At 45.1% G+C, this 576716-nt stretch overlaps 4 protein-coding genes and 1 non-coding gene across 6 annotated transcripts; 3 read left to right on the top strand and 2 right to left on the bottom strand.

The window, feature by feature from the left end:
- Positions 1–114363: 114363 nt before the first annotated feature.
- BCL2L11 (BCL2 like 11) lies at positions 114364–194845 on the bottom strand. Its single transcript, XM_038765716.1, is given in 5 exon segments — positions 114364–115710; positions 115713–115730; positions 153937–154049; positions 181585–182000; positions 194770–194845. Coding segments are annotated over 4 exon segments (843 nt in total). The 5' UTR covers positions 181988–182000; positions 194770–194845; the 3' UTR covers positions 114364–115401.
- Positions 194516–195337, top strand: LOC119944557 (vegetative cell wall protein gp1-like). Its single transcript, XM_038765553.1, has one exon. The coding sequence runs from the start codon at positions 194516–194518 to the stop codon at positions 195335–195337; it is 822 nt and encodes a 273-aa protein (XP_038621481.1).
- Positions 195338–207498: 12161 nt separating this feature from the next.
- ACOXL (acyl-CoA oxidase like) lies at positions 207499–478918 on the bottom strand. Its single transcript, XM_038765552.1, has 18 exons — positions 478844–478918; positions 475772–475855; positions 468314–468400; positions 465956–466054; positions 457709–457823; positions 453715–453801; positions 451029–451101; positions 447714–447846; positions 400758–400792; positions 325708–325824; positions 320361–320514; positions 297228–297317; positions 289985–290094; positions 280060–280171; positions 260949–261036; positions 239572–239642; positions 225908–226009; positions 207499–207663 (listed from the first exon to the last, which is right to left on the bottom strand). The coding sequence occupies exons 1-18, from the start codon at positions 478916–478918 to the stop codon at positions 207499–207501; spliced, it is 1797 nt and encodes a 598-aa protein (XP_038621480.1).
- On the top strand, positions 465528–465634 carry LOC119944997. The gene has a single exon (XR_005456133.1). It is a non-coding gene; the product is annotated as a U6 spliceosomal RNA (small nuclear RNA).
- A 35300-nt stretch (positions 478919–514218) lies between the features above and the next one.
- BUB1 (BUB1 mitotic checkpoint serine/threonine kinase) lies at positions 514219–574196 on the top strand. Of its 2 annotated transcripts, XM_038765719.1 has the most exons (25): positions 514219–514278; positions 528118–528177; positions 528262–528400; positions 528705–528901; positions 532524–532567; positions 533287–533384; positions 534707–534774; positions 534864–535051; positions 536672–536820; positions 538888–539267; positions 540979–541037; positions 542425–542553; positions 543687–543797; positions 546630–546729; positions 547370–547451; positions 549649–549823; positions 555567–555654; positions 555923–556152; positions 556984–557127; positions 558011–558126; positions 561112–561273; positions 564499–564656; positions 569804–569981; positions 570255–570361; positions 573272–574196. In XM_038765719.1, the coding sequence occupies exons 1-25, from the start codon at positions 514253–514255 to the stop codon at positions 573465–573467; spliced, it is 3384 nt and encodes a 1127-aa protein (XP_038621647.1). In that variant the 5' UTR covers positions 514219–514252; the 3' UTR covers positions 573468–574196. The 2 variants fall into 2 exon arrangements, with proteins under 2 accessions (XP_038621647.1, XP_038621648.1); XM_038765720.1 differs by lacking the exon at positions 543687–543797.
- Positions 574197–576716: the final 2520 nt, after the last annotated feature.

Below are 576716 nucleotides of genomic sequence, written 5' to 3'. Positions count from 1 at the left end.
GTTGAAATCCTCTTCAAGTGTATTTTAGCTGAAGCCCTGCCTGATTCTGAAAACGCTTGCATCGTCCCAACCGGACAAACGTTCTTACAGACAATCCATCAGTTATACCATGGAAATATTTGTTCATAATGTTTGGAAGCTCATATGAAAAAAAAGCCTCTTGTTTGGCTCAAATGATGGACTCACATGATCCCATATTGAAGTCATTTGCCAGTAAAATAGACGTATTGAACTGAAACAAATGATTGAACTCTTGGGCCCTTCCAAAATAACACTGCCTGAAAAAATGTTTGCCCTTATAGACCTCGGTGTGAGAGCCTGAATTCTGACAGCCCTCTTGGGTTTCTCTGGTCTCCAGAAGTTCTGCCCTATCGCATTTCTAAAATTAAAATATCCTTTGTCTAGCCAGAACCATTAATTCCCTCTCCTTTTGCTCCAGTTTCCAGAGGCCTTTCTAATGCTTCTGGGGATGCAGTTTGTTTGAAAGATACTCTACTAAGCCTTCCCTGACTAAGTTCTCATCGCCTCTTGTCCATTCCCTTCGGCATCACCTTTGCACTTGATTTGCACCCTTTATTCCCCCCTCCCTCAGCTCCCCGTCGCTTATGGAAGTATCCGTAATTTATTTGTCTCTACCGATGCCTGTCTCCACCTCTGGACCGTAAGTTCGTTTTGAGCAGGGAACAATGTCTACCAACTCTGTTGCATTGAGTTAGCGCTCAGTAAATGTGATCGATTGATTAATGCACACGGCAAGTGCTCAATAAATATGATTGATCCATTTGTCTGATCTATTGAGAGTTATTTACTTGATAAAAAAAGGTGATTAAGGTTCTTCGCAATATTGCTTTTCCTAGAATATTGTGTTCCTCATCAGTAGTATTTATTGAGCACTTGTGGGCAGGTGTACTGTACTAAGTGCGTGGGAGGGTACAATAGATTGAGTAGATATGATTCCCTGTCCTCATTGAGTTGACCGCCTACCAGGAGATATTGACACTAAAACTGCTTACAGAATAGGAGGAAGTAGGAAAAGGATGAGCCTGGAGTCAGAAGGAACTGGGTTCTAATCCTGGCTTCACCACGTGTCTGCTGTGTGACCTTGGACAAGTCACTTCACTTCTCTGTGCCTCATTTACCTCATTTGTAAAATGGGGATAAGGGACAGGGTCTGTGTGTGACCTGCTTAACTTATAACTACCCTAATTATTATTATTATCGTTATTAATTTGTATCTCCCCCGGCACTTACAACGGGACTTGGCACATAGTAAGTGCTTACCAAATACCATAATTATTATTAGTTATTATTATGAAACCTTACTTACAGTCCCTTTCTATCACTTTCCCGTCTCCAAACCCCTTCCTCCCTCCTTAACCCTGACTGCATCTCTATCTCACTTGAAGTACCCCAGACCAGTGCTCTTCCAACCTTCAAAACCACCTGAAATCCCACATCCTTCTCAGCGCCAGAAAGTTCAGAGATGTTTCAGGACTGTTGAAGGAAAAAAACTGAGGGTCTGGAGAGTAAATGAAGAAGGGACTGCTGAGAGATACAATTTGAGAGTTGCCCACAAGAATGAAATCACAAAACGGAGTCAGTGGAAAACGCCGGGAGTCCCATTTCAAGGGTCTTTCATCTCAGGTAGCAATAGCAGCCCCTAATTGCATCGAGTGAATGAAATTCTGCCATTTCTTCCCCAAGAGAAAGAAAACATAGCGGAATTTGATTGCCTTTTGGGTGATGTGGTAGTTAGGGAAGCAGCATGGATTCTAATCCTAGCTCTGACACGTCAATCAATTAATCAATCAATTGTATTTTTTGAGCGCTTACTGTGTGCAGAGCACTGTACTAAGCGCTTGGGAAGTACAAGTTGGCAACATATAGAGACGGTCCCTACCCAACAGTGGGCTCACAATCTTCATTCAATCAATTATTCGTATTTATTGAGTGCTTACTGTTTACGTAGCACTGTACCAAGTGTTTGGGAAAGTACAATACAACGATAAACAGACACATTCCCTGCCCACAACGAGCTTACATTCTAGCATGACTGTGGGCCAGTCTCTTCATTTCTCTTGGAGAAGCAGCATGGCTCAGTGGAAAGAGCCCGGGCTTTGGAGTCAGAGGTCAGGGGTTCAAATCCTGGCTCCACCACTTGTCAGCTGTGTGACTTTGGGCAAGTCACTTAACTTCTCTGGGCCTCAGTTACCTCATCTGTAAAATGGGGATTAAGACTGTGAGCCCCCCGTGGGACAACCTGATCACCTTGTAACCTCCCCAGCGCTTAGAACCGTGCTTTGCACATAGTGAGTGCTTAATAAATGCCATCATCATCATTATTAGTATTTTCTTTGCCTCAATTTCCTCACCTGCAAAATGGGGATTAGATCCTACTCAGACCATGAGCTCCATGTGGGACAGGGACTGAGTCCAACCTGAAATATCTTGTCTCTTCCCCAGCACTTAGAACAGTGCTTGGCACATAGTAAGTGCTTTAAAAAAAACCATTATTGTTAATAATATTAGAAGCAAGTGACGGGCAAAAGACGAAAAACAACAGGTGCTGGAGTGGAGGAAAACCTTGTATTTCCCTTGAATAGTTTTCAAGTAGAGAAACCAAAATATGTTAAGGCAATTATGTTCTTAGACCAAGTCTTGACAGAGGACATCAGTCTGAGACATCGATGATATGTCCTTATCTGGCTTAAGATTAGTGGGACTATGAAGGTTCATTTTTCCTTGTTGAGCAGTCAATCCTTGCTCTCACCCTCTTTCAGCATAATTGTTTGATTTTGCCTGGGACAGCAGGGGGAACATATTCTTTTTTTCAATATTCTTGTCTTGTGTGGCTGCATACTATTTCCGGACAGGAGATGGGAAGCAGTGTTGCCTAGTGGATAGAGAACATCAGAAGGACCTGCGTTCTAATCCTGGCTCCACCACTTGTGTGCTGGGTGAACTTGGGCAAGTCACTTCACTTCTCTGATCCTCAGTTACCTCATCTGTAAAATGGGGATGAAGACTGTGAGCCCTTCTTGGGACAATCTGGTCACCTTGTAACCTCCCCAGCACTTAGAACAGTGCTTTGCACATACTAAGCACTTAATAAATGCCATCATTATTATTATTATTCTCTGGACCTCAGTTACCTCATCTGTAAAAGGGGGATTATGACTGTGAGGCCCATGTGGAACACGAAGAAGCAGCGTGGCTCAGTGGAAAGGGCCCGGGCTTTGGAATCAGAGTTCCTGGGTTCAAATCCCAGCTCCGCCAATTGTCAGCTGTGTGACTTTGGGCAAGTCACTTCACTTCTCTGGGCCTCAGTTCCCTCATCTGTAAAATGAGGATTAAGACTGTGAGCCCCCCGTGGGACAACCTGATCACCTTGTAACCTCCCCAGCGACAGTGCTTTGCACATAGTAAGCACTTAATAAATGCCATCATTATTATTATGATTATTATTAACAGGGCCTGTGTCCAACTTGCTTAGCTTGTATCCACCTCATTGTTTACTACAGTGCCTGGCACATAGTAAGCACTTAACAAATACCATAAAAAAACCTCTTGTACTCTTCCAAGCACTTAGTGCAGTGCCCTGCATACAGGAAGAGCTCAATAAATACCACTGATTGATATCCATAAATATTTTATTTCTCATAATGTCTGTCAAGTGCTTAACAAATGACACCATAGTTATGATTCATTCAATAATGCATTCATGCATGTAATCACATTTATTGAGGAATTACTGTGTGCAAAGCCCGATTATTATTATACGGGCAAGATGAATTGCTTGAGAGCATGGCCTAGTGGATAAAGCACAGGCTTGGGAGTCAGAAGGAGCTGGGTTCTAATCCCAGCTCTGCCACTTGCCTGCTGTATGACCTTGGGCAAGTCACTTCACTTCTCTGTGCCTCAGTTATCTCATCTGTAAAATGGAGATTAAGACTTTGAGTCCCACGTGGGACTGGGACTGTGTTCAATACGATTTGCTTTAATCCACCCTGGGGCTTAGTACAGTGCCTGGCATAGTAAGCACTTAACAAATACCATCATTATCAAATGGGAATTCAATTCTACTCTCTCTTACTTAGACTGTGAGTACCATGTGGGACAGAGGCTGTGTCTGACCTGATCTGCATGTAACTACCCCAGAGCTTTGAACAGTGCTTGACACATATTAAGTGCTTAACAAGTACTATTAAAAAAAAATTAAAAAGTTCCCAGTCCTGCATCCTGCACCTACCACCTGCTGGAGTTCTGTCCCTCCTTTTACTGGGATGACGTCAAATTGGAGTTGAGCCACAGGGCCTGAGGGAAAACTGGGGATGGAAAAAATGCCGAGCCACCTCAGGGCGTTCTCTAGCCGGGAATCAGCCTCCTCCACCTCTGCAGGTGTTCGACTCTGAGAACTTTGTGTGAAACCAAACCTCACTTCCACCTGTAAACCACATTTGCAGAGAGCCAGCAATGAACTTTGCTTCAGTATTTTCTTCTGACGTCTTTCATTTTATATTTTTTGTCATGATCTGTTTGGGGAGGTTTTTCATCAGATCGGATCGATGGGATTCGTGAGACAATGACTCTCCCCTTCTTCAAAGCCTTACTGAAAGCACATCTCCTCCAAGAGGCCTTCCCTGACTAAGCCCTCCTTTCCTCTTCTCCCACTCCCTTCTGCGTCGTCCTGACTTGCTCCCTTTATTCATCCCCCTCACAGCCCCACAGATCTTATGCACATATCTGTCATTTCTTTATTTCTATTTATGTCTGTCTCTCCCTTTAGACTGCAAGCTCGTTGTGTCAAGGAATGTGTCTGTTGTAATATTGTACTCTCAGTGTGTAGTATAGTGCCCTGCACACAGGAAGTGCTCAATAAATATGACAGATTCATTGATTAAACCATGAGGCAATCAATCAATCAATCTATGGTATTCATTAAGCCCTTACAGTGCACAGAGCACTGTACTAAGCACTTGGGGGAGTACAATACAGTTGAAAGACATGACCCACGCTCTCAAGGAGTTTATGGTCTAAATGGGGAAGGCCCATTAGAAGAAAATATTTCAGGAAAAGAAGCAACCAAGTATGAGGAGAGTTCCCCATCAGAAGAAAATATTTCAGGAAAAAAAGCAACCAAGGATGAGGAGAGTTACATAGTTGTTGTTAGAATGGGGGTGGAATGAGTACCTAAATGCTTAGCGGGTGGGCCAGACTGAGGCTGAAGGATGGAAAAATAGGGTAGGGGGATTAGACCTTCATTCCTTCACTCATTCAATCATATTTATTGAGCGCTTACTGCATGCAAAGCACCATATTAAGCTCTTGGGAGAGTATAATGTAACAAGAAACAGACACATGCCCTGCCCACAACGAGTTTACATGGGAGTAGTTCCTGAGGGAGATTAAGATCTAAGAAGGGCTTTGAAGATGAAGCTCTTGACCTCAATGACGAAGGAATTTGTTTCTGAAGAGTGAATAGTAGGTGTCCGTCAAAAGAATGAGGTTAATTCACACTACCGATTACTCCAGGCAGGCCCCACAGTTTAGCAGGTCATGTTTTTTGCAGAGGTGGTTGTATCAGAATGACTGTGTTGTGGGAGATGTATTTTCCCATAGACAGCATGCTGTAAATTGATCATCATAATGGTGTTTGTTAAGCACTTACTATGTGCCAGGGACCGTAAGCACTTCGGTACAGTGCATTCGATTCAGACACTGTTCATGTGGCACTCAAAGTATAAGGGGGAGGGAGAACAGATATTTTATCCTCATTTTGCAGATGAGGTACAGAGAAGTGAAGTGACTTACCCAAAGTCACACGGCAGGCAAATGGCAGAGCCGGGATTAGATCCCAGGTCCTTCCCACTAGGCGATACTATTTCTCCATTCCAGAATCTCAGGAAAAGCAATAGGAAATTTCCTGCTGTAAGTGTAACAATCAACATCACTGAGCTAGTTCATCTTTCTTACAGTAATTCAAAGCACCTAGATGAGGAATTGTATAATGGTCATGATTCTTTGTAGGAGTTTGCAGAAGTAGAAGTCTTTCCCCATGGACTTTGAGGATAGTTTTTTAACTTTAAGAAGAATTTGTCCAACTGAGGTTGAACAGGAGCCTTTTAACTTTCTTCACAAAGTACCTCCTAGCAGGATAGCTCCTTGTGAATATTTCAATGCACCTTTAAACTCCTATCCCCCTCCAGAGTCTTTTTCCTCCATCCTTTTTTAAATTTGTCCTATTAAAAAAGACATAAAACTTCTGAATCCCCAAATTGTAACTGGTGATGTGGAGACCGTAACTTCATCTCTTTTGACAGCTCACAGTCAGTGCTCTGCACACAGTAAGCACTCAATAAATATTATTGAATGAATCCAAACTGTTACCACATTAATACAATCACTCATCCTATCCCATCTAGAGTACTGCATCAGCCTCCTTGCTGACCTCCCAGCCTCCTGCCTCTCCCCACTCCAGTCTATACTTCACTCTGCCGCCTGGATCATTTTTTTTATAAAAAAGGCGCATCACCCCTCTTCTCAATAAAACTTTAGTGGTTTCCCATCCACCTACGCATCAAACAAAAACTCCTCACCATTGGCTTTAAAGCACTCTGCCATCTTGCCCCCTCCTATCTCACCTTGTATTCACTTTCTACATCTCAGCCCGCACACTTTGCTCCTCTACTGTTAATTTTCTCAGTGTGCCTCACTCTCACCTGTCTCGCTGCCAACTCTGGCCCACGTCCTGCCTCTGGCCTGGAAAACCCTCCCCTCTCAAATCTGACAGACGATCACCTCTTCAAAGCCTTATTGAAGGCACATCTCCTCCAAGAGGCCTTCCCAGACTAGGCCCCCCATTTCCTCTTCTCCCACTTCTTTCTGCGTCACCCTGAATTGTTCCCCTTGCTCTCCCCAGCCCCACAGCACTTAAGTACATACTTATAAGTTATATATTTGTATTGATGTCTGTCTGCCCTCCTCTAGACTATGAGCTCGTTGTGGGCAGGGAATGTGTCTATTTTTGTACTGTACTTTCCCATGCTCTTAGTACAGTGCTCTGCGCTGCACGGTAAGCACTCAATAAATACAATTGAATGAATAAATGAATGAGTGAATCATGCATCGGACTGGCAGATTGTTGAAGTTTAATGGGTCCTTGTTGCCCGTGATTCTTCAGAATATGTTGTAATTTAGTCACCCGTATTTGCATCGTGTATTTTTAAATGAAGATGCCTCTTTAGTTCACAAATCTGCTTATCTTTTTTCGAATGATGATTGCTAAACCCTTACTATGGGTCAACACTGTTCTAAGCATGCGGGGAGGTACAACTAATTAGGTAATAATAATAATAATAATAATTAATTATAATTGTGGCATTTGTTAAATGCTTACAGTGTGCCAGGCACTGTACTAAGTGCTGGGGTGAATGCAAGCAAATCCATTTGAACACAGTCCCTGACCAACATCAAGCTCACAGTCTTACTCCCCATTTTACAGATGAGGAAACTGAGGCACAGTGAAGTGATTTGCCCAAGGTCACACAGCAGAAGACTAGTGGCAGAGCTGGGATTAGAATCCAGGTCTTTCTAACTCCCAGATTTAGGCTCTCTCAATTGGGCTACGCTGTTTCTCACAGTCCACGTCTCTTGTGGAAGTCACATTCTGAGTAGAAGAGAGAACAGGTATTTAGTCTCCATTTTACAGTTGAGGGAACTGAGGCACAGAGATGCTAAATGACTTGCCAAGGTCACACAGCAAGCAACTAGCAGAGCCAGAATTAGCACCCACATCCTCTGATTCCCAGGCCCATGCTCTTTCCACTAAGCTATGCCGCTCATTCATTCAATCGTATTTATTCAGCGCTTACTGTGTGCAGAACACTGTACTAAGTGCTCAAAGCTGTCTTCTATGTCTTGAAAATTGGAAATAAACTGGGCGGAGCTTTGTGCAGGATCCATTTACTGAGGAATCCTTAATCTCAGGTGAGGTGGAGCTTTATTTACCTGAAGCAGTTGGTTGCAATGCAGGGCTGGTCAGACTTTTGGGTGGGATAAGACATCAAACAGCCTAGGTTTCATCCCTAGGGTGTACGTTCTTGGATGTGGTTGTAACCCGGGGTAAGGTATCAAGCAATTCTGACTTTATCTCCAGGTTGGCTGTCCCTTGAGGTGGCTGTAATCTGGGGTATCTGGTCATGAACTTTCAATATGCTCTCTCAGAGAAGCGATAAGAGACTGAAGACTCTGAATCCAATCCCACTGACCCAGTAGGTCAAGGATGACAGTGTGTGGTGGAAGCAGTTTGACCTAGAGGAAAGAGCACAGGCCTGGGAATCAGAAGATCTGGGTTCCAATCCCACCTCCGCCACTTGTCTGCTGTGTGACCTTGGCCAAATCACTTCACTTCCTCTGTGCCTCAGTTCCCTCATCTGCTAAAAGGGGACTAAATCCTACTTAGACAGTGAGCCCCATGAGGGACAGGGACTGAGTTCAACCTCACTATCTTCTGCCTACCCTAGTGATTAGTACAGGGCTTGGCATGTTAGTAAGAGCTCAAAAAGAAAAACCATTATTATTACTATTGTTATTATAGAGGGCAGGCTGATGATAGGCATCATTCGTGGCAAGAATCCTTACTCCTTATGCATGTTACCACGTCAATCCAAGCACTTATCCTATCCCGCCTTGCTTACTTGTATCGGCCTCTCTCCTCTCCATTCCCTACTTCACTCTGCTGCCCGGATCATTTTTCTACAGAAACATTCAGATCATGTTTCCCCACTCCTCAAGAACCTCCAGTGGCTGCCCATCCACTTCTGCATCAAGCAGAAACTCCTCACCATCGGCTTTAAAGCAGTCCATCATCTTGCCCCCTCCTACCTTACCTCACTGCTCTCCTACAACTCGGTCCGCACGCTTTGGTCCTCTACTGCCAACCTTCTTGCTGTATCTCGATCTTATCTTCCTGGCTGCCGACTTCTCACCCACATCCTGCCTCTGGCCTGGGACGCCCTCCCTCTTCATAGCCCACAGACAATTCCCCCCTACCCCTTCAAAGCTGTAGTAAAGACACATCTCCTCCAAAAGGCCTTCCCTAAGGCCTCATTTCCTTTTCACCCACTCCCTTCTGTGTTACCCTCGCACTTGGATTTGCTCATTTGGATTTGCTCCCTTCCCCCAGGCCCTCAGCACTTATCAGTAATTTATTTGTAATAATGCCTGTCTCCAGCTCTAGACTGTAAGCTCATTGTGGCCAGAGAACGTATCTAACAACTCTGTTGCATTGTCCTCTCCCAAGCATTTAGTATAGCACGCAGTAAGTGCTCAATAGATATGATAAATGAATTGATCGACTGATTCCTAAGAGCTTTGGCCAGGAAGGAGATTCTGGCCCGGGCATTCCCGGTAGGATCCCAGCATTCTTGTGCATCCGTAGTCGGTAAAAATCGGAAAGGAGAGAAATAACGAGGTTAGGAGCTGGGAGTCCCTTCACACTTATTTAAATTAATGTCTGTCTCCTCCTCTAGACTGTAAGCTCATTGTGGGCAGGGAATGTGTCCATTATATTGTTATGATGTCCTCTCCCTAGTTCTTAGCGCAGTGCTCTCGCACCGTAAGCGAGCGGTAATAATAATAATGGTGTTTATTAAGCTCTTACTATGTGTTAAGCACTGTTCTAAGAGCAAAAAAAACGATTGACTGACTGACTCATTCTGGGGCCCCGTCATACCTTGTGTCACTGCAGCAGGAAGCAGCTGTAACTGCGGTGGTCACCGTGGCTACAGCTGTGGCTGTTGGACTCTGAGCCCCCAGGAGCCCAAACTTCGGCTCTGCTTGCCACAGCACCCTGCTGCTCTTCGGTTTTTACTTCGTGAACTTGTCATTCTCCTGCGCCGTTTTAGTCTTTCTGTCATTGCGTCTCTTCTCGCGCGTCTGTCCCCCGTCCCGTCATGGGTTCTCATCTCAGTTCCTCCACTTGTCTGCTCTGTGACCTTGGGTAGTCACTTAACTTCTTTGAACCTCGGTTACCTCATCTGTAAAATGGGGATTGAGACGGGGAGCCCCACAGGGGCAGGAACTGTGTCCAACCGGATTTGCTGGCATCCACCCCAGCATTCATTCATTCAATTGTATTTATTGAGCGCTTACTGTGTGCAGAGCACTGTACTAAGCGCTGGGGAAGTACAAGTCGGCAACATTGAGAGACGGTCCCTACCCAAAAATGGGCTTACAGTCTAGAAGGGGGAAAGCCAAGTGGCAGAGGTAGGATTAGAACCCAGGTCCTTCTGACCCCCAGACCTGTGCTCTAACCACACTGCTTCTATTGTATTTATCCTTGTTGCGACTCAGTTTACAAATGCAGCTGGAGATCTAGAACGAATGATTTGTCTATGGATATACCCAGAGGAAAGTAGTAGTGATAGTTTCAAGTGCTTACTGAAGCCCAAGTGTTGTATTAAGCACTGAGAAAGAGCACATGGATGGGAATTAGACACTGTCCCTGACCCTTAAGAGGCTCAAGATCTAATAATAATAATAATTGTGGTATTTATTAAGCTCTTAGTATGTGCCAGGCACTGTACTAAGTGCTGATATTAAAATGCACTAGGATTATTCTGCTTTCTTGTGATTGCAAGTGCTGCATTCATATTCATTTTTAGTATTGTTGCCCTTTTGAGTGACAATATGGGGAAGGCTGAACTTCACACAGGGTGTAAGGACCGTCTCTGTATGATGCCAACTTGTACTTCCCAAGCGCTTAGTACAGTGCTGTGCACACAGTAAGCGCTCAATAAGTATGACTGAATGAATGAATTTAACAGGCCGTAGTCTTAGCCCTGTCCAGACCTTACTAGCTGCTGACTTATCATGTAGAAGCATCATGGCTTAGCGGCGAGAGCCCGGGCTTTGGAGTCAGAGGTCAGGGGTTCAAATCCTGGCTCCGCCACTTGTCAGCTGTGTGACTTTGGGCAAGTCACTTAACTTCTCTGTGCCTCAGTTACCTCATCTGGAAAATGGGGATGAAGCCTGTGAGCCTCATGAGGGACAACCTGATTACCTTGTCTCTACCCCAGCGCTTAGAACAGTGCTTGGCACATAGTAAGCACTTAAGAAATGCCATCATTATTATTTCCTACTCTCCTCATCTCCCTCAATCCTTGTGTTCAAATCGCAGAGAAGCAGCATGGCCTAGTGGAAGGAACACGGGTCTTGGGAATCAGAGACCCGAGTTCTAATTCCGGCCCTGCTCCTTCCCTGCTGCGTGATCTCAGACAAGTCACTTAAGTTCTCAGTGCCTCAGTTTCCTCATCTGTAAAATGGGAATTCAATACTTTCTCTCCCTCTCCCCTAGACTGGGAGTCCCACATGGTATGTGTCTGACCTGATTGACTTGCATCTACCCCAGCGCTTAGGACAGTGTGCGGCACATAGTAAGTGCTTAACAAATGCCATAAAAGTTTTTAGTAGCTGCTTACTTCTCTGTTTCTCAGTTACCTCATCTGTAAAATGGGGTTTAGGGCTGTGAGCCCTGTGTGGGACAGGGGCTACCTCCAACCTGATTCCTGGGAGTCAGAGGACCTGAGTTCTAATCTCAGCTCTGCCAGTTACTGCTCTGTGATATCAGGCAAGTTGCTTAAGTTATCAGTGCCTCGGTTTCCTCATCCCTAAAATGGGAATTCAATACCCGTTCTCCTCCTCCCCTAGACTTTGAGCCCCATGTGGGACAGGGACTAGGTCTGATCTGATTAAGTTGTATCTATCCCAGCTTAGTAAGTGCCAAACACACAGTAAGTGTTTAACAAGTACCATAAAAAAAATCCCTCAGATGATGGTTTTCCATCAGAACATTGACCCCGGTGTCAGAAACCACCCAAAAGGCTCTCCAGCTGTCATCAGAGATGGGATGGAAGGTCAAAATAAAAAAAAAATAAACAAACAAAAAACAGAAGCACAGGTCTTCTACCATCTGAAACCCTGGGACGCTTTCAACCAGAGTACTGCGTGCGGTTCTGATAACCACATCTTATGAAGGATGCAATTGAGCTGCTGCAGTTCTGGAGAAGGGCGGCTTCGATGATCAGATGCAGCAGCTTCCTTATGCGGGTAGGACAGGGCCTGATAGGGAGCATGAAAGAAGGGGAAAGAGCACTGGAGTGGGAGTCAGAAGACCTGGGTTCTAATCCTGCCTCTGCCTTAACAATAATAATAACAATAATAATGGTATTTGTTAATAATAATAATAATAATAATGGCATTTCTTAGGCACTTACTATGTACCAAGCACTGTTCTAATTGCTGGGGTAGATACAAGGTAATCAAGGTTGTCCCATGTGGAGCTCACAGTCTTCATCCCCATTTTACAGATGAGGGAACTGAAGCCCAGAGAAGTCAAGTGACTTGCTCAAAGTCACACATCTGATCACTGGCGGAGCCGGGATTAGAATCCACGACCTCTGTCTTCCAAGCCCGGGCTCTTTCCACTATGCCACAGGCACTTCAAGCCCTGTTCTAAGCACTGGGGTAGATACAAGCTAATAATAATGATAGCATTTATTAAGCGCTTACCATGTGCAAAGCACTGTTCTAAGCGCTGGGGAGGTTACAAGGCAATCAGGTTGTCTCACAGGGGGCTCACAGTCTTAATCCCCATTTTACAGAGGAGGGAACTGAGGCACAGAGAAGTTAAGTGACTTGCCCAAAGTCACACAGCTGACAAGTGGCGGAGCCGGGATTCGAACCCATGACCTCTGACTCCAAAGCCCAGGCTCTTTCCACTGAGCTACGCTGCTTCAGGTTGGACACAGTCCCTGTCCCTAATGGGGTTTACACACTTAATCCCCATTTTCCAGATGAGGTAACTGAGGCCCACAGGAGTGAAGTGACTTGCCCGAGATCACACAGCAGAGGAGTGGCAAAGCTGGGATTCGAACCCACGTCCTTCTGATTCCCAGGCCCGGGCTCTATCCTCTAGGCCATGCGGCTTCACAGCTATTCACTGGACCACTTGTCTGCTGAGTGACCTGAGACAAGTCACTTCACTTCTCTGGGTCTCAGTTACCTCATCTGGAAAATGGAGATTAAGACTGTGAGCCCAGCATGGGACATGTAAACCCATTGTGGGCAGGGAATGTGCCTGTTAATTTTTCGATTTCACTCTCCCAAATGCTTAGTACAGTTCTTTGCACACAGTAAGCACTCAATAAATATGATTGAATGATTTAATGAATGAACACATGGACCGTGTCCAACCTGATTTCCCTGAATCTACCCCTGCTCTTAATACGGTGCCTGGCAGATAATAAATGCTTAACAAATACCAAAAAAAAATAATAATAATGAAGGATGTGGTCCCTGACAAACTCAAAATTGTTGTTCACCAGTTTCCACCCTAGTAGGTTGAGAAAGTGGAAGTTTGCAAACGTACCAGAGGAAACTCTTCTTCACACGACAAGTGGTAAAACCAATGAAATTCATTCCCACAGGAAGTTGTGCTGGAGAGAGATAGCAGCGAGTTCAAGAGTTTTGGATAATTGGTTCCCAGAGAGGTGTGAATAACCACTGAAGTGTGTCAGAAACAGTCAAATACAATGGTTGACTTCAAATCCGAAACCAGCCGTATTAGGCTATTTCCTTTGGTCTTCTACAACCTCTTTAAGATTGGTTGGGACCATTATCGTGGAAAGTTGTAGTTATGGGGGGCTGCAGAAGAGTCTTGCCTACATTTACCAGAAATGAGGGGAAAGGGGTTAGAGAAGGGCTTCAGAAAGTCTGGACTCCCAGAGATAGGAAAAGCACCAGAAACTATGGTAATTCTGAGGTAATTCTTACAGGAGCACAAGACAGTCTGACATACAATAGTCTGAATAGTCACAGCTGTCCATCAATCATGCATTGTGACTGTACTAAGCGCTTGGGAGAGTAATAGTAATGATAAATGTGGTATTTGTTAAACACTTACTATATGCCAAGCACTGAACGAAGCCCTGGAGTGGATACAAGCAAATCAGATTAGATACATTCCCCTTCCCTTGTGAAGCTCATAGTCTCACTCCCCATTTATCAGATGAGGTAACTGAGGCACAGAGAAGTGAAGTAATGATGATGGTATTTGTTAAGCGCTTACCATTGCCAAGTACTGTTCTAATAGCTGGGGTAGACACAAGTTGGGCACAGTCCCTGTCCCACATGGGGCTCACAGTCTCAATCCCCATTCTACAGACAAGGTAACTGAGGCACAGAGAAATGAAGTGACTTGCCTAAGGTCACACAGCAGACAAGTGGCGGAGCTGGGATTGGAACCCACGTCTTCTGACTCCCAAGCCCATACTGTGAGCCTGTTGTGGGCAGGGATTGTCTCTATTTTTTGCTGAATTGTACTTCCCAAGCACTTAGTACAGTGCTCTGCACACAGTAAGCGATCAATAAACATGATTGAATGAATGAAAGAAAACACATGATTTTCGTGTACTTCCATTGTCAATTTCTATGAGTTTGGGCTGTTTAGGGAGTTGATCTAATCCCCTCACTAAGGGTGAGTTTTCATCTCTGAGATTCATTCGTTCATTCAATCATATTTATTGAGCGCTTACTGTGTGCAGAGCACTGTACCAAGCACTTGGGAAGTACAAGTCGCCAACGGCCCCTTACCGATGGTGGAAAGAGCACGGGCTTTGGAGTCAGAGGTCATGGGTTTAAATCCCAGCTCCACCACTTGTCAGCTGTGTGACTTTGGGCAAGTCACTGCACTTTCATTCATTCATTCAATCGTATTTATTGAGTGCTTACTGTGTGCAGGGCACTGTACTAAGCGCTTGGGAAGTACAAGTTGGCAACATATAGAGACAGTCCCTTCCCAAAAGCGGGCTCACAGTCTAGAAGGGGGAGACAGACAACAAAACATACTAACAAAATAAAATAAATAGAATAAATATGTACAAATCAAATAAATAAATAGAGTAATAAATCCGTACAAACATATATTCATATATACAGGTGCTGTGGGGAGGGAGGTAACGCGGGGGCGGGGGGGGACGGGGAGGCTGGGCCTCAGTTCCCTCATCTGTAAAATGGGGATGAAGAATGTGAGCCCCACGTGGGACAACCTTGTATCTACCCCAGCGCTTAGAACAGTGCTTGGCACATAGTAAGCGCTTAACAAATACCAACATTATTATTATTATTATTGTTATTATTACTATTAGAGTGGCTAACAGACAACCTGATTACCTTGTATCTACCCCAGAGCTTAGAACGGTGCTTGGCACATAGTAAGCGCTTAACAAATACCAACATTATTATTATTATTGTTATTATTAGAGTGACAAACAGACTTGACCAAGAAGAGATGTGAGAAGATAAAAGTGTAGGATTGTCTTAGAGCAGACTGCTAAGGGCCAGAGTCAACTGGACATTTAGGCCCAAGAGAGAGGGAATCCAAAGATGATTTTCAACCCCTCAGGGTCACACCTGGAGCGTTTCTAGCGCTCTACAAGTCTCAACTATGGGAGAGAGAGTCAAGCAGAGCCATACTTATTCCATTCCATTCCTAGCTTGGGCAGTGGCTAGCGAATGGAAGCCAATATCTTCTACAAGTCAAAACTCACCTGCGCCGGGTAGCAGCAGCACGGGAGAGAGTCGAGGGGAGAGAGTCGAGGGCAGAGACTCAAGTTTACTCCGCGGAAAGAGGCAATGGTTAATCAATTCTGGATTTGTACCAAGAAAACTCTAATGGATACACTGCCAGAGCGATCTCCGATGGAGGTGGGGTGTTACGGGAGAGTTGCGTCCATGGCATCACTATGGGTCGGACTCGACGGCATAAGACAAGACAAAGAAAGACTATGAATCATGAGCTACAGATGCAACTTGCTCTGGGCAATGGGAGCTCAAACAATAGGTGAAATAATAGCAATTAATAATTGTGGTATTGTTCAACACTTACTATCATCATCAACAGTATTTGTTTGTTTTTTTTAACGACATTTATTAAGCGCTTACTGTGTGCCAAGCACTGTTCTAGGCGCTGGGGAGGTTTCAAGGTGATCAGGTTGTCCCAAGTGGGGCTCACAGTCTTAATCCCCATTTTACAGATGAGGGAACTGAGGCACAGAGAAGTTAAGTGATTTGCCCAAAGTTATTTGCCATCATTATTATTATTATTATTATTGTTGTTGTTATTATCAACAGTATTTGTTTGTTTTTTTAATGGCATTTATTAAGTGCTTACTATGTGCCAAGCACTGTTCTAAGCGCTGGGGAGGTTTCAAGGTGATCAGGTTGTCCCAAGTGGGGCTCACAGTCTTAATCCCCATTTTACCGATGAGGGAACTGAGGCACAGAGAAGTTAAGTGATTTGCCCAAAGTTACACAGCTGACAAGTGGCAGAGCTGGGATTTGAACCCATGACCTCTGACTCCAAAGCCCGGGCTCTTTCTACTGAGCCACGCTGCTTCTCTAAAGCTTCTCTATTTGTTGACCTCTTACCATGAGCAGAGCAGTGTGCTAAGCACTTGGGAGAGTCCAATGCAACAGAGTTGGCAGACCCGTTCCCTGCCTATAATGAACTTACAGTCTAGAGGACTGTACTATGTGCCGAGCACTGTACTGAGTGCTGAGGTGGAGACAAGATAAACAGATCAAAGTCCTTGCCTCACATGGAGCTCATAGTCTAGACTGTGAGCTGACTGTTGGGTAGGGACTGTCTCTATAAGTTGCCAATTTGTACTTCCCAAGAGCTTAGTACAGTGCTCTGCACATAGTAAGCGCTCAATAAATACGATTGATGATAATGATAGTCTAAGTATGAGGGAGAACAAGTATTGAATCCCCATTTTGTGGATCAGAGAACTGGGGCACAGAGATGTTAAGTGACTTGCCTAAGGTCACACAGCAGGTGTGTGGCAGAGTCGGGATTAGAACTCAGCTCCTCTGACTCCGAGGCCAAGGTTCTTTTCACTAGGCCATGCTGCTTCCCAGGGCAAGGACGAGGAAAAAAATTCACGCATGCAGTTTTACCATACGAGTTGGATAATAATAATAATAATAATGGCATTTATTAAGCGCTTACTATGTGCAAAGCACTGTTCTAAGTGCTGGGGTAGATACAAGGTAATCAAGTTGTCCCACGTGGGGCTCACAGACTTAATCCCCATTTTCCAGCTGAGGGAACTGAGGCCCAGAGAAGTGAAGTGACTTGCCCTAAGTCACACAGCTGACAAGTGGCGGAGCCGGGATTTGAACCCATGACCTCTGACTCCAAAGCCCGAGCTCTTTCCACTGAGCCACGCTGCTTCTCTATGTAATTTTGCCTTTATCAGATTTTTCTCTTAAAAAGCAAAATAAATTCTATTGGAGCATCAGATCTTTGGTAAGACTGTAGGACTGTTCTCAAGCCTAGCCTTCAGTCAATCAATCAATCAATCAATCATCAGTGGCATTTATCGAGCAGTCACTGTGTGCAGAGTACTGCTCTAAGCACTTGGGAAAATGCAATACAACAATATAGGAGATTCATTCCCTGCCCACAAGGAGCTTACAGTCCCCAGGGGAAAACAGACCTTAAAACAGATTTACAGAAAGGTTCAAGTAGATTTCTCCAGAAACCTTCCCTGAGTTCTGCTGCCACTTACTCTGGTGTTGCCGACCACCGGCTCTGTCTTAATAGAGATAATAATGATAATTGTAGTATTTGTTATGCACTTTCTATGTCTCAGGCACTGTACTAAGTGCTAGGGTGAATAATAATAAGAAGAAGAATGGCATTTGTTAAGTGTTTACTATGTTCAAAGCACTGTTCTAAGCACTGGGGGGATACAAGGTGATCAAATTTTCCCACATGGGGCTCACAATTTTAATCCCCGTTTTACAGATGAGGTAACTGAGGCCCAGAGCAGTTAAGTGACTTGGCCAAAGTCACACAGCTGACAAGTGGAGGAGGTGGGATTAGAACCCATGACCTCTGGTTCCTAAACCTGTGCTCTTTCCACTGAGCCACGCTGAATACAAGCAAATAGGTTGGACACAATCCCTGTCACACATGGGGCTCCCAGTCTTAATCCCCACTTTACCGATAAGGTAACTGAGGCCCAGAGAAGTCAAATGATGGGCCCAAGTTCACTCAGCAGGCAAGTGGTGGAGCCGGAATTAGAACTCATGACCTTCTGAATCCCAGGCCCGTTCTCTAATCACTTCGCCATGCCGCTGTGGCCTCTCACAGCCCTGTAGTGCATCCCACCCTCATTTAGCATGGCCTAGTGGCTAGAGCACAGGCCTGAGAGTCAGAAGGACTTAGATTCTAATCCTGGCTCTACCACTTCTCTGCCGTGTGACCTTGGACAAGTCACTTCACTTCCCTGGGCCTCAGTTACCTCATCTGTAAAATGGGGATGAAGACTGTGAGCCCCATGTGGGGCAGGGACTGTGTCTAACGTGATTTACTCATAACCACCCCTTTTAGACTGTGAGCCCACTGGTGGGTGGGGACTGTCTCTATATGTTGACAACTTGTACTTCCCAAGCACTTAGTACAGTGCTCTGCACACAGTAAGCGCTCAATAAATACGATTGATGATGATGATGATTTGTTAAGCGCTACTATATGCAAAGCACTGTTCTAAGCTCTGGGGAGGCTACAAGGTGATTAGGTTGTCCCACGTGGGGCTCACGGTGTTAATCCCCATTTTACAGATGAGGTAACTGAGGCACAGAGAAGTGAAGCGACTTGCCCAAAGTCACACAGCTGACAGTTGGCAGAGGCAGGATTTGAACCCAAGCCCGTGCTTTTTCCAGTAAGCCACGCTGCTTCTCTTAGCAAGCGCTTAACAAATACTATTATTATTATCATGATTATTATTCCTGGGCTGATCCTTGTCCTTCTCTCCAGCCCATGGACTCCATCCACCCCCTCCCCGGACCCGGACAGAGTTTAACCGCTTCACAGATGGTCGGGCGTTTGGGGGGAAAGGGGGTGTTTTTAGCTTTCTGGAGACTCCGGTCAGAAATTTTTTTTTTAATGTGAGCTGAAACTGCAGGCATCCTCTGGTATGAAACAGCGGGATCGAATTATAAATGTAAATGAAGCTGGGTGGTAAAGTGGTCAACCACAGCTGTGATGAACTCGTTTCGTTTTCAAGACGTCAAAAGCTGCAGAAGGTGGGAAACGGGCCAGGGCCCAACGGGAGAGAGCCGGACCTCGGTCAAATCGCCCACGGAAGCTGCTGACAAGGGGGACCCTGATTTACAAAGTGGGAAAGGGAGCGATTCGGCATGGGAAATATCTGTAGGGGACCCTGGAGAAAGAAAGAAAAAAGGGAAATGACCACTCAGAGAGTAATTCCTGGCTCAGGCATAGGGTAGAGTTTTTAAAGTGAATATAAAGGTCAGCCCACTGTTGGGTAGGGACTGTCTCTATATGTTGCCAATTTGTACTTCCCAAGCGCTTAGTACAGTGCTCTGCACATAGTAAACACTCAATAAATACGATTGATGATTATGAGAAAGGTCAGATTTCCCCCTGTAGACTTAAACTTGTTGTGAGCAGGGAATGGATCTGTTTGTCGTTATATTATACTCTCCCAAGCGCTTAGTACAATACTCAGCACACAGTAAGCACTCAATAAATACGATTGACTGACTGGCTGATTCTTCTGCCCAGACACCCCACTGGAAAAGATATTCATTCATTCATTCATTCAATCGTATTTATTGAGCGCTTACTGTGTGCAGAGCACTGTACTAAGCGCTTGGGAAGTACAAGTTGGCAACATATAGAGACAGTTCCTACCCAATGGTGGGCTCACAGTCTAGAAGGGGGAGACAGACAACAACAATAATAATGATAATAATAATAATAATAATGGTATTTGTTAAGCACTTATTCATTCATTCATTCATTCGTATTTATTGAGCACTTACTGTGTGCAGAGCACTGTACTAAGTGCTTGGGAAGTACAAGTTGGCAATATATAGAGATGGTCCCTACCCAACAGTAGGCTCACAGTCTAGAAGGGGAAGACAGACAACAAGAATAATAATAATAATAATGGTATTTGTTAAGCACTTATTATGTGCCAAGCACTGTTCTAAGCACTGGGGTAGACACAAGTTAATCGGCTTGTCCCACTTGGGGCTCACAGTCTTCATTCCAGTTTTCCAGATGATTTTCAAGATCTCATCCTTACTTGAGTGCTTCAGAGATAAGCTAGAGACAGAGTGAAGATGCAGGATATCTTTTTTTCTGACCCCTCAACTTCATAAGAGCCACTGTACTGACCCCCCCCACCCTGCGCCCCTCAATCGAACATTCATTCAGTCAGTCGTATTTATTGAGTGCTTACTGTGTGCAGAGCACTGTACTAAGCGCTTGGGAAGTACAAGTCAGCAACATATAGAGATAGTCCCTACCCAATAACAGGCTTACAGAGTAGAAGGGGGAGACAGACAACAGAACAAAACAAGTGGACAGGTGTCAAGACATCAGAACAAATAGAATTAAAGCTAAATGCACATCAATAACAAAATAAATAGAATAGTAAATAGTGGTCTAGTGGATAAAGCCAGAGCCTGGGAATCAGAAGGACCTGGGTTCTAATGCTGGCTCTGCCTCCTGTCTGCTGTGTGACCTTGGACAAGTCACTTCAGTTCACTGTGCCTCAGCTACTTCAGCTGAAAAATGGGGATTAAGATTGTGAGCCCTATGTGGGACAGGGACTGTGTCTAACTTTCATTCGTTTATTCATTCAATCGTATTAATTGAGCGCTTACTTTGTGCAGAGCACTGTACTAAGCACTTGGGAAGTACAAACGGGCAACGGACAGAGACGGTCCCTACCCGACAACGGACTCACAGTCTAGAAGGGGGAGACAGACAACAAAAACAAAACAAGCAGACGGGTGTCAATACCACCAGAATAAATAGAATTATAGCTATATCCACATCATTAATAAAATAAATAGAGTAATAAATATGTACAAATATATACAACTGCTGTGGGGAGGGGAAGGGGGTAGGGCAGGGGGTGATGGGGAGGGGAGGAGGAGGAGAAAAGGGAGCTCAGTCTGGGAAGGCCTCTCAGTAAGGTTTTGAAGGGAGGAAGAGAGATAGTTTGGCAGCTGTGTGGAGGGAGGGCATTCATTCATTCAATCAATCGTATTTATTGAGCGCTTACTGTGTGCAGAGCACTGTACTAAGCATTCCAGGCCAGAGGTAGGATGTGGGCCGGGGGTCGACGGCGGGACGGGCGAGAACGAGGCCCAGTGAGGAGGTTAGCGGCGACAGAGGAGCGGAGAATGCGGGCTGGGCTGGAGAAGGAGAGAAGTGGGGTGAGGTCAGAGGTGGTGAGGTGATGGAAAGCCTTGAAGCTGAGAGTGAGGAGTTTTTGCTTGATTCGAAAGTTGATAGGCAACCACTAACCTGACTAGCTTGCATCTACTACACTTACTACAGTGCCTAGCACATAGTAAATAATTTTAAAATCTCATAAAAAAAAAACCACGAAGAACCACAGTTGTCTGTTCCAGAGGGCAGCCAATAAGGGTCTTAACAAATATCATTTAAAAAAAAAAGAAAAAAAATCTAGCAACAAGCTAAAGGAAGCCCCACACTGTGGCTAAGGTGGCAGAGACAACAGTTTATATAACTGTGGTGTTTTTTAAGCGCTTGCTATGTGCTAAATCCTGTACTAAGCACTGGAGCAGAAACCAGATTATCAGGTCCCATGCGGGGCTCCCAGCCTAAGTATTGAACCCCCATTCTGCAGATGAGGGAACTGAGACACAGAGAAATGAAGTGAATAGACCAAGGTCACACAGCAGGGTAGTGGCAGAGCCAGGGTTAGAACACAGATCCTCTGACAGAAAAAGTAATTCTGTCTGCTCGACTCTCAGACCCGGGCTGTTTCCCCTAGGCCACACTGTTCCCTTCTTCCTCTTGTCGGAGAGAAATTTCCCTTAAAAGTTAGTAATAGCTATTATGACACTTCTTAAGCACGGGGGCAGATAGAAATCATCAACATTTTCGATAACATTAGGGCCACCGCCTTCAGATCATTGTTTTGGACACTTAGGATCAGACTTTAAGGATTTTATCATCAAACGGACGCGTTTTGGTTGCATAATCTTTTAGATCCCACGGGGGTCAGAGACGATGACGGAATTATCACCCTTGAACCTTTCCCCCGTGCCGAGTATAGCGCTTCAAAATTCATTTCAAAGAACCTTGACTCCTTTATTAATCAATAACAAAAGCCCAGGAAGTTTCCAAGTGGGTTTGTAGGAGCTTGTTGATGGGCAAAATCATGTCGGAGTCCCTTGCTTAATGTCAACAACTTGCTGGGATCTCACTAGAAAGCTGAGGGTTCTCGGAATGGCGCGGAACATGATCAAACAGGTTCTTTACCCTAAGGGTTAAGGACTCGAGTTGGATGAACAATACAGTTCAGTCTGAAAATACAATTTAGTTCTTCCTCCCCATCTGCCACTATCATTTGAATCGTATCTGACCGGCCTCTGTAGCTAAGAGAAACCCTTCCATGGGTCGGCTCTGCCAACTGTCAGCTGTGTGACTTTGGGCAAGTCACTTAACTTCTCTGGGCGTCAGTTACCTCACCTGTAAAATGGGGATTAAGACTGTGAGCCCCCCGTGGGACAACCTGATCACCTTGAACCTCCCCAGTGCTTAGAACAGTGCTTGGCACATAGTAAGCGCTTAATAAATGCCATTATTATCATTATTATTATTATTATTCCAAATCAATCAATCAGTAGGATTTATTGAGCACTTACTATGTGCAGAGCACTGTACTGAGCGCTTGGGAGAGTACAATGCAACAATTAGCAGACACATTCCCTGCCCATAACTGAGATGAGCTTACAGTCCAGAGAATGTAGCCATAGATTGTAAGCTCACTATGGTCAGGGAACATGCCTACTCTGTTGTTTCAAGTGTGTAGTACAGTGCTCTACTTTTAAGCAGTGTGGCCTAGTGAATAGAGCACAGGCCTGAGAGTCAGAAGGACCTGGGTTCTAATCCTGGCTCTGCCACTGGTCTGCAGGGTGACCTTTGGCAAGTCACTTCACTTCTCTGTGTATCCATTCCTTCATCTGTAATATGGAGACTAAGACAGCGAGTCCCAGGTGAGACAGGGACTGTGTTGCTTGCATCCACCCCAGCGCTTAGTACAGTACTTGGCATATAGTAAGCACTTGACAGATACCACAATTATTATCCCCCTCTAGACCATAAGGTCATCAAGGGCGGGAAATACATCTACCAACTCGGTTATATTGTTAGGTCGTGTTCTCCCAAGCACTTAGTGCAGTGCCCTACACATAGTAAGCACTCAATAAATGCTATTGATTGATAGTAAGCGCTCAATAAATACCAATTATGGTGATGACTGATGATACCCAGCAATGCACTCACAACTGATTCCATTAAAATAGTGAGTAAATGAAGGGGCACTGAAGGAAGTACCCCAGATTATGATCACCCCAAAATACATCATACATTATTGGCTGATTTCAGCTGATTGTGAACTCCCTCTATTCATTCATTCATTCAATTGTATTTATTGAGCGCTTACTGTGTGCAGAGCACTGTACTAAGCGCTTGGGAAGTACAAGTTGGCAACATATAGAGCTGGCCCCTACCCAACAGCGGGCTCACAGACGACAAAACATATTAACAAAATAAAATAAATAGAATAGTAAATATGTACAAGTAAAATAAATAGACTGTAAGCTTGCTGTGAGCAGGGAAGGTGTCTATTGACTCTGTTGTATTGTACACTCCCAAGCACTTAGTACATCTCTTTGCACACAGTAAGCATTCAATATATACGACTGATTGGTTTGATATATAGTTCCCATCCATCCATTTTTTGTCAAAACAGTCGTATTTAGTGAGTGCTTAGTGCGCAGAGCACTGTATTAAGCACTTGGGAGAGTACAATATAACAATAACAGACACATTCCTTGTTTTGATGCCCCCCGCCATGTTTTATGGTATTTGTTGAGCGCTTACTGAAAAAAAAGAGACGCTGGTTGGAGAAAAAAACAGGATACAGCCCCTTCATCCACCACATGGACAATTCCCGGGGCCCTTTCTTTTTTATGGCATTTGTTAAGCACTTACTACGTGCCAGTCACTGTACTTTGCGCTGGGGTAGATGCAAGCTAATCAGGTTGACCACAGTCCGTGTCCCGTATGGGGCTCACAGTCTTCATCCCCATTTTAGGGATGAGGTAATTACGTACTGAGAAGTGAAGCCACTTGCCTAGGGTCACCCAGTGGACAAGTGACAGACCTGGGATTAGAACCCAGGTCCTTCTGACTCGGAGGCCCGGACTCCAGCCGCTAGGCCATGCTGCTTTCTTGGGTAGGGATTTTATTGAGGGTATGATAGATGGCTTATTAATAATAATAATAATAATGGCATTTATTAAGCACTATGTGCAAAGCACTGTTCTAAGCCCTGGGGAGGTTACAAGGTGATCAGGTTGTCCCACGGGGGGCTCACAGTCTTAATCCCCATTTTATAGATGAGGGAACTGAGGTACACAGAAGTGAAGTAACTTCATTCATTCATTCATTCGTTCAATCGTATTTATTGAGCGCTTACTGTGTGCAGAGCACTATAGTAAGCGCTTGGGAAGTACAAGTTGGCAACATATAGAGACGGTCCCTACCCAACAGTGGGCTCACAGTCTAGAAGACTGCTCAAAGTCACACAGCTGACAAGTGGCGGAGCTAGATTTGAACCCATGACTTCTGACTCCAAAGCCCGGGCTCTTTCCACTGAGCCACGCTGTTATTCTCCACCCCAATCTTATGCAAATCCACCTCCAGAACTCTCAACATGGATTTTGAGTTTGGTGAGATGAGCTACTGGAAAGGAGCCAGTCTAATGAATTCAAAAAGAAATAGAAGAGTCCATTCATTCATTCAATCATATTTATTGAATGAGCTGATTGTGCACAGAGCACTGTGCTAAGCACTCGGGAGAGTACAACAGAACAATAAACAGACACATTCCCTACTCACAGTCTAGAGGCAGAAGACTTTTGCCGCTGGGAGAGGGAGAAAAGTGGTATTTGCTGAAGCTGAGCAGAAGATGAAACTCAGTACCAGCCGACTTAGTTAACAAAATGGAATTTGAGCTGTTTGTCATGTTGGTTGAAACCAGTCCCGGTCAGCTTGATTCTCCCCTCCGGGCAAATCTACTTGTCTCGCAACTTCAAAGTAGGGTGACTAATTTCCACACTCTCTGGGATCCTCTTTGCTCCTCCGGTACCTTCCTTTTTTAAAAAAGGTGGGGAAAACACCAAAAGCTGCTTGGAATTTAGAAGCCACTTTCTTTTCTTCCAGTCAGAATGCTGAAAGAGGATCAGTCTTACTGAAGCATTTATTTTTAAAGAATTTCCAAATGATTTGGAGAGGTAGAGTAAGATCCAAAGAGGTGGCGGTAGACTTATTTATGGAACACTTACTGAATGCAGAGCGCTGCTCTAAGGCTTGGGAAAAAATCCAGGGGTGAAAGTTAGACACGTTCATTCCCTGGCCCTCCAATCTAAAAATTAATTGGAGAGGCAAGGTGTGCCTGGGAGTAAGAGGACCTGGGTCCTAACTCCAACTCTGCCACCCGCTTGCTAAGTGACCTTGAGCAAGTCACTTCTCTTCTGGTGTGGCTCAGTGGAAAGAGCCACTGAAAGTGGGTTCAAATTTTGGCTCTGCCAATTATCAGCTGTGTGACTTTGGGCAAGTCATTTAACTTCTCTGTTCCTCAGTTGCCTCATCTGTAAAAGGGGGATTAAGACTGTGAGTGCCACGTGGGACAATCTGATTACTTGTAACTTCCCCAGTGCTTAGAACAGTGCTTTGCACATAGTAAGCGCTTAATATATGACATTCTTCTTATTATTATTAATATTATTATTCTCTGTGCCTCCATGTCCGCTTAGGTAAAATGAGGTTCAATACCTGTTTTCCTTCCTCCTTAGACTGGGAGCCCTAAGTGGGACAGGGAGTGTGTCCAGCCAGATTATCTTGTATCTACCTCACCACTTAGTACAGTGCTTGGCACATAGTAAGTGCTTAAGAAATACTAGTAGTAGTAGTAGTAGTAATAATAGTAGAAGTAGAAGCAGTGTGGCTCAGTGGAAAGAACATGGGCTTTGGAGTCAGTAGTAGTAGTAATAGTAGTAGTAGAAGCAGTGTGGCTCAGCGGAAAGAGCATGGGCTTTGGAGTCAGAGGTCATAGGTTCAAATCCCAGCTCTGTCAACTGTCAGCTGTGTGATGTTGGGCAAGTCACTTAACTTCTCTGTGCCTCAGTTACCTCATCTGTAAAATGGGGATTAAGACTATGAGCCCTCCGTGGGACAACCTGATCACCTTGTAACCTCCCCAGAGCTTAGGACAATGCTTTGCATATAATAAGCACTCAACAAATACCATCATTATTATGATTAGTAGTAGTAGTATCATCAGCTCCCCAAACTGGTAGCTTACCCTTTGACTCCCTGCAGATGTCAGAAGTTTTAGAAGGCTGAAAAGTACCTTTGTATCCAATTTGCATTTTCCATTCCCAAAATCTAATGATTGATTCCTTCTTATTTATCGAGCGCTTACTGTGTTCAGAGCACTGTACTAAGCGCTTGGGAGAGTATAGGAGAACAATAAATGGACACATTTACACCCACAACAAGCATACAGGCTAGAGAGTGATTATTGCAGACCTCTTCGGACAACTTTCAAGATTTAAGGCTGAAATGCCCTCCGGGTCCCTTGCGGGTTTAATTTCAGGATCTCTCTTCTCTGCTTTCCCTGAATCTCAGTCCTGCAGGAGGTGAAGGCAGGAAGGAAGAGGCGAAGGCCAGGAGACCCCAGGGGAACAAATCTGGAGAGCAGGATTCAAAACACCCGAATCTGGTCTTGTATAGTTGGCCCCACTCGTTCACATACACAGAGCTAGACCTTTCAAGCTTTACTGCTTCCTTCTGATGGAACAGAGATAGTGAAGAGGCCCCTCTCCAGTACTCGAGCACTGATGAAAAAAATTAAGGAAATGAGGTAAAACGAGGTCATTTAAAGGGAGCCACGTTCTTATCTGGGGGCTGAAGGAGTACATTTTCAGTCTCCTTAGAGCAGACTGATTGTATTCATTAGGGCAACCATCCCAGCAGGCTCCTTCTCTCCTCTGACTGGCTCTGTTTGCTTGATGTGGTAGCTTTTATTAAATGGTTGTTTTGACATCAGTCCTCAATCAGATAAACTTAGTAATGAAAACAATTATCTGCCCTAGAGAGAAAGCAAGAACATATACAAACAAAGGTACAGTGGCACCCATTAATGAGAAGCAGCATGGCCTAGTGGATAAAGCAAGGGCCTGGGGGTCAGAGGACCTTGGGTTCTAATCCTGTCTCCATCACTTGTCTGCTGTGTGACCTCGGGCAAGTCGCTTCACTTCTCTGGGCCTCAGTTCCCTCATCTGTAAAATGGGGATTAAGACTGTGAGCCCCATGTGGGAGAGGGGCTGCGTCCATTCTGATTAGCTTACATCTACCCCAGCACTTAGTACAGTGTCTGGCACATAGGAAGAATTTAACAAATGCCACTTGAAAAAGACCTTGGCTTTTTTTGTGTGTGAGATAAGGAAACTGAAATCACTCCTTGGGTAAAAAAAAGAATCAAAACATCCAAGAGTATCTCTAAAATGTCAGTAGGCATGTGTATCCTGGAATCACCCTAGTGTTCTTATAAATGATGCCAGCTCTGGGGGCTTATTCTGGATGCAATACACAGAAAAAGAGCAAAATAGCTTTTGCCTGCCGATTAAATCTTTTTTCAGAAGAGAATGATATTCCAAAAAAAGATGGCAGGACCGGCTGGAAAGAGAATGTTTGGCACTCCAGAAGTCAAAGGAAACCTGTTCAAAAATAAACCTTGGACTTTTTACCCAAACTGACAAATTTGACTTGTCAGATACAAGTTCAACTTGTGGACAATTCACTTAAGATTGATAATCTCCATAGTAACTGCTCCAGCGCAGGACTTAGGCATCAAGCTCTTTCTCCAAGGGAGAAAAGTGAGTATTCCCCCTTCCATCCTCTTCCCCTCAGGTGAATCCGGCAGTGGGTTCCCGGAGAAATCAGAGGTGGCGGAGGGCAAAAGTGTGACTCTAAAACTGGACTCACTGAACAAGTGAGACTGTTTGCCCTCTGGGTCATTGATCTCCTGCCCTCTTTCTCAGAGGGTGGCTGATTTTAGAGTCATAGCCAGGGAAAGCGGTCAACTCCTAACGGAGAGAAGCCCAAATTCATTATTCATTTCATTCCTTCATTTATTCAATCATATTTATTGAGCACTTACTGTGTGCAGGACACTGTACTTAACACTTGGGAGAGTACAATAGAACAATAAACAGACATATTCCCTGCCCACAATGAGCATACAGTCTAGCGGGGGAGACAGACATGAATAGAAATAAATAAATGACAGGTATGGACATGAGTGCTGTGGGGCTGGGATGGGGGTGAACAAGATGATGCAGAAGAGAGTGGAAGGGAAAGAAGGGCTTAGTCAGGGAAGATCTCTTGGTGGAGATATGCCTTCAATAGGGCTTGGAAGCGGAGTGGGAGAGTAATTACTCCTCTTAATTAATTCCATAATTATCTAGCTCCACCAAAATCTGAACACAGGTTTTTTTTTCCCCTTCCACTGGCCGAAATTCTGGTCTTCTGAGTAAGTTTTTCACTATCATGTTCTGTAGTAATAATCCAGGATGTTTCTGTTCTTGCTCTCTTTACTTTTGAGATTCCTGGCTGGAAAGGAGGGAAAAGGAGGAGATAGAAGAGGAAAAAGAAGAGGAATAAGAGAAAAAGCTAGATGTTTGCAAGGGTTAAGATGGCTGGAAATCTCTTGAGGGTTCCAATTATCATTTCTGCAGCAAGGGAACAGCTGGGCCAATCAATCGTATTTATTGAGTGCTTACTGTGTGCAGAGCATGGTACTAAGCACTTGGGAGCAGAGCACTGTACTAAGCGCTTGGGAGCATACAAAACAACGGAGTTGACATTCCCTGCCCAAACTGAGCTTACAGTCTGGAGGGGAAGAAGAGTTATTGTCTTCTCAGGTATGTTTAACCAGTGCTGAAATTTATACCTGCCTTTTGAGCAAAGATAAACAGGCTTCCAACCATCTGGACGTTGACCCGGAGAGGCAAGGCAGTATAGTGGGTAGAGCACAGGCCTGACTGTCAGAGGACCTAGATTCTAAACTTGTCTCCTCCATTTGCCTCTATCTAGTAAGTTACAAAGCACTGGATTCTAACCCGTGTCCAACTTGTATCTACCCCAGCACTTAGAATAATGCTTTTTTTAGTGACCTTGGGCATATCACTAAACTGCTCTGTGCCTCATTTTCCTCAATTGTAAAATGGGAATCCAATATCCATTCTCCCACGTACTTAAACTCTTGAGACCCGGTGGGCCAGGATCGTGTCCAACCTGATTAACTTTTATCAACCCCAGGGCTTAGAACAGTGCTTGACACATAGTAAGTGCTTAACAAATGCCATTAAAAAAAATTTATCTCTGCTGCTTTCATCCAATCGTGGTTCAGAGGACATGGGTTCTAATCCCGGCTCCACCACTTGTCTGCTGTGTGAACTTGAGCAATCCACTTAACTTCTCTGTGCCTCTTTTACCTCATCTGTAAAATGGGGATTAAGACCGTGAGCCCCATGTGGGACAACCTGAATACCTTGAATTCTACCCCAGTGCTTAGAACAATGTTTGGTACATTGTAAGAGCTTAACAAATACCATAATTATCATTTCTATCATGAATAGCTCACATTATGTGGAGAGAAACTATCCTCACTGTCCCCCGACTAATCAAAGTCTTAGGAAAAATAGAAGCTTACAAACATCAGCTGTGGCTGGTTTTTCCCGTCCTGACATGGATTGGTGGGTCCTTTCATTTTCTGACTTACGTTCCTTAAGAAGACGTTTTGTAGAGTCAGCTTCTTGATGTTGACTTTAATGAACTATATTTGTCCTTGCTGGCTGACTGGTAAGACTCTTTGAAATTAAAATCCATCCTCCCTCAAACCAAACTGCACATTCATTACCATCATCGAAGGACATTTATTGGAAGTTGAGGGAGGAGAGGGAAAAAAGCACACTTTTGCCATAGCTATTGGAACACGTGCCACTTAACTGAATATATGAAATACGTAGGGTCCAAGAGGCAGAAAATGCTTCCCGAGTCAATTGAAGTCAACTGACCTTTCTCAAAGCCAATCTCTCTGCTTTAGAACAGCCAGGTTAAATTAGAAGATTTGAACTATGCAAGAGATCAGGGATTTCTTTAACATTCTTTGAGGCAAAACATAGGTCGCCTTACTACTTCCTGTGTTTTTACAGTACAGGGATCTGTCCCAGTAAAATAGAGAAGCACTGTGGTCTAGTGGAAAGAGCTGAGAGTCAGAAGAACCTGGTTTTCTAATCCCAGCTCTGCCACTTGTCTCCTGTGAGACTGTGGGCAAGTCACTTCACTTCTCTGTGCCTCAGTTACCTCATCTCTAAAATGAGGATTAAGACTTTGAGCCCCATATAGGACAGGGACTTTGTCCAACCTGGTTAACTTGTGTCTACCCCAGCTTAGAACAGTGCTTGGAATATAATAAGCATTTAGCAAGTGTCATTAATATTATTATATTAGAGAAAATGAAAAATGAGAGTGGTGGGGCAAATATGAGGACAAGTTGCCTTGCTTTCCCTCACCATCTAGTACAGGCCCCAGTCAGTCAGTGAACTGCAGCATGGCCTAATGGATAGACCACAGTCTATCTGGGACTCAGAAGGTCATGGGTTCAAATTCCGCCTCCACCACTTGCTTGCTGTGTGACCGTGGGCGAGTCACTTCACTTCTCTGGGCCTCAGTTCCCTCATCTGTAAAATGGGGATTGAGACTGTGAGTCCCACGTGGGACGGGGACTGTGTCCAATCCAATTATCTTGTGTCTATCCCAGCACTTAGAAGAGTGCCTGACACATAGTAAATGCTCAACAAATACCATTATTATTATCAGTTGTACATTTTAAACGCTTACTGTTTGAAAGACCACTGTACTAACAGCTTGGGAGATTGCAACATAGCCATATAACAGAAACATTCCTTGCCCAAAATGAGCTTACAATGTAGAGGGTGAATTCTCAGGGAAGATCTTGTCTACTCATCTCCTTCCTCTATCTAGTAAGTTACAAAGCACTGGATTCTAACCCGTGTCCAACTTGTATCCACCCCAACGCTTAGAATAATGCTTTTTTTTAATGGCATTTGTTAAGCACTTACTCTGTGCCAGGCATTGTGCTATTGAGAAGCAGCATGGCATAATGGATAGAGCACTGGCCTGGGCATGGGTTCTAATCTCAGCTCTGCCACTTGTCTGTTGTGTGAACTTGGACAAGTCACTTTACTTCTCTGTGCCTCAGTTACCTCACCTGTAAAATGGGGATTGAGACTGTGAGCCCAAAGTAGAACAGGGACTGTGTCCAACACAATTTCCTTGTGTCCACCCCAGCACTTAGTACGGTGCTTGGCACATACCTCCTTCCCCTCCCCACAGCACTTATATATATTTGTATAGATTTATTACTCTATTTTACTTGTACATATTTATTATTCTATTTATTTTGCAAATGATGTGCCTATAGCTAGAATTCTATTGATTCTGATGATTTTGACACCTGTCTAAATGTTTTGTTTTGTTGTCTGTCTCCCCCTTCTAGACTGGGAGCCCTTTGTTGGGTAGGGACCGTCTCTATATGTTGCTGACTTGTACTTCCCGAGCGCTTAGTACAGTGCTCTACACACAGTAAGCGCTCAATAAATGCAATAGAATGACTAATAAGCGCTTAACAAATACCACAGTTTTATTATTACTAAGTGCTTGACACACAGTAAACACTTAACAAATACCCAAATAAATAAAAAAATAAATCCACAATGTCCATCGCTTCCCTTCTTTGCCCTCTCTGTCCCTTCTTGGCTCTTAAATTAATCCAATACCCAGAGAGAATTTTGAGAATAGATTCTTCCAGTTTCCTCTGTCTGAGTTCAATTCAATTCACCAGGCACCTTTAAAAACTGCACTTGAGTCAAGTCTGGATTTATGGCTTTTTGCGAATCCGTTTACAGATTGCTCCAGCAGACAGTTAGCACCAGGCAGGAGGTGGAATTTTAAAAATCTTAGTAGCACGTGCACAAGCAACAAGATTTCCCAGTGTAAATTCAGCCGGATGGGAGACGGGCACCCCTCCAAGCAAACCAGTCTTCACGCCCTGGCTTCAGTGGGAGATTTGCCGGGGATCACTTTCAATATTTCCAACTGAGTGTTAATCCCTTCAACCCTGCTTGTGAATCAGCCCCTAAATTAGCGTTTCCTCCCGTTCTGCACTAACTTTAAAGCTAAAAGAGCAGGCGTTTGGATTGTGAAAGCCGGCCCACGTAACCCAGGGGAAATTTCACCATCAATCCTAGTAATGAACGAACCCTATTTTCCCCCACCACTTGCTGCACATCTTTCTTCAAGCTCCTCTGTGTTTTCTCTTTGTGTAGGCCTGGCCCTGTCTCCTCCGGGTGGTGAGGAAGCTGTTGTTTGGGAGCAAAGGAGACTTCTGCCATTTTCTCATCCCGGTTGACACCCACGTTGAACAGATCGGGAAATGGGGTAAGAGGACTCTAACTGAGGAGGAAGCAATCTCCTGTTAAAAGAGCTTGGGAGACGTGGTCCTGTTCTGAATGATCACTAGAGGACACATCCCTTCAGTTAAGAAGCGATATTCACAGAACAGGAAGGCTTGAGAGCACAGTTTAGGAGCACGGTTTGGGACAGAGCTTCACAACATCTTTACGATGTTTATTCTGTCTCCTTGCTTGCAGGAATCCCATTTTGGATCTCCAAGAAGAAGGTCCTTGGTCATTTATTTTCCTTACTTGTTCCACTCAGCTGAGTTGGGTTACCATAAGCGTCGCCTCCGTGCCAGTGAACTGATTGGGTTCCAAGACCTTATTATTGATGATCTTGTACCAGATTTGGGGGTTCATAAGGTGACACTCATCAAACTCTTCTAGGTCTGGCTGTTTGGTGTAGGGAGATGGAGTCTTTGAGAAGCAGCGTGGTGGGAGTCAGAGGTCATGGGTTCTAATCCCGGCTCTGCCACTTGTCAGCTGTGTGACTTTGGGCAAGTCACTTCACTGCTCTGAGCCACACGTGGGACAACCTGATTACCTTGTGTCTACCCAAGCAATTAGAACAGTGCTTGGCACAGAGTAAGCGCTTAACAAACACCATTATTATTATTATTGTTATTATTATTATTATTAGAGTCAGACAGAAGATTGGGCTCTGTGACGTTGTAGATTGTGCATTTTGCACAAGAAGAATTCGTCCACTGAAGGTCTCCAGGGTCCTTTTGAAATGATGTTGCCTACATCTGCGTCTCCTTAAATAGAATGAAAATATTCATCAAGATTATGAACCAGTTAAGTCAACATTTCTATTATAAAATTGTTGAAGATTTATGTGCAGCAAGCAAAATTTATTTTTAAACCTAATTAGTATCCTCTCCTATGTATTTTTCAATTTAGACCATTAGCTCTCGTGCTCAGGAAACCTGACATGTCACAATCCCTCAGCCATAGCAATCTCACTACCTTTTAAATCAATCGGTCATATTTACTGAGCACTTACAGTGTGCAGAGCACCATACTAAGCGCTAGGGAGAGGACAGTATAATGCTATAACAGAGTTGGTAGACACATTCCCTGCCTATATCGAGCTTAAATGACTGGAGAATGTATTATACTCCTTGTCTTTATGGTAAAATAAATCATTTTTTAGTAGGAGCATTCTGGTCTGTGGAGAACTGAACACTATAAATCGGCGGAGCCATGAGCTTATTTGAGAACCGTGAGCTGACTTTAACCAAATTCTTTCTGTCACTCCATCTCTCCCTCTCTAAGGGAAGACAAGTTTGTTGGAGACAAGCTTTTCGAGATGCCTAATGAAGTGGGCACCATGGAGATCTTTTTAGAATAGTACCTAGAGAATAGGATATGAAAGTCAGGATAAAAATAGTTCTGAAACTCCCGTAGGATTGCCTAACGGGGGAAGGACGAGGAATGTTGAAGATATAATGTTCAGGAGAAGCAGTGTGACATAATAATAATAATGATGGCATTTACTAAGCGCTTACTAGGTGCAAAGCACTGTTCTAAGCACCGGGGAGGTTACAAGGTGATCAGGTTGTCCCACGGGGGACTCAAAGTCTTAATCCCCATTTTCCAGATGAGGTAACTGAGGCCTAGAGAAGTGACTTGCCCAAAGTCACACAGATGACAAGTGGCAGAGCCGGGATTTGAACCCATGACCTCTGACTCCAAAGCCCGGGCTCTTTCCACTGAGCATAGTGGCTACAGCACTTTACAGCACGTTTAGAGAAGCAGCTTGGCTCAGTGGAAAGAGCGTCGGCTTTGGAGTCAGAGGTCATGGGTTCAAGTCCCGGCTCTGCCAATTGTCAGCTGTGTGACTTTGGGCAAGTCACTTGACTTCTCTGGGCCTCAGTTCCCTCATCTGTAAAATGGGGATGAAGACTGTGAGCCCCCCGTGGGACAACCTGATCACCTTGTAACCTCCCCAGCGCTTAGAACAGTGCTTTTCACATAGCAAGCGCTTAATAAATGCTATCATTATTATTATTATTATTATTACAGCACAGGCCTGGGACTCAGAAAGTCATGGTCTCTAGTCCCGGCTCCACCACTTGTCTGCTGTGTGACCTTGGGGAAGTCACTTCTCTGGGCCTCAGTTAACTCATCTGGAAAATGGGGTTTGAGACTAGGAGCCCCATGTGGGACAGGGACTGTGTCCAACCCGATTTGCTTGTATCCACCGCAGTGCTTAGTATAGTGCCCGGCACACACTAAACACTTAACAAATATCACAATTATTATTATATACGTGCTTTGAAATCCTCTGTGATAGGAAACTGTTCAGTAGTTGCTTTCAGGAGTGAAGAAAAATACGAAAATTAAAAGATACCTCCTCCTTTCAATCAATCTTCTGTATTCCAAGGAATAACTTAGTGGGGATGATCTGGGAAGCCCAGCGTCATTCCAAAGCTCCAGAGAGACGTTGGCTAGATTCATGGGCTGTGCTGACAAAACACTCAAATACCAGTACCAGGAAACAAGTGTCGGCACCTACTTCCTGGTCAGAAAACCCTGTGGGGCAAAGAGCCAGAGCTCCAACAAGGTCAGTCATTCAGTCAGCCGGTCAGTTGTATTTACTGAGCGCCTACTGCGTGCAGAGCACTGTACTAAGCACTTGGGAGAGTACAACAGAACAATATAACGGACACGTTCCCTGCCCACAGCGAGCTCACAATCTAGAGGGGGAGACAGACATTAATAGAAATGGATAAATTTAGGGGGTTGGTCCAGGTGAGATTCCAGTAGCCGAGTCTTAACTGGACCAAACCCTTCCACCCTACTGGTTCTTACCTCCTTCCCTTCTCCACAGCACCTGTATATATGTATATATGTTTGTACATATTTATTACTCTATTTATTTATTTATTTTACTTGTACATATCTATTCTATTTATTTTATTTTGTTAGTGTGTTTGGTTTTGTTCTCTGTCTTCCCCTTTTAGACTGTGAGCCCACTGTTGGGTAGGGACTGTCTCTATATGTTGCCAATTTGTACTTCCCAAGCGCTTAGTACAGTGCTCTGTACATAGTAAGCGCTCAATAAATATGATTGATGATGATGATGATGATGATGACCCAAGAATTTTGTGGATTTCCTTCATATCATTTCCTCCATATGCCAATAATAGACCATCCTGTAAGGGAGTCCCTAGTCGGGGGGGAATGGCAGGGGAGGGGGGTTCCATGGCAGGGAAAAAAAGCATTGTGGCATAGTGGCTAGACCACAGCCCTGGGAATCAGAAAGTCATGAGTTCTAATCCTGACTCTGCCGCATGTCTACTGTGTGACCTTGGGCATGCCACTTCACTTCTCTGGGCCTCAGTTACATCATCTGTAAAAAAAAATGGGGATTAAGGGTGTGAGCCCAATGTGGGACAGAGACTGTGTCCAACCTGATTAACTTGTATCTACCCCAGTGCTTAGTACAGTGTTTGGCACATAGTAAGTGCTTAACAAAATTATTATTGTCAATAAGTATTATTCAGTGTTAATAATAATAATTTACTAATAATAATAATAAACAAGAAGAAGTGTGGTCTAGTGGAGAGAGGCTGGGACTGGGAGTCAGAGGATCAGCTGTGTGACCTCAGACAAGTCACTTCTCTCAGTTCCTTCATCTGCAAAATGGGGATTCAGTGTGTGTTTCCCCACCTATGTAAACTACGAGCCCCAGGTAGGACCTGATTACTTCTTATCTACCTCAATCAATCATTGGTATTTATTGAGCACTTACTATGTGCAGTGCACTGTACTAGCCATTTGGGAGAGCACAGTACAACAGAAATAGCAGATGCGTTCCCTACCCATGACGAGCTAATAAGAAGAAGAAGAAGAAGAAGAAGAAGAAGAATTGTGGTATTGGTTGAGCACTTACTACGTGCCAGGGGCTGTACTAAGCACTGGGGAAGATACAAGCAAATCAGGTTGGACATAGTCCATGTCCCACATAGGGCTCACAGTCTTCATCCCCATTTTACAGATCAATCAATCAATCAATCAATCGTATTTATTGAGCGCTTACTGTGTGCAAAGCACTGTACTAAGTGCTTGGGAAGCACAAGTTTGCAACATATAGAGACAGTCCCTACCCAACAGTGGGCTCACAGTCTAGAAGGGGGAGACAGAGAACAAAGCCAAACATCTTAACAAAATAAAATAAATAGAACAGATATGTACAAGTAAAATAAATAAATAGAGTACAGATGAGGGAACTGAGGCAGAGCTAATGCTTGGTACAGTGCTTGGCACATACTAAGTGCTCAGCAAATACTACTATTTTTATTATTATCATTAGTGTTCGGAGAAATGTAGGTGTTGGCTTTCTTTCGGTGCTTAATCATTAAATGTAGACTCTGTGACTTTCCACTCGGGTTACATGAGGACGTGTCGGTAAGAAAACTCATTGCACTCGGGAGAAACGGTCTCCACCCCGGAGACCAGGAGGTATAAGATCAGCGCTTAGAAGAGTGCTTGGCATATAGTAAGCGCTTAACAAAAACCAGCATTATTATGAAGCGGGGATGGGACCAGCCCCAGCCAACCAGAAACGGGGAACACAATTGAATCTCCGAAAACGGGAACTTTTATTTCCGTAACTACCGTCTGGCCACCTCCCAGATTCCGCCCTCCCCTTCTCCTTCTTCTCTCTCTCCCTTCCAGTCTGGCTTTCTGTTTTGCAGGAGATGGTGAGGCTAGATAAGAAATATGCTGGGGAGTGGAGAGGGAAAAAGGACCAGAGAGTACATGCGTGCGAGTCTGTTTTGGAAAGCACAGGTGCTGAATGTAAACAGAGACGGACTCCTGTCAACTGTCTAGACAGCCAGGCTATCAACTGCACACAGAGGGCTGAAGCCTGGCTCTGAGCTCCTTGAATGATATCTATTCACGAGCCTGGCATTCGAGGCCGGCTTTTATTCCTTGGCTCCAATTGGAAAATTGCAGAACTGGCCCAGCCGGTCCTGCCACTGAGACTCCACGGGCATTTGAAACCCCCTCCCAAGGGCAAGATGCTCAGTCACATAGTAAATGCTTAGCAAATGCTATTATTATTATTATTATCATCATCATCATCATCAATCGTATTTATTGAGCGCTTACTATGTGCAGAGCACTGTACTAAGTGCTTGGGAAGTACAAATTGGCAACATATAGAGACAGTCCCTACCCAACAGTGGGCTCACAGTCTAAAAGGGGAAGACAGAGAACAAAACCAAACGTAGTAACAAAATAAAATAAATAGAATAGATATGTTCAAGTAAAATAAATGAATAAATAAATAGAGTAATAAATATGTACAAACATATATACATATATACAGGTGCTGTGGGGAAGGGAAGGAGGTAAGAAGGGGGGGATGGAGAGGGGGACGAGGGGGAGAGGAAGGAAGGGGCTCAGTCTGGGAAGGCCTCCTGGAGGAGGTGAGCTCTCAGCAGGGCCTTGAAGGGAGGAAGAGAGCTAGCTTGGCGGATGGGCAGAGGGAGGGCATTCCAGGCCCGGGGGATGACGTGGGCCGGGGGTCGATGGCGGGACAGGCGAGAACGAGGTGCAGTTATTATCATCAGAGAAGCAGCATGACTCAGTGGAAAGGGCACGTGCTTTGGAGTCAGAGGTCCTGGGTTCAAATCCCTGCTCTGCCAATTGTCAGCTGTGTGACAAGTCACTTCAATCAATCAATCAATCGATCGTATTTGTTGAGCGCTTACTGTGTGCAGAGCACTGTACTAAGCGCTTGGGAAGTACAACTTGGCAACATATAGAGACGGTCCCTACCCAACAGCGGGCTCACGGTCTAGAAGGGGGGCTCACAGTTTAGAAGACTGTGCCTTCACTTCTCTGTGCCTCAGTTCCCTCATCTGTAAAATGGGGATGAAGACTGTGAGCCCTCCATGGGACAGCCCGATCACCTTGTAACCTCCCCAGCGCTTAGAACAGTGCTCTGCACATAGTAAGCACTTAATAAATGCCAGTATTATTATTATTATTAGGTGTTGGCTTTCTTTTGGTTCTTAATCGCTAATTGTAGGCTTTGTGACTTTCCACCCTGATTAGGTTAGGACGCATCACTAGATAATAATAATAATAATAGCATTTATTAAGCGCTCACTATGTGCAAAGCACTGTTCTAAGCACTGGTATAATAATGATAGCATTTGTTAAGCGCTTACTATGTGCAAAGCACTGTTCTAAGCGCTGGGGGGATACAAGGTGATCAAGTTGTCCCACGTGGGGCTCACAGTCTTAATCCCCATTTTACAGATGAGGTAACTGAGGCTTAGAGAAGTTGTGACTTGCTCAAGATCCCACAGCAGACATATGGCGGAGTTGGGATTCAAACCCATGACCTCTGACTCCAAAGCCCGTGCTCCTTCCACTGAACCATGCTGCCTACTCATTCCACTCGGGAAAAACGGTCAGGAGAAGGCGTGATCTGGGATTCACTTTTTATCTTTTCTGTAGAAATAGCAGCCGCCTTTTGGGCTCACCGGGAGGGATATCGGATGGGTCGGGATGGAGTTTTGCCGTTTTCGTCCCGTGCTTGAAAGAAGAGGGGGGAGACGGAGCCGAGTCGGACCGTTGAAATTCATTCAATCGCATTTACTGAGCGCTTACTGTGTGCAGATGAAACGTTGTTTGGGGTTTAGGGAGACCCCGGGAGAAAGGAAGAGAGGGGTAGCCCCTTCAACCTCTTATATATTCTTCCAGCATAAAGAGAATGCCTTCACTTGCCAGAAATTGAGGCAGAATTCCCAAGTCAGTCTTGAGCCAGAAGGAAGTTTAACGGTAATTAGGAGAAGCATTGTGGTCCTGTGGATAGGGCATGGACTTGGGAGCCAGAGGCCCCGAGTTCTAATCCCATCTCCACCACTTGTTTGACTAAGTGAAAGTCACCACTTCTCTGAGCCTTGGTTACCTCATTCGTAAAATGGGGATTAAGACCGTGAGCCTCAGTGTCTCTATCTGTTGCCGAATTGTACATTCCAAGCTCTTAGTACAGTGCTCTGCACACAGTGAGCACTCAATCAATCAATCAGTCGTATTTATTGAGCACTTACTGTGTGCAGAGCACTGTACTAAGCGCTTGGGAAGTACAAGTTGGCAACATATAGAGACAGTCCCTACCCAACAGTGGGCTCACAGTCTAGAAGTGTGGGCTCACAGTCTAGAAGAGTGGGCTCACAGTCAATAAATACGATTGAATGAATGTAGGACGTGGACTGCGTCCAAACCTGATTAGCTTGTATCTACCCCAGCGCTTATTACAGTTCCTGGCACATATTAAATGCTTAACAAACACTTAAAAAGAAAAAATTTGGCTACCCCACTGTGTGACCTTGGACTAGTAGTCACTTGACTTTTCTGTGCTTCACTTTCCTCTTCTGTAAGATGGGGATTTGGTACCTGTTCTCTCTCCTCCTTGGACTTTGAACCCCATGTGGGACAGAGATTATGTCTAACCTGATTATCTTGTTTCTAGTACAATTCTTGGCACCCAGTAAGCATTTAATAAATTGCACAATTCTTAAAAAATTGGCAACATTATCTAGTGAGTAGAGTGTGGGCCGGAGCGTCAGGAGGACCTGGGTTCAAATCCCTGCTCTGCCACTTTTCTGCTGTGTCAACTTGGGCAAGTCACTTCACTTCTCTGTGTCACAGTTCCCCAGTCTGTAAAATGGGGATTAAGGCCCAGTGTGGGACAGGGACTATTTTTTATAATAATTTTTTATAATAATATTATATATTTTTTTATAATAATTCCAACCTTATTACCTTATATCTACCCAGTGCTTAGTACACTAAGCTTGGCACACAAAGATCTTAAGAAAAGGGTTGGAATCCTCCTGCTGGCAACTGTAGAGAGCTGGCCGGGCATTTTTGACTGGATTAATCCTAGAATTTGAGGCTGGATTCTGCAGCTGTGGAGACGCCGGACTACACCAGAAAGACCCCAGACTTGGGAGTCAGAGGACATGGGTTCTATCCCCACCTCCCCCACTTGTCTGCTCTATGACCTCGGGCAAGCCACTTAACTTCTCTATGCCTCAGTTGCCTCTTCTGTTAAATGGGGATTAAGACTGTGAGTCCCATGTGGGACAACCTGCTTTCCTTGTTGCTACCCCGGTGCCTAGAACAGTGCTTGGCACATAGTAAATGCTTAACAAATACCATAATTATCATTATTATTATCATTTAAAACACTCAATCACGTTGCCCCCTCCTACCTCACCTCGCTACTCTCTTTCCTACTCAAACCCAGACCCCAGATTTTACTCCTCTATTGCCAATCTTCTCACTGTACCTCCATCTCGTCTATCTCCCTGCCAACCTTCGCCCACATCCTGCCTCTGGTCTGGAACATCCTCCTTCTTCATGTCCTACTGACATTTCCTCTCCCCGTCTTCAAAGCCTTAATGAAGACCCATCTCCCCCAACAGGCCTTTCCTGATTAGGCCCCTAATTTCCTCTTTTCTTATTCTCTCTGCATCACCCGCACTTGGATTTTCACCCTTTATTCACCCCTCCCTCAGCCCCAACCTCACTTACGTACCTCTTTAATTCATTTACATTCATTCATTCATTCCATCGTATTTATTGAGCACTTACTGTGTGCAGAGCACTGTACTAAGCACTTGGGAAGGACAAGTTGGCAGCATATAGAGACGGTCCCTACCCAACAGCGGGTTCACAGTCTAGATTTATGTCTGTTTCTTGTTCCAGATTATTAGCCTGTTGTGGGCAGGGAATGTGTCTACCAACTCTATTCTGTGGTACTCCATTAGTACAGTATACTCTATAGCACTTAGTACAGTGCTCTGCACGTAGTAGGAGCTCAATAAATATGATTGATTGATTGATAAGGCCTATCTTTAGATTCTTAGCTTTATACTCTAGTACTTCCCCCCATCTATTACCCATTTTACCATCCACCTCACCTGCTATACTGCAGACTCCTTGAGGGCAGCAATCGTGTGTATGGATTCTATCATACTCTTCCAAGCACTTAGTACAGTCCTCTACACACAACAAGACTGTAAATTTGCCATCTGGACCGTACAGTTCTTGTGAGCAGGAAATGTGTCTGTTATATTGTACTCTCCCAAGAGCTTAATAACAGTGCTCTGCACACAGTAAGCACTCAATAAATACGATTGACTGACTCAATAAATACCATTGCTACTGTCATTAGGGCCCAATATAGTGATCTGCACACAGTATTCATTCATTCAATGGTATTGATTAAGCGCTTACTGTGTGCAGAGCACTGTACTAAGCACTTGTCTGCTGTGTGACCTTGGGTAAGTCACTTTACTTCTCTGGGCCTCATTTACCTCATCTGGAAAATGAGGGTTGATTAAGCGCTTACTGTGTGCAGCACAGTATTCATTCATTCAATGGTATTGATTAAGCGCTTACTGTGTGCAGAGCATTGTACTAAGCACTTGTCTGCTGTTTGACCTTGGGCAAGTCACTTTACTTCTCTGGGCCTCATTTACCTTATCTGGAAAATGAGGATTAATAATAATAATAATAATAATAATAATAATAATGTTGGTATTTATGAAGTGCTTACTATGTGCCAAGCACTTTTCTAAGCGCTGAGGGGAGGTCCAAGGTAATCAGGTTGTCCCACGTAGGGCTCACAGTCTTCATCCCCATTTTATTCATTCATTCATTCATTCAATCATATTTATTGAGTGCTTACTGTGTGCAGAGCACTGTACTAAGCGCTTGGGAAGTACAAGTTGGCAACATCTAGAGATGGTCCCTACCCAACAGTGGGCTCAAAGTCTAGAAGGGGGAGACAGAGAACAAAACAAAACATATATTCATTAATTCATTCAATCGTATTTATTGAGCGCTTACTGTGTGCAGAGCACTGTACTAAGCGCTTGGGAAGTACAAGTTGGCAACATCTAGAGACGGTCCCTACCCAACAGTGGGCTCACAGTCTAGAAGGGGGAGACAGAGAACAAAACAAAACATATTTTCATTCATTCATTCAATCATATTTATTGAGCGCTTACTGTGTGCAGAGCACTGTACTAAGCGCTTGGCAACATATAGAGACAATCCCTACCCAATAGTGGGCTCACAGTCTAGAAGTGGGCTCACAGTCTAGAAATGAGGTAACTGAGACTCAGAGAAGTTAAGTGACTAGCCCAAGGTCACACAGCTGACAAGTGGCGGTGCCAGGATTAGAACCCATGACCTCTGACTCCCAAGCCCGGGCTCTTTCCACTGAGCCACGCTGCTTCTCACTGAGAGTGTGAGTCCCTTGTGCGTCCAATCTGATTAAGGTGTATCTACCCCAGCGCTTAGAACAGCGCTTGACACAAACTAAGCGCTCAATAAGTACAATAATAATAATAATAATAATGAGTACGATTGGCCGACCGCTTCTTTGTGGGAAAGGTTTCCTCCCCAGCCCTGTCCTGTTTCTCTGGGTGTATTGGCCTCCGCTTGGTCAATATTTGCTCCAGCGGGAGGGATCCAAGGGTGAGACACTTGGTAAACAAATCACAGCCCCACCATGCTCCCTACTTCAGCCAGCCCACACCACTCTGTCTCCTAGGTGCCATGGTGGTCTGCTCCCTTCCTCCCGCTTCGATCGGAGGCAGAATATCCTATTTATTGAGCGCTTACTGAGTGCAGAGCGCTGTACTAAGTGCTTGGGAGAGCCCAACAGAACAATATAACAGACGCATCCCCTGCCCACGGTGAGCGTGACTCGGCGGCTAGAGCAGGGGCTTGGGAGTGAGAGGTCGTGGGTTCTAATCCCGCCTCCGCCACTTGTCATCAATCAATCAATCAATCAATCAATCGTATTTATTGAGCGCTTACTATGTGCAGAGTACTGTACTAAGCGCTTGGGAAGTACAAATTGGCAACACATAGAGACAGTCCCTACCCAACAGTGGGCTCACAGTCTAAAAGGGGGAGACAGAGAACAGAACCAAACATACCAACAAAATAAAATAAATAGGATAGAAATGTACAAGTAAAATAAATAAATAAATAAATAGAGTAATAAATATGTACAACCATATATACATATATACAGGTGCTGTGGGGAAGGGAAGGAGGTAAGATGGGGGGATGGAGAGGGGGACATCAGCATCAATCGTATTTATTGAGCGCTTACTGTGTGCAGAGCACTGGACTAAGCGCTTGGGAAGTACAAGTTGGCAACATATAGAGACAGTCCTTTCCCAACAGTGGGCTCACAGTCTAAAAGGGGGAGACGGAGAACAAAACCAAACATACTAACAAAATAAAATAAATAGAATAGATATGGACAAGTAAAATAAATAAATAGAGTAATAAATATGTGCAAACATATATACATATATACACTTGTCGGCTGAGTGACTTTGTAAGTCACTTCACTTCTCTGGGCCTCATCTGTAAAATGGGGATTAATGACTGTGAGCCTCATTTGGGACATCCTGATTACCTTCATCATCATCATCGACCGTATTTATTGAGCGCTTACTGTGTGCAGAGCACTGTACTAAGTGCTTGGGAAGTACAAGTTGGCAACACTTGGAGACAGTCCCTACCCGACAGTGGGCTCACAGTCTAGAAGGGGGAGACAGAGAACAAAACCAAACATATTAACAAAATAAAATAAAATAGAAATAGAATAGAATAGAATAGAATAAATAGAATAGATATGTACAAGTAAAATAAATAATAATTATTTATATATATATTATAATATATATAATAAATAATAATAAATAAATAGGAATAGAATAGAATAGAATAAATAGAATAGATATGTACAAGTAAAATAAATAAATAAATAGATTTATTTATTTATACTTATACTATAAATATATTTATTTATTTATACAAGATTACCTTGTATCTACCCCAGTGCTTAGAACAGTGCTTGGTGCTTAACAAACGCCATCATTATTATTACAGCACTTAGAACAGGGCTTGGCACACTAAGCACTTAACAAATACCATTATTATTATTAGAGAGGGAGACAGCCATTAATAGAAATAAAGAAATGACAGATATGGACATAAGTGATGCGGGGCTGGGAGGGGGCGATGAATAAAGGGAGCAAGTCAGGGCGACATAGAAGGGAGTGGGAGAAGAGGAAAGGAGGGCTTAGTCAAGGAAGGCCTCTTGGAGGAGGCGGGCCCTATATAAGGCTCGGAAGGTCGGGGATAGCAATTGTCTTTCAGATACGGAGAAGGAACAGGTTCCAGCCCAGAGGCAGGATGTGGGTGAGAGGTTGGCGGAGAGCAGCGTGGATCAGTGGAAAGAGCCCGGGCTTGGGAGTCAGAGGTCATGGGTTCTAATCCCGACTCCTCCAGTTGTGCGACTTTGGGCAAGTCACTTCACTTCTCTGTGCCTCAGTTCCCTCATCTGTAAAATGGGAACTAAGTCTGTGAGCCCGACGTGGGACAACCTGATCACTTCGTATCCCCCCCCCCCCAGTGCTTACAACAGTGCTTTGCACATAGTAAGCGCTTAACAAATACCATCATTATTATTATTATCGAGCATTGCTGCTATCTTCTTGCCTCTCCCTGTCTTCTCCCTATAGTCCCCCCCCCGATCTCAGCCTCACATGCTCCCCGGGTCCCTTGACCAAGTTCCTGGGCCCCCGTGAACTGAGCCTCAGTTTCCTCAACTGTAAAATGGGGATTTGATCCTACTCGGACTGCGAGCCCCGTGCAGGACAGGGACCATATCCGACCTCTCTTATATCTAATGAATCAATCAATCGTATTTATTGAGTGCTTACTGTGTGCAGAGCACTGTACTAAGCGCTACAACATCTACCTTCTATCTTATATCATCTGCTTATGAAAAGCAGCATGGCTCAGTGGAAAGAACATGACCTTTGGAGTCAGAGGTCATGGGTTCAAATCCCGGCTCCACCAACTGTCAGCTGTGTGACTTTGGACAAGTCACTTCACTTCTCTGGGCTTCAGTTACCTCATCTGTAAAATGGGGATTAAGACTGTGAGCCCCCCGTGGGACAACCGCATCACTTTATAACCTCCCCAGAGCTTAGAACGGTGCTTTGCACATAGTAAGCACTTAATAAATGTCGTCATTATTATTATTATTATTATCTACCCAGCGCTTAGAACAGTGTTCGACACATAATAATAGCGAAGTGGTGGCGGCTTGGTTGTTTTTTGGGAAAGTCCACCTCCTGCATCGCTATCCAGACGGGGCTGAAATGATTCTGGGGTTTTCCTACTGCAGCTGGCAATGGCCCTCAGAAACAAAGCGGAGCGCGTCGGATGAGCGGGGAAAATGGGTTCTAATTACGGAAACACATGTTCGGCTGCAGGCTCTCAGGGGACGTCTAGGAACAATGAGGGGAAGAAAGCCCTGAAAAGGAGCCTCATAAGTAACCCGACTGTATTGATAACCAGAGCCCCACATTTCTGAGAGTCAAGGTCATTAAGCATGGGGCCTTCGCATAAAGCTCCGAACGGATTTTTCCAGACTATCCACTCGGAGTTATTGAGCCCTTAGTGTTCATTCATTCGTTCATTCAGTCGTATTTACGAGTGCTTACTGTGTGCAGAGCACTGTACTAAGTGCTTGGGAGAGTACGATAGAACAACAAACAGACATTCTCAGCTCAAAACCAGCTTGCAGTCTAGAGGGGGAGGCAGAATTAAATAGAAATAAAGAAATGACAGATATGGACATAAGTGTTGTGGGGCTGGGAGGCGGGATGAATAAAGGAGGTAAGTCAGGGTGACAAGGGAGTGGGAGAAGAGGAAAGGAGGGCTCAGTCAGGGAAGGCTTCTTGGAGGAGACGGGCCTTCAATAAGGCTTTGACATAGGGGAGAGTCGTTGTTTGTGGGATTTGAGGAGGGAGGGCATTCCAGGCCAGAGGCTGGACGTGGGCGAGGGGTCGGTGGCAAGATGCTGTGTGCTGAGAACTGTACTAAGCGCTTTGGAGAGTACAATAGAACAATATAACAGACCCATCCCCTGCCCACAGTGCATTTACGAGGGGGAGACAGACATTGATAGAAATAAACACATTACATTGCAGATATGAAGAGAAAATAAATAAATGAAATTTATTTAATGAAATATAAATGAATATATATATATGAAAAATGAATATATATTAATGAAATATATACACATTATATATATACATAACCCCAGTCCACGTTTCACTGACAACCAGGGCAAGTGGCAAGAAGGTATCTGACACATGCTGACCCTTGACCAACCATTCCAGAGGTGGACTTTGGGTGGGACAGAACTGATGGACAGAGTTGGCTGGTTAGCTTTGGAATGGAAGAGAGGGTTAGCTTTCTTTTTTTTTATGGTAAAAATAATAATAATTTGGCATTTGTTAAGCGCTTACTATGTGCCAAGCACTGTTCTAAGCACTGGGGTAGATTCATTAATTCATTCAATCGTATTCATTGAGCACTTACTGTGTGCAGAGCACTGTACTACGTGCTTGGGAAGTACAAGTTGGCAACGTATAGGGACGGTCCCTACCCAACAACTGGCTCACAGTCTAGAAAGGGGAGACAGACAACAAAACAAAACATGTGGACAGGTGTCAAGTCATCAGAATAAATAGAAGTTGGATGCACATCATTAACAAAATAAATAGAATAGTATATATGTACAAGTAAAATAAATAGAGTAATAATAAATCTGTACAAACATATATACAGGTGCTGTGGGGAGGGGAAGGAGGTAGGGTTGGGGGGATGGGGAGGAGGAGAGGAAAAAGGGGGCTCAGTCTGGGAAGGCCTCCTGGAGGAGGTGAGCTTTCATTAGGGCTTTGAAGGGAGGAAGATGTGGGGATGAAGATGTGGGGAGGGAGGGCATGCCAGGCCAGGGGGAGGACGTGGGCCAGGGGTTGATGGCGGGATAGGTGAGAACAAGGTACAGTGAGGAGGTTAGTGGCAGAGGAGCAGATGGTGCGGGCTGGGTTGGAGAAGTAGTGAAGGGAGGTGAGGTAGAAGGGGGCAAGGTGATGGACAGCCTTGAAGCCGAGAGAAAGGAGTTTTCGCTTGGTACCTAGGTTGACTGGTAGCCACTGGAGATTTTTGAGGAGGTTTCTATTTCCGGCTCCTCTACTTGTCTGCTGTGTGACCTTGGGCTAGTCACTCCACTTCTTTGTACCTCAGTTACCACTACCACTACAATTATTCACTCATTCATTCATATTTTCAGTCACCTCCCCCTTTTATAACACCGGTCCTAAGAGGACTTCGGCTCTGAAGCAGAATGCGCTGGCTCCAGATGGAGTTTTCGGGTTCCCATTCATTAATCATATTTATTGAGCACTCAGTGTGTGCAGAGCACCATACTAAACGCTTGGGAGAACACATTAGATCAATAAACAGACACATCCCCTGTCCTCAATGAGTCCGATCACCTCCCACAGCAAGGAGTCTCTGCCAGAGTTACCCGGGCCCCCGGTTCCTGTCTCTGGTGCCTATTGCTATTTCTTTCCCTTTTCCGACATTTTTCTGTGGGTGTGAACAGGAGCATTGAAGTCTCTCTGGAGGCACTGAAGTCTCTCCAGAGGCTGCCTTCTTCTCCTCCTCTTCTCCTCCTCCTTCTTATAATAATAATAATGGCATTTGTTAAGCGCTTACTATGTGCAGAGCACTGTTCTAAGCTCTTGGGGCGGGGGGCGGGGGGAATATGAGGTGATCAAGTTGTCCCACGTGGGGCTCACAGTCTTAATCCCCATTTTACAGATGAGGTAACTGAGGCACAGATTAGTGACTCACCCAAGGTCTCACAGCAGAGAAATGGTGGGTCTGGGATTAGAATCTCGGCAACATATAGTGCCGGTCCCTACCCAACAGTGGGTTCACTCACAAGCAGGGGATGACAGCAGACTTGGAACCTAAATTAGAGAAGTTAAGTGCCTTGCCCAAGGTCACCCAGCAGACAGGTGGCGGAGTCAGAATTCGAACCCATGACCTCCGACTCCAAAGCCCGTGCTCTTTCCACTGAGCCACCCTGCTTCTCTTCTCCTCATCCTCTTCCTCCCCCTCTGTTGAAACTCTCCCCAGCCCAGACAATGGACCCTCCAGGGCCATTCCAAGTCAGACAGCTTGACGAAAACTCCTCCCAGAGAGGCCAAGCTCTGCGACCCCAAATGGGAGCTGGGAGAACCGGTTTGGCAGGAAATCGGACAGTGGGGGTTGCTTGGAAAGCGACCTGTGCCAGAGATAATAATTAATTGCAATGACAATAATAACTGCTGTGCTTGTTAAGTGCTTACTATGTGCCAGGCACTGTACTGAGCGCTGGGATAGACACAAGCTCAGCAGGTGGGACACAGTCCTTGACCCACATGGGACTCACAGTCTTATTCCCCATTTAACAGATGCTCACCTCCTCCAGGAGGCCTTCCCAGACTGAGCCCCCTTTTTCCTTTCCCCCTTCTCCCCCTCCCCATCAACCCCACCTTACCTCCTCCACCTCCCCAAATCACCTGTATATATATATATATATATATATATATATATATATGTATATGTTTGTACATATTTATTACTCTATTTATTTTCCTTGTACATATTTATTCTATTTATTTTATTGTGTTAATATGTTTTGTTTTCTTGTCTGTCTCCCCCTTCTAGACTTCTATAGGGACCGTCTCTATATAATAATGGCATTTTTTGTTAAGCGCTTACTATGTGCAAAGCACTGTTCTAAGCGCTGGGGGGATACAAGGTGATCAGGTGATCACAGTCCTGATCCCCATTTTACAGATGAGGTAACTGAGGCTCAGAGAAGTTAAGTGACTTGCCCAAGGTCACACAGCAGACATGTGGTGGATGCTGTCAACTTGTACTTCCCAAGCGCTTAGTACAGTGCTCTGCACACAGTAAGCGCTCAACAAATACGATTGAATGAATGAACAGAGGAGGTAACCGAAGCCCGGTGAAGTGACTAGCCCAAGGTCACACAGCAGACAATAGTAATAATAATGATGGTATTTGTTTAGTCCAACCCAATTTGCTTTTTATCCACTCCATTGCTTAGTACAGTGCCTGGCACATTGTAAGAGCTTAAATACTACAATTATTATTCTGTTCTAAGTGCTGGGATCGATACAAGCTAATAAGGTTGGCCACAGTCCCTGTCCCACATGGGACTCACAGTCTTAATCCCCATTTTACAGATGAGGTAACTGAGGCACAGAGAAGTGACTCGCCCAAGGTCTCACAGCAGAGAAATGGCGGAGCTGGGATTAGAAGCTAGATCCTTCTGACCATTTGGCCTGAGCTCTATCCACTAGGCAACACTGCTTCTCAGTGATGTCATAATAATTATTATTACAGTATTTGTTAAGCACTTACTATGTGCCAAGCACTGTTCTAAGTGCTGGGGTGGAGACAAGCAGATCAGGTTGGACGCAGTCCCTGTCCCATGTGGGGCTCTCAGTCTCAATCCCCATTTTACAGATAATAATAATAATAATAATAATGATGGCATTTATTAAGCGCTTACTATGTGCAAAGCACTGATCTAAGCGCTAGGGAAGTTACAAGGTGATCAGGTTGCCCCACGTGGGGCTCACAGTCTTAATCCCCTTTTTACAGATAAGGTAACTGAGGCACAGAGAAGTTAAGCGATTTGCCCAAAGTCACACAGCTGGCAGTTGGCAGAGCTGGGATTTGAACCCCTGACCTCTGACTCCAAAGCCCGGGCTCTTTCCACTGAGCCATGACAGATGAGGAAACTGAGGCTCAGAGAAGTGACTTGTCCAAGGTCACACAGTAGGTAAATGGCGGAGCTGAAATTAGAACACATGATCTTCTCACTCCCAGGCCCACTAAACCAAGCCCATTAGGCAATAAGCTTATATATTTTACCCAAAATACCAAGAAACTAAAATCAGCCGTGTCTTTTTTCAAAGGGTGCCATCTTAGACCTTCACCAGCTACTGGGCCACCCTACACCCTCTGAACATCCGGGGACACGGGGAATTCGAGGAAGAGAGCTAAAAAGTGGGTCTTGTGAGCTCATTCCCAATTCTCTGGCTCCTAGAGCTTTAATTAGCATCTAGAGAAATGCAGACCGAACTCCTTTTGTACCCGGCGTGTTCCCGGTTTTAAATTCCATGCCCCCGGGTTCACGCGTGTGACACACGAATAAAACTGAAGCAGATTTTCCTTCCCATCTCTTCTGAACATCATATTAATGAGGCCTCCTACTGACCTCTTCTTTATGTGAAAGAATGTAGACCTACTTTCCTTACGGTTTGCCGAATAAGTTGGGTCTTTCTGATCATTCATCATGCTGCCTTGGAACCTCCTCCAACAGTGGAATTCATTCATTCAGTCAGTCAGTCGTATTTATTGAGCACTTACTGTGTGCAGAGCACTGGACTAAGCGCTTGGGAAGTCCAAGTTGGCAACATATAGAGATGGTCCCTACCCAACAGCAGGCTCACAGTCTAGAAGGGGGAGACAGACAACGAAACAGAACATATTAACAAAATAAAACAAATAGAATAAATATGTACAATAAAATAAATAAATAAATAGAGTAACAAATACATACAAACATATATACATATATACAGGTGCTGTGGGGAGGGGAAGGAGGTAAGGCAGGGGGGTGATGGGGAAGGGGAGGAGGGGGAGAAGAAGGAGGGGTTTTTTTTGCAGAAGGTGATCACAAACTGTAAGATTAACCCTCCCCCTGGTCCTTGGCTAGGAGCTCACCCCTAAAACTTCTCCCTCACCTCCCTCCCATCCCCTGACTCGCCTCCCCAGTGCTAAGTCTGAGAAAAGGGTCATTGGCCCCTAGGATCTGTGACTCTTTAAAAAAACTTGTCTCTCTTCTCTGCACTATTAAAATTCCCCTAGCAAAGACCTCTGTCTCCTGGTTCTTCTAGTTTTGTGGGGGTTTTTTATGGTACTTGTTAAATGCTTATTATATGCCATACTAAGTGCTGGGGTAGATACTTGTCTGCTAGATAACACTAGGAAAGTCACTTCACTTCTCTGGGCCTCAGTTACCTCATCCGAAAAATGAGGATGAGGATTGTGAGCCCCACATGGGACAGGGACTGTGTACAACCTGCTTGTTAGTGAACCCATTGTTGGGTAGGGACCGTCACTATATGCTGCCAACTTGTACTTCCCAAGCGCTTAGTACAGTGCTCTGCACACGGTAAGCGCTCAAGAAATACGATCGAATGAATGAATGAAGCTCACTCCTCTCTATCATTCAGCCAATCTATCCTATTTATTGAGCGCTTACTGTATGCAGAGCACTGCTCTTCGTACAATGTTAACAATGTATTGGACCCGTTCTATGCCCACAGTGAATTTACAGTCTAGAGGGGGAGACAGCCATTAATAGAAATGAATAAATTAAGGATAGGACATACAGAATGTGCCTGTTGTTGTATTCTCCCAAACACTTAGCACAGTAAGGGTTCGATAATTATGATTGAATGAATGAATGAAATGCTATGGGGCTGGGAGGGGGGATGAATAAAGGAAGCAAGTCAGGGCAATTCAGAAGGGAGTGGAAGAAAAGGAGAAGAGGATTTAATCAGGGAAGGCCTCTTGGAGGAGACGTGCCTTCGCTCTTTGTGGGCAGGAAACATGTCTACCAACTTTCTTAAATTGTATCAATCAGTCATCTTCTCTCAATCGACCAATCAATAATATTTAGCAAATGCTTACTGTGTGCCAAGCACTGTACTAAGTCCTTGGGGGAGTACAATAAAACAGAGCTGATAGATTCATTCCCTGCCCACAGTGAGCTTACAGTCGAGCGGGGAATGCAGACATTGATATTAATGAATAAATAAATAAATAGGGGAAGTGTACGTAAGTGCTGTGGGGTTGAGGTTGGGGTGAATAAAGGATGCAAATCCATAGAATGGAATGGGATTAGAGAAAGTGAGGGCTTAGTTGGGGAAGGTCTCTCGGTGAAGATGTACTTATTACTAAGATGTAATAAGGCTTCGAAGGTAAGGAGAGTGATCATCTGTCGGATAAGAAGACAGATCCCGGCTCCACCACATGTCTGCTGTGTGACCTTGGGCAAGTCACTTAACTTCTCTGAGCCTCAGCTACCTCATCTGTAAAATGGGGATTAAAACTGTGAGCCCCACGTGGGACAACTTGATCACCTTGTAACCCCCCCAGCGCTTAGAACAGTGCTCTGCACATAGTAAGCGCTTAATAAATGCCATTATTATTATTATTATTATTACAAGGCTTGGAAGCAGGGGAGAGGAATTGTCTGTCCAATATGAGGAGGGAGGGTATTCCAGGCCAGAGGCCGGAACCTGGCCTCTCTCTACTTGGCTTTATTCGCTTCTCCTATCTTCCTTGTCTGCTCCTTCTTCAACCCCTCCAGGTTGGAAAGTGGCACTAATGGTGGTCAGATTTTTATCAGCGTGAATGGGAATATAATTGGCACCCTCTTCCACACCGGGGTTCTTCAACGATCGCGCCAAGCTGCCCTATTGCATTTAGGATCCATGGTTCCTGGGACTGTTCCAGTTTCTCCATCTCGGAATCACGAGCAGGCAGAAATCTCTGAACCGAAACAGTCGCTCTATTTTTCACTGAAGCAGCCTGGCGTAATGGCCTGAGAGTCACAAGGTCATGAATTCGAATGCCGGCTTTGCCGTTTGTCTGCTGTGTAACCTTAAGCAATTCACTTCACTTCTCTGGGCCTCAGTTCCCTCATCTGGAAAATGAGGACTAAGACTGAGCCCCACGTGGGACAGGGACTGTGTCCAACCTGATTTGCTTTTATCCACCCCTGTGCTTAGTACAGTGCCTGGCACATAGTAAGTGCTTAACAAATGCCATATTATTATTACTTATTGATTATTAACTGCTGCTTGTTTGGCTGATATTTCTGCTGCCACTGTCTTCAAGCTAGCCACGTCTATGCCAGATTTTGCAACATTCTGCCTTCATGGAGCAGGGATGCAAAAGCAGCGTGGCTTAGTGGAAAGAGCCCGGGCTTGAGAGTCAGCGGTCACGGGTTCTAATTCCAGCTCTGCTACTCGTCTGCTGTGTGACCTTGGGCAAGTCACTTAACTTCTCTGTGCCTCATTTACCTCATCTGTAAAATAGGGATTAAAACTGTGACCCCCCTGTGAGACAATCTGATTACCTTGTATCTCCCCCAGCACTTAGAACAGCGCTCTGCACATATTATTATTATTATTATTATGTACTTATATCCAGCTAGAGAAGCCACGTAGCCTATTGTAAAGACCCCCTTCTCAGAATCTGAATTTCTGGACTCTAATTCCGGCTCTGCCACTTGCCAGCTGTGAGACCTTGGGCAAGTCACTTAATTTCTCTGGGCCTCAGTGTCCACATCTGTAAAAGTCAGAAGTATTTTCTGACCAGTTTCCAGAGCTTTCTTCGTCTCCTCAAAAGTGGCAGCCTAGACTAGATCTCTTTTGCTTTGACCGGCCAACTTGACTCCAACAGTCGATCAATCAATAGAAATTACCGAGCGCTTACTCTGTGCAGAGCACTGTACTAAGCACTTGGGAGAGTATAGTGAAGTTGGAAGACAAGATCCCTTGCCCTCAAGGACCTTACAGTGATGGGGTAAGGATCATAAATGGTTCGTTCAAGTCTAATTTAACCGATCATTCCGTTTATACTTGCCTCGAGTAGCAACTTGACCTAGTGGAAAGAGAACTGGGCTGGGAGTCAGAGGACCTGGGTTCTAATCCTGGTTCCATCACTTGCCTGCTGTGTGAACTTGGGCAAATCACTTAACTTCTCTGTGCCCCAGTTTTTTCATCTGTAAAATGAAGATTCAATTGCTGTTCTTCCTCCTGCTTTCACTGTGAGCCCCAACTGGGACAGGGATTGTGGCAACTCGATTAACTTGTATTTGCCCTAACTTTTAGAACCGTGCTTGGCACAGTTGGCACAAATAGATCTAGTCTAGGCTAGTAAATGCTTAATAAGTGTCATCATCGTTACTATTTATTTATTTAATTACGTATGTATATTAATGTCCATCTCCCCCTCTAGACTGCGAGCTCATCGTGGGCAGGGAATATGTCTGCTTATTGTTGCACTGTACTCTCCCGGGCTCTTAGTACAGTGCTTTGCACACAGTAAGTGCTCAATAAATACAATTGAATGAATGATTGAATTTATGATTATTATTATTGCTAAGAAGAAGAAGTGCGGGGAATTTCTCAGGACAGCAACGTTTGATCAGCCATTTTCAAAGGTCTAGCGTGCTGATGAAATCAAATGCTTTTGCAATGTCAATAAATGCGGCCTAAAGGAATCAGTGTTGCTGGCTACTTTCTTCCTGATTCTGTCTCCAAGATGGTATCTGCTGTGCTCTTGTTTGGTCTCCCGCCACATTGTGATTCAAGAAGCCCACAAGGTAACATGTTTTACAATAGTCAGTTCTCATTCTGGCTACACTCTGGCTTTGCGATGGAAAGCGGGAAATTTCCTTGTTGAAGTAGTAGTATTCATTCATTCAATTGTATTTATTATGTATCCTGTATATATGTATATATGTTTGTACATATTTATTACTCTATTTATTTATTTATTTATTTATTTTACTTGTACATATCTATCCTATTTATTTTATTTTGTTAGTATGTTTGGCTTTGTTCTCTGTCTCCCCCTTTTAGCCCACTGTTGGGTAGGGACTGTCTCTATATGTTGCCAATTTGTACTTCCCAAGCGCTTAGTACAGTGCTCTGCACATAGTAAGCACTCAATAAATACGATTGATGATGATGATGATGATTGAGCGCTTATAATAATAATAATAATAATGATGGCATTTGTTAAGCGCTTATTATGTGTGAAGCACTGTTCTAAGCACTGGGGGGAATACAAGGTGATCAGGTTGTCCCACGTGGGGCTCACAGTCTTCATCCCCATTTTACGGATGAGGTAACTGAGGCCCAGAGAAGTTAAGTGACTTGCCCACAGTCACACAGCTGACAAGTGGCAGTGCTAGGATTAGAACACATGACCTCTGACTCGCAAGCCCGTGCTCTTTCCACTGAGCCACACTGCTTCTCGTTTACTGTGCACAGAGTACTGTACTAAACGCTTGAAAAATCCATAGCGACGGGGATGGGATAATAGTTGTCATCCTAGAAGTCATATAAGTAGTAGTAATAGTAGTAATAATAATAATAATAATAATTATGGCATTTGTTAAGCACTTACTATGTTCCAGGCACTGTACTAAGCCCTGGGGTAATAATAATAATAATGGCATTTATAAAGCACTTACTATGTGCAAAGCACTGTTCTAAGCACTGGGGAGGTTACAAGGTGATCAGGTTGCCCCACAGGGAGCTCACAGTCTTAATCCCCATTTTACAGAAAGGGAACTGAGGCACAGAGAAGTTAAGTGACTTGCCTAAAGTCACACAGCAGACAATTGGCAGAGCTGGGATTTGAACCCATGACCTCTGACTCCAAAGCCCGGGCTCTTTTCACTGAGCCACACTGCTTCTCATTTACTGTGAGCAGAGTACTGTACTAAACGCTCGAAAAAAACCATAGCGACGGGGATGGGATAATAGTTGTCATCCTGGTAGTCGTATTAGTAGTAGTACTAGTAATAATAATAATAATTATGGCATTTGTTAAGCACTTACTATGTTCCAGGCACTGTACTAAGCCCTGGGGTAGATAGAAGCAAACCAGGTTGGACCCGGTCCTGTTCCAAACGGGGTTCACAGTCTCAATCCCCATTTTACAGATGAGCCCAAATAGGGTTCACAGTCTCAATCCCCATTTTACAGATGAGGTCCCTGAGGCACAGAGGAGTGAAGTGACTTGCCTAAGGTCACACAGCAGACAAGTGGTGGAGCCAGAGTTAGAACCCATGACCTTCTACCTCCCAAGCCTGCGCTCTTTCCACTACTCAGCACTGCTTATCTAAGTAATAGTAAGAGTATTAGTTCTCTATGCTCTAAACTCATTGTGGGCAGGGAATATGTCTATTATAATAATAGTAATAATTGTGGTGCTTAACAAATACCTTTGTTAAGCACTTACTATGTGCCAAGCACTGTTCTAAGCACTGGGATAAATACAAGGTAATCAGGTTGTCCCACATGGGGCTCACACTTTTAATCCCCATTTTACAGTTGAGGTAACTGAGGCACAGAGAAGTTAAGTGATTTGCCCAAGGTCACACAGCAGGCAAATCGCAGAGCCGGATTTAGAACCTGCATCCTCTGACTCCCAAGCCTGTGCTCTTTCCATTAAGCCATGCTGTTTATATTATACTGTTATATTGTACTCTCCCAATAATAATAATAATAATAATAATAATGGCATTTATTAAGCACTTAGAACAGTGCTTTGCACATAGTAAGCACTTAATAAATGCCATTATTATTATTATTATTATTATTATTATTATTATTATTATTGGGAGAGTACAATATAACAGTATAAGTAGCATGGCTTAGTGGAAAGAGTCAGAGGATGATAATAATAATGATGATGGCATTTATTAAGCGCTTGCTATGTGGCAAAGCATTGTTCTAAGCGCTGGGGAGGTTACAAGGTGATCAGGGTGTCCCACGGGGGGCCCACAGTCTTCATCCCCATTTGACAGATGAGGTCACTGAGGCACAGAGAAGTCAAGCGACTTGCCCAAAGTCACACAGCTGACAATTGGCGGAGCCGGGATTTGAACCCCTGACCTCTGACTCCAAAGCCCGGGCTCTTTCCACTGAGCCACGCTGCTTCTCTAAGTGCTTAGTACAGTGCTCTGCTCACAGAAAGTGCTCAGTAAATACAAACTGATTGATTGATTGGTAGTAATAAGAGCAGAAGTAATAGTAGAGGTAGTTGCAGTAGTAGTAGCAATAGTATTAACAGTAGTAGTAGTAATGTTTATTATTATTATTATTAATGTGTCTGTTTATTGTTCTATCGTACTCTCCCAGATGCTTAGTACAGTGTTCTGCACACAGTAAATGCTCAGTAAATACACTTGATTGATGGATTGATAGCATTAGTAGTAATAATAGTGGAAATAATAGTAGTAGTAGTTACAGTGGTAGTAGTCTTACTAATACTAGTAGTAATATGTCTGTTTATTGTTATATTGTACCCTCCCAAGCACTTAGTACAGTGCTCTGCACACAGTGAGAACTCAATAAATATGAATGAATGGGTGAATAATGGTAGCAGCCGTAGTGGTAGTGATACTAGTAATACTAGTAGTAGTAATAATAATAATAATGATGGCATTTGTTAAGCGCTTAATCAATCAATCAATCAATCGTATTTATTGAGCACTTACTATGTGCAGAGCACTGTACTAAGCGCTTGTCAAGTACAAATTGGCAACACATAGAGACAGTCCCTACCCAACAGTGGGCTCACAGTCTAAAAGGGGGAGACAGAGAACAGAACCAAACATACCAACAAAATAAAATGCTTACTCATCATCATCATCAATCGTATTTATTGAGCGCTTACTGTGTGCAGAGCACTGTACTAAGCGCTTGGGAAGTACAAGTTGGCAACATATAGAGACAGTCCCTACCCAACAATGGGCTCACAGTCTAAAAGGGGCTCAAGTCTAAAAACACTTACTATGTGCAAAGCACTGTTCTAAGCACTCGGGAGGTTACAAGGTGATCAGGTTGTCCCACGGGGGGCTCACAGTTTTAATCCCCATTTTACAGATGAGGGAACTGAGGCCCAGAGAAGTGAAGTGACTTGCCCAAAGTGACACAGCTGACAGTTGGCGGAGCCGGGATTTGAACCCATGACCCCTGACTCCAAAGCCCGGGCTCTTTCCACTGAGCCACGCTGCTTCTCATTGCTAAGCACCAGCTAAATCCACTGCACCATGCCAAGCACTTGGTTAATTACAGCCGAAGTACCGGACTTATTCCCTGCCCACGAGGAGAGAGAAATACAACTGTTAAGCGCCTTGTGGGCAAGGAACATGGTTGCCAGCTCTTGTATTCTCCTCTCCCAAGAGCTTAGTACAGTGCTCTGAGCATAATAAGGACTCAATAAATACCAATGTTTGGTTGATTCCCCATTGGTCCTTCTTTCTCAGATTTTCTCCTCCTCCTCCTCCCTACCCACAATGCTCCAAAATAATAATAATAATAATAATAATAATAATAATAATAATAATAATAATAGCATTTATTTAGCGCTTACTATGTGCAAAGCACTGTTCTAAGCGCTGGGAGGTTACAAGGTGATCAGGTCATCCCACGGGGGGCTCACAGTCTTAACCCCCATTTTACAGATGAAGGAACTGAGGCACAGAGAAGTTAAGTGACTTGCCCAAGGTCACACAGCAGGCAATTGGCGGAGGCAGGATTGGAACCCGTGACCTCTGACTCCAAAGCCCGAGCTCTTTCCACTGAGCCACGCTGCTTCTTTTAAGGAAGCAGTGTGGCCTAGCTAAGATGTGAGCCCGCCGTTGGGTAGGGACCGTCTCTAGATGTTGCCAACTTGGACTTCCCAAGCGCTTAGTCCAGTGCTCTGCACACAGTAAGCGCTCTATAAATATGATTGAATGAATGAATGAATTTATTACTCTATTTGTACACATTTACTCTTTTTTATTTTGTTAATATGTTTTGTTTTGTTCTCTGTCTCCCCCTTCTAGACTGTGAGCCCGCTGGTGGGTAGGGACCGTCTCTATATGTCGCCAACTTGGACTTCCCAAGCGCTTAGTACAGTGCTCTGCACACAGTAAGCGCTCAATAAATACGATTGAATGAATGAATGAGTGAATCAGAGCACCTGGGTTCCCATCCCTGCTCTGCCACTCGTCAGTGGTGTGAACTTGGGTGAGTCACTTCACTTCTCCGTCTTCCGTGACCTCATCTGTAAAATGGGGATTAAGACCATGAGCCCCATGTGAGAAAGGGACCGTGTTCAACCTGGATTACCTTGTATCTACCCTAGCGCTTAATACCGTGCCATAGTAAGCCCTGAACGAATATCGTTAAATGAAAAAAAGTTGCAGAGAAATCAAACCAACAACCCGCTTTCACTCTCGGTCTCTCGGGGCAACCGTGCTGTGGAGAAGGATTGGCTTTTGGGTGAATTTTTCAGGGGAGCTGGTAGAGTCTTCTGTCTGTAATTTGGAGCATGGATTGACGGATTATGAGGATGCAGCATGGCATAGTTGGGAGAGCACGGGCCTGGGGTTTCTAACGGGTTCTAATCTCAGCTCTAATGGGTCACGGGTTCTAATCTCAGCTCCATCACTTGTCTACTGTGTGGCCTTCAGTGAGTCACTTCACTTCTCTGTGCCTCAGTTCCCTCATCTGGAAAATGGCGATTGAGACCGTTACCCCTCTGTGTGTCCAACCTGATTATCTCGTCTCTATCCCAGAATTTAGAACAACGCTTGACACACAGTAAATGTTACATCGTTTGCTTCCAGGAGCTTAGTACAGTGCTCTGCACAAAGTAAGAGCTCAATAACTATGATTATTAGTTAATTGAGTGCTTAGCGGATATAATAATGATGATAATAATGACGATGATGATCATTTGAAAGGTGGGGGGAGTTCTTGGCCTGAGGAAGAATATAGGCAAGGGGTTGTTGGCAGGATAGATTAGTTCAGGAGGGAGGTTGGCATTAGAAGAACAAGTTGTGCGGACTGGGTTGTAATAGTTCCGCCTTCTAGAGTTTCACTAATCATAATAATGATGATAATAATAATAGTAGTAGCATTTGTCAAGCACTCTAATCCCAGCTCCGCCACTTGTCTGCTGTGTGACCTTGGGCAAGCCACTTCACTTCTCTGTGCCTCAGTTCCCTCGTCTGTAAAATGGGGATTAAGTCTGTGAGCCCCACGTGGGAAACCCAGCGCTTTGAACAGTGCTTGTAGTAAGCGCTTAACAAATACCATCATTATTATTATTATCACAGGCCTCGCACTGCACTAAACACCGAGGCAGAGCCAAGCTAATCAGTTTGGACCCAGTCCCTGTCCCACACGAGGCTCACCATCTGAGTAGAAAGGAGAACAGATATTTAATCCCCATTTCCGTCACCCCTGATTTTCAACATTTGCTTTGGATCCTGCTACAGACTTACCCCTTCCGTTAGCGTTTTCTGAGAGGACCGAGGCTTCTGACGCTTCAGAAATGATCCTGAGGGAAGAAAGCCTCCTGAGCTCTGAAGCTCTGGGAACCCCGCCAGACCGTGGTGCCAGATACTCAGAGGCTCAGCGATCACGCGTCCGACGAGGCCGACAGAGTGGGCTTCATTTTAAGTCACCATATTTATAACTCTGATGTCAGAGGCTTCAGACTATCTCGCGGTGAAATATGTGCGCCCGCTGACATTTTAGCCTGGAGTAACAATAAGGGACTGTGAGTTATAGCCCCCCGAGCTATAATTACGTTCAGGGGCTCCAGCAACGTACCGAGGCAGCAGAGTGAAATTTTATGTGTTGCAGAGCCCCTTAGTTAAATTACAACCTGTCTTATTTTCCTCCGGCCTGGTTTTCTTTTCATTTCTCAAGTTATACGATGCTCCCCTTACTCTGGGATCACTCCCCCTCTAGGAGCAGTCTAGTGGAAAGAGCCCAGGCTTGGGAATCGGAGGACCTGGCTTCTAATCCCGGTTCTGCCACCTTTTAATTTAATTTTAATGGTATTTGTTAATTGCTTACTATGTGCTGGGTGCTGTACTGGACACTACGGTAGATAGTAGATGGTAGATGGGGGAGCAGCGTGGCTCAGTGGAAAGAGCCAGGGCTTTAGAGTCAGAGGTCATCGGTTCAAATCCCAGCTCCGCCACTTTTCGGCTGTGTGACTTTGGGCAAGTCACTTCACTTCTCTGGGCCTCAGTTACATCATCTGTAAAATGGGGATGAAGACTGTGAGCCCCACGTGGGACAACCTGATCACCTTGTAAACTCCCCAGCGCTTAGAACAGTACTTTGCACATAGTAAGCGCTTAATAAATGCCATTATTATTATTATTATTATCATTATCATTATTATTACAAGCTAATCAGGTTGGACGCAGCGCCTGTCCCCCGTGGGGCTCACGGTCTTAATCCCCATTTTACAGATGAGGGAACTGAGGCAGAGTGAAGTGACCTGTCAAAGGTCACACAGAAGACAATAATAATAATAATAATGGCATTTGTTAAGCGCTTACTATGTGCAAAGCACTGTTCTAAGCACTGGGGGGGATACAGTGTGATCAAGTTGTCCCACGTGGGGCTCACAGTCTTAATCCCCATTTTTACAGATGAGGTAACTGAGGCTCAGAGAAGTTAAGTGACTTGCCCAAGGTCACACAGCAGACTTGTGGTGGAGCTGGGATTCAAACCCATGACCTCTGACTCCAAAGCCCAGGCTCTTTCCACTGAGCCACACTGCAAGTGGCAGAGGCAGGATTAGAACCCAGGTCCAGGCCTGTGCTCTGTCCACTAGGCCATGAATTCATTAGATTGTCATATTGTACTCTCCCTCATCTGTAAAATGGGGATTAAGACTGTGAGACTTATGTGGGAGAGGAACTGTGTCCAACCCAATTACCTTATAACTACCTCATTGCTTAGTACAGTGTCTGGCACACAGTAAGTGCTTAACAAATACTACTATCATTATTATTATTATTATGATTATTATTCTTACAGGGTGTAAATCCAAGTGCAAGGGTGACACAGAACGGAGTGAGAGAAGACGGAATAAGGGTTCATTCATTCATTCAATCGTATTTACTGAGCACTTACTGTGTGCAGAGCACTGTACTAAGCACTTGGGAATCAGTCGGGGAAGGCCTCTTGGAGGAGACGTGCGTTCAGTAAGGCTTCAGAGAAGCAGCGTGGCTCAGTGGAAAGATCACGGGCTTTGTAGTCAGAGGTCAGGGGTTCAAATCCCGGCTCCGCCAATTGTCAGCTGTGTGACTTTGGGCAAGTCACTTGACTTCTCTGGGCCTCAGTGACCTCATCTGTCAAATGGGGATTAAGACTGTGAGCCCCCCATGGGATAACCTGATCACCTTGTAACCTCCGCAGTGCTTAGAACAGTGCTTTGCACATAGTAAGCGCTTAATACATGCTATTATTATTATTATTATTATTACCATCATTATTATTATTACAGGGTGTAAATCCAAGTACAAGGGTGACACAGAAGGGAGTGAGAGAAGACAGAATAAGGGTTCAGTCGGGGAAGGCCTCTTGGAGGAGACGTGCGTTCAGTAAGGCTTCAGAGAAGCAGCGTGGCTCAGTGGAAAGAGCCCGGGCTTTGGAGTCAGAGGTCAGGGGTTCAAATCCCGGCTCTGCCAGTTGTCAGCTGTGTGACTTTGAGCCAGTCACTTGACTTCTCTGGGCCTCAGTGACCTCATCAGTCAAATGGGGATGAAGACTGTGAGCCCCCCGTGGGATAACCTGATCACCTTGTAACCTCCCCAGCGCTTAGAACAGTGCTTTGCACATAGTGAGCGCTTAATAAATGCCATAAAAAAAGGCTCTGAAGGTGGGGAGAGTGATGGCCTGTTGGATACGAAGAGGGAGGGCAGGATGTGGGAGAGATAGATGAGACTGAGGTAGAGTGAGTAAGGTGGCATTAGAGTAGAGACATGTGCTGGCAGGGTTTAGTAGGAGATCAGAGAGGTAAGATGGGAGGGGGCAAGGTGATTGAGTATTTTAAAATCGATGGTGAGGAGTTTCTGCTTGATGCTGAAGTGGATAATAATAATAATAATGGCATTTATTAAGCGCTTACTATGTGCATTTTAAAATCGACGGTGAGGAGTTTCTGCTTGATGCTGAAGTGGATAATAATAGTAATAATGATGGCATTTATTAAGCGCTTACTATCATCATCATCATCATCAATCGTATTTATTGAGCACTTACTGTGTGCAGAGCACTGTACTAAACGCTTGGGAAGTACAAGTTGGCAACATATAGAGACAGTCCCTACCCAACAGTGGGCTCACAGTCTAAAAGGGGGAGACAGAGAACAAAACCTAACATACTAACAAAATAAAATAAATAGAATAGGTATGTACGAGTAAAATAAATAAATAAATAAATAGAGTAACACATACGTACAAACATATATACATATATACAGGTGCAGTGGGGAAGGGAAGGAGGTAAGATGTGGGGGATGGAGAGGGGGACGAGGGGGAGAGGAAGGAAGGGGCTCAGTCTGGGAAGGCCTCCTGGAGGAGGTGAGCTTGAAGGGAGGAAGAGAGCTAGCTTGGCGGATGGGCAGAGGGAGGGCATTCCAGGCCAGGGGGATGACATGGCCTGGGGGTCGATGGCAGGACAGGCGCAAAGCACTGTTCTAAGCACTGGGGAGGTTAACAAGGTGATCAGGTTGTCCCATGGTGAGCTCACAGTCTTCATCCCCATTTTACAGATGAGGGAACTGAGGCCCAGAGAAGTGAAGTGACTTGCCCAAAGTCACACAGCTGATAAGTGGTGGAGCCGGGATTTGAACCCCTCTCCTCTGACTCCAAAGCCCTGGCTCTTTCCACTGAGCCACGCTGCTTCTCCAAAAAGTGGCTTACACAAGGTCCCAGAGCAGACAAGTGGCGGAGGCAGGATTAGAACCCATGACCTTCTGATTCCCAGGCCCGCGCTCTAGCCACTTCGTCACGCTGCTTTTCTAGTGGATGATCAACCACTGGAGGTTCTTGAAGAGTGGGGAGATGTGTCCTGACTGCTTTTTAGGAAAATGATTCTGGCAGCAGAGTGAGGTATGGACTGGAGTGGGGAGAGACAGGAGGCTGATACAGTAATCAAAGTGGGATGGCCTAAGCGCTTGGATTACGTGGTTGCAGTTTGAATGAAGAAAGGGCGGGTTTTAGCAATGCTGTGAAGTCGAACTGACAGGATTTGGTGACATTTAATATGTGGGTTAACAGAGAGAGAAGAATTTATTCATTTTTCAATCGTATTTATTGAACGCTTACCGTGTACAGAGCACTGTACTAAGTACTTGGGAAGTACAAGTTGGCAACATATAGAGACGGTCCCTACCCAACAACGGGCTCACAGTCTAGAAGGGGGAGACAGACAACAAAACAAAGCACATCAACAAAATAAAATAAATAGAATAGTAAATATGTACAAGTAAAATAGAGTAATAAATCTATACAAACATATATGCAGGTGCTGTGGGGAGGGGAAGGAGGGGGCTCAGTCTGGGAAGGCCTCCTAGTCTGGGAAGAATTGAGAATAACACTTAGGTTTTGGTCTTGTAAGTAGTAGTATTAGTAATAGTAGTAGTAGTAGCAGTAGTAGTAGTAATAACTGTCACATCCATTAAGCGCTTACTATGTGCCAGGCACTGTATTAAGTGTTGGGGTAGATACAAGGTTGTCGGGTGGACACAGTCCCTCTCCTGCATGGGACTCACAATCTTAATCCCCATTTTACTGATGAGGGAGAGTACAATATGACGGTATAATGAATACATGGCCTAGTGGACCGAGCACGGGCCTGGGATTCAGAAGGACCTGGGTTCCAATCCCGGCTCCGCCACTTGTCAGCTGTGTGACCTCAGGTGAGTCACTCTCTGTGCCTCGGTTACCGCATCTGTAATATGGGCTTTAAAACCTGGGCCTCGGGTAACTGGGTTGGACACGGTTCCTGTCCCACATAAGGCTCACAGTCTTAATCCCCATTTTACAGATGAGGGAACTGAGGCTCAGAGAAGTGAAGTGACTTGCCCAGGGTCACCCAGCAGACAGTTTGTGGAGCTGGGTTAAGAGCCCGGGTCTTTCTGACTCCCAGACAGACCCAGGCTCTATCCACTAGGCCTCATAATAATAATAATGATGGTATATGTTAAGCGCATACTATGTGCCAAGCACTGTTCTAAGCGCTGATCATTCACCCCTACCTCACCCACACAGCACTTAATCTACCTATCCATAATTCATTTATTTATACCAATGTCTGTCTCCCCCCTCTAGACTGTAAGCTCCTTATGGGCAGGATATGTGACTACTGACTCTGTTGTATTGGACCCTCCCAAGCGCTTAGTACAGTGCTCTGCACTCATTAAGAACTCAGTAATATGACTGATTGATTCATCACCACTTTTGCTGGTACTACTACTACTATTACTACTACTACCACTACTAATATCGCTACTATCGCAACTGCCTCCAGCTGCTGAGTTTGAAACTCGGTTGTCAACCACAGATACATCTCAGAAAACAGGGTCAGGCCCCCCCCAGGGAATTCAAAATGAAGACAGCTTTCGAGGTTTCGGTCTGAGAAGCGATTAGTCAACACAAATGCGACACGAATCGAACCCGGGGATCGTGACAAATCACCTCCTCGCCATAAACCAAACACAGAAGCGGCCAGATTCAAACCCACACCCGGCCTGCAAAACCCTGGCAGGGAGCCCCTCTAGATATGACTGTTTATCCTTCTAGAAAACAGAAGATTAAGTAAACACGCTCGCCCCGGAGGCTGAGCGTATTTCTTGGAAAAGGGTTTCTGCAAGGTTCTCAGGGCGTGTAAATAGCTGCACGGCAGAGAGCGAGGTACCCAGAGAAGGAACTGAGAAGTGTACTCAGAAAAATTACACTCAAACCCAGCACTGTGGTTGAGAGAGTTTTCTCAGTTTGGGTCGCGAGAAATGATCTCCCGATGTTGTGTAGACGTTCACTGATTCTTGAAAAAAATCACCTCTCTGGCTGGGCTCCTCAAAACTCCTTCTGTCCCTCTGTTATTGATTGCTTACTATGTGCAGAGACTCTAAGCTCGTTGTAGGAGAGGAATGTGTCTGTTTATTGTTCTGTTGTACCCTCCTAAGTGCTTAGTACAGTGCTCTGCACATGGTAAGCGCTCAATAAATACGACTGACTGACTGCCTGATTGTATTAAGTGTTTGGGAGAGTACGATACAACAGAATTAGTGCCTGTACCCGGCTTAAATCTAGAGGGGAGATGGATATTAATATGAATAAATAAGTAATTTCTAATATGTAATTTAAAGGCATGTACAGAAGTGAGGTGGGGTGAATATCAAATGTCCAAAGTCACAGATTCAGTGCACAGACAAGGCAGAAGGGAGAGCGAGCCAGGGAAAAGAGGACTTAATCAGGGAAGGCCTCTTGGAGGAGATGTGATTATAATAGTCTTATTAGTGACCTCCAATAATCTTGTCACCGGTAGCTTCAAGCTAGGAAAAGAAACTAATTCATTCATTCAATCGTATTTATTGAGCGCTTACCATGTGCAGAGCACTGTACTTAAGCACAGAGAACTGTACTAATCAGACTCATTATGTACTATTATGTACTCATTATGCATAATGTACTCATTATGTACTAATCAGACTCATACTAATCAGACTCAAATTATGTTGCCAACTTGTACTTCCCAAGCGCTTAGTACAGTGCTCTGCACACAGTAAGCGCTCAATAAATACGATTGATTGATAATCAGACTCATGTTTAGTACTTGTGTGAAAGTCTGACTGAGAAATGAACCCCTAGGAGCCTTAGAAGTTGGAATCTCCAAGTGCCCACCACCTCCACATCAAACAGAAATTCCAGACCGTTGGCTTTAAGGCACCCAATCATTCATTCATTCAATCGTATTTATTGAGTGCTTACCGTGTGCAGAGCACTGTACTAAGCGCTTGGGAAGTACAAGTTGGCAACATATAGAGACGGTCCCTACCCCACAGCGGGTTCACAGTCTAGTCACCTTGCCCCCTCCTACCTCACCTCGCTGTCTCCCCCAAGAAGCCTTCCTTGACTAACCTCTCATCATCATCATCATCATCAATTGTATTTATTGAGTGCTTACTGTGTGCAGAGCACTGTACTAAGCGCTTGAGAAGTACAAGTTGGCAACATATAGAGACAGTCCCTACCAAACAGTGGGCTTACAGTCTAAAAGGGGGAGACAGAGAACAAAACCAAACATACTAACAGAATAAAATAGAATAGATATGTACAAGTAAAATAAATAAATATAAAAATAGAGTAATAAATATGTACAAACATATATGCATATATACAGGTGCTGTGGGGAAGGGAAGGAGGTGAGATGGGGGGGATGGAGAGGGGGACGAGGGGAAGAGGAAGGAAGGGGCTCAGTGTGGGAAGGCCTCCTGGAGGAGGTGAGCTCTCAGTAGGGCCTTGAAGGGAGGAAGAGAGCTAGCGCGGCGGATGGGCAGAGGGAGGGCATTCCAGGCCCGGGGGATGATGTGGGCCGGGGGTCGATGGTGGGACAGGCGAGAACGAGGTACGGTGAGGAGATTAGCGGCAGAGGAGCGGAGGGTGCGGGCTGGGCTGGAGAAGGAGAGAAGGGAGGTGAGGTAGGAGGGGGCGAGGGGATGGACAGCCTTGAAGCCCAGGGTGAGGAGTTTCTGCCTGATGCACAGATTGATTGGTAGCCACTGGAGATTTTTGAGGAGGGGAGTAACATGCCCAGAGCGTTTCTGGACAAAGACAATCCGGGCAACAGCATGAAGCATGGATTGAAGTGGGGAGAGACACGAGGATGGGAGATCAGAGAGAAGGCTGATGCAGTAGTCCAGACGGGATAGGATGAGAGCTTGAACGAGCAGGGTAGCGGTTTGGATGGAGAGGAAAGGGCAGATCTTGGCAATGTTGCGGAGCTGAGACCGGCAGGTTTTGGTGACGGCTTGGATGTGAGGGGTGAATGAGAGAGCGGAGTCGAGGATGACACCAAGGTTGCGGGCTTGTGAGACGGGAAGGATGGTAGTGCCGTCAACAGAGATGGGAAAGTCCCTTCTGCATTTCCTATACCCCTTAAGCAATCTGCCATTCCCCAACCCCACAGCACTTATGTACATAAAATAATAATAATAATTATGGTATTTGTTAAGCCCTTACTATGTGTCAAGCACTGTTCTAAGTGCTGGGGTAAATACGAGCTAATTCATTCATTCATTCATCCAATCATATTTATTGAGCGCTTACTGTGTGCAGAGCACTTGGGAGGTACAAGTTGGCAACATCTAGAAACGGTCCCTACCCAACAACAGGCTCCCAGTCTAGAAGGGGGAGACACAACAAAACAAAACATGTAGACAGGTGTCAAAATCGTCAGAACAAATAGAATTAAAGCTAGATGCACATCATTAACAAAATATTATCTATATGTTGCCAACTTGTACTTCCCAAGCGCTTATAGTACAGTGCTCTGCACACAGTAAGCGCTCAATAAATATGATTGATTGATTGATTGATTGATAAAATAAATAGAATAGTAAATATCGAATAGCTAATCAGGCTGGATCCAGTCCCTGTCCCACATGGGGCTCACAGTCTTAGCCCTCATTTTACAGATAACATAACTGAGGCACAGAGAAGGATAGTGACTTGCCCAAAGTCACACAGCAGACATGTGGCGGAGTCTGAATTAGAACCCATGTCCTCCGGACACCCAGGCCCGTGCTCTTTCCACTAGGCCCAGCTGCTTCTCAACATACCTTAACATCCTAATGGTTCTCCTAGCTGTAATTTATTTTAATTTCTGACTCCACCACTGGATTTTAAGCTCCTCTCTGATATCTGTTAATTGTGGTATTTGTTAAGTGTTTTCTGTGTGCCAGGCACTGTACTGGGGTAGATACAAATTAACCAGGCCAGACACAGTCCCTGTCCCACATTGAGCTCACAGTTTAGAGGAGAGGGTCTTGTCTCTGTTGTACCATATTCACCCAAGCACTTTTTTCAGTGGTATTTATAATAATAATAATAATAATGGCATTTATTAAGCGCTTACTATGTGCAAAGCACTGTTCTAAGTGCTGTGGAATTTACAAGGTGATTAGGTTGTCCCACGGGGGGCTCACAGTCTTAATCCCCATTTTACAGATGAGGTAACTGAGGCCCAGAGAAGTGAAGTGACTTGCCCAAAGTCACCCAGCTGACAAGTGGTGGAGCTGGGATTTGAACCCATGACCTCTGACTCCAAAGCTCTGGCTCTTTCCACTGAGCCACACTGCTTCTCAAAAATAATGATGGCATTTGTGAAGCACCTACTACGTGCAAAGCAGTGTTCTAAGTGCTGGGAAGGGTACAAGGTGATCTGGTTGTCCCACGTGGAGCCCACGGTTTTAATCCCCATTTTACAGATGCGAGAACTGAGGCACAGAGAAGTGAAGTGACTTGCCCGAAGTCACACAGCTAATTGGCAGAGCCAGGATTTGAACCCAGGACCTCTGACTCCCAAGCCCGGGCTCTTTCCGTTAAGTGCTTACTCTGTGTCAAGCACTTTTCTAAGTGCTGGAGTAGATACAAGTTAATCAGACTGGATATAGTCCCTGCCCCACATGGGACACACAGTGAAGTAGGAAGGAGAACAAAATTTGAACCCCCATTTTCCAGGTGAGGAAACTGAGGCCCAGAGAAGTGAGGTGACTTGCCCGAGGTCACACAGCAGCCAGACGGCAGAGCTGGCATTAGAACCCAGGTTTTCTGGATTTCCAGGCCTGTGCTTTATCCACTAGGCAACACTGCTTCCCAAGTAGTCCAGTGCTCTGCATATAGTAACCGCTCAATAAATACCATCGATTAAGGAAGGATGGGAGAATCAGATATTCTCAGAGGATCCCACAACTCCGACCCCAGCTTTTCCTAGGAGCGGCAGTTCTGGGAATTACTCAGTCGATCAATCAATCATGTTTATTGAGCACTTACCCTACTAAGCACTTGGAAGAATACAATATTCATTCAATCGTCTTTATTGAGCGCTTACTGTGTGCGGAGCACTGTACTAAGCATTTGGGAAGTACAAGTCGGCAATATATAGAGACGGTCCCTACCCAACAGCGGGCTCACAGTCTAGAAGGGGGAGACAGACCACAAAACCAAACATGTAGACAGGTGTCAAAATCGTCAGAACAAATATAGCAATATGCCAGACACATTCCCTGCCAACTACGAGCTTATAGTCTAGAAGGGGATACAGATATTAATAGAGGCAAGTAAATTATGGATATGGACATAAAGTGCTGTGGGGCTGAGGGAGACTCCGGTGAATAAAAGGAGCAAATCAGGGAGGTGCAGGAGGGAGTGGGAAATGAGGAAAGGGGGGCTTAGTCAGGGAAGGCCTCTTGGAGGAGATGGGCCTTCAACAAGGTTTGGAAGGTGGGGAGAGGGATGGTCTGTCGGATATGAAGAGGGAGAGCGTTTCAGGACAGAGGCAAGACGTAAGTGAGAGGTAGGAGGTGAAATACATCATCAATCGTATTTATTGAGCGCTTACTGTGTGCAGAGCACTGTACTAAGCGCTTGGGAAGTCCAAGTTGGCAACATATAGAGCCAGTCCCTACCCAACAGTGGGCTCACAGTCTAAAAGTCTAAAATACAGTCTAAAATACGTGAGATCGTCATTAGAGGAGCAAAGTGTACAGGCTGGATTGTAGTAGAAGAGCAGCGAAGTGACGTAGGAGAAGGCAAGGTGATTGCCTGCTTTAAATAATAATAGTCATAATAATGATGGCATTTATTAAGCACTTACTATATGCAAAGCACTGTTCAGGTTACAAGGTGATCAGGTTGTCCCACGGGGGGCTCACAGTCTTCATCCCCATTTGACAGATGCGGTAACTGAGGCCCAGAGAATTGAAGTGACTTGCCCAAAGTCACCCAGCTGACACCTGGTGGAGCCGGGATTTGAACCCATAACCTCTGACTCCAATGCCCGGGCTCTTTCCGCTGAGCCACGCTGCTTCTTAAAGCCGATGGAAAGGAGTTTCTGTTTGATGCAGAGGTGGATGGGAAACCACTTGAAGTTCTTGAGGAGCGGGAAGACGCGGACTGAGTGTTTCTGTAGAAAAAGGATGCAGCAGGGTGAAGTATGGAGAGAAGCAGCGTGGCTCAGTGGAAAGAGCCCGGGCTTTGGAGTCAGAGGTCACAGGTTCAAATCCCGACTCCGCCAATTGCCAGCTGTGTGACTTTGGGCAAGTCACTTCACTTCTCTGGGCCTCAGTTCCCTCATCTGGAAAATGGGGATGAAGACTGTGAGCCCCCCGGGGGACAACCTGATCACCTTGTAACCTCCCCAGCGCTTAGAACAGTGCTTTGCGCATAGTAAGTGCTTAATAAATGCTATCATTATGATTATTATTATTGGAATAGGGATGCAACCTGCATATGTATATATGTTTGTACATATTTGTTACCCTATTTATTTATTTATTTTACTTGTGCATATCTATTTATTTTATTTATTGTGTTTATTTATTTATGTTTGGTTTTATTCTCTGTCTCCCCCTTTTAGACTGTGAGCCCACTGTTGGGTAGGGACTGTCTCTATATGTTGCCAACTTGGACTTCCCAAGCGCTTAATACAGTGCTCTGCACACAGTAAGCGCTCTATAAATACGATTGATGATGATAATGATGATTTGTCACCTGTCTCTAAGAAGACAGAAGATGCTCTAATCAAAACTAGTTATCCCCGGATTTTTAACGACCACACTTGGCCCAATTCTACCTCCCTGAAACTTAACCTTGATCTTGTCCCCCTTGAGACCTTCCCTCTCCCTCCAAGGATTTTGGAAACTTGGGGTCTCGGGATCAGAAGCGGGAAGGGAGCTGTCGCAGCGGCCGGGAAGGGAGCGAGCTTCCTCATTCCGGCAAAGGAGAAGTGCAAGCCTTCTCTGAAATGGAGATGCGAAGCAACTGGTCTGTAGATTTCGAACACGGGTCCCGAGACGGAAAGAGAGAAGGAGAGAAAGAGAAACAGAATGCTCAGCTGCTATTCTGCAGATAGAAATGCAGCCCTCTTCCTCAATCGATCCATAAATCGTGCTCTTTATTGAGCGCTGACTGCGTGCCGTGCACTGTGCTAAGCACTTGGGAGAGTACGATATTGGTAGAGAGTTGGTAGACGTATTCACAGCCAGAAGCAGCATGGAGTAGTGGTTAGAGCACAGGCCTGCTAGTCAGATGGTCATGAGCTCTAATCCCGGCTCCACCACTTGCCTTGGGCAAGTCACCTAACTCCTCTGGGCCTCAGTTACCTCATCTGTAAAATAATAATATTTTACATTACTCTATTTATTTTACTGGTACATATCTATTCTATTTGTTTTATTCTGTTAGTATGTTTGGTTTTGTTCTCTGTCTCCCCCTTTTAAGACTGTGAGCCCACTGTTGGGTAGGGACTGTCTCTATATGTTGCCAACTTGTACTTCCCAAGCGCTTAGTACAGTGCTCTGCACACAGTAAGTGCTCAATAAATGTGATTGATTGATTGAATAATAATAATAATGCATTTATTAAGCGCTTACTATGTGCAAAGCACTGTTCTAAGCGCTGGGGAGGTTACAAGGTGATCAAGTGGTCCCAAGGGGCTCACAGTCTTCATCCCCATTTTACAGATGAGGTCACTGAGGCCCAGAGAAGTGAAGTGACTTGCCCAAAGTCACACAGCTGACAAGTGGCGGAGCCGGGATTTGAACCCGTGACCTCCGACTCCAAAGCCCGCGCTCTTTTCATTGAGTCACGCTGCTTCTCCGTGAGGATGAGGATTAAGACTGTAAGCCCCAAGAGGGACAGGGACTACGTCCAACCCGATTTGCTTGTATCCACCCCAGCACTTAGTACAGTGCTTGGCACATAGTAAGCACTTAACAAATACCATTATTATCTCCCCCTTCTAGACTGTGAGCCCGTTGTTGGGTAGGGACAGTCTCTATATGTTGCCGACTTGTAATAATAATAATTATGGCATTTGATAAGCGCTTCCTATGTGCAAAGCACTGTTCTAAGCGCTGGGATAGATAGAAGGTTATCAGGTTGCCCCACGTGGGGCTCACAGTCTTCACCCCCATTTTCCAGATGAGGTCACTGAGGCCCAGAGAAGTGAATTGACTTGCCCAAAGTCACACAGCTGACAAGCGGCGGAGCCGGGATTTGAACCCACAACCCCTGGCTCCCAAGCCCGTGCTCTTCCCACTGAGCCACGCTGCTTCTGGGTACTTCCCAAGTGCTTAGCCCAGTGCTCTGCACACAGTAAGTGCTCAATAAATACGATTGAACGAACGAACAAGCCTGCAATCAATGCCATTTATTGAGCACTCACTATGTGCGGAGCACTGTGCTAGCTTTCCTGGCTCAGAGGCCGGGCTGGGTCATGTGCAGGCTCTGCTCAGCGACTAATAATAATGATGATATTTGCTAAGTGCTTACTATGTGCTAAGCACTGTTCTAGGCACTAGAATAGATACAAGAGCCCAGGCTTGGGAGTCAGAGGTCATGGGTTCTAATCCCACTCTGCCGCTTTTCATTCATTCATTTATTCAATCGTATTTATTGAGCGCTTACTGTGTGCTGAGCACTGTACTAAGCACTTGGGAAGTACAAGTTGGCAACATATAGAGACAGTCCCTACCCAACAACAGGCTCACCAGCTGTGTGACTTTGGGCAAGTGACTTTGCTTCTCTGGTCCTCAGTTACCTCATCTGTAAAATGGGGATGAAGACTCTGAGCCCCAAGTGGGACAACCTAATAACCTTGTAACTATCCCAGCGCTTAGAACAGCGCTTGGCACATAGTAAGCGCTTTAACAATCACCAACATTATGATTATTATTATTACAAGGGTATCAAATTGGATGCGGTCCCTGTCCCACATGGGGCTCAGAGTCTTCACCCTCATTTTACAGATGAGGTAACTGAGGCCAGATGAAGTGAAGTGCTTGGCACATAGTAAACACCTAACAAATGTCATCGTTATTATCAGTCGATAAGCAGAGCCTGCACACGACACAGCCCGGCCTCTGAGCCAGGAAAGATAGCACAGTGCTCTGCCCATAGTAAGTGCTCAATAAATGGCATTGATTGCAGGCTTGTTCATTCGTTCAATTGTATTTATTAAGGTGCTTACTGTGTGCAGAGCACTGGACTAAGCACTTGGGAAGTACACAGAAGCAGCGTGGCTCAGTGGGAAGAGCACGGGCTTGGGATCCAGTGGTTGTACAGATCTTGTGATAATAATAATGATAATAATGTTGGTATTTGTTAAGCACTTACTATGTGCCAAGCACTGTTCTAAGATCTTAAATATAAGATCTGTACATCATCATCATAATAATAATGTTGATATTTGTTAAGCGCTTACTATGTGCCAAGCACTGGTCTAAGATCTTAAATATAAGATCTGTACAACCGTTTAAGATCTTAGAACAGTGCTTGGCACATAGTAAGCGCTTACCAGATACCAACATTATTATTATTATTATCACAAGGGTATCAGGTTGGACGCAGTCCCTGTCCCACATGGGGCTCACAGTCTTCACCCTCATTTTACGGATGAGGTAACTGAGGCCGGGAGAAGTGAAGTGACTTGCCAAAGGTCAAACAGCAGAAAAGTAGCAGAGGCGGGATTAGAACCCAGGTCCTTCTTGCTCCCAGGCCGGTGCTCCAGCCGCTGCGTCATGCTGACCATTGCACCACAGCGCTTTTGGACATAGCCATGATTTATTTATTTCCATTCATGTCTGTTTCCCGCTCTAGACTTGTACTTGCCAACTTGTACTTCCCAAGCGCTTAGTACAGTGCTCTGCACACAGTAATCGCTCAATAAATACGATTGATAGATTGATTCTAGACGGTAAGCTCTTTGGGAGCAGGGAAAGTGTCTAACCGACTCTGATGTACTCTCCCAAGCTCTGCGCTGTGTGCAGACCACTCTATTTCTTATTAATTGTACTTCCCAACTTGTACTTCCCCCACCCTGTACTTCCCAAGCGCTTAATACAGTGCTCTGCACACAGTAAGTGCTCAATAAATATGATTGAATGAATGAATGAATTATTGTATTATTTATAATATAAGTAATAACATTTAAGATATAGATTTAAGATAAATAAGATAAGATAAGATTATTTATTATTATATTTAGTACGCTGTAGATAAATAAGATGGATTGATTGATTGATTGATTGATTGATTGAATGGATTGATTGACTGATGTCCAAAAGGGGCACTCCCAATCAAGTGAGAGAGGGGAAGCAGCAGAGAAGCAGCATGGCTTAGTGGTTAGTTCTCATGCCTGGGAGGCCGAGGATGTGGGTTCTAATCCTGGCTCCTCCACCTGTCTGCTCTGTGACCTTGAGCAAGTCACTTCACTTCTCTGGGCCTAAGTTACCTCATCTGTAAAATTCATTCAATCGTATTTATTGAGCGCTTACCGTGTGCAGAGCACGGTAAAATCCATTCATTCAATTGTATTTATTGAGCGCTTACTGTGTGCAGAGCACGGTAAAATCCATTCATTCAATCGTATTTATTGAGCGCTTACTGTGTGCAGAGCACGATAAAATCCATCATTCAATTCTATTTATTAAGCGCTTACTGTGTGCAGAGCACTGTACCAAGCGCTTGGGAAGTACAAGTCGGCAACATATAGAGACCCAACAACGGGCTCCCAGTCTAGAAGGGGGAGACAGGCAACAAAACAAAACATGTAGACAGGTGTCAAAATCGTCGGAACAAATAGAATTATAGCTAGATGCACATCATTAAGAAAATAAATAATAATAATGGCATTTATTAAGCATTTACTATGTGCAAAGCACTGTTCTAAGCACTGGGGAGTTTACACAGTGATCAGCTTATCCCACGAGGGGCTCACAGTCTTAATCCCAATTTTACAGACGAGGTAACTGAGGCCCAGAGAAGTGAAGTGACTTGCCCAAAGTCACACAGCTGACAATTGGCAGAGCCGGGATTTGAACCCATGAACTCTGACTCCAAAGCCCGGGCTCTTTCCATTCATTCATTCATTCAATCGTATTTATTGAGCGCTTACTGTGTGCAGAGCACTGTACTAAGCGCTTGGGAAGTACAAGTTGGCAACATATAGACCGAGCCACGCTGATCCAGTAGAATAGTATAGTAGTATATAAAAATGATAATAATAATTGTGGCATTTTTTTAAGCACTTACTATGTGCCAGGCACTGCACTAAGCGCTGGGGTGGACACAAGCAAATCGGGTTGGACACAGTCCCTGTCCCACGCTCACAGTTGTGAGCCCACTGTTGGGTAGGGACCGTCTCCATATGTTGCCAACTTGGACTTCCCAAGCGCTTAGTCCAGTGCTCTGCACACAGGAAGCGCTCAATAAATACGATGGAATCAATGAATGAATGAATCCCTATTTTATGGATTAGGAAACTGAGGCCCAGAGAAGTGATCTGTCTCCCCCTTTTAGACTGTGAGCCCGCTGTTGGCTAGGGACTGTCTCTATGTGTTGCCGACTTGTACTTCCCAAGCGCTTAGTACAGTGCTCTGCACACAGTAAGCGCTCAATAAATACGATTGATTGATTGATTGATTGATTGATTGATCACTGCTGTGGAGCTGGGAGAGGGGATGAAAAAAGTCCTCAATTCCTTCACCTATTTCTTTCCTATTTGGACTGTGGGACCTGATTATCTTGTGTTGACCCCAGCGCTTAGTACAGTGCCTGGTGCATAGTAACAACAAACCCCACAATTATTATTACCACAAGGAACATGTCTACCAAATCTTTCTTATTGTATTCCCCCAAGCGCTTAGTACAGTGCTCTGCACACAGTAAGCGCTCAATAAATATGATTGATTGATTGATTGATTGATTGATTGATCATTGCTGTGGAGCTGGGAGGGGGGATGAAAAAAGTCCTCAATTCCTTCACCTATTTCTTTCCTATTTGGACTGTGGGACCTGATTATCTTGTGTTGACCCCAGCGCTTAGTACAGTGCCTGGTGCATAGTAACAACAAAACCCACAATTATTACTACCACAAGGAACATGTCTACCAAATCTTTCTTATTGTATTCCCCCAAGCGCTTAGTACAGTGCTCTGCACACAGTAAGCGCTCAATAAATACAATTGATTGATTGATTGCTTGATTGATTGATCATGGCTGTGGAGCTGGGAGGGGGGATGAAAAAAGTCCTCAATTCCTTCACCTATTTCTTTCCTATTTGGACTGTGGGACCTGATTATCTTGTGTTGACCCCAGCGCTTAGTACAGTGCCTGGTGCATAGTAACAACAAAACCCACAATTATTACTACCACAAGGAACATGTCTACCAAATCTTTCTTATTGTATTCCCCCAAGCGCTTAGTACAGTGCTCTGCACACAGTAAGCGCTCAATAAATACAATTGATTGATTGATTGATTGATTGATTGATCACTGCTGTGGAGCTGGGAGGGGGGATGAAAAAATCCTCAATTCCTTCACCTATTTCTTTCCTATTTGGACTGTGGGACCTGATTATCTTGTGTTGACCCCAGCGCTTAGTACAGTGCCTGGTGCATAGTAACAACAAAACCCACAATTATTACTACCACAAGGAACATATCTACCCAATCTTTCTTACTGTATTCCCCCAAGCGCTTAGTATAGTGCTCTGCACACAGTAAGCGCTCAACAAATACGATTGAATGAAAAGACATGTTTTCTTCTTGGATTTCCTGGCGTTCCCTAGGTTTTTAGGGCTATTTTCCAGTGTAGTAGGACCCTTAATTATCATTTCAACTAAGGCTTCATTCCAGAACCTTGAACTATGACACCCTCGGGCTTTCTGAGTCATCTCTGGGTTGTTTGGAGACAAAGAGGATGTGGTTTCCAGCACAGGACACACAGACATTGGATTTTAAAAGGGCTCGAAGGGTTTTTACTAGAACTAACGGTAAATTAGGGAATTAGGAAATAACCTAGAAGAAAATGTGGTCCCGAGCTGATAAGACTCCCCAGCATTCCTCTAAACACGAGCAAAAAACAGAAAATAAAATCCTTTTTTAAAAATGGTATTTGTTAAGTTTTTGCTATGTCCCAGGCACTGCACTATGCACTGGGGTAATAATAATAATAATGATAATAATGGCATTCGTTAAGCAGTTACTACGTCAGATATTATACTAAGCATTGCATTAGATAGAAGGTTAGACTTAATCCATGTCCCACATGGGACTTACAGACTTAATCCCCATTTTACGGACGGGTGAATAATAATAACTGTGGTGTTTATTAAGCGCTTACTATGTACCAGGCACTGTACTAAGTGCTGGGGTGGTTACAAGCCAATAGGGTGGGACACAATCCCCATCCCATGTGGGGCTCACGATCTAATTCCCCATTTTACAGATGAGGTAACTGAGGCACAGAGAACTTACGTGACTTGCCCAAAGTCACACAGCTGAAAATTGGCAGAGCCGGGATTTGAACCCATGATCTCTGACTCCAAAGCCCAGGCTCTTTCCACTGAGCCACGCTGCTTCAACATCTCTGGGCCTCAGTTCCCTTATCTGTAAAATGGGGATTAAGACTGTGAGCCCCCCGTGGGACAACCTGATCACCTTGGAACCTCCCCAGAGCTTAGAACAGTGCTTTGTACATAGTAAGCGCTTAATAAATGCCATTATTATTATTATTATTATCCTCTAGGCCCCGTTGCTTCCCTTTCCTGCTGCTTACAGCAGTAGGCACCCAAAGCACAGCTCTTTAAATCTCTATTCAAGAAAAGGAAAGGTCTCAGTTAATCAATCAATCGTATTTATTGAGTGCTTACTGTGTGCAGAGCACTGTACTAGCAGTTAATCATCATCATCATCATCATCATCAATCGTATTTATTGAGCGCTTACTATGTGCAGAGCACTGTACTAAGCGCTTGGGAAGTACAAATTGGCAACATACAGAGACAGTCCCTACCCAACAGTGGGCTCACAGTCCAAAAGGGGGGACAGAGACCAAACCAAACATACTAACAAAGTAAAATAAATAGAATAGATATGTACAAGTAAAATAAATAGAGTAATAAATATGTACAAACATATATACATATATATCAATCAGTGGTATTTATTGCATGCATATTCTGTGCAGCGTTTCCTCCTAAGCACTTGCCAGGGTTCAATAACATAAACACGACCCCTGCCTTCAAGGATCTTGCAAATTAGAGGGGGAGATAGATTTTAAAATTAATTACCAGTAACCTGTGCATACACACTGTGTGTGTGTGAGTTCACAAATGTTCAAGGGTTACAGACTTAAGTGCATAAGTGATGCAGCAGAGAAGCAACATGGCCTGAGAGCACGGGCCTGAGAATCAGAAGGACCTGGGCTCAGTGGAAAGAGCCCGTGCTTGGGAGGCTGAGGTCATGGGTTCGAATCCCGACTCCGCCACTTGTCTGCTGCGTGACTTTGGGCAAGTCACTTCACTTCTCTGGGCCTCAGTTACTAGAAAATGGGGATTAAGACTGTGAGACAACCTAATCACCTTGTATCCCCCCTCCAGTGCTTAGAACAGTGCTTTGCACATAGTAAGCGCTTAACAAATACCATCATCATCATTATTATTATTATTCTAATCCTGGCTCTGCCACGTGTCTTCTAGGTAACCTCAGGGAAGTCACGTCACTTCCGCGCCTCAGTTCCCTCATTTGTAAAATAGGGATTAAGATTGTAAACCCCATGTGGGACAGGGACTGTGTCCAACCTGATTAGCCTGTGCCTATCTCAGTGCTTAGAACAGTGCTTGGTGCATAGTAAGCACTTAGAAAAATAGTGTCATTATTATTATAATTATTTAAAACAGCAGAAAAAAATAGCTTACCAGTGGTTTAAATCTACAGAAATCATTCAGAGAGGCAGCGTGGCTTAGTGGAAAGAGCACGGGCTTGGGAGTCAGAGGTCGTGAGTTCTAATCCTGGCTCTGCCACTTATCAGCTGTGTGACTTTGGGCAAGTCACTTCACTTCTCTGGGCCTCAGTTACCTCATCTGCAAAACGGGGATGAAGCCTGGGAGCCCCACGTGTGGCAACCTGATTACGTTGTCTTTACCCCAGCGCTTAGAACAGTGCTTGGCACATAGCAAGCGCTTAACAAATATTATTATTATTTAGTTGATCCTGGACATTTCCCAGTCCCTTTTTCTTAATCAATCAATGGTATCCTTTTAGCCACCTCTCAGTGTCTCAGCTGGAGAGTTTCCAGTCCTCTACCAGTCTTGACTATGGGAGGGGGAGTCAAGCAGAGGCCTGTCCATTCCATTCTTAGCTTGGCCAGTGGAAAGCAATCTGCTACAACTCAAAACTCACCTGTGCCGGGCAGCAACGGCGTGGAAGAGAGTCGAGGTTGGAGACTCAGGTTTACTGCGCGGAAGGAGGCAATGGTAAACCACTTCCAGATTTTTGCCCAGAAAACTCTCTGGATCCACTACCGGAACGATTGCAGATGGAGGTGGGGGTGTTCTGGGAGAGATAATTATAATAATGGCATTTATTAAGTGCTTACTACGTGCAAAGCACTGTTCAGGTTACAAAGTGATCATGTTGTCCCACGGGGGGCTTACAGTCTTCATCCCCATTTTCCAGATGAGGGAACTGAGGCACAGAGAAGTGACGTGACTTGCCCAAAGTCACACAGCTGACAATTGGCGGAGCCGGCATTTGAACCTCTGACTCCAAAGCCCGGGCTCTTTCCACTGAGCCACACTGCTTCTCACCGTTGCTAGGAGTTGGACACAACTCAATAGCATAAGACAACAACAACATTAGCGGATCACTAAGTGGTTGGAAGACTACAATAAAGTGCCCTCTTCTTTTGCTCCTCAGAAACAGAACAGCCGGAGAGAAGTGGCCAGATTGAAATCTCTGAGAGCAAAGAGACCCCCCCCCGCCCCCAGAAATTCTTAATCTGACAGCTCTGCACTTTAGGACAATTGAAGTGGCCTGCAGTTAGCCCTCTTTTCTTTGCTCTCTCTTTCCCAATCATTTCCCCATCCTTTGATTGTATCATATAAACAGTCTGTTTTGCTGGCTTAAGACGTTTTTTCATTTCGATAGCTCAATTCACTATCCTGGTTTTTCCTGATCTGTGGCTGGCTGGATTCTAGCTGATAGTCAGTGCCGATGCTCTGGAGTTCGAACTTGGAAACCCTCATCTTTTATACATTTATTCAATCATATTTATCGAGTGCTTGCTCTGTGCAGAGCACTGTACTAAGCTCTTGGGAGAGCAAAATAATGTAACAGTCCCATCCTTGGCAGGTTAAGATTGCTGTTGGAGAAGTAGCAGGGCCTAGCGGTATGGACAAGGTCCTAGCAGCCAGAGGATCTGAGTTTTAATTCTGCCTTTGTTATTTACCTGCCTCGTGACCTTGGGCAAGTCATTTCTCTTCTTCTTCATCTTCTTCTCCTTCTTCTCCTTCTTCTTCTTCTCCTTCTCCTTCTTCTTCTTCTTCTGGTTCTTCTTCTTCTTCTTCTTCTTCCTCCTCTCTTCTTCTTCTTCCTCTCTTCTTCTTCTTCTTCTTTTTCTTTTCCTTCTTCCTCTTCTTCTCCTTCTCCCTCTCCTCCTCCTCCTTATTCTTCTTCTCCTCCTCCTTCTTCTTCTCCCTCTTCTCCTTTCTTCTTCTTCTTCTTCTTCTTCTTCTTCTTCTTCTTCTTCTTCTTCTTCTTCTTCTTCTTCTTCTTCTTCTTCTTCTTCCTCTTCTTCTTCTTCTTCTTCTTCCTCTTCTTCTTCTTCTTCTTTCTTCTTATTCTTCTCCTTCTCCCTCTCCTCCTCCTCCTTATTCTTTTTCTCCTCCTTCTTCTTCTTCTCCCTCTTCTCCTTCTCCTCCTTCTCTTTCTCCTCTTCCACCTTCTTCCTCTTCTTCATCTTCTTCTTCTTCTTCTTCTTCTTCTTCTTCTTCTTCTTCTTCTCCTTCTCCTTCTCCTTCTCCTTCTCCTTCTCCTTCTTCCCCATAATAGACCCTCAGTAGAGTGCCCTACAAAATGTAGGTGCCCATGATAATAATCAATAATAATTGTGGTATTTTTTAAGTACTTACCATGTGCCAGGCACTGTACTTAATGCTGGGGGTAGGTACAAGCTAATCAGGTTGGACACAGTCCCTGTCCCACATGGGGCTCACAGGCTTCATCCCCATTTTACAGATAAGGGAACTGAGACCCAGAGAAATGAAGTGACCTGCCCAAGGTCACACAGCAGAAAAGCGGTGGAGTCAGAATTAGAACCCATGACCTTCATACTCCCAGGCCCCTGCTGTCTCCACTAGGCCATGGTCTTTCAAGTGCTTAGCATTCAGGAAATACCACTGGCAGGTGGTTTGATATGGGCTATTTGTGTGTCTTCTCCGCTCATAGTAAGCGCTCAATAGGAGCAGCAAGGCCCAGTGGATAGGGCACAGGCCTAGGAGTCAGAAGGTTATGGGTTCTAATCCCGATTCCTCCACTTGTCTGCTTTATTTCCCCCAGCGCTTAGTACAGTGCCTGACACATAGTAAGCATTTAACAAATACCATAAAAGAAAGAAAGAAAGACTTTGAAACCTTGAGCAATCTAAAAAAATGCTGAAAAGATTTGCTCCATCCAAATAACGAGCCGGGGGCCTAAGAAAGGGGAGTTTGGGTTTTCAGGTTTAGGAGTCCGATCGCTACGAATTAGCTGCAGGAGCAAAAATTCTACCAAAGGAAGACAAGTCTATTTATCTTCTGACTACGCAGTAGAGGGTGGTGGGAAATCACCGTTGAATTTCCCCAGAGACCAAGGAAAACAGAAAGCCCTAAAGCTTTCCTGGAACAGAGCTGGGTCTTGCCATGGTTTGCAACAGAATAATAATAATATTCATGGTATTTGTTAAACGCTCACTACATGCCAGGCACTGTACTAAATGCTGGGGTGGATACAAGAAAATCAGGTTGGACACAGTCCCCGTCCCATGTGGGGTTCACAGTCTCAATCCCCATTTTACAGATGAGGGAACTGAGGCCCAGAGAAGTGAAGTGACTGGCCCAAGGTCACACAACAGACATGCGGTGGAGCCAGGATTAGAACCATGACCTTCTGACTTTCAGGCTCCTGCTCTATCCACTATGCCATGCTGCTTTTCAGAAGCAGTGTGGCTTAGCGTTACATTGTACTCTCCCGAGCGCTTAGTACTGTGCTCTGCACACAGTAAGGACTTAATAAATCCAATTGACTGGCTGAGAGGAAGGACCACGGAGTTGGGAGATAAGAGCTCTGGGTTCTCATCCTGGTCCTGGTCCTCAAGCGCTTAGTACAGTGCTCTGCACACAGAAAGTGCTCAATAAATACGATTGAATGAATGGTGCTGCCACTTCACTGCTGCGCGACTCTGAGCAAGTCGCTTAGCTTCTCTGTGCCACAGTTCCCTCATCTGTGAAATGAGAATCAAACTCCAGTTCCTCCCCGCCCCCCATTTTTTTTTTACAGTATTTGTTAAGTGTTTACTATGTGTCAAATACCTTTCTATGCATTGGGATAGATGAGCCTACTGTTGGGTAGGGACTGTCTCTATATGTTTCCAACTTGTACTTCCCAAGCGCTTAGTACAGTGCTCTGCACACAGTAAGCGCTCAATAAATACGATTGATTGATTGACTGATTGATTGATACTAATTTATCAGGTTAGACACAGTCACTTTTCTCCCTCCTACTTATCTTGTATCTACTCCGTCATCATCATCATCAATCGTATTTATTGAGCGCTTACTGTGTGCAGAGCACTGGACTAAGCGCTTGGGAAGTACAAGTTTGCAACACATAGAGACAGTCAATCAATCAATCAATCAATTGTATTTATTGAGCGCTTACTATGTGCAGAGCACTGTACTAAGCGCTTGGGAAGTACAAATTGGCAACACATAGAGACAGTCCCTACCCAACAGTGGGCTCACAGTCTAAAAGGGGGAGACAGAGAACAAAACCAAACATACTAACAAAATAAATAAATAGAATAAATATGTACAAGTAAAATAAATAAATAGAGTAATAAATATGTACAAACATATATACATATATACAGGTGCTGTGGGGAAGGGAAGGAGGTAAAATGGGGGGGATGGAGGGAGGACTGTACCAAGTGCTAAGATACAAACTAATCAGGTTGGACACAGTCCCTGTCCCACGTGGGGCTCACAGTCTTTAATCCCCATTTTACAGATGAGGGAACTGAGGCCGAGAGAAGTGATGTGACTTGCCCAAGGTCACGCAGCAAAAAAGCGGCAGAGCTGGGATTAGGGCATAGCTCCTTCTGGCTCCCAGGCCCATACTCTATCCACTAGGCCACACTGCTTCTCCAAGCCCTTAGTAAGTGCTTGAGGATGATGGCATTTGTTAAGCGCTTACTATGCGCAAAGCACTGTTCTAAGCACTGGGGAGGATGCAAGGTGATCAGATTGTCCCACATGGGGCTCACAGCCTTCACCCCCATTTTACAGATGAGGTAACTGAGGCACAGAGAAGTGAAGTGACTCGCCCAAAGTCACACAATCAATCAATCAATCGTATTTATTGAGCGCTTACTGTGTGCAGAGCACTGTACTAAGCGCTTGGGAAGTACAAGTTGGTAACGTATAGAGCCAGTCCCTACCCAACAGTGGGCTCACAGTCTAAAAGGGGGAGACAGAGAACGAAACCAAACGTACTAACACAACTGACAGTTGGCAGAGCTGGGATTTGAACCCATGACCTCTGACCCCCAAGCCCGTGCTCTTTCCACTGAGCCATGCTGCAAGCACTTTATTAAGTTCTTATTATATCCAGAGCACTGTGTTAAGTGCCCAGAAAAATACACGGGTGAAATTAGACCCAGCACTGGCCCTCAAGGAGTTCCCAACCCGCGAACGAGGAAGGGCAGAAAGGACAAGCTAAGCGCTCAATAAATACAATTGAACGAATGACAAGCGACAGACACAAGACACATAGAGAAGGATGAAACAATAAAAACAAAAACAGTAAAAGAGACAAGGCCCGTAATAGATGACGAGGGATCCGAGCACTGTGGCTAGAGGAGCAGAGTTTCGGTTCTTCTTCTTTCTTTTGTGGCATTTTTTAAGCGCTTATCATCAATCATCAATCGTATTTATTGAGCGCTTACTGTGTGCAGAGCACTGTACTAAGCGCTTGGGAAGTACAAATTCAGCACTCCAATTCAGCACTTCAGTACTACAGCACTTAGTACAGTGCTTGACACATAATAAGTGCTTAACAAATATCATAATGATCATTTTTTATAGAAGAAGGAGAAGAGGAAGAAGAAGAAGGAGGAGAAAAAGAAATACCATTGAGAAATGAACAAACAAACAAAAAACCTAAGCATGTAGGCGACATTCCAGAGATGACTCTGGAATCATTATCACTATTTATTGAGCACTTATTCTGTGCGGATCACTGTATTAAGTGTGTAGGAGAGTAACATTAGTATAGTCTTTATGTGCACTAGTGATAATGCGGTCACTAGGCCTCTTCCTATGCAAATCCTTCCGTGCTTCCTTCCAAATTTCAGGCCTGGAAGTCAAAGGACCTGGATTCTAATCCTGTCTCTGCCATTTGTTTGCTGTGAGACCTTGGACAAGTCCCTTAACTTCCCTGTGCCTCAGTTCCCTCACCTGCAAAATGGGAGAACAATATCTGTTCTTCCTCCTACTTAGACTTTTAGCCCCACGTGGGACCTGGTGATCTTGTATCTACCCTGGTGCTTAGTACAGTGCTTGGCACATAGTAAGTGCCTAACAAATTTCACAATTATTATCATCATCAGCAACATTATAATTATTAATATTATTATTCAAGAGGCCTTTCCAATTAAGCCCTCTTTTCCCCAATTCCCCCTCCCTTCTGCATTGTTTGTGCATTTGGATCTGTGACCATTGGACATTTGATATTGGCTCCACCCCCAACCCCACAGCCCACAATGCACAGATCTTTAAAATATACATTATAAGTTATTTATTTATATTACTGCCTGTCTCCCCATCTAGATTGCAAGCTTGTTATGGACAGGGAAAATGTACACCAACTCTGTTGAACGGTATTCTTCCAGGTATTGATTATTAAGTATTAAGAAATACTATTAAATGATTGATTGTTTCTTAGCTCCTTGTGGGCAGGGAATGTGTCTACCAACTCTGTTGTACTCTTCTAAGCACTTAGCACAGTGCTCTGCACATAGTAAGCCCCCAATAAATACCAGTGACTGATTAATTCCCTCCTCCCACCCTCCCTTCCTTCCTGCCTCTCCTTCCCTACCCCTTTTCCTTCCTTCCCTCCCTTCTTTCCTGCCTTTCCTTCCCTCCCTCTTTCCTCTTTTCCTCCTTCTCTCCATCTCTCCATCTCTTCATTCCCTCACTCCCTTCCTTCCCTTCCCTTCCTCCCTCCCACCTTCCCTCCCTCCCTCCCTCCCTCCCTTCCTTCCTTCCTTCCTTCCTTCCTTCCTTCCTTCCTTCCTTCCTTCCTTCCTTCCCTCCCTCCTTCCTTCCCTCCTTCCTTCCCTCCATCCTTCCTTCCCTCCTTCCCTCCTTCCCTCCTTCCCTCCATCCTTCCTTCTTCCTTCCTTCCTTCCCTCCTTCTCTCCTTCCTTCCTTCCTTCCTTCCTTCCTTCTTTCCTTCCTTCCTTCCTTCCTTCCTTCTTTCCTTCCTTCCTTCCTTCCTTCCTTCCTCCCTTCCTTCCTTCCTTCCCTCCATCCTTCCTTCCCTCCTTCCCTCCTTCCTTCCTTCCCTCCTTCCCTCCTTCCTTCCTTCCCTCCTTCCTTTCCTCCATCCTTCCTTCCCTCCTTCTCTCCTTCCTTCCCTCCTTCCTTCCTTCCCTCCTTCCCTCCTTCCCTCCTTCCCTCCTTCCCTCCTTCCTTCCCTCCTTCCTTCCCTCCCTCCTTCCTTCCTTCCTTCCCTCCTTCTTTTCCTCCATCCTTCCTTCCCTCCTTCTCTCCTTCCTTCCCTCCTTCCTTCCTTCCCTCCTTCCTTTCCTCCATCCTTCCTTCCCTCCTTCCCTCCTTCCCTCCTTCCCTCCTTCCCTCCCTCCTTCCTTCCTTCCTTCCATCCTTCCTTCCTTCCTTCCTTCCTTCCTTCCTTCCTTCCTTCCTTCCTTCCTTCTCTGGGAGCACTGCCCCACCCAAGGGGGTACAAAGCCCAATCTAGACTGGAGGGTGATGGAAAAAGGAACATCTCCAACCTCGTTCAGTATTCTCAACACCAACCTCAGATCCACGTTACCTCGCCGCTACAATTTGCAAACACCATTTGCAAAAAGATATTATTAGAAATCGACTGAAGCGATTATTTGAGCAGCACGTTCCCTGGGCTGAGGGGGTTTTCCTGTTTGTTTACAACCTCTGAAAGTGAGTTATTCAAGGGTTAACCTGGGGAAGTGATTCATGTTAGAGGAAAGTACCTTGTGATTGCCACAAATTGGAAACTAGAGATCACTTTTGAGTTCCTTATTATATGTGTGAGTTTCAAAAACACCTGCTGTGGACTGAAAACAGTTCGCTCTCGAAATTCCTGGGAGCCCGTTATTTATTTAACAGAAAAATCGTCCAGAGGCTGGATTTTACTCAATCCATCAGTGGTATTTATTGAGTGCTTACTGTGTACAGAGCACTTGGGAGAAGACAGTATAACACAGTTGGTAGACACGTTCCCTGCCCATAATGAGCTTACTAACAGTCAATCAATTAATGGTATTTATTGAGCGCTTACTGTATGCAGAGCACTGTACTAAGTGCTGGGAGAGTAAAATACAACAGAGTTAGGAGTCCTGTTCCCCGCCCCCAAGGAGCTGACAGTCTAGAGGGGGAGACTGACATTAATATAAATAAGGTGCCCCACCACCCTCCTGCCCTTTCATTCATCCATTTAATCGTATCTATTGAGCGCTTACTGTGTGCAGAGCACTGTACTAAGCGCTTGGGAAGTACAAGTTGGCAACATATAGAGACGGTCCCTACCCAACAACAGGCTCACAGTCTATAAGGGGGAGACAGACAGCAAAACAAAACATATAGACAGGTGTCAAAATCGTCAGAACAAATAGAATTAAAGTGAAATGCACATCATTAAAAAATAAATAGAATAATAAATATGTATAAGTAAAATAAATAGAGTAATAAATCTGTACAAACGAGCCCACTGTTGGGTAGGGACTGTCTCCATATGTTGCCAACTTGTACTTTCCAAGTGCTTAGTACGGTGCTCTGCACACAGTAAGCGCTCAATAAATACAATTGATTGATATAAAGATGTGTTGATTCCATCCCCTTGCCCCCATCCCTACCTCTGTTTCCTCATCTATAAAATGGGGATAAGATAACGGTTCACCCTTAAAAAATGGTATTTGCTAAGTGCTTACAGTGTGCCAGGCACTGTACTAAGCACTGGAGTACTAAGTACTAAGCACTTGTACCTATCTATTCTATTTATTTTATTTTGCTAGTATGTTTGGTTTTGTTCTCTGCCTCCCCCTTTTAGACTGTGAGCCCACTGTTGGGTAGGGACTGTCTCTATATGTTGCCAACTTGTACTTCCCAAGCGCTTAGTCCAGTGCTCTGCGCACAGTAAGCGCTCAATAAATACGATTGATGATGATGATGATGGAGTAGATCCAAGCTAATCGGGTCGGACACAGTCCGTGCCCCCCATGGGGCTCACAGTAAGCTCATCCTCTAGACTACAGACTCATCATGGGCAAGGAATATGTCCATTACAGAGTTATATTGTACTCTCCCAAGTGCTTAGTACAGTGCTTTGCACGTAATAAGTGCTCAATAAATGTGATTAAATGCTATAAATGCTCCGGGAACTGAGGCCCAGAGAAGTGAAGTGACTTGGCCAAGGTCACGCAGCAGATAAGTGGAGGAGCTGGGATTAGAACCCAGCTCCTTTTAATAATAATGTTGGCATTTATTAAGCGCTTACTATGTGCAAAGCACTGTTCTAAGCGCTGAGGAGGTTACAAGGTGATCAGGTTGTCCCATGGGGGGCTCACAGTCTTAATCCCCATCATACAGATGAGGTCACTGAGGCACAGAGAGAAGTGAAGTGACTTGCCCAAGATCATACAGCAGGCAAGTGGCAGAGCGGGAATTAGAACTCATGACCTTGGAGGCCTCTGCTTTCCCCATTAGATAATGTTGCTTTCAGACTGCATCCGCCCAGCACTCCCGTCCAGTGCTCTGGTGGAGTATTCAATGCATGGTCAATCAGTTAATCATATTTATCGAGTGCTTACTGTGTGCAGAGCACTGTCCTAACGCTTTGGAGAGTACAATATTGCGATAGACCCATTCCCTGCCCACTACAAGCTTACAGTCTAGAGGGGGAGACAGACATTAATAGGAATAAATGATATTATTATGTCGGCAATGGATGCCACCCACAGCATGCCCTAGTGGATACAGCACAGCAGTTTGGCTCGGTGGAAAGAGCCCGGGCTTTGGAGTCAGAGGTCATGGGTTCAAATCCCGGCTCCACCAATTGTCAGCTGGGTGACTTTGGGCAAGTCACTTCACTTCTCTGTGCCTCAGTTACCTCATCTGTAAAATGGGAATTGACTGTGAGCCCCCCAGGGGGACAACCTGATCACCTTGTAACCTCCCCAGCGCTTAGAACAGTGCTTTGCACATAGTAAGCGCTTGATAAATGCCAACGTTATTATTAAAAGGAGCTGGGTTCTAATCCCAGCTCCTCCACTTATCTGCTGCGTGACCTTGGCCAAGTCACTTCACTTCTCCGGGCCTCAGTTCCCTCATCCGTAAAATGGGGTTGAAGACAAGCGAGCCCCGTGTGGGACAAGGACTGCGTCCAACCTGATTTGTCTGTCAATCACTCAATCGATCGTATTTATTGAGCATTTACTGTGTGCAGAGCACTGTGTTAAACACTTGGGAGAGTAGAACAGCGAACAGAAGCATTCCCTGCCCACAACAAACGTACAGTCTAGAGAGAGAGATAGACATTAAGCAGCTGAAGCAGCGTGGCTTAGTGGAAAGAACCCGAGCTTGGGAGTCAGAGGTCATGGATTCTAATCCTACCTCCGCCACTTGTCTGCTGCGTGACCTTGGGCAAGTCACTTCACTTCTCTGGGCCTCAGTTCTCTCATCTGTAAAATGGGGATTAAGACTGTGAGCCCCCCATGGGACAACCTGATCACCTTGTAACCTCCCCAGGACTTAGAACAGTGCTTGGCAAATAGTAGGAGCTTAACAAATACCATTATCATTATTATTGTTAATAGAAATAAATTATGGATATGTACATAAATGCTTGCATTCACCCAGTACTTAGCACAGTGCCTGGTACATAATAAGCGCTTAATAAATACCATAAAAATGAAAGAAGCTTTCTGTGCCTCTTACTACATCACTTCCTAGAATCAGCGTGGCTCAGTGGAAAGAGCATGGGCTTTGGAGTCAGAGGTCATGGCAGCTGTGTGACTTTGGGCAAGTCACTTCACTTCTCTGTGCCTCAGTTCCCTCATCTGTAAAATGGGGATGAAGACTGGGAGCTCCCTGTGCGACAACCTGATCACCATGTAACCTCCCCAGTGCTTAGAACAGTACTTTGCACATAGTAAGTGCTTAATAAATGCCATCATCATTATTATTATTATTACGCCCAGGACCCCACCTCCAGGCAGGACTCCATGACTGCTCCTGCCTCCAGAGGCATTGGGCACGTCCTCTTCTACCACACCTCGCTACTCTTCTACTACAACCCAGCCTGCACATTTCTCTCCTCTATCACCATTCATTCATTCATTCAATCGTATTTATTGAGCGCTTACTGTGTGCAGAGCACTGGACTAAGTGCTTGGGAAGCACAAGTTGGCAACATATAGAGACGGTTGCGCCGACCTTCTCACTGTGCCTCCATCTCATCTCTCTCGCTGCCGACCTCCGCCCACATCCTGCCTCCGGCCTCCCACTTCATATCTGATCAACAATAATAATAATTGCATTTATTAAGTGCTTACTATGTGCCAAGCACTGTTCTAAGCGCTGACAATGACTCTCCCCCCCTCAAAGCCTTACTGAAGTCTTCCCCAAGCCCCCCTTTCCTCTTCTTGCACTCCCTTCTGTGTCGTCCTGACTTGCTCCCTTTATTCATCCCCACCGTCCCAGCCCCACAGAGCTTATATCCAGATCTGTCATGTATTTATTTTATTAATGTCTGTCTCCCCCTCTATTCATTCGATTGTATTTATTGAGCGCTTACTGTGTGCAGAGCACCGTACTAAGCGCTCTAGACTGTAAGCTCACTGTGGGTAACTAATGTGTCTGTTTATTGTCAAAGTGTTCTCTCCCAAGCATTTAATACAGAGCTCTGCACACAGTAAGTGCTCAATAAATTCATTCATTCATTCAATCGTATTTATTGAGCGCTTACTGTGTGCAGAGCACTGTACTAAGCGCTTGGGAAGTACAAGTCGGCAACATATGATATGCCTCCCTGTGTCCATCCTGCATCTGGGGTCCTGTAGGGGTTGGTGACCTTCTCAATCACTTTTAGGGAGGTGAGGCGGGGCACAAATTCTAAGCAGTGAGACCTAGCATTCATTCATTCATTCATTCAATCGCATTTATTGAGCGCTTACTGTGTGCAGAGCACTGGACTAAGCGCTTGGGGAGTACAAGTCGGCAACCTACAGAGACGGTCCCTACCCAACAACGGGCTCACAGTCTCGAAGGGGGAGACAGACTTCAAAACAGAACATGTGGACAGGTGTCAAGTCTTCAGAACAAGTAGAATTAAAGCTAAACGTACCTCATTAACAAAATAAATAGAATAGTAAATATGTACAAGTAAAATAAATAGAGTAATAAATCTGTACAAACATATATACAGGTGCTGTGGGGAGGGGAAGGAGGAGAGGAAAAAGGGGGCTCACTCTGCAAAGGATTTTCGGGTGCTTGGAGAACAGGGATGGAGCTTATGTGGACTCAAAGCTCTCTGAGCTGTGTTCAAGAGGAATTTGTTTTCACACAAGACAAGGGATGTGAGAGGGTGTCGACTCCAGATCCATAATGACATGAGCATGCATGTCTTTGTAGCCAACCTCAGCACTTTCACGTATTCAGTTATTTATTCGTGTATTTCATCCTGAAATATATATTGTTTTCTCCACCTATTGTCAGCTGTGTGACCTTGGGCTAGTCACTTCACTTCTCTGTGCCTCAGTTACCTCATCTGTAAAATGGGGATGATGACTGAGCCCCCCGTGGGACAAACTGACCACCTTGTATCCCCCTCCAGGGCTTAGAGTAAATGCTTAACAAATGCCATTATTATTATCGTCATTCATGCTATATATTGAGCACTTACTGTATGCAGAGAGTCGTGATGAAATAAAATGAATAAACTACCGGTTAAGCTTTTACTATGTGCCGTGCACTGTGCTAAGCGCTGGGGGCATTCAAGATAATCGGGTGGAACACGGTCTCTATCCCACATGGGGCTCACAGTCTAAGGGGGAGCAAGAACAGGTACTGAACCCCCATTTAACAGATGGGGATACTAAGGCCTAGAGAAGCAAAGAAATTTGCCTCAGGTCACACAGATCCTCTGACTCCCAGGCCAATCAATCAATCAGTCAGTCAATCAATGGTATCTATTGAGCACTTACTATGTGCAGAGCACTGTTCTAGGCACTTGGGAAAGTATTATAATAATGATGGCAATTGTTAGACTGTGAGCCCACTGTTGGGTAGGGACTGTCTCTATATGTTGCCAACTGGTACTTCCCAAGTGCTTAGTACAGTGCTCTGCACACGGTAAGCGCTCAATAAATACGATTGATTGATTAAGCACTTAATATGTGCAAAGCACTGTTCTAAGCGCTGGAGGGATACAAGGTAATCAGGTTGTCCCACATGGGGCTCACAGTCTTAATCCCCATTTTACAGATGAGGGAACTGAGGCCCAGAGAAGTGAAGTGACTTGCTCAAAGTCACACAGCTGCCAACTGGCAGAGCCGGTACAGTGCCTGGCACACAGTTAAGTGCTTATTCATTCAATCATATTTATTGAGTCCAGTGCTCTGTGCAGAGTAAGCGCTTGGGAGAGGACAGTACAACAGTTAACAGACAGGTACTTTGCCCACAACAAACTTGCTTAGAAAATACTATTTAAAAAAAAAAAAAGCAGACTACCTAAACAGCGACTGAAGAGCTGAAATCGGGAAACCCAAAGCAGAGCACACATTTTAAAGACAAGGTAAAATTAATCAAATTTCTCTCTTCTAACAGGGGGTGAAAGAAGGGAAGGCGGGGGGAAATGAAACTGATTGATATAAGGGGCTCTTTGGGTAGTCACCATGGGAATCAGGTGGCAACAAAATAGAATTAACAACCTGAGAAGCCACACTAATAACGCAAGGAAACATCTTGCAGCTGAAACAAATCACTGAGGGCCATTAAAAGAGTCACAGATGTTCTTTATTAGGACTGGAGTGAGTGATCCTAGTAATAACTATCAATGCTTGTATCCACCCCGATGCTTAGTACAGTGTCTGGCACATAGTAAGTGCTTAAAAGTACCACAATTATTATCAGGGTTTACAATGTGCAGATGTGGGTTCTACCCCCAGCTCCACCACTTGTCTGCTGTGTGATCTTGGGCAAGCCACTTCACCTCTCTGTGCCTCAGTTCCCTCATCTGGAAAATGGGGATTAAGACTGTGAGCCCCATGTGGGACAACCTGATTACTTTATATCTACCCCCGTGCTTAGAACGGTGCCTGGCACATAGTAAACACTTAAATACCATCAACATTATTAGTAGTAGTGGTATAGTGTCTGGCATATTATCTACCAGTGTGGCTCAGTGAAAAGAGCCCGGGCTTTGGCGTCAGTGGTCATGGGTTCAAATCCCGGCTCCGCCAATTGTCAGCTGTGTGACTTTGGGCAAGTCACTTAACTTCTCTGTGCCTCAGTTCCCTCATCTGTAAAATGGGGATTGACTGTGAGCCCCCTGTGGGACAACCTGATCACCTTGTATCCTCCCCAGCGCTTAGAACAGTGTTTTCCACATAGTAAGTACTTAATAAATGCCATCATTATTATTATTATCATTACCCCAGCACTTAGAACAGTGCGTGGCACGTAGTAAGCACCTAACAAATAATAATAATAATGATTGTGTTTATTAAGCGCTTATTATGTGCCACGCACTGGTCCAAGCGTTGGGGTGGACACGTGGGGCTCAGTCTCCATCCCAATTTTACAAAAGAGGGAACTGAGGCACAGAGAAGTAAAATGACTTGCTCAAATACCAGTAGTAGTAGTAGTAGTAGTAGTAGTAGTAGTAGTAGTAGTAGTAGTAGTAGTAGTAGTAGTAGTAGTAGTAGTAGTAGTAGTAGTAGTAGTACAGTTAGAGAAGCAGCGTGGCTCAGTGGAAAAGAGCGAGGGCTTTGGAGTCAGAGGTCATGGGTTCAAATCCCGGCTCCGCCAATTGTCAGCTGTGTGACTTTGGGCAAGTCACTTAACTTCTCTGTGCCTCAGTTACCTCATCTGTAAAATGGGGATGAAGATTGTGAGCCCCCTGTGGGACAACCTGATCACCCTGTAACCTCCTCAGCACTTAAAACAGTGCTTTGCACATAGTAAGCGCTTAATAAATGCCATCATTATTATTATTATTATTACAGTGGCTGGCATATTATTTACCCCAGTGCTTAGAACAGTGCTTGCCACATAGTAAGCACTTAAATACCATCATCATTATTCTTAGTTGTAGGAGTAATAGAACATTGCACAGCATAGCTTAGTGGAAAAAGCCCGGGCTTGGGAGTCATCGGTGATGGGTTCTAATCCTGCCTCTGCCACTTATCAGCTGTGTGATTTTAGGCAAGTCACTTCACTTCTCTGTACCTCAGTTACCCCATCTGTAAAATGGGGATCAAGACTGTGAGCCCCACATGGGGACAACCTGATCACGCTGCGTCCACTCCAGGCCTAGAACAGTTCTTGGAGCATAGTAAGCGCTCAACAAATACCATTATTATTATTATCAACTCCAGCAATTGGAAAAGTGCTTGGCACTTAGTAAGCACTTAAATACCATCATCATCATTGTTATTATTTTTAGTTCAGGGCCTGGTGCATTATCTACTCCAGGCTTAGACAAATACCATCATTATTAGTGGTAGTAGTAGTGGATTGCGTGGCACATTATCTACCCCATCGCTTGGAACAGTGTTTGGCACATAGTAAGCACTTAAAAACCATCATCATCATCATCATTATTAGTACAGAGCCTGGCACAATATCTACTCCAGGCTTAGACAAATACCATACTTGTACATATTTACTATTCTATTTATTTTGTTAATGATTTATTTGTTAATATGTGTTGTTGTCTGTCTCCCCCTTCTAGACTGTGAGCCCGCTGTTGGGTAGGGACCGTCTCTATATGTTGCCAACTTGGACTTCCCAAGCACTTAGCACAGTGCTCTGCACACTGTAAGCGCTCAATAAATACGATTGAATGAGTGAATGACCATCGCTATAATTCTATTTGTTCTGACAATTTTGACACCTGTCTACATGATTTGTTTTGTTGTCTGTCTCCCCTTTCGAGACTGTGAGCCCGTTGTTGGGTAGGGACCGTCTCTGTTGCCGACTTGGACTTCCCAAGCGCTTAGTACAGTGCTCTGCACACAGTAAGCCCTCAATAAATACGATTGAATGAATGAATCATCATCATCATCATCATCATTATTCTTAGTAATAGTAGAGTGTCTGGCCCATTATCTACCCCATCATATGGAACAGTGCTTGGCACATAGTAAGGTTCTTAAGGAGTGGGGAAACATGGACTGAATGTTTCCCTTCTCTGGGCCTCAGTTACCTCCATCTTTATTTACATATATTTATTTACATATTTACATATTTATTACTCTATTTATTTTACTTGTACATATCTATTCTATTTATTTTATTTTGTTAGTATGTTTGGTTTTGTTCTCTGTCTCCCCCTTCTAGACTGTGAGCCCACTGTTGGGTAGGGACCGTCTCTATATGTTGACAACTTGGACTTCCCAAGTGCTTAGTACAGTGCTCTGCACACAGTAAGCACTCAATAAATACAATTGATTGATTGATTAAGGAGTGGGGAAACATGAACTGAATGTATCACTTCTCTGGGCCTCAGTTACCTCCATCTGTAAAATGGGGATTGAGAACGGGAGCCCCCAGTGGGACAGGGACCGTATCCACCCCAGTTTGCTTGTATTCACCTCAGCGCTTAGTACGGTGCCTGGCACAGAGTAAGCGCTTAACAAATACCACAGTTGTTATTATTATTATTATTATTCCAGTTTGGCACCAGAGATGAAAGAGAAGAAGACACTGGTGAGGGTTTCTTCTCGCAACCAGAAAAGCCGCCTGTGTAAAAGAGGAAAAAAATGAATATGCCAAGGTTTCTCCATCGATCAGACTGTGTTTTCCCATTCCCACAGCTGGGATTTTTTTAGGGAAGCCTCCCTTCCCCAACCGGGACAGGCCGGGAAGGCGAGTAGAGAGCCTGATCCCTGCTGATTCAGGGATGACTCTCCTCCCTTCTCAACATCTGATGACCCACCCCCAGGATGGTTTTGAAATGTCTCCATTTATTGTTCTAGTGAACCCTCCTGAGTGCTTAGTACAGCGCTCTGCGTTCAATAAATACCACTGAATGAACGAAACAATGCAATTCACTCCGAGAGAGACCAACATGGAAGGGAAACCAGTAGTTCTGATGCTTGGGTGTGGAGCGAGCTGGGAATACCATCTCTGGGCTGTCGTGAGGTCGATTAATTAAGCGTGGAATGGGGGGCTGGGGGGGAGGGAGGGATTTATGGGGGGCTGGGCCCTCAAGGGGGATTTCGGGCAGGGCAGTGAGGTCGACACCCCCGGGACAGGGCTATTTAGGGAAGGAGGGCGGGGATTGAGGGCAGCTCTGGCCAGATGTTGCCATCTATTCTTGGTAACCGTGAACACACAATTGGAGAAGGAGGCCGATTAACCCTTCCCAGCCCCTTGGATTTCTCTTTTCCCTTCAGTCAGTCGGTTGTACGTTTGGAGCGCTTACTGTGTGCGGACCAATGGTCTGTTATAGAATTATGACATACTCTCCCAAGCGCTTAGTACAGTGCCCTACTGAGAGCTCACCTCCTCCAGGAGGCCTTCCCAGGCTGAGCCCCCTCTTTCCTCTCCTCCTCCCCATTCCCCCCACCCTACCTCCTTCCCCTCCTCACAGCACCTGTACAGACTGTGAGCCCGCTGTTGGGTAGGGACCGTCTCTATATGTTGCCAACTTGTACTTCCCAAGCGCTTAGTACAGTGCTCTGCACACAGTAAGCGCTCAATAAATATGAATGAATGAATATGTTTGTACAGATTTATTACTCTATTTTACTTGTACATATTTACTATTCTATTTATTGTGTTAATGATGTGCATCTAGCTTTATTTCTATTTATTCTGATGACCCGACACCTGTCCCCATGTTTTGTTTTGTTGTCCGTCTCCCCCTTCTAGACTGTGAGCCCGTTGTTGGGTAGGGACTGTCTCTATATGTTGCCAACTTGTACTTCCCAAGTGCTTAGTACAGTGCTCGGCACACAGTAAGCGCTCAATAAATACGAATGAATGAATGAATACGTTTGTACAGATTTATTACTCTATTTTACTTGTACATATTTACTATTCTATTTATTTTGTTAATGATGTGCATCTAGCTTTATTTCTATTTATTCTGGTGACCCGACACCTGTCCCCATGTTTTGTTTTGTTGTCTGTCTCCCCCTTCTAAACTGTGAGCCCGTTGTTGGGTAGGGACTGTCTCTATATGTTGCCAACTTGTACTTCCCAAGAGCTTAGTACAGTGCTCTGCACACAGTAAGCGCTCAATAAATATGGATGAATGAATGAATATGTTTGTACAGATTTATTACTCTATTTTACTTGTACATATTTACTATTCTATTTATTGTGTTAATGATGTGCATCTAGCTTTATTTCTATTTATTCTGATGAGCTGACACCTGTCCCCATATTTTGTTTTGTTGTCCGTCTCCCCCTTCTAAACTGTGAGCCCGTTGTTGGGTAGGGACTGTCTCTATATGTTGCCAACTTGTACTTCCCAAGCGCTTAGTACAGTGCTCATCACACAGTAAGCGCTCAATAAACACGAATGAATGAATGAAAATGTTTGTACAGATTTATTATCTATGTTACTTGTACATATTTACTATTCTATTTATTTTGTTAATTATGTGCATCTAGCTTTATTTCTATTTATTCTGATGACCCGACACCTGTCCGCATGTTTTGTTTTGTTGTCTATCTCCCCCTTCTAAACTGTGAGCCCGTTGTTGGGTAGGGACTGTCTCTATATGTTGCCAACTTGTACTTCCCAAGCACTTAGTACAGTGCTCTGCACACAGTAAGTGCTCAATAAATATGATTGAATGGATGAATGAATGCTCTGCGCACGGTAAGCACTCAGTAAATACCACTGACTAAGCAGTTGGGAGAGTACAATATAACAATATAACAGACACATTCCCTGCCCACGGCGAGTTCACAGTCTAGAGGGGGAGACAGATATTAATATAAATAAGTAAAGTTACAGATAATAATAACCGCAGTATTTGTTATGTGCTTACTATACAAGCAAATTCATTCCTTCATTCAATTTCGTATTTCGTGAGCACTTACAGTGTGCAGAGCACTGTACTAAGCGCTTGGGAAAGCACAACACAAAAATAAACAGCGACATAATCCTAGAGGATTAGACCCACATGGGGCTCACAGTCTTAATCACTTACAGATGAGGTGACTGAGGTACAGAGAAGTGAAGTGACTTGCGCAAGGTCACACAGGTGCACAAGTGGTGGAGCCAGGATTAGAACCCATGACCTTTAGACTACTTCACCTGTGCTCTATCCACTAGGCTGATATGTACTTGATTGCTGTGGGGCTGAGAGGGCAGCTGAATAAAGGGAGCAAGCCAGGGAGAAGCAGAAGGGAGAGGAAGAAAAGGGAAGGAGGGCTTAGTCAGGGAAGGCGTTTTGGAGGAGATGTGTCTTCAATAAGGTTTGGAAGGTGGGGAGAGGAATTGTCTGCTGGATATGAAGGGGAATGGCGTTCTAGGATGGAGGCAGGATGTGGGTGAGAGATCATGGGGAAGAGATCCTTTCCCACGTGGAAGGCAGAGGGGGTAGATGGTGAGAGGGAAAGTGAAAAAGCCAGAGAGGAATTTCCTGTTTCTTCCCGATATCTCTGCATTGGTTTTCAATGGGATGCTCTTTACTGTCACCCACATAAGCCTATTGTCGATTTTCTGATTGTGTTATACAGACCCCAGTGCCTAGTACAGTGTTGGGTAGGGACTGTCTGTGTGTTGCCAACTTGTACTTCCCAGGTGCTTAGTACAGTGCTCTGCACACAGTAGGTACTCAATAAATATGATTGAATGAATGAATTTGTTCTGACAACTTGACACCTGTCTCCATGTTTTGTTGTTTGTCTCCCCTTTCTAGACTGTGAGCCCGCTGTTGGGTAGGGACTGTCTACATGTTGCCAACTTGTATTTCCCAAGTGCTAAGTACAATATTCTGCACACAGCACTCAATAAATGATTGAGCTTTTCATTCAATTGTATTTACTGCTTACTGTGTATAAAGCACTATACTAAGTGCTTAATTTAAGTGCTTACTATGTGCAAAGTACAATTCTAAGTGCTGGGGAGGCTACAAGGTGATCAGGTTGTCTCGTGGGGGGCTCACAGTCTTCATCCCCATTTTACAGATGAGGTAACTGAGGTACAGAGAAGTTAAGTGACTTGCCCAAAGTCACACAGCTGACAATTGGCAGAGCTGTGATTTGGACCTATGACCTCTGACTCCAAAGCTTGGGCTTTTTCCACTGAGCCATGCAGTGTTTGGTATGTAGTGATAATGATGATGGCATTTGCTAAGCACTTGCGATGTGCCAAGCACTGTTCTAAGCACTGGGGTAGATATAAGGGAATTAGGTTGTACCACATAATAATAATAATGATGGCATTTATTAAGCGCTAACTATGTGCAAAGCACTGTTCTAAGCCCTGGAGAGGTTACAAGGTGATCAGGTTGTCCGCCGGGGGGCTCACAGTCTTCATCCCCATTTTACAGATGAGGGAACTGAGGCCCAGAGAACTGAAGTGACTTGCTCAAAACCACAAAGCTGACAAGTGGCGGAGCTGGGATTTGAACCCATGACCTCTGACTCCAAAGCCCGGGCTCTTTCCCCTGAGCCACGCTGCTTCTCATCACATACTACTGAAAGCCTACTGAGAGCTCACCTCCTCCAGGAGGCCTTCCCAGACTGAGCCCCTTCCTTCCTCTCCCCATCCCTCCCGCCTTACCTCCTTTCCCTCCTCACAGCACCTGTATATATGTTTGTATGGATTTATTACTCTATTTTATTTGTACATATTTATTCTGTTTATTTTATTTTGTTAATATGTTTTGTTTTGCTGTCTGTCTTCCCCTTCTAGACTGTGAGCCCGCTACTGGGTAGGGACTGTCTCTATATGTTGCCAACTTGGACTTCCCAAGCACTTAGTACAGTGCTCTGCACACAGTAGGCGCTCAATAAATACGACTGAATGAATGTTGGGTAGGGACTGTCTCTATATGATGCCAACTTGTACTTCCCAAGTGCTTAGTACAGTGCTCTGCACACAGTAAGCGCTCAATAAATATGAATGAATGAACATAGGACTCACAGGCTTCATCCCCATTTTACAGACGAGGGAACTGAGACCCAGAGAAGTTAAGTGACTTGCCCAAAGTCACCCAGCTGACAAGGGGCAGAAGTGGGATTAGGATTCACAACCTCTGACTCCCAAGCCCGGGTTCTTTCCACTAGGCCATGTTGCTTCTTCTAGACTGGGAGCCCACTGTTGGGTAGGGACCATCTCTATATGTTGCCAACTTGTACTTCCCAAGTGTTTAGTACAGTGCTCTGCACACAGTAAGCGCTCAATAAATACGATTGATTGATTGATTGATTATCCAGTAGGTGACCGGTAGTTGGCTAGTAGGTGGCCAAGGGGAAAGAATGGGAAGCTGGGAGTCAGAAGACCTGGGTTTTCACCCCAGCTCCATTCCTTGTCTGCTGTGTGACCTCAAGCAAGTCACTCCACATTTCTGTGCACCTCAGTTTTCTTAACAAATACCGTCATTATTATTATTACTACCCAATTCCTCTCACTCTCAGGCCGGTGGCTCTTTCCTCTGGGCTTCTGTTTTTATTTTCGACTGACTGTTGGAGAGTGACTCTGAGTGAAGGCTGTTGGTTAATCATTCAATCCAATAATCAATAGTATTTCCTGAGTGTCTACTATGTGCAGAGCACTGTACTACTAATAATAATGATGGCATTTAAGCGCTTAGTATGTGCAGAGCACTGTTCTAAGCGCTGGGAGGGGATACAAGGTGATCAAGTTGTCCCACGGGGGGCTCACAGTCTCAGTCCCCATTTTACAGATGAGGGAACTGAGGCTCGGAGAAGTTGTGACTTGCCCAAGGTCACACAGCAGACATGTGGTGGAGTTGGGATTCGAACCCATGACCTCTGACTCCAAAGCCCGGGCACTGAGCCACGCTGATTCTCTAAGCATTTGCGAGAGTACAGAGAAGCAGCATGGCTTAGCGGTAAGAGCCCGTGCTTGGGAGTCAGAGGTCATGGGTTCGAATTCCAACTCCCTCACATGTCAGCTGTGTGACTTTGGGCAAGTCACTTCACTTCTCTGTGCCTCAGTTCCTTCATTTGTAAAATGGGGATTAGTACGGTGAGCCCCACATGGGACAACCTGATTACCTTGTATTTACCCTAGTGCTTAGAACAGTGCTTGGCACATAGTAAGCGCTTAACAAACACCAACATTATTATTATTGTTATTATTACAGTACAACAGAGTCAATAGGAAGTGTGGCTTCGTGGAAAGATCACGGGTTTAGGAGTCAGAGGTTGTGGGTTCTAATCCCGCCTTTGCCACTTGTCAGCTGTGTGACTTTGGGCAAGTCACTTCACTTCTCTGGGCCTCAGTTACCTCATCTGTAAAATGGGGATTAAGACTGTGAGCTCCATGTAGGTTAACCTAATTACCTTGTAATAATAATAATAATAGTAATAATGATGGTATTTAAGCGCTATGTGTGAAGCACTGTTCTGGGCACTGTTCTAAGAGCTTGTATCTACCCCAGTGCTTGGTACATAGTAAGCGCTTAACAAAAAAACACCATTAGTAGACCCATTCCCTGACCAGGACAAGCCTACAGTCTTGAGGAGGAGTTTACAGTGCTGAGCAGAAAGCCTGGTGGGGGTGTATGGTTTAAAGAAATGTAAATGATCTGTTTGTTTCAGATGCTCAAATTTTCAGCCAAGTGCTTCTGTGCTTGTATCAGAAACAGGGTCTTTTTTGTGTTGCATTTTAATCCCATTTTGGGGCTCATTAAATGGAAAATGTACATTCAGCGTGTCCAGCCTCCAGAGACAGACAGTAAGGAAATGGGTCTCGGCTAGCCTTGTTTCCATTTTTGATATTTCCAACCGAAGGCCACTGCAACCCCAAGGAGAATAACTGTTTGTAGTAAGAATTTGAAGATGAAGGTTTGACGTTTGGGAGCTCTGGTGTAGAATTCTGCCCCTGAAAGAAGGCCTTGTTGGATATTTGCTCGGAAAGAAATCATTTCATTTGGGCTTCGATTCTTCGAGGGTGCAGAATCAGGTACAACTTGGAATCATCCCAAGAGGTTTGAACTTCATCTCGTTCGGGCTGCTGGCTTTTTAAAATGTTGTTTTGTTTTGTGTTTTTTAAAATGGTATTTGTTAAGGGCTTATTATGCGCCAGGCACTGTTCTAAACACTGGGGTTGAAGTTAATCAGCACTGTTTCTGACTTGTCCCACATGAGGCTCACAATCTAAGTAGGAGGCGGATCAGATATTGCACCCCCATTTTACAGATGAGCCAACTGAGGGACAGACAAGCTAAGTGACTTACCCAAGGTCACACAGCACATAGGCATCAGATCCAGGATTAGAACCCAGGTCTTCCGATTCCCAGGGCCGGGTTCTTTCCACTAGGCGTCTGTTTTTTTTTTATAATTATAATGATGGCATTTATTAAGCGCTTACTATGTGCAAAGCACTGTTCTCTTCGATTGCCTGTCAAAGAGTGACTGCAAGGCCTGGTAGCGAGTCGATCAATAAATCATTTTCCTCGAGACCTTATTTGAACACCAAGCCACACTGCTTCTCTCACTGTGGGCAGGGAATGTGTCTGTTATTGTATTGTACTCTCCCAAGAGCTTAGTACAGTGCTCTGCACACAGTAGGCGCTCAATAAATACGAATGAATGAATGAAAGCGCTCGGTAAATACAATTGATCATCTGACAGACTATTAGGAGCAGCATGGTGGAGTAGATAGAGCAGGGGAGCTTGGGAGTCAGAAAGTCACGGGTTCTAATCCCACCTTTGCCACTTGTCTACTGTTTGGCCTTGGGCAAGCTATTTCCCTTCTCCCTGCCTCAGTTACCTCCTCTGTAAAACGGGGGTGAAGACTATGAGCCCCGAGAGGGAGAGGGACTGTATCCAACTCGATTTGCTTGTATCCATCCCAGCACTTAGTACGGTGTTTGGCACATAGTAAGCACTTAACAGATCCCATAATTATTATTTCGAATCCCAACAAGAAAATGCAGGAAAAAATGGAACTGTAGTCCAATTTAGTAACAGTAAAAGTATGTATTCTTGCCTGTGGATTATTTTTTCATCAGCATGGTATTTTTATATAACTCAACACTCATGACTCATTTAGCCATTATTCAATATCACCACAATTATCCAAAGCCCCTTCAAGTACCCCATCTGCTCTCTGGTGTTTATCTTGGTTGAGTTAAATGTCCTGCTCACGGCAGAGGTGTTAGTTCATGATTATAATTGTGATATTTGTTAAGCGTTCACTATGAGTCAAGCACTGTACTAAACTCTGAGGTAGATACAAGAAAATCAGGCGCCACATGAGGATCATGGAGAAGGAGGGAGAATGGGTTCCAAGCATCGTACTAAACTCTGAGGTAGATGCAAGAAAATCAGGTCCCACATGAAGATCACAAGCGCTTAGTACAGTGCTCTGCACACAGTAAGCGCTCAATAAATACGATTGATCATGGAGGAGGAGGAGGGAGAATGGGTTTTGAATTCCCGCTTATGTGAGGAAACTGGGGCACAGGGAAGTATTGTGACTAGCCCAAGATCACACAGCAGGCAAGTCAAAGCAGGCCTTATAATAGTAATGTTGGTATTTGTTACGCACTTACTATGTGCCAAGCGCTGTTCTAAGCGCTGGGGTAGATACAAGGTAATCAGGTTGTCCCCCGTAGGGCTCAGTCTTCATCCCCATTTTGCAGATGAGGTAACTGAGGCACAGAGAAGTTAAGTGACTTGCCCAAAGTCACACAGCTGGCAAGCGGCAGAGCCTGCATTAGAACCCACGACCTCCCAAATCCGGGCTCTTTCCACTGAGCCACGCTGCTTGTCCTCGGTAGGGTCTGAGTTTCTGGTAAAGGATTTGTGTTTTAGACACAGCCAAGTTTCAACCTGAAGATAAGGAGATAACTGGACTGAAGAAGGCCTAAATAAGAAAAAATGGTGTGGGGGAAAGAGAAACGATTAAATTCTAATCCTGGCTCAGCCAGTTGTCTGCTGTACAGTGCTCTGCACATAGTAAGCGCTCAATAAATACGATTGATGATGATCTTGGGCAAGTCACTTAACTTCTCCGTACCTCAGTTATCTCATTCAGCGCTTGGAACAGTGCTTTGCACATAGTAAGTGCTTAAAAAATGCCATCATTATTATTATTATTATTATCTGGAAAATGGGAATGAAGACTGCGAGCTCCACTTGGGTCATGAACTGTGCCCAACCTCGATTAGATTGTATCTACCCGAGAGGTTAGCACAGTGCCTGGCGCTGAACAAATCTCTTTTTAAAGAAAGACAGGGACAGAGAGTGGGAGGGAGACGGATGTGTATGTATGACTTTTGTGAATCCGAATGAGGCAACTTTTGTTCGGTTTCCCAGGGATTTAACCTAACCCTGAGGGAGTCACTATAGGGTAAATACAGATATGGTTGATAAAGGTCACATAGTGAAAGCATTATCTTACAGCCCCAGGGAGTTAAAAGAGAGGGAAGCAGACAGCCCCATGCGGGACCTCCCTGCTGAGAGGCTGTCTGGGAGAGGAGACTCTCTAAATTGCCTCCGGTTGGGGGTAAACTCCTTTACTGTGGTATTATGATATTTGTTAAGCAGTGACTGTGTGTCAAGAGCTGTTCTAACCCTCTGGGGTAAACAGGTTGGACATAGCCCCTGTCCCATATGGAGCTCACAGTCAAAGTAGCAGTGGGAGCAGAAATTTAATTCCCGTTTTAATAATAATAACAATAATGATGGCATTTATCCCAGCTCCGCCACTTGTCAGCTGTGTGACTTTGGGCAAGTCACTTAACTTCTCTGTGCCTCAGTTCCCTCACCTGTAAAATGGGGATGAAGACTGTGAGCCCCACATGGGACAACCCGATCACCTTGTATCCCCCCCAGCGCTTAGAAGAGTGCTTTGCACATAGTAAGCACTTAATAAATACCATTATTATTATTGTTAAGTGCTTACTATGTGCAAAGCATTGTTCAAAGCGCTGGGGAGGATTGTATCCCCCCCCCAGCGCTTAGAACAGTGCTTTGCACATAGTAAGCACTTAATAAATGCCATTATTATTATTGTTAAGCACTGGGGAGGATACAAGGTAATCAGGTTGTCCCACGTGGGGCTCACAGTCTTCATCCCCACTTTACAGAGAAGTGACTTGCCCAAAGTCACACAGCTGACAAGAGGTGGAGGCGGGATTAGAACCCATGACCTCCGACTCCCAAGCCCGGGCTCTTTCCACTGAGCCACGCTGCCTCTCAGTCAAGGAAACTGACTGTCAAACAATCGATTTTACAGTCAAGGAAACTGGGGTAAAGAGAAGTGAGGTGACTTGCCCAAAGTCACACAGCAAACAATTGGCAGCTCCGGGATTAGAACCCAGATCTTCTGACTCTCGGGCCTGTGCTCTTTCTACTGGGTTACGAGCTTATTGTGGGCAGGAATGTGTCTGTTTGTTCATTCATTCATTCAGTCGTATTTATTGAGCGCTTACTGTGTGCAGAGCACTGTACTAAGCGCTTGGGAAGTACAAGTTGGCAACATATAGAGACGGTCCCTACCCAACAGCGGGTTCACTCCAAGAGGCCTTCCCACTTTTCCTCATCTCCCACTCCCTTCTGCTTCACCCTGACCTGCCCGCTTTGCTCTTCTCCCCCTCTCCCCACCCCACAGCAATTATATATATATATACATATATATATATATATATACACACACACACAATGTATACATATATATATACATAATGTGTATATATATCCTTAATGTATATATATATATACATAATGCATGTGTGTATATGTATACATGTGTGTATATATATGTATACATAATGTGTATATATATATATGTATACATAATGTATATATATATGTATGTACTTCCCAAGCGCTCAGTAGTGCTCTGCACACAGTAAGTGCTTAATAAATACAATTGAATGAATATCTATTTTATTTATTTCTACTTATGTGTTTATTTGTACTGATGTCTGTCTTCCCCCCTCGACTGTCAAGCTCATTGTGAGCAGTCATTGCCACTCTTTATTGCCGTATTGTACTCTCCCAAGCGCTTAGTACAGTGCTCTGCACACAGTAAGTGCTCAATAAATACAATTGAATGAATCAATGTTATTTTATTTATTTCTATTGATGTTTATTTGTACTGATGTCTGTCTTTCCCCCCTCTAGACTGCCAAGCTCATTGTGAGCAGTCATTGCCACTCTTTATTGCCGTATTGTACCCTCCCAAGCGCTTAGTACAGTGCTCTGCACACAGTAAGTGCTCAATAAATACAATTGAATGAATGAATGTTATTTTATTTCTGTTGATGTGTTTATTTGTACTGATGTCTGTCTTCCCCCCTCTAGACTGTCAAGCTCATTGTGAGCAGTCATTGCCACTCTTTATTGCTGTATTGTACTCTCCCAAGCGCTTAGTACAGTGCTCTGCACACAGTAAGTGCTCAATAAATACAATTGAATGAATATTTTATTTATTTCTATTGATGTGTTTATTTGTACTGATGTCTGTCTTCCCCCCCCCCAGACTGTAAGCTCATTGTGAGCAGTCATTGCCACTCTTTGTTGCTGTATTGTACTCTCCCAAGCGCTTAGTACAGTGCTCTGCACACAGTAAGTGCTCAATAAATACAATAGAATGAATGAATGAATGTTGTATTTATTTCTATTAATGTGTTTATTTGTACTGATGTCTGTCTTCCCCCCTCTAGACTGTCAAGCTCATTGTGAGCAGTCATTGCCACTCTTTATTGCCGTATTGTACTCTCCCAAGCGCTTAGTACAGTGCTCTGCACACAGTAAGTGCTCAATAAATACAATTGAATGAATGAATGTTATTTTATTTATTTCTGTTGATGTGTTTATTTGTACTGATGTCTGTCTTCCCCCCTCAACTGTCAAGCTCATTGTGAGCAGTCATTGCCACTCTTTATTGCCGTATTGTACCCTCCCAAGCGCTTAGTACAGTGCTCTGCACACAGTAAGTGCTCAATAAATACAATTGAATGAATGAATGTTATTTTATTTATTTCTATTGATGTGTTTATTTGTACTGATGTCTGTCTTCCCCCCTCTAGACTGTCAAGCTCATTGTGAGCAGTCATTGCCACTCTTTATTGCTGTATTGTACTCTCCCAAGCGCTTAGTACAGTGCTCTGCACACAGTAAGTGCTCAATAAATACAATTGAATGAATGATATTTTATTTATTTCTATTGATGTGTTTATTTGTACTGATGTCTGTCTTCCCCCCCCCAGACTGTAAGCTCATTGTGAGCAGTCATTGCCACTCTTTGTTGCTGTATTGTACTCTCCCAAGCGCTTAGTACAGTGCTCTGCACACAGTAAGTGCTCAATAAATACAATAGAATGAATGAATGAATGTTGTATTTATTTCTATTAATGTGTTTATTTGTACTGATGTCTGTCTTCCCCCCTCTAGACTGTCAAGCTCATTGTGAGCAGTCATTGCCACTCTTTATTGCCGTATTGTACTCTCCCAAGCGCTTAGTACAGTGCTCTGCACACAGTAAGTGCTCAATAAATACAATTGAATGAATGAATGTTATTTTATTTATTTCTGTTGATGTGTTTATTTGTACTGATGTCTGTCTTCCCCCCTCAACTGTCAAGCTCATTGTGAGCAGTCATTGCCACTCTTTATTGCTGTATTGTACTCTCCCAAGCGCTTAGTACAGTGCTCTGCACACAGTAAGTGCTCAATAAATACAATTGAATGAATGAATGTTATTTTATTTATTTCTGTTGATGTGTTTATTTGTACTGATGTCTGTCTTCCCCCCTCTAGACTGTCAAGCTCATTGTGAGCAGTCATTGCCACTCTTTATTGCTGTATTGTACTCTCCCAAGCGCTTAGTACAGTGCTCTGCACACAGTAAGTGCTCAATAAATACAATTGAATGAATGATATTTTATTTATTTCTATTGATGTGTTTATTTGTACTGATGCCTGTCTTCCCCCCCCCCAGACTGTAAGCTCATTGTGAGCAGTCATTGCCACTCTTTGTTGCTGTATTGTATTCTCCCAAGCGCTTAGTACAGTGCTCTGCACACAGTAAGCGCTCAATAGATACCATTGAATGAATGAATGAGGGCTGAAGGGAAGGCAGAGCTGGGGGGCTGCTGGGGAGGGCCAGCGAGAAGCAGCGTGGCTCAATGGAAAGAGCCCGGGCTTGGGAGTCAGCGGTCATGGGTTCTAATCCTGGCTCCACCATTTGTCAGCTGTGTGACTTTGGGCAAGTCACTTCTCTGAGCCTCAGTTCCCTCATCTGTAGAATGGGGATTGACTGTGAGCCCCGCCGTGGGACAACCTGATTACCCTGGTATCACCCCCCCAGCGCTTGAAACAGTGCCTGGCACATAGTAAGCGCTTAACAAATGAATAGAGAAGCAGCGTGGCTCAGTGGAAAGAGCATGAGCTTTGGAGTCAGAGGTCATGGGTTCAAATCCCGGCTCCGCCACTTGTCGGCTGTGTGACTTTGGGCAAGTCACTTCACTTCTCTGGGCCTCAGTTCCCTCATCCGTAAAATGGGGATGAAGACTGTGAGCCCCAATTGGGACAACCTGATTACCTTGTATCTACCCCAGTGCTTAGAACAGTGCTTTGCACATAGTAAGCGCTTAACAAATACCAACATTATTATTAACAAATACCATCATTATTATTATAAGGGTGAAGATGTGGGGGCTGAATGAAAGGGCTAGCTGGGGGTCTTGAGGGGATGGGGAATCCGGAGGGCTGAAAGGACCAGTTTGGAGGCTAAAGGAAAAGCTGAGGGGGTTGAGGGGATGGGCTAGCTGGAGGGCCAAGGATGTGGCTCAGTGGAAAAGAGCCTGGACTTGGGAATCAGAGGTCACGGATTCAAATCCCAGCTCCGCCGCTTGTCCGCTGTGTGACTTTGGGCAAGCCACTTCACTTCTCCACGCCTCATCTGGAAAACGGGGATTAAGATGGTGAGCCCCACACGGGATAACCCGATCACTTCGTATCCTCCCCAGCGCTTAGAACAGTGCTTTGCACAGAGTAAGCGCTTAACAAATGCCGTCATTATTATAGTGAGCGCTTAACAAATACCAAAATTATTATTATTATTGGCCAGAAGCGCCGAGGGGAAGGGTTGGTTGGGGGAGCTGAGGGGAAGGGACTGAGGAAAAAGAAGAGAGGAGGGGATTGAGGGGAAAGGTTGGTTGGGGGGGCTGAGGAGAAAGAGCAGACTGAGCCCCCTTTTCCCTCTCCTCCTCCCCACCCTACCTCCTTCCCTCCCCACAGCACTTGTATACATATTTGTACAGATTTATTACTCTATTTTACTTGTACATATTTACTATTCTATTTATTTTGTTAATGATGTGCATAGAGCTTTAATTCTATTTGTTCTGATGATTTTGACGCCTGTCTACATGTTTTGTTTTGTGGTCTGTCTCCCCCTTCTAGACTGTGAGCCGTTGTTGGGTAGGGACCGTCTCCGTATGTTTCCAACTTGTACTTCTCACAGTGCTCTGCACACGGTAAGCGCTCGATAAATACGACTGAATGAAAGAAGAGAGGAGGGAATTGAGGGGATGGGTGAGGTTGGGGGGGAAATGAGAGAAAAGACCAGTTTGGGGGCTGAGGAAAGAGCTAATTTAGGGGGCTGAGAGGAAGAGTATGCTGGGGCGGTTGAAGGAAAGGACTTCATTCATTCACTTCATGTGTGTAAAGCACTGTACTAAACGCTTAGAAGAGTACAAAATAACAATAAATAGACACATTTCTTGCCCACAGTGAGCTAGCTGGAAGCCGGAGGTCATTCTTGGGTGAGTTTTTAAAAGGATAGTTTCTAGAGATAAAGTTAGGGATGAAGGGGAAAAGGCGCTTCCCTAACTGTTGTGACCGACGACAGAAAACACTTTTCCTCCAAGGATTTTGCTGGGAATGGCCAAAAATCTGAATCCTGGGCTGGATGAACCCCTTAGACCTCTTCTATAGTAAAAGCGGTGGTATGTCTTAAGCGTGTATTGAGTACCAGGTATTGTACTAAGTGGCGGGAGAGATACAAGATAACCAGGCCCCACATGGGGTTCACAGCTGAAGCAGGAGTGAGAATATTTTGCAGGTGAGGGAACTGAGGCACAGAGAAGTGACGTGACTTGTCCAAGGTCCCACAACAAATGAGTGAAGGAGTCAGAATTAGAACCCAGGTCCTCTGACTCCGAGGCCCGTGCTCTTTCCCCTAGGCCCCACTGCTTCTCGGCTTCTGTGAAGTTATTCCAGGAATGGATGTGGAAGCGAGGAGATTTTTCGGCTCCAGAACCTCAACGATGGCGTACGGCGATTCCCTTCATTTTCTCGTAAGTCAGCCAAAGTCACCAAAAGCTAGTTGAAAGTTTTATTTCTATAAAATTCGTTAACATAAAAGACTAGGTCTTTAAAAAAATCTGCAGTTATTTACAGCATTATTGCACAAGTGGCAATTACCCTGTCAAAAATTCATCAGTGCAAAACACAAGTAAGCCAGGGAAATTGCAATAAAAATGCTACATATGCTGGGTTCTATGAACAACTTAGTGATTAATCAGTAAGAATTTTACATCAGTGCTACAAATGAATGCTTTGCTTCCTCTCTCACAGTTTTGAACCTGACGATCTTTAATTCGGTGGTCTTGAAAACAGGGTGCAAAAGTTTTGTGTTTTCTGGAATTCTAAAAACTCGAATTAGTCGAGTGATTTAGACAACGTGAGCGTTGTGATGAAGGAACCTGAAACGGGGTACGAATGCAGCAAAGCTGATTTTAGCTCTGTGCCTGCCTTCAACAGATGTGTGTGTAATATAGGCACCCATCCCTACAGAGATACACACAGGAGTAACAAGCTGAAAACTCTGCCCCAAGAAACTCGCTTATTCCCCTGATTCAATCCTATTTATTGGGCGCTGTATTAAGTATCGGGCACTACACACTATTCAGTGTGATGAGGAATTATTTAGCATTCCAGGAGAACGCTGCATTGTTTTTTGGATCCTAATTTTGGCACCAGGTTGTTATTCTGCAGTTGTAGCTCACTGCCCTTTTGTTACTTCGAGTGGTGGGGCCAAGTTCACGGAACGCCAAAATTATGGGACAGGAAGGAAGAAGGGGGAACTCTGAGAGAAAAAGCAGACTGACAAATACTCTCGATCGACTGCACCAAATCGGACAGTGCTCGAACTGATCAATCACTAAATTGCTATAAAAGCAATTAATTTGGGGGGGGGGGGGGAGGCGTAAATTTACAGGGATTGAGAAATTAAATAAGCAGAAAATAAATATACAATATTTCTACAAGTTACAGCATTATGGAACAGTAGAATGCATTACACAGAAAAAGAATCTACAGTATTTACAAAACACAATTCTAAAAAAAGTGTAGAAAATCATTGACACACTTATTTATACTGTACAATTTTTTTTTTTTTTTTACAGGAAAGATAAAGGAAACCACACAATCGCATACAGACAATTTGGCTCAGTTGATAGGAGTAGCATAGTGCTCTAATCTAATAAATCTAATCTAATAAATACTGAAAAACTTACAAACCAAGGGTGGGGGCGGGGGGGAGCAATCGGGGTGGGGGAGGGGAGCAGTTAATTTTATAGTTTTGTGTCAAAAGATTTGATTTCTCCAAAACCCAAGACAATTCTTCCTAAAATAGTTTCGGCAGATTAGAAAGAATTATACGTAATTTGAAAAATGATCTTGTAATTTCCTTATTGCATTTCAGTGTTCTGCCGTGAAGACTTACTACCAACCCAACATGGGCAGGAGTCATCAGGGCATGAAACCCGCTTTTAAGTTTTCAAAAACATGAAGGAAATTAGTGAAGTACACACATAACGTATCACTTCTGTAGAATGCATCTTGATGTACAAGTGGTATAGCGCAGGGAGCGAGATAGATTCGTGCCTCAATCACACGGTGCTCCTTTTTCGGTATATCAGGAGGCCTGAAAGCCAGAGGAGCAATCCTGCTGCACTGCTATTCTAGAGGTAAATGTACAGAAATGTACACAAGGCTGGGGGCCAGTGGAGGCTAGAGACCTATTTCAAGGGTGCACCCAAAGCCAATTACTAAGGGTGGGGGGAGGCTGGGGGAGAGAAGGGATCTTTAGATTTTTAAAAAAAAAAAACAGAGTAAAGTGCTCCAGTGGTAGAAATTCCCATCTGACTAAGGATGCCTAAGGGCGGGTTGGGAAGGGAAACCAAAAATCTTTGGTGTGTTCACAAGGGCCAATGATAACTGTACATCTGTTTCTCAAATAACCATTGGGTGATGTGACTTTACAAAGAAGTTTCCAAATGAACTCAAGAAACCACAAGCTGAGATTTCCCCCCCCCCCCCACCACCCCAGCTCCAGGAAACTTCCAAATTACCTGAAGGGATAAAACCCAAACAAAGGTTGCAACCTTTAGGGTCAGGGATAAGAGGGCTGTTTTCTGAGAGAGGGAGAGGGAGGAGGGAGGGGGTGGGAGAGAGAGAGAGAAACGGACAGAGAAAAGGAGAAAGGGAGGGAGAAAGAGAAAGGAAGAGAGAGATGGGGGAGAGAGAAAGAGAGATGAGGCATTCAACAAAAGCATGGTAAAAGTTTCAAGCTCAAGTGATTTATTAATGGGTTGCTAGAATGATGGAAATGCTCAGTTGCGAAGGTCCGGGAGATGCTGCCGTAATGGGTTTGAAGATTCAAAACTGACTTGTTCAAGTCACGGAAGTTGGATCCTTCAAAGGTCCACGCCGTCCCGTGGTCAGCCCGGTGGTCTCCTCCTCGGGCTGGCTGGACTCCCGGCTTCCTGCTTTGGTTTTGGGGGACTTGAATCCAATTCATTGGGGTATGTGTTTTTTTTGGTTTTTTAAAAATGGGAACTAATCTCTACCATTCTCCTCCCAGCAGCCCCTCAACCCTCCACAGCCTCAGCTGAAGGAGGGATGGGGGTGCCAGCCTAGAGGAAAAACAACCAGGAAGGAAATACATTATATATATATATATATATATATATATATATAAAAAATCAGAAAAACTGGGGAAGCAGGCTCCTGATAGTTGGATGGCTCATGCTGTTGTGCAAATTATAGAGTCTCCAAGCTTTGAGGCCTTGGAGACATCACAAATACACAATATTTCATCACCTTCAGCCTCTTCTATCACTTCCCTTGATGTTAGATTCTGGCAAATCAGCGGCAGATTCTCTTCAAACTGATCTGTGGGTTAATCATCCACGGTCTTACTATTCTGCCGTGCCTGCTAGTCTTCCAATCGTAATTACTGAGCGCTTACTGTGTGCAGAGCACTGGGCCAGTGCTATGGATCCTTTGAGATCTCCGAGCACTTTTGAAGCTCGTGGCGCATGTGTCACGGAGCCTGTCTGGACGGGGCTGCAATTACAGAAGGGATTTTAAGAGTCAACTGAATTCCATCTGGCCTAAAGTAAAAAATTAAATCGATCAAACTAGGAAAAATGTTTAGAGCACTTTTCAACTGAAGCTTTTGAGGTGTCGGCTAATGGATTAAATGAATGAGAAGCCTCCTGAAAGAAGAATGGCGTTAGGGGGTAGGACTTAACTGAGGTTTGGGAATTGAAGTCTACAGGCTGCTTGTAGGTGAGGTCTGGGATGAAGGAGGGGATGAAATATTTACAAAGGAAGAAGTCCGTATAACCTGCCCAGGTTCTTCTCTTGTTCACTAGCTCCATAATTACGAACAGCGTGACACGAAGAGCCAAAGATGGAGGCGGCAGGATTTGAACTCTTCTCCCTGCTTTAAAAAAAACTTTGTACATTAAAAAAAAAAAAAAAGAACCAAGCCAGCTTCGTAATCGAGCTGTCTTAGTTTAAGCCATCGGAGATTTATATATACACTCGTATAAATCATCTTGGAAACAAGCATTTTAGAACTTGCTATAAAAATCATTCATGAGTTTGTCCACGAGGGTTTCCATTTCTTTTCTGACAACATGATCTTGAAGAAGTTGATCATCACAAATGTAAACCCCGCTTCTTGGCAAAGAAAACTCCGGCTTCCCAGAACGGTGATTTGCCCACTTCTAAAAATCCATCATTTACATTCACCACCGACTCCCATTTTCCAAAAAAGCCTCCGTCACACTGGGATCCACACTACCAAAGCCGTGAGCTGGTATCTCAGATGGCTGAAGTTTCCTCCGCCCCTCTGCGCTTATCCATGAGGAACGGAGCCTGTCGATTGCATAGTTGTAGATTGGAGAAGCTACCGCCGCTCTGGTTTGCTCCGCTGAGGATGAGAACACCCGGGGGTCTTCGCTTCTCCAAGAAACAGTCACTGCAGTCTCCAAACGAGGCGGATGATGTAACGTAACAGATGCACAAAACCCATTTGGTGGTGGTTTCCTGCCGGATTATTATTATCCAAGAAACCCTGCAACCAGAACAATCGAAAAAAAGACACCGCTTAGCTGCTTAACCGTGAAATTACATTTTCCACTGGAATTCTTACGGTATTTGTTAAGCGCTCACTATGTGCCAGGCACTGGACTAAGCGCTGGGTGGATATAAGGTAATCAGGTTGGACACAGCCCCTGTCCCACACAGGGCACACAATCGTAATCCCCATTTGACAGATGGGGCCCGAAGAAGTGACTTGCCCAATGTCACATGGCAGAGCCGGGATTAGAACCCAGGTCCTTCTGACTCCCAGGATGGTGGCTCTATCCGCTAGGCCATGCGGCTTCTCACGAGCCATCATCCTCACCCCCCTTGCAATAGGCTATAAAATTACAATCAGAAGATTAAGCATAGTCTATTAAAATATGTGAAATTCTCTGCAGTAATATTTACTCTTCCACTGGTAATTCAAGTCTTTTCCCACTAATCAAAGTGGTGATTATTGAAAAGGCCTCTGACTTAAAGGAGAAAAGAAAAAGAAAACCACCTCAAAGGCTCAAAGAAGAGATCAAAACTACACATCGATGATTACCTAAGAGAAGGCACAGACTTCTAAGCAAAGCAAGAAAGAACCACCCTACATTTAAAATAGGGATATTTCTTGAAGAGCCATGATGAGCTGTTCACTCCCCCAGGTATTTATGAGCTTTAGAAGTCAAACACCCACAAAAACAGCTAGTGTTCCCCCCTCCTGTCTATCTGCGGAGAGGGTTACACATACATTTCCACGTAGAACCGCTCTGCGGACGGCCCAAACACTCCACTGGCGTTTTCCATTTCAACTTTGGTAGATTTAAGATTCTAACTGGGCCGGCCTTGGGCCTCACTCCAACAGTGAATGGTGTGTGGGAATGGAGGTTCAGAGAAAAAGGCCGGAGAGGACCCGAAAGTGAGGAGAGCGGAGAAGGGAAAATTGCACGTGGCATTCACCCTCATCCCGGCCCCCGGGGTGAAATCTGGTAGCTATAATTTATTTAAGAAACCCGTGATTTAGTGCAATTTGGACCCAGAAGTTGGAGAAAGCTACAGGCAACGCGGGCCAGAATTAATGAAGGAGTGAACTAATCACTCTCAAGTGACTACACCTGTGTCAACAATTTGGCTAAAATCGGTGAAGGCAATTTTACCTTCATCCCCACCCACCCCCGCCAGGAAAACGCAGATAAAAACAGATCCACCCCATTTCTTTCCTAGAATCATTATGCATTTCAAGCTGAGTTAAACTTGTGGAGCATTCAATAACCTAGGCAACTAACGAGGCGATCTCTCAGGATTTCCAAGTGGGATATCGGGGGGGGGGCACCGTGCAGAAACCATTTCGATGTGGCCGCAGAAAAATCTGGGGGTCCCAGAGTCTTTTCTCCTTTGTGATTTTCATTTCACGGGAACTAGGAATTGCGGTGAATCCTAGTAGTAGCCAAGTGGAGGGAAACAGGTCCTTGTCATTTAAATAACAAAGAGGTCTCCCCAATTGCTTTCTCCCTTCCCAACCGGCTACTAGGTCACAGTCCATTCCCTTGGGTACTGGTGGTCTTGGTTTTTTTTTTAAGGGTAATTGTTTAGCGCTTATTACTATTATTATTACTATTACTATTATTACTACTATTATTATTAGTGCCAGGCACTGTACTAAGCGCTGGGGTAGATAGAAGCTAATCAGGTGGGACACAGTCCCTGTGACACATGGGGCTCACACTCAACCCCCACGGCAAGGCCTAGTGGAAAGAACACGGGCTTGGGAGTCGGAGGACCTGGGTTCTAATCCTGGCTCTGCCATCTGTCTGCTGTGTGACCTTGGGCAAGTCACTTCACTTCTCTGGGCCTCCGTTCCCTCATCTGGAAAAAGGGGATTAAGACTGTGAGCCCTATGTGGGACAGGAACTGTGTCTGACTAGATCATCTTGTATTTACCCCAGCGTTTAGTACACTGCCTGGCACAAAATAAGTGCTTAACAAATACCACCGTTATTTTACAGATGAATTACCCGAGGCACAGAGAAAAAGTGACTTGCTCAAACTCACGTAGCAGACAAGTGGTGGAGGCGGAATTAGAGCCCAGGTCCTTTTGGCTCCTGGGCCTGTGCTTTATCGCTACTGAGTTGGGGGATGTGATGTTTTAGGTCTCCTCCCATTCAGGGTCTCCGGAGGTAACCTCCGCAGATCTCAAGGAATGAGGTTCAGGGAACCTCAGGAAGTACCTCCTGGATCCTGAATTTGATCCTGGGAAGAGGGCAAGGACCTCTTCTCAGATGTTATTTCCAAATTCCAATCTTCCCCAGCATCAAAAACAAGGTCTCACTGTGGGCAGGGAATGTGTCTGTTAGGTTGTACTCTCCCAAGTGCTTAGTACAGTGCACTGCAGACAGTAAGTGCTTGATAAATATCATCATCATCATCATCATCAATCGTATTTATTGAGAGCTTACTATGTGCAGAGCACTGTACTAAGCGCTTGGGAAGTACAAATTGGCAACATATAGAGACAGTCCCTACCCAACAGTGGGCTCACAGTCTAAAAGGGGGAGACAGAGAACAAAACCAAACATACTAACAAAATAAAATAAATAGGATATGTACAAATAAAATAGAGTAAAAAAAATATGTACAAACATATATACATATATACAGGTGGTGTGGGGAAGGGAAGGAGGTAAGATGGGGGGGATGGAGAGGGGACGAGGGGGAGAGGATAAATATAACCGATTGACTAAAATGCAAGTGTTAGACTTTGACTGTAAACACACTCAGCCTGCCACTAGCTTTTTTATGCCTGTAATAACCCATATTAGGAAAAAGAAACCTAGGCAAAACAATTCTCTCCATAAGGTTCACTCTGGGTGACTCTTTCGACAGATTTTTATACTGAATTAAGGTAGAGCCAATCCTGAGCCATCGACCAAGAAAAGCAGCTAGCAATTCCCACAGGATATATAAGCACCGCCCAGCCTTAAACAATGCAAGCTTATCCCGCCCGCCTCTCCAACTCTTGTTTGACAGAATGGGATTGTGACAAAGCGCGGGCATTTTCCCCCACCGCCTCAGATGAGAGGAAATCAGCTTTCTGTGTACAATTCCTGTGCAGGTACTCAGTAACCACAGCCCGCGATTTTTATCTTGCTGCGCCCGAGATTGCTTTTGTTTTGATTTAACCTTCACAACTGCATCGCCTTCTAGGTCCGCGAGAATCATCTGAGGTGGGCTCTTTTCTAATTGAGGCCCATCTTGGGGCTCTGGGGTTCTTACCCAAAAGGATTTCCAAGAAGAACGAAACGTTTCTACCAGAATTTGTCCACTCCCCTACAGGGGCTCGGAAATCTCCAGCGTTTGCAACCAGGCTAATCGCAGACCAAATCCCGTCAGAAGCGGCTGAAGTCCAAAAAAGAAAAAAGCGAAGGCAGAAGCTGCTGAAGAGGGATGGAGACGAAAGAGTGTGGCGAATCATCATTGGAAGGGGACCGAGTTGGAAGGAAGTATTTATCCTGAGAGGACTGCGTACATTCTGCTAAACTTGCACGACAGCTGGCAAAGTTACATATAATAATAATAATGGTGGTATTCGTTAAGCGCTTACTATGTGCAAAACACTGTTCTAAGCGCTGGGGGGGATACAAGGTGATCAGGTTGTCCCACTTGGGGCTCACAGTCTTATATATCTGGCCCTGGACGGGGTAGCTTTTTCCCCAACCTGAGTAGGTCTGGTCTCACATCAAGCATTTCCTGGAGAAGTGAAAAGGATGTTAAAAGCCACCACAGTATCTAAAGTCTTGTACTCTCCCAAGCGCTTAGTACAGTGCTCTATACACGGTAAGCGCTCAAAAAATACCATTGAATTGAACGAAAGTGCCAGAAAACAAAATGCCACAGTTTTGAGGGCAAGACTGTAAGCTCGGCGTGGGCAGGGATTGGGTCTAACCATTCTGTTGGGCTGTACTTTCCCAAGCGCTTAGTACAGTGCCAGGCACCCAGTACACATTCAATAGTAACAGCCAGGCAATCATATTAATTGATCACCTTGTATCCCCCTGGCGCTCAGAACAGTGCTTTGCACATAGTAAGCGCTTAATAAATGCCATCATCATCATCGAGTGCTTACTGTGTGCTGAGCACTGTACTAAGTGCTTGGGAGAGAACAATATAAAGATGTAACAATATGACGATGATGGCATTTGTTAAGCGCTGACTCTGTGCCAAGCACTGTTCTAAACACTGGGGTAGATAGAAGGTGATCAGGTTGTCCCACGTGGGGGCTCACAGTCTTCACCCCCATTTTACAGATAAGGGAACTGAGGCATGGAGAAGTGAAGTGACTTGCCCAAAGTCACACAGCTGACAGTATAAGAAGCGCATCCCCTGCCCACTTAGTACAAGTGCTTAGTACAGTGCTCTGCACACAGTAAGCGCTCAATAAATACGACTGATTGATTGATTGCCCACAATGAATTTACAAACTAGAGGGGGGACGGATGATAAAGAGGGGGAGACGGATGATAAAAGAATGGAAAACATGGATGGAGCAAGTAAAAACTTTGGAAAGCCCCCGGCGTTTCATGAACACATTTCGCTTCTATGTCAAACTGGTGTTCTGAGGAGTACATAGAGTAAATAAAATCAAAATAAATAGGATTCTCCCCAGAATCCTCAAGTCATCTCCAAGACATCACTACAGCTCTCTCTCCACCTACTCCTTCTTCGGTCCAAAGGGATCATTTGAACCAATTATTCCTCAGAGGAAAGAACGATGCTAATAACCCAACGCGTGACAAAGACGACAAGTACCAAGAGACACGCTGACTGGAACATTATTATTTCCCACCAAGCCAAACCCAGCGGATTATTTCCCCAAATTGCGGTTTGTCAGACTCATTTACTTCATTTCACAAGGAAACACTGAGTGCTCGGGGGAAAAGCAACTTAATCGTTCTGGGCTGCCATGTTCCCATTGGTGAAGGAAAGCGACTTGATACCTGCCAACTTGTACTCCCCAAGCGCTTAGTACAGTGCTCTGCACACGGTAAGCGCTCAATAAATACGATTGATGGATGATGGATACCTGCCGGCTACTGCTTCAGGCTTGTGCAATGCTCTTCGTTTTCGGGACATGAATCACACGTGAGTACACATATGTGCCTCGGAATGGTTAAAAGATCAATTAATTAATCATCATCATCATCTTCAATCGTATTTATTGAGCCCTTACTGTGTGCAGAGCACTGTACTAAGCGCTTGGGAAGTACAAATTGGCAACATATAGAGACAGTCCCTACCCAACAGTGGGCTCACAGTCTAAAAGGGGGAGACAGAGAACAAAACCAAACACACTAACAAAATAAAATAAATAGAATAGATATGTACAAGTAAAATAGAGTATGTACAAACATATATACATATATATTTATTGAGTGCTTACCGTGTGCAGAGCACTGTACTAAGTGCTTGCTAGAGTACAGCAATATTATAATAGTAACTGTGTTATTTGTTAAGCGCTTTCTATGTGCTAGGTACTGCGCTAAATACGAGCAAATCAGGTTGGGCACAGTTCCTGTCTTACCTGGGGCTCACAGTCTCAATCCCCATTTTACAGCTGAGGTAACTGAGGCCCAGAGAAGTGAAGTGACTCGCCCAAGGTCACACAGTAGACAAGCGATGGGGCCAGGATTAGAACCCAGATCCTTCTGACTCCCAGGCAGGTGGTACGGCCATTAAGGCACACTGCTTCTCAATAAGATCGAGCCTACGTGTTAAGGCACCTCCATGTTAACTTTGGGGGGAAAAAAGTAATCAATCCACTGTTTTATATCTAGGACAAGCCCATAGAGAGAAAATTGGGGTCAGCCACATGGTAGGTTTTTTACAGATGAACAGGAAGATGGTGAAGTAGATAAGATGATGATGGTAGTTGTTAAGAGCTTACTATGTGCCATGCACTGTACTAAGCGCTGGGGTGGATACAGGCAAATTGGGTTGGATGCAGTCCCTGTCCCATGTGGGGCTCACAGTCTCAATCCCCGTTTTGCAGATGAGGTACAGAGAAGTGAAATGACTTGCTCAAGATCACATGGGTTTATTTGCTAGGGATGCCTTAAAGTCTGCATCTTTTGGCAGAGCCAGCTTCATTCATTCATTCAATCGTATTTATTGAGCGCTTACTGTATGCAGAGCACTGTACTAAGCGCTTGGGAAGTACAAATTGGCAACATATAGAGACGGTCCCTACCCAACAACGGGCTCGCCCATGGTGATCTTTGTGTCTACGGAGTGTGTCCCGAGGATTCTGCAAAAATATCCCAGAGATGTTGATCAGGACACCGTTATTGTTTAAAAAGGTCCTTGAGGGTGGGAGATGTTGTCTCTGTGAGGCTACTGTTCTTTTCCCCGCAGCATCCCTGCTCACAATAGTCAGTCAATATTACTTATTGAGCACTTACTGGGTGCAAAGCACTGTACTAAGCGCCTGGGAAAGGACAATGTAACAATATATAACGAGGATAAGGTGTTGACATCGCTTATGCCAATTATCTTGGTGACTTCACTTGGCTGTGCCCGTTGTCCTAAGCCTGGCATACAGTTCTCACAAAGAGCTGCCCTTCTGTGGTACTGAACATGGCACATGTGCTCCAACAGGCATTTCCCTGCCTTAGCCCTCCGCTCTTCTCCCACTTCCTTCTGCTTCACCCTGACTTGCTCCCTTTATTCACCAACCCCTCCCGGCCCCACACCACTTCTGTCCATATCTGTAATTTATTTCTATTCCTGTCCGTCTCCCCCTCTAGACTGTCTGCTCGTGGGCAGGGAATAAGTCTGTTATATCGTACTCTCCCAAGCGCACACAGGAAGCGCTCAGTAAATACGAGCGAAGACTAGATGAATGAAGTAGCACGGGCTGGAGAACGCAGATGGAATTTCCTCTTCCAGCTTGGCTGCCGTGACGCTACTGCAGATTTCCCCGCGGATACATTCGTCCTGCGGGGGTTTACAGGGGATGTGCTTCGGTGGTCACTTAGTGAGGCGATCGTTCGACAGTCCTGCTCAATGATCCACCCGGCCCGGTCATCATCATCATCAATCGTATTTATTGAGTGCTTACTGTGTACAGAGCACTGTACTAAGAGCTTGGGAAGTACCCACGCACGTCTGACGGAATCCGTGTACCCCCGACCTTCCCTCAGCCTGCTCTGATGTAGTCAATAAAGCCGGGATGTTTTCGTTTCGACTGGCCGGGGAAAGATGGTGTCTGGTGCATTCTTTCTGTCCCCCCCTCCAGACTTTAAGCCCGTTGTGGACAGGGAACGGGACTCCCGATTCTGCTGCACCATACTCTTCCGAGCGCTTAGTACGGTGTTCTGCTTACAGACCGGATGACTTTTTTCTGAGGGTGGATACCTCTTCTAGCTCTAGAGTTAAACTTGCCGAGGATAATTAATTTATCCAACGCTGGTACTCCAGCGTTGAGTTTAATCTACAAGATTGCAGAAGTGTTTTCTTTTTCTCAGTTCATCATTCTTGGGGTCTATGGGTTCATGGTGGTTTCGTTACAGGGACAGGTATAGCATTATCAGACTGCCGCTTATATCCGTGGACGCTGGAAGGTCCGATGTTAGCAACAGCCTGCTTCCAATCAATCAACCGTATTTACTCATTCATTCAGTCGTATTTATTGAGCGCTTTCTGTGTGCAAAGCGTTGTACTAAGCGCTTGGGAGAATACAAATAATAGAGTTGGTGGACACATTCACTGCCCACAGTGAGCCTGCAGTCTAGACGGGGAGACAGACATTAATGTAAATAAGTTCCCAGACTGGGCCCCTTCCTTCCTTTCCCCCTCGTCCCCCTCTCCTTCTTACCTCCTTCCCTTCCCCACAGCACCTGTATATATGTATATATGTTTGTACACATTTATTACTCTATTTATTTATTTTACTTGTACATATCTATTCTATTTATTTTATTTTGTCAGTATGTTTGGTTTTGTCTCCCCCTTTTAGACTGTGAGCCCACTGTTGGGTAGGGACTGTATATGTTGCCAATTTGTACTTCCCAAGCGCTTAGTACAGTGCTCTGCACACAGTAAGCGCTCAATAAATACGGTTGATGATGATGATAAGTTACGGACATGTAGGTAAGTGCTGTGGGGATGAGGGAGGGGTGAATAAAAGAAGCAAATCCAAGTGCTAGGGTGACACAGAAAGGAGTGGGAGAATGGGAGAATCAATCAATCAATCAATCGTATTTATTGAGCGCTTACTATGTGCAGAGCACTGTACTAAGCGCTTGGGAAGTACAAATTGGCATCACATAGAGACAGTCCCTACCCGATAGTGGGCTCACAGTCTAAAAGGGGGGAGACAGAGAACAGAACCAAACATACCAACAAAATAAAATAAGTAGGATAGAAATGTACAAGTAAAATGAATAAATAAATAAATAAACAGAGTAATAAATATGTACAACCATATATACATATATACAGGTGCTGTGGGGAGGGGAAGGCGGTAAGGCGGGGGGATGGAGGGGGGAGAGGGAGAGGAAGGAGGGGCTCAGTCTGGGAAAGCCTCCTGGAGGAGGTGAGCTCTCAGCAGGGCCTTGAAGGGAGGAAGAGAGCTAGCTTGGCGGATGGGCAGAGGGAGGGCATTCCAGGCCCGGGGGATGACGTGGGCCGGGGGTCGATGGCGGGACAGGCGAGAGCGAGGTACAGTGAGGAGATTAGTGGTGGAGGAGCGGAGGGTGCGGGCTGGGCAGTAGAAGGAGAGAAGGGAGGTGAGGTAGGAGGGGGCGAGGTGATGGAGAGCCTTGAAGCCCAGGGTGAGGAGTTTCTGCCTGATGCGCAGATTGATCGGTAGCCATTGGAGGTTTTTGAGGAGGGGAGTGATATGTCCAGAGCGTTTCTGGACAAAGATAATCCGGGCAGCAGCATGAAGTATGTATTGAAGTGGAGAGAGACACGAGGATGGGAGATCAGAGAGAAGGCTAGTGCAGTAGTCCAGACGGGATAGGATGAGAGCTTGAATTAGCAGGGTAGCGGTTTGGATGGAGAGGAAAGGGCGGATCTTGGCAATGTTGCGGAGCTGAGACCGGCAGGTTTTGGTGACGGCTTGGATGTGAGGGGTGAATGAGAGAGCGGAGTCGAGGATGACACCAAGGTTGCGGGCTTGTGAGACGGGAAGGATGGTAGTGCCGTCAACAGAGATGGGAAAGTCAGGGAGAGGACAATGTTTGGGAGGGAAGACAAGGAGCTCAGTCTTCGACATGTTGAGCTTTAGGTGGCGGGCGGACATCCAGATGGAGATGTCCTGAAGGCAGGAGGAGATGCGAGCCTGGAGGGAGGGGGGAGAGAGCAGGGGCAGAGATGTAGATCTGGGTGTCATCAGCGTAGAGGTGATAGTTGAAGCCGTGGGAGCGAATGAGGTCACCAAGGGAGTGAGTGTAGATTGAGAACAGAAGGGGACCAAGCACTGAACCTTGGGGAACTCCCACAGTAAGAGGATGGGAGGGGGAGGAGGAGCCTGCAAAAGAGACTGAGAAAGAACGACCGGAGAGATAAGAGGAGAACCAGGAGAGGACGGAGTCTGTGAAGCCAAGGTCAGATAACGTGTTGAGGAGAAGGGGGTGGTCCACAGTGTCAAAGGCAGCTGAGAGGTCGAGGAGGATTAGGACAGAGTATGAGCCGTTGGATTTGGCAAGCAGGAGGTCATTGGTGACCTTTGAGAGCGCAGTTTCCGTGGAATGAAGGGGACGGAAGCCAGACTGGAGGGGGGTCGAGGAGAGAGTTGTTGTTGAGGAATTCTAGGCAGCGCGTGTAGACAACTCGTTCAAGGAGTTTGGAAAGGAATGGTAGGAGGGATATGGGACGATAACTAGAAGCTGAGGTGGGGTCAAGAGAGGGTTTTTTTAGGATGGGAGAGACATGGGCATGTTTGAAGGCAGAGGGGAAGGAACCAGTGGAGAGTGAGCGGTTGAAGATGGAAGTTAAGGAGGGGAGAAGGGATGGAGCGAGAGATTTCATAAGATGAGAGGGAATGGGGTCAGAAGCACAGGTGGCCGGAGTAGCACTTGAGAGGAGGGAGGAGAGTTCCTCTGAGGATACCACTGGGAAGGATGGGAGAGTAGCAGAGAATGTTGAGAGCCGGGGGGTTGGAGAAAGGGGGGAAGAGACTTTGGGGAGGTCGGACCTGATGGATTTAATTTTGTTAATGAAGTAGGAGGCCAGATCGTTGGGGGTGAGGGAAGGAGGAGGGGGAGGAACCGGGGGCCTGAGAAGGGAGTTGAATGTACGGAAGAGCTGGCGGGGGTGATGGGCATGGGTGTCAATAAGGGAGGAGAAATAGTTTTGTCTGGCAGAAGAGAGGGCTGAGTTAAGGCAGGAAAGGATAAACTTGAAGTGAACGAGGTTGGCATGGTGTTTAGACTTTCGCCAGCAGCGTTCGGCAGCTCGAGCATAAGAGCGAAGGAGGCGGACAGTGGCAGTGATCCAGGGCTGTGGGTTAGTGGTGCGAGAGCGGCGAAGGGAAAGGGGAGCGAGCGAGTCTAGCTGAGTAGAAAGGGTAGAGTTGAGAGCAGTAATCTGATCATCAAGACTGGGTAGAGAGGAGAGGGCGGCGAGGTGGGGTGTGAGGCGTTCCGAAAGATGGGTGGGGTCCAGAGAGCGGAGATCTCTGTGAGGGAGTAATACGGAGTTACAGGGGAAAGGAGTGTGAGTGAGGAGGCAGGTGAGAAGATTATGATCAGAGAGAGGGATCACAGAGTTGATGAGGGTGGACACAGTGCAGCGGTAGGAGATGATGAGGTCGAGGGTATGACCAAGTTGGTGAGTGGGTGAGGTGGGGTGGAGGAAGAGGTTGGCAGCGTCAAGGAGAGATAGAAGGCGGGCGGCAGAGGAGTCGTTAGGGATATCCATGTGGATATTGAAGTCTCCAAGGATCAGAGTGGGCATGGAGAAGGAGAGAAGGAATGTGAGGAAGGGGTCAAAGTCGTTAAAGAAGTTGGAAGTGGGGCCCGGAGGGCGGTAGATGACGGCTACAAGAATCTGGAGGGGGTGGTAGAGGCGAATAATGTGGGCTTCAAAGGAGGGGAAGGAAAGGGAAGGGGGAGGAGGGATAGTGCGAAAGCGACATTGGGGGGCGAGAAGGAAACCGACACCTCCTCCTTTTCCAGTGAGTCTGGGGGAGTGGGAGAAGAAGAGGCCTGCACTGCAGAGAGCAGCAGAAGAGACCGTGTCGTCCGACGACAGCCATGTTTCGGTTAGGGCGAGGAGGAGTAGAGAACTGGAAAGGAAAAGGTCCAGGATGAAAGGAATCTTACTTAAAACGGAGCGGGGGTTCCAGAGGCCACACTTGGCATCAGCTGTCGAGGGTGGGGAGGGAGGGGGAAGGGTGCGAGGGGTGGGGAGGGTTTGGATTGGGATGAGTTGGCGGGGGCCTGGGCGGGGAGAGTGGGAAGGGGGGTGGCGATGGGAAAGGAGAACTGGGATGGTGTGGGGGCGGGGAGAAGGGGAGGAGGGGGGTCGGGAGGGAGAAGCAGAGGACCTGCGCTGGTACAGAGGAATCCTTGGTAGGGGTTGAGGGGGAGCGGTCTTGGTGGGTGAGAGGGAGGGAAACAGCTGGGTGGGAGAGGGGAAGGGGAAGGTGAGGAATGGGAATGGCAGTTGGGAGAAGAGGAGGTCTTAATCAGGGAAGGCCTCTTGGAGGAGATGTGCTTTCAATAAGGCTTTGAAGGCGGAGAGAGTGACGGTCTGTCAGATATGAAGAGGGAGGGAGCTCCAGGCCAGAGGCAGGAAGTATTCATTCACTCATTCATTCAATCGTATTTATGGAGCGCTTACTGTGTGCACAGCACTGTACTAAGCGCTTGGGAAGTACAAGTTGGCAACATCTAGAGACGGTCCCTACCCAACAGCGGGCTCACAGTCTAGAAGGGGGAGACAGACAACAAAACATATTAACAAAATAAAATAAATAGAATGTGTACAAATAAAATAAATAAATAGAGCATACACTGCTAGAGTATATAGAGAGGAAGTAGGCAAGATGAAACTGAGGTAGAGTAAGGTGGCATTAGAATACAGACATGTGCTGGCTGAGTTGTAGTAATAATAATGATGGCATTTATTAAGTGCTTACTATTTGCAAAGCACTGTTCTAAGCGCTGGGGAAGTTACAAGGTGATCAGGTTGTCCCACGTGGGGCTCACAGTCTTCATCCCCATTTTACAGATGAGGGAACTGAGGCCCAGAGAAGCAAAGTGACTTGCCCAAAGTCACCCAGCTGACAATTGGCAGAGCCGGGATTTGAACCCATGACCTCTGACTCCAAAGCCCGGGCTCTTTTCCACTGAGCGCAGCTTCTCTGTAGTAGGAGATCAGGGATGCAAGGTGGGAGGGGCAAAGTGATGGAATATTTTAAAATCAATGGTGAGGAGTTTCTTCTTGAAGTGGAGGTGGATGGGCAACCACTGAAGGTTCTCGAGGAGAGGGGAAGACATGAAATCATCATCAATAGTATTTATTGAGCGCTTACTATGTGCACAGCACTGTACTAAGCGCTTGGGAAGTACAAATTGGCAACATATAGAGACAGTCCCTACCCAACAGTGGGCTCACAGTCTAAAAGTGAAATCCACTGACTGATGGGGCTGTTCCAAAGAGAGATGGACTCGCCCCAAAAAGGGGTCACCAGCTCCTCCCTTGGGGAGCTGGCCTTCATCTCATCGGTTAATCTCGCTTAATACTGTCATATCGAGAAGCAGTGTGAAGCAGTATGGCAGCTTAAGAAGCAGCATGGCCTAGCGGACAGAACCACCTGGGAATCCGAAGGACCTGGGTTCTAGTCCCGGCTCCGACGCTTTGCCGTGTGACCTTGGGCAAGCCGCATCACTTCTCTGCGCCTCAGTGACCTCAACTGTAAAATGGGGATTGAGATTGTGAGCCGGGCGGGACAACTTGTACTTCCCAAGCGCTCCGCACACAGTAAGCGCTCAATAAATATGATTGAATGAATGAATGAATGAATGAATGACAAGGACTGTGTCCAACCCGATTTGCTTGAATCCACCCCAAGGCTTAGTACAGTGCCCAGCACATAGTAAGTGCTTAACAAATACCACAATTATTATTATTATCCACTGAGTCCCCCTCAAGTCTGTTGCCTTCAGACCTAGTAAGGGAGTTGCTTAGGGGGAGGGGGACAAGCAGTAATAAATGGACTTGAAGCCGCATTTTTCCACAATCAATCAATCAATCAATCGTATTTATTGAGCACTTACTGTGTGCAGAGCACTGTACTAAGCGGTTGGGAAGTACAAGTTGGCAACATATAGAGACAGTCCCTACCCAACAGTGGGCTCATAGTCTAAAAGGGGGAGACAGAGAACAAAACCAAACATACTAACAAAATAAAATAAATAGAATAGATATGTACAAGTAAAATAAATAAATAGAGTAATAGAACCCTCTCAGGAGCGGCTTGCCCTCTATAATACTACTACTACTACTAATTATGGTGTTTCCTAAGTGCTTACTATATGCCAAGCACTATACTAAGCACTGGGGGAGAGACCAGGTGACTGTGTTGGACAGAGTCCCCGCCCCACATGGGCTCACAGTCTTAATCCCCATTTTATAATAATAACAATGAGGACGGCATTTATTAAGCACTTACTATGTGCAAAACACTGTTCTAAGAGCTGGGGAGGTTACAAGGTGATCAGGTTGTCCCACAGGGGGGCTCACAGTCTTAATCCTCATTTTACAGATGAGGTAACTGAGGCCCAGACAAGTTGTGACTTGCCCCAAGTCACACTACATTTTACAGATGAGGGAACTGAGGCCCAGAAAAGTGGAGTGACTTGCCCCAAGTCACACTACATTTTATAGATGAGGGAACTGAGGCCCAGAAAAGTGGAGTGACTTGGCCAAGGTCAAGGTGGTAGTTGGAAAAGAGAGACCTGGGGAAGTGGAAAAATGAATGGGGGAAAACCGCATGGAACAGGTGGGACTCTGAGAGAGCAATGCAGTTGGTTAGAGCAGATCCGAAGGGGGAGGAAGTCCTTTATCACAAGCATCGAACTTTTCATATTCCTTGAGCGTTTACTGTGTGCAGAGCACTGTACTAAGCGCTAGAGAGAGTACAACAGACTCACTCCCTGCGCACAACGAGCTTACAGTCTAGGGGGGAGACAGGCACGAATAGAAAAAAAATAAAATTATGGATATGTACGTAAGTGCTGTGGGGCTGAGGGATGGGTGAACAGAGTGGGCAAATCGGGGCGATGCAGAAGGGAACGGGAGGAGGAGGAAATGAGGGCTTAGTCGGGGAAGGCCTCTCGGAAATTTGATTTTAAGGCTTTGAAGGTGGGGAGAACGAACATCTGTCGGATATGAAGTGGAAAGGCGTTCCAGTCCAGAGGCAGGATCAATCAATCGTATTTATTGAGTGCTTACTGTGTGCAGAGCACTGGACTAAGCACTTGGGAAGTACAAGTTGGCAACATATAGAGACAGTCCCTACCCAACAGTGGGCTCACAGTCTAAAAGGATGTGGGGCGAGGGGCTGGAGGTGAGATGGATGAGATGGAGGTGGAGTGAGTAGGTTGGCATTAGGAGCGAAGTGCATAGTCTGGGGCTTAGCGGGAAACCAGCCAGGTAAATTTGGAGGGGGCAAAGGTGATTGAGCGCTTTAAAGTGGGGTGGCAAGCAGTTTCTTGCTTGCAGAGACATCTTGGGTCAGAGATACGCAATTTGAAACAATATATTCTCAAAACCACATTAGGAAGGCTGGACCAGGTCATTATATTAGGGCCCAGCCTCGTCAAGCTCCAGAGGCTCTGCTAGAGGTAGTTGAGAGTGCGTGGGCCTGGGTTCTAATCCCAGCTCTGCCACATGTCTGCTGTGTGACCTTGGGCAAGTCACTTCGCTTCTCTGGGCCTCAGTTACCTCATCTGGAAAATGGGGATTAAGACAGTGAGACCCACATGGGACAGGGACTGCGTCCAACCCGATTTATTCATCTCTGCCCCAGCGCTCAGTACAGTGCCTGTCACATAGTAATAATAATAATAATAGCATTTATTAAGCGCTTACTATGTGCAAAGCACTGTTCTAAGCGCTGGGGAGGTTACAAGGTGATCAGGTTGTCCCACGGGGGGCTCACAGTCTTCATCCCCATTTTACAGGTGAGGTAAATGAGGCATAGAGAAGTTAAGTGATTTGCCCAAAGTCACACAGCTGGCAATTGGCAGAGCCGGGATTTGAACCCACGCCCTCTGACTCCAAAGCCCGGGCTCTTTCCATTGAGCCACGCTGCTTACGAAACAAATACCATAATTATTATAATTATATTATTAAAGTCTAAAGAGCCACTCTCCCCAGTGAGACTGGGACGTGCTTAATGGGATTTTCTAGAGTGACCACATCTTTGGAGTTCTGTTTCCCTCACTGTGGGATTTGTAAATCCAGAAATCCCCTCAGGATATGGAGGGGAGAGATAATAGATCTGATTTCCTGTAAAGCGGCCCTATTGTGTGGATGCAAATGTGTGGAGCCAAGAACTCAATCTCCATCTAAAAGGACAATATTTCAAGAAGGGCTTAAGGAAATGGCACTGATCGGGGCAAGAAGAGGTGCTGCGGTGAGATAAAATAAAGCACAGGGGAAGAAAAGGAAGAGATGCAGGAGGGTCTCGTGGAAAGAGCAGGAGCCTGAGAGTCAGAGGACCTGGCCTCTGATCCCCTTGAGTGCTGTGTTACCTTGGGCAAGTCGACTGACTTCTCTGTGCTTCAGTTACCTCATCTGTGAAATGGGGATTAAGACTGTGAGCCCTTAGTGCCCAGTGTTCACGGTGCTTACTGTGTGTCAGGCACTGTTCTGAATTCTGGGGCAGATACAAGGTGATCAGGTTGGACACGGTCCCATTTTACAGGTGAGGGAACGGAGGCACTGAGAAATGAAGTGACTTACCCAAGGTCACACAGCAGACAAGTGGCAGGGCCGGGAATAGAACCCAGGTCCTTCTGACTCTATCCACTATCCACCCTTCCTTCCTCTCCCCCTCGTCCCCCTCTCCATTCCCCCATCTTACCTCCTTCCCTTCCCCACAGCACCTGTATATATGTATATATGTTTGTACATATTTATTACTCTATTTATTTATTTATTTATTTTACTTGTACATATCTATCCTATTTATTTTATTTTCTTAGTATGTTTGGTTTTGTTCTCTGTCTCCCCCTTTTAGACTGTGAGCCCACTGTTGAGTAGGGACTGTCTCTATGTGTTGCCAATTTGTACTTCCCAAGCGCTTAGTACAGTGCTCTGCACATAGTAAGCGCTCAATAAATACGATTGATGATGATGATGATCCACTACGCCACCCTGCTTAGTGTGATGCTTGGCAGACTGAGCCCCTTCCTTCCTCTCCCCCTCGTCCCCCTCTCCATCCCCCCCATCTTACCTCCTTCCCTTCCCCACAGCACCTGTATATATGTATATATGTTTGTACATATTTATTACTCTATTTAACTTGTACATATCCTATTTATTTTATTTTGTTAGTATGTTTGGTTTTGTTCTCTGCCTCCCCCTTTTAGACTTTGAGCCCACTGTTGGGTAGGGACTGTCTCTATATGTTGCCAACTTGGACTTCCCAAGCGCTTAGTACAGTGCTCTGCACACAGTAAGCGCTCAATAAATACGATTGATGATGATGATGATCCACTACGCCACCCTGCTTAGTGTGATGCTTGGAACATATAAGCACTTCAAAACCATTAAAAAACAGTTGGAGCTAAGTTTTTGCCGTATTTGTTAAAAACGAGGGACGACGGGGCTAGATTTCCAGGAGCCTCTCGAAATGTTACCCAAATTACAACAGACACTTTAGGAACTCACAGGTTTTAACGATATCTGTGCAGTCAGCTGCTTCTCATGTAAGTAAACCAGTACACTCCCGACTCCCGAGAAAACGGAAGGATGCCAAATGTTAAGAAACCTCATATTTATTAGGCTTCGGGAGAAAGCCCCGAGTGATCACCAAAATCAGCCTTCCTAATCGCAAATCTAACACCCCAACTCCCAGCTCTTAGATCACGGCTGGGACAAGCTAATCTATCCACAACGGCTCAAAAAAGGCAAAATGGCTCAAAAAAACATGGCCTATGAACAATTCTCTCTGACAACGTAAACTGTGACAGGACAGTCTATAATTCAGGGACTGGGACAAAAGCTGAGATACTACACACAGTTAGATCTGAAATTGGTTCTCCAATTCTTCAGTAGGATGTGGCTTCTAATTCCGGCTCCGCCACTTGTCTGCTGTGTGACCTTGGGCAACTCGCTTAAGTCCTCCGTGCCTCATTTACCTCATCTGGAAAATGGGGATTAAGGCTGTGAATCCCATGTGGGACATAAGCTGTGTCCAACCTGATGAGCTTGGATCTACCCTAGTGCTTAGTACAGTGCCTGGTACGGAGTTAGCGCTTAACAAATACCATAAAAAAGAAGCAAAAAAACTCTTAGCAACCTAAACCAGATAAAGCGGAAAATAAAAAACCCAAGACAATATTATTCCCGTTTGGATTTTGAAAATAGGGGAACCTCATCTCTATAGTCGTTCTTGGGCTGCGACCCTTGACATGCTTGACTCTAGGAGACAAAAACTTGGAGGTAGAGAAGAACAACTCATTCTTAACTCTGACCATCCAGGCCGTTTTTTTATAAATGCTAGAAATACTGGAGTCTCGGGGAACTAGAGCTTCTGGGGGTTGCTCTTTCCTTTCTTGAAGTTCAACAGAAGTCACTGATTAATAATCTGATGGGAGAGATACTTAGAATTTGGAAGGAAGACTATCTACGGTCGCGGCAGAAGTAAATACGTGAATCTGGAAACGGCTTTTTGGCTCGGGCTGGAGACTTGCGGGACTAAGATGGTGCACATAGTGATTAGAGTGCTACTACTCATTCCTTTGTTCTATCGTATTTATTGAGCGCTTACTGTGTGCAAAGCCCTGGGGAGAGTACAATGCCACAATAAACACACACGTTCCCTGCCCACAATGAGCTTCTGGTCCCCCCTCTAGACTGTGAGCCCGTTGTTGGGTAGGGATTGTCTCTATCTGTTGCCGAACTGTACTTTTCAAGCGATTAGTGCAGTGCTCTGCACACAGTAAGCGCTCAATAAATACGATTGAATGAATGAATAAGGGGGTCTACCTCATTCAACGCCACCTCCATCCTCCTTATCCCAGAAGACCACAAACTTGGAGCCTTCGTTGTCTCCTCGTTGTTCGACTATCACGTTCAGTGTACTGCCAAGATCGGCCTAATCTTTTTTTTATCTTAATGGCATTTATTAAGCACTTATTACGTGCCAAGCACTGTACTAAGCCCTGGGGAAGATCCAAGCTAATCGGGTTGGACACAGTCCACATCCCACAAGGGGTTCGCGGTCTCAATCCCCATTTTACGGATGAGGTAACCGAAGGCACAGAGTAGCTAAGTGACTTGCCCGAGGTCACGCAGCAAACAAGGAGAGTCGGCATTAGAATCCGGGTCTTCCTGACTCCCGGGCCTGTTCTTCCTGTATAGCATCTCCTGGATCTGCCCCTTCCTCTCACTCCAAACAGTAACCACCGTGTGTCCAAGCTCTGGTCTCGTTCTGACTAAATCATTCCATTAGCCTCCTGGTTGGTTTTCTGGCCTCTGTCGTCTCCCACAGAGTCAGAGAAGCCGCGTGGTGTAGACGACAGAGCACAGGCCCGGGAGTCAGACGGTCGTGAGTTCTAATCCCGGCTCCGCTGCTTGTCTGCTGTGTGACCTTGGGTAGTCACTTCTCTGGGCCTCAGTTACCTCATCTGTAAAATGGGGATTGAGACTGTGAGCCCCACGTGGGACAGGGGCTGTGTCCAACCCGATTTGCTCGTATCCACCCCAGGGGAGCATGAGTCCAGCGTGGTCCGTTTTTTGGATTGGCACAGGGGGAAATTCTTGCCACAGGCTGACTGGATTAGTGGTAGGATCATAGAAAACTGGGCAGAATTCAACTGTAGACAAAGTCAGCCAGTCATTTACTGAGTGCTTACTGTGTGTGCAGCACTGTAGCAAACACTTGGAAGACTATAATAAAATGATACATTCCCTGCCTACAGTGAGCTATAAGCTCTAGAGGGTGATTACAGGGTGTCTAGAGGGTGACTGCAGTATTTGTTAAGCGCTTACTATGTGCCAGGCACTGAACTAAGCACTAGGGTACACACAAGTGAATCGGGTTGGACACAGTCCCTGTTCCACAATGGCCTCTCAGTCTTAACCTCCATTTTCCAGATGAGGGAACTGAGGCCCCGAGAAGTGGAAATGACTTGCCCACAGTCACACAGCACACACGTGGCATAGCCAGCCATTCATTCAATCGCATTGAGGAGCTGGCCATTCATTCGATCGCATTTATCGAGCACTTACTCAATAAACTTAGTGCAGAGCATTGCACTAAATGCTAGAAAAGACGGTATTTGTTAAGCCCTTACTATGTGCCAAGCACTGTTCTAATTTGGGGTAGACACCAGGTAATCAGGTGGTCCCACGTGGGGCTCACAGTCTCCATCCCCATTTTACAGATGCGGTAACTGCGGCCCAGAGAAGTAAAGTGACTTGCCCAAGGTCACCCAGCAGAGGCACCACGCTAGCAGAAACTGGAGTCCGAGAGTCAACCGTCTGCCTTAACCCAGGCTGCATGATGTTGCCAACTTTGGTTTTCCCATCTGGCTGGAATTCCTGGAAAAACAGACCAAGAGGCTCGCAGCTGTGAGATCGAGAGCCCTCAAAAGAACTTTTCTTGGAGGCACGTGTCGGGGGGTTGGAGTGGGGCTTGGATCGAAGGGACGATCTACGATCTGATCTCAGTCAAACGGGATCGACTTCGCTCTTGTATCTCCCCCGGCGCTTAGAACAGTGGTTGGCACATAGTAAGCGCTTACCAAATACCATCATCATCATGGATAATGTATATGTATATATGTTTGTACATATTTATTACTTTATTTATTTATCTTGTACATATCTATTCTATTTATTTTGTTAGTATGTTTGGTTTTGTTCTCTGTCTCCCCCTTCTAGACTGTGAGCCCGCTGTTGGGTAGGGACTGTCTCTATGTGTTGCCGACTTGTACTTCCCAAGCGCTTAGTCCAGTGCTCTGCACACAGTAAGCGCTCAATAAATACGATTGATTGATTGATTGATTCAAGGTAATCTTTGGCTCTCCGGTGCCCCTCTCCCAAGCGCTCAGTACAGTGCTCTGCGCATAGCCAGCGCTCAATAAATACCACGGACTGATAGCCTCGTGCCACCCAGCCTGCTGTGTGACTCTGAGCAAGTCACTTCTGTGCCTCAGTTCCCTCATCCGCAAAATGCAGATTCCGTAACCGTTCCCCGACCTAGACTGTGAATCTCATGGGGAACCTGATGACCTTACCCAGCGTTTAGTACAGTGCCTGGCACAGGGAAAGCGCTTCGCAAAAACCCCAATTATTATTGTCATTCATTACTATTGAAGGAGAACAGCAAACTCTGGTGAGAAGCTGGAAAGATTTTTCAGTCCTAACGCAACTTCAACTGCCAACCCTTATAATATTTTAATTCCAAAATCTGTACCTTAACCATGCCTTATAGGCTTTCTGAAAGCTCACATTAAATGAATAAAGCTTTGATAATAATCACGAGAAAATGATCTCTGATGTAATCTGCAATGTTCACTGGATATTTTTCAAATCAAGAACAGCCATATTAAATACTGTTTTTGATTTGAAAAATATCCAGTGAACATTACAAAAACAGTCATATTAAATAAAGTAGTTACAGTAAATGTTACTTTGCTAGCATTTATATAATGACCCCCCACCCCACCAAACTCAACCCACTTCTCACTGAGTGGGAGATGAAACATCTAGAAATAGTTTAGTACAGTGCTTGGCACGTAGTAAGTGTTTAATAAATACATCATTCCCCCCCTTCTAGACTGTGAACCCATTGTTGGGTAGGGACTGTCTCTGTATGTTGCCGATTTGTACTTCCCAAGCGCTTAGTACAGTGCTCTGCACACAGTAAGCGCTCAATAAATATGACTGAATGAATGAATGAATGAATGAGTGAATGGAGATCAGGATAGAGGCAGAAACGGGACAGATTTACGGCCACGCCACTGCTTGTAGCTAAAATCACAACAAAAAATGGATCAAGGGGCAAACATCAAGTTTAATACTTTTCCAAGCCTCTCTTTCTCCTTTCCCCCCTGTCTCTTGCTGCCTGCTTTCTGCCTATTTCACTAACACACACTTTTCCACAATACACCAATCAATGAGAAAAGACACGACCATAACAACTGTGGCATTTGTTACACACTTATTATTGTGTCAAGCACTGTCCTCGGCCCTGGGGGAGATACGCTCCATCACTCGTCTGCTGTGTGACCGTGGGCAAGTCATTTCACTGCTCTGTGCCTCAGTTACCTCAACTGTAAAATGGGGATTGAGACTGTGAGCCCCGCATGGGACAGGGACTGTGTCCAACTCGATTTGCTTGTATCCATCCCAGTGCTTAGTACAGTGCCTGGCACCAAGTAAGCACTTAACCAAATACCATCATTATTATTATTATTATTGAAAGATAATCAGGTCCCACATGGGGCTCACAGTCAAGTAGGAGGGAGGACAGGTACTGAATCCCCATTTTAGAGATGAGGGAACTGAGGCACAGAGAATCATAATAATAATAATAATAATGGCATTTATTAAGCGCTTACTATGTGCAAAGCACTGTTCTAATTGCTGGGGAGGTTACAAGGTGATCAAGTTGTCCCAAGGGGCTCACAGTCTTAATCCCCATTTTACAGATGAGGTAACTGAGGCCCAAAGAAGTTAAGTGACTTGCCCAAAGTCACACAGCTGACAAATGGCGGAGCCGGAATTTGAACCCCTGACCTCCGACTCCAAAGCCCGGGCTCTTTCCATTGAGCCACGAAGTGAAATGACTTGCCCAGTGTGGCTATTACAGCAGTGTGGCTCAGTGGGAAGAGCGAGGGCTTGGGAGTCAGAGGTCAGGGGTTCGAATCCCAGCTCCGCCGCTTGTCAGCTGTGTGGCCTTGGGCAAACCACTTCACTTCTCTGTGCCTCAGTTCCCTCATCTGGAAAATGGGGATGAAGACTGTGAGCCCCATGTGGGACAAACTGATTACCTTGTACCCCCCCCAGGGCTTTGAACAGTGCTTCGCACATAGTAAGCACTTAACAAATACCATCATTATGAGGAGAAGCAGTGTGGCTCAGTAGAAAGAGCATGGGCTTTGGAGTCAGAGGTCATGGGTTCAAATCCCAGCTCCACCACTTGTCAGCTGTGTGACTTTGGGCAAGGCACTTAACTTCTCTGTGCCTCAGTTACCTCATCTGTAAAATGGGGATTAAGACTGTGAACCCCCCGTGGGACAACCTGATCACCTTGTAACCTCCCCAGCGCTTAGAACAGTGCTTTGCACACAGTAAGCGCTTAATAAATGCTATTATTATTATTATTAAAGTTAAATGACCTGACCTGGGTTCTAATCCCAGCACTGCCAATTTCTTGCTGAATGACTTGAGCAAGTCATTTCACTTCTCTGGGCCTCAGTTTCCTCAACTGTGAAATGAGGATTAAATCCTCCTCCCTCCTACTTAGAATGGGTCCAACCTGGTAAACTTGTATCTTCGCTAGTGCTACAGTGCTTGACACCTAATGAGCACTTTATTTAAATACTAACCCCACCCTCCCCCCCCAAAAAACCAACAAAAAATGAAGTTCGTAGACTTGTTCCCTGCCGACAATGAGTTTAGAGCTTAGAGTCTAGAGGAGAGAACTGACTTTGCATTCATGATTAACTTTGCTTCAATCATTAAAAAAATGATTGTGTCCAAATCCAGAGAGCCACCATGTACAGTTTAATTGTAAAAAAGCAGGGCTCCGCTAACATTAACATCGACCTTAGTACTTGGTCGCCTAATCCATCAATCAATGGCCTTTGGGTGCTTAGTAGGTGCAGATCACTGTACTAAGCGCTTGGGAAAGTACAATATAAGAGAATTAGCAGGCACATTTCCGTTTCCATAACAAGCTTGCAATCTAGAGGATCTACGGCACAATGATGGTCCTTTCTTCCCACCCATGGTCAAAATGCAAAATTCAGCAGAAAGGAAAACCAACCGTCTTCTTTTAAAAACAGCACACCTGAAACTGCCCACACTGCTCCAACACAGCGTATTTCAGTCGAGCATTTTGTTTTTCCATTTGGTACTGTCTTCCCTCCCTCTCACGAGCGCAGCTGGAGAGTTTCCAGTCCTCTACCACTTTCGACTACGGGACGGAGAGTCAAGCAGGGGCCTGTCCATTCCACTCCTGGCTTGGCCAGTGGCTAGCGAGTGGCCGGCAATCTGCTACGGGTCAAAACTCACCCGAGCTGGAGCGAGTTGAGGGCAGAGCCTCGAGTTTACCGCGTGGAAGGAGGCAATGGTAACCACTTCTGTATTTCTACCAAGAAAGCTCTTCGGATCCACTACCAGAACGACTGCCGACGGAGGTGGGGTTTTCTGGGAGAGCCGCGTCCACCGGGTCGCTGTGGGTCGGAAATGAGCCTAAGACAAGACTATTTTCCCCCATTCACAGGGCTCCACTGCTTAATAGGGCAAATGAATCCTGCTGTGTGACCCTGAGTGAGCCACTCAACTTCTCTGGGCCTCACTGTAAAAATGGGGATTAAGGGTGCAGAGCCCCATCTGGGACAGGGACTGCGTCCAATCTGATTAGCATGTATCTATCCCAGTGCTTAGAGCAGTACTTGACTATAGTACGTGCATAACGAGCACCAGAATTATTATTATTATTATAGTCAATCAATGGTATTTATTGAGTGCTTACCGTGTGCTAGAGCACTGTACTCAGAATTTGGGAGAGTACAGCACGGCGGAATGAGCAGAAACGCTCCCCTCCCATTACGAGAAGCAGCGTGGCTCAATGGAAAGAGCACCAGCTTGGGAGTCAGAGGTCATGGGTTCAAATTCCGGCTCCGCCACTTGTCAGCTGTGTGACTTTGGGCAAGTCCCTTAACTTCTCGGTGCCTCAGTTACCTCATCTGTAAAATGGGGATGAAGACTGTGAGCCCCACACGGGACAAACTTGTATCCCCCCCGTTTGTTAAGTGCTTAACAAATGCCATCATCATTATTATTATTATTACGAGCAAATTTCCGAGATTTGGCCCCGCTAGTTGAAACGCTGCCTGTTAAGAACACACTGTACCCTGCTCGCCGCGACCTCAGACAAGAGCGAAGGCAAACCGCGCTGAATGTGAACCACAACACAAATCACCAGGCTCTGCTTCAGCTGGCCGGCCCGGCGTCAAGTTTCTCATTCTGGGTTCTCGCGGGCGAGGACGCCAAACCTCGCCTCGTGTACATCTTCGTTTCCTCCCGGAGGTTGAGAAAGCACCGGCTGCAGTCACGCACACGTGTGCACCTGTGCCTCTGAGAGAGGACACGCTCAAATCCGCACGTGGGCACCGGCCTGGACCGAGGACGCGCACGATCAACACGCTGCCCAGTCAGCCGTTGAAACACACCCCGCTGCACAAATCTGGTCTCAGACCGGGGTGGGGGAGCGCGGTGAGACGTGCACAGCGTAAGCTGTGACTTGAAAAAGCGACTCAAAACCATGTCGGAGTGGTGGTTACTGAGCAGCGAGCCAATCTTGACGGGAGGAAGGGGGAGGAGGGAAATAAAAAGAGGGCTGTCATCATCATCATCATCATCAATCGTATTTATTGAGTGCTTACTATGTGCACAGCACTGTACTAAGCCCTTGGGAAGTACAAATTGGCAACATATTGGCAACTGTCACAATGAAGCACCCTGGAAACGCCTTCCCTCTGCCCATCCGCCAAGCTAGCTCTCTTCCTCCCTTCAAGGCCCTGCTGAGAGCTCACCTCCTCCAGGAGGCCTTCCCAGACTGAGCCCCTTCCTTCCTCTCCCCCTCGTCCCCCTCTCCATCCCCCCCATCTTACCTCCTTCCCTTCCCCACAGCACCTGTATATATGTATATATGTTTGTACATATTTTTTTACTCTATTTATTTATTTATTTTATCTGTACATATCTATTCTATTTATTTTATTTTGTTAGTATGTTTGGTTTTGTTCTCTGTCTCCCCCTTTTAGACTGTGAGCCCACTGTTGGGTAGGGACTGTCTCTATATGTTGCCAATTTGTACTTCCCAAGCGCTTAGTACAGTGCTCTGCACATAGTAAGCGCTCAATAAATACGATTGATGATGATGATGATTCAGGGTCTTAGATAACACCGCTTGTTGTGGGGAGGGAATGTGTCTGTTATATCACTGTGTTGCACTCTCCCGAGCGCTTAATAATAACGATGGTATCTGTTAAGTGCTTACTACGTGCCAGGCACTGTTCTAAGCGCTGGGGTTGACACCACTTAATCACGTTGGACACAGTCCCGGTCCCACACGGGGCTCACAGTCTATATCCCCCTTTTACAGATGAGGTAACTGTGGCCCAGCGCAGTGAAGTGACTTCCCCAAGTTCACACGGCAGGTGAGTGGCGGAGCCGGGATTGGAACCCAAGACCTTCTGACTCCCGGGCTCATGCTCTATAATAATAATAATGATAGCATTTATTAAGCGCTTACTAGGTGCAAAGCACTGTTCTAAGCGTTGAACTACGCCCTCCTTAGTACAGTGCCCCGCACACAGTAAGCGCTCAATAAATACGATGGACGGATTGACTGACCGGGAAAGACTCTACTCTCAATCTCATTTCAAGTCACTCTCCTGTCTTTTTGGAGGAACTGCCTAAATCCGTCTGGGAGAATGCAGTTTGTGAAGGTTTCCCTTTAACCACCGGCACTGGCAGTGTTGACGGCAACTGCAATTTTATTTCTTGGTCCTTATACAGGATAAACAGGCTAATGAAGGAAACAGCTGCTCCTCATTTCAAGTTCCAAAGACGTTTTCTCCCTTTCTGTTCTCTCTGGAGTACTTGGTCAATCCTCTCCGCATTTCTAGCTGCACAATAATAATAATAATAATAATAATAATGATGATGGTATTTGTTAAGCACTTACTATGTGCAAAGCACTGTTCTAAGCGCTGGGGAGCTTACAAGGTGATCGGGTTGTCCCACGGCGGGGGGGGCTCACAGTTTTAATCCCCATTTTCCAGATGAGGTAACTGAGGCCCAGAGAAGTGAAGTGACTCGCCCGAAGTCACACAGCTGACAGTTGGCGGAGCCGGGATTTGAACCCACGACCTCTGACTCCAAAGCCCGGGCTCTTTCCACTGAGCCACGCTCCTGAGTCCACTCAAGGGGTACTCACTGCTCAGATTATATAGAAAGCCAGTGATCTGATCCTATTAGAATGGAAACTCCTTTTTGGTTAGGGAACATAGCTATCAGCTCTGTTATATTGAGCACCCCCAAATCAATCAATCAATCGTATTTATTGAGCGCTTACAATGTGCAGAGCACTGTACTAAGCGCTTGGGAAGTACAAATTGGCAACATATAGAGACAGTCCCTACCCAACAGTGGGCTCACAGTCTAAAAGGGGGAGACAGAGAACAAAACCAAACATACTAACAAAATAAAATAAATAGAATAGATATGTACAAATAAAATAAATAGAGTAATAAATATGTACAAACATATATACACATATACGGGTGCTGTGGGGAAGGGAAGGAGGTAAGATGGGGGGGATGGAGAGGGGGACGAGGGGGAGAGGAAGGAAGGGGCTCAGTCTGGGAAGGCCTCCTGGAGGAGGTGAGCTCTCAGCAGAGCCTTGAAGGGAATTCATTCATTCATTCATTCAATCGTATTTACAACAAACTACAACAAACTACATGTTACATTAAACCTGTCAGTTAAGCAGTACACGCCGGCAACTTATTTCACATTTCCGAGCGAATTGAACCAATCTGGCCGTCCCATATTTCCCATTATTGAATTTCCATAGCCCCAAGTTATTGCAAAGGGCTAGTTAGAACAGAGTTTTAAGGAGGAAGCAAGGTAGGTGGAGAAATGAGTGGCCAAGGAAAAGGCTAGCCACGGAAGGGGAGTCGGAAGCATAAAAGGAACCACTTGCTAGCCACTGCCCAAGCTTGGAAAGGAATGGACAGGCCTCTGCTTGATTCTTCCTCCCCTAGCCGAGACTGGTAGAGGACTGGAAGAGGCGCAACTCTGAGAGGGGTGATTCTCTCTTATCCATTTTAAATTCTCCCGCTCTGTATCGCTGGATCCTCACTAGCTTTGCTTCCACAAAATTTCCAGCCCCGTCTCCCCCTCAAAGAATCACTCTGGTTTGGAGCCCTCCCATCATCTCCCAACTACCCAACTGCACAGTCATTCATTCAATCGTATTTATTAAGCGCTTACTGTGTGCAGAGCACTGTACTAAGCGCTTGGGAAGTCCAAGTTGGCAACATCTAGAGAGGGTCCCTACCCAACAGTGGGCTCACAGTCTGGAAGGGGGAGACAGAGAACAAAACATATAAACCAAATAAAAAAAAGTAGAATAAATATGTACAAGTAAAATAGAGTAATAAATCCATACAAACATATATACATATATACAGGTGCTGTGGGGAAGGGAAGGAGGTAAGGCGGGGGGGATGGAGATGGATGGAGAGATGCACATCTCCTCGCTGACCTCTGCCCTGCCTCCAACGCGTGGCTCAGTAGGAAAGAGCCCGGGCTTTGGAGTCAGAGGTCATGAGTTCAAATCCCGGCTCCGCCAGTTGTCAGCTGTGTGACTTTGGGCAAGTCACTTAACTTCTCTGGGCCTCAGTGACCTCATCTGGAAAATGGGGATTAAATCTGTGAGCCCCACGAGGGTCAACCTGATCACCTTGTAACCTCCCCAGCACTTAGAACAGTGCTTTGCACATAGTAAACACTTAATAAATGCATTATTATTATTATTATTATTATTATTAATCAATCAGCCTGGAATGTATTGAGCGCCTACCATGTCACACCACACTGAACTAAGCACTTGGGAGAGTACAATACAACAGAGTCGGCAGAGGCGTTCCCTGCCCACAACGAGCTTAAGGTCTAGGGGGGAGATAAGATGTTAATAGAAATACAGAAATTATGTAACGCATGGCTATGTTCGTACCGGCTGTGTTTGTGTGTGTGTGTGTGTGTTTGTGTGTGGTTGGGGGAGTGAGGGGGGAAACATGGACGACACAAATACCAAATGTCCACTTCGGTCTACATAACCCTCTGCAGCCAGATCATCTTTCTAGAAAGTCAATCAGCACACATCTCTCCATTGTTCAAAAAACCTTCAATGGCTTCCCAGTTAGTTACGGTAATCATTAAGCGCACACTATGCCCCAAATACTGTGCCAAGCGCTGAGGCAATTACAACGCAAACGGATTAGACAGACCCCCATGGGGCTCAAGATCCCCTTCCCTCCACACCAATCGATCAAAGGTACTTACTGAGTGCTTACTATGTGCACAGCATTATACAAAGCGCTTGGGATAATACGCTGCAACAGATGTGTGACCTTGGGCAAGTCTCCTCACTTCTCTGTGCCTCAGTTCCCTCGTCTGCAAAACAGGGATTGAGACTGTGAGCCCCACGTGGGACAGGGACTGGGTCCAGGCCGTTCTGCTTGCATACACCCCAGCGCTCAGCACAGTGCCTGGCAAGTAGCAAACGCTTCACAAATACCACAATTATTATTATTAAAGAAGCGTGGCTCAGTGGAAGGAGCCCGGGCTTTGGAGTCAGAGGTCATGGGTTCAAATCCCGCTCCGCCACTTGTCAGCTGTGTGACTTTGGGTAAGTCACTTAACTTCTCTGGGCCTCATCTGTAAAATGGTGATGACGATTGTGAGCCCCACGTGGGACAACCTGATCACCTTGTATCCACTCAGCGCTTAGAACCAGTGCTTTGCACATAATAAGTGCTTAATAAATGTCATTATTATTATTACTGTTAGGTAGACATGTTTCCTGCCCACAAGAAACTTAGTCTACAGTCCCCACATTGAGCAGAAACTTCTACAAACCGGCTTCAAGGTCCTCCACCAGTTCTCCTATCCTATCCATCCGCTCACATCTCTCACTTCTCCGGAGTTCACACTCCTCACTTGGCTCAAGTTAACGCTTCACAGGTATAGTCAGGCTCTTCATTTTCATTCATTCATTCAATTGCATTTATTGCGCGCTTTACCGTGTGCAGAACACTGTACTAAGCGCTTGGGAAGTCCAAGCTGGCAACATATAGAGACAGTCCCTACCCAACAGCGGGCTCACAGTCTAGAAGGGGGAGACCGACAACGAAGCAGAACATATTAACAAAATAAAATAAATAGAATAGTCAAGATGTACAAGTAAAAGAGAGTAATAAATCTGTACGAACATACATACAGGTGCTGTGGGGAGGGGAAGGAGGTAGGGCGGGGGGCTCAGTCTGGGAAGGCCTCCTGGAGGTGGTTTTCCGGCGTTAAAACCTCTGCTTGTGCCTGTCCTGGTTCCCGGAACTCCTTTCCCCTTCATTCTGCTACACCACCACTCTCCAACTACAAAGTCCTTGTTAAATCACACCTCCTCCAGGAAGCTTCTCCCAATTAATTTCCACTACACCCGATCATCCTTAATACTTTTCTCAATCCCTCAGTGGTACCGATTGACCTCTCGGTGTGCAGAGCATTGGATCAAGCGCTTGGAAGAGGACAGTTCCATAGAGCTGACGGGGACAAACCCTGCCCTCTTTTTAAATTTTTTTTTTAAGGGTATTTGTTAAACGCTTACTACGTGACAGGCACTAAGGAAGAGCCCGGGCTTGGGAGTCGGAGGTCATGGGTTCAAATCCCACCCCTGCCACTTGTCAGCTGTGTGACCTTGGGCAAGTCACTTAACTTCTCTAGGCCTCAGTTACCTCATCTGTAAAATGGGGATGAAGACTGTGAGCCCCACATGGGACAACCTGATTATCTTGTACCTACCCCAGCGCTTAGAACAGTGCTTGGCGCATAGTAAGCGCTTAACAAATACCAACATTATTATTATTATGGGTTCTAATCCCGGCTCTGCCACTTGTCAGCTGGGTGACTTTGGGCAAGTCACTTCACTTCTCTGTGCCTCAGTTACCTCATCTGTAAAATGGGGATTAAGACTGTGAGCCCCACGTGGGACACCCTGATCACCTTGTAACCTCCCCAGCGCTTAGAACAGTGCTCTGCACATAGTAAGCGCTTAATAAATGCCATCATTATTATTATTCTAAGGAATAGGGTTGATACAAGCTAGTCAGGTTGGACACAGTCCCTGTCCCACATGGGGCTCACAGTCTAAATCCCCATTTTAAAGATGAGGTCACTGAGGCCCAGAGAAGTGAAGTGACTTGCCCAAGGTCACACAGCAGAGGAGTGGCGGGGCCAGGATTAGAACCCAGGTCCTTCTGACTCTCAGGCCCCTGCTCTATCCACTCGGCCCTACTGCTTCTTTATGGGCTTACGCGCTTGAAGTAGCCCAAGCTAGTTGTGGGTAGAGAATGTGTCTGCTATATTGTTCATTCATTCAATCGTATTTATTGAGCGCTTACTGTGTGCAGAGCACTGTACTAAGCGCTTGGGAAGTACAAGTTGGCAACATATAGAGACAGTCCCTACTCAACAGTGGGCTCACAGTCTAGAAGGGGGAGACAGAGAACAAAACATAACATATTAACAAAATAAATAGAATAAATATGTACAAATAAAATAAATAAATAGAATAATAAGTACATACAAACATCTATACATAAATACAGGTGCTGTGGGGAGGGGAAGGAGGTAAGGCAGGGGGATGGGGAGGGGGAGGACGGGGAGAGGAAGGTGGGGGCTCAGTCTGGGAAGGCCTCCTGGAGGAGGTGAGCTCTCAGTGGGGCTTTGAAGGGAGGAAGAGAGCTAGCTTGGCGGATGGGCAGAGGGAGGGCATTCCAGGCCAGGGGGATGACGTGGGCCGGGGGTCGATGGCGGGACAGGCGAGAACGAGGCACAGTGAGGAGGTTAGCGGCGGGAGAGGAGCGGAGGGTGCGGGCTGGGCTGGAGAAGGACAGAAGGGAGGTGAGGTAGGAGGGGGCGAGGGGATGGACAGCCTGGAAGCCCAGGGTGAGGAGTTTCTGCCTGATGAGTGGGTTGATTGGTAGCCACTGGAGATTTTTGAGGAGGGGAGTAACATGCCCAGAGCGTTTCTGGACAAAGACAATCCAGGCAGCGGCGTGAAGTATGGATTGAAGAGGGAAGAAACAAGAGGATAAGAGATCGGAGAGGAGGCTGATACAGTAATCCAGACGGGATAGGATGAGAGCTTGAACGAGCAGGGTAGCGGTTTGGATGGAGAGGAGAGGGCAGATCTTGGCGATGTTGCGGAGCTGAGACCGGCAGGCTTTGGTGACGGCTTGGATGTGAGGGGTGAATGAGAGAGCAGAGGCGAGGATGACACCAAGGTTGCGGGCCTGTGAGACGGGAAGGATGGTAGTGCCGTCAACAGTGACAGGAAAGTCAGGGAGAGGGCAGGGTTTGGGAGGGAAGACAAGGAGTTCAGTCTTGGACATGTTGAGTTTGAGGTGGCGGGCAGACATCCCGATGGAGATGTCCTGAAGGCAGGAGGAGATGTGAGCCTGGAGGGAGGGAGAGAGAGCAGGGGCAGAGATGGAGATTTGGGTGTCATCAGCATAGAGGTGATAGTTGAAGCCATGGGAGCAAATGAGGTCACCAAGGGAGTGCGTGGAGATCGAGAACAGAAGGGGACCAAGCACTGAACCTTGGGGAACCCCCACAGTAAGGGGATGGGAGGGGGAGGAGGAGCCTGCAAAAGAGACTGAGAATGAACGACCGGAGAGATAAGAGGAGAACCGGGAGAGGATGGAGTCTGTGAAGCCAAAGTACTGTTCTAGTGTACTATCCCCAAGCGCTTAATACAGTGCGCTGCACACAATAAACTCTCAATAAATAAGACTGAACGAAGGAACACTTGTGATTTTTATTTAAATACAAGGATTCATTCACTTTTGTTGTCTTTTTCCTTCTGCCCTCACTACCAGAAACATAAGTGCGGCTCAGTGGAAAGAGCACGGGCTTGGAAGTCAGAGGTCATGGGTTCAAATCCCGGTTCCGCCACTTGTCAGCTGTGTGCCTTAACTTCTCTGCGCCTCAGTTCCCTCATCCGTAAAATGGGGGTTAAGACTGTGAGCCCCACGTGGGACAACCTGATCACCTTGTATCCATCCCAGTGGTTAGAAAAGTGCTTTGCATTCATTCAATCGTATTTATTGAGCGCTTACTGTGTGCAGAGCACTGTACTAAGCGCTTGGGAAGTCCAAGTTGGCAACATATAGAGACGGTCCCTACCCAACAGTGGGCTCACAGTCTAGAAGCACTTAACAAATACCATCATTATTATTATAACTTTTTTTAATGGTATTTGTTAAGCGCTTAGACTGGGGTAGATGCAAATTCGCCAGGTGGGACAGTCCCTGTCCCACAAAGGGGGTCACACAAGTAAGAGGGAGAACAAGGAGAAACCGGATCTGCCTGTCATTCCCATTAGACTATAAACTTCTTGAGGGCAGGGATAGTGACACTCTAACAGGGTATTAGGAAGTGCAAATCAGTCCCGTGACCTTTAATTGTTTCATGGGATAATCTTGTTTCTATTCCGCACATTACAGCAAAAGATGCAGGTCAGTTTTTAGCACTCGTTGCCAATTAAAATCAAATTCAAGTAAAAATCTGTCTGTTGTCCGTGAATGCCAAGCTGTTTCTAAAATCATGGAAACCAGATTACTGGCAAAAACGGTGGAGAAAAATGTGACTTCTACAGAGGGACGATTACCATATTTACTCATACAATTCCCCTCCCCTTCCCCCACCACTAGATCTCTAAGGAAATAAAAGACACATTTATCTTTTTTTTTTTTAAATGAAGCATGGCCTAATAGAAAGGGCACCACCCGGGAGTCTGAGGACTTGGGTTCTAATCCTGGCTCCGCCACTTACCTACTTCAGGCAAGTCAGTTAACTTCTCAGGGCTTCGGTTTCCCAATCTGTAAAATGGGGAATCAATACCTGGTCTCCTAACTACGTAGACTGTGAGCCCCATATGGGACAGGAACTGTGTTTCACCTGATTGGCTTCATCTACCCCAGCACGTAGCATGGTGCTTGGCGCATAGTAGCAATGTAACACCACAATCATCATTTTTAGTACATAGTCTTAAGACTCGGCCACTTCCCCTATCTTTTTCCCTAATTTCTAATTTTCTCTAATTCTTTTTCGAATTTCTGGTCTCACTATATCTTTTGTTCCAATTTTTTTCTAACTTCTAATTTTTTCTAATTTCTGGGTCTCAGTCTGCAACTGTGAACTCCTTGTGGGCAGGGCCCAAATCTACGAAATCTAGAGAATCGTACCTTTCCGATCCTTTAATAGAGTAGCCTAGAGAAGCAGCGTGGCTCAGTGGAAAGGGCACTGGCTCTGGAGTCAGAGGTCATGGGTTCAAATTCCGGCTCTACCAACTGACAGCTGTGTGACTTTGGGCAAGTCACTTAACTTCTCTGTGCCTCAGTCACCTCATCTGTAAAATGGGGACTAAAACTGTAAGCCCCCCGTGGGACAACCTGATCACCTTGTAACCTCCCTAGCGCTTAGAACAGTGCTTTGCACATAGTAGGCGCTTAACAAATGCCATCATTATTATCGTTATTATTACCCTGTGCACAATAAAAGCTCTATCAATCAATTGATCACATTTAATACTGTTCTAATAATAATAATGTTGGTATTTGTTAAGCGCTTACTATGTGCCAAGCACTGTTCTAAGCGCTGGGGTAGATACAAGGGAGTCAGGTTGTCCCACGTGGGGCTCACAGTCTTAATCCCATGTTACAGATGAGGCAACTGAGGCCCAGAGAAGTGAAGTGACTTGCCCAAAGGCACCCAGCTGACAAGTGGCGGAGCCGGGATTAGAACCCACAACCTCTGACTCCCAAGCCCGGGCTCTTTCCACTAAGCTACCAAACACATTTCCTGCCTACGCCGTGCTTACAGTCTAGAGGGGGAGACAGATATTAACCTAAATAATTTTTACAAATTACCCAGACTGATTCTTCTCCAGCTCCTTCACTGCTATGCTACACTGTCTTCTTATATTGCTACACTAGCCCTTCCTTCTTTTGGGGTTGCAAAAATGATGCCAAAAGATGGGGGCAGCTATCTGAGTAAATGCAGTATATCCTGGTATTTTGGCAAATGATTCAGGGTACGTCTATAAAAGGAACGGTTTTCTCTAAATCTGACCTGGCTTCACTCGGCAATGCAGAAACAGAAAAGTCGCACTATTAAATGCAGCGTGACAATCCTTGGGGACTGGTGGATAGAGCGCGGACTCGGGATTCAGAAGAACCTGGGTTATAATACCGGATTTTTCCCTTTGATCTCATGTACAAAATGGGGATTAAAACTGCAAGCCCCATGTGGGACGGGGCTGTATCCAATCTGGTTAATTTATAGCTACCCCAGGCCTTTTTTTTTTTGGCATTTATTAAGCGCTTACTATAATAATAACGATGGTATTTGTTCAGCGCTTATGCTTAAGCGCTTTTTATGGCATAAACTTATTATTTATGGCTTTTTATGGCATTTATTAAGCGCTTACTATAATAATAATAATGATGGTATTTAAGCGCTTATGCTTAAGCGCTATGTGCTTACTAAGCGCTGGGGAGATACCAGGTGATCAAGTTGTCCCACATGGGGCTCACAGTCTTCATCCCCATTTTACAGATGAGGGAACTGAGGCCCAGAGAAGTGAAGTGACTAGCCCAAAGTCACACAGCTGACAATTGGCGGAGCCGGGATTTGAACCCATGACCTCTGACTCCAAAGCCCGGCTCTTTCCACTGAGCCACGCTGCTTCTCAACAGTGCCTGGCACATAGAAACAAATCCCGGAATAAAACAAACAAGCAAATGCAACGAAGTAGGGCTCACCATATCCTACAATAATCTCCCCAGGAAAACAAGATCTCCACTTATCCCTATTTGAAAACAGATATAAATGTTACCAGAAACTTAACCTCACTTTAAGTTCAAAAATGTTCACATTCATTCTTTTCATCAACCACGGATAAGGAGATAATAGCGGGCCCACGAGATAAAACAAAAATGTGTTTCTACAAATCAGAGCTCAAAAATGGGACTAAAGAGAAGGCGATCAAGTTTGAGGAGGGTCTATCCCCTCCAATGGATTAGAAAACAGCCATCAGCAGATCTCCCAAACGGTCGGTAAATAAAACAAACCAGCCAAGGACAACAAGGCAGAACCAGAAGATCACCTAATTGTTTGGTTAGCTAAATCAACATTTGGGAAACTCCATTATCTATCTCCATTAGGGAAGAGATTTAATAATTCCGTTTTTAAAACACAAAATAGTAAGCCATCACCTCTGTGGGTACAGAATGCGTCTGTTATATATGTGCTCTCCCAAAGGCTTAGTACAGTGCTCTGCACAGAGCAAGTGCTCAATAAATACCGATGACTGATTCGTGTGCAGAGCAGTGTGGCATAATAGAAAGAGCCCGGGCTTGGGAGTCAGAGGATGTGGGTTCTAATCCCGGCTCCGCCGCTTGTCCGCTGTGTGACCTTGGGTAAGCCACTTAGCTTCTCTGTGCCTCAGTTCCTGCATCTGTAAAATGGGGATGAAGACTGTGAGGCCCACGTGGGATAACCTGATTACCTTGTATCTACCCCGGCGCTTAGAACAGTGCTTGGCACTTAGCGCTTAACAAATACATTATAAGCGCTTAGTACAGTGTTCCACACACAGTAAGGGCTCAATAAATATGATTGAATGAATAAATATGATTGAATGAATGATTTGCTGAAGTGGGAAGATTGAGCTGAGCCTCCCAGCTACCATCCAGCCCATGATTCACTTCAATCGTATTTACTGAGCGCTCACCGAACTGTACTAAGCGCTTGGGAGAGTACACTATAACAACGGACCCATTTCCCCGCCCACAACGAGCTTCCAGTCTAGAGTCTACAGTCTATTAATTTTTCCACCCCCTAATTACCCCAGAGGAGCAGGTGGGAGTCGTGAGACCCCCCCCGAAGTGCTCTGCACACAGTAAGCGCTCAATAAATACGATCGAATGAATGAATGAATGCCTACGCCTACCTTGTGGGCTTCTTAGACCCCGTCAAACATGACTCTCTACCGTCCTTTCGACTTCCTGAGACATCTCTTCCTCCCCGCTGAGAGGAATTTAACTCAAAGCAGAGTCCCAATCATTCAAATAGGGGAACGGGGTCGATTAAAAACACACACACACAAAAGTTAAGGAGATCTAAGGGACACAGATAATGAGGATGAAAAACTCTTCCCGTCTCATCCCACCAACAGTCGTTTCAAGTCCCGAACACTATCGCAGTCACGATCGTTGATAGAGCTAAAAAGCGGGACATCCCTAGCAGCCCCTGCTTTGAGTGCGGAAATCTCACGCTACAATCTCTGGTGGAAATGATTAAAAGGCTCTGGAGCCCCATGTATCAAGCGTCACCAAAACCTACCCCAGGCTAAGAGAAAGAAAGACAACCTTCTGTGTCCTTTTGGCCTGCAACGGCCTCTTTTCTAATGCCCACCAGACGCCATCGCTTGATAACACCATTCCTCCTCTGCAGATGACCTTTCTTTCGCTTCCTTTTGGGGAAATAGTTATTCTAGCCCCTTTCCTATCATGTGTGTGTGGGGGGGAGAATCTCTCCAAAAGAAGGAAGGAGAAAAATGATCACCCTCCTCGTGTACGAGGGCAGAAAATCCAGAACTGAACCACATGGGAGACATGGAACAAAATAGGGAAAAGAACAGGCTGACGAGAAACCCTCGGAGTAGATACTTCGGGGGGGAGAATCGGGAGAATGAAGGAAATGAGACAAAAGAGGTTGACAGACCTCACAAGCCTCATGTGGCACACCAAAGATGTTCAAACGTCAAATAAAAAATGGAAAAGACAATGCTAGCTGAATTCGTGAAGCTACCTGCACGTATTATAACACATCTAGAGCTACCAGGGTGACTAGCTACTTAACATTTAGGAGGGCAAACCTTTATTCTGATAGGGAAGAAACCACATACAATCCGCTTCATTTTTATACGTTCATCCTAGGCGACCCAAATTTAGAAACGCTCTTCCTTATACTATGAACGCTGATTTTGTGTACACATTAATAAAATTCACCATTATCATTAAACAAGGTTAGTCTCATTCCAAGTCACAGAGCACTTTTCATTATTCAAGTCTCACACGGCCAACATAATAACAACAATACTACTACTACTAGTAATAATAAATAGGATCTCCATGCATAAACAGTCTCGATTCGAGTCAATGGCCTTAATCTGTGGCTTCCACTGAAAGTGTAACCGTTTTGAAAATGAAGAGCCTCTAAGGGGAATAGGCAGTTAAATCTTAAAATAAGACATTCTAATTGTTCCTCTAAAGTGACATCAAGCTGCTTATATTTTGAGAACATAACACATTAGCCACGTTACTGATTTCCTAGTCCGCTTTCTTGTTAAATCACAGGTCACTAACTTCACTGGCTAAATTACACCTAAGCAAAGACTGTATCTTTCCCTTTCCAAACACCAGCTAAAGCTTTACTGCTTCCTTTACGCAGTTTTGATTGAACTAGTAGAATCACGGAATCCAAGCATTCCCATTTTAATGACTTTATCTTTCCCTTGAATATTATTGGAATGCTTTCGATTGATTTTGCCTCATCCAAGGCTGTCAAAATCACAGGCTGTACGACAGTTTTATTAAATTTGAATAGGGGGGAAACTTTCAATTGCATAAACCTAATACTTTCACGTCAACGGCACGGTGGCTTAAAAAAGTGGAATGAAATCCAATTTCTTGACATCTCAAAGCGCACTTAAAATAGTCTGTTCATCTGTTCTAATCTTAGGCATTATGTTGTTGAAATAACGTGGGGAAAAGGAGAGATGGGCGATGCAAGTAAAACACCACTCGTTTCTAATGACATTAAGATCCCGGGGAGCGAACCCCTAAAACGGCAATAGAAAATAATGGAAATTTTACCCTTCTTGGACAATAGGAAGCATTAAACTCGTCTCCAATGCGTCGTAACTCCTGGGCAATCCATATTTCTGGCCGCATATCTTCAGGAACAGACTGGGGCTGTCTAATGGAAGCTGCGTTGGAATAAAAAAGAAAAAAAATTTGAAATTTTTTAGAGGCGCACATGAAATAAAATGCATCACCACAAGACATTAATGTAATAATAATAATAATAATAATAATGGCATTTATTAAGCAATTACTATGTACAAAGCACTGTTCTAAGTACTGGGGAGTTTACAAGGTGATCAGGTTGTCCCACAGGGGACTCACAGTCTTAATCCTCATTTTACAGATGAGGTAACTGAGGCACAGAGAAGTTAAGTGACTTGCCCAAAGTCCCACAGCTGACACTTGGGGGACCCGGGATTTGACCCCGTGACCTCTGACTCCAAAGCCCGTGTTCTTTCCACTGGGCCACACTGCTTCTCATAACAAGAGTTTTCAAGATTCCCGAAAAGTGTCCTGGTTCAAGTAATTAATCAGAGTCTGTCCAATGTCAAGCAACATTATGTTGCCAATTTGTACTTCCCAAGCGCTTAGTACAGTGCTCTGCACATAGTAAGCACTCAATAAATATGATTGATTGATTGATTCTGTATCTTGGAGTCCTTGAAATAAGCTCTTTAACATAGCATAAAATGAACTCATTGTGGGCAGGGAACTAATTGACCAACTCTGTTGTACAGTACTCTCCCTAGCACTTAGTACATTGCTCCGCTCACGGAAAACGTTCAGTAAATACCACTGATGGACTGACTGATTGGGAGGGAAATACACAAAATGAAAATAAAAGCCAACTCCATCGCCTTATGACTATCCTCAAAATAACTTACGAAATGAAGGCGTTTTGTCCCAAGAGTTGCTGGAGTCTTAAGGGAAAAGGAAAACCGAGGGAAGCTTTTTAAAAATTTCAATCACGAAAATTTCTCCCAAATGCCGAAAATGATTGCATCAGGAAATCTTGGACACTAAACCTACCTAATCTGAGAGACAGTTAAAGCCACACCTTGGTAGCATGACAACCTAGGGATGAGTTTGCCTTTGGTAAGGCTTAAATTCAAATCAGTAAACGGTCTAATTGTCCTTTTGTTTTTTGCTTTTTTTAAGAGGGAGACAAAGAGGGGAAATTAGGCTGAGTTTTCAATGGCATTTACAGCCCGTTGAATGAATGTGATGACAAAATATTTGGGGACGGCAAAACTCTGAATGGCTGCACACTAAGACGTTACAACACCACAAGACGTTAATGTAATAATAATAATAATAATAATGGCATTTATTAAGCACTTACTATGTGCAAAGCACTGTTCTAAGAACTGGGGAGGTTACAAGGTGATCAGGTTGTCCCACAGGGGACTCACAGTCTTAATTCTCATTTTACAGATGAGGTAACTGAGGTAACTTGATAAAGCAGATGTTAAAGACATTAGGATACTCAAGTGATAATACCAATGATAACAATCATGGTATTTGTTAAGTGCTTACTACGTGCCAGGCATTCTGAGTGCTGGTACTTGTACTTACTTGTACTTCCCAAGCGCTTAGTACAGTGCTCTGCACACAGTAAGCGCTCAAAAAATATGATTGATTGATTGCTGAGGTAGATCAAGATAATCAGGTAGGACAGAGTCCCTGTCCCACAGAGTCTTACTCCCCCATTTTACGGATGAGGTACCAGGCAAAGAAGTGAAGTGACTTGCCCAGGGTCACACAGCAGACAAGTGGCGAAGCTGGGATTAGAACCCAGGTCATCCGAATCCCAGGCCCATGCTGCCGACTTGTACTTCCCAAGCGCTTAGTACAGTGCTCTGCACACAGTAAGCGCTCAATAAATACGACTGATTGATTGATTGATTGCTCCTCTGAAAGGAAAGGAATACCTCAAGCATAGTGTTAGCATTTTTGGAGTCTGCGCTACTCACTTGACGGTATTTGTTCGGCGCTCACTATGTGGCAAACACTGTTCTGAACGCAGGGGTAGAAGCAAGTTAATTAGGCTAGACAAAGTCGCTGTCCTTCGTGGGGCACACAGTCGAGGTAGGAGGAAGAACGGGAGAACCGAGGCACGGAGAAATGACTTGCCCGGGGTCACCCGGCAGATGAGGAGCAGAGCTGAGATTAGAACCCAGGCCCGTGCTCTTTCCTTTAGGCCACACTGCTCCTCCCACTTATTCATTCATTCAGTCGCATTTATTGAGCGCTTACTGTGTGCAGAGCACTGTACTAAGCGCTTGGGAAGTACAAGTCGGCAACAGATAGGGACGGTCCCTACCCAACAACGGGCTCACAGTCTAGGGGGGGAGACAGACAACAAATTATATTATGCGACCTTAGGGAAGTCAGATACACTTCAGGCTTAAATTTGCTCACATAATAATAATAATAATAATAATGATGGCATTTATTAAGTGCTTACTACATGCAAAGCACTGTTCTAAGCGCTGGGGAGGTTACAAGGTGATCAGGCTGTCCCACAGGGGGGCTTACAGTCTTAATCCCCACTTTACAGATGAGGTAAGTGAGGCACAGATAAGTTCATTCATTCATTCAATCGTATTTACTGAGCGCTTACTACGTGCAAAGCACTGTTCTAAGCGTTGGGGAGGTTACAAGGTGATCAGGCTGTCCCACGGGGGGCTCACAGTCTTAATCCCCACGTTACAGATGAGGTAAGTGAGGCACAGATAAGCTCATTCATTCATTCAATCGTATTTATTGAGCACTTACTGTGTGCAGAGCACTGTACTAAGCGCTTGGGAAGTCCAAGTTGGCAACATATAGCGACGGTCCCTACCCAACAGTGGGCTCACAGTCTAGAAGGGGGAGACAGAGAACAACGTGCCCAAAGTCACACAGTTGGCAATTGGCGGAGCCGGGATTTGAACCCATGACCTCTGACTCCAAAGCCCGGGCTCTTTCCACTGAGCCACGCTGCTTACCCAGAAAAAGGTACTTAGAAAAAGGGCATTTCAGCATCACCCTGAAGTTGGAAGCACTGAAATGTCTCAAGTGTTCTGCTAGGTTAGTCTGCTTTGAACAGCGCTTTGCACATAGTAAGCGCTTAACAAATACCGTCATTATTATTACAGCTCTTCAAGAAATAGGCAGGTTTGTTGATCCTGGTATTGTAAAAGTCAACAAAACTAGCAACCATTCAGCACATCACAGGCCCACTGTTGGGTAGGGACCGTCTCTATATGTTGCCAACTTGTACTTTCCAAGCGCTTAGTACAGTGCTCTGCACACGGTAGGCGCTCAATCAATACGATTGATTGATTGATTGATTGATCTCCTAGCGTATTCCCTTCCTGGATCACTCCTTTAAGAGCGCGCCCCACAAAGATTAAGAAAATAAAACCAAAGGCTGGAGGAATCACTTCACAAACAAACCCACGGATCACTCTGTCAAGACGCCTGGCACAGGAGGCAGCACGGCCTAGTGGCTAGAGCCCGGGACTCTGACCTGAGTTCTAATCCTGCCTCTGCCACTTCGCTGTGAGACCTTGGGCAACTCACTTCGCTTCTCTGGGCTTCGGTTACCTCGCTTGGAAAATGGGGGTGAAAACTGCGGTCCCGATGTGGGACACAGACTGTCAATCAATCAATCAATCAATCACTCGTATTTATTGAGCGCTTACTGTGTGCAGAGCACTGTACTAAGCGCTTGGGAAGTACAAATTGGCATCACATAGAGACAGTCCCTACCCAACAGTGGGCTCACAGTCTAAAAGAGTGGACTCACAGTCTAAAAGACTGTCCATCCCCTATCAACCCCAGAGCTTAGAGCAGTGTCTGGCACGTAGCGTTGAACAAACAGAGAAGCAGCGTGGCTCAGTGGGAAGACCACAGGCTTGGGAGTCGGAGGTCATGGGTTCAAATCCCGGCTCCGCCAATTGTCAGCTGGGTGACTTTGGGCAAGTCACTTCACTTCTCTGGGCCTCAGTTGCCTCATCTGCAAAACGGGGATGAAGTCTGTGAGCCCCCCGTGGGACAACCTGATCACCTTGTAACCTCCCCAGCGCTTAGAACAGTGCTTTGCACATAGTAAGTGCTTAATAAATGCCATTATTATTATTATTATTATTTGCACATAGTAAGCACTTAACAAACGCCATTATTATTATTATTATTATTACTAAATGCCCCACACACAGAAAAAAAGGTGCAACAAACATGTCGTGGAGTTTCCAATCATTCCCTGCATCAGAATGCTCCTGGAAACAGGTGCTTCCAAGGGCCACACTGCCCTCTTTCCGAGTTCATCCCCCCTACCAACCCCACAGCACTTATACCCACAACTTTAATGTATATATGTATATATATTTGTACATATTTATTACAGTATTTATTTATTTTACTTGTACATATCCATTCTATTTATTTTATTTCGTTAGTATGTTTGGTTTTGTTCTCTGTCTCCCCCTTTTAGACTGTGAGCCCGCTGTTGGGTAGGGACTGTCTCTATATGTTGCCAACTTGTACTTCCCAAGCGCTTAGTACAGTGCTCTGCACACAGTAAGTGCTCAATAAATATGATTGATTGATTTATTTCTATTAAGGCCTGTCACCCCCTCGCCTCTAGACTGTAAGCTTGCTGTGGAAAGGGAACGTGTCTGTTTATTGTGTTGTTCTTTCCCAAGCGCTTAGTACAGTGCTCTGCACACAGTAAGCGCTCAACAAATATGATTGAATGAATAAATCCGGAAGCCCCCCGAGGGTCCCCCCCTTCCTGGATGTTATGTGCCCTGCAGAACACTAGACTATAAGCTCGTTGTGGGCAGGGAATGTATCCGTTTATTATTATACTGTTCTCTCCCAAGCGCTTAGTACAGTGCTCTGCACACAGTAAGTGCTCAATAAATACGATTGAATGAATAAATCCGTAAGTCCCCCGAGGGTCCCCCCCTTCCTGGATGTTATGTGCCCTGCAGAACACTAGACTATAAGCTCGTTGTGGGCAGGGAATGTATCCGTTTATTATTATACTGTTCTCTCCCAAGCGCTTAGTACAGTGCTCTGCACACAGTAAGCGCTCAATAAATACGATTGAATGAATAAATCCGGAAGCCCCCCGAGGGTCCCCCCTTCCTGGATGTTATGTGCCCTGCAGAACACTAGAATGTAAGCTCGTTGTGGGCAGGGAATGTATCCGTTTATTATTATACTGTTCTCTCCCAAGCGCTTAGTACAGTGCTCTGCACCCAGTAGGCGCTCAATAAATACAACTGACTGACTGCCTTGGGGCATGATTTTAAAACAGAGCTGCTAACTGCAGAAAAATAAAGCACAGAGTAGTCCTGGACTGTAAAGTATAACAACCTTATTCACGTTTATTCTATTTATTTATTATGTATCTATTTATTTCATCATCAATCGTATTTATTGAGCGCTTACTGTGTGCAGAGCACTGTACTAAGCGCTTGGGAAGTACAAATTGGCAACATATAGAGACAGTCCCTACCCAACAGTGGGCTCACAGTCTAAAAGCCTCACAGTCTATTTATAAATAAATAAATTTATTTATATTAATGTCTGCCACCCAATCAAAAGGGCTTGGATTCTAATCCCAACTCGGCCGCCTGCCTGCTGTACGACTTTGGGTAGATCGCTTCGCCTCTCTGTGCCTCAGTTACCTCTCGTGTAAAAGGGGGATTAAGAAAGTGAGCCCCATGTGGGACAGGGACTGTATCCACCCTGATGACCTAGTATCTACTCCAGCAATTAAAACAGTGCCTGGCACATAGTAAACGCTTAAATACCATTTTTTTAAAAAAAAGGCCTGCATTTTAAGAATTACGTTGCAAAGTGGACTGAAGTCGGTGACTACAAACAATCTAAAAACAACTCCTCTATAAATCCTTACTTTCTTCTTCCTAAAACCACTGGAAAGAATAACTCGTGACATTCTCCTTTGTTCCAGTAATACGGTTGCTGACTTCTGGCGGAAAACGTATTTACTTTACAACTAAATACGGATCAGGTAAGGATCTGCTGAGCGGCGCTTGCCTTGGGCAGTGAGGTGCCTGAAATCGGTAGCGTGGTATTTATTAAACGCTTACCGCTCTGTGCTCAGTAGGCGCTCCATACTACGCCTGATTGATTGATAGCCCTACCTTCGGGCTCCCAAATAAGAGAGAAATAATGGGTAAAAATGGCACCTTGGGTAGGTCACTTTGCTGCTCTGGGCCTCAGTTCCCTCATCTGCAAAATGGGGATTGAGACTGTGAGCGCCATGTGGGACAAGGACGGTGTCCAACCTGTTTTGCTTGTATCCACCCCAGCGCTTAGTTACTTCACCCCAGGGCGAGGTCCCAAGCGCTCAGTACAGTGCTCTGCAAACAGTAAGCGCTCAATAAATACGATTGAATGAATGAATGAATGAATCTGGGCCTCAGTGACCTCATCTGTAAAACGGGGATTGAGACTGTGAGAGCCATGTGGAACAGGGACCCGATTTGCTTGTGCCCACCCCAGCGCCTGACGGTACAGTGCCTGACACACAATAAGCGCTTAACCAATACCATAATTATTATTATTATCATCATCTCTCAGGCCGTAGCATCACCGCTGAGATGGATTTAAAAGATGCACGGGAAGCGTCAACGGCTCTACTGGACGGGGACTTGGAAATTTTCCAGACTCGACTTATCATTGTCGCTCAATAAGCGCTCAATAAATACGATTGATGATTGTCATCGGTGAACTACCAAACCTGTGCAGTGCAGAGCACTGTGACATTACCGCAGCAGTGCTATCGGAACCAGGAACCCCGGCTATAAGTGACGCATCCGTCAACTGATTAGTAATAATAATGATGGCATTTGCTGGGCGCTTACTCTGTGCCAAGCACTGTTCTAAGCGCTAGTAATAATAATAATAATAATGATGGCATTTATTAAGCGCTTACTATGTGCAAAGCACTGTTCTAAGCGCTGGGGAGGTTACAACGTGATCATGTTGTCCCACGGGGGGCTCACAGCCTTAATCCTCATTTTCCAGATGAGGTAATTGAGGCCCAGAGAAGTTAAGTGACTTGCCCAAAGTCACACAGCTGACAATTGGCAGAGCCGGGATTTGAACCCCTGACCTCTGACTCCCAAGCCCGGGCTCTTTCCACAGAACCACGCTGCTTCGGTAACTGCTTCTCAGGTGCGACCCTAAGAGGTTAATCCCCATTCTACAGAAGAGGTAACTGAGGCCCAGATAAGTGAAGTAACTAGCCTAAGGTCACACAGCAGACAAGTGGTGGAGCCGGGATTCGAACCCATGACCTCTGACTCCCAAGCCCGGGCTCTTTCCACTGAGCCACGCTGCTTCGGCAACTGCTTCTTTTAGACTGTGAGCCCACTCTTTTAGACTGTGAGCCCACTGTTGGGTAGGGACTGTCTCTATACATTGCCAATTTGTACTTCCCAAGCGCTTAGTACAGTGCTCTGCACATAGTAACCGCTCAATAAATACGATTGATGATGAACTGCTTCTCAGGTGTGACCCTGAGGTTAATCCCCGTTTGACAGAAGAGGTAACTGAGGCCCAGATAAGGGAAGTAACTAGCCTAAGGTCATACAGCAGACAAGTGGCGGAGCTGGGATTAGGACAAGAATGATGATATTTGTTAAGCGCTTACTATGTGCCAGGCACTGTTCTAAGCGCTGGGGCAGACACAAGGTCATCAGGTTGGACCCAATCCCTGTCCCACATGGGGCTCACAGTCTCAATCTCCATTTGACAGATGAGGTAACTGAGGCACAGAGAAGTGAAGTGACTTGCTGATAAGTGGTGGAGCGCCAGAATTAGAACCCAGGACCTCTGACTTTTAAGCCCATGCTCTAGCCACTAGGCCATGCTGCTTCCTGAAACGGCTTCGTATAATTGAGCAAAAAGGAAACACCAATCAATCAATCAATCAATTGTATTTATTGAGCACTTACTGTGTGCAGAGCACTGTACTAAGCGTTTGGGAAGTATAAGTTGGCAACATACAGAGACGGTCCCTACCCAACAGTGGGCTCACAGTCTAAAACACCAGAGAACCTTGCAGTTGCTCCTGATTGCAACAAAATGAAGGTCCTCTCCAAAGGCCACTCCACTTCTTCTAGACTTTTGAATTTGTACTGTTAGTGATTAAGAATAATAATAATAATAATGGCATTTATTAAGCGCTTACTATGTGCAAAGCACTGTTCTAAGCGCTGGGGAGGCTACAAGGTGATCAGGTTGTCCCACCGGGGGGCTCACAGTCTGCATCCCCATTTCACAGATGAGGTAACTGAGGCCCAGAGAAGTGAAGTGACTTGCCCAAAGTCACACAGCTGACAGTCGTCAGAGCCGGGATCTGAACCCAGGACCGCTGACTCCAAAGCCCGGGCTCTTTCCGCTGAGCCACGCTGATTCGAAGTAGTCAGAGAAACAGCTTGGCCTAGTGGATACAGCACAGACCTGAGAGTCAGAAGGACCTGGGTTCTAATCCGGGTTTGGCTGTCTGGTTATGTGACCTGGGCCAAGTCACTTCACTGGGTCTCAGTTCTCTTATGTGTAAAATGGGGATTAAGACTGTGAGCCCTGTGTGGGACAGGGCCTGTGTCCAACCCGATTACCTTTTATCTATCCCAGCGCTTAGTACAGTGCCTGGACTATAGTAAGCACCTAAAACCACTATTATTATTATTATTATTATTATTAATTCCTTGCGGGTGCTCTCTCGGAAGCTTGGTCAGAAATCAGCACCCCACTGGGCTCTGTAGGCTGATCTCTGACCACCGACTTTTCTCTTTCCCCTCCAAGCACCAGGGCTGTCAGGGAGCGCCTTCAACGCCACGCCTTCACTCTTCCAAATCATCATCAATCGTATTTATTGAGCGCTGACTATGTGCAGAGCACTGTACTAAGCGCTTGGGAAGTACAAACTGGCAACATATAGAGACAGTCCCTACTCAACAGTGGGCTCACAGTCTAAAAGGGGGAGACAGTCTAAAATCCCGCCTAAACTGACAAGCCGGCATACCTAAGGAAGCCTCTTTCGTGAAAATGCATTTAAAACAAAGGGCTTACTCCAGAGATCGACAAACGGCGAAATCCCGGAGAGCAAGCTATCGAATCCTATTGGAAAACTTAGGTTTAGATCCTTTTTCTCTTTTTAGCAGGTTCACATTATTCTCCAAGTAGAAAATCCCCACATAAGTGCAGCTATATTTATTTCTCATGGCAGAGTCATGAATAGAAAGTCTCTTGACCCCACTTAAATCTCGCCCACGTCCTGCCTCTGGCCTGGAACACCTTCCCTCTATTTATTTATTTTACTTGTACATATCTATTCTATTTATTTTATTTTGTTAGTATGTTTGGTTTTGTTCTCTGTCTCCCCCTTTTAGACTGTGAGCCCACTGCTGGGTAGGGACTGTCTCTATATGTTGCCAACTTGGACTTCCCAAGCGCTTAGTACAGTGCTCTGCACACAGTAAGCGCTCAATAAATACGATTGATTGATTGATTGATTGAGAATTCCTCTCCCCATCTTTGAAGCCTCATTGAAGGCCCATCTCCTCCTGACTAAGCCCTCCTTTCCTCTTCTCCCACCCCCTTCTGCGTCGCCCTGATTTGCTCCCTTTATTCCCCCCTCCTTCAGCGTCTCAGCACTTACGTCCATATCCGGAATTTATGCACTTCTATTAATGTCTGCCTTCCCCTCTAGACTGCAAACTCATTGAGGGCAGGGAATGTGTCTGCTGGATTGTACCCTCCAAAGTGCTTAGTACAGTGCTCTGCACACAAAAGGCATTCAATAAACACGACTGATTAAATCCTCACTTTCTCGCTGTACTCTCCTGCTTATGCTGTTCCCCCACCTTCCCACTCTATTTCTCATCTTTGTTTTATTCGTTTTTATCCTTGGGCTCGAGGGATGCAGTCCAAACAAGGCCTAACCTGGGATGGTTTTTTGGCCCTGAAGGCCATGGCCTAGTGGATAGAGCACGGACCTGGAAGTTGGAAGGGTCTGGGTTCAAAATCCCCGGCTGGCCACTTGTCTGCTCCGTGACCTTGGCCGAGTCACTGCACTTCTCTGTACCTCAGATCCCTCACCTGGAAAATGGTGATTAAGACTGTGAGCCCCTTGTGGGACAAGGACCGTGTCCAACCTGATGAGCTTGCATCTACCCCGGCACTTAGCACAGTGTCTGGCACATAGTAAGCACTTAATTACTATAGAAAAATGAAGGCCTCCCATTAGCTGTCACCTCTCATCTCACAGCTTCACGGTTCCTGCTGTGAGCCAGGCTAATCTGCAGCGGACGAAACACCCGCAAATAAACAAAACTTGGGCCACAAACCACAGAACTGACCGCAAGCGGGCAAGTAAGCCTATACGTTCCCGACTTGTACTTCCCAAGCGCTTAGTACAGTGCTCTGCACACAGTAAGCGCTCAATAAATACGACCGAATGAATGAAAGTAAGCCAAACTGTACAAGGTGAAATACATCTGTGCTGAAAAGGTTAAATCTCGGTGTTGCTACATTCATTAGAGCTCCCAACTGGTGCCGTGGAAATCCAATGAGCGGCAACAGAGCCTAAACAAAGTGCAGGAAATAAAGTGAAGAACATTAATGCGCTTCTTCTAAGATCCCAAGGTTCCAACTATAAATATTGAAAAAGGTAATGAAAAACCTTAACATGTATGGTTCCCCGATCAAAAAGCAGGGTGAGATGCTCCAAAGAATCAAAGGTCTTTGTGGGCAGGGAATTCGCAGTGTATTGAGAAGCAGCGTGGCTCAGTGGAAAGAGCCCAGGCTTGGGAGTCAGAGGTCATGGGTTCAAATCCCAGCTCCGCCAATTAGCTGTGCTTTGGGCACGTCACTTCATTTCTCTGTGCCTCAATTCCCTCATCTGTAAAATGGGGATCAAGACTGTGAGCCCCACGGGGGACAACCTGATCACCTTGTATACTCCCCAGTGCTTAGAACGGTGCTTTGCACATAGTAAGCGCTTAACAAATGCCATTATTATTATTATTACTCTCCCAAGTGCTTAGTACAGTGCTCTGCATACAAGAAGCAGCATGGCCCAAGAGTCAGAAAGATGGGTCCTAACCACGGATCCTCCACTTGCCTGCTGGGTGACTTTGGGCAAGTTGCTACACTTCTCTGTGCCTCAGATATCTCACCTGTAAACCGGGATTAAGACTGTGAGCCCCGCGTGGGACAGGGACGGTGCCCAACCTGATTAGTTTGTATCAACCCCAGCACTTAATCATTCGATCGTATTTACTGAGTGCTTACTATGGGGGAAGGAGCGTGGCTCAGTGGAAAGAGCCCGGGCTTTGGAGTCAGAGGTCATGGGTTCGAGTCCCGGCTCTACCACTTGTCAGCTGTGTGACTTTGGGCAAGTCACTTCACTTCTCTGTGCCTCAGTTCCCTCATCTGTAAAATGGGGATTAAGATTGTGAGCCCCCTGTGGGACAACCTGATCATCCTGTAACCTCCCCAGCTCTTAGAACAGTGCTTTGCACATAGTAAGCGCTTAATAAATGCCATCATTATTATTATTATTACGTGCGGAGCACTGTACTAAGCTCTTGGGAAGAACAATTCAGCAACAGAGACAATCCTTGCCCATAACAGGCTTAAATACCATAAAGAATACCATAAAAATAAATAACTGATTGACTTTGAAATCGCTTTTCTTTATTAGAACACACGCAACTGATGTGTTACACCTTTCACATCCTATCCCGATTCCGCCGCTGGTCAGCTGTGTGACCTTGGGCAAGTCACTTCTCTGGGCCTCAGTGACCTCATCTGTCAAATGGGGATGAAGACTGTGAGCCCCACGTGGGACAACCTGATCACCTTCTATCTACTCCAGAGCTTACAACAGTTCTTGGCACATAGTAAGCGCTTAGCAGCATGGCTCAGTGGAAAGAGCCCGGGCTTTGGAGTCACTGGTCATGGGTTCTAATCCCGGCTCCACCAATTGTCAGCTGGGGGACTTTGGGCAAGTCACTTCACTTCTCTGGGCCTCAGTTCCCTCATCTGTCAAAGGGGGATGAAGACTGTGAGCCCCACGGGGGTCAACCTGCTTACCTTGTATCTACCCCAGCGCTTAGAACAGTGCTTGGCACATAGTAAGCGCTTAACAAATACCAACATTATTATTATTATTATTATTATTATTATTCAGCAAGCAGACCAAGATAATTATTCACTATGTAAAATGGGGATTGAGAGTGTGAGCGTCATGTGGGACAGGGACTGTGTCCAATCTGATTAACTTGTATCTACTCTAGTGTTTAGAACAGTGCTTGGCACATAGTAAGCGCTTAACAAATACCAACATTATTATTATTATTATTATTCAGCAAGCAGACCAAGATAATTATTCACTATGTAAAATGGGGATTAAGAGTGTGAGCCCCATGTGGGACAGGGACTGTGTCCAGTCTGATTAACTTGTATCTACTCTAGTGTTTAGAACAGTGCTTGGCACACAGTAAATTCTTAACAAGTACCATAATTCATTCATTCAATCGTATTTATTGAGCGCTTACTGTGTGCAGAGTACTGTACTAAGCGTTTGGGAAGTGCAAGCTGGCAACATATAGAGACGGTCCCTACCCAACAACGGGCTCACAGTCTAGAAGGGGGAGAATTATTATTATTACGTGCCAAACACTGTCCTAAGCACTAGAGTAGATGCAAGTTAATCAGTCCCTGTCTCTCGTGGGGCTTGCAGTCGAAGTAGGAGGGAGTAGGATTTAATCCCCATTTTTCAGATGAGGTAACTGAGGCACAGAGCAGTTAATACTACAAATTACGGTACTTGTTAAGCACTTTCTATGTGCCAACCACTGTCCTCAGCGCTGAGGCGGATACGAGTTAATCAGGTGGGGCAAAGTCCCTGTCCCCCATGGGACCCACACTCTAAACCTCCATTTTACAGAGGAGGCAGAAGTGATTTGTTCAAGATCATACAGCAGACAGGTGGTGGAGCCAGGATTAGAACTCAGGTCTTCTGAGTCCCAGGTCCGTGCTCTTTCCGATAGGCCATGCTGTTTCTCTTATGGAACCTCCCAACAAGAAGGAAGCATGGCCTTGAGCCAGAGAACAAAACCAAACATACTAACAGCTTGGGAAGTTGGGAAGCGGCGTGGCTCGGCGGAAAGACCCCGGGCTTTGAAGTCAGAGGTCATGGGTTCAAATCCCGGCTCTGCCACTTGTCAGCTGTGTGACTTTGGGCGAGTCACTTCACTTCCCTGGGCCTCAGTTACCTCCTCTGTAAAATGGGGATTAAGACCGTGAGCCCCACGTGGGACAACCTGATCGCCTTGTAGATTCCCCAGTGCTTAGTACAGTGCTTTGCATATAGTAAGCGCTTAATAAATGCCGTCATTATTATTATTATTATTGTTATTATTGAGCCTGACACTTGCAGGACCCAAACTATCCGTGGAAAAGAATCAACTGGGGTATTAGTTTAGTCTCAGCGGAGCCATTTATCCTCCACCACCCCTGACTACTGGGCATCCGCTGAAGCCCAGGGAGAGCTGGAGGAGCGGCAAACAGGAGTGCTGCACATTACAACAACCGCAAAACTTTCTGCACCCGCAGGATGCATTTCTGGCCCAAGGCAGTAGCCTAGCACAAACGTGGAGCTCTAGTGCTGTAATGATACCTTGCTTTTCTGTAGCGCTTTTTTCCCCCCCAAGTGATCTCGCATGATAATTATATAATTATGGCATTTGTTAAGCGCTTACTATGTGCCAGGCACTGTACCAAGTGCTGGGGTGGATCCAGGCAAATCGAGTTGGACACAGTCCCTGTCCCCTATGGCACGCACAGTCTTCATCCCCATTTTAGAGAAGCAGAGTGGCTCGGTGGAAAGAGCACAGGCTCAGGAGTAAGAGGCCATGGGTTCAAATCCCGGCTCCGCCAACTGTGTGATTTTGGGCAACTCACTTCACTTCTCTGTGCCTCAGTTACCTCATCTGTAAAATGAGGATTAAGACTGTGAGCCCCACATGGGACAACCTGATCACCTTGTATCCCCCCCCCCCCCCCCAGAGCTTAGAACAGTGCTTCGCACATAGTAAGTGCTTAACATATGCCATCATTATTATTATTTTAGAGATGAGGTAACTGAGGCCCAGAGAAGTGAAGTGAGTTGCCCAAAGTCACCCTGCAGACAAGTGACAAAGCCGGGATTAGACTCCCAGGCGCCCGTGCTCTATCCACTTCGCCATACTGCTTCTCCACATTAATTCATTTTAGCCCTCACAACAACCCTGCAAGGAAGGTAGAAAAGGCAGGAGAAATTATCTCCATTCTGAGGAACCCGAGATACAGGGCAGTTAAATGACTTGCCCATGGTCATACGGCAGGTTAGCGGCACAGCATGGACTTGAACTCAGGGCCTCCAGCTCCTGGACCCTGATAATCAATCCATGCTGGTTCAATCTCTCATTCTATCCCAACTGGATTACTGCATCTGCCTCCTCTCTGATCTCCCGTCCTCCTGTCTCCCCCAACTTCAGTCTATACTTCAGGCTGCTGCCCGGATCATCTTTCTGCAGAAACACTCTAGGCATGTCACTCCCCTCCTCAAAAATCTCCAGTGGCTACCAGTCAACCTACGCATCAGGCAAAAACTCCTCACTCTCGGCTTCAAGGCTGTCCATCCCCTCGCCCTCTCCTCCCTAACCTCCCTTCTCTCCTTCTCCAGCCCAGCCCACACCCTCCGCTCCTCTGCCACCGCTCACCTCCTCACTGTACCTCGTTCTCGCCCGTCCCGCCGTCGACCCCCGGCTCACGTCCTCCCCCTGGCCTGGAATGCCCTCCCTCCCCACATCTTCATCCCCACATCTTCCTCCCTTCAAAGCCCTACTGAGAGCTCAGGAGGCCTTCCCACACTGAGCCCCCTTTTTCTTCCCTATCCCCCCCACTCTACCTCCATCCCCTCCCCACAGCACTTGTATATATACTTGTACAGATTCATTACTCTATTTTATTTGTACATATTTACTATTCTATTTATTTTCTTAATGCTGTGCATCTAGCTTTATTTCTATTTATTCTGATGACTTGACACCTGTCCACACGTTTTGTTTTGTTCTGTGTCTCCCCCTTCTAGACTGCGAGCCCGTTGTTGGGTAGGGACCATCTCTATATGTTGCCAACCTGTACTTCCCAAGCGATTAGTACAGTGCTCTGCACACAGAAAACACTCAATAAGTAAGACTGAATGAATGAATGAATGAGAGGACGATGCAACAGAGATGGTCAACAAGTTCCCTGTCCACAATGAAATCACAGTCCATGGGACTTTAGTTGATATGACCCATTTTTTTTTTTGGTGTTTGTTATATGCTTACTATGTGCCAGGCACTATACTAAATGCTGGTATAGATACAAGTTTATCAGGCTGAACACAGTCCCTGTCCCCCATTCATTCAATCGCATTTATTGGGTGCTTACTGTGTGCAGAGCCCTGGGGCTTACACTCTTAATCCCTACTTTACAGATGAGGGAACTGAGGCCCAGAGACATGAAGTGACTTGCCCAAGGTCACACAGCAGGTAAGTGACAGAATTGGGATCAGAACCATCACAGCCTACATTAGCCAGCGTCTGTTAGGATTCCTAGGCAATCAGTGGGGGCAGTTTCTCCAAACAGGGAAGGGGGAAAAGGGAGGAAGGGGGAAAGGGAGGAAGGGGAAAGGGGAGGAAGGGGAAAGGGGAAAGGGGAGGAGGGGGGGAAGGAGAGAAAGGGGAAAGGGGGAGGAATGGGAAAGGGGGAGGAAGGGGAAAGGGGGAGGAAGGGGAAAGGGGGAGGAAGGGAAAAGGGGGAGGAAGGGAAAAGGGGGAGGAAGGGAAAAGGGGGAGGAAGGGAAAAGGGGAGGAAGGGGGAAGGGGAGGAAGGGGGAAGGGGAGGAAGGGGGAAGGGGAGGAAGGGGGAAGGAAAGATGAAAGAGGAGAAAAGGGGAAGGAGGAGAAGGGGAGAGGAGGGGAAGAAGGGGAGGAGAGATGAAGGAGGAGAAAAAGGGGAAGGAGGAGAAGGGGAGAGGAGGGGAAGAAGGGGAGAGGAAGGGAAGAAGGGGAGGAAAGGAGAAGGAGGAGGGAAAGTGGGGGGAGGGAAGGAGGGAAAAGGGAGAAGGGGAGGGGAGGGAACAGGAGAGGAGAAGGAAGGGGAAAGGAGAGGAAGGGGAGGGCTGGCTGGCCCAGAGGGAGTCCTAGACATAAAATGCAAATCTCATTGATAGATTTCCAACAGCCCAATTTTTCTAACAGGGTTTGAGACTGAATGTTTGCCTTTTGGGAAAAAAAAAAATCACTAGTCCCTGGCAGCCCACAGTTAGGCTGAAGTCTAGCTTCCCAACAGCCATACCTTTTGAGCCCAGGCGTAAAAAAAAAAAATGGGAGACAACGATATAAAAGTCATCAGCTACTGATGAAGAGTGTAAAGTGATACTGTAACACAAACACAATCATACATCAATTTTCAAGGGAAATAATGGATTAAATACAATTAAAAAAAAGACTAGGTAGGAAACAAAGCTTCTATTTGTTCAACTTCGACAAACGCAGTTGAGCAAAGTCACACAGCCGAACAACGGAACCCAAAAGAATCACGATTTAATACAAACTACTTTGAACGTACTCCAAAGATTAGAAGGATAGTGTTTGGTTCTAGTCCTATTGGAAAGTTTCAAAATCCAACTAGGTTTGTTTGCTTGACTTCCTTGTTTTTTCCCCCCTTTATCAGAGTGAAAACTAATACATATCAACATTCCCAATACAACTGCATCAGAAACAAACCACACGCTAGCATTGTTCCGAGCTGTCATTCGGCAAAGTCGTTCAGATATTTGATGGAAAAGTGAAAGGAAGAGAAAAGAAAGCCATTTCAAGTGGAAAATAAAACCCCAAACAGTAAAAGAGGGGTGTATTTCTTAAGAGAGCACTAGTGTTTTCGCTACTCACCAAACATCCCTCAGCCTAGCCTGAAATCTATTGCCTGGACACACATCCCTCTGGGCAAATTGCTTTTCCAACCCTTACGCTAATTTGAAATCATCAGGGCTCAGCAATTCAGGAAATTAATATCGTGGTTAAGTGGTTGATAGTGAAATCAATCTGGGGTTTTCAGAAAGGCCTTTCTGTACTGTTGCCAGCAAATGCAGGAAGATCAAAAAAAAAAACGAGAGTGTCAAGTCATAATTAGCCCAACAGTCAAACATAAACTTTCGAAGTGCATTTTAGCCTCCAAAGAACTAGCGGTACAAAATAATCTCAGTCACTGTGACACTCCGATGCTCTTCGAGATCAGTCGAAGTGTTTTTACCCTCCTCTTTGGTTCTGAACCGTGTTAACTCCCCAAGAAAATAATTTCAAAAGGCGCCTGCACTTTGGCATCTAAGATACAGTTGATTACTGCCTCGATGCCTCTCATCTTTCCTCCTCTATTCAATAGGCATTTGGCCTTTTTGAAAACGACATTCTCAAGGCCAGGCAGTCGCCCTAAGAGCTCTCTCCTTTGATGATTACTAGTCAACTATTCATGTCCAATCCACTTGGCCACAGCTTTAAAACTCCCCAAACAAGGACAGAAACAAACCCCACCGTTCACATTCTTTTCCCACAGAAAATCCGACATTTGCAAAGAAATATTACTGCATTTAAAGACACCCATCACGCTTCGTGTATTCTGCATTTTAACACGGTCCCAATTCTTACTTTTGAGAAACCAATTATCATTCCGCCACAAAAGTCTCACTAAAAGCAGACAGGGAGAGAGAAAAATGGCTTGTTCAGGTGCTTTCCCGAAGACATTCTTCTACTTTTGAACCTTGAATTTGGAGTTCTTCCTCAAGGCATCCGATTATTTGTTCCTTTTGGACAGGGGCACACGCCTCATGCTTCAGTTATACTTTAAGTGCTTAGTACAGTGCAAGCACTCAATGGGTCTTCAATAAATCCCATTACTACTACAACCGAAATGCAACTAATCCACTCCACTCAACCCTTGAGCTGTTTGCTTTACGCACTTCAGCTTAGACACTCTGCCGCCTTTTGGGATCTCCAGGTTCTCTTTGCAAAAACAAGGAGAAAAATCCATGCCAGGGAAGGAAATCACCACCTCAAAATTAATCCGGTTTCAGCTTTAGAGATGGGGTGCTCCAGAAACTTGGTTTCGAGTCCGAAATTCCTTTAAAAACTACCAGGAGAGAGGAAATTCTTCTCTTTAAATGAAAGGTTTGTGGGTTGGTTTTGGGGGGGAGGTCATCCTTCACTTCGTTACAACAGATTGTTAGCTCCGTGTACCAAAGATGAAAGACAGAAACAAGTCTCTTTAAGAGGTGCTCCAGAAACTTGGTTTCGAGTCCAAAATTCCTTTAAAAACTACCAGGAGAGAGAAAAATCTTCTCTTTAATTAAAAGATTTGTGGGGGGTTCGTTTCTGGGGGGAGGCATACTTCATTACAGCAGATTGTTGGCTCCATGTACCAAAGATAAAAGACAGAAATAAGTCTCTTAACACTGCCGTGTCATCAAAGCTGCTACGGTTTTCTTTGACACGGGTGCGTGAAAGATGCAGACAACGAGATGATTTCAGGACGGTGCTTAAAAACAGTTGCTGGACTGAAACAACCCAAGTAATAACTCTTAGGAAATGCAACCAGAAATCCTTTACTGCTGCAGCCTGTATTTCCCCTTGCCTTCACCCCAACCACGGGTTTAGGTCTCTCAAACGCGCTTCCAACACCCAATTCCAAGCAAAACACTGAGGAAATTGTCAACCCAATACACGCTGTGAAAGTTGGATAGACATCTGGAAAATACTCCAGGTGCTAGCAATTTCTTCCCTCCTCATTCTCACATTCCCACGGCAACAAAATGCAGTGCTGTACCAAATATGAGAGAATGTGGCTACCAATTCCACTGGGTTATACTCCCCCAGGTGCTTAATACAGTGCTCTGCACATGGCGCTCAATAAATACCATCGATTAACATACGATAAATTCCATCAAAAGCCAAGATGACGTGTTCACTGACTGTTTACATCAAAAGCTAACTACCAAATATTTTCAAACAACCACCTTTCCTGGACTTCAGTTCTAACACGAACATCCTGAAAACAAACCCCTCACACGCCAGGGTTCACAGGCAGTAGTGCATATTCATTCATTCATTCAATCGTATTTATTGAGCGCTTACTGTGTGCAGAGCACTGTACTAAGCGCTTGGGAAGTCCAAGTTTGCAACATATAGAGACGGTCCCTACCCAAGATTACAGATATGTACATAAGAGCTGTGGGGCAGGGAGGGGGAAGAACAAAGGTATCAAATCCGGGTGATAATAATAATAATAATAATGATAGCATTTATTAAGCACTTACTATGTGCAAAGCACTGCTCCAAGCGCTGGAGAGGCCACAAGGTGATCATATCAACCACAAATCTCATAATGCCATAAATAAATGTTTGCAATTAAGAGGATTTATCAAGTGTCTACTGGTTGAAGAGCACTGTTCTATAGGCTTGGGAGAGTAACACATAACTAGCAGACACGATCCACAGAATGTGTCTACAACTCTGTTGTATTGTACCCTCCCAAGTGCTTAGTACAGTGTTCTGCACATAGTAAGCACTCCATAAACACCACTGATTAGTTTGACAAGAGCTCCAGGTTGTTGCAAGTACCTAAGTGACACCAAAGTTCTGCCATATAGGGATAGAAAAAGGGGTGATGAGATTAAATGGGGAAGGCTTCCTGGAGGACGTGTGATTTCGGGAGGGATTTGAAGACGGGGAGAGCGGTCGCCAGAAAGGATATAAATGAAGGAAAGAGATCCAGCCTGGGAGAAAACATCATCATCATCATCAATCGTATTTATTGAGCGCTTACTATGTGCAGAGCACTGTACTAAGTGCTTGGGAAGTACAAATTGGCAACATATAGAGACAGTCCCTACCCAACAGTGGGCTCACAGTCTAAAAGGGGGAACAATAACTGTGGTATTGGTTAAGCGCTTACTATGTGCCAGGCACTGTACTAAGCGCTGTGGAGGATACCAGCAAATAGGGTTGGACACAGTCCCCATCTCACAAGGGGCTCACGGTCTCAATCCCCATTTTCCAAGAGAGATGACTGAGGTCCAGAGAAGCCAAGTGACTTACCCCAGGTCACACAGCAGACAATAATAATAAGAAGAAGAATGACGGCATTTATTAAGCGCTTACTATGTGCAAAGCACTGTTCTAAGTGGCGGAGCCGGGATTAGAAAACAAGAATGAGGCAATAGTTTGTGAGTTAGTTTGAGAAGAATGAAAGGTGGGAGAGGGAGGAGAGACAAGTTAAGGAGAAGGCTGCTGACTGAGTGCCTTAGAGTCACTGGTTAGGACGCGTTCTTGCTTGACAAGGAGCAAAATGAGCAACCTTTGAAGTTGCTGAACGATACGTGAGACAGGCGTGGGACATGGATTGAAGAAAGGAAGGGAGAGCAGAGGGAGGGAGATCCGCAAGGAGGCTGACACAGAAGTCACGCCAGGATGTGAAAAGTGCCTGGACCAAACAATCACTAGTATTTATTGTGCGCCTACTGGGTAAAAGGCACTGTACTAAGCACTTGGGAGAGTACACTAATAACAATTTCAGGCCCATTCCCTGCCCACAGGGAGCCATTTGTTTTTTATTTTTTTTTAAACAATGGTATTTGTGAAGCACTTATTATGTGTCCGGGCAGGGACTGTCAAAGAAGACCCAGTTTTGAATGGTAATCATTCAATCTGTATTTACTGAGCACTATACTAAGCACTTGTGAGCGTACAATAGAACAATCGTCTTTATTGAGTACTGTACTAAGCACTTGGGAGCATACAATACAAAAATCAGTTATTCAATCCTCTTGACTGAGCACTATAGTAAGCCCTTGGGAGCGTACAATAGAACAATCAATTATTCAATCGTCTTTATTGAGTACTGTAGTAAGCACTTGAGGGCATACAATATAAAAATCAATTCTTCAATCCTCTTTATTGAGCACTATAGTAAGCCCTTGGGAGCGTACAATAGAACAATCAATTATTCAATCGTCTTTATTGAGTACTGTAGTAAGCACTTGGGGGCATACAATACAAAAATCAATTCTTCAGTCCTCTTTATTGAGCACTATAGTAAGCCCTTGGGAGCGTACAATAGAACAATCAATTGTTCAATCGTCTTTATTGAGTACTGTAGTAAGCACTTGGGAGCATACAATACAAAAATCAATTCCTCAATTGCATTTATCGAGCACTGTATGCACACCACTGTAGTTGGCACTTGGGAGCATACAAGGTAATAACCAATGGTATTTACTGAGCGCTTACTGTGCGCTGAGCACTGTTCCAAGTACTTGGGCGAGTACAATATAACAGAGCTGACAGATGACAGTTGATTCAGGAAGACACCCAAGACAAACAGCTGGGGAGAGGAGAGGGAGTTACCCCAAATCTACCTAAAATTTGGGGGGAAACTCTGTGGTTTGGTAGGAAGCAAGGACTGGAATGATCTAAAAATACACAACAAGCCTAGAAGCAGAAGACATTTACTTCCCACAGTGGCAAAGCCTGCCCTTTGTTGACAATAGCTCTATCAACTGAATTGAGCACTGTGCTAAGCGCTCTACAAGAAATTCATTCGATTTGTTGAGCACCAGGGTGCAAAGAATTGTGCTAAGTGTTTATTAATAACAACAACAATAACGATGGTATTTGTTAAGTACTTACTGTGTGTCAAGCACTGTTCTAAGCGCTGGACATAGTCCCTTGTCCCACATAGGGCTCACGCTCTTAATCCCCATTTTTCAGATGAGGTAACTGGGGCCCAGAGAAGTGAAGTGGCTTGCCCAAGGTCACACAGCAGATAAATGGCAGCACCAAGATTAGAACCCAGGTCCTTCGGACTGAGAGCTCAAGGCAGGATACGTGAGCCCTGCCCTCAACTAGAGTAAAATCTAATGGGGATGTTGGGAAAAACCAAAATGATTTAGGGGAAACAGGAGGAAGAGTAAAACTGTGAATGGTAGTACAAATACCGTTTGTCCAGATGAAAAACCAAATAAATGACTACACAAATGATTACAGCAGACCAGAGAACGATCACTATTTCTGACAGGTTTTTTGTCCGATTTTGTTCGGTTCTCATATAAAGATATCTGACTAGGCCTCTGACACAATTAGTTTGGATCGTCGGTACTGGACTGCATATGAACGCCCCATGGGATGCTCAGACACCCCTTAGATGCGCACGCCTTGAAGATTAATTCATTCAATTGTATTTATTGAGGGTTTACTGTGTTCAAAGCACTATACTAAGCGCTTGGGAGAGTACAACAGAATAAACAGATGTCAAGAAAAGCCAAGAAAAACAGACTGGGAAGCCCAATCTTTTCGGCAATCTCACTTATAAAATGATGTGTCAGTTGCCTGCACAATACCTAAATACAGATCTTCCGGACTAGAAGATCAAGAAGTCAGAAAGAAGCCCATCTTACACACATGAATACAGTTTAGGAATCATAAAACCAGAAACGATTTCCATGCAAAAAATGGAAGAATACCTATATAGGCTTTGCATCATTACCTTTACACTTGGCAGATAATACTCCCAATGGATAGATCACACAATCTTTCAACATTACAGAAATCCACGTTGCCAGAAGACATAAAAGCTTCAGACCCTTTCATTTCCTAGAAAATAATTTGGGGGAGTTTCTTTCGGATAAGGAAAGGCCTCTTTGGGTTGCCTTGATCCCAGCTGGTATAAAGTGTGACTCAGTGGCTGCGTCCTAACCCGGAACTGCCACATGTGCCCTTTGGCAAGTCACAACTTCTTTGCGCCTCAGTTCCCTCACCTGTAAAAGGGGGATAAGAGTGTGAACCCACGTGGGACAAGGAGTTGTCTCCAACCTGATTAACGTCTTTCGACCCCAGCGCTTAGAACAGTGCATGGCACATAGTAAGCGCTGAACAAGTACTATAATTATTATTCTAAAGGCTTCTTTGTGAAGAGCCTTTGTTTGGCAACAGATGACAAGAGACTCTAAGCCAGAAAGAGCCTGCCTAAAGAAACACATTTCTCCATTTGACCCTCTGGTCTTTCAAAGGATCCCTGCAACATTAAACCATGAATATCATGCTGGGCATAAAAGCCTACAAGAACCACGTGCTCAGAGATATTCTGCAACTTCAAGTGTTAGTCAATCGTATTTATTGAGCACTTTCTGTGTGCAGAAGCACCGTACTAAGCACTTGGGGGTACACAATACAACAATGAACAGACACATTCCCTGTCCACAAAGAAGTGTTCTTTTTTGTTCACTGGCTAGGACCTACGATTGCCTATTTTAGTTCCAGCTGGCCCCAAGAGACATTTAAAACTCTTGATCGGAAATCAGACCTTCAGCAGTACCATATCCTGGTCAAAGAACAGTCCATTCGGCCTGGGACTGTACACAGCTATATGATAGGAATTTTTTAATTTACGATATTGGTTAAGCACTTACTTTGTGGCAGGCACTGTACTAGGCGCTGGGGAAGATACAAGATAATTGGGTTGAACAGAGTACCCAGCCCACGTAGGGCTCACAGTCTTCATCCCCATTTTACACATGAGGTAACAGAGGGACAGAGAAGTGACATACCCAAGGTCACATAAGAGACAGAGTGGTAGAGCCAGGCTTGAGCCCACTGTTGGATAGGGACCGTCTCTATATGTTGCCAATTTGTACTTCCCAAGCGCTTAGTACAGTGCTCTGCACACAGTAAGCACTCAATAAATACGATTGATGATGATGATGATTAAAATCCGGGCCCTCTACCTCCCAATCCCATATAGTAATGTCTGTCTCCCCCTCACGACCGTAAGCTCCTTGGGGGCAGGAAACGTGCCAACTCTATTGTATTTAACTCCCCCAAGCACTTAGTACAGTGCTCTGCATATTGTAAGTGCTCAATATATACCCCTGATGATGACGGTCCCCTTCTGACAATCTTCTTCATTCATTCATTCAATCAATCGTATTTATTGAGCGCTTACTGTGTGCACAGCACTGTACTAAGCGCTTGGGAAGTACAAGTCGGCAACATATGGAGACGGTCCCTACCCAACAGCGGGCTCACAGTCTAGAAGGGGGAGACCGTGGATGTCACTTATGTCATTCCCAACTTTTCCCTCTAACAATCCACCACAGGTCCGGACCGGGAGCCTGTTGTTGGGTACGGACTGTCTCTGTGTGTTGCCGAATTGTGCTTTCCAAGCGCTCAGTACAGTGCTCTGCACACAGTAAGCGCTCAATAAATACGACTGAATGAATGAATGAAGAATAATGACAACGGCGGTGGTATTGGTGAAGCGCTTACTATGTGCCAAGCGCTGGACTAAGCTGGCTGGGGTAGATACAAGCTAACCAAGTCCCACATTCGAATCCTCCTTGGACCTCTTGCGCCACTTCTGCCTCTGTTTCCCCCGGAAAGGAATTCCACGCTTCCTCCCACCTGCGGGGAAACTACCTCCTTTTCCCGCTGATGGACTCTTGTTTCCGAACGAAGCAATTGCATTTATTGAACGCTTGCCGTGTGCTAATCCTGTGCTGTATACTGATTTTTGGGAGAGTACAACGCAACGGAGCTGGGAGACGCTACCCTTGCCCTCGAGGAGCTTATCTTCAATCTCAATGTCCCACCCAACGGACTACTGAAATGCATTTGAGGAATTAAGACGCCTAGGAGAGGGATTCATTCATTCAGTCGGATTTATTGAGCGCTTACTGTGTGCAGAGCACTGTACTAAGTGCCTGGGAAGTACAAGTCGGCAACATATAGGGACGGTCCCTACCCAACAACGGGCTCACAGTCTAAAAGGGGGCTTAGAGAAGCAGCAAGGCTTAATGGAAAGAGCCCAGGCTTGGGAGTCAGAGGTGGTGGGTTCTAATCCCGGCTCCGCCACTTGTCAGCTGTGTGACTCTGGGCAAGTCACTTCACTTCTCTGTGCCTGTTAACTCATCTGTAAAATGGGGATTAAGACTGTGAGCCCCACGTGGGACAACCTGATTACCTTACATCTACCCCAGTGTTTAGAACAGTGCTCGGCACATGGTAACACATACCACCTTCATTATTATTATTATTATTTAATGTCTGCTCGGTGCAGAGCACTGCACTAGGTGCTTGGGATGTGCAGAAAGACAAAGGAACGGTCTTCCTCCCTTCGGGGAGCTTCCACTCTAATGGTGGAGACAAACCTCAATCAATCGCATTTACTGAGCGCTTCCTGTGTGCGGAGCACTGCCCTAAGCGTTTGGAAGAGCACAGTCCAACAAAGTTGGGAGACTTATTCCCTGCCCACGATGAGCTTACAGTCTAGAGGACAGAAAGCTATTGGCAACTGGAGAAGTGAGGCAGCACGGTCTAGATCAGATCTAGAATCTAGTTCCCGGGCTCTTCCCAAGCCACTTTACCTCAGTTTCCTCATCTGGAAAATGGGGATGGGATGCCTGCTTCTCCCTTCTAAAACCGTGAGCCCCTTAACCTATCTGATCGCCTTCGATCTGCCCAGGATTTAGCAGAGAACTTGGCATTTAGTGCCAAGGTTATTTACAGATGCCACGTGACTGTGTCCTTTAGCCCGTGAGACCGTTTTGGGCAGGGCATGTGTCTGTTGTTGGATCGTACTCTCCTGAGCGCTTAGTACAGTGCTTTGAACACAGTGAGCGCGCGCGCGCTCGATAAATACAAGCGAATCTTCTGATGGTCACGCAAGTCGTCCCAATACCACCGATAAACAACCAATCTGTTGGCAGCCGATTACCACAAAAATGTGTTTTTCCTCAAGGCAGCCTACCAAATTTCACAGATGCGATGACAGCGCTTGTCCATTGTAAATCAGATGGCCATTGTTTCCAGGAGCAAATCTGGGATTGTTATTCACCAGCAGGTCATTTGAATAAAGCTTTGTTTTGGAGCAGAAGTAACTGATGGTCCTTGGGTTTCTGAGATTTTAATGATCTGAGAAGCCGGGACAAGTCAGCTCGGCCCTAATGCCTGTTTTCCTTGTGCATTTAGGTGGAGACACAGAATTTGCGTGTGTTCCTCCTGTATCGAGCATCTATCTGAAAACCCTCCCTCCACACATCCACCAAGCTGGCTCTCTTCCTCCCTTCAAAGCCCTACTGAGAGCTCACCTCCTCCAGGAAGCCTTCCCAGACTGAGCCCCCTTTTTCCTCTCCTCCTCCCTATCTCGCCCACTCTACCTCCTTCCCCTCCCCACAGCACTTGGGCAAGTCTCTTCACGTCTCTGGGCCTCATGTGGGGATTCAACACCTCTTCTCTCTCCTTCTTTGGGACCGGATTATGTTGTATCTACCCTAGCACTTAGCACAGTGCTTAGCACACAGCCCGTAACAAAGACTATATTATCAGCATCAGTTTTTATGGACCACGTCCTAGGCACAGAGCACTTAACTTAGACTGTGAGCCCACTGTCGGGTAGGGACTGTCTCTATGTGTTGCCAACTTGTACTTCCCAAGCGCTTAGTACAGTGCTCTGCACACAGTAAGCGCTCAATAAATACGATTGATTGATTGATTTGTACAGATTTATTACTCTATTTTACTCGTACGTATTTACTATTCTATTTATTTTGTTAATGATGTGTGCGTATAGCTGTAATGCTATTTGTTCTGACCATTGTGACACCTGTCCCCCATGTTTTGTTTTGTTGTCTGCCCCCCCTTCTAGACTGTGAGCCCGCTGTTGGGTAGGGACCGCCTCTGTACGTTGCCGACTTGTACTTTCCAAGCGCTTAGTACAGTGCTCTGCACACAGTAAGCGCTCAATAAAGACGACTGAACGAATGAACGAACGAATGAAGTACTTCCCAAGGTACAGCGCTCTGCACACAGTAAACGCTCAATAAATGATTGAATGAATGAATGAAGTACTTCCCAAGGTACAGCGCTCTGCACACAGTAAGCGCTCAATAAATATGATTGAATGAATACAACCCAGGGAGATATCGGAATAGCAACCTTTGTGAAACGTTTACTATGTACCAGGAACTATACTAAGCGCCGGGGAAGACGGAAAATCATCTGGGCCAACCCAATCGATCAATTGTATTTATTGAGCGCTTACTGTGTGCAGAGCACTGTACTAAGCGCTTGGGAAGTACAAGTTGGCAACATATAGAGACAGTCCCTACCCAACAGTGGGCTCGCAGTCTACAACTACACAGTAAGCGCTCAATAAACATGATCGAATGAATGAGTGAATACAACCCAGGGAGATAGCGGAATAACAACCTTTGTGAAACGTACCAGGAACTGTACTAAGCGCCGGGGAAGATACAAAATCACCTGGGCCGACCCAGTCCCTGAACCGCACAGGGTTCACAGTCTCAGTAGGAGGGAGAACAGGGCTTGTGAGCCCTGATTATCCTGCCTCTACCCCGGCAACTAGAACAGTGCTCGGCACATGGTAAGCGCTTACCAAATCCCGTTGTTCTTCATACACCTTACGGATCAGAAGGGGAGAGATCGGACGAGCTAAAACGTGTCTTACCATGATCTTGCTTACCCATTGCACTTAGATAATGATTGAAGGCTTGACAGTGAGGACTGGGGGTCTGGGTCGCCTTATCGCAACTCACGGGCGGAGGGCTCCTGTCTGTGTCAAAAGAGAAATACCCGCTGGAGGATCTAGACAGCAGTGGCGATCTTCGGACAAAGATGAAAAGCGGGGATCTGGTGGCGAACGGCCTGGGGCTAGTGGACGGTGCCAACGGGCCCTGCTGAACGCCGCCAACGCCGCCGGGAGAACGGCATTCCCCTTCGCCTGAGAGATTACCTTGACGCCGCGTTCGGAGAGAGGTAGGTGCCCCCGGTCGGAATTGCTGGGGCTCGGCTGGCCCCTCTGCGGGCTCCAACTGTCCGCCCTCGCTGTCACGTTCAGAATTTAGGTCGGACGGTTGCTTGGCCATTTGGTCTTTTTTTCTAAAAGCGGGGGAGAGAAGAAATAAGAGAGGAGACGGAATCAATCAATCAGTCAATCAGTCGTATTTATTGAGCGCTTACTATGTGCAGAGCACTGTACTAAGCGCTTGGGAAGTACAAATTGGCAACGCATAGAGACAGTCCCTCCCCAACGGTGGGCTCACAGTCTAAAAGGGGGAGACAGACAACAGAACCAAACATACCAACAAAATAAAATAAACAGGATAGAAATGTACAAGTAAAATAAATAGAGTAATAAATATGTACAAGTAAAATAAATAAATAAGTAAAAAATAAATAGGCGGAAGACGCGGGTTACCACGCTTTGCAGGAAATGAAGGTGCCGATTTTCCTTTCGAAGGCCCTAAAGCTATCGCGCAGACCGGGTGACTGCCGTGGCTTGGTTTATGCGTGTAGCGTGGCTCAGTGGAAAGAGCCCGGGCTTGGGAGTCGCAGGTCACGGGTTCGAATCCCGCCTCCCCCGCATGTCTGCTTAGGCAAGTCACTTCACTTCTCTGGGCCTCAGGTCCCTCATCTGTAAAATGGGGGTGAAGACTGTGAGCCCCACGTGGGACAGCCTCATCTCCTTGTATTCCCCCCAGCGCTTAGAACAGTGCTTTGCACATAGTAAGCGCTTAATACCAACATTATTATTATTATTATATGTAGAAAGCTCTCTGAAAAAGGCATTTGAAAAAAAAAATTTTTAATGGTATTTGTTCGGCGCTTACTAGAGGTCAGGCACCCTGCACAAGACACAAGATTACCTCATCTGTAAAATGGGGATTAAGACTGTGAGCCCCACGTGGGACAAGCTGATCACCTAGAGAAGCAGCTTGGCTCAGTGGAAAGAGCCCGGGCTTTGGAGTCAGAGGTCATGGGTTCAAATCCCGGCGCTGCCAATTGTCAGCTGTGTGACTTTGGGCAAGTCACAACTTCTCTGTGCCTCAGTTACCTCATCTGTAAAATGGAGATGAAGCCTGTGAGTCTCCTGTGGGACAACGTCATCAGCTTGTTACCTCCTCAGCGCTTAGAGCAGTGCTTTGAACATAGTAAGCGCCCAATAAATGCCACCATTATGATTATTATTATTATTGTAACCTCTCTAGCGCTTACAACTGTGCTTTGCACATAGTAAGCGCTTAATAAATGCTATCATTATTATTAGTAGTAGACAGGTTATGCCCCACGTAGAGCTCACAGTCTTACATAATCCCCATTTTACTGATGAAGTAACTGAGCTTCAGAGAAGTGAGGTGACTTGCCTAAAGTCTCAGCGGAAAAGTGGCAGAGGTTTGTTTTTTTTAACGTTTTTTGTTAATCGCTCACTATATACCAGGCATTATACTACGTCCCAGGATAGCTACATGCTTATCTAGTTAAACAGAGCCTCTGTCCCACGTTGGCTCTCGGTCTTAATCCCCATTTTTCAAATGAGGGAACTGAGGCACGGAGAAGTGAAGTGACTTACGCAAGGTCACACGGCCGAAAGGTGATGGAGGCGGGATTAGAACCCAGGTCCTTCTGACTCTCAGGCCGGTGCTCTACCCACCGGGCCATTTTGAGAGACTACATACCCCCTCGGTCGCCCCGATTCCCTAGCTAGTCACAGCCACTTATAATCTTAGAACAGTGCTTGGCACATAGTGAGCGCTCAACAAATACCACCATTATTATTATAATATCTACTCATATAAAAAGTAAATTCAAGGAGAACTCATCGGGCAGGTTGCCGCGTTTCAACTGCGGCCCCGTTTATTAAGCACGGGTTTGGTTAATTAAAGAAAGAGAGAAGCAGCTTAGTGGAGCCTGTTATTGGGTAGGGACCGTCTCTATATCATAATAATAATGACGGCATTTATTAAGCGCTTACTATGTGCAAAGCACTGCTCTAAGCACTGGGGAGGTTACAAGGTGATCGGGTTGTCCCTCGTGGGGCTCACAGTCTTAATCCCCATTTTACAGATGAGGGAACTGAGGCCCAGAGAAGTAAAGTGACTTGCCCAAAGTCACACAGCTGTCAAGTGGTGGGGCTGGGATTTGAACCCACGACCTCTGCCTCCAAAGCCCGGGCTCTTTCCTACTGAGCCACGCCGCTTGACGACTTGTACTTCCCAAGCGCTTAGTACAGTGCTCTGCACACGGTAAGCGCTCAATAAATATAATTGAATGAATGAATGAATAGTGGATAGCACTCAGCGCTTAGTACAGTGCTCGGCACACAGTAAGTGCTCAATAAATATGATTGAATGAATGAATGAACTCAAGCCTGGGAGTCAGGAGGACCTGGGTTCTAATTCCGGCGCTGCCACCTTTCATTCATTCATTCATTCATTCATTCAATTGTATTTGTTAAGTGCTTACTGTGTGCAGAGCACTGTACTAAACACTTAGGAATGTACAGTACAACAATAAATAGTGATAGTCCCTTCCCACAAAGAGTTCACAGTCTCAGGGTGAGGGTTGGGAGAAACAGACATCAATACATATAAATAAAATGACAGATATTGGGTAGGGACCGTCTCTATATGTTGCCAACTTGTACTTCCCAAGCGCTTAGTACAGTGCTCTGCACACAGTAAGCGCTCAATAAATACGATTGATGATGATAAGTGCTGTGGGGCTGGGAAGGTGGGGGGGGGCAGAGCAAAGGGAGCGAGCTAGGGTCTGCTGTGTGACCTTGGGTAAGTCGCTTCCCTTCTCTGGGCCTCAGTCCCCTCATCTGCAAAATGGGGATTTAAATAATAATAATAATTATGGTGTTTGTTAAGCTCTTACTATGTGCCCAGCCCTGTTCTACGTGCGAGATAGCTACAGGGTAATCAGGTTGTCCCATGTGGGGCTCACAGCCCTAATCCCCATTTTCCTGATGAGGTAACTGAGGTACAGAAGTGGCTTGCCCAAGGTACTTTCCAAGCGCTTAGTACAGTGCTCTGCACACAGTAAGCGCTCAATAAATATGACAATGAATGAACACAGCAGACAAGTGGCAGAGCCGGGATTAGAACCCAGAGTGTGAGCCCCGTGCGAGGCAGAGACTGTGTCCAAACCGATTGCCTTGTATCTCCCTGGGCGCTTAGAACAGTGCTTGGCACATAGTAGGCGCTTAACGAGCACCATAACGATTATTAGAGAAGCAGCATGGCTTAATGTAAACGACAGAACAGTGCTTGGCACATAGTAGGCGCTTAACGAGCACCATCACGATTATTAGAGAAGCAGCATGGCTTAATACAAACAAGCCCGGGCTTGGGATCCAGAAGTCGTGGGTTCATTCATTCAATCGTATTTATTGAATTTATTTATTACTCAATTTATTTCATTTGTACATATTTATTCTATTTATTTTATTTTGTTAATATGCTTGGTTTTGTTCTCTGTCTCCCCCTTCTAGACTGGGAGCCCGCTGTTGGGTAGGGGCCGTCTCTATACGTTGCCGACTTGGACTTCCCAAGCGCTTAGTACAGTGCTCTGCACACGGCAAGTGCTCAATAAATACGATTGAATGAATTCTATTTATTTTGTTAATGATGTGCATATATCTCTAATTCTATTTACTTTGATGCTATTGACACCTGTCCACTTGTTTTGTTTTGTTGTCTGTCTCCCCCCTTCTAGACCATGAGCCCGTTGTTGGGTAGGGACCGTCTCTATATGTTGCTGATTTGTACTTTCCAAGCGCTTAGGACAGCGCTCTGCACACAGTAAGCGCTCAATAAATACAAGTGAATGATTGAATGAATTCTATTTTATTAATGATGTGCATATATCTAATTCTATTTCTCTATTTTGATGCTATTGACACCTGTCCACTTGTTTTGTTTTGTTGTCTGCCTCCCCCCCTTCTAGACCGTGAGCCCGTTTTTGGGTAGGGACCGTCTCTATATGTTGCCGATTTGTACTTCCCAAGCGCTTAGTACAGCGTTCTGCACCCAGTAAGCACTCAATAAATACGACTGAATGAATGAATTCTATTTATTTTATTAATGATGCGTATGTATCTATAATTCTATTTATCGATTTTGATGCTATCGATGCCTGTCTACTTGTCTCGTTGTCTGTCTCCCCCCCCTCTAGACTGTGAGCCCGTTGCTGGGTAGGGATTGTCTCTATCTGCTGCCGAATTGTACTTTCCAAGCGCTTAGTACAGCGCTCTGCACCCAGTAAGCGCTCAATAAATACGATTGAATGAATGAATGAATTCTATTTTATTAATGTCTATGTATCTATAATTCTGTTTATCAATTTTAATGCTATTGATGCCCGACTACATGTTTTGTTTTGCTTTCTGTCTCGCCCCTTCTAGACTGTGAGCCTGTTCATTCATTCAGTCGTATTTATTGAGCGCTTAGTGGGTGCAGAGCACTGTACTAAGCGCTTGGGAAGTACAAGTTGGCAACATATAGAGGCAGTCCCTACTCAACAGCGAGCTCATGTTGGGTAGGGATTGTCTCTATCTGTTGCCCAACTGTACTTTCCAAGCGCTTAGTACAGTGCTCTGCACACGGTAAGTGCTCAATAAATACGACAATGATTGAATGAATTCTATTTTATTAATGACGTGCATGTATCTATAATTCTACTTATCTATTTTAATGCTATTGATGCCCATCTACTTGTTTTGTCTGTCTCGCCCCTTCTAGACTGTGAGCCCGTTGTTGGGTAGGGATTGTCCCTATCTATTGCCCAACTGTACTTTCCAAGCGCTTAGTACACTGCTCTGCACACGGTAAGTGCTCAATAAATACAACTGAATGATTGAATGAATTCTATTTTATTAATGCCGTGCATGTATCTATAATTCTATTTATCTATTTTAATGCTATTGATGCCCATCTACTTGTTTTGTTTTTCTGTCTCGCCCCTTCTAGACTGTGAGCCCGTTGTTGGGTAGGGACTGTCTCTATCTGTTGCCCAACTGTACTTTCCAAGTGCTTAGTACAGTGCTCTGCACACGGTAAGTGCTCAATAAATACAACTGAATGACTGAATGAATTCTATTTTATTAATGATGTGCATGTATCTATAATTCTATTTGTCTATTTTAATGCTATTGATGCCCATCTACTTGCTTTGTTTTGTCTGTCTCCCCCTTCTAGACTGTGAGCCAGTTGTTGGGTAGGGACTGTCTCTATCTGTTGCCCAACTGTACTTTCCAAGTGCTTAGTACAGTGCTCTGCACACGGTAAGTGCTCAATAAATACAACTGAATGACTGAATGAATTCTATTTCATTAATGATGTGCATGTATCTATAATTTTATTTATCTATTTTAATGCTATTAAGAGAGCTAGCTCTCTTCCTCCCTTCAAGGCCCTGCTGAGAGCTCACCTCTGCTCTGCACACGGTAAGTGCTCAATAAATACGACTGAATGATTGAATGAATTCTATTTCATTAATGGTGTATGTATCTATAATTTTATTTATCTATTTTGATGCTATTAATTAAGAGAGCTAGCTCTCTTCCTCCCTTCAAGGCCCTGCTGAGAGCTCACCTCCTCCAGGAGGCCTTCCCAGACTGAGCCCCTTCCTTCCTCTCCCCCTCGTCCCCCTCTCCATCCCCCCCCATCTTACCTCCTTCCCTTCCCCACAGCACCTGTATATATGTCTATATGTTTGTACAGATTTATTACTCTATTTATTTATTTTACTTGTACATATCTATTCTATTTATTTTATTTTGTTAGTATGTTTGGTTTTTTTTTTTCTCTGTCTCCCCCTTTTAGACTGTGAGCCCAATGTTGGGTAGGGACTGTCTCTATATGTTGCCAATTTGTACTTCCCAAGCGCTTAGTACAGTGCTCTGCACATAGTAAGTGCTCAATAAATACGATTGATTGATTGATTGATTGCTATTGATGCCTATCTACATGTTTTGTTTTTCTGTCTGTGTCGCCCCTTCTAGACTGTGAGGCCGTTGTTGGGTAGGGACTGTCTCTGTTGCCCAACTGTACTTTCCAAGCGCTTAGCACAGTGCTCTGCACCCAGTCGGCGCTCAATAAATACGACTGAATGAATGATGCAGAGCGTGGCTTCCCCTCTTCCCCCCAGTGGACTGGGGCTGCGCAAAAATCAAATTAAATCGTCCTCCTCTTCCCCTGCTTGTGGTCACTGCTGGAGAGGGAAGTAAACAAAGCCGGCTGGGGGATGGTGGGCGGGATTGTGGGGGGATTTTGGGGGGGACGGTCCTTCAGAGGAGGAGGGGGACACCCCCCACCCCAAACCCCAGCACTCTCGACTCATCACGAACCCCAACTTTTACCCACGCACACCCCACCTCCATCGCCGTCTTTCTTTTGGAGCGCTCACTACGTGCAGGACACTGGACTGAGCGCTTGTGCGGAGCACTGGACTGAGCGCTTGGGAGAGGACAATGGGACCGGGGTTTGCTCCCTGGGCAGGGCAGCCTTGTGCACAAACACAAACACACACACACAGATCAATGGTATTTTGGGGGGGGCGCTTACTATGTGCAGAGCGCTGTACTAGGCGCTTGGGAGAGCCCAATGCAACAGAATTGGCACACACGTTCCCTCTCGCTTCATGTCTCACACACAACACACAAGTCAATAGTGTTTATTGAGCGCTTACTACGTGCAGAGCGCTGTACTAGGCGCTTGGGAGAGCCCAATGCAACAGAATTGGCAGACACGTTCCCTCTCGCTTCATCTCTCACTCTCACACACCACACACAAAGTGTTATTGAGCGCTTACTATGTGCAGAGCGCTGTACTAGGCGCTTGGGAGAGGGCGATGCAACAGAATTGGCAGACACGTTCCCTCTGGCTTCATCTCTCACAACACACAAGGTCAATGGTATTTATTGAGCTCTTACGATGTGCAGAGCGCTGTACTAGGCGCTTGGGAGAGGGCAAGGCGACGGAATTAGCAGACATGTCCCCTCTCGCTCCATACCTCTCTCTCACACACACACAAAATCAATGGTATTTACTGAGCGCTTCCTCTTTGCAGAGCGCTGTACTAAGCGCTAGGGAGAGCCCAGTGCAACTGAATCAGGAGACACGTTCCCGAGCCCTCGCTCCACCTCTCTCTCTCTGCGTCTCTCACATACACACACACACAAAAAATGGTATTTACTGAGCACCTCCTCTGTGCAGAGCACTGTACTAAGCGCTTAGGGGAGCCCAGTGCAACAGAATAAGCGACACGTTCCCGAGCCCTCGCTCCACCTCTCTCTTTCTCTCTCTCTGCATCTCACACACACACACACAAATCGGTGGCATTTATTGAGCGCTTACTATGTGCATCATCAATCATATTTACTGAGCGCTTACTATGTGCAGAGCACTGTACTAAGCGCTTAAGTACTGTGCAATGTGTGCACATCACTTAAGTGATGTGCAAAGTACTGAACATTTGGGAGAATACAACGCAAAAGAATGAGCAGATTTGTTCCCTGCCCACAACGAGATCTGGTTCCGTGTCTGTCTCTCACAGACATACACACACACACACAAACTCAATGGTATCTACTGAGCGCCTACTATGTGCAAAGTACTGAACACTTGGGAGAATACAACGCAAAAAATATGAGCAGATTTGTTCCCTGCCCATAACGAGATCTGGTTCCGACTCGCTTTCTCTCTCTCTCTCTCTCTCTCACACACACACACACACACACACACACTAATAATAATAATAATATCAATAGTAATGATGACGGTAGACACACAGAGACTCAGACCCACGCGCACACACGCAGAGACATATACATACACACACACACACACACACACACACAAACTCAATGGTATCTACTGAGCGCCTACTATGTGCAAAGTACTGAACACTTGGGAGAATACAACGCAAAAAATATGAGCAGATTTGTTCCCTGCCCATAACGAGATCTGGTTCCGACTCGCTTTCTCTCTCTCACACACACGCGCACACACACACACACACACAAATAATAATAATAATAATATCAATAGTAATGATGACGGTAGACGCACAGAGACTCAGACCCACGCGCACACACGCAGAGACATATACATACACACGCACAGACTAAAACACACACCCAGACACAAATACACACACATACAGAGACGCCCCCCCCCCCCCCCCATAGTAATGATGACGGTAGACACACAGACTCTCGGACACACGCAAACACAGAGACACATATACATATACACACACACACACAGAATAGACACAGACATGCAGACACAATCACACACACACACACACACGTATACAGAGACGCCCCGCCCCCCCCCAAACCCATAGTAATGATGACGGTAGACACACAGAGAGTCGGACACACGCGCACACACACACATATATATATATATATATATATATATACAGAGATGTCCCCCCCCCACACACACACAACCCACAGTAATGATGACGGTAGACACAGAGACTCAGACACACGCGCACACACGCACAGAGACACATATACTTATATACACACACAGAACAGACACCCAGACCCAATCACACACACACACACACACACACCACCACCACCACCACCACCAACAACAACAATAATAGCTATAGTAATGATGACGGCAGACACACAGAGACTCGGACACACGCGCACACACGCAAACACAGAGGCAAAAATACTCATATACACACACAGAGAATCCCAGACACAATCACACACACACACACACACGTACAGGGACGCCCCCCCCCCCCCCAAAAAAAAAAAACCCATAGTAATGATGACGGTAGACACACAGAGACTCGGACACACGCGCACACACGCAAACACAGAGACACATACACAAACACACACACATATATATACAGAGATGCCCCCCCCCACACACACACAAACCCATAGTAATGATGACGGTAGACACAGAGACTCAGACACACGCGCACACACGCACAGAGACACATATACTTATATACACACACACACACACACAGAACAGACACCCAGACCCAATCTCACACACACAAACAACAACAACAATAATAATAATAGCTATAGTAATGATGACGGCAGACACACAGAGACTCGGACACACGCACACACAGAGGCAAATATACTTATATACACACACACAGAATCCCAGACACAATCTCTCACACACACACACACACACACACATATACAGGGACGCCTCCCCCCCCCCCCCCCCTCCAACTCATAGTAATGATGACGGTAGACACACAGAGACTCGGACACACGCGCACACACGCAAACACAGAGACACATACACAAACACACACACACATATACAGAGATGTCCCCCCCCACACACACACAAACCCATAGTAATGATGACGGTAGACACAGAGACTCAGACACGCGCACACACGCACAGAGACACATATACACACACACACAGAACAGACACCCAGACACAATCTCACACACACACACACACACACACCACAACAACAATAATAGCTATAGTAATGATGACGGCAGACACACAGACACTCGGACACACGCGCACACACAGAGGCAAATATACTTATATACACACACACAGAATCCCAGACACAACCACACACACACACACACACACACACGTATACAGGGACGCCCCCCCCCCCCCAAACCCACAGTAATGACGGTAGACACACAGAGACTGACACACGTGCACACACAGAGACACATATACACACACACACAGACTGGACACGGACACCCAGAAACAATCACACACGCGCAACAACAATAACAATAATAATAGCGATAGTAAAGATGACGGTAGGCACACAGAGACTGCCACACGTGCACACACGCAAACACAGAGACACATATACACACACACACACACACATATACAGGGACGCCCCCCCCCCCAAACCCACAGTAATGACGGTAGACACACAGAGACTGACACACGTGCACACACAGAGACACATATACACACACACACAGACTGGACACGGACACCCAGACACAATCACACACGCACACCAACAATAACAATAATAATAGCGATAGTAAAGATGACGGTAGGCACACAGAGACTGCCACACGTGCACACACGCAAACACAGAGACACATATACACACACACACGGCCTGGACACGGACACCCAGGCACAATCACACACGCACACCAACAATAACAATAATAACAGCGATAGTGAAGATGACGGTAGACCCACAGAGACTCGGACACACGCGCACACACTCAGTGGCACATGTACATCCACACAGACACCCAAACACAAACACAATCACACACACACACACACATATACACAGAGACGCCCCCCCCCCCCCCCGAGCCCTTAAGCCAGTAAGAAACCGAGACGCCCCCCCCCCCGCCAGGCAGACACACAATCACCCCCAGAGGACCCCCCCCCACCACAAACACACCCAGCGACCCAGACCCACACAGAGACACAGAAGCCTTCCCCCAACACACACACAGCGACCCACACCGACAAACACACGCCCAGATACACGCAAACACACACACACACACACACACACACGGAGAAACCAACAGGGACCCTCCCCACACAGACACACACACACACACACACAGAAGCCTTCCCACCAACACACACACAGCGACCCACACCGACAAACACACGCCCAGATACACGCAAACACACACACACACGGAGAAACCAACAGGGACCCTCCCCACACAGACACACACACACACACACACAGAAGCCTTCCCACCAACACACACACACAGCGACCCACACCGACAAACACACGCCCAGATACACGCAAACACACACACACACACACACGGAGAAACCAACAGGGACCCTCCCCACACAGACACACACACACACACACAGCGACCCACACAGACATACACACGAACAGATCCAGACACAGCGACCCACAGGCACCCACACACAGACGCATCATCAATCAATCGTATTTATTGAGCGCTTACTAGACTCCCCACCTCCACACACACACAAAACAGTGTTTTGCACATAGTAAGCGCTTAACAAATGCCATTATTATTATCATTATTATTTATTACATACAGAACCCCCCCCCACAGGGCCCGAAATCCAGTCAGAAACCGAGACGCCCCCCCCAGACCGACACACAATCACCCCCAGAGACCCCCCCCCCCACATACACACAGAGATACAGAATCCCTCCCCCTCACACACAGCGACCCACACCGACACACACACGCCCAGATAGACACACACACACAAACGCAGAAACCCAAAGACCCTCCCCCCCACACACACACACAGACGCCCCCCACACACACAGCGACCCACAGACATACACATGCTCAGACACAGACGCGCTTAGAGCGGTGCTTGCACATAGTAAGCGCTTAATAAGTACTATCATTATTACTATTATTATTATTATTATCATTACATACACAGCGACCCATAGAGACCCCCACACAGACCCCCACACCCACACTTCGACCCACACCCCCAACACACAGCAACCCACACACTCACACACAGACACATACAGCAACCCACACATTCCCACACAGAACCAAACACACACAACCCACACAAACACACAGACATACACAGAGACCCCCCCCGACAGCGACCCACAGACATACACAGACCCCCAACACACAGCGACCCACAAACATCCACACACACACAGACACCCCCCCACACACACAGCAACCCACACATTCAGACACACACAGACCCCCCTCCCACAGGCCCACAAACACACACAGCAACCCACACAGACAGAAGGCCCCCCAACACACAGCGACCCAGGCACACACACACACACACACACACACACACAGCAACCCACACATTCACACGCGCAGACCCCCCCCACACACAGACCGAGACACACATAGCATCCCACACAAACACACGCATACCCACCCAGACATACACACAGACCCCCCCACACGCCCCCACACAGAGACCCCCCAACACACAGCGACCCACACATACACACACACAGATCCCTACACACAGACCCACAAACACACACAGCAACCCACACAGACAGAAGCCCCCCAACATACAGAGACCCAGACACACACACACACACACACAGCAACCCACACATTCACACACACACAGACCCCCCCCCACACAGACCGAGACACACACAGCAACCCACAAACACACGCATACCCACACAGACATACACACAGAGACCCCCCACACACACACAGACCCCCCAACACACTGCGACCCACACATACACACACACGCACAGACCCCCACACAGACACACACACACACACAGCAACCCACACAGATCCACAAACACACACAGCAACCCACGCAGACCCACACATACACACAGAGACCCACACACACACAGACCCCCAACACACAGCGACCCAGACACAGCGACTCACACAGACACACACACACAAACAGACGCACACACAGATACACACACACACACACACAGACAGACAGGCAGGCACGCATGCGCACAGAGAGCCGGGCGACCCCTGCGGGAGCGGCGCGCGCGTCCCCCGCCCCTCCCCCCTCGCCCGGGCCGGGGGGAGAAGGGGAAGCGGCCCCGACACCTCCCATTGGCTGCGGCCCGCCCGGCCGGTCAGGCCCGGACCAATGGGAAGCCGCGGTGGGGGAAAAGGGGCGGGGCCTCGGGGCTGCCCGAAGGCGAGGCGATTGTTTACAAACTCGCCGGCGCGCGTGCGCGAGCGCGCGCTCCCCCCCCACCCCCCGCCGTCACGTGCGCCCCGCCGCGGCCCGGGCCGAGCGGCTCGGCGCCCCGCGGGGTCCCGCCGCCCCCGCAACGCACCAAGCCCGCGGCCGCCCGCGGAGCGGCTCCCCCGCGGGGCCGGGCGGGCGGAGGGACTTGCCTTGCGCTTCTCAGTCCGCGGGGCAGAGTCAGACATTGGCGGCGAGCGGTGGGGGGGGCGACGGCTGCGGGTCCGGGGCGGGGGAGCCGGCGGCGGCTCCGCTCCCAACTCCGCGAAAGGACCAAGTGAAACCTGCGCCGCGGCCCCGCCGCCCAATCCCCGCACGCCCCGCCCCTGCCCCGGGACACGCCCCCTGTCGGACACGCCCCCTTCCCCTCGGCGCGTCCAATCCCCGCACGCCCTGCCGCAGGCCACGCCCCCTGCGGGCCACGCCCTCTCCTCACCAGGGAGTCCGATCGCACGTCCTGCCCCTGACCACGCCCCCTTCACCCCGGGGCGCCCAATCACCGCACGCCCTGCCCCTTCCCCGTGCCGCGCCCCTGTTGGCCACGCCCCCTCCCTCGGGCGGGAACGCCGGCCAATCAACGTCCGCCCCTGTGACCACGCCCCCCCACTGGCGGGAACGTCGGCCAATCACCGCCCGCCCCTTCCTCCGAGGACACGCCCCCTCTCGCCCTATTGGCCCCGCCCACCCCGGCCGGTCGAATGGGCGAGTCCCGACAGGTAGAGGGGCGGGGCGGGGCAGAGCGGGGGAAGTGAGGCGGGGTGCGCGCATGCGCGCTCGTGCTCGTGTGCCGCGTTTTGGCGCGAACACGAGCGCCTCCTCCCGGCGTGAGCATGCGCGCCAGCGGCCGAGCACGCGCTGGCTGAGGTGATTCTGTCACGCGAGGCCTGAGGGAAAAGCCTTCCACACTTCCAATGATTATTATTATTAATAATATATTATATATAACAATAATTATTAATAATATACCCTGTTATATTATTCATCATATATCATATAATGATGTTATTAATATTATATGGTATATTAATCATACATCACTATCCATATTATAATATGTTATAATATGGTATAACATTGTTATACTACATTGTGATCTATTATATCACATATATCATATTATATATTATATTATATATTATATTATTATATGTTATATATTATATACTACATTATTATATAATATTATTACATTACATTATATTACATTATATTATATTATATTATATATCATATTATATTATACATTATATTTTATATTATATTACATCTATTATATTATATCTATTATGTTACACATTATATTATATGTATTATTATCATATAATGATAATAATAGCAATAATGGCATTCGTTGAGCGCTTACACTGTACTAAGCGCTGAGGTGGAGACCAGCAAATCAAGTTGGTTACCATCCCTGTCATCCATCCATTCATTCATTCAATCGTATTTATTGAGCGCTTACTGTGTGCAGAGCACTGTACTAAGCGCTTGGGAAATACAAGTTGGACCCATGTGGGACTTCATTCATTCATTCAATCGTATTTATTGAGCGCTTCCTGTGTGCAGAGCACTGTGCTAAGCGCTTGGGAAGTGCAAGTTGGGTACAGTGCTCTGCACATTGTAAGCGCTCAATAAATATAATCGAGTGAACAACAAGTCATTAAATAAAGTAAACATAAGGAATATATATATATTTTTGTCAGTTTCATTTGCTTATTCATCTATTGATTTATTTCTATTAATGTCTGTCTCCCCCACCTAATAAATAAATAATAATATATCTTTTTGTCGGTTTCATTTATCTTCTAGACCGTGAACCCACTCTTCTAGACTGTGAGCCCACTGTTGGGTAGGGACCATCTCTATATGTTGCCAACTTGTACTTCCCAAGCGCTTAGTACAGTGCTCTGCACACAGTAAGCGCTCAATAAATACGATGAATGAATGAATGAATGAACCTGATTACCTTGTATTTACCCCGGCGCTTGGTACAGTGTTTGGCACATAATAAGTGGTTAACAAATACCACAGTTATCATTATGAGAATTATTATTAGAAATCCTGCCTCCTACTATCATTCATTCATCCAATCGTATTTATTGAGCGCTTACTGTGTGCAGAGCACTGGACTAAGCGCTTGGGAAGTACAAATCGGCAACATCTAGAGATGGTCCCTACCCAACAACGGGCTTACGACTGACGAGGATGGTGATGGGGATGAGGTAAAGAAGAGTTTGGATAGGGTGATGATGAGGTAAAGAAGAGTTTGGATAGTAAGGAGGTTAAGAACTGCTGTTGAACCTTGAAGCCAAATGGTTAGGAGTTCATTAATTCAATCGTATTTATTGAGCGCTTACTGTGTGCAGAGCACTGTACTAAGCGCTTGGGAAGTACAAGTTGGCAACATATAGCGACGGTCCCTACCCAACAGCGGGAGACCAGTAAGGTGACATGCAGTAATCCAGGCGGTGTAGTGGCCCTGAGGTAACCCTTCTAGACTGTGAGCCCGCTGATGGGTAGGGACCGTCTCTATACGTTGCCAACTTGTACTTCCCAAGTGCTCTGCACACAGTAAGCGCTCAATAAATACGATTGAATGAATGAATGAATCATTCATTCCCTACCCAACAGTGGGCTCACAGTCTAGAAGGGGGAGACAGAGAACAAAACAAAACATATTAACAAAATAAAATAAATAGAATAAATATGTACAAATAAAATAAATAGAGTAATAAATACGTACAAACATCTACACATATATAGAGGGGAGGGGAAGGAGGTAAGGCGGGGGGGATGGGGAGAGGGAGGGGGAGAGGTTGGACTGGCAGGAATTATAATAATAATTCTTATAGTAATAATTGTGGTATTTGTTAACCACTTACTATGTGCCAAACACTGTACCAAGCGCCGGGGAAGTCCAAGTTGGCAACATCTAGAGACGGTCCCTACCCAACAGTGGGCTCACAGTCTAGAAGGGGGAGACAGAGAACAAAACAAAACATATTAACAAAATAAAATAAATAGAATAAATATGTACAAATAAAATAGAGTAATAAATACGTACAAACATATATGCATATATACAGGTGCTGTGGGGAGGGGAAGGAGGTAAGGCGGGGAGGATGGGGAGTGGGAGGGGGAGAGGTTGGACCGGCAGGAATTATAATAATAATTCTTATAGTAATAATTGTGGTATTTGTTAACCACTTACTATGTGCCAAACACTGTACCAAACGCCGGGGAAGTACAAGTTGGCAATATATAGAGACGGTCCCTACCCAACAGTGGGCTCACAGTCTAGAAGGGGGAGACAGAGAACAAAACAAAACATATTAACAAAATAAAATAAATAGAATAAATATGTACAAATAAAATAGAGTAATAAATACGTACAAACATATATGCATATATACAGGTGCTGTGGGGAGGGGAAGGAGATAAGGTGGGGGGGATGGGGAGAGAGAGGGGGAGAGGTTGGACTGGCAAGAATGATAATAATAATTCTTATAATAATAATTGCGGTATTTGTTAACCACTTACTATGTGCTAAACACTGTACCAAGCGCCGGGGTAGATACAAGGTAATCAGGTTGGACACAGTCCCTGTCCCACGTGGCGCTCACAGTCTTAAACCCCATTTTATAGATGAGAAAACTGAGGCCCAGAGAAGTGACGTGATTTGCCCGAGGTCACAGAGCAGACGAGTGAAGGATTCGGGATTAGAACCCAGGTCCTTCTGACTCGGAAGCCCGGGCTTTATCCACTAGGCCACGCCGCTTCCCAGGAAATATTGTGGAAGGAAAACCCAGAGAGATGGAGAGGCAAGCTGAACGCGAGAAGCCAAAAATGAAAGCAGGGTCTCAGGCTTTTGGGGAGGGGAGAGGATGGTGTGTTGTTGAACGTGATGGAAAGTCAGGAGGAGGAGGAGCAGCTGCAGGAGAAAAGGCGACGAGTTCAGTTTCAGCCACATCGAATTTGAGGCGCCGGGAAGATTTCGGTGTGGAAATGTCCTAGAGAGAAGAAGTAGCGTGACTGAGTGAAAAAGGGAGCCAACTTAGGAGTAAGAAGACCTGAGTTCTAATCCCACTCCTCCACGAGCCTGCAGGGTGACCTTGAGTAAGTCACTTGACTTGTCTGTGCCCCAGTTAAATCATCAGCAAAATGGGAATGCATTGCCCCTTCTCCCTCCTACTTGGACATGGCTCAGTGGAAAGAGCCCGGGCTTTGGAGTCAGAGGTCATGGGTTCAAATCCCGCCTCTGCCACTTGTCAGCTGTGTGACTTTGGGCGAGTCACTTCACTCCTCTGGGCCTCAGTTCCCTCATCTGTAAAATGGGGATGAAGACTGTGAGCCCCCTGTGGGACAACCTGATCACCCTGTAACCCCCCCAGTGCTTAGGACAGTGCTTTGCACATAGTAAGCACTTAATAAATGCCATCATTATTATTATTACTATTATTATTATTATTGTTATTATTATTATTATTATTATTATTATTAATGTGGGACGGGGACTATGTCCTGTTTGGATTTTTTTGTGTCTACTCCTGCTCTTAGAATAGTGTTTGGGCACATAGTAAGCTCTTAACAAGGATCATCATTATGTGAGAGAGGAGCCCCCCGTGGGACAACCTCATCACCTTGTAACCTCCCCTGTGCTTAGAACAGTGCTTTGTACATAGTAAGCGCTTAATAAATGTCATTATTATTATTATTAGTAGTAGTAGTAGTAGTAGTAGTAGTAGTAGTTGCAAATACAAAATAAATAATGATGGTACTTGTTAAGTGCTTACTATGTACCAAGCCTCGTGCTAAGCGCTGGAGTTGATAAAGCAAATCAGGTTGGACACAGTCCCTGTCCCACACAGGGCTCACACTCTCAATCCCCATCATTATTATCATTATTATTATTACTGTTTCTACCGGACTTAATTTGGGTTTTTCTCTTTGACTATTTAAAAATGTAGGGGGAAGAATAGAGCAAACTACGTTATACGTGAAGACCTGGAAGTTGTAAATGCTTTTATTTTTTCCAAACATTTTCACATTAATTACCTCGTTTAAAAATGATGATAATAATGGTATTTGTTAAGCGCTTACTATGTGCAAAGCACTGTTCTAAGTGCTGGGGGGAAGCAAGGTGATCAGGTCATAATAATAATGATGATGGCATTTGTTAAGCGCTTACTATGAGCAAAGCACTGTTCTAAGCGCTGGGGGGGGAAACAAGGTGATCAGGTCATAATAATAATAATAATGATGGCATTTGTTAAGCGCTTACTATGTGCAAAGCACTGTTCTAAGCGCTGAGGGGGAACAAGGTGATCAGGTCATAATAATAATGATGATGGCATTTGTTAAGCGCTTACTATGTGCAAAGCACTGTTGGGGAAACAAGGTGATCAGGTCATAATAATAATAATAATGATGGCATTTGTTAAGCGCTTACTATGTGCAAAGCACTGTTCTAAGCACTGTGGGGGATACAAGGTGATCAAGTTGTCCCACGTGGGGCTCGCAGTCTTCATCCCCGTTTTACAGATGAGGTAACTGAGGCTCAGAGAAGTTAAGTGACTTATCCAAGGTCACACAGCAGACATGTGGCAGAGGTAGGATTAGAACCCGTGACCTTCTGACTCCCAAGCGCATACTCTATCCACTAGGCCATGAGCTCTCTGAAAGAGTGTAGGGTGTAGGGTAAAAATAATAATAATAATCATGGTATTTGTTATGCACTTACTATGTGCCAGCCACTGTACTAAGCACTGGGGTGGCTACAAACAAATACAGTTATGAGTAAAAACAGAGTCCGAGAGGGGCTATAAGTTCCTTGAGGGGCTGGGGTTTGTTTCTGTTTTAAATGTATTTGTTAAGCGCTTACTATGCGCTGGGGTAGATACAAGCTAATGTTATTCTTCCTCTTCTATCAGGGGTCACGGGAAAACATTTTTCTTTACAAAAATGTGTGCTTCCAGAGTGTTTGATCTTAACAAACAAGGCCGTGAGTTTGGGGTCATGTCTACCGACCGTACTACATCTTCCCAAGCATTCAGTATTGCGCTCTGCAAAAAATGAGCGCTCTCTAAATTCCACTAATCCATGAGGAGGGGTGAGCAGCAATAGCAAAGGCAGCCAAGAGGTGAAGACGGAGATCTCAAAATAATAATAATGGCATTTGTTAAGCGCTTACTGTGTGCGAAGCACTGTTCTAAGCGCTGGGGGGGATACAGGGTGATCAGGTTGTCCCACGGGGGGCTCACAGTCTTAATCAATCAATCAATCAATCGTATTTATTGAGCGCTTACTATGTGCAGAGCACTGTACTAAGCGCTTGGGAAGTACAAATTGGCAACACATAGAGACAGTCCCTACCCAACAGTGGGCTCACAGTCTAAAAGGGGGAGACAGAGAACAGAACCAAACATACCAACAAAATAAAATAAATAGGATAGAAATGTACAAGTAAAATAAATAAATAAATAAATAAATAGAGTAATAAATATGTACAACCATAATCCCCATTTGACCTATGAGGGAACTGAGGCACGGAGAAGTGATTCGCCCGAAGCCACACGGCTGACAAGTGGAGGAGGCAGGATTAGAACCCACGACCTCTGACTCCCAGAAGACTTGGTCACAAGGAAATAAGTCACCTTGTCCCCTCCTACCTCACCTCGCTACTTTTCTACGACAATCCAGCGATATTCTTCGCTCCTCTACTGCCAACCTTCTCACTGCACCTCGAATTCGTCTTCTATGGCCCACGTCCTGCCTCTGGCCTGTAATGTCCTCCCTCTTTATATATAATGATGGCATTTATTAAGCACTTACTATGTGCAAAGCACTCAAACAATCCCTCCCCACGCTTTCAAAGCCTTATTGAAGGCACACCTCCTCCGAGAGGCCGTCCCTGACTAAACCCTCATCCAATCCCACAGCACTTGTGTACCTAATTTATTGATTTATATTAATGTCTGCCCCTCTAGACAGTAAGCTCATTGTGGGCTGGGAATATGTCCGTTATATTGTTGTGTTGTACTCGCCCAAGTGTTTAGTAATGATAATAATAATGATGGTGCCCATTGAGCGCTTACTATGTGACAGGCACTGTTCTAAGCGCTGGGGTAGATACAAGGTAATCGGGTTAGACACAGTTCTGGGGTAGATAATCGGGACAGCCCCTGTCCCACATAGGGCTCACAGGCTGCACCCCCATTTTACAGACGAGGGAACTGAGGCCCAGATTATATTGTTGTGTTGTACTCGCCCCAGTGTTTAGTAATGATAATAATAATGATGGTACCCATTGAGCGCTTACTATGTGCCAGGCACTGTTCTAAGCGCTGGGGTAGATACAAGGTAATCGGGTTAGACACAGTTCTGGGGTAGATAATCGGGACAGCCCCTGTCCCACAAATGGCTCACAGGCTTCACCCCCATTTTACAGACGAGGGAACTGAGGCCCAGATTATATTGTTGTGTTGTACTCGCCCAAGTGTTTAGTAATGATAATAATAATGATGGTACCCATTGAGCGCTTACTACGTGCCATTCACTGTTCTAAGCGCTGGGGTAGATACAAGGTAATCGGGTTAGACACAGTTCTGGGGTAGATAATCGGGACAGCCCCTGTCCCACATAGGGCTCACAGGCTTCACCCCCATTTTACAGACGAGGGAACTGAGGCCCAGATTATACTGTTGTGTTGTTCTCGCCCAAGTGTTTAGTAATGATAATAATAATGATGGTACCCATTGAGCGCTTACTACGTGCCATTCACTGTTCTAAGCGCTGGGGTAGATACAAGGTAATCGGGTTAGACACAGTTCTGGGGTAGATAATCGGGACAGCCCCTGTCCCACATAGGGCTCACAGGCTTCACCCCCATTTTACAGACGAGGGAACTGAGGCCCAGAGAAGCGAAGTGACTTGTCCAAGGTCTCTGCATGCAGCAAGTGCTCGATAAATACCACGGATTGGAGAGCTTGATGAGCCCCGTCTCAGAAGAGGAAAGGGGGTGGCAAACAGATGGTCACAAGTCAAAAAGAGAGTCGGTGGAGAGGAAGTGAAGGGAATAAGGGGGGGAGGTCTATATAATTAAAGACACACAAATACCCCACACTTCTTTTTCAGCTCTCCACCTGCTCTCTTCCTTATACTGAACCGCACCCTCACCCTTTCACTCAGTCATATTTATTGAGCGCTTCCTGTGTGCACTGTCCTAAGCAGTTGGGAGAGTATGAAAGAATAATAAACAGATACATTCCCTGCCTGCAGAATCAGCCACAATTTCATCCCCAACATAGTCCCCCCCGCCGGCCCACCACCTTTTTTTCTTTTAATGGCATTTGTTAAGCACTTCCTAAGAGTCAGGCACTGTGCTTTAGAACAGGTAAGTACAGTGTCATCAGGCTGGATGCAGTCCCTGTCCCACCTGGGGCTCGCAGTCTTAATCCCCATTTTACAGACGAGGTAACTGAGGCACAGAGAAGTTAAGTCACTTGCCCTAGGGCACGCGCCGGACAAGCAGCGGAGCAGGGATTAGAACCCGGGTCCTTCTGACACCCAGGCCTGTGCTCTATCCACTAGCCCACACTGCTTCACACCGTCATTCATTCAATCGTATTTACTGAGCGCTTACTGTGCAGAGCACTGGACTAAGCGCTTGGGAAGTATAGTCGGCAACATATAGAGGCAGTCCCTACCCAACAGCGGGCTCACAGTCTAGAAGGGGGAGACAGGCAACAAAATAAAACATATTAACAAAATAAAATAAATAGAATAAATACGTACAAGTAAAATCAATAAATAAATAGAGTAATAAATCTGTACAAACATATATACAGGTGCCGTGGGGAGGGGAAGGAGGTAAGGCAGGGGGGATGGAGAGGGAAAGGAGGGGGCTCAGTCTGGGCCTGGTCTCTCTTTCAGACATAGTCACCTCTTCATAGACAACTAGCCTCCATTCCACAGCAACCCAAAACGTTTTATTTGCTGTCCGAGCCAGCTTTCCTTCCCCACATTGATTGATTGATTGATTGAATGGCATTTATTAAGCGCTTACTATGTGCAAAGCACTGTTCTAAGCGCTGGGGAGGTTACAAGGAGATCAGGTTGTCCCACGGAGGGCTCACAGTCTTAATCCCCATTTTACAGATGAGGGAAATGAGGCACAGAGAAGTGAAGTGACTTGCCCAAAGTCATATAGCTGACAATTCATTCATTCGTTCATTCATTCAATCGTATTTACTGAGCGCTTACTGTGTGCAAAGCACTGTTCTAAGCACTGGGGAGATTACAAGGAGATCAGGTTGTCCCACGGAGGGCTCACAGTCTTAATCCCCATTTTACAGATGAGGGAAATGAGACACAGAGAAGTGAAGTGACTTGCCCAAAGTCACATAGCTGACAATTCATTCATTCATTCATTCATTCATTCAATCGTATTTACTGAGTGCTTACTGTGTGCAAAGCACTGTTCTAAGCGCTGGGGAGGTTACAAGGAGATCAGGTTGTCCCACGGAGGGCTCACAGTCTTAATCCCCGTTTTACAGAGGAGGGAACTGAGGCACAGAGAAGTGAAGTGACTTGCCCAAAGTCACATAGCTGACAATTCATTCATTCATTCATTCATTCATTCATTCATTCATTCAATCGTATTTATTGAGCGCTTACTATGTGCAAAGCACTGTTCTAAGCGCTGGGGAGGTTACAAGGAGATCGGGTTGTCCCACGGAGGGCTCACAGTCTTAATCCCCGTTTTACAGATGAGGGAAATGAGGCACAGAGAAGTGAAGTGACTTGCCCAAAGTCACATAGCTGACAATTCATTCATTCATTCATTCAATCGTATTTATTGAGCGCTTACTGTGTGCAGAGCACTGGACTAAGCGCTTGGGAAGTACAAGTTGGGAGCAATTGGCAGAGCTGGGATTCGAACCCATGAGCCCTGACTCCGAAGCCCGTGCTCTTTCCACTGAGCCACGCTGCTTCTCTGCCCTGCCCTCTTGTCTGCAGCTCTTTCTTCATCTCTCCGCCCCATAAACTCCCTCCTCCAACTGCAGTGACTTCTTTTTAACCTACCCAGCCTTAGCCAATGGTCTAGTGGCTAGAGCATAGGCCTGGGAATCAGAAGGTCATGGGTTCTAATTCCCGCTTCGCCGCTCATTCATTCAATCGCATTTACTGAGCGCTTACTGGGAGCCGAGCACTGTACTAAGCGCTTGGAGAGCAGAATTCGCCAACAGAGGCAATCCCTACCCAACAACGGGGTCACAGTCACCTGCTGTGTGGCCTTGGGTAAGTCACTTCATTTCTCTGGGCCTCAGTTACCTCATCTGGAAAATAGGGATAAAGAGTGTGAGCCCCACATGGGACCAGAGACTGTGTCCATTCTAGACTCTGAGCCCATTGTGGGCAGGGATTGTCTCTATTTGTTGCTGAATTGTACTGCCCAAGCGCTTAGTATAGTGTTCTGCACACAGTAAGCGTTCAATAAATACGATTGAACCTGATTACCTTGTATCTTCCCCAGTGCTTCGTACAGTGCCTGGCACATAGTAAGCACTTAACAAATACCATTATTATTATTATCCCTTCCCAGCCAAGACTCCAAAATCAACAGGGACAGGACTAGGCAGAAGAGGAAGTCAATCAATCGTTTAACCAATCAATGGTATTTATTGAGCACTTACTGTGTGCAGAGAACTGTACTAAGCGCTTGGGAGAGCAAAACTGAATTGACAGACATGATTCCTGCCCTTAAGGAGCTTACAATCTAGTTGGGGGAGGCAGACTTTAAAAATAAATCACAGATAGGGGAAGTGAGGTGGGGATAGGTTCTAATTTCAGCTCTGCCACCTGTCTGCTGGGTGACCTTGGGCAAGTTGCTTCAGTTCTCTGTCTCTCATTTACCTCATCTGTAAAATGGGGATTGAGACTGTGAGCCCCATGTGGGACGGAGATTGTGTCCAACCCAATTGTCTTGTAATCACCCCAGTGCTTAGAACAGTGTCTGGCACATAGTAAGTGCTTAACAAATACCATTATTATTATTATTTTATTATTATTACCCTGTTTCCCACTAGTCTCTGATGGCAGAGACAGGTATCCAGGAATGTTGGGATAAAGGGGCCCAGGGAGAGTAGCCAGAATGGGAGATTTTAAGAACTGCAGGGCCAAGGGGAGGGAGGAAAGGAAGGACGACTAAGAAAGAAAAAGTGGTCTTCACTGGGTGACAGGTTAGTCTGACAGAATTATACCCAAGGGGTGCAGAAAGCAAGGAAAAGACGCCTCTTCGACACTCCATTTCCACTCTCCCATCACGTTTTTGTCCCTTTCTCCAATACCTGTCCCTTCTCAGCTCCTATATAATTATCTGTACCTTCTTCTCCCTCAACCAAGCAGTCACCCATAGACTAAACCTGCCTTCTTCTTCCTAAGCATCAGGACACGTGCGACTTATTTCTTATTTCCCTCCTTCAACACCCTAGCACCTCCTCCTGTTTCTGGGTGGAAACCTGAATGAGGGAGGGGAGAAGGCGACCTCCACCTCCTGACCAACTTGGTGAGATTAGGAAGGGCAAATCTCAACACCTCCCGGTTTCATCTTCCAATTTCCACTCGGCACTTTTGCATTTATCTGTCTCCTTCAGAGCGGCCCTCTTTGATTTATTCATTTTCCTCGACTCCGATCACCGGCTGTTTCCGCTCCTGCTCCCCGGACTGGTGAAATAATCTGTGCGTGTCTGTTTATAATAACAGTAGTAATGGTATTTGTTCAGCGCTTACATTGTGCCCTGTTCTCTCCTGTTGGAGTGTAAGCTCCTTGAGGACTTTCCCTATTGCTGTTCCAAGTGCTCGGCACACCGTGAGGGTTGATTTTCTGTTTGATTGCTTCTGACACGCAAATCCTTACCGTGGCTTTCTGTGGCTGTATGTGGATGTGTTGACTCATTCAACTGTATTTACTGAGTGCGTACTGTGGGCAAAGCACTGTACTAAGCACTTAGGAGAGTACAACAACAAATGGAAACATTCCCTGACCACAGTGAGCTCTTGACCTCTCTCCCATGTCCCGCCTCTGGCCTGGAATGCCCTCCCTCCTCATATCCGTCCAAAACTTGGAGGCTGCAAATGAAACCAGGCGGTGGCCACCCTGAGACCGGGGCGCCGGGGCAGGGGAAGGGGGCTGGAGGCTCCCTCTGAGTGCGGGTTCGCAGCTGGCTTTTATGTGGGGAGGCCCGAAAGGACCAGGAGGCTGGGGGTGGGTGTGGGGGTTGTGGTAGGGGTCTGCCAATGGAGAGACCCCAGGGTGGGACTCCAGGCTCCGAATTCAGCTCGTGTCCCTGGCCCCTCTGGGCTCCCCCAAGCTCCCCCGAACCCCAAACCCTCGTGTCCCCCGGGGACCATCTAGGCTGTTAGCCCGTTGCTGGGTAGGGACCATCTCTATATGTTGCCGACTTGTACTTCCCAAGTGCTTAGTACAGTGCTGTGCACACAGTAAGCGCTCAATAAATACGACTGAATGAATGAATGAATTTGAAGGTTTAGTAGCGCGAGGATCCGGGGGAGACCAAGGACACGAGCACCTTGGGATGCAGGACCCGGGGGACGCCAGGCTCCGGGATGTGGCGGGCCAGGGACACCAGATTCGGGGGCGTGAGGAGCCAGTCAGTCAGTCAATGGTATTTATTGAGAACTTACCGTGTGCAGAGCACTGTACTAAGCGCTTGGGAGAATGCAACAATAGAACAGGCACGTTTCGTGCCCTCAATGAGCTTACAGTCTTGACGGAGGGTCTCGGGACAGGAGGATCAGAGGGTGGGGTGGGAAGGAGGCCCCGGAGCGTAGGGAGAGTGGATCTCGGCAGGCCTGGGGGCTCAGAGCTTGGCGGCTTGCGGGGAGCGGGGAGTGGGATGGAAGGCCCAGGGGGCCCGCAGGCTGGGGACCCCGGCGATGGGGGCGTGGAGCGCGTTGGCCGGGATGCCGAAGGCCTCAGTCACCCTGAGGGCCAGGCCTGTCACCGCGTTGCAAAGGTCCAGCAGCTGAAAAACAGGACAGGCGTCAGTCAGGGGGTTGGGCGGGCCAAGGGGGCAAGATGGCAGGGCCCGACCCTCCCACTCTACCCACCAAGCCGGGTATCACCCCCATCCCCCAACCCGCCCCCTTCCCTCCTCCTGGGCAGAGCCAAGGTGTGAACCCAAACCCCTACCGCATCCGGCCTGCCCTGCCTTAACCCACAGGCCTCATGGTCGGCCTCCATCATCCATTCAATCAATCAATCAATCAATCAATCAATCGTATTTATTGAGCGCTTACTGTGTGCAGAGCACTGTACTAAGTGCTTGGGAAGTACAAGTTGGCAACATGTATAGAGACGGTCCCTACCCAATAACAGGCTCACAGTCTAGAAAGGGGGAGACAGAGAACAAAACAAAACATATTAACAAAATAAAATAAATAGAATAAATATGTACAAGTAAAATAAACAGACCCACCTCTCTCCCCACCTTCAAAGCCTTATTAAATTCACACCTCCTCCAAGAGGCCTTCCCTAAAGCCCCCATTTCCCCTACTCCCTCTCCCTTCTGCTTCACCAGAGAATCATCAGATTCACAAGGATGCCAAGAAGCCCTTGGAAGACCAGACCAGAGGAAGACAACAGACATCAAAGAGAGAAACCAATTCTCCAAATGAGTGGATATAGATGAATTAATCAATCAATCAATCATATTTATTGAGCACTTATTGTGTGCACAGCACTGTACTAAGCACTTGGGAAGTACAAGTTGGCAACATATAGAGACAGTCCCTACCCAACAGTGGGCTCACAGTCTAGAAGGGGGAGACAGAGAACAAAACCAAACATACTAACAAAATAAAATAAATAGAATAGATATGTACAAATAAAATAAATAAATAAATAGAGTAATAAATATGTACAAACATATATACATATATACAGGTGCTGTGGGGAAGGGAAAGAGGTAAGATGGGGGGATGTAGAGGGGGGCGAGGGGGAGAGGAAGGAACGGGCTCAGTCTGGGAAGGCCTCCTGGAGGAGAAAAGAAAAGATGAAGTAAAGAAGGGGACCTAGAGACTGTAAGCTCATTGTGGGCGGGTAATGTATGTGTTTATTGTTCTATTCTACTCTCCCAAGCACTTAATACAGTGCTCTGCACACAGTAAGTGCTCAATAAATACGATTGAATGAATGAACTGAGCCCTGAGGAACTTCCACAGCATAGACTGTGGTTCTCTTGCTTCATGTCTCCTCATACGGAGAATAGTGTGTCCTTGCAAACAGGCTCCACCTAATTTAACTTTATTCTTCTTTTCCACTCCACTACCTACGATTGGCACTTTCGCCACTGAACTCTTCAAACCGCTTAAACTTTGGTTCACTGGAAGGGAGAGCTATGCAAGGTTAAGTCATTTCTCTCTTTGATGTGTTCTTTCACTGGTCTGGTTCCAAAAAGGGAGCATCAGAGTTTTTGTGTGCTCCTGACCTTCCTGTAAGTCTGATGATCCTGATAATAATAATAATATTTGTTTAAGCGCTTACTATGTGCCACTCATTCATTCAATCATATTTATTAAATGCTTACCATGTGCAGAGTACTGTAATAAGGGCTTGGGTGGCTTAGTGGAAAGAATGTGGGCTTGGGAGTCAGAGGTCATGGGATCTAATCCTGGCTCCGCCGCTTGTCTGCTGTGTGACTTTGGGCAAGTCACTTAACTTCTCTGTGCTTCAGTTACCTCATCTGTAAAATGGGGATTAAAACTGTGAGCCCCACCTGGGACAGCCTGATAATCTTGTATCTCCCTCGGGGCTTAGAACAATGCTTGGCATATAGGAAGCGCTTAACAAATACCATCATTATTACTATTATTATTACAATACAACAATAAAGAGCGACAATCCCATGCCAAGCACTGCTCTAAAAACTAGGGTAGATACAAGGTTATCAATTTGGACACCATCCCTGTCCCACATGGGGCTCAGAGTCTAAGTAGAAGGGAGTAGGATTTAAACCCCCATTTTTACAGATGAGGGAACTGACTCCCAGAGAAGTCAAGTGACTGTCCAGAGGTCACAGAATAGACTGGGGGTAAAGCGGGGATTCGGCAAGTCACTTTACTTCTCTGTGCCTCATTTCCCTTCTCTGTAAAATTGGGATTCATTCATTCATTCAATCGTATTTATTGAGTGCTTACTGTGTACTTAGCTCTTGGGAAAGTACAATACAACAATAAACAGTGACAATCTCTACCTACAACGAGCTCACAGTCTGGTGGGGGGCGGGGGGGGAGAGACATCAATACAAATAAATAAATTACAGATATATACATAAGTGCTATGGGACTGGGGGGAAAGAGAGAAAAAGAAGCAGTCAAGGTGATACAGAAGGGAATGAGATGAGGAAAAGTGGGGCTTAGTCTGGGGAGTCCCCTTGGAGGAGATGGGCCTTCAATAAGGTTTTTGAAGGTGGAGGATAATAATTGTCTGGCGGATTGAGTCTGTGAGCCCCACGTGGGATAGGGACGGTGTCCAACTCAATTTGATTGTCCATCCTGAGTTGCCCTGAGCTCTCCTAATTCTCTAGGCAGCACTGCAAAGGTTTCTAGGAGAGGGCTCTTGGGAGGAGAGACAAAGGACCCTGCTAGAATTAATGTCCTTTTCCCACTCTTTACCTGATACTGCACTGCCCTCGGGGGCCCTAGGGACTTCAACAGGAATTTTGTAGGTGGAAGAATAGCTCAAGAGCCTTTGCTTAGTGAAGTTGACTTTAACTAAATCAACAACAAACCTTTTCCTTAGCAATTTATATATTAATCATTAATTGATCAAAGCAGCAGTCTTGTGAAGGAAGTCGAGCTCGACCAACCAAATTTTCACAAAAACTCCTATCGCGCATACTGATGCTTATAAGAGAAGGTTTGAAAATGAGAAAAATAGAGTATTTTCAATCGAATATAGGAAACAAAAACAATAGTCAATGAATTAAAATAACCACAAGAATGCTTTATATCATGGTCTACAGACTGAGGTTCATTCATTCATTCAATCGTATCTATTGAGCGTTTACTACGCGCAAAGCAAGGTACTAAGCACTTCTTTGGGTTTTTTACACAGTAAATGAGGGGAAATATTTAGTGGGTAGAGGATAAAACGTATTCCTTTACGCTGCTTTCAGTTATTTCAGGGAATGTTTTTTCAGTGAGTAGATATTTTTAATTATTTTAGGTTACAAACCAGACGACCACGAAATCCAGGGGCAAACCTTCACCTATCTACTCGATATCACACGCTCATCAAACATATCCAGTGTCTGACCAGAGCAATTTTCCAGAAACTTGGAAGGTACACATTTGCCAGAATGAACATGCATTCAGAAAAAATTCAGAAGACGTCTAGGTGACGTGGTTTGAGAGCTTGCCTAGCGAAACCGTTAAGTCAGTGCAAAAAAGGTGAAGAAAGAAAATCAGAGATAGCATTGAGCTCTTCAGAGGACGGATGCAATTTGAATCTAGTGAACTCCCCTGTGCTGGGCAGCAGCAGTATGGGAGAGAGTCAAGGTTGGAGATTCAGGTTTACCGCGCGGAAGGAGGCAATGGTAAACCGCTTCCAGATTTTTACCAAGAAAACTCCATAGATAAACGACCAGAACGATTGCAGATGGAGACCAAGGCGTCCTGGGTGAGATGTGTCCGTGGCGACGCTATGGTCAGACATGACTCGACAGCATAAGACAACAACAGATGAATTAAATAAATAGGTTCGATAGGGATCCTTGGCTATTGAGAAATATCACGAGAGCATACATATTTTAGACTCACTCTTGGATTGGTGGTGATTTTTGGCCTTTGATTTACATCCCGTGTCATTATCGGCAAGACATCAGGAGACGGGGCCTCATCTTGAAGGAACGGACAGGGTAGAGCACAGTGAAGTGGTGAGTTCACTTCAAATGGATTTAGTTTTATATCTCTTTCATGTGCAAATTGAGCAGGCCCCCGTTTTCCCAAGTTATAGATCGGAGCTTTTATGTTCCCTTTAAAAGCCCTGTCATCGCAGCTCTCTGGGGTTTAAACAGTGACTCGTTTTCCCCTGGTTGGTTCCCATGAAATCAGAAGCCACTTTTGGTGCTAATATTGACAGGCGAAATAACAAAAGAGCAGGGAACAATGGAAGAGCATTGTGATGACTTTTAGGTACACTGAGAAAACTCAGGTCCAGCGCCTGGATTCCACGTTTGTTTTGTCTTCCCGATTCCCCAGGGGGGCAAAAGCCATCATTAGTCCCGGCCTCTGAGGAACGATGTATATATACATTAAGCTCTGGTCTTTCCAGACATCTCCCAAACCCTCCTGAGGCAGCTACACTGGCTGAAGCAAAGAAAGCTCAGGTCAGCAGGTTCTAAAAAAGATTCTCCAGATAAAGCCAGGGATTGCAACTGGATGGAACTGACTCTTAAGCGTAAGAATAATGGGACTGGTGTTTTTCTGAACAACCCCCCCTTCCACGAAAAAATAACAAAAAAAAACCCAGAGCTCTAGGGAAACGGCTGTCTTCAGGAGCAATTTGGGGGAGATGTAGATGTCCGTTATCCAAGAAAACTCGTGAGTCATCGCGTTCTCTTGAAAAAAATATCTGAGAAAAACCTGGATGGATGCATGCCACCAGAATATCAGTGTTTGAACTGGAACAAGGTGAGCCCGCTGTTGTGTAGGGACCATCTCTATATGTTGCCAACTTGTACTTCCCAAGTGCTCTGCACACAGTAAGCGCTCAATAAATATGACTGAATGAATGAATGAATGGAGGTTGATCAATACTCAGCCTCACTGCTGAGTTTGTTTTGATGTGTATCTATAATTCTATTTATTTATATTGATGCCTTATTTATTGAGCACTTACTGTTCGCAGAGCACTGTACTAAACGCTTGAGGGAGTACAATCATGAAAAATAGGAAACGTTTCACGAATTTAAATGTACATCGTTTAGTATGCTGTACACAAATTTAAGAGCGCTGTACTAAGCGTTTGTCTGTATGTTGTTGTTTAGGATCCCAAGTGCTTAGTACGGTGCTCTGTACATAGGAAGCGCTCAATAAATAGGACTGAATGAGTGAATGAATGAATGAAGTACTACACAACAGAGTTGGTAGACCTGTTCCCTGCCCACGGTGAGCTTACAGTCTAGAGGGGGAGATAGATGTTAATAATAGCAGATAAATTACAAATATGGGCATAACTGCTATGGGGGCTGGGAGGGGTGAGTAAAGGGGGCAAATCCAAGTGGAAGGGCAACACGGAAGGGAGGGGGAGAAGAGGGAATGAGGGACACAAATCCTGTGACCCCACCAGGAAGGGAATTCTGTGGTCAAGGAACAAAATGTTCCCGAGATCTCACCAGCAGCAGATAATAATAATAAAAATAATAATAATAATGGTATTTGTTAAGTGCTTACTATGTGCAAAGCACTGTTCTAAGTGCTGGGGAGGTTAACAGGTGATCACACTGTCCCACGGGAGGCTCACAGTTTTTTTAATCCTCATTTTACAGATGAGGTAACTGAGGCACAGAGAAGTTAAGTGACTTGCCCAAAGTCACACAGCTGACAATTGTCGGAGCCGGGATTTGAACCCATGACCTCTGACTCCAAAGCCCATGCTCTTTCCACTGAGCCACGCTGCAGATGCCACTGGAACCCTCCCCGAGGGCTGAGGGTGAGAAGCAGTGCAGTCTAGTGGATAGAGCACTGGAAGCCACAGGACCTGGGTTCTAATCCTGGCTCCTCCACTTATCCACTGTGTAACTTTGGGTGAATCGCCTCACTTCTCTGGGCCTCAGGATTCAATACCTGCTGTCCCTCCTTCTTAGACTGTGTGGGACCTGATAGTGCCCAGCATGTGGCACATAGTCAGTGCTTAACAAATACCGCAATAATAATGATTATATTGGGGAGGGGCTTAGTCAGCTTGTGGGAGTCTTTTTCCACTTCTTTGAGAATACCGGCTAAATCAAGATAGGAAAAACTAACAGCAACAGTGAGAAACATAACAGCCATAGCAAAATATATTTATATATATGGTTACGGTTATCACGTTCACTTCACACGTAAAAGGCCGCCGGTTCTAAACCCAGTGGAAACCCTTCATTATAGAGAAGCAGCGTGGCTAGAGAAGTGGCTAGAGCACGGGCCTGGGAGTTGGAAGGACCTGGGTTCTAATCCCGGCTCTGCCCCTCTTCTGCTGGGTGACCTTGGGCAAGTCACTTCACTTCTCTGGACCTCCGTTCCCTCATCTGTCAAATGGGGATTAAGACTGTGAGTCCCATGTGGGACAGGGACTGTGTCCAACCTGATTATCTTGTATCTACCCTAGGGCTTAGAACAGCGCTTGGCACATAGTAAGCGCTTAATATGTACCATCATAATTGTTATTATCATCTCCACAACTAGACAGACAAAATAGAGCCAGAGAAAACAGTAGGAGCATTAGAGCTCCTTGGCAAGGATGATTGTTTTAGGGGATGGGACAGAGTCGCTTTGAAGTCACTGTGGGCAAGGAATGTGTCTCTTTATTATTGTATTGTACTCTTCCAAGGGCTTAGTGCAGTGCTCTGCACACAGTAAATGCTCAATACGTATAATTGAATGAGTGAATGAATGAATGAAATCTAAGTAGGACGGGTTCATTAAGTAGGGAGGCAGCATGGTCTAGCAGAAAGAGTCAAAGGACCTGGGTTCTAATCCAGCTCTGCCACTTGCCTGCTGTGTGTCCACGAGCAGGTCACTTCACTTCTCTGGGGTTTTTTTGTTTGGTTTGGTTTTGATGGTATTTAATAATAATAATAATAATAATAATAATGATGGTTTTTGTTAAGCGCTTACTATGTGCAAAGCACCGTTTTAAGAGCTGGGGTATATACAAGTTAATCAGGTTGTCCCACGTGGGGCTCCCAGTCTTAATCCCCATTTTTTGCAGATGAGGTAACTGAAGCAGAGAGAAGTTAAGTGACTTGCCCAATGTCACACAGCTGACAAGTGGCTGAGGTGGGATTAGAACCCACGACTTCTGACTCCCAAGCCCGGGCTCTTGACACTAAGCCATGCTGCTTCTCTCTTTGTCAAGCGCTTACTATGTGTCTGGCACCGTACTAAATTTTGGAGGTAGATAAAAAGCTAATCAGGTTGGACACAGTCCCTGTCCCACATGGGGCTCAAAGTCTTCATCCTCATTTTACGATGAAGTAACTGAGGCCCATAGAAGTGAAGTGTGACTTGTGACGATAATATTAATAATGATAATAATTATGAAAATAATAACAATGATGACGATAATGATGATGACATTTGCCAAGTGTTTACTAACTGTCAGGCACTGTCCTAAGCACTGGGGTAGATACAAGGTAATCACGTTGGGCGCAGTTCTTGTTTCAAACGGGGATCACAATCTAAGTAGGAGGGAGAACAGATATTGGATCTCCATTAAGAAGCAGCATGGAGTTGTGGCTTGAGTAATAATAATGATGGTATTTGTTAAGCGCTTACTATGTGCCATGCACTGTTCTAAGCACTGGGATAGAAACAAATAAGGGCCTGGGTATCAAAAGATGTGGGTTCTTATCCCGGCTCCACCACTTGTCTGCTCTGTGACCTTGGATAAGTCACTTCACTTCTCTGTGTCTCAGTCACCTCACCTGTACAATGGGGATTAAGACTGTGAGCCCCACGTGGGACAGGGAGGGAACGTGCCAACTAACTCTGTGGTACCGTACTCTCTGAAGCACTTAGTACAGTGCTCTGCACACTGTAAGTGCTTAGTAAACACCATTGATTGATTAGGAAACTGAGGCCCAGAGAAGTGAAGTGACTTGTCCAAGGTCCCACAGCAGCAAAGGGGCAGAGCCGGGAGCGGAAGACACAACCTCTGAGAACCAGTCCCAAGCTTTTTTCCCTAGGCCATGTTGCTTCTCTGGGAAAAGAGGAGAGTGACTGGAATTAGTGTTTGGATAATGGGTACATAAAAGCACCTGGTGGAAGTCCACAATGCTATCCACTGGCCTCAACTCTCTTCTGTGGACACAGGAACTCTGCCTGATAATAATAATAATAATAATAATAATAATAATAATAATAACAAGAACAGTAATACCAATAGTAGTTGATAAGGCCCTAGCTCTCTTCTGCGGAGATGGGGCCCTGCCTTGTAACAATACAAGGCAAGTCACTTGACTTCTCTGTACCTCAGTTACCTCATCTGTAAAATGGGGATTAAGACGGTGAGCCCCCCGTGGGACAACCTGATCATCTTGTAACCTCCCCAGTGCTTAGAACAGTGCTTTGCACATAGTAAGCACTTAATAAATGCTATTATTAAAATTTTTTGAGGAGCAGCGTGGATCAGTGGAAAGAGCCCGGGCTTTGGAGTCAGAGGTCAGGGGTTCAAATCCCAGCTCTGCCAATTGTCAGCTGTGTGACTTTGGGCAAGTCACTTCACTTCTCTGGGCCTCAGTTACCTCATCTGTAAAATGGGGATTAAGACTGTGAGCCCCCTGTGGGACAACCTGATCACCTTGTAATCTCCCCAGTGCTTAGAACAGCGCTTTGCACATAGTAAGCGCTTTATAAATGCTATTATTATTAATAATAATAACTATATCAGTGGTATTTGATTAGGTCCCAACTCTGTTCTGTGGACAAGGGGGCTCTGCCTCATAGTAATCATAATAGTAATAATAAAAATAATGGCATTTGTTAAGCGCTTACTATGTGCAAAGCACTGTTCTAAGTGCTGGGGAGGATATAAGGTGATCAGGTTGTCCCACATGGGGCTCACAGTCTTCATCCCCATTTTGTAGTTGAGGTAACTGAGGCCCAGAGAAGTGAATTGACTTGCCTAAAGTCACACAGCTGACAATTGGTAGAGCCGGGATTTGAACCCATGACCTCTGACTCTTCTTCTCTGATATAATACTATCAGTAATATCCACTTAAGGCTCCTACTGTGTGCAGAACATATGGGGAAGATACAGAAGATGTAAAGATGAGAGTCAGTCCTTCAGGAGCTTCCTGGAGAGTCAGGGAGGCAGGAGATGATAAATGACAAAGGAAATTGACCGGAAACAAATGAAAACTCCGGAAGGGGCATGGCCTAATAGAAAGAACACAGGCCTGGGCAGCAGGAGATCTGGGTTCTCATCCCCGCTCTTGCCTTCTGTGGGACTTTGGGCCCTTAGAAACTTCGCTCAATTTCAATTTCCTCATCTGCCAAATGGTGAGGGTTAAATGCCTCTTCTACTTCCCCCTTAGCCTGCGAGTTAGATGTGGGACAGGGACTGTCCGTGATTGTCTTGGCACTTAGTAAACGCTTCACAAATATCACAGTTATTATTATGACGTTAATAATGACAATGGCATTTGTTAAGCATTTACTACATTTCAGGCACTTTTCTAAGTGCTGGGATAGATACAAGACCATCAGGTTGGACACGTGAGGGTCACAGTCTTAATCCCCGTTTTCCAGATGAGGTGACTGAGGCCCAGAGAAGGGAAGTGACTTGCCCACAGTCACTCAGCAGACACGCGGGAGTCACCCCGTTCCTTCTGACTCCTTCTGCTTCTCAGTTCCAATGACTGTCCTCTTATTATCTAGCTTTCCCCAAATCAGAGTTTCAAAGGCCTTAGCCCTCCTCTTCCCCCACCACAAAGCTTTTTCACACGAAACGCGGGATCCCTGGGGCCAAAGCTCAGGGAGAGAGGAGGGTCATCAAATTACCCAGAACTCCGAACCACGGCTCTTACGAACACAGCCCAATTTAGCTGTCAAAGGAACTCATGTGGTGGCGTAGGGCTGAACGAATTCTCACAGGACGGCCAAGACGAAGAAAGCGATCCAGGATCCTCATTCTGGGCACACAAAGCCGCACTGTTGGATAGAGGATTAGGGTCGACCAGGTGGCCGCCCTGCCAAAAACCTGGATTTCTGGACGAGATGACCCCGGGGTCCTTCCGACTGGCCACGGGGTAGAAACCAAATCCCACATGTATTTGCTTAACCTCAGAGCGTGACCTGTATTTATTGGTTTAACAATGAATTTCATGTCACTGAGGGACCGGCTGGGTAGGGGAAGGAAGGAGAGAAAGAGATTTTTTTCTTTCCTCGGCTTTGCGATGCGGAGGCGCTGACAACGGGGAAGGGTCCCGGTTTCTTTTCGTTAGGGCATTCGTTAGGCGCTTACTGAGTGCCAGGCACTGTACTAAATGCTCTGGTAGGTACAAACTTGTCTGGTTGGATATAGTCCCTGTTCCACATAGGCTTTGAATGGAGGGAGAGGAATTGTCTGTCGGATATGAGCTAGGAGGTGAGAGGTCGGAGGCTTGATGGACAAGATTGAGGTACAGAGAGAAGGTTGGCACCAAAGGAGCTGGGTTGTGGTAGAAGAGCAACGGAATAGTTGCAGATGAGGGAACTGAGACCCAGAGAAGTGAAGCGACTTTTCCAAGGTGTCACAGCAGACAAGTGGCAGAGCCCGGATTAGAACCCAGGTCCTCCGACTCTGGAGCCCCTTCTCTTTCCACTAAGCCACGGTGCTTCACTTCTCTTTTCCCCGAAGGTGATCTAACTGGAGTCATTCACACAGCTCACGGTCTCTGCCTCATAGATCCACATAATAATAATAATAATAATAATGGCATTTATTAAGTGCTTACTATGTGCAAAGCACTGTTCTAAGCACTGGTATCTTCTGGTCGCACATGAAGAGATAATTGATCCTGTTCTTCCTTATCGTTTGATCAATCGTATTTATTGAGCGCTCACTGCATGCGGAGCACTGTTCTAAGCACTTGGGAGAGTCCAATATCATAATAAATAGACACAATCCCTGCCCACAAAGAGCTTACGGTCTAGAGGGGGAGACAGACATTGATAGAAATAAATGACACATATGGGCATAAGTGCTGTGGGGTTGGGAGCGGGGATGAATAAAGGAAGCAAATCAGGGTGACGTAGAAGGGAGGAGGAGAAGAGGAAAGGAGGGCTTAGTCAGGGAAGTCCTCTTGAAGAAGATGGGCCTCAGTAAGGCTTTGAAGCGGGGCGAGAGGAATTATCTAAGAAAAATTATCCTCCATTGCATTGGTACTAGTAGTCCTTACAGATTTCTCCCACATCCAAGGTCTCCATGCTGCCATCTTAATAATAATGATGGCATTTATTAAGCGCTTACTATGTGCAAAGCACTGTTCTAAGCGCTGGTGAGGTTACAAGGTGATCAGGTTGTCCCCTGTGGGGCTCACAGTCAATCCCCATTTTCCAGATGATATAACTGAGGCACAGAGAAGTTAAGTGACTTGCCCAAAGTCACACAGCTGACAACTGGCAGAGCCGGGATTTGAACCCATGACCTCTGACTCCAAAGCCCATGCTCTTTCCTACTGAGCCACGCTGCTTCTCAATAGCTTATATCTTAATATCTTATATATCTTAATATCTTAATATAGCTTAATATAGCTTAATTATATCTTAATATCTTAATAGCTCTTTCAGTGGACAATCAGGTAGTTCTGCAACTCAGAGCAAAATCCCAATCAATCATTTATATTTCTTGGGTGCTTACTACTCACAGAACACAGTACTGAGCACTCGGGAGAGTACAATACAAGAAAATTGGTAGACACATTCCCTGCCCACAATGAGCTTACAGTCTAGAGGAAGCTCACAGCACCTGGTATCTCCAGGCAATCTCCCATCCAAGTTCTGACCATGCCCGACCCTGCTTAGATTCCGCTATCAGACGAGACGGGGCGAAATGGTCGTTGGAAATGAAACTGGAGCCCACAGCTTGCCTTCCTCCCTTCCCCCTCCTCATCCCCAGTGAAGGCTTAAATATACACCATGTCGAATGGCTCGCCATTTTGGTCCTGTTGGAGTTGAGTCAGGGTGCCCCGAACATCTGTTCTAATCGGCTCGATCCAGGTGTTTTGCAGAAAAGAAAACACGGGGATGGGAAATCTGAGAGTCCATGAGAAAGTTACATCCAGAGTAAGATTCGGGGGGTGCCAATGACGGGCCTCAGCTTGAGGAATCGGGGGGGTTAAGGCGCTTCTCAAAGCAGCCCGGGCAACTCGGCTTTCCGCTCGAACGGAGAGGAGGGGCATTCACTCAATTCAATCGTACTTATTGAGTGCTTACTGTTTGCAGAGCACTGTACTGACTCAGGAATGGCACCTCAGATTTTATAGCATTTCTCACTCCGTGCCAATCCGGTGCCCATTTTGAGAAGCGGCAAGGCCTAGTGGAAAGAGCCCGGGCTTGGGAGTAGGAGGACGTGGGTTCTAATCCCCGTTCCGACACACGACTGCCGCGTGACCTTGGGCAAGTCACTTCACGTCGCTGGGCCTCAGTTCCTTCTCCTGTAAAATGGGAATTAAGATTGCGTCTGACCTGATTACCTTGCATGTACCCCAGCTATTAGTACAGTTGTCTGCACACAATAATGATAATAATGGCATTTGTTAAGTGCTTACTATGTGCAAAGCACTGTTCTAAACGCTGGGGAGGTTACAAGTGATCAGGTTGTCCCATGGGGGGGCTCACAGTCTTAATCCCCATTTTACAGATGAGGTAACTGAGGCCCAGAAAAGTTAAGTGACTTGCCCAAAGTCACACAGCTGACAACTGGTGGAGCCGGGCTTTGAACCCACAACCTCTGACTCCAAAGCCCGGGCTCTTTCCATTAAAGCCACGAAGCGCTCAATAAATATGACTCCCTGGCTGATAGACAAAATAAGCGCTTAACAAATACAAATACCATTCACCTCCAGGAAAAGACCCCAAGAAGAAGATTTTGGTGCTGAAACAGGCAAGGAGAGGGGGGCAGCTTCTAAAATGCATGAAGAGTGGATCAGGAGCTCATTACTCTCCCAAGAGCTTAGTGCAGGGCTTTGCACACAGTAAATGCTTGATAAATATGACTGAACGAATCTCATTCCCCCCAGATTCAACTGGGCCAGAAACGAAGCTGTTTGGACAAGAGGGCTAGGTAGAATCACACATGTACAGAAGTCTTCCTACAAAGAGGTCTTGGCCTACTGGATAGAGCCCGGGCCTGAGAGTCAGAAGGACCTGAGTTATAATCCTGGCTCCACCACTTGTCTGCTGTGTAACCTTGGGCAAGTCACTTCACTTCCTCTGTGCCTCATTTCCCCTCATCTGTAAAAGGGGGTTGAAGAATGTGAGCCCCATATGGGACAGGGATTGTCTCCTCATTAGCTTGTATTTACCTCAGTGCTTAGAACAGTGACTGTCACATGGTAAGCGCTTAACAAACACCATTAACGACAAATACCACTAACAGCAAAGAGGTCCTGTTTGATTCCCAAAATCCACTGAGCACAGATTGGAAAATTCCCATAACTCCATGGGGAGTCACCACGGTTCTTCCTCCCTTCAAAGCCCTACTGAGAGCTCACCTCCTCCAGGAGGTCTTCCCAGATTGAGCCCCCTCCTTCCTCTCCCCATCCTCCCCCTCCCCATCCCCCCTGCCTTACCTCCTTCCCCTCCCCACAGCACCTGTATATGTATATATATGTGTGTACATATTTATTACTCTATTTTACTTGTACATATTCTATTTATTTTATTTTGTTAATATGTTTCGTTTTGTTGTCTGTCTCCCCCTTCTAGACTGTGAGCCCGCTGTTGGGTCGGGACCATCTCTATATGTTGCCAACTTGTACTTCCGAAGTGCTCTGCACACAGTAAGCGCTCAATAAATACGATTGAATGAATGAATGAATGTCTTGATGTTCCCAAGTTCGGCCCCAGACACACAGAACGTAAGCTCACTGTGGGCAGGGAATGTGTCTGATTTTAGTTGTTTTGTACTCTCCTAAGTACTTAGTACAGTGCTCTGCACATAGTAAGTGCTCAATAAATACCATCGAATGAATGAAAGGTTTGCTACAACCGGTTTGTGGGTTCTTTCCTAGACTGGGCTGGATGAGCTGTGTTGAAGAGGATTTCACAGCCTCACGTGGCAAATTCATGTTTGGTCTCCGGAAACTATGACTGGGCTAGGCCATGGCTGTCTGTTGTGTCACTAAGATTGATGGGGGTAGCAACAACACATTCAACAACCCTCCGGCAGCAATGCAGTAGAGAATCAGCACGGCCTCTTGGATGGAGCACGGCCCTGGGTGTCAGAAGGTAATGGGTTCTAATCCCGGCTCTGACACTTGTCTGCTGTGCGACCCGGGGCAAGTCACTTGACTTCTCTGTGCCTTAGTGCCCTCACCTGTAAAATGGGGATTAAGACCATGAGCCCCATGTGGGACATGGACTGTGTCCAACCCGATTAGGTTGCATCTAACCCAGCACTTAGTACAGTGCCTGCTACATAGTAAGTGCTTAACAGATACCAATTAAAAACAAAAAAAACCCCTCTTCTTGACCCACTGTGATCTGGTTTTCTCTCCCTTCATTTGAGTAGGTGTGCAGCCTGCAACCCAACTCTTCTTGAAGTCCAAATCTAATGGGTTGGACTCTGTCTTAATCCTCCTTAGACCTTCAGCTGTCTTTGAGACCGCATGGTCCACAAGCGTGGCTCAGTGGAAAGAGCCCAGGCTTTGGAGTCAGAGGTCATGGGTTCAAATCCCGGCTCTACCAATTGTCAGCTGTGTGACCTTGGGCAAGTCGCTTCACTTCTCTGGGCCTCAGTTACCTCATCTGTAAAATGGGGATTAAGACTGTGAGCACCCCCGTGGGACAACCTGATCACCCTGTAACCTCCCCAGCACTTAGAACAGTGCTTTGCACACAGTAAGCGCTTAATAAATGCCATCATTATTATTATTATTATTAAATACTATCCTCCCCTGGTTTCCCAACATGGGATTCACATTGTGCTTCTCTTACCTCTCTGATGGCTTCTTAGTTTCTTTTGCTGGCTCTTCCAGCCCTAATCACCCAAATAGGACTCCCACAGATCTCAATTCTGAATCCTCTATTATATTATACTAATGCTCTCAGAGAAGCAGTGTGGCCTAGTGGAAAGAGCCCAGCCCTGGGACTCAGGAGACCTAGGTTCGAGTCCTGGCTTCACCATTTGCCTGCTGTTTGACCTGAGACAAGTACTTTAACTCCTCTGGGCCTCGGTTTCCTGATTGTAAAATGGGTATGAAATACCTGTTCTCCCTCCTAATTAGACTCTGGGCTCCTTCTATTCCCCATCTACACCCACTCCTTCGGAGAACTCATTCACTCCCATGGCTTCAACTACCACCTCTATGTGGATGATCCCCAAATCTACATCTCCAGCCCTGATCTCTCTCCCTCTCTGCAGTCTTACATTTCCTCTTGCCTTCAAGACATCTCTACTTGGATGTCCTCCCAGCACCACAAGCTTAACATGTCCAAAAGTAAACTTCTTATCTTCCCACCCAAACCCTGTCCTCCCCCTGACTTTTCCATCACAGTAGATGGCCCCACCATCCTTCCTGTCTCACAAGCCTGTAATCTTAGTGTTATCCTTGATTCCTCTCTCTCATTCAACCCACCTCCACAACATTGCTAAAATCCATTCTTTCCTCTCCATCTAAACTGCTACCATGTTAATACAAGTGCCTATCCTATCCCACCAGGATTACTGTATCAGCCTCCTTGCTGACCTCCCAGCCTCCTGTCTCTCCCCTCTCCAGTCCATACTTCACTCTGTGGCCCATATCATTTTGCTACAAAAGTGTTCGGGACATGTCACCCCACTCTTCAAAAAACTCCAGTGATTGCCCATCCACCTCCATTTCAAACAGAAACTCCTCACCATTGGCTTTCAAGCACTCCACCACCTTGCCCCCTCCTACCTCATCTCGCTTCTCTCCTTCTACAACCCAGCCCGCACACTTCGCTCATCCAGTTCTAACCTTCTCACTGTGCTTCCATCTCACCTGTCTCGCGGCCGACCTCTCGCCCATGTCCTGCCTCTTGCTTGGAACGCCCTCCCTCCTCTAATCCGACAGACAACCACTCTCCCCCTCTTCAAAGCCTCAATGAAGGCACATCTCCTCCAAGAGGCCTTCCCTGACTAGGCTCCCTGACTTTCCTCTTCTCCCACTCCCTTCTGCCCTGACTTGCTACCTTGGTTCTTCCCCACTCCTGGCCCCACAGCATTTAATCAATCAATCAATCAATCGTATTTATTGAGTGCTTACTATGTGCAGAGCACTGTACTAAGCGCTTGGGAAGTACAAATTGGCAACACAAAGTACATTTAAGTACATATCTGTCATTTATTTATTTGTATTGATGTCTGTCTCCCTGCTCTAGACTGTAAACTCGTTGTGGGCAGGGAATGTGTCTATTTATTATTGTATTGTACTTTCCCAAGCACTTAGTACAGTGCTCTGCGCACAGTAAGTGCTCAATAAGTACAATTGAATGCATGAATTAATATGGGACAGAGACTGTGTCCAACCTTACCATCTTATATCTACCCCAGTGCTTAACAAAACACTTGTCTTGTCTTATGCCGTCGAGTCGTTTCTGACCCATTGTGACACTATGGACACATGTCTCCCAAAAGGCCCCACTCTCCATCGTTCTAGTAGTGGATCCAGAGAGTTTCATGACAAAAATACATTGCCATCTTCCGCACAGTAAAGTTGAGTCTCCACCCTCAATTCTCTCCCCTGCTGCTGCTGCCCAGCATGGGTGAGTTTTGACTTGTAGCAGATTGCCTTCCACTCACTACCTATTTCTTTTTCTCATTTCCCCCAGGGCTTATGCTACCATCTCTAAATAAATGTCTCCCAAATCTATCTCCCCAGCCCCAATCTCATCTGCTATGAAATCTCACATTTCCTCTTATTTTTTTTAAAAAATGGTACTGGTTAACCGCATAGTATTTGCCAGGAACTGTACCAAGTACTGGAGTAGATGCAAAATTATCAGGTTGGACACAGTCCCTGTCCCACATGGGACTCATGTTCTTACTCAGAGGGAGGAGGATTTAATAATAATAATAATAATAATGGTGGTATTTATGTGCTTACCATGTGTGAAGCACTGTTCTAAGCACTGGGGGGCGGGGGGAGGGAATACAAGGTGATCAGGTTGTCCCACATGGGGCTCATATTCTTTAATCCCCATTTTACAGATGAAGTAACTGAGACACACAGAAGTGACTCAGCCAGGGTCACACAGCAGACAAATGGCAGAGCTGGAATTAGAACTCAGGTCCTCTGACTCACAGGCTTGTGCTCTTTCCACCAGGCAATGCTGCTTCCCCAAGAGATGACTCCAGGACATTTCCATAAGGTTGTCCTGCCAGGACTTTAAACTGAAGGTATCTAAAGTTGAAATTCTCATCTTTCCTCCTAAATCCCCTCCTGGCTTCCCCATCCCACCAATCCATCCCACCATTCCCATGCCACCCATTACCTTGGACTGTACTATTGAGAGAGCACAATTTAACAGGGTTGGTAGACATGTTCCCTGCCCACAGAGAACTTACAGGCTAGAGTGGGAAACAGCCATTAATATAAATTAGTAAATTACGGAGATGTACATAGGTGCTGTGGGGCTGATGGAGGGGTGAATAAAGAGAACAAATCAGGGTGAAGTAGAAGGGGGTAGCTTATGAGACAGGAAGGATGGTGGGGCCGTCTACAGTGATGGGAAAATCAGAGGGAGGACAGGATTTGGGTGGGAAGGTAAGTTCTGCTTTGGACATATTAAGTTCGTGGTGACTGGAGGACATCTGAATAGAGATGTCACGAAGGCAGGAGGAAATGTGAAACTGCAGAAAAGGAGAGAGGTCAGGGCTGGAGATGTAGATTTGGGAAACATCCGCATTAAGAGTCATTCATTCAATCGTATTTATTGAGCACTTACTGTGTGCAGAACACTGTACTAAGCACTTGGGAAGTACAAGTCGGCAACATATAGAGACAGTCCCTACCTAACAACGGGCTCAGTCTAGAAGGGGGACAACAAAACAAAACATGTACACAGGTGTCAAAACTGTTAGAATAAATAAAGATGGTCGTTGAAGCCATGGGAGCTGGGGTAAATGGAGAAGATGTCCAGTCTGATTATCTTGTATCTACCCCAGTGCTTAGTACAGTGACTGGCACATAGCGCTTAACAAGTAGCATCATTATCCTTATTAAGGTTCTGAAATTATTTCAGGGGAAGCTGATGGAAGCCCCGATGAGAAAGGTTTTCTAAGAAAGTCACGGTTGACTGCTACCCAGCCACGCTTTTTGCCGATATGATCTTACCTGTCTTCGGAGTTGTACGCTGGTGGTTGGAGTTAGGTAGTTATGCTCCAGGTACCAGGCTCTTTCTTGGAACACCAGGTTTGTCCCGTGAAGGAGGCAAAACTAAGGGAATAAAACCCAGAAATATTAATTGACTCAAAAGGTACCAGGCTCTTTCTTGGAACACCAGGTCTGTCCTGTGAAGGAGGCAAAACAAGAGAATAAAACCCAGAAATATTAATTGACTCAAAAGGTACCAGGCCCTTTCTTGGAACACCAGGTTTGTCCCATGAAGGAGGCAAAACTAAGGGAATAAAACCCAGAAATATTAAATGACTCAAAAGGTAGCAGGTTGTTTCTTGGAACACCAGGTTTGTCCCGTGAAGGAGGCAAAACTAAGGGAATAAAACCCAGAAATATTAAATGACTCAAAAGGTAGCAGGCTGTTTCTTGGAACACCAGGTTTGTCCCGTGAAGGAGGCAAAACTTAGGGAATAAAACCCAGATATATTAAATGACTGAAAAGGTAGCAGGCTCTTTCTTGGAACACCAGGTTTGTCCCATGAAGGAGGCAAAACTAAGGGAATAAAACCCAGAAATATTAATTGACTCAAAAACGCAGAGCATTTGTATAAAGGACTGCAGGATTTACTGAATATCAACAATAATGGTATTTGTTAAGCACTTACTATGTGGTTACCCAGCCATTTCCACATTAAATAGGAACTTCCTACAACTCAAATCAATCACCTGGCCACCTGGCCACAATCACCTTACCTCCCTGATTCCCTAGTATAACCAAGCCCACGCTCTTCTCTCCTCTAATCACAACCTACTCCCTATTCCTAGAGAAGCAGCGTGGCTCAGTGGAAAGAGCACGGGCTTTGGAGTCAGAGGTCATAGGTTCAAATCCCAGCTCCTCCAACTGTCAGCTGGGTGACTTTGAGCAAGTCACTTCACTTCTCTGGGCCTCAGTTCCTTCATCTGTAAAATGGGGATTAAAACTGTGAGCCCCCACATTGGACAACCTGATCACCTTGTAACCTCCCCAGTGCCTAGAACAGTGCTTTGCATAGTGTAAGCTCTTAAGAAATACCATTATTATTATTATTCCTATATCTCATCTATCTCACCGCTGACCTCTTGCCTACGATCTGCCTCTGGCCCGGAACACCCTCTTTCTTCATATAATAATAATAATAATGATAATAATAATAATAATAATAATAATAATGATAATGGCATTTTATTAAGCGCTTACTATGTATAAAGCACTGTTCTAAGCACTGGGGAGGTTACAAGATGATCAGCTTGTCCCACGGGGGGCTCACAGTCTTAATCCCCATTTTACAGATGAGGTAACTGAGGCCCAGAGAAGTTAAGTGACTTGCCCAAAGTCACACAGTTGACAACTGGCGGAGCAGAATTTGAACCCATGAATTCTGACTCCAAAGCCCGGGCTCTTTCCACTGAGCCACGCTGCTTCTCCTATCCATCATATCCTTCTTCTCTCCCATTCACTCATTCATTCAGTCATATTTATTGAGTACTTACTGTGTGCACAGCACTGTGCTAAGCACTTGAGTACAATCCAACAATAAACACTGACATTCCCTGCCCACAACGAGCTTACACTCTAGAAGGGAGGAGACAGACATCAATACAAAGTAATAAAATGACAAATATGGACATGAGTGCAGTGGGGCTGGGAGGGGGGAAGAGAAAAGGGAACAAGTCAGGGTGACACAGGAGGGAGTGGGAGATGAGGAAAAGTGGGGCTTAGTCTGGGAAGGCCTTTTGGAAGAGGTGTACTTTCAGTAAGTCTTTGAAGGCAGGGAGAGTAACTGTCTGCCCAATTTGAGGAGGGAGGGCATTCCAGGCCAGAGGCAGGATGCGGGCCAGGGGTTGGAGGAGAGATAGATGAGATGGAGGCACAGTGAGAAGGTTAGCATAAGAGGAGTGAAATGTGCGGACTGGGTTGTAGTAGGATAGTAGCAAGATGATTGGTGCTTTGAAGCCAATGATGAGGAGTTTTTGTTTGATATGAACGTGCACAGGCAACCACTGGAGTTTTCTAAGGAGCGGGGTGACATGTCCCGAACATTTTTATAGAAAAATGATCCGGGCGGCAGAGTGAAGTATGGACTGGAGTGGGGAGAGACAGGAGGCTGGGCAGTCAGCAAGGAGTCTGATGCAGTAATCCAGGAGGGATAGGATGAGTGACTGTATTAACATGGTAGCAGTTTGCATGGAGAGGGAAGGGCGGATTTTAGCAATGTTGTGAAGGTGGGACACCTTCTGTCTCCCGCTTTTAGACTGTGAGCCCACTGTTGGGTAGGGAATGTCTCTATATGTTGCTAATTTGTACTTCCCAAGCGCTTAGTACAGTGCTCTGCACATAGTAAGCGCTCAATAAATACGATTGAAGATGATGATGATGATGGGACCAACAGGATTTAGTGACTGATTAAATACGTGGGTTGAATGACAGAAGGGAGTGATGAATATCACCAAGATTACGGGCTTGTGAGACAAGAAGACAGAACTTGTATCTATCCCAGCACTTAGAACCGGGCTTGACACGTAGTAAGTGCTCAACAAGTACCATAATCATTTATTTATCATTACTTGTATCTTGAACTCAAGAACAATGAGAAAATAAAACAGAAAAAGGACTCCAGATCAGTCTCCAGTCTCCACTATGGTAAGCAGATCTTGTTCACGTGTATAGTTTTTAGCAGCAGGCAAGATCTCAGGCTATGGGTTTTCCCTAGCAATAACCCAATTCTCTCACTGTGATGAACTGCCCTGGCTTCAGCAACGGAGTTTATCCACTGGGGAACTGGATTATTGTTTGGTAGAATTGATGGGCAGGGTGGTTATCTCTTAGATTAAGGCATCTGTCAGCATTAACTAAATGGATTTTCCCTACAACTGTAATACTATACTGTAAATTCCAAAAAAAAAAAGGAAACATTGCCACTTGGTCAATGCTGCCTTCATTCCTAGTTGTAAACATCGCAGTATCTTTTTTCACCATTTTTTTTTCTCTCTGTGGCATTTGCTAAACCCTTACTATGTGCGAGGCTCTGTTCTAAGCACTGGGGTAGATATAAGCTAATCAGGTTGGACACGGTCTCTGTCCCACATGGGGCTCACACTCTTATTCTTCATTTTATAGATGAGGGAACCGAGGCCCAGAGAAGTGAAGTGACTTGCCCAAGGTGACACAGAATAAATTTACATTGATGCTATCAATGCCTGTTTAATTGTTTTGATGTCTGTTTCCCCCCTTCTAGACTGTGAGCCAGTTGTTGGGCAGGGATTGTCCGTATCTGTTGCTGAATTGTACTTTCCAAGGGCTTATGACAATGCTCTGAACACAGTAAGAGCTCAATAGTTACGATTGAATGAATGAATGACAAATGGCGGAGCAGGGATTCGAACCCAGGCCCTTCTGACTCCCAAGTCAAGGCTCTGTCCAGTGAGCCACATTGATTGTGCTCCCTCTTCACTTGGTCTAAATTTTCCCTTCCATCCACTAAGCAGTACCACTTCTCCTCCCTGCATCGACTCTCATGTCCACTGCCCCCACCGATAATTCCCAGGCTTTGAGCTCATTCCGAAGCCCCCAGTCAATCAAATCATGGTATGGCCGAGTCCCTCTCCTACCCCCCTACGTTTTGCCTCCGATTACCTCACCGACGACTTTGTTAACTGAACTGAAATTGGGATTATAACAAGGCTTCGAAGGTGGGGAAGAGTTCCAGGCCAGAGAAAGGGTGTGGGTGAGAGGTCGGGGGTAAGATAGATGACATCGAGGTACAGAGAATAGACTGGCAAAGTGTGCAGGCTAAGATGCAGTGGGAAATCAGGTAGGTGAGGTAGGAGGGGGAAAGGTGATGGAGTGCTTTTAAGAGGATGGTAAAGAATTTCTGTTTGTTGCCGAAGTGGATGGGCAATCACTGGGGGTTCATGAGGCGGGCGAGATGTGGACTGAATGGTTGAGTAGAAAATTGATCCAGGCAGCAGAGTGAAGTATGGACTGGAGTGAGGAGAGAAAGGAGGTTGGGAGGTCGGCAAGGAGGCTGATGTAGTAATCAAGGTAGGAGAGGAAAAACGCTTGGATTAATGTGGTAGCAGTTCATAGCTGTTTCCAACTCTAGACTGCATGCTCATTGTGTGCAGGAAAATGATCTACCCATTTGGTTGGGTTAAGACTGCGACTCCAAGTGGGACAGGGACTATGTCCAACCTGATTACCTTGTATCTACCCAACGCTTATTACAGTGCCTGGCTTATAGTAAGCGCTTAACAAATACCATAATAACAAAGCGCTGTCGGCCTCTGCAGTCAGAAGAGGTGAAATGGAGGTGAAGACAGAGTGGACCCAGATTTCATTTGGATTTCAGAGACTACTCAACTCAGCTCTGCCCTTCAATAAAGCGAAAGCGAGCTAGCTTTTTGACTGAGGCAGCTGTTGGCGCTGTACTGCACACTGCAGAGCACTGTACTAAGCACTTGGGAGAATAAAATGCAAAAGAGTCGGTAGACACATTCCCTGCCCACAATGAAAAGCAGCATGGCCTAGTGGATAGAGCACGGGATCGAGCTTCAGAAGGACCTGGGTTCTAATCCCGGCTCCGCCGCTTGTCTGCTGTGTAACCTTGGGTAAGTCGCTTAACTTCCCTGTGCCTCAGTTACCTCATCAGGAAAATGGAGATTAAGATTGTGAGCCCCCCATGGGACAGGGACTGTGTCCAAACTGATTTGCTTGGCTCCTTGTGCTTAGTTACAGCAACTGGCACAAAGTAAGCCCTTAACAAATACCATCAGAAAACCCAATGAAAAACAAGCTTACAGTCTAGGGGAGGTGGGGTACTGAATCCCCAAAGTCTACTTTTTCCAGCCCACATTCCCACAGGAACGGGGCAAGATGCCTGGATTGGGCTCCCTCTTAAGAGGTGGAGGGTCTGCCCCTCAAACCATCAGGAGTGCACTGTTGGGAAAGAGGCCAGGACATTCTGGGGACCCATTAAGAGGGAGAGTGTCCATTTCTGAAGCAAAGAGGGGTACATTGTGGGAAGGGAGGCGGCCTGGAGGTTCCAGAGACACACTAAGAGGTGGCGTGTCCACCCCTGAAGCAAGTAGGCCAGGTGATTCCTGGGGCAGGTAAACTGTGGGAAGGGAAGAGGGAGCTTGACATAGCTTCTGCTCATGGATCGCTGTGGGTGGCTGAGATGGCCCAGTGTTGGTAAGCAGCTGTTTGTTGGTGATAGTAGCTACCACCTACACATGGGTGAGAGGAGGAAGGAACAGCCGTTAGGTGGAGGAGTTGGGGGAAATCCCTTGGGCTCCTCTGACCTATACTCCAGGGGCTCCTCGCTACTCTCAGGAGGGACCAATCTCCCCCTAGTTCCCCCCCTGCTTAGGGTTCAGGCCCCTCTCAGCCTCCTTCCTCTGTTCCGTCCCTCCCAGATCCCTCAGGCGCCATGTTAGAAGCAGGAGGGCTGGAGCCCAGGATCTGGCTGGCTTCGTCTTCCCTCTATGATAATAACAGTAATAGTAATGATGGTATTTGTTTAAGTGCTTACTATGTGCCGAGCACTATACTAAGCACTGGGGTAGATGCGAGCAAATCGGGTTGGGCGCCGTTCCTGTCCCACGAGGGGCTCACAGTCTCGATCTCCATTTTCCAGATGAGGGAACTGAGGCACAGAGAAGTGAAGTGACTTGCCCAAGGTCACACAGCAGTCAAGAGACGGAGCCGGGATTAAGAACTCATGACTTTCCGGCTCCTAGGCCTGTGCTGTATGCATTATGCCATGCTGCTTCTATCTCCTGTCAGACAGAGACAGAAAGAAGATTCCTCTCCCCATCTTCGAAGCCGTATTGAAGGCACATCTCCTCCAAGGGGCTTTCCCTGACTAAGGCTTCCTTTCCTCTTCTACTCCCTTCTGCATCACCCTGACTTGTTTCCTTTATTCACCCCCCCACCCCATCCCAGCCCCACAGCACTTATGTACATAGCTGTCATTTATTTATTTATATTAATGTCTGTCTCCCTCTCAAGACTGCAAGCTCATCGTGGTCAGGGAATGTGTCTGTAATATTGTTATATCATACTCTCCCAAACACTTAGCACTAAGAAAATGCTCAATAAATACAATTGACTGGCTGTCTGACTCAAGATAAGGCAGTACAGAAGAGATCCTAAGCCTAACCTCCTTCCCCTCTTTATATATTACATTCAATCAGTCCCTCAATCCTGCCTGCTCTTTTTCATTTTTATTTTTATGGTATTAAAGGCTTCCTATGTGCCAGGCACTACTCTAAGTGCTGGAGTAGCTTCAAGGTAATTAGGTTGGACACAGTCTCTGTCCCCCATGGGGCTCCTAGTCCTAATCCCCATTTTACAGAGGAGGGAACTGAGGCCCAAAGAAGTGAAGTGACTTGCCCAAAGTCATACAGCAGGAGCCAGGATGAGAACCCAGGTCCTTCTAACTCCCAGGTCTGTGCTCTAACCATCATGCTGCTTCTCTGTGTGTTCTTTAGGCACATTTCCAGGCTCCAACCCTTCCTCTCCAAACGGCCAGCGTACGGGCCAAGGCACTTGGCATATCCCGACTTGACTACTGTGTCGGCCTCCCGGCTGCCTTCCCTGACTCCAGCCTCTCCCAACTGCAGTCCTCACTTCATTCTGCTGTTCAGATCATTTTTCCAAAACTCCACATCTCCCCGCTCCCACAAAACCTCCAGTGGCTTCCCATTCCTTTCCACATGAAGCAAAAACTCTTGATCATTGGCTTTCAGGCCCTCAGTCCATTCTCTCCCTCCTTCTCAGCTGCTCTCTTCTCCTCATTCATTCAATTTATTCGGTTGTATTTATTATTTACTGTGTGCAGAGCACTGTACTTAGCCCTTGGGAGACTACAATACAACAATAAACAGGCATATTCCCTGTTCACAGCGAACTTACAGCCTAGAGGAGGGAGACAGACATCAGTACCAATAAATAAATTAAAGATATGTACATAAGTGCTGTAGAGCTGGGTGGGGTGGGGTGCAGGGGGGATGCAAGTTGAGGTGATGCAGAAAGGAGTGGGAGAAGAGTAAAGGAGGGATTTAGTCTGGGAAGGCCTCTTGGAGGAGAGAAGCAGCGTGGCTCAGTGGAAAGAGTCCGGGCTTTGGAGTCAGAGTTCATGGGTTCAAATCCTGGCTCTGCCACTTGTCCGCTGTGTGACTTTGGGCAAGTGGCTTCACTTCTCTGGGCCTCAGTTCCCTCATCTGTAAAATGGGGATGAAGACTGTGAGCCCACGTGGGACAACCTGATCATCTTGTATTGCCCCCCAGTGCTTAGAACAGTGCTGCGCACATAGTAAGCACTTAATAAATGCCATATTATTATTATTAATATTATTAAGTGCCTTCAATAAGGCTTTGAAGCAGGGGAGAGTCATTGTCTGCCTGATTTGATAGGGGAGGGCATTCCAGGCCAGAAGCAGGAGGTGGGCCAGTGGTCGGTGGTGAGATAAGTAGATAAACAGTAGATAAGTAGAAAAGCAGCATGGCTCAGTGGAAAGAGCCCGGGCTTTGGAGTCAAAGGTCATGGGTTCAAATCCCAGCTCCACCAACTGTCAGCTGTGTGACTTTGGGCAAGTCACTTCACTTCTCTGGGCCTCAGTTCCCTCACCTGTAAAATGGGTATTAAGACTGTGAGCCCCACGTGGGACAACCTGATTACCTTGTATCCCTTCAGCGCTTAGAACAGTGCTTGACACATGGTAAGCGCTTAACAAATGCCATTATTATTATTATTAAGTCACTTCACTTCTCTGTGCCTCAGTTACCTCATCTGTAAAATGGCAATTAAAACTGTGAGCCCACCATGAGACAACCTGATCACCTTGTAACCTCCCCAGCGCTTAGAACAGTGCTTTGCACGTAGTAAGTACTTAACAAATACCATCATTATTATTATTATTATAAGTGAGATGGAGGCACAGTGAGAAGATCAACACTTAGATGAGCGAAGTGGGTGAGCTGGGTTGTAGAAGGAGAGTAGGGAGGTGAGGGGGCAAGGTGGTGGAGGATTTTAAAGCCAATGGTGAGGAGTTTTTGTTTGCTGAGGAGGTGGATGGGCAACCTCCTACGCCACCATTTGAATTTTTGGTTCCTCTCAAGCTGACCTACTCAGTATGCTCTGTTCTCTTCTCTCCCACGGCTGCCCTTTTGCCCACAACCTCTTCCTTCTCCTTTCACATCCGGGCGATCTCTGCTCTCCCCATCTTCAAAGCCCTTCTGAAATCCTGTCTCCTCCAGGAGGCCTTCCCTGATTAAGCTCTAATCCCCACACCTTCTGTCTCCCCAAATGCCTCTTCAGCCCCACTTGCCACTTTAAGCATTAAAGTATTAAGAGAAGCAGAGTTGCCTCTTTTTCGTCTCCTCCTCCCCGTCCCCCCGCCCTACCTCCTTCCCCTCCCCACAGCACCTGTATATATGTTTGTACAGATTTATTACTCTATTTATTTTACTTGTACATATTTACTATTCTATTAATTTTGTTAATGATGTGCATCTAGCTTTATTTCTATTTGTTCTGATGACTTGACACCAGTCCACATGTTTTGTTTTATTGTCTGTCTCCCCCTTCTAGACTGTGAGCCTGTTGTTGGGTAGGGACCATCTCTATATGTAGGGACAGTCTCTATATGTTGCCAATTTATTACTCTATTTATTTTACTTGTACATATTTACTATTCTATTAATTTTGTTAATGATGTGCATCTAGCTTTATTTCAATTTGTTCTGATGACTTGACACCAGTCCACATGTTTTGTTTTATTGTCTGTCTCCCCCTTCTTGACTGTGAGCCTGTTGTAGGGTAGGGACCGTCTCTATATGTTGCCAACTTATTACTCTATTTATTTTACTTGTACATATTTACTATTCTATTTATTTTGTTAAGGATGTGCATCTAGCTTTATTTCTATTTGTTCTGATGACTTGACACCAGTCCACATGTTTTGTTTTATTGTCTGTCTCCCCCCTTCTAGACTGTGAGCCTGTTGTTGGGTAGGGACCGTCTCTGTATGTTGCCAATCTGTACTTCCCAAGTGCTTAGGACAGTGCACAGTAAGCACTCAATAAATATGATTGAATGAATGAATAGAGTCCAGACCTGAAAGTCAGAAGGACATGGGCTCCGCCACTTGTCTGCTGTGTGACCCTGGGCAAGTCACTTCACTTCTCTGGGCCTCAGTTCCCTCATGGGACTGTGAGCCCCTTGTGGGACAGGAACTGTGTCCAAACTGATTACTTTGTATCTACCCCAGCACTTAGAACAGTGCCTGCCACATAGTAAGCGCTTAACAAATACCATAAAAAAGCACTCCCAAATCCCCATAACACTTATGTACATCGTTATGTATATCTTGCTACTCCATTATTTCCTCCTATCTGAAATTTATTTTAGTGTTTGTCTCCCCGACTAGATCATAAGACACTTCAGGACAAGCATTACGTACATTATTATATTCTCCCAAAGACTTAGAACAGTGCTTTGCACCCAGGAGATTATTATTCTTATCATTATTGTTAGAATTATTAAGCACTTACAATATGCCAAGCACTGTACTAAGCGCCAGGGCAGGTAGAAGATAATCAGGTTGGACCCAGTCCCGGGCCTATGTTCGAACTCCAGTCTAGGTAGGAGGAGAACAGGAGGAGAACAGAATCGCCAGGGGGAGGACAGGATTCGAGGGGGAAGATAAGAAGTTCTGTTAGCACGGTGCTTGGAACATAATAATAATGAGATTCCTTCAAACTGAGGACTTAGATGTAAAAAATACTCCCACCACGCCGTATGTAATGTTTGAACCATTAAAATGTAAATTTTTCCATCTAGTGCCTCGAATGGCACATGAAAACAGAGCTACACCCTCGTGTTTTCAATTTCAATCAAGCAGAGGCATTTATTGAGCTCTTTTTCTGTGTGGAGCACTATACTAAGGGCTTGGGTGAGTTAGTAGACAAGATCCCTATCAACAAGAAGCTTATAATCTAAAGATTTGTACTTTTGTACTTCCCAAGCGCTTAGTACAGTGCTCTGTACATAGTAAGCGCTCAATAAATACGATTGATGATGATAAAGAGGGTGAGGACATGGACACAAATTACAGATAGGGGAAAAGGCAGGGGAAAAGGACACGGACATAAGTGCTGTGGGGCTGACAGTGGGGTGAATATCAAGTGTTTGAATAATAACAATAATGATGGCATTTGTTAAGCACTTACTATGTGCAAAGCACTGTTCTAAGCGCTGGGGAGGATACAAGGTGATCAGGTTGTCCCAGGTGGGGCAGATGAGGTAACTGAGGCACAGAGAAGTGAAGTGACTCGCCCAAAGTCACACAACTGACAACTGGCGGAGCTGAGATTTGAACCCACGACCTCTGACTCCCAAGCCCATGCTCTTTCCATGGAGCCATGCTGCTAAAGGATACAGTTCCAAGTGCAAAGGTGATGCCGAAGGGAAAGGGAATGGGGGAAATGAGGGCTTAGTCAGGGAAGGCCTCCTGGAGGAGATGTGATTTTAGGAGGGCTTCGAAGGGGAGGAGGATGGCGGTCTGTCAGATATGAAGGCAGAGAGAATTCCAAGCCACAGAGATGACGTGGGCGAGGGGTCGGCAGCAAGATAGATGAGATGGAGACAGAGCAAGTAGGTTGGTGAAAGAGGAGAGAAGTGTGCGGGCTGAGTTGAGCTAGTAAATCGGCGATGTGAGAGGTAGGAAGGGGAAAGCTGATTAGACATCAATACATAGTGTTCAGAGAAACCCCAATCACCAGAAAAATGTTATAAAGAAGTTTCACCGTAAATATGAACTGAATGCGATCCTTTTTTTAACCCAGTGAAACTTCTTTGATGATTTGTGCTCAAATTTCAGCAAATAAGGTGATAACATCTCCAGATGCCGTGCTAAACCATCACAGGCACAGGAGATCTATGAAACATCACTAATACTTCATTAAGGTCTTACTCACTTCGCGGTACTTTCTTCCTCCCTCCCCCAAATTACTCCCTTCTGACATAATCGAGGGTCACGGAGAAGTCGCTCTGGGGCCAGCTGACTGTCATCGGACTCATTTGTTTGAAGAAGGAAGGACAAGCTTTGAGGGAAACCCAGACACAGAGCTTGAAAGTTCAAAAGTCTGCAGATTCACCAGGTAACGCATCCTAAGGAATTAGTGTAAGGGGGCCTGATTTCTGCTCACTTGAGGAGGAGCTGAGTTGAGGTAGGGCTGCAGAAAGCAGAGGGGCAGAGGAGGGGAGAAACAGAATATCTCATCGATCTTGCTTCCAACGTGTTGCCCACATCTTGCCTCTGGCCTGGAATGCTCTCCAGTATATGTGTTTGTACAGATTTATTACTCTATTTATTTTATTTGTACATATTTACTATTCTATTTATTTTGCCAATGATGTGCATCTAGCTTTACTTCTATCTATTCTGATGACTTGACACCTGACCACGTTGACAACTGGCAGAGCCAGCTCAGTGGAAAGAGCACGGGATTTGGAGTCGGAGGTCAGGGGTTCAAATCCCGGCTCCGCCAATTGTCAGCTGTGTGACTTTGGGCAAGTCACTTTACTTCTCTGGGCCTCAGTTACCTCATCTGTAAAATGGGGATTAAGACTGTGAGGCCCCCTATGGGACAATCTGATCATCTTGAAGCCTCCCCAGTGCTTAGAAGAGTGCTTTGCACATAGTAAGTGCTTAATAAGTGCCATTATTATTATTATTTTTTTTTGTTGTCTGTCTCCCCCTTCTAGACTGTGAGCCTGCTGTTAGGTAGGGACTGTCTCTGTATGTTGCCAACTTGTACTTCCCAAGCACTTAGTACAGTGCTCTGCACATAGTAAGCGCTCAATAAATACGATTGAATGAATGAATGAATGAAAGTGCTTAACAAGTACCACAATTATTAGTAAAAGTAGCTTGTATCTACCCCAGTGCTTAGTACAGGACCCAGCACATAGTAAGTGCTTAAAAAATAGCATAAAAAAAAAAATCTGAGATTATGGCTGGGGTCAGGCAGGGTGCAGGTTTCAAGCGTGAATCAGAAGAGATTTGGAGCCAGCGCTTCTGTCTTTGGAACGAACATCTCTCTCTAAAAACTAAAAGATGCAGGCAGAAACTAGGCCCACCCCCTGTCAACATCCTAGGCAGGGCCAGAGAGAAGACATTTCCCACTGAAATCATGTATCTCAGGTTATGAGAGGGGGTGGGGGGTGTAAGAGAAGGGGTTAGGTAGATGTGGGTAGAGTGGAAAAGAAATGGAAAGAGATAGAGAGAGCAAGATTGAGAAAGAGAGAAAGAGAGTGATTCACCAAGATTCACAGCCTTTTCTATTTTCACCCAAATTTCTGTCTTACCTTCCTTTCTCTCTTGGGACACAGTTGAACAGTGCATAGATACATTTGAAAGCAACTTATCGTGCAGGTTTTTCCAAATTTACAAAAAAAACAACAACAGTGCCCATCACTTTGATATAGTTTTTGGGTGAATTCTTTTTGAGTAGAGAAGAGGAAGGGAAAATATTACCGAGAACTGAAGCAGCTTGGCCTAGTGGATAGAGCCCAGGCCTGCGAGTGAGAAGGTCGTGGATTCTCATCCCGGCTCCACCACTTGTCTGCTGTGTGCCCTTGGGCAGGTCACTTCACTTCTCTGTGCCTCAGTTACCTCAACTGTGAAATGGGGATTAAGAATGTGAACCCCATGTGGGATGGGGTCTACCTTCCTCCTCTCCTCCTCCCCTCCCCATCACCCCCCAGCCCTACATCATTCCCCTCCCCACAACACTAGGATGTATTTGTACATACTTATTACTCTATTTATTTTACTTGTACATATTTACTACTCTATTTTATTAATGATGTGCATATAGCTATAATTCTATTTATTCTGATGGTTTTGACACCTGTCTACGTGTTTTAAACTGTGGGCCTGTTGTTGGGTAGGGACCGTCTCTATATGTTGCCAACTTGTACTTCCCAAGCGCTTAGTGCAGTGCCCTGAACACAGTAAGCGCCCAATAAATACGATTGAATGAATGAATATGTCCAACCTGATTAGCTCGTATCTAACCCAGCACTTAGAACAGTCCTTGACACTTAGTAAGCACTTAACAAATACCATAAAAAAGCAAAGTTTTCTTACAGTACGTGTTGAGAGACACACAATCCCCACTGCATTAAGTATCACACAGGGCTATTCTTCGAAACACAAGTGCATGCGAAGGAGACCCTAAGTAGAAAAGCCTTTATCTTAATTTAAAAATATGGAGAGCGACGTGGAACTTGACCAACCATCATAAATCTGCTAAAAACCCAAGCCCCTGTCAGACATGTTTAAATAGAAACAACAGAGATCTCTTGAGAATTAAGTAAATTCCCTTCTAGTACCCTAACACCCACTTTCCTGTCATTCTCATGAACTCTACAGACAGCGGTATTGCTCATTAACTAGCAAAGCCTCCTACTCTTTGCTGACAAGTTTATCCCCACAGAGTGTAAAAATTCAGAGATGATAAATTCACTCCCTCTTGTAAAATGAAACCATCCTCGGGGTAGTAAACGTGTTCAGTGTATTAAGGAAAGAGGGATTTTATCCGCTCACCCTACCTTCATTAAAAGAGCCTGGTCCTCGGCATCACGGCAGTTCACCACAGCTGCTGAGAACTGTTCCAAAGTTACTGAAAAAGGAGAAGAAAGCACAGTGGTCATCAGCTACTTCATTTCTAAGAGGTGGCACTTTCGCTCTGCTGAGCCGAACGGAGAATTCGTCCGGCAAAATGACTTCGTCTCTCGCACTGTTTGGGACGGCGGGCGTTCCTATCTCCCTAAATCTGGCCCCAAAGAGGACGCAACCAGCAGGTAGACCTATTTCCCAAATGCTACAGGATATTTCTACACCTCTCCTGGATTTATAGGCCCTTCACCCCATTGACGGTTCACGCACGTGAGAATAATAATAATAATAATAATAATAATAATAATAATAATAATAATGGCATTTATTATGTGCCTACTATGTGCAAAGCACTGTTCTAAGTGCTGGGGAGGTTATAAGGTGATCAGGTTGTCCCACGGGGGGCTCACAGTCTTAATCCCCATTTTACAGATGAGGTAACTGAGGCACAGAGAAGTTAAGTGACTTGCCCAAAGTCACACAGCTGACAACTGGTCAGGATTTGAACCCATGACCTCTGACTCTAAAGGCCATGCTCTTTCCACTTAGCCATGCTGCTTCAACCACAAGCCAGGGAATCCCCAAATACCTGCAACCAGCATTTTTTCTACGGCCTTGGTTGTCTACTCTAAGGACAGGAAAAAATTGATAGATGGTGAGACTGTGAGCCCGCTGTTGGGTAGGGACTGTCTCAATATGTTGCCAACTTGTACTTCGCAAGCGCTTAGTACAGTGCTGTGCACACAGTAAGTGCTCAATAAATCGATTGAATGAATGAATGAATGGTGAGGCCCTGTTAGAGAGCATTTTGGTTACTTGTTCAATCGATCGATTGTATTTATTGAGAGCTTACTGTGTACAGAGCCCTGTACAAACACCTGGGATGATACAATTTTAAAAAGTTAGTAGACACGTTCCCTGCTCACAAGGCACTTATAGTCTAGAGGGGGAGACGGACATGAAAATAAATCGTGGATGTGTGAGTGGCTCAGTGGAAAGAGCCCGGACTTGGGAGTCAGAGATCATGGGTTCTAATTCTGGCTCCACCAATTGTCAGCTGTGTGACTTTGAGCAAGTCATTTCACTTCTCTGTGCCTCGGTTACCTCATCTGTAAAATGGGGATTAAGACTGTGAGCCCCACCTGGGACAACCGGATCACCTTGTATCCTCCCCAATGCTTAGAACAGTGCTTTGCACATAGTAAGCGCTTAACAAATGCCATCATTATTATTATTATTATATCCTGAGGGGCTGAGGGTAGGGCGAATTAAAGTCCAAGAGCAAAGGTGATGCAGAAGGGGGTGGGAGAGGGAAAATGTGACCCTCACTTGATGGTCACATGAGTATTTTCTTGGTAAGTTACCTGATAATTTCAGTGGTCTGTAAGAGTTCAGTCTATGAAGCCATTTGTTTTTATTATTTGTACCGTAAAAAACTCAGTCGATGTAATATACCTATTGTTCCCGATCTGCTGGCTGCTGAAGCCATCTCTTCCCTGGCCTCCCTTCTGATCTATCTGGCACAAAAGTGTTTCCCTGCATCGTTTTCAAACTGCCACGTCACCTCTAATTCCCTATCACTTTCAGATTCAGGTCCATCTCTCAGCCCCGGCTCACCCTTCTGACTTGAAACTCTCAGTCTGCAATGGGCAGTTCCTATGCCCGTTATCAACGGGCATGGATCCTCCACCTTTGCTTTGGAGGCTTCTCCCAGGACTGTTCATCTCTAAATGCCACGCGGTAATTCCTCCCAGCCAGTAAAGCAATGCGAGAAGCAGCTCACAAGCCTCACGGAGACTATAACTGTAAACTCACAAATAATCTATATGGGAGCAGAGGCTGACCCTCGTTCAGTTTCGGCAATCAGGAAGGGGAAGAGAGGCCCCAGAGCTTCAGGGAGAGAAGTGGGGGAGGAAGATCACCCCCTCTTTCCATCCTCTCCTCCCCTTCCCCTGCCAGCCCAGCAAAAAATAAAACCAAAAAAACAAAACCAAACACTGAAAGCCCTGTTCGGGGAAGAGCCACACATGCTGAGGTAGATAAAGCACCAGCCCTGAGATGGAAGGAACATCCAACAATCAAAACATCATATTTATTGAGCGATTACTGTCTACTCTCCCCCTTCTAGACTGGGAGCCCACTGTTGGGTAGGGACTGTCTCTATATGTTGCCAACTTGTGCTTCCCAAGCGCTTAGTACAGTGCTCTGCACACAGTAAGCGCTCAATAAATATGATTGATTGATTGATTGATTCAGCTCCCTGGGCCTCAGTTTTTCCTTCTGTATAATGGGGATAAAACACCTGCCTCCCCAATCTCACAGGGACGATTGTGAACGTATAAAAGAGAAGCACAAGAAGCAGCATGGCTCAGTGGAAAGAGCACAGGCTTGGGAGTCAGAGGTCACGGGTTCTAATCCTGGCTCTGCCACTTGTCAGCTATGTGACTCTGGGCAGGTCACTTGACTTCTCTGTGCCTCGGTTACCTCATCTGTAAAATGGGAATTAAGGCTGTGAGCCCCATGTGGGACAACCTGATCACCTTGTTTCCCCCCCAGTGCTTAGAACAGTGCTTTGCACATAAGTGCTTAACAAATACCATTATTATTATCATTATAAAATAAGGTAATTAATGTGAAACTGTTTTGAAAAAATAAAAGCATCTACAAATTCCAGGTCTTATCATATAACATATTTTGCTCTATTCTTCCCCCTATATTTTTAAATAGTCAAAGACAAAAAACCCAAGTTAAGTCCAGTAGAAACAGTACTAATAGTAATGATAGTAATAATACTAATATTTGTTAAGCGCTTACTATTCTAAGCAAGCACCGTTCTACTAAGCACTGGGGTAGTTCATCAGGTTGGACACAGTCCCAGTCCCACATAGGGCTCACAATCTGAGTAGGTGGGAGAACAGGTACTGAATCCCCATTTTATAAATGAGGAAACGGAGGCCCAGAGAAGCAAAGTGACTTGCCCAAGATCACCCAGCAGACGAGTGCTAGAGCCAGAATTAGAACCCAGGTCCTCCGACCCCCAGGCCCGTGCTCTTGCCAATAGGCCACACTGCTTCTCAAATCATCTAATTCTATTGTTATTTAGACCTATTTCTTCAACAGGATGTATGTCTGTAGAGAATAAACTCTAAGTGCACTAAAACAAACACTGGCAAAATTCAGCTGGATTCCTTTAGCTTTTTCTAATTTCCTTGAAGACGCTTTAGTGGCTGAAGTCAGCTTCCTCAATTCTCCGCCCCTTGATTTCAATGTTCAGTTCCATAACGGGATGTAAACATTTCAACCTCTAAGGCAAATGTCTTCCTGGCTGCTAAAATGGTTGGGATCGTCTTAAAGCAATAACTAACTGCCAAGCAGAGGTGATGGTAGGAGTTAAACTCACGGTTTCAAAGCTGGAAGCTTCTTTGGAGATAGAGAGGGAGAGAGAGAGACAGAGACAGAGAAAGAGTGTTAGAGACAGAGACAGACAGAGACAGAGAAAGAGATGTCACTCCACCAATCTCCCAAACTCTCCCACATCTGCTCGACCAAAGCTCTTTCTATTTTCAAAAGCCTCCAAAAATCCAACCTCCTCCAAGAAATCTTCCCCAATCAATTCACAAAATTCACAACACCACAATCTTGTCAGCTCAACACCCACCCTTGGCACCTGTGCATTTTAACCTCACCGCTGGTGTACATAAGTTTACATTTATGCATTGATTTGTATTAATCTGCAACTTCAATTATTCATCTCTTTCATTCTGGGGTTGCTCCTACTGCTTCCTGCTTTATCCTCATTCTTCCTGCTGCTTTCACTATCTGGAAATAATAATAATAATAATAATAATAATCATAGCATTTATTAAGTGCTTACTATGTGCAAACCACTGTTCTAAGCACTGGGGAGGTTACAAGGTGATCAGGTTGTCCCATGGGGGGCTCACAGTCTTAATCCCCATTTCACAGATGAGGTAACTGAGGCAGAGAGAAGTTAAGTGACTAGCCCAAAGTCACACAGCTGACAACTGGTGGAGCAGGGATTTGAACCCCTGACCTCTGACTCCAAAGCCACTCTTTCCACTCTTTCCTCTTTCCACGCTGCTTCTCAATAATGAGAAGGAGCATGGCCTAGTGGAAAAACCAAGGGCCCAGGAGTCAGAGAACCTGGGTTCTAATCCCGGCTGCCACTTTTCTGTTATATGACCCTGGGCAAGTCACTTCACTTCTCTGGGCTTCAGTTCCCTCTTTTGTAAAATGGGGACTAAAGCTGTGAGCCCCATGTGGGACAGGGACTGTGCCCAACCTGATTATTTTATATCCACCCCAGGGCTTAGTATAGTGCCCGGTACATAACAAGTGCTGAAGAAATACCATAAAAAAATCAGTCTGTCTCTCCCATTAGACTGAAAGCCTCTTGAGAGCAGGTAGTGTATGGCTACTACTGTTGAACTCTGCCCTATGCTTAGTACAATGCCTTTCATCGAATTGTCCCTCAATAAATACCATTAATTGATTGATCGGATAAATGAGTTCTCAGTAAGGGCATCCATGGGGTTTCCTTTAAAACTTGGCTCCCTGGGAAAAAAGAAATCAATCCATCAGTGCGTGGCTTAGTGGAAAGAGCCCAGGCTTTGGAGTTAGAGTTCATAGGTTCAAATCACGGCTCTGCCAATTGTCAGCTGTGTGACTTTGGGCAAGTCACTTCACTTCTCTGTGCCTGTTACCTCATCTGTAAAATGGGGGTTAAGACTGTGAGCCCCCCGTGGGACAACCTGATCACCTTGTAACCTCCCCAGCGCTTAGAACAGTGCTTTGCACATAGTAAGCACTTAATAAATGCCATCATTATTGTTATTATTATTTATTGAGCACTTACTTGGTGCAGAGCACTGTATTAGGTTGGTTGGGAGAGTACAATGCAATTGGTAGAAATGACCTCTGGTCTCAAGAAGTTGCAGTCTAAACCCAGAATCAGCAACAAAACCATTAAAGATTCAAAGGAGGCCCGTTTCCTCCCCATAATGGCTACAGTGGCTCCCGTCCACTGCAGTATCCTCTAACCATGGCAGTACCCCATGCGGGCAGCCGCCACATCCAGAGGAACAATTTTTCCTTAGAGAGGTAGGCCCGCCAGAAGTCCAGATAAATGGAAGTATTTCTTGAATTGACCTCGGGGTCAACTTCGACCCAGAGCAGAGTCACAGTCTCAGACTTCTTGTCTTCCCAACTGTTCATTACGGCGTGGGCAGGGGAGGGCTTTGGACCTTTGCTCTCCTTTATGTAGTCTGATAATAATAATGATGGTTTTTGTTGAGCGCTTACTCTGTGTGAAGCACTGTCCTGAGCGCTGAGGTAGATACAAGGGAATCGTGTTGGACACGGACTGTGTCCCACATGGTGCTCACAGCCTTCATCTTCATTTTGCAGATGAGGTCACCGAGGCACAGAGAAGCGAAGTGACTTGTACACAAGTGACAGAGCTGGGATTAAAACTCAGGTCCTTCTGGCTCCTAGGCCCTTGCTCTATCCACTAGACCATCCTGCTATCCCTCTTCCTTCACTCGTCTTCTCCCCCTTCCCCCACCACAATGTCTCATTTGCCTCAGAGATCACCGTCAAGAGCTCCTCCTCCTCTTTAGCTGGGGATTTGTTGAAATTTGGCTAGCAAAGGGGAAACCACTTGTGGGTGTCCCTCCGCCCTCTTCTTCCCTCATGGGTGGTGCCTGTGACGGGCCGTATTTTCTCACTTCGGGCTGCTGCAGCTCTGGGGCTTGTTTTGCACGACTGTCTGTCACTCCAGGTCTCTAATGTCCCCCACCCACCTCTTCTTCCACGGCAGAACAAAGAAACAAGGCCGAAAAAAAAAAAGTTCTGTTTTTGCATAGAGAATTCTAGTTTTGTTTTTTCGAGTCAACACGGAGAGGCTCGTCGAAGCAAATGCTTCGAGGCCTACGCTTTCCACAGAGTCGGGGATCAGAGGGTGAGCGGAGCCGTAGGCCTCGGGGGAGGCGAGGCCGGGGAGGGGGTCCGGAGGGGGAGAAGGGACAGTCGTGGCTGGTCACCTTTTCATTCTTTCATTCAATCATATTTATTGAGCGCTTACTGTGTGCAGAGCACTGTACTAAGTGCTTGGGTAGTACAAGTTGGCAACTTATAGAGACGGTCCCTACCCAACAACAGGCTCACAGTCTAGAAGGGGAAGATAGACAACAAAACATGTGGACGGGTGTCAAGTCATCACAATAAACAGAAATAAAGCTAGATGCACATCATTAACAAAATAAATAGAATAGTAAATATGTACAAGTAAAATAAATAGAGTAATAAATCTGTACAAATATATATATAGGTGCTGTGGGGAGGGGAAGGAGGTAGGGCAGGGGGGATGGGGAGGAGGAGAAGAAAAAGAGGGCTCAATCTGGGATGGCCTCCTGGAGGAGGTGAGCTCTCAGTAGGAGCTCACCTCCACTCTAAGATCCCCACTTCGTCAGGTGGGAGCAGGTGAGCGCCCTCACCTTCCCTTTCCCTTCTCATTTATATTTACTGAGCGCTTACTGTGTGTACAGCACTGTACTAAGCGCTTGGGAGATTACAATATAACAATAAAACAACAATAAACAGAAACACCTTTTCCCCACAACAAGCTCTCTTCTGCTCTTGTCACGTTCCACCTTATTGTCTACCCTCGATTTCAGATTGTGCCAGTGAGTGGGAGGAGTGAGAATCCTCCTCTCTCCTTCTTCATATCCGCTCTGGAGTCCCACCACTTTTTTAAGGTATTTGTTAATCAATCAGTCAAATTTACTGAGTGCTTACTATGAGCAGATATACTATACTACACTAAGGGCTTGGAAAAGTACAGTAGGTTCCAGACACTGTTCTAAGTGTTGGGATACATACAAACTGAAGACTGGCACGGTCCCTGTCCCACATGGGACTCACAGCCTTCATTCCCATTTTACAGATGAGGGAACTGAGGCGCAGAGAAGTGAAGTGACTAGCCCAAGGTCACATAGTGGAGCCAAGATTCATTCATTCATTCATTCATTCATTCATTCGTATTTATTGAGCGCTTACTGTGTGCGGAGCACTGTACTTGGGAAGTACAAGTTGGCAACATATAGAGACGATCCCTACCCAACAGTGGGCTCACAGTCTAGAAGGGGGAGACAGAGAACAAAACAGAACATATTAACAAAATAAAATAAATAGAACATGTACAAGTAAAATAAATAAATAGAGTAAGATAAATAAATAAATAAGATCAGAACCCAAGTCCTTCTAACTTCCTGGCCCGTGCTCTATCTACTAGGCCACGCTGCTTCTCTGGAACGTCGCTCGTGCTCTTCCCACCACTTCATTCATTCAATCATATTTATTAAGCGTTTACTGTGTGCAGAACGCTGTACTTCATGAGAAAGGAGTGGAGTGGCTGGTCAGAGGTGCTGGGAGACCATAAGGGGAAAGAATCCGTCCAAACCCGTAAGTTTCTGGACAAAAATCCCAGCAGAGAGATTCCACAGTCTCAGCCCTTAGGGCACAGAGAGATTTCCCTAAGGAAGTCTCTGGAGGCAATGTTTTTTGTTTTGTTTAGTTTTTATAAATAGTATTTGTTAAGCACATACTATGTGCCAGACACTGTTCTTTGCCTGGGGTAGATTCAAAGTAATCAGGTTGGACACAGTCCATGTCCCCAATGGGGTGGAGAGTCTTAACTCCCATTTTTCAGGTGAGGCAACTGAGGTATAGAGAAGTTAAGTACTTGCCCAAGGACAAACGGCAGACAAGTGGCAGAGGCAAATTAGAACCCAGGTCTTAGCTAGGTGTAATCCCCAGCCGGATTAGAAACCAGCAGCAATGTTCCAGTGGCTGCTTCTTTGTCAATGGCTCCCCAGACAACAGTGGAACAGTAGCGGCCTAATAATAATAATAATGATGCCATTTATTAAGAGCTTACCATGTGCAAAGCACTGTTCTAAGCACTGGGGAGGTTACAAGGTGATCAGGTTGTCCCACGTGGGGCTCACAGTCTTCATCCCCATTTGACAGATGAGGTCACTGAGGCCCAGAGAAGTGAAGTGACTTGCCTGAAGTCACACAGCTGACAAGTGGTGGAGCTGGCATTTGAACCCATAAACTCTGACTCCAGAGCCCGGGCTCTTTCCACTGAGCCATGCTGCTTCTCTAGTGGATAAAGCATGGCCTGAGCGTCAGAAGGGCCTGGGTTCTAATCCTGCCTCCGCCATGTAGCTGCTTTGTGACTTTGGGCAAGTCACTTTGCTTCTCTGGGCCTCAGTTACCTCATCCGTAAACTAGGGGTTGAGACTGTGAGCCCCAAGTGAGACAGAGACTGTGTCCAACCCAATTTGCTTGTATCCACCCCATTGCTTAGTAGAGTGCCTGGCACAAAGTATGCGCTTGACAAATACCGCAATTATTAAATACCATTTAAAAAAAAAAAACCCGGGGGTCCTCTCAGACACAGTGGGTCTGTGTCTATTCAGTCATATGTACAGTCAATCAATCAATCAGTGGTATTTATTGAGTGCTAACTCTATGCAGAGCACTCTAGTAAGCGCTTGGGAGAGCACAATACAACAGAGTTTGTAGACATACTCCCTGCACTCAATGAGGTTACAGTTTGGAGGGGGAATTATTTATTCCACAATTATTTACACTGATCACGCTATTTGAAAATATTTTTCACATCCGTCTCAAGGGTTGGATGGTCAGTTCCCTGTGGGTAAAAAAGATGCCTCAGGCTTCTGTTCTCAAGCCCCTAGTATAATCTCTTGCACTAGGGTCAGAGGAACAACCACTGACCAAACACTGTTGTATTGTCCTCTCCTAATCGCTAATACAATAATAATAATAATAATAATAATGGCATTTATTAAGTGCTTACTATGTGCAAACCACTGTACTAAGAGCTGGGGAGGTTACAAGGTGATCAGGTTGTCCCACAGGGGGGCTCACAGTCTTAATCCCCATTTTACAGATGAGGTAACTGAGGCACGGAGAAATTAAATGACTTGCCCAAAGTCACACAGCTGACAATTGGCGGAGCTGGGATATGAACCCATGACCTCTGACTCCAAAGCCCATGCTCTTTCCACTGAGCAACACTGCTTCTCAATGCTTTAATAATAATACAATGCTTTAATAATAATAAATAATCATAGAACTTCTTAAGCACTTACTATGTGCTGAGCCCTGTTCTAAGCTCTGGGGTAGATACAAGTTAATCACACATAGTAAACACTCAATAGATACCACTGATCAATAATGTACTCTCTTAAGCACTTAGTACAGTGCACTGCGGATAATAAGTACTCAATAAATAGGATTGATTGTGATTTATTCCTGTTTTGTAGATGACACTCTGGACCCAGTGAGGCCAGAGTCAGAACTGATTATCTTGGGTTTCAACCAGCTGGCTAGCACAGTGCACAGCACAAAGTAAAGACTTTAGAAATACAATAATCATCATAAATATAAAAATAAGTTATTAAGCTGGCACACTATCAATCAATCAGCCACATTTATTGAGTCCTTACTGTGTACAGCACATTGTAAAAGCACTTAGGAGAATATAATAGAACAATATAATAGACATATTCCCTGCCCTCAATGAGCTTACAGTATAGAGGGAGATTACAGTCCAGAGGGCTACATTAGCCAAACCCACACTTTCAGAAGAGAACCACAAACTTCTTTCCATCTTAATTAGCATAATCATATTTTTAAGGCAAACTTCCTAAGCACTTACTATGTGCTGAGCCCTGTTCTAAGCTCTGGGGTAGATACAAGTTAATCACACATAGTAAGCACTCAATAGATACCACTGATCGATAATGTACTCTCTTAAGCACTTAGTACGGTGTACTGTGGATAATAAGTACTCAATAAATATGATTGATTGTGATTTATTCCTGTTTTGTAGATGATACTCTGGACCCAGTGAGGCCGGGGTCTGAACTGATTATCTTGGGTTTCAACCAGGTGGCTAGCACAGTGCTCAGCACAAAGTAAGGACTTTAGAAATACAATAATCATCATAAATATAAAAATAAGTTATTAAGCTGGCACACTATCAATCAATCAGCCATATTTATTGATCCCTTACTGTGTACAGAGCACTGTAAAAGCACTTAGGAGAATATAATAGAACAATATAATAGACATAGTACCTGCCTTCAGTGAGCTTACAGTATAGAGGGAGATTACAGTCCAGAGGGCTACATTAGCCAAACCCACACTTTCAGAAGAGAACCACAAACTTCTTTCCATCTTAATTAGCGTAAACATATTTTTAAGGCAATTAAGTTCAGTACAACATGACAGACAGTTAACCACCTGAAGTAGATTGGCAGAAATTTTCATTTGTATCTCCTCACGCTTGGGCGGTGGTAAACTCTAATGCACAGAGACCATATCTGACCTGATTACATTTTATATATCCATTCAATCGTATTTATTGAGCTCTGGGTGCAGAGCACTGTACTAAGCGCTTGGAAAGTATAATTCAGCAATAAAGAGAGACACATTCCAGGCCAGAAGGAGGACATGGGCCAGGGGTCGACGGCAGGGCAGGTGACAACGAGGCCCAGTAAGGAGGTTAACGGCGGCAGAGGAGCGGAGTGTGCGGGCTGGGCTGGAGAAGGAGAGAAGGGAGGTGAGGTAGGAGGGGGCAAAGTGATGGACAGCCTTGAAGCCAAGAGTGAGGAGCTTTTGCTTCATGCAAAGATTGATAGGCAACCACTGGAGATTTTTTTTAGGGGGTGGGGGGGGGGCGACATGCCCAGCACAATGCTTGTCACAGGGTAAGAGCTTAATGAATACCTCAATACTGGTAATTGTTATCACTGTATGGAAATGATCCATTTATAAGTGTCACAAGATGAAACAGTCTACAAATAAGCTCACTTCTATCTGTAGGGTTTCTTGTTCTGTTGTCTTGTCCTCTACCCAGCATTTGGTACAGTGCTCTGCACATAGTAAGTGCTCAGTAAATGCCATTTGTTAATTGATTGACTGTTTTGGCCATGTAATAATTTACAAAAGAATCCCTCGTCTAAACTGAGAGAAGCTGCATAGGCTACTGGAAAAAGCACGAGTCTGGAAGTCAGAGGACCTGGGTTCTAATCCTGGCTCTGCCACTTGGCTGCTGCGTGATCTTGAACAAGTCATTTCGCCTCCTCTGTGCCTCAGTTACCTCATCTGTAAAATGGGGATTAAGACTGCGAGCCCTATGTGGGATAGGTATTGCGACTAACCTGATTATCTTATATGTACCCCAGGGATTAATACAGTGCCCGGCATATAGTAAGCACTTAAATACAATAAAAAACGCTATTATGAGCCCAGAGCCAGAAGTTGCCTGGTTCTTACAAAGCTGGCAGAATTAGCGCTACAATTTCCAGGCTCAGTGAGAGGAACGTAGGCGGCTTTTCTTTTTCTCCCAGCATTCCTCACTGATTCTGAGGGGAAGTGACCTCCATTAGCCAAACTTTAATGAAATTGGTTGGAAAAGATTCCCTCCACCCCCTCACCAGCTCAAAGACTGGAGATCCAATTTAGGTTCCAGTCAATCAGAGCTAAAAATGCCTGCGAAAGCACAGCAAAGAGGGACAAGGAACTGAATTTTAGTTATGCTCTGGCCATTTACAAGAAACAACACCCTTTATTTTAAACACCCATAGAAGCCCGATAAGCTAGTGAGTGATGTGTCTGTCTTAGAGTGAGAGTGGATGATTCAGAAGTCCCATTTATGAGCACACACATATCTTCATGTAATAAAATCTAAGAGAGTCCTCAACGTAATGTTTGACTATGTATCAAACCTGATCCTCTGAGATTCTTCAGGGAATCAATCAATCAATGGAATTTATTGGGTACTTACTGTGTGCTTAGCATCACACTAAGCACTAAGATAAAGGACATGGAAATGATTGTTTCATTTTGACATTCTCAGGACCCCAAAACCATAAAAATCCAGGGGTCTTAGCCCCAAACACGATGCTTTAATATGAGATTTAAATTCCCATAAGGCCCTCAGAAACACAGAGATAAATTCAGGAAAGTAAAAGAGCTTGTTGTCAGCAGTCAGTTACCTTTTCTAATTTCTCTTCGTAGTTCATTTTGGTTTTTGTGTGGGTGGTTCATGAGAACACAAAGGTTATTTACTAAATGTTTGCTGAGACTAGAAAAGTTTGTCCCCCACAAACCTAATTTCAGTTTGCATTTTAAATTCATGTCACCGGTAAGCATGTTGTCTCTCCTCACAGCTTTGCGGTGATTGACAGCAACAGTGGGAAGAAAATGGTTCTGAGACAGTTAACATTTCAGTGCAAAATCTGAACTTCAATGAATATGTTCCCTACAATCCCATTTCTCACTTCCACGATGAATTGCCGAGAGAGACACCTGTTAAAACACTTCCCATTCCTAGGCTGCATTCCTAGTGGGTGAATCACAATACCTAATTATCCAGAACAAATCTCCTTCGACTTTGTTCCTACCTCTATTGCTGCAAGTGATCCCGGATATTATTTTGAAACTATTGTACAAGAGATGAAGGAGGAGGAGAAGGAGGAGGAGAAGAAGAAAAAGGAGGAGGAGGAAAAGGAGGAGAATGAGGAGGAAGAGGAGGAGGAGAAGGAAAAGGAGGAGGAGGAGGAGGGGAAGGAGGAGGAGAAGAAGGAGGAGGAGAAGAAGGAGGAGAAGGAGAAGAAGAAGAAGAAGAAGAAGAAGAAGAAGAAGAAGAAGAAGAAGAAGAAGAAGAAGAAGAAGAAGAAGAAGAGGAAGAGGAAGAAGAAGAAGAAGAAGAGGAGGAGGAGGAGAAGGAGGAGGGGAGAAGGAAAAGGAGGAGGACAAGGGGAACAAGGAGAAGGAGAAGGATAAGAAGAAGAAGAAGGAGGAGGAGGAGAAGGAGAAAAGAAGAGGAGGAAGAAGAAGAAGAAGAGGAAGAGGAGGAGGAGAAGAAGGAGAAGGAGAAAGAGAACAAGAAGAAGAAGAACAAAGAAGAAGGAGGAGGAGAAGGAGGAGGAGAAGGAAGAGAAGAAGAGGAAGAGAAGGAGAAGAAGAAGAGGAAGAAGAAGAGGAGGAGAGGAGGAGGAGAAGAAGGAGAAGGAGAAAGAGAACAAGAAGAAGCAGAAGAAGAATGAAGAAGAAGGAGGAGGAGAAGGAGAAGATGAGGAGAAGGAGGAGGAGAAGGAAGAGAAGAAGAGGAAGAGAAGGAGAAGAAGAAGGGGAAGAAGAAGAGGAGGAGGAGGAGGAGAAGAAGGAGAAGAAGAGGAGAAGGAGGAGAGGAGAAGGAGGAGAGGAAAAGGAGGAGGAGAAGGAAAAGAAGAAGAAGAATAGAAGGAGAAGAAGAAGAGGAAGAGGAGGGGGAGGAGGAGAGGAGGAGGAGGGGAAGGGGGAGAGGAGGAGGAGGGGATGGGGAGAGGAGGAGGAGGGGAAGGGAGAGAGGAGAAGGAGGGGAAGGGGGAGAGGAGGAGGAGGGGAAGGGGGAGAGGAAGAAGAAGAGGAAGAGAAAGAGAAAGAGGAGGAGGAGGAGGAGGAAAAGGAGAAGGAGGAGAAGGAGAAGGAGAAGGAGAAGAAGAAGAAGAAGAAGAAGAAGAAGAAGAAGAAGAAGAAGAAGAAGAAGAGGAAGAGGAAGAGGAAGAGGAAGAAGAAGAGGAAGAAGAAGAGGAAGAAGGAGAAGAAGAAGAAGAAGAAGAAGAAGAAGAAGAAGAAGAAGAAGAAGAAGAAGAAGAAGAAGAAGAAGAAGAAGAAGAAAGATGAGGAGGAGGGGGAGGAGGAGGAGGAGGAGGAAGAGTAGGAGGAGAGAAGGAGGAAAAAGACGAAGAAGAGGAGGAGGAGGAGAAGGAAGAAGAGGAGAAGAAGAAGGGTTTGTTTCTATGGAGAGGAGAAGGAAGCCAGAAGATTGATGGGTGGCGGGATGAATAAAAACAGGGCTGAGGAGGTGGCCGAGCTGTCTCTCCCTGCCTCCCAGTCAAGTTGGGGAAGCAGTGTTGCCTAGTGGAAGGAGCCTGGGCCTGGGAGCAAGAGAATCTGGATTCTAACCTCAGCTCTGCCACTTGTCTACTGCGTGACTTTGGGTAAGTCATTTCACTTCCTTGGGCCTCAGTTTCCTCATCTGCAAAATGGGGCTTCCATACCTGTTCTCCCTCCTACTTAGACTGTGAGTCTCACGTGGGATCTGAATATTTTGTATCTCCCCCTCCACTCAGTAGAGAGCTTGGCACATAGTAAGTGCTTAACAAATACCATAATTAGAATGATTAAGAATCTTGCAAGAACGAAGATTTGTCACTGAGGTTTGCAGTCCAGCAAATAGGAACAGGTTGAAATTGTCTCCCATCCTGAATCTAATTCAAAAGGAAGAAAAAATGGAAAAGCAGCAGTACCCAGTGGAAATTGCTTCCTATGGTTTCTCTCCTATGACTGACTTTAAAAAAAAAAGGTATTTGGCCTAGTGGATACAGCATGGGCCTGGGAGTAAGAAGGACCTGAGTTCTAATCCTGGCTCCGCCACTTGTCTGCTGTGTGGCCTTGGGCGAGTCGCTTCACTTCTCTGGGCCTCAGTTGCCTCATCTGTAAAATGGGGATTGAGAATGTGAGCCCCATGTGGAACATGGATGGAATCCAACCTTGTATCTAACCCAGCACTTAGTACAGTGCCTGGCACATAGTAAGCGCTGAACGAATACCATATAAACAAACAAACACACAGAGAAAAACCTGTGCCGGTGAACCGTGAAGGACAGTAGGGAGAATCCAACCTTGTATCTAACCCAGTACTTAGTACAGTGCCTGGCACATAGTAAGCGCTGAACGAATACCATATAAACAAACACACAGAGAAAAACCTGTGCCGGTGAACCGTGAAGGACAGTAGGGAGAATCCAACCTTGTATCTAACCCAGCACTTAGTACAGTGCTTGGCACATAGTAAGCGCTGTACGAATACCATATATAAAAACAAACACACAGAGAAAAACTTGTGCCAGTGAACCGTGAAGGACAGTAGGGAGAATCCAACCTTTTATCTAACCCAGCACTTAGTACAGTGCCTGGCACATAGTAAGCGCTGAACGAATACCATATAAACAAACACACAGAGAAAAACTTGTGCCAGTGAACCGCGAAGGACAGTAGGGAGATCACTGACTCATGGTTCCCTATTTGCCTTGGGGATTTCAAAAGGGCTACACTGTTTAATCATCATCATCGATGGGATTTGTTGAGTGCTCACTGCGCGCAGAGCACTGTACTGAGCCCTTGGAAGAGTACAGTACAACAGCGTCGGTAGACACATCCCCTTCCCATATGTTTTACTTGTACATATCTATTCTATTTATTTTATTTCGTTAATATGTTTGATTTTGTTCTCTGTCTCCCCCTTCTAGACTGTGAGCCCACTATTGGGTAGGGACTGTCTCTATATGTTGCCAACTTGTACTTCCCAAGCGCTTAGTACAGTGCTCTGCACACAGTTAGTGCTCAATAAATACGATTGATTGATTGATTGATTGATAACAGTCTAGAGGACTTTAACCGGCAGAATAGAAGTTCCCCCAACAGATGAGTCTCACAGAGTTAAAAAAAAAACTGAATTTTCCTCCCTTTAAAGTGGCCCTGATTCTGCACATCAATCCATTGGGATTGGGCTGGAGTTATTTTTATCTGAGTCTAAGGATCCTCTCAGGATCTCACCTGGCGAGTTTCCAGTCCTCTACCAGGCTTGGCTATGGGAGGGACAGTCAAGCAGAGGCCTGTCCATTCCATTCCAATTTGTACTTCCCAAGCACTTAGTACAGTGCTCTGCACATAGTAAGCGCTCAATAAATACGATTGATGATGATTCCTAGCTTGGCCAGTGGCTAGCAAGTGGCTCTGCCCACTGTAAGCCGAAGCAGCGTGGCTTAGTAGCTACAGCACGGGCCCAGGAGTCAGATGGTCCTGGGTTCTAATCCCAGCTCTACCACTTATGTGCTGTGTTGTTGCCAGCTTGTACTTCCCAAGCGCTTAGTACAGTGCTCTGCACACAGTAAGTGCTCAATAAATACGATTGATTGATTCTCTATACGTCAGTTTCCTCATCTGTAAAACGGGGGTTTAATACTTGTTTTGTTGTCTGTCTCCCCCTTCTAGACTGTGAGCCTGTTGTTGGGTAGGGACCGTCTCGGTATGTCACCGATTTGTACTTCCCAAGCGCTTAGTACAGTGCTCTGCACACAGTAAGTGCTCAATAAATACGATTGAATGAATGAATGAGAGAAGCAGCGTAGCTCAGTGGAAAGAGCACGGGCTTTGGAGTCAGAAGTCATGGGTCCAAATCCCGGCTCCACCAAAGCTGTGTGACTTCGGGCAAGTCACTTCACTTCTCTGGGCCTCAGTTACCTCATCTGTAAAATGGGGATTAAGACTGTGAGCCCCCCGTGGGACAACCTGATCAACTTATAACCTCCCCAGCACTTAGAACACTGTTTTACACACAGTAAGCGCTTAATAAATGCCATCATTATTACTATTATGAATGTTCTCCCCTCTACTCAGACTATGAGCCCTGTGGTAGATGGGGACTGTATCCAACCCCACTGGATACACCGTAGGCGCTTAACAAATACCACAGTGATTATCCACTGAGATCTGTTCCCAAAACTTTGGAGGAAGATGAAATTTCTTTATGTGCTCAATGTTTTTACATTAAGCCCTACTCAACTACTGGTTAACCTTGTGAACCAATGGGTAATTCAGAGCCAAACATCACAATATTACCTAAATGAGGAGTTGTGGCGTAATTATGAAGCTTTGAAAGGGGCTAGCAAAGTTTGTAGCTTTTCAACTTTGGTGAAAACTTGGTAATAATAATAATAATAATAATTGTGGTATTCGTTGAGTGCTTACTATGTGCCAAACACCGTACTAAGCGCTGGAGTAGACACATATAATCAGGTTCCATAATGGGCACGGTGCCTGATACATACTAAGCACTTTACAAATACCACAATTATTTTTATTATTATCCTGTGGAACAAGAGTCTCCTCCTGTAAGGGGGAGAGTCTTAAAGACTAGCCGGAGCTGAAACATCTGTCCTTCCAGACTCACAAGTGAGGTCATATCACAGATAGGGTGATGATCACTACGCTCTGATAAGTTATTACCGAAGAAAAAGGCGAATGCCAAAAACCTGAGACAAAATTACAGTTGCTGCTGTTCCTATAAAGAATGGCATTATTAGCTGTGGGGAAAACAGACTGTTGCTGAAAATGCTGATGGCACCCGGGGCATTCAAACAAATGGCGGAGGCAGGGAATGTGGAAATTATGTTTTAATAATAAATGCGATTGGATTTTCCACAGCAAAGGAGTGTACTATTGTTTGGAACAAATACGATCTCTTGGGACCTCTAAAATTAATTCTCTGATATTTAGAAATTGTCAGTAGTATACATTCTAATTATATTCACATCCGTTCTTTAATGGCCACATCCCAAATTTTTTGTTAATTCACTGGGTACCCCAGAAGGAGTATCTCGCTGGATTTAACTCAAATGGACCTTCTGCAACAAGGCGCAGAAATGAACCCAGCGAATTTTGGAGGGGGTGGAAAACCGATGGAAGGGATCGGGTGTTCAAAATGGATAATTTCTATTTTATCAGGGTAACGTAAACCCAAAGGGTCTGAAGACACCCGTGACTCTACAGCTTTATTATCACTACCACGATTTCTAGGGCAAGATAAAAATACCACGGAAAACGAATAATTTATCACTGTGGTGCTATGTGTCAGTATTGAAGTCTTAGGAGACTTCTTAGCATTTTTATTTTAAACTTCCTCTTCCCAGCTTCCCGGTGACAACTGAACATTCCTGCTGCATTTGGTCCTAATGAAAGAGACAGATCCTCGGGACGCTCTTGTCGAGAGGCTCTCTAAAGGCTTGTCTTGCTAGAGTAGAGTTTGAACTCTTTCTTCTGCTCCGTCAAATTATTTTTCAGAAATCTCCAAAGTCATTATCTGGGCTCTGATCACTTATATCGAACTAACTACTCTCCTCTTCTTGACACAGTTCCCCTTACTTGCCTTTGGGAGATTTTTTTCCTCCAAGTTTGGCTTTAAACAGCAGCTGAGATCAATTCTTTATTGACGACTGGGTAGTTTATATGATAATAATATTATTTGTTCAGTGCATACTATGTGCTGTTTGTTTATGATATCTGTTTCAAGCACTTACTATGCGCCAAGCACTGTATCAAGTGCGGGGATAGACGAAAGGAAATCAGATTGGATGCAGGACCTATCCCACATGGGATTTGTGGTCTAAATAGGAGGTAGGACAGGTAATGAATTCCCAGTTTACAGATGAGGAAACTGAGGCAAAGAGAAATGAAGTGATTTGCCAAGGGTCACACAGCAGGTAAATGGTAGAGATGGGGTAAGTACCCACATATAGAGAAGCAGCGTGGCTCAGTGGAAAGAGCACGGGCTTTGGAGTCAGAGGTCGTGGGTTCAAATCCTGGCTCCGCCAATTGTCAGCTGTGTGACTTTGGGCAAGTCACTTCACTTCTCTGTGCCTCAGTTACCTCATCTGTAAAATGGGGATTAAGACTGTGAGCCCCCCGTGGGACAACCTGATCACCTTGCAACCTCCCCAGTGCTTAGAACAGTGCTTTTCACATAGTAAGCGCTTAATAAATATCATCATTATTATTACATCCTCCAAGTTTACCCAAGTTTTGAGGATTCCTTTAATCAGACCCTCATTTCTGGCTCCTAGCGAAACTCCTAATTTTCATCTTATTTTGAAATTTCCTTCCATTCCAGATTCTTGACTTGTGCCATGGCCCAAGTTCGAATTTTTCTTCCGTTTCTTGATAGGCTGGGTCATCCCATTTGAGTTTATATTGGCCAATTTGCTGAAAATGTTTCATCCATCCATCAGTGGTTTTCATCATGTGCAGAACATTGTACTAAGCGTTTGGGAGAGTACAATCCAGAAAGCTTCAAGGAAGCTCACACATTAGGCACTCTGAATGAATCCGGTGTGCTTGAGGCGAATGGAGAGAGAAGGTATCAACCCGGTTGCAATGGTTGACAAGCGCTCAGTACAGTGCTGTGCATTCAATAAATACTCAATAAATACCATTGATTGATTGATTGACAGAGAAGCAGCACGGCATAGTTGATAGAGCTCAAGCCTGGGAGGTCATGGGGTCTTATCCCAGCTCTTCCACTTGTCTGCTGTGTGACCTTAGGCAGGTCACTTCACTTCTCTGCCTCAGTTACCTCATCTGAAAAATGGGGATCAAGACGGTAAGCCCCACATGGGAAAGGCAGTGTGGCTCAGTGGAAAGAGCCCGGGTTTTGGAGTCAGAGGTCGTGGGTTCAAATCCTGGCTCTGCCAATTGTCAGCTGTGTGACTTTGGGCAAGTCACTTAACTTCTCTGTGCCTCAGTTACCTCATCTGTAAAATGGGGATTAAGACTGTGAGCCCCCTGTGGGACAACTTGATCACCTTGTAACCTCCCCAGTGCTTAGAACAGTGCTTTGCACATAGTAAACACTTAATAAATGCTATTTTATTATTATTATTATTATTATTGTTATTGTTATCATAGGGACTTTGTCCAACCTGATTGGCATGTATCCATCCCAGTACTTAGTACAGTGTCTGGCAAATAGTGAGCACTTAACAAATACCGGTGGTGGTAGTAGTAGTAGTAGTAGTAGTAGTAGTAGTAGTAGTAGTAGTAGTAGTAGTAGCCTCTGCTATGTATATCAGAGCCCAGACTTGGGAGTCAGAGGTCGTGGGTTCTAATCTCAGTTCCACCACTTGGCAGCTGTGTGACTTGGGGCAAGTCACTTAACTTCTCTGTGCCTCAGTGACCTCATCTGTAAAATGGGGATTAAGACTGTGAGCCCCCCATGGGACAACCTGATAACCTTGTATCTATCCCAGTGCTTAGAACAGTGCTTGGCACATAGTAAGCACTAAACAAATACCATCATTATTTTTATTATTATTATTATATACATATATGTTTGTGCTTTTGGCATCCTCAGGCTCTTGGCATCGGTCAGTCAGTCAATCATATTTTTTGAGCAATTACTGTGTGCAGAGCACTCTTGGGAGAGTCCAATATAACAGACTTATTCCCTGCCCACAGTGAGTTTACGGTCTAGAGGAAGAGACAGACATTAACAGAAATAAATAAAAGTCCAGATATGTACATAAATGCTGTGGGGCTAGGAAGGAGGATGAATAAAGGGAACAAGTCAAGGTGATGCAGAAGGGAGTGGGAGAAGAGGAAAGGAGGGCTTAGTCAGGGAAGGCCTCTTGGAGGATATGAGCCCCAGAGCATAGAACAGTGCTTGGCACATAGTACGCACTTAACAAATACCATCATTATTATTCAATAGCGGTTTGATGTGGGATAGAGACTGTGTCCATCTTGATGAATTTGTATCTACCCCCACGCTTAGAACAGTGGCTGACACATAGTAAGTGCTTAAGAAATACCATTAGAAAAATGCCAACATTTCTTATAGTGTTTTCTCCCCTTGAGATCCCATTGTGTGGCTATACAGTCTATGCTGTTGTCCTTGGTTCAACTCCTCACCACCTGCCTATCACCCCTCTCCATCTAAAATACCAAGATTTCATCATCAATCGTATTTATTGAGCACTTACTGGTGCAGAGCACTGTACTAAGCGCTTGGGAAGTACAAGTTGGCAACATATAGACAGTCCCTACCCAACAGTGCCCTGAACGGAAATAAAAACCCAACCCTGTTTTCTGTTGGCATTAAATGAGAGATATTTTGTTTATTAACCTAAGCTGCCTTTTTTTGTTTAGTAGGAGTCAAAAATCACACATCGATAATTGAATATTTACCTAGGAATATGTTTAACGAATTGAATTCATGATCTTTTATTTACGTTGCTACTCGGTCTTGTAGCTGTTTTTTATGGCCAATTTTTTAGTCATATTTCAGTCAATTTTCTTGGATCTTGGGAATGCAGAAGTAGTGTGGCCTGGGACTCAGAAGGACCTGGGTTCTAATCCCAGCTTCACCACTTGTCTGCTTTGTGACCTTGGGCAAGTCATTTCAATTCTCTGGGCCTCAGTTATCTGTAAAATGGGGATTAAGACTGTGAGCCTCATGTGGGACAGGGACTGTACTCAACCTGATTAAGTTGTATCTACCCTAGCACTTAGTGCAGTGCCTGGCATGCAGTCAAATGCTTAATAAATACCATTATTATTATTATTAATTATTATTCAATAAACAGCAACTGACCTCGGTGGATATGTGCTAGAGCCAGGGTTGTAACATGGTGGAGGCATGAATTCCAAGCGCTGAAGAAATCCTCCTTCCTGATTTTGACCTGGCAGATTAAAAAGAAGGCAAATAAGAATGATGGCATTTGTGAAGCGCTTACTATGTGCAAAGCACTGTTCTAAGCGCTGAGTTACTTGCATCATTGAGAACTCGAGTTGTTTGGCTTTAGGGGCCCAAGGAGGACCAATAAGTCCAACAGGAATTTCTCACTGCAAAATATGAGGGAGACAAACGACGCTACTTATTGAGCATTTTACTGTGTGCGGAGCCTTGTACTAAGCGCTTGGAAGAGTGTGATACAACAGGGTTGGCAGACACGTTCCCTGACCGCAATGACAAGGAGGCAAATGAAAAATCTGTGCCAAAGGCTGCAAATAACAGGCATGATAACACAGCTCTAAACTGCCTTTGGTTTCCACATACGGCAGTCAAGACTTTGAATCTTGCCTTCGCCTTTTCCATCGCACACAATCAGTCAATCAACGGGACTGATTTGAGCACTTACTGCGTGGAGGGCACTGTGCTAAGCTCTTTTTTGTTTGAAGGCATTTATTAAGTGCTTATTATGTGCAAAACACTGTTTTAAGCGCTGGCACTGTTCTGAGCTCTTTGGAGAGTACACTAGAGCTAGAAGACATAATCAATTAATCAATCAATCAATGGTTTATATTGAGAGCTTACTTTGTGCAGGGTGCTATGCTAAGTGTTTGGGAGAGTACATTAATGATAATAATAATTATGGTATTTGTTAAGCCAAACACTGCTCTAAGCGCTGGGGTAGATACAAGGTCGGCAGGTTGTCCCAGTGGGGCTCACAGTCCCCAGAAAGCAAACAATTAATCAATCAGTGGTATTTATTGATCGCTTACTGTGTGTAGGGCTCTATACTAAGCGCTTGGAAGAGTACACTAGAATTAGAATACATAATCAGTTAATCATCCAATTTACGGTATTTATTGAGTGCTTACTGTGTGTAGGGCTCTATACTAAGCGCTTGGGAGAGTACACTAGAATTAGAATGCATAATCAGTTAATCATCCAATCTACGGTATTTATTGAGTGCTTACTGTGTGCAGGGAACTGTACTAAGCACTTCAGAAAGTACAATAGAGTTAGAAGACACAATCCATTAATCAATCAATCGAGGCTATTTATTCAGCATTTACTCTGGACAGAGCACTATACTAAGCTCCTGAGAGAGTCCAAAACAGTGACTTTCACCATCACTAGTGCCTTCCAGTACTCTAGACTGTAAGCTCGTTGTGGGCGGTGAATGTGTCTGTTTATTGTTGTTCTGTACCCTCCCAAGTCCTTAGTACAGTGCTCTGCACACAGTAAGCGCTCAATAAATAAGATTGAATGAATGAATTAAGGGAGAGCTGTATAGACATACATACTGAAAAACAACGGCCTGATCTTGCAATGATTTTACTCTATTTTTGCAACTAGAAATTTGGGATCAGTAACACATTTCTAATATCAATCAATCAATCACTTGTATTTAGTGAGTGCTTACCGTGTACAGGGCACTGTAATAAGTACTTGGGAGAGTACAATATAACAATAATGATATTTGTTAAGCGCTTACTATAATAATAATAATGATGGTATTTGTTAAGCGCTTATTACGTGCCAAGCACTGTACTATGTGTCAAGCACTGCTCTAAGTGCTGGAGTAGATTCATTCATTCATTCAATCATATTTATTGAGTGCTTACTGTGTGCAGAGCACTGTACTAAGCACTTTGAAAGTACAATTCGGCAACAAAGAGAGACAATCTCTACCCAACAACGGGCTCACAGTCTAGAACATAAATTAATTGGGTTGGAAACAGTCCCTGTCCCACATGGGGCTCATAGTCTTTATCCCCATTTTGCAAATGAGGTAACTGAGGCACAAGGAAGTGAAGCGACTTGCCCACGGTCATCTATCAGACAAGTGGAAGAAGCGGAATTAGAACTCAGGTCCTTCTGAGGCCCAGGACCAGGTTCAGCTCTAGCTATGAGGCCAACAATATAACAGACACATTCCCTGTCCACAGTGAGCTTACAATACTTTCTTATTCTCCATTTATCATGCTGATACGATCCGTTTGAAAAACTGCTACGCTTGAAGCACTTTGCTTTTTTTTTTATAAATAAAGGAAATTTGGGTTGGATTGAGTAACGCGGGTGAGGGGAAAAGAAAGGAACCACAGGGAAACAGTCTGAAAAAAGAACCAAGACAAGAACTCAGGGGTCTGGGAGACATGGACTAGGAGACGGAAATAGAAAATCGTAAAACCAACGTGACAGAGTAACTTTGTTCCCGGGGATTTTCCAGCCAGGAACTGGGACAGCTGATCCTGGTAATGACAGTTAATGCCAAAATTTCCATTTCTTTAGCTGTCTGTCATTCACTTTGTGGACAGGGAAAGTGTCTGTCAACTCTGTCGTATTGCACAAGTGCTTAGTACAGTGCTCTGCACACAGTAAGCGCTCAATACGTACGACTGATTGATTAATTTTGGTCATGGTCTCAGCCCACAAGGGGTTCATGATCCAAAAGGGAGAAAAGAGGGGGCAAACACCCCAGAAATGGAAACAAGAAAGGAAAAAAATAAGCTCTTTGTGGACAGGGAATGTGTCTACCAACTCTGTTGTACTGTACCCTCGCAAACGCTTAGTACAGTGCTCTGCGTGAAGTGGTCAATAAATTCCACCGATGACAGGGTGGCCCTCTGGCCTTGAGCTCATGGTTTCTGAATCTAAACTTTTTTTCGGGGGGTTAGGGTTGGAAATACTTGAATGGAAAGTTAATGTGTTCATCCTGGGGCCGCTTCACTATTAGAGAAACAGTGTGGCTAAGTGGAAACAGCACCGGTTTAGGAGTCAGAGGATGTGTGTTCTAATCCTTGCTCCACCATTATTTGTCTGCTGTGTGACCTTGGGCAAGTCACTTAATAATAATAACAATGGCATTTATTAAGCCCTTACTATGTCCAAAGCACTGTTCTAAGCACTGGGGAGGTTACAAGGTGATCAGGTTGTCCCATGTTGGGGGATTTACAGTCTTAATCCCCATTTTACAGATGAGGTAACTGAGGCACAGAGAAATTAAGTGACTTATTCAAAGTCACACAGCTGACAATTGGCGGAGCCGGGATTTGAACCCATGATCTCTGACCCCAAAGCCCGGGCTCTTTCTACTGAGCCACACTTTTTCTCTGCTACTTCACTTCTCTGTGCCTCAGTGAACTCATCTGTAAAATGGGGATTAATATTATGAGCCCCACTGGGGAAAACCTAATTACCTTGTACCTACCCCAGTGCTTAGAACAGTGCTTGGCACATAGTAAGCACTTAACAAATACTATTATTATTATTATTATTATTATTATTATTATTATTATTTCATCCCTCACTCGGCTCACAGCCAATGGATGCCCTTAATTTCTTTCACTCGGGGTCATGAAACCTGTTACTGAAATCGGTCTTTTTTTTTGGTTATATGTTCAGTGCTTACTATGTGCCAGACACTGTCCTAAGTGCTAAGCTAATCAGGTTGGGTGCAGTCATGTCCCACATTGGGCTCACAGGCTTAATCCCCATTTTACAGATGAGGGAACTGAGGCCCCAAGAAGATCTTGAGAAGCAGTATGGCCTAGTGGAGAGAGCACGGGCTTGGGAGTCAGATGGACCTGGGGTCTAATCCCAGTTCCGTCACTTGTCTTCGGTGTGATCAAAGGTAAGTCACTTCACTTCTCTGTGCCTCAGTTCCCTCATCTGTAAAATGGGACTGTGAGCTCCTTGCAGGCCAGGGACTGTGTCCAACATGATTTATTTGTATCCACCCTATAGTAATAATAATAATAATAATTACCATACTGGCTAAGCGTTTACTAGGTGCCAAGCACTGTTCTAAACTCTGGGGTAGATTCAAGTTAATTAGGTTGGGCACGGTCCCCGCATTGGGCTCACACTCTTATCCCCATTTTCCAGATGAGGTAACTGAGGCCCTGAGGAATGAAGTGAGCCCATTGTTGGGTAGGGATTGCCTCTGTTGCCAAATTGTACTTTCCAAGCACTTAGTACAGTGCTCTGCACACAGTAAGCGCTCAATAAATATGATTGAATGAATGACTTGCCCAGGGTCACCCAACAGACATGTGGATTAGAACCCAGGACCTTCTGACTCCCCAGCAAATGCTCTAACCACTAAGCCATGCTTTCCACCCTAGCTCTTGGCACACAATAAGCACTGAACAAGGCCACTATTATAATTATTATTATTACTCCTCACCACAGTCTTCTAGACTGTGAGCCCACTGTTGGGTAGGGACCGTCTCTATATGTTGAGAGCTTGTACTTCCCAAGTGAGCTCTGCACACAGTAAGCGCTCAATAAATACGATTGAAGGAATGAATGAATTATTATTATCACTCATTAAAACCAGCAAGGCATTCAGCCATCCGTGCCGTAACGTTATTAGCAAAGGAGCAGGCCCGGAAAACGGGGGTGTTGTCAGCGTTTCCCCAATGGCCACCTCTCTTCCGTGACTTGTGGTGACATTAGCGAAGGAGGCCCTTCCATTCTGGATCCTGGCTGCCTTAATATGGTTCACCGGGTCGCCAATTAAGAGAAACCCGAGGAAAAGGTCGAAAGAGTGTCGAGAGCTCAGGGAACGAACGGGGGGTCTGGCGTGTCCACGCCGGCTGATAAGGGCAATCTCAGGGAGGAGGCCGGGGGCCTCTCACACCGAGGCGGCCGTCACCTTTCGCTGCCACATTAGGAGAGCTAATTAGAACCGGTTGGTGTTGACTCCCTTCGCTTCTGCCAAATGGAGGGAGCGGGGAGGGGAGAAGCTAGTAGAGGACCCCCTGAAACAACCAGGAGGAGGCTAGTGGTCACTGTCAATCGATCGATCGATTGGTCAATCGTATTTATTGCAGAAACAGCATGGCGTAGTGTGGCAAGAGCCTGGGCCTGGGTTCCAGAAGGTCATAGGTTCTCCACACTTCATGCTGCTGCCCGGATTATCTTTGTCCAGAAACGCTCTGGGCATATTACTCCCCTCCTCAAAAATCTCCAGTGGCTACCAATCAATCTGTGCATCAGGCAGAAACTCCTCACCCTGGGCTTCAAGGCTGTCCATCACCTCGCCCCCTCCTACCTCACCTCCCTTCTCTCCTTCTACAGCCCAGTCCGCACCCTCCGCTCCTCCACCGCTGATCTCCTCCCCGTACCTCGTTCTTGCCTGTCCCACCATCGACCCCCGGCCCACGTCATCCCCTGGGCCTGGAATGCCCTCCCTCTGCCCATCCGCCAAGCTAGCTCTCTTCCTCCCTTCAAGGCCCTGCAGAGAGCTCACCTCCTCCAGGAGGCCTTCCCAGACTGAGCCCCTTCCTTCCTCTCCCCCTCGTCCCCCTCTCCATTCCCCCATCTTACCTCCTTCCCTTCCCCACAGCACCTGTATATATGTATATATGTTTGTACATATTTATTACTCTATTTATTTATTTATTTATTTTACTTGTACATATCTATTCTATTTATTTTATTTTGTTAGTATGTTTGGTTTTGTTCTCTGTCTCCCCCTTTTAGACTGTGAGCCCACTGTTGGGTAGGGACTGTCTCTATATGTTGCCAATTTGTACTTCCCAAGCGCTTAGTACAGTGCTCTGCACATAGTAAGCACTCAATAAATACGATTGATGATGATGATGATGATGATACAATAGAGGTGGTAGATATGATTCCAGCCAACAAGGAGCTTGCAGTCTACGGGCGGGTAGACAGATGTTAAAAGAAATGAGAGAGAGGGGAAATGGTAGAGTGTAAGAATATAGTAAGCACTTAATAAATGCCATTATTATTATTATTATTATTATTATCATTATTATTATTATTATTATTATTCACTTACTGTGTGGAGAGTGCTGTACCATGTGCTTGGAAACATACAATAGAAGCGGTAGATGTGATTCTGGCCCACAAGGAGCTTGCAGTCTAAGGTCGGGTAGACAGATGTTAAAAGAAATGAGAGAGAGGGGAAATGGTAGAGTGTAAGAATATAGTAAGTGCTTAATAAATGACATTATTATTATTATTATTATTATTATTATTATTATTATTATTATTATTATCATTATTGAGCGCTTACTGTGTGGAGACTGCTGTACTATGTGCTTGGAAACATACAATAGAGGCAGTAGATGTGATTCCAGCCCACAAGGAGCTTGCAGTCTAAGGGCAGGTAGACAGACGTTAAAAGAAATGAGAGAGAGGGGAAATGGTAGAGTGTAAGAATATAGTAAGCGCTTAATAAATGCCATTATTATTATTATTATTATTATTATTATTATCATCATTATTAAGCACTTACTGTTTGGAGAGGGCTGTACCATGTGCTTGGAAATATACAATAGAGGCGGTAGATGTGATTCCAGCCCACAAGGAGCTTGCAGTCTAAGGGCAGGTAGACAGACGTTAAAAGAAATGAGAGAGAGGGGAAATGGTAGAGTGTAAGAATATAGTAAGCGCTTAATAAATGACATTATTATTATTATTATTATTATTATTATTATTATTATTATTATTATTATGTGCTTACTGTGTGGAGAGTGCTGTACCATGTGCTTGGAAGCATAGAGGTGGTAGATGTGATTCCAGCCCACAAGGAGCTTGCAGTCTAAGGGCAGGTAGACAGACATTAAAAGAAATGAGAGAGAGGGGAAATGGTAGTGTGTAAGAATATGTACATAAATCCTGTGAGTCTGGAGGAGATTATCAAAGTGCTTAAGGGATGCACAATAAAGCACACAGGCAACAAGGAAGGCCTCTTGGAGATGTGATTTTTCCAGGCTGATTACGAGAAACTGATCACCAGGAGGATGTGTCCCCACTCCCCAAGAATCTCCCGTGGTTGCCCAACCACCTCCACATCGAACAGAAACTCTTCACCATCAGCTTTAAAGCAGTCAATCCCCTTGCCCACCTCCTATCTCACCTTACTACTCTTCTGCTACAACTCAGCCCACACACTTGGCTCCTCTAATACCAAACTTCTCACTGGGCCTCCATCTCATTTATCTCGCCACCGACCTCTCACCCACGTCCTGTCCCTAGCCTGGAACACCCTCCCTTTTCACATCTGACAGACGATCACTCTCTCCCCGCCTCAAAGTCTTATTAAAGGCCTACCTCCTCCAAGAGGCCTTCCCTGACTAAGCCCCCTTTCCTCTTCTCTCGCCCCCTCCTTTGTCACCCTGATTTGCCCCCTTTATTCACCCCCGTCAGCCCCACAGCACTAATGTATATCTGTAATTTATTTATTATATTATCTGTCCTCCCCTCTAAACTGTAAACTCATTTTTTGTTTTTGTTCCTCTTTGCCCACTCCACTCAGCATCTCCCTGACTTGCTCCCTTTACTCATCTCCCCTCCCAGCCCCATGGCACTTATATACATATCTGTCATTTATTTATTTATAGTAATGCCTCTTTCCCCACCTAGACTGTAAGCTCATTGCAGGCAGGGAATGTATCTGTTTATTCTTATATTGTACTCTCCCAAGCACTCAGTACAGTGCTCTGCACACACTAAGTGTTCAATAAATAAGATTGAATGAATGAATGAATGATTGAATGAATGTTCCAGGCACTGTACTAAGCACTGGAGTAGATACTTGTAGTCAGGGAATGTGTCTTCCAGCTCTGCTACTTTGTAATAATAATAATAATGATGATGGTATTTGTTAAGCACTTAACTATGTGCCAGGCACTATACTAAGCGCTGGGATTGTTACAAACAAATTGGGTTGAATGATTGAATTGAATGATGGTATTTGTTAAGCGCTTACTATGTGCCAAGCACTGTTCTAAGCACTGGGGAAAATACAAGGTTATCAGGTTGTCCCACGTGGGGCTCACAGTCTTAATCCCCATTTTACAGATGAGGTAACTGAAGCACAGAGAAATTAAATGACTCACCCAAAGCCACACAGCTGACAAGTGGCAGAGCCGGGATTAGAACCCATGACCTCTGACTCCCAAGCCCGGGCTCTTTCCACTAAGCCAGGCTGCTTCTCAGGGTTGGAAACAGTCCCTGTCCCATGTGGGGGTCACAGTCTCAATACTCTCCCAAGCGCTCAGTACAGTACTCCGTATACAGGAAGCGCTCAATAAATTCAATTGATTGATTGATTGATTGGCTGTTGCCACTAGAAGCCACATGTGGTCTCACCGACTGCCTTCGGGGGTTCAGGAACCCTCTCTAGCTGCTTGTGAGGACAGACTGCTCCGATCATGTATGGAGGGTAGCTCTTCTCAGCCCTACCCTCAGCAGGAAATATGGGAGGAAATGACACGTGCACGCACGCAAAAACGCACACACAAACGCCCCCCACAAAGCCTTGTTGAAGGCCCATCTCCTCCAAGAAGCCTTCCCTGACTAAGCCCTCCTTTCCTCTTCTCCCACTCCCTTCTGCGTCACCTTGGTTTGCTCCCTTTATTCGTCCCCGCTTCCCAGCCCCACGAAGAGAGGCTTGGGAGCAACAAAGCTGGAGACACTGGGGAAAGAGAGCCGGATTACAGCACAGGCCTGGGTGTCGGAAGGACCTGGGTTCTAATCCTGACTCTGCCAGTTGCCTGCTCTGTGACCTTGGGCATATAATAATAATAATAATAATTTTGGCATTTGTTAAGCGCTTACTATGTGCAAAGCCCTGTTCTAAGCGCTGGGGAGTATACAAGGTGATCAGGTTGTCCCCCGTGGGGCTCACAGTCTTCATCCCCATTTTACAGAGGGGGTAACTGAGGCCCAGAGAAGTGACTTGCCCAAAGTCACACAGCTGACAATGGGCGGGGCCGGGATTTGAACCCATGACCTCTGACTCCAAAGCCCGGGCTCTTTTCCACTGAGCCAAGCTGCTTCTCTGCATATCACTTCACTTCTCTGGGCCTCAGTTCCCTCGTCTGGAAAATGGGGATTAAGACCGCGAGTCCCAGGTGTGAGATGGACTGTGTCTAAACCAGATTAGCCTGTAGCTACCCAGTGCCCGGTACGGTGCCTGGAACATAGTGAGCGCTTAACAAATACCATTAAAAAAAAAAGAGCAAGAAGGGAAGGCGGTGAGAGATGAAGTCGCCGGAGGGTGGTTGTCAGCGACGAAAGGGGGCTTCAGTTGTGGAAAATTTTGCAAAGGGCAAACACATACAGAGAGCTCAGGAACTCCTAACCAAAAAACAAGAAAAATGTATTCAAATTCAGAGTAATGGCAACCTGTTCCACTGCAGTCTGTTTCTTGGGATTTCCCCGAACGCGAACCCTAATGACCTTTAAAGACCCCAAAAGCGATTCTCTGTACCCTCGTCGGTATTATCGCTGGCTTCCGCCCGGTCCAGGAAGCTGAAGTATCTCTCGTTGAGAGGGGAGTAAGCACGCTCTGCCCATAATGGTGATGTTCTTCCCTTTGCAAATCAATTTATGGTAGATAACGATAATAATGATGGTATTTGCTAAACGCTTTTTATGTGCCAGGCATTGTACTAAGCGCTGGGGTTGATAGAAGCAAATCAGGTTGGCCACAGTCCCTGTCCCATGTGGGGCTCATAGTCTCGATCCCCATTTTACAGATGAGGTAACTGAAGCCCAGAGAAGTGAAGTGACCTGTCCAAGGTCACACAGCAGACAAAGTGGCTGAGCCGGGATTAGAACTCATGACCTTCTGACTCCCGGGCCCAGGCTCTATCTGCTGCACCATACTGCTTCTCACGCAACTGCAGCAGATGCGGTGGATACAAGCTAATCAAGTTGGACACAGTCCCTGTCCCACATGGGGGGGGGCTCACGGACTTCATCCCCATTTTATGGATATGGTAACTGAGGCAACAGAGCAGGGAAGTGACTTGTCACACAGAAGACAACTGGCAGAGGCAGAATTAGAACCCAGATCTGTCCGACGCTCAGGCCCTGGCTCTTTCCAAATCCCTCAAAGAGATTGCACACACCTGTTGCTTCCGCTGCCTCTCCTCCAGCTCCCTTTTGGATCCACCACAATCCGGTTTCCCCTTACCATCTTAAGCTTGTTGTGGGAAAGATACATGACTTACCAACTCTGTTGTATAATAATAATAACAATAATAATAATAATAATGGCATTTAGTATGTGCTTACTATGTGCAAAGCACTGTTCTAAGCGCTGGGGAGGTTACAAGGTGATCAAGTTGTCCCAAGGGGGCTCACAGTCTTCATTCCCATTTTACAGTCTTCATTCCCATTTTACAGATGACGTAACCGAGGCCCAGAGAAGTGAAGTGATTTGCCCAAAGTCACACAGCTGACAAGTGGCAGAGCCAGGATTTGAACCCACGACCTTTGACTCCAAAGCCCAGGCTCTTTCCACTGAGCCAATGCGGCTTCTCTTGTAATAATAATAATAATAATAATAATAATAATAGCATTTGTTAAGCGCTTACTATGTGCAAAGCACTGTTCTAAGCGCTGGGGAGGATACAAGGTGATGAGGTTGTCCTACTTGGGACTCACAGTCTTAATCCCCAGTTTACAGATGAGGTAACTGAGGCCCAGAGAAGTGAAGTGACTTGCCCAGGCTGCTTAGTACAGTGCTCTGCATACACTAAGCGCTCAATAAATAGCACTGATTGAATGATTGATTCAGTCCATGGAACCTACAGTCTCCAATGACCTCTTCCTTTTCAACTCTGATGGACTCTCACTGTATTCATCCTCTTTGACCCCTTGCCTGCCTGTGACAGAATGGACCCCTCCCCTTTTTAAAGGTATTTTGTCAAGCGCTTATTATGTGCCCAGCACTGTACTAAGCACTGGGATAGATAGAGAAGCAGCGTGGCTCAGTGGAAAGAGCCCGGACTTTGGAGTCAGAGGTCATGGGTTCAAATCCCAGCTCCGCCAGTTGTCAGCTGTGTGACTTTGGGCAAGTCACTTAACTTCTCTGTGCTTCAGTTACCTCATCTGGAAAATGGGGATGAAGACTGTGAGCCCCCCGTGGGACAACCTGATCACCTTGTAACCTCCCCAGCGCTTAGAACAGTGCTTTGCATATAGTAAGCGCTTAATAAATGCCATCATTATTATTATACGAATAATCAGGTTGGCCACAGTTCCTTCCCCACATGGGCCTCACAGTCTAAGTTGGAGAGAGTAGTATTTAACTCCCATTTTACAGAAGAGGCAACTGAGGAACAGAGAAGTGACTTGCCCAGTGTAACACAGCAGACAAGTGACAGAGCTGGAATCATCTTCACCTTTATCATCGGAGGTATTTATTGAGTGCCTACTGAATGCAAAGCACTGTGCTAAGTGCTTGAGAGAGTTCAACAGAAGTCTTAATGCACTATAACAAAAGGAGCATCCAACAATCGTATTTATTGAGCTTTTACTGTGTGCAGAGCTCTGTATTAAGTGCTTGGGAGGGTATGATGTAACAGTCTTGGTAGACATGTTCCCTTCCACAACAAGCCTACAGTCTAGAGGGGGAGACAGACATTAATATAAATAAACAAATTACGGATACGTATATAAGTGTTGTGAAACTGAGGGAGGTGTGAATAAAAGGAGCAAATAATAATAAAAATAATGGCATTTATTAAGCCATTAACAGTGCAAAGTACTGTTCTAAGCACTGAAGGTTACAAGGTGATCAGGTTGTCCTACGTGGGGCTCACAGCCTTAACCCCCATTTTACAGATGAGGTAACTGAGGCACAGAGGAGTTAAGTGCAAATCCAAATCCAAGTGCAAGGGCCAAACAGAAGGGAGTGGGAGAAGAGGAAGTGACGGTTTAGTCGGGGAAGGTCTCTTGGAGGAGGTGTGGCTTCAACAGGGCTTTGAAGGAGTGCATTGGACCATTTTTTCCTCCATGTTCGTTTCCAGGCCCTTTCTCAATCAATCAATCGATCGATCTATTTATTGAGCACTTACTGTGTGCAGAGCACTAGACTAAGCCCTGGGGAGAGTTACAGTACAACCGAGTTGGTAGACATAATCCCTGGCACAACGAACTTACCGAACTTACTTAACGAACTTAGACTGTGAGCCCACTCTTTTAGACTGTGAGCCCACTGTTGGGTAGGGACTGCCTCTATATGTTGCCAACTTGTACTTCCCAAGCGCTTAGTACAGTGCTCTGCACACCGTAAGCACTCAATAAATACGATTGATTGATTGATTGATTGATTGATTACCGTCTAGCGGGGGAGACAGACATTAATATGAATCAATATAATTACGGATATGGACATGTTTCAAGGGGCTGAGGGAGGGGTGAATAAAGGGAGCAAATCAGGATGATGGGGAAGGGAGTGGGACCAGAGGAAATGAGGGCTTAGCCAAGGAAGACCCCTTGGAGGAGATGAGGCTTCAGTAAGGCTTTGAATGGGGGCCTGGGACCTTTTTTTTGTTGTTCCAAGCCTTCTCCCCAGCCCTTTTCTCCATGAGCCCACCACGAAATAATTCAGTTCTTAGATCCTGGAATATCTCACTTGATTTTGATTCTGAGTGACCTCCTGCCCTCCCATTGTCCACTGAAACCTACAGACTATCAGACACTCCCTACTTACTGGCCTCGCGGCAAGCCACAGGCCCGAAGACCACACAAATGATTCAGACAATCAGGCACACCTCTAAGTAACTCAGGAAATGTCTTTCAGCCATCGGAAATCAGCCTGGGACCTCGAGGGGGTTTGGTTCTGGAGGAGGGCTTAAATTCTGCCTGCGTTTTCAAAACAATCTAAATGCCAAAGCTTTCTCAAGTCAAATGGAGAGGGAGAATTAGTCAATCATATTTACTGGGCGCTCACTGTATGCAGAGCACTGTACTAAGCACTTAGGAGAGTACAAGTTAAGGAGTCACATTCCTTTACCAACAGTTTACAGTTGAGAAGGGGAGACAGACATGAATATAAATAAATCAGTGACAGATATGTATATAAGTGCTGTGGGGCTGGGAGAGGGGATGAATAAAGGAAGCAAGTCACAGTGATGCAGGAGGGAGTGGAAGAGAAGGAAAAGAGAGCCTACTCAGGGAAGGCCTCTTGGAGGAGTTGTACCTTTAGAAAGACTTTGAAGAGGGAAGATTAATTGTCTGTCGGATCTGAGGAGGGAGGGCACTCCAGGCCAGAGGCGGGACGTGGGAGAGAGGTTGGCGGCGAGATAGACGAGGTACAGTGAGAAGGTTAGCATTAGAGGACTAGAGTGTGCAGGCTGGGTGAGGTAGGAGGGGGCAAAGTGATTTAAAGCCAATGGTAAGGAGCTTCTGTTTGATGTGGAGGTGTAAAGGAGTCTTTGGGCCCCTTTAAACAGCCCTCTTCAAACCCCAGGGTGGGGCAGAGAAACCCTTCCTAGCCCCACATCACTTCTGCACATATCCGTAATTTATTTATTTATATTAATGTCTGTCTCCCCCTCTAGACTGAAAGCTTGTTGTGGAGAGGGGATGAATCTGTTATATTGTCGTATTGCACTTTCCTTCTCCAGCCCAGCCCGCACCCTCCGCTCCTCTGCCGCTAACCTCCTCACTGTACCTCGTTCTCGCCTGTCCCGCCTATGACCCCCGGCCCACGTCCTCCCCCTGGCCTGGAATGCCCTCCCTCCACACATCCACCAAACTAGCTCTCTTCCTCCCTTCAAAGCCCTACTGAGAGCTCACCTCCTCCAAGAGGCCTTCCCAGACTGAGCCCCCTTTTTCCTCTTCTCCTCCCCATCCTCCCCGTCCCTACCTCCTTCCCCTCCCCACAGCGCTTCTCTATATGTTTGTATAGATTTATTACTCTATTTATTTTAATTTGTACATATTTACTATTCTATTTATTTTGTAAATAACGTGCATCTAGCTTTATCTGTATTTGTTCTGACGACTTGACACTTGTCTAACATGTTTTGTTTTGTTGTCTGTCTCTCCCTTATAGACTGTGAGCCCTTTGTTGGGTAGGGACCGTCTCTATACATTGCTGACTTGTACTTCCCAAGCTCTCAGTACAGTGCTCTGCACACAGTAAGCGCTCAATAAATACGATTGAATGAATGAATGAATGAATACAGCACTCTGCACACAGTAAGGGCTCAATAACTACGTCTGACTGACTGTACTATGGGTGATCAAGGAAGAGGAGGAAAAGACATGTCTTTTCAGGCAGATCTTCTAACCCTGACCTTAACCCTCTCACCTTCTTACATCTTCCCAAAGAAGCGGTGTGGCACCAGTGGAAAAAGCCCAGGCCTGAGAATCAGAGGACCTGGGTTCTAATCCCGGCTCAGCCAATTTCTTGCTGTGTCACCTTGGGTAAGTCACTTCTCAGTGCCTCAATTTCCTCAACTGATATATAGGGATACAATCCCTGTTCTCCCTCCTACTTGGATTGTGAGCCCCAGAACAGCGTGGCTCAGTAGAAACAGCATGGGCTTTGGAGTCAATGGTCATGGGTTCAAATTCTGGCTCCGCCAATTGTCAGCTGTGTGACTTTGGGCAAGTCACTTCACTTCCTGGGCCTCAGTTACCCACCTGTAAAATGAGGATTGACTGTGCACCCCCTGTGGGACAACCTGATCACCTTGTAGCCTCCCCAGCGCTTAGAACAGTGCTTTGCACATAGTAAGCGCTTAACAAATACCATCACCATTATTATTATTATTATTATTATTATTATGTGGGACAGGGACTGTGTCCGACCTGATTAACTTTCATCTACTCTAGCGCTTAGAACTGTGCTTAACAGATAGTAAGTGCTTAACAAATGTGATTTTTAAAAGTCACTTGAGAATCCAGGGGACCAAATTCTTGGAATTTAGGTACCAGAAAAGGTTTAAGCTCTGCAGTAACCCTTGAGCAGTTACACCATTGGGCTATAAATCGAAATATCTTTGACAGAGGATCCCAGGACCAAGTAGGACAGAGATTTTAAACTTCTGAAAATTTAGCTTTCCAAGAAAAGTACACATTTGAGTCTCTGAGCAGAAAATGTTTACAATCATAGGGAGAAAATGTCACTACTTCTGGATGCTTAATGAGGGTTTTTAATGCACTAAGAGCAATATGGAAAATTTGAGTCAGCAGACACATAAAATGAGAAATCAGCATGTAGTGTAAACTAAAGTGGGGAGAGGAAGAAGGAAGGGAGGCAGTGATGAGGCTGAAACAGTTGTTTTCTACATGAAATAGTCTCCACATTGTCTTTGATTTTGACCGTTAGAAACTGTCTAGGCCTATAAAGTTCCTTTTATTAGTCTTAAGCTTAGTGCCGGTATTACATTAACAACTGATGACAACGACATAATGACTCAGCAGCCTGCAATTCTGAAAATAAACAGCATTTAGGGAAAAGCAGGGGCAGCAGACGCCACTTTCTACTTGACGGTTAAATTCTTGCCCTCTGGCTAAGGAAATTACCTATGGCTATGGCCAGTGAGACACAGAATTAGACAAATAAATAGTAGAAATTAGAATTCTTCAAAAGAGGATGTCTCCAGATCACATTCAGTCTCTCTGCTAGCGGGAGACGTGAGCGCCTTGGGTATTTGTAAGTGAAAAAGCTAAACTGAATATCTAAGTGTTGCTGAGTTAGGAAGCTTTCCTGTGGCTGGGGGGTTTAGGGGGTGGGAGGTGTGCAAGGAGTCTTTCGATCAGTCAATCGATGGTATTTATCAAGCGAGAGAAGGAGCATGGCCTAGTGGTTAGAGCTTGGGACCGGGAGTCCCAAGTGCTTGACACATAGTAAGTACTTAACAAGTCCTCTCCTCCTCCCCAACCACCCCCACCCTACCTCCTTCCCCTCCCCACAGCACCTGTATATGTTTGTACAGATTTATTACTCTATTTTACTTGTACACATTTTACTACTCTATTTTGTTAATGATGTGCATCTAGCTTTATTTCTATTTATTCTAATGACTTGACCCCCGTCCACATGTTTTGTTTTATTGTCTGTGTCCCCCTTCTAGACTGTGAGCCTGTTGTTGAGTAGGGACCGTCTCTCTATGTTGCCAACTTGTACTTCCCAAGCGCTTAGTGCAGTGCTCTGCACACAGTAAGCACTCAGTAAATACGATTGATTGATTGATTTGCACACAGTAATTATATTATTCTATTAATTTATTTCATTTGTACATATTTATTCTATTTATTTTATTTTGTTAATATGTTTTGTCTTGTTGTCTGTCTCCCCCTTCTAGACTGTGAGCCCGCTGTCGGGTAGGGACCATCTTTCTATGTTGCCGACTTGTACTTCCCAAGCGCTTAGTACAGTGCTCTGCACACAGTAAGCGCTCAATAAATACGATTGAATGAATGAATGAATGAGTCAGAAGTGCCTGGGTTCTAATCCCTGTTCCTCCACTTATCCGCTGTGTGACCTTGGGCAAGTCACTTCACTTCTCTGTGCCTCCGCTACCTCATCTGTAAAATGGGGATTAAGACTGTGAGCCCCATGGGGGACGGGGACTGTGTCCAATCTGATGTGCTTGCATTCGCCCCAGTGCTTAGGATAGTGACCGTCACATAGTAAGTGCTTAACATCTACCATAAAAAGTGTTTACTGTATGCAGAGGACTGGGCTTGGGAGAGTACAATATAACAGAGTTGGTAGGTCCGTTCTCTTAACCACAAGAAGCTTATAGTCTAGAGAAGACACACATAAAAATAACTTCTAGAAAGGGGAAGTGGCAGAATATAAGGATGTAAGTGCTGTGGAGCTGAGGGTGGGGTAAATAAAAGGTACTTAAAAGATACGCATCCAAATGGATAGGCGATAGACATGGAAAGAATATGGGCTTTAGGAATCAGAGGACCTGGGTTCTAATCCTGACTCTGCCGCTTGTCTGCTGTGTGAAGCAAGTCACTTCGCTTCTCTGGGCCTCAGTTCCCTCATCTGTAAAATGGGGATTTAGACAGCACACCCCATGTGGGACCTAGCCCAGCGCTTAGTGTCTAGCACACAGAAATAATTTAACAACTATGCTTTCAGAGATATTAAAAAGAAAGAAATAAGGGAACGGAAGGAGGGGAAATGAGGCCTTAGTTGGGGAAGCCTTCCTGTTGACTTCCTTGCCTCCCCTCTTTAGTCAATCGCATTTATTGAGTGTTTACTCTCTAGTAGTAGTAGTTGTGGTAATAGTTATACAAGTAGTAGTAATAGTAATAGTGAGCCCCCCGTGGAACAACCTGATCACCTTGTAACCTCCTCAGCACTTAGAACAGTGCTTTGCACAGAGTAAGCGCTTAATAAATGCCATTATTATTATTATTTATTAGGAATACACATGTGGGAATTAAGACACAGTCACTGACTTTCAGGGAGTTCAAAATCAGGCCCCAAGGGACAATTCTGGCCCTTCATCTCAATCACTCTCAACGAGTGGTATTCATTAAAACCTTCACAGACTCTTTAGAAGGCAAGTTGAACAGACCTGTTCAACTCAAAAGGAGAGTTCACAACCTCAAAGAGACAAAATTGGCAAGCTACTTGACACCCTGGTGGTTTACCAGAATCCCCGAGCTTCTGACTCCATCAATAGCATTTGCTAAGAGCCTACTGCACGCAGAGAGCTGTACTAAGCGCTTGGAGAAATGTAACAGCGGTAAACCTTTCCTCTTCTCCCACACACTTCTGTGTCGCTCTGACTTGCTCCCTTTGTTCGTCCCCGCTCCCAGCCCCACAACACCGATGTCCGTAGCTGTCATTCATTTATTTCTATTTATTCATTTATTTATAAATTTATAACTTCATTTACTTATTTCTATTGAAGTGGGCTTCCCCCCTTCTGTAAACTGTAAACTGACTGTAAACTCATGGTGGCGGGAAATGTGTCTGTTTATTGCTGTGCTTGTATTCTCCCAAGAGTTTAGTACAGTGCTCGGCACACAGTAAGCGCTCAATAAACAGGATTGAATGAAGGAGTGAAAGAATGAATAAAGGCACACAAGCTCAGGAGCTTTCAGTCTAATGAGAGAGACAGATACAAAATCACTGACGGATGGGGATGAAGAGAGAAGGGAACGACGGGTAGTTAACAAATTAACTTGCACCAACCCTAGCGCTTAGGACAGTGTCTCCCCCTCTAGACTGTAAGCTTGGCATGAACAAGGAACGTGACTGCTAATTCTGTTATATTATCCTCTCCCAAGAGCTTAGTACAGTGTTCTTCACACAGTAAGCGCTCAGTAAATCTAGACTGCAAGCTCATCTCTAGACTATAAATGTCTTGCAGGCAGGGAATGTGTCTCTTAAGTGTTATATTGTACTCTCCCGAGTGCTTTGCATACAGTAAGTGCTCAATAAATATGATTGAATGATTGAATGAATGAACGAATAAATACCACTGATTGATTAACTGACACACAGTCAGCACTTAACAAATACCATTAAAATGGGTAATCAATCATATTTATTGAGCAGAGCACTGTATTAAGCGCTTGGGAGAAGACAATATAAACTGAGTCAGTAGACACATTCTCTGCCCACAGCAAGGATAGTTGGATAAAGAAATGTCTAAGTGTACGCTCCCAAGAGCTTAGTAATAATAATAATAATAATAAAATAATGATAATAATTGTGGTATTTGTTAAGTGCTTACTATGTGCCAGGCACTGTACTAAGCACTGGGGTGGATACAAGCAAATTGGGTTGGACACAGTCCCTGTCCCACGTGGGGCTCAGAATCTTAATCCCCATTTTACAGATAAGGTAACTGAGGCCTAGAGAAGTGAAATGACTGGTCCAAGGCCACACAGCAGACAAGTGGCAAAGCCCACATAAGGACCCAGGTCCTTCTGATTCCCAGGTCCATACTCTACCCATTAAGCCGTGCTATCTTCTCCACACGGTAAGCATTCAATAAATACAATTGGTTAATGAACAGAGTGCATAAACAAATTGTACCAGAATTCTATGGACGACATGAATGCAGAAGTGGAGAAGTATTGAAAATGTCCAAATAATTGATTCTTCCACAATAAATTACCACCTGGTTCTTTACTGTTCCTTGGTAGAATATTCCACTATCAAGAAACTTAGTCGAGAGGAAAACGGTAGCAAATAATGGATTGATGTCTTTACCTTGTAGTAAATCCGGGCTGCCAAACCACGTTGAAGAACCCTTTCCCGGAAACACACTGCTTTCAGCAGAAAGGTCAGATTACCAATTGTGTCCAGGTTAAATGCCAGAAAACTAAAGGAAAAATGCACAGAAGGTGTTATTTATTACTTTTACACCCTGGCAGATTTCAGCAAGAGGAAATGGTCTTAAATTGCAGGAAGAGAGTTTTGCGTTGAAAGTTTCAGAGATTTAAAGAAGAGTTTTCTGATAGTGGGATACTTACTGGACATGGGACAGGAATAGCAAAAGGGAATGAAGTCATTTCCTTCTTAAAGGATCTTTAAGAATAGCATAAAGATAAATTCTTTACAGTCCTCTCTCTCTCTCTCTCTTTCTCTCTCTCTTTCTCTTCTCTACCCCACAAAGTGGAAAGAGCATTCAGAAGCTTGTGTCTAATCCTGGCTCCACCACATACCTGCTGGATGATCTTGGTCATATAATTTCACTTCTTTGTTCCCTCCGCTGTAAAATGGAGATTTAATAATACCTGTCCTCCTTCCTACTTAGGCTGGGAGCCCCATGTGGGACATGGATTGTGTCCACCCTGATTATCTCGCATCTGCCCCAGCGCTTAGTACAGTGCTTGGCATAAAGTAAGCACTTGATGAATACCGTTATTTTTATTAGTACCTTATTTGTACTTCCCAAGCGCTTAGTACAGTGCTCTGCACATAGTAAGTGCTCAATAAATACGATTGATGATGATGATGATGATTAGTAGTATTTAAAACATTTATCTGGCCACATTCATTCATTCATTCAATCGTATAAATCGTATTTGAGAAGCAGCATGGCTCAGTGGAAAGAGCACGGGCTTTGGAGTCGGAGGTCATGGGTTTGAATCCTGACTCCGCCACATATCTGCTGTGTGACCTGGGCCAAGTCACTTAACTTCTCAGAGCCTCAGTTACCTCATCTGTAAAATGGGGATTAAGACTGTGAGCCCCACGTGGGACAACTTGATCACCTTGTATCCCCCCCAGCGCTTAGAACAGTGCTCTGCACATAGTAAGCACTTAACAAATGCCATCATTATTATTATTATTATTATTAATCATGACATCATCATCAGTGATTCTATCAATGATAATAATGATGACAAGGAAGAAGGCTAATAATGTTAGGAATGATACTTTTTAAGAGCTTACTAGGTGTCAAGCACTGTTCTAAGAGCTGGGGTAGATACAACCTAATCATTCATTCATTCATTCAATCGTATTTATTGAGTGCTTACTGCGTGTACAGCACTGTACTAAGCGCTTGGGAAGTCCAAGTTGGCGACATATAGAGATGGTCCCTACCCAACAACAGGCTCATAGTCTAGAAGGGGGAGACAGACAACAAAACAAAACACGTGGACAGGTGTCAGGTCATCAGAATAAATAAAAATAAAGCTAGATGCACACTATTAACAGAATAAATAGAATAGTAAATATGTACAAGTAAAATAAATAGAGTAATAAGTCTGTACAAACACATATACAGGTGCTGTCATGTTGGACACAGTCCCCATCCCATGAGGGGGCTCACAATCTCAATCCCCATTTTACAGATGACGTAACTGAGGCCCAGAGAAGCGAAGTGACTTGCCCAAAGTCACACAGCAGATAAGTGGTGGAGCTGGGATTAGAATCCACGACCTTCTGGCTCCATTAGACCACGCTGATTCCTCTGCATCACCCGAAACAGCGTCCTTTTCATTCAGTGCAGTTCCGACGCTGGGAATCCTATCTGAAGGAGCCCCAGGAGAAGAAGCCGTCCTGCTGAGGAAATGTCAGATGCTCTACACACAGTAAGCGCTCAATAAATATGATTGAATGAATGAATGATTGAATTAGCTTGTATCTACCCCAGCTCTTAGACCAGTGCTTGACACCTAGTAAGCGCTTAAAAAGTATCATTCCTAACATTATTAGCCTTCTTCCTTGTAATCATTATTATCATTGATAGAATCACTGATGATGATGTCATGATTTATAATAATAATGATTGCATTTGTTAAGTGCTTACTATGTGCAGAGCACTGTTCTAAGCGCTGGGGGGGATACAAGGTGATCAAGTTGTGCCACGTGGGGCTCACAGTCTTAATCCCCATTTTACAGATGAGGTAACTGAGGCTCAGAGAAGTTAAGTGACTTGCCCCATTCATTCACTGGGTCAGTAGAGGAGGCAGCATGGTGTAATGGCTAGAGCACAGGAATGGGAATCCAGAAGGAAATGGGTTCTAATCCTGGCTCAGCCACTTGGCTGCTTTGTGGCCTTGGGCAAGTCACTGCTTCTCTGGGCCTCGGTTACCTCAGCTGTAAAATGGAGATTAAGACTGTGAGCCTCATGCGGGACAGGGACTTTGTCCAACCTGCTTTGCTTGTATCCACCCCAGCGCTTAGAGCCCCCTTTTAGACTGTAAGCCCACTGTTGGGTAGGGACTGTCTCTATATGTTGCCAACTTGGACTTCCCAAGCGCTTAGTACAGTACAATAAATACGATTGATTGATTGATTTGTACGGTGTCTGGCACATAGTAAGCACTTAACAAATACCACAATTATTATTATTTGGACTGATTCAGGATCAGTAAGTCATTCCTCAAAAATGATTGAGGAAGTTGCTTTGCTGAGTATTTTTACACTAGGCCAAATAGGGAGTAATAGTAAAATAGTAAGCGTCCCCTTGCATGAAGATAGATGGAATCATTTATTTTAAGCAGGGAGAGGATTAAATGGTATTTGTGAAGTGCTTACTATGGGTCAAGCACTGTACTAAGCGCTGGGGTAGATACAAGCTAAGCAGGTCCCACGTGGGGCTCACAGTCTAAGTAGGAGGGAGAACAGGGATTGAATCCCCATTTTGTAGTTGAGGGAACGGAGGCACAGAGAAGTGAAGTGATCAGTTACCTCATCTGTAAAATGGGGATTAATACTGTGAGCCCCACGTGGGACAACCTGATCACCTTGTAACCTCCCCAGTGTGTAGAACAGTGCTTTGCACATTGTAAGTGCTTAACCAATACCAAAATTATTATTATTATTATTATTATTATTATTATTATTATTATTATTATTTGCCCAAGGTCACAACAGACAAGCAGCCAAATCGGGATTAAAAGCCAGGTCCTCTGACTTTCAGGTCTGTGGTCTTTCCATTAAGCTATGTGGCTTCTCTAAGTATAATTTCACAGTTATTCTCAATCAAGAGTCAAACACATTTTATTAACCTGTTCTATCCTTCTGTTGCTTTGCATTGTTGGCTTTGCACAGCACCTCCTGGTTTGGGATTCTGTTGCCTAGATCAATTTCCTTATAAAAAAAAAAGTTATGCGCAAATCTCCCCACTCCTCAAAAACCTCCAGTGACTGCCCATCCATCTCTGCATCAAAATGAAATTCCATATAATAGATTTAAGGCTCTCAATCAGCTTTTCCCCTCCTACTTAGAGAAGTGGCATTCCCTAATGGAAAGAGCATGGGCTTGGGAGTTGGGGAATCTGGGTTCTAATTCCAGCTCTGCCACATATCTGCTGGGTGACCTTGGATGAGTCACTTCACTTCTCTGTGCCTCAATTACACCATCTGTAAAATTCATTCATTCATTCAATTGTATTTATTGAGCACTTACTGTGTGCAGAGCACCGTACTAAGCGCTTGGGAAGTACAAGTCGACAACATATAGAGATGGTCCCTACCCAACAGGCTCACAGTCTAGAAGGGGGAGACAGGCAACAAAACAAAACATGTAGACGGGTGTCAAAATCGTCAGAAGAAATAGAATTAAAATGCGGATTGAATCCTACTCCCTCCTATTTAGAGTGTGAGCCCCTTGTGGGTCAGGGACTGTGTCCAACCTGGTTCTCAGCTCTGGCATAGATACAAGTGAATCAGGTTGGACACAGGTTGGCGTTAAATACGATTGAATAAATAACCCTGAAATCTCTGGATTTTGTGGGCAAGGAAGTGTCTACAAATTCTGTTGTTTTGTGCTCTCCCAAGCAGTTAGTACGGTGCTCTGCACACAGTAAGTGCTCAGTAAATAGCATTGATTGATTACTGTTAGTCATTCATTCATTCATTCAATCGTATTTATTGAGCGCTTACCGTGTGCAGAGCACTGTACTAAGCGCTTGGGAAGTACAAGTCCTTTAAGGCTGGGAGATCAAAGCCTTTAAATATATTCCTACAGTGCTTTAGATTATTGTAACTGTAGGGTTCTCATCTAGATTTAATTTAAGGGCATTTAGGATCAAGTCAAACTCCTGTATAAAACTTCTCTGGTAATGAATATTTACAATCCATATTAAAATATTTGATCGCTTTTAGTTGTTCCATAATTAAACTACAAACATTTTCTCCCTTCTGGAAACATTATCCAACCCTGTCCTTTCCTGGTTCCCCTCCTATCTCTCTGGACGCCCATTTTCAGTCTCTTTCATGGGCGTTGGGGGTCCCTCAAGGTTCAGTTCTGGGTCCCCTTCTATTCTCCATCTACACCCACTCCCTTGGAGAACTCATTCACTCACATGGCTTTGACTACCACCTCTATATGCCGGTGATTCCCAAATCTACATCTCCAACCTTGATCCCTCTCTTTCTCTGCAGGCTCGCATCGCCTCCCGAATTCAGGACATCTCTACTTGGATGTTCCACCGACTCCTCAAACTTGACATGTCCAAAAAAAAAAACTCCTTACCTTCCCACCCAAACCCTGTCCTCCCCCGACTTTCCCGTCACTGTAGACGGCACTGCCATCCTTCCTGTCTCACAAGCCCGTAACCTTGGCGTTATCCTTGACTCATCACTCTCATTCAACTCACGTATTCAACCTGTCACCAAATCCTGTTGGTTTACCCTTCACGACATCACTAAAACTGCCCTTTCTTCTCCATCCAACCTGCTACCTTGTTAATCCAAGCACTTATCCTACCCTGCCTTGAAGACTGCATCAGCCTCCTCGCTGACCTCCCAGCCCCCTGTCTCTCCTCACTCTAGTCCATATCTCACTCAGCTGCCTGAATCGTTTTTCCACAAAAATGTTCAGGCCACATTTCCCCACTCCTCAAGAACCTCCAGTGGTTGCTTATCCACCCCTGCATCAAACAGAAGCTCTTCACCAACAGCTTTAAAGTACTCAATCACCTTGCCCCCTCCTCCCTTACTTTCCTGATTTCCTACAACAATGCAGCCCGCAAACTTTGCTCTTCTAATGCCAACCTACTCACTTTATCTCAATCTCGTCTATCTCACCTCCGACCTCTTGCCCACATCCTGCCTCTGGCTCATCCTCCCTCTTCATATCTGACAGATGATCATTCCTCCCACCTTCAAAGTCTGATTGAAGGAACATCTCCAAGAGGCTTTCCCCTATGAAACCCTAATTTCCTCTTCTCCCTCTCCCTTCTGCATAATAATAATAATTTCGGTACTTAAGCACTTACTATGTGCCAGGCACTGTTCTAAGCACTGGGGTGGATACAAGCAAATAGGGATGGGCATAGTCCCTGTCCCACGTGGGGCTCACAGTCTTAATCCCCATTTTACAGATGAGGGAACTGACACCCAGAGAAGTAAAGTGGCTTACCCAAGATCACACAGCAGACAAGTGGCGGAGCAGGGATTAGAACCCATGACCTTCTGGCTCCCAAGCCCGTGCTCTATCCACTAAGCTACACTGCTTCTTCAGCATGCTTCTTCTGCATCACCCTTGCACTTCGATTTACACCTTTTAATCATCCATCCCTCAGCCCCACAGCCCTTAGGTACATCTCCATAATTTATTTATTTATATTAATACCTGTCTCCCCTTCTAGACCATAAACTCATTGGAGGCAGGGAATATATCTACCAATTCTGTAATAGTATACTCACCTAAGTGCTTAGTACAGTGCTGTATGCACAGTAAGGGTTCAATAAATATGATTAATGGATTGATTTTTTTATGGTATTTGTTAGGCGCTTACTATGTGTCAAACACTGTTCTAAGTGCTAGGGTAGACACAGGTGAATTTCACTCATTCATTCAATTGTATTTATTGAGCGCTTACTGTGTGCACAGCACTGTACTAAGCGCTTGGGAAGTACAAGTCGGTAACATATAGAGACGGCCCCTACCCAACAACGGGCTCACATTCATTCATTCATTCATTCAATCGTATTTATTGAGCGCTTACTGTGTGCAGAGCACTGTACTAAGTGCTTGGGAAGTACAAGTCAGTAACATATAGAGACAGTCCCTACACAACAACGGACTCACAGTCTAGAAGGGGGAGACATAACAAAACAAAACATGTAGACAGGTGTCAAAATCGTCAGAACAAATTTGGACACAGTCCCTGACCTACACAGGGCTCACAGTTCAAGTAGGAGGAAGAACAGGAAAGCTAAGGCGCAGAGAACCTACGTGACTTACATTGTACAAAGCACTGGGGCAGGTACAAGCTAATCGGATTGGACCCAATCTCTATCCCACATGGGTCTCACAGTCTTCATCCCCATTTTACAGATGAGGTAACTGAGGCACAGAGAAGTCAAGTGACTTGTCCAAGTTCAGCCAGCAAGCAATTGGCAGAGAGGGATTAGAACCCGTGCTCTTTCCATGATGCTTCTCACTCACCAGTCTCCTATTTCCAACACTTTTACAGCACCATTTTATTTGTCTTCACTGATAATCAAACCAGTCACTACACATTACAGTCATGAGAAGCAGGTAGAGCATTCATTCATTCAATTGTATTTATTGAGCGCTTACTGTGTGCAGAGCACTGTACTAAGCGCTTGGGAAGTACAAGTCGGTAACATATAGAGACGGTCCCTACCCACCAACGGGCTCACGGTCTAGAAGGGGGAGACAGACAACAAAACAAAACATGTAGACAGGTGTCAAAATCGTCGGAACAAATTTGGACACAGTCCCTGTCCTACACAGGGCTCACAGTTCAAGTAGGAGGAAGAACAGGAAAACTAAGGCGCAGAGAACCTATGTGACTTACATTGTACAAAGCACCGGAGCAGGTACAAGCTAATCGGGTTGGACCCAGTCTCTATCCCACATGGGGCTCACAGTCTTCATCCCCATTTTACAGATGAGGTAACTGAGGCACAGAGAAGTCAAGTGACTTGTCCAAGGTCAGCCAGCAAGCAATTGGCAGAGAGGGATTAGAACCCGCGTCCTCTGACTCCCAAGCCCGTGCTCTTTCCATGCTGCTTCTCACTCACCAGTCTCTTTCCTATTTCCAACACTTTTCCGGCACCATTTTATTTGTCTTCACTGATAATCAAACCAGTCATTACACATTACAGTCATGAAGTACATATTTATTCTATTTATTTTATTTTGTTAATATGTTTTGTTTTGTTGTCTATCTCCCCCCTTCTAGACTGTGAGCCCGCTGTTGGGTAGGGACCGTCTCTATATGTTGCCAAATTGTACTTCCCAAGCGCTTAGTACAGTACTCTGCACACAGTAAGTGCTCAATAAATACGATTGAATGAATGAATGAATGAGAAGTAGGTAGAGCAGTCATTCATTCATTCATTCAATCGTATTTATTGAGCGCTTACTGTGTGCACAGCAGTGTACTAAGCACTTGGAAAGTACAGTTCAGTGACATGGGCCTGGGATTCAGAAGGACTTGAGTTCTAATCCCAATTCTGCCACTGTAGAATGGGCTGAGTCTCTGAAGGACAGTTTGAGAACTAGGTAAGTACAGATTGGACACAGAGTTTGAATTTCGAAATGGGGATGAAGTCTGTAAATCCCATGCGGGACAGGGACTGTCTCCAACCAGATTAGGTTGGACCTGCCCCAGTGCTTAGTACAGTGCCTGGCACACAGTAAGTGCTTAACAAATACCATAAAAAGAAAAAATTACATGTATTAAATAGCAGACAACTTTTTTGGTTAACATTGAATGATTCTACAAATGACTAAGGCTCCGACTTTCTTCTTCTACTGATGCTATGCTGACTCTGCACAATTCTATCTCTGGAGCTTGCTTAACGGTGTATACTCCTAACAGATCAACATCATCGATGCTATGTATTGAGCACCACTGTGTGCTGAGTGCTGTCCTAAGTGCTTGGAAGAATACCATACAACAAAACAAGCTTAAAGATAGACTGTTCCAGCACTTAGAACAGTGCTTTGCACATAGTAAGCACTTAATAAATGCCATTATTATTATTATTATTATTATTATGTGTACATGCAATTATTAAGCTAAAAAAAATTAAGTGCATCCTATTCGCCAAGCACCGTGGTAGACACAAGATGATTAGGTTGGAGATAGTTCCTGTTCCACATGGGGCTCACAGTCCAAAGAGAAGGGAGAATAGAAATTGAATCCCCATTTTACAGAGATCCAGAGAATAATAATAATGATGATGATGATGGCATTTATTCATTCATTCATTCAATCGTATTTATTAGCTCTCTTCCTCCCTTCAAGGCCCTACTGAGAGCTCACCTACTCCAGGAGGCCTTCCCAGACTGAGCCCCCTCCTTCCTCTCCCCCTCCCGCCTTACCTCCTTCCCTTCCCCACAGCACCTGTACATATGTATATGTTTGTACATATTTATTACTCTATTTATTTATTTTACTTGTACATATCTATTCTATTTATTTTACTTTGTTAATATGTTTTGTTTTGTTCTCTGTCTTCCCCTTCTAGACTGTGAGCCCACTGTTGGGTAGGGACCGACTCTATATGTTGCCAACTTGTACTTCCCAAGCACTTAGTACAGTGCTCTGCACACAGTAAGCGCTCAATAAATATGATTGATTGATTGATTGAGCGCTTACTGTGTGCAGAGCACTGTTAAGCATTTACTCTTTGCAAAGCACTCTTCTAAGAGCTGGAGAGGTTACAAGGTGATCAGGTTGTCCCACGGGGGGTTCACAGTCTTAATCCCCATTTTACAGATGAGGGAATTGAGGCACAGAGAAGTGACTTGCCCAAAGTTACACAGCAGACAAGTAGCAGAGCCGGAATTAGAACCCATGACCTCTGACTCCCAAGCCCTGGCTCTCTCCACTGAGCCACGTGAATTGACTTGGCCGAGGTCACTGAGCGAGGCAGGGAGTGTGTCTACCAACTCTCCCAAAGGTTCAGTGCAGTGCTCTACACACGGTAAGCATTCAATAAATAGAACTGATTGATTGACTGACAAGTGGCAGAGTCCGGAATTTTTTTAACAGTATGTGTTCAGTGCTTTCTATGTGCCAGGCACTGTACTAAAAGTTGGGGTAGATACAAGCTAATCAGGTTGGACACAGTCCCTGTCCCATGGAGAAGCAGCGTGGCTCAGTGGAAAGAGCCCGGGCTTTGGAGTCAGCGGTCGTGGGTTCAAATTCCGGCTCTGCCACTTGTCAGCTGTGAGGCTTTGGGCAAGTCACTTAACTTCTCTGGGCCTCAGTTCCCTCATCTGTAAAATGCGGATGAAGATCGTGAGTCCCACGTGGGACAACCTGACTACCTTGTATCTACCCCAGTGCTTAGAACTGTGTCTTGCACATAGTAAGCGCTTAACAAATACCAACATTATTTTATTATTATTATTATTATTATTATTATTATTATTATTATTATTTGAGGATCATGGTGTTCATACCCATTTTACAGAGAAGGGAAGTGAGGCACAGAGGAAGTGAAGTGACTTGCCTAAGGTCACACAGCAAACAAGTGATAGAGCCGGGCTTAGACTCCTTAGGCATGTGCTCTATCCATTTGGCCACACTACTTTCCGGCCTTCCTTGGGAACAATTCCTCCTAGCCCTACCCAACACTTTCTTTCAGACGTCCAAACAAAACAGCTCTCGAGTTCCATCTGGAGACCGAACCGTCCTTCCTGCAGCCCATGGCTCGAAATTCAAACTCTGCATCCAGTCCGTACTTACCTAGTTCTCAAACTGTCCCTCAGAGACTCTGCCCAGCTTCGAAGGAGGCCAAAAAGCGGTCGTTCCTCATTTTGCCTGGTAGACTGAGTCAGCAGTTCTCGGACAACCACCTGTGTAAAGAGTTTTCATTTCAAAACTCCTCACCCTGAGCTTCAAGGCTGTCCATCCTCTTGCCCCCTCCTACCTCACCTCCCTTCTCTCCTTCTGCAGCCCAGCCCGCACCCTCCGCTCCTCTGCCTCTGCTAACCTCAATCAATCAATCAATCAATCGTATTTATTGAGCGCTTACTATGTGCAGAGCACTGTACTAAGCGCTTGGGAAGTACAAATTGGCATCACATAGAGACAGTCCCTACCCGATAGTGGGCTCCCGTAACCTCCTCACCGTTAGGCCTCGTTCTCGCCTGTCCCACCATCGACCCCCGGCCCACGTCATCCCCCTGGCCTGGAATGCCCTCCCTCTGCCCATCCGCCAAGCTAGCTCTCTTCCTCCCTTCAAAGCCCTACTAAGAGCTCACCTCCTCCAGGAGGCCTTCCCACACTGAGCCCCCTCCTTCCTCTCCCCCTCCCCATCCCCCCTGCCCTACCTCCTTCCCCTCCCCACAGCACCTGTATATATGTTTGTACAGATTTATTATTCTATTTATTTTACTTGTACTTATTTACTATTCTATTTATTTTGTTAATGATGTGCATCTAGCTTTACTTCTATTTATTCTGATGACTTGACACCTGCTACATGTTTTGTTTTATTGTCTGTCTCCCCCTTCTAGACTGTGAGCCCACTGATGGTCCCTACCCTACCCTTGTACTTCTCAACCACTTAGTACAGTGTTCTGCACACAGTAAGCGCTCAATAAATACGATTGAATGAATGAATGAATGAATGAACTTCTTACTGTCCTCCTCTGGTTCTCCTCCTATCTCTCTGGATGCCCATTATTAGCCTCTTTCATGGGCTTCTCCTGTGCCTCCCACCCTCTAATTGGGGGCTCAGTTATGGGTCCCCTTCGATTTTCCATCTACCCCCACTCCCTTGAAGAACTCACTCAATCAATCCTATTTATTGAGTGCTTACTATGTGCAGAGCACTGTTCTAAGCGCTTGGGAAGTACAAATTGGCAACATATAGAGACAGACCCTACCCAACAGCGGGCTCACAGTCTAGAAGGGGGAGACAGAGAACAAAACCAAACATAGTAACAAAATAAAATAAATAGAATAGATATGTACAAGTAAAATAAATAGAGTAATAAATATGTACAAACATATATACATATATTTCAGCGGCCGCTCAGAGCACTCACTCTCATGGTTTCAACTACCATGGCTATGCGGTTGACACCCAAATCTACATCTCCAGCCATCATCTTTCTCTCCTTCTCTGCAGTCTCACATTTCCTCCTGCCTTCAGGACATCTCTACTTGGACATCCCGAGCAGCGTGGCTCAGTGGAAAGAACACGGGCTTTAGAGTCAGAGATCAAGGGTTCAAATCCCGAGTCCGCCACTTGTCAGCTGTGTGACTTTGGGCAAGTCACTTCACCTCTCTGGGCCTCAGTTACCTCATCTGTAAAATGGGGATTAAGACTGTGAGCCCCCCCCGTGGGACAACCTGATCACCTTGTAACTTCCCCAGTGCTTAGAACAGTGCTTTGCACATAGTAAGCGCTTAATAAATGCCGTCATTATTATTATGATTATTATTAACGTGTCCAAAACAGAACTCCTAATCTTCCCACCCAAACCCTGTCAACTCCCTTGGGCAAGTTACTTCACTTCTCTATACCTCATTTGTTTCACCTGTAAAATGAGATTTAAATCCTACCCTAAGTGTGCCACCTGATTATCTTGTATCTAATCCAGTGCAGCACACATAGTAAGTGCTTAACAAGTACGCTAATTGTTATTAGTACTACTTCTGAAGCAACCTCCTTTACTGCCTTTTTTGGGGTTTTTTAAGGTATTTGTTAGGTGCTTTCTTTGTGCCAGACACTGTACTCGACGCTAAGGGAGATACAAGATAATCAGGGGGACACAGTCCATGTCCCACTTGGGGCTCAGAGTCTTCACCCTTATTTAAAGATGAGGGAACTAAGCCACAGAGAAGTGAAATGACTTGCCCAAGGTCGCAGAGCAGACAAGCGGTGAAGCCGGGATTAGAACCCATGACCTTCTGACTCGAAGGCCCTGGCTCTACCCACTAGGCCATGCTTTCCCAGTGGTTTTGCCTTTGCCCTGCAAGAATCTGCTTCATATTTTCTTTGGAAGATCTTCCATAGAAAGGGGTGAACTTCTTCATTTTTTGGGGATGAAATTTGGAAATTAACCAGGTCCACTTAACTTCCACGAAGTAGGAATCTTGATTCTCCAGCATTTAGTACAGTGCTCTGAACACAGCAAGCACTCAATAAAAATCATCAATCCAATGACCGATTTACATTCTAAGAACGATTATTACATTTTTAGTTTGACCAGGAAACAGATAATAATAATAATGATGGCCTTTATTAAGCGCTTACTATGTGCAAAGCACTGTTCTAAGTGCTGGGGTGGTTACAAGGTGATCAGGTTGTCCCACGGGGGGCTCACAGTCTTTAATCCCCATCTTACAGATGAGGTCAGTGAGGGCCAGAGAAGTTAAGTGACTTGCCCAAAGTCACACAGCTGACAATTGGCAGAGCCAGGATTTGAACCCATGACCCAGACCCAGGAAGGGGTCTACCTTTGGTTACTGAGACCCCTCAGGACTGTAAGCTCATTGTGTGCAGGCAATATGCCTGTTATATTGTTGTGAGGAATGAGGAAGTGCTTAATAAGGCAGGGAATGTGTTATACTGTACTGTCTCAAGCACTTAGTACAGTGCTCTGCACCCAGTAAGTGCTCAATAAATACGATTGAATGAACGAATGAATATTCATCCCCCCTCCCAGCCCCACAGCACTCATGGACGTAGCTGTCCTTTTATTTATTTCTGTTAATGTCTGTCTCCCCCTCTAGACCGTAAGCTCGTTGTGAGCAGGGAATATGTCCATACTTTTGCTCTATTGTAATGATAATAATAATAATGATGATGGTATTTGTTAAGAGCTTACTATGTGCCAGGCACTGTAATAATAATAATAATAATGGCATTTATAAGCGCTTACTATGTGCAAAGCACTGTTCTAAGTGATGGGGAGGTCACAAGGTGATCAGGTTGTCCCACGGGGGGCTCACAGTCTTCATCCCCATTTTCCAGATGAGGGAACTGAGGCCCAGAGAAGTGAAGTGACTTGCCCAAAGTCACACAGCTGACAAGTGGCGGAGCCGGGACGCGAACCCATGACCTCTGACTCCAAAGCCCAGGCTCTTTCCACTGAGCCACGTAAGTGCTGGGGTGGATACAAGCAAATTGAATTGGACATAGTCCCTGTCCCACGTGGGGGCTCACAGTCTCGATCCCCATTTTACAGATGAGGTAACTGAGGCACACAGAAGTGCCTTTTATCCTCTCAAGCGCTTAGTACAGTGCTGTGCGCACAGTAAGAGCTCAATAAATACGACTGACTGAACGAATGAACGAATAAATCTTGAAAAACTGCCTTCTGAACCTGTAACAGCCAAGGTCTGCTGATCCCCTCAGACTTCCGAGTATCCGGGCTGAGGTGACCCCTGTGGCCAGCCGCCCCCACAGAGAGGTGGGTGTTTCAGCACGATGAAACATAGAGCTGATAAATTTGAAAAGAAAACAACCAAAAGGAAAAGTTGTTGCTCTGAGAACCTCAGTGTTGGTTATGTCCCACTTCGGGTGAATCTCCGGGCCTCCAACTAGAAGTGATTTCAAGTCACTAGGAAATGCGGTGTTGGCAAATGGAAGCGGTGTGGCTTAATAACAATAATAATTAAGACTATTATTAAGTGCTTGCTTCATGTCAGGCACTTTACTAAGCGCTGGGGTGGATGGAAGCTAATTGGGTTGGACGCTGTCCTTGTCCCATGCGGGGCTCATAGTTTCAATCCCCATTTTACAGATGAGGTAACTGAGGCACAGAGAAGTGAACTGACTTGCCCAAGGTCATACAGTGGACAAGTGGTGGAGCTGGGATTAGAACCCATGACATCCTGCCTCTGCCACTTATCAGCTGTGTGACTTTGGGCCAGTCACTTGACTTATTTATTTATTATAATGGCATTTGTTAAGTGCTTACGATGTGCAAAGCACTGTTCTAAGCACTGGGGAGGTTAGAAGGTGATCAGGTTGCCCCACGTGGGGCTCACAGTCTTCATCCAGATTTTACAGATGAGGTAACTGAGGCTCAGAGAAGTTAAGTGACTTGCCCAAGGTCACACAGCAGACATGTGGTGGAGCCGGGATTCGAACCCATGACCTCTGATTCCAAAGCCCATGCTCTTTCCGCTAAGCCACGCTGCTTCTCCAACTTCTCTGTGCCTCAGTTACCACATCTGTAAAATGGGGATAAGACTGTGAGTCCCATGTGGGACAACCTGATGACCTTGTATCTCCCCCAGCGCTTAGAAGAGTGCTTGGCATATAGTAAGCGCTTAACAAATACCACCATTATTAGTATTATTATTATTATAACTCCCAGGCCTGTGTCCTATCCACTTCGCCATGCTGCTTCTCAAAGAGCATGCTTAGCCTTAGTGTAAAGAGCATAGGAGTAGCAGCGTGGCCAGTGGAAAGAGCATGGGATTTGGAGTCAGAGGTCAGGGGTTCAAATCCCGCCTCCGCCACTTCTCAGCTGTGTGATTTTGGGCAAGTCACTTAACTTCTCTGGGCCTCAGTTCCCTAATTTGTAAAATGGGGATTAAGACTGTGAGCCCCACGTGGGACAACCTGATCAGCTTGTAACCTCCCCAGCGCTTAGAACAGTGCTTTGCACATAGTAAGTGCTTAATAAATGCCATCATTATTATTATTATTACAGGCCTGGAGTCAGAGGACCTGGGTTCTTAAACCAGCTCTGCCACGTACCGGCTGTGTGATCTCGGGCAAGTCATTTAACTTCTCTGTGCTTCAGTTTCCTCAACTGTAAAATAGGGATTAAATCCTACTCCCTCCATGTGGGACCTGACTAGCTCCTATCTCCCCCAGCGCTTAGAACCATGCTTGGCACTTAGTAAGCGCCTAACAAATACTACAATTAGTAGAGGAAGCAGTAGGAGCCAGAGAAGGGTTCTTTACTTGGGGGAAGGCTTGAAGAGGTTTGGAGGCCAAGGGGAACAAGTCTCCCCCAACTCCATTTCAATATTGAGAAGCTGTGGCTCTTTTGTAATTCAATTAAAAGGCTATTCAATTTTTTTTTTAATGGTACAGAGAAGCAGCGTGGCTCAGTGGAAAGACCACGGGCTTTGGAGTCAGAGATCATGGGTTCAAATCCCTACTCCGCCAATTGTCAGCTGTGTGACTTTGGGCAAGTCACTTCACTTCTCTGGGCCTCAGTGACCTCATCTATAAAATGGGGATTAAGACTGCGGGCCCCCCGTGGGACAACCTGATCACCTTGTAACTACCCCAGCGCTTAGGACAGTGCTTTGCACATAGTAAGGGCTTAATAAATGCCATCATTATTACTATTAAGTGCTGTGGAAGCACAATGGTCAAGGTCCTGCATTTGTCCACCTTTCTCTCTGACCTTTCCCTCCGCCTAGGCCCGCTTGACTGCTTTGAGTGTGTCTGAAGGGTTGATTGACTCCACGCTTGGTTACCTCATTCAATCAAGCGAAGCCCAATCAATCAATCAATCAATCGTATTTATTGAGCGCTTACTGTGTGCAGAGCACTGTGCTATGCACTTGGGAAGTACAAGTTGGCAACATATAGAGACGGTCCCTACCCAACAGTGGGCTCACAGTCTAGAAGGGGGAGACAGAGAACAAAACCAAATATACTAACAAAATAAAATAAATAGAATAGATATGTACAAGTAAAATAAATAAATAGAGTAATAAATATGTACAAACATATATACATATATACAGGTGCTGTGGGGAAGGGAAGGAGGTAAGATGGGGGGGATGGAGAGGGGGACGAGGGGGAGAGGACTAGTTTGATTAACCCAAAGTAACAAATGCCATCATTATTATTATTACTACCTGGTTAGGTGATTTACTAAAAGCCATGCCCAGTCCTTTGATTGACTCAAATAACTTGATTATATGATTGACTCAATAACTTTGGTTTCATGATGGACTCAAATTGAGTAGCCAAGCTCCAGGTCAGTCAAGCACATTACAACATGGTAAAACCACGCCTTGGAACCAATCAAGCCCCCGGCCCTACTTATCACCTTATCACCTTAGAGAAGCAGTGTGGCTCAGGGGAAAGAGCACGGGCTTTGGAGGCAGAGGTCATGGGTTCAAATCCCAGCTCCGCCAATCGTCAGCTGTGTGACTTTGGGCAAGTCACTTCACTTCTCTGGGCCTCAGCACCTCATCTGTAAAATGGGGATTAAGACTGTAAGCCCCCCATGGGGCAACCTGATCACCTTGTATCTCCCCAGTGCTTAGAACAGTGCTTTGCACATCGTAAGTGCTTAATAAATGCCATCATTATTATTATTATTATCAAAGGAAACCCAGGACTAAACAGAAAATGCCCCAGGAACTCACTGCTTTCTAACCTATAGCCCCCCATGGGACAACCTGATCACCTTGTATCTCCCCAGTGCTTAGAACAGTGCTTTGCACAGCGTAAGTGCTTAATAAATGCCATCATTATTATTATTATTATCAAAGGAGACCCAGTACTAAACAGAAAATGCCCCAGGAACTCACTGTTTTCTAACCTATATAGTATTTCTCTTATTATATCATTCTGATCATTATGAATGCTGTATTAATGGTATATAAAGAATCTCTGTTTTGTTTGTAGTTGAGCGGGCCTTGATTAGCAGGGGAATCTCTGCTGCTCTCCCTACTAGAGTCAGATAAACCACCAGTGGTAATAAAACTTTTCTCTGAACACAACGCAGAGTTTGTGAAGTTTTTCTTCCACGGTACTTACTACGTGTCAAACACTGTTTTAAGCACTGGACTGAGTACAAATGAATGAGGTCAGACCCAGTTTCCGTCCCGCATGAGGCTCACAGAATCAAACCTTCACAGGAACAACAGGCCAAGCACGATGAAAGAATACAACACAGATCCACCTCAGATCTACCACTCCACATCCCAAGGGCCCGCTTTGCCTTTATAGATCGAAAAGCGCTAAGGAAAAGAAACGCGTCTTCAATTTTACCTGAAGCATGACGACATTGTCCCCTTCGAAAGTTGCAAACACATCTGAGTCGCACTTTAAACCGGAGATTCTGTTTTCCATCATGTAACCCTTCAGCAAAATGAAAAAAGAATCACGTCATCATTTAAAATCACTGAAATGCTGTCCCCCAAAAATAGTTTTGATAATTTTTTATGCAACCATTCTTTTGGGGTTTTTAGGCTAACTTAATTCATGATGAAAATTACCTTGGAAATATTCCATTTCCACTAATAGCCTGAGATTTTAGGGAAGTCTCCTAATTTTTTGGTTTACATTTTCCTCAAATCTCTGGAATTTTTACAGTGTGGAGGTGTCTGTGGCTCTCGAAAAATCAGCTTTATTTTTGGAAGGCTGGTGAAAAGTCCTAAATCATCATCTTACCTTTTGATACCACTCAAAAAGAGCTCACTTAGTGGAGAGCTCTTTAATCTCTTCAAACTGACATTTCTAAGATGGATTCAAAAGTGATTTCGATAATGAGTGCCTTAATGTAAAGGGGTGCTCACTGTCTTTACAGGCATATTTTCAGTTTGGCTTTGTTGGTTCCTTAATCATCTTTGTCATTTGGCCATCTCTTGTTATTAATAACAATAATAATAATAGTAATAATAATAACAGTACTTGTTAAGCACTATGTGCAAAGTACTGTTCTAAGCACCAGGGTAGATATAAGTTAATCTGGTTGGACACTGTCTCTGTCCCACATGGGGCTCACAGTCTAAGCAGGAGGGAGTAGGATTTTATCCCCAATTTTGCAGGTGGCATAACTGAGACACAGAGAAGTTAAATGACTTGCCCAAGTCGGAGCTGGGATTAGAACCCCGGTCTTCTGCTATTTCCACTGGGCCACACTGCTTCTCATTAGAATTTAGCCCAGTGTTCTGCTCGCCATAAGTGCTTAATAAATAACATTGGTAGATTGAGTGCATTAGCAACTTGCCATCAAAAATCTCGCATGAAGCATAAACTCCTCACTATTGGCTTCAAAGCTCTCCATTCCCTTGCCCCCTCCCACCTTGTAATCTTCCCAGCGCTTAGAACAGTGCTTTGCACATAGTAAGCACTTAATAAATGCCATCGTTATTATTATTATTACCTCACCTCTCCTTCTCTCCTTTTCCAGCCCAGCCCGTTCACTCCGCTCCTCTGCCGCCGCTCACTTCCTTACTGGGCCCCGTTCTCACCTGTCCCACTTGGCTGTGTCCCCCTTAAACACTGGGATACTCACCCCACTTCCACAGCACTTATGAAAATGGCCTTATACTCTATTATTTTTCTTACTTGCAATTTATTTTAATGCTTGTCTCCCTGTAGATGATAAGCTCCTTGTGGGAAAGGATCATGCCTACCAACTCTATTGTACTGTACTTTCCCAAGCTCTTAGTACAGTGCTGTGCACACAGTAAGTGCTCAATAAATAGGATTGATTGATTGATTGATTGATTGCTCTTCACACAGTTTAAGTACTCAATAAATACCATTGATTGAGTAAATCTATCACCTAAATCTGACAGGTTTTTCTTCACAGTATTTCCCCGATTCATTCCTTCTTCTCCACCAAATGACCACCACTCTGGTCCAACCAACCTCCCCAGCGCTTAGAACAGTGCTTTGCACATAGTAAGTGCTTAATAAATGCCATTATAAAAATAAAAAATATAAAAAAAGCAGCACGGCCTCATGGATAAAGAACAGGCCTCCCAAGTGCAACAACAGATGCATTCCCAGTCCGCTCCATCTTCAAAGCTCTTCTAAAAAGGCACCTTCTTTAGTATGTAATCTCCAATCATTTTCCCCCACCACAAGTCACGTTAACCCAGTGACCCCTTTAGTACGTATATTTATAAAACAATCTACAGGCCTTAGGTAGTCATCACTCATCTTTCCATACTTTCCCAATTAAGCCCTCCTTTCCCTGGCTCCCTCTCGGTTCTGCTTCATCTGTGGAGTCACATCTGGGATCTTTGGACATTTGGCATTTGCCCCATTTTTGGCCCCACAGCACTTATAAATACATATCTATAAATGATATATTATTAAGAATTTATTTATATTAATATCTGCCTCCTCCTTTAAGCTGTTAACTCACTGTGGGCAGGGAATGAGCCTGTATTGTACTCTCCCAAGCGCTTAGTACTGTGCTCTGTACACAATTAACTGCTCAATAAATACCACCGATTGATTGACTTCTGCCACAACCAGCTGATGTTTTTATTCTCCTTCTCCTCTCACTATTTGAAAATTATTTGTGTCTGTCTTCCCCCTTCAGACCGCAAGCTCCTGGAAGTTAGAGACTATGCCTCGGCTCATTAAGTGCTTAACAGTACTCTACACGTTGTAAACACTCAATGAATACCACTGTCGATTGGTACGTCTTTTGTTTTTACTACATTCTCCCAAGCACACAGAAAGCCCTCCAACTGATAACGAGCTTGAAAACTTTCTCTTCCAGAAATAGTAATTTCCAGGAAGTGATTTTTCGGTCAATTAACAGTACTTATTGAGCCCCTAATCGATCAATTGGTGGCATTTATTGAGTTTATCATAGGCAGAGCACTGTATTCATCATCATCATCATCAATCGTATTTATTGAGCGCTTACTGTGTGCAGAGCACTGTACTAAGCGCTTGGGAAGTACAAATTGGCAATATATAGAGACAGTCCCTACCCAACAGTGGGCTCACAGTCTAAAGATAAATCTCTGTCCTCAAGCTCGTTGTGGGCAGGTAAAATGTGTCTGTCATATTGTTACATTGTACTCTCCCAAACGCTTAGTACAGAGTTCTGCACCCGGTAAACGCTCAATAAGTATGATTGGCTGACAGACTCAAGGTGCATACAAATCTAACGGAAGGGCAGGTTCAAAATAATTTGCCCAGAGGAGGAAGAAGAGAATGAGAAGGTAGGTTAGGTGAACAAGGAAGGGCTGAAAGAGCCAACGACGTAAATCAATATTTTCCTTGGACTTTGTTTTCCCGCTGAAATCGCGGCTCTCGTTTTTCCCCCGCGAAAGCGTAATTAGAAACCCGGGGCAATCATTTCCACTCTAGAGGTTGGCCCAAGCTCCACGGATGTTTTGCAAGGGATTGTACCCTTTACACCTGTTGGGCTTCTTGCCCGGCATGGAGACCAGCATCTGAGGTGAGCTCTAAGCCAAGGAGCTCTCCAACTTCTAACAGTTCTCAGTAATGTTACTAAAAAGGAAAGAAAGGGGGGGAAAACTCCACACAACACTTGGATTACTCGACCTAGCCAGAAGGTCATTTTCAACCTCCTCCATCAATCAATCAATTGAATTTATTCAGTGTTTACTGTGGAAAGAACCCGGGCTTGGGAGTCAGAGGTCATGGGTTCCAATCCCGGCTCCCCCACTTGTCAGCTGTGTGACTTTAAGCAAGTCACTTGACTTCTCTGAGCCTCAGTTACCTCATCTGTAAAATGGGGATTAAGACTGTGAGCCCCACGTGGGACAACGTGATCACCTTGCATCCCTCCCAGGCTTAGAACAGTGCTTCACACATTGTAAGTACTTAACAAATGCCATTATTATTATTACTATTATTATTCAGGGCACTATACTAAGCAATATATACTAATATAGCACGGGCCTGAGAGTCAGAAGGACTTGGCTTTTAATCCTGGCTCTGCCACTTGTCTGCTGCGTGACCTTGGGGAAATCGCTTCACTTCTCTGTGCCTTAGTTTCCTCATCTGTAAAATCGGGATTGAGACTGTGAGCCCCATGTGGGGCAGGGACTGTGTTTATCCCGATTGTTCCCCCTTCTAGACCGTAAGCCCTGTGTGGGCAGGGACTGTCTCTCTTTATTGCTGACTTGTACTTTCCAAGAGCTTAGTACAGTGTTCTGCACACAGTAAGTGCTCAATAAATATGATTGAATGAATGAATTAATGAATGATTTGCTTGTATCCAACCCCAGTTCTTAGTGGAGTGCCTGGCACATAGTAGGGGCTTAACAAACACCATAAAATATATTCATTTAGGATCCAATTTTCTTAAGGATTAATAATAATGGTGGTGTTTTCCTGAGGCTGAGGCTGAGATGATGAACAATGGAACATTCTGCCCGGATCATTTTTCTACAAAAATGTTCAGCCCATGTTTCCCCGCTCTTCAAGAACCTCCAATGGTTGCCCATCCACCTCCGCATCAAACAGAAACTCCTCACCGTCGGCTTTAAACCACTCAATAACCCTGCCCCCTCCTACCTCGCCTCACTGCTCTCCTACTGCTACAAAGCCCTCGCACTTTGCTCCTCTAACACCATTCCTACTCACTATGCCCCAGTCTCATCTGTCTTACTGCCGACCTCTGCACACAGTAAGCCCTCAATAAATACGACTGATTGATTGATGGTGGAAGAAGGGAGTCCTTGGAGGAAGAAAGATGTAGTTATGAGACGTAAGGAAGGATCAGTTAGTATTTGGAGTCTGGGGTGGGAGGGACAAGGAATAGTAATAAGAATAATTACGGTATGTGTTAATCACTCACTGTGTGCCAGGGACTGTACTAAGCACTGGTGTTGGATACAAGCAAATTGGGATGGACACAGTCCCTGTCCCACATACGACTCAGATGAGGTAACTGAGGCACAGAGGAAAGGAAATGACTTGCCCAAAGTCACACCTCACACAGGCGGCAGAGCCGCGGTTAGAACCCATGACCTTCTGATTCCAAGGCCCGTGCTCTATCCACTGTGCCATGCTGCTTCTCCAACCGTGAACGGTGAATGGGCCGAATATCTTTGGCCTGAGAGAACTTGTCCCTGACCCCAGAGTCAGAGTCATGAGTTCAAATTCCGGCTCCGCTAATTGTCAGCTGTGTGACTTTGGGCAAGTCACTTCACTTCTCTGTGCCTCAATGACCTCATCTATAAAATGGGGATTAAGACTGTGAGCCCCCCATGGGACAACCTGAGCTCTGCTCTGACCTGGCCTGAACCCACTGAGGTCATGACCAGGATGGGAATATCTGTTTATTTCTGGGTTATCCATTTACCAAATGGTTATCTTGTTTTCACCATTTGAACCCACACTCCTCTCCTAGTTGTCTATTTGGCAATTTGTGTCCCGTCTTCGATTTTTTTTAAATGGTTATTTGTTAAGTGCTTATTATGTGCCAGACACTATACTAATCAGCCTAGTGCATGGAGTTGTGGATAGAGCATGGGCCTGGGACTCAGAAGGTCATGGGTTCTAATCCCGGCTCTGCCATTTGTCTGCTGTGTGACTTTGGGCAAGTCACTTTGCTTCTCTGGGCCTCAGTTATCTCATCTGTAAAATGGGGGTTGAGACTGTGAGTTTTACATAGGACAGGGGCTGTGTCCACCTCGATTTGCTTGTACCTACCCCAGCACTTAGTACAGTGCCTGACACACAGTAAGCGCTTAACAAATACCATTATTATTCTTATTATTATTGAGCACTGGGGTAGATACAAGTCAATCAGGTTGGATGCAGTCCATGTCCTACATGGGGCTCACAGTCGTAATAATCCCTATTTACATATCTCCCCGATCCTAAAAACACTCTCCCGTAAACCCACAGCTCCCTCCAATTATCATCCAGAGTCAGAGGTCATGGGTTCAAATCCCGGCTCTGCCAATTGTCAGCTGTGTGACTTTGGGCAAGTCACTTCACTTCTCTGTGCCTCAGTGACCTCATCTATAAAACGGGGATTAAGACTGTGAGCCCCCCGTGGGACAACCTGATCACCTTGTAACCTCCCCAGTGCTTAGAACAGTGCTTTGCACATAGTAAGTGCTTAATAAATGCCATCATTATTATTATTATTATTATCCCATCTCACTCCTACCATTCCTCTCCAAACTCCTTGAGCAAGTTGTCTACACCCGCTGCCTCAAGGTCCTCTCCTCCAGTTCTCTCCTTGACTCCTTCCAACCTGGCTTCTGACCCCTTCACTCCACAGAAACCAACCTCTCAAAGGTCACCAATGATCTCCTTCTTGCCAAATTTAATGGCCTCTACTCCATCCTAATCCTCCTCGACCTCTCAGCTGCCTTCGACACTGTGGACCACCCCCTTCTCCTGGAAACGTTATCCAACCTCAGCTTTACTGACTCTGTCCTTTCCTGGTTCTCCTCATCGCTCTGGCCGCTCATTCTCTGTCTCTTTCACAGGCTCCTCCTCTGCCTCCCATCCCCAAACTGTGGGGGTCCCTCAAGATTCAGCTCTGGGTCCCCTTCTATTCTCCATCTACACCCACTCCCTAGGAGAACTCATTCACTCCTGTGGTTTCAACTACCACCTCTGTGAGGATGATTCCCAAATCTACATCTCCAGTCCTGATCTCTCTCCCTCTCTGCAGATCCACATTTCCTCCTGACTTCAAGACACTTACTTGGATGTCCTTCTGACATCTCAAATTTAACATGTCAAAAACAGAATTTCTTATTTTCCCACCCAAACCCTGTCCTCCCCCTGACTTTCTTATCACCATAGATGGCACAACCATCCTTCCTGTCTCACAAGCCCATAACCTTGGTGTTATCCTTCACGTCTCTCTCTCATCCAACCCACATATTCAATCCATCACTAAACCCTGTCGGTCCCACCTCCACAACATCCCTAAAATCACAACGTTACTAAAATCTGCTCTTTCCTTTCCATCTAAACTGTAACGACCTTAATCCAAACACTCAGCCTATCCCACTTGACTACTGCATCAGCCTCCTTGCTGACCTCCCTGTTTCCTATCTTCTCCCTCTCCAGTCCATTCGTACTTCACTCGGCTGCCCAAATGGTTTTTTCTACAAAAGATTCAGTCCAAATCGTCTCACTTCTCAAGAACCTACAGTGTTTTCCCATCCACCTCCTTATTGAACAGAAACTTCTCAAAAAGCCCTCAATCAGCATGCCCCTCCTACCTTACCTCGTTGATTTCATACTACAATTCAGTCCTCACACTTTCCTCCTCTAACGTCAACTTACTCACTGAACCCTGAACCCCGATCATGTCTATCACACAGCCAACCCCTTGACTATGTCTTGCCTCTTGCCTGGAACTCTCTATCCCTCCATAAATGACAAACAACCACTCTCCCTACCTTCAGAGCCCTCCTAAAATCACATCTACTTCCCTAAGCCCTCATTTCCTTTACCCCTCCTCCCTTCTCCCCTATACCCTTTAAGAACTTGATTTCCTCCCTCCCTCAGCCCCACAGCACTTATATACACCTCCATAATTCATTTATTTATATTCATGTTTGTCTTCCAAGACTGTAAGCTGCTTGCATGTGGGGAATGAGGCTACCAAATCTGTTGAACTGTACTCTCCCAAGAGCTTAGTACAGTACTCTGCACACAGTAAGCACTCAATAAACAGCACTGAGCATTTGATTGATTGATGTGACGTTTACCAAGAATGCATCACCTAAATAATATTACCAGAATGCCGTATCATCCAAAATTCAAACATGCGTTGAAGTCCTGGAGAGAAATAAAAATAATTGTGGCATTTGTTAAGTGCTTAGTCTGTGCAAAGCACTTGCTAAGAGCTGGGGTAGATACAAGATAATCAAATAATAACAATAAAAATAATAATGATGTCATTTATTAAGCCCTTACTATGTGCAAATTCATTCATTCATTCGTATTTATTGAGCGCTTACTGTGTGCAAATCACTGTTCTAAGTGCTGGGGAGGTTACAAGGTGATCAGGTTGTCCCACGGGGGGCTCACGGTCTTAATCCCCATTTTACAGGTGAGGTAACTGAGGCCCAGAGAAGTTAAGTGACTTGCCCAAAGTCACACAGCTGACAGGTGGTGGAGCCGGGATTTGAACCCATGACCTCTGACTCCAAAGCCTGTGCTCTTTCCACTGAGCCACACTGCTAAATCTCCTCATGGAGTTCACAGTCTAAGTAAGAGTAGGAGAGTATTGAATCCCTGCTTTGCAGATGAGGGAATTGCAGCCCATTCATTCATTCATTCATTCATTCAATCATATTTATTGAGCGCTTACTGTGTGCAGAGCACTGTACTAAGCGCTTGGGAAGTACAAGTTGGCAACCTATAGAGACGGTCCCTACCCAACAGCGGGCTCACAGCCCAGAGACGTGAAAAATTATAATAGTAATAATAATGACATTTGTTAAGCGCTTACTATGTTCCAGGCACTGTACTAAGCACTGGAAAAGTAACTTGCCCACAGTCACACAGCAGGCAAGTGGTAGAGCAGAATTAGAACCCAGGTCCTCTGACTCCCAGGCCCGTATTCTTCCGTAGGCCACAACTGCTTCTCGTAGAGTAGACAGCTTAGAGGAGAGAGCATAGCCTCCTTACTTTTTATCACTGGTATTTATTGAGCGCTTACTTTGTGGAGAGCACTACACTAAGTGCTTGGGAGAGTAATAATAGTAATAACCAGTGATTGCTGGTTCAGTCTCTCATCCTATCCCGACTGGATTACTGCATCAGCCTCCTCTCTGATCTCCCATCCTTCTGTCTCTCCCCACTTCAATCTATACTTCACTCTGCTGCCCGGATCATCTTTGTGCAGAAATGCTCTGGGCATGTCACTCCCCTCCTCAAAAATCTCCAGTGGCTACCAATCAACCTACGCATCAGGCAAAAACTCCTCATTCTTGGCTTCAAGGCTGTCCTTCCCCTCGCCCTCTCCTACCTCATCTCCCTTCTTTCCTTCTCCAGCCCAGCCCGCACCCTCCGCTCCTCTGCCGCCACTAACCTCCTCACTGGGCCTCGTTCTCACCCGTCCCGCCGTCGACCCCCGGCCCATGTCCTCCCCCTGGCCTGGAATTTCCTCCCTCTGCACATCCGCCAAGCTAGCTCTCTTCCTCCCTTCAAAGCCCTACTGAGAGCTCACCTCCTCCAAGAGGCCTTCCCAGACTGAGCCCCCTTTTTCCTCTCCTCCTCCCCATCACCCCCACCCTACCTCTCTCCCCTCCCCACAGCACCTGTATATATGTTTGTACAGATTTGTACATATTTACAATTCTATTTATTTTATTTTGTTAATATGCTTTGTTTTGTTCTCTGCCTCCCCCTTCTAGAATGTGAGCCCGCTGTTGGGTAGGGACCGTCTCTATATGTTGCCAACTTGTACTTCCCAAGCGCTTAGTACAATGCTCTGCACACAGTAAGCGCTCAATAAATATGATTGAATGATAGTAATGGCATTTATTAAGCACTTACTATGTGCAAAGCACTATTCTAAGCACTAGGGAGGTTACAAGGTGATCAGGTTGTCCCACGGGGGGGCTCACAGTCTTAATCCCCATTTTACAGATGAGGCACAGAGAAGTTAAGTGACTTGCTCAAAGTCACACAGCTGACAATTGGCGGAGCGGGGTTTTGAACCCATGACTCCAAAGCTTAGGCTCTTTCCACTGAGCCACGCTGAGAGTACAATAAAACAGAGTTGGTAGGCATGTTCCCTGCCCACAATATGATAACACAAAGTTTTGCCCTCACCCCTCTTTCAAAAACATTTACTTCTCCCCCTGCCAAGCACAACACACCGCGCGCTCTCCAGTTTCCGTTGAATTCCTCGAAGGCCCAGAATTGTCTCAGAAACAATCAGGAGAGGAAAAACTGGGATTGCAGCCTCAGAGATGTGAACTCAGCAGCAAATCCTGCCAAAACACACACGCTTCTCAGGTAACCGACAACTTGGAAAACGTCTGTGCCAACCGACTTAAAGTCTACTGCTTCCACTTCTCCTGAAATAGTTCACCGCAGTTCTTTGAGCTGAAGCTAGTGTTAATTTTCAGGGCGAAGTCTTTCCAAATCAGCCACAGCGGCCCAACGGTCGAATCGCCGGATTCATTTGTATACTGGGTGGCATGAGGGTCTCTAGGGAGAATCGACCACTCGGTCCAGCAATCATATTTATTGAGGGCTTACTGTGTGCTGAGCAGTGTACAAAGAGCTTTAGAGAGTACGATATAATGGAGTTAGTAGACACATTCCCTGCCCACAGAGAGCTTACAGTCTAGAGCGGGAGACGGACATTAATGAAAATAAATAAATTACGGTTATGGACATAAGCACTGTGTGTCTGGGGGCAGGGTGATGGTGGGGAGAAAGTATGACTCTTCCACCAGCATTTCCCTCTAAATTATTCTGCGGGGAAGTTTCCTAGTTGGGAAAGAAGCCAAATTGGCCCCCATCACATCTGATATTAAAGCTGAGAACGTTCCCGTGCCCTAGCACACCTGCTTAATGCTTCCCTCACGTTAAGTGGTTTCCAATTTTCCCGGAGACAGGCCTATCCAGATTAATGGAGGTCGAATACACTTCGGTCTGGGTCTTAACAGCGCTAACGACATCTGACTCCTTCTCCGTTAAGAGGATTTAATACTTGGGATACTTTCTGTTCCAATTCGGCACAGAAGGGTGGGGAGTTTTGGAGTTCAGGGTGTATGCCTCGGGGATCTGCCTTCTTGGACAAGTCTCCCGGTTGGCCCGGGATTCTGATGGATCTCGGCATCCCAGAGATGCGATGCGATGCGTATTCCTCCACCCTCGCCCTGGACCAGGTTGACACCCGGAACCTGGAATCCTGCCAGCAAGAAGAGACTGGGACCAACATCCCAATGGGCTGAGAACGAGCATAGGCCTGGGAGACAGAGGACGTGGGTTCTAATCCCGACTGCCACACACCTGCTGTGTGACCTTGGACAAGTCACTTCACTTCCCTATGCCCCCGTTCTTTCATCTGTAAAATGGGGGGCTAAGACGGTGAGCCCCAGGTGAGACTCTCTTGTATGAACCGCAGCGTGGCTCAGTGGAAAGAGCGTCGGCTTTGGAGTCAGAGGTCATGGGTTCAAATCTAGAAGGGTTTCCCCCTCTAGACTCCCTTTCTAGACTGTAAGCCCACTGTTGGGTAGGGACTGTCTCTATAGGTTGCCAACTTGTACTTCCCAAGCGCTTAGTACAGTGCTCTGCACACAGTAAGCACTCAATAAATATGATTGAAATAATGAATGAAAATCCCAGCTCCACCAACTGTCAGCTGTGTGACTTTGGGCAAGTCACTTAACTTCTCTGTGCCTCAGTTACCTCATCTGTAAAATGGGGATTAAAACTGTGAGCCCCCCGTGGGACAACCTGATCACCTTGTAACCTCCCCAGCACTTAGAACAGTGCACATAGTAAGCGCTTAACAAATACCATCATTTTTATTATAGTAAGCGCTTAGCAAATACTAGTATTATTATTATTACTTTCCTACTCACCCCACCCACATCACCACAGGACTTAGAAGAATGACTGTGGTATTTGTTAAGCATTTACTATGTGCCACTCACCGTACCAAGCACCGGGGTAGATACAAGACAATCAGATCGGGCACAGTCCCCATCTCACGTGGGGCTCACAGACTGAGGAGGAGGGAGAACAGGTCTCGAATCCCCATTTTACAGATGTGGCAACTGAGGCACAGACAAATAAAGTGACTTGTCCAAGGTCACACGGCAGACTAGTGGCAGAGCCACAATTAGAACCCAGGTCCTCTCACTCTCAGGCCCGTGATCTTCATTCATTCATTCATTCAATCGTATTTATTGAGTGCTTACTGTGTGCAGAGCACTGTACTAAGCGCTTGGGAAGTACAAGTTGGCAACATCTTTCCACTAGGCCAAGCTGCTTCTCGTATACCTTAAGTATCTTCTTCTGAACCTATGCTTATACTCTGCCACTTTACTAATCTATAATTTATTTTAATATCAGTCTCCCCCACTAGACTGCAAACTCCTTAGAGGGCAGGGACCATGTAATACTATTCATAATAACTGCAGTATTTGTTAAGCCCTTACTATGTGCCAAGCACTCTACTAAGCGCTGGGGTGGATACAAGCAAATTGGGTTGGATACAGTCCCTAATAATATGATGGCATTTGTTAAGTGCTTACTATGTGCAAAGCACTGTTCTAAGCGCTGGGGAGGATGCAAGGCAATCAGGTTGTCTCCCTATCCCACGCGGGGCTCACAGTGTCACTGGCAGAGCTAGGATTAGAACCCACGACCTTGTGATTCCCAGGCCCGTGCTCTAAACACTACATCGGTACCTTCCAACTCTACTGTACTGTAGTCTCCCAAGAGCCTAGTACAGTACTCTGCACAGAGTAAATGCTTTAAAAATACCCTTGATTGATCAACTGATTGATTACTTGAAAGGAGCCAGCATGGAGAGTTTCTCCGGACCTTAACCAGAGGGCAGGTTGACCTTTCTGGACGTCCTTTCTGGCCCCCCACCATCATCTCACAAACTCTGGCTTCAAGATGAACCCAATCATGTCACAGATGACAAAATGAGACCGGGGTTTCTTCATAATTATTATCATTAATCAGCCCAGCTTTGGTTCCACAGACTCACCCTTCCTAAGCTGAACCTTGGGGAAGAAAACTGATGGACCACATGGAAGAAGGAAAAGGGGAAATGGGCTCTGTCCAAGAAAGAACAATATTTTCCATTAACAGACTTCACTTTTAATAAAAAAGGAAATGTAGAGTATGCAGAAGGAACTCTAAATTCCATTTTTCTAAAGCCAATAGTATCCCCCTGGGTAATACAATCTAGAATCCGATCTCTCTATAATAAAGAGCATATACAGTAGACTTCAGGATTTTACCTCTCCTACTCCTGGGTTCTATTGAACCTCCTCACGACTAATTGTGAGTGTCATTGAGGTCATGTCCTATTGCGTTGAAATCGCTACAAAACATTCTGTATGACTCAAAATCCACACCCCGGGAGGGTTAATGTTTTCCTGCTGTTTTCGCATCTCCGTATTTCAAAGCGCCCGATTCCACTTCATAAATGTATCGGAACAAATTAAAAACAGGTGCCGGGCCATCACCCTTGGATGTTCTCGTACAGGTTGATGAAGACTTGCGCTAATTTACGGAGAGGGAGGAAACGCTCCCTGCCAGTGAAAGGGGAATCAGAGAAAGGGCTGCTCACCAGGAGTAAGGGGAATCACACCATTTTCTTGCTAATCAATCAATCAATCAATCGTATTTATTGAGCACTTACTGTGTGCAGAGCACTGTACTAAGCGCTTGGGAAGTACAAGTTGACAACATATAGAGACAGTCCCTACCCAACAGTGGGCTCACAGTCTAGAAGGGGGAGACAGAGAACAAAACCAAACATATTAACAAAATGAAATAAATAGAATAGATATGTACAAGTAAAATAAATAAATAAATAGAGTAATAAATATGTACAAACATTATTAGTCTAAGGTGAACAGCAGAGATGGTTTAAGAATTTTCTAAAAATTTAGCACTTTTAGAACTGAGAAGCAGTATGCCCTGTGGATAGAGAATGGGCCTGGGAGCCAGAAAGACCTAATCTTTGCTCTGCCACTTGTCTGCTCTGTGACCTTGGGCAAGTCACTTCACTTCTCTGGGCCTCAGTTACTTTATTTGCAAAATGTGGGCTGTGGTTGTGAGCCCCACATAGGGCACGGACTTTATCCAACTCCATTTGCTTGTATCCATCCCAGTGCTTAGTACAGTGACTGGCATAAGCACTTAACAAATACTATTAGTTTTACTACTATTATTATTAAGGTCAGATCTCTTCCAAGAGGGCTTCCCCAGTTAAGCCCTCTTTTCCCAGGTGCTCTCTCCTTTCTGCTTCGTCTATGCACTTGGATCTGTGACTTTTGGGAATTTGATATTCGCCCTAACCCCAAAGCACTTAAATTATATAAGCGCTTAGTACAGTGCTCTGCACACAGGAAGCGCTCAACAAATATGACTGAATGAATGAATATCATAAATTATGTATATAAATGTCCCTTTCTCCCTCTGGACTGTAAGCTCGATGTTGGCAGGAGCATGTCCACTGATTCTGTGGTATTGGATTTTTCTAAGAGCTTGGTACAGGGCTCTGCACATAGGAAGGGCTCAATAAATATCAATTGATTGACTCTGGAAAGATCAGCCACTCAGTCTTGAACCTAGTTGATTGGCTGCTCTCCAAACCCTTCCTGATGGTGGTTCCATCCCACACCACCTATCGATGTTTACAGAGGGATTCATCATCAAATGCCATTGAGTCATTTCCGATCCATAGCGACTATATGGACATATTTTCTCCAGATCGTCTGATCTTCTGCTGTATGTGGAGATGTTCTGATATACATATCCAAAGACTTTTCTTTGTTAAAAAAAAAATGGAAGTGGTTTACCACTGCCTTCTTCCATGAAGTAAAAACTTAAGTCTCTACCGTTGTCTTTGATCAAGATTTTGATCACTTGATTATCGGCCTTCGACTCATTACCATGCTGCTGCTGCCCAGCACAGGGGAATCAGCTTGGTCTGATGCTTCAGCTTAGATCTTTCCATTAAGGGTAGCTCTGGTGAGAGACTATCTCTCAATGGCATAGCTCTACACAAGCATAATAATAATAATGTTGGTATTTGTTAAGCGCTTACTATGTGCCAATCATTGTTCTAAGCGCTGGGGTAGATAAAGGGTAAGCAGGTTGTTCCATGTGGGGCTCACAGTCTTCATCCCCATATTATAGATGAGGTAACTGAGGCTCAGAGAAGTTAAATGACTTGCCCAAGGTCACACGGCTGACAAATAGCAGAGCCAGGATTAGAATCCACAACCTCTGATTCCCAAGACCGTGCTCTTTCCATTAAGCCACGCATGCAAGCTCTACTGCCATAACAAAGCGTTGATTCATAAGAGAGACAGAGAGATTAGAACTCAATAAAAGCCATTTTTTATAGTATTTGGTAAATGCTTACTATGTGCCAGGCCCTGTACTAAGCGCTGGGGTAGATATAAGTTAATCAGGTTGTCCCACATGGGGCTCACAGTCTCAATCCCCATTTTACAGCTGAGGTAACTGAGGTCCAGAGATGTGAAGTGACTTGCTCAAGGTCACCCGACTCACATGTGTCGGAGCCAGGATTAGAACCCAGGTCTTTCTGACTCCCAGACTCATGCTCTTTTCCCTAGACCATGCTGCTTGTCACTTCTATCTCACTTCTCACTCCTATCTGGGATGAAAGTCATTGGTTTCAGATAGGGTTTCCTTGGTATAGGATGGCAAACTACCTTCAGGTTGTTAGGGAAGATCAATTTGATTATGGACAGGATCCCAAACGAGTCAGTCTCCTGGCTTTGGATCTATGTTCACCTCAACACAATGGTTCGGGGGGGATATTTAAGGAGGAAACCACACTGAATTAAAACTGGGAAGCTCCAAATGAGGAGGACAGAGGACACATTTTAAGGAGGAACTCAAGCATGGCCTTGGACAATGCTAAATCTCAGCTGAAAACTATGAGACAAATTGCTGCGGACAGACTGGCACTGCACACTGAAATCCAGTGGTTCCAGTTGACTATCTCGGAATCCGGAGACATGCAGTGTGAGTGGTGCTGTGTGATGATAATAATAATGATTGTATTTGTTAAGCGCTTACTATGTGCCAAGCACTGTTCTAAGCACTGGGGTAGATACAAGGTAATCAGGTTGTCCCACGTGAGGATCACAGTCTTAATCCCCATTTTCCACATGAGGTAACTGAGGCCCAGAGAAGTGAAGTGACTTGCCCAAAGTCACAACAGCGAACAAGCGGCAGAGCCAGGATTAGAACCCATGACTTCTGACTCCCAAGCCTGGGGTCTTTCCGCTAAACCATGCTGCTCCTCTGATGAGAAGCTTAGAGAAGCAGCGTGGCTCAGTGGAAAGAGCATGGGCTTTGGAGTCAGAGGTTGTGGGTTCAAATCCCAGCTTTGCCAATTGTCAGCTGTGTGACTTTGGGCAAGTCATTTCACGTCTCTGGGCCTCAGTTCCCTCATCTGTAAAATAGGGATGAAGACTGTGAACCCCCCGTGGGACAATCTGATCACCCTGTAACCTACCCAGTGCTTAGAACAGTGGTTTGCATGTAGTAAGCGCTAAATAAATGCTATTATTATTATTATTATTATTATTATTATTATTATTATTATTATTATTATTATTATTATTATTATGCCACATGGCACACCAATGAACTCATCAAGTCACATGAGGGAGCCGTCCCCGAGTGATCAGGGGATCACTGATATGTTGCCAACTTGTACTTCCCAAGCGCTTAGTACAGTGCTCTGCACACAGTAAGCGCTCAATAAATACGATTGATTGATTGATTGATTGATCAGATTTCTGAAGCCAGTCCTGTCTTCCTGGTGACGTTATGTAGGATAAGTTGATTCTCCACTGAGCACTGAGGCTTAGGAGCCACTGCATGGCCTAGTGGATAGAGCACGGGCCTAGGAGTAAGAGGACCCGGGTTCTAAACCCAGCTCTGCCGCTTGTCTGCTGTGTGACCTTGGGCAAGTCATTTCACTTCTCTGTGCCTCAGTTATCTCATCTGTAAAATGGGGATTAAGACTGTGAGCTCCTTGTGGGACATGGACGGACCCCAGTGTGCTTAGCTTGTATCTTCTCAGTGCTTCACGGTGCCTGACACATTATAAGTGCTTAACAAGTACGATTTTTAAAAAAGAGAATAAAGAAGAGCTTTAATTTTCTTCACCACTGGTCCAGTATAAAAGACTAATACATGTGTTAAGCAGACACAGCCTGAAATGCTTTTCCTTTTTCATTCCAGCTTATTGACCCAAATCAAAACACTCTTAAATCAAACAAGGTCAAGTCTACTAGTGGCAAAACGTGCTTTCCAAAAGCAGCGCAGAAAAAACGGCAGACATGAGGGGAGTAGCCACTAATATCAGGATGGGAGGGAGTTGTCCTGATGAGTCTTTTCGGGAGAGAGGAGGATAAACAGCACGGACTTCAGTAGACAGAAATTTGTCAGATTCAGCCCAGACCTGGAACTGTTCTGTTCGGTTAGGCCTTCAGCTGTCTGGAGGGCTTCTCTGCTGATGCGATTTATGAACACCTCGTTTGAACCTTGGGAAATTTCGCTGCGGTCTTTCCAGGAGAACGTCTGCCAAATGAACTCCACTTGCAGCCACTTGAGCAATTTTTCTTTTATCAGGGATTGCGGACTATTTTTACTGCCTTGGGATTTCTGCCCTGAATCACTTAAAGAGTTAGGGCCCATTAGAATGGAGGAGAGAAGCCGTGCGGCCTAATGGATAGAGCGTGCGCTTGAGAGTCAGAAGGACCTGGGTTCTAATCCTGGCTCTGCCACTCGTCAGCTGCGTGACCTCGGGCAAGTCTCTTCACTTCTCTGGGCCTCAGTTCTCTCATCTGTAAAATAGGGGGTGTTAAGATATCCAGGCTGATTAGCTTGTATCTACCCCAGTGCTTAGTACAGCGCCTGGCACATAGTGAGCACTTAACAAATACCATAAAGAAAAAGGAGCTCATAAGGACTAGCTGCGGTTTAATAATTCATAATAATTATGGTATTTGGTAAGTGCTTTTCTAACATTGTGATAGATACAAGTTAAATCAGGTTGGACACAGTCCCTTTCCCCCATGGGGTTCGCAGTCTAAGTAGGAGGGAGAACTGGTATTTCATCCCCATTTTGCAGATGAGGAAACTGAGGCACAGAGAAGTGAAGGGACTTGCCCAAGGCTACGCTACGAGTAATGGACAGAGTCAGGATGAGAACCCAGATCTGACTCTCAGGCCCCTGCTCCTTCTACCAGGTCATGAGTAAATATGGAGTTTCACAAGCCCCAGGAAGTAGTAAAGAGGGCAACTTAGATTGCCTAAAATGGGGGCATCTTTATAATCTACCATCAGTGAAAATTCAAGGGGAGGGGAAATCAAACATATTTATTGAGAGCTTACTGTGTGCAGAGCATTGTACTAAGCACTTGGGAAAGGGCAATAGACTGTAAGCTCCTTGTGAGCAGGGAATGTACTTGCCAACTCTGTTCTATTGTACTCTCCCAGGTGCTTAGTACAGTGCTCGGCATACAGTGAGCACTCAATAAACTGAGAGACAACTTCTCTGTGCCTCAGTTGCCTCATCTATAAAATGAAGACTCAAAACTTCTCCTCCCTCCTTCCTAGACTGTGAGCCATCCGTGAGACAGAGACTGTGCGATCTGATTAATTTGTATCCACCCAGTGCTTAGTACAGTGCTTGGCACATAGTGAGCACTTCACAAACACCACAATTATCGTTAGTATTATTATTAGACATAGCTTTGCTCTCCACACCGTCAGCCGTTGGGGACAGCAGCTCCTTGACCTTCATGGATGTATTGCCCATGGTTTTGCCTACTTTTTTTTTATTTTAATGCTATTTGTTGGGTGCTTACTATGTGCCAGGCACTGTTCTAAGCGCTGGAATAGATACAAGCATATCGGGTTGGACCCGGCCCATGTCCCCACGTCCCACAATGACTTGCTGCTTTGGGTGGAAAGCCAACAGTTGCAGCGATGGTGGTGGCGGTGGTTCTTTCTCCGCCCCCAGCCCCTGTTATCTGCTGTCTATTTGGTTGCCTGCAGCCGAAGTCTCATCCCCTCACTTGCCGTTTGCCCCATCCCAGCCTCCCCCCCACCCCACCCACCGGAAAAGACTGAGTGGCTTTGTTTCGTTGAATACACTTTGCGGTTTCACGTCGTTCGAAGGTGAGTACAGAAGGAGACCGTAGAGTCGAACAATACAGAGAGACACCGTGGAGTCAAATGGAAACTCCTAACCGTTGGCTTTAAGGCGTTTTTTCAACTGTGCCCCTCCTACCTCCCCTCGCTGATGTACTACAACCACAACCCAGCCTGCACACTTGGCTTCTCTAACGCCAACCTGCACGCTGTACCTCGATCTCTTCTATCTCGCCGCCAACCCCTTGCCCACGTCCTGCCTCCGGCCTGGAGCTCCCTCCTCGTCACCCTTCATACCCAACAGACGATCACTCTCACCATTTTCAAAGCCTTATTAAAGCACATCTCCTCCAAGAGGCCTTCTCAAACTAATCTTTCATTTCCCTCACCTGCCCTACTCTCTTCATGGCCTATACCCTTGAGCACATCTCAGCTCCAAAGCACTTATGAACATACTTTTTCTTCTGCCACTTCCCCATCCACAATTTACTTTAAGATCTGTCTCTCCCACTAGACTGTAAGCTCCTTTTTTTAAAAAAAATGGTATTTGTTGAGCACTTTGTATATGCCAAGTACACTACTAAGCACTGGGGTAGATACAAGATAATCAGGTTGGACACAGTCCACGTCCCATATGGGGCTCACAGTCTTAATCCCCATTTTACAGATGAGGGAACTGAGGTAAAAATTCAATGGCCTCTACTCCATCCTAATCCTCTTCTACCTCTCAGCTGCCTTTGACACTGTTGACCACCCACTTCTCCTGGAAATATATCCAACCGTGCCTTCACTGACACTGTTCTCTCCTGGTTCTCCTCTTATCTCTCTGGCCACTCATTCTCATTCATTCATTCATTCATTCAATCATATTTGTTGAGAGCTTACTATGTGCAGAGCACTGTACTAAGTGCTTGGGAAGTACAAGTTGGCAAAATATAGAGACAGTCCCTACCCAACAGTGGGCTTACAGTCTAGAAGGGGGAGGCAGACAACAAAACAAAACATATGAACAAAATAGAATAAGTATAATAGTAAATATGTACAAGTAAAATAAATACAGTAATAAATCTGCACAAACAGGTGCTGTGGAGAGGGGAAGGAGGTAGGGTGGGAGGAGGAGAGGAAAGAGGGGGCTCAGTCAGGGAAGGTCTCCTGGAGGAGGTGAGCTCTCAGTAGGGCTTTGAAAGGAGGAAGAGAGCTAGCTTGGCGGATGTGCGGAGGGAAGGCATTCCAGGCCAGGGGGAGGACATGGGCCGGGGGTCGACAGTGGGATAGGTGAGAATGAGGCCCAGTGAGGAGATTAGCGGCAGAGGAGCGGAGGGTGCGGGCTGGGCTGGAGAAGGAGAGAAGGGAGGTGAGGTAGGAGGGGGCGAGGGGATTCTTCATGGGCTCCTCCTCTGCCTCCAACCTCCTAACTATGGGGATCCCTCAAGGTTCAAATCTGGGTCCCCTTCTATTCTCCATTTACACCCACTTCCTTGGAGAACTCATTAGCTCCCATGGCTTCACCTACCAACTCTATGCGGATGACACCCAAATCCAGTCTCACATCTCCTCCTGCCTTCAAGACATCTCTACTTGGATGTTCTCCTATCACCTCAAGCTTGACATGTCCAAAACAGAACTCATTATCTTTCCACCCAAAGCCTGTCCTTCCCTTGACTTTCCCATCACCATCATCCTTCCTGTCTCACAAGCCCATATTCTGGGTATTATCCTTGATTTCTCTCTCTCATTCAACCATCATCATCATCATCATAATAATAATAATGGCATTTGTTAAGCGCTTACTATGTGCAAAGCACTGTTCTAAGCGCTGGGGGGATGCAAGGTGATCAGGTTGTCCCACGTGGGGCTCACAGTCTTAATCCCCATTTTACAGATGAGGGAACTGAGGCCCAGAGAAGTTAAGTGACTTGCCCAAGGTCACACAGCAGACATGTGGTGGAGCCAGGATTCGAACCCATGACCTCTAGCTCCAAAGCCCGTGATCATCATCAATCGTATTTATTGAGCACTTACTATGTGCAGAGCACTGTCCTAAGCGCTTGGGAAGTACAAATTGGCAACATAATCTTTCCACTGAGCCACGCTGCTTCTCTACTCAATCATACTCAATCCATTACTAAATCCTGTCGGTCCCACCTCCACAACATCCCTAAAATCCACTTTTCTCTCCATCCAAACTGCTACCACATTAATCCACTCACTCATCCTATCCCACCTGGATTGTTGCATCAGCCTCCTTCCTTACCTCCCAGCCTCCTGTCTCTCCCTATTGCAGTCCACACTTCATTCTGCTGACTAAATCATTTCTGTACAAAAACACTCAAGACATGTCTCCCCATTCCTCAGGAAACTCCAGTGGTTGCCCATCCACCTCCAACATCAAACAAAAACTCCTCACCATCGGCTTTAAAGCACTCGATCACCTCACCCTCTCCTACCTCACCTCGCTACTCTCCTACTACGACCCAGGCCACACACTTCACTCCTCTCATGCTAACCTTCTCCCTGCGCCTCCATCTCGCCTCTCTCTCTGCCGATCCCTGGCCCACGTCCTGCCTCTGTCCTGGAAAGCCCTCCCTCCTCAAATCCGACAGACGATTACTCGCCCCCGTTTTTAAAGCCTTACTGAGGGCATATCTCCTCCCGAAGGTCTTCCCTGTCTAAGACTCGCTGTCCTCTTTTCCCACTCCCTTCTGAATCACCCTGGCTTTCTCCCTTTCTTCACCCCCTTCCCAGCCACACAGCACTTATGTACATAGCTGTAATTATTTATATTAACATGTGTCTCCCCCCACAATAATAATTATCACTGTTATTAGACTGAATTATGTTATATTATTAGACTGTAAGCTTGCTGTGGGCAGGGAATGTGTCTGTTTATTGTTGTATTGTACTCTCCCAAGCGCTTAGTACAGTACTCAGTAAATACGATTGACTGATTGACCGTACTAAGGACTTGGGAGCGTAACAATAATAATAATAATAATGAGGGCATTTATTAAGTGCTTACTATGTGCAAAGCACTGTTCTAAGCCCTGGGGAGACCATACTAAGGACTTGGGAGAGTAATAATAATAATAATAATGGCATTTATTAAGCACTTACTATGTGCAAAGCACTGTTCTAAGCCCTGGGGAGGGTACAAAGTGATCAGGTTGTCCCACAGGGGGCTCACAGTCTTAATCCCCATTTTACAGACGAGGTAACTCAGGCAAAGAGAAGTTAAGTGACTTGCCCAAAGTCACACAGCTGACAATTGGAGGAGCCGGGATTTGAACCCATGAACTCTGACTCCAAAGCCCGGGCTCTTTCCACTGAGCCACGCTGCTTCCCACGCTCCTTCCCAGAGTACAGGCAACAGAGTTGGTAGACATGCTCCCCGTCCCACAAGGAGCTTACAGTCTAGAGGAGAAGACAGACAATATAAATAAATAAATTACAGATATGCATATAAGTGCCATGGGGCTGAGGGTGGGATGCATTTCGAGTACTTAAAGGCTACAGTTCCAGATGAATAGCTGACACAGAAGGGAGAGAGTCGAGGATAAGAGTGTTTAATCGGGGAAGCCTTCTTGGAGGTGATATGATTTTAGTAAGGCTTTGAAGGAGGGGAGAGTGGTGGTCTGTCGGACGTGAAGGCAGAGGGAGTTCCAAGCCATAGGGAGGACATGAGCGCTTAGTACAGTGCTCTGCACATAGTAAGCGCTCAATAAATACGATTGATGATGACATGGGAAAGGGTCGGCGGTGAGATAGATATAAGGTCAGGATGCAGTGAGCAGGCTGGAGCTAGAGGAGTAGAGGGTGCGGGCTGGACTGGAATAGGATATCGGTGAGGTGAGGTAGGAGAGGAAGAGCCGATTAACAGCTTTAAAGCCAACAGTTTAAGACTTTCCATTTGATCCCTACCATACAGCAGGCCGGGAGAAGAACCCAGATTGCCTGACACAGCCTTATGTGCTTCCTCCTGTTAGAGAAGCAGGATGGCCTAGTGGAAAGAGCACAGGCCTGGGACTCAGAGGACCTAGGTCCTAAACCCGGCTCCTCCTCCTAGGGCAGGTCATTTCTCTTCTCTGGGCCTCAGTTTCCTCATCGGCAAAATGCGGATTAAGACTGTAAGCCCCACGCGGGACAGGGAATGTGTCCAACCTGATGAGCTTGTATCTACCCCAGTGCTTAGTACAGTGGCTGGCACATAGTAAGAAGCAGCATGGCTCAGTCGAAGGAGCACGGGCTTGGGAGTCAGAGGTCATGGGTTCAAATCCCGGCTCCACCAATTGTCAGCTGTGTGACTTTGGGCAAGTCAGTTCACTTCTCTGTGCCTCAGTTACCTCATCTGTAAAATGGGGGTGAAGACTGTGTGCCCCACGTGCGACAATCTGATCACCTTGTATCCTCCCCAGCGCTTAGAACAGTGTTTTGCACATAGTAAGTGCTTAATAAATGCTATTATTATTATTATTATTATTATGTGCTTAACCAATATGATATAAAAAATGGCCAAGTGAGCAACTGTTGATGCTTTAGGGAATCGTCTGTGACTTTGCTTCTACTCACCATCCCTCCAGTGCACTCCCTACAGTCTTGTAAACAGGCTATGTTTCCCCAGGTACTGTATGCTTTCAAACCCGCTACTAGGCCTTGTAAAGTCTGGCTGTTTCCAAGGTCTTTCTCTTGAAAGAGATCCTCATCCAATAAACTGCCGGCATATCTAAAAGATAAAAATTTGCAGAAAGATAGTGTAAGACAGCGCTGGGTGAAACTGATGAACTACAGAGGCATTTATGTGTTTGAGGTAAACCACAAAGTCAAATCTGCTCTCGGTCATAACCAAAGTCTTGACACACTCTTTAATTTGGTGCTCTGCGCCTCTGACTAACATCCTGCAAGTGACTTCCACCGATCATCTCCTCCCGGGGCTGGTTTTCAGGATAAATCCTTCTTCTCAAATCCCTGCTTCAATTCCTTGTATTTTCCCATCACTGCTTAGTACAGTGTTCCACATACTGTAACCACTCAATAAATAGTCCTGATTAACTGATCACCCTTTCACCCACAGTGGGTTGGCTGCTCCCAACTGCTTGAGAAGCAGCATGGCTTAGAGGATAGAGCCCACTTAGGACTCAGAAGGACCTGGGTTCTAATTCTGGCTCTGCCACATGTCTGCTGTGTGATCTTGGGCAGGTCACTTAACCTCTCTGGGCCTCAGTTATCTCATCTGTAAAACATGGGGATTAAGAATGTGAGCCCCATGTGAGACAGGGACTTTGTCCAATCTGATTCACTTGTATCTACCTCAGCACATAAAACAGTGCTTGGCACACAGTAAGCACTTAACAAGTACCATTATTATTAATATTATTATTGTTATTATCCACAATGGCCTCTTTCCTTGAGTTGCCATCACAAAGAGGAGGAAAGAAAGAAAAAAAGAAGGAAGGAAGGAAAGAAAGAAAGCAAGAAAGAAAGCAAGAAAGCAAGAAAGAAAGAAAGGAAAGAAAGAAGGAAAGAAAGCAAGAAAGAGAAAGAAAGCAAGAAAGAGAAAGAAAGCAAGAAAGCAAGAGAGCAAGAAAGAAAGGAAGGAAGAAAGAAAGAAAGAAAGGAGGGAAGAAAGAAAGAAAGAAAGAAAGGAAGGAAGAAAGAAAGGAGGGAAGAAAGAAAGGAGGGAAGAAAGAAAGGAGGGAAGAAAGAAAGGAAGAAAGAAAGGAGGAAAGAAAGGAAGAACAGAATAAAGGAAGAAAGAAAAAAGAGGTGGCCAAAAAAAAAAAAATTACCACTACAGCAATAATATGCTTATCCTCTGCACAACTAGAGATATCAGCTAATTTAGATCCTCTGAAAATGGTCATTTCAAATTCTGAAATTATCCACTTCCTCGCAAAAGAAGGAAATGTAACCTCTAGACTATAAACTCTTATGTGTAGGGAACTTGTCTGCTAACGCTGTTGTATTGTATTATCCCAAGTGTTTAATACAGTGCTCTGCACATAGTAAGTGCTCAATGAATACAATTAATTGATTGATTGATTGATTGAAATACCAAAGACAAAAAAGAAGGTAAAAAAACAAGGATGGCCAAAAAAAGAATAACAGCAATAGATATACCCTTGTCCTCTACACAGCTAGACTGACCAGCTAATTGAGATCTTTGAAAATGGTCATTTCAAATTCTGAAATTGTCCCCTTCCTCGCAAAAGAAGGAAACACAACCTCTAGACTGTAAGTTTTTTATGATCAGGGGCCATATCTGCTAATTTCATTGTATTGTACTCTCCCAAGCATTGAGTTCAGAGCTCTGTACATAGTAAATTCATTCATTCAATCATATTTATTGAGCACTTACTGTGTGCAGAGCACTGTACTAAGCGCTTGGGAAGTACAAGTTGGCAACGTATAGAGACGGTCCCTACCCAACAAGGGGCTCACAGTCTATGAGGGGGAGACAAGACAACAAAACAAAACATGTGGACAAGTGTCAAGTCATCAGAATAAATAAAAGTAAAGCTAGATGCACATCATTAACAAAATAAATAGAATAGTAAATATGTACAAGTAAATAAATAGAGTAATAAATCTGTACAAACATATATACAGGTGCTGTGGAGAGGGGAAGGAGGTAGGGTGGGGGGATGGGGAGGAGGAGAGGAAAAAAGGGGCTCAGTCTGGGAAGGCCTCCTGGAGGAGGTGAGCTCTCAGTAGGGCTTTGAAGGGAGGAAGAGAGCAAGCTTGGCAGATGTGCGGAATGCTCAATAAATGCTCAATAAATACCCTTGATTGATTGATTGAAATACCAAAAGACAAAAATGAAAGAAAAACAAAACAAAATTAGCCAAAAAAGAACCCAACAGCAGTAGCTATACCACTGAACCTCTCCACAACTAGACTCTGAAAATAGTCATTTCAAATTCCGAAATTGTCCGCTTCCTCACAAAAGAAAGAAACCCAAGGGAAATACCAAAAGAAGAAAAAGAAAGAAAAATAGAGGTGTCGAAAAGAGGATGATAACAGTAGATATACCCTTTTCCTCTACGCTGCTAGACCGACCGGCTAATTTCGAATCCCTGAAAACGGTCATTTCAGATTCTGAAATTGTTGCTCTCCGAGAGACCGCCCCGCAGCACGCTGCACCTGAATGCCCCCGTCACTTCCACAGCTGGTCTGGAATATTTTTTAGCTTGGTCAGAGTCCTGTGGCATTCCACAACCTAGCCAGACCCCTGCTGCTTCCTTTCTCAGCTTCCTTTCAAATCTTCAGCCAACGGACGGGAAAGGATCACCAGCTTTCATGGAAACTTTCCTCCTTTCTGGAGTCACCTCACAATCCTGTTTCATGCACATTTTTCTGTTTGTTTCTCAGGTTACAAGGAAAAATTTCCGTGTGGTAATCCTCGCCTGAGTTAACAGGGAAGTCAACGTTCAGACAAGCTCCAGGGTAGGGAGTGGGAGGAGGGGAGGAGGAAGAGAGAGAGAAAGAGAGAGAATGGCATCATGGAAAACTCTATACTCTTTCCATTTCCTCTTTCCACTTGTCCGTGGACAAGTCACTTGACTTCCCTGTACCTCGGTTACCTCACCTGAAAAATGGGGATTAAGACTGCAAGCCCCATGAGGGACATGGACTGTTTCCAATCTGATTAGCTTGTATCTACCCCAGCAACTAGTACAGTGCCTGTTGCATAGTAAGCGCTTACCAAATACCATTTAAAAAAAAAAAGTCACTGCCCAGAGGGTGGATGGGATTCAAAGGAACTGAGCTTTGATAAACGTTACGGTGAGAGGGGAAGTGGGACAGCCTATGAGCTAAAATGAGGCACGTCTGTGAATTTCATTTAACTTATTTTGCACACTATTTCTTAGTCCAAAAGATCTAACGCTGGTGGCAATTTCAGGGGTAGACCCACTCAAAGATTCTGTGGGTCCTTCACAACTCCTAGATTTAGAAGCTGCTCCTGCCTCTTTCCCAGCCCCAGATTCACGTTCATGTATTCCTGCATCAGCCTCCTCGCTGACCTCCCTGTCTTCTGCATCTCCCTGCTCCAATCTACCCTGCTGCCTGGGTCATTTTTCTGAAAACTCAATCCATCAATCAGTGGTATTCCCTGAGCACTTACTGTGTGCAGAGCACTGTACTAAGCGCTTGGGAGATACAATTTAATGGAGTCGGTGGTCACGTTCCCTGCCCACAGCGAGCTTACAGTCTAGAGGAAAATCTGTTCAGTCCACGTCTCCCCACTCTTCAAGAACCTCCAGTGGTGGCCCATCCACCTCCGCATCGAATAGAAACTCCTCGCCATCGGCTTTAAAGTCCTCAATCAGCTCACCCCCTCCTTCCTTATCTTGTATGACCAAACCCGCACAATTCACTGCTCTAAGGTCAAACTACTCACTGTATCTCGATCTCATCTATCTCATCCCTGACCCTTCCCCATATCAATCAATCAATCAATCAATCATATTTATTGAGCGCTTACTATGTGCACCATATCCTCCCTCCCCCTTCGCAACTGACAGTCCATCACTCTTCCTACCTTCAAAACCATCCTAAAAAAACACACCTTCTCCAAGAGGCCTTCCATAATTACGTCCTCATTTCACCTACCTGCCCTTCTCTTCTTCATTGACTATGGACTTGGCTATGTATGCTTTAAACACTGTGATCCTCACCCAAACCCCACAGCCCTTATTTTTATACTTTGACTTTATACTTTACATATCTTTATATATATACTTTAGATATCTTTATACTCTATTATTTCCCCTATCTGTAATGTATTTTAATGTCTCCTTTATCCGGTACACTGACGGCTCCTTGAGGGGAGGGATTGTGGCTACAACTAATAATAGTAATAACTGGTATTTGTTAAGCACTTACTATGTGCCAGGCACTGTACTAAGTGCTAGGGTGGATACAAGCAAGCAAAAACAAGCAAGCAAAAGGCACCAAGCAAAAACTCCTCACTCTCAGCTTCTAGGCTGTCCATCCCCTCGCCCCCTCCTACCTCACCTCCCTTCTCTCCTTCTCCAGCCCAGCCCGCACCCTCCGCTCCACTGCCGCTGCTCACCTCCTCACCGTGCCTCGTTCTCACCTGTCCTGCTGTTGACCCCCGGCCCATGTCCTCCCCGTGGCCTGGAATGCCCTCCCTCCACACATCCACCAAACTAGCTCTCTTCCTCCCTTCAAAGCTCTACTGAGAGCTCACCTCCAAGAGGCCTTCCCAGACTGAGCCCCCTTTTTCCTCTCCTCGTCCCCATCCCCGCTGCCCTACCTCCTTCCCCTCCCCACAACACCTGTATATATGTTTGTACAGATTTACTACTCTATTTTGCTTGTACAGATTTACTATTCTATTTATTTTGTTAATGATGTGCATTTAGCTTTAATTCTATTTGTTCTGATGACTTGACACCTGTCCACATGCTTTGTTTTGTTGTCTGTCTCCCCCTTCTAGACTGTGAGCCCATTGTTGGGTAGGGATCAACTCTATATGTTGCCGACTTGTACTTCCCAAGCGCTTAGTACAGTGCTCTGCACAGAGTGAGCGCTCAATAAATACAATTGATTGAATGAATGAATGAATGAATGAATACAAGCAAATTGCGTCGGACACAGTCCCTGTCCCCCTTGGGGTTCACAGTCTCAATTCTCGTTTTACAGGTGAGGGAACTGAGGCATAGAGAAGCAAAGTGCAGCAGACAAGTGGCAGAGCCAGGAAAAGAACCCATGACCTTAGTACCGGGCCTATGCTCTATCCACTACACCATTTTGGATTGTCTTTTCCCAAGCACTTAGTTCAGTGCTATACATAGAGTAAGTGCTCAAAGATGGCCAATGATTGACTGGTGGATTGTTTCGACTAATGGTCCCCAGGAAAGATTTCACTGGAGGAGAAGGTTGAGGGTCTTACCTGCTGGTGAAGATCAGTGCTAATGCAGTGGCTAGGTGAGGCATCAGTCGAAGACGTTGTGTTTGGTGCTCAATGATCTTAACTTCTTCCTTGGCCTTAGGCCCAAACTGTCTCCGACTGAAAGGGAGAAACACAATCACTGACTTCCATACAGAAGTCACCTCTTGTCCTGGAAACAAATTCACTTGCCCCGCAGACTCCTTCTAAGACAGCTTTGGCTTTTGGGTAGCTTGGATAATAATAATAATGATAATAATAATGATAACAATAATAATAATAATGACGATGATAGTAGTATGTGTTAAGTCCTTACTATTTGCTTTGTACTGTACTAACTGCTGGGGCAAATACAAGCAAATAGGGTTGGACACAGTCCCTGTCCCACATGGGGCTCACAGTCTTAATCCCCATTTTACAGATGAGGTAACTAAAGTACAGAGAAATGAAATGACTTGCCCAAGGTCACACAGCAGACAAGTGGAAGAGTGGGGATTAGAACTCAGGTCCTTCCGACTCTCAGGCCCAGGCTCTATCCACTCGGCCGTGCTGTTTCTCAAGTTCGTTGTGGGCAGGGAACGTGTCTACCAACTCTCTTGTACTGTCCTCTCCCAAGCACTCAGTACAGTGCTCATTGATGGATAATCTGATTGGAAACTGAAGGTCCTAGTGTCATCCATGATTTGATTTTTTTTTTTAAATGTCCACTGTCCAGCTTCTCAAAACACAACAGAAACTTTCTTGGTTCATCCATTTAGAGCCAAACTTTTCATTTCATCTTTTTTTTTCTGAAAGTAGCATATCTATTTCACCCCCAAAAGTTATTTTTGCTACTTAACATTTACATGGCATTTTGTAGTTTCGCTGTGCCTTACGATCATTAATTACTTGGCTTAGATAAACTTGTGACATAATTAATGTGACGATAGGGGATCCTTAGCACATATTTCCAAAGGACAATCCCAATAAAGAGACTTCAAACGTGGAGTTCCTGTCAAACTGAAGCTCAGGTCATGATTTTCGGGCCATCCTAAATCTCATCGTTCCTCCTCGCCATCTTCCTTCCTCTTTTAAATTATTGCCTCGTTTCTGCAGGTTTAGAAAGCAGCTGCTGATAGCTACGCTTCTATCAGGGGCAAATAAAGTCATTTCAACAAGCATTTGGGATCCCATATGTGAAAAATATGTTATCAATGTAGGTCATGATTGTTAATGGGCAAATGCCAATAGACATTTTCACTGAGTTAGGGATGGGTAGAGGAACTCTGAAAGTCTTCTCGGGGTGGATTAGGTATCTGCTTTACCCTGGAACTGATATGGTCCTGTAGATTTTTACAAACACAAGCACCTAGATGGTAAAAATAAAACGACTTTAATTCTGCAGGTTCCCAGCAGCCCTTTTAAACACTGTGTCAGACCTTAATTTAATTAATTAATTAATTATTATGGTATTTGTTAAGCACTTACTATGTGCCAGGCACTGTACTAAGCACTGGGGTGGGATACAAGCAAATCGGGTTATTAATAATAATAATAATAACTGTGGTATTTGTTAAGCACTTACTAAGTGGCTCAGTGGAAAGAACACTGGTTTGGGAGTCAGAGGTCATGAGTTCTAATCTCGGCTCTGCCACTTAGCCGCTGTGTGACTTTGGGCAAGTCATTTAACTTCTCTGTGCCTCTGTTACCTCATCTGGAAAATGGGGATTAAGACTGTGAGCCCCATGTGGGACAACCTGATTACCTTGTATCTCCCCTAGTTCTTAGAACAGTGCTTGGCACATATTAAGTGCTTAACAAATACCATTCATTCATTCATTCAATCATATTCATTCATTCATTCATTCAATCATATTTATTGAGCGCTTACTGTGTGCAGAGCACTGTACTAAGTGCTTGGGAAGTACAAGTTGGCAACATATAGAGATGGTCCCTACCCAACAACAGGCTCACAGTCTAGAAGGGGGAGACAGACAACAAAACAAAACATGTGGACAGGTGTCAAGTCATCAGAACAAATAGAATTAAAGCTAGATGCACATCATTAACAAAATAAATAGAATAGTAAATATGTACAAGTAAAATAAATAGAGTAATAAATCTGTGCAAACATATATACAGGTGCTGTGGGGAGGGGAAGGAGGTAGGGCAGAGGGGGATGGGAAGGAGGAGAGGAAAAAGGAGGCTCAGTCTGGGAAGGCCTCCTGGAGGAGGTGAGCTCTCAGTAGGACTTTGAAGGGAGGAAGAGAGCTAGCTTGGCGGATGTGTGGTGGGAGGGCATTCCAGGCCAGGGGGAGGACGTGGGCCCGGGGTCGAGAGCGGGACAGGCGAGAATGAGGTACAGTGAGGAGGTTAGTGGTGGCAGAGGACCGGAGGGTGTGGGTTGGGCTGGAGAAGGAGAGAAGGGAGGTGAGGTAGGAGGGGGCGAGGGGATGGACAGCCTTGAAGCCGAGAGTGAGGAGTTTTTGCTTGTTGTGTATGTTGACAGGCAGCCACTGGAGATTTTTGAGGAGGGGAGTAACATGCCCAGAGCGTTCCTGCACAGAGATGATCCGGGCAGCAGCATGAAGTATAGACTGAAGTGGGGAGAGACAAGAGGATGGGAGATCAGAGAGGAGACTGATGCAGTAATCCAGTCAGGATAGGATGAGAGACTGAACCCCCAGGCTAGCGGTTTGGATGGAAATGAAAGGGCGGATCTTGGTGATGTTGTGGAGGTGAGACCGGCAGGTTTTAGTGATAGAACCAAAATTATTATTATTATTGCGTGCCAAGCACTTTTCTAAGCACTGGGTGGATACAAGTAAATTGGGTGGGACACAGTCTCTGTCCCACGTAGGGGCTCACAGTCTCAATCCCTAATTTTGCAAATGAGGTAAATGAGGCATAGAGACGTGAAATGACTTGCCTAAGGTCACACAGCAGACAAGTGGCAGAACTGGGATCAGAACCCATGACCTTCTGACTCCAAAGACCTGTGTTCTATCCAGTACTCCAGCACCCTTGGACACAGTCCCTGTCCAACGTGGGGCGAACAGTCTCAATCCACATTTTACAGATGAGGGAACTGAAGCACGGAGAAGTGAAGTGACTTGCCAGAGGCCACGAAGCAGACAAATGAAGCAGACAAATGGTAGAGCCGGGATTAGAACCTAGGTCCTTCTAACTCCCAACCTCGGGCTCTTTCCACTATGCCATTCTGCTTCTCAATTTTGTTACCCTCAAGTTTCCCTTTCTCAAAGGAAAAGGGAGGGGAAATTAAGAATGTTACCACCTTAAAATAACGATAAATAGTACATAAAAATAATAATATAAAATATAACAAAATAAACAATAAATCCTTCTTGCGGGTTGTCTTCACACGTACACACGCATTCATTCATTCATTCAATCGTATTTATTGAGTGCTTACTGTGTGCAGAGCACTGTACTAAGCGCTTGGGAAGTACAAGTTGGCAACATATAGAGATGGTCCCTACCCAACAGCGGGCTCACAGACTAGAAGGGGGAGACAGACAACAAAACAAAACATGTTAACAAAATAAAATGAATAGAATAAATATGTACAAGTAAAATAAATAAAGTAATAAATATGTACAAACATATATACATATATATATATATATTTGTTAAGCACTTACTATGTGCCAAGCACTGTTCTAAGCACTGAGAAATGGTGGACTCAACATAAAAGTATTCACAAATAGAATCAATCAGTCGCTATTGAGGTAGATACCAATCACTGAGGTAGATACAAGGTAATCAAGTTGGACAAAGTCCTTGTCCCATGTACAAACATATATTTAGAGAGAGAAAGTTTTATTTCAGTGACTGAAAATGGTGCTACCAATGATAAGATTTCGTCAACACGGGCTAATTCATTCAATCGTATTTATTGAGCGCTTACTGTACGCAGAGCACTGTACTAAGCGCTTAGCACTGTACTAATGAGATAAGTAGAACTGAAGAGTGATGGGCAATTTCTTTCACTTTGTTGGCTCTGCCACATTTTCTCCCCACAATGACGAGAGCACTGGCAAGAGAGCCAGAAGGATGCGGGTTCTAATCCCTGCTCCACCACTTCTTCTGCTGGGTAATCTTGGGCAACTCACTTCACTTCTCTGTGCCTCAGTTCCCTCATATGTAAAATGGGGATTAAGACTCTGAGCCCCATGTGGGACAGGGCCTGAGTCCAACCTGATTACCTTGTTTGTACCACAGCGCTTAGCACAGTGCCTGGCCCGTAGTAAGCGTTTTGTAAATGCCATTATAAAAAAAAGTGTCTGGTTCCATTTTCTCTTCCTTTAATAATAATAATAATAATAATAATAATAATAATAATGGCATTTATTAAGCGCTTACTATGTGCCAAGCACTGTTCTAAGCACTTAGCACTGTTGTGAGAAGTGCTCACATCTTCCCTCTCACCTGGACTCCCTCCCTCCAACGATACTCTGCCCCAGAGAAGCTCACACCGAAATGGTGGACTCAACATAAAAGTATTCACAAATAGAATCAATCAGTCGACATTAATTTTTGAGTGCTCCGTGAGGAGCACTGTACTATGCATTTGGGAGAGCACAATGCAACAGAATGAGCAGAAACGTTCCCTACCCACAACGAGCTTACGGTCTAGAGGATAATCAGAATGACTAATTGAATATACAATATACTCATCATCCATACACACGTGTGGATGGGAATAAATGAGAACGTAAGTGCTAGGGATGGCTGATGTGATGGAGGTGGTTGGGAATTAATCTGAGAAGGCTTCTGGGAGGAGGGGGGATTTTTAAGATGGCTCTGAAAACGGCAGAGCTGTGGTCTATCGGATTTGGATAGGGGGAGGGGATTCCAGGCAAGGACAGCAGCACAAGTTAATGTTTTCTATGTGACCTTGGGCAAGTCACTTCACTTCTCTGGGACTCAGCTACCTCATCTGTAAAATGGGGATTGAGACTGTGAGCTCCACATGGGACAGGGACCCTGTCCAACCCGATTTGTTTGATTCTACCCCAGCATTTGGTGCATTTATTTTAGACTGTGAGCCCACTTTTAGACTGTGAGCCCACTTTTAGACTGTGAGCCCACTGTTGGGTAGGGACTATCTCTATATGTTGCCAACTTGTACTTCCCAAGCGCTTAGTACACTGCTCTGCACACAGTAAGTGCTCAATAAATACGATTGATTGATTGATTGACTCTGATGACTTGACACCTGTCCACATGTTTTGTTTTGTTGTCTGTCTCCCCCTTCTAGACTGTGAGCCCGTTGTTGGGTAGGGACCGTCTCTATATGTTGCCAACTTGTACTTCCCAAGCACGTAGTACAGTGCTTTGCACACAGTAAGTGCTCAATAAATACAACTGAATGAATGAATGACACATAGAAAGCACTTAACTAATGCCATAATTATTATTATTCTCTGTGCCTCAGTTACCTCGTCTGTAACATGGGGATAGAGACTGTGAGCCCCACGTGGGACAAAAGACTGTATCCAATGCGATCTGCTTGTATCCACTGCAGCACTTAGTTTGGTGCCTGGCAAATAGTAAGCATTTAACAAGTACCACTATTATTATTATTATTATTATTATTATTATTATTATTATTATTATTATTATTATAAATACAGCTCCCTGAACTCCATCCAGGACAGCTGCCTATCCATCCTGAGGGAGGAGGGTCCCCTTTAAATCTCTCTTCAGGGATCACAAGCCCCTGAGTGTTCTCTGCACTGAATTACTTCAGTTTACACTCATTGTGGGCAGGAAATGTGTCTTTTTATTGTCATGTTGTACCCTCCCAAGTGCTTAGTACAGTGCTCTGCACACAGTAAGAGCTCAATAAATATGATTGACTGAATGAAGTGAGAAGATTTTCCAGATCTCATCTTCCACACCTCACCTGCGCCTTCCGACAGAAACTCGCAGCTGGGCAGTGAACTGCCGTGTTTCAGCTCTCTTAGATGACATTTTCTTGGCCTCTGGCCTTTTGAGGCAAACTGTTTTCCTTCAACATCATAAATAGGACACTCCTCACTCTCTGCAGGGAAAGCGGCTGAGGGAAACCCCCCGAAAGTAGCTGTTGTTTTCTATTTTGGGCCTTACTCGCAAAAACGTTTTCAACTGTTCTCCCTGGGGAAGCCCAGGACCCAGGTAGAGGGCAGTGAAAAAGCAAACCCATCGTTGGAATGCCCTTTTAAACCCAATTACATGAATCCAGTTAAGAGCTAAAGGTGGGCATGAGTTTGGTATGTCCTGCTGCACAATGTGTGTCTCCCCATATCAGCTTTGGCCATTGTCCTGATAGGAATATATATATATTTTTTTAATTGCATTTGTTCATTCGTTCATTCAATCGTATTTACTGAACGCTTACTGTGCATTTGTTGAGCGCTTACTACGTGCCAGGCACTCGCTGTATCATCATCAGTCGTATTTATTGAGCGCTTACTATTTGCAGAGCACTGTACTAAGCGCTTGGGAAGTACAAATTGGCAACATATAGAGACAGTCCCTACCCAACAGTGGGCTCACAGTCTAAAATTATGAATCGTTTGAATGTATGAAGCGTTGGGGTAGATACAAGTTAATCAGGTTGGACAGGGTCCGTGTCCCACGTGGGGCTCACAATCTTAATCCCCATTTTACAAATTCATTCATTCATTCAATCGTATTTATTGAGCGTTTACTGTGTGCAGAGCACAGTACTAAGCACTTGAGAAGTACAAGTTGGGAACATATAGAGATAGTCCCTACCCAAAAGTGGGCTCACAGTCTAGAAGAGGGAGGGAACTGGGGAAAAGAGAAGTGAAGTGACTTGCCCAGGGTCACACAGTAGCAGACAAGTGGCAGAGCCTGGATTAGAAGCCGGGTCCTTCTGATTCCCAGGCCCAGGCTCTATCCGCCTGGCCACACTGCTTCTGCCGATGGTTCAGTTGGTGTTTTCACGTATCTGAAGTGGCTGGGGTGGCCAGAAAGTAGCCAGGTCCAGGGGGCCTGCAGCAGACTTTGGACTCATTCATTCATTCATTCAATCGTATTTATTGTGCGCTTACCGTGGGCAGAGCACTGTACTAAGCGCTTGGGAAGTACAAGTTGGCAACAGATAGAGACAGTCCCTACCCAACAAGTGGGCTCACAGTCTAGAAGGGGGAGACAGACAACAAAACAAAACATATTAACAAAATAAAATAAATAGAATAGAATAGAAGTCCCCTGCTGAACATCTGAGGGCCCATCTCCAAGATGCCTTCCCAGACTAAGCCTCACTTTCTCATCTCCCACTCCCTTCTGCATCACCCTAACGTGCTCTTTACTCTCCCCCACTTTCCCAGCCCATATCTGTATTTTTATTTATTTGTACTAATAGCTGTCTCCCCGCCTCTAGACTATGAGATCGTTTTAAGCAGGGAATGTCACCGTTTGTTATTGTACTGTACTTTTCCAAACGCTTAGTACAGTGCTCTGCACACCGTAAGCGCTCAATAAATATGATTGACTGAATGAATGCATGGTCTGAACACCCTGATGCCTTGCTATTGGCACAGCTGGCCGGGTGGAAAGAACATGGCATCCAAGACGCCCAGAATGTCTCTATATGTTGCCAACTTGTACTTCCCAAGCGCTTAGTACAGTGCTCTGCACACAATAAGCGCTCAATAAATACGATTGAATGAATGAATGACTGTGAGCCTGTTGTTGGGTAGGGACTGTCTCTAGATGTTGCCAACTTGGACTTCCCAAGCGCTTAGTACAGTGCTCTGCGCACAGTAAGCGCTCAATAAATACGATTGAATGAATGAATGACTGTGAGCCCACTGTTGGGTAGGGACTGTCTCTATATGTTGCCAATTTGTACTTCCCGAGCGCTTAGTACAGTGCTCTGCACATAGTAAGCGCTCAATAAATACGATTGATGATGATGATGATGAAGAAATACCATAATTATTATTAACACATGTTCATACACGTAATTCATGTATTTCTATAATAATGATAATAATGGCATTTATTAAGTGCTTACTATGTGCAAAGCACTGTTCTAAGCTCTGGGGAGGTTACAAGGTGATCAGGTTGTCCCACGGGGGGGCTCGCAGTCTTAATCCCCATTTTACAGATGAGGTAACTGAGGCACAGAGAAGTGAAGTGACTTGCCCAAAGTCACACAGCTGACAATTGGAGGAGCTGGGATTAGAATCCATGAACTCTGAGTCCAAAGCCTGTGCTCCAAAGCCCGTGCTCTTCCCACTGAGCTACGCTTCTTCTATTAATGTCTATCTACCCCTCTAGACTGCAAGCCCGTTGTGGGCAGGGAATGTGACTGTTTATTGTTCAATTGTCCTCTCCCAAGCATGTAGCACAGTGTTCTGCACACAGTAAGCACTCAATAAATACAATTGACTTACTGCTTCTATACTTGAGGAAAGGGAAAGGGGAGCTCAGCTCCCAGACTTGTAATAATAATAATAATAATAATGATGGCATTTGTTAAGCGCTTACTATGTGCAGAGCACTGTTCTAAGCGCTGGGGGGGGGGGGAATACAAGGTGATCAAGTTGTCCCACATGGGGCTCACAGTCTTAGTCCCCATTTTACAGATGAGATAACTAAAGCACAGAGAAGTTAAGTGACTTGCCCAAGGTCACACAGCAGACATGTGGCAGAGTCGGGATTCGAACCCATGACCTCTGACTCCAAAGCCCGTGTTCTTTCCACTGAGCCACGCTTCTTCTAAAAATGTCTATCTCCCCCTCTAGACTGCAAGCCCGCTGTGGGCAGGGAATGTGTCTGTTTATTGTTCGATTGTCCTCTCCCAAGCACTTAGTACCTGTATATATGTATATATGTTTGTACACATTTATTACTCTATTTATTTATTTATTTATTTTACTTGTACATATCTATTCTATTTATTTTATTTTGTTAGTATGCTTGGTTTTGTTCTCTGTCTCCCCCTTTTAGACTGTGAGCCCACTGTTGGGTAGGGACTGGCTCTATATGTTGCCAACTTGTACTTCCCAAGCGCTTAGTACAGTGCTCTGCACACAGTAAGGGCTCAATAAATACGACTGATGATAGTACAGCGTTCTACACACAGTAAGCACTCAATAAATACAATTGACTGACTGCTTCTATACTTGAGGAAAGGGAAAGGGGAGCTCAGCTCCCAGACTTGTAGGGAGAGAAGTGGGGATGGGAGATCACCTCCTCACCTTTTCCCTCCTCCTTTTCTCCTGCCTCCTTCCCCCCACAAGAAAACTCTTGGCTACTTGGGGAGCTGACCGGAGAAAAAGGGCTGGAAAAAACACCTACCCCAGGTCAAAAATGCTAACAACCCCGTCAGTGATCACTAATAGTTCCCCATTTTACAGATGAGGTAACTGAATCACAGAGAAGTGACCTGTCCAAGGACACCCAGCAGATATGTGGTGGAGCCGGGATCAGAATCTGACTCTCAGGACCGGGCTCTAACCACTAAGCCACGCCACAAAAGCACCCTCCCCATCCCCAGCTGCTGGAAGCTGGAGGAGTGACTCAATTAATGCCTTCCTAATTACTCTGCTCCCTAGGCCAGCCCCTTGTTGTGCATCCTGGACCATACATTGGCTTTGGTGAAGAGAAAATCTGCCCATCCCAACCACGAATTCCCTTGTAGATATCCCTGATGCTTTGAGCCCCTTCTTTCCTCTCCCCCTCGTCCCCCTCTCCATCCCCCCGCCTTACCGCCTTCCCCTCCCCACAGCACCTGTATATATGTATATATGGTTGTACATATTTATTACTCTGTTTATTTATTTATTTATTTATTTTACTTGTACACTTCTATCCTACTTATTTTATTTTGTTGGTATGTTTGGTTCTGTTCTCTGTCTCCCCCTTTTAGACTGTGAGCCCACTATCGGGTAGGGACTGTCTCTATGTGATGCCAATTTGTACTTCCCAAGCGCTTAGTACAGTGCTCTGCACATAGTAAGTGCTCAATAAATACGATTGATTGATTGATTGATTGATTGATGCTTCCAACTTGGCAAAAGATCCGAGGAGTTTGAAGCAGCCTGGCCTAGGGGAAAAAGCACATTCCTGGGAGTCAGAAGGACCTGGGTCCCGGCTCGGACATTTGTCTGCTGAGTGACCTTGGATTGGTCATTTCACTTCTCTGGGCCTCAGTTTCCTCAAGTGTAAAATGAGGATTCGATCCCTGTTCTCCCTCCTACTTGACTATGAGCCCCAAGTGGGACAGGGACTGTGTCTGACCTGATTATTTTGCATCTAACCCAGAACTTAGAACAGTAAGTTCTAGTAGTACTTCTCATAGTAAGCACTTAACAAATACTATAATAAAACTTGTTGTTGCCTTATGCTGTCGAATCGTGCCTGACCCATAGCAACGCCATGGACACATTTCTCCTAGAATGCTCCACTTCCATCCGCATTCGTTCTGGTAGTGTATCCACAGAGTTTTCTTGGCAAAAATCTAGAAGTGGTTTACCATTGCCTTCTTCCATGCATTCATTCATTCACTCCATCGTATTTATTGAGTGTTTACTGTGTGCAGAGCACTGTACTAAGTGCTTGGGAAGCACAAATCAGCAACATAAACAAGTTTCCGCCCTCGACTCTCTCCCATGTCGCTGCTGCCCAGCACAAGTGAGTTTTTACTTGAAGCAGATTGTCTTCCACTTGCTAGCCACTGCCCAAGCTAGGAATGGACTGGACAGGCCACAGCTTGACTCTCTCTCCTGTAGTCATGACTGGTAAAGTCCTGGAAACTCTCCAGGTGAAACCCTGTGAGGGGATAATAAAACTACTACTATTAATGATAATGATAATAATGATCTTTCTCCACTGACTGCTGACTTCTGCAGGCAGAAGGGCCAGATGTCAGCATCACGATTCTTCTAGACTGTAAACTCACTGTGGGCAGGGAATATGTCTGTTTATTGTATCGTCCTCTCTCAAGTGCTTAGTACAGCACTGTGCACACAGTAAGCGCTCAATAAATACGAATGAGTGAGTGAACGACTGCTGGCTGGCTGAGTTAGGACATTGTTTCCCATTGCAGTTTGGGATCTGAGGGTCAAAATATCTCTTCTGAGTCAATTATTATGATAACTGCTGTCTTTGTCTTTGCCAAGGCCCTACTGAGAGCTCACCTCCTCCAGGAGGCCTTCCCAGACTGAGCCCCTTCCTTCCTCTCCCCCTCATCCCCCTCTCCATCCCCCCATCTTACCTCCTTCCCTTCCCCACAGCACCTGTATATATGTATACATGTTTGTACATATTTATTACCCTATTTATTTATTTATTTATTGTACTTGTACATATCTATTCTATTTATTTTATTTTGTTAGTATGTTTGGTTTTGTTCTCCATCTCCCCCTTTTAGACTGTGAGCCCGCTGTTGGGTAGGGACTGTCTCTATATGTTGCCAACTTGTACTTCCCAAGGGCTTAGTACAGTGCTCTGCACGCAGTAAGCGCTCAATAAATACGATTGATTGATTAAGAGCTTACTCTGTGCCAAACATTGTCCTAAGTGCTGGGTTTGATACAAGATAATCAGGTAGGGCACAGTCCTTGTCCCACACTGGGCTCCCAGTCATAGAATAGGTATTAAATCCTCATTTTACACATGAGAAGGTCCCTCTAGCCTGTGAGCTCATTGTGGGCAGAGAATGTGCCTGCTAACTCTGTCATATTGCACTCTTCCAAGCACCTGGGTCATTTGTGTTGATGTCTGTCTCCCCTCCCCTTAGACTGTGAGCTCGCTGTGGGCAGGAAGTGACACTGTTCATTGTTGTATTCAACTTTCTCAAGCACTTAGTACAGTGCTCTGCACACAAAAAGCGCAAAATAAATAAGACTGAATGGATGAATGCTCTGCACATACTAAACACTCAACAAATTCCATTGATTGAGAAATATGTGGCCCAAAGAAGTGACTTGCCCAAGGTTACCCAGCAGGCAGGTGACAGAGTGGGGATTAGCCAAGCGCTTAGTACAGTGCTCTGCACACAGTAAGCGCTCAATAAATACGATTGATTGAATGAATGAATGAATAAATACGATTAAATGAATGAATTAGAACCCAGGTCCCGTGAGTCCCAGGCTTGTGCTCTTTCCACTCTACCGCCGCCTTGTCCCTCTAAAAACATTAAAAAAAGGTCGAACTTCCACCAAAACCGAGTTGTATATAATGTATGTAGCGCTGCGGTACCTACAAACTAATCAGGTTGGACACAGTCCCTGTCCCACATGGGGCTCACAGTCTTAATCCTCATTTTACACATGAGGTCACTGAGAACCAGAGAAGTGAAGTGATTTGGCCAAAGTCACACAGCAGACAAGTGGCAGAGCCAGGATTAGAACCCAGGTCCTTCTGACTTGCAGGGCCATGCTCTTTCCACTAGACCACACTGCTTCTCAAGTTTCCTCATCCAATTCCTACCTGTGGATTCTCTCCCAGCATTTAGTGCAGTGCTCTGCAGGCAGGAAGTGCTTAAGAAATATTCTTACTACTAGTACGACTCCTACCATTCCTACTACTGGAAGCAGCGTGGCTCAGTGGAAAGAGCCCGGGCTTGGGAGTCAGAGGTCATGGGTTCTAATTCCGACTCCACCGCTTGTCAGCTGTGTGACTTTGGGAAAGTCACTGAACTTCTCTGTGCCTCGGTTACCTCATCTGTAAAATGGGGATTAAGACTGTGAGCCCCACGTGGGACAACCTGATCACCTTGTATCCCCTCCAGCACTTAAAACAGTGCTTCGCACATAGTAAGCTCTTAATAAATGCCATCATTATTATTATTATTATTATTATTACTACAACCATTACTATTACAACATAGACTTTAGAAAAAAATAAGTATCTATATGCATGTGCATGTGTGTACATGCTTATGTACGGTGGACATGTGTGTAGGAACATCCGAATACTGTATGTGCATTTAATAATAATAATTATGGTATTTTTGAAGTGTTTATTGTATGCCAAGCACTGTTCTAAGCACTGGGGTAGATACAAGGTGGGGCTCACAGCCTTAATCCCCATTTTACAGATGAGGTAACTGAAGCCCAGAGAAGTTAAGTGACTTGCCCAAAGTCACACAGCTAATAAGTGGCAGAGCGGGATTAGAACCCATGACCTCTGACTTCCAAGCCCGGGCTCTTTCCACTAAGCCACGCTGATTTTTGCTAAGTGTTTACTATGTGCCAGGCACTCTACAATGGACTGGACTAGATAGAAGTAAATCAGGTTGGACACAGTCTCTGCCCTACATAGGGTTTACAGTTTTAATCCCAATTTTCATTCATTCAATTCATTCATTCATTCAATCTTATTTATTGAGAGCTTACTTTTTGCAGAGCACTGTACTAGATGCTTGGAAAGTACAATTCGAAAACAGACAGAGACAATCCCTACCCAACAACGGGCTCACAGTCTATAAGGGGGGAGACAGACAACAAAACAAAACAGGCATCAATAGTATCAATAGACATAAAAATAATTATAGATATATACACATCATTAATAAAATAAATAGAATAAGAAATATGATCATATATACACAAGTGCTGTGGGGAGGGGAGGTGAGTAGAGCAGAGGGAGGGAGTGGAGGTGATGGGGAGGGGAGAAGGAGCAGAGGAAAAGAGGGGCTCAGTTTGTATATATGTATATATGTCTGTACATATTTATTACTTTATTTATTTATTTATTTTACTTGTCCATATCTATTCTATTTATTTTATTTTGTTAGTATGTTTGGTTTTGTTCTCTGTCTCCCCCTTTTAGACTGTGAGCCCAATGCTGGGTAGGGACCGTCTCTATATGTTGCCAACTTGTACTTCCCAAGCGCTTAGTACAGTGCTCTGCACACAGTAAGCGCTCAATAAATACGATTGATGATGATGATGATGATGGGAAGGCCTCCTGGAGGAGGGGAGTTTTCTGTAGGGATGAGGTATTTTAAAATGATATTTTACAGATGAGGTAACTGAGGCACCAAAAGGTTAGGCGCCTTGCCCTAGGTCACACAGCAGACAAGTGGCGGAGCCAGGATCAGAACCCAGGTCCGTGCTCTATCCACTAGGCCACGCTGCTCTTCTGCAGTATGAGGTGAATTTCACCCCAGCAAGTTTTCTGTTTGAAAGATTGTTTCTAGATTCCAGCGCTCAAAGGAAGTCAAGGAAACATTTACTTTGGGCTGCTTCGTTTCAATCCCGTTCCTTTTGAGCCCCGCTGCTCATAGCAGCCTTCATCGAAAGTGACACCCCTATTAATCACGAAGCAGCGGCGAGGGCCCGCACCAGCTGAGGACCAGACTTCTATGCTTTCCCTGCTCCCCCTGGTTTTCTCTCCCAGAGGGGCAGACTGACCTACTAAAAAGATAATTGCCTCGCGTGTTCTTGCTTGGTGAGTTTTATTGCATCAGACTGCTTAAAGTACATTCTGTCAGCCAGAGAGGTAGTAAGCAGTTGAGCTGTTGGGCCCTTTCATCTGGGGGAGTCTTACTTAAAACCCATTTCCCGGCTAGGCGACCCACCCTCTGGAAAGCTCTAAGTCTCACGCCGACAACGCTGACCGGACTGAGTTATCAGGGTCACGTGATCAAGTGTCCAGCCTCCTGGAGATTAATGCCAATTCCTTCCAAAAAGATTTCAAGAAGTTCAAGGGTAAGGGGTCCTTAACACTTTTTTAGAGGTAAAGGTTAGAGGTGTTGGGTGGTCTTCAGTCCTAAAGAGGAGGAGGAGACGGAGGAGGAGGAAGAGGAGCAAAAGGAAGAAGAGAAGAATGAGAAGGAGGAGGGGTAAGAGGAGGAGAAGCAGGAGGAGGATGAGAAGAGGGAAGGAGGAGGATGAGGAAGAAGAGGAGGAGGAAGAGAAGGAAAAGGAGGAGGAGGAGAAAGAGGAGGATGAAGAGAATGAGGAAGAGGACGAGGAGAATGAGAAGGATGAGGAGAAGGAGGATAAGGAGTAGGAGGAGAAGGAGGATGAGGAAGAGAAGAAGAAGCAAGAGGAGGGAGGAGAAGAAAGAGGAGACGGAGAAGGAGGAGGATGATGAAGAGGAGAAAACAGCTCAGTCTAGAACTGGCCTTATGCCATGACTGAGATGGGGAAAGCCTCACTCAGGTGAATGAACTGTGAAGGAGCCAAACCAATCTATCCATCAATGTTATTTATTGAGCACTTCTTGTGTGCAGAGCACTGTACCAAATGCTTGGAAGAGTATAATGCAAAAGACCTGATAGACGTGTTCTCTACCCACAATGAGCTTACGGCCTAGAAGGGTAAGCGATCAGTAACACAAATAAATTATGGGTATATGTGTTGTCTGACAATGTGGGGAGTTGTGTGGGAGAGCAGAAACCACTCCAAGATCCTGGCCCAAGAGAGTTGAGGATATCAAACAGTGGTCCAACTTGTACTTCCCAAGCGCTTAATACAGTGCTCTGCACACAGTAAGCACTCAATAAATGCGATTGAATGAATGAATGAATGAATGGTCTCAGCCCAGAAGAGCTAGGCTGGGCATGGAGGAGGAAGGACGTTGGGTTACTCTGTCTTGGCATTTATTCATTCATTCAATCATATTTATTGAGCGCTTACTGTGTGCAGAGCACTGTACTAAGCGCTTGGAAAGTACAATTTGGCAACAATTGGCAATCAATCTATAAATCAATTTTATTTATTGAGCACTTACTGTGTGCGAAGCACTATACCAAGTACTTGGGATGGTTCAGTATAAGGGTTTCCTGTCATGCCTCTCATCCTGCCCCTTTTATTAATAATAATAATATTAACTGTGATACTCATTATGTGCTGGGCACCGGACTAAGTGCTAGGGTGGAAACAAGCAAATCGGGTTGGACGCAGTCCCTGTCTCACATAAGGCTCACGGTCTCAATCCCCATTTTCCAGATGAGATCACTGAGGCACAGAGAAAAAAAAAATCCCAGGTAGCCTGACTTCTAAGCCCAGGCTCTTCTGGCTAAACTACAATGTAAGATCCAACTAGATCGTAATATCTTTGAGGGTAGGGATCATGTCTACTTATTCTAGTGTATTCTCCCAAGTGCTTAGTACAGTGCTTAGCACAGAATAAGGGCTCAGTAAATACCACCAGTTGATCAGTTGAGCAATTGCATACACCAAAATCAGTGAACCACACATCTCCAGTGCAGTTTGGATAACCTAAACTTCAAAGCCGGGATCACCCTCTCTGAAGAAACTATATGGTCACTCTGTCCTAGTGACTCCTTGGGAATAAAGAACTCCCTGAGCTTTTGCACTCTTCAAGCTAAATCCACCACCCCGAAAAAGCTACGTTTCGAGAAAAACAAGTGTTTCCCCTGCTTTTAAAAACCTCAAAACCTTGGTCTCATTTGCTGTAATCTCTCACAAGATGTAGCGTTTGATAAATATCAAAAGAGCTACCCACGTTCTATAGGTGTCTCCTTCCTGTTCAGGCCCCACAGAATCTCTATTCTCTATTATGAATGCTCTATTCTGTGTATCGATTGTTACCACTAATAAATTGAAAAGGGAATCTAGCCTCAGAAAGGGTCAGTGTTTTCGAATGGATGGAAGAAAGTAAACCACAGGGAGTTTTTTTGTTTGAGGGGCCAACTCCCCTCTGGACTGTGAGCTTGTTGTGGGCAGGGAATCTGTCTGATGTTGAATTGTAATAATAATAATAATTATAATAATAATAATGGCATTTATTAAGCACTTACTATGTGCAAAGCACTGTTCTAAGCTCTGGGACATTACAAGGTGATCAGGTTGTCCCACGGGGGGCTCACAGTCTTAATTTCCATTTTACAGATGAGGTAACTGAGGCACAGAGAAGTGAAGTGACTTGCCCAAAGTCACACTGCTGACAAGTGGCCGTCGGAATTTGAACCCATGACCTCTGACTCCAAAGCCCAGGCTCTTTCCACTGAGCCACACTGCTACTCTCCTAAGTGCTTAGTACAGTGCTCCTCAAACAGTAAGCGCTCAATAAATATGACTAAATGACTGACTGAATTAATTTCACCTGCCTTTTTTTTTTACGTGGTGTTTGTCAAGTGCTTACTGTGTGCCAGGCGTACAGATTGGACACTGTCCATGTCCCACGTGGGGTTCACAGTCTTAATCCCCATTTTACAGATGAGGGAACTAAGGCCCAGAGAAGCAAAATGACTCGCCCAAGGTCACACAGCAGACAGGTGGCAGAGACAGAATTAGGACCTAAGTCCTTCTGACTTCCGGGCCTGGGTTCTATCCAACAGGCCACGCGGCTTCTCAGGAGCAGGTTCAACTACATCTCTTGCTTGCTCTTGTTGCCACTCAAAGGAAAGATCATTTGGAAACGTGTGTGTGTAAAAACTTGAGATAGTAATAATGATACCTCTCTCGTTTATTTTCATTAATGTCTATCTCCCATTCTATGAGCCCATAGAGCCCATTCATTCTATTGAATGAATGAATGAATTCTAGGCTGTAAACTGAGTGTGGGCAAGGAACGCGTCCACCAACTCTGTTTTATTGTACCCTCCCAAATGCTTAGTACAGTGCTCTGCACACAGTAAATGCTCAATAAACACCATTGATGATGATTTAAGCTTCTCTCTGTATCTGTTTCTCTTTCTTTGTCTCTCTACATCTCTGCTCCTCTCGCTGTCTTATCTTTCATTCATTCATTCATTCAATCGTATTTATTGAGCGCTTACTGTGTGCTGAGCACTGTACTAAGCACTTGGGAAGTACAAGTTGGCAACATATAGAGACGGTCCCTACCCAACAGTGGGCTTACAGTCTAGAAGGGGGAGCCTTGCCTATGTCTCTGTCTTTCTCGCTTTGTCTTTGGATCTCTGTCTTTCTCTCTATCTCTGTCCCTCTTGCTATGTCTTTGTCTCTCCCACATCTCTGCCTATCTGTCTCTTTCCTATATCTTTGTCTTTCTTTGTCTCTGTATCCCCGTCTGTCTATCTCTGTCCCATTCGCTATGTCTTTGTCTCTCCTACATCTCTGTATCTTTGTCTCTTTCTCTGTCCCTCTTGCTATGGTTTTGTCTCTGTCAAATCTGCCTGTCTCCCGCTCTTGGTTATTATCTCTCTCCTGGTCTCTGGATCTCTGTCTGTCTGTCTTTGTCTCTGGGTCTGTTTCCCCCTCTCCTGAACCAGAGTTTTTCTCCCTTCATCCCAGCTCTAAGGAAGATCCACCCACTCACACCGACCTGCAAGAAAACGATGAAGATAGCTCTCTTCTATATCAGCACTGCCTTACACCCTACTAAATACAAGGGCCTGCAGTCGCTACTGATTTTTATAAAGAATTCACCAGCAACAGGCAGCTTTTTAAAAGTGTACCTCTTCAGAAGTAGTGTGGCCTAGTGGAAAGAGCAAAGGTCTTCGATCAGGAGTGCTGAGTTCTAATCTCAGCTCTGCCACTTGCCTGCAGTATGCCCTTGGGCAAACCACCATGCTTCTCTGGCCTCATCTGTAAAATGGGGATCTGATACCTGTTCTCCTTCCTCAGACTGTGAGCCCCACGTGGGACAGGGACCGTGTCCAGTTTGATTCTTTCTTATCTATTCCAATGCTTTGTACGGCGCTCGGCACATAGTAGGTGCTTAACAAATACTGTAATTATTATGATAATGCAATTTATGAATGCACAACTGCACGTGTGACCCATCCAACAGTCTGAACTGGTTGACCTTCAGATAAGTCCCTGGATGTTTTGTGCTCAATCAATGATATTTACTGAGGGCTTAATGTGTTCAGAACACTGTTCTAAGCACTGGGGAGAGTACAATACAACAGAGTTGGCAGACACATTCCTTGCCCACAAGAAGCTTACAGTCTAGAAGGGGACACAGAACTTCAAATGAATTATGGATCTGTACATGTGCTGTACATAAGTGGGGCGAATATCAAGTGCTTAAATCAATCAATCATCTTTACTGGGTGCTTAATGTGTGAAGAGCACTGTACTAAGTGCTTGGGAGAGTACAAAAGAACAATAGAACAGACACGCACCCTGCCCACAATGAGCTTACAGTCTAGAGGAGCTTAAAATAATAATAATAATGGCATTTATTAAGTGCTTACTATGTGCAAAGCACTGTTCTAAGAGCTGGAGAGGTTACAAGGTGATCAGGTTGTTCCACAGGGGGCTCACAGTCTTAATCCCCATTTTACAGATGAGGTAACTGAGGCACAGAGAAGTTAAGTGACTTGCCCAAAGTCACACAGCTGACAATTGGCGGATCTGAGGTTTGAACCCATGACCTCTGACTCCAAAGCCCAGGCTCTTTCCACTGAGCCACGCAGGTATAGATCCAAGTGCAGAGGAAACGCAAAAGGGAGAAAGAGTAGGAGTATCCTCCTCACATCCAACAGACACATCATCTCCCCCTCGTCAAAGCCTTCCTGAAGGCACGTCTCTTCCAGGAGGCCTTCCTTGACTAAGCCCCTCTCTTAGAACAGTGCTTTGCACATAGTAAGTGCTTAATAAATACCATCATTATTATTTCTCTTTTCCCACTCCCTTCTGTGTCACCCTGACTTGCTCCATTTATTCATCCCCCCTTCCAGCCCCACAGCACTTAAGTCTATATCTGTAATTTACTTATTTATATTAATGTCTGTCTCCCCCTCTAGATTGTAAACACAATGCGGGCAGGGAATGGGTCTGCTTATTGTGATATTGTACTCTCCCGAGCACTTGGTGCAGTGCTGTGCACACAGTAAGCGCTCAATAAATACGACTGACTGATTAAGGGAGTTGAGGAATTAGTCTCCCCCTCCTCCCCCTCCCCCTCCCCCCACCTTACCTCCTTCCCCTTCCCACAGCACCTGTATATATGTTTGTACATATTTATTACTCTATTTATTCTACCTGTACATATTTTCTATTCTATTTATTTTCTTTTGTTAATATGTTTTGTTTGGTTTTGTTCTCTGTCTCCCCCTTCTAGACTGTGAGCCCGCTGTTAGGGACCGTCTCTATATGTTGCCAACTTGTACTTCCCAAGCGCTTAGTTCAGTGCTCTGCACACAGTAAGCGCTCAATAAATACGATTGAATGAATGAATGAATACAAAACAACAATGTAACAGACTACAATGAGCTTCCAGTTAATCACTCAGCACTGTGGATGCCAGACGACTCATCCAGGGCATCTATTTGGCACAAACTAACCCAGTAGCCTCTAGGCTGGGACAGTGAACTTCCTTAGTCCACAGGGAACCAGAGAAGCAGCATGGCCTAGGGAATAGACACCGGTTGATTGACTGGATGCTCTGGGACGAGCAAGTTGGAAGAGAGGAGCCAACTTTCAAGTTGCTTCTACCTTGGGTGTCTCCCTTTCCCTTGCTCCTTGAGGCATTCGGCCCCTAGCCTTACCCAATTACTTCATTTTTCACAAGAATCTTGGAGGTCACCTTTAAACTAAGCCGCCGAGGTGGGGGGAAAGAAAACATGGGGGATATAATTAATCAAATTGGGTCTCTCAGGGCTTGCAGAGGAAAGAGAAAAAGAAGTAACGTGATTAATAAAGGAAATGCTGACAAAGTGTTAAGCAGGAAAGTGGGCAAAAAAAGAAATAAAAAAATCTGAGTTGTCACTCCAGGACATTAATAGTAAGAGCACGGCCAGAAGCGTGAGAACATTACCGGTTTCCAAGCAGAAATGCAATTAGTGTGTAATTGGCATTAGAGAAGGCTAAGGGGATACAATGCTCAAAGGTGTGGCCAATGGAAAATGCCCAGAATGGAAGAAAGATGGCACAGGGGAAACATGTTGGCCTTTTCTGGGTTTTTTTATTTATTTATTTTTCATGGTATTTGTTAAGCCCTTGCTATGTGTCAGGCACTGAACGAAGTGCTGGAGCAGATACAAGTTAATCAGGTTGGACACGGTCTCTGTCTCACCATGCACTTAATCCCCATTTTTCAGATGGGGTAACTGAGGCCTGGTGACATGAAGTGACTTGGTCACACAGCAGAAGAGTGGTGGAGCTGGGATTAGAACCCATGACCTTCTGACTCACCAGGCCCGTGCTCTATCCACAAGGCCAGGCTGCTTCTCTGGGTACCAGTCCCACAAAGGCTAATAATAATAATAATTATTATTATTATTAATGATAATTATTATTAATGATAATTATTATTGTTATTAATGATAATAATTATTATTATGGCATTTTAAGTGCTTACTATGTGCCAAGCACTGTACTAAGCACTGGGGAGGATACAACCAAATCAGGTTGAATACAGTCCCTGTCCCACATGGTGTTCACAGCCTTAGTTTCTATTTTACAGATGAGGTAATTTTGGCCCAGAGAAGTGAAGTGGATTGCCCAAGGTCACACAGCAGACAAGTGGCAGACCCGGGACAGGAACCCAGGTCCCTCAGATTCCCGGGCCCAGGCTCTATCCTTGGTATTCTTCAAGCTTCAGCATTTCTATTATTAGCATACCCTATCTGTTTCAGGGGGCCATGTACTCGTAGTACAGTGCTTTGCACATAGTAAGCGCCCAATATATACGATTGATTGATTGCTTCTCTCCACTAGATTATAAGCTCCTTGAAGGCAGGGATCATGTCCCCCAACTCTATATATTTGCACTCTCCCAAGCGCTTAGTACAGGGTTCTTCCCCCAGTAAGCGCTCAATAAATACCATGGATTAATTGACTGAGTTCTTGATATTCACCCTCCCCAGCCTCAAAGCACTTATGTACATATCTGTAATTTATGTAAATATTTCTGTGTATTCATGCATGTCTAGACTGTAAGCTTCTTGTGGGCAGGGAACATGTCTACCGCTCTGCACACAGTAAATCCTCAATAAATACCACCGATTGATTCTCCCATTAGGGAATGAATCAAGGGATCAAGATCAATCTTGTATATTGGGGAGGATCAGAAATGCCATTTTCGAGGGCTCTCTGGGAGGTGATGATGATGGTACTTGTTAGGCGCTTACTATATGCCAAGCACTGTGGGAGGGGAGTTGTCAGAGAAGGCAGCCTTCCCAACATATTGATATTGAATGATTTTTTTAATGGCATTTGTTAAGCACTGAGCACTTAAGCACTTACCAGGTACTGTACTAAGCACTGTGGTAGATACAAACTAATCACATTGTACGCAGCCCATGTCCCACACGGTGCTCACAGTACTAATCCCCATTTTACAGATGAGGCAACTGAGGCCCAGAGAAGTGAAGTGACACAAGTTCACACAGCATCCAACTGGAGGAGTTGGGTTTAGAACCCAGGATCTCTGGGTCCCAGCTCTTTCCACTAGGCCACGGAGCTTCTCTCAACTCTGAATTTTTGTCCACGCTGCACACGCAGATGAAATGAGGAGTGATTCAAAACGGTAGTAGCTGGCATCCAAAATGCTAAACCTCAGAACACAACATCGAGATAAAAACAAGACTCTCCTCTTCTTCTCCCTCACGAACCCTCAGGATTCCTTCCCCCGGCCCCTCCTCCCAGCTGAAGTCATGACAAATGGTATTTAGCAATCAAATGATCTCAGCTGCCTAAAGTTCAACCCTGAAGCCGACATATCACATCTTCCTTCAGACAACGTTTTGAAAACCGGAAAAGCCTATGGCGAAGTGATCCTTTGAAGAGATAAAGGACCAGAGAGAGAGATAGTGAAAAACGTCTGTGAAAAAGTCACGTCTTGGTCATAACTGTTTACCTCAGGGGTGGGAAGACTGTGAGCCCCTTTTAGACTGTGAGCCCACTGCTGGGTAGGGACTGTCTCTATGTGTTGCCAACTTGTACTTCCCAAGCGCTTAGTACAGTGGTCTGCACACAGTAAGCGCTCAATAAATACGATTAATGATGATGAAAGGCGGGGGAATTCATAGCAATAATTAGTAATATCAACTCAAGCCTGCTTTGCCTCCTCACTACATCACACCTTGGAGTGATCAGTGAATGCTTTCACTGGCCCGCATCCTCACTTTCTGGATAAAACAGGTGAGCTTTCTGGGACTTAAACTGTCAAAGCTCATTGAATTTGGAGTCCTGAAAGAGGCCTCTAGTTTTGAGAGGGGAAAAGAAATTCCAGGATTTAAACTAAAGCCGCCTCTGCGTTTCTCATAACAGACAAGTCAAAACGAAAGGTCTTATTCACACTTTCTGAATGTCACTGCGGGAGGGGAAAGGTGGGACTGGTCTTCTCCTGTCTATCAGTGGGTTGGCTAATACGGTAGGAGTGGGTGAGGATTTGCAGAACATCTGGAACCAAGTTAAACCAAGGGGCTTCAAAGGGAGGCAGAAGGGGCAGGAGAAGGGTTCCTGGAAAGCAGTGTGGTCTAAAAATAAATTAAAATTAAGAAATGATGCGATTTGTTAAGCCCTTACTATAGTGTCAAGCACTGTTCTAAGCACTGGGGTAGATACAAGGTAATCAGGTTGTCCCATGTGGGGCTCACAGAGAAGTGAAGTGACTTGCCCAAGGCCACACAGCAGAGAAGTGGCAGAACCAGGATTCTTATAATAATAATAATAATAATAATAATGGAATTTGTTGAACACTTACTATGTGACAGTCATTTAACAAATGAGATAACTGAAGCACAGAAAAGTGACTTGCCCAAAGTCACCCAGCTGACAAGTGGTGGAGCTGGGATAAGAACCCATGACCTCTGACTCCCAAGCCTGTGCTCTTTTCACTCATTCATTCATTCATTCAATCATATTTATTGAGTGCTTACTGTGTGCAGAGCACTGTAGTGAGCACTTGGGAAGTACAAGTTGGCAACATATAGAGAAGGTCCCTACCCAACAGCGGGCTCACAGTCTAGAAGACTAATCCACATGGCTTCTCTCGTGGTTAATCAATCAATCAATCAATCGTATTTATTGAGCGCTTACTGTGTGCAGAGCACTGTACTAAGCACTTGGGAAGTGCAAGTTGGCAACACATAGAGACAGTCCCTACCCAACAGCGGGCTCACAGTCTAGAAGGGCCCGGGAGTCGGAAGACCTGGATCCTAATATCTGTCTCTCCACTTGTCTGTTTGTGTGACCTTGGACAAGTCACTTCACTGGGCCTCAGTTAACCTAATCCGGAGAATGGGGATCCAGACTGTGGGACTTGGATTGTGTCCAACCTGATTTGATTGTGTCTACTCCAGCGCTTAGTACAGTGCCTGGCACTTAGTAAGTGCTTAAGAAACACCTTAAAAAAAAAGGCTCTCCCTTCCTAGACTCTCAAACCAGACATTGCCAGACCCTCAAATACATCTCTCTAGATTGTAAATTCACTGTGGGCAGGGAATGTGTCTTTTTTTGTTGTTGCTGTACTGTACTCTTCCAAGCGCTAGTACAGTGCTCTGCACGCAATAAGTGCTCAATAAATACGATTGAATGAGTGAATGAATCTGTGGTCTTCCAATTCTGGGATCTGTTGTCAGGCTCTGCTTCTCCTCTGGCAAAAACCAAACTCTGTTTGTTCTGTCCCTCAAAATTCTCCGTTTCCACACCAGTTAATCTGAGCTCAGTCTCTGACTGTGGTGTGACTCAGAGCTCAGTCAATCGGTGGTATCGATGGAGTGCTTACAGTAGACACAATTCCTGCCCCGGGGGAGCTTACAATCTATGAGACACAAGATTACAAACTCAAATCCCACTGCTGTTTCTGCCTCTCTTGAGCAAAACAGCCCAAATGTCTTAATCCATCAATCTCCCCCCCACCAGAGTATAAATCCCTTGTGGGCAAGGGACATGTCACATCTCTATTTTGTACTTCCCAAAAGCTTAGTACCATTCACTACACCAAATGGATACTCAATTAATACTAATGTAACTACTATGAAAAGAGGGATCCTGTTTTTCAGTTAGGGTAGTAATAATTATGCTATTTGTTAAGCACTTACTATGTGCCAGGCACTGTACTAAGTACTGGGGTGGTTACAAGCAAATTGGGTTGGACACAGTCCCAGTCCCACGTGGGGCTCATAATCTCAATCCCCATTTTTTAGATGAGATGACTGAGGCACACAGAAGTGAAGTGACTTGCCCAAGGTCACACGGCAGAGAAGTGGTGGAGCTAGGATTATTATTATTAACAATGATAATAATAATAATAATAATAATAATAGTGGAATTTGTTGAGCACTTACTATGTGACAGGCACTATACAAAGCACCGGGACGGTCTCTGCCCTACATGGGGCTCACAGTCGCAATCCCCATTTTACAGATGAGGTAACAGAGGCCCAAAGAAGAGAAGCTACTTGCCCAAGGTCACACAGCAAATGAGTGGAAGAGCCAGGATTAGAACCCATGACCTCTAACTTCAAGGGCTGTGAGTCATGCCAAATAATGTGCTCAGTGCTGTGGTAGATGTAATATAATCAATCAATGGTATTTATTGGGCACGTACATCTTTATTATTCTATTAATTTTATTAATTATGTATATATATATAATTCTATTTATCTATTTCTGATGCTATTGATGTCTGTCTACTTGTTTTGTTGTCTGTCTCCTCCCTGTAGACTGTGAGCCCATTGTTGGGTAGGGATTGTCTCTGTTGCCAAATTGTACTTTCCAAGTGCTTAGTAGAGTGCTCCGCACACAGTAAGTGCTCAATAAATACGATTGAAATGAATGAATGAACATACTGTATTCAGGGCACTGTACTCAGTGCTTAGGAAAATAATCAAAAGTCGGTCTTTTACTTCTATTCTATTCCCAAGTGCTCAATACAATGTTCAGTAGGTGCTGAGGAATTACTGTTGATAATGATGATCCACTGACCCACGCGATGTGGCCTAGTGGAAAAAGCATGGGCTGGGCCTAAGGAGATCTGGGTTCTAATCCTGTCTCTGCCATTTGCCTGCTGTGTGGGAGCAACTTTAGGCAAGGCACTTCACTGCTCTGGATCTCACTTTCCTCATCTGTAAAATGGGGATTAAATGCCTACTCTCCTCCACTGCTTAGACTGTGAGTCCGTTCACTCATTCAGTCGTATTTATTGAGTGCATACCCCATGTGGGATAAGGACTGCATCTGATCTGATCGAATCGTATCCACCCTAGCGTTTAGCACAGTGCTGGGCACATAGTAAGGGCATTCCAAGTAGTCATTCAATCTTATTTATTGAACGCTTCTGGTGTGCCTTTTAGACTGTGAGCCCACTGTTGGGTAGGGACCGTCTCTATATGTTGCCAACTTGTACTTCCCAAGCGCTTAGTACAGTGCTCTGCACACAGTAAGTGTTCAATAAATACGATTGATTGATTGATTGATTGATTGATTGCCAAGCACCATGCTAAGCACTTGGGAGAGTACAGTAGAACAATATAGCAGACACATTCCCTTCCCACAATGAGCTTAGAGTCTAGAGGGGGCAACAGACATTAATAGAAATAAGCAAATTACAATAAATAAATACCGCTGATATTATTATTATTATGATTATTTTTATTCTTCCCAGATCCCCCTGAAGACAGGAAGCTAATACAATTTTTATATGATTATAAAAATCATCATCATCATAATAATATCAGTGGTATTTATTTATTGTAATTTGCTTATTTCTATTCTTCCCAGATCCCCCTGAAGACAGGACACTAACACAAGCGCTCCCCAGGGCCTATTGAAAACAAGGTAGATTCTGTAAAATTATTTCGCTCTGTCTTGTCCAGATTCAGTTTAGGCCTGGAGGCGGAGGTTGAGGGGGTGGTGGGGGGGGGGGGACACAGGGATGGGGGAAGGCGGTGAATTTGGGAAAGGTCTGACAATGTCAGCTGCATCGGGTCACCTGGCAAGAAGGACAACCTTTCAGCAGGGAAGTCCCAGAGGAGTGGGGTAAAATAAGCACATTCCCTGCTGAGTCTCAGCAAAGTAGGTCAGCAGGATGCTGAAATCTGACGTGCAACCTTCCCCGTCAGGGCATCGTGGAGTCCTGCAGCCCCTTCCACAAAGCCCACGGGGTCCCTGTCTCTGTGGGGACCAGAGAGGTTGTCTGAAAAGTTGTCTGCCTGGTGTTTGCCTAGTAGGCCCATATTTCCCTCCCTCCCTCCCCTGGGGCTACCGGCTCTGTGGTTACTCTCTCTAGTTTCGACCTGAAATCGGTGCCTTCGGAGACCCGCTGCATGGACTGACGGCTTCGTGGGGCCGATTTTGTAGGTTGATTTCAGAGCCGTGATACAGATAATAATAATAATAATGGCATTTATTAAGCGCTTACTATGTGCAAAGCACTGTTCTAAGTGCTGGCTAGTACGGTCACGTCCACTTTCTTTGGTTGAAGAGGCCAAGTCCTGTTTCTCTCTTCATGCTGTGCTACGGATTCTGTCCCCAAAAGAGATTGACGTGTTTCGACAAACAGTAGAAACACGGTTCCTTCTGTTCTGAGAAACTGCAACATGCAAAACCTGGAGATGGTTCATTCATTCATTCAATCGTATTTATTGAGCGCTTACTGTGTGCAGAGCACTGTATAAAGCGCTTGGAAAATACAATTCAGCAACAAATAGAGATATGTTGGGTGCTGTTGGGTGATGCAGGCCAGGATCCTGATTGTTACATCCAGTCACTGCAGGGAGTTCAGTTCCCTCACCACCTTTCTCTCCCTGCCCCTTACTGAACACAATCAGAAAGGTAATAACAATAGTAATAATAATAATGATGACGGTATTTTAACGCTTACTATGTGGCAAGTACTGTTCTAAGTGCTGGGGTAGTTACAAGGCAATCAGTTGTCTCACCTGGGGCTCGCAGTCTTAATCTCCATTTAGCAGATAAGGTAATTGAGGATCAGAGAAGTTAACTGACTTGCCCAAAGTCACACAGCTGACAAGTGGCGGACCCAGCATTAGAACCCATGACCTCTGACTCCCAAGCCCTCGTTTTTTACACTAAGCCATGCTGCTTAATAATAATAATAATTTTGGTATTTGTTAAGCGCTTACTCTGTGCAACGCACTGTTCTAAGCGCTGGGGGGGATACAAGCTGATCAGGTTGTGCCATGTGGGGCTCACAATCTTAATCCCCATTTTACAGATGAGGTAACTGAGGCCCAGAGAAGTGAAGTGACTTGCCCAAAGTCACACAGCTGACAAGTAGCGGAGCTGGGATTTGAACCCATGACCTCTGACTCCAAAGCCCGGGCTCTTTCCACTGAGCCACGCTGCATCTCTACCTTCTCTGTCCAATGCTTAGTACAGTGCTCTGCACACAGTAAGCACTCAATGAATAGGATTGATTGATCTTACCCGATAGAGGCACAGAATCCAGGCTAGCTAGAAGACGCTGCTTGAATCCACCTAAAATCTCTGCCCCCTATCTTTGCCCCAGTCTGTGCCACTTTTAGATGAAGCAGAGATACCCCACTCCCCAGTGGCTTAGTGGAAAGACCTGTGTTCTAATCTCAGCTCCCCCCGCTTGTCTGCTGAGTGATCTTGGGCAAGTCACTTCACTTCTCTGGGCCTCAGTTCCCTCATCTGTAAAGTGGGGATAGATTGTGAGCCCCACGTGGGACAGGGACTGTGTCCAACCTGATTAGCTGTATCTACCCCAGTGCTTAGTACAGTGCCTGGCACATAGTAAGAGCTTAATAAATACCATATTTTAAAAAAAGCAACAAAGTTATCAGCTTCTAGTTATCTTCTAGACTGTGAGCCCACTGTTGGGTCGGGACTGTCCCTATATGTTGCCAACTTGTACTTCCCAAGCACTTAGTACAGTGCTCTGCACACAGTAAGCGCTCAATAAATACGACTGATTGATTGATTGATCAGCTCCATTACTAGCTGGGAATTTAGGATTTAAAATTTTCAAATTTTCACCAAAACAGATTAACATTTTCATAGTATTTCCTAAGTGTTGATTACGTGTCAGGCACTGTACTAAGTGCTGGGGTACATACAAGTTAATGAGGTTGGACTTAGTACACTTTTAAAAATATCTAAAGACCCCACTAGAGAGAAGCCAAAGATGTATAGAGATGTTCAGAAGGATTTGTCTTACTCCAAGATGCTTTCTGTAGAAAAGAAGGCTGCTCTTCACCTTAATTTGGACAGTTTTCATGACGGTGAAGTTGAAAAACCATTACCACAGTCAGCAGAGCAAATTCTACTTCTGCAGTTCCCCGGGAGGCTCATAAACATAGTACGATTCCTCATTTAGTTAATGTTCGCGTGTTCTTTGAATTACTAGAATAGTCGGTCAACAACTGCATTTACTGAGGGCTTGCTGTATGTAGAGCACTGTTCTAAGCCCTTGGGAGGGTAGAACGGTGCTTGGCACATGGTAACTGCTTAACAAGTCTGTGAGCCCATTGTTGGATTGGGATTGTCCCTATTTGTTGCTGAATTGCACTTTCCAGGCACTTAGTACAGTGCTCTGCAGTTTAGAGGGGGAGACAGATGTTAATATGAATAAATAAGTAATTTATAATGTATATAATTGAAAAAAATGTACATAAGTGCTGAGTGGTGCTGAATTATGGTGGAAGAGGGGGATTCTGATTCCTCACAGTCCCTATTGAATCCGGGGTCCCAGGCTTAAAACCCATTAGCATCTGCAGTAATCTGTCCCTGCCAATGGAAAACTAAACACTGATCGGCATTCTTTCAATCAACCAATTGTGCTTATTGAGCACTTACTATGTGCAGGGCATTGTACTAAGAGCTTGGAAGACTACGACACAACAATATAACAAACACAGCTTTCATTAAAACTCGCCTCACAGAACTAAGAGCATTAAGTAGGGTAAAAATATTACAGAAGTGAGCGACGTAATTAAAGCGCTGTTTAATCTTTACTGACATTTAAATTAAATTGGAAACCATTAGGTGTGAAGACCCCAATGTCCTCTCTCACATCCTCAATTCCTTTCCCTCTCAGTCAATCAGTTGACCCCCTCCTTCCAAGACTGTAAACCCCCTCTGAACTGTAAGCTCATTGTGGGTAAGAAACGCATCTACTAACTGTTATATTGTCCTCTCCCCAGCACTCTGTACACTGCTCTGCACACAGTAAGCGCTTAATAAAAATGATTGATTGATTAATCAATGTTCCCAGCCTTCTCTCAAGAGGACATCTTCCATCTGCTTTCAAAATCTATCACCTCTACCTGTTCCTCTGACCCCTCTCCTCTCACCTTCCAAAATCATTTGCGATTCTGGGACTCTTCTTCCCTCTCCAATCATTCAATCATATTTATTGAGCACTTACTGTGTGCAGAGCACTGTACTAAGCGCTTAGTACACTAACTCTAATCACTAACTCTAATCCCTTACTCTTTGATGGCTTCTTCCCCTCTGCCTTCAGACACACTCAAGTCTGCCCTTTTCTGGATCCAGAAATCAACCAATTGTATTTATTGAGTGTTTACTGTGTGCAGGGCACTGTATGAGTACTTGGGAAATTACAACGCAACACAACAATGTAACAGACACATTCCCTGCCAATAATAATAATGATGGTATTTGTTAAGTGCTTTCCATGTACCAAGCACTGTTCTCAGAGCTAGGGGAGATACAAGGTAATCGTGTTGGACACAGTCCCTGTCCCACGTGGGGCTCACAATCTATCCCCATTTTACAGATAAACCTGAATCTCATTTTACTAAGTTAACTAGGCACAGAGGAAGGGAAGTGACTTACCCAAGGTCACACAGCAGACAAGTGGCGAAGTCAGCATTAGAACCCAGGTCCTCTGACTCTAGTCCGGGCTCTCCCTGATCCAGGACTCTCAGGATTTCACCTACCACCTCTTTAAGCGAATAAATCCCAAATCTACCTCTTCAACTCCAACTTCTCATCTTGCCTCATGCAATCTTGTATATTCTCTTGACTTCAGGATACCTACCCATAAATGTGTCCCTTGGCCCCTTAAGAAGCGTGGTCTAGTGGATACAGCTTAGGCCTGGGAATCAGAGGATCTGGATTCTAATCCTGACTCCAGTGTGTGACCTTGGGCAAGACACTTCACTTCTCTGTACCTCAGTTCCCTCATCTGCAAAATGGGGATTCAATACTGTTTCCCTTCTACTTAATAGGGATAATTGTGGTGTTTATTAAGTATTTACTATGGCCAGGCACTGTATTGAGCACTTAAGTAGATACAAAATAATCAGGTTGGGCACAGCCCCTGCCCCACATAGGGCTCCCAGTTTCAATCCTCATTTTACAGATGAGGTAACTGAGGCACAGTGAAGTGAAGCGACTTGCCCAAGGTCCCACAGCAGACAAGTGGCGGAGCCGGAATTAGAACCTAGGTCCTGCGGACTCCCGAGCCCATATTTTATCCATTAGGGTCACACTGCTTCTCTAATTAGACCATGAGTCTCATGTGGGACCTGATTATATCATCTCTACCCCAGCACCTAGTACATTCCTTAGTACATGAGAAACACTTAACTATTATTATTATTATTATTATTATTATTATTATTATTAAGCTTAATAGATCTACAACTGAAATCCTCATCTTCTCTCCTCAATCCATTCCTTGACCTGATTTCCTCATCACAGTTGACGCCACCATTTTTTTTCTGCCCCTGAATTCTACAACATTGGCATTGTCCTTGATTCTTCAACCACTTCCAATTCTCGCAGTCAGTCTGTCACAAAATCCTGCCGCTTTTTCCTCAACACTTGCCAAATCTATCCATTCCTCTCCAACCAAATGGCCACCACCTCGGTCCAGTCGCTCCTCATATCCTAGATAGGCCTCCATGCCAGCCTCCTCACTGGTCTCCTTGACTCCAGCCTCTCCAGTCCCCTCTCCTGCCCAACTTTCTGAAATGTCATTCTACACACACCTCTCCGTGCCTCAAAAACCTCCAGTGGTTATCCATTCCTCCCCAGTTGAAGCAGAAATTTCCTGATGACAGGTTTGGAGACGCTCCACAAGCTCTCATCCTGTTTCTCACCCAATTTCTTGTTCCGCTCCACCCCAGGTCACACTCTTCACGCCTCCCAAACTCTCCTGCTCACAGTGCCTTCTTCTGACTTTCCCTGATGTTATAATCCTGCTGAAATCTCACTTCCTTCAGGAGATTTTCCCCAATTTATTTATCTTCTCCTCCCGTTACATCTTCCTCCTATCATTTTAGCACTTTTGCACCGCCTCGGCCCTTGTTCATTCCCAACACCCCAAAGCACTTTGGGACATTTCTATTCACAATCTCTACCTCATCTGTCAAATGGGGGATTAAGACTGTGAGCTCCATGTGGGACAGGGACTGTGTCCAGCCTGATTAGCTTGTATCCAGGGCCTTGAACAGTGTTTGACACATAGTAAGCGCTTAACGAATACCATCTTGATGAAGCCCTAGAACAGTGTTTGACACATAGTAAGCGCTTAACAAATACCATCTTGATGAAGCCGAGAAATTCTCAACAGGATGTAGAGTCATGCCAATGATTCAGGTTAGGGGGTGCTGCCCTGGTTTGGGGTGAATTTTAATCTGTATTTCTCCCCCCCAGTTCCCCAATCCTGGGCACCGCCAACCTCTCGCTCTAGTGCCTAGGGTGATCTGCTGCCTCTCAGCTCCTGTCTTCTGGGGTCCCACAGCACTTCTGTCCATCCTGGCTCTGCCACTTGTCTGCTGTGTGACCTTGGGCAAGTCACTTCACCTCTCTGTGCCTCAGTTACCTCATCTGTAAAATGAGGATTAAAAATGTGAGCCCCATGTGGGACAACCTGATTACCCTTTATCTGCCCCAGTGCTTAGAACAGCGCTTGGCACATAGTAAGCACTTAACAAATACCATAATTATAATTATTATTATTAACTATTATCTGTAATTTATTTATTTATAAATAGAGCGGGAGACAGACATTAATATAAATAAATGACGGATATGTACATAGGTGCTGTGGGGCTAGACAAGACACCAGATCAGGGCAGCAGAGGGGGCGTGGGAGAAGGGGAAGTAAGGGCTTAGTCAGGGAAGGCTTCTTGAAGGAGACGGGCTTTCAGGAGGGCTTTGAAAGAGGGGACTTGGCCAAAGTCACATGTGGATGGACTTCCCAAGCGCCTAGTACAGTGCTCTGCACACAGTAAGTGCTCAATAAATACGATTGAATGAATGAATGAATGAATGAATGGAACCAGAAGTCAGCTTGCCTGGTTGTCAGGGAAAGTAGGGGCTAAACTACAGCCATCCTGGGGACCATCCACTTCATCCACATCTATCAGGTTTTTTGTGGCACTGGTGAAGCGCTTACTCTATGCCAGGCACTGTCCTAAGCGCTGGGGCAGAAATAAGATCATCAGGTTGGACCCAGGTGGGACATGGGGCTCAAAGTCTAATCCCCATTTTACAGATGAGATAACTGAAGTACAGAGAAGTTACGTGGTTCAACCCAGGGCCACAGCGTGAGAAGCAACGTGGCTCAATGGAAAGAGCCCGGGCTTTGGAGTCAGAGGTCATGGGTTCAAATCCTGGCTCTGCCAATTGTCAGCTGTGTGACTTTGGGCAAGTCACTTCACTTCTCTGGGCCTCAGTTACCTCATCTGTAAAATGGGGATTAAGACTGTGAGCCCCCCGTGGGACAACCTCATCACTCTGTAACCTCCCCAGCACTTAGAACAGTGCTTTGCTTATAGTAAGCGCTTAATAAATGCCAATAAAAAATTTAAAAAAAAACCATGAAAAAGAGGTGGAACCGTGATTAGAACCCAGGTCCTCTGACTATCAGGCCCATGTTCGATTCAGTCAGTCTCCTGCCACAGGGGAAGGGTGACCCCATGACCACTGTTCACTCATTCAATGAGGTTTCACTTTCCTCCTCCGTCCTGAAAAAAAAATCAAGACCCTTCGAACTTCAGAAAACAAACGCTGCTCGGAACTCCATAAAGCTGTGCCTGCAATGGACCGAACGGCAGTGACAAGGGCAGTAGCCGAATCCAAGAGGATTTATTCTTTTCTTCTTCTGGAGGTAAATAGCCGGGGCTGCTACCCGGTGAGAACCAGCAGGAAAGAAAGAAAGCAGATATTGGAGCAGGTGTGTGCTGTCATCTGAAGTTTCTCAGTTTCGCTGCCACCTCCATTCTCATTTTCAACCTGAGAGCTTTTATAGCGGTAACAGAAGCCTCTCAAATACCCTAAGGGAAAGGAAGTTGCTGAAACATCAGAGCTCTTTATGGAGCCAGCGGAGGTGTCATTTTTGCCTGCCATCTGTCATCGCAAAATTGACATCATTGTCATCGGCCGTGTAAATAAATGTGAGAGTAAATCAGCGCCCATACAAAATACCAACCGATGCAAAATGTGGAGTGAAAACCCTGTTAAAAATAGTGTAAGCCAATGGCCAGCTCAGGGAATAATAGATAGTGATGGGAGTTAGTAATAGCAGCCTAGTAGTAATAGCACCTGGGTTCCGGACCTGGGTTCTAATCCTAGCTCCACCACTTGAGTGCTGGGTGATCTTGGGCAACTCACTTCACTTCTCTGGACCTCAGTTCCCTCTGCTGTAAAATGGGGATTAAGATGTGGGACATGGACTGTGTCCACCCGGATGATCTTGTATCTACCCCAGCGCTTAGTACAGTGCCTGGCATCTAGTAATAGCACCTGGGTTCCAGACCTGGGTTCTAATCCTAGCTCCACCACTTGAGTGCTGGGTGATCTTGGGCAACTCACTTCACTTCTCTGGACCTCAGTTCACTCCACTGTAAAATGGGGATTAAGATGTGGGACATGGACTGTGGCCACCCGAATGATCTTGTACCGACCCCAGCGCTTAGTACAGTGCCTGGCATTTAGTAAACCTTTATCAATTACCATTCTTTAAAAAAATAGCATACAAAGAGCACCTGCTAGGTGCACTGCACAGAACTAAGTTGAGAAGTCCAAAGCAAGCAAATGGACACCTTTGTGAACCCAAGACTCTTACACTCTTATAGGGAAGACAGACATAAAAAATATTTCTAGAGTATCTAAATAAAGACTGCTTTCCTACTTCTCTCCAGGCCCTCCCCAATCCTGCCCCCTCTTCAACTCTTCCCTCTTTCCCTGCAGTATCTCAGGAGGAGATCTCCCACCTTCTCTCAAAATCCACCTCTCACGCCTGCACCTCCCACCCCATCCCTTTGCAGCTTATCAAAGCACTTCCCCCCTCCTATTTTCCCTCCATGACAGCCATCTTCAGCTGAATTGAAGCACATGTATAAGTGCTGAAGATGGGTATACAGAAAAGTTCACCTTGCTTCAAACACCTCTTTGTCCACAACCACAGAAGTAGTTTGACTGACCTGTAGAGAGTGACTAGAGCTCATTTCAATATAACATTAGCTAACGGCAGATCTTAACACAAGATCCCTTATGCCTAAATAGAATGAGAAAGATTACAATGTTAAAATGCTGAATTTACATCAGTTGCAATGACGGCATTTATCAACCACCCACTGAGTGCAATGTACTGTGCTAAGTGCTTGAGCCCCCCGTGGGACAACCTGATCACCTTGTGACCTCCCCAGCGCTTGGAACAGTGCTTTGCACATAGTAAGCGCTTAACAAATACCATTATTATTATTATTATTACTTAATTGGTGGAGCTGGGATTTGAAGCCATGACCTCTGACTCCAAAGCCCCTGTTCTTTCCACTGAGCCATGCTGCTTCTTCCCCTCCCCACAGCACCTGTATATATGTATATATGTTTGTACATACTTATTACTCTATTTATTTTACTTGTACATATTCTATCTATTTTATTTTGTTAATATGTTTTGTTTTGTTGTCTGTCTGTCTCCCCCTTCTAGACTGTGAGCCCGCTGTTGGGTAGGGACCGTCTCTATCTGTTGCCAACTTGTACATCCCAAGCGCATAGTTCAGTGCTCTGCACGCAGTAAGCACTCAATAAATACGATTGAATGAATGAACCGAGCCTCCTCCCTTCTCCTCCTCCTCCCTCTCCCCTCCCCACAGCACCTGTATATAGGTATATATGTTTGTAGTTATTTATTACTCTATTTATTGTATTTGTACATATTTATTCTATTTACTTTATTTTGTTAATATGTTTTGTTTTGTCTGTCTGTCTCCCCCTTCTAGACTGTGAGCTCGCTGTTGGGTAGGGACCGTCTCTACCTGTTGCCAACTTGTACTTCCCAAGCACTTAGTACAGTGCTCTGCATGCAGTAAGTGCTCAATAAATATGATTGAATGAATGAATGACAGTAGAATAGCACGAGGCATTTTTCCAGTCCACAGGGCCAGCAGACATAATGGGTGGATATTATGTCTGTCTCCTCCTTTAGAGGGCATGTATCTATGTGTGCATGCATGTAAGAAATGTGTGTAGTGTATGTATATATGCATGCATGAATATATATGTGTATGTAAGCAAAAGGTATATATATATATATACAAGTTCTAAGGAAGGTCTGAATGCATATGTTTAAGATGTGGCTCTTTTATATGTACACAAAATAATCAATTAATGGTATTTATTGAGCACTTACTATTTACAGAGCACTGTATTAAGCCCTTGGGAGAGTACAGTACAACAGCTTTTTGTGGGCAGGGATTGTCTCTATCAGTTGCTGAATTGTACTTTCCAAGAGCTTAGTACAGTGCTCTGCACACAGTAAGTGCTCAATAAATATGACTGAATGAATGAATTAACAGACACATTCCCTGCCCGTAGCAAGGTTACAGTCTAGGGGGGAGACTAAGTCTGTAAAATGACATCTAATTCAAAATATTTTCTTATTAGTAAATTAGCAACATTGCTAATTGATCATGTAACTATCTTGATTGTGCTTTTATCACTTTCTTCAACATATTAACATTCTTTTGGTCAATTGCCTTTAGATCTTAAGTAGGAATAATACATTATTTTCTTTGGGAAACTGTACTTTAGGATTTTGTTGGGGGGGTTGCATACTCTATGTGCATAAGACTAATTATGAGGGCTAATAAGAGTATAGAAGTAATGAGTTCAGGCTGAAGCCTTGCGCTGGTAAACTCTAAAGGATATGGACCTTTCATTTAATTTTAATAAATAAGGAGTCCAAGTTCAGATCTTAGATTATTGTCCATTAAATTTTGTCTTACCGAGAATATGCAAATTTAGTGAGAGAGCTAGGGCTTGAGTGGTGAATTTAAATGTTCCTGTCCACACATTGTATGTGGAGGGAGGGCCAGAAGGATGGAAAACAAGAAATAAACCTCTGGACATTTTTCAGTACCATCTCCTCTGCTGATATAACCACTATCAAACTTAAAATGTCTTCCCGTGCCGACTCAAACCTCATGAACTGTCGGTGGTTTTCTGGGTTGTTGTATTTTTTTTTTTTTTGCTTTTTTTTTAGGTCTAGGACCATGAGTGGTTTGTAATTTCAATACCTGAAAAATTATGTGAAGCACTCAAGCAAAACTCTCTAAACACCAAAGCTGGAAAAGTGCTGCTGGCAGAAATCCAGACCCCAGCTCGACCTCATCCTTCTCAAACTTGCTACAACTCTGCCCTCTCCTTCGCTCAGCAACAATACTTCTCCGTCCTTATTGACTCACATGCCCACTGCCCACACCAGCTGTTTCAAATTTGAATTCCATCCTCCAACCCTCTGTCTCCCCGTCCCGCTACGTCTCACCCCTAATGACCTGGCCACATACTTCATATTTCAAATTGAAACCATCTGGTATGGTCTCCCCAAAATCTCCCAGTCCCTCCCCACTCAGGCCCCCTCTTCAACTCTTCCCTCTTTCCTTGCAGTATCTCAAGAGGAGATGTCCCGCCTTCTCTCAAAATCATCATCATCATCATCATCATCAATCGTATTTATTGAGCGCTTACTATGTGCAGAGCACTGTACTAAGCGCTTGGGAAGTACAAATCCACCCCCTCCACCTGCGCCTCCAACCCCATTCCTTCAAAACTTATCAAAATGCTTGCCCCCTCCCGTCTCCCCTCCCTGATGGCCATCTTCAACTGTTCACTTTCCAGTGGCTTCTTCCCCCCTACTTTCAAACATGTTCATGTCTCCCCTATCATAAAAACCCCTCCCTTGACCCATACGGCTCCCTCTAGTTATCACCCCATCTCCCTCCTGCCATTTCTTTCCAAACTCTCTGAACGATTTGTCTACTCCTGCTGCTTTCACTTCCTCTCCTCCAATTCTCTCCCTGTCCCCTTCCAATATGGTTTCCTCTTCTGTCACTCCAAAGAAACTTTCCTAAGTTAATGAAAGATCTCCTTCTTGCCAAATCCAAAGAAAAAGCCTCTACTCCATCCTAATCCTCCTCGACTTCTCAGCTGCTTCTGACACTGTCGACCACCCCCTTGTCCTGGAAACTTCATGTAACTTTGGTTTTACTGACACTGTCTTCTCCTGGTTCTCCTCCTATCTCTCTGACCACTCTTTCTCAGTTTCTTCCCACCCCCACGGCTCAGTTCTGGGTCCCCTTCTATTCTCCATCTTCTCCCACTCCCTTGGAGAACTCATTCATTCCCACAGCTTCAACTCCCAACTCTACTCTGATGATTCCTAAATGGACCTCTCCAGGCCTGATCTCCCTCCTTCCCTGCAGTCTCACAGTTCCTTCTGCCTTCAGCATTTCTACTTGGATATCCCACTTATACCTCAAACTAAATACAAGGGCTTGGGAGAGAGGAAGAATAGGATCCTCTCCGATCTCCCATCCTCTTGTCTCTCCCCACTTCAATCCATACTTCACGCCACTGCCTGGATTGTCTTTGTCCAGAAACACTCTGGGCATGTCACTCCCTTCCTCAAAAATCTCCAGTGGCTACCAATCAACCTATGCATCAGGCAGAAACTCCTCACCCTCGGCTTCAAGGCTGGCCGTCACCTCGTCCCCTCCTACCTCACCTCCCTTCTCTCCTTCTCCAGCCCAGCCCGCACCCTCCGCTCCTCTGCTGCTAATCTCCTCACCGTGCCTTGTTCTTGCCTGTCCCGCCATCGACCCCTGGCCCACGTCATCCCCCTGGCCTGGAATGCCCTCCCTCCCCACATCCACCAAGCTAACTCTCTTCCTCCCTTCAAGGCCCTCCTAAGAGCTCACCTCCTCCAGGAGGCCTTCCCAGACTGAGCTCCCTCCTTCCTCTCCCCCTCCTCCCTCTCTCCATTCCCCCTGCCTTACCTCCTTCCCTTCCCCACAGCACCTGTATACATGTATATATGTTTGTATGTATTTATTACTCTATTTATTTATTTATTTTACTTGTACATATCTATTCTATTTATTTTATTTTGTTAATATGCTTTGTTTTGTTGTCTGTCTCCCCATTCTAGACTGTGAGCCCACTGTTGGGACCATCTCTATATGTTGCCAACTTGTACTTCCCAAGCGCTTAGTACAATGTTCTGCACACAGTAAGCACTCAATAAATATGATTGATTGATTGATTGATTGATTGATTGAGTGTTGTTCTCAGTGTTCGGAAAGGCGGGGGAGGACAGGGTTTGGGTGGAGAGATGAGGAGTTTTTTGTTTTTTTAATAGTATTTATTAAATGCTCACTATGTGCCAGGCACCATACTGAGCACTAGAGTAGATACAAGCTAATAATAACAATAATAATGATGGCATTTGTAAGCGCTTACTATATGCCAAGCACTGTACTAAGGTCTGGGGTAGATACAAGGTAATCAGGTTGTCCCACGTGGGGCTTACAGTCTAAATCCCCATTTTCCAGATGAGGTAACTGAGGCCCCAAGAAGTGAAATGACTTGCCCAAAGCCACACAGCAGGCAAATGGTGGAACCGGGATGAGAACTCATGACCTTTTGATTCCCAGCCCGGGCTCTATCCACTAGACTAGACTGTGAGCCCACTGTTGGGTAGGGCCTGTCTCTATATGTTGCCAACTTGTACTTCCCAAGCGCTTAGTACAGTGCTCTGCACACAGTAAGCACTCAATAAATACGATTGAATGAATGAGTGAATGAATTAGCTTGTATGTACCCCAGTCCTTAGTATAGTGCCTGGCACAGAGTAAGCGCTTAAAACCGCAATCATTATCATTATTACGCTGCTGCCAGGATCATTTTTCTGAAAAGGCATTCAGTTCATGTCTCCTCACCCTTCACGAACATCTAGCTGTCGCCCATCCACCTCCGCATCAAACAGAAACTCCTTACCATCAGCTTGAAAGTACTCAATCAGCTCACCCCCTCCTACCTCACCTCGCTGGTTCCCCTATTACGACCAAAGCCGCACACTCGGCTCTATTTCCGACCTGCTCAGTGGGTCTCAATCTCGTCTATCTCGCCTCTGACCCCTTTTCCCCATTCTCCCTCTGGCCTGAAACTCCCTCCCCCCTTCAAAAAGGACAGATCACCTCTCTCTGCACCCTCAAAGCCCTATGAACATGACATCTCATCAAAGAGACCTTCCCCAACTAATCTCTCATTCCCCCTATTCCCTCTACCCTATACTTGTCCCCTGTATTCTTGGAACTGTAGCCTTTAAACACCTGATACTCACCCCACCCTGAGACCTTCAGCGCATATATACAGATCTTCCATTTGCTTGCATCTACCTCAGTGCTCAGTAGAGTGTCTGACGCGTAGTAAGTGCTTAACAAATACCATCATTATTATTCTCCAATTAAGCCCTCTTCTCCCCAGCTCCCTCTCCCTTCTGCATCATCTAAACACTTGGAGAAGCGTGCTTTGCACATAGTAAGCGCTTAACAAATACCATCATTATTATTATTATCTGTGACCTTTGAGCATTTGGTAGTCACCCAACCCTCAACTCCTCTGCACTTATGTACATATGTTTAAATTATATATTGGAAGTGATTCATTTATATTTGCATCTTTCTCCCCCTCTAGGCTGTTAGCTCCTTGTGGGCAGAGAACGTGTCTGCAAATTCTGTTGTATTGTACTTTCCTAAGTGCTCTGCAAAGAGTAAGCGCTCAATAAATACCATTGGTTGATTGATCAGTCAGGAAGTAGAAACTTCTCTTCAGCTGGGTAAGGGTCAGACAGGGGAAATTATGCCTCTGAAGCTGTACCACACCTAGGTTAAACTCAGATTAATCTGGGACTTTTGGTAGGGTCAGCCAAAGTAGCCAAAGTTCTGGGAGTCCTTCCCAAGCGCTTAGTACAGTGCTCTGCACACAGTAAGTGCTCAATAAATACGACTGAATGAATGAATGAATGAATGGGAGAACTCTGAGGATTGGTGCAATCTTTAGAGGAGAGATGCAGAGAAGCGGTGTGGACTAATGGATAGAGCTCGGGCCTGCGAGTTGGAAGATCATGGGTTCTAATCCTGGCTCCACCACTTGTCTCCTGTGTGACCTCAGGCAAGTCACTTCACTTCTCTGGGCCTCAGTTACCTCATCTGAAAAATGGAGATTAAGCCTGTGAGCCCCACGTAGGACAGGGACTGTCTCCAACATGATCTGCTTGTATCCACCCCAGCGCTTAGCACGGTGCCTGGCATGTAGTAAGCCTTAACAAATACCACAATTATTCTTCTTCTGATTATTATTAGAAGTGGGCCTTAACAAATACCACAGTTATTCTTCTTCTGATTATTATTAGAAGGGGGCTTGTTTCTGAGATTAGGGAGCCAGCAGGGAGGGGGTTGGAAAGAGTTGGGGTCCGGCACCCCTAAAAACCAAGCACGTACCTGAATTCCAATCCCAGCTCTGCCACTAGCTTGCTGGGGTGACCATGGACACTTCTCTGTGCCCCAGTGACCTCATCTGCAAAATGGGGAGTAAGACTGTGAGCCCCACCAGGGACGTGGACTGCGTCCAACCTGATTTAGTACGGGACCTGGCATAGAGAAAGCGCTTAAAAATAGTATTTTAAAACGTCGCAACTTCTCTGTGCCTCGGGTTTTCCTCATCTGTATAATGGGGATTTAATACCCGTTCTCCCTCCTAATTAGACTGTATTCTCCAGTTGCGTCAGGGACTGTTTTTGATCTGATTATCCTGTATCTACATCAGCGCTTGGTATAGAGTAAGCACTTAAATACCACAGTTAAGGCTCTTGGGTTTAGTGATGCAATTGTAGCCCAATATGTCATAGATTTTATCCTCTCATCTCTACCCAAAATTTTAACAGGTAGGACGTTAGTGACAAAGAAAATCACAAGCTTATCTCAAAGAGCAATATGGGCCCCCGTACAGTGAAATAAATCAATGGTATTTATTGAGCACTTAATCTAGAGGATTCCACACCTACAGGAGAGGAAAACCGAAATTGGGATTACTTCAGATATTTAATAACAATAATAATAATAATGGTATTTGTTAAGCACTTACTATGTGCAAAGTACTGTTCTAAGTGCTGGGGAGGTTACAAGGTGATCAGGTTGTCCCATGGGGGGCTCACAGTCTTAATCCCCATTTTACAGATGAGGTAACTGAGGCCCAGAGAAGTTAAGTGACTTGCCCGAAGTCACACAGCTGACAGGTGGCGGAGTCGGGATTTGAACCTATGACCTCTGACTCCAAAGCCCATGCTCTTTGCATTGAGCCACGCTGCTTCTCTTTTTTTTTAATGGCATTTGTTAATCACTTTCTATGCGTCAGACACTGTACTACGTGCTGGGGCAGTTATGAATTAATCAGGTTGGACACAGTCCCTGTCCTACATCAGGCTCAAAGTCTTAATTCCCATTTTACAGATGTGGTAACTGAGGCACAGAGGAGTGAAGTGACTTGTCCAGTCACAATATAACAGAGTTGGTAGGTACATTCCCTGCCCACAGCGAGGTTACATTCTAACGGGGACTGTATACCTTTATAGAAATAGACTTTTGTATACCTTTATAGAAGTAGCAGACAAATGGCGGAACCAGGATTAGAACCCAGGTCCTTCTGACTTCCCAGCTAGTGCTGTATTCACTAGACCACACTGCTTCTCCACTGATTAGTGGCAATCAATCAGTTGTATTTATTGATCACTTGCTGCATGCAGAGCACTGTACGAAGCACTTGGAAGAGTACAATAGAACAGTATATCAAACACATTCCCTGCCCACAACGACCTTAAAGACTGAGCAGAAGTTGGGGGTGTTTGGAGCACTGTGGCTAGCGACTGTCCAGATGGTTACCCGAAGGTCTTTCCAAAGCACTGAGTACAGTGCTTGGCTTGGAGAAAGTGCTCAACAAATGCCACCCATCGTCACCGAGGAGCGATATGGCCCAGAGGAAAAAAATCACAGGCCTGGGAATCAGAGGATGTGAGTTCTAAACCCGGCTCTGCCGGTTGCTGGCTGTCCGACCTTGGGCAAGTCGCTCACTTCTCTGGGCCTCAGTTTCCTCATCTGTAAAATGGGGGTTCAAGACCTTTTCTCCCTCCTACTTAGACTGTAAGCCCTGTGAGGGGACTGTGTCCAACCTGATTAACTTGTATCTACCCAAGTACTTAGTATAATGTTTGATACGTAAGTGCTTAACCAAGTCCATAACCACCACCATCATCGTGTACTTGGCAGGAGATAAACTACCTGCTTCAAAGGAGACACACAAACACACACACACATACATATATTTGTGTGTGTATCAATACATCATCATCAGTATTTTTTGGTAGAGTCAGGCGTAGTAGCCAAAGTTTCGGGAGAACTCTGAGGTTAGGTGTAGTCCTCAAAGCAGTGATGCAGAGAAGCAGCGTGGCCTAATGGATAGAGCACGGCCTGCGAGTCAGAAGATCGTGGGTTCTAGTCCGGGCTCCAACACTTGTCTGCTGTGTGACCTCAGGCAAGTCGCTTCACTTCTCTGGGCCTCAGTTACCTCATCTGGAAAAAATAGGGAGAATTCTCAGGGGCTGGCAAGGGACAATTAGCCAGTGGATACCCCTGACCCATAAAGCACGCCAATCTGTTAATAGGTAAACAGAAGACTGGCAAGGGAGATGAGAAGCAGTGTGGCTTAATGGAATGAGCACGGGCTTGGGAGTCAGAGGTCATGGGTTCTAATCCCGCCTCTGCTACTTGTCTGCTGTGTGACTTTGGACAAGTCACTTAACTTCTCTGTACCTCATCTGTAAAATGGGGATGAAGACTGTGAGCCCCACATGGGACAACCTGATAACCTTTGATCTACCCCAGTGCTTAGAACAGTGCTTGGCACATAGTAAGCGCTTAACAAATACCATTATTATTATTATTATTATTATTAGATGCAGCTTGGTCAAGGGGATGGAAACCAGAACTGGGAGTCAGAAGGACCTTGGTTCTAATCCTGGCTCTGCTACTTGTCTGCTGTGCGATCTTGGGCAAATCACTGCACTTCTCTGGGCCTCAGTTACCTCATTTTCAAATTGGGGATTAAGAGTGTGAGCCCCACGTGGGACAGGGACTGTGTCCAAACTGATTTGCTTGTAGCCATCCCAGCGCTTAGTACAGTGCCTGGCACATAGAAAGCACTTAACAAATCTAGTCTTGTCATGCTGTCGAGTCATCTCCAACCTTCAGTGACACCACGGACGCAACTCTCCCAGAACGCCCCACCTCCACCCCACCTCCATCTGCAGTCGTTCCGGTAGTGGATCCAGAGGGTTTTCTTGGTAAAAATCTGGAAGTGGTTTACCACTGCCTCCTTCCCCACAGTAAACTTAAGCCTCCGCCTTTGACTCTCTCCCGTGCTGCTGCTGCCCGGCACAGGTGAGTTTTAACTTGTAACAGATGGCTTTCCACTCGCCAGTCACTGGCCAAGTTAGGAACGGAATGGGTAGGCCTCTGCTTGACTCTCCCTCCCATAGTTGAGACTGGTAGACTACTGGAAACTCTCCAGGTGCAACCCCTGAGAGGGTGCTTAACAAATATCATTAAAAAAAAAAATCTAATACTGGAAGTGGTTCTGGAATCCTACTGGTAATTCAATTTAACATCTGTCTCCCCAGTAAGATTATAAACTCTTCAACGGCAAAGATCCTGTCTACTAACCCTACTCTACCACTAAGCGTTTTGTTCAACGCTCTGGACAGAGTAAAAACTAAATAATCACCATTCATTCATTCAATCGTATTTATTGAGCGCTTACTGTGTGCAGAGCACTGTACTAAGCGCTTGGGAAGTACAAGTTGGGAACATATAGAGACGGTCCCTACCCAACAGTGAGCTCACAGTCTAGATTGATGGGTCACTAGTTTGTAGGCTCCTTGGGCAGGGATTGAATCTACCAATGCTGTTGTATTGTGCTCTCTCAGTTGCTTAGCAAAAGGCGATTCAAATACTAAGCACTCAATAAATACCGCTGATTGTGATGGACTGATTAATAGTAACTAGGATTGAGATTTGGGGTGTAGGGATGGAAGGTAAAAAGGACACTAGGGAGGGAGAAAAAAAGAGACCTATAATTTGCAGGGACTGGAAATTTAGCATTGGGGGAAGGTGGGGAGGTAGGGTTTGGTCTTCGATTCCATCCGCGTGACAGGAAATGAGTCTCTTTGGGGCTCCGAGACCTCTAAAGATCTCCTCTCTGTGACTGCTAAAGATCAGAATTCTGGTCGCTCTATCTGACGAGATCTTCTGGCCAAAATTGTTGAAAGATGTGATTGAACTGTTCAGGGGCCTGTTAGATTAGTGACCAGAATTCCCGTCTTTTTCTTCAGAGTCCCTGAGGCCAATTACTTACTATCTCCAAAACCTCCCAGGACAATAATCTCAGTCAAGATTATTGCCAAGCAATCTCTAGGGATCAGATTTTATACAGATTTATTACTCTATTTATTTTACTTGTACATGTTTACTATTCTATTTATTTTATTTTGTTAATATGTTTTGTTGTCTGTCTCCCCTTTCTAGACTGTGAGCCCATTGTTGGGTAGGGACCGTCTCCATATGTTGCCAACTTGTACTTCCCAAGCGCTTAGTACAGTGCTCTGCACACAGTAAGTGCTCAATAAATACGATTGAATGAGTGAATAAATGAATGAATGAATGAATGATCAGATCATCGGGGACAATGATAATAAACAATAATATTTGTTAACCACTTACTAAGTGCCAAGCACTGTGCTAAGCACAAAATGATCAGTCCAACTTCACAGCACTTACGTACATATCTTTAAATTATAGATTAAAACTTATTTATTTATATTAATGTATGTCTCCCCCCTTTGGACTGTAAGCATGTTATTGGCAGGTAATGTGTCTGCTAATTCTGTTGCATTGCCATCAGGCAGTCAATCCTATCTATTGAGCGATTACTGTGCAGAGGGAAATGTAGAGAATCAGTGTGGCTCAGTGGAAAGAGCACGGGCTTGGGAGTCAGAGGTCATGGGTTCAAATCCCACCTCAGCCACTTATCAATTGTGTGACCTTGGGCAAGCCACTTAACTTCTCTGTGCCTCGGTTACCTCATCTGTAAAATGGGGATTAAGACTGTGAGCCCCATGTGGGACAACTTGATCACCTTGTAACCCCCCCAGCGCTTAGAACAGTGCTTTGCACATAGTAAGTGCTTAACAAATACCATCATCATTATTATTATTATTACTAAGCACTCGAGAGTACTATATAACAGTATAGCACTCTTCTGAGCGCTAAGTACAGTGCTCTGAGCACAGTAAGCACTCAATAAGTATCACTGATTGATAGTTTGATGGCTTCACTCCCCAGAAAGGGAGCTTTGAAACTGGGCAGTAGCTGAAAGCATCTGAATCTCTGATTGATTGATACTGATGCAGAGGAAAATCCGAGGGTGTTGGCATCAATCAATCAATCAATCAATCGTATTTATTTAATGCTTACTGTGTGCAGAGCACTGTACTAAGCGCTTGGGAAGTACAAGTTGGCAACATATAGAGACAGTCCCTACCCAACAGTGGGCTCACAGTCTAAAAGGGCTCACAGTCTAACTGTAACTGCTTCAATAATTCTTCCTTTTACAACATCCGAATGAAGAGATTTTCAGTGTGTACTTTTCTGTGCTTTCCCCTCTTCCTGACTTCTACCCACTAATGATGATTGTGGCATTTGTTAAGCGCTAACTATATGCCAAGCACTGCACTAAGCACTGGGGTAGATACAAGAGAATCAGGTCAGAGACAGGGATAGGGACTCCCAGCCTAAGTAGGAGGGAGAACAGGTTTCCATTTTGCAATTAAGGAAACAGGCACAGAGAAGTGAACTGACTTGCCCAAGATCACACAGCAGAAAAAAGGCAAGGCTGGGATTAGAACCCAGATGACCTAGGCCCGTGCTCTTTCCACTAGGCTAAAATGATCACTTCTCTGAACATTTTAAATCAAGGGAATTAAGTTCACTTGCTTTAACCTTCCAGTGAAGAAAAGCTGCAAGACATTCCAATATCCAATATTCGATCCAGAATGTATTTATTTTATTTACTTATTTATGAAAGTTGTTAAGCACTTACTCTGTGTCAAGCACTGTTCCAAGTGCTGGAGTAGATACAAGTTAATCGGGTCGGACACAGTCCCCGTCCCTGTCCTACATAGGAGGGAGAACAGGTTTTGAATGCTCATTGTACAGAAGGGGACACTGAGGCACAGAGAAGTGAAGAGACTTGCCCAAGTTCAAACAACAGGCCCCTGGAAGAGCTGGGATTAGAGCCCAGGCCCTTCGAGTCCCAGGCCTGGGCTCCTTCCACTAGGCACACTGCTTCCCATATATCTTTAAAGATGTTTTAAAATGTTGTAAATGGATACAGGGAATATGTCTGTTTTACTGTTAGACTGTACTTTCCCAACCACTTAGTTCAGCGCTCTGCACACAGTAAAACCTCAATCAATACGACTGATGGATTGATGAGTGTAAGAAACCATAAGATACCATTCTGTCGAGCTGCCACCTTTTTTGAAAGATGTACAAATGCAGTTGAACAAGAAGGCTTCTGCTTTTCAAACTCACTGGGATAGCACTAACATTTCACTTGACAAGGAGCCAATGCAGATAAAAATCAGTTCAAGCTGTGTATATCTCAGCTAGGCAGCTTTAACTGATTCAGCTCAGCAACTTGACCTTCAACCAGAGTGGAGCAACCAACCAAAGTGTTTGAGAGACACCGAAATTTTTCACATGTGTAAACCAAGACCTCTCCTGGTGCAACATCTGAAATATCTTATATGGTATCAAAGAACCGAGTTTTTAAAAACTGAACAAAGAGCCAGCTCCCTTAGACACTGAAAAGTTTTTTTTTCTCAGATATGCAATGAAACAGATGGGCTTCAGAAACTGAGAAAAGCGTGCGTGTGGAAATACACTTTTTCCACAATGATATTTCGATGAAACGGTATTTGTGTTTTGTTCCATAACCAAATCAAATAAGCTAAAACCATAGGGAAAGTACACATGTTTGCATGTCATTCCAGTGTCTACTTGCTACTTCTGAGTGTTCTGTTCTGGTTAAAAACATCCTCCTTGTAAACTTTCTGGTTAATATACCCTTCACAGCTGAAGCCAGATGTGGGTAACAGCACTCTGTGAAAGAAATGCTAAGCAACAGACCTCTACCACAAGGCTCAAACACCTGCGAACGACATCATCTCCCATTTCTCTTACACCAGAAATCTATTAACAAGCTGAAACAGGTGCCACAAAACCAAAACTCTTAGAAAGCATGCACTACTCCTTAACAAAAGGAATAATCAGGCAGGAGGGGATCTCCCATCCACTTTCTCCTACCAGTCTGGGGAAAAAGGAAAAAAAAAAAACAAAAGAAAAACAGATGTTTCCGTTCAATCCCATCAATCCCAGGGAGTAACGTCATTCCAAGACAGCTGACTCCTGCTGAGGAATTCTGAGGCATCTGTGTTGCCCGGATCAGGCATTGTTTCATTTTACTTCCTATTTTTATCCCTCTTGATGGAATCAGTTTGTTTATAGTGGTCTACGCAAGCAAGGCACTTAATGAAGTCAATATGCCCAACGAGCCTATGAATCTTGGGAATGGAGGTGCTGCTGCTTTAAGAGAATTCCCAATTCCGGGAAGAGGTGGCCCTGGGGCAGCTACTGCTGTACATCTTTTTAGTAGCTGACAGACAAGGTGACTTTCAGATTTGCTTTGCAAGTGGCTCTGAAGATTTTTCACTGTTGTGTTGAAGAATCATTCCCCTTTGTAGTAGCCCTTGGTTTTCACCGGTACATACTCTTGGGGAATAAAACAAATCAACAAGGACTTTCTCTTCAGGAATATTCTATCTCGACTCTTCGATGCCTTTTTATCACCCGAGACACATGAATGAAAGCGCGATTGGGTTTCCTAAGGAGTTTAAGGTCCCACAAATCCAAGCTTAGCTCAGTTCGTAAAAAGAAAGGGTGGAGTTTTGAAAACCCATTGTTTTGAACAAATTTTTAAAAAGGATTTTTAGGTGGAATGATATTTTTGCTAAGATGTAAATCTTTTTACGAGAGAATGGTGGAGCTTTAAAATATGAGCAAGTAAAGCTATCCTGTAAGAGGGATTATAACTTTATAGTCTTCATTGTTTGAGACAATGTATTCCCATAATTTTTCACGGTCACAATTATCCGTGGACCATATTAGGCCCCCAAATTAATCGGTCTCAGAGGCTCCTCTAGAGCTGAATAAGTCTAAAAATCTCATCTATCTCGCTGCTCACCCCTCGCCCACGTCCCACCTCTGGCATGGAACTCCCTCCCACTTAGGGAAGAGGTCAGAGGGGTAGGGGAGCAGCCCGGAAATCAATTAATCAATCATTACTGTGTGCAGAACACTGGACTAAACCTGGAGAGTACTGTACGATAGAGTTAATAATAATAATAACTGTGGTATTCGTTAAGCGCTTATTGTGTGCCGGGCACTGTACTATCACTGGTGTAGATACAAGCTAATCAGCTTAGACACAGTCCCTGTCCCACATGGGGCTCACAGTCTCAAATCCTATTTTACAGATGAGGAACTGAGGCAGAGAAGTGCCCCAGGACACACAGCAGACAAGCGGTAGAGCCGGGATTGGAACCCATGACCTTCTGATTCCTAGGTCCGTGCTAAAGCCATTAAGCCGGTTGTTAGACACGATCTCTGGCCACAGGGTGTGGGGAGATGGACATTAAAATAAATTACAGATGGGGAAGTGGCAAAGTATAAGGATATGGACATGATTTCTGTGGGGCTGGGGGTGGGGTGATTATCAAAGTGTTTAAGGGGCACAGATCAAATGCATAGGGGACACAGAAGGGAGAGGGAATGAGGAAAAGAAGTCCCTGGATTGAAAGCTTGTTAGGAGCAGGGAAAGTAACTACTAACTCTGTCGCACTGTACTCTCCCAAGCGCTTATTCCAGTGCTCTGCACACAATAAGCAGTACGACTTGGTGGATAGAACACAGACCTAAGAGAGGGCCTGGGTTCTAATCCTGGCTCTGCCACATGCCTGCTATGTGACCATAGGCAAGTCACTTAAATTCTCTGTGCCTCAGTTCCTTCATCTGCAAAACAGGAATTAAATACCCATTCACCTATTTAGACTGTAAGACAGTCAGTTGCATTTATTGAGCGCTTACTATGTGCAGAGTTCTGCATTAATCGCTTGGGAGAGTTCAATAGAACAATAAACAGACACATTCCCTGCCCACAGTGAGCTTACCGACTAGAGGGGGCGACAGGCATTAATATAAATTAATAAATTACAGATTTGTACATCAGTGCTGTGGGGCTGGGAGGGAGGATGAATAAAAGGAGAAAGTCAGGGTAATGCAGAAGGGAGAGGGAGAAGAGGACAGGAGGGCTTAATCAGAGAAGACCTCTTGGAAGAGATGTGCCTTCGGTAAGGCTTTGAAGGGAGAAGGAGTAATTGTCTGTCGGATATGAAGAGGGAGGGTGTTTCGGGACAGAGGCAGGACGTGGGTGAGAGGTTGGCGGCGAGACAAACGAGATGGAGGTACAGTGAGAAGGTTAGCATTTGAGGAGCGACGTATGTGGGCTGGGTTATAGTAGGAGAGTAGTGAAGTGAGATAGGAGCAGGCAAGGTGATTGAGTGCTTTAAAGCCAATGCTGAGGTGTTTCTGTTTGATGTGGAGGTGGATGGCTAACCACTGGAGTTTCTTGAGGAGTGGGGATAGATGGCCTGGACATTCCTATAGAAAAACCATCCGGGAAGCAGAGTGAAGAATGGACTGGAGTGGGGAGAGACAGGAGGCTGGGAGGTCAGCAAGGAGGCTGAAACAGTAATCAAGGCAGGATAGGATGAGTGCTTGGATTAACATGGTAGCAGATTGGATGGGGAAGAAGGGGCGGATTTTTAGCGATGTTGTGAAGATGGAACTGACAGGATTTAGTGATGGATTGAATATTTGGGTTGAATGAGAGAGAGGAGTCAAGAACAGCACCAAGGTTACGGGCTTATCTTGTATCTGCCCCAACGCTTAGTACAGTGCATGGCAAATAGTAAGTGCTTAATACCACAATTATTATTATTAGTAGTAGTAGTACTGGTAGTAGTAAGCACTCAATAATTATAATTGATTAATTGATTAGTCAGGGCCTCTTGGAGGAGGTATTATTTTAGTAGGACTTTGAAGGTGTGGAATGACATGATTTGGTAGATATACAGGGGAAGGAATTGTGTGCAGGAGGAGGATGAAGCAGTGGGACAGAGAGAGAAGCACAAATGAAATAGAGAGCAGGGTAGCCTAGTGGAAAGAGCCCAGGCGTGGGAGTCAGAGGACCTGGATTCCAATCCCAATTCTGTCGCTTGTTTGCTGTGTGACCCTGAGCTTGTTACCTACCTTCTCTGGGCCTCAATTTCCTCATCTGTAAAATGGGAATTAAGTATCTGCTCTCCCTCAATCAATCGTATTTATTGAGTGCTTACTGTGTGCAGAGGACTGTACTAAGCGCTTGGGAAGTACAAGTTGGCAACATATAGAGACAGTCCCTACCCAACAGTGGGCTCACAGTCTAAAAGTCCCTCCCCCCTGGACTGTGAACCCTACATGGGACAGTGACTCAAAAATGGCAGAGCCAGGATTAGAACCCAAGTCCTCTGTGCTCTTTCCCCCAGGTCACGGTGACTTTCTAAGCTTCTCTTCCCCGCTATGTAGTAAGCGCTCCACAAATCTCACTAACTGACTGACTGCATCAGCAGAAACTCCTCACCATTGGCTTTAAAGCACTCTCAATCACCTTGCCCCCTCTCACCTCAACTCGCTTCTCTCCTCCTACAACCCAGACCACAGACTCCGCTCCTCTGGTGCTAACCTTCTCACTCTACCTCCATCTCGTTTTTCTCGCCGCCGACCTCTCACCCACGTCCGGCCTCTGGCCTGGAATGCCCTCCCTCCTCATATCCGACAGACAATTACTCTCCCCCCACTTCAAAGCCTTATTGAAGATGCATCTCCTCCAAAAGATCTTCCTTGACTAAGCCCTCCTTTCCTCTTCTCCCACTCCCTTCTGTGTCGCCATAACTTGCTCCCTTTATTCATCCCCACCCCCAGAATTTATATGCATATTTGCAACTTATTTATTTACATTAATATCTGTCTCCCCCTCTAGACTGTAAGATCGCTGTGGGTAGGGAATAGGTCTGTTTATTGTGGTATTGTAATAATCAATAGCATTTATTGAGCGCTTACTACACGCAGGGCACTGTACTACACGTTTGGGAGAATAGAATACAACAGAATTAAGATACACGTTGTTGCCTGCTCGTAATGAGCTAACAGTCTAGAGGACTCTCCCAAGCGCTTAGTACAGTCATGGCCCAGAAATGGTTTGGCCCTCTCTTACAACACAGTTGTTCTTCTGGAGTGTTTAGCCAGTTTCTCTGTGGGAGGAGGCTTGGTTTTTCCGGTGAGCCAGGGAAGTCTACAGTTGAGTAGATACAAGAGCATTGTAAGCTCCCTAAAGGAGCTTGACACCTTTGGACACCTAAAGGACAACTTGACACCTGTGACAACTTGACACCTATCCACATGTTTTGTTTTGTTGTCTGTCTCCCCCTTCTAGACTGTGAGCCCGTTGTTGGGTAGGGACTGTCTCTATATGTTGCCAACTTGTACTTCCCAAGCGCTTAGTACAGTGATCTGCACACAGTAAGCGCTCAATAAATACGACTGAATGAATGAATGAATGAATAAAGGGCAGAGATTGTATCTACCTACTCTCTTCCATTCCTCTCCCAGGCGCTTAGTATGGTGCTCCGACTGAGATATAGTTGTCGTTGGCATTGGAAGAAAGCAGCATTGATGGCAAAATTCATCCGTGAACGTGTTCGTGTTTGACAAGTTGTTGGGTAGGGACCGTCTCTATATTTTGCCGATTTTTACTTCCCAAGTGATTAGTACAGTGCTCTGCACACAGTAAGCATTCAATAAATATGATTGAATCAATAAATACGATGGAATGAACAAGGCCAAGGTAGGACCCACGACCCCAGTAGGAGAAGCAGCATGGCTCAGTGGAAAGAGCACCGGCTTTGGAGTCAGAGGTTCAAATCCCAGCTCCACCAGTTGTCAGCTGTGTGACTTTGGGCAAGTCACTTAACTTCCCTGTGCCTCAGTTACCTCATCTGTAAAATGGGGATTAAGACTGTGAGCCCCACGTGGGGCAACCTGATCACCTTGTAACCTCCCCAGAGTGTAGAACAGTGCTTTGCACATAGTAAGCGCTTAATAAATGCCATCATTATTATTATTGTGCACAAGAGAGGCTGCCCCTGTTTTGTTGGGACAGGGACTGCGTTTGACCTGATTATCTTACATCTACCCCAGCGCTTAGTCCAGTGTTTGACCCACAGTAAGCACTTAGTAAATAGAGCACTTGCTTGGGAGTCAGAAGTTCATGGATTCCAATCCCGGCTCTGCCTCTTGACTGCTGTGTGACCTTGGGCAAATCGCTTCACTTCTCTGGACTTCAGTTCCCTCATCTGTAAAATGGGGCTTGAGACTGTGAGCCCCATATGGGACAGGGACTGTGTCCACCCTGATATGCTTGTATCCACCTCAGCGCTTAGAGCAGTGCCTGGCACAAAGTGAGTGCTTAACAAATACTATTATTATTATTATTATCATTACAGTGGTCTGCCCATAGTAAGTGCTCAAAAAATACCACTGATTGATTGAGGACAGACAACTACAGCTTTTACCAGAAGTGCCGAGGAAGAAAGAAGAGAATTTGGAAAGATTTACAGTAATTCCAGGATTCTGATTTCCTTTGTTGTTTCCCCCCTTCCCTTCTCCACCCCAGACTCGGCAGGCCGGACTAGAGGAAATTGAGGCCTCGATCGGTGTCGGCTTCTGGCTATGGAAATGAATGCAGCACTAAAAGAGGGCTACAAACTCACTCTGGGGGTGGTCCGGGATGGTTCGGGGCCAGAGGCTTGCCTGGCCTCCCCCTGTCTCTGCTCTGACAGCTGCAGAAGAAGCCCACTTGAGAAAAAGCTAACTCAATCCATTGCATCAACTCCTATTTCCCCTAGTAGCTTGGCTCAGTGGAAAGAGCATGGGCTTTGAAGTCAGAGGTCATGGGTTCAAATTCAGGCTCTGCCAATTGTCAGCTGTGTGACTTTGGGCAAGTCACTTCACTTCTCTGGGCCTCAATTCCCTCATCTGCAAAATGAGGGTGAAGACTGTAAGCCCCTCGTGGGACAACCTGATCACCTTGTAACCTCCCCAGTGCTTAGAATGGTGCTTTGCACATAGTAAGTGCTTAACAAATGCCATCATTATTATTAGTAGTAGTAGTACTTAGACTGTGAGCCCCATGTGGAAAACACCTGATTAGCTTGTATCTACCCCAGCATTTAGAACAATGCTTGGGACGTAGTAAGTGCCTAACAATATCTCTTCCTCTCTCCAGGCTCACATCTTCCCCTGCCTTCAAGACATCTCTACTTGAATGTCTTCCCGTCACCTCAAACTTAACACGTCCAAAACAGAGCTCCTTATCTTCCCACCCAAACTCTGCCCTCTCCCGGACTTTCCCATCACTGTAGACGGCATCATCATCCTTCCCTCCTCATGAGCCCATAACCTTGGCGCTATCCTTGCCTCCTCTCTCTCGTTCAACCCTCATAGTCACTCCGTCACCAAATCTTGTGGGTCCCACCTTCACCATATCGCTAAAATCTGCCCTTTCCTCTCCATCCAAACTGCTACCACGTTAATACAATCACTCATCCTCTCCCGGCTGGATTACTGCATCAGCCTCCTTGCTGACCCAATTTCCTGTCTCTCCCCACTCCAGTCCATACTTCACTCTGCTGCCTGGATCAACTTTCTAAAAAAAAATGTTCAGGACATGCTACCCTCCTCCTCAAAAATCTCCAGTGGTTGCCTATCCACCTCCCTATCAAACAAAAACTTCTCACCATTGGCTTTAAAGCTCTCCATGTCCTTGCCCTCTCCTGCCTCACCTCCTTTCTCTCCTACAACCCAGCCGGTACACTTCACTTCTCTGGTAATAACCTTCTCACTGGGCCTCCATCTCACCTGTCTCGCCACGGACCCCTAGCCCACATCCTGCCTCTGGCCTAGAATGCCCTCCCTCCTCAATCGCTCTCCCCCACTTCAAAGCCTTACTGAAGGCATATCTCTTCCAAGAGGCCTTCCCAGACCTAATTCCCACTTTTCCTCATCTCCCACTTTGTTCCCTTTCTTCCTCTCCCTTCTCCCAGTCCCACAGCACTTACATATATATATATATATATATATATATATATATATATATATACATGTAATTTTACTTATTTGGATTGATACCTGTCTCCCCCTCTCTAGACTGCGAGCTCATTCTGGGCAGAGACTGACATTGTTTATTGTTGTATTGTACTTTCCCAAGCACTTACAGTGCTCTACACACAGTAAATGCTTAATAAATGCTATTGAATTAATGAACAAATACCATAATAAATAAATAAATACTCCCTCCTGTTTACACTGAGAGCCCCACATGGGATAGGGACTATGCCTTCCCTGATTAACTTATATTTACTCCAGCACTTAGAACAGTGCCTGGCACATAGTAAGTACTTAAGTTAAGTGCTTAAGTTCTGGACTGTGAGCCCACTGTTGGGTAGGGACTGTGTCTATATGTTGTCAACTTGTACTTCCCAAGCGCTTAGTACAGTGCTCTGCACACAGTAAGCACTCAATAAATACGATTGATTGATTAACAAATGCTGTGATATACAAATAAATACTCCCTCCTACTTTGACTGTGAGACCCATGTGAGACAGGGACTGCGTCCAACATGATTAACTTGTATCTACCCCAGTGCTTTAAACAGTGCCTGACAGTAGTAAGCACTTAACAAGTGCCATAATTATTATTATTACAATTAATATTCCCTAAGGAACACAGGTGGCAATGAAGCATCTGGCTTTTCTCCCCACCACCCCTCCCAGCCCCACACCTGTGGAGAAAGCCAGAGAATGCCTTCTTAAACATTAACCCTATCAAAATAAAGATTCCAGGAGCTCTGTCCAAGGGATTCGAAATTCAAAGTCTGACTTTTTTTGGTTACTTTTGTCTTTCTTATCTCCCTTGTCATTTATATCTTTCTCGGGAATCTCCAGACCATTTTTCCTTCCGCCACTGCTGCAGGCCTGTTCAATTAAACGTTCAGACACTTCAAAGCCAGCCTGTAATCTAAATCAGAGAACCAGAGTGCGTGACCCCCTTCGTTCCTGACTCTCCCAGTCTGGGTTTGTTTAAGACTGATGAATGGAAGTGTTCTCACGCAGTTTTCCCAGGGGATTTATCGAAAAGGGTCCCGTTCATCAGGGTGTCTTGGTCAGCAGAATTTGGGGGGCTGAGACCACCGATTGGCAAGTAGCCAGCAGACGGAGATTATTAGAGCTTCTTAAGGGTGAGTTTCCTATTTTCTCTTTTCCCCACATCCAACGGTTCACTGGGCCTCACCTGAGGCTTCAATCAATCAATCAGTGCTATTTATTGAGCACTTACTGTGGGCAGAGCACTGTAATAATAATAATTGAGGTATTTGTTAAGCACTTACTATGTGCCAAGCACTATACTAAGCACTGAGGTGGATACAAGCAAGTTGGGTTGGACACAGTCCCTGTCCTATGTGGGGCTCACAATCTCAATACTAAGTGCCTTTTTTATGGTATTGGTTAAGTGCTTACTATGAGCCAGGCACTGTACTAAGTGCTAGGGTAGATACAAGCTAATTCATTCATTCAGTAGTATTTATTTGGCACTGTGTGCAGAGCATTGCACTAAGCTCTTTGGAGAGTACAATGCAACAATAAACAGACATATTCCCTGCCCACGGTGAGCTTACAATCTAGAGGAGTTGTGCAACAATAAACAGACATATTCGCTGCCCACAATGAGCTTACAATCTAGAGGAGTTGGTAAGGAGATACCAAATGGTAAGGAGTTATCGAACCTCTATTTTACAGGTGAGGAAACTGAGGTACAGAGAAGTCAAGTGACTTCAGATTGGACACAGTCTATATCCTAAAAGGGGCTCACAGACTTAATCCCCATTTTACAGACCAGATAACTGAGGACCAGACAAGTGAAGTGACTTATAATAATAATAATGATAATGGCATTTTTAAGCGTTTACTATGTGCAAAGCATCGTTCTAAGCGCTGGGGAGGTTACAAGGTGATCAGGTTGTCCCACGAGGAGCTCACAGTCTTCATCCCCATTTTGCAGATGAGGGAACTGAGGCACAGAGAAGTTAAGTGACTTGCCCCAAGTCACACAGCTGACAATTGGCGGAGCCGGGATTTGAACCCATGACCTCTGACTCCAAAGCCGGGGCTCTTTCCACTGAGCCACGCTGCTTCTCTGTGACTTGCCTAAAGTCACGTAGCAGACAGAAGGCGGAGCCAGGATGAGAATGCAGGACCTTCTGATTCCCAGGCCTGTGTCTGCGGTGTGACCACGGGCAAGTCGCTTAACTTCTCTGAGCCTCATCTTCCTCAACTGTTCTCTCTCCTACTTAGACTGTGAGCCCCCTGTGAGACAAGGATTGTATCCAACCTAATTATTTTTTTCTACCCCAGCACTTAGAACAGTGCCTGACACATAGTGAGTGCTCACACATATCCTAAATTAATACTATAAGACGGGTTCCATCAAGGTGAGAAGCACAATTCGGTGCCCCTTAGGGTGTCAATGCTCAATCATATTTATTAAGCGCTGACTGTGTGCAGAACGCTATACTAAGCGCTTGGGAAAGTACAATACAACGATAAACAGTGACAATCCCTGTCCTCAACGAGCTCACAATCTAGAGGCGGGGAGACAGACATCTTTCATCGTGGATGTAAAGCACCTTCCCCCAAGGCTGAGGCCGCAGCTTAAAGTCGCTTTCTAAAATGTAGAAGTCACAGATGACAACTATCTTTAAACTTTGTGGAAACAAAAAAGCCACCTACACATCAGGAAATCTATCCCCTCCGTGTGGGCGGTCGAGGCCCTGAGCGTTCTTATCTGCAAAGGGTAATTCTGGGGATACCGAGTTGTCACCACTAAGGTGGATTCCACCCGAAAAACCTCAAACCAAACAGTGGAAAATCGACAGAGAGAAAAGAAATTCCACTCCTGCACTTGAACGAATGACTTTACAAAAATACAGGGGAGAAAGACGCTGAATTTGTCTCCAGCCCAAATGGTTCTAGTGGACAATTTGGGGGAAAGGGTCCCTGGAGACCCTCCTCTCTGGATCCTGGGGTGCTCTACACCTGTCGTTCCCCACTCCAGTCCCCCCAACCCACACACGCATGCATGCACTCACACCCCCACCCTGACCTGAGTGGGTTCAGTGGCTCAGAAACCGTCTCCATGGTCAGTTCTCTTTTGTTAAAACAGGAACCGCAAACCCAGCGCCCGACCAGAGAAAATGGAAACAGGACTTTTCTGAGTCAGGGATGGAGGGACGTGGAGATCTGCCTCGGGAGGGGGTTCTTGGGGAAGAGGATTCACGTCATGATAATGATGATAATGGTGTCTGTTGAGCGCTTGCTATGTTCCCTAAATCCTGTCGGTTCCACCTTCACATCATGGCTAAAATCCATCCTTTCCTCTCCATCCAAACTGCTACCATGTTAATAAAATCACTTATCCTAACCCGCCTTGATTACTATACCAGCCTCCTTGCCGACCTCCCTGCCGCCTGTCTTTCCCCATTCCAGTCCATTTAATTCACTCTGCTGCCTGGATCGTTTTTCTGCAAAAACATTCGGGACGGGTTACCCTTTTCCTCAAGAACCTCCAGTGGTTGTCCATCCAGAGTGGCTCAGTGGAAAGAGCACGGGCTTGGGAGTCAGAGGTCATGGGTTCTAATCCCACCTCCCCAACATGTCTGCTGTGTGACCTTGGGCAAGTCACTTAACTTCTCTGAGCCTCAGTTACAACAACAATAACAACAATAATGGCATTTATTAAGCGCTTACTATGTGCAAAGCACTGTTCGAAGCGCTGGGGAGGTTACAAGGTGATCAGGTTGTCCCACTTGAGGCTCACAGTCATAATCCCCATTTTACAGATGAGGGAACTGAGGCCCAGAGAAGTTAAGTGACTTGCCCAAAGTCACACAGCTGACAAGTTGCCGAGCCTGGATTTGAACCCATGACCTCTGACTCCAAAGCCCGTGCCCTTTCCACTGAGCCATGCTGCTTCTCAGCATTCTCAGTTACCTCATTTGTAAAATGGGGATTAAGACTGTGAGCCCCACGTGGGACAACGTGATCACCTTGTATCCCCCCAGCGCTTAGAACAGTACTTTGTACATAGTAAGCGCTTAACAAATGCCATCATTATTATTATTATTATTATCCATCAAACAGAAAGTCCTCATCATCGGCTTTAAATCACTCAACCACCTTTTCCCTTCCTACTTCACCTCTCTATTCCCCTACTACAACCCAGCCCAAATTCTTTGCTCCTCTAATGCTAGCCTTCTCACTGTACCTCCATCTCATCTATCTCACCACTGACCTCTCGCCTACGTCCTGCCTCTGGCCTGGAATGCCCTCTCTTTTCATATCGGACAGACAACGACCCTCCCACCTTCGAAATCTTATTGAAGGCAGACCACCTCCAAGAGTCCTTCCCTGACTAAGCCCTCTTATCTTTTCTTTCCACTCCTTCTGTGTTGCCCAGCCCTTCAGCACTTACGTATATCTCCGTAATTTATTTCTTTATATTAACGTTTGCCTCCCGTTCTAAACTGTAAGCTTGTTGTGGGCAGTGAATGTGTCTGTTATAATAATAATAATGGCATTTATTAAGCACTTACTATGTGCAAAGCACTGTTGTGTTGTTCTCTCCCAAATGTTTAGTACAGTGCCTGGCACACAGTAAGTGCTCAATAAATGCTGCTGATTGATTTTGATTCATTGCCATGCACTGTACTAAGCACTGGGGGAGAAGCAGCATGGCTCAGTGGAAAGAGCACGGGCTTTGGAGTCAGAGGTCATGGGTTCAAATTCCGGCTCCTCCAATTGCCAGCTGTGTGACTTTGGTCAAGTCACTTCACTTCTCTGGGCTTCAGTTACCTCATCTGTAAAATGGGGATGAAGACTCTGAGCCCCCTGTGGGACAACCTGATCACCTTGTAACCTTCCCAGTGCTTAGAGGAGTGCTTTGCACACAGTAAGCACTTAATAAATGCTATGATTATTATTATTATCATAAAGATCATCAGATTGGACACAGTCCCTGCCCTACATAAGGTTCACAGTCTAGATAATACTAATGATAATTGTGCTATTTGTTAAGTGCTTACTATGTGCCAGGCACTATACTAAGCACAAGAGTAGATACGAGACCCTACTACAGACCACACTTAACAAAGCTCCCTTCGCTCCTCTAATGCCAACCTACTTGTTGTACCTCAATCTCTTCTATCTCGCCGCCAAACCCTCGCCCACATCCTGCCTCTGGCCTGGAACTCCCTCCCTTTTCATATCTGACAGACCACCGCTTTCCCCACCTTGAAAATCTTACCAAAATCTCACCTCCTCCAAGATGCCGTTGCTAAGCCCTCCTTTCTCCTACTCCCTCTCTTTTCTGCGCCACCCTCGCACTTGCAATTGCATCCTTTAAGCCTGTGATATTCACATATTTACCTCACCCTCGGCCTTACAGCACTTGTGAATATATCTGTAATTTATTTTAAGGTCTGCCTCTCAGGCTAGGCTGTAAGTTCGTCATGGATAGAAAACGTGTCTTGACTCATGATATGCTGTCGAATCGTCTCCGATCCACTGAGATTCCATGGACACATCGCTCCCAGGACACCCAAGTCTCCACCTGCCATTGTTCTGGTAGCGTATTCACAGAGTTTTCTTGGTAAAAAATACAGAAGTGGTTCACCATTGACTCCTTCCGTGCAGTAAATTAGAGCTTCTGCCCTCGATTCTCTCCCACGCTGCTGCTGCCCAACACAGGTGAGTTTTGACTTGTAGCAGATTGCCTTCCACTCATTTTACTGTGAGCCCCCCGTGGGACAACCTGATCACCTTGTAACCTCCCCAGCGCTTAGAACAGTGCTTTGCACATAGTAAGCACTTAATAAATGCTATTATTATTATTATTATTATTATTATTATTATTATTATTATTATTATTATTATTTTCCACTGGCCAAGCTAGGAATGGAATGGGCAGGCCTCTGCTTGACTCTCCCTCCCATAGCAGAAACTGGTGGAGGACTGGAAACTCTCCAGGTGCCATCCTGAGAGGGGAGGGAACATATCTACCAATTCTGTTTTAATGTGCTCTCCCAAGCTCTGAGTACAGTGCTTGGCACAGAGTAAGTGTTCAACAAATATAACTGGACAATGGATTGAGGACTGTAAGGTTGATTGATAAAACTGCAGTTTGGGAACCAGGGAAATGGGTCTTTGTCAATCAATCAATCAATCAGTGGTACTGATTGACCACCTAAATGTGTAAGGGTAATAGTAATAATAATGATGGTATTTGTAAAGCGCTTACTATGTGCAAAGCACTGTTCTAAGCGCTGGGGGGATACAAGGTAACCAGGTTGTCCCATGTGGGGCTCACAGTCTTAAGCGCTTAGTACAGTGCTCTGCACACAGTAAGCACTCAATAAATACGATTGATTGATTGATTGATTAATCCCCATTTTACAGATGAAGGAACTGAAGCACAGAGAAGTTAAGTGACTTGCCCAAAGTCACACAGCTGACAAGTGGCAGAGGTGGGATTTGAACCCATGACCTGTGACTCCAAAGCCCAGGCTCTTTCCACTGAGCCACTAAGTATTTGGGAGAAAATAATAAAATAAAGTTGGTATAGTATGGTAAAGTTGGAAGTGTATAATCATTGAGATGAATTAGCAGGTAGGTGGAATGCTCTGGTTTTTTTTTTTCATTTGTTTTTTAGTAGTATTTGTTAAGCACTTACTGTGTGCCAGGCACCATGTTAAGCTCTGGGGTAGATACAAGCTAATCAGGTTGGACACAGTCCATGTCCCACATGAGGTTCACATTATTCCCCATTTTATGGATAAGGGGACTGAGGCACAGAAAAGTGAAGTGACTTGCCCAAAGTCATCCAAAAAAGCTGGGATTAGAACCCAGGTCATTCCAACTCCCAGTCCCATGATCTAGCTGCTAGGCCACACTGCTTCTCTCTGTGGGCCGGGAACACATCTACCAAGTCTCACAGCAAGCGTTCAAAAAATACGATCAATGCTGCTGATGAGGAAGATGTTCATTCATTCATTCAATCATATTTATTGAGCACTTACTGTGGGCAAAGCACTGCACTAAGCACTTGGGAGAATACACTACAACAACGAACTTGACACCTGTCCACGTGTTTTGTTTTGTTGTCTGTCTCCCCCCTCTAGACTGTGAGCCCGCTGTTGGGTAGGAACCGTCTCTATATGTTGCCAATTTGTACTTCCCAAGCCCTTAGTACAGTGCTCTGCACACAGTAAGCGCTCAGTAAATACGATTGAACGAAAGAATGAACAAACAGAGCCACTTCTGCCCACAACGAGCTCACAGTCTAGAGGGAGAGACAGACATTAATACAAATAAATATAAATAAATTACAAATATAGACATATTGGCTTTGGGGATGGGAGGGAGGATGAATGAAGGAGCAAGTAAGAGCGGTGCAGAAGAGATTAAGAGAAGCAGAGAGGAGGGCTTAGTCAGGGAAGACTTCTTGGAGGAGATGGGCCTTCAATAAGACTGCCAAGTTGGGGAGAGTAATTATCTGTCTGATATAAGGATGGAGGGCGTTCCAGGACAAAAGTAGGATGCAGTTGAGAGGTCATTCATTCATTCATTCATTCATTCAATCGTATTTATTGAGCACTTACAGTGTGCCGAGCACTGTACTAAGCACTTGGGATGTGCAAGTTGGCAACATATAGAGACGGTCCCTACCCAACAGTGGGCTCACGGTCTAGAAGGGGGAGACAGACAACAAAACAAAACATATAAACAAAATAAAATAAATAGAATAGTAAAAGTGTACAAGTGAAATAGAGTAATAAATCTGTACAAACATATAGACAGGTGCTGTGGGGAGGGGAAGGAGGTAGGGTGGGGGGAGAGGAAGGAGGGGGCTCAGTCTGGGAAGGCCTCCTGGAGGAAGTGAGCTCTCAGTAGGGCTTTGAAAGGAGGAAGAGAGCTAGCTTGGCGGATGTGCGGAGGGAGGGCATTCCAGGCCCGGGGGATGACGTGGGCCGGGGGTCGATGGCGGGACGGGTGAGAACGAGACCCAGTGAGGAGGTTAGCAGCGGCAGAGGAGCAGAGGGTGCGGGCTGGGCTGGAGAAGGACAGAAGGGAGGTGAGGTAGGTGGGGGCGAGGGGATGGACAGCCTTGAAGCCGAGAGGGAGGTCAGTGGCGCGATAGACAAGATGGAGGTACAGTGAGTAGGTTGGCATTAGAGATGAATTGTGCAGGCTGCGTTCTTGTAGGAGAGTAGTGAGGTGAGCTAGGAGAGGCCAAATTGATTAAGTGCTTTAAAGCCAATAGTGAGGAGTTTTTGTTGGATGGGAGTTTTTGCTTGATGTGCTTAGACAGTAGGGAATGCAGATTGACATGAACTAAAGTTCATGGGCCCGCCGGCCCACATCAGCCCCCTGTCCTGGAATGCCCTCTCTCCCCACATCCGCCAAGCTAGCTCTCTTCCTCCCTTCAAGGCCCTACTGAGAGCTCACCTCTTCCAGGAGGCCTTCCCAGACTGAACCCCCTCTTTCCTCTCCCCCTCCTTTCTCTCTCCATCCCCCCCGCCTTGCCTCCTTCCCTTCCCTACAGCACCTGTATATATGTATATATGTTTTGTACGTATTTATTACTCCATTTATTTATTTTACTTGTACATATCTATTCTATTTATTTTATTTTGTGAATATGTTTTGTTTTGTTCTCTGTCTCCCCCTTCTAGACTGTGAGCCCACTGTTGGGTAGGGACCGTCTCTAGATGTTGCCAACTTGTACTTCCCAAGTGCTTAGTACAGTGCTCTGCACACCGTGAGCGCTCAATAAATACGATTGATTGATGTTGGGAGGCCGTGAGTGTGTTTAAGTGTCAGCTGAAGCTATCCAAAAGTGGTCCTGCCCTTTTACATGGCAGCCCGCCATCTGTCTCTTCAAACCAGAGTCACCACAGGTGTGAAGCCGTTGTAGAGAAGAGAGGAACTAAAAATGAAACCCTCACTGCCTTTCAGTCAGAGTGGGTGTTTGAAACTTCCCACCTTCAGTAGGACTCCTCCCCCTCGCCTCCTCACTGGTCTTGGCTCTGGAACGAGCACCTTTCATGAAAGATGATAATGTAATCTGTTATCAAGAATAATAATAATAATAACCGTGGTATTTGTGAAGCGGTTACTATTTGCCAGGCACTGTACTAAGTGCTGGGGTGAATACAAGCAAATCGGGTTGGACACAGTCCCTGTCCCACGTGGGGCTCACGGTCTTCATCCCCATTTTAGACATGAGGGAACTGAGGCACAGAGAAGTGAAGGGACTTGCCCAAGGTCACGCAGCAGAGAAGTGGTGGTGCAGGATTAGAACCCATGACCTTCTGATTCCCAGGCCGGGGCTCTATCCACTGCACCATCTCTAGATAAGAAATGATCTGAAGAGACGAGAGCCAGCTGAAGCATAATATGACTACTTTTCTTTCTGTGTAAATTAGGTGGACAGGATTAACCTTTGAAGAGAACCTTTTTGAGAAGCAATGTGGCCTAGTGGGATAAATTATGGGCCTGGGAGTTGGGTTCTAATCCCAACTCTGCTACTTGTCTGCCGGGTGACCTTGGACAAGTCACTTCACTTTTCTGTGCCTCAGTTCCCTCATCTGTAGAAAGGGGGATTAAGACTATGAGCCCTACGTGGGACAGGGACTGTGACCGGCATGATTGACTTGTATAATACTGTATTTGTTAAATATTTACTATGTGAGAAGCAGCGTGGCTCAGTGGAAAGAGCACGGGCTTTGGAGTCAGAGCTCATGGGCTCAAATCCCCGCTCTGCCAATTGTCAGCTGTGTGACTTTGGGCAAGTCACTTAACTTCTCTGGACCTCATCATCATCAATCGTATTTATTGAGCGCTTACTATGTGCAGAGACCTCAGTTACCTCATCTGTAAAATGGGGGTTAAGACTGTGAGCCCCACATGGAACAACCTGATCACCTTGTAACTTCCCCAGCACTTAGAACAGTGGTTTGTACATAGCAAGCACTTAATAAATGCCATCATTATTATTATTATTATTATTATCATTATTATGTGCCAGGTACTGTACTAAGCACTAAAATGGATACGAGCAAATAGGGTTGGACACAGTCACTGTCCCACATGGGGCTCACAGTTTCAATCCCCATTTAAGTGCTTACTATGTGTCGGGCACTGTACTAAGTGCTGGGGTAGATACAAGTTAATCAGGTTTGACACAGTCCATGCCCCACACGCGCCTCACAGTCTTAATCCCCATTTTACAGAAAATGGAACTGAGGCCCAGAGAAGTAAAGGGGATTGCCCAAGGCCACACAGCAGACAAGATCCAGGATTAAAACCCAAGTCCTTCCGACTCTTAGGCCCGTGCTCTAGCTAGTAGGACACTCTGCTTCTCCACACTGCATGCTACACTGAGCCATGCTACTTCTTCTGGCCTGTATGCTAAAAAGAAAATAAAAAATTGTTGTGGGAATCTGGACCTTTTATCCCACTGGTTCTCTAAACACCTTACAGTTTTTGGTTTATTTGAAAGTGTTTTGTTATTAATTTTGACATTCCATACAAGGTGCTGGTTTTCTCTTTTCTCCTCTCCTGCCAAGCTTTATGGATGTTCCCCATCGTCCTCAGGTGAGATCTCCATTTGTGAAAGGGTGGCCTCTACCCCCTGATGACCTCTTTTACCTTCCCAGTTAGCCCTTCAACGTTTCAAGGATCAGAGGATTGGCATGGCCAGTAGAAAGAGTGGAAATCTGGGTTTCAGAAGATCTAAGATTTTGTCTTACTTCTGCCACTTTGGCTGCTGTGTGACCTTGGACAAGTCACTTATCCCATCTAGTTCACTGGCTTCTGACAACCCATCTAACATTTTTCCTGATCTACTTCCACCGTGCCAGGCTATGTCAATCCAACAGTTACTCTTAGCTTGCACACACGCACAAACACACAAACTCAAACACCAATTTACATACTTTACTGACTTATTAACAATTCCTCACCCCACCTTCAAAGCCTTATTGAAGGCCCATCTCCTCCAAGAAGCCTTCCCTGACTAAGCCCTCCTTTCCTCTTCTCCTGCTCCCTTCAATGTCACCCTGACTTGCTCCCTTTATTCATCCCGCCTCCCAGCCCCTCACCACTTATGTACATATCTGTCATTTCTTTATTTCTATTAAAGTCTGTCTCCCCCTCCACACCAAACCTCATTGTGGGAGGGGAATGTGTCTGTTATATTGTACTCTCCCAAGTGCTTAGTACAGTGCTCTGCACACAGTAAATGCTCAATAAATACAACTGACTATATTTTCTGTTATTCATCTCCTCATCATTCTTTACTTTTTCTATTACCAGTTGTAGCATTGTTCTTCCTCCTGTTTCCACAACTGGGCAGTCACGTTTCTACATATATTGATAATAATAATGATGGTATTTATTAAGTACTTACTTTGTGCCCAGATTATAAACTCCCTGCAAGATTGTGTCTTTTACAGTGTATGGTAAGCGCTCAGTAAATACCACTGATTGATGTGTGTTAAGTGCTTACTATATGACTAGAGAAGCAGCGTGGCTCAGTGGAAAGAACTTGGGTTTTGGAGTCAGAGGTCATGGGTTCAAATCCCGGCTCCACCACTTGTCAGCTGTGTGACTTTGGGCAAGTCACTTAACTTCTCTGGGCCTCAGTTCCCTTATCTGGAAAATGGGGATTAAAACTGTGAGCCCCACGTGGGACAACTTGATTACCTTGTATCTACCCCAGTGCTTAGAACAGTGTTTTGCACATAGTAAGTGCTTAATAAATGCCATTATTATTATTATTATTATTATTATTATTATTATTATTATTATATGCCAGGCACTGTCCTAAGCACTGGGGTAGAGAAGCAGCATAGCATAGAGGATAGAGCGCAGGCCTTGGGGACAGTAGGACCTGGCTTCTAATCCCAGCTCTGCCACTTTCATTCATTAAATCAATTGTATTTATTGAGCGCTTACTGTGTGCAGAACACTGTACTAAGCGCTTGGGAAGTGCAAGTTGGCAACATATAGAGACGGTCCCTACCCAACAGCAGGCTCACAGTCTAGAAAAGCGGGCTCACAGTCTAGAAAAGCAGGCTCACTTATCTGCTGTGTGACCTTGAACAAACCCCTTCACGTCTCTGGGCCTCAGTTCCATCATCTGTAAAATGGGGACTGAGACTGTGAGCCCCTTGTGGGACATGGGCTGTGTCAAAGCTTGTATCTACCCCAGCACTTAAGACAGTGCCTGGCTCATAGTAAGCGCTTAACAAATACCATTTAAAAAAGCACCTCATATTAGAAGAGGGAATTTGTTATAATGTGCTCTTTCAGACATAAGAAATACCATTAGGAAAAAAAGAAATGGATTAAATTATGACAACCCCACAGTACATATTAGTCCAATTTCATAGACCAAAAGGAAATAAATCAAGCCCAGAGTTATCTCTCTTAGAGTTCTGAAGGAAATGGGAGAGGAAGTTGCAGAATTCTTAGCAGGAATATAATAATAATTGTGGTATTTGTTAAGCACCTTCTATGATGATGATGGTATTTGTTAAGCGCTTACTATGTGCCAAGGACTGTTCTAAGCGCTGGGGTAGATACAAGGTAATTAGGTTGTCCCATGTGAGACTTACAGTCTTAATCCCCATTTTACAGATGAGATAACTGAGGCACAGAAAAGTTAAGTGACTTGCCTGAAGTCACACAGCTGATAAGCGACGGAGCTGAGATTAGAACCCACAACCTCTGACTCCCAAGCCTGGGCTCTTTCCACTAAGATGGTAGGGACTGTCTCTTTATGTTGCCAACTTGTACTTCCCAAGCGCTTAGTACAGTGCTCTGCACACAGTAAGCGATCAATAAATATGATTGATAATATGCTGTTTACTATGTGCCAAGCACCGTATTCAGTGCAGGGGTAGATACAAGATAATTAGGTTGGACAAAGTCCCTGTCCCGCATAGGGCTCACAGTCTTAAAACCCATTTTACAGGTGAGGGAACTGAGGCCCAGAGAAGTGAAGTGACTTGCCCAAAGTCACTCAGCAGATAAGTGGCGGAGCTGGGATTAGAACCCTGGTCCTCCCGACTCCCAAGCCGGTGTACATCCACTAGGCCACGCGGCTTATCATCAATCGTATTTATTGAGTGCTTACCATGTGCAGAGCACTGTACTAAGCGCTTGGGAAGTACAAATTGGCAACATATAGAGACAGTCCCTACCCATCAGTGGGCTCACAGTCTAAAAGCTTATCGTTACAAACGGCCACCGTACCTTAAGACGCGTGAATTGCCAATGCAATAAAAAGAGTTCCAGAAGTGATACTGTGCATTTCAGAGCAGTGAGTCTCATTTCGATTCCCGGCAAATCAGTAAAATTTATAATTGAACGGAGGATCGGTGAGACTTAGAAGGACGGAATCTGTCGGGGTTTAGATAATGCGGTTTATGTAAGGGGAAATTGTGCTTCATTAATCTGCTGGAGTTCTTTGAAGGGGTCAACGAGTGTGTGGTTAGTGAGGAACCAGTACATTTTCTTAAGGCTCTTAACAAGGTTCACACCAAAGACTCTTCAAAACCTGAGTAATCATGAGATTAGAGACCCTGTTCTGTTGTGGATAGAAAACTAGGTTAAAAAAGAGTAGCATGGGAAGCGTAAGGACAAGAGATTGCTTTTTAGGATAATAATAATAATGATGATGGCATTTGTTAAGCGCTTACTATGTGCAAAGCACTGTTAATAATAATAATAATGATGATGACATTTGTTAAGCGCTTACTATGTGCAAAGCACTGTTAATAATAATAATAATGATGATGGCATTTGTTAAGCGCTTACTATGTGCAAAGCACTGTTAATAATAATAATAATAATGATGGCATTTATTAAGCGCTTACTATGTGCAAAGCAGTTCTAAGTGCTGGGGAGGTTACAAGGTGATCAGGCTGTCCCACGGGGGGCTGACAGTCTTAATCTCCATTTTACAGATGAGGTAACTGAGGCACAGAGAAGTTAAGTGACTGGCCCAAAGTCACACAGCCGACAAGTGGCGGAGCCGGGATTTGAACCCATGACCTCTGACTCCAAAGCCCATGCTCTTTCCACTGAGCCACGCTGCTTCTAAGCACTGGGGAGGATACAAGGCGATCACGTTATCCCACGTGGGGCTCACAGTCTTAATCCTCATTTTACAGATGAGGTAACTGAGGCACAGAGAAGTTAAGTGACTTGCCCAAAGTCACACAGCTGACAATTGGCGGAGGTGGGATAAAGAAGTGTATGTAGTGGAGCCCCCGAGGATCAGTGCTAGGACTAGTTTCATTGAAGATCTTTATAAATGATCTGCTACCACAGGAAGTTACTCAAACCAAAAAGAGCAGCAAACACAAGAAGAGGCTGGATCAGTTCACAAGGATTCATAATAGGTTACTCTAGTCATTCATTCATTCAATCATATTTATTGAGCGCTTACTGTGTGCAGAGCACTGTACTAAGCACTTGGGAAGTACAAGTTGGCAACATATAGAGATGGTCCCTACCCAACAGAGGGCTCACAGTCTAGAAGGAAAACTTAGGGAAGCAGCATGGCCTAGAGAAAAGACCACAGGTCTGAGAGTCAGAAGATCTGGGTTCTAATCCTGGGTCTGACACTTTTCTGCTCTGTGAACTTGGGTAAGTCACTTCACTTCTCTAGGCCTCAGTTACCTCATCTGGAAAATGGGGATTAAGAGTTTGAGTCCCTTGGGGGAACAGGACTTTGTCCAATCTGATTAACTTGCATTTGACCCAGAGCTTAGAACAATGCCTGGTACATAGTAAGCGCTTAACAAGTACCATAAGTATTACTATTACTTTTATTATTGTAAAATGGGGTTTCAATACCTGTTCTCCCTCCTACAAAGACTGTGAGCCCCATGTGGGACAGGGACTGTGTCGGACCCAATTAACTTATATCAGCCTGGCTTAGTGGAAAGAGCACAGGCTAAGTCAGAAGTCGTGGGTTCTAATCCTGGCTCTGCCACTTGTCACCTGTGTGACTTTGGGGATGTCACTTAACTTCTCTGTGCCTCAGTTACCTCATTTGTAAAATGGGGATGAAGACTGTGAGCCCCACATAGGACAACCTGATGACCTTGTATCTACCCCAGCAAATAGAACAGTACATATGTATATCATCATCATCAAATGTATTTATTGAGCGCTTACTGTGTGCAGAGCACTGTACTAAGCGCTTGGGAAGTACAAGTTGGCAACATATAGAGACAGTCCCTACCCAACAGCGGGCTCACAGTCTGTTTGTACGTATTTATTACTCTATTTATTTTACTTGTACATATTTATTCTATTTATTTTATTTGTTAATATGTTTTGTTTTGTTGTCTTGTCTCCCCCTTCTAGACTGTGAGCCCGCTGTTGGGTAGGGACCGTCTCTATATGTTGCCAACTTGTACTTCCCAAGCGCTTAGTCCAGTGCTCTGCACACAGTAAGCACTCAATAAATACAATTGAATGAATGAATGAATATATGTATATATGTTTGTACATATTTATTACTCTTACTTGTACATATTTATTCTATTTATTTTATTTTGTTAATATGTTTTGTTTTGTTGTCTTGTCTCCCCCTTCTAGACTGGGAGCCCGCTGTTGGGTAGGGACCGTCTCTAGATGTTGCCAACTTGTACTTCCCAAGCACTTAGTACAGTGCTCTGCACAAAGTAAGCACTAAATAAATACTATTGAATGAATGAATGAATGTCACATAGGCAGTGCTTAACAAATGCCATTATTATTATTATTATTATTATTATTATTACCCTAGCACTTAGAACAGTACGTGAAACATAGCAAGCACTTAAATGTTATTCTTATTGTTATGCTAGAGGATACAGTGTAACAATAAGGGTATTGGGTTAATATTGAAGGGGACAACCCTCACTGTTTTCCAAAAACCCTGTTGCCACTGTCCAAAAAGGGATACAGAGTTAAATAATAATGTTAATGAGAAGCAGTGTGGCCTAGTGGATATAGCCTGGGAGCCAGAGGGCCTGTGTTCTAATTCTGGCTCTGCTACTTGTCTGCTGTGTGATCCCCCCATTTTAGACTGTGAGCCCACTGTTGGGTAGGGACTGTCTCTATATGTTGCCAATTTGTACTTCCCAAGCGCTTAGTACAGTGCTCTGCACATAGTAAGCGCTCAATAAATACGATTGATGATGATGATGATGATCATAGGCAAGTCACTTCACTTCTCAGTTCCCTCAACTGCAAAATGGGGATTAAGACTGGGAGCCCCATGTGGGACAGGAACAGCGTCCAACCCAGTTATAATTGTCTGCTAATTCTATTATATTGTGAACTCCCAAGCGCTTACTACAGTGCTCTACTCAGAGTGCATGCTCAATTAAGACCACTGACTGATTGATCTACCCAGTGCTTAATACAGTACTTGATATTTGTTAAGCATTTACTATGTGCCAAGCACTGTACTAAGCACTGGGATAGATACAAGGTCATCCTGTGGGGCTCACAGTCTAGGAAGGAGGGAGCAAGATTTAATCCCCATTTTTTCAGATGAGGTAATGGAGACACAGAGAAGTTAAGTGACTTGCCCAAGGTCACGCAGCACACAAGTGGCTCTTTCCACCAGGCCACACTGCTTCTCGTGAAGTTGGTTGTACGCATTTATGCATTTCCAATCCACTGTAGCACTTCTGTTTATGGCTCTATTATTTAAGCACTTAATCACCCACTCGCCGATTACATTGCAAACTCCTTGAAGGCAAAGATTGGACTTTGACATCTATTTTACTCTCCCAAGTCCCATGTAAAGTGCTCTGAACAGAGAAGGCATTCAGTAGATATAATTCATTTATTGGTTGACATTCTACTGACAATGACATTGGCACTGATTGACAAGACATTCATATTAATGTCTGCCTCTCCCTCCAGACTGTAAGCTCGTTATGGGCAGGGAATGCATCTGCTAATTCTGCTGTATTGTACTCTCCCAAGCGCTTATAGTATACAATAAATGCCACTGATTGACTGACTGATAGATAATTGTTCTGGCCCAGCAAATGACATTTTTAAGGGTTGCTGTTCATAAGGGGCTTAGTACAGTGTTCTGTCCATAATAGGCGCATAATAAATGCTATTGATTGATTGACTGCTACAAATATATTCCGTTCCATTAGAGAAGCAGCGTGGCTCAGTGGAAAGAGCACGGGCTTTGGAGTCAGAGGTCATGGGTTCGAATCCCTGCTCCGCCACATGTCTGCTGTGTGACCTTGGGCAAGTCACTTAACTTCTCTGAGCCTCAGTTACCTCATCTGTAAAATGGGGATTAAGACTGTGAGCCCCACGTGGGACAACCTGATCACTTTGTATCCCCCCAAGCGCTTAGAACAGTGCTTTGCACATAGTAAGCGCTTAACAAATGCCAACATTATTATCATTATTATTCAAACAAAACTTTCAGTCTGGAAGTTCTTCTTAAATTAATATATAGAAAAGCAGTATAGCCTAGTGGGAAGAGCAAGGGCTTGGGCGTCAGAGAATTTGGGTTCTACTCCCAGCTCAACCAACTGTGTGCTGTGTGATCTTGGGCGAGTTACTTCACTTCTCCATGCCTTGGTTCCCTCATCTGCAAATGACGATTCAGTACATGTTTTCCCTCTCACTTGAACTGTGAGCCTTCCCACACTGGAGGCCTTCCCAGACTGAGCCCCTTCCTTCCTCTCCCCCTAGTCCCCCTCTCCATCCCCCCATCTTACCTCCTTCCCTTCCCCACAGCACCTGTATATATGTATATATGGTTGTACATATTTATTACTCTATTTATTTTTTTATTTATTTTACTTGTACATTTCTATCCTATTTATTTTATTTTGTTGGTATGTTTTGTTCTGTTCTCTGTCTCCCCCTTTTAGACTGTGAGCCCACTGTTGGGTAGGGACTGTCTCTACGTGTTGCCAATTTGTACTTCCCAAGCACTTAGTACAGTGCTCTGCACACAGTAAGCGCTCAATAAATACGATTGATTGATTGATTGATTGATTGAGCCCCATGTGGGATGTGATTATCTTGTCTCTAGCCCAGAGTTTCCCCTCTCAGGGTCTCCCCTGGAGAGTTTCCCGTCCTCTACCAGTCTTGACTAGGGGAGGGAGAATCAAAAAGAAGTATATCCATGCCATTCCTAGCTTGCGCAGTGGCTAGCGAGTGGAAGGCCATCTGCTACAAGTCGCAGCGGCATAATAGGAGAGCGTCAACTGCGGAGACTCAAGTTTATTGTGCGGAAGGTGGCAATGGTAAAACACTTCCATATTTTTACCAAGAAAACTCTGTGGATCCACTACCAGAAAGATTGCAGATGGAGGTGAGGCCTTCTGGGAGAGATGAGTCCATGGCGTTGCTATGGGTCAGAGACGACTCGACGGCATAAGACAACCCAGCACTTAGTACAATGCTCAGCACATAGTAAGCGCTTAAGAAATACCACAGTTATGATGATGCTGATTAGTAGTAATATTGTTACATACAGCTGATTTTTCCCCAGAAGCATAATAATAATAATAATGTTGGCATTTGTTAAGCGCTTACTATGTGCAAAGCACTGTTCTAAGCGCTGGGGAGGTTACAAGGTGATCAAGTTGCCCCGCTGGGGGCTCACAGTCTTAATCCCCATTTTACAGATGAGGTAACGGAGGCTCGGAGAAGTTAAGTGACTTGCCCAAGGTCACACAGCAGACATGTGGCGGAGCTGGGATTCGAACCCATGACCTCTGACTCCAAAGCCCGGGCTCTTTCCACTGAGCCACGCTGCTTAATGCAATGATAATGTGAAGTTTAGATCTATAAGAGAGATGAGTTGTTTGACACTGGATTGCAAACTCGCCACTGGTTTGTAAGCTTCTTGAGGGCAGGGATCATGTCTATAAACTCTACTGCATTTGTACTCTCTGAGCGCTTAGTACAGTGCTCTGCACACAGTCAGCATTCCATAAATGACCGATGGATACCCCTCAGCCAGAATCTAGCTACCTATATGTGTATATATATATATATATATAATCTATCTATATGTTGCCAACTTGTACTTCCCAAGCACTTAATACAGTGCTCTGCACACAGTAAGCGCTCAATAAATACGATTGAATGAATGAATGAAATCTACCAATCACAGGCGATCGCTCTGAACAAATATGCCTGCTCTCATAACAGTAGCGATACCAGGACTGACAGCTGAGTATATAAACCCACATTCCTTCAAGTTAGATTAAATCTTCATCAGTCAAGCAGCTGTAAAGATTTGGTCCACGTGGGCCATAACACGACCGGGAAAAGAGAAAGTTTATCCTCGAGATATGAGGTGTGCAAAAACTTTAGACGAAACTGTGGACCAAATGAAAAAGGTGTGAATTGTCAAATGATTTCCTTAAAGGAAGACCAAAAAAAAAAAGATTTACCTGTAGCTATACCGAATGGCTATAGTCAGTCCAAGCTGTAATGAGAGAGAGAGAGAGAGAAAGAGAGAGAGGTTAAATGCAGTCCAGCATAGTACAAATTGACAATAACTTAACTCGACATGGTAAACTAATCCACCTCCTCCACCTCAAAAGCTACTATAAATGGACCACCCCAATCCCTTTTTATAGTTTACACATTCAATGTTTGGCTTCTAGTATTAATTTAGAGAAGCAGCATGGCTTAGTGGAAAGAGCACAGGCCTAAGAGTCCGAAAAACCTGGGTTCTCATGCCGACTCCACCACGTATCTGCTTTTTGACCTTGGGCAAGTCACCTCGCTCCTCTGTGCCTCAGTTATCTCATCTATAAAATGGGGATTGTGACTGTGGATTCAATATGGGACAAGGAATGGGTCCAACCTGACTAGCTTGTATCTACCCCAGAACTTAGTACAGCGCCTGGCACGTAATAATAATAATGGCATTTATTAAGCGCTTACTATGTGCAAAGCACTGTTCTAAGCACTGGGGAGGTTACAAGGTGATCATGTTGTCCCACGGGGGGCTCACAGTCTTAATCCCCATTTTACAGATGAGGTAACTGAGGCACAGAGAAGCTAAGTGACTTGCCCAAAGTTACACAACAGACAATTGGCGGAGCCGGGATTTGAACCCATGACCTCTGACTCCAAAGTCCAGGCTCTTTCCACTGAGCCACGCTGCTTCGCTGCTTACGTAGTAAGCACTTAATAGATACCATAGCAAAACAAAAGAGCCCAAGGGGATTGAGTGGATAAAAATTAGAAAGGAGACTTTCCCCTTGTTCCTAATAAAACTGTCCCTTGGGCTTGTGGAAGAATTGGTCTCTGTGAAAGCAGGTGACGTGGGCTAGGTGTGATCTAATAATAATGTTGGCATTTGTTAAGCGCTTACTATGTGCCAAGCACTGTCCTAAGCGCTGGGGTAGATACAAGGTCATCAGATCTAGCCTCCCCTACAGAGAAGCAGCATGGACTAATGGATAGAGCACGGGCCTGGGAATCAGAAAGACCTGAGTTCTAATGCCAGCTCCTCCAGCTGTCTGCTCTGTGTCCTTGGACAAATCACTTCTTTGTGCCTCAGTTACCTCATCTGTAAAATAGAGATTAAGACTGCGAGCCCTATGTGGGACAGGAATTGTGTCCAACCCCATTATCTTTAATCTATCCCAGTGCTTAACAAACACCATAAAAAAAGAAATCTGCGATAATCAGAACCCACTTCACAACAACGAATGAATGTACTGTATTTTCTACATTTATAGCAATTGCCTCCTATCTCATTCAGCCAGGACAGCGATAACACTCTTTGGAATATCACCCAGTTCAAAGCTCTTGAAAAGAATTGGTGGGGGACGGGTTGCAAACGCTTCTTTAGTACCACTTGTATTTTTCAGTGCTGCATCCTGACCGAAAAGGAACTTTTTAACCAGAAGTAAGGGTAAGATGAAAAGGCCCAAGAATTTTCCCAACTACATTCTCCAGGACTCTCTTGTAGACCTTCTGAGAATATAAAATTCTATCATAGGTTTAATAACTGCGGTATTTTGTTAAGAGTTCAAAGGTTGCTAAGCACTGCAAAAGATATATAATCAGATCAGACTCAGTCTCTGTCCCCCATGGAGCTCCCAATCTGAGGGGGAGGGAGAACAGGCATTTAATTCCCATTTTACAAGGTGAGGAAACTCAGGCATGCAGACATTAAGTGACTTGCCCCAAGTCTCACAGCAGGCTAGTGGCCAAGCCACAGTTAGAACCCTAGTCTCCTGATTCTCAAGGGCATGTTCTATCCACTTGGCAATGCTGCTTTTTTTAAAAAAAGAAAAGGGTATTTGTTAAGCACTTCCTAGGTTTCAAGCACTGTGCTAAGCACTGGAGTAGATACAAGTCAATCAGGTGTGACACAGTCCCTGTCCCACATGAGGCTCACAGTCCAAGAAAGAGGGAGGACAGGTATTCATGCATTCAATCATATTTATTGAGCCCTTACTGTGTGCAAAGCACTGTACTAAGCGATTGGGAGAGTACAATACAGCAGTAACATTCCCTGCCCACAACGGGCTCACAGTCTAGAGGGGGAGACAGACATTAATAGAAATTAGTAAATACCATTGACTGATGGATGGGATTAGCTCAAGAAATGCATAGTTCCACCTCGCACAAAGAGCCTATGAAACGTACGTGTGATCAATATGCATACATAAATAAATAAATTACAGATATATGGTATACATATGTGCTTTGGGACTGGGAGGGAGGATGAGTGAAGGGAGTAAGTCAGGGCGACGCAGAAGGGAGTGGGAGAAGAGGGCTTAGTCAGGGAAGGCCTCTTGGAGGAGATGGGCTTCACTAAGGCTTTGAAGTGGGGGAGAGCAATTATCTCTCTGATATGAAGAGGGAGTGCGTTCCAGGCCGGAGGCAGGATGTGGGCTAGAGGTCAGCAGCAAGACAGGTGTATTCAATCCCCATTTTGCAGATGAGGCAACTGAGTTACAGAGAGGTGAAATGACTTGCCCAAGGTCACATAGCAGACAAGAGGCAGAGTCAGAATCAGAACCCACGTCCTCTTACTCCCAGGCCCATGCTCTTTCCACTAGGCCACAATGCTTCAACCTACAGATTACACTCCATATCTTGTCCTGGCACTGAAAAACTACAGCCCAGAAGATGTGTCTATCAACTCTGTTGTATTGTACTCTCCCAAGCGCTTAGTACAGTGTTCTGAACACAGTAAGCACTCAATAGTCATTCATTCACTCAATCATATTTATTGAGTGCTAACTGTGTGCAAAGCCCTAAACTAAGTGCTTGGGTGAGTCCAATATAACAATAAATGGATATATTCCCTGCCCACAAAGAGCTTACTGTCTAGAGGGGGAGACAGATGTTAATATAAATCTGACTTCTAGTTTCTGGACAGCTTCTAGACTGTGAGCCCACTGTTGAGTAGGGACCGTCTCTATATGTTGCCAACTTGTACTTCCCAAGCGCTTAGTACAGTGCTCTGCACCCAGTAAGCGCTCAATAAATACGATTGAATGAATGAATATAAAAAAATACCATTGATTGATGGAAGGGATTAGCTCAAGAAGTGCATATCTCCACCTTGCACAAAGAGCTTATAGGTGTGAAATGTGTAACATTAAACATCTACTTGCCTGCATCGAGTTAATAGCATTTATAAAACCAGACTGAGAGGACTGAATCTCTAGTTTCCTTGAGATTAAATCAAGCATAAGTAGGAAAGAGCCCAAAGATTTCAGAGGCTTAAACTAAAACAGCCAACGAGATGATTTGGAGAAGAAAATAAAACAGCAGTCCACTCAGAAGTCCAGTAAGATCTAAAGGTAAGCAGTTTTAGAGTTTCCACGTACGGTGACCCACAAATTTACATATCCTGGTGCTAGTTGGTAAGTTCTGGTTCACCGCTAGTTTCACTCCAAAGTCTTTTCAATGACTGTATATTTTGATAAACTTTGAGTACTGTCTAATTGGTGGTTCCTCCTCAGATGCAAAATTAACCTCTATTGGAAAATGAAAGAGGACAAAGGAAAAAAAAGTTTTCACTCTCTCGCACGTCGCCCTTGCCGTTGGATTTTACCATCTTACCTCCTTCCCTTCCCCACAGCACCTGTATATATGCATATATGTTTGTACATATTTATTACTCTATTTATTTATTTATTTTACTTGTACATATCTATTCTATTTTATTTTGTTAGTATGTTTGGTTTTGTTCTCTGTCTCCCCCTTTTAGACTGTGAGCCCACTGTTGGGTAGGGACTGTCTCTATATGTTGCCAATTTGTACTTCCCAAACACTTAGTACAGTGCTCTGCACACAGTAAGCGCTCAATAAATACGATTGATTGATTGATTGATTTGCTCCCTTTATCCCCCCATCCCTCAGCCCCACAGTACTTACTTCCCTATCCACCATTTATGCTTTCATAATCATCATCATCATCAATCGTATTTATTGAGCGCTTACTATGTGCAGAGCACTGTACTAAGCACTTGGGTAGTACAAATTGGCAACATATAGAGACAGTCCCTACCCAACAGTGGGCTCACAGTCTAAAAGGGGGAGACAGAGAACAAAACCAAACATACTAACAAAATAAAATAAAATAAATAGAATAAATAATAATGTCTGTCTTCCCCTCTAGACTGTAAGCTCCTTGTGAGGAGGGAATGTGTCTACCAACTCTGTTATATTGTCCTCTCCTAAGCACTTAGTACAGTGCTCTGCATGCAGGAAGCACTCTATAAATATGATTGATTGATTGTTGGGGTGACTTCCAAGGATTGTGGCCAAGAGCAGTGAGGAGTTTGAAGTCCCCTCAGGGACTGATTCAAGTCTTAAGTCGAGAAGTCTTAAGTCCTAAGTCAAGAAGCAGAGTGGAAGGAGCCCGGGCTTTGGAGCCACAGGTCACGGGTTCAAATCCCGGCTCCGCCAATTGTCAGCCGTGTGACTTTGGGTAAGTCACTTAACTTCTCTGTGCCTCAGTTACCTCATCTGTAAAATGGGGATGAAGACTGTGAACCCCTCTGTAGGACAACCTGATCACCTTGTAACCTCCCCAGTGCTTAGAAGAGTGCTTTGCACATGGTAAGCACTTAATAAATGCCATCATCATTATTATTAAGTTTTGATTCCTGGATTTCTTATTGCTCCCAATTTCTGGAATTTCTTGTCCAATTTTTTAGTGTTTCTCACAGATCTGTCATCCCCTGTATAGATTTTCAGCCCCTAATTCATTCATTCAATTGTATTTATTGAGAGCTTACTATGTGCACAGCACAGTACTAAGCTCTTGGGAGAGCACAATCCAAAAGAACTAGCAGACACATTCCCTGCCCACAACGGGCATACACTCTAGAGGGGGAGACAGACATGATTATAAGGAGTTGGCTTTGTTGTTTATCAGGTAATTACCCCATTCTTCTTCCCAGTGCTTGGAATACACTTAATAAATACAATAATAATAATAATGATAATAATGGTATTTGTTAAGCACTTGCTGTGTGCCAGGAACTGTACTAAGTGATTGTCTTTGCTGCCGAATTGTACTTTCCAAGCGCTTAGTACAGTGCTCTGCACATGGTAAGCGCTCAATAAAAACGATTGAATGAATGAATGAATGAATTTCAGGATGGATAGAAGCAAATCAGATTGGGCACAATCCCTTGTCCCACGTGGGACTCACAATCTCAATCTCCATTTTACAGATGAGGTAACTGAAGCATGAAGAAGTAGAGTGACTTGCCCAAGGTCACACAGCAGACAAGTGGAAGAGCAGGAATTAGAACCCATGACCTTCTGATTCCCAGGCCCGTACTCTATCCATTAATGCAATGATTGAAGATACAATAATAAAGAAATCCACAAAAAATGCAAATTGATACTTAATAAATAAAGTAAATAATAAAAATAGTAATGAGATAGTAATAACAAACGAGATAGCTTCTGGGCAAGGTCAATGTTGATTAAAGCAACCCAGCTGAGCCAGATCATCATCCAGTGCTTAGAACAGTGCTTTGCACATAGTAAGCGCTTAATAAATGCCATTCTTATTCTTATTATTATTATTATTATCTTGGCTTAGAGCTAAAGGCGGCAAGTTAGAAACCAGAGACAGAGTCACCAAAGTCCTCTGCAATTGTTTAAAAAGCCCACTCCTTTCATGTGGCTATTTTTATACCTTCCACATTTTTATGGCGTAGCCCAGTGACCCTTGTGGAAACAAGGTTTAAATCACACAAGGAGACTTTGTGATTCCCACAGGAAAATTGATCTTGGAGCCAAGAATGTCTCTGTGCATTAAAAATAGCTATTTGTAGTATTACTTATGTTTATTAAGTGCTTATAATGTGCAAAGCCTTACATGAAGCCCTGGGGTAAACTGGTTCGCATTTCACATGGCCCGGCTTTATAAGAGGCCAGTATGAAGTGCACCCCTGATATTTATATAGCTGGTATTTGGGTTTGAAGGGGAAGCTACTGTTGGTGAGATTTTTATCAGTTTGTGGGACTACGGACAACGAGAAGCTTGTATTTCTGATGATAATAATAATAATAATTATGGTATTTGTTAAGCACTTATTATGGGTCGGGTACTGTACTAAGAGCTGGGGGGAAAACAAACAAATTGGGTTGGACACAGTCCCTGTCCGACGTAGGGCTCACAGTCTCAAACCCGCTTTCTGGATGAGGTAACTGAGGCCCGGAGAAGTGAAGTGATTTGCACAGCAGACAAGTGGTGGAGCCGGGATTAGAACCCATGACCTTCTTACTCCCAGGCCCAGGCTCTATAAGAGCTCGGGCTTTGGAGTCAGAGCTCATGAGTTCAAACCCCGGCTCTTTCAACTGTCAGCTGTGTGACTTTGGGCAAGTCACTTCACTTCTCTGTGCCTCAGTTCCCTCATCTGTAAAATGGGGATTAAGACTGTGAGCCCCCCGTGGGACAACCTGATCACCTTGTATCCTCCCCAGCGCTTAGAACAGTGCTTTGCACATAGTAAGTGCTTAATAAATGCCATCATTATTATTATGATATTATTATTACACCATGCTGCTTCTCATAATAATGATAGTATTTGTTAAGCGCTTAACTATGTGCCAGGCACTGTACTAAGCGCTGGGGTGGATACAAGCAAATCGGGTTGGACACAGTCCCTGTCCCATGTGGGGCTCACAGTCTCAATCCTTATTTTACAGACGACGTAACTGAGGCCCAGAGAAGTGAAGTGACTTGCCCATGGTCACACAGCAGACAAGTGGCTAAGCTGGGATTAGAACCCATGACATTCTAATACCTTCCGCATCATGGGCATATAATATAATAATAATAACCTCATTTATTATTATTATATTATTATTACACCATGCTGTGTCTCATAATAATGATGGTATTTGTTAAGCGCTTAACTATGTGCCAGGCACTGTACTAAGCGCTGGGGTGGATACAAGCAAATCGGGTTACACATAATAAACTTATTATGTGTAATAATGCTTACTATGTACATAATAATAAACTTATTGTGTATAAGTTTGCTCTGAGCAGGGAATGTGTCTGCTATAGTGTTGTGCTCTCCAAAGCACTTAGCACAGTGCTCTGCACACAATAGACGCGTGGCTCAGTGGAAAGAGCCCGGGCTTTGGAGTCAGAGGTCATGGGTTCGAATCCCGACTCCACCACATGACTGCTGTGTGACCTTGGGCAAGTCACTTCACTTCTTTGAGCCTCAGTTACCTCATCTGTAAAATGGGGATTAAGATTGTGAGCCCCACGCGGGGCAACTTGATCACCTTGTATCCCCCCAGAGCTTAGAACAGTGCTCTGCACATAGTAAGCGCTTAGCAAATTCCATTATTATTATTATTATTATTATTATTATTATTATTATTAAATATGGCTGATCGATTAGGTGTAATAAGTGCTTTGTGACTGAGAGGACGGGGGGAATAAAGGGTGCAGATCCAAGTGTAAGGGTGATGCAGAAGGGAGTGGGAGAAGAGGAAATGAGGGTTTAGTCAGGGAAGGCCTCTTGGAGGAGGTGTGCCTTCGGTAAGGTTTTGAAGGTGGGGAGAATGATGTCTGTCTCTGCCCCCCCAAGTATATCCAGAGGCTACGCAGACTTCCTGGAGACCCCGTGGCTGCTTCATAGCAAAAGCACTCTGCTGGCATAATTAGCACAGATCAATCAATGGTATTTATTGAACGCTTACTATGTACAGAGCACTGTTCCAAGCACTTGGGCACCCTGGAGGGTCAGATGAGGGAACTGAGGCATGGAGAAGTGAAGTGACTTGTCCAAGGTCACACAGCTGATAAGTGGCCGAGCCGGGATTCATTCATTCAATCGTATTTATTGAGCGCTTACTGTGTGCAGAGCACTGTACTAAGCGCACGGGAAGTCCAAGTTGGCAACATAGAGGGGCGGTCCCTACCCAGCAGCGGGCTCACAGTCTAGAAGGGGGAGACAGGCAACAAAACAAGACATATTAACCAAATAAAATAGAATAAATATGTACAAGTAAATAGAGTAGTAAACATGTACAAACATATATACAGGTGCTGTGGGAGGTCATTCATTCAATTGCATTTATTGAGCGAATGGGATTGGAACCCACGACCTCTGCCTCCCAAGCCCGGGCTCTTTCCACTGAGCCACGCTGCTTCTAGACTGTGAGTCCGTTGTTGGTTGGGAATTGTTCCTATCTGTTGCCAAATTGTACTTTCCAAGCACTTAGTACAGTGCTCTGCACACAGAAAGCACTCAATAAATATGATTAAATGAATGAATGAGGTGCTTAGTACAGTGCTCTGCACACAGTAAGCGCTCAATAAATACAATTGAATGAATGCATCTATAGTTCTATTTATTTATATCGATGCTTTTTTATAACATTTATTAAGCACTTACTATGTGCAAAGCACTGTTCTAAGCATTGGGGAGGATACAAGGTGAACAGATCGTCCCACTCACAGTCTTAATCCCCATTTTATAGATGAGATAACAGGCCCAGAGAAGTGAAGTGACTTGCCCAAAGTCACACAGCTGACAAGTGGCGGAGCTGGGATTTGAACCCACGACCTCTGACTCCAAAGCCCGGGCTCTTTCCACTGAACCACGCTACTTCTACTGATGCCTGTCTACTTATTTTGATGTCTGTCTCCCCGCTTCTAGCCTGTCAGTCCGTTGTTGGGCAGGGATTGCCGCTGTCTGTTGCCGAATTGGACTTTCCAAGCGCTTAGTACAGTGCTCTGCACACAGTAAGCGTTCAATAAATACGATTGAATGAGTGAATGAATACAATGCAATAGAATCAACACATTCCCTGCCCATAATGAGCTTAAACAGGTACAGAGAAGCAGCATGGTGTAGTGGAGTCAACCCAGGCCTGTGAGACAGAAGGCTATGATTCTAATCCAGGCTCTTCCACCTGTCTGCTGAGTGACCTTGGGCAAGTCACTTCACTTCTCTACGCCTCAGTTACCTCATCTGTAAAATGGGAATTTAGACTGTGAGTCCCACGTCAGATAGGGACTACGTCCAACCTGTTAACCTTGTACCTACCCCAGTGCTTGGCACATAGCACATAACAAACACCATTATTATTATTATTACAGATGTCCCCGCAATGTCGAAAAACAGTGAAGAGAAAGGACCTGACTTATATCAACTCCAAAAACCTACAAGCCAATCATGGTGGGAGATAGAGAAGCAGTGTGACTTAGTGGAAAGAGCACGGGCTTGGGAGTCGGAGGTCGTGGGTTCTAATCCCACCTCTGCCACTTGTCTGCTGGGTGCTCTTGGGCAAGCCGCTTAACTTCTCTGGTCCTCAGTTACCTCATCTGTAAAATGGGATTATGACTGTGAGCCCCACGTGTGACCACCTGATTACCTTGTATCTACCCCGGTGCTTAGAATAGCGCTTAGCACACAGTAAGCACTTAACAAATACCAGTAGTATTATTATTATTATTTCAACATGCCCGTGAGTAAGGATGGTGAAAGCAGGAAAAAGTTCATTGGACCAGAAAGCTAAATAGCAATGGCCAACTTGAGCTCAGTAATTGTGCAGTATTCCTCTCCTTAAAAAAAAAGAAGAAAATCTTGATCTTCCCAGGTCTAAACAGTAGCATCTCAGGGATTATATAAACGTCCATCAGAGGAACCAAAAAGACATCTGGATCACCACAGCTGCAGTAGACGCAGGGGTCTGGACTAAAAGGCTCAGAACTTGAGCTAGTAAAATACAAACAAAGCATCAAAAACACAACGCCATCACGCTCCTGAAAGATGAAGAAATTTCCCAGATACTCCATGACATCACCCGGGAAATGCTATCAAACAAGGAACCCCGGCTCCATGTGTTCAGTCAATGTCAAAGACCAAAATCACATGACCAGTCAGTCAGTTTGTCATTCAGTCGTATTTACTGAGCACTTACTGTGTATACGTATATATGTTTGTACATATTTATTACTCTATTTATTTATTTATTTATTTTACTTGTACATATCTATTCTATTTATTTTATTTTGTTAGTATGTTTGGTTTTGTTCTCTGTCTCCCCCTTTTAGACTGTGAGCCCACTGTTGGGTAGGGACCGTCTCTATATGTTGCCAACTTGTACTTCCCAAGCGCTTAGTACAGTGCTCTGCACACAGTAAGCGCTCAATAAATACGATTGATGATGATGATGATGCAGAGCACTGTACTAGAGAAGCAGTGCGGCTCAGTGGAAAGAGCCCGGGCTTTGGAGTCAGAGGTCATGGGTTCAAATATCGGCTCCACCAACTGTCAGCTGTGTGACTTTGGGCAAGTCACTTAACTTCTCTGTGCCTCAGTTACCTCATCTGTAAAATGGGGATTAAAACTGTGAGCCCCCCCACCCCGGGGCAACCTGATCACCTTGTAACCTCCCCAGCGCTTAGAACAGTGCTTTGCACATAGTAAGCGCTTAACAAATACCAACATTATTTATTTACTATTATTACTAAGTGCTTGGGAGAGTACAATACAACAATAAACAGACGCATTGCCTCCCCACAACGATCTTACCGTCTAGAGGGGGAGATAGACATTAATGGAAATAAATAAAAAGCCAGATATGTATATATCATCTGTGGAGCCGGGGGGAAGTGATGAATAAAGGGAGCAAGTCAGGGCGATGCAGAAGGGAGTGGGAGAAAAGGAAAGGAGGGCTCAGTCAGGGAAGGCCTCTTGGAGGAGATATGCCTTTGATAAGGTTTTGAATTGGGGGAGAGTAATCATCTGTCGGATATGAGGAGGGAGGGCATTCCAGGTCAGAGGCAGGACTTGGGCGAGAGGTTGGCGGCGAGATAGATGAGATCAAAGTATGGTGAGAAAGTTGGCATTAGAGAAGCAAAGCGTTTGGGCTGAGTTCGTTCCTTCACTCAATCGTATTTATTGAGTGCTTATTGTGCGCAGAGCGCTGTACTAAGCTCTGGGCTGTAGTAGGAGAGTAGCGAGGTGAGGTGGGAATGGAGCCTTCCCAGAAAAACTGCCTAAAACCTGCCAACTAGACCAGGGGAGTGGCGAGAAGACCCCAACAGGATGAGTTGGAAGAAAACGAGACAGATTCCGAAATGACTTGAAACAAAGCAGGAAATCATCAACGACACCCTGTAGCTCTTCACAGTTATAATAACAAAAACGGAGCTTACACAAACTGTGACGAGACATACGTATCAAGTTATGAAACAAGGACAGAGAGTGGTGGGCTACTAAAACTGAAGAATCAAGGACATGCTGACCCCCAATCATATCTGTAATTTAATTACCTAGCTGTAATTTATCTCTCCTATGAATCGGCACCTTGTCGCGGCCGCAGAGTTTGTGTCCACTGATGATGCTTAGAGCTGTGAATGGAAAGGGCTTTTCAGAATGGAAAGGTCTAACCCAAAGTAGCAAAGTCAATTTACCTGTTTTGAGCAGCAGAGGCATGGGATCAAGTGAACAAAACGTCAAAGACAACAGTGGAGACTCGAGTTTTTACTGCGCGGAAGAAGGCCATGGTAAACCACTTCCGTATCTTTACCAAGAAAACCCTATGGATACCCATACCGGAACGACTTTATTTCAGAAGAAGGGACATTTTGAAGAGGGTGTGTCCACAGACTTGCTCTGGGTCAGAAACTGCATTTGAAGAAATGTATTTCTATATCTGTAATTTATTTATGTATTTGTTTATGTTTTTATATTAAGGTTTGTCTCTCCCTCCAGACTGCAAGCTCGTTGTGGGCAGGGAATGTGTCTGTTTATTGCCGTATTGTACTCTCCCAAGTGCTTAGACGGTGCCCTGAGTGCGGTAAGTGCACAATAAATACAAGTGAATGAATGAATGAACCCATGAATTTTTCATTCGTCCCTAGCCAAAAAAAAACCACAACAAAAAAATCCCTGCACTGAATCACCCTCATCACACAGGCAGATGGTCAATCTTTCATGGATGACAGGAACATGGTAATGAACTTCTAAATGTGCCTCTCACCAAGAAGGGCAGAGCTCTTCAACGCAAACTATTTAGCTTCAAGTTTTGAGGAAGGAACTTATGAACATGGAAAATGACCCAGATGGTTTTACTAAAACAATCAACCAATCCATGGTATTTATTGAGCATTTACTGCGGGCCAAACGCTCTACTAAGCACTTGGGAGGGTACAACACCACAATATAACAGACGCACTCCCGACCCACAATGACACTGTATTACACACGTCTCACCACGTCGAACAGAAATTCCCAACCACTTACTTTAAGCTGCTCGCTCTCCCTGCTACCTAGTAATCAATCAATCAATCAATGGTATTTGTTGAGCACCTACTGTGTGCCCAGCACTGTACTAAGCACTTGGGAGAGTACACTATAGCCGAGTTGGTAGACTCAGCAGCATGGCTCAGAGGAACGAGCCCAGGCTTGGGGGTCAGAGGTCATGGGTTCTAATCCCGGCTCCGCCACTTGTCAGCAGTGTGACTTTGGGCAAGTCACTTCACTTCTCTGTGCCTCAGTTCCCTCATCTGGAAAATGGGGATGAAGACTGTGAGCCCGATGTGAGACAACCTGATTACCTTGCATCCCCCCCAGCACTTAGAACAGTGCTTGGCACATAGTAAGCGCTTAAAAAATGCCATCATTATTATTCCCTGCCCACATGCGAACTTACAGTCAAGCAGTGGAGACAGATACTAATATAAATAAAGAAATTACAGCTATACACAAAAATGCTGTGGGGCTGAGAGTGGGGTGACTGATAAAGAGAAGCAGTGTGGCTCAGTGGAAAGAGCATGGGCTTTGGAATCAGAGGTCAGGGGTTCAAATCCCGGTTCTGCCAATTGCCAGCTGTGTGACTTTGGGCAAGTCATTTAACTTCTCTGTGTCTCAGTAACTTCATCTGTAAAATGGGGATTAAGACTGTGAGCCCCCCATGGGACAACCTGATCACCTTGTAACCTCCCCAGTGCTTAGAACAGTGCTTTGCACATAGTAAGCACTTAATAAATGCTATTATTATTATTATTATTAAGGGGGCTCTTTCCCACTACACCCCAGATTTCGTGCTTTGCTCCCCTCAAGCCAAACTACCACTCTATGCCTCAATCTCGCCTCTTTCGTCTCTACCTGGAATTCCCTCCTCCTTGACATCTGGCAGGGCACTGCTCTTCAGTAATTAATAATAATAATGGCATTTATTAAGCACTTACTATGTGCAAAGCACTGTTCTAAGCGTTGAGGGGGGACAAGGTCATCAGGTTGTCCCACGGGGGGCTCACAGAATTCATCCCCATTTTACAGATGAGGGAACTGAGGCCCGGAGAAGTGAAGTGACTTGCCCAAAGTCCCACAGCTGACAATTGGTGGAGCTGGGATTTGAACCCATGACTTCTGACTCCAAAGCCCGGGCTCTTTCCACTGAGCCATGCTGCTCCTCCAGCAGTAATTCCCATATATGTAATTCATTTATTTATTTATAAATTCATTTATTTATTTAAATGTATTCATTTATTTATTTACCTTAATGTCTGTCTCCCCCTCTAGACCATAAGCTCGTTGTGGGCAGGAAATGTGTCTATTGCTGTATTGTATTCTCCCAAGCAATTAGTACAGTGCTCTGCACACAGTAAGCCCTCAATAATTCAATGTGAGCCCCATGTGGGACAACCTGATTACCTTATATCCCCCCCAGCACTTAGAGCAGTGCTTGGCACATAGTAAGCGCTTAACAAATGCCATCATTATTATTCCCTGCCCATGAGCGAGCTTACAGTCAAGCAGTGGAGACAGATACTAATATAAATAAAGAAATTACAGCTATATACAAAAATGTTGTGGGGCTGAGAGTGGGGTGACTGATTAAGAGAAGCAGCGTGGCTGCTGGAATGGACTGAATGAATGAATGGATTCAGTTCTAGGTCCCCTTCTGTTCTCCTTGGAGAACTCATTCGCTCCCATGGCTTCAACTACTATCTCTACGTGGATGATACCCAAATCTCCATCTCCAGCCCTGATCTCTCTTCCTCTCTGCAGTCTAGCATCTCCTCCTGCCTGCGAGACATCTCCAGTCGGATTCATTCATTCAACCGTATTTACTGAGCGCTTGGGAAGTCCAAGTCGGCAGCATACAGAGGCGGTCCCTACCCAACAACGGGCTCATGGTCTAGAAGGTGGGGGACAGCCTAGAAGGGGGAGGTGTCCTCCCCTCACCTCAAGCTGAAACAGAGCTTCTTATCTTCCCACCCAAACCCTGTCCTCCCCCGTGTCTTTCCCATCACTGTAGACGGCACCACCATTCTTCCTGCCTCACAAGCCTGAAACCTTGGCGTTATCCTTGATTCCTCTCTCTCATTCAACCCACATATTCAATCCATCACTAAATCCTGTCGGTTCCACCTTCACGACATCGCCAAAATCTGCCCTTTCCTCTCCATCCAAACTGCTACCATGTTAATACAAGCGCTTATCCTATGCCGCCTTGATTACCGCATCAGCCTCCCTGCCGACCTCCTGTCTCTCCCCACTCTAGTCCATGCTTCACTCTGCTGCCCGGATCTTTTTTCTACAAAAACATTCAGGCCATGTTTCCCCACATAGTTATTGCCCATTCACCTCCACATCAAACTCCTTCCCTGACTGAGCCCTCATTTCTTTTTTTCCCACTCCCTTCTGCATCACCGTGACTTGCTCCCTTTATTCACTCTCCCACCAGCTCCACAGCAGTTATGTCCCTATCTGCAATTTATTTATATTAATGCCTGCCTCCCCCTCTAATCAGTAAGCTCACTGCGGGCAGGGAATATATGTTATATTGTTGTATTATACTCTCCCGAGTGCTTAGTACAAGGCAGAGGCACTCAGTAAGTGCTCAATAAATACTATTGATTCATTTTCATCCTGGCTCCACCGCTTGTCTGCTGTGTGACCTAGGGCCCGTCGCTTAATTCCTCTGTGCCTCAGTTTCCTCATTTGTAAAATGGGGATTGAGACTGTGAGCCCCATGTGGGACCTGGACTGCTTCCAACCCGATTAGTTCGTATCTATTCCAGTGCTTAGTACAGTGCCTGGCACACAGTAAGTGCTTAACAAATACCACAATTGCTATTTTTATTACACTAATAATATTAATAATAATAATAAATATAATTTTAAAAAAGAAAAAGAGGGGGGAAGACCTGCTTGTGCCACTGCCCCAGCAATAAGAACTTTTCACTACTTATTTCTGCTCTGCGTACTTCAGCGGCATCGAGTTGACTTACCCAGCTGTTTCATATCAAGACTGAAAGGTTTCGATATGACACAGAAGGCTTAGACAACAGGCAAACCTTTATGCATTAAAGTGTAATCGGAGAATAATTTGCCATAAAATATCCAGATGTGCACCGGCTGCAGTCAGAGTCTTCCTATAAATCACAACACCGACTTCACGGATCTTAAAGTAGAGATATATCAAATTAAAGGAAAGACGTTTACAGTATCTTAGAAGGCAGCAGGATACTTTCTCGACACATTACTACGCTGCTGTTCTGTTTATAGCTTGCCTCTGCACCTGATAAATGAATTTCCTCTCCTGACAGGTAGAGAGATTCATTCACCCAGTGGTATTTAATGAGCGTCTCTTGTGCGCTAAGCACTGTACTAAATGCTTGGGAGAGTACAGCACAATGGAGTTGGAAAAACCTCTCCCTGCCCACAGTGAGCTCACAATCTAGGGAGTGCACATACCTACAGTGGAGACATACAGCTCCGTTCAGACTGAGAACATTTACCTGTGCAAACATTTCTCTCCCATCAAGAAGGGGGAAGGTGAGAGAGAGGCTACTCTATCTTGAAATTGCCCCTTTACTCCCACGGAATTCTCGCTGCCACTAACGATCGATCAATCGTATTTATTGAGCACTTACTCTGTGCAGAGCACTGCACGCTTGGGAGAATACAATATAACAGACCCATTCCCGGCCCACAATAAGCCTACAGCATAATAAGGTCAAAGCCCATTGTAATCTTGGAAACCAGTCAAAGGACTGTGGCCTACTGCGAAGAGCACTTGGAAGCCATATGAAGCTGTTTTTCTCTTTTTTTTGTTCTTTTCTTTGGTATTTTTTAAGCGCTTACTACGTGCCAAGCGCTGGAGTAGATACAAGATAACCGGGTTGTATCCATAACCCACATGGGGCTCATAGGATGAGGTAAATGAGGCCCAGAGAAGTTTAGTGACTTGTCACACAGCAGACAAGTGGCAGAGCCGGGATTAGAACCCAGGGTCTTCTGCTCTCCAGGCCCATGCTCTAACCACTAGACCATGCTGCTTCCCAGTGTAGCCCAGTGGGAAGAGCAAAACCACGGGAGTCAAGAAACATGAGTTCTTATCCTGGTTCTGCCACTTCTTTGTGGTATTTGTTAAGTGTTTACGATGTACCAGGCACTGTACTAAGCACTAAAATAGATACAAGCTATTGATAATAATAATAATGGCATTTGATGAGCACTATGTGCCAAGCACTGTTCCAAGCACTAGGGTAGATACAAAGTAATCAGGTTGTCCCATGTGGGGCTCACAGTCTAAATCCCCATTTTTACAGTTGAGGTAACGAGACACAGAGAAGTTCAGTGACTGGACACAGTCCCTGTCCTGAAAAGGGCTCACAGTCTTAATCCCCATTTTTACAGTTGAGGTAACAAGGCAAAGAGAAGTTAAGTGATTGGACACAGTCCCTGTCCTGAATAGGGCTCATGGTTTTAATCCCCATTTTGCAGATGAGGTAACTAAGGCACAGGGAAATGAAATGACCTGCCCATGGTCACACAGCAAATGAGTGGAAGAGCCAGGATTAGAATCCAGGTCCTCTCACTCTCCGGCCGGTGCTCTATCCACTAGGCCATTTTGCTTCACCTGCCTTCTCTGTGATCATAGGCAGGACATTCACTTTTGGGGGCCCCAATTTCTTTATCAGTAACATGGGGATCAAATACATCTTCTCATTCCTTCGCTTAGTACAGTGCTCTGTCCACAGTAAGCACTCAATAAATACGATCGAATGAATGAATGAAATGTTCTCTTTCTCCCTTAGACCCTGAACCTCATGTGGGATCGGGAGAACAGATTATCATTGATCAACTCCAGTGTTCATAGTAAATGCTTATCAAATATCATGATTATCATTATTATTATTTTTTTGAACTCAGGACCTCCCCACTTTGATTTAAACAAGCAAGAAAGCACTTCACAGTTCGTGATTTTGATCTGTCCCTTTATCCCATTTGAAAAAAAAAGATAATAAAGAAGCCTTTGGAGATGAAGCCGGGAGAAGTTCTTAGGACGAGCTTCATTTGTGATATTTTAAATTTCTTTTGAAGCTTATCCTGATTTCATTTGGATTAAAGGAATTTCCCAATTTAATGATTCAGTGACAAAAGTCAAATCTGACATCTTGAATATAAATATATAAATATGAATACTTATGAATATAAGTGGCCTCTCTGCTTTTTCCACAAGGACCTTTGGCTAAGGACCCTCAATGGGTTTTTTTTATGATGGTATTGATTAAGCTCTTACTATGTGCTAAGTGCTGGGGTAACTACAAGATATAACCAGGTTAGAAACAGTCCCTGTCCCACACAGGGCTCATAGTCTAATTAGGAGGGAGAAGGATTTAATCCCCATTTTACAGGTGATGAAACTGAGGCCCAGAGGAGTGAAGTGACTTGCTCAAGGTCATTATGAGACACAGCGTGGCTCAGTGGAAAGAGCCCGGGCTTTGGAGTCAGCGGTCATGGGTTCAAATCCCGGCTCCACCAACTGTCAGCTCTGTGACTTTGGGCAAGTCACTTAACTTCTCTGAGCCTCAGTTACTTCATCTGTAAAATGGGGATTAAGGCTGTGAGCCCCCTGTTGGATGACCTGATCACCTTGTAACCTCCCCAGCGCTTAGAACAATGCTTCGCACATAGTAAGCGCTTAATAAATGCCATCATTATTATTATTATTAGAACCCAGGTCCTCAGATTCCCAGCCCGTGGCTCTTCCCTCTAGGCCACCCTGTTTGCTCTAGAATTTTGGATTTTGGAAAGACTTCCTGAGCAGGAGAATCCCTTGCTCACTTTAGATCTGCCCACCATTCATTCATTCATTCAATCGTATTTATTGAGCACTTACTGTGTGCAGAGCACTGTACTATGCGTTTGGGAAGTACAAGTTGGCAACATCTAGAGATGGTCCCTACCCAACAGTGGGCTACAAGTTGGCAACATCTAGAGACGGTCCCTACCCAACAGTGGGCTCACAGTCTGGAAGGGGGAGACAGAGAACAAAACAAAACATATTAACAAAATAAAATAAATAGAATAAATATGTACAAATAAAATAGAGTAATAAATACGTACAAACATATATACATATATACAGGTGCTGTGGGGAGGGGAAGGAGGTAAGGCCGGGGGGGGGATGGGGAGAGATGAGCTCAGTGTTGAATCCTGTTCATTTAAGTCTATTAATGTCTGTCTCCCCCTCTAGACTGTAAGCTCACTGTGGACAAGAAATGTGTCTACCAACTCTTATATTGTACTCCCCCAATCGCTTAGTACAGCGCTCTGCACCCGAGAAGCACCCACTCAATAAATAACGATGGATTGATTGTACTCAGATGCCCACACTAATATAATCCCTACAGGTGCCAAACCTTCCTTAAAAGCCAATCCATTCATTCGCTCGTTCATTCCGTTGTATTCACTGAGCGCTTACTGTGTGCAAAGCGCTGTACGAAGCGCCCGAGAGAGTACAATACAACAATAAACAGACCCATTCTCTGCCCACAACACTGGCAAATAGGTGTAGAAGGGGCCAAAATTCTGGCGTCTATAAAATCCCCACAGATGAAGACTCCAACAGGACGTCGAACTTTATCACAGTGTGTCTGACCTGATGCTCTTATCTAGCTCAGAACAGTGCTTAGCGCATAGAAAGCCCTTAACAAGTTCCACAATTATCAGCAGAACCCCATTCTCAACTGAAGTGTAGCTGAGGAGGGTTGTTCTTCATTGCAAAAGTGAAATGTGCTTGGGTTAGAGGAAAAAAAATCTTCGAGTGCCAAGTTTTAAAGCCTCCCAGTGTGACCAGCATGTAACCACAATAAGTATTTTTAGGAGAAGTTTCAAAGGTGTTGGTTTGGGCTGTTGCCCAACAGACTGTGTTGTATCGTGTTCCTGGTATATTCTGCTCAGTACAGTGTGTACGGGGCGCATAATACAGTGAGGCGGCTTGCCTTAAACAAAAGAGTCCTGGCCCGAGAGTTAGAGGACCTGGGTTCTAAGCCCAGCTCCGCCACTTGGTTTTATTTTCATGGTATTTGTTAAGCGCTTACTATATTTATTCATTCATTCAATCATATTTATTGAGCGCTTACTTAATGTGAAAATCCAACTTGAGAACACTTTAAGGAACTTGCCTGAGTGAAATCATTCACTCATTCAATCATATTTATTGAGCGCTTACTTAATGTGAAAATCCATTTTCAACTTGAGAACACTTTAAGGAACTTGCCTGAGTGAAATCATTCATTCATTCAATCATATTTATTGAGCGCTTACTTCATGTGAAAATCCATTTTCAACTTGAGAACACTTTAAGGAACTTGCCTGAGTGAAATCATTCACTCATTCAATCGTATTTATTGAGCGCTTACTGTACTAAGCGCTTGGGAAGTCCAAGTTGGCAACATCTAGAGACGGTCCCTACCCAAAATCGGGCTCACAGTCTAGAAGGGAGAGACAGACAACAAAACAAAACCTATTAACAAAATAAAATAAATAGAATAAATATGTACAAGTAAAATAAACAGAGTAATAAATATGTACAAACATATATACATATATACAGGTGCTGTGGGGAGGGGAAGGAGGTAAGGCAGGGGGAATGGAGAGGGGGAGGAGGGGGAGAGGAAGCAGCGTGGCCCAGTGGAAAGAGCCCGGGCTTTGGAGTCACAGGTCATGGGTTCAAATCCCGACAATGCCAATGGTCAGCTGTGGGACTTTGGGCAAGTCACTTCACTTCTCTGGGCCTCAGTGACCTCATCTGTCAAATGGGGATGAAGACTGGGAGCCCCCCGTGGGACAGCCTGATATAATAATAATAATAATAATAATGATGGCACTTATTAAGCGCTTACTATGTGCAAAGCACTGTATACCAGGCACTGTTCTAAACCCTGAGAAGATACAAGCTAATCAGGTTGGACACAGTCTATGTCCCGCATGGGGCTCACCATCTTAATAATAGTAATAATAATAATTCTGATATTTGTTAAGCGCTTACTGTGTGCCAGACACTGTGCTAAGTGCTGGGTTAGATATTAGAAAATTGGCTTGGCCACAGTCCCTGTCCCACATGGAGCTCACAGTCTTAACAGTAGTAATAATAATTCTGATATTTGTTAAGCGCTTACTGTGTGCCACGCACTGTACTAAGCACTGGGGTAGATATGAGCAAATCAGGTTGGACAGATTCCCTGTCCCACGTTGGGCTCACAGTCTCAATCCCCATTTTTCAGATAAGGAAACTGAGGCCCTGAGAAATGAAGTGACTTGCCCAAGGCCACACAGCAGACGAGTGGCAGAGCCGGGACTAGAGCCCGTAACCTTCGGATTCCCAGGCACAGGCTCGATCCATTATGCTATGCTGCTTCCCAATCATGGAGAAGTGAAGTGAGTTGTCCAAGGTCACACAGCAGAAAAGTGGCTGAGTCAGGAGTAGGACACAGGTCCTTCTTAATCCCGGGCCTGGGTTCTATCCATTAGGCCACACTGCTTCACTTGTCTGCTGTGGGACCTCAGGCAAGTCTGTGCCTCAGTTACCACATCTGCCAACTGGGGATTCATCACCCATTCTCCTGCTTAGACTTAGACTGAGAACCTCACGTGGGACTTGACTATCTTGTATCTTGTCAGCTGTGTGACTTTGGGCAAGTCACAACTTCTCTGTCCCTCAGTTACCTCATCTGTAAAATGGGGATTAAGACTGTGAGCCCCCCGTGGGACAACCTCATCACCTTGTAACCTCCCCAGTGCTTAGAACAGTGGTTTGCACATAGTAAGTGCTTAATAAATGCCATTATTATTATTCCCTGGGCCTCAGTTACCTCATCTGTAAATGGGGATCGAGCCTGAGAGCCCCAGGTTGGACAGGGACTGTGTCCAACCTGATTTGCTTGAATCCACCCAGCGCTTAGAACAGTGCCTGGCACACAGTAAGTGCTTAACAAATACCATAATTATTATTAGTACAGTGCTTGAAACATAGCAAGTGCTTTACAAATACCATTCTCATCGTCATTATTGCTAATATTATTGTTGTTATTATTATTTCATTACAATGCTCATCACACCGCCTCACACTTCAAAGGTCATTTCTTACACCCACTCCTTCCTTGAGAGAATCGAGAGTATGAAATGCTTGAGGAGGAAACTTTAAAAAAAGAAATCCATTTTCAACTTGAGAAAACTTTAAGGAACTTGCCTGTGTGAAATCATTCACTCATTCAATCGTATTTATTGAGCGCTTACTGCATGCAGAGCACTGTGCTAAGCGACCCCCGGCCCACGTCATCCCCCGGGCCTGGAATGCCCTCCCTCTGCCCATCCGCCAAGCTAGCTCTCTTTCTCCCTTCAAGGCCCTACTGAGAGCTCACCTCCTCCAGGAGGCCTTCCCACACTGAGCCCCCTCCTTCCTCTCCCCCTTGTCCCCCTCTCCATCCCCCTCATCTTACCTCCTTCCCTTCCCCACAGCACCTGTATATATGTATATATGTTTGTACATATTTATTACTCTATTTATTTATCTTACTTGTACATATCAATTCTATTTATTTTATTTTGTTAGTATGTTTGGTTTTGTTCTCTGTCTCCCCCTTCTAGACCGTGAGCCCGCTGTTGGGTAGGGACTGTCTCTATATGTTGCCGACTTGTACTTCCCAAGCGCTTAGTACAGTGCTCTGCACACAGTAAGTGCTCAATAAATACGATTGATTGATTGATTGGGAGAGCCGACGAAGGCTCAGAACCATCTGCTTGGTCTCTGGATTCCCACTTTCAAACAGGCCCATCCCACCCCCACCGGGCTAGCAAGTCTCCTTTCAATAAAAGGCAAAAATTCCGAGGAAGCGTCTGCAGGAATCTCCATCTCCCGACAGTCGATGGCCAAGGGGGCTTTGCCCGTCTAGGATCTGTTGGTAGTCGAGGGGAAGAAGTGGATTCATTTACGAATTACTAACCCCAGTTTTTTTTTTCCAACCACAGGGTTTGAGCAGCCATACTTAATATTCCGTCTACCCTTTGGGGCCACCGCAGTGTGCAGTTCTGAGTCATTGTGGTTTTCCGGGGATGCACACCAGCCTGCCACCTGTTTCACCAAATGCCCAGCCCGCCCCCGGTCTCCCCCACGCTGACCAGATGGCCCCAGGACCCCCGCCCATGCCAACTCTCCCATTGCCCCTTCCATTCCTCCTGTTTCCCCTGGAAGGGAGCATCTTCGACCTCAATCCCGGCCTCTACTCCAACAGCAGCCTGGCCTGGTGGAGAGAGAATGGGACCAGGACTCAGAAAGACCTAATCCCCGGCTCTGCCGATGGCTTGCTGTGTAACCTTGGCCAAGTCACTTCATTTCTCTGCGCCCCGGTTGCCTCAACTGTAAAATGGAAATGCCCACTCTCGCTCCTACACGGGACAGAGACTGTGTCTGACCTAATCAACTTGTACCTACGCCAATGCTTAGAACTGTGCTGGACCCGTAGTAAGCGCTTAACAAATATCACAAAAAAAAAAAAAAAGCAAGGGAGGTGTTTGGGAGGAGGGTCAGGAAAGGTAGCATATTCATTAGGCGGTGTTCCTATGATTCCTCTGAGATGATGGATGCTTATGTTAGACCACAGACATCATTACAGGAGAAGCAGTATGACCTAGTGGATACAGCCCAGGCCTGGGAATCAGAAGGTCATGGGTTCTAATTCCCCCTCCATCTTTTGTCTGCTGTGTGACCTCGGGCAAGTTGCTTCACTTTTCTGGGCCTCAGTTCTCTCATCTGTAAAATAATAATAATAATAATAATGGCATTTATTAAGCACTTACTATGTGCAAAGCACTGTTTTAAGCGCTGGGGAGGTTACAAGGTGATCAGGTTGTCCCATGAGGGGGCTCGCTGTCTTAATCCCCATTTTACAGATGAGGTAACTGAGGCATAGAGAAGTGAAGTGACTTGCCCAAAGTCACACAGCTGACAGTTGGCGGAGCTGGGATTTGAACCCTGACCTGCTCTTTCCACTGATCCACGCTGCTTCTCCACGTAAAATGGGGGTTAAGACTGTGAGCACTTTGCGGGACAGGGACTGTGTTCAACCTGATTATCTTGTATCTACCCCAGCGCTTAGAACAGTGCCTGGCACCTAGTAAGCGCTTAACAAATACCATCAATATTACTATTATTACAGGTAAACAAACCTGGTCTTCTGGCACTGCACGTTTCATCACTATTCACATTCCCCAGATCCAGCACAGGACTAAAACCTGATCCTCTAAACTCTAAGCTCATCATTCAATCAATTGTATTTATTGAGTGCTTACCATGTGCAAGGGACTGTACTAAGAGCTTGGGAGATTTCAACAGAATGATTAACAATCAATCAATCAATCGTATTTATTGAGGGCTTACTGTGTGCAGAGCACTGTACTAAGCACTTGGGAAGTACAAGTTGGCAACATATAGAGACAGTCCCTACCCAACAGTGGGCTCAGACACATTCCCCTGCCCAAAGTGAGCTTACAGTCTAGAGAAGCATCGTGACTCAATGGAAAGAGCACGGGCTTTGGAGTCAGAGGTCATGGGTTCAAATCCAGCCTCTGCCAATTGTCAGCTGTGTGACTTTGGGCAAGTCACTTCATTTCTCTGGGCCTCAGTTACCTCATCTGTAAAATGGGGATTAAGATTGTGAGCCCCATGTGGGACAACCTGATCACCTTGTATCCCCCCAGCACTTAGAACAGTGCTTTGCACATAGTAAGTGCTTAACAAATGCCATTATTATTATTATTATTATTATTATTATTATTATTATTAGAGGAGGGGAGAGATAAATAGAAATAAATAAATCATAGAAATAAGTAAATAAATGACAGATATGGACATGAGTGCTGGGGGGCTGGGAGAGGGGACGAATAAAGGGAGCAAGTCAGGGGGACGAAGAAGGGAGTGGAAGAAAAGGAAAAGAGGCAGGGAAGGCCTCTTGGAGGAGATGTGCCTTCAATACGGTTTTGAATTTTTATGCTGAAGGACTGGTATGTCTCTACTAGCAAATGAGGAGTGGTTATGGTGGATAAACCATACAAGAATTATCAGCTAGTTTCAATCAATCAATCAATAGTATTTATTGAGTGGTTACTGAGGGCAGAGCACTGAACTAAGTACTTCGGAGACTACACTGCAACAGAGTTGGTAGACGTATTTCCTGCTCACATTTCATTTATGCTAAAGTGTAAAGTTACTGTTAGTTCTGTCCCTTCCCTCCTTCAAAGTCCTTTTCAAACCCATCCCCCCAGCCTTACCTCCTTCCCTTCCCCACAGCACCTGTATATATGTATATATGTTTGTCCGTATTTATTACTCTATTTATTTATTTTATTTGTACCTATTTATTCTATTTATTTTATTTTGTTAATATGTTTTGTTTTGTTGTCTGTCTCCCCCTTCTAGACTGTGAGCCCGCTGTTGAGTAGGGACCGTCTCTATATGTTGCCAATTTGTACTTCCCAAGCGCTTAGTACAGTGCTCTGCACACAGTAAGCGCTCAATAAATACGATTGAATGAATGAATGAATGGGGTTGGGGGGAGAGGAATTGTCTCGATTATGAGGAGGGAAGGCGCTCCAGGCTAGAGGCAGGATGTGGGCAAGGGGTCAGTGGCAAAATAGATGAGATGGAGGCATTAAAGGAGGAAAGTGAGTGGGCTGGGTTGTGATAGGAGAGTAGTGAGGTGAGGAAAGGGGCAATTAGGTCAGTGCTTGGAGTATAGTAAGCGCTTAATAAATACCATCATAAAAATGCCATAATCATGTGACCAAAGGCAGATAGTCCTTACCTCTGCCTGAACCTGAGCTCTTGGTATCTTCGATGGCTATACTGCCCTTCACGGGCCCTGTGAGACCCTGACACTGTGACGATTCCACTAAGCCATGTGGCTTCTGTTATTTCAATCAATCAATCAATCAATCGTATTTATTGAGCGCTTACTATGTGCAGAGCACTGTACTAAGCGCTTGGGAAGTACAAATTGGCATCACATAGAGACAGTCCCTACCCAACAGTGGGCTCACAGTCTAAAAGGGGGAGACAGAGAACAGAACCAAACATACCAACAAAATAAGTAGGATAGAAATGTACAAGTAAAATAAATAAATAAATAAATAAATAGAGTAATAAATATGTACAACCATATATACATATATACAGGTGCTGTGGGGAAGGGAAGGAGGTAAGACGGGGGAATGGAGAGGGGGACGAGGGGGAGAGGAAAGAAGGGGCTCAGTCTGGGAAGGCCTCCTGGAGGAGGTGAGCTCTCAATGGGATAGAGCCTGGCCCTGGGAGTCGGAGGACCTGGGTTCTAATCCTGGCTCTGCCACTTGTCTGCTGTGTGACCTTGGGCAAGTCGCATCGCTTCTCCGTGCCTCAGTTACCTCATCTCTAAAATGAGGATTGAGACTGTGAGCCCCATGTGGGACAGGGACTGGGTCCAATCTATTCTGTATCTACCCCAGCGCTTAGTCCAGTGCTTGGCACATAGTATGCACTTAAATACCCCAAATATTGTCATCACAAGCGCTTAGTACTGTGCTTGGCTCAGAGTGAGCACTTAACAAGGGTTAGAATAATAATAATAATGGCATTTATTAAGTGCTTACTATGTGCAAAGCACTGTTCTAAGTGCTGGGGGGATACAAGGTCATCAGGTTGACCCACGTGGGGCTCACAGTCTTCATCCTCATTTTACAGATGAGGTAACTGAGGCCCAGAGAAGTTAAGTGACTTGTCCAGAGTCACACAGCTGACAAGCGGAGGAGCCGGGATTTGAACCCAAAGCCCGGGCTCTTTCCACTGAGCCATGCTGCTTCTCTGTTATTGGTTAGAACCAATAACAATAATAATATTAATAACTGCGAAGTTGCTTAAGAGCAAATGACAACGCAATGTATATGACTGAAGAACATTTAAAGAAAATGAACAAAAAGTATCGCCCGATTCTTCAAATTAGAGGGAAAAAAGGGGGGGAAATGGATGAAATGGCATTTTTAAAAACCTGAATCCTAGTGCAAACCTGAATCCCAGTGCTGGGATTGAAAGCAATCCCTCCACCTGAAAGGAAAAGGCAGCCACACACTTCTCTGATGAGAGACAAGCATTTTCTGCTGAAAGTAACTAGATCTTTCATCTGTCAGGGAATATTCAAGTCAGGCAAGCTCTTCGCACCAATTAAGCTTCTCTGGAATTTAGGATTATTCATTCGTTCATTCAATTGTATTTATTGAGTGTTAAGGTGTGCAGAGTACTGTGCAAAGTGCTTGGAAGAGTACGATACAGCCATAAACAGTGACAATCCCTGCTCACAACTGTCGGTTGGGTTGGGTTTATCATTACTAGCAACAGAGTTCCCAGACCATCCACTTTTCGGGAAATCACTCCAAGAACTGTGGGATGCTAATTGTGTGGTTTCTGACCCATCAATTAACCAGAGGCAATGTGAGAATCTGTAGAGAGTATTTCAAGATGGCCTGAATCTGCCCCTTCACAGGCAGTGGGTAACTGGAGAGTGAACGCGACGAGCCGAGTAATTCAGGACCCAAAATTCATTCCCCACCCAACAAACTCCCCTCACAAAATTCTGCTTTTGCGGAAAGTTTGTGGAGTTTTTCCTCTGGTTATTCAAATTATCTGTCTTCCTGGGTCAAATTCCCAGGGCAATTGCTCCACTCTTGCCACCAGCATGTTCTCGGACTAAATGTTGACCAGGAAGATTGATGCTTCCGTCTGTTTTCTGGGCCAGAAAACTCTGGCTTCTGGTGTCAAAAAGATTTTTGAATTTACAATGTTGAATTGACAGAGCATTATTTCTATGCTTGTCTGCTCCCTCCGATGGGTAAGGGAACGGGTCAAATTAATTTTCTCTGAACCTCCCCAGGGATCTAATACGGGACTTGGGACAAAGAAAGCACTCAATCAGTAACCTTGAAGATGGAGATGGTGTTCTTGATTTTGAAGACCAGGGAGAAGGTAGTTACACAGGTTCTCCTCAACTATGTGAAACATCCTAGGGAGCTAAATTTGATATTGAACAGGCTATTACAAACACCAAAGGTGGTTTAATTTTCCATTTCTGTGAGCTTAAGTGATCGAACTGCAGAAAACCTGGAGAAGCAGAGTGGTGAAGAAAATAGGCCTGGGAGTCTGAGGGCCTCGGTTCTAATCCGGCTCCGCCACTTATCAGCTGTGTGACCTTGGGTAAGTCACTTCACTTCCCTGGGCCTCAGTTCCCTCAGTTGCTAAATAGGGATTCAATCCCTGTTTTCCCTCCTACTAATGTTGTGAGCCTCAAGTGGGACCTGATTACCTTGCGTTACCCCAGCAAATACAGTGCTTGGCACAGAGTAAGCACATAACAAATGCCACAATTGTTACTCTCAATATAATTGCGAGTAATTAAGCATGGTGGTCTAGTGGAAAGAGTCGGGCCTGAGAGTTAGAGGACCTGGGTTCTAATCCTGGCTCCACCACTTGTCTGCTGTGTGACCTTGGGCAAGTAAATCCCTTAACATCTCTGGGCCTCAGTTCTCCTCCTCTCTCTCCAATTTAGGCTGTGAGTTCCTTGAAGGACAGAGACAGTGTCAACCTAATTCAGCAGCCTGGCCTAGTGGATAAAGCACGGGCCTGCGAGTCAGAAGGACCTGGGTTCTAATCATGACTTCGCCGCTTTTCTGCTGTGTGGCCTTGGACAAGTCACTTCATTACTCTGGGCCTCAGTTACCTCATCTGTAAAATCAGGATTAAGACCATGAGCCCCATGTGGGACGGGGGCCGTGTCCAATCGGATTAGCTCGTATCTACTCCAGCGCTAAATACAAGACCTTTCACTCAGTAAGCGCTTAACAAATACCACAAAAAAGAACGTCTTTGAATTGGGCTTTGAAGCATGTTGCTTATGATAGCCCCACCCCAAATCTGGTTTGCTCCTCGAATCTTGCAAATATCCATGGATGTTATTCGTTCGTTGAGGAAAAAGTCCAGTGGATTACACCCTCAGGATCAATCAATCGTTGATATTTATTGAGTGCTTACTGTGTGCAGACCATGTACTAAGCACTTGAGAGAGCACAATACAACAGAGCTATTGCACTCAAGATGATTTTTTTTTCTTTATGGCACTTTAAGCGCTTATTATGTGCCAGACAATGTACTAAGCGCTGAAGTAGACACAAACTAATCTAAACGAATGGACGCAGTCCATCTCCCCATTGGCTCCCAGTCTTAATCCCCATTTTACAGAAGAATTACTGAGGCACAGAGAAGCAACACAGACAAATCCCACAGCACACGTCACAGCAGACAAGGGATTAGAACCCAGGCGTTTCTTCGCAGCTCCATCCCAACAACAAAGAGAAATAGATCCCTTGACTGTATACTGTAAACCTAAGAATGACCCACTCCCCCAGAAGACCCCCAAATAATAATAATAATAATAATAATAATAATAATGGCATTTGTTAAGCGCTTACTATGTGCAAAGCACTGTTCTAAGCGCTGGGGGATACAAGGTGATTAAGTTGTCCCATGTAGGGCTCACAGTCTTAATCCACATTTTACCGATAAGGTAACTGAGGCTCAGAGAAGTGAAGTGACTTGCCCAAGGTCACACAGCAGACAAGGGGGCCATTGGAGGCTTTTGAGGAAAGGCAAGATGCATTCGACGAGTGACGATTCAGAAAGACGATTCAGGCAGAAGCTACAGGACAGACTGATGGGGGAGAAGCTGGAACCACTGACAACAACGGGGAAGTGGATTCAGTAGTCTAACAGTGAGATGAAAAGACTGTGGCTCAAAGAGGCCAAAGTGGAGGAAGTGGGGAGAGCAGTGTGGTCTAGTGGTTAGAGCACGGACCTGAGAGTGAGAGGACCTGGGTTCTAATCCTGGCTCGCCACTCATCTGCTGTGTGGCCTCAAGCGAGTCACTTCACTTCTCTTGGCCTCAGTTCCCTCATCCCTAGAATGGGGATTAAGGCTGTGAGCCCCAAGTGGGACAGGGACTGTGTCCAACCTAATTAACTAGTATTGACCCCAGCGCTTAGTACAGGTCTGGCGCAGATGAAGCGTTTAACAAATTCCATAAAAAAATGGGGCAGTTGCTTGAATGTTGGGGAAGGGAACGTATCTTGAAAATATTATTATCATCATCATTCTTTTAATATTTGTTATGTGCTTACTAGGTTACCAAGCACTGTTTTAAGCACTGGGGTAGATACAAGTTAATCACGTCAAATACATCCCTTCCCCACGTGGGCCTCACAGTTTAAGTACAAGGGAGGGCAGATATTGAATCCCCACTTATGTTGTGGAAGATAAATCAACAGTATTTAATCTATAAGAAGTATTTATTGAGCAAGGAAGAGGGCACAGATTAAAGCTATATATATATGTGTGTGTGTACATATGGTTGTATAAATATATATATATATATATATATATATATATATATATCAGTAGATAGGACTCTGTGGATCCCCTACCAGAACGATGGCAGATGGAGAGTGGGACATTCGGGGAGAGATGCATCCATGGCATCCCTGTGGGTTGGAGACGGCTAGACAGCATAAGACAAGACAAGATAGATATGAGTTTAAAGTTCCTGGAGACAACTAAGTGAAGATGTACTGCAAGTTTAAGGAAATTGGACATTATTTCTTATGGAAAGATTAACTTCACTTAGTACTCTTCTGTTTAACATTCCATCTTCATGGAACCAATTTGGAGGGCTTAGCAGGGGTTTTCAGAATATTATCCAACCTTGGCTTCACTGACACCATCCCCTCCTGGTTCTCCTCTTATCCCTCTGGACATTAATTCTCACTCTCCTTAATGGGCTCCTCCTCTGCCTCCCACCCCAAACTGTGGGGGTCCCTCAGGGTTCAGTTCTGGGTCCCCTTCTCGTCTCCATCTACACTCACTCCCTTGGAGAACGCATTCGCTCCTGTGGCTTCAACTACCACCTCCATGCAGATAATTCCCAAATCTGCATCTCCACCTCAGATCTTTCTCCCTCCAGGCAGTCTCTCATCTTCTCCTGCTTTATCATCCCCTCAAACTTAACATGTCCAAAACAGAACTATCTTCCCATCCAAATCTTGTCCTTCCCCCGATTTCCCATCACTGTAGACGACACTACCATCCTCTTTGTCTCACAAGTCTGTAACGTTGGCGTTCTCCTCGACTCCGCTCTCTCATTCAACCCACATATTCAAACCCATCACTAAATCCTGTCGGTTCCAGTTTCACAATATTGCTAAAATCCACCCTTTCTATTCCATCCAAACCACTATCGCATCAATCCAAGCACCACTCCTATCCCGCCCGCATCAGCCTCCTTACTGACCTCCCTGCCTCCTATCTCTCCCCACTCCAGTTCATACTTCACTCTGCCGCCCAGATCATGTTTCCCCGCTCCTCAAGAACCTCCAGTGGTTGCCCATCCACCTCCGCATCAAACAGAAACTCTTTACCATTGGCTTTAAAGCACTCAATCACTTTGGCCCTCCTATTTCACCTCGCTATTCTCCTCTAATGCCAACTTTCATTCATTCTTTCAATCGTACTTATTGAGCACTTACTGTGTGCAGAGCACTGTACTAAGCACTTGGGAAGTACAAGTTGGAAACAGAAGTCACTATACTTCGATCCCATCTATCTCGCCGCCAACCTCTCAACCACATTCTGCCTCCAGCCTGGAATATCCTCCTTCTCCACATCCAACAGATGACTCCTCTCCCTGCCTTCGAAACCTTATTGAAGGCCCATCTCCTCCCAGAAGCCTTCCCTGACTAAGCCCTCCTTTCCTCTTCTCCCACTCCCTTCTGCATCACCTTAACTTGCTCCCTTTAATCACATCCAACCACCTCCCCAGCCTCAGGGCACTTAAGTATATATCATTTATATTATTATTATTATACATACATTTATACTTTACATATAATAATAATAAGTAGAAGAATAATGGCATTTGTTAAGCACTTACTAGGTTCCAGGAAGTTTATTAAGCACTGGGGTGGATACAAGCACTTAGTACAGTGCTCTGCACACAGTAACTGCTCAATAAATATGGTTGAATGAATGAATACAAGCAAATCAGGTTGGACACAGTCCCTGAACCACGCTGGGCTCAAAGTCTCAATCCCCATTTGACAGATGAAGGAACTGAGGCCCAGAGAAGTGAAGTGACTTGCCCAAGGTCACACAACAGACAAGTGTTGGAGAAGCAGCATGGCTCAGTGGAAAGAGGCCGGGCTTTGGAGTCAGAGGTCATGGGTTCGAATTCTGGCTCCACCAATTGTCAACTCTGTGACTCTGGGCAAGTCACTTCACTTCTCTGGGCCTCAGTTACCTCATCTGTAAAATGGGGATGAAGACTGTGAGCCCCCCATGGGACAGCCTGGTCACCTCCCCAGCGCTTAGAACAGTGCTTTGCACATAGTAAGCGCTTAATAAATGCTAGCATTATTATTATTATAATTAGGATTAGGACTCATGACCTTCTTACTCCCAGGCCAGTGCTCTATCCACTATGTATAAGTATAATATAATACATATTTTATTTATATTAATGTCTGTCTCCCCCTCTAGACTGTAAGCTCGCTGTGGGCCGGGAATGGGTCTGTTATATGGTTATACTGTTCTCCCCCAAGTGCTTAGTACAGTGCTCTGCACACAGTAAGTGCTCAATAAATATGATTGATTGGTTGTTGACATGGTTGTTGGGTTTCTGGGGGGTGGGGGGAGGGTTGTTGCATTTTTTTATGGTATTTCTTAAGCACTTAACTATGTGCCAGGCATTGTAATAAGCACTGGAGTAAATAGTAAAGCTTCTGTTGCCGCAGATCTTAAAGTTCTTCATCAAAAACCATTTCTACATGCTTTAATCACTACTCACCACCTGGCTGCATCTATTCAAATCGTCACCCAAAGGCAGCACCAAGGTAGTCCTCGGAATCGCTTTGGAATTAGAATATTAACCATGCAGTGTTTGCCAAAAGCATCTTCTAAAATTTGGGCAGTATTTTATACGCGTTTTACTTGGTAAGCTCACTGTGGGCAGGGAATGTGTCTTTCAACACAGTTATATTGTATTCTTCTAAGCATTAAGTACACTACTCTCTACACGGGAAGCGCTCAACAAATACCATAGATGGATGGACTGATCCCAAATCATGGCTGCTTGTAGTGTCCCATGCCCTTATTACAACACTCTGCACATGGTAAACACTCAATAAATACTATTGATTAATAGATCACAAATCATAGACTACCTACTATGTTAGAATAGTGCTTTGCACATAGTAAGCGCTTAACAAATGCCATTATTATTATTATTATTATTATTATTATTATTATTACTATGTTGCGTTGCACTCTTCCAAGCACTTAGTACAGCACTCTGCACACAGTAAGCGCTCAATAAATACCACTTATTAATTTGGGAGGATGTTTTCCTCACAAAGCAGACCCCGCCTGAAGCTCAGATCGATAGAGAGGCTGGAACACCTGAGGCATGGACAAGCTAATGCGAGCCGCCTCTTTAGCGATTTAGACTATGACGGATATTTATCCAAGCGTAAAAACTGGGCCATGATTTTTAAACTACTAATTAGAGAAAGTGATGAGATATGCAAATACGCCCAACTGACAGATCTCTTGACTACTGTTGCCAGCTGAACTAAAAAAACAACAACAACAATGAAGTCACCTCCAGAACTAATATCCGCCGGGGCTTTTAATTGGAAACAAACAATCCAGTAGAAGTTTCCGCCAGCCATCTTCCACTTTCTAAAGACCAAGATTACGGAATCTCTGGAAAAGGAGGCCTAGAAAACCAGACGCTGCTCAACAGCTTCAGACGGAAAGGTTGCCAAAGGGAAGAGATCGGAGGTTTGGCATTAAAGCGATCGCTGACAGCTTATCGAAAAATACTTACGTGAATTTACGAGGTGGCTATTTGACAAATACAACCCATCAGTCTCCTATACCACTACATGGATTTCCAAAGGAGATGTTCAGTAATGACTAGAGATTTTTTTTATGATATTTGTTGAGCACTTACTATGTGCCCAGCACTATACTAAGTGCTGGGGTAGAGACTGAGAGCCGGTTGTTGGGTAGGGATTGTCTCTGTTTGTTGCCGAATTGTACTTTCCAAGCGCTTAGTACAGTGCTGTGCACACAGTAAGCGCTCAATAAGTACGATTGAATGAATGAATACAGGCTACAGCCCATTTCCCACATGGGCCTTTCAGTTTTAATCCCCATTTTACAGATGAGGGACTGAAGCAGAGAGAAGTGAAGTGACTTCCCCAATCAATCAATCAATCAATCGTATTTATTGAGCGCTTACTATAAATACGATTATACCCCAAGGTCACCCAGTAGACAAGTGGTGGAGCTGGAAGCAGCGTGGCTCAGTGGAAAGAGCTCAGGCTTGGGAGTCAGAGGTCATGGGTTCAAATCCCGGCTCTGCCAATTGCCAGCTGTGTGTCTTTGGGCAAGTCACTTCACTTCTCTGTGCCTCAGTTCCCTCATCTGTAAAATGGGGATTAAGACCGTGAGCCCCACGTGGGACAACCTGATCACCACGTAACCTCCCCAGCGCTTAGAACAGTGCTTTGCACATAGTAAGCGCTTAATAAATGCTATCGTTATTATTATTATTATTGGGAGTCGGAGGTTGTGGGTTCTAATCCCTGCTCCATCAATCAATCAATCAATCGTATTTATTGAGTGCTTCCTGTGTGCAGAGCACTGTACTGAGCGCTTGGGAAGTACAAGTTGGCAACAACTTCAGACTAACTCATCTTCCCTTCTAAACCCACTCTACCTCCTCACAGCGTGGCCTAGTAGAAAGAGCCCGGTCCTGGGAGGACCTGGGTTCTAATCCTGGCTCTGCCAGCTGTTCGCCGTGTGACCTTGGGCAAGTCGCTTCACTTCTTCTGGCCTCAGTTACCCCAACCATAAAATGGGGATTAAATCCTCCTCCCTCCTACTTAGACGGAGAGCCCCACGTGGGACAGAGGCTAGGCCAACTTGATCAACTTGTAACTACTCCAACGTTTTGAATAGTGATTATTATTTTATATGATTTCATATTTATTTCTACAAATATATTCAGCTATTTCATCCTGATATAGTTGAACTACTTATATGATTTTATAATGCAATGTAAATATAATTGTATAATATAACTACTTCCTAATATGTCCTTGTTCTTACTCCCAATCACCTATTTGTCCCTCTGTCTCCCTGCTTAGGTGTAAGCTACTTCATTCATTCATTCAATCGTATTTATTGAGCGCCTACTGTGTGCAGAACACTGTACTAAGCGCTTGGGAAGTACAAGTTGGCAACATATAGAGACGGTCCCTACCCAACAGTGGGCTCACAGTCTAGAAGGGGGAGACTTCAGGGCTGGGCATATGTGTCTTGCCTGCTATTGTACTTTTCCAAGTGCTTGGGGCAGTGCATATATATGTATATATGTATATGTATGTATATATGTATATATGTATATATGCACCTCTATACATGTATATATGTCTGTACATATTTATTACTCTATTTATTGATTGATTTATCTTACTTGTACATATCTATTCTATTTATTTTATTTTGTTAGTATGTTTGGTTTTGTTCTCTGTCTCCCCCTTTGAGACTGTGAGCCCACTGTTGGGTAGGGACTGTCTCTATATGTTGACAATTTGTACTTCCCAAGTGCTTAGTACAGTGCTCTGCACACAGTAAGCACTCAATAAATACGATTGATTGATTGATTGATTGATTGATAGCACTCAGTAAGCACTAAATGTTTTGCTGTCTGTCTCCCCCTTCTAGACTGTGAACCCACTGTTGGGTAGGGACTGTCTCTATATGTTGCCAACTTGTACTTCCCAAGTGCTTAGTACAGTGCTCTGCACACAGTTAGCGCTCAATAAATACGATTGAATGAATGAATGAATAAATAAATACAGCTAATGATCGACTGATTAAAGGGATGGATTTTTAGGGATTGTCTATCACTTGATTCTATCTTCTGAATCCTTTTTTCAAGAAAATATTAGAGTTAAACTCCACCAAAACACCAAAATCCAGATATTTAAAACGTGGGAAGTTTTTCCTCATATGTTTACTATCAAAATAGGCAGGTCAAATTTGCATAATACTGTAAAAGTTGGTCATTACCCCTAGAATCCCACCTTACTTGAAACCCTACCCTCCCTCTTCCCATCCTGACAACCCCAGGCTTCTTTCGTTTCAGCCTCAGTCTGTTTTACGGTAACAGCATCACCGATATTTAATTCAATTTCTTCTCCTGCCTTTAGAGTGACTATATTAAACCTGCAACAGAAGGTTTTGTAATTCAAACTGGAGACATATCCTTGGCAATTATTCCGTTCTCCCTTGAGGCTCTGGCTCATTGCTGTGAAGGTATTAAAAATCTCCAAAATGTGAAATAGCACCAAAACAACTTCTTCTCCTTCTAATCATCATCATCACCATCCTCAGAGAAGCAGAGTGGGCTAATGGAAAGAGCTCAGTCCTGAGAGTCAGAAGACTTAGGTTCTAATCCTTGCTCTAGTCTGCTCTGTGTCCTAGGACAAGTCACTTAACTTCTCTGTGCCTCAGTTACCTCACATGTAAAGTGGGGATTAAATCCTCCCTCCTACTTAGTCAATCACATTTATTGAGCACTTACTGTGTGCAGAGCACTGTACTAAGCGTTTTGGAGAGTACAATCCAACAATAAACAGATTCATTCCCTGCCCACAACAAGTCTATTTTATTTTATTTTGTTAATACATTTTGTTTTGTTGTCTGTCTCCCCCTTCTAGACTGTGAGCCCACTATTGGGTGGGGACAATCTCGATATGTTGCCAACTTGTACTTCCCAAGCGCTTAGTACAGTGCTCTGCACTCAGTAAGTGCTCAATAAATACGATTGAATGAATGAATGAATGAAAAGTCTGTGAGCCCCACGTGGGACGTGCACTACGTCCAAGCTGATTAGTTTGTAGCCACTCCAGTGTTTAGTACAGTGTCTAGCACATAGAGTTCATTCATTCATTCAATCGTATTTATTGAGCGCTTACTGTGTGTAAATCACTGTACTAAGCGCTTGGGAAGTACAGGTTGGCAACATATAGAGACAGTCCCTACCCAACAGCGGGCTCACAGTCTAGAAGGGGAAGACAGAGAACAAAACAAAACATATTAACCAAATAAAATAAATAGAATATGTATAAGTAAAATAAATAGAGTAATAAATACGTACAAACATATATACATCTATACAGGTGCTGTGGGGAAGGGAAGGAGGTAAGGTGGGGGGGATGAGGGGGAGAGGAAGGAGGGGGTTCAGTCTGGGAATGCCTCCTGGAGGAGGTGAGCTTTCAGTAGGGCCTTTGTTGGGTAGGGACCAGCTCTAGATGTTGCCAACTTGTACTTACTAAGCGCTTAGTACAGTGCTCTGCACACAGCAAGCGCTCAATAAATACCATTGAATGAATGAATGAACAACGGACAAGTGATGGAGTCAGGATTAGAATCATTCATTCATTCATTCAATCTAGACTGTGAGCCCGTGGTTGGGTAGGGACCGGCTCTAGATGTTGCCAACTTGGACTTCCCAAGCGCTTAGTACAGTGCTCTGCACACAGTAAGCGCTCAATAAATAGCATTGAATGATGTTTAGTACAGTGCCTGGCACATAATAAGCACTAGCAGAGAAGCAGCGTGGCTTAGTGTAAAGAGCCCGGGCTTCGGGGTCCTAATCCCGGCTCTGCTACTTGTCTGCTGTGTGACCTTGGGCAAGTCATTTATCTTCTCTGGGCCTCATTTACCTCATCTGTAAAAAGGGAATTTCGACTGTAAACCCCACATGGGACAACCTTGTATCTATCCCAGCGCTGAGAACAGTGCTTGGCACACAGTAAGCGCTTAACAATTAGCATTATTATTATTGTTGCTGTTGTCGTGATTAGTAATAACAAATATCTTCCAAAAAAAGATGAACGCTGGGGCCGAACACTGTTGAGAGACTAGTATTCGAAGGGCAGGGGGGGAAATGAATCAGCGATGGCGGAAACTGGGTTGATGAGGTGTCTTTCTTAACCTTCTCCTCCCCAGCTGAGCCAGATTACACAAACAGCTGGCAAACTCCAGATGTGTGAGCCGCATGTGCCTGACAGGAACCAGGCCCGGGATGTCGAGAAAAATAAATCCTTCAAACACTGAGCAAATGGTGAGAGAGTTAAGGAGGTGGCCAAACACGCACCTTGTCCCCCGCTCTGGAGTTGGAGAAATGAAGTCCTTCCTCTGGGGCTACCAGCAATTCACGCGGTGTAGCCGGAATTTGGGCCTTCTTGTTTTTAACGGTATTCGTTAAGCACTTACTATGTGCCAGGCACTGTGCTAAGCCCTGGGTAGATGCAAGCTAATGTATTCGTTAAGCACTTACTATGTGCCAGGCACTGTGCTAAGCGCTGGGTAGATGCAAGCTAATATATTCGTTAAGCACTTACTATGTGCCAGGCACTGTGCTAAGCTCTGGGTAGATGCAAGCTACTGCATTTGTTAAGCACTTACTATCATCATCATCATCAATCGTATTTATTGAGCGCTTACTATGTGCAGAGCACTGTACTAAGCGCTTACTTACTATGTGTCAGGCACTGTGCTAAGTGCTGGGTAGATGCAAGCTAATATATTTGTTAAGCACTTACTATGTGCCAGGCACTGTGCTAAGCTCTGGGTAGATGCAAGCTAATGCATTTGTTAAGCACTTACTATCATCATCATCATCATCAATCGTATTTATTGAATGTTTACTATGTGCAGAGCACTGTACTAAGCGCTTACTTACTATGTGCCAGGCACTGTGCTAAGCGCCGGGTAGATGCAAGCCAATGTATTCGTTAAGCACTTACTAGGTGCCAGGCACTGTGCTAAGCGCTGGGTAGATGCAAGCTAATGTATTCGTTAAGCACTTACTATCATCATCAATCATATTTATTGAGTGCTTACTATGTGCAGAACACTGTACTAAGCGCTTACTTACTATGTGCCAGGCACTGTGCTAAGCGCTGGGTAGATGCAAGCTAATATATTCATTAAGCACTTACTATGTGCCAGGCACTGTGCTAAGCTCTGGGTAGATGCAAGCTAATGTATTCGTTAAGCACTTACTATCATCATCATCATCAATCGTATTTATTGAGTGTTTACTATGTGCAGAGCACTGTACTAAGCGCTTACTTACTGTGTGCCAGGCACTGTGCTAAGCGCTGGGTAGATGCAAACTAACATATTCGTTAAGCACTTACTATGTGCCAGGCACTGTGCTAAGCGCTGGGTAGATGCAAGCTAATGTATTCGTTAAGCACTTACTATGTGCCAGGCACTGTGCTAAGCTCTGGGTAGATGCAAGCTAATATATTCGTTAAGCACTTACTATCATCATCATCATCAATCGTATTTATTGAATGTTTACTATGTGCAGAGCACTGTACTAAGCGCTTACTTACTATGTGCCAGGCACTGTGCTAAGCGCTGGGTAGATGCAAGCTAATATATTCGTTAAGCACTTACTATGTGCCAGGCACTGTGCTAAGCGCTGGGTAGATGCAAGCTAATGCATTCGTTAAGCACTTACTATCATCATCATCATCAATCGTATTTATTGAGTGTTTACTATGTGCAGAGCACTGTACTAAGCGCTTACTTACTATGTGCCAGGCACTGTGCTAAGCGCTGGGTAGATGCAAGCTAATATATTCGTTAAGCACTTACTATGTGCCAGGCACTGTGCTAAGCGCTGGGTAGATGCAAGCTAATGTATTCGTTAAGCACTTACTATGTGCCAGGCACTGTGCTAAGCTCTGGGTAGATGCAAGCTAATATATTCGTTAAGCACTTACTATCATCATCATCATCAATCGTATTTATTGAATGTTTACTATGTGCAGAGCACTGTACTAAGCGCTTACTTACTATGTGTCAGGCACTGTGCTAAGCGCTGGGTAGATGCAAGCTAATGTATTCGTTAAGCACTTACTATGTGCCAGGCACTGTGCTAAGCTCTGGGTAGATGCAAGCTAATATATTCGTTAAGCACTTACTATCATCATCATCATCAATCGTATTTATTGAGTGTTTACTATGTGCAGAGCACTGTACTAAGCGCTTACTTACTGTGTGCCAGGCACTGTGCTAAGCGCTGGGTAGATGCAAGCTAATATATTCGTTAAGCACTTACTATGTGCCAGGCACTGTGCTAAGCGCTGGGTAGATGCAAGCTAATATATTCGTTAAGCATTTACTATGTGCCAGGCACTGTGCTAAGCGCTGGGTAGATGCAAGCTAATGTATTCGTTAAGCACTTACTATGTGCCAGGCACTGTGCTTAGAGTTCATTCATTCATTCAATCATATTTATTGAGCGCTTACTGCATGCAGAGCACTGCACTAAGCGCTTGGGAAGTATAAGTTGGCACCATATAGTGACGGTCCCTACCCAACAGCGGCTCACAGTCTAGAAGGGGGAGACAGAGAACAAAACAAAACATATTAACAAAATAAAATAAGTAGAATAAATATGTACAAGTAAAATAAATAAATAAATAGAGTAATAAATACGTACAAACATATATACATATATACAGGTGTTGTGGGGAAGGGAAGGAGGTAAGGCAGGGGGGATGGGGGGAGTTGGGGAAGATACAAGTAATGGCATCGATTAAGCACTTACTATGTGTCAAGCACTGTGCTAAGCTCTGGGTAGATGCAAGCTAATATATTCATTAAGCACTTCTATGTACCAGGCACTGCACTAAGCTCTGGGTAGATAATAACAATAATAATAATAATGATGGTATTTGTTAAGCGCTTACTATGTGCAAAGCACTGTTCTAGATGCAAGCTAATATATTCATTAAGCATTTTCTATGTACCAGGCACTGTGCTAAGCTCTGGGTAGATAATAATAATAATAATGATGGTATTTGTCAAGCACTGATGGTACTTGTTAAGCGCTTACTATGTGCAAAGCACTGTTCTAGATGTAAGCTAATATATTCATTAAGCATTTTCTATGTACCAGGCACTGTGCTAAGCTCTGGGTAGATAATAATAATAATAATGATGGTATTTGTCAAGCACTGATGGTACTTGTTAAGCGCTTACTATGTGCAAAGCACTGTTCTAGATGCAAGCTAATATATTCATTAAGCATTTTCTATGTACCAGGCACTGTGCTAAGCTCTGGGTAGATAATAATAATAATAATAATGATGGTATTTGTCAAGCACTGACGGTATTTGTTAAGCACTTACTATGTGCAAAGCACTGTTCTAGATGCAAGCTAATATATTCATTAAGCACTTTCTGTGTACCAGGCACTGCGCTAAACTCTGGGTAGATAATAATAATAATGATGATGGTATTTGTTAAGGGCTGATGGTATTTGCTAAGCGCTTACTATGTGCAAAGCACTGTTCTAGATGCAAGCTAATATATTCATTAAGCACTTTCTATGTACCAAGCACTGCGCTAAGCTCTGGGTAGATAATAATAATAATAATGATGGTATTTGTTAAGCGCTGATGGTATTTGTTAAGCACTTACTATGTGCAAAGCACTGTTCTAGATGCAAGCTAATATATTCATTAAGCACTTTCTATGTACCAGGCAATCAATCAATCATATTTATTGAGCACTTACTATGTGCAGAGCACTGTACTAAGCGCTTGGGAAGTACAAGTTGGCAACATATAGAGATAGTCCCTACCCAACAGTGGGCTCGCAGTCTAGGAGGGGGGAGACAGACAACAAGACAAAGCATATTAACAAAATAAAATAAATAGAATAGATATGTACAAATAAAATAAATAAATAGAGTAATGAATACGTACAAACATATATACATATATACAGGTATATACATATATACAGGTTCACAGGAAAGTGTTAAGCACTTACTATATAATAATTGATAATAATAATTCCATATCCGTTAAGCGCTTGCTATGTGCCAGGCAGTGTGCTAAATGCTGGGGTAGAAACAAGTAACTCATTCATTCATTCAACCGTATTTATTGAGTGCTTACTGTGTGCAGAGCACTGTCCTAAGCGCTTGGGAACTACAAATCGGCAACATAAAGAGACAGTTCCTACCCAACAATGGGCTCACAGTCTAGAAGAAGTCTAATCAGATTGAACTCAGACCTTGTCCCACATACGGCGTGGCTCCGTGGAAAGAGCCCGGGCTTGGGAGCCAGAGGTCATGGGTTCTAATCCCTGCTCCGCCACTTGTCAGCTGTGTGACTTTAGGCAAGTCACTTAACTTCTCTAGGCCTCAGTTACCTCATCTGTAAAATGGGGATTAAAACTGTGAGCCCCACGTGGGACAACCCGATCACCTTGTATCCCCCCAGCACTTATTACTCTATTTATTTTACTTGTAGATATTGACTACTCTATTTATTTTATTTTGTTAATATGTGTTGTTTTGTTGTCTGTCTCCCCCTTCTAGACTGTGAGCCCGCAGTTGGGTAGGGACCATCTCTATATGTTGCCAACTTGTACTTCCCAAGCGCTTAGTACAGTGCTCTGCACACAGTAAGCGCTCAATAAATACGATTGATTGATTGATTGATACAAGGTGGCAACATATAGAGAGGGTCCCTACTCAACAGTGGGCTCACAGTCTAGTCTGTAAACTTGTTATGGGCAGAGAACAAACCTATCAACTCTACTGAATTGTATTCTCCTAAGTACAGAGCTCTGCACACAGTAAGCACTCAATGAATAATAATAATAATGACTTTTATTAAGCGCTTACTATGTGCAAAGCACTGTTCTAAGCGCTAGGGAGGTTACAAGGTGATCAGGTTGCCCCACTGGGGGCTCACAGTCTTAATCCCCATTTTACAGATGAGGACTGTGAGCCCACTGTTGGGTAGGGACCGTCTCTATATGTTGCCAACTTGTACTTCCCAAGCGCTTAGTACAGTGCTCTGCACACAGTGAGCGCTCAATAAATACGATTGAATGAATGAATAAATGAGGTAACTGAGGCACAGAGAAGTTAAGTGAGTTGCCCAAAGTCACACGGCTGACAATTGGCAGAGCCGGGATTTGAACCCATGACCTCTTGACTCCAAAGCCCATGCTCTTTCCACTGAGCCAACGATTGATTGATCGAATAATCAGGGTAATTTCAAGAATTTACCCCTCCTCGTTATTGAAGAACTGGGGATATTTATTCTCATAATAATAATAATGTTATTTGTTAAATGATTACTAAGTGACAAGGGCTGTTTTAAGTGCTGGGGTAGACACAAGTTAATCACATTGGACACAGTCCTTGTCCCACGTGGGGCTCACAGTCTTAATCCCCATTTTACAGATGAGGCAACTGAGGCCCAGAGAAGTGAAGTGACTCGCTCAAGGTCAAGTGGTGGAGCTGGGATCAGAACCCAGGCTCTTCTGACTCGGAGGCCCAGGCTCTTGCCGCTAGGTTCTTCTGTAACTCCCCCAGCGCTTAGTACAATGTTTCATTCATTCATTCAATCGTATTTATTGAGCGCTTACTGTTAGTCATATGCCATTATTTTTGGAGAAAATGGAAACTCGGAGATGGTAACTGAGTTCCTAAAAGGCACAAATAGGTTCGGGAAAAGAACGTAAATATGGGCTCAACTTACCCACGTTCTTCTCTGGTCTGTGTAAGCAATTAGTATAGTGCTTTGCATGTAGTAAGAGCTCAATAAATACGATTGAATGAATAAAGATTACGAGACTATTTAGTGTGCAGTTTACATTCTCCCCTCTGGACTGTAATTCTGGGCAAGGAATGAGGCTGCTTATTCCGTTGTATTGTACTCTCCCAAAACCTTAGTACAGAGCTCTGCACCATAGTAAACGCTCAATAAATACCATTCATTCATTCAATCGTATTAATTGAGCACTTACTGTGTGCAGAGCACTGTACTAAGCGCTTGGGAAGTACAAGTTGGGAACATATAGAGACGGTCCCTACCAAACAACGGGCTCACAGTCTAGAAGGGGGAGACAGACAACAAAACAAAACATATGGACAGGTGTCAAGTCAACAGTAAAAACAGAGATAAATACATATTTATATATTACATACAATATACATGTTATATATAAATATTATATATATATGTATATAAATAAATAGAAATACCACATGCAGCAAGGAGAATGGAGGGAGGGCAAAACAGATCTGTGCTAGTCTCTCTGTTTCCCACCAACCTTACCACTAATTGACTGATTGATTTAGACTGTAAGCTCATTTTGGGCAGGGAATATGTCTGTTTATTGTTGAATTGTATTCTCCCAAGCACTGAGTTCAGTGCTTTGCACACAGTAAGCGCTTAAAAAATGCAATTGACTGACTGCTTCATTGTTCCCCCAAGGACAACCTCTTTACAACCTCCAATTCCTCTCCAAATCCAACCGTCAACTTGTAGGATTCTGGACGTTGAACTGTACTTTCCAAGCGCTTAGTACAGTGCTCTGCGCACAGTAAGCGCTCAAGAAATACAACCGGCTGACTGAATGAATGTTGGATTTGGGATTTGGAATGACTTTTCCCCCGAAGAATCCTGAACACATTGTCTCTTTCTATGTTCCCCGTAAAGGAGAACGTAGATTCGTAAATACGTATGTACATTTTGCCTGTGGTAGCCAAATTTCAAATGCTGAAATTTAGGAGATGGAAAAATGGTTAAAAAAATGTTTTTTTCTATTAAAAGGAACCTGAGTCCGAATGTGACCTTGCATAGGTGTTTGTCTCCCTCTAGTGAGAAATCGCTGGACTTTCTGCATTATCAATCGGTGGTACTTATTGAACGCTTACTGTGGGCCGGGCACTGTACTAAGCGCTTAGGAGCATCCACTATCATAGAGTTAGGAGACACGATCCTGTCTCAGAAAGACCTTAGACTGTGAGCTCGCTGTGGGCAGGGATTGTCACTCTTGATTGCGGCATCATACTTTCCCAAGCGCTTAGTACAGTGCTCTGCACACAGTAAGCGCTTAATAAATACGATTGAAGGAAGGAATGCAGGGGGTGACAGACATTAAAAATGAGTTACAGATGGAAATGAGACTCCAAATTAGAAATTAGTCAACAAATCGTATTAGCATTAGAAATGAGTCAACGGATTAAACAGAATCTTTTTGATCTCACTAATAATAATAATAATCATGGTACTTGTTAAGCGCTTACTATGTGCCAAGCACTGTTCTAAGCGCTGGGGGAGATATCCCCATCCATCATTCAGTCAGTCCTCCTTATGAGCCACGAGAAGCGGCGGGGCTCAGGGGAAAGAGCCCGGGCTGGGGACTCCGAGGTCATGGGTTTGAATCCCGCCTCCCCCACTTGTCAGCTGTGTGACTTTGGGGCAGCCACTTCACTTCTCTGGGCCTCAGTTGCCTCATCTGTCAAATGGGGATGAAGACGTGGGACAACCTGATCACCTTGTAACCTCCCCAGAGCTTAGAACGGTGCTTTGCACATAGTAAGCGCTTAAGCAATACCAACATTATTAGTAGTAGTAGTATTCTCTGTGCCTCAGTTCTCTCACCTGTAAAATGGGGATGAAGACTGTGAGCCCCCCCGTGGGACAACCTGATCACCTGGTAACCTCCCCAGCGCTTAGAACAGTGCTTGGCACATAGTAAGTGCTTAACAAATGCCGTCATTATTATTATTATTATATAAGGTAAATCAGGTTGTCCCACATAGGGCTCACAGTCTTAATCCCCATTTTATAGATGAGATAACTGAGGCACAGAGAAGTTAAGTGACTTGCCCAAAGTCACACAGCTACGTGGTGGAACCGGGATTAGAACCCATGACCTCTGACTCCTAAGCCCGTGCTCTTTCCGCTACACCACACTGCTTCTCTGGTGTGGCCCCGGTAATTTCAGTTGATGGGGTCCAATACTTCCTCGCTACCAATAATCACATGGGAATTTCCCAGACTCTGTCCCCTGTACAGCACGGCGTAGTGGATAGAGCATGGTCCTGGGTTCTAATCTCAGCACTGCCACTTATCTGCTGTGTGACCTTGGATGAATCACTCTGCTTCTCTGTGCCTCAGTTACCTCATCTGTAAAACGGGATGGAGCCAGTGAGCCCCACGTGGGACTGGGACTGTGTCCAACCAAATTTGCTTGTATCCACCCCAGATATGTGCCTGGCACATAATAAGCTCTTAAATACTATAATTATTATTAATCATTTCTATCATAACCTATCATAATGATTTATTGATTGGTTGAAAACCTAGGTTCTCCACCTAATTACTCGGGAATTTCCTATGCTTTCTATCATCTCCTATTCACTCATTCAGTTCAATCATTCCATCGTATTTATTGGGCGTTTATTGTACTCAGAGCACCGTACTAAGCGCTTGGGACAGTACCACATAACAAGAAACAGTCACTTCACTTCTCTGTGCCTCAGTGACTTCAACTGTAAAATGGGGATTATTAATGATAATAACAATGATGGCATTTGTTTTTGGCATTTGATGGCTTTTAGACTGTGAGCCCACTGTTGGGTAGGGACTGTCTCTATATGTTGCCAACTTGTACTTCCCAAGCGCTTAGTACAGTGCTCTGCACACAGTAAGCGCTCAATAAATACGATTGATTGTTTGATTGATTGTTAAGCGCTTACTATGTGCCAAGCACTGTTTAAGAGTATATGCTCCATGTAGGGCAGGGACTGCGTCCAACCTGATTAACTTGTATCTACCACAATGCTTAGAACAGTGCTTGGCACATATAAGTGCTATAATTATTACAAACAGACACCTTCCCTGCCCACTGTCAACCCACTGGCTCCTTTCCCTCCACCTCTGCCTTCAGACATGCTCTTCTGTAGAAAAAATGATATTTGTAATTTATTTATATATCTGTAACTTATTTACAGATCTGTAACTTATTTATATATCTGTAGTTTTGATATCTGTAATTTATTTATATATCTGTAGTTTATATATCTGTAATATATTTACATATCTGTAGTTTATATATCTGTAATTTATTTATATATCTGTAATTTCTTTGTATTGATGTCTGCCTCCCCTCCTCGAAACTGTAAGCTCATTGTGGGCAGGGGATATGCCTGTTTTTTGATGTATCATACTCTTATTGATCAATCAATCAATCATATTTATTGAGCGCTTACTGTGTGCAGAGCACTGTACTAAGCGCTTGGGAAGTACATCATACTCTCCCAAGCACTTAGTACAGTGCCCTGCACACAGTAAGCGCTCAATAAATACGATTGAGTTGCCCCTTACCTTATCAGAAATCTAGGTGGGCCTCACTGTGGGAAACCACTGGGTTTTGCTCCTTCCGTGACAAATCCACTTGACTTCCCCGCTCTACGGCCTAGAGTTTGGACGCCCGCTCTCCCAGGAGACGGCCAATTTCCAAACACGGAGTCCCACAAGTACTTGTGGGAAATAACAGAAGGAAGACATACCTGAACCACAGGCAAAAATACGTACCTTCATAGCTCCCACAGCTTGGAAGGTGACGGCTAATCTTGATGGCGTCAGAGCCGCCAGCATAGCGTTGAATCTCGCGTTTGGGTTTTTCACGGGCGAGTGGTACTGGCCGTCTGGAGCAACTGAACCGAACCTAAATGGGGAGGGGGAAGAGGAGGGAAGGGAAAGAGGGAAAAACAGTTCAAGCACAAAAGCAGTTTCCGCTTGGAATATCTGAAGAGCCCTCCCTTTGCCCATCCGCCAAGCTAGCTCTCTTCCTCCCTTCAAGGCCCTATTGAGAGCTCACCTCCTCCAGGAGGCCTTCCCAGACTGAGCCCCTTCCTTCCTCTCCCCCTCGTCCCCCTCTCCATCCCCCCCTTACCTCCTTCCCTTCCCCACAGCACCTGTATATATGTATATATGTTTGTACATATTTATTACTCTATTTATTTATTTATTTATTTTACTTGTACATATCTATTCTATTTATTTTATTTTGTTAGTATGTTTGGTTTTGTTCTCTGTCTTCCCCTTTTAGACTGTGAGCCCACTGTTGGGTAGGGACTGTATATGTTGCCAACTTGTACTTCCCAAGCGCTTAGTACAGTGCTCTGCACATAGTAAGCACTCAGTAAATACGATTGATGATGATGAAGAGCAAATCTTCCATCCCTCGGTATAGTCCTCCTCAGCTCAAAATTCACATGCCTCGATGGCGGGCACTCTGGTTTTTTTTGCCAATCAGACAGCGTTAGATCACCACAAAGGGTCCTGCCATCCTAATTATCCAGACTACAGCCTGCAATAAAGTCCCCAAATTCTCCAGTCACTCCCACAGGTAAATATCCTAATAATAATTGTGGTACTTGTTAATATTTCACTATGTGTCAAGCACTGGTCTAAGTACTGGGGTAGATATGAATTAATCAGGTTTGACATAGTCCCTGCCCCAAATGGGGCTCACATTCTTAATCCGCACCGGACAGATTAGGGACCTGAGGCCTAGAGAAGTGAAGTGACTTGCTCAAGGTCACATAGCAAACACGTGACGGAGGCAGGATTAGAACCCAGGTCCTTCTGACTCCCAAGACCGTGATCTACCCACTAAGCCACGCTGCTTCTACGATGCACCCTGGAACTAATCGTCCTGCCTTCTGCTGAGGTTTCCCGAACCCTAATCTCCCTCCTTCCTTCCTCAAATGACAGATGTACTTATTGAGTGCCTATTTGGTGTGGTACATTATATCAGGCTCTCGGGAAGAACAGAATGAAAAAGCGACTTGTCCCCTGCCCCATTCTAATAGGAGAGACAAACAGAAGCAGGGTGGCCTAGTAGCCACATCCTGCCTCTGGCCTGGAATGCCCTCCCTCCTCATATAATAATAATAATAATGATGGTATTTGTCAAGCGCTTACTATGTGCAAAGTACTGTTCTAAGCGCTGGGGAGTTTACAAGGTGATCAGGTTGTCCCATGGGGGGGCTCACAGTTTTAATCCCCATTTTACAGATGAGGTAACTGAGGCACAGAGAAGTGAAGTGACTTGCCCAAAGTCACACAACTGACAGTTGACAGAGCTGGGATTTGAACCCATGACCTCTGAGTCCAAAGCCCATGCTCTTTCCATTGAGCCACGCTGCTTCCTTTGTCGGATATTATCTATATCCGACAGATAATTGCTCTCCCCGCTTCATAACCTTATCAAAGGCACATCTCCTCCGAGAGGTCTTCCCTAAACCCTCCTCTCCTTTTCTCCCACTCCCTTCTGCGCCGCTCTTACTTGCCTCTCCATTCACCCCCCCGCCCCCACAATCCCCACGGCACATATACACGTATCTGTCTATATCCGTAATTTATTTATTATATTTATATTAATGTCTGTCTCTCCCTCTAGACAGTGAGCTCGTTGTGAGCAGGGATGCATCTGTTTCTTGTTATACTGTACTCTCCCAAGTCCTGTAGAGAAGCAGCGTGGCTTAGTGGAAAGAGCCCGGGCTTGGGAGGCAGAGGATGTGAGTTCTAATCCCGGCTCTGCCACTTGTCAGCAAATCACTTCACTTCTCTGTGTCTCAGTTACCTCATCTGTAAAATGGGGATTAAGACTGGGAGCCCCACACGAGACAACCTGATAACCTTGTATCTCCCCCAGCTCTTAGAACAGTGCTTGGCACATAGTAAGCACTTAACAAATAGTTCAGTGCTCTGCACAAAGAAAGCAGTCAATAAATACAATTGAATAAACAAACACCATCATCAACAGTGCTTTGCACACAGTATGCACTCAATAAATACGATTGAATGGATGAATGGAAATCACTCAGTCAACGGGTTTTTTTTTTGAGTGCTTACTTTTTAGACTGTGAGCCCACTGTTGGGTAGGGACTGTCTCTTTATGTTGCCAACTTGTACTTCCCAAGCGCTTAGTACAGTGCTCTGCACACAGTAAGTGCTCAATAAATACAACTGATTGATTACTATGTGCAGAGCCCTATACTAGGCACTTGGGAGAGTATAATACTACAGAATTAGTAAGTATGTTCCTCACCCATAATGAGCTTACACTCAGAGGAGCTTGGGCCTGGGAATCAGAGGATTTAAATTCTAATCCCAGTTCCACCACCTGTCTGCTGAGTGACCTTCGGCAAATCACTTCATTTCACTGTGCCTCAGTTCCCTCATCTGTAAAATGGGAATTAGAACAGTGAGCCCTATGTGGGACAGGGACTGTGTCCACCCTGATTAGCTTGTAACTACCCCAGCCCTTAGTATAGTGCCTGGCACATAGTGAGCACCTAACAAATACCATAAAAAAACGTATTTACAACTACTTTTACATTTTCCCTACAGCATCCTGAGTCCGTTCAAATCCTGGTTCTATTTTTTTTAACGCAAATCCCGACTGAGCCCACCCCTTCCCTCTCCCCCTTCTCCCCCTCCCCATCCCCCCGCCTTACCTCCTTCCCCTCCCCACAGCACCTGTATATATGTATATATGTTTGTACGTATTTATTACTCTATTTATTTATTTATTTTATTTGTACATATTTATTCTATTTATTTTATTTTGTTAATATGTTTTGTTTTGTTGTCTGTCTCCCCCTTCTAGCCTGTGAGCCCGCTGTTGGGTAGGGACCATCTCCATATGTTGCCAACTTGTACTTCCCAAGCGCTTAGTATAGTGCTCTGCACACAGTAAGCGCTCAATAAATACGATTGAATGAATGAATTAATTAATTAAAACTCCCTGGGCCAGACTTTACTGGGCTGAAACAATCTGAGTTTGCGTTTGATTTAGGAGATAAGCGATGGATGAAATAACAGGGAGAAAATACGAACTTGCTCAGAAGATTCTCCCTGGGAATTCGAACCTGGTCGAACGTTAAGATGCCGTTATCCACACCGTGTAAACCTGGGGAGGCAAGGTAAAACAGAGTGAAAGAGAGAAGCACAAAGGGAAATCTAAGTTCCAGTATGAAAATCCGCCTCTACTCTTTATCAAATGTCAGAACACCCACTCTAAAACCATTAAGCCGTTTTATCAATCAATCCATCAATCAGTGGTATTTATTGAGTGTTTACTCTTTGGAGAGCACTGTACTAAGTGCTTGGGAGAGTATGACATAACATCATCATCATCATCAATCGTATTTATTGAGCGCTTACTATGTGCAGAGCACTGTACTAAGCGCTTGGGAAATACAAATTGGCAACACATAGAGACAGTCCCTACCCAACAGTGGGCTCACAGTCTAAAAGGGGGAGACAGAGAACAAAACCAAACATACCAACAAAACAAAATAAATAGAATAGATATGTACAAGTAAAATAAATAAATAGAGTAATAAATATGTACAAACATATATACATATACAAACATATACATATACAAACATATATACATATATGTATATACATTAGAGTTATGTATACGTATATGTATATATATATATGTGTATATGTATATGTATATGTATATACTAACATATACATAACAGAGTTGGTAGAAATGTGATCTTTATCCAGAGGTCTCTCTATGACTTTAAAATTTTTCATAGCAAAATTATACCTACCCAGGGCTTAGTTCAGTACTAAGCTGTTAATAAATATCATTAATTTTTTTAAAAGTCAATCGTATTTACTACTCTATTTATTTTACTTGTACATGTTTATTCTATTTATTTTATTCTGTTAATATGTTTTGTTTTGTTCTCTGTCTCCCCCTTCTAGACTGTGAGCCCACTGTTGGGTAAAGACCGTCTCTATATGTTGCCAACTTGTACTTCCCAAGTGCTTAGTACAGTGCTCTGCACACAGTAAGCGCTCAATAAATACGATTGAATGAATGAATGAATGATGAAAGAAGTCTCCTTGCTCAACATTTTAGAAGAAGTTTGTCCTCTACAACACTTACCCTATGTTATCAGGACATGGCCAAAATAGTTAAAATAACCTAGGGCCACTGATTCAATGTAACTTTTTTTTTAATGATATTTGTTAAGCACTGACTATGTGCCAGGCACTATACTAAACACTGGGGTGGATACAAGCTAATAAGGTTGGATGCAGTCCCTGTCCCACATGGTGCTCAATTAAATTAAAAATTAATCTCCATTTTACAGGTGAGATAACTGACACCCAGAGAAGTGAAGTGACTCGTCCAAGGTCCCACGGCAAACTCGCTCTGAGCAGGGAATGTGTCTGTTTACTGTTCTATTGTCCTCTCCCAAGTGCTTAGTATAGTGCTCTGCACACAGTAAGCACTCAACAAATATTCATTCATTCATTCAATCATATTTATTGAGCACACAGGAAGCGCTCAGCAAATACCATTTAAAAATTAAAAAGTCAATCGAGAGTATTTAAACTTAACTTCCCTGACTTCACCATGACCCCTCCTCAATCCCCAGCCTCCAATCAGCACATCCCAGGCATCCCCTCCCAACACATCTCCTCCTTTCCATCCTCCACCCAATCCCTCCCCATCCCTGTCATCCTATCTCAGCGCCACTCCTCATAATAATAACAATAATAATGGCATTTGTTAAGTGCTTACTATGTGCAAAGCACTGATCTAAGCGTTGGGGAGGTTACAAGGTGATCAAGTTGTCTCACGGGGGGGTGCTCACAGTCTTAATCCCCATTTTACAGATGAGGTAACTGAGGCACAGAGAAATCTAATAATAATAATAATAAGGGCATTTATTAAGCACTTACTATGTGCAAAGCACTGTTCTAAGCGCTGGGGAGGTTACAAGGCGATCAGGTTGTCCCACGGGGGGCTTCACCCCCATTTTACAGATGAGGTAACTGAGGTCCAGAGAAGTCAAATGACTTGCCCAAAGTCACACAGCTGACAATTGGCGGAGCCGGAATTTGAACCCATGACATCTGACTCCAAAGCCCGTGCTCTTTCCACTGAGCCAGCTACTTCTCTGGTGAGCATCCCCTTCCCCTGCTCCAGCCCCCATCAACCCACTCCCATCCAACCCCAACAACCTCAACCAAGTGCAGCTCGTGGAACCCCCAACTCCATCATGGGGAAACTGACCTGTTCCTGAAGCAGTCACCCCTCCTCCTCGCTATCAATGAAACCTGGCTCTCCCCAGACGACACGGTCTCCCCCATTGTTCTCTCTCCAGAGGGGACCTCATCTTCTCCCCACTCCCCCAGACTTGGGAAAGGAGGAGGTGTCAGCTTCCTTCTTGAGCCCCAAAGCCGCTTTCACCCCATTCCCCCTCCTTCATCCCTTTCTTTTCCTTCCTTCAAAGTCCATATCATCCGCTTCTACCACCCACTCCAGATCCTAGTCACGGTCATCTTCCGCCCCCCCAGATCCCACCTCCAACTTCTTTAACTCTTTTGATCCTCTTCTCTCATTCCTTCTCTCTGTCCCCATCCCTCCGTTGAGCCTTGGGGACTTCAGTACCCACAGAGGTGTCCCTGACTAACTGAATCCCGGCCTCACACAGGGCTCAGGGTCTAAGTAACCGCTTCTTATCGGTTGCCCCCTCAGACAACTGACCTTCCTTGTGCCCCATGTCAACTGTTGTCACTCCCGGATGGAGGTGTCCGCTCTGGTCCCGGATGGGGACAATGAAACAGTGAGGGCCTAAAGGGGAAAAATAATGGGAGATGCTGAGTGTGAGATTCCCCCCTGCCAAATAAGTAAGATTCCCTGGAGGCTATTATTTCCTCTTCAAAATTTAAAAACGTCCAGTTTTCATGCATATATTATAGTTCATCTACCTCACCACCGACTCCTTGCCCACATCCTCCCTCTGGCTTGGTACTCCTTCCCCCTCCATATACGTGTTAGACACAATTTTTGCGGAGGAAAGACTTTCCAGGCCAGAGGCAGGCCATGGGCGAGGGGTCACAGAGAAATAGACAAGATTGAGGCATAGTGAGAAGGTTAGCATTGGAGGAGCCAAGTGTGCATGCTGGTTTGTAGTAGGAGATGAGAGAGGCGAGGTACAAGGGGGCAAGGTGACTGAGTGCTTTATAGCTGATGGTGAGGAGTTTTTGTTTGACACAGAGGTGGACGGGCAACCACTGGAATTTTTCAATGTCCTGAACGTTTCTGTAGAAAAATGATCGATGCAGCAGAGTGAACTGGAATGGGGAGACATAGGAGGCTGGAAGGTCAGCAAGGAGGCTGATATAGCAATCAAGGCGGGATAGGATAAGTGCTTGAATTAATGTGGCAGCAGTTTGGAAGGAGAGGAAAGGGCAGATTGTAGCGATGTTGTGAAGGTGGGACCGACAGGATTTAGTGATGGATTGAACATGTGGATTGAGTGAGAGAAATGAGTCAGGAATAAGGCTAAGGTTATAGGCTTGTGACACAGAAAGGATAATGGTGCCGTCTACAGTGATGGGAAAATAGGGGAAGGACAGGACTTGGGAGGGAAGATAAGGAGTTCAGTTCTGGACACCTTAAGCTTGAGGAGGTGGGAGGACACCCAAATAGAGTTGTCTTGAAGGCAGGAAGTGCAAGACTGCAGAGAGGGAAAGAGATCAGGGCTGGAGATGTAAATTTAAGAATCATCAGCATAGAGGAGATAGTTGAAGCCATGGGAGCGAATGAGTTCTCCAAGGGAGTGGATGGAGATGGAGAATAGAAGGGGACCCAGAACTGAACCTTGAGGGACCCCCACAGTTACGGGGTGGGAGGCAGAGGAGGAGCTCACGAAGGAGACTGAAAATGAACGGCAAGAGAGATAAGAGGAGAACGAGGAGAGGACAGTGAAGCCTAGGTTGGATAAGGTTTCCAGGAGATGGGGGTGGTCGACAGTGTTGGAGGCACCTGAGAGTTCGAGGAGGGTTAAGATGGAGTAGAGGCCTTTGGATTTGGCAAGAAGGGGATCATTGGTGACCTTTGAGAGGGTGGTTTCTTTGGAGTGAAGGGGACTGAAGCCAGACTGGAGGTGGTCAAGGAGAGAGCTGGAGGAGAGGAATTTGAGACAGTGGGTTGCTCAAGGATTTTGAAGAGAGATGGCAGGAGGGAGATGGGATGATCACCGGAGGGAGCCATAGGGTCAAGGGAGAGTTTTTTGGGATGGGGAGACATGGAAGGGAATGCTTAAAAACAGTAGGGAAGAAGCCACTAGAGAGCAAACAGTTGAAGATGGCTGTTAGGGAGGTGGTAAGTGTTTGGATAAAGTGCGAAGGAATAGGGTCAGATGTGCAGGTGGAGCAGGTGGATTTTGAGAGGAGGCAGGAGATTTCCTCTAGAGATACTGCTGGGATAGATGGAAGAGTTGAAGAAGAGGCAGGAGGAAGCAGGAACTGAGGAGGGGTAGGAGAGATTTTAGGAAGATCGCACCTGATAGCATTAATTTTCTTAATAAATTAGGTGGCCAGATCATTGGAGTCAAGGGATGGGGAGGCTGGGGGGACAGTGGGCCTGAGGAGGGAGTTAAATGTCTGGAACAACTGGCGAGGGTGATGGGCATGGGTGTCAATAAGGGTGGAAAAATCATTTTGCCGGGCAGAGGAGAGGGCAGAGTTAAAGCAGAGAGGGCAGAGTTCAAGTAAAAGAAACAGAAACCCTGGGTGAGACAGTTCTGGGGAAGGAAATGTTAATTATACACCTGTCTTTTCAGACAACTTTGAAAGACAGCTAGGTATATATGAAACATATATCAATCAATCCTATTTACTGAATGCTTACTTTGTGCAGAACACTGTACTAAGAGCTTGGGAGAATACAGTACAACATAGTTGGTAGACATATCCCTAGCCCAAACTGAGCTTACAGCCAAAAGGGAGAAACAGGCATTAATATAACCAAATAAATTATGAATATGTACATAAATGTTGTGGGGATATATATAATATATGCTATATGTATATATAAATATATATAAATGATACATACATAGCCCAAAGTTTTACTCTTTAAAGCATCTCCCTCCCAAAAGGAAGCTCATCATATCCTCTTATTTGAACGAAAATAAGAACTGAATTGTATCATAATCATCATTATCATCAACAGTATTTATTGAGCACTTACTATGTGCAGAGCTCTTTATTAACTTTGTTCTCTCATCTCTCTGGCCGCTCACTCTCAGTCTCTTTCACGGGCTCTCCTCTGCCTCCCACCCGCTAACTGTGGGAGGTCTGGGTCCCCTTTCATTCCCTATCTATACCCACTTGGAGAACTCATTCACTCCCATAGCTTCAACTACCACCTCTATGCAGATGATGCCCACATCTACATCTCCAGCCCTGATCTCTGTCCCTCTCTGCAGTTTCTCATCTCCTCCTGCCTTCAAAACGTCTCTACTTGGATGTCCTCTTGTCAACTCAAGCTTAATACATCTAAAGCTGCTCTGCACACAGTAAGTGCTCAATAAATATGATTCAATGAATAAAACTGAACTTATTTTCCCACACAAACCCTGTGCTCCCCTTGACTTTCCCATCACTGTAGACAGCGCTACCATCCTTCCTGTCTCACGAGCCCATAACCTTGGTGTTAACCTTGATTCCTCTTTCATTCAATCAACATATTCAAGCCATCACTAAATCCTGTCGTTCCAACGTCACAACATCGCTGAAATCCACCTTTTCCTCTCCATCCAAACTGCTACCACGTTAATTTAAGCACTTATCCTAACCTGCCTTGACTACTGTATCAGCCTGACCTCCCAGCCTCCTGTCTCTCCTCACTCTAGTCCATACTTCACTCTGCTGCCCGGATCGTTTTTCTACAAAAACGTTCGGGTCGTTTCCCCGCTCCTCAAGAAACTCCATTGGTTGCCCATCCACCTCCTCATCAAACAGAAACTCCTCACTATCGGCTTCAAAGTTCTCAATTACCTTGCCCCTCCTACCTCATCTTGTTACTCTCCTACTATAATCCAGCCTGCACACTTTGTTCCTCTAATGACAACCTTCTCGCTCTACCTCCATCTCGTATATCTCGCCGCCAACCCCTCACTCACATCCTGCCTCCAACCTGGAATGCCCTCCCTCTTCATATCAGAGAGACAATGACTCTCCCCTGCTTCAAAGCCTTATTGAAGGCACATCTCCTCCAAGAGGCCTTCCCTGACGAAGCCCGTCTTTCCTCTTCTCCCACTCCCTTCTGCGTTGCCCTGACACGCTGCCTTTATTCATTCTCCATCGCAGCCCTACAGCACTTCTGTACATTTCTGTAATTATTTATATTAATGCCTGTCTTCCCCTCTAGACTGTAAACTCATTGTGGGCGGCCGGTTCATTTTTATTCTGTACCCTCCCAAGTGCTTAGTAAAGTGCTCTGCACACAATTAGCACTCAATAAATACTATTGAATGAATGAATACCAAGTGCTTGGGAGAGTACAACAGAGTTGGCAGACATGTTCTCTGCCCACAACCACAGATATTAATATAAACAATTTATAATATGTAATTTAATGATATGTACATAAGTGGTGTGAAATCGTGTAATTCCAAGTCACTGAATAATCCTATGTGGTAATGTTGATACCAAGCCTACAGTGCTTTAAAGAATTGAAAGTCACAAACCTTGGGAGATTCCATTTATGATTAATTGTGCAAATACAGCTGCATAATTGCCTGACATTGCATTTCCAATATACATCTTTTTGGCATTTTCACAAGGTGTGTGGATTATAAATTCCTGCATGGAGACACAAGGGCAAAGAGTTATTTTCTTTCTTATACGTACGCAAATCCCAAGAGCCACAAAATGTTGTAGAGGTCTTAATTTCCAAGTTCAAGGGCAGTGAAGAACTCGGAGAGATAGTAGCATATTTTAAGGTTGCAAACATAAGAATAATTGTGGTTTTCGTTAAGGGCTTACTATATGCCAAGCACAGGGAAAGGGCTTTACCCCACTTGATGGGAGGAGGGGAAGGTCCAAGCCCCACATGAGACACAGATTGCATTCAACCTGATATCTTGTATCTAACTCAATGCTTAGTACAGTGTTTGTCATATAGTACCCACTCACTAAATACCATAAGCAACACATACCATAAGCAGAAAGCACTGAGAAAGAGACAAGTTAATCTCATCAGACACAATCTCTGTCTCACAGGAGACCCACAGTCTAAGAAGACGGAAACCGGGTATGAAATCTCCATTTTAAAGACAAGGAAATAGAGGAAAGAGATGTAAAGTGACTTACCCAAGGTTACACAGCAGGTAAGTGGCAGAGGGAGGATTAGAACCCAGATCCTTGACTCCTCACTCTCATTCAACCCACATATTCAATCTATCACTAAATTCTTCTAGACTGTGAGCCCGTCTTCTAGACTGTGAGCCCATTGTTGGGTAGGGACCGTCTCTGTATGTTGCCAACTTGTACTTCCCAAGCGCTTAGTACAGTGCTCTGCACACAGTGAGCGCTCAATAAATACGATTGAATGAATGAATACGATTGAATGAATGAATGAATCACTAAATCCTGTCGGCTCAAACGTCACATCAATAAAATCTGCACTTTCCTCACCAAACAAATTGCTACCATGCTCATCCAAACATTTATCCTATCTTGCCATGATTATCAGCCTCCTTGATGATCTCCCTGCCTCCTGTCTCTCTCCACTCCAGTCCACACTTCACACTGCTGTCCAGGTCATTTTGCTGCAGAACGTTTGGTCCGTGTTTTTTCCACTCCTCAAGAACCTCCAGTGATTGTCCATTCACCTCCACATCAAACAGAAACTCTACAGTGCTCTGCACACAGTAAGCACTCAATAAATACGATTGAATGAATCGGTTTTAAAGCACTCAATCACCATGCCCTCTCCTACCTTCCCTTGCTGATTTTCTACTACAACCCAGCCAGCTCACTTCACTTCTCTAATAGCCACCTACTCACTGTACTTCAATCTCGTCACCGACCTCTCAGCCCCGACCTGCCTCTCTCCTGGAACGCCCTCCCTCTTCATATCCGACAGCCGATCGCTCTCCCCACCTTCAAAGCCTTATTGAAAGCACATCTCCAAGAGGCTTTCCCCAACTAAACCCTCGGTTCTTCTCCCACTCCCTTCTGCATCACCTTTATAACTTGGAATTGCATCCTTTATTCATCCCACTCTCAGCCGCACAGCAATTACGTACACATCCATAATTTCTGTATTTATATTAACGTCCGTCTCCCCCTCTAGGCTGTAAGCTCACTGTGGCCAGGGAACATGTCTATTAAATTTGCTGTAGTGTACTCTTCCAAGTGATTAGTATATTGCCCTGCACATAAAGACAGGGAATGGGACAGAGACATGGAATAGTGACTGTTTCCGGCCTGATTAACTTGTATCTACCCCAGCACTTACAACAGTCCTTGACAAATGGTAAGCACTTAAATACCATTATTATTAGTAGTAGTAGCATATTATCCTTATTATCATTATTATAGTAATAATAATAATAATGATGGCATTTGTTAAGCACTTACTATGTGCAAAGCACTGTGCTAAGTGCTGGGGAGGATACAAGGTGATCAGGTTGTCCCACATGGGGCTCACAGTCTTAATCCCCATTTTACAGATGAGGGAATTGAGGCCCAGAGAATTCAAGTGACCTGCCCAAAGTCACACAGCTGACAAGTGGCGGAGCTAGGATTCGAACCCATGACCTCTGACTCCCAAGCCCGGGCTCTTTCCACTGAGCCACGCTGCTTCTTTAAGCACTTAATACGAATGACTGTGCGATTGATTGACTAACTGTCCCTTAGACTGCCCCACCTTTTTTTTTTCTCTGAATGTACAGGCAGGAATGAATTTGTGACTGCCCCGTATTTGAATGACAAACTGTGTTGAGAAGCAGCATGGCCTAGTGGATAGAGCATGAGCCTGAGAGTCGGAAAGTCATGGGTTCTAATCCTGGCTCTGCCACTTGTCTGCTGTGTGACCTTGGGCGAGTCACTTCACGGTGCCTCTGTTCCCTCATCTCTAAAATAGGGATTGAGACTGTGAGCCCCACATGGGACAGGGACTGTGTCCAACCTGATTTGCTTGTATCCACCCTAGCGCTTAGTACAGTGTCTGGCACATAGTAAGTGCTTAACAAATACCTTTATCATCAAGATCATAAAATGGGGATTAAGACTGTGAACTCCATGTGGGACACAGATTGTGCCCAACCTGATTGGTTTGTGTCCAGCTCAGCGCTTAATACAGTGCCTGGCACATAGTAAGTGTTTAACAAATGCAATTTAAAAAAAAAATGATGTCTTGCTGGACTTGAGAGCCAATGAGGTCAGGCTGCAGACTGTGTCCCATAATCTTCAACCTCCGGCCTCCCCAGAGGGGGCTACCAGACAATCTGACTCCCTCTCCCCTCTCCCCCCAGAACATGAAGAGACTCCGTTTGAACTTTAAAGAAAGGGACACGTTATTTAAAGCTCTTGGATGAATGTTTTATAACCTGTCTTGGATTTCTTGACCAATTAAAGGACCCATAAATGGTTCAGAAAGGCAGTTAATAAGAACGGTTGAAAAGGCATGTCCCTAAAAAGAGTGTAGAATAAAGGCGAACAAAACAAGATCAGTTTGGGTTTTTTTTTCTTTATAAATTCAACAGCTTCCAGTCATGGCAGCTAAGACACAGGGTACATAAGCTGGGGACTAAACGCTGTTATTTACTTGCTATTGTTCTCTAAAAGCTGAAACGTTGCTTCCTCTTCTCCCCTCTCATCAGAATAAGCTCTCCTTTATCACTCGGCGGTGTTTATTGAGCAGTTACGTGTGTGCAGATCGCTGTATAACAGAGCAAATAGACAGGATCCCTGTCCAGAAGGAGTTTGCCATCTAGTTTCCAATCTCAAGGCTGATTCCCCCTAGGTGACCATGTGCTAAAAATCTAAATGAACTTCCTCTTGAGTTGTGTCCACTGGCGGTTTCTTCAGGTAGACAAGAAACGGTGGGGCCTACTGAGAATAATAATAATAATAATGGCATTTATTAAGCGCTTAAATGTGCAAAGCACTGTTCTAAGCGCTGGGGAGGTTACAAGGTGATCAGGCTGTCCCACGGGGGGCTCACAGTAAGGCCCAGAGAAGTTAAGTGACTTGCCCAAAGTCACACAGCTGACAATTGGCAGAGCTGGGATTTGAAGCCATGACTTCTGACTTCAAAGCCTGTGCCCTTTCCACTGAGCCACGCTGCTTTTCAGCGAAGCAACGTGGCATAATGGGTAGAGCCCAAGCATCAGAGAGCCTGGGTTCTAATACCAGCTTAATCCACTTGTCTGCAGTGTGACCTTGGGCAAGTCACTTCACTCTTTTTTTTTAATGGTATTTGTTAAGCGTTCACTATGTACCATGCACTGTTCTAAGCGCCGAGGTGGATACAAACAAATCAGGTTGGACACAGTCCCTGTCCCATGTGGGGCTCACAGTTTCAATCCCTATTTTAGAGATGAGGGAACGGAGGCACAGTGAAGTGAAGTGACTTGCCCAAGGTCACACAGCAGACAAGGGACAGATCCGGGATTAGAACCCATGACCTTCTGACTCCCAGGGACGTGCTCTAACCACTCTGCCAAGCTGTTTCTCTGGGCCTCAGTTCCCTCATCTATCAAACGGGGATTAAGACTGTGAGCCCCACGTGGGACAGGGACTGTGTCCAACCACATTAACTTTTATCTACGTGAGAAGTGCTTAACAAATACTACTTAATAATAATAACATTTTGAGGGAAATGGGCAGGATATCCAGAACGGGGAATTATTCTCTCTTTACTTAACTGCAGCTGCCTATTTTGAGGATTTGGGTGAATGAACCCACACAGATTATCTCTGAGTGCAGACTGTAGAAAGTGTACAGGCCTCCCCCTCCAGCCAAAAAACACAGTCTTGGGGCCTAAAAACACATCCACTGACACGTGTTTGTGCAGGGGAAAGTTGAATGCGAGCCCAAATCCTCAGAAACATATGGGAGAAGCAGCACGGCGCAGTATTCTATTTATTTTATTTTGTTAATATGTTTTGTTTTGTTGCCTGTCTCCCCCTTCTAGACTGGGAGCCCACTGTTGGGTAGGGACCGTCTCTTTATGTTGCCAACTTGTACTTCCCAAGCGCTTAGTACAGTGCTCTGCACACAGTAAGCGCTCAATAAATACGATTGAATGAATGAGTGAATGAATAGAGCACGAGCCTGAAAGTCAGAAGGTCGTGGGTTCTAATCCCAACCCTGCTACATGTCCGCTGTGTGGCCTTGGGCATGTCACTTTACTTCTCTGGGCCTTAGTTCCCTCATCTGGAAAATAGGGTTTGAGAGTGTGAGCCCCACGTGGGACAGGGACTGTGTCCAACCTGATTTGCTTGTATCCTCCCCAGCACTTAGTACAGTGCCTGGCACACAGTAAGCACTTAAATACCACAGTTAATCAATTAATTAATTACAGGGACCAGTGAAACTTTCTAACTCAAGTTCCTGGAAGTCTCCACAGTCTCACTGAGCTAACAAATGGGCAGTCTGGCTAAACCTGGACCCCATTTTTCATTTGTTTGTTTCTTTTTAGGTATTTGTTAAACTCTTACTATGTGCCAGGCACTGCACTAAACACTGGGGGAGATCATGTTTTGTTTTATTGTCTGTCTCCCCCTTCTAGACTGTGAGCCGGTTGTTGGGTAGGGACCATCTCTATATGTTGCCGACTTGTACTTCCCAAGCGCTTAGTACAGTGCTCTGCACACAGTAAGTGCTCAATAAATACGATTGAATGAATGAATGAATGAATGAATCCAAAGCAATCAGGTGGGACCCAGTCTATACCCCACATGGGACATGGACAGTGTCCAACCTGATTTGCTTGTATTCACCCCAGAGTGTAGTACAGTGCCTAGCACATAGCACGTGCCTAACAAATACCCTACCCAAATACCCTTCAAGGCCCTACTGAGAGCTCACCTCCTCCAAGAGGCCTTCCCAGACTGAGACCCCTCCTTCCTCTCCCCCCTCCCCCTCCCCATCCCCTCCTTACCTCTTTCCCCTCCCCACAGCACCTGTATATATGTATATATGTTTGTACATATTTATTACTCTATTTTATTTGTACATATTTATTCTATTTATTTTATTTTGTTAATATGTTTTGTTCTCTGTCTCCCCCTTCTAGACTGTGAGCCCACTGTTGGGTAGGGACCGTCTCTATATGTTGCCAACTTGTACTTCCCAAGCACTTAGTACAGTGCTCTGCACACAGTAAGTGCTCAATAAATACGATTGAATGAATGAATGAAATACCACGAAAAAAACCAGACTGGGAAGCTTTACACTGGAGAGTTTTAGCCAGCTGTTATTCTTTCCTTTTCTTTTTTCTCTCTCCCCACTTTCTCCCTTCAATAGTTACCCTTTCCTCCTTCCTCTCTATCATGTCTTATGACTCTGTTTAATTGTACTATCTACCCACAGTAAGCACTCAATAAATGCCGATGACGATGATGATGTACTCTCCCAAGCACTTAGTAGAGAGTTCTGCACCGGTAAGCGCTCAATAAATATTCATTTAATCAATCATATTTATTGAGCGCTTACTGTGTGCAGAGCACTGTACTAAGCACTTGGGAAGTACAAGTCATATTAAGCGCTCTATGTGCAAAGCACCGTTCTAAGCACTGGGGGGGTTACAAGGTGATCAGGTTGTCCCACGGGGGGCTCACAGTCTTAATCCGCATTTTACAGATGAGGTAACTGAAGCACAGAGAAGTGAAGTGACTTGCCCAAAGTCACACAGTTATCAATTGGCAGAGGCAGGATTTGAACCCATGACCTCCGACTCCAAAGTCCGGGCTCTTTCCACGCTGATTGTTTGATCTGTGGTTACCACTGTTCACTACTGCAGAGGATTAGCAGTATAGTCAGGATGGAGAAGACCAAAGCAAGGCCATCTTAGCTTAAAAGTTCATCCCTTATTTACCTTTCCCTTCTGTTGGGTAAAAGTTTAAAATAAAACCCTCCCCCAGCCCCATCATAAAAAGCAGGATTAAAAATCCACAAGAGATTTCAATGCTTTTCAGGGGAAAAAAGGTGTATTTGATCTGTCACAACATTCTGAAAGGGAAACGGAGAAGAAAATATAAAAGCCAATGAATGGGAAATTCATTTCCATCCGTGTTTGTTTTGGAGTTTGGGCTAATCCCGGTGTGGATCGTGAGAACTGGGAGTTTTAGCTGTGGAAATATGGTATTAGTGTTAGCATTATTATCACTGTTATGGTCATCACTGCAGCTGATTCAGAAGGAAACCAAGGCCTACTGATTCCTGCTGTTTTCTGGCGAAAATGAGATGGGAACATGAAGATTTCAAGGGAAAAAACACTGTTGAAAAAATTCCCCTCTCAAATAAAAATTATCACATTACCTAAACCCCGGAAGCAAATTGATCAATTAAGCAATCAATCAATCAAGGATATCGAGTGCCTGCCATGTGCAGAGAACTATTCGGTGCACCTGGGAGAGAACAACAGAAGCAAAATGTATGATTCCTGACTCCCTAGAGTTTAGACAAACAGAAACTATTCACAAACAGCGGAAGTCGGAAGAAATGCAAGGTTGCAACCGGGAATCGCAAACGTAGAGAAGATCAAAAAATAATGATACGTGAAAAGTACCAGCAGGAACTGAGAAGAGGAGGTGGGGTGAGCCCGGCTAACAGAAGCAGCTTCAGGCAACAACAGGGTTAGTTACACCCCAAAAAACACAAAATAAAAGGTGGGGCAATTCATTCATACAATCAGTTGTATTTATTGAGCGCTTAGGGTGGGCAGAGCACTGTATTGATTGGTAGGGAAAGTACAACACGTTGTGGGACTCGCTGCCCACAACAAGCTTACAGTCTAGAGGGGGAGACAGATAATAATAATAATAATAATAATAATAATAATAATAATAATAATAATAATAGCATTTATTAAGCGCTTACTATGTGCAATATTAATATCTGCTCCCAGATTCTCCAACCCCATTCCATTCTGAACACCTAGATGGTGCCTAGAAACTGCTAAGGGATCCGGGTTCTAATCCTGATCTGCCATTTGCCTGCTGTGCGATCTTGGGCAAGACACTTAACTTCTCTGGGCCTCAGTTTCCTCATCCGTACCATGGGGGATTCGAAACGTGCTCTCCCTCCTATTTAGACTACGGCTCCCACGCTGGACAGGGATAATATCTGATTTAATCATGAGAAGCGGTGCGGTTCATCATCATCAATCGTATTTATTGAGCGCTTACTGTGTGCAGAGCACTGTACTAAGCGCTTGGGAAGTACAAGTTGGCAACATATAGAGACAGTCCCTAGCCAACAGTGGGCTCAAAGAGCACGAGCTTTGGAGTCAGAGGTCATGTGTTCAAATCCTGGCTCTGCCAAATGTCAGCTGTGCTCGCTTCGGCAGCACATATACTAAAATTGGACCGATACAGAGAAGATTAGCATGGCCCCTGTGCCAGGATGATACGCAAATTCGTGAAGCGTTCCATATTTTTTAACCAGCGCTTAGAACAGTGCTTTGCACAGCACTTAATAAATGCCATCATTATTATTATTACTGAACTTCTCTGTGCCTCAGTTGCCTCATCTGTAAAATGGGGATTCGAACCGTGAGCCCCCCGTGGGACAACCTGATCACCTTGGAACCTCCCCCGTGCTTAGAACAGTGCTTGGCACATAGTAAGCGCTTAATAAATGCCATCATTATTATTATAAGGGGAAGTTAACCTTGAACGGGAATGAAACTGGAAAATTTTTCACTCACAAGGTGATCGTTCGAATCGAGCCGGTGTTGAGAACACGCAACATGCCATTACCTGTGTGGCGAGGTCAAAGGTGGCTTCGGTCTCGATCCCCTTGACGTTACTACCGTGCCCCTGCTCGGTCATTGCAAACATCCCCGTGTATTTCTGCTCCTGCGGTGAATCAGAAACAAAAGACAGTCTTCAGGCAGCGTGGCCTAGTGGAAAGAGCCCAGGCCTGGCACTCAGAAGGAGCTGGGTTCTAATCCTGATCCGCCACTTGCCTGCTGCGTGATCCTGGGCCAGACACTTAACTTCTCTGGGCCTCAGTTTCCTCACTGCTCTCCCTCCTATTTAGACAACGGATCCCATGCTGGACAGGGATTGTATCTGAGCCCACTGTTGGGTAGGGACTGTCTCTATATGTTGCCAATTTGTACTTCCCAAGCGCTTAGTACAGTGCTCTGCACACAGTAAGCGCTCAATAAATACGATTGATGATGATTTAATCATCTGTATCGATCCCCGTCCTTTGCTTAGTACAGTGCTCAGCATGTGCAGTTATTATTCTTAATAGGAATACGGAAAGAGCCCGGGCCTGGGGTCAGAGGAACTGGGTTCTAATCCCAGCTCTGTCACCTGTCTGCCTTGGGACCTTGGGCAAGTCACTTCACTTCTCTGTGTCTCAGTTACCTCATCTGTAAAATGGGGATTAAGATGGTGAGCCCCATGTGAGACGGGGACAGTGTCCAACCCGATTAACTTGTATCTACCCCAGCACTTAGTACAGTGCCTGGCACATAGTAAGTGCTTAACAAGTACCATAAAGTAAAATAGAATGTAAATATAATGCTTTGAAAATTAAGTACTGAATTTATAAAAAATCTAGTTCATCATTGGTACATATTTACATCAATCACTGACCATATAACCACATTTATTGAGTTTTATATCACTGTTTTCTAATACAGATTCACAATAACAGTCATTATGGTATTCATTAAGAGTTTAGTATGTGCTTGTACTTGTACTGCGTGGCTCAGTGGAAAGAGCACGGGCTTTGGAGTCAGAGGTCATGGGTTCAAATTCCGGCTCAGCCAATTGTCAGCTGTGTGACTTTGGGCAAGTCACTTTCACTCACTCATTCATTCATTCAATCGTATTTATTGAGCGCTTACTGTGTGCAAAGCACTGTACTAAGCGCTTGGAAAGTACAAGTCGCCAACAATATAGAGACGGTCCCTACCCAACAATGGGCTCACAATCTAGAAGAGGGAGACAGACAACAAAACAAAACATGTAGACATAACTTAACTTCTCTGTGCCTCAGTTTCCTCATCTGTAAAATGGGGATTAAGACTGTGAGCCCCACGTGGGACAATCTGATCACCTTGTATTCCCCCAGTGCTTAGAACAGTGCTTTGCACATAGTAAGCACTTAACAAATACCATCATTATTATTATTATTATTATTACTGTGCTAAGCAATGGGCTCGATATAAGATAACCAGGTTGGACACAATCCTTATCCCTAATGGAGATCACAGTCTAAGGGAGTGGGAGAACAGGTATTTAATCCCTAGTTTACAGATGAGGAAACTGAGGCCCAGAGAAGTTAAGTGACTTGCCCAAAGTCTCACAGCAGGCAAGCAGCAAGGCTAGGATTAGAACCCAGGTCTCCTGACTCCTATCCCTGTATTCTTTCCACTAGGTCATCCTGCTTCTCCCATATTGCTTTCATCAATTTTGGATTGGGGGAATGCATTTTACATACTTTGTTGCTATTTTCTAGGGTTTCAATTCATTTCTGGGCTTTTTCACTTAATGCTATATTTTCATGGAACCAATTAAGAACCCTCACCAGAGAACAGCAGAAGCTACATGATCCTACTGCTCCCGGCAGAGGAATCAACAAAGGCACGGCTCTGAGTTCAAATTTTCCTCTAGCTCTGGATTCACCCTGGGAAATTTCTCACCCATTCTGTTCTGTGCTTCTCATCTATTCAACGAGGATAATGTTACCAACCTGCCTCCTAAGAAGGGCACTAGAATGAATTTCTATGAATGATAGCAGCATGGCCTAGCTGATAGAACATGGGGCTGGGAATCAGAAGGATCTGGGTTCTAATCCCGGCTCCGCCACGTGTCTGCTGTGTGACCTTGGGCAAATCACTTAACTTCTCTGGGCCTCGGATACCTCATCTGTAAAATGGGAATTAAAACTGTGGGCCCCATTTGGGACAGGGAATGTGTCCAACCCGATCAACTTATATCACCTCCAGTGCTAGAACAGTGTTTGACACATAGTGAGCACTTAGCGAGTACCATGACTATTATTATCATTCCTATTATTATTAATAATCACGAAGCTCTTTGCAAACATGCAAATCCATAATAACAGCAGATTTGAAAGATTCGCTGAGCAAATTCTACCTGTAGTGGCTGAAACCACTTAGCGACATGTTCTGGTTTTCCAAGATTCCTGATTGCACCACCGAACAGCCAGTAAATTATTCCGCACTGAAAAACAAAGCCAATGAAAATATCTGTCCTGTAGATTCAGCGTTTCTATGTTCAGGGCCAAGCCTTACACACGGCTGCTGATTTTTCGGGGACACAAATAGCAGTCAGGTTTTTCTGCCAGAAGACCAATCAAACAATCAATCAGTGGTGTTTCTTGGGCACTTGCTGAGTGCAGAACACTCTACTAAGCACTTGGGAGAGAGCACTAAAGTAGAGCCGATCCCTATCCTCAAGGACCAAAAAGATTGTCATGTTGTCCAAACTGACAGGACTGTGAGCCCACTGTTGGGTAGGGACTGTCTCTATATGTTGCCAATTTGTACTTCCCAAGCTCTTAGTACAGTGCTCTGCACATAGTAAGCGCTCAATAAATACAATTGATGATGATGATGATGATCCCTAATGTAAACTAATGAAGGACTGCTTTATATTCTACCAAGAGGGGAACACACCAAAGGCATGACCTAATTGACCACGGGGAGTCAGAAGACCTGGGTTCTAATCCTGACTCCGCCACGTGTCTGCTGTGTGACCTTGGGCAAGTCATTTCATTTCTCCGGGCCTCAGTTCCTTCATCTGTAAAATGGAGATGAAGACTGTGAGCTACGTGAAAGAGGGACTGTGTCAGACCCTATTATCCTGGATCTACCCCAATCAATCAATCAATCAATCAATCGTATTTATTGAGCGCTTACTGTGTGCAGAGCACTGTACTAAGCGCTTGGGAAGTACAAGTTGGCAACAGTACGGCTTAACAAATACTAAACAAATAACTTATCCAGCAGACAATGACTCTCCCCACCTTCAAAGCCTCCTCCAAGAGGCCTTCCCTGACTCATTTTCTTTTCTCACATTCCCTTCTGTGTCACCCAGCTTACTCCCTTTCTTTATTCACCCCTCCCTCAGCCCCAAAGCACTGATGTCCATATCCATAATTTATTCATTTATATCAATATCTGCCTCCCCCTCTAGACTGTAAACTTGTTGTGTGCAGGGAACGTGTCTGTTATATCGTTGTGCTGAACTCTCCCAAGTGCTTAGTACAGTGTTCTGCATAAAGAAAACGCTTAATAAACATGATAGATTGAAGCAGCGTGGCTCAGTGGAAAGAACACGGGCTTAAGAGTCGGAGGTCTGGGGTTCAAATCCCGGCTCCGCCAACTGTCAGCTGTGTGACTTTGGGCAAGTCACTTCACTTCTCTGGGCCTCAGTTATACCTCATCTGTAAAATGGGGATGAAGACTGTGAGCCCCTCATGGGACAACCCGATCACCTTGTTAACCTCCCCAGTGCTTAGAACAGTGCTTTGCACATAGTAAGCGCTTCATAAATGCTATCATTATTATTATTATTATTTAGAGTCGGAGGTCTGGGGTTCAAATCCCGGCTCTGCCAATTATCAGCTGTGTAACTTTGGGCAAGTCACTTAACTTCTCTGTACCTCAATTACCTCATCTGTAAAATGGGGATTAAGACTGTGAGCCCCCCATGGGACAACCTGCTCACCTTGTAACCTCTCCAGTGCTTCGAACAGTGCTTTGCACATAGTAAGCACTTAATAAATGCCATCATCATTATTATTATTATTATTATTGATTGAAATACCATAAAAAGCAAGTGCTCAATAAGTGCCACTGATTGATTGGTGAACTGAAGAGGATGGAAAATGCGATTCCTACTGGAATCCTTTCCTTTTTAAAAAAATTAATTCACTCAGTCGTAGTTATTGAGCACTTACTGTGTGCACAGCACTGTACTAAGAGCTTGGGAGAGGACAGTACAATAATAAACAGACACATCCCCTGCCCACAGGAGCTTACAGTCTAGATCAAAGGTTGTCTACAACTCTCTTATATTGTACTTTCCCAAGCACTTAATACAGTGCTCCACACACAGGAAGCACTCAAAAAGAGACCATGGATTGAGAAATATTTAACCAAACTCTTCTGCTCCTCCTTGTTTGCCGGAGGTGAGAGCTGGGCGGGGGAAGGAGGGATGGGGCACAGAATGCTTTAAAAGAGGAATTCCTTGGCAATGCTGAGCCTGTCCCCCTCGGCCCCCTCTCCATCCCCCCATCTTACCTCCTTCCCTTCCCCACAGCACCTCTATATATGTATATGTTTGTACATATTTATTACTCTATTTATTTATTTATTTATTTATTTTACCTGTACATACCTATTCTATTTATTTTATTTTGTTAGTATGTTTGGTTTTGTTCTCTGTCTCCCCCTTTTAGACTGTGAGCCCACTGTTGGGTAGGGACTGTCTCTATATGTTGCCAACTTGTACTTCCCAAGCGCTTAGTCCAGTGCTCTGCACACAGTAAGCGCTCAATAAATACAATTGATTGATTGATTGGAGGGAAGATAGCCAAGAGGAGACAATCGAACCCAGCAGGGCCCTGGCACCATCCCTGGAACTATTTTTTGTGTGTGGTATTTGTTCAGCGCTTACTATGGGTCAGCCACTGTGCTAAGCCCTGGAGTAGATCAGACACCTCACTGGACACAGTCTCTGTCCCACCGGGGATTCACAGTCTTACCGTCTAGACTGTAAACTTGTTACGGGCAGGGAACGTGTGGATAGAGGACGGGACTGGGAGTCAGAAGGTTATGAGTTCTAATCCTGGCTCCGCCACTTGTCTGCTGTGTGACCTTGGGCAAGTCACTTCACTTCTCTGGGCCTCAGTGACCTCATCTGTAAAATGGGGATTAAGACTGTGAGCCCCACATGGGACAACCTGACTACCTTGTATCTGTCTCAGCACTTAGAACAGTGCTTGGCACCTAGTAAGCACTTGACAAATACCATCATTATTATTATTACTCTCCCAAGTGCCTGGCACATAGTATGCACTTAATAAATACCAATGATTGGTTGAGTAATCCCCATTTTACAGATGAGGTCACTGAGTCACAGGCAAGTGAAGTGACTTGCTCAAAGTCGTGCAGCAAAAAAGTGGCAGAGATGGGATTAGAACCCAGGTCCTTCTGACTCCCAAACCCGTGCTCTAACCACTAGGCAATGCTGCTGGGAGCTAAGCTGCTTATGAGAAGCAGCGTGGCTCAGTGGAAAGAGCCCGGGGTTTGGAGTCAGAGGTCATGGGTTCAAATCCCAGCTCCGCTAATTGTCAGCTGTGTGACTTTGGGCAAGTCACTTCACTTCCCTGGGCCTCAATTCCCTCCTCTGTAAAATGAGGATTAAGATTGTGAGCCCCACGTGGGACAACCTGATCACCTTGCTTAGAACAGTGCTTTGCACATAGTAAGCACTTAACAAATGCCATCATCATCATCATTATAAGCCTGGAGTTGGGGCCGGGTGGGAGGTGGCAGGCCACAGGAAGATACTGGGCTAGTGGCCACATCTCGGGTGGTATTTGTTAAGCACTTACTTTGTGTCAAGCACACTTACAAGCCCTGGGGTAGATACAAGTGAATCAGGTTGGGCACAATCTCTCTCCCACACGGGGCTCACAGTCTTAAGCCCCGTTTTACAGATGAGATAACCGAGGCCCAGAGAAGTGAAGCGATTTGCCCGAGGTCACACAGCAGACAAGTGGAGGAACTGAAATTAGAACTCAGGTATCTTTCAGACTGTGAGTCAGACAGGAGGGCGGCAAAGAGGCAGCATATTCATAGGTGCCACCATCACTCTACGGTCTCCTGGTTTGGGAGATGGGAGAGAAGGGACGGGGAAGGACATCTTCAAATCTATCTTGCCGCCGTCCCCTTGCCCATCTCCTGCCTCTGGCCTGGAACTCCCCCTTCATAGCCAACAGACCAATCAATCAATCAATCAATCGTATTTATTGAGCGCTTACTATGTGCAGAGCACTGTACTAAGCTCTTGGGAAGTACAAATTGGCAACACATAGAGACAGTCCCTACCCAACAGTGGGCTCACAGTCTAAAAGGGGGAGACAGAGAACAGAACCAAACATACCAACAAAATAAAATAAATAGGATAGAAATGTACAAGTAAAATAAATAAATAAATAAATAAATAGAGTAATAAATATGTACAACCATATATACATATATACAGGTGCTGTGGGGAAGGGAAGGAGGTAAGATGGGGGGATGGAGAGGGGGACGAAGCAGGGTGGTCTAGTGGCTAGAGCCCGGGCCTGTGAGTCAGAAGGACCTGGGTTCTAGTCCCGGCTCCACCGCTTGTCTGCTGGGTGACCTCGGGCAAGTCACTTCACTTCTCTGCGCCTCGGTTACCTCATCTGTAAAATGGGGATTATGACAGTGAGCCCCCTGGGGGACATGGACTGTGTCCAGCCTGATTACCTTGATCTACCCCAGCGCTTAGAACAGTGCCTGGCACATAGTAAGGGCTTAACAAATACTATAAAAAAATTTTAAAAAACCACCACTCTCCCCACCTTCAAAGCCCTCCTAAGAAAACATTACCTTCAAGAGGCCTTCCCTGATTAGAGAAGCAATGTGGCTCAGTGGAAAGAGCAAGGGCTTTGGAGTCAGAGGTCATGGGTTCAAATTCATTCATTCATTCATTCAATCATATTTATTGAGCAATTACTGTGTGCAGAGCACTGTACTAAGCGCTTGGGAAGTACAATCCTGGCTCCGCCACTTGTCAGCTTTGTGACTTTGGGCAAAGCACTTAACTTCTCTGGGCCTCAGTTACCTCATCTGTAAAATGGGGATTAAGACTGTGAGCCCCCCGTGGACAACCTGATCACCTTGTAACCTCCCCAGTGCTTAAAACAGTGCTTTGCACATAGTAAGCGCATAATAAATGCCATTATTATTATTATTATTATTATTATTATTAAACCCTCATTTCCCCTACTCCCTCTCCCATTTATTATTATTATTATTATTATTATCATTATTAAACCCTCATTTCCCCTACTCCCTCTCCCATCTGCATCACCAACGCAGTTGGATCTGTACCCTTTAGGCCCATGATATTCACCCACCCTCAACCCCACAGCCCTTATATACAGATTCAAAACTTTTTTAATGTCTCCCCTTCTAGACCGTTAGCTTTTTGTGGGCAGGGACCGTGTCTACCAATTCTGCTGGATCGCAGTCTTGAAAGGGCTTAGTACAGTGCTCTGCACACAGTAAGTGCTCAATAAATACCACTGACTAAAGTCAAATTCTGAGGAGTTGATGGGTTTCCCAAGGACTCAAGCCCCAGTTCCGCCACTGGAAAAGATCGGACACACAGATCCGGAGAGAGATTCTGGAAACGCTGAGAACTGGCCAGGCCCCCAAAAGAAGGGTGATGGAGAGAAAAAGGGAAAGGAAAGTTCCAAGGGAAGAAGAGAAGGGTTCATGGCACATTTCTTTCAGCATGAAAATACTTCCAGATTGCATCAGGGTTTTTGGCAAAGGATCCTGAGAACTCTCCCAAACTAGATGTGGGATTCAAAACCCTCCCGAGACTCACTCAGCCCTTTCTCTGACAGTTCCCTTCTTCTTCTCTCCCCTCACTACTGAGGAATCATCAAGGGATCAGACTCCAAGTCTTGCCAGCGCTTTGCTGCTAGAGAACCACATTTATCTCAATCACTCAGGGACATCAAAAACCTTTGAATAACAAGAACAGCCTTAGAAGACGTGGGGGGGAAAGTGGATATGACTTTCCAGCCCAGACAGGGAAGATTTTGCCTACATTTTGGCTAGCACGTCTCTTCATCTAGCAGGACTGGGCCCCATTCCCAACTGCTCTGGGGGTTTTCTGGATTTTCTGGAGCCTTGGGAGAAGCTGAGAGGCCCTAGCTCAAATTTTAGAAGCACATGGGTTTGGGGGTCACTGGAGGGAACTCTTTACATCCTTAAAGATCTGGGGTGAAGGTTGGGTGGTGTCAGGCCTAGACAGCAGTTTCAGCATGGATAGAGCCTGGGCCTGGGAAAGACCTGGGTTCGAATGCTGGCTCTGCCACGTGTCTGCTGTGTGACCATGGGCAAGTCACTTCACTTCTCTTGGCCTCAGTAACATCATCTGTAAAATGAGGATTAAGACTGGGAGCCTGATTTGGCTGTATCCATCCCAGCGCTTGTGGCTCAGTGGAAAGAGCACGGGGTTGGAAGTCAGATGCCATCGGTTCTAATCCCGGCTCCCCCACATGTCTGCTGTGTGACCTTGGGGAAGTCATTTAACTTCTCTGAGCCTCAGTTCCCTCATCTGTAAAATGGGGATGAAGACTGTGAGCCCCAAGTGGGACAATGTGATCACCTTGTATCCCCCCCAGCACTTGGAACAGTGCTTTGCATATAGTAAGCACTTAACAAATGTTATCATTATTATTTATTATTACTACAGTACCTGGTAAGTGCTAAACAAACACCAAAGTCATCACCGTCATCATTAAATGTGACATACCAATCACGTTCTCTGGACTGTAGGTTTGTCTCTAATAATAATAATAATAATGTTGGTATTTGTTAAGCGCTTACTATGTGCAAAGCACTGTTCTAAGCGCTGGGGTAGATACAAGGTAATCTGGTTGTCCCATGAGGGGCTCACAGTCTTCATCCCCATTTTACAGATGAGGGAACTGAGGCCCAGAGAAGTGAAGTGACTTGATCAAAGTCACACAGCTGACAATTGGCGGAGCTGGGATTCGAACCCACGACCTCTGACTCCAAAGCCCAGGCTCTTTCCACTGAGCCATGCTGCTTCCTAGACTGTAAGCTCATTCTGGGCAGGGAATGTATCTGCTTATTGTTATACTGTACTCTCCCAAGTGCTTAGTACAGTGCTTTACACACAATAAGGGCTCAGTAAATACGACTGAATTAAATTGAATTAAGCACCCACTGTGAGGAAGCACCAAGGTGGGAAAGGGGTAGAGGGACTAAAATTAAATCACGGACACAGTCTGAATCCCTGGGAATCTCAAGGGAGAGACACGAAAGGCTACCCCACAAACCCCAGAACAAATCAACCCCAAATAGCACAAACATGGCACAGTAAGCAGTGTGGCCTAGGGAAGACAGCACAGTCCTGCAACTCAGAAGAACCCGGGTTCTAGTCCCGACTCCGCCACTTGTCTGCTGTGTGACCTCAGGCAAGTCAGTTCATTCATCTATTCATTCAGTCATATTTACTGAGTGCTTACTGTGTATAAAACACTGAACTAAGCCCCTGAAGCACTTACTGTGTGCACAGCACTGAACTACAAGCAGTGGGGACACTCAGTGCACTGGAGTTGGTAAACACAATCCCTATCTTTAAGGAATCAACCCCTCTCTCGACCTTAAGCTCATTGTAGGCAGGGATTGTGTCTGTTTATTGTGGTACAGGACCCTCCCAAGCGCTTAGTACAGTGCTCTGCACATAGTAAATGCTCAATCAATATGACTGACTGAATGAATGAATCCTTACCTTGACCCCTGTAGCCATATCTGCTATGGAGAGGACTTCGCCAATAGCAAGACTCCTACTGACAAAATTCTTCTTTTTCTCCAACTGGAAGACAGAAGATCGGACATTCTGTTTTCAATACAATGTCTTGACTGTGTCTTACCTGGTGGAAATCCTATCGATCACGTGAAAATGATGGCGGTTTTACAAGAGCACTGTCCAGATAATTCCGCTTTCTCCCCCTCTAGACTGTAAGCGCGTTGTGGGCAGGGAATATGACTGGTACAGAGTTGTATTGTCCTCTCCCAAGCACTTACGACAGCGCTCTGCAAACTGCATGCTGCAGAGAAGCAGCATGGCTTAGTGGCAAGAGCAGGGCTTGGGAGCCAGAGGTCATGGGTTCTAATCCCACCTCCGCCATTTGTCTGCTGTGTGACCTTGGGCAAGTCACTTCACTTCTCTGTGCCTCAGTTACCTCATCTGTAAAATGGGGACTGAGGCTGTGAGCCCCATGTGGGGCAACCTGATCACCTTGTATCTACCTCAGCTCCTAGAACAGTGCTTGACACAGAGTAAGCATTTAAATACCATTATTATTATTATACAGTAACCGCTCAATAAATACCTACCATTGATTGAAGCTTGTTGTGGGAAGGAAATAAATCTACCTCCTCTGTTGAATTGTGCTCTCAAAACTGCTTAGTACTGTTCTCTGCACACAGTAAGTGCTCAGTAAATGAGAAGCAGTGTGGCTTAGTGGAGTCAGAAGGACCTGGGTTCTAATCCCAGCTCTGCCACATATCAGCTGGGTGACCTTGGGCAAATCACTTTACTTCTCTGGGCCTCATTTACCTCATCTGTAAAATGGGGAATAAGACTGTGAGCCCCACGTGGTCAACCTGATTAACTTATATCTATCGCAGCGCCAAGTAGAGTGCCTGGAACATAGTAAGTGCTTAACAAATACAGTTTTTTTAACAAACACACTTAGTATGGTGCTGGGCACATAATAAGCACTCAATAAATGCCATTGATTCATTGATTTGCCTCCCTATTACTATCAAAAATGAAATTCGAGAACGGTGAGGTAACTCTGATTACGATTTTGGCCTTTGAGAGGCCCACATATCCCACGTAAAAGTGAACTGCTAATCTGACTAACATCACCTGCTAACCTTAATTCAGAAGGCAAGACACCTGTGTCATATACCCAGGAGATTATCGCGACCTTTAACCATGATAATTCCCATATTGTTGTGCCGTGTAAAAAGTCAGGGTGATCTGAGAAATAGCAAGAGGTTTGTTAGGGCATCAGAAAAACCAAGATTTGATAGGGTGATGAGGTAGAGGGGGTGGTTGACAGTGTCAAAAGCAGCTGGAAGGTTGAAGAAGAATAAGACAGATTACAGTCCATTGTTCTTACTTATGAAGGAGGGGGTTTTTTGTTGTTGTTTTTTATGGTATCTGTTAAGCACTTATTATGTGCCAGGACTGTACTAGGCGCTGGGCTAGGGACAAGCCAATCAGGTTGGACACAGTCCATGTCCCACATGGGGCTTCCAGGTTTAATGTCCATTTTACAGATGAAGTAAATGAGGATCAGAGGGGTGAGGTGACTTGCCCAAGGTCACACAGCAGAGACGCAGCGGAGCTGGGTTAGGATCCAGGTCCTTTTGACTCCCAAGCCCGTATTCTATCCACTAGGCCATGTTGCTTCTCCCGCTGGAACCGGTAACCCAGGTCTCAGTGGACGAAAGCCAAACAGTAAGCTCACTGAGGGCAGGGAACGTGTCTACCGACTCTTTATAGCGTGCTCTCCCAAGTGCTTAGGCAGTATCCTGCACACAGTAAGCGCTCGATAAATTCCAGTGATGGGTTGACTGATTGACTGACTGAGGCCGACTGTAGTGGGTTGAGGAGAAAGTTCAAAACTTTAAGCTTGGGGGTCAAGCTTAAAATCTCTTATTGTCCCAGGGATTGGAACTGGGAAATCTGTTACAGATGGAAGGGGAAACGGGAAGTGGAAATACATCAGTGGCTTATTCTTGGCCTGAAAAGATGTGGAGAAAACACTGTGGTTACTTGGCCGTGGGCTCCGAGAGCAAAACCCACCACTGAACACATTTCATTAGGTCTCACACCGTATCCAATCCCAGTCAGAAGGAGGAACATTTGAAAACTCGGAGGCAAAGTCCACGAGACAAAAGTTTGCAATCCAGACACAGAATTAAAACCTTCGACATTCATCGCTCCATATAGAAAAAAGGGCAGAAATCAGAGAAGCAGCATGATATAGTGGATAGAGTACTGGCATTATTGCTGAAGAGTACTTTCCAAGCGCTTAATACAGTGCTCTGCACACAATAAGTGCTCAATAAATGATTGAATTAATGAATGAATGGGAGGTAGAAGGTCATAATGATAATAATAATGATGATGATGATGATGTTTGCAAAGCACTGTTCTAAGCACTGGGGGGATACAAGGTGATCAGGTTGTCCCACATGGGGCTCACATTCTTAATCCCCATTTTACAGATGAGGTAACTGAGGCACAGAGAAGTGAAGTGACTTGCCCAAAGTCATACAACTGACAATTGGCGGAGCCGGGATTTGAACCTGTGACCTCTGACTCCAAAGCCCGGGCTCTTTCCACTGAGCCCCGCTGCTTCTCATGGGTTCTAATCTGGGCTGCGCCCTTTGTCTTGTTTTGTAGGGAATGGGTCAACTAACTCTGTTATACCATTTTATCGTGTTGTCCCAAGAGCTTAGTACAGTGCTCTGAACATATTAAGAGCTCAACAAATACTATTGATTGATTGACCTTTGTCCCTGGGAATATCCTAAATTTCCTTATTTTTATTAATGTCTGTCTCCCCCTCTAGACTGTAAGCCCGCTGGGGGCAGGGAATTTGTCAACCAACTCTGTTATGTTGTTATACTGTACTCTCCCAAGTGCTTAGTACCGTACTTGACATACAGTAAGCGCACAATAAATACAATTGACTGATTGATTCCCAATAACAGAGACTAAATATGCCAATTTAACCCTGTGGGTCACACAAAATGAAAGGAAAATAAAAGATAAACATACCTGTTCTTGAAGTGCACGCTTCAACTGAGGCAAACCAAAGACAAACTGCACTCTCTGAAACGTCAGATTCCTCATCTCCTCCAAACTGAGGTCGTACCTGTGAAGGCGAATGAGGACGTGAGATGAAGAGTGGGACCGTTCTGGATTGACTGTCCATCGTCAGAACCCATCCCAGACCTCCTCCAGTCCCAGCCCATGATGTCCTCTTTGAAGCTACTCTGTCTGGCTCCGCCATTTGTTTGCTGTGTGACCTTAGGCAAGTCACTTCACTTCTCTGGGCCTTAAGTTCCTCCTCTGTCCAGTGGGGATTTAGATTGGGAGCCTCCACGGGACAGGGACTGTGTCCATCCCGATTGACTTGTATCTATCCTAGTTTGCAGTATACCTGGCACAAATCTGCCAAACGATCACGGTTCCCCCCTTCAACACCCTACTGAAGGCTCGCCTCCTCCAAGAGGCCTTCCCAGACTAAGCCCCTCTTTTCCTCAGCTTCCCCTCCCCATCGCCCCAACTCACTCCCCTTGCTCTATCCCCCACCCCTGCAGCACTTGTGTATATATGTACATACCTAAAATTGTATTTATCTTTTACTTGTTTCGATGTGTATATCTATAATTCTATTTTTTTATATTGATGCCTGTCAATGCTGAGTACAGTCCAGTAATGATGCCAATGCAACTGCTCAGTGCAGTAGGAATAACAGTATTTATTACATGCTTACTATGAGCAAGGCTCTGTACTGAGTAATGGGAGGGAATACACAGATTAAAGACAGACAAGGTCTCTGGACCTCAAGTGAGGGAGGTTGCAGGGAGAGGTAGGGACAGGGATTTTAAAAGCTGGGAGATTCAAGGGTGGGAAAACAGAGAAAGGGTGGGAAGGAGGGGTTTTGTGGTCTCCATATCCAACATGCTTCATCCCAGAGAGAAAGTTGCTGTACAGTCCTGCACATAAATGTCAGGGCTTACTGTGTGCAGAGCACTGCACTAAGCACTTGGGAGAGCACAATACAACAATTTAACAGACACATTCCCTGCCCACAACGAGTTTACAGGCCAGAGGAAGAGACAGACGTTCGTATAAATAAATAAAATTACAGATCTGGACATGAGTGCTGTGGGGCTGGGAGGTGGGGAGAATAGAAGGAGCGAGTCAAGGCGATGCAAAAGGGAGTGAGAGAAGAGGAAAGGAGGGCTTAGTCAGGGAAGGCCTCTTGGAGGAGATGGGCCTTCGATAAGGCTTTGAAGGTGGGGAGAGTCATTGTCCGTCCGATATGAAGAGGGAAGGCATTCCAGGCCGAAGGCAGGATGTGGGCAAGGGGTTGGCGGCAAGATAGGAGAGAACCAGCTACAACAGACAAGAAACAAAACCGGGATAAGAACCCAGGTCCTCTGACCCCCAAGCCCGTGCTCTTTCCTCTAGACAGTAAGCTCATTGTGGACAGGGAACGTGTCTACCAACTCTTTTATACTGTACTCCCCCAAGGGCTCAGTACAGCGCTCTCCTCCTCCCCATCCCCCCCTGCCCTACCTCCTTCCCCTCCCCACAGCACTTTTCATTCATTCAATCAATCGTATTTATTGAGCGCTTACTGTGTGCAGAGCACTGTACTAAGCGCTTGGGAAGTACAAGTTGGCAACGTATAGAGACAGTCCCTACCCGTTAGCGGGCTCACAGTCTATTTCTCCTCCCTTATTGACACCCATGCCCATCACCCCCGCCAGCTCTTCCATACACTCAACTCCCTTCTCAGGCCCCCGGTTCCTCCCCCTCCTCCTTCCCTCACCCCCAACGATCTAGCCTCCTACTTCATTAACAAAATTAAATCCATCAGGTCCGACCTCCCCAAAGTCTCTTCCCCCCTTTCTCCATCCCTCCGGCTCTCAACACTCTCTGCTACTCTTCCATCCTTCCCAGCAGTGTCCTCAGAGGAGCTCTCCTCCCTCCTCTCAAGTGCTACTCCGGCCACCTGTGCTTCCGACCCCATTCCCTCTCATCTCATGAAATCTCTCGCTCCATCCCTTCTCCCCTCCTTAACTTCCATCTTCAACCGCTCACTCTCCACTGGTTCCTTCCCTTCTGCCTTCAAACATGCCTATGTCTCTCCCATCCTAAAAAAACCCTCTCTTGACCCCACCTCACCTTCTAGTTATCGTCCCATATCCCTCCTACCATTCCTTTCCAAACTCCTTGAACGAGTTGTCTACACTCGCTGCCTAGAATTCCTCAATAACAACTCTCTCCTCGACCCCCCTCCAGTCTGGCTTCCGTCCCCTACATTCCACGGAAACTGCCCTCTCAAAGGTCACCAATGACCTCCTGCTTGCCAAATCCAACGGCTCCTACTCTGTCCTAATCCTCCTCGACCTCTCAGCTGCCTTTGACACTGTGGACCACCCCCTTCTCCTCAACACGCTATCTGACCTTGGCTTCACAGACTCCGTCCTCTCCTGGTTCTCCTCTTACCTCTCCGGTCGTTCTTTCTCAGTCTCTTTTGCAGGCTCCTCCTCCCCCTCCCATTCTCTCACTGTGGGGGTTCCCCAAGGTTCAGTGCTTGGTCCCCTTCTGTTCTCGATCTACACGCACTCCCTTGGTGACCTCATTCACTCCCACGGCTTCAACTATCATCTCTACGCTGATGACACCCAGATCTACATCTCTGCCCCTGCTCTCTCCCCCTCTCTCCAGGCTCGCATCTCCTCCTGCCTTCAGGACATCTCCATCTGGATGTCTGCCCGCCAGCTAAAGCTCAACATATCGAAGACTGAACTCCTTGTCTTCCCTCCCAAACCTTGCCCTCTCCCTGACTTTCCCATCACTGTTGACGGCACTACCATCCTTCCCGTCTCACAAGCCCGCAACCTTGGTGTCATCCTCGACTCCGCTCTCTCATTCACCCCTCACATCCAAGCCGTGACCAAATCCTGCCGGTCGCAGCTCCACAACATTGCCAAGATCTGCCCTTTCCTCTCCATCCAAACCGCTACCCTGCTCATTCAAGCTCTCATCCTATCCCGTCTGGACTACTGCATCAGCCTTCTCTCTGATCTCCCATCCTCGTGTCTCTCTCCACTTCAATCCATACTTCATGCTACTGCCTGGATTATCTTTGTCCAGAAACGCTCTGGGCATATCACTCCCCTCCTCAAAAATCTCCAGTGGCTACCAATCAGTCTGCGCATCAAGCAGAAACTCCTCACCCTGGGCTTCAAGGCTGTCCATCACCTCGCCCCCTCCTACCTCACCTCCCTTCTCTCCTTCTACAGCCCAGTCCGCACCCTCCACTCCTCCACCGCTGATCTCCTCACCGTACCTCGCTCTCGCCTGTCCCGCCATCGACCCCCCGCCCACATCCTCCCCCGGGCCTGGAATGCCCTCCCTCTGCCCCTCCGCCAAGCTAGCTCTCTTCCTCCCTTCAAGGCCCTGCTGAGAGCTCACCTCCTCCAGGAGGCCTTTCAAGACTGAGCCCCTTCCTTCCTCTCCCCCTCGTCCCCCTCTCCATCCCCCCATCTTACCTCCCTCCCTTCCCCACAGCATCTGTATATATGTATATATGTTTGTACGTATTTTTTTTACTCTATTTATTTATTTAATTTATTTGTACATATCTATTCTATTTATTTTATTTTGTTAGTATGTTTGGTTTTGTTCTCTGTCTCCCCCTTTTAGACTGTGAGCCCACTGTTGGGTAGGGACTGTCTCTATATGTTGCCAATTTGTACTTCCCAAGCGCTTAGTACAGTGCTCTGCACATAGTAAGCGCTCAATAAATACGATTGATGATGATGATGATGATGATGATAGAAGGGGAAGACAGATAACAAAACAAAACATATTAACAAAATAAAATAAATAGAATAAATATGTACAAGTAAAATAAATAGAGCAATAAATATGTACAAACATATATATGTATATATATACATATATACAGGTGCTGTGGGGAGGGGATTTGTACAGATTTATTACTCTATTTTACTTACACATATTTACTATTCTATTTATTTTGTTAATGATGTGCATATAGCTTTAATTCTATTTGTTCTGATGATTTTGACACCCGTCTACAAGTTTTGTTTTGTTGTCTGTCTCCCCCTTTTAGACTGTGAGCCCGTTGTTGGGTAGGGACCGTCTCTATATGTTGCCGACTTGTGCTTCCCAAGCGCTTAGTACACAGTAAGCACTTAATAAATACGATTGAATGAATGAATATTCTGCACACAGTAAGCACTCAATAAGTATCCTTGATTGACTTTCCACTAGGCCACACTGCTTTTCCATTGGATGCAACTTCTTCTACTGGTTGGACTATCCCATGCCATGCAGATGAACACCAAGGAGCAGCACAGTATAGTGGACTGAGCACGGGCCCGGGAGTCAAAAGGTCATGGGTTCTAATTCCGGCTCTGCCACTTGTCTGCTGTGTGGCCTTGGGGAAGTCGCTTCACTTCTATGTGCCTCAGTTACCTCATCTGTAAATTGGGGATTGAGACCGTGAGCCCCATGTGGGACAGGGACTGTGTCTGACCCAATAAGCCTGTGTCCACCCCAGCACTTAGTACAGTGCCTGGAATATGGTAAGCGCTTAACAAATACCACAATTATTATTATTAAGAAGGCAACCAATGCGCTGGTTCCTCCCATTTCCAACTGCTCACTAGACTATAAGCTCCTTCTGGGCAGGGAATGTGGCTACCACTGTTGCACTGTACTCTCCCAAGCGCTTAGTACAGTGCTGTGCACATAGTATGTGCTCAATAAATACCTTTGATTAATTCATTCATTCAATCGTATTTATTGAGCACTTACTTTGTGCAGTACAATTTGGCAACTGATAGAGACAATTCTTACCCAACAATGGGCTCACAGCCTAGAAGGGGGAGATAGACAACAAAACAAAACAAGTAGAGAGGCATCAATACCATCAAAATAAATTGAATTATAGATATATGCACGTTAATAAAATGGAGTAATAAATATGTACAAATATATACAAGTTCTGTGGGGAGGGGAAGGGAGTAGAGCAGAAGGGAGGGAGTAGGGGCGATGGGGAGGGGAGGAGGAGCAGAGAAAAAGGGGGTGCTCAGTCTGGGAAGGCCTCCTGGAGGAGGTGAGCTCTCAGTAGGGCTCCGAAGGAGGGAAGAGAGCTAGTTTGGCGGATGTGAGGAGGGAGGGCATTCCAGACCAGAGGTAGGACGTGGGCCAGGGGTTGACGGTGGGACATGTGAGAACGAGGCACAGTGAGGAGGTTAGCGGCAGAGCAGCGGAGTGATGATGATGATGATGACAACATTTTCCCTGCCCTCAAGGAGCTTACAGACTAGCGGAAGAGACAGACAATATAAATGAATAAATGGTGTGCATCTAGCTTTATTTCTATTTATTCTGATGACTTGATACCAGTCCACATGCTTTGTTTTGTTGTCTGTCTCCCCCTTCTAGACTGTGAGCCCGTTGTTGGGTAGGGACCGTCTCTGTATGTTTCCAACTTGTACTTCCCAAGCTCTTAGTACAGTGCTCTGCACACAGTAAGCACTCAATAAATACAATTGAATGAATGAATGAATATGTGCATAAATGCTGTGAGACTGATGGTACGGTGCATAAAGGTTGCAAATCTAAGTACAAGGGCGCATAAAGGAGGGGGAGGAAATGAGGGTTTATCAGGGAAGGCCTTTTAGAAGAGATGTGCTTTACTAATAAGGCACTGAAGGTGGGGAGAGTGATTGTCTGTCAGATATAAATGGGGAGGGAGTTTCAGCCAGAAGAAGGAGGTGGGCAAGGGGTCGGAGGTGAGATAAACGAAACGGAGGTATAGGAAGCAGGTTGGATTTAGAGGAGCAAAGTGTGCAGGCTGGGTTGTAGTAGAAAATCAGAAAGATAAGGGGTGAGTGAATGTTTTAGAGCCTATAGTAAGGAGTTTCTGTTCGATGAGTTTCTGTTTGGAGGTTCTTGGAGAGAGGGGAAACAGAAGTTGCATGGTTTTGTAGAGAAAAAATGATCTGGCAGCAGAGTGAAGTATGGACTGGAGTGGGGAGAGACAGGAGGCTGGGAGGGCAGCAAAGAGGCTGATGCAGTAATCAAGGCAGGATAGGAAAAGAGCATGGATTCATGTAGTAGCAGCTTGAATGGAGAGGAGAGGGCAGACTTCAGCGACGTTATGAAGGCTTTACTGACAGGATTTGGTGACATTAAATATGTGATGGAATAAGAGAGATTAGTTGTTTTTTTTTAGGATAGGGGAGACATGGGAATACTGAAAGCAGGGGGGAAGAAGCCATTGGAGAGCGAGCCCTGACCCACAAGCTACCTCTGACCTGGAACACCTCCCTCCTCATATTCATTCATTCAATCATATTTATTGAGCCCTTACTGTGTGCAGAGCACTGTACTAAGCACTTGGGAAGTACAAGTTGGCAACATACAGAGACGGTCCCTAACCCAACAGTGGGCTCACGGTCTAATCCACCAAACAATCACACTTCCCCCCTTCAAAGCCCTCCTGAAGGCTCACCTCCTCCAAGAGGCCTTCCCAGACTAAGCCCTCCTTTTCCTCAGCTCCCCCTCCCCTCCTCATTGCCCCAACTCGCTCCCTCTGCTCTACCCCCCTCCTCACAGCACTTGTGTATGTATGCACATATCTATAATTCTATTCATATTAATGCCTGTTTACTTGTTTTAATTATATGTCTATAATTCTATTTATTTATATTGATGCCTGTCTACTTATCTTGATGTCGGTCTCCCCCCTTCTAGACTGTAAGCCCTTTGTGGGCAGGCATGGTCTCTCTTTACTGCTAAACTGTACTTTCCAAGCACTTGGTACAGTGCTCTGTACACAGTAAGCACTCAATAAATACAATCAAATGAATGAATGAACAGTTGAAGATGGCGGTCAGGGAGGGGAGAAGAGAAGCGGTAAATATTACAAGTTCTACCACAGTTCCAGACTATAGGAAAAACACTTCCATCTTAACTCAATTTCTTCTAGACTCTAAGCTCGCTGTGGGCAGGGAACGCATCTACCAACTCTATTGCATTGTTAGTCACAATCGGGAAAGACCTCTTGGAGGGGATGTCCCTTCAATAAGGCTTTGAAGGTGGGGAGGGTGATGGTCTGTCGGATATGAAAGGGTTATCCATATGTCACACCGAGACTGGAGGATTCTGGAGAATCCTGAGGGAATCTGTCTGGCCAAGGCCAAGTCGGTCATTTTCGGGATGGAAGAGCCAAATGTCGAGGTGGGCGCTTGTGGAAGTCAATCCTTAGCCAGCCTTACTCCATTTTGTTTTCAGTCTCCATTTTGCATTAATCTACCTTGTTTTCCTGAATCATGCTTTAGCCATACTCTTCCCCTGTCCTCGATTTCAGCCACACCCTGTCATCAGTTAAGAAAACTGGAGCCAGACTTAATTGGATTCTGTTGTTGGGGTGAAAGAACCATGCTCACCATGGAATATAAATAGTGACCTCTCCCACCTTTCGGTGATGAGCAATAGCCTCTGTCCATCCTCACCCATACAAATGTGTATTAATTATTTCAATAAAAAAACCTTGTGATAAGTTGCTGCGACTTTATTTTTTTTGACTCGACAAACTAGAACCTGACCAATTTCCTGAAGGATTCACCTCTCCCATCCCTTTCTCTTTTCCCTTCTCCTTTCCCTCCTTCCTTCTTTTGCATTGTACTCTCCCAAGCCCTTAGTACAGTGCTCTGCACAAAGTAAGTGCTCAGTAAATAGCACCCGCTCACCACGGAATATAAATAGCTACCTCTCCCACCTTTCGGTGATGAGCAACTGATTCTGTCCATCCTCACCCATACAGATATGCATTAAATATTGCAATGAAAAACCCTTGTGATATCTTGCTGTGACTTGATTTTTTTTTTGACTCGACAAACTAGAACCTGACCAATTTTCTGCAGGATTCACCTCTCCCATCCCTCTCTCTTTTCCCTTCTCCTTTCCCTCCTTCCTTCTTTTGTATTGTACTCTCCCAAGCCCTTAGTACAGTGCTCTGCACTCAGTAAGTGCTCAGTAAATACCACTGATTGAGTCTTCAGATTTGAAATTCTTGAAGGCAAAGACTTTATCCTTTGAATGTATTTAGTTCTGTGCAGTCTACAGTTCATTCATTCTTTCATTCTGTCGTATTTATTGAATGCTTACTGTGTGCAGAGCACTGTACTAAGCACTTGGAAAGTACAAGTTGGCAGGAGTGTGAAGATACTCCGTACGTTATTTGGATTTGGATTCCTGCTCTGGTATGCATTTCACCTCCAGCTCTTATCCTTCAGAGCATTACATTATGTTATCCATCAAACAATTAACTCGAGAGTTAGAAAGTAGTGCAGTTTCAAAGACTTATTACTCTTTTTCTGGTCTCAAAGACATACTTGCCGTCCATGTTTCTGCCCACATAATACAAACAGCTTGACTTTCCTTTGTGCAAACACCAAATAAAAAATGATTTAAAGCAACCTACCTCATTCTGTCTCCATTAAAAACAGTAGAGCTCTAAAACCCTTTTTTTTTATGGTATCTGTTCAGTGCTACTATGTGCTGGGCACCATACCAAACGCTGGGTAGATAGAAGGTAGTCAAGTTGGATGCAGTCCACGTCCCACGTGGGCCTCACAGTCTTAATCCCCATTTTGCAGATGAAGGAACTGAGGCCCAGAGAAGTGAAATGACTTGCCCAAGGTCACACAGCAGACAAGCGGCAGAGCTGGGATTAAAACCCAAGTCCTTCTGACTCCAGGGTCCGTTCTCTATCCTTCAGGCAAAGCTGCTTCTTCTAAGAGCTCACTTTGCTCTAAGAATTTCCAATACCTACTCACCCACAGTGGGTGAACAAATGAAGAATAAACCCCTGAAGGCTCTACGTAAAAAAGAAATACGCCTTCTAGTAAAAACCGCAGTTACAATTCATAACTCAACCTCCAGACGTGTCATTAAAAGCTCTTCCTATCCGCACACTCTCCATTCTTCCCCCCGACCCTGGTAAAAGACTCATTTCGGACCTCTCTTGGATGATTCTGAAACTTTCTGCTACACCGAGCTCAAACCATCAATGGAAACAGAAACTGTTTAATCATCCCGCAGTAACTGTCGAAATCTAGAGAGCCTGAACCCGAAGGGGGTAATGCTGAAAACGGCGAGGGAAGGGTTCTCTGAGAGTTTTATTTTTAGATTGTTAACCCCGCGGTAGAGTATGCTTAACGGGCGGAAGTGCTCTTCAGCTCACACGTGTTGCTAAAATGATAAAAAAAGGAAGAAAGAAAGAGAAAAATATGAAGACACTGTCTTAGCCAACGAACGATCTGTAAGCTTGCTGACTGTAAGATCCATGTGGGCAGGGAATGTGTCTGTTATTGTAATAGTGTACCCTCCCAAGTGCTTAGTACAGTGCTCTGCACACAGTAAGTGCTCGATAAATATGATTGAATGAATGAATGAAAGGCTGATATTTCTGGGCTCTTGAGTGGCATCATCATCATCAATCGTATTTATTGAGTGCTTACTATGTGCAGAGCACGGTACTAAGCGCTTGGGAAGTACAAATTGGCAACATATAGAGACAGTCCCTACCCAACAGTGGGCTCACAGTCTAAAAGACTAAAAGTGGCAGTGAAGATACCAGTTGCTATTGCCACAGCTCTGCAATAACCGCTTTTTTGCTGCTTGATTTCCAGCCTGGGCAACAGGGTAACGTTGGGAAGGAGGGATTTGATGGGGCAAAGTTTCTCTCACACCCTCTGACCAGGAGTTTCCTTTTTTTTTTTAAACTGGCATTTGTTCAGGCTTACGATAAGCACTGGGGTAGATACAAGTCAATCAAGTTGGACACAGACCACGTCCGCATGGGGCTCACAGTCTTCATCCCCATTTTACAAATGAGGTAACCGAGGCCCGGAGAACCGACTTGCCCACAGTCATGTAGCGGACAAGTGGCGGAGGCAGGATTAGAACACAGATCCTTCTGACTTCCGGGCCTGGGCTCCACCCATTAGACCACGCTGCTTCTCTTCATTGCCCCCAGTGACAGACGGAGCCGGGCTGAAGAGTCTCCAGCCCAATTTGTGAGCATTAAGCATTGTCTAGACGATGCATCCCTTTGATGTTACAGAGCACGGGCCTGGTAATAATAATAATAATAACAATAATAATGGCATTTATTAAGCGCTTACTATGTGCAAAGCACTGTTCTAAGCGCTGGGGAGGTTACAAGGTGATCAGATTGTCTCACAGGGGGCTTACAGTCTTAAACCCCATTTTACAGGGAACAGAGAAGTTAAGTGACTTGCCCAAAGTCACACAGCTGACAACTGGCGGAGCCGGGATTTGAACCCATGACCTCTGACTCCAAAGCCCGTGCTCTTTTCCACTGAGCCACGCTGCTTCTCAGTTGGTAATCGCTGGTAGTAGACTCGCTGGTAGTCAGAAGGACCCGGGTTCTAATCCTGCCTCTGCTACTTCTCTGCTCTGTGATCTTGGGCAAGTCATTTTGCTTCTCTGTGCCTCTCTGTGCATCTGTAAAATGTGGATTCAGACTGCGAGCCACTTGGGACGTGGACTGTGTCCAACTTGATTGACTTGTATCTACCCCAGTGCTTATCGTAAGCCTTAATAAATGCCAGTTTTAAAAAAAAGGGGAAAAAAAGGATGAGCTCGTATCTCCCCCAGCGCTTAGTACAGTGGCAGACACACCGTAAGCACTTAACAAATCATCTTGTTTTATGCCGCCGCGTTGTCTCTGACCCATAGTGACACGCCAAGGACACATCTCTCCTATAATGCCCCACCTCCATCAGCAATCGCTCTGGTAATGGATCTTGGTAAAAATATGAAAGTGGTACTGTTCAAACAAAAAAATTAAGTGAAGGCAGGGAGGTGTGAAGCTATGAAAAGCCAGGGCAAGTTGCGGGAGAACACAGGGAGGATGGAGAAGCGGAAAGTGCTTATAGGACAGGGTTGTGGGGGGGATGTGTCTGAACTGAACTCTCCTAAGCGCTCAGTAAAGTTCTCTGCACATAGGAAGAGCTCCATAAATCCTACGGTTCTGCGGGGGAAGGAGGCCAGTGTATTTTTGGAGGACTATCAGAGCGTGGTGGCAGGTGGCCACCAGACTCCCAACCAATCTGGTAGCCCTGCTCAAATTTCTCTTCATCTGGGAAGCCCGGGCTCTGCCCACACGCCACAATCTGACTCACTAGATCGCAAGCTCCTTGCATCATCATCATCATCATCATCAATCATATTTATTGAGCGCTTACTATGTGCAGAGCACTGTACTAAGCGCTTGGGAAGTACAAATTGGCAACATATAGAGACAGTCCCTACCCAACAGTGGGCTCACAGTCTAAAGGGGGGAGACAGAGAACAAAACCAAACATACTAACAAAATAAAATAAATAGAATAGATATGTACAAGTAAAATAAATAAATAAATAGAGTAATAAATATGTACAAACATATATACATATATACAGGTGCTGTGGGGAAGGGAAGGAGGTAAGATGGGGGGGATGGAGAGGGGGACGAGGGAGAGAGGAAGGAAGGGGCTCAGACTGGGAAGGCCTCCTGGAGGAGGTGAGCTCTCAGCAGGGCCTTGAAGGGAGGAAGAGAGCAGACAGGGAGCTGGTCTACTGACTCTATTTCAGCCTCCCAAGCGCTGAGTACAGCGCTCTGCACACAGTAAGCACTCAATCAATCAATCGATGATATTTATCGAGCGCTTACTCTATGCAGAGTACTGTACTAAGTGCTTGGGAGAGGACAATACAGCAGGGTTGGCAGACACATTCCCTGATTGGTAGAAGCAGTGTGGTCTAGTGGAAAGAGCAGGGGCCTGGTGTGTGTGTATGTGTGTGTGTGTGTGTGTGAGGACCTGGGTTCTAATTCCGGCTCATATGCCTCCTGAATGATAGCTAGACCATAACTTATCCTCTAGAGTGTAAGCTTGTTGTGGGCAGTGAATGTGTCCGTTTATTGTTATATGGCACTGCCCCGAGGGCTTAGTACAGTGTTCTGTACAGAGCAAGTGCTCAATAAGTATGATTGAATGAATGAATGGCTGACCTTAGGCAAGTCACTTCACTTCTCTGGGCCTCAGTTTCCTCACCTGCAAAATGGGCATTCAATACCTGTGCTTCCCCCTACTTAGACTGGGAGGAAGATACCCATGTGGGAGAGAAGCAGCGAGGTTCAGTGGAAAGACCACGGGCTTTGGAGTCAGAGGTCATGGTTCAAATCCATGTGACTGACTTTGGGCAAGTCACTTAACTTCTCTGGGCCTCAGTTACCTCATCTGTAAAATGGGGATGAAGACTGTGAGCCCCCCATGGGACAACCTGATCACCTTGTAACCTCCCCTTAGAACAGTGATTTGCACATAGTAAGTGCTTAATAAATGCCATTATTATTATTATTATCTGATTATCTGGTATCTACCCCAGTGCTTGGTACAGTGTTTGACATAGTAAGCACTTATATATCATTATTAATTATTGTTTTTAAACTGCTTGAGCGATTCTTTCGGTGTTGCTTACAGGCTAAACTCAAACTCTAGAAGAAACACAAGTTCAGTCTCCTAGCATTGAGGCTCTCTCACCTCAACACAACTTCTCTGGCGGGTCATTCATTCATTCAATCGTATTTACTGAGTGCTTACTAAGCACATGAGAGTACAATGCAACAATAAACTGACACATTCCCTGCCCACAACAATGAGCTTACAGTCTAGAAGGGGGGGGGACAGACATGAACATAAATAAATAAATTACAGATAGGTACGTAAGTGCTGCGGGGTTGGGAGCGGATAAGGACAAAGCAAGTCAGGCGACACGGAAGAGAGTGGGAGAAGAGGAAAAGAGAGTTTAGTCAGGGAAGGCCAGTTGGAAGAGGCATGCCTTCAATAAGGCTTTGAAGGGGAGGAGAGTAATTGTCTGTTGGATTTGAAGAGGGAGGGCATTCGAGACCAGAGGCAGGATGGGGGCCGGGGATCGGCAGTGAAATATGTGAGATGGAGGTAGAGTGAGAAGGCTGGCATTAGAAGAGCAAATTGTCCAGGCTGAGTTGGAGTAAGAGAATAGCAAGGTAAGGTAGAGTCATATGAGAAGAGCTGACAGGAGGAAATGCACTCATTCATTCAATTGTTCACTCAGTTGTATTTATTGAGCACTTATCGTGTGCAGCACACTGTACTACACACTTGGGAGAGTATAACAATAAACAGCCTCTGTGCCCAGTGAAGTGCAGCCTTGGACAATGCTGTATCTCCCCTGACTATTGGGAGACAATCGCAGCAGACACACTGGCATGGCACTCAAGTGCTTAGTACAGTGCTCAAGTGCTTAGTACAGTGCCCAAGCGCTTAGTACAGTTCTCTGCACACAGTATGCGCTCAATAAATACGACTGAATGAATGAATGGCACTCTGCAATCCAAGGAATGACTCTTTTTGAGTAAAATCTTTGAGAGGATCAGGATACCCAGAGGCAAATATGATGCTCAACATCTTGCTTTCCCTGGCTCCTTCACTTTCCTCCCACAAACCACTAGGCACAATATCTCTCATGTCTCTGGCTCCGTCACCTAAGCGCCCACAAACCACTATGCTCAACATCTTTCTTTTCTCTGGCTCTTTCACATGACTCCCACAAACCACCAGGCTCAACATCTTCCTTTTCTCTGGCTCCTTCGCCTTGTTCCAACAAACCACTATGCTAATAATAATAACAATATTAATTGTGGTATTTGTTAAGTGCTTACTATGTGCTCTGCACACAGTAAATGCATAATAAATACGACAATGGTTGAATGTGTCTGGCCGTATGCTGAGCACTGGGGTGTATACAAGCAAATCAGGGTGGACCCAGTCCCTGTCCCATGTGGGGCTCCCAGTCTCAATCCCCATTTGACAGATGAGGTAGCTGAGACCCAGAGAAATGACTTGCCCAAGGTCACACAGTAGACATGTGGCAGAGTCAGGATTGGAACCTGTGACCTACTGGCTCCTAGGGTGGTGCTCTATCCACTACACCATGCTGTTTCTCAATGTCTCGCTTTCCCTGGCTCCTTCGCCATGTTTCCACAACCACTCTGCCCTGGTTTTTCTCTGACCCCTTCACCTGTGCCTTCAAACATGCTCAAGTCTCGCCCATACTCAAAAAGCCTCTTCTGGATCCCACTGCACCCTTCCAGCTATTTCCTCATCCTCTTTTCCCACTCCTGTCCAAACTCATTGAACAGCTTTGATACACCCTGATTGCCTCCACTTCCATTTTTCCGCCTCCCTCTCGAACCTCTGGGATCTTGACTTCTGCCCCCTTCGCTCCGCTAAGCCTGCACTCTCTGAGGTCATGAATGACTTCCTTCTTCAACCACCTAAGGACCCTACTCTAGTTCCTCTCCATACCCCATTCAACATCTAATGGTGGGATAAGACTACCCGCTGAAAATTCCCAAAGAACAGCCGGCTCACCGACACTGAAACGACGCTCACGGCAATTCTGCTTGAGGAGAATGGGTGGCAGCAAAATAACCAAGCAAATACTTTATAGAGCACTGAAAGACCCTGGAGGAAGGGCAGAAATGAACGTCCCTCTACCAATCAATCATAAAATGATAATAATAATGATATGTGTTAATCGCTTAGTATGTACCAGGCGCTGGGGTGGATATAAGCAGCAGCATGGAGCAGTGGATAGAGCACAGACCTGAATGTCAAGAAGGGCATGGGTTCTAATCCTAGCTCCGCCACTCATCTGCTTGTGTTACTTTAGGCAAGTCCCTTCACTTCTCTGGGCTTCTGTTTCCTCGTCTATAAAACGAGGATTGAGACTGTGAGCCCCACGTGTGACAGGAATTGTGCCCAACCTGATTAGCTTGCCCAAGTCTCAGTCCATGTCCCACATGGGGCTCACAGTCTTAATCCCCATTTTACAAATGAGGTAACTGAGGCCCAGAGAAGTGAAGTGACTTGCCCAAGGTCACACTGCAGAGAAGGGGCAGAGCTGGGATTAGAACCCAGGTCCTTCTGACTCCCAAGTCTGTGGTCTATCTATTAGGCCACATTGTTTCCCTTCTCCTGGAAATGCTATCCAAGCCTGGTTTTCATTTCCTGCCCTCTGACTTCTGCTCATGTACAACAAGCATCCTGACAACCAGTTAAAACAACCAATGAAAAATGACATAAATAGGTCTGCCAAGTTTTGTCTCCATTAAAAACAGTAAAGCTCTGGGGTAGACTCAGCTTGTCAGGTTGGACACAGTCCCTGTCCCACAGAGGGCTCATATTCTTAATCTCCATTGTACAGTTGAGGTAACTGAGGCCCAGAGAAGTAAAGTCACTTGCCCATGGTCACACAGCAGATAAGTGGCAGAGTCAGGATTAGAACCCAGGTCCTTCTGACTGCCAGGCCTGAGTTCTATCCACTAGGCCACGCTGCTTCTCAATCAATCAATAAATCAATCAATCGCATTTATTGAGCGCTTACTGTGTGCAGAGCACTGTACTAAGCGCTTGGGAAGTACAAGTTGGCAACATATAGAGACAGTCCCTACCCAACAGTGGGCTCACAGTCTAAAAGGGGGAGACAGAGAACAAAACCAAACATACTAACAAAATAAAATAAATAGAATAGATATGTACAAGTAAAATAAATAAATAAATAACTAGAGTAATAAATATGTACAAATATACATACAAACAGGTGCTGTGGGGAAGGGAAGGAGGTAAAATGGGGGGGATGGAGAGGTAATAATAACAATAGTCATGGTCGCAGTAATAGTGGTGATGGTGGTAGTAGTAACTAAGTGCAGCTTGGCCTAGAGGAAAGAACATGAGCCTGGGAGTTGGACAACCTGGGTTCATTCATTCATTCAATCATATTTATTGAGCTCTTACTGTGTGCAGAGCACTGTACTAAGTGCTTGGAAAGTACAACAGTGCTTAGAACCGTGCCAGCACTTAGAACAATGCTTTGCACATAGTAAGCGCTTAATAAATGCCATCATTATTATTACAACAAGGCAATAAAGAGAGACAATCCTTGCCCACTCCAGATTTACAGTCTAGAAAGGGGGAGGCAGACACCAAAACAAGTAAACAGGCATCATTACAAATGGACATAGCACATCAAAACAGGTAAACAAGCATTAATATAAATAAATAGAATTATAGATATATACCTATACACATAAGTGCTGTGGGTTCTAATCCTGTCTCTTCCAGCTGTCTGCTGTGTGACTTTGGGCAAGTCATTTAGCTTTCCCTGTGCCTCAGCTTCCTCATCTGTAAAATGGGAATTTAATGCCTACTCTCCTCACTTGTTTCACTCATTCATTCATTCGATCGTATTTATTGAGCACTTACTGCGTGCAGAGCACTGTACTAAGCACTTGGGAAGTACAAGTTGGCAACATATAGAGACGGTCCCTACCCAACAACAGGCTCACAGTCTAGAAGGGGGAGACAGACAACAAAACAAAACATGTAGATAGGTGTCAAAATCGTCAGAACAAATAGAATTATAGCTAGATGCACATCATTAACAAAATAAATAGAATATTAAATATGTACAAGTAAAATAGAGTAATAAATCTGTACAAATATATACAGGTGCTGTGGGGAGGGGAAGGAGGTAGGGCAGATGGGGGGCATGGGGAGGAGGAGAGGGAAAAGGGGGCTCAGTGTGGGAAGGCCTCCTGGAGGAGGTGAGCTCTCAGTAGGTAGGGCTTTGAAGGGAGGAAAAGAGCTAGCTTGGTGGGTGTGGGGAGGGAGGCCATTCCAGGCCAGGGGGAGGACGTGGGCCGGGGGTCGACAGCGGGACAGGCGAGAAGGAGGCATGGTTTATTTATATGGTATTAAGTGCTTACTATGTGTCAAGCACTGTTCAAAGCACTGTAGGAGATACAAATTAACCAGGTGGGACACAGCCTCTGTCCCACTTGGGGATCACAGTCAACTAGGAGGGAGAACTGGTATCGAAGCCCCATCTTACAGCTGATGAAACTGAGGCACAGAGAAGTTGTGACTTGCCCAAGATCAATCACACAGAAGAAAAGTGCAGAGGTAGGATTAGAACCCAGGTCCTATGGCTCCGAGGCCCATACTCTTTCCAGTAGGCCACACTGCTCCCCATACCATACTGTAGTAATGCATACTATAGATAGATAGATAGATAGATAGATAGATAGATAGATAGATATTAGGGGAAGCAGTGTGGCTCAATGGAAAGAGCACAGACTTTGGAGTCAGAGGTCATGGGTTCAAATTCGAGCTCCTCCAACTGTCAGCTGTGTGACTTTGGGCAAGTCACTTAACTTCTCTGTGCCTCAGTTGCCTCATCTGGATAATGGGGGTTGAGATTGTGGGCCCCCCGTGGAACAGCCTGGTCACCTTGTGACCTCCCCAGCACTTGGAGCAGTGCTTTGCACATAGTAAGCGCTTAATAAATGCCATCATTATTATTATTATGTCTGCTGTGTGACCTTGGGCAAGTCACTTCCCTACTTAGTTCCCTCATCTGTAACTTGTACTTCCCAAGCAATTGTACTTCCCAAGTGTTTAGTACAGTGCTCTGCACACAATAAGTGCTCAATAAATACAAATGAATGAATGAATGAATGAATGTAATTATATATATATTATATATATGTATATGTATATTAGGGGAAGCAGCGTGGCTCAGTGGAAAGAGCACGGACTTTGGAGTCCGAGGTCAAGGGTTTAAATCCTGGCTCCACCAATTGTCAGCTGTGTGACTTTGAGCAAGTCACTTAACTTCTCTGTGCCTCAGTTCCCTCATCTGTAAAATGGGGATTAAGACTGTGAGCCCCACGTGGGACAACCTGATCACCTTGTATCCCCCCAGTGCTTAGAACAGTGCTTTGCACATAGTAAGCGCTTAACAAATGCCATCATCATTATTATATATAATATTACATAATAATATGCTGCTTCCCTTCTCTCTACGTAAACTTTGAGCCCCATATGAGACAGGGACTATGTCCAACCTGACTTGTATCTACCTCAGCACTTAGAACAGTGTTTAACAAGCACCATAATTATCATTATTATTACTATTATTATTATGTACCTGAGCGACGTGGGGGGTAGAAATAAATGGATAAATAAATACGTACGTGCTATGATGAAACTTGGGTTTGGAGAGCTAAGACTTGGAGGAGGAGGAATTTTAGAAGGTCTTTGAAAATGGGGAGATCTGGGGGTCTGACGGATTGGGGGGCAGTTGAGGGGGGTTGGGACTTCCAGGTTGATGAGGGAGGGGAAGGAGGCGAGAGAATCAAGAGAGAGGTACAACTGAAGGACTGACTGAGGAAGAATGAAGAGAACGAGCTAGAGATTAGTAGGTGCAGAAGGCTGACATGTAAGCTGGGGAAAGTTGGAGGAGAGCCTTGAAATCAGTCATGAGTCTTTGCTTGATGCGGAGGGAAATGGGAAACCGCTGAAGGAAACTGAGGAAAGGAGATATGTGAGATAAGCGAGGCTTTAAGAAGATGAAGATAGCGGCAGTGAAGAATAAATAGCTAAGCTGCTCGGACCCTGGGAGTCACAAGGACCTTGATTCTACCACTCGTCCGCTGTGTGACCGTGGGCAAGTCAGTTCACTTCTCTTTCCCTCAGTGACCATCTGGAAAATGGGAATTATGACAGCGTGCCCCATGCGGGACTTGAACTGTACCCTACCTGATTACTTTGCATCTATCTAGAGAAGCAGCGTGGCTCAGTGGAAAGAGCCTGGGCTTTGGAGTCAGAGGTCATGGGTTCGAATTCTGGCTCCGCCACATGTCTGCTGTGTGAACTTGGGCAAGTCACTTAACTTCTCAGAGCCTGTTACTCATCTGTAAAATGGGGATGACGACTGTGAGCCCCACGTGGGACAACCTGATCACCTTGTATTCCTCCCAGCGCTCAGGACAGTGCTTTGCACATAGTAAGCGCTTAATAAATGCCATCATTATTATTATTATTATTATTTCAGCATTTAAAACAGTGTCTGGCACGTAGTAAATGCCATTAAAAAATAAAATAAAATATGGCTTAGAGGGGAAAGAGGCTGGAGGCAGGGAGACCAGTGAAGAGGCTGATTCAACACTCTGGTCGGGATATGACAAAAGCTTGGACCAAGGTGGTTGCCTGTGGGGGGAGGAAAGGCTTGGAGGAGAGAGGAAGAATTCTGAAAGTGGGGAGGAGGAGAGCTGCAAAATGACAAGCAGCATGGCCTAGTGGAAAGAGCACAGGCCCGGGAGTCAGAAGGACCTGGGTTCTAATCCTGACTCCACCATGTGCCTGCTCTGTGACCCTGGGCAAGTCACTTCACTTCTCTGGGCCTCAGTTACCTCATCTGTAAAATGGGGATGAAGACTGTGAGCCCTCCGTGGGACAACCTGATCACCTTGTAACCTTCCCAGCGCTTAGAACAGTGCTTGCACAATAGTAAGCACTTAATAAATTCCGTCATTATTATTATTCTTTGGGTCTCAGTTCCCTCATCTGTAAAATGGAGATTAAAACTGTGAACTCTATGTGGGTCAGGGGGACTGTGTCCAATCTGATGATCTTGTAACTACCCCAGCACTTAGCACAGTGCCTGACACATAGTAAGTGCTTAACAAACACCATAAAAAAGCAGCCACCCTCCCCTCCCACCCCCTTACCTTCCAAAATCCAGGAGAAATGAAATCCAGACTGTGTCTGTTTACTGTTCTATTGTACTCTCCCAAGTGTTTAGTACAGTGCTCTGCACACAGCAAGCACTCAATCAATACGATTGAATGAATGAAGAATCAGAACGATGGGATCCTCCTGCTGGTAAAACCTTGGCAAGAGTCCCCCATTCCCCTCATTTCTGCCTCCATCCCAAAAGGAACGGCATCTCTCTCTCCTTTAACAGATCCAGAGCTGATTGCTGACAACTTGGCCAGTAAGACTTGATCTCCAATCCCAGCTCCGCTACATGTCTGCTGTGTGACCTTGGGCAAGTCATTTAACTTCTCTGAGCCTCAGTTACCTCATCTGTAAAATGGGGGTTAAGACTGTGAGCCCCACGTGGGACAACTTGATCACCTTGTATTCCCCCCCCAGCGCTTAGAACAGTGCTTTGCACATAGTAAGCACTTAACAAATGCCATCTCCCTGGCACTTAGCACCAAACTAATGGGCTCTTCATACTTCTTCAACCTATCCACGTGATTCTCTCTCTCTCTCTCCAAACCAAAATTATCATCAAACCAGAATCTAAGAGGGAAGTGCAAGTTTAAGCAATCCCTCTGACTCTGAGTTTCGAAAGAAAGACGAGAGAGAAAGCGGAGAGCCAAGAACGGTATTTGCCACATCTCTCTCTCGCGCTCGCTCGCTCGCTCACTTCCTTTCTCCCTCCCTTCCTCTCTCTTTCTCCCTCCCTTTCTCTGTCTTTCTCCCTTTCTTCCTTCCTCTCTCTCCCTCCCTTTCTCCCTCTCTCCCTCTTCCTTTCTCTTTCTCCCTCCCTTTCTTTTCTCTCTTCCTTTCTCTTTCTCTCTCCCTCTCTTCCTTTCTCTCTTTCTCCCTCTTCCTTTCTCTCTTTCTCCCTCTCTTCCTTTCTCTCTTTTTCTCTCTTCCTCTCTCTTTCTCCCTCTCCCTTTCTCTTTCTCCCTCTCTTCCTTTCTCTCTTTTTCTCTCTTCCTCTCTCTTTCTCCCTCTCCCTTTCTCCCTCTCTTCCTTTCTCTCTTTCTCCCTCTCTTCGTTTCTTTCTTTCTCCCTCTCTTCCTTTCTCTTTCTCCCTCTCTTCCTTTCTCCCTCTCTTCCTTTCTCTCTTCCTTTCTCTCTTTTTCTCTCTCCCTTTTTCTGTCTTTCTCCTCTTCCTTTCTCTCTTTCTCCTTCTCTTTCTTCCTTTCTCTCCCTCCCTTTCTCCCTCTCTCTCCCTCCCTTTCTCCCTCTTTCTTTCTCTTTCTCCCTCTCTTCCTTTCTCTTTCTCCCTCTCTTCCTTTCTCTTTTTCTCCCTCTTCCTTTCTCTTTCTCCCTCTTCCTTTCTCTCTCTCTTTTTCTCTCTTTCTCTCTCCTCTTCCTTCCTCTCTTTTCTCTCTCTTGCTTTCTCTCTCTTTCTCCTCTTCCTTTCTCTCTCTCTTTCTCCTTCTTTCTTCCTTTCTCTCTCTCTCCCCTTCTTCCTTTCTCTTTCTCCTCTTCCTTTCTCTCTCTCTTTCTCCTTCTTTCTTCCTTTCTCTCTCTCTCCCCTTCTTCCTTTCTCTCTCTCTCTCTCCATCTCTTCCTTTCTCTCTCACTCTCCCTTCCTTTCTCTCGCTCTTCTCTTTCTCTCTCTCCCTCTCCCTCCCTCTCTCTCTCTCTCTCTCCCTCTCCCTCCCTCTCTCTCCCTCTCCCTCTTTCTCTCCCACATAGTGGCTAGAGCCCGGGCCTGGGAGTCAGAAGGTCATGGGTTCCAATCCCGGCTCTGCCACTTGTCTGCTGTGTGACCGTGGGCAAGTCACTTCTCTCGGCCTCAGTTACCTCATCTATAAAATGGGGATTGAGACTGTGAGCCCCACGTGGGACAGGGACTGTGCCCAACCCGATTTGCTTGTACCCACCCCGGTGCTTAGTAGAGTGTCTTGCACATAGTAAGCACTTAAATACCATAATTATTATTATCATTATTCCATCCCTCCCGTTCCTTCCTTCCTTCCTCCTTCATTCCTTCCTTTCAGCTGGGCTCCCAACTCCGAGTTTGAGAAAGAGGTACAGGCATAGGACAGTGGCTACTAAGGAAAGGAAAGAAAAAGCTGGAGAGGATGACAAACCCTGACTCTACTGTGTGACCGTGGGCAAGTCACTTAACTTCTCTGTGCCTCCGTTCCCTCATCTGCAAAATGGCATTTAGACTGTGATCCTTACATGGGACAGGGACTGTGTCCAACGTGATTTGCCTGTATCCACCCCAGCGCTTACTACACTACCTGGCACATAATAAGCGCTTAACAAATACCATTACAGTAAAAAAAAAGAGAGACAGGTGTGGCATCGGAGTGGTGACTACTGAAAAGCAGCGTGGCTTAGTGGAAAGAGCCCAGGCTTGGGAGTCAGAGGACGTGGGTTCTAATCCCGACTCTGCCACTTCATTCATTCAATTGTATTTATTGAGCGCTTACTTGTGCAGAGCACTGTACTAAGCACTTGGGAAGTACAAGTTGACAACGTTTAGAGACGGTCCCTACCCAACAGTGGGCTCACAGTCTAGAAGGGGGAGACAGAGAACAAAACAAAACATATTAACAAAATAAAATAAATAGAATAGATATGTACAAGTAAAATAAATAGAGTAATAAATACGTACAAACATATATACAGCGCTTGGGAAGTACAAGTTGGAAACATATAGAGACAGTCCCTACCCACTTGTCAGCTGTGTGACCTTAAGCTACTTAATTTCTCTGTGCCTCAATTACCTCATCTGTAAAATTAGGATTAAGACCGTGAGCCCCACGTGGAACAACCTGATTACCCTATAACTACCCCAGCGGTTAGAATAATACTTGGCACTTAGTAAACACTTAACAAATACCATAATATAATAATTAATATATGATTATTACTGCTTGAAAGGGGACCAGAGAGGAGCTTTAGATGCAGCCAACACTGCACAGCAAGGGTACCAAGGGGGGGACAGGGACAGGGGAAAGCTCCTTGTAGTCTCCCAAGTGCTTAGGACAGTGCTCTGCACACAGTAAGCACTCAATAAATACAATAATGAATGAATGAGGAGCAGAGAATCGTCCCGGTTTATTGCTGTAGTGAACTCTCCCAAGTGCTTAGGACAGTGCTCTGCACATAGTTAACACTCAATAAATACCACAGAATGAATGGGGAATGGGGCAGCAGGGGCAGCGTGGCTTAGTGGCAAGAGCCTGGGTTTGGGAGTCAGAGGTTGTGGGTTCTAATCCCGGCTCCGCCCCTTGTCAGCTGTGCGACTTTGGGCAAGTCACTTCACTTCTCTGGGCCTCAATTACCTCATCTGTAAAATGGGGATTAACTCTGTGAGCCCCACATGGGACAACCTCATCTCCTTGTATTCCCCCCAGCGCTTAGAACAGTGCTTTGCACATAGTAAGCACTTAACAAATACCAACATTATTATTATTTCCCAGCGCTTAGACCAATGCTTGGCACATGGTAAGGGCTTAACAAACACCATCATCATTATAATTATATTATTATTATTATATTATTATTATTATTGGGGCAGTGGCAGGGGCAGCAGGGACAGTAGCAGGGGTAGGAAGGGCAGTGGCAGGGGCAGCAGGGAAAGTAGAGGGTAATAATAATTATAATGATGGTATTTATTAAGTGCTTACTATGTGCAAAACACTGTTCTAAGCACTGGGGAGGTTACAAGGTGATCAGGTTGTCCCACTGGGGGCTCACAGTCTTAATCCCCTCTGCATGCATGAATGAATGCAAAGAAAGCACTGTTCTAAGCGCTGGGGGGATCCAAGGTGACCTGTATATATGTATATACCTGTATATATGTATATACCTGTATATATGTATGCATATTTGTACATATTTATTACTCTATTTATTTATTTTACTTGTACATATTTATTCTATTTATTTTTTGTTAATATGTTTTGTTTTGTTGTCTGTCTCCCCCTTCTAGATTGTGAGCCGGTTGTTGGGTTGGGACTGTCTCTATATGTTGCCAACTTGTACTTCCCGAGCACTTAGTACAGTGCTCTGCACACAGTAAGTGCTCAATAAATACAATTGAATAAATGAATGAATGAAAGTGATCAGGTTGTCCGCTCCCAGTCTTCATCCCCATTTTCCAGATGAGGGAACCAAGGCCCAGAGAAGTGCCCAAAGTCACCCAACTGACAATTGGCGGAACAGAGATTTGAACCCATGACCTCTGACTCCCAAGCCAGGGCTCTTTCCACTGAGCCAAGCTGCAGGGGCAGCGGCGATGAGGGTCACTGTTGGATAGGGACCGTCTCTATATGTTGCCAGCTTGGACTTCCCAAGTGCTTAGTACAGTGCTCTGCACACAGTAAGCGCTCCATAAATACAATTGAATGAATGAAGTGATCAGGTTGTCCCCCGTGGGGCTCCCAGTCTTCATCCCCATTTTACAGATATGGGAACTGAGGCCCAGAGAAGTGCCCAAAGTCACCCAACTGACAATTGGCAGAACAGAGAGTTGAACCCATGACCTCTGACTCCCAAGCCAGGGCTCTTTCCACTGAGCCAAGCTGCAGGGGCAGCGGCGATGAGGGTCACTGTTGGGTAGGGACCATCTCTATATGTTGCCAGCTTGGACTTCCCAAGCGCTTAGTACAGTGCTCTGCACACAGTGAGCGCTCAATAAATACGACTGAATGAATGAAAGTGATCAGGTTGTCCCCCGTGGGGCTCCCAGTCTTCACCCCCATTTTACAGATGAGGTAACTGAGGCCCAGAGACTTGCCCAAAGTCACCCAACTGACAATTGGCGGAACAGAGATTTGAACCCATGACCTCTGACTCCCAAGCCAGGGCTCTTTCCACTGAGCCAAGCTGCAGGGGCAGCGGCGATGAGGGTCGCAGTTGGGTAGGGACCGTCTCTATATGTGGCCAACTTGGACTTCCCAATCGCTTAGTACAGTGCTCTGCACACAGTGAGCGTTCAATAAATACGATTGAATGAATGAGTCCCTTCCGTCTCTTGTTGCCCAGGCCCTGGGAGGGGGCAGAGAGAGGAGGCCAGGGGTGGCTGGGGTGTCCTACCTGTGGGCGAAGAGAGGGGAGAGAGTTAGCTGGACGCGCAGCTCCTCCTTCAAACTCCAGAAAGGGCCGTCCAGGGAGCGGGACAGGCCGGTGGCCGGAGTCACGGTCCGGTCCTGCTCCATCGGGGCGGTGTGGTTTCCCTGGCGGGCACAGGAAGGGCAGGACCGCCCTCACCCCCGGCCCTGCCCATTCATTTATTCACTCATTTAATAAAGAAGCAGCATGGCTCATTCATTTATTCACTCATTTAATAGAGAAGCAGCATGACTCATTCATTTATTCACTCATTTAATAGAGAAGCAGCATGACTCATTCATTTATTCACTCATTTAATAGAGAAGCAGCGTGGCTCATTCATTTATTCACTCATTTAATAGAGAAGCAGCGTGGCTCAGTGGAAAGAGCCCGGGCTTTGGGGTCAGAGGTCACGGGGTCGAATCCCGGCTCCGCCACGTGTGACCTTGGGCAAGTCACTCAATAATAATAATAATAATACATATTTATTCTACTTCTTTTATTTTGTTAATATGCTTTGTTTTGTTCTCTGTCGCCCTCTTCTAGACTGTGAGCCCGCTGTTGGGTAAGGACCGTCTCTATATGTTGCCTACTTGTACTTCCCAAGCGTTTAGTACAGTGCTCTGCACACAGTCAGTGCTCAATAAATACGATTGAATGAATGAACGACCATCTCTGTTGCCGACTTGTCCTTCCCAACCGCTTAGTACAGTGCTCTGCACACAGTCAGTGCTCAATAAATACAATTGAATGAATGAATGAATGAACGACCGTCTCTATATGTTGCCGACTTGCACTTCCCAAGCGCTTAGTACAGTGCTCTGCACACAGTAAGCGCTCAATAAATACGATTGAATGAATGAATTAATTAAGTGCTTACTATGTGCTGGGGAGGTTACAAGGTGATCAGGTTGTCCCACCGGGGAGCTCACAGTCTTCATCCCCATTTTACAGATGAGGGAACTGAGGCACGGAGAAGTGAAGTGACTTGCCCGAAGTGCTGGGGAGGTTACAAGGTGATAATTTTGGTATTTGTTAAGCACTTAGTATGTGCAAAGCACTGTTCTAAGCGCTGGGGAGGATACAAGGTAATCAGGTTGTCCCCAATGGGGCCCACAGTCTTAATCCCCATTTTACAGATGAGATAACTGAGGCACAGAGAAGTTGTGACTTGCCCAAAGTCACACAGCTGACAAGCGGCGGAGCTGGGATTTGAACCCAGAACCTCTGACTCCCAAGCCACTCTGCTTCTCAGCGTGAATGAATCCACCCATCCATCCATTCATTCATCCATTCATCCATTCATTGAGAAGCAGTGTGGCTCAGTGGAAAGAGCATGGGCTTGGGAGTCAAAGGTCAAGGGTTCGAATCCTGGCTCCGCCACATGTCTGCTGTGTGACCTTGGGCAAGCCACTTAACTTCTCTGTGCCTCAGTTACCTCATCTGTAAAATGGGGATGAAGACTGTGAGCTCCACGTGGGACAACCTGATCACCTTGTATCCCCCCAGCGCTTAGAACAGTGCTTTGCACATAGTAAGCGCTTAACAAATGCCATTATTATTATTACTATTAATATTATTATTATTATCATCCATCCATTTATTTCATTCACTCATTCATTCATTCATCCAATCGTATTGTTTGAGAAGAAGCAGCATGGCTTAGTGGAAAGGGCCCGGGTTTGGGAGTCAAAAGACGTGGGTTCTAATTCCGACTCCGCCACTTGTCAGCGGTGTGACTTTGGGCGTCACTTCACGCCTCCCGGCCTCAGTTCCCTCATCTGGAAAATGGGGATGAGGACTGTGAGCCCCACGGGGGACAACCTGATGACCGTGGATCTCCCCCGGTGCTCAGAACAGTGCTTGGTACATTGTAAGCATTTAATAAATACCCTCATTATTATTATTATTATTTTTATTAGGCACCGAGAAGAGGAAAACTTCCAATATTGGGTAGATTGAGAAGCAGCGTGGCTCAGAGGAAAGAGCAGGGGCTTTGGAGTCAGAGGTCATGGGTTCGAATCCCGGCTCCGCCACTAGTCAGCTGTGTGACTTTGGGCAAGTCACTTCACTTCTCTGGGCCTCAGTTCCCTCATCTGTAAAATGGGGATTAGGACTGTGAGCCCCCGTGGGACAACCTGATCACCTTGTAACCTCCCCAGCGCTTAGAACGGTGCTTTGCACATAGTAAGCGCTTAATAAATGCCATTATTATTATTATTATTCATTCATTCAATCGTATTTATTGAGCACTTACTGTGTGCAGAGCACTGTACTAAACACTTGGGAAGTACAAGTTGGCACCATATAGAGACGGTCCCTACCCAACAGTGGGCTCACAGTCTATACCTCATGTTCAGAACAGTGCTTGGCACAGCGTGGCTCAGTGGAAAGAGCCCGGGCTTTGGAGTCAGAGGTCATGGGTTCGAATCCCGGCTCTGCCACATGTCTGCTGTGTGACCTTGGGCAAGTCACTTAACTTCTCTGAGCCTCAGTTACCTCATCTGTAAAATGGGGATTAAGACTGTGAGCCCCCTGTGGGACAACCTGATTACCTTGTAACCTCCCCAGCGCTTAGAACAGTGCTTTGCACATAGTAAGCGCTTAATAAATCCCATCATCATCATCATCACCCTAGCCGCATACTTCAGCAGAAGCGGCATTGACTGCTCCGATGGGGAACCAAAGAAAAGGGAAGAAGAGGCTGGAATCGAGGCTGTTTGTCCCTCGTACCTCTCGGGAGGTGAATGGGCGAGCAGTAATAATAATAATAATAATAATAATAATAATAATAATAGCATTTATTAAGCGCTTACTATGTGCAAAGTACTGTTCTAAGCGCTGGGGAGGTTACAAGGTGATCAGGTTGTAGGGCTCACAGTCTTAACCCCCATTTTACAGATGAGGGAACTGAAGCACAGAGAAGTTAAGTGACTTGCCCAAAGTCACACAGCTGACAATTGATGATGATGGTGGCATTTATTAAGTGCTTGCTAGGTGCAAAGCACTGTTCTAAGCGCTGGGGAGGTTACAAGGTGATCAGGTTGTCCCACGGGGGGCTCACAGTCTTAACCCCCATTTTACAGATGAGGGAACTGAGGCACAGAGAAGTTAAGTGACTTGCCCAAAGTCACACAGCTGACAATTGATGATGACGATGGCATTTATTAAGTGCTAACTACGTGCAAAGCACTGTTCTAAGCTCTGGGGAGGTTACAAGGTGATCAGGTTGTCCCACGGGGGGCTCACAGTCTTATCCCCCATTTTACAGATGAGCTGAGTCACAGAGAAGTGAAGTGATTTGCCCAAAGTCACACAGCTGACAATTGGCGGAGTCAGGATTTGAACTCATGACCTCTGACTCCAAAGCCCGGGCTCATTCCAGTCACCTTGGGTTCTCGAACCCTGCGGCCGATTTACACTGGTGAACTTATTTTGCCCCCTACTTGTCGATAACACATAATAAGTGCTTAACAAATACCATCATCATTATTATTAGAATATTAACAATTAAATATATAACAATAAATCTCTAGACTGTGTGATTTGGGGCAAGTCACTTCACATCTCCGGGCCTCAGTTCCCTCATCTGGAAAATGGGGATGAGGACTGTAAGCCCCACGGGGGACAGCCTGATGACCTTGGATCTCCTCCAGCGCTTAGAACAGCGCTTGGTACATAGTAAGCGCTTAACAAATACCATTCTTATGATTATCATTTTTATTAGACAGCGGGAAGAGAACTTCCGATATTAGGTAGAAACCCCAGCGTTTAGAACAGTGCTTGGCACATACATATTTATTACTCTATTTATTTATTTATTAATTTTACTTGTACATTTCTATCCTATTTATTTTATTTTGTTGGTGTGTTTGGTTTTGTTCTCTGTCTCCCCCTTTTAGACTGTGAGCCCACTGTTGGGTAGGGACTGTCTCTGTATGTTGCCAATTTGTACTTCCCAAGCGCTTAGTACAGTGCTCTGCACATAGTAAGCGCTCAATAAATACGATTGATTGATTGATTGATAAGTGCTTAACAAATACCATCATCATTATTATTAAAATATTAACAATTTAATATAACAATAAATCTCTAGACTGTGTGATTTGGGGCAAGTCGCTTTACAGCTCCGGGCCTCAGTTCCCTCATCTGGAAAATGGGGATGAGGACTGTGAGCCCCACGGGGGACAGCCTGATGACCTTGGATCTCCTCCAGCGCTTAGAACAGCACTTGGTACATAGTAAGTGCTTAACAAATACCATCGTTATGATTATTATTTTTATTAGACAGCGGGAAGAGGAGAACTTCCGATATTAAGTAGAAACCCCAGCGTTTAGAACAGTGCTTGCAGCGTGGCTCAGTGGAAAGAGCCCGGGCTTTGGAGTCAGAGGTCATGGGTTCAAATCCTGACTCCGCCAATTGTCAGCTGTGTGACTTTGGGCAAGTCACTCACTTCTCTGGGCCTCAGTTGCCTCATCTGTAAAATGGGGACTAAGACAGCCCCCAGGGGGACAACCTGATCACTTTGTAACCTCCCCAGGGCTTAGAACAGTGCTTTGCACATAGTAAGCGCTCAATAAGTGCCTTTATTATTATTAAGTGCTTAACAAATATCATCATTATTATTAAAACGTTAACAATTTAATATAACAATAAATCTCTAGACTGTGTGACTTTGGGCAAGTCACTTCACGTCTCCGGGCCTCAGTTCCCTCATCTGGAAAATGGGGATGAGGACTGTGAGCTCCACTTTTAGCTTTAATTCTATTTGTTCCGACGACTTGACACCTGCCCACATGTTTTGTTTTGTTGTCCGTCTCTCCCTTCTAGACTGGGAGCCCGTTGTTGTGGAGGGACCGTCTCTAGATCATCATCAATCGTATTTATTGAGCGCTTACTGTGTGCAGAGCACTGTACTAAGCGCTTGGGAAGTCCAAGTTGGCAACATCTAGAGACGGTCCCTACCCAACAGAGGGCTCACAGTCTAGAATCAATCAATCAATCAATCAATCGTATTTATTGAGCGCTTACTATGTGCAGAGCACTGTACTAAGCGCTTGGGAAGTACAAATTGGCATCACATAGAGACAGTCCCTACCCGATAGTGGGCTCACAGTCTAAAAGGGGGAGACAGAGAACAGAACCAAACATACCAACAAAATAAAATAAGTAGGATAGAAATGTACAAGTAAAATAAATAAATAAATAAATAAACAGAGTAATAAATATGTACAACCATATATACATATATACAGGTGCTGTGGGGAGGGGAAGGCGGTAAGGCGGGGGGATGGAGAGGGGGACGAGGGGGAGAGGAAAGAAGGGGCTCAATCTGGGAAGGCCTCCTGGAGGAGGTGAGCTCTCAGCAGGGCCTTGAAGGGAGGAAGAGAGCTAGCTTGGCGGATGGGCAGAGGGAGGGCATTCCAGGCCCGGGGGATGACGTGGGCCGGGGGTCGATGGCGGGACAGGCGAGAGCGAGGTACAGTGAGGAGATTAGTGGTGGAGGAGCGGAGGGTGCGGGCTGGGCAGTAGAAGGAGAGAAGGGAGGTGAGGTAGGAGGGGGCGAGGTGATGGACAGCCTTGAAGCCCAGGGTGAGGAGTCTCTGCTTGATGCGCAGATTGATCGGTAGCCATTGGAGGTTTTTGAGGAGGGGAGTGATATGTCCAGAGCGTTTCTGGACAAAGATAATCCGGGCAGCAGCATGAAGTATGGATTGAAGTGGAGAGAGACACGAGGATGGGAGATCAGAGAGAAGGCTAGTGCAGTAGTCCAGACGGGATAGGATGAGAGCTTGAATTAGCAGGGTAGCGGTTTGGATGGAGAGGAAAGGGCGGATCTTGGCAATGTTGCGGAGCTGAGACCGGCAGGTTTTGGTGACGGCTTGGATGTGAGGGGTGAATGAGAGAGCGGAGTCGAGGATGACACCAAGGTTGCGGGCTTGTGAGACGGGAAGGATGGTAGTGCCGTCAACAGAGATGGGAAAGTCAGGGAGAGGACAAGGTTTGGGAGGGAAGACAAGGAGCTCAGTCTTCGACATGTTGAGCTTTAGGTGGCGGGCGGACATCCAGATGGAGATGTCCTGAAGGCAGGAGGAGATGCGAGCCTGGAGGGAGGGGGAGAGAGCAGGGGCAGAGATGTAGATCTGGGTGTCATCAGCGTAGAGGTGATAGTTGAAGCCGTGGGAGCGAATGAGGTCACCAAGGGAGTGAGTGTAGATTGAGAACAGAAGGGGACCAAGCACTGAACCTTGGGGAACTCCCACAGTAAGAGGATGGGAGGGGGAGGAGGAGCCTGCAAAAGAGACTGAGAAAGAACGACCGGAGAGATAAGAGGAGAACCAGGAGAGGACGGAGTCTGTGAAGCCAAGGTCAGATAACGTGTTGAGGAGAAGGGGGTGGTCCACAGTGTCAAAGGCAGCTGAGAGGTCGAGGAGGATTAGGACAGAGTATGAGCCGTTGGATTTGGCAAGCAGGAGGTCATTGGTGACCTTTGAGAGCGCAGTTTCCGTGGAATGAAGGGGACGGAAGCCAGACTGGAGGGGGTCGAGGAGAGAGTTGTTGTTGAGGAATTCTAGGCAGCGCGTGTAGACAACTCGTTCAAGGAGTTTGGAAAGGAATGGTAGGAGGGATATGGGACGATAACTAGAAGGTGAGGTGGGGTCAAGAGAGGGTTTTTTTAGGATGGGAGAGACATGGGCATGTTTGAAGGCAGAGGGGAAGGAACCAGTGGAGAGTGAGCGGTTGAAGATGGAAGTTAAGGAGGGGAGAAGGGATGGAGCGAGAGATTTCATAAGATGAGAGGGAATGGGGTCAGAAGCACAGGTGGCCGGAGTAGCACTTGAGAGGAGGGAGGAGAGTTCCTCTGAGGATACCACTGGGAAGGATGGGAGAGTAGCAGAGAATGTTGAGAGCCGGGGGGTTGGAGAAAGGGGGGAAGAGACTTTGGGGAGGTCGGACCTGATGGATTTAATTTTGTTAATGAAGTAGGAGGCCAGATCGTTGGGGGTGAGGGAAGGAGGAGGGGGAGGAACCGGGGGCCTGAGAAGGGAGTTGAATGTACGGAAGAGCTGGCGGGGGTGATGGGCATGGGTGTCAATAAGGGAGGAGAAATAGTTTTGTCTGGCAGAAGAGAGGGCTGAGTTAAGGCAGGAAAGGATAAACTTGAAGTGAACGAGGTTGGCATGGTGTTTAGACTTTCGCCAGCAGCGTTCGGCAGCTCGAGCATAAGAGCGAAGGAGGCGGACAGTGGGGAGGGGGAGACAGAAGGGGGAGACAGAAGGGGGAGACAGACAACAAAACAAAACATATTAACAAAATAAAATAAATAGAATAAATGTGTACAAATAAAATAAATAGAGTAATAAATACATACAAACATATATACATATATACAGGTGCTGTGGGGAGGGGAAGGAGGTAAGGCGGGGGGATGGACAAAATAAAATAAATAGAATAAATATGTACAAATAAAATAAATAAATAGAGTAATAAATACGTACAAACGTATATAAATATATTTGTATATATACAGGTGCTGTGGGTAGGGGAAGGAGGTAGGGCGGGGGTTGGACAAAATATAATAAATAGAATAAATATGTACAAATAAAATAGAGTAATAAATACGTACAAACATATATATATATATGTATATATATGTACAGGTGTTGTGGGGAGGGGAAGGAGGTAGGGCAGGGGGATGGACAAAATATAATAAATAGAATAAATATGTACAAATAAAATAGAGTAGTAAATACGTACAAACATATATATATGTATATATATGTACAGGTGCTGTGGGGAGGGGAAGGAGGTAGGGCAGGGGGATGGACAAAATATAATAAATAGAATAAATATGTACAAATAAAATAGAGTAATAAATACGTACAAACATATATATATATGTGTGTATATATATGTACAGGTGCTGTGGGGAGGGGAAGGAGGTAGGGTGAGGGGGTGGACAAAATATAATAAATAGAATAAATATGTACAAATAAAATAGAGTAATAAATACGTACAAACATATATATATGTATATATATATATATATATATATGTAGAGGTGCTGTGGGGAGGGGAAGGAAGTAGGGCAGGGGGATGGACAAAATATAATAAATATGTACAAATAAAATAGAGTAATAAATACGTACAAACATGTATATATATATATGTGTGTATATATGTACAGGTGCTGTGGGGAGGGGAAGGAGGTAGGGCAGGGGGATGGACCAAATATAATAAATAGAATAAAATGTACAAATAAAATAGAGTAATAAATATGTACAAACATATATATATGTATATATATATATATGTAGAGGTGCTGTGGGGAGGGGAAGGAGGTAGGGCAGGGGGGTGGACAAAATATAATAAATAGAATAAATATGTACAAATAAAATAAATAAGTAGAGTAATAAATACGTACAAACATATATATCTGTATATATATATATACAGGTGCTGTGAGGAGGGGAAGGAGGTAGGGCAGGGGCATGGGCAAAATATAATAAATATGTACAAATAAAATAGAGTAATAAATACGTACAAACATATATATATGTGTATATATATGTACAGGTGTTGTGGGGAGGGGAAGGAGGTAGGGCAGGGGGATAGACAAAATATAATAAATATGTACAAATAAAATAAATAAGTAGAGTAATAAACACGTACAAACATATATATGTATGTATATATATGTACAGGTGCTGTGGGGAGGGGAAGGAGGTAGGGCAGGGGGGTGGACAAAATATAATAAATAGAATAAATATGTACAAATAAAATAAAAAAGTAGAGTAATAAATACGTACAAACATATATATGTATATCTATGTAGAGGTGCTGTGGGGAGGGGAAGGAGGTAGGGCAGGGGGATGGACAAAATATAATAAATAGAATAAATATGTACAAATAAAATAAATAAGTAGAGTAATAAATACGTACAAACATATATATCTGTATATATATGTACAGGTGCTGTGGGGAGGGGAAGGAGGTAGGGCAGGGGGATGGACAAAATATAATAAATAGAATAAATATGTACAAATGAAATAGAGTAATAAATACGTACAAACATAAATATATGTACAAGTGCTGAGGGGAGGGGAAGGAGGTAGGGCAGAGGGATGGACAAAATATAATAAATAGAATAAATATGCACAAATAAAATAGAGTAATAAATACGTACAAACATATATATATAATGTATATATGTACAGGTGCTGTGAGGAGGGGAAGGAGGTAGGGCAGGGGCATGGGCAAAATATAATAAATATGTACAAATAAAATAGAGTAATAAATACGTACAAACATATATATATGTGTATATATATGTACAGGTGTTGTGGGGAGGGGAAGGAGGTAGGGCAGGGGGATAGACAAAATATAATAAATATGTACAAATAAAATAAATAAGTAGAGTAATAAATACGTACAAACATATATATGTATGTATATATATGTACAGGTGCTGTGGGGAGGGGAAGGAGGTAGGGCAGGGGGGGTGGACAAAATATAATAAATAGAATAAATATGTACAAATAAAATAAAAAAGTAGAGTAATAAATACGTACAAACATATATATGTATATCTATGTAGAGGTGCTGTGGGGAGGGGAAGGAGGTAGGGCAGGGGGATGGACAAAATATAATAAATAGAATAAATATGTACAAATAAAATAAATAAAAGTAGAGTAATAAATACGTACAAACATATATATGTATATCTATGTAGAGGTGCTGTGGGGAGGGGAAGGAGGTAGGGCAGGGGGATGGACAAACTATAATAAATAGAATAAATATGTACAAATAAAATAAATAAGTAGAGTAATAAATACGTACAAACATATATATCTGTATATATATATGTACAGGTGCTGTGGGGAGGGGAAGGACCAAATATAATAAATAGAATAAATATGTACAAATGAAATAGAGTAATAAATACGTACAAACATATATATATGTACAGGTGCTGAGGGGAGGGGAAGGAGGTAGGGCAGGGGGATGGACAAACTATAATAAATAGAATAAATATGTACAAATAAAATAGAGTAATAAATATGTACATATATATGCATATATATGTTTGCATGCATGTGTTTATATGTTTATATGCATATAAATACGTACAAACATATATATATATATATACAGGTGCTGTGGGGAGGGGAAGAAGGTAAGGCGGGGAGGGGATGGGGAGAGGGAGGAGGGGAAAAAGGAAAACTTCTGAGATCCTGATGACCTTGGATCTCCCCCAACGGTTAGAACGGCGCTTGGTACATAGTAGGCGTTTAATAAATAGTAGGCGTTTAATAAATACCCTGGTTAGGATGGTTATTTTTATTAGACAGAGGGAAAAGGAGAACTTCCGGCGGGGGGGGGCCTCCCTCCTTCCTCCCTCCCTCCCTCCCTCCGATCCCGCCATTGAAGCCAGCTCCGGCTGAGGGGCCGGAGGGGCCGGGGCGCCTCGTCCGTAACGGCCGCGCCGATTGGCTGCCCGGGCGGGCGCCGGGGGGGGGGATGGCGGGCGGCGATTGGCCGCGGCCGCGCCTGCGCGGGAGGTTTGAATCCCGCGGCCGAGGGGCCTGAGGCGGCCGTGAGGGAGGCGGCCGTCGTCATCGGCCCCGTCATGGACGACCCCGAGATGGCCAGAAAGTGAGTCTCGGGCCTTCCTCCTCCTCCTCTTTCCTCCTCCTCTTTCCTTCTTCCTCCTGTCCTGAGGCGGGGGGAAAGCCGGGAGGCCTCCCCGGACGAGGCGATGTGGGCTGGGTTCAGCCCCCCCCCCCCCCCCGTCTCCTCAGGTTCAGTCAGTCAGTCATTCATTCATTCAATATTTATTGAGCGCTCACTGTGTGCGGAGCATTCATTCATTCGGTGCTTATTGAGCGATCTCTGTGTGCGGAGCATTCATTCATTCATATTCATTCATTCATTCAGTGTTGAGCGCTCACTGTGTGTGGAGCATTCATTCATTCAGTGTTTATTGAGCACTCAGTGGGTGCGGAGCATTCATTCATTCAGTGTTTATTGAGCGCTCACTGTGTGCGGAGCATTTATTCAGTCATGTTCATTCATTCGTTCAGTGTTGAGCGCTCACTGTGTGTGGAGCATTCATTCATTCAGTGTTTATTGAGCACTCAGTGGGTGCGGAGCATTCATTCATTCAGTGTTTATTGAGCGCTCACTGTGTGCGGAGCATTCATTCATTCATATTCATTCATTCATTCAGTGTTGAGCGCTCACTGTGTGCGGAGCATTCATTCATTCAGTGTTTACTGAGCGATCTCAGTGTGCGGAACATTCATTCATTCAGTGTTTATTGAGCGCTCACTGTGTGCGGAGCATTCATTCATTCATATTCATTCATTCATTCAGTGTTGAGCGCTCGCTGTGTGTGGAGCACTCATTCATTCAGTGTTTATTGAGCACTCAGTGGGTGCGGAGCATTCATTCATTCAGTGTTTATTGAGCGCTCACTGTGTGCGGAGCATTCATTCATTCATATTCATTCATTCGTTCAGTGTTGAGCGCTCACTGTGTGTGGAGCATTCATTCATTCAGTGTTTATTGAGCACTCAGTGGGTGCGGAGCATTCATTCATTCAGTGTTTATTGAGCGCTCACTGTGTGCGGAGCATTCATTCATTCATATTCATTCATTCATTCAGTGTTGAGCGCTCACTGTGTGTGGAGCATTCATTCATTCAGTGTTTATTGAGCACTCAGTGGGTGCGGAGCATTCATTCATTCAGTGTTTATTGAGCGCTCACTGTGTGCGGAGCATTCATTCATTCATATTCATTCATTCATTCAGTGTTGAGCGCTCGCTGTGTGTGGAGCATTCATTCATTCAGTGTTTATTGAGCACTCAGTGGGTGCGGAGCATTCATTCATTCAGTGTTTATTGGGCGCACCTTGTGTGCGGAGCATTCATTCATTCATATTCATTCATTCATTCCGTGTTTATTGAGCGCTCACTGTATGCGGAACATTCATTCATTCAGTGTTTACTGAGCGATCTCAGTGTGCAGAGCATTCATTCATTCAGTGTTTATTGAGCGCTCACTGTGTGCGGAGCATTTATTCATTCATATTCATTCATTCAGTGTTGAGCGCTCACTGTGTGTGGAGCAGTCATTCATTCAGTGTTTATTGAGCACTCACTGTGTGTGGAGCATTCATTCATTCATTCAGTGTTTATTGAGTGCACCTTGTGTGTGGAGCATTCATTCATTCATATTCATTCATTCATTCAGTGCTTATTGAGCGCTCACTGTGTGCGGAGCATTCATTCATTCAGTGCTTATTGAGCGATCTCTGTGTGCGGAGCATTCATTCATTCATATTCATTCATTCATTCAGTGTTGAGCGCTCACTGTGTGTGGAGCATTCATTCATTCAATGTTTATTGAGCACTCAGTGGGTGCGGAGCATTCATTCATTCAGTGTTTATTGAGCACTCACTGTGTGTGGAGCATTTATTCATTCATATTCATTCATTCATTCAGTGTTGAGCGCTCACTGTGTGTGGAGCATTCATTCATTCAGTGTTTATTGAGCGCTCACTGTGTGCGGAGCATTCATTCATTCAGTGTTTATTGAGCGCTCACTGTGTGCGGAGCATTTATTCATTCATGTTCATTCATTCGTTCAGTGTTGAGCGCTCACTGTGTGTGGAGCATTCATTCATTCAGTGTTTATTGAGCACTCAGTGGGTGCGGAGCATTCATTCATTCAGTGTTTATTGAGCGCTCACTGTGTGCGGAGCATTTATTCATTCATATTCATTCATTCATTCAGTGTTGAGCACTCAGTGTGTGCGGAGCATTCATTCATTCAGTGTTTATTGAGCGCTCACTGTATGCGGAGCATTTATTCATTCATATTCATTCATTCATTCATTCAGTGTTGAGCGCTCACTGTGTGTGGAGCATTCATTCATTCAATGTTTATTGAGCACTCAGTGGGTGCGGAGCATTCATTCATTCAGTGTTTATTGAGCGCTCACTGTGTGCGGAGCATTCATTCATTCATATTCATTCATTCATTCAGTGTTGAGCGCTCGCTGTGTGTGGCGCAGTCATTCATTCAGTGTTTATTGAGCACTCAGTGTGTGCGGAGCATTCATTCATTCAGTGTTTATTGAGCGCTCACTGTGTGCGGAGCATTCATTCATTCATATTCATTCATTCATTCAGTGTTGAGCGCTCGCTGTGTGTGGCGCAGTCATTCATTCAGTGTTTATTGAGCACTCAGTGTGTGTGGAGCATTCATTCATTCAGTATTCATTGAGCACTCAGTGTGTGTGGAGCATTCATTCATTCATTCAGTGTTTATTGAGTGCACCTTGTGTGTGGAGCATTCATTCATTCATATTCATTCATTCATTCAGTGCTTATTGAGCGATCTCTGTGTGCGGAGCATTCATTCATTCAGTGCTTATTGAGCGCTCACTGTGTGCGGAGCATTTATTCATTCATATTCATTCATTCATTCAGTGTTGAGCGCTCACTGTGTGTGGAGCATTCATTCATTCAGTGTTTATTGAGCACTCAGTGTGTGCGGAGCATTCATTCATTCAGTGCTTCTTGAGCGCTCACTGTGTGCGGAGCATTTATTCATTCATATTCATTCATTCAGTGTTGAGCGCTCACTGTGTGCGGAGCAGTCATTCATTCAGTGTTTATTGAGCACTCAGTGGGTGCGGAGCATTCATTCATTCAGTGTTTATTGGGCGCACCTTGTGTGCGGAGCATTCATTCATTCATATTCATTCATTCATTCCGTGTTTATTGAGCGCTCACTGTATGCGGAACATTCATTCATTCAGTGTTTACTGAGCGATCTCAGTGTGCGGAGCATTCATTCATTCAGTGCTTATTGAGCAATCTCTGTGTGCGGAGCATTCATTCATTCATATTCATTCATTCGTTCAGTGTTGAGCGCTCACTGTGTGTGGAGCATTCATTCATTCAGTGTTTATTGAGCACTCAGTGGGTGCGGAGCATTCATTCATTCAGTGTTTATTGAGCAATCTCTGTGTGCGGAGCATTCATTCATTCATATTCATTCATTCATTCAGTGTTGAGCGCTCACTGTGTGGAGCATTCATTCATTCAGTGTTTATTGAGCACTCAGTGTGTGCGGAGCATTCATTCATTCAGTGTTTATTGAGCGCTCACTGTGTGCGGAGCATTTATTCATTCATATTCATTCATTCAGTGTTGAGCGCTCACTGTGTGTGGAGCAGTCATTCATTCAGTGTTTATTGAGCACTCAGTGGGTGCGGAGCATTCACTCGTTCATCATTCAGTATTTATTGAGCACTCAGTGTGTGCGGAGCATTCATTCATTCAGTGTTTATTGGGCGCACCTTGTGTGCGGAGCATTCATTCATTCATATTCATTCATTCATTCCATGTTTATTGAGCGCTCACTGTATGCGGAACATTCATTCATTCCGTGTTTACTGAGCGAGCTCAGTGTGCGGAGCATTCATTCATTCAGTGTTTATTGAGCGCTCACTGTGTGCGGAGCATTTATTCATTCATATTCATTCATTCATTCAGTGTTGAGCGCTCGCTGTGTGTGGAGCAGTCATTCATTCAGTGTTTACTGAGCACTCACTGTGTGCGGAGCATTCATTCATTCAGTGTTTACCGAGCGCTCACTCTGTGGAGCATTCATTCATTCAGTGTTTATTGAGCGCACACTGTGCGGAGCATTCATTCATTCATATTCATTCATTCAGTGTTTATTGAGCGCTCACTGTGTGTGGAGCATTCATTCATTCAGTGTTTACTGAGCGCTCACTCTGCAGAGCATTCAGTCATTCACTCGTTCATTCATGCAGTATTTATTGAGCACTCACTGTGTGTGGAGCATTCATTCATTCATTCAGTGTTTATTGAGCACACACTATGGAGCATTCATTCATTCAGTGTTTACTGAGCGCTCAGTGTATGCGGAGCATTCAGTCATTCACTCATTCATTCACTGTTTACTGAGAGCTCACTCTGCGGAGCATTCAGTCATTCACTCGTTCATTCATTCAGTGTTTATTGGGCGCTCACTGTGTGCGGAACATTCATTCATATTCATTCATTCAGTGTTTATTGAGCGCTCACAGTGTGCGGAGCATTCATTCATTCAGAGTTTATTGAGCGCTCACGGTGTGCAGAGCATTGATTCACTCATTCATTCAGTGTTTACTGAGCGCTCACTCTGCGGAGCATTCAGTCATTCACTCGTTCATTCATTCAGTGTTTATTGATCACTCACTGTGTGCGGAGCGTTCATTCAGTGTTTATTGAGCGTTCACTGTGTGTGGAGCATTCATTCATTCATTCAGTGTTTATTGAGCCCTCTGTGTGCGGAGCATTCAATCATTCACTCATTCATTCATTCAGTGTTTATTGAGCACTCACTGTGTGCGGAGCATTCATTCATTCAGTGTTTATTGAGCACACACTGTGCGGAGCATTCATTCATTCATATTCATTCATTCATTCAGTGTTTATTGAGCGCTCACTGTGTGCGGAGCATTCATTCATTCATTCAGCGTTTATTGAGCGCTGACGGTGTGCGGAGCATTGATTCACTCATTCATTCAGTGTTTACTGAGTGCTCACTCTGCGGAGCATTCATTCATTCAGTGTTTATTGAACGCACATTGTGCGGAGCATTCATTCATTCATTCAGTGTTTATTGAGCGCTCACTGTGTGTGGAGCATTCATTCATTCAGTGTTTACTGAGCGCTCACTCTTCGGAGCATTCAGTCATTCACTCGTTCATTCATTCAGTATTTATTGAGCACTCAGTGTGTGCGGAACATTCATTCATTCAGTGTTTATTGAGCCCACACTGTGTGCGGAGCATTCATTCATTCATTCAGCGTTTATTGAGCGCTGACAGTGTGCGGAGCATTGATTCACTCATTCATTCAGTGTTTACTGAGCGCTCACTCTGCGGAGCATTCAGTCATTCACTCGTTCATTCATTCAGTGTTTATTGAGCACTCACTGTGTGCGGAGCATTCATTCATTCAGTGTTTATTGAGCGCACAGTGTGTGGAGCATTCATTCATTCATATTCATTCATTCAGTGTTTATTGAGCGCTCACTGTGTGTGGAGCATTCATTCATTCATTCAGAGTTTATTGAGCGCTCACGGTGTGCGGAGCATTCAGTCATTCACTTGTTCATTCATTCAGTGTTTATTGAGCGCTCACTGTGTGCGGAGCATTCATTCATTCATTCAGTGTTTATTGAGAGCTTACTGTGTGCGGAGCATTCAGTCATTCATGTTTCTTGAGCGCTCACTGTGCGGAGCATTCATTCATTCAGTGTTTACTGAGCGCTCACTGGGTGCGGAGCATTCATTCATTCAGTGTTTATTGAGCGCTCACTGGGTGCGGAGCACTGTCTTAAACGCTGGGACAGTCCAACTCTGAACAGTGACCAGTCATTCATTCATTCAGTCGTGTTTATTGAGCACTCACTGTGTGCGGAGCACTGTCCTAAGCGCTTGGGAAAGTACAATACAATTATAAACAGTGATAAGTCATTCATTCAATCGTATTTATTAAGCTCTAACTGTGTGCAGTGCACTGTCCTAAGCGCTTGGGAAAGTACCATACAACTATGAACAGTGACCATTCATTCCTTTGATCGTATTTATTAAGTGTTTACTTTGTGCGGAACACAGTCCGAAGTGCTTGGGAAAATCCAACTCTAAACAGTGACAAGTCATTCCTTCAGTTGTATTTATTCATTCATTCATTCAATTGTATTGAGCGCTAACTGTTTGCAGAGCACTGTACTAAGCGCTTGGGAAGTACAAGTAGGCAACATATACAGACGGTCCCTACCCAACAGCCAGCTCACAGTCTAGAAGGGGGAGACAGACAACCAAACAGCACATATTAACAAACTAAAATAAATCGAATATGTAAATATGTACAAGTAAAATAGAGTAATAAATATGTACAAACATATATACAGGTGCTGTGGGGAGGGAAAGGCATTCATTCATTCATTCAATCATATTCATTGAGCACTTACGGTGCGCAGAGCAGGCCAGATGGGTACAGTCCAACAAACTGAGGGGCATTTATTGAATGCTCACTGTGTGCAGAGCACTGTCCTAAGCACTTGGGAAAATACAATACAGTTATAGACAGTGACAATTTATTCATTTGATCGTATTTATTGAACGCTTACTGTGTGAGGAGCACTGTCCTGAGTGCTTGGGAAAGTACAACTATAAACAGTGACCATTCATTCTTTGTCGTATTTATTGAGCTCTAACTGTAGGCAGAGCACTTTCCTAAGCGCTTGGGAAAGTACGATACAACCATAAACAGTGACAAGTCATTCAGTCAGACGTATTTATTGAGCGTTCACTGTGTGCAGAGCACTGTCCTAAGCGCTTGGGAAACTACGATACAACTATATACAGTGACCATTCATTCAGTCGTATTTACTAAGCTCCATGTGCAGAGCACTGTCCTAAGCGCCGGGGAAAGTATGATACAACCATAAACGGTGACAAGTCATTCAGTCAGTAGTATTTATTGAGCGCTCACTGTGTGCGGAGCACTGTCCTAAGCGCTTGGGAAACTACGATACAACTATAAACAGTCACCATTCATTCAGTCGTATTTACTAAGCTCCATGTGCAGAGCACTGTCCTAAGTGCTTGGGAAAGTACGATACGACACGTCAGTCATTCATTCATTCAATCGTATTCATTGAGAGCTTACTGTGTGCAGAGCACTGTCTTAAGCGCTTGGGAAAGTACAATACAACTATAAACAGTGACCATTCACTCATTCAATCGTATTTATTGAGCGCTTACTGTGTGCAGAGCACTGTCCTAAGTGCTTGGGAAATTTCAGTGGAACCATAAACAGTGACCTTTCATTCATTCAGTCGTATTTATTGAGTGCTTACTGTGTGCAGAGCACTGTCCTAAGCGCTTGGGAAAGTGCAATCCAACCATAAACAGTGACAATTCATTGTCGTATTTAAGTGCCAACTGTGTAGAGCACTATCCTAAGCACTTGGGAAAGTATGATACAACTATAAACAGTGACCATTCACTCAGTCGTATTAATCAGACAACGAAGCAAAACATACTAACCAAATAAAATAAATAGAATAAATATGTGCAAGTAAAATAGAGTAATAAATATGTACAAACAAATATGTACAAACATAAATACTTTCCCAAGTGCTTAGTACAGTAATAATACTAATGATGGCATTTGTTAAGCGCTTACTATGTGCAAAGCACTGTTCTAAGCACTGGGGGGAGATGAGGTGATCAGGTTGTCCCGCGTGGGGCTCACAGTCTTAATCCCCATTTTACAGACGAGGTAACAGGCTCAGAGAAGTTAAGTCACTTGCCCAATGTCACACAGCAGACATGTGGCGGAGCCGTGATTCAAACCCATGACCTCTGACTCCAAAGCCCGTGCTCTTTCCACTGAGCCACGCTGCACGGGAAGTGCTTAATAAATACGACTGAATTGAACTACAGAAACCTTCAGGACACGTCGCCCCCATCCTCAAGAACCTCCAGGGTTTCTATTTATTTTATTTTGTTCTCTGTCTCCCCCTTCTAGACTGTGAGCCCGCTGTTGGGTAGGGACCGTCTCTATATGTTGCCAACTTGTACTTCCCAAGCGCTTAGTACAGTGCTCTGCACACAGTAAGCGATCAATAAATACGATTGATTGAATGAATGAATGAATAATACAGTAGTGACAATCCCTGCCCACAACAAGCTCACAGTCTGGGGTGGGGGGGGAGATCCGGACTGTTGTTTATTGTTTAGTGTTGTATTGTACTCTCCCAAGCACTTAATACAGTGCTCCCTGTACAGCAAGAGCTCAATAAATACCATTCTATTTATTTTGTTAATGTGCATTTAGCTTTAATTCTGTTTGTTCTGACGATTTTGGCACCTGTCTACATGTTTAGTTTTGTTGTCTGTCTCCCCCTTCTAGACCGTGAGCCCGTTGTTGGGTAGGGACCGTCTCTATATGTTGCTGATTTGTACTTCCCAAGCGCTTAGTACAGTGCTCTGCACACAGTCAGCGCTCAATAAATACAATTGAATGAATGAATGAATACGATTGAATGAACATTTCCAATGAACCCGAGTCACTTGCCCCTCCCCCTGCTCCAGCCAGGATGCTGCAAGGGGCAGTCAGTCAATGGTAATGTTGGTCATCGTAAGCGCTTACTATGTGCCAGGTACTGTACTAAGCACTGAAATAATTGTGGTATTTGTTAAGCACTTACTATGTGATGATGATGGTATTTAAGTGCTTACTCTGTGCCAGGCACTGTACTAAGTACTAGGGTGGATACAGGCAAATGTGATCCGTGCCCACAAGATTACTGTCTACAGTCCCTGTTCTCTCTCCTACTTACATGTGGAACCTGTACTAAGCGCTGGAATAGCAGTAGTATTTGTTAAGCGCTTACTACATGATAATGATGGTATTAAGCGCTTACTCTGTGCCAGGCCCTGTACTAAGCATTGGGGTTGATGCAGGCCAAACATGCTGGGCGTAGTCCCTGGCCCATGTGGAGCTGACAGTCTTGACTCCCATTTTACGTATGAGGTAACTGAGGCCCAGAGAAGTGAAATGACTTTGCCAAGGTCACACAGCAGACAAGTGGCGGAGCCCCGATTAGAACCCATAATTACAGTGTTTTGCACACAGTAAGTGCTCAATCGCCTCTCAGGTCGCGCCTGCAGAGTTCCCAGTCCTCTACCAATCTCCGCTACGGGAGGGAGAGTGAAGCAGAGGCCTGTCCATCCCATTCCTAGCTTGGGCAGTGGCTAGCGAGTGGAAGACAATCTGCTACAAGTCAAAACAAACCCGTGCTGCGCAGCAGGCGGCACGGGAGAGAGTCGAGTGCGGAGACTCAGGTTTACCGCGCGGAAGGAGTCGAGGGTAAAACCACTTCTGTATTTTTACCAAGAAAACTCTCTGGATAAACTCCCAGAACGATCGCAGATGGAGGTGGGGCGTTCGGAGAGATGTGTCCGTGGTGTCGCTTTGGATCAGACGCGACTCGACGGCATAAGGCAACAAGCGCTCAATAAATAAATAAATAAATAAATAAATGAGAGCGCTATACTTAGTAAATGCCGAGTCAATCAATCACTCGCCGGCATAAGGCAACAAGCGCTCAATAAATAAATAAATAAATAAATAAATAAATGAGAGCTCTATACTTAGTAAATGCCGAGTCAATCAATCAATGACAATTATTGAGTCCCATGTGCAGAGCACTGTAGTAAGCACTTCGGAAAGTGCAATGCAACAGTTAGTTAATGTGATTCCCACCCACAAGGAATTTACTGTCTACAGTCCCCGAGAGCTACCCAAACTGTGAGCCCCAGGTGGAACCTGATTACCTTGTATCTATCCCAGTGGTTGGCACATAGTAAGCACTTAATACCATATTGACACTAAAATAAGATAAATATCATTGGTTCCCCCTGGTTTCTCTCTCTCTGCTTGGTGTCCCCTTTGACATTTGTTTGGGTTTAGGGGGGGGTGTTTGCTTTCCTGCATGTGGTTCCTAGCTCCAGCTTTTGCGGCACTTTTGACAGCCGGGTACTCAGGCAGTGGATTTTAAACCATCTTGAAATTGGATGCTGTTCTGTGTACATAAAATATGTACAGCAAATATTTACTATTCAAAGTTATGTCTGGTGCGAAGAGATGAAAGATCTATCATTACTGCTAACGAGAGAATCAACAGCTGTCGCAGGAGGCTTTTCAGTTCTCCAGTTCAAATCAAAATATTTCTTTGAAGGGTTGAGGGAAGGAGACAGAGAGTGAAAGGAGGGACGTGTTTGAGCCAAGGCAAATATTTGATGATAGATTGTGGTGATTATGATGGAGAATTTATGGACATTTCCTCACACTCTGCCCTCTCTCCCTATATGTAATTTATTTTACTGTCTGTCATTCCCCACTAGATTGGAGGCTCCTTGAGGGCAGGGATCAGGTCTACCAACTTTATTGTGTTTTACTCTCCCAAGCGCCTATTATATTTCTCTGCATATAACATCTACTAATTCTGCTGTACTCTCCCAAGTGCCTAATTTAGTGCTCGAGTACTTACTCTGTGCAGGACACTATGCTAAGAGTTTGAGGAAGTACAGTAGAATAAGTGGACATGATCCCTGTCCTCGAGGAGTTCACAGTCTAGTGGGGGAGACTTATGCACTTCCTCATGTTTAGAGTCTTCCCAACTGTCTCACCCTTTAAATTTGAATACAACTTGCCGCAATCGATTGCATTTATTTTTTTAATGGTACTCGTAAAGTGCTTACTGTGTACCAGGCACTGTTCTAAGTGTTGGGGTATTCACAGGGTAACTAGGTTGGACACATTCCCTGTCCCACATGAGGCTTGCGGTCTCAATCCCCATTTTAAAGATGAGATAACCGGGGCGCAGAGAAGTGAAGTGACTTGCCTAAGGTCACATGGCAGACAAATGGCAGAGCCGGGATTAGAAACCAAGTCCTCTGACCCCAGGCCCATGCTCTTTCCACTAGGCCACACTGCCACTCTATTATTGAGCACCTACTATATGCAGAGGAGCATACTAAGCACTTGAGAGAGTACAATGGGGTTAGAAGACATGATCCCTTCCCTCCAAGAGTATAAAGCCTAATAAGGATGACAGACACAAAATAAATTACGGACAGGAAGAAGAGGAGAATGGAAAAATAAAATATATTAAAGAGTAAGTGCTCGAATACGGTATGTGTTTTAATATGAACAAAATTGGCACTTATTTTTGTGAGCACCTAAAACGCAGAGTGCAAAAATCAAGATGGGTAGAGAAATTTTATCAAGGAAAATCTGGAGGAGGTGGGATTTCAGAAGGACTTTGAAGCTGGGAGGAGCTGTGTTCTTCCAGCTATGAAGGGAAAGTTCCAAACAGGAGAAAAGGTGTGAACAAGGGTTAGAAGTGGAGGAGATGAGAACGAGGGCCAGAACTCAGGTGAACTTGAGAGGACAGAGAGCTCAAGCTGGGGGGTAGTGGGAGAAGAGAGTAGATAAATAAGAGGGAGAGAGCTGATGGGGTTGCCTTTAAACCCGGGATCAGTTGTTACTGCTTGCGGCCATGAGTAGGTGGGACGATTGAAAGCTTTTAAAGAGTGTTGAGATGTGTGCAGAACAATGCTTTAGAAAGATGATCCGGGCAGCAGAATGAAAGCTGAATTAGAAGATGGGAGAGACTTGAAACAAAGAGCCCAGGGAGGAGGCGGCTGCTAGGGTAATCTCGTTGGCACAGGGTGACTGCCATGGGGCAGTGGGACAGAAAGAGAGGGCTGGAACTTGAGGAGCTTCCAAGCTCTAGAACTGGAGTGAAAGGATTGTTTGAATTCTCTTTTCCACAATGTGTGGAATCCTTGTAGAGGCTGTTTTAGTGGACAAGTAATTCCTTTTGTTGGTAGTGAGAAGCAGCGTGGCATAGTGAATAGAGCACAGGCCTGGCAGTTAGAAGGACCTGGGTTCTAGTCCCGGCTGCACCGCTTGTCTGGTGTGAGACGTTGGCCAAGTCACTTCAGTTTCCTGGGCCTCAGTGACCTCAATTGTAAAATGGGGATTAAGAGTGTGGGCCTTATGTGGGACAGGGACTGTGTCCAACCTGATTACCTTGTATCTACCCCAGCATTTAGAACGGTGCTTGGCACATAGTCGATGCTTAACAAATGCCATGATTAATTAATTCTCTGGGCCTCAGTGACTTCATCTGTAAAGTGGGGATTAAGGCTGTGAGCCCCGTGTAGGACATGGACCATTTGTCTGCTGTGACCATGGGCAAGTCACTTCATCCTCCGGGCCTCAGTTCCCTCCTCTGCAAAATGGGAGTTCAGTACCTGCTCTCTCGTGTACAGACTATGAGCCCCAGGTGGGACCTGATTATCTCAGTGCAAGTGCTTGCTTGCCGCAAAGTAAGCATTTAACAAATGCCACGATTATTAATCGGCCACGTTTTGAAGTTAGACTGTGTCTTTGCAGTTTTCTGGTTTGAATAGAGCAGCATTTCCCATCTTGGGGCATAGCAAAGCATGAAAGATGTCTGAGGAGAGCACAGGACCATCATCGCACCTGAAGCCTGAGGGTGAGAAATGGGTGTTCATTAATTACTCAATGAAGGCTTCAACTTCTGCCCTCTTTGATGTGAGCATTCATAAGTGGCCTCTGAGGTGGTAGTGGGCTGAAATTAGAGGTGGCACCTCACCAGAATTTGGGGAGCATACTAAGGGCACATCATATCGCCCAGTAGGAAGCATTGAAGCTATGATCCTTAGGGAATAGATTTGCTCATAAATTCGTGGTCAGCCGTTCCAGCCAGAATGAAAGTCTTGAAACAATGGCTCATATTGCAAACCTACATTTATTGAACTGTGGCGGTGAACATTAGGTCCCGGGATCTAAATTATATCACTTCTGACGTTGGTCTCAGGACAAAAATTGCCGTCTAGTAATAACCTTTATGTATAAGTATTTGTCAGTCAAGCAATTGTATGTATCGAGGCCTTACTCTGTGCAGAGCACTATACTGAGTGTATTGGAGAATACCCTAGAACAGAATTAGCAGGCATGTTCCCTGCCCATAATGAGTTTACGGTCTAAGGTGCATAGCAGTAATTTTTTTCTTTGCTTACTCCTTGCCCATTTAGACACTTATGGGTCCACTGTCCCACAGAGAGTGTGACTGACAAATTTAGATGCCCATTCTACTGAGGTGAGATGGGATACAGCCCCATGGCTTTCTGAGCTAGATTTCCAGATTTGCTCATCCTAGGTCTCCTATAATCAGTGGCACTTATTGAGCCTTTATTGTGAATGGACATTAAATGGAAATTAAAACTGTAAGCCCCACGTGGGACAACCTGATTATTTTGTATCTACCCCAGTGGCTTAGAACAGTGCTTGGCCACAGTAAGCACTTACAAATATCATTATTATCATTTCCAGTCAGAGCTAAAAAAAAAACCCAGGCGGTAACTTTCTGGCCTGACCCCAACCCCATCTCCCACATATTCATCCCTCTCCACTTTTGGCCCCTGGTCTCAAAATGACAAGATATTATCTCACTGGGAAAGGCAAGAAAATACAAATAGTGCTAAGCAAACCACTATCGTTACAATCAATTCCTTCGGTCAATCAACAGTGTTAATTGAGTACTTACCGTGTGCAGAATACTATATTAAGCATTTGGGAGAGTACAACAAGTTCCTTTGCAAGGGTTCTTGGTCCCAAAAGTCTTAGTGACTTTGAGGCTCATCTGTCGTTTTCAACAGCAGACTCCATCCAATCTTGATTTGTAGAGCACTTTAAATTATGAACTACATTTCAAAATGGGTAATATTTCATTATGGGAACACTTGCTGTAGTAGTTAAGTACCATTTATGCCTATTAAATATTTTTTCCCTTTTAGAATGTTTGAAACCCACATACAAAGCTACAGAGGAGATGACCCACTCGATCTCTGGGAGAGGTTAGACATTTAATTTGCAGTTTCTTTTAATACACTACACATTTTAAGCAAATGGAACAAAGTAAAATCTTCTCTTTGTCTTAGATATGTGCAATGGACAGAAGAAACCTTTCCTCAGAATAACAAACACTTGTCAACTTTGTTAGAGCGATTAGTGAAGACGTTTTTAAATCAGAAAAGATATTACAGTGACCCAAGATTCATCAACAGCTGTGTAAAGTTTGTAAGTATGTCATTGGCTTGGTGATTAGTCATGTGGTTGGGGTCAGACTGTGTCCAACTTGGTTATCCTGAACCTACCCCAGCGCTTACCACAGTGCTTGGCACATAGTAAGGGCTTAAGAAATACTAACGTTACGACCGTTGTTGTTTCAAATAAAAGAAATAGATTAAATACTCAAACTGACCTTGCTATAATAATAATGATGGCATTTGTTAAGCGCTTACTCTGTGCAAAGCACTGTTCTAATAAGAGTAACTCTGTTCCAGGAATCCCTAAACCACGTGTTTTGCTGTCCTTTTGCCAGGCTGAGCACAATAGTGAACCACATCAATTCTACGAGTATATATACCAGCAAGGAATTGGTATCAAGTCATCCGTTCTTTATGTAGCCTGGAGTCAGCAGCTCGAAGCCCGAGGTGACATGCAGCAGGCTGGTGCCGTTCTGCAGAAGGGGGTTCAGAATCAGTCAGAACCCATGGAAGTGCTTCAGCAACAGGCCAGGTGGGTTGTTTCACAACGTTGGTTATGGACACTTTCTCCTGGCACTGTGAATAGATCCCATTCAGGCTTATGGGTTGCTCAGAATTCGGATTTGTTTACACATAGATGAAGCTAACCGATATCGGACCCTCCTCCTGCTGACCTCTTAACTTTGGAAATTTTTAAGGGCATTTAAAAAGCCTGCCTTCTCTGGGGCTAGACCACTTGGCCCACAATTGAAGCCACAGTCCGGTTTTCTTCAGTTGGGTGTACTCCATTAAAAATCAACCTTTTTTTTCTTGATGCCTAATAGCACACATAGCTAAAGGGTTTCATTTTTGGCGCGACTTGAAAAGTGTAGAGCCCCCAAATCATGCTACTAGAGATTTTGAAATAAAAAGATGATTATATGTACCGGGTGGTTTATTCATTCGTCAGCCCGAAGGCAGGAAGGTTTGACGAAAAAGTGGGTGTTAACCGTTTTTATTTATTTCCGTGTGAAGTTTCTCCCAGACCAGAATTCTTCTATGCGTTTACCATCCATGCTCTTTTTTTGATAGAGAATATGAAACTCCCTCATTAGAAAACACTTTTTCCACAGTGTGTTTTTGTTCTTATTACGACTGTTTTTGTTGCTGAAGATCCACCATGGTATTTTGGGAGATTTGATATTCCTTTGGACTTACCCTCATGGTCATTTTACTTAGATTAATTGACTATTTTCTGTAATTGTCTGGCTTCTAATACTCTGTTTGCTGTGCCAGTTAATTTTCTATTCCAATTTTAAGTCAATGAAAGGTAATCACTGAACGCTTACCGTGTGCCAAGCATCGAACAAATACAGTACAGAGTGGGTAGAGACGATCCCTGCCCAAAGTACCTTCATCAGAGGTATTTATTGAGCGCTTACTATGTGCAGAAGATTGTACTAAGAGCTTGGAATAGTACAACACAACAGAGTTGGTAGGCACGTGCCCTTCAGTCTTCAGACTGCAGACAGTCTACAGTTGAAAACGAGACTGCTAGCCCGTTGTTGGGTAGGGATTGTCACCTTCTGTTGCTGAATTGTACTTTCCAAGCGCTTAGTATAGTGCTCTGCACACAGTAAGTGCTCAATAAATATGATTGAATGAATGAAGATAAATCAGTGAATACCTCTCCTTTCCACTCTGTAGCATGTCTTATGCTGAATTTGTTGACTTTCTGGTCTCAGGACAGAGAGTTGTTTTGGGGGGTTTTTTGTTGTTTTTTTCTCGTAGTCCCCAAGAAATTGGGTGACCTGTGACACATCTTGGAGCTGGGCAGGATTATTTTATGCATCCCAAGAGAAAAGTTTGAGATAGCATCTCTGAGAGATTTTTGCCCTTCACTGCCCCAGCCAGTTGGCCCTACATCCGTTTCTCCCCTGTACATTGATTCCTCAGCTTCCCCTAGAGAGGGGATTAAATTAAGGTTGCCTGCATGTTGCCCGCCATGTAATAATAATAATAGTTATGGCATTTGTTAAGTGCTTACTATGTTTCAGGTACTGTACTAAGCGCTGGAGTGGAGACAAGCAAATCGGGTTGGATACAGTGCCTCCTCGTGGGGCTCACAGTCTCAATCCCCATTTTACAGAGGAGGTAACTGAGGCCCAGAGAAGTGAAGCAACTTGGCCCAGGTCGCCCAGAGGGCAAGTGGCCGAGCCAGGATTAGAACCCATGACCTCCCGACCCCCGGGCCCGTGCTGTGTCCACTCTGCCACGCTGACCTTTTAGACTGTGAGCCCACTGTTGGGTAGGGACTGTCTCTATATGTTGCCAACTTGTACTTCCCAAGCGCTTAGTACAGTGCACTGCACACAGTAAGTGCTCAATAAATACGATTGATGATGATGATGATGACCTGGAGTGCGTCACGGCAGCACTCCACATTTAGTGTTCAAGCTGAAGGTCCCTAAGACATCCAGGTTGGTTCCATCTCGAGTCCTGGAACTAAGTGGGTTCAGCACTTAGAATAGCGCTTCGCACATAGTAAGCGCTTAACAAATGCCATCATCATCGCTCATTCTGGATACCCTCGGCCACAGACGACATTCCTTCTGGAAGGCAGGCTCTCTGGGAGTTCTGGGGTGCACACAGTGTTTCCAAGGGCAGCCCTGACGATGCGCAGAGTGACCCTTAGAAGCAGCATGGTCTAGTGGGTAGAGCCCAGGCCTGGGAGTTGAAAGGACCTGGGTTCTAATCCTGGCTCTGCCATTTGTCTGCTCTGTGACCTGGGTCAAGTCACCTCACTTCCCTGTGCCTCAGGTACTTTATTGTAAAAAGGGGGTGAAGACCGTGAGACCCTGTGGACTCTGCCCATCCCGATTAGTTTGTATCTACCCCAGAACTTAGAACAGGGTTTGACACATAGTAATCACTTAACAAATACCATAAAAAAGTGGCTTGCTGTCAGCCACAACCAACAGCCTCATCTTGGTTTGCCCCTGGTTATAGGCTCGGGGGTTCGCAGCAGAGGCAGGCATTTACTTATTCATTCATTCAGTCGTATTTATTGAGCGCTTACTGTGTGCAGAGCACTGTACTAAGCACTTGGGGAGTACAAGTTGGCAACACATAGAGACGGTCCCGACCCAACAGTGGGCTCACAGTCTAGAAGAGGGAGACAGAGAACGAAACAAAACATATTAACAAAATAAAATAAATAGAATAAATATGTGCAAATAAAATAGAGTAATAGAGTAATACTAATGCCCCACAGCCTTCGGTGCAAGAGAAACTCGGTGAGTCCTGATCTTTCTGGTGCTGGAGTGGTCCTCAATTAAAAAATGGGTCAAGAAGCCCATGGTTTGGTGGACTCCCTGCCCCTCCTGGTTGAAAACTGATTGACATTTTGCTGAAAGGTTATCGAGTCTACCTGTGGGACTTGAGCACAGGGAGTTTGGTTGGTTTTTACCTCCCTTCCCCACATGGGTTGTTGACTGATTACCTCTTTATCAAAAAAGCCAAGTGGAAACATGTGGGGAAGCAGCCTGGCCTGGTGAATAGAGCCCAGGCCTAGAACTCAGAAATCCCTGAGTTGTAATCCTGTCTCTGCCACTTGCCTGCTGTGTGACCTTGGGTAAGTCACTTCACTTCTCTAGTCCTCAGATCCCTCATCTGTAAAGTGGGGATTAAGAATGTGAACCCCATGCGGGACGGTGTCCAACCTGATTTGCTTGTATCTACCCCAATAATAATAATAATGATGGCATTTGTTAAGCGCTTACTATGTGCAAAGCACTGTTCTAAACACTGGCGGGGATACAAAGTGATCAGGTTGTCCCACATAGGGCTCACAGTCTTCATCCCCATTTTACAGAGAAGTTAAGTGACTTGCCCAAAGTCATACAGCTGACAAGTGGCAGAGCTTAGTACATGCTTAGTACAGTGCCTGGCACATAGAAGGTGCTTAACAAATGCTACAGTTATTATTATGTCTGGCACGTCTACACCTCTGCGAATATTTTGAGTTCTGTAAGGGAACTAACACCTTTTTGATCTGACAAGTGGTCTACCGTTTAATAGTTGACTGAATTATTCATTCTGTCAATGCTGACCTATTCTAGAATTTGTCACAGTGCCCTCGTCCAACCCTGAAAAAAAGTGTCTTTCTTCCCTAGGTTGTTCCAGGCTCGACTGTCCAAAACTCATTTTGCAGCTCAAGGTAAAACTTAAGGTTTTTCAGTCACTTAAACAGACTATCGATCCATCAGTGGTGTTTATCGAGTGCTTACTGTGTGCGGAGCACTGTACTAAGGGCTTGGGAGAGCTCAGCACAATGGATTTGGTAGACATATTCCCTGCCCACAAGGATTTTATACCGTCTTCAGACTAGCCCCTATCTACTCTAGTTGAAATTCATTAAAGTCAATTCTTCCATAACATGAATCTTGACTGTATCTTCTGGCTAGGACACAATGTGGTGTCAGAATACATAATGCAAAATCAAAGGATGTCAGTCAAAGCATGAGTTCTCCGACACCAGTTTTTCCTTAGGTAGAGTTCTTTGATAACTGCAACACCCTGCCCTGGAAGAGAAGTAATCGAATTTGTTCAATTTTTCATTCGATCCAATAGTATTTTTGATCACTTATTGGGTGCAGAGCATTGTATCAGGCATTTGGCCGAATACAATAAATTAAGGCTTTGTTCCCGCCTTGAAGAATAAACCAGTAAAAATACCAAGATGACGTGTCATCAAAAATGCAGGTGTAGATGGCAGTTTTTTCCCCAGGATCCATTGAGTTGGATGCTTCATGGTGATTGGGATCTGATGTAATTTGATGAAAGAACAGTTATTTTTATGTGGGGGGGTAGGCTTTAATTATTAAATATGCTTCCTCTGCTTTCAACATCTATAGTTCTTTACAATTTTTTTTCTAGTTGGCGCCTCAGAACCACTTCAAAATTCGAAGATTTTAAACCAGATGGTCCCACCTAACCCAGGGAATGGAGACCCTGCGTTCCTTCTCCAAAGCCAGGTATCTGTAAATTATGTATTGTATCTGTAATTTATTTATATTAATGTATGTCTGTAATTTATATTAATGTCTGTCTCCCTCTGTGGACTGTAAACTCATTGTGGGCAGGGAATGGGTCTGTTTATTGGTGTATTGTACCCTCCCAAGTGTGTAGTACAGTGCTCTGCACACAGTAAGTGCTCAATAAGTACGATTGGCTGACTGTCAGACATACAGCCTAGAGGATAGAGCACAGGCCTAGGAATCAGAAGGACCCGGGTTCTAATCCTGCTCTGCCACTTATCTGCTGTGTGATCTTGGGCAAGTCACTTCACTTCTCTGCACCTCACTTCCCTCATCTGTTAAATGGGGATTAAGACTGTGAGCCCCATGTGGGACAGGGACTGCATCCAACCTGATTAACTTGTATCTACTCCAGTGCTTAGTCCAATATCTGGCACATAGTAAGCGCTTAATAAATATGTTATTGTTATTATTATTATGTAATATTAAACAGCCATAGGTGAGAGCTGGGAAATATTCCTGGGATCCTAAAGTCCTGTGCCTCTTATTTTTCCCTTCCCCCCACATCTTTCCATCCATACCACTTTTTTTCAGTAGTAATAATAGTATTCATTAAGCGTCTACTGTGTGCAAAGCACTGAGTACAGAGATGGGAATTAGACATTGTCCCCCGCCCCTCAAGGGGCTCACAGTCTAAGAGTAAGGTAGGGAGGGGCTTGGCAAAGCACCTAGAGGAAAGTGAAACAACATAAAAGATAAGGACCACAATAAATACAGTAAGAGCAGTGAGATACTATTCATTCACTCAGTCAGTCATATTTATTGAGTGCTTACTGTGTGCAAAGCACAGTGCAGAGAGCTTGGGAGAGGACACTAGAACAATAAATGGAGGCAGCTGAATGGTCAAGGAAGGATTAAGCCAGAGTAGAAACAGTTAGATTTGGCCAGGAGTTTTTTGGTTTCCATGGAGAATATGGTCTCTGTGAGTGAAAGAGGTGGAAAGCAGATTGTAAAAGGACAAGAAGGAAGGTGGAGGAGAGAAAGTGGAGACAGCAGATGTAATACACCCTATTAGAGTTTTAGTGGGAAAGCAGATTGAAATGGAGCAATTTTTGAAGGAGAAAGTGGGATTCTTGCCCCCTTGAAATCGGTAGCCCTGGGCACCCCTGGTAAAAGTATTTGCAAATATGCCCAGCAGTGAAAACATGTGCTCACTTTCTACTGTTCTCCATTGAGAGGATGATAGGACTGGATGGAAACTTATTTAAATCTAAGATGGCTCTTAAATTTCTTTTCCCAATTTTTTATTTGTTTTTTAGAGTTCGGAGCTTTCTGAAAATCAGTCATCCAAGTGTGATAAAGTACCAAAAATGCAAGCACAGTCGGTGTAAGTTGTGTTATTTGATTTCTCTCTAAAAGTGCATGCTTAGCATTCCACGGTAAATGTAAATGATGAACATCTTTCTCCATTTATAGAGAACAAAGGACTGTCGTCATTTCTAAATCGTGCTATTCCACGCAGCTATCTTTATCAGCGTCCAGTAATGACACCAAGCAAATTTGCATGTATTGCAAGGACAAGCTTGTTCACGGAGACTCTGAATTATCTTTTGAAGAACTGAGAGCCCAGAAACACGAGCAAGTGAAGAAACAAAAGGAATGGGGTACTCACAATTCTCTTTTCCTTTTACCTACTCTCTTCTTTTCATTTTAACAGATTCTTGGTTCCAAAGTTGTGCTAGTGGTGGATATGTGCCTGCTGTTGGAGTACTAGCTAAGGGAACCTCAAGTGTCCTTATAGAGAAAGTAAAGTACTTGCCCAAATCCCAGCATAACACTTCTCCCCTAGGACTGAATAGATTCTGAAAGTAGCACTGATTCTATTTAATGTTTCCTCGACAAAAGTAGCAAAGACAGCCCGGGCCTAGGAGGTAGAAGGACCTGGATTCTCAGCCTGGCTTTGCCACTTGTCTGCTGAGTGACTGTGAACAAGTCACTTGACTTCTCTGGGCCGCAGTTACCTCATCTGGAAAATGGGGATTAAGACTGTGAGCCCCTCTGTGGGTCAGAGACTGTGTCCACCCGATTTGCACGTATCCACCCTGGCTCTTTGTGCAGTGCGTGGCACAGAGTAAGCACTTAACAGATATGATGATGATGATGATGATTATTCCTCCCTTCTAATCCATAGGGTGAATGAATTCCCTGCCTACCTCATTTCGAAATTGTATATTCAACCACTAATCTGTATTTCCTTTCTTTCCTGGTGCTCCATTAAGTTACCAAAATCACGTGATTTATCAAAAATGAATTTCAAATGACCTAGTAAGCTCATTCGCATACCAAAAAACCTTATTAACCTAGAGAATTGAAGCCAAGGTACTGCCTTATGTGTGTCTTTAGTGTCTCCGCAGTCATTCACTGACACATAAACCATGCCCATACAGGCTCAGATCGATGGCTGTTTCCAGCCCGATATTCTGTCTTCAACAATGGCACCAAAGAATGTTTGGAGAATAGCGATTTCTATAGGTTTCACCCCAAATAATCTTTTACAGATCCCTCTGTGAACTTAACCAGGACTTTTTTGATAATAATAATGATAATTATGGTACATGTTAAGCACTTACTATATGCCAAGCACTGTTCTAAACATTGGGGTAGATACAAGTTAATCAGGTTGGACATAGTCCCTGTCCCACGTGGGGCTCACAGAATTAATCCCCATTTTTCCAGATGAGGGAACTGAGGCCCAGAGAAATTAAGTGACTTGTTCAAGGTCACACAACAGACATGTGGCAGAGCCAGGATTAGAACCCAGGTCCTTCCGACTCCCAGCCCCGTGCTCTATCCGCTAAGCCATGCTGCTTCTCAGTTGCTCTACCTTGGTTTTCTACCTGCCCAGTTTTCTGGGTGGAAATGTGGGGGATTTTTTCCATGCTTTGAATCTACCTCTTTCCAGCTTCAAGGGATGTTGTGGGGTTTGGCGAACTGTTCTCCCTCCTACTTAGACTGAGATCCGTTTGGGACAGGGGCTGTGATCGATTTCATTAAATGGTATCCTACTGAACTCTTAGGACAGTGTTTGACACATAGTAAGCGCTTAATAAATACTATAAAAGAGTTTTTGATCCATAGCGCTTAACAAATATAGTAACAATAACCCAATATTTGTAACCCTGCCAAGTTTACAGAAAGTGGTTTTACGAGGTCAGTTAAAATCTTTGGGCTTCCTCAAAGAGTTAAATGTATGCATTTTCTTAAGGACTATCATTTTCTTCCAGTAAATAAAGACAGAGAATACTTGAAACGGAAAGAAGCAGATTCTTTTGAAGAACAACTCCTAAAACAGAAAATGAATGAACTCCGTAAGCAGCTGTCTCAAGTGGCAACAGTGCAAGGTGGACGATCCACTCTTCAGGCTGGAGCTCAGGTATAAATGCCCTATGACTACATTAGGGCCATATCCGTCGGTTATTTTATTTATTGTGTTTGTGTCAAATTTAATCTGTACACTGGGGAGAGGCATGACGATAGCATTTCAGAACCAGTTCTTTGTCCACAGCGGGTTCACAATCATCAAAAAGGGGGTGACAACTGGCACTTGTTGAAGGCACATCTCCAAGAAACCTTCCCTGACTAGTCCTCATGTCCTCTTCCACTCCCACCTACGTCACCCTGATTTGCTCCCTTTATTCACCCCCATCTCCCTCAGCCCCACAAACACTTAGCCAAAATGTATTTATTTAGATTAATGTCTGTCTCCCTCTTCAGACTCATTTGGGACAGGGAATGTGTCTACCAACTCTGTTATGTTGTTGTATTGTACTCACCCAAGCTCTTAGGACAGTGCTCTGCACACAGTAAATGCTCAGTGACTGTGTTTGACACGAAGCATAGACAGATTTGCAAAAACCAAAAACAATTCCTCACCGTTAAGGGATTAGAATTCAGGTTCTTTGTTGCTCCACCAGGGCTGCCTCATGACCAGTGGTTTCACCCTGCGCAGTGCTTTAATCGGCCAATCAGTGGTATTTATCGAGCGCTTACTAAGTGCGGAGCACTGTACGTAGCACTTGGGAGAGTGCAATACAAGAGGATTAGCAGGCCCGGGCCCTTTTCAGAACAAAGAGTCGTTGTGGTGTGCTTCAGCTGCATTTATCATTGTCATCCAGGGGATTTACTGAACTCCTCCTGAGGGCTGAGCACAGGTAGTTGGGAGAGCGTCACAGAAGCAAAAACCACACTCAGTACCCTCCCGGAGCTTCCGATCTAGCGGGGCGGATCATCTTTTAGACTGTGAGCCCACTGTTGGGTAGGGACTGTCTCTATATGTTGCCAACTTGTACTTCCCAAGCGCTTAGTACAGTGCTCTGCACACAGTAAGCGCTCAATAAATACGATTGATTGATCAGCCAGAAATGAGTTACGGACTGTGGCAACGGGAGGAAGAACAAGGATAAGGGGAGATAGTGCAGATAAACCAGGAGCAAATAGCCGACGACTTTCCTTTTTAGATTGAAGCGTCAGCAAACGCCTCTGCGTGAGTGCTGAGGTTAGGAGTGACATATAAGTCCTAGGTTTGGGGGGGGACTCCCCGGAAGGTTGGAAATTGATATGGGAGAATTCCCAGAGGAGGTGGGGCATTGAGTGCTCCTGAGGGTGGGTTATCACCTGGCAGTGGCAGGCGAGAGAAGGTGGTGCCACTTTCCATTCATTCATTCATTCAATCGTATTTATTGAGAGCTTACTGTGTGCAGGGCACTGTACTAAGCGCTTGGGAAGTACAAGTTGGCAACACATAGAGACGGTCCCTACCAACAGATAATAAGGCTCCATTGTTCACTTCCTACACCCAGGTAGCCTGAGTGTGGAGGGTTTTTCGTTGAATTTCACTCAGTTTTTTTTTCAGATCTTTAAAAATAATTTTTTCCCTCTGGCCCATCTCAACTTTTTTTATGGTATTTAAGTGCTTACTATGTGCCGAGCACTGTACTAACTTCTGGGGTAGATGCAAACTAATCTGGTTGGGCACAGTTCCAGTCCCATATGGGGCTCCCTGTCTTAATCCCCATTTCACAGATGAGGTAACTGAGGCACAGAGAAGGTAAGGGACGTGCCCGAGGTCACACAGCAGAAAAGTGACGGAGCCGGGATTAGAACCCAGGGCCTCCCAGGCCTGTGCTCTGACCACTAGGCCACGCTGCTTCTCTTGCCATCTAACGTGGAGAAGGTAGCCAGGAATCCTCCCGAAAAAAAATCCATGGCTGTGTGTGTGGAGATTGTGTGTAGAGCACCGTACTAAGCGCTTGAGAGAGTACAATATAACAGCGTTGGTAGAAACGTTCCCTCCCCACGAGGAGCTTTCAGTCTAGAATCAGAGGTTGTCAGAGCTGAAGGGTGGGAAGCTTTGGCAATCGTATATTTCATTTCTTTTTCCGATTTCTTTTCTCTGCCAACCCCCCACATTCCCTCTCCCCCTCCGCTTTTACTTGCGAAGATTCACCCGATATATACGGAACCCAGTTTTCAGCAAGACCTGATAGCACCTTTTCAACCAGCCACCAGTCAGACACCAAGTAACACAGTAGAATACTTAAAGAACTCCACAGCTCTGCCCACGGCGGCAGGGACAACCGCTTCTTCAAAAACGCGGGTGACCGACGAGAATCGGCCTTCTCCTGCGTCAACGGAGACCCAGCCAGCGGCAGACTCTACATTCGCCACCTACCAAGAAGACGCTAACAACACTCGGTTCAACCCCGAAGAGGGTCGAGAGCAAATGCTGATCGCGTCTGACCACCACAGGAGCGTATCTAAGCCTGGGCCTCCTGAGGAGCCCTCAACCTCTCCTCTTGAGAGCTTCAGCTTTAGAGAGCCGTAAGTACAAAATCACCTAATTGTTCATTTTTGAATTATATGTGTTGAGCGCCTACTACGTGCCCAGCAATGCGCTAAACACTGGAGTAGATACTAACTAATCAGGTTGGACACCATCCGTGTCCCACGTGGGGCTCACAATCCTAATCCCCATGTTATTAATAATAATTATAATGGCATTTATTAAGCGCTTACTAAGCACTGTTCTAAGCACTGGGGGGGGACACAAGGTCATCAGGTTGTCCCACGTGGGGCTCACAGTCTTCATCCCCATTTTACAGATGAGGTCACTGAGGGAAACAGAAATAAAGTGACTTGCCCGGGGTCACACAGCAGACGTGGTGGAGGTAGGATTAGAACCCAGGTCCTATGACTCTCAGGGCCATGCCCTTTCTATTAGGCCACACTGCTTCTTGTTACTCCTGGTGTTACAGAAAGTTGGGCTAGTTACAACGCTAAATAACTAGAGTACAAAACTTTAGCCATGACTCTTTTCTGGAAGCGATACTCAAAATGGACTAGGTGTGCTGCACTCGATTCTTTTAACTTCCTCCATATGGTAAAACTCAAACTTATGGGTAGTTACTCAACTTTAAAACTATTATATGCAGACCATCTTTATGAAAACGACTATGGTTAGCCCAGATTTCTTCTGTTTTATCGCTCTCCAACAGTAGTTTCTCTCACATCTTCAACTTTAATTGGACTTCACATCTTCCATCTTCAAAAAAAAGCAGCATGGCCTAGTGGAAAGAGCACGTGCCTGGGAATCAGAGGACCTGGGTTCTAATCCTGGCTCTGCCCCATGTCTGCTGCATGACCTTGGGCAGGTCACAGCTTCCCTGTCCCTCAGTTACCTCATCTGTAAAATGGGGATTGTTTTTGAGCCCCATGTGAGACACTCGTTTTGTTTTGTTGTCTGTCTTCCCCCTTCTAGACTGTGAGCCCGTTTTTGGGTAGGGACCGTCTCTGTATTTTGCCGATTTGTACTTACCAAGCGCTTAGTACAGTGCTCTGCACACGGTAAGGGCTCAATAAATATGATTGAATGAATGAATAAATGAATGAATGGACTGTATTCAACCTGATTAGCTTCAATCTACCCCAAATCTCAGATCAGTACCTGCCACATAGAAAGCACTTAACAAATACCATTAAAAAAAAAAAAACTAACTGGTTGTAGGTAGGAATGAAAGGTTTTAGCCAGCTAAAAAGGAAGGGAAGAAGGAGAGAGAGTCTTAACTGAACGTGTTGGCCTCGAACCGGAGTTCAGTGTGAAGTTTGCGGTTGCAGAGACAAGGGTGACTGAATCATCCTGAAGGCTCAAATCAAAAGGTTTTGAGTAGCTGGGAAAAGGTAGTACAAATCGGCAAAATATAGAGATGGTCCCTACCCAAAAGGAGGAAAAGCTGATCTTCCAATAGAAGGGGGCAGATGCATTTACAATAGAAACGAGAGGCAGAATATAATACCATCTCCAGTTTAATAGTAATTTAATGTCTTTTCCTTGGTACTGAGAACTCTTTACTCTCTAAAATTGAAACAAATAATTTTGACTCATTTCTAGAATAAGTCCAATCTTACCCATCCTGCTGTTTTTATAGCAAACCAACCGTTGGCATCGACTTATTTCTGTAAGGACGAGTTGGGATTTAATTGTTTCAACATGATTTGCAGTTCAACTTGCCTAATGTTTTTTTTTTTTCTTTAGGTGTAAGAATGAAACTGGTCAAGGCCTCAAACTACAAAGCGGGAAGGAGGGCAAAGAAGGTAACTAACATCTGACATTCCAGAATTGACTTGTGAACTGTTCTAGTCAGGGTGTATGACAGGTTGTTAATCGGCTATTTCATTTTTGATTTGGGACATGTAACTTTTAAGTCTTGACCCTGAGTCTTTGATTGAGACATGGGGTAGATTATCGTATGACTGATTACAGAAGCTCCAACTCCATGGGGGTTGGAGAGGGCATTAATGGCTTTGCCCTGTAACATTTTGGGCCGAAATGGCCAACTGGTAGTGTCTCTGCCCTTAGAGCTAGAACGGGACCATTACCACAGATGGAGCATCTCAGCAACGATGGAGGTGTCTGATAGCGCCTACTGAGTGCAGAGCACCGGATAAGCTCTCGGGAGAGTATGATCATATTAAAAGATGATCCCTGCCCTTAAGGAACTTCTGTTCTAGCTGGGAAGACAGATCTTAAACAATTTACCAATAGGAGAAAAGAAAAGGGGAAACTCTAAGCTCCGTAGTGATAATAATGACAATTATGATGTTATTCCTTAAGCGCTTACGACGCGTCAAGCACTGTTCTAAGAACTGGGGTAGATAAAAGCTAACTGGGTTGGACACAGTCCCTGACTCATGTGGGTTTCACGGTCTTAATACCCATTTTCCAGATGAAGTAACTGAGGCCCAGAGAAGTGAGGTGACTTGCCCAAGGTCATACAGCAGACAAGTGGCGGAGCTGGGATTAGAACCCAGGTCCTTCTGACTCCCATGCAGGAGCTATCCATTAGGGCACGCTGCTTCTCGGGGCTGGGGGTGGGGAAGAGGAGCAGGGTGCCAGGAAGGAGGAGGGGACGCCCTTCTTGTGGGCAGGGAGCGTGTTTACCGACTCTTAGTAGTAGCAGTCGTCATCATCTTTGTTATGTAATAATAATAATAAATAATAAATAATTTCAAATATAATTATAATTATAAATAAATAATTATGGTATTCGTTAAGTTTTTACTATGTGCCGAGCACTGTACTAAGGGTGGATACCAGCGCTTATAAGTTTTGTTGTCTGTCTCCCCCTTCTAGACTGTGAGCTCGCTGTTGGGTAGGGGCTATCTCTATATGTTGCAAACTTGTACTTCCCAAGCGCTTAGTAAAGTACTCTGCATACAATAAGCGCTCAATAAATACAATTGAATGAGTGAATGAACTCTGCTGTAGTGTCCCAAACGCTTAGTGCAGTGCTCTGCATACAGTAAGCACCCAATAAAGACCACTAATTGACAGGTAGATGAATGAGTAAACATTCAAATAGTACGGTATGTAAGTCGTTATGAACCGAAGTGCTTTGGGTGCTTCTTGGGAATCCTGCCTAGATTCGTGTTCTGATACTGAGTCAATCTTTTTGTGTGTGTGTGTGTTTTTTTTATATAGTAAACGAAGCCTCTTCGTATCTGGGGGCAAATGCTTCCCATGCCACACCAAATACGTCCCTGGGAATGGTGCAGGCGACGCCATCAAAAGTGCAACCTTCACCCACAGTTCACACAAAAGAAGCACTGGGTAAGGAGAGGCTTGGTGTGAATGCTAAGCGAGACCTGGAAAAAACCTTACTCGGATGAGCAAATTCGAGGCCCGGGAGCGCGCGCACACACATACCCACAGAAATGATTGTGAATCGCTTTGCCGATTCAGTAAGGACATCCCAGCCCACACCCAGAGAAGCCAAGGGTTGTCATCGGCCACACAAACTCATGGCAAAACCGTCAGCAAACTCTGCTACCAAGGTGGTATGCCATCCAGTGAAGGGTGGAGAGATAGAGCCACGAAGGAGAATTTTAAAAGGCAGTTTTGGCACAGTCAGCTGCAAAAGTCAAGTGTGCTGGCAAAACGTATCATCATAATTGTGGTATTTAAGCGCTTTCTTGGTGACAAGCACCGTACCAAGCACTGGGGTAAGATATAATCAGGCTGGACGTGACTCCTGCCTCGCAGTCTAAGAAAGGGGGAGAATAGACAATGATTCTCCGTTTTATAGAAGAGGAAACTGAGGCACAGAGAAATTAAGTAACGTGCCCAGAGTCACCCAGCAGGCAAGTCAGTGAGCCAGGCCTGTGCTCCATCCACTAAGGGAGGCCACCCTTCATTTTCTAGACTTCTTCCATAATCAGACGTGTACTTGGTGACGTCTGCTTCTCCAGCCTAATTCTACCCAACCCCTTTTATTTTCCCAGGGAAACGTAGCTGGACCATAAATCTCCTGAACAGTTACGGTTACCGACTGACACCATTAGTTTAATTTAGTAATAGAGGCAGTGAGATGTGTGATTGTTGGGCAGAGGGGGGATTCCCAGTGGAAAGATAGGGTTTTTATGTACTTTATTATTAAAGGTACTATTGGTGATGTTTGAAAATTTCAGTGTTACATAATAGCCATTTTTCTACTCTTCCGAAGTGAATTCATGCAGAAAAGAAAGAAAGCTCATTTCATTTATTTTACTACCTGTGGTTTTCACCTTGGGAGGTTTTCAGAGGTGACACTAAACCTTTTTTTTTTTTGGTACTTATTTTACACAATTGTATTACTCTTTTTTTAAGTTAAAGAACGAGTATAATGAATTAAAGTTTCCCTTCCAAATGTAGAGCACCCTGAAGTGAAGCAGTGGAATTTAGATCTTGCAATTTCTTCTTTGAAGGTTTCATAATGAACATGTTTCAAATACCTACCCATCCAGAAGTGTCTGGTGAGGAAGACAACTTTCCCTGCCTGGATGAAAACGAGGAAGCATTTGAGGCCTGCTTTAAAAGTAATTCATTCATTCATTCAGTTGTATTTATTGAGCGCTTACTGTGTGCAGAGCACTGTCCTAAGCGCTTGGGAAGGACAAGTTTGCAACATATAGAGACGGTCCCTACCCAACAGCGGGCACACAGTCTAGAAGGGGGAGACAGACAAAAAAACAAGACATATAAACCTAATAAAATAAATAGAATAAATATGTACAAGTAAAATAAATAGAGTAATAAATATGTACAAACATATATACATATATACAGGTGCTGTGGGGAGGGGAAGGAGGTAAGGTGAGGGGGGGATGGGGAGGGGCAGTAGGGGGAGATGACATGCACATTCTCCTATAGACCTTGGTATCCATTGTATTTCCAATGGTGCTTTGAACGTTATTATTAGCCTGCATCTTCAAGACTAGAACAAATTTTCAGCTAGGTGGAACAAGTTGAAAACACTGATCATTCTATCAATCCATGGTATTTATTGAGCACTTACTATGTGCAGAGCACTGTATAGAGCGCTCGGGAAATACAGTACGACAGAGTAGACGTGTTCCCTGCCTTTAACAAGCTTACAGTCTAGAGAGGGTGACAGACATTGATGTAAATAAGGAATTTATTATATATAATTTAAACATGCATACATAAGTGCCCTGGGTTTGAGGGTGGGGCAAATGTTCAGATGCCCAAAGATCACAGGTTCAAGTGTCTAGGTGACACAAAAGGAAAAAGAGGGCTTAAGGAAGGCACTAGAGGGGCGAAATGAAGCAGATCAGTGAAGTGAGGCAGGAAGGGGCGAGCTGATTGAGTGCTTTAAAGCCGATGGTAAGGAGCTTCTGTGTGATGGACAGCAATTGGAGGTTCGAAGGGAGACACAGACCGAACATTTCTGTAGAAAAATGAGCCGGCCAGTGGAGTGAAGTATGGACTGGAGTGGGGAGAGGCAGGGAGGTCAGCGAGGAGGCTGAAACGGTAATGAAGGTGGGATAGGACGAAGTGCTTGTATCAGTGGGAGTCGTTTGGGTGGAGAGGAAAGGGCAGATTGAGCAATCATTTGATTTCCACGCTGCTTGATGGACATCTTGGGGGCCATAATCTATAGTCTCCAACCTTTCTCTACCCCCAAAAGGCAGGGATATAATAATAATAATAATAATGGCATTTATTAAGTGCTTACTATGTGCAAAGCACTATTCTAAGCGCTGGGGAGGTCACAAGGTTATCAGGTTGTCCCACGGGGGGCTCACAGTCTTCATCCCCATCTTACAGAGGCAGGTAACTGAGGCCCAGAGAAGTTAAGTGACTTGCCCAAAGTCACACAGCTGACAATTGGCAGAGCCGGGATTCGAACCCCTGACCTCTGACTCCAAAGCCCGGGCTCTTTCCACTGAGCCACGCAGCTTCTCTTGCGAAGGAAGAAAGAGGTGCTGGGGTCTGTCTTCACCATCTTTTTTTTTTTTTCTTTTCGGTCAAGACAGGAAAGGCCCTCAGGGGGCCAAAGCCATAGGGTGGGAGCCCTGAGGCATCCCCCAGTGAGAACAAGAGTTTGGGGAATTTCCTGCACCTTCAGGGTTCTGGGGTCTGCTCGTTATGGGCAGGGAATGTGTCGTTTATTGTTTTATTGGACTCTCCCAAGAGCTTAGTATAGTGCTCTGCCCATAGTAAGTGCTTAATAAATAAGATTCAACGAGTCTTGGGAATTGAAAGCATAAATAAGATCGAACGAGTGAGAAAGGTCATCAACTCCAGGAAAATTGGCTGTGACTCTTGGGGCCGTTCCTGTCTCCATTCATCCATTCAATCGTATTTATTGAGCGCTTACTGTGTGCAGAGCACTGTACTAAGCGCTTGGGAAGTACAAGTTGGCAACGTATAGAGACGGTCCCTACCCAACAGCGGGCTCACAGTCTCCACTGTGCTTCAACCAAAATGTCTCTTCGTATCCAGGGCAAGGGCTAGTGTTTCATCCCTGATAGATCTCCTCAAAGCACGTGGTAGTTTAAAGACATGGGAGTTCTCCCCGCTTCTTGACTGTAAGCCCACTGTGGGCAGGGATTGTCTCTATTGCTGTACTTTCCAAGCGCTTAGTACAGTGCTCTGAGCACAGTAAGTGCTCAATTAATACGATTGAATGAATGAATGATTCTCATTCCCAACTTGGAAGACCCTTTTTTTTTTTTAATAGCATTTGTTAGGCACTTACTATGTGCCAGGCACTGTACTAAGCACTGAAGTAGATACAAGCTAATCAGGATGGGCATAGTCCCAGTCCTACCTGGGGCTCACAGTCTTAATCCCCCTTTGATAGATGAGGTAACTGGGGCCCAGAGAAGTGAAGTGACTTGCCCGTAGCCGCACAGCAGACAAGTGGAGGATCCGGGATTAGAACCCAGGTCCTTCTGACTCCCAAACCTGTGCCGTATCCACTAGGCCACCTTGCTTTCCCTTTCTTTGCTTTTCCCTCAGTCACCTCAGCCTATATTCTGTAGCTAAACAAGCCCACACCTACGGCTCGATGACGATACTTCAGCATTCACCAACGCCCCAGTTTTAAGGAAGGCAGACGATTTGATTCCACTTTTGCTGATGGAATAGTAGCAACTGTTTGGATTGTTATCAGTAAATTATTCTGAATACGCCCGCTGTCGTTCTTATTTAAAAGAAAATGACTATCACAAACTCAATCCAGAGAATCTTGCCTAGAGAAAATTGTCTGCACTCAGCTCCTATTTGAGATGATGTCGCCACTCGCTTTTTGGTTAACTTTTCTGGAGTGCCGATCAAGGGCAGCATAGGCAATTTTGGTCTTGAATTAACGGTCTTGAATTAAGGTCTTGACTGCCTTGCAGAGAACACAGAGTCATCTGGAGTCTTGGGAATTAAAAGCATCAACCCTGCGATGGCACCTGCATTTTCCATCTTTGAGGACGGCAATAAAGAAAATAACGGGTAACGGGAAGATGTCTAGCGTGAATACTTCTCTAGGTCATGGACACCGAGGGGTCCTTCTCAAAGAAGGTCATCAAGAATCCCGTTTCATATTTGTGGAAGGAAGAGAAGCTAGGGGAGAAACTGCGATCATTCGGTCTTATTTATCGGCGTTTGCTGTGGGCAGAGCACCGAACTAAGCACTTGGAAAAATACACTATGACAGAGTTGGCAGACACAGTATCTTCCCACGATGAACTTACAGTCTAGAGGGGGAGATCTGTTTTGAACCCCGAAAAAATTGAAGATATTCATTTGATTAGCTCTGAAAATATATTGAATGTCAGTTGGTTCAGGAGACTGATTAAGGTCTGGTTTAACTGACATGGGGCGTAGTTTATCCTGTCACCTTTTTGGGTGCACTGACTTCTCAAGCAGGTTCAGTCAGCCCTCTACCCTTTCACCTTCTTTGGAATTGCTTTCATCATCAATCGTATTTATTGAGCGCTTACTGTGTGCAGAGCACTGTACTAAGCGCTTGGGAAGTACAAGTTGGCAACACATAGGCAAAGATAGGAGTCTTTCCTATGCAACACATAGGCAAAGATAGGAGTCTTTCCTACGCAAGACTGCTTCTAATGATGATGAATTTTTCTCCTAGGCCCCTGGAGAGCAAAAATAAGCCCAGTGGGACCAGATCCTTTGGGGAAAGGCCTGCAAGCAGACCTGCTTTAAAACCAAACGTAAGTGACTTCATATTTTTAGGAGAGATTGTCGTAAGGATCCAACCTTGCGACTCTTGGGCTGTCGAAGGTGGAGGCGATTTGCAGCAGAGCGGTATGCTGGACTGGGAAAAGAAAGGAGACGGGGACCCGGGGGGCGAAGACCAGCCGGGTGAGGAGGACCAGAAGTTGAGCCACATAATTTGGACTTCATTAAGCGCTTCCTATGTGCCAAGCACTGGGTAGATGCAAGGTAATCGGTTGGACACAGTTCCCGTCCCACCTGGGCTCACAGTCTTAATCCCCATTTTACAGATGGGGTCACTGAGGCCCAGAGAAGTGAAGTGACTTGCCCAAGTTCACACAGCAGACAGGTGGCAGAGCTTAGAACCCCACATGTGGGTCCCAGCCCTTTTTCAGCTCGCTCTGCTGCTCTGCTGCGCCCCAAGTATCTGTGGGTGCCCAGCACAGGGGGCCAGTGGCAACAACCCCTCGCTCACGGGCCAGGGTGTGAGGAAGCAGTGTGGCCCAACAGAAAGTCCCTGGGTCTCGGAGTCAGAGGACCTGACTTCTAGTCTTGACTCCGCAACCTTCTTTTTGTGTGTGTGGTATTTGTTAAGCACTTTTTATGTGTCAAGCTCTGCTCTAAATGTTGGCGTAATAATAATAATAATAATAATAATAATAATAATAATAATGGCATTTATTAAGCACCTACTATGTGCAAAGCACTGTTCTAAGCGCTGGGCACTGTTCTAAGCTCTGGATACCAGGCGTAGATACAAGGCGTAGATACCAGGTAATCAGGTCAGATACAGTTCTTGTAATGATGCCTGTTGACTTGTTTTTATGTATATATGTATATGTGTTTGTATGTATTTACTACTCTATTTTATTTGTACATATTTATTCTATTTATTTTATTTTGTTAATATGTTTTGTTCTCTGTCTCCCCCTTCTAGACTGTGAGCCCACTGTTGGGTAGGGTCTGTCTCTATATGTTGCCAACTTGGACTTCCCAAGCGCTTAGTACGGTGCTCTGCACACAGTAAGCGCTCAATAAATACGATTGATTGATAACAATAATAATGATGGCATTTGTTAAGCACTTACTATGTGCTAAGCACTGGGGAGGATACAGGGTGATCAGATTGTCCCACGGGGGGCTCACAGTCTTCAACCCCATTTTACAGGTGAGGTAACTGAGGCACAGAGAAGTTATGTGACTTGCCCGAAGTCACACAGCTGACAATTGGCGGAGCAGGGATTTGAACCCACGACCTCTGACTCCCAAGCCCGGGCTCTTTCCATGGAGCCACGCTGTACCACATAGGGCTCACCATCTAAGTCAGAGGGAGGTGGATTTAGTCCTCATTGTACAGGTGAGGTAACCAAGGTACAGAAATGTCAAGGGACTTGTCCAAGGTCACACAGCAGACAAGCGGCAGAGCCGGGATTAGGAACCCAAGTCCTCTGACACCCAGGCCCGTGGTCTTTCCATTAGGCCATGCTGCTTCTCGTTTGTCTGCTGGGTGCCCTTGGGTAAGTTACTTCACTTCTCCGGGCCTTAGTTTTCTCATCTGTAAAATTGGGGGTCAATATCTGTTCTCCTACTTGGACCGAGAGGGATAGGGACTGCATCCAACGATTAACTTGTATCTGCCTCAAGGCGTGAGACATAGTAAGCACTTAGCAAAATTATTGCCATTGTAACAGTTAAAGCTAAGTCACCACTGGACCGCCTGGAATCCCCCCCTGCTTGGATTTGGGCCTATTAGCATTATAACACTTGCCCAAAGAAACCGACACTAAGCCCTGAGCTAGTGGTAATGGGAAAGCACCCAAATATATCATGGTTTTTGTTTGGTTTTTTTTTTGGCCAACCGAAACAATCACCCTGGGAAATGTTTTTAGTCCTCTGGCTGTTGTCTTTCTGATCAAATCAAAATCTTTTAAACTTCTGGCTAGTGTGAGCTTTAAGTCTTTCCATTCCTGGAGATTTGTGACTTGTAAAATGTAATGAAAACTATGTTTCTTTTAGACTGCGAGCCCACTGTTGGGTAGGGACTGTCTCTATATGTTGCCAATTTGTACTTCCCAAGCGCTTAGTACAGTGCTCTGCACATAGTAAGCGCTCAATAAATACGATTGATGATGATGTTTCCGTCCCCACCCCCCAACCCGGTGATGTAATTTTTGCCATTCTGTTTCATTTTAGGAAGAAGCCCAGGGAGCAGAGTCTTTGGATGATTGTACCGTGTGGGGCGTACGCTGCAATAAAACCCTGGCCCCCAGTCCCAACAGCACAAGAGATTTCGCTCGAGCAGCACAACTTGCATCTACACCCTTTAACGGCATTCCAGTGTACCCAAGACCGGCTCTGGAAAATAAAGGTAGATGTCCAGTGATGTCAATCAATCGGTGGCATTTATTGAGCTCTGACCGTGGGCGGAGCACTGTACTAAGTGCTTGGGAGAGTACATTACACGAAAGTTGAGAGACACGTTCCCTGCCCCAAGGACCTTACAGCCTCGAGGGGAATAATAATAATAATGATGATAGTATTTGTTAAGCACTTACTATGTGCCAAGCACTTTTCTAAGCACTGGGGTAATAATAATAATGTCATCTATTTATTTATTTTGCTTGTACATATCTATTCTATTTATTTTATTTTGTTAGTATGTTTGGTTTTGTTCTCTGTCTCCCCCTTTTAGACTGTGAGCCCACTGTTGGGTAGGGACTGTCTCTATATGTTCCCAACTTGGACTTCCCAAGCGCTTAGTACAGTGCTCTGCACAGAGTAAGCGCTCAATAAATACGATTGATTGATTGATTGATTAAGTGCTTACTATGTGCAAAGCACTGGGGAGGTTACAAGGTGCTCAGGTTGTCCCACAGGGGGCTCACAGTCTTAATCCCTGTTGTACAGTTGGGGTAACTGAGGCACAGGGAAGTTAAGTGACTTGCCCAAAGTCACACAGCTGACAAACGGCAGTTACAAGGTAATCAGGTTGTCCCACCTGGGGCTCACAGTCCTAATCCCCGTTTTAGAGATGAGGTAACTGAGGCACAGAGAAGTGGCTTGCCCAAGGTCACACAGCAGACAAGTGGCGGAGCAGGATTAGAACCCACGTCCTCTGACTCCCAAGCCCGGGCTTTTCCCACTAAGCCACGCTGCAAACGGTTGCAGTTGGAGTGGAAGTCCAGATTAAAATTGATTAAATTCCCCGCAAGAAACTCAGTACAGTTGCAATTCTACATCTTTGTGCCGCTTCTAAGAACTTCCCATCTGGTGTTTGCCATCCCATTAAGATGAGTAAATGGTAGAGAAGCAGTGTGGCCTGATGGATAGAGCACGGTCCTGAGAGTCGGAAGGACCTGAGTTCTAATCCCAGCGCTGCCTCTTGTCTGCTGGGTGACCTTGGGCAAGTTACTTCACTTTTCCGTACTTCAATTCCCTCATCTGTAAAATGGGGATTAAGACTGTGAGCCTCATGAGGGACAGGGACTGTGTCCAGGCCGATTTGCTTGTATCCACCCCAGCTAGTAAGTGCTCAACAAATTCTACAGTTGTTATCGTTATTATCATTTAAGCTTACTGTCGAAACTAAGCAGTCGCAGAAGCTGATGTGCCATGAAAGTCCAAGAAGTAACTGTAGTTTGAGTTCTTGTCCAAGTGCGGTCACAATCAGGCTCTTTTTGTTTGTTTTATGGTATTTGTTAAGCGCTTACTATGTGTCAAGCCCTGTTCCAAGCCCTCGGGCAGATACAAGATAATCAGGTTGTACACCGTCCCTGTCCCACCTAGGGCTCACAGTCTATGTTGGAGGGAACAGGATTTAATCCCCTTTTTACAGATGAGGTAACTGAGGCCCAGAGAATAATAATAATAATAATGGCATTTGTTAAGCGCTTACTATGTGCAAAGCTCTGTTCTAAGCGCTGGGAGGGTACAAAGTGATCAGGTTGTCCCACGTGGGGCTCACAGTCTTCATCCCCATTTTACAGATGAGCTAACTGAGGCTCAGAGAAGTTAAGTGACTTACCCAAGGTCACACAGCAGACATGGGGCAGAGCCGGGATTCGAACCCATGACCTCTGACTCCAAAGCCCGGGCTCTTTCCCACTGAGCCACGCTGCTTCTCTTATTTTCAGGGAAGAAATGTGACTTGCCCAAGGTCACCCAGCAGACTAGTGACTGATCTGGAATTCGAACCCAGGTCCTCTGACCACATCCCCCCCACCCTCCATGCACTGTCCACTGGGCCGTACTGCTTTTCAGCTACTTGGAATAAAGAAAGGACTGAGGAACTGGAAATGAAACTGCTTCCTCCTTTTCTTCCTCCTGTTGCTTCCTTTGAAGAATGCTTATGGAAGCGCCCGCCTTAAGAGATCAGTGATGACTCCGAAGAGAAGTAGGGGGGAGAGGAGCCCGCGTGCTCCTAGTGATTAACCTCTTTCCTTCCATGTCTTCACTTTAGCAGCAATAGTTTGTGAAAAGGAGAGAATTTTGAAGCCCCAAGTCATTCCCGAAATTCAGAATCTCCGGGCCCATGTTATTTCAATTCAGGATTCGTAACCAGGAAATAAAAGAACCTATTCTTGGACTTAAAGTATTCTGGAATTCTCGTCACCCTTTACAAGAAAACAAAGGCAATCGCAATATTAAATATGGGGTAGGAACTGAAAGAAAGCAGATGTTTGCAGATCACTCTTTAAATCTTAATCTTGGATGGAGGAGACCTCAAGATGTTTGTCAATATTTGCCGTTCCCAGTAGCTTAATATTTGACTAGTCTTCTCAGAAAATAAATCCTTTGTATAACCAACTGAAGCCAAATCCTTGGTACTTGGAGAAAACCGGACGTGAGAAATGGTCTGTGTCCAGTAAAGAACCTGAGGTTGGCAACCCCACTGTTGGGTAGGGACCGTCTCTATATGTTGCCAACTTGTACTTCCCAAGCACTTAGTACAGTGCTCTGCACACAGTAAGCGCCCAATGTTGGGTAGGGACCGTCTCTATATGTTGCCAACTTGTACTTCCCAAGCGCTTAGTACAGTGCTCTGCACACAGTAAGCGCTCAATAAATACGAATGAATGAATGAACCTGGGGCCCATGAGCCATATCTGATGGGCCTGGGAGTCGGAGGACCTGGGTTCTAATCCTGGCTCTGCCATTAGGGAAGCAGCGTGGCTCAGTGGAAAGAGCCTGGGCTTTGGAGTCAGAGGTCATGGGTCCAAATCCCGGCTCCGCCACTTAGCTGTGTGACTTTGGGCAAGTCACTTCACTTCTCTGTGCCTCAGCTCCCTCATCTGTAAAATGGGGATTAAGACTGTGAGCCCCCCCCATGGGACAACCTGATCACCTTGTTACCTCCCCAGCGCTTAGAACGGTGCTTTGCACATAGTAAGCGCTTAATAAATACCACCATTATTATTATTATTATTATTATTAATTGCCTGCTGGGTGACCTTGGGCAATCAGTCAATCAATCAATCGTATTTATTGAGCGCTTACTATGTGCAGAGCACTGTACTAAGCGCTTGGGAAGTGCAAATTGGCAACATATAGAGACAGTCCCTACCCAACAGTGGGCTCACAGTCTAAAAGGGGGAGACAGAGAATAAAACCAAACATACTAACAAAATAAAATAAATAGGATAGATATGTACAAGTAAAATAAATAGAGTAGTAAATATGTACAAACATATATACATATATACAGGTGCTGTGGGGAAGGGAAGGAGGTAAGATGGGGGGAAGTCACTTCTCTGTGCCTTAATTCTCTCATCGGCAGAATGGAGATTCAATCCCTGTTCTCCTTCTTCCTTTAGACTGTGAGCCCCAGATGAGACCTGATTAGCTTTCATCTTCCCCAGCACTTAGGAGCCAGTGCTTGGCACGTAATAAGCGCTGAGCGAAGACCCCAGTTGTTATCACCATCTGACTTGTCTTGGGACCAAATGGGGCTCGAGGGCCTCCGGCCCAAGGATGAGCCGCCCGCCGAGGCCACGGAGCCCCTCGGCAGGCGAGCAGGCAGGGAGGCCAGCGGACCCCCGGGCCAGCAGCTCGGAAGGCAAAGTCGGCGACCGTGGGCTAGCCAGACGGCCGCATCCCTGGATCCCCTATCTCCTTGGCCCGTGCCTACGAAGGACCCCTAGGACACCCTATTCCCAGGAAATCCATAATCACCACCAATTTGTGCAGGGGAGCCAGGGAGCAAAGTAATAATGATGGCATTTATTAAGCGCTGGGGAAGTTACAAGGTGATCAGGTTGTCCCACTGGGGGCTCACAGTCTTAATCCCCATTTTCCAGATGAGGTAACTGAGGCACAGAGAAGTAAAGTGACTTTTAGACTGTGAGCCCACTGTTGGGTAGGGACTGTCTCTATATGTTGCCAGCTTGTACTTCCCAAGCGCTTAGCACAGTGCTCTGCACACAGTAAGCGCTCAATAAATACGATTGATTGATTGATTGCCCAAAGTCGCACAGCTGACAATTGGCAGCGCGGGGATTTGAACCCATGGCCTGTGACTCCAAAGCCCAGACTCTTTCCACTGAGCCACGCTGCTTCCCCTTCTCTTCCTGCTCCTCCTTAGAGAAGCGGGGTGGCCGAATGGGTAGAGCCCGGGCCTGGGAGACAGAAGGACCTGGGTTCTGACCCCGGCTCCGCCACTTGCCTCCTGCCGGGTGACCTTGGGCAAGTCACTTCACTTCTCTGGGCCTCAGTTACCTCATCTGTAAAATGGGATGAAGACTCTGAGCCCCAGGTGGGACAGGGACTGTGCCCACCTGATTATCTGGTATCTACCCCAGCATTTAGAACAGTGCCCAGCACATAGTCTAAGCGCTTAACGGAAACCATAATTTTTTTTCCCCCGAGTGCGGCGGTTCTCTCCAGGAGCAGCTACGGGGGGTTGAAGGGATCGCCGTACCCGCCTCCGACGTTCCTGCAGGCCGGAGCAGGGGGACATGGTGTCTTAAGATGCTTCCCGGGGTATCAAAAACCTTTTGTAATCACCTCCGATGTGCCGCCCCCCAATTGTCAGCCCCTTCCCTCAAACAGGGAGCTGGGGAGGAGCAGGACAACAGGACAGAGCCAAGTAACAGCGTTTGCTGTGACGCAGCTGCGGCTCCTGGGCACAATGGGGCACGATGATGGCATAATTCTGTCGGGCCCTTGCGCGCAAAAAGGTGGACAATCCCTGTGCTAAACGTGAAGCACGAAACTCCATCGCCAGCGTCTCTGTCCACTCGTTCTCTACGAAGGCCTCTCCTTGTGGGGCTCCCAACTATCCCCCTGTAGGTAGTGGGCCCCCAAATCGATCTCTCAGACGTCACGGTCTTGAATCCCCTCCTGCCTCTAGGTACCCCCTTAAATTCCTTAAAGCTGGGACTGTTCTTAAGTATGGAATTAAGAGCACGGGCCCGGGAGTCGGAGGGTCTAGGTTCTCACCCCTGCGGGGCCCGAGTTTCCTCAGCTGTAAAATGGGGATTCAATACCGATTCTCCCTCCTACTTAAACTGGGAGGCCCACGTGGGACAGGGACTGTGTCTGATTTGAAAAACTTGTATCTACCCCAGCCCTTAGAACAGGCCTTATGATGTACATCGTAAGCACTTAACAAATACCATTAAAAAAGAAATCTTTATGTACCGATCAGACCCTCCTCCTCCTTGTCCTGCCTCTCCTCCCGGGATTGGTCCTGTCATCCTGCCCTGGCCCTTCTCCTCTGCTGGGTCCTGGCCCTGCCCTCCTGCCTGATCATGGCCCTACTCCTCCACCTAGTCTTGGCCCCCCTTAACACTTCTCTAAGTGTTGAGGAAGATACAGAATAATCAGCAGATCCCACATGGTCCTTTTCACTCAGGAGAAACGATCAACCTCACCAATAATCTGTCCTGAACTTGGCTAATTTCCTAAAATGCTGCCCAGAACTCATTCATCTCCCCAGAAATCCCATTTCCCTAACCATTAGATTCCAGCACCTTTCCCATCTCTCTCCTTACTGCTTGCTCTCTTTTCAGCTCTCACTAAATACCATTACATTTATCCAAGTCCCTAAAGTGAGTAATTTTTTTTTTTTACAGGAGTTGTTTACCCTCTAAATACGTATGTTCACATTTCAGAAAATATGATCACAAACCTCGCTGCCGACACGCATCTGAACTGTAGTGAAGAAAAGCCATTGTTGAGCTTGGAAAATAAAAAACTAAGGTATCGGTATGGTGAAATCTTTGCCTCCTGCCATTCCCTGTGCTGTCTTAAGATCTAAACGAACTCTAAACCCTCCAAAGATAAGTATTTCTCCATTTTGGCTCTGGGTGACGATTTGGCTTTTCTAACCGACACTCTTGAAATGTTCTCCCAGAGATGAGCCAAGGCTTGGATTGGTACAGGCCGATTTGCTGTCGAATTCCCAGGGTCTGATATTGAGTGTTGACTGGTTTCTGCTTGCCTCTTCCTTCATCCCGTTTGCCTCCAGCCCAATTCAAGAACACAGCCCGGACCTACAGGATTTGCCGGAAGAGATGTTGTCGAGCACCTCGCTCATCTTAAAACCCCGGGGTCTGTGTGGTGGCCTACTGACTGAGGAAGTGGAACAGGGCTTGGCTGCTTGTAAAGTGACTGAAATCACCCACGCCAAGGAAGCCAGTACTGAGCAAATGAGACCGCATGAGCCGAGTCCGCCGGCCAAAAGTGTGGAATCACCAGGTATAAACTATTGGTAATCATTCCCATCGGCGGCTCTTAAAGACCCAGGGGTTCGGACCCAGCTTGAGACAGATGGGATGGGTCAGGAGAGGAGGCTGGCCTGCAGAAACATTCCTCCTTCCTCCATCTATTTAAATCGGGGGGGAAAAAAAACCAATAAAATCTTCCCCACTCTGCCTTTATTTCACCACTGCCTTGAATAATAATAATAAATAAAATAATTGTGGTATTCGTTAAGTGCTTACTATGTGCCAGGCACTGTACTAAGCACTGGGGTGGCTACAACCAAGTCGGGTTGGACGTCGTCCCTGAACCAAAAGAGTCTTTGGATCCTAGGCAGGAGAGTCTCCGAGCCATCGGTTGTCATTTTTTTCCTAGTCTTTCATGATGCCTAGTTACTAGTATTTATTAAGCACTTAGTTTGGGCAGAGCACTGTATTAAGCGCTGGGAGAGAATACACAGTTGGGTATTAGACCTCCCTAGCTCGTGTAAAGTTTCCCAAATAGTCACAGTTTTCTGTGAAGGCGAAAGGCTTCCAATGGCTACGTTGCTCTTTCTCATTTCCAAATATTATTCCAACTTTTCTGTAGTTGTTTTAAGGCTAATTGATTATGAGTCATAAATTATTCCCTGCTTGCTAAACGAATTTCATATTCTTCAGTCCGGCTCCTGTAATTTGGTAACTGGCCTTCCGACTGAACTCACTTTCATCTCCGAATTCAGGCTAGCATTGTTCAGATTGGTCTCAGGAAGTCATGGTGAGTGATAACCGAGGTCACCGACAGCATCTCTTTCACAGGATGAAAAATGTTTGTCTTCCTCCGTTTTAGCCTTCATCATTGAGAATCCGTGGGACGATCAGTTAATTCACAGATTTTTATCAAACTTATCTAAGCCCGTAAATTCCTATCCCAATACTTTCGAGTGGGCATCCAGTATTCCAGCAATCAAGTTGAAGACTCAAGTTCATGTGGGTGAGAATCTCTTTTGGCAGTTAAGAAAAATCGGTGGCAAGGAATGATCACAATCAAGGATTGGTAATCCAAAGTGGCAGCCATGCCTATCGGCTTGGCCCCGGGAGAAAGTTGGCGTAGCGTATGTCGGTCTACTATAGGAGAGGAGGATGCCCAGGCATCATCCATTGTGGGTGACCAAGTATGTGCAGAGTTGGTTTGAGGGTCTTTGTACCCGATCCAGTAGGGTAGTTAAGTGGGTAGAACGGGAAATGAAGGAGAAGGACTAATCCACGAATTTCAATCCCTCCTTTCCCGGTCTATTTCTAACTTTATTTGGTAGGCACGCTAATCATTACCCTCTCTGGAGGGTAAATAAAAGACACCGGCCCCACTCTGAAATTACCAGCTTGAAAAAATTGAGCAGACTCACAGAGACACCCTGTTGAAGGTGGAACTCTCTTTCCACCTTTTGGGTTGTTTCCCCAATTAGTCAAACCCTTGCTCCTCTCCAAGGAGGGCTTTCAAGACCAATGCTCCGTCCACTTGTGAGATAAGCTGATGAGAGGTACTTTTGCCGTTGGTTGACGTGCTCTACCTCCTCAGTGGCGCCTTGATCTAAGCCAGAAAGGCTACACATTTCCATACGTAGCCATGCCTCTATTTTACCAGTAGAGAGAACCGAGACTCGGAGAAATCCAGAAAAAATACCTAATTTGGGGCGGGGAAGGAAAGCAGCTACTGGTTTAGAAAGCGAACCTCAACTGGACCGTGATTCTCTGAGGTCAATTACAACTCCTTACTGTTGGAGGAAAGTATGCCAGTGTAATTTCTGTGGCTGTTTACGTTGATTTAATTTGGTGTTTCTTTTTTCCTTCTACCCCATGGAACTCCTCTTCTAAAGGTACTGCGCCGTTCTATATCGACTGCCTTCTTGGAGAAGGGGCCTTTGCTCATGTTTATCAAGCAACGGTATTGAATATGGATGACCCGAAAAATAATCAGAAAGTAATATTAAAGGTAAGTTTTAGTGAGTTTATATAGCGGGGAGGGTGGGGATTTGACTGGCCAGACGTTCAGGGCTGACCTTGGCATTTGGGTGATTATTCGGCTGGCGAATTCTTCATCGAACAAATACCACATTTCAGAGATGGCGTGCTGGCGCACTTACTGTGGCTGCAAGCAGCGAGTCAGACACTGCTGTTTGACTTTGGAAACCTTTGTTTTCGACTGTTCTTCCTGAAAGTGCGAATTTGCGGCATATTAAAAGCCACAAGCCTTTTTGATAATAATAATAATAATAGCATTTATTAAGCGCTTACTATGTGCAGAGCACTGTTCTAAGCGCTGGGGAGTTTACAAGGTGATCAGGTTGTCCCACGTGGGGCTCACAGTCTTCATCCCCATTTTACAGATGAGGGAACTGAGGCCCAGAGAAGTTAAGTGACTTGCCCAAAATCACACAGCTGACAAGTGGTGGCGCCGGGATTTGAACCCATGACCTCTGACTCCAAAGCCCGTGCTTTTTCCACTGAGCCACGCTGCTTCCCTGACACTTTTGATGACTTCTTTTGATGACACTCCCTGGCCTTCCATCTGTGATGTTCTTACAGAACAGGAAGCAACCCTTGGTTTCAGAAATCATTTGAAGAAACCCATTACTTTTCTTTGAAAAGATCATTTAGGGATTGGTTTTGATGTCCCTGAAGTTTCTGTTTTATTTCCTTGTCACACAAATGTGGCGCAAATATGATGAATTAAATCCTTGGGTTGGATGGGACCCCAGGGTGCTTCTGCCTTCAGTCAGAACCACTTTTAAGCCATCCAAGACTGGTAGTTCCCAATTCTTAAATAATAAGAATGTTTGTTAAGTGCTTACTATTTCTTCAGCGCTTATTTTGTGCCAGACATTCTACTAAACACAGGTGGATACGAGCAAATCAGGTTGGACACAGTCCCTGTCCCATGGGGGGCTTACAGTCTCAATCCCCATTTTACAGATGAGGTAACTGAGGCACAGAGAAGTAAAGTGAATTGCCCAAGGTCACAAAGCAGACAAGTGGCAGTGCCGGAATTAGAACCCACGACCTTCTGATTCCCAGGCACTTGCGTTATCCAATGATTAATCAATACCATTTTGTGAGCATCTACTGTTCGCAGACCCCTGTATTAAGTGTTTGGGAGAGTACCAAAGAGTTAGAAGACAGAGTCCCTGCCTTCAAGGAGCTTATAGCTTGGTAGAAGAGAGAGGTACTTAAGTAATTGAGTGAATAATACTAATAATAAGTGGCATTCACTACGTGTCATGCACTGTACTAAGTGTTGGAGTAGATACAGAATAATCAGGCTGGGCAGTCTCTGTCCCAACAGGGTTCACAGTCCAAGTGGGAAGGACAGGGATTTAATCCCCATTTTACAGATGAGGAAACTGAGGCACAGAGAAGTAAAGTGACTTGTCCAAGGTCATACAGCAAACAAGTGGCAGAGCAGGGATGAGGGCCGTGTCCTCCTTCCACTGAGCCACACTGCTTCCCTAAGTGCAGAAGGGCCCAAGGTCTTTACAGCGTGACTCAGTGGAAAGAGCACGGGCTTCGGAGTCAGAGGTCATGGGTTCAAATCCCGGCTCTGCCAACTGTCAGCTGTATGAGTTTGGGCAAGTCACTTCACTTCTCTGGGCCTCAGTTACCTCATCTGTAAAATGGGGATTAAAACTGTGAGCCCCCACCCCCACCCCGGGGACAACCTGATCACCTTGTAACCTCCCCAGCGCTTAGAACAGTGCTTTGCACATAGTAAGCGCTGAACAAATACCATCGTTATTATTATTATTATTTACTTAATGTTAAATAAGTAACATTAAAATACTAATACTAAATAACAGTAAAATAAGTAAAGTTAAATAAGAGTCTCCCCCTGAGACTCGAAACTCGTTGTGGGCAAGGTATGTATCTGTTTATTGCTGTATTGTGCTCTCCCAAACGCTTAGTACAGTGCTGAATACGATTATTTGTTAAGCGCTTACTTTGGGCCAAGCACTGTTCTGAGAGAGAGCCCACCTCCTCCAGGAGGCCTTCCCAGACTGACCCCCCTTTTTTCTCTCCTCCTCCCCATATCACCTGCATATAATAATAATAATAATAATAATAATAATAATAATAATAATAATAATGGCATTTATTAAGTGCTTACTATGTACAAAGCACTGTTCTGTATATATGTTTGTACATACGTATTACTCTATTTTACTTGTACATATTTATTCTATTTATTTTATTTTGTTAATATGTTTTGTTGTCCGTCTTCCCCATCCAGACTGTGAGCCCGCTGTTGGGTAGGGACCGTCTCTCCGTGTCGCCAACCTGGACTTCCCAAGCGCTTAGTACGGGGCTCTGCACACAGTAAGCGCTCAATAAATACGATTGAATCATCATCATCCACATCATCAATCGTATTTATTGAGCGCTTACTGTGTGCAGAGCGCTTGGGAAGTACAGATTGGCAACATCTAGAGACAGTCCCTACCCGACAGTGGGCTCACAGTCTAAAAGGGGGAGACAGAGAACGAAACCAAACATACTAACAAAATAAAATAAATGGAATTGATATGTACAAATAAAATAGAGTAATAAACATGTACAAACATATATGCAGGTGCTGTGGGGAAGGGAAGGAGGTGAGGGACGAGGGGGAGGGGAAGGAAGGCGCTTCATAAATGCCATTATTATTATTATTATGAAACACACGCAAACATATACACAGGTGCCGTGGGGAGGGGAAGGAGGGAAGGTGCGGGGGAGAAGGGGGAGAGGAAGGAGGGGGCTCAGTCTGGGAAGGCCTCCTGGAGGAGGTGAGCTCTCAGTAGGGCATTATTATTATTCTTATTGTTATTATGATTGGGAAGGCCTCCTGGAGGAGGTGAGCTCTCAGTAGGGCCTTGAAGGGAGGAAGAGAGCTAGGACTGGCCGGCTGACTGACTAAATGCCACCGTGCCTGTTTGCCTTTCAGGTCCAGAAACCTGCCAATCCTTGGGAATTCTACATAGGAACTCAGTTACTGGAGCGGCTTCACCCCAGCGTGCGCCACCTGTTCATCAGGTTCTACTCGGCCCACTTGTTCCGCAACGGCAGCGTGCTGGTGGGAGAGCTCTACAGCTACGGAACCCTGTTGGTAAGGGGCGGCGCGCCTCAGCGGGCCCCTGCCCACCCCTCCCGCGAAAGCAGGGGTTGCGTTTTCGCAGGGTCCCGCGTTAAAGAGGAATCGTGCTTTTAGAAGCAGCGGGGCCCGGTGGAAAGAGCGCGGCGGGCCTGGGGGTCAGGAGGACCTGGGTTCTAATAATAATAATGATAATAATAATAATGCCCTACTGAGAGCTCATCTCCTCCAGGAGGCCTTCCCAATCATAATAATAATAATAATGCCCTACTGAGAGCTCATCTCCTCCAGGAGGCCTTCCCAATCATAATAATAATAATAATGCCCTACTGAGAGCTCATCTCCTCCAGGAGGCCTTCCCAATCATAATAATAATAATAATGCCCTACTGAGAGCTCATCTCCTCCAGGAGGCCTTCCCAATAATAATAATAATGCCCTACTGAGAGCTCATCTCCTCCAGGAGGCCTTCCCAGACTGAGCCCCCTCCTTCCTCTCCCCCTTCTCCCCCGCACCTTCCCTCCTTCCCCTCCCCACGGCACCTGTGTATATGTTTGCATGCGTTTCATAATAATAATAATAATGGCATTTATGAAGCGCTTGCTATGTGCAAAGCACTGTTCTAAGCACTGGGAAGGTTACAGGGCGATCAGGTTGTCCCACGGTGGGGGCTCACAATGTATTTATTACTCTATTTTATTTGTACCTATTTATTCTATTTATTTTATTTTGTTAATATGTGGTGTTTGGTTGTCTGTCTCCCCCTTCTAGACTGGGAGCCCACTGTTGGGTAGGGACCGTCTCTATACGTTGCCAACTTGGACTTCCCACGCGCTTAGTACAGTGCTCTGCACACAGTCAGCGCTCAATAAATACGATTGAATGAGTGAATAATGATGGCATTTATTAAGCACTTACTATGTGCAAAGCACCGTTCTAAGCGTTGGGGAGGTTACAAGGTGATCAGGTTGTCCCACGGGGGGCTCGCAGTCTTCATCCCCATTTTACAGATGAGGTAACTGAGGCACAGAGAAGTTGCGACTTGCCCTAAGCCACACAGCTGACAAGTGGCGGAGCCGGGATTTGAACCCGTGACGTCTGACTCCAAAGCCCGGGCTCTTTCCACTGAGCCACGCTGCTTCTCTGTAGGACCTGGGTTCTAATAATAATAATAATGGCATTTATTAAGCGCTTACTATGTGCAAAGCACCATTCTAAGCGCTGGGGAGGTTACAAGGTGATCAGATTGTCCCACGGGGGGCTCACAGTCTTCATCCCCATTTTACAGATGAGGTAACTGAGGTACAGAGAAGTTGTGACTTGCCCCAAGTCACACAGCTGACAAGTGGTGCAGCCGGGATTCGAACCCATGACCTCTGACTCCAAAGCCCGGGCTCTTTCCACTGAGCCACGCTGCTTCTCTAATCCTGACTCCACCCGCCTGTCTGCGGGCCGGTCATTTAATTTCTCTGGGCCTCAGTTCTGCAAAATGGGGGTTCAGTGCCTGGTCTCCCTCCTACTCGGTCGTATTTTTGGAGCGCTCACTGTGTGCGGAGCACTGTGCTAAGAGCTTGGGAGAGTACAATATATCAGACACCTTCCTTGCCCACAGAGAGCTTACTTAAACTGTGAGCCCTACGCGGAACCTGATTAATCTTAAACCCAACCTCGTGCTTAGTATTCATTCCTTCACTCAGCCATTTATTGAGCGCTTACTGTGTGCAAAGCACTGTACGGTGTTTGGCACATTCATTCAGTCATTCAATCGTACTTATTGAGCGCTTACTGTTTGCAGAGCACTGTACTAAGCGCTTGGGAAGTACAAGTCGGCAACATACAGAGACGGTCCCCACCCAACAACGGGCTCACAGTCTAGAAGGGGGAGGCAGACAACAAAACAATACAAGTAAACAGGCGAAGCACATAGTAGGACAGTGCTCCGGCACTTAGAACAGTGCTTTGCACATAGTAAGCGCTTAATAAATGCCATCATTATTATTATTTACATAGTAAGTGCTTCACAAATTCCACAATTAATTATTATCACCTCAGTCCTCCACGCACGTCCGCTTGGGCTCCTAACACCACGTCTGCCACAGCCAGACAACGGAATTGCATTCCTTAATTCCGCGTAGTTGCATCCAAAGCACGCTGTGAAAACAGCGTCCTGGACATCCCGGCCCCTTTTAGACTGTGAGCCCACTGTTGGGTAGGGACTGTCTCTATATGTTGCCAATTTGTACTTCCCAAGCACTTAGTACAGCGCTCTGCACATAGTAAGTGCTCAATAAATACGATTGATGATGATGATGATGGATTTAGGGGGCAGGGGTGGACAGCTCATTCGAACTCACTGTTTGTCTGTCTCCCCCTTCTCGACTGTGAGCCCGCTGTTGGGTAGGGACCGTCTCTATATGTTGCCAACTTGTACTTCCCAAGCGCTTAGTACAGTGCTCTGCACACAGTAAGCGCTCAATAAATACGATTGATTGAATGAATGAATGAATGTTGGGTAGGGACCGTCTCTCTATGTTGCCAACTTGTACTTCCCAAGTGCTTAGTACAGTGCTCTGCACACAGTAAGCGCTCAATAAATACGATTGAATGAATGAATGAATGAATGAATGTTTGGTCGGGACCGTCTCTCTATGTTGCCAACTTGTACTTCCCAAGCGCTTAGTACAGTGCTCTGCCCACAGTAAGTGCTCAATAAGTACGATTGAATGAATGAATGAGCCCGCTGTCGGGTAGGGACCGTCTCTCTATGTTGCCAACTTGTACTTCCCAAGCGCTTAGTACAGTGCTCTGCACACGGTAAGCGCTCAATAAGTACGATTGAATGAATGAATGAGCCCGCTGTTGGATAGGGACCGTCTCTCTATGTTGCCAACTTGTCCTTCCCAAGTGCTTAGTACAGTGCTCTGCACACGGTAAGCGCTCAATAAGTACGATTGAATGAATGAATGAGCCCGCTGTTGGATAGGGACCGTCTCTCTATGTTGCCAACTTGTCCTTCCCAAGCGCTTAGTACAGTGCTCTGCACACGGTAAGCGCTCAATAAGTACGATTGAATGAATGAATGAGCCCGCTGTCGGGTAGGGACCGTCTCTATATGTTGCCAACTTGTACTTCCCAAGCGCTTAGTACAGTGCTCTGCACACGGTAAGCGCTCAATAAATAAGATTGAATGAATGAATGCTCCGCGGAGCTGACTCGGTTTCCCTTCTCTCCTCGCGTACAGAACGCCATCAATCTTTACAAAAACACCCCAGAGAAAACGATGCCCCAAGCCCTCGTCATGTATTTTGCCCTAAGGATTATGTTCATGATCGAACGACTTCACGACTGTGAAATCATCCACGGCGACATTAAACCCGACAACTTCATCCTCGGAGAAAGGCAAGGCTTCCCTCGTCTTTCCTCGGGGGTTGATTTTTCCTGCTGCTGTTCCTCGTCTGTCTCCATCAGTCGATCAATTGTATTTACTGAGCGCTAACTATGTGCAGGGACCGTACTAAGCTCTTGGGAGAGTACGATACGACAGAATCAGCAGACACGTCCCCTGCCCGTAACGAGTTTACGGTCTAGAGGGGAAGGCAGACATTAGTATAAAGAAGGAATTTATGATTTATAATTTAAACACAGGTCCATAAGTGCTGTGGGATTGGGGGTGGGGCGCATATCCAATGTCAAAATATCAACCAGTGGATAGAGACGGGCCTGGGAATCAGAAGGACCTGAGTTCTAATCCCGGCTCCGCCCCTTGTCTGCTGCGTGACTTTGGTCCAGTCACTTGACTTTTCCGTGCCTCAGTTTCCTCATCTGTAAATCGAGGATTAAGACTGTGAGCCCTATATGGGACGTGGAGTGTGTCCAACCTCATTAAGGAGCAGCGTGGCTCAGTGGAAAGAGCCCGGGCTTTGGAGTCAGAGGTCATGGGTTCAAATCCCGGCTCCGCCAACTGTCAGCTGTGTGACTTTGGGCAAGTCACTTCGCTTCTCTGGGCCTCAGTTCCCTCATCTGGAAAATGGGGATTAAGACTGTGAGCCCCCCGTGGGACAACCTGATCACCTTGTAACCTCCCCAGCGCTTAGAACAGTGCTTTGCACATTGTAAGCGCCTAATAAATGCCATTATTATTATTATTAACTTGTGTCTACCCTAGCGCTTATGGTACAGAGCAAGCGCTTAACAAATGCCATGAGGAAAAGAAGTCCAAAGGTCACAGGTCGAAGTGCAAAGAGGACACAGAAGGAAGAGCGAGCCGGGGAAAAGAGGGCTTCATCGGGGAAGGCCTCTTGGAGGAGATAATAATAATAATAATAATGGCGTTTATTAAGCGCTTATTATGTGCAAAGCACTGTTCTAAGCGCTGGATGTGACCTTAATAATGCTTTGAAGCAGGGAAGCAGCGTGGCTCAGTGGAAAGAGCCCGGGCTTTGGAGTCAGAGGCCATGGGTTCAAATCCCGGCCCCGCCACTTGTCAGCCGTGTGATTTTGGGCAAGTCACTTCACTTCTCTGGGCCTCAGTTTCCTGATCCGTAAAATGGGGATAAGACTGTGAGCCCCTCGTGGGACAACCTGATTACCTTGTATCTACCCCAGCGCTTAGAACAGTGCTTTGCATACAGTAAGGGCTTAACAAATACCAACATTATTATTATTATTTGAAGGTGGAGAGAGGGGTGGTGTGGTGCGGATGGAAGGGGAGGGAGTTCCAAGCCAGGGGAAGAATGTGGGACAGGGGTCAGTGGCAAGATGAGATAAGGGCACAGGGATTGTGCGGGCTGGGCTGGCTCCTCACTCTCTGTGGGCAGGGAATGTGTCTGTTCTATTGTTAGAGTGTACCCTCCCAAGCGCTTAGTACAGTGCCGCGCACTGGGCCTCGAGCTCGTCTATCTCACCGCTGACTTAATAATAATGGCATTTATCAAGCGCTTACTGTGTGCAAAGCACTGTTCTAAGCGCGGGGGAGGGTACAAGGTGATCAGGTTGTCCCACGGGGGGCTCACAGTCTTCATCCCCATTTTACAGATGAGGTCACTGAGGCCCAGAGAAGTTAAGTGACTTGCCCAAAGTCACACAGCTGACAAGTAGTGGAGGCAGGATTTGAACCCATGACCTCGTACTCCCGACTTCTCACCCACATCCTACCTCTGACCTGGAATGCCTTCCCTCCTTTCATTCATTCGTTCAATCGTATTTATTGAACGCTTACTGTGTGCAGAGCACTGTACTAAGCGCTTGGGAAGTACACCCTATCAGATAATCGCTCTCCCCACTTCAAAATCTTACTGAAGATTTACAAAAGAGATTTACAAAATCTCTTCCAAGGAGCCTTCCCTGATTAAGCCCTCCTCTCCTCTTCTCCTTCTGCGCCGCTCTTACTTGCTCCTTCATTCATCCTTTTAGACTGTGAGCCCACTGTTGGGTAGGGACTGTCTCTATATGTTGCCAACTTGGACTTCCCAAGCGCTTAGTACAGTGCTCTGCACACAGTAAGTGCTCAATAAATACGATTGATGATGAAATACGATTGATGATGATCCTCCCTCCCATCCCCCCAGCATATATATATATATATATATACATATATATATATGATTTATTTTTCTATTTATTCCTATTAATGTCTGTCTCCCTCTAGACTGTGAGCTCGTTGTTGGCAGGAATGTGTCTGTTGTTATGTTGTACTCTCCTAAGCGCTTATTACAGGGCTTTGCACACAGTAAGCGCTCACTAACTACACTTGAATGAATGAATGAGCACTCTAGACTCAGCTTGTTGTGGGCAGGAATGTGTCTGTTGTTATGTTGTAGTCTCCTAAGCGCTTAATACAGGGCTTTGCACACAGTAAGCGCTCACTAACAACAATTGAATGAATGAATGAGCACTCTAGACTGTGAGCTCGTGGGCAGGAATGTGTCTGTTGTTGTGTTGTAGTCTCCTAAGCGCTTAATACAGGGCTTTGCACACAGTAAGCGCTCACTAACAACAATTGAATGAATGAACAAGCACTCTAGACTCAGCTCGTTGTGGGCAGGAATGTGACTGTTGTTATGTTGTACTCTCCTAAACGCTTAATACAGGGCTTTGCACACAGTAAACGCTCACTAACAACAATTGAGTGAATGAATGAGCACTCTAGACTCAGCTCGTTGTGGGCAGGAATGTGTCTGTTGTTATGTTGTACTCTGCTAAGCGCTGAATACAGGGCTTTGCACACAGTAAGCGCTCACTAACAACAATTGAATGAATGAACGAGCACTCTAGACTGAGCTCGTTGTGGACAGGAATGTGACTGTTGTTATGTTGTACTCTCCTAAACACTTAATACAGGGCTTTGCACACAGTAAGCGCTCACTAACAACAATTGAATGAATGAACGAGCGCTCTAGACTGAACTCGTTGTGGGCAGGAATGTGTCCGTTGTACTCTCCTAAGCGATTAATAGAGCGCTTTGCGCACAGTAAGCGCTCACTAACTACAATTGAGTGAATGAATGAGCACTCTAGACTCAGCTCGTTGTGGGCAGGAATGTGTCTGTTGTTATGTTGTACTCTCCTAAGCGCTGAATACAGGGCTTTGCACACAGTAAGCGCTCACTAACAACAATTGAATGAATGAACGAGCACTCTAGACTGAGCTCGTTGTGGACAGGAATGTGACTTGTTATGTTGTAGTCTCCTAAGCGCTTAATACAGGGCTTTGCACACAGTAAGCGCTCACTAACAACAATTGAATGAATGAATGAGCACTCTAGACTGAGCTCGTTGTGGACAGGAATGTGACTGTTGTTATGTTGTCGTCTCCTAAGCGCTTAATACAGGGCTTTGCACACAGTAAGAGCTCACTAACTACAATTGAATGAATGAATGAATGAGCACTCTAGACTGAACTCGTTGTGGGCAGGAATGTGTCTGTTGTACTCTCCTAAGCGATTAATAGAGCGCTTTCGCACAGTAAGCGCTCACTAACTACAATTGAATGAATGAATGAGCACTCTAGACTGAGCTTGTTGTGGGCAGGAATGTGTCTGTTATGTTGTACTCTCCTAAGCGCTTAATACAGGGCTTTGCACACAGTAAGCGCTCACTAACTACACTTGAATGAATGAATGAGCACTCTAGACTCGGCTTGTTGTGGACAGGAATGTGTCTGTTGTTATGTTGTACTCTCCTAAGTGCTTAATACAGGGCTTTGCACACAGTAAGCGCTCACTAACTACAATTGAATGAATGAATGAGCACTCTAGACTGAGTTCATTGTGGGCAGGAATGTGACTGTTGTTATGTTGTACTCTCCTAAGCGCTTAATACAGGGCTTTGCACACAGTAAGAGCTCACTAACTACAATTGAATGAATGAATGAGCACTCTAGACTCAGCTCGTTGTGGGCAGGAATGTGTCTATGTTGTACTCTCCTAAGCGCTTAATACAGGGCTTTGCACACAGTAAGCGCTCACTAACAACAATTGAATGAATGAATGAGCACTCTAGACTGAGCTCGTTGTGGGGCAGGAATGTGTCTGTTATGTTGTACTCTCCTAAACGCTTAATACAGGGCTTTGCACACAGTCAGCGCTCACTAACTACAATTGAATGAATGAATGAGCACTGTAGACTGAGCTTGTTGTGGGCAGGAATGTGTCTGTTATGTTGTACTCTCCTAAGCGCTTAATACAGGGCTTTGCACACAGTAAGCGCTCACTAACTACAATTGAATCAATGAATGAGCACTCTAGACTGTGAGCTCGTTGTGGGCAGGAATGTGTCTGTTATGTTGTACTCTCCTAAGCGCTTAATACAGGGCTTTGCACACAGTAAGCGCTCACTAACTACAATTGAATGAATGAACGAGCACTCTAGACTGAGTTCGTTGTGGACAGGAATGTGACTGTTGTTATGTTGTACTCTCCTAAGCGCTTAATACAGGGCTTTGCACACAGTAAGCGCTCACTAACTACAATTGAATGAATGAACGAGCACTCTAGACTGAGCTCGTTGTGGACAGGAATGTGACTGTTGTTATGTTGTAGTCTCCTAAGCGCTTAATACAGGGCTTTGCACACAGTAAGAGCTCACTAACTACAATTGGATGAATGAATGAATGAGCACTCTAGACTGAACTCGTTGTGGGCAGGAATGTGTCTGTTGTACTCTCCTAAGCGATTAATAGAGCGCTTTGCGCACAGTAAGCGCTCACTAACTACACTTGAATGAATGAACGAGCACTCTAGACTCAGCTCGTTGTGGGCAGGAATGTGTCTGTTATGTTGCACTCTCCTAAGCGCTTAATACAGGGCTTTGCACACAGTAAGCGCTCACTAACTACGATTGAAGGAATGAATGAGCACTCTAGACTGAGCTCGTTGTGGACAGGAATGTGACTGTTGTTATGTTGTACTCTCCTAAGCGCTTAATGGAGCTCTTTGCGCACAGTAAGCGCTCAGTAAATTCCGTTGAACGAATGAATGAGCAGTAAGCGCTCCATAAATGCGATCGACCGACTGACTCGGCACCAAACTCCACCCTTACAAAACGCAGGTTCTTGGAGGATGACGACTGGACGGTCGACAGCCCCCCTCACGGCCTGACCGTGATCGACCTGGGGCAGAGTATAGATATGACCCTGTTCCCCAAGGGAACGGCGTTCACGGGGAGGTGCGAAACGTCCGGCTTCCAGTGCGTCGAGATGCTGAGCCGGAGGCCGTGGAACTATCAGGTACGGAAACGGGGGACGACCCCCCTCCCGGGTCCCTCGGACCTTTCGAGAAGAAATCTGCCGCCGGTCGAACGAAGCGAGAAGCGATCTCCCGGCTCCTCTCCCGTCGGTTCGTTGTGGAAAGCGCGAGACTGGCGGCTGCCAGGGGGACGATTTGGGAAAGACCGGGAAAGCTCGGGCCTTGGTGGCGCCTGGGCGGCTTGGCGCTTCCGAAAATTGTGAATTTAGGAGACTTGACCTTGGAGTCATCGGGACGATGTGCTCTGTTTGCAGACCGATTACTTTGGAGTCGCTGCAACGGTCTACTGCATGCTGTTTGGCACTTACATGAAGGTGAAAAACGAACAAGGAGTCTGGAAAACCGAAGGCATTTTCAAACGGTGAGAGCTCACCTCCTCCAGGAGGCCTTCCCAGACTGAGCCCCTTCCTTCCTCTCCCCCTCGTCCCCCTCTCCATCCCCCCCATCTTACCTCCTTCCCTTCCCCACAGCACCTGTATATATGGTTGTACATATTTATTACTCTGTTTATTTTACTTGTACATATCTATCCTATTTATTTTATTTTGTTGGTATGTTTGGTTTTGTTTTCTGTCTCCCCCTTTTAGACTGTGAGCCCACTGTTGGGTAGGGGCTGTCTCTACGTGTTGCCAATTTGTACTTCCCAAGCGCTTAGTACAGTGCTCTGCACATAGTAAGCGCTCAATAAATACGATTGGTGATGATGATTAATAATAGTGGCGTTTGTGTAGCGCTTATTATGTAGCGCTGGGGTAGGTACAAGGTCGTCAAGTCCCACATGGGGCTCCTGGTCCGAGTAGGAGGAAGAAAAGGTATCGATTCTCCATTCCGCGGATGAGGTTTGGTGCAAATGAAGTGATTTGCCCAAGGTCACAAAGCAGGTAAGTGGAGGTGTCTTACTGGAGTGAACCCAAGCGCTTAGTACAGTGCTCTGCACCCAGTAAGCGCTCAATAAATACGATTGATGATTGATTGATGATGAACCATGTAGAGAAGCAGCGGGCTCGGTGGAAAGAGCCCGGGCTTGGGAGTCAGAGGTCATGGGTTCTAATTCCGGCTCCGCCGCTTATCAGCTAAGTGACTTTGGGCAAGTCACTTCCTCTCTGAGCCTCAGTTATCTCATCTGTAAAATGGGGATGAAGACTGAGCCCCACGTGGGACAACCTGATCCCCTTGTATCCGCCCCCCCCCAGCGCTTAGAACAGTGCTTCGCACATAGCGTTTGACAAACGCCATCATTATTATTATTATCGTTATTATGTGCTTTTGGGGAAGGAAAATCAGTGAGTGCCCTGTGAGCTCCCTCTAGACTGGAAGCTCATTGTGAGCAGGAATGTGTCTGTTGTACTCTCCCAAGCACTTAGTACAGTGCTTTGCACACCGTAAGCGCTCAATAAATACGATTGAAGAGTCTCCTTACACCACAAAGAAATTCTCCAAAGCCTCCCCCAGCAGCCTACATTTTCCAACAGCCAAGTCCCTAAGCTTTACCGTCCTCGTTTACTCAATACTCATTAAGTGGAACTTAGCATCAGTCCATCAGTGATATTTATTGAACGCTTACTCTGTGCAGAGCACCCTACCGAAAGCTTGTCTAGCTCGTATAAAACACATCTGCTCAGGATCTAAACGTATTCGCGTTCGCATGAATGCCGAGATTAAAGACTGTGAGCCCGTTGTTGGGTAGGGACCGTCTCTATATGCTGCCGAATTGCACCTCCCAAGCGCTTAGTACAGTGCTCTGCACACAGTAAGCACTCAATAAATAATAAATAAATCCCGGCTCTGCCAATTGTCAGCTGTGTGACTTTGGGCAAGTCACTTAACTTCTCTGTGCCTGTTACCTCATCTGCAAAATGGGGATTCATTCATTCTGTTGTATTTATTGAGCGCTTACTGTGTGCAGAGCACTGGACTAAGCGCTTGGGAAGTACAAGTTGGCAACATGTACTTCCCAAGTGCTTAGTACAGTGCTCTGCACATAGTAAGCGCTCAATAAATATGATTGATGATGCTATAGAGACGGTCCCTACCCAACAGCGGGCTCATAGTCTAGAAGGGGGGGATTAAGACTGTGAGCACCCTGTGGGACAACCTGATTGCCTTGTAACCTCCCCAGCGCTTAGAACAGTGCTCTGCACATAGTAAGCGCTTAATAAATGCCATCATCATTATTATTATTATTAAATACAGTTGAATGATTAAAGGACTAAAATAGTGCCAGTACTAAAGAATTCAAGTCAGAATGCCTCCAAAGTTGGGGACAAGGAAAAGAAGCATTTCAAGTAAGCCTGGCATTGAATTTTTCATCCTGGCTTTAAAACTAAGAGGGCTGTCCCTAGCAGGGATTCATATCCAAATCGCTTTTTTAAATATTATCCCATCTCAGGGTGTGCTGCATTTAATTTTAATACCTGTTCTCCCTGCAGTCCTGCCCTGGTTCTCCTGGTGCCCTACTGCGAAGCCCTCTGAGACTCAGGTTCAAATCCCGGATCCTCCAGTTGTCAGCTGTGTGACTCTGGGCAGGTCACTTCACGTCTCTGGGCCTCAGTTACCCCTTCTGTAAAATGGGGATTAAGACTGTGAGCCCCCCGTGGGACAACCTGATCACCTTGTATCCCCCCCAGCGCTTTGAACAGTGCTTTGCACGTAGTAAGCGCTTAATAAATGCCATCACCATCACGTAAACCAATGGCCCGAGTTGGGCCGGGTATTAACCCCTCCACTCTCGCACTGGCCCAAGTGGCAGGGCCTAAAATCCTGCCCGACTCCAACTCTCCAGCTTCCGAGCCAGAGGACCTGGGTTCCAATCTCAGCTGTGCCTCTTGTCTGCTGTGCCATCTGGGGCAAGTCACTGTGCCTCAGTTCCCTCATCTGTAAAAATGGGGATTAAGACGGCGAGCCCCGGGTGGGACGGGGACCGTGTCCAACCTGCTTAGCTTTTACCTACCGCAGCGCTCGGCACGTAGTAATTGCTTGACAAATAGTATTTTTAAAAAATGGCATTTGAGAAAGCTGAGCTGGGCAGCAAAGTGTGAGGTCAACAGAAGGAGGGAAGAAGCTCGTTGTGGGCAGGGATTGTGTCTGTTTTATTGTTGCATTGTACTCTCCCAAGTGCTTCGTACAGTGCTCTGCACACAGTAAGCGCTCAATAAATATGATCGACTGAGATGAATAAAGAGGCTGGCATATTAGCCAGCTGGTGCCAGGCGGCGATTTAACCCCCCTGAGCACGTGTGTCACTGACCGTTTTGTATCTTTGCCCTCCCAGGCTCCCTCATGCCGAAATGTGGACCGACTTTTTTCACACTCTGCTGAATATACCAGATTGCCAGCACCTCCCTTCGCTGGGAGCCTTACGGGAAAAGCTAAAAGCGACTTTACAGCAATCCTACGGCAGCAAGATCAAGTCCCTCCGCAAGAGGCTGGTCGTGCTGCTTCTGGAAAACAAGCGCTCACGGAAATAAAACCGGGGAGTTCCGGAGACTCCCCGGACTCGAGATCGGCCCACCGTCTCTGGATGTGAAGAAAATGTAGGGGATCGTTTTTTCAGAGGGGCTTAATTTAGAAGTTTGAGGGAGACAGAGCCTGACTGGGAAGCCAGTGTCACCGAGGAGATGAGCATTTGCGGTTCAGTGGCTAATTTTGCCTGGCTTGTTTAGGAGAAGAAGCTTTCTGAGGGGTGTTATTTCATTTCCTACTATTCCCGTGGCCCGCACAGCAGCGGGTAAACTGAGTCGGCGGCGGCCCCCGATTACGGTCAGGACGGTGATGCGCGGCCGAACTGAGGTTACCGTAGAGCCGCGTGACCATCCGCCGCGCGAGAGTTGTGATTTCTGGCCCCAAGAGGAAAATCTAGGGCCGAGCATCCCTGGCTTCTAGCCAAATTATTTCTCCCACCTGCCAAGAAGGGAGAATTGAAGGTGCTTCTGCTTCCAAGAACGCCGGCCCGCTGGGGGGGGAATTCCGATTTTTCCACACCCACTTTGCGGGGATGGGGGTGGGAGGGGAGGCATTCCAATAAAGGGCCCAGAAATCAATCCTCTCGCTGACGGGTCGTCACCTTCCTCCTTTCTTCCAATTCTCGCTCCTCCAGTACACTTCTCATCGTTTAAATGAATTAAGGACCAGGGGCTGTTCATACTGGACTCAATTTGGATAAGCTCTAAATAAAGCCCCGCTCCGAGAGCGGTGTGTAAAAAGTGCTTTGACTTTTTGTTGGCGTTTTCGCTGGGCTTTTCCCTGTTTTTCCCTCTGTTCGGACAGAATCCGGTAGAAGGAAGGGGTTCTCTCTCACAGGGGCCGGCTTTCTGGGAGTTTTCGGTTTTTATCCTTTCGTGAGGTTTCTCCTGGAGAGGGCAACGGACAGATTGGAAACAAGGAAATGCCTGGAAGGGGGGGACGTGACCGGAGAAGATCTCAGCTAGCTCATTCATTCAATCGTATTTATTGAGCGCTTACTGCGCGCAGAGCGCTGGACTAAACGCTCGGGAGAGTTGGGGAAACGAGTCTTAGAGGAGGTAGAAGCAAAGGCAGGGGGGACTTTGAGGCGGATGGAAGCGGGGTCTGAGGGTGGGGAACGAGTTCGCGAGCAGGAGATGAGGATTGTTGGGAATCATAATGATAATTTAGGTACTAAACCCTTACTATGTGTATGGCATCGAACTAAGTGCTGGGGATATGCCGTGCAGACACAGTCCCTGCTCCCCCCGCAGCTTACAATCAAAGGGAGCGGGCTGAACAGGCGTTTTATCTCCATTTTACAGGTGAGAAAACCGAGGCGCCGACCGGTTAAATGATTTGCCCGAAGTCACACAGCGGAGCCGGGATTAGAACTCCGGTCTAATCTTGTACTGCCCAAGCGCTGAGTACAGTGCTTTGCACACAGTAAGCGCTCAATAAATACGATTGAATGAATGAATTATATTTATAGAGCACTTACTGTGTGCAGAGCACTGTCCTAAGATCTTGGGAAAGTACAATACAACAATAAATGGTGACATGCCCTGCCCACAACAAGTTTACGGTCTAGAGGGGCGGAGACAGATATCATTCATTCATTCAATCGTGTTTATTGAGCACTTACTGGGTGCAGAGCACTGTACTAAGCGCTTGGGAAGGACGAGTCGGCAACATCTAGAGACGGTCCCTACCCAACAACGGGCTCACAGTCTAAGAAGGGGGAGGCAGAGAACAAAACCAAACGTACCAACAAATAAAATAAATAGGATAGATATGTACAAGTAAAATAAATAAATAAATAGAGTAATAAATATCTGACTCCCACCCATTCATCCATTCATTGAATCGTATTTACTGAGCGCTTGCCGTATGCAGAGCACTGTGCTAAGCGCCCCCAGACCTGTTTTCTTCCCACTAGGACTTGCCGCTCACCCGGCATTTGGGGCAAGGTGGGAAGGAGGTCAGCTGAGGAGGGGGTGTCTGCGCTGGTGTGGTAAACCCATCTAGGACCATCTGGTTTAATCGGTGGGTAGGAACGGGTAAAAGGGGCTCTCTACAACCATTTCCATTAAGCGCTTAGTACAGTGCTCTGCACATAGTAAGCGCTCAATAAATACGATTGATTGATTGATTGATTTCCCCTCTGCCCAGAGGCCTCAGAGCCATACGCCCAGTGTGGTTGGTTGGTTTGGGGGCTTTTTTTTTATGGCATTTGTTAATAAATAAATGAATAATAGTGATGGCATTTGTTAAGCGCTTACTATGTGCAGAGCACTGTTCTAAGCGCCGGGGGGATACAAGGTGGTCAAGTTGTCCCACATGGGGCTCACAGTCTTAATCCTCATTTTACAGATGAGGTCACTGAGGCTCAGAGAAGTGAAGTGACTTGCTCAAGGTCACACAGCAGACGTGGTGGAGCCGGGATTCGAACCCATGACCTCTGACTCCAAAGCCCGGGCTCTTTCCACTGAGCCACGCTGCTTCTCTGCTTCTTCAGCGCTTACTATGTGCCAGGCACCTCCTCCCCATCCCCCCCGCCTTACCTCCTTCCCCTCCCCACAGCACCTGTATATATGTATATATGGTTGTACGTATTTATTACTCTATTTTATTATTGTACATATTTATTCTATTTATTTTATTTTGTTAATATGTTTCGTTTTGTCTTCTGTCTCCCCCTTCTAGACTGTGAGCCTGCTGTTGGGTAGGGACCGTCTCTATATGTTGCCAACTTGTACTTAGTACAGCGTTCTGCACACAGTAAACGCTCAATAAATACGACTGACTGAATGAATGAATGAGTGAATGAATACAGTCCCTGTCCCACATGAAGCTCCCAGTCTTCATCCCTATTTTACAGGTGACATAACTGAGGCCCAGAGAAGTCAAGTGACTTGCCCGAAGTCACGTAGCAGACAAGTGTCAGAGCTGGGATTAGAACCCAGGACCTCTTGACTCCCAGCCCCATGATCTATCCACTTAATAATAATAATAGTGGCATTTATTAAGCGCTTACTATGTGCAAAGCACTGTTCGAAGTGCTGGGGAGGTTACAAGGTGATCGGGTTGTCCCACAGGGGGATCACAGTTTTCATCCCCATTTTCCAGATGAGGTAACTGAGGCCCAGAGAAGTGAAGTGACTTGCCCAGAGTCACACAGCTGACAGTTGGCGGAGCTGGGATTTGAACCCACGACCTCTGCCTCCAAAGCCCATGCTTGATGCATTGAGCCACACTGCTTCTCTCCCATCAAT

This window comes from Tachyglossus aculeatus, chromosome 23 (genome assembly GCF_015852505.1).
Source record: "Tachyglossus aculeatus isolate mTacAcu1 chromosome 23, mTacAcu1.pri, whole genome shotgun sequence".
Classification (NCBI taxonomy): domain Eukaryota; kingdom Metazoa; phylum Chordata; class Mammalia; order Monotremata; family Tachyglossidae; genus Tachyglossus; species Tachyglossus aculeatus.
This window is presented reverse-complemented; position numbering and strand designations above follow the sequence as displayed.

Coding starts and splice junctions, on each gene's coding strand:
- LOC119944557 (XM_038765553.1), top strand. CDS start 194,516: ATGGGAAGCCGCGGTGGGGGAAAAGGGGCGGGGCCTCGGGGCTGCCCG.
- ACOXL (XM_038765552.1), bottom strand. CDS start 478,918: ATGAGGAATCTGACGTTTCAGAGAGTGCAGTTTGTCTTTGGTTTGCCT. Junction 325,825..400,757: donor GCCATTCGGTATAGCTACAG/GTAAATCTTTTT, acceptor TCTCCCTTTCAG/TCGGAGACAGTTTGGGCCTA. Junction 261,037..280,059: donor CAGCCCGGATTTACTACAAG/GTAAAGACATCA, acceptor TTAATCTGCCAG/GTCAAAATCAGGAAGGAGGA.
- BUB1 (XM_038765719.1), top strand. CDS start 514,253: ATGGACGACCCCGAGATGGCCAGAAA. Junction 549,824..555,566: donor ACCGGCTCTGGAAAATAAAG/GTAGATGTCCAG, acceptor TTCACATTTCAG/AAAATATGATCACAAACCTC. Junction 558,127..561,111: donor ATCAGAAAGTAATATTAAAG/GTAAGTTTTAGT, acceptor TTTGCCTTTCAG/GTCCAGAAACCTGCCAATCC.